The sequence below is a fragment of the Ipomoea nil genome, unplaced genomic scaffold, assembly GCF_001879475.1.
Source record: "Ipomoea nil cultivar Tokyo-kokei standard unplaced genomic scaffold, Asagao_1.1 scaffold0813, whole genome shotgun sequence".
Classification (NCBI taxonomy): Eukaryota; Viridiplantae; Streptophyta; class Magnoliopsida; order Solanales; family Convolvulaceae; genus Ipomoea; species Ipomoea nil.
The window spans coordinates 238,080-785,504 of NW_017617241.1; the positions used below are offsets into that span (position 1 = coordinate 238,080).

The window sequence follows — 547,425 nt, forward strand, 5'->3', positions numbered from 1 at the left end:
GATTTGTATTGAATGATGACCAAACAACCTAATATTATAATATATATATATATATATATATATATATATATTATATGCTAGTATAGAACGTACTATTTATATTCTATATATATTGTAGATATATATTATATTTTGTATGTAGTAGTACGTAGTAAATATGTATATTAGTATGTATTTATATATTATATATTATATATAGTTAGTACTATATTTAGCTCATTATTGTTAAACTCTAAAAATAACTAATTGTTAAATAATATTAAATAATGAATGCAAAATTATTATAAAGATGTACTTAAAATATGAGCGTAAAATATGCCCATCAATTACTAAAAGGAGAAGTTGTTAATTTGAAAGGTAAGGCATGTATAACATCATTTAAAATTTAATTAAGGGTGTGTTTGGTTCACACAAAGAAATCATAATCGAATTGGGTATCAAATACTTGATAATAGTAATGAGTTTTGGTGAAAATATTTAACATGTTTGGTAGTAGGGTGGAATGAGAATGGTTACTAATAGTAGTGGTTGAAAATGAAGAAGGGAATGAAACCCTTATTGTATTTGGATATGGATTTTTCAATTGATGGGGTATTCGAAACCCATAGTAGTGTTCTAAAAACCTATCAATCAAACAACAACAATCACTTTCATACCCATTCTTATGGGCAAAATCCACCAACCAAACACACCATAAAATTACAAATTATTGAACACTTCATGATAAACAAAATTTGAAATTGAGGTACAATTCGTTCCACCTTCATTGCAAATCAAAATCTTTAAGCCACTCTTGAAGCAAGCAACATATAATTGATCATGTACAAACACTGATTTTTTGAGCAATGCAACATGAGATAGCGTTTAATTTGGCCTTAACTTTTCTTAATAGTCATTGTATACGATAACATAAGCAGAAATTGCTTTCTCTTTAACTAATTATAAAATAATCAAACAAATTAACAATAGGCTATAGTTGTGCAATGTACGAATAAAAGTTTATAAGTATTGTTATAATGCTATGATATTAAGCAAAATAAATTTTATTAAATACAATGTAATATTTAATATTTTTAAATTTTTTTTAATAGAAGATAAAGAAGATGTCATCATCCATATTGATCAATGTACATGATGAAATAGATGCAAATACAGAATAAAATTACAATATACATATTGTAACTACTAAAATTCACTATTATCTGTGATTCTAATTATTATCATCAGTATAAATATAATAATATAATTATTTAATTATAGTATTAGTATTCATATATGAAAGAAAATAAAGCGTCAATGGCACCATAAACAAACACCAGTGATGCTCTGCCCCTCTCTCTAGAAACTACTTCTGGACTTAGATTTCCAACATCGTTCTTAACTCCAGATCTGTAAATTGCAGTAATTTAAGGATGTTCTTCCAAGAATCGGTAGTTTCAAAGCACAACTGGTGTTCGTCAGAGCTAGATCTGTGTTTCCTATGTTAGATTGTTACTATTTTTTTTTTGTTCTAACCGTGATTTTGTGGAACACAGATGTCGCCGGCGTATGTACTGAGAAGAGCTCTCAGTCATTTTACCAAATCCAGTTGAGTCTACAACCATTTTTGACGTTAATCAGTTGTTTGAACATGTTAACCAATTTAATTCTTAAAATTTGGAGTTTTTTTTAGAAGAAATCTTCTACTAATTCCTGTCTTAGTTATATGTGTATGTTCTATTTAGTAAGATTTTAACATGCATATATGTATGCTGCATTTTTAAGATCCTTAAATATTACTTTAAAGAACTTAATTGCATTAGATAACCCGAATTTCAGTATAAACCATCCCAAATATCTTAGGTAGGTAATGATTTCAAGTACACTTTTTACAAATGTTTGACTGCTCTATGAATTTTATTTGCTTATGTTATGCTTTCTGTCAGATTGTATCCTGCATGTGTATATTACAGACCCTCCACTTGAACCGCATAAAAGCTGTGATAGATTAGTTTCATAGCTAGGAATTAGTAACTTAAAGTGTAGGTTGTACTCATTTCTTGGAATTTTAAGAGTTGGGATGGGAAATTGCAAACATGTTTATTACTTATGTTGCGTATTCATTCTTCTGTTGCCTATTCATTGTGTAGCTTAATACATATTTACATCTCTAGTGTTCAAATAAAGTATGATACCTCTCTTTAAGCAATTGTTTTTTGAATTTTTTAAATATATACTTACGAAACCAGATGCAAGTTTAAGTGTTATATTAACACACTTATTCCATATAGCATGCTCTCCCTTCAGTTTTTATTGAAAATTAAATTGTGAAGTTCTATAATCATTGAAGCTTTACAAAGTATGTACTATTCCATTCTTAGAAAAAAAGGATAGATAGATCAGGAGAGTAAGTTCTTTATTTATACTCGATGCAGTTTAAGTAAAGATAACACTTACAATCCTATTTACATTAATTTCTCATGTGGACAGACTATTGCATATGTGAACTTCGCTGGAATCTAACTATAAAATGAGGAATACATTACATCTTTCAACAAAACATATATAGATATATTTATTTAGATTTTGATACCATGTTTGATTTTCATTTTTCCAGAATTCTATTAATTTTCAAAAGAGAGTGAAAGAATGCAGAGCTTTACCAAATCTACAGCCCCATTTTGCCACAGCTACCATTTGTCATAACTCAGCTCCTTGTAAAATGGTCATCTTTGGAGTTGTTCTCAATTCTAAACCTCAACACACCTTAATCTGCTTTCAAACATCTTCTTCCTCTTCTTGGATGCTTTCCAAATCTTCTTTGAAAGCTCTAGAAACGTCGGACCAATCTTCTCCAGCAGCGCTTTCCCAAATGTTCTTTGAAAGCTCAAGAACTCCCCTGCAGCCTCACGTTATGTAAGTGTAAAATTAAAATTATACTATTGGCTATTTTAATTGGTTTTACTAGTTGTAAAAATTAAATCAATGTATTTTTTCTTAATTAGTTACGGACCATGTGAGTATGAAATAATTGGTCAAAATGATTTGCATGTTGTGTATCATTAATCGGTGAAGAAGCTTTCAAATGGACAAGAATGAGTGGTGGTGATTTATTCGAACAAGTGGCAGCTAAAGAAAAGGCTAAGGCTAAGGATCTAAACTAAAGGTTCAAGAAAGGCTATAAATACACATGGTTCGAAGGAAGCAGCTGCCAACTTTGCGAATTACACACTGCCAAGAGCTCTCTTGATTTTACAAAGCTATTTATATTTTGAATGTATTCTCTAATTTAATTCGTTAGAATATTTATTGTACTGCATGATCAGTACGTGGTACTGCTGAAGCATCGTGTGAAGATTGTTCGGGTTTTCGTGTGTCAATCCTAGATAGGTGTTAGAAAGAGTGGTAGTGGTAAAGGCTGGAGGCCGTATTCAATTACCTCTTGTAATACTCCTTTGGTGAACATCTATAGTGGATTGGGCAGACGTGGGTTGCCCCGCAGACGTAGGAGAAGGAGCTCCGAACTGCGTAACAATTTCCTGGTGTTTTTATTTTTATTTATGCTTTCTGCAGTTATTAATTCTACTTACTTAAACAAGTTTAATTAATCAACTAAATTGGTGCTTAATTCAATTAACGTATAAAAACACATATCTTTTCTTTTTCAAGTATCACGGAACAATTTAAATTGGTATCAGAGCCTGTAGACTTAATTTGTTAGTCTATCGATCTGGCGAATCCGTGCATCTTGAATTTATCTCTTCAGCGGCTCTTTCTATTCTTTTGTTTATTGCTTATCTGTTTGATCTCACGGGGTACTGAGTTGTGCAGAATGGATCGAACTAAAATCCTTCCTCAATTGACCGGCGACAACTACGCATATTGGAAGGCTCGCACCCGTACACATTTAAAAGCTCAGGGTGAAGCTGTATGGTGATCTGTGGTGTCAGGATGGACACATCCCATTAAACCCAGCTCCAGCGCTGATGGAACAGAAGTCACTAAACCAGAAACTGAGTGGACTCAAACCGAAATTACCAATGCAGGAAACAACGATAAAGCGTTAGACACAATTTATTCTCTTATGCATGAAAGTCAATTTTCAATTGTTACAGGTATTCCTTCAGCTAAAGGTGTTTGGGAGGCCCTTGAGTCCACATACGAAGGAACGACTTCGGTAAAACAGTCCAAGCTGCAACTGGTCCAGTTAGAATTTGAAGAACAGCGCATGAATGAGGATGAAACAGTCACCGACTTTCACACACGCGTACAGGAACTAGCAAATCGTGCTATGGTCCTTGGTGAACCTTTCTCACATGAAAAACTTGTTAAAAAGAAACTGAGATCTTTACCGTCCAGGTTCCGAATGAAAGTCACAGCCATCCAAGAGCATGATGGTTGGGAGAAAAAGACTGTTACTCAGCTAATGGGAAACCTTAAAACTTATGAAATGGAAATTTTAACTGATCATACGAAAAAACAAAAAAAATATTGCATTTGCTGCTGAAGAAAATAATGTAGTATCCGATACAGATGAATCTAGTAGTGATACAGTTGCCTTCTTAACTAAACAGTTTTCCAAAATTTTGAAACGGGTATCCAAAAACACGCGTGACAGAAGTTCACAGAAGGGAGCAGCATCATTCAGAACTGCACCTAAGACAGGGACGTCAAATGCCAAACAGTCTGTCTCACGTCCTGGACAATTCAAAGAAAAGTCCAACAACAAAGGCATCAAGTGCTACGAATGTGAGGGATTTGGGCATGTACAAGCTGAATGTGCCACCTATCTTCGACGCAAAAAGTCTATGTCAGCCATTACCTGGAGCAATGATGAGCCTGACAATGAACCAACCGGGTCTGATATAGAAGAAATCTCGGGGAATTTTGTTGCATTTACGGCACTATTTACTGACAGTTCAGAACCTGTTGAAGATTCAAAAGGTGGTGACTACGTCTCTGCTGAAGATATGGAACAAAATGCGTTATCCTTTGAAGCTGAATTTAATAAGTTGTATCCCAAATGGGAAGCATTAAGAAAAATGAACTGCAAACTAGCTAGTGAAATAGAGATTGTAACAAATGCGAATAAAGTGTATCAAAATCAAGTAGCTGATAGGAATGATTTGCTTAAAGAAGCAGCAGGTCGAGAGGAAAAACTACATCACGAAGTACAAACTGGAAAGGTACTTCTTAAAGAAGCAGCAACCCGAGAAGCAAAACTCCAACAAGAAGTTCAGAATTTAAAACAAGAGCTCAGCACCTACAAACGACAAATCCAAATGATGGATACCACTTCAACACTCGATAAGATTCTTGATTCCGGCAGGAAAACCTCTGCAAAATATGGCTTGGGCTTCACTGGCAATAACTCCAAAGATAAGACTGTATTTGTCAAAGCATCTGAAACTGTTCCAGACGACATTCCTGAATGCAGCACTGTGAAACGGTCGTATGGTAAAGTAAACGTTCAAAAGATAAGATATAAGCTATATAATCCTGTTTGCCACTATTGCAGGTTACGTGGACATACCAGACCTGAATGTTACTACTTCTACAAAGATCAAAGGATTGAGAAGTTCAGGCACAAGAACATTCAACCGTTCACAAAACAGATTTGGGTCAAAAAGGCTGATTATGTATCTTTTGTTTCATTTCATACTAAAAGTGCAGGACGAGAAGAAAAATGGTATTTTGACAGCGGGTGTTCCCGACACATGATAGGGAATGCAAAATTCCTGAACAACGTCAACACTAGTAATGGTGAAGTCACTTTTGGTGACGGTGTCAAAGGTCAAGTAACTGGCGTAGGCACTTTAAATGTAGCCGGTCTGCCAAAATTGGACAAAGTGCTACTTGTTCGAGGACTTCACGCTAATCTTATTAGCATAAGTCAATTGTGCGACCAAAATTGGAATGTGTGCTTCACAAAAAACAGCTGCAGTGTGATGGATAACACAAATCAATGTGTCATGGAAGGTAAACGATCAACTGATAATTGCTATATTCTAACCGATAATGTGCTATGTTGCAGGTCCAGTATGAATGAAGCTGAGCTATGGCATCAAAAAATGGGGCATCTCAGTTATAGACTACTCGATAAACTTGTAAAAATCGAAAGTGTTCGTGGGCTACCAAAGATGAAAATAGAGTCAACTATATGCGGTGCCTGCCAAGCTGGGAAACAAACCAGATCAGCGCATCCAGCTCAACACACCATAAACACAAGTCGGTGTCTAGAATTGATACACATGGACCTCGTTGGACCAACTCAGACAGAAAGTGTTGGAGGTAAGAAATATATACTAGTATGTGTAGATGACTTTTCTCGTTTTTCTTGGGTTATGTTTCTCAGGGAAAAGTCCGAGGCACTTGAGGCATTCAAAACCCTGGGATTAAAAATTCAAAAAGAAAGAAATGAATCCATCAGCAGAATCCGAAGCGATCACGGCAGAGAATTCGAGAACAAAGTCTTTGATGACTTCTGTAACAAATCAGGGATTACACATGAATATTCAGCACCAAAAACTCCACAACAAAACGGAGTTGTGGAAAGGAAAAATCGCACTATCCAGGAGATGGGTAGAGTTTTGCTCAACGCCAAAGGATTACCTCAAAAATTTTGGGCAGAAGCTGTAAACACTGCATGTCACATCATCAACAGAGTTTATCTACGTCCGGGTACAACGCAAACTCCGTACGAGCTCTGGAAAGGTAGGAAACCAAACATTACTTATTTTCATATTTTCGGCTCACGTTGTTTTATTTTGAAAGATAGGAATCCCACTTCTAAATTTGAACCAAAAAGCGACGAAGGAGTGTTTCTCGGATATTCCACCAACAGCAGAGCCTATCAGGTATATAATAAAGTGACCAAAACCATAATGGAGTCCACAAATGTCGTCATTGATGATCAACCCAGTGAAATTACCGAAGTTATCCAGTCTGATCCAGTGACAGAACCTGCAGCTGAACGACCTAAAACTCCTACCACTAATACTCCAGAACCAAACCATGAGTCACCCTCTTCATCACCCATATGCAATCAATCTGAATATGAACCCGAGACAAAATCAGAAAATGAGCATGAAGATATTGACATTCCAACTCGTATCCAGAAAAATCATCCAATTCAAAATGTAATTGGAGATCCAAGTTCAGGCGTGAAAACTAGAGGCAAACCAAAACGTGACTATCTTGAACTAGCAGGATACTCGTGCTATACATCACAGTTTGAACGAAAGAACATCAAAGAAGCTCTAACTGACGAGCACTGGATCAAGGCCATGCAAGATGAATTGGGGCAATTCGAAAGGAACAAGGTATGGACTCTAATCCCTAAACCGAATAACGTAAATGTTGTAGGTACAAAGTGGATTTTCCGGAACAAAACAGATGCAATCGGAAATATTGCACGAAATAAAGCAAGGTTAGTTGCTCAAGGGTACTCCCAAATTGAGGGAATCGACTACGACGAAACGTTTGCTCCAGTGGCTCGCCTGGAATCCATCCGGCTACTACTCTCCATTGCTTGCGCACTAAAGATCAAGCTCTTTCAGATGGATGTTAAAACAGCCTTCCTAAATGGCTATCTCACAGAGGATATATATGTAGCACAACCAAAAGGATTTGAGGATCCACAACATCCAGAATATGTATACAAGCTTCAAAAAGCTCTATACGGACTAAAACAAGCTCCACGAGCCTGGTACGAAAGACTTGCCCAATATTTACTTCAGAACAACTACAAACGAGGTGGTTCGGATAAAACCTTGTTCATAAAACGATCAGGTAAACACATAACTATTGCACAAGTTTACGTTGATGACATTGTGTTTGGGTCCACACAGACAGGTGAAACTGACAAACTGGTCAAAGTAATGAAACAAGAGTTCGAAATGAGTATGATCGGAGAGTTAACTTATTTTCTAGGATTACAGGTACATCAGTCAGAAGAAGGAATATTTATTTCTCAAACGAAGTATGCGAAAAATCTCATATCCAAATTCGGTCTTGAATCTGCAAAAGATGCCCGAACACCCATCTCTACAACTACAAAGTTATCTAAAGACAATCAAGGAACGTCTGTTGACTCCACCTTATACAGGAGTATGATCGGCAGTCTATTATATCTAACTGCTAGTAGACCAGACATCATGGTAAGTGTTGGTATGTGTGCACGATATCAAGCAGATCCAAAGGAATCGCATTTGAAGGCAGTCAAACGTATCATAAAATATGTGAAAGGTACAATTAATTACGGCATTTGGTATTCTACTGACACAAATCTTAGCCCTACAGGTTTTAGTGATGCTGACTGGGCGGGTAACGCCGACGATAGAAAAAGTACGTCCGGAGGATGTTTTTTTATTGGAAAGAATTTGGTTGCCTGGCTGAGTAAAAAGCAAAATTCAATATCACTCAGCACTGCAGAAGCTGAGTACATAGCTGCAGGCAGTTGTTGTACTCAATTACTATGGATGCGACAAATGCTGACTGACTATGGGTTTGATCAGAAAAATATGGTACTCTTTTGTGACAACACAAGCGCGATCAATATATCTAAAAATCCTGTCCAACACTCCAGGACAAAGCACATAGACATCCGTCATCATTTCATCCGTGAACTAGTCGAAGAAAAAGAGATTAAATTAGAATACATTCCGACTGAAAAAAATCTTGCAGACTTATTCACAAAACCGCTAGACAAATCCAGGTTTGAATTACTTTGTGCCGCTCTCGGAGTTTGTACGATTAATATCTAATTACTCCAACAGGTAAATGCTTTAATTTTTATCAGTTTATTTATTCTCTTTTCATTCGTGCATTAATTTTTCTTCTTTTCGAATGTCTTTCAGGGGTGAAAGTGTTTCCACGTGCGATTTTTTTTCCTCTCAGAATAATCCTTTTTCCGCAGCCTTATTCTTCAATTGAATTTATATCCAATCTCTTATGTTTTTTTTCGAATTCTTTTTATTCTAGTGACTTATTCAGGTCAAACTCCTATCCCTACTCTACTCCCTCTAAATAGCATTCATAATATCCTAGGTTTCATCATACCCTAGACTTCTATCCATCACATCCTCCACACAACTTTTGAGAAGCCATCAAATCCAACTTTAATTCATTGTCTCTACCCAACCGTCCAACCCTTGCTCAAGAGACTACACCATTTTGTCTTCCTTCCTCACCATACGCCTTTCTCACCAAGCTACCATTAATGGAGAATCCTTTTCTCTCTCTTGATTCCTTGCATGCACGTGTCCATCTTCTTCGCAAAATCATTGATGCAGATTCTCCACATTCCCCTGAGGTCACGGATCGCATTCTCGCTACCATCAAAGATCAATCGGCTTTACTTGATGATCTCTCGGACAAGGAAAAACGTCAACTTCTTGCCCTTGCCCGCCATGTCTCCGCCGTCCCGTTTCTTCTTCCATCCGAGACGAAATTCGTGCCTGCTGTACCGGAGCCGATACCAGCGTCTGTCCTCCTTTCTCCGGTCAATCCAGTGGTATCACCCTCATCTCTTTCTCCTCTTGGTCGAAATTTATCTACTTCTCGTAAAATTGATTTCCATGTTTCTTTACATGAGCAGTTTGTGTCCTCTATACCCACTTATTCCATAAATGTACACTCTCTACCATTGCCAAATGACCCCTATGATCCGGCATCTCATCCCGTATCCCGCTTTACTGCTCCCTTAATGTCTTACTCTGATTATGTGAGCTCTTTGTCTTCCAATTTCTCTATTCGAAATATAGCACAACATTTATCTTCTCCAAATATGCCTATGCCGTGTTCTGCCTTCTCCATTCCCATTCACATACCTACCACTACTACAAAAACGGAGACCATCCCTATACCTATGTCACAAATGCAAGACTCTGTTCCCCTTATTACTGTGCCTTTATATAAGCCTTCCCGTAAGGGAAAAGGAGAAATTGTGTGATGCAGGTCCCACTGAAAAGAGAAAGGAGAAACTGTGTGATGCCGGTCCCACTGAAAAGAGAAAGATTACCGATGTGGATGCTATAGATGGTCCCTCTGACCGAAAACATCAAAGACGGGGGTCCACTCTACCACCAAGGATCACTCGTTCCCGAGCAAATGTTGATACTCCAATTATTCCTCCTTCATCAGGTTCCAAATCAAGGAGTTCGGGCAAGGTCTACAAACCCAAGCTGCTTTCACCTGAGTTAATGACAGTTTGGCAGACTCATATTCACCGAGATTTCATCGTTGAAAAGACCATCAATGAAGCAGATTTGACTGCCAAGTGTAACATTATCCCCTTGCTGCGAGATCAAAATCTACTTGCTTCCCTCCGGCATGTTGGCCCGTATTCCACTTGGTTGACGGCCGAATTCTATACAAACCTGACTTTGGATACATTTACTGAAGGCCACGCAAGGTTTCATCAAGTCTACATTCGTGGAAAATGGTACCCCTTTGGCCCTACGGAGATCAATGCTTATTTGGGGACCTCGAATAATCCTGCCTCACCGGATCCGAGCCCTCAATTGTTAGCTACTGCTCTCACTCATAACAAGGTAGTTTCATGGCCGCGGGATGGTCTTTCTAGCTTGAAGCTCACCACGGTTTATTCTGTGCTTTTGCGCCTAGCTTCCGCGAATTGGGTCCCGGCCGTGCGTCGTCACCAAATTTCTGAACAACTAGCTGGACTCCTATACAAAATCCGGAACCGCCTTCCATTCAACCTTGGCATGGTTATTTTCTCTCATTTAATGTCTTTTTTGCAGAAAAAGGGGGCCAAAATACATCTTCCGTTTCCATGTTTGATCTTCGGAGTCCTTCAAGATCACGGGTTTCAACCATATAAGGAGGAAGTCCTTACAACTCCCGACAATGCCTATATTTTTTATGATCGACTCACTCAACGGGGACATTATGATGATCGGGCGTCTCTGGCTCATCTTCCGGACATTCCACCTCCGGCACCACTGCATTCTGCCCCGGCTTCTTCGGCTGACACTGCTTCGGCTTCTCGTCCAGGCGCTAAACGGATTCCCAAAGAACCCACTACTTTGGTTGATCGTTGGCAGATTCTGCTCACTCTTGAGGCCTCCATTGCACAAGTTCAACAGTCCGTTGCCTCTCAACAAGCCACCATCACTGGCCTGGAAAATCTTCGGGATGTGCAGCTCAAGGAAATCACCCGTATGGAAGTTATTCACGCTCAGATTATTGCACACTCTGGTGCTGCTACCTCGGTTTCTGACTCTGAAGAGGGAGATGATGATTCTGACTCGGGCACCCCGTCTGCACGGTAATTCTGATCCACTATTTTGATGTTCACCTGCCTTTGTCATTTTCTTTGGCAAAAGGGGGAGTTAGGAGTAAGGGGGAGTAGTACGGATGTTTTGGAAGGATGATTAGTTTGGAAGGTTGTTTATTTTTGGTTTGGCTATTTTGGATTTGATTATGCTAGTAAGGTAATAATGGACTGACATTAGTTAGGGGGAGTAATAGAAGTGTTGATGCTCCTAACTAACAGTATGAATTTTTTTGGTATGATATCTGCTCAAGAAAATCGTTGATTTGGTATGCTATGGTTCTATGTCTGTATGTGGTTCAAGAGTTGAAGTGTTTCAATCAGGTTTTCAACTCACATGTGGTCCAAAAGAATTAAGTTGCTAATTGTTAATTTTATATTTCTATGTCTTGTTAAGTGTCTATACTAAGGGCCATAAATAAAAATAGTTTTTAATCTTGCCCAAAGTATTTGATACTCAAGTTTTCCAAATAAAATGCCAAAGGGGGAGATTGTAAGTGTAAAATTAAAATTACACTATTGGCTATTTTAATTGGTTTTACTAGTTGTAAAAATTAAATCAATGTATTTTGTCTTAATTAGTTACGGACCATGTGAGTATGAAATAAGTGGTCAAAATGATTTGCATGTTGTGTATCATTAATCGGTGAAGAAGCTTTCAAATGGACAAGAATGAGTGGTGGTGATTTATTCGAACAAGTGGCAGCTAAAGAAAAGGCTAAGGCTAAGGATCTAAACTAAAGGTTCAAGAAAGGCTATAAATACACATGGTTCGAAGGAAGCAGCTGCCAACTTTGCGAATTACACACTGCCAAGAGCTCTCTTGATTTTACAAAGCTATTTATATTTTGAATGTATTCTCTGATTTAATTCGTTAGAATATTTATTGTACTGCATGATCAGTACGTGGTACTGCTGAAGCATCGTGTGAAGATTGTTCGGATTTTCGTGTGTCAATCCTAGATAGGTGTTAGAAAGAGTGGTAGTGGTAAAGGTTGGAGGCCGTATTCAATTACCTCTTGTAATACTCCTTTGGTGAACATCTATAGTGGATTGGGCAGACGTGGGTTGCCCCGCAGACGTAGGAGAAGGAGCTCCGAACTGCGTAACAATTTCCTGGTGTTTTTATTTTTATTTATGCTTTCTGCAGTTATTAATTCTACTTACTTAAACAAGTTTAATTAATCAACTAAATTGGTGCTTAATTCAATTAACGTATAAAAACACATATCTTTTCTTTTTCAAGTATCACGGAACAATTTCACGTTATATAGTTATGCCAGACCAAATAACGTGTCTTTAGAAGTTTGTTCAATTCTATGATTTTTTTTGGAATGAATCCGATCTGATCTGATCTGATATGAAGTATTACTATAGTCCAAGTGTTTGTATTTGACACAAAGTGATGTATTTATAAGTAGGTTTAATAATTGTTTGTATATTTACGAAACGATTGAATACCAACCGTTGTATTGGAAATGCCAAACGGCTAAGCATTATCATAACTAATTACCTCAAATAAAGTACTTCGGGCATATCAATAATTTCTGACATTTAATATTTTGGCCTTTTATCTAAATGACTGCATTTTGGCATAAGTTGTTGGGCGGGAAGTTTTTCCCATTTTTATTTTCCAATTCGACTACCCAAGCTATATGGCGCCGTTTCGTTGTGGGCGGAAACTTTGGCCAAAAAATGCATTAACTGCTTCTTATCTCTATTTTATAATAGAAATTGTTATTCTACTATTCTAGTCTAATCTTCTTGGAGTCCTCACACGCTCGAAGTGTGAAATTGAAATTTGCCGTGACTCGAATACGGTTAGGAGCTAGAAGCCTGCTCGAAAGGTTTCTTTCGTTGCGTACTAAATTTCAGTACGTAATAGAAGCCGAACAAGACAAGACAGATAAAAAATTATAGTAAACTGAGGGATTCAGATTCATCAGAGGTTTAATGTACGGTTGGGATTTGGGAGAGTGATTTCAAGATATACGATTATGGTCCTAACACCTTGTAACTCGATCTTGGTCTAGCTACTAAAGCACATTGCAACTCTTGGTAATTAGACAAAAAAAAAAAATTGCAACGCTTGATCGAGCCTGTTATGTAAGTTTTCTTAAAGTAATTTGGTGCCTCTAAACCACAAAATCATTGGTAATTGGACAAAAAATTTAAATGTTTTAATACACTATTGTATTTGATGGACAAAAAACAAATTCAATAAAGAATACAGGAAGATCACGCATGACTTAAGCGTCTGATGTCCAAAAATGCCCTCAGAAGATGGGTACAGTCGTACAAGTTTCGAGATCGAAAATGGTTAATTCAGAACTTTAGCCAATAAATAAAGAAATCGGTCCATTCCAGACAAGTCAGAAACTCGTGCGAATCGTTTTTTAATTTTTATACATACACCTTATACTCTCTGATGTATACAGTCGGGCATATTTATGATAACATATATATGAATTATTATTATTATTATTATTATAAATGAGTATAAAATAATAGTGGATATATGTTAGGCATGGTATTCTGGTGTGCAGTGGCATGGTTGGTGCATATGCATAATATATATATATATATATATATATATATATATATCCATGCTTTTCTTCATCATTTGGAAGCATGTGATCCATACTCATGGCAACACAGAGAAGCAGATTCGCTTTTATTTACACTTTTACCTAGCTTCAATTGCTTCTCATCTTTTGACTGCAACCCCAACAAAGCCCGGCCAAGCCTTGTAGTTTAAGACATCCCAAGTATCAAACATGACTGCAACAAGACAGCAAAAGTTCACATCATATTCTTTGTTTGTTTGTGTGTTTTTTTTTTTTTTTTTTTTACCACTCTCCTCTCAATATTTTACTACTATAAGACATCCTCATTAAGGGGATTTTACTCATTCATTTGCCACATAGAAGTGAGAGATGGAGGAGATAGAAGGAGTGGGGTGCTCTTGCAAAGACTAAGTTTTTTCAGTGTTTGTGAGTCTCACCAAAAGGGAGAAGGAAGCTGCCACATCGCATGATGTGGCGCAAAAAAAGCGTCCAGCCGGGCGCGTGCATGCAAAAATACACTATTAAATTTTATTATTATTATTATTATTATTATTGCTTCATCACTCTAGAATTTTCCGGCACTTGTACATAGCATCTAATAACGCACTTGTACATAGCATCTAATAACTTGTAGAATAATCTAAAAGCATGTACATTACATTAGAGGATATAGGGATGCCTTAGAATATTCTAGAATATTATGGAATCCTCTTGGTTGTATAGAGAATTATACACAACAAGAAAAATCGCGAATTTCCGTTGCGAAACGCCAAAATTTCGTCGCGAATCAGGTTTTGCGACGGAACCCGTTCCGTTGTCTATGGCCTTGTCGTATTTTTGTTCGCGACGGAATAATTTCATCGCAAAATATTGCGACGGAATTGGCAACGGAATAAGGCGTCGCAAATTTGCAACGGAACTTTTTCCGTTGCAATTCCGTCGCCATTTTGGAAACAAATATTCCGTCGCCATATTTTTTCCATTGCATTTTGGCAACAAAATTATTTTTTGTGTCAATTCCGTCGCATTTTGTGCAATAAATATTCTGTCGCAAAGCTTATATTTTGTTGCGATTTCGTCATATTATTTATTTATTTTAAAAAAATTATTTATAATTATTATTTTTAAATAGTAATATAAACTTTTAAAATATTAATATAAAACTACAATGACATATTAAAACACAACTAATTCTTAAAAAATAACATAATTCTAAAACATTATCAATCCACATTAAGTACAAGTACTAATACATCATCAATTCACATTATCAAGTCGTTCCAATACATTCTATGAAACAATTATGTATGGCATGAGGTTCTTAAAAAAAAAAACACTAAACCAAAGTTACTGAACTTAACAAAAAGACTAAAGATCCCCTTCAAGAACTCAACAGCTTCACTAGTCAATTCCATGCTCTGCAAGAAGGCAAGAACACAATCAGAAAGAACTGAACAAATGTGAAAAATACATCAATAAAAATGTCATTAGAAGGATAAATTACTCTTGACCTGCAATAAGAAAAGAATTATACAAAAAAAAAATAATAATAAAAAAAAGTCAAATGAAAGCTATGTAACATTACAACTTAAACAAAACAAAAAAAAATACAAAAAAAGAAAAAAAAAAAAAACACAACCATGTAAATAACATACATAAAGACCTACCATTGAATCACTATTCAGAGAGCACAATATTAAATTCATTTTTAAGATATATGCTGCACAATAAAATAGAATTTCAGGCAATGCTAAATACCCTTTTATTCACAATAATTACTCAGTTAGCTGCATTTGGTTGATATCAAAGTACATTTGACACTTTAAGTGGCTCATTAACCCTTCTATTAAGTGACCCATCTAACCTGCTCACCACAAAACAAGGGAAAAGGTCAAAAGCTATTCATCCATGGCCTCAATGGAACAAACAACAAACATGCACACGAAAAAAATAAATAAAAACAAGAGAAGTTCAATGAAGGAAACATAGAACCTGGAATGTAATTTGTAAAACTGCAATGATACTTTTGAATAACAACAGACATGCAGAAGCATGTGCAATTATAGATTACAAACATAACCTCCAATTTAGACTTAATCTAAGATATTTGACACAAAAATATATCCAACTCGTCAACTCTTGAGATCTTCAAAAGATATTTGACATAAAATATATCTTTTTTTCCCTGGGCGTGGCAACTTTGAAAGATAGAGTTCAATGAAGTCAAGTGTTGACAAATTCAGGCTAAATACCAGTACCTTATCACCAAAATTAGCACACATGGTCAAGATTTCAAGAAGCAGAACCATTTTGCCACTATAGTCAACCACCTTGTAACTATTTTCCTTTAGAAGATCACTCCACCAGTCCTAGTAAAAACAATAATAAGAGTAAGGGTGTGGAACTAGTTTATAATTGTCAAAAGAAGAGTGTGCAAGAACAGTGTAAGTTGCATAATAAGAAAATTAAAAGAAGAGGAAGAAGAAATGAATAGCCATTGATGTGGTAAAACATCCAAACAAACACCACACGAAATAATAATCATAAAACAGAAAAATTAAAAGACAAGTTTTCCGTCGCAATTTTTTATCGCGATTCGCGATTTTTCTTGTAGTGCTAGAAAATGAATATTAGCCGTAGAATATTAACCGTAGGATCCTTTCCAATACTCTTTAATATAACACACTCATACAAATCAAGTATTTGGTCTGTGGTGAGTGTGTTATATTAAAGAGTGTTGAAAAGATCAAGGTATCAAGGTTCAAATTTTGAACTTCTATAGCCACAAAAATGGACAATTTACTGTGATTTACATCCTCTCAAATGCGAAAAAAAAAAAAAAAAAAAACGAGGCTCGTTTTCCCTAAATGGTGGATGGTTAGGAAAACAAGTAAAGCAAGAATATCACAAAGGCACTTGAAAGCTTTAAAAGGAACTTAGATTACTTGAACACTTTTGCTTGGTTGATTACAAATGAGGCCAATTTGAAGGGTATTTATACCCATTCCACCTTCTCAATGGATGGTGGAGATTGATTTAATTCTACGGCTAATATTCATTATCTAGAATCCTCTATAATTCTTTATACAACCAAGAGGATTCCATAATGTTCTAAAATATTATAAGGCATCCCTACATCTTCTAATGTAATATATATGCTTCTAGATTATTCTACAAGCTATTAGATGTTATGTACAAGTGTTGAAAAATTTTAGAGTGGTATAGGAAACCCCGGAATCTCGTAGAGATGTTATCCGGGGTGCAACATGAAGCAAAAAAAAAAATAATTAAAAAAATTAAATAGTGTATTTAGACATACACGCGCCCAATTGAGCACTTTTTTTTTTTGCGCGAGATGTGACAGCTTCCTTCTCCCTTTTAGTGGGACCGTACCCACCAACCTTGAAAAAACTTGGTCGTTCAATGTGGCATTGTCTGAAACAACTTTTGCTAGCTAGCTGCTGGCTAGTAAGGATTTGCATTTGTTAATTGTCAGGCTGGCAAAACAAATTTCTATTAATTTAGTTGGTTTCATTTCTTATACCTGATTAATTGCAATGGTAAAAATTCAAAAATACCCCCTCTAACCTAAAAATATGCGCACGGTTAAAAACAATATACATAAATAATTAAATAAATCATATCCATCAAATTACAAAATCTAACGATCCTAATCAATCCACACGTTTATATTTTAAAGGCTATTTGTATTTGAATATAATCCTATATATATATATATATATATATATATATATATATATATAAGAGTCCAAGAGAGTTAGGTCTATAATGGGTAGAAAAAATGGCGGTCAAATTTTTTAATCAAATTAATGGTTCAGATTTTAATTTTTTCTTGAGATTTCCTAATTTATCCTTAATGAATATGGTTATCCGTTAACTTTTCCGTTAAATATTATCTTTTCCGTTAATTTATGTTAGTTCACCGTAATTTACTCATTGATTTTAATAAGAAAGGTCTCAGGTTCGAACCTCAACCCAATCAAATTAAAGTGAAATGAATATTAATACTTGATTAAAAAATAAAAATGAAATGAATATTAATGCTTGAATATTAATAAATTACTGAAAATATAAAAATTTTCATTGAAATTAGGCCAATTGAAAAATGAAATGAATATTAATACTTGAATATTAATAAGTTACTAAAAATATAAAAATTACTGGTATAAAATGTATTAATAAATATGTAAAATGAAGTTTGCATCTTATCGTTTAGCTGAGATAGAAAGAAATATCAATCTCGATTATTTATTTTATAAAATGTAAAGTTAGTGGAAATATAAAAAAAAGTTGTTATTAATAATTAACTAATTAATTAATATGTGTTAAAAAAAGAATAATTGACTGAGAATAAAAATGACAAGAAATTTATGCCAATTGAAATAAGAAATGACTATTAATATTTTTAAACTAACTTTTTTTTGAATACTATTGACCCTTAAACTAACTTAGTATATAGAAAGAATATTAATCTCGGTTATATATTTTATAAAATATAAAGTTAGGATATAACTAAACTTATTGAAACTTAATTATTTATCATTTCACCTTTAATATAAATATATAGTTTTAATATCCGAAATTAATAAGATTTTTCATAATATGGATCTATATATTTTAAATAATTTCAATTTAATAATATTATACCTTAATTATAAAAATAATACCTAATATATATATATATATATATATATATATATATATATATATATTAATAATAATAATAAAATCCTCCTATTTCATTTTTTTCGCTCAAACTTTTGCAGACAATTAATTAAATATTCTATTGGTTATACCGTGTAGAACAAATATTAATTAGGTAATAACATAATAGCATAATGGGTAATAATATGTATGATATTTTATAATTAATTGGTAATAAGCATATTCAGTCAACTGCACGAATAAGCATATAGGTTTTATATTTAAAAATTTAAATTTATGCCTTTTGTTTAAATTGAAAGATTTAATGATTTTACATTACTTTGAATATTCATTTGTTTTATTCGTTTATCGACACCGGGTGACCCGGCAAATTATGTTGTGGAATCGTGCCCACCATGTAAGGTAGACACGGTTCTAAAATTGTTCATAATTATGAATATATATAGTTCAAAAATTATGAACATATAGTTCTATAATTATGAACATAGTGTTGTGAACATAATTATTAACATATAATTATGAATATAGAGATTCAATAAGTGTGAATATGAAGTTCAAAAATTATGAATATATATCTTTATAATTATGAACATATAGGGTGTATTTGGTTGGTGGGTTTTGCCCATAGGAATGGGTATGAAAGTGATTGTTGTTGTTTGGTTGATAGGTTTTTAGAACACTACTATGGGTTTCGAATACCCCATCAATTGAAAAATCCATACCCAAATAAAATAAGGGTTTCATTCCCTTATTCATTCTCAAGTACTACTATTAGTAACCATTCTCATTCCACCATACTACCAAACATGTTAAATACTTTCACCAAAACCCATTATCATTACCAAGTATTTGATACCCATTCCGATTCCGATTCCGATTCCGATTCCTATGTGCGAACCAAACACACTCATAGTTCAGTAACTATGAACATAAAGTTCTGTAATTATGAATATAGAGTTCAATAATTATGAATACGAAGTTCAAAGATTATGAATATTTAACTTTATAATTATGAGCATATAGTTCAGTAATTATGAACATAGAACTGTGTCCACCTTGCAAGGTGGACACGGTTCCACAACATAACTATTCGATTCACTCTGTTACATGTAGTATCTGTTCATATAAACTTTCTTATTTAAGAAACCTTATCTTAATGACTTCTTATTTTAGTTTTTTTTTTTAATTTTTAAATTTATTAGGGGGTTTGGGAAAGATTAACCCAAAATGTATCTGTGTTGTTTTAATTTTTAGCAGTTTGGAGCAAATTGCTAAGTTATTAAATAATATTTTTGGTGTTTTGATTAAATATACAATGTTAAACATGCGATTTTTTTTAAATTTTGACGAATTTGTCAAATAATCAAATTACAAGAACAACAACAACAACAACAACAATAATAATAACAATAATAATAATAATCCAAACAAAACTATATACAAAATAAAATTAATTTTTTTTTTTAAAGAAAATAAGACAAACGGGAGTCACGGGCTCCATTTATAAATGATGTGGGATCATTTTGATCCCACATTGAAAATGTTTGAAAAGAGAGAGTTCCTCTATATAAGAGGAGCAATATTCCTCTTACAAACATAATTGATTGCCCAACAATGTGGGCAAATATTGAAAAGTCAAAAGGTTCTTATTTAAGAAGCCTTAATTAGCTTTGTCTTCTTATTTTAGTTTTTATTTATTATTAGTGGGAGTTGTGAAAGATTAACCAGAAATGTATGTGTTGTATTAGTTTTTAGCAGTTTGGAGCAAATTTACTGACTTATTATATAATTTTTTTGTTTTGATTAAATATAAAATGTTAAACAGACGAATTTATAAAATTTTTGTCGAATTTGCCAAATAATCAAATTACAACAACAACAACAATAATAATAATAATAGTAATAATAATAATAATAATAATAATAATAATAATAATAATAATAATAATAATAATAATAATAATAATAATAATCCTAACAAAACTATATACAAAATAAAATTTAAATTAACAAAAAATTAAAGAAGAAGAAGAAGACAAAGGGGAGCCATGGACTCCCTTTTTATATGATGTGAGATCATTTTGATCCCACATTGAAAATATTTGAAAAGATCAGAGGAGCTCTTGAGCTCCTCTATATAAGAGGTACAAACATAATTGTTTGTCCATCAATGTGACAAGTATTGAGAAGTCAAAAGGTTCTTATTTAATAAACCTTAGCTTTGTCTTCTTATTTTAGTTTTTTATTTTATTTATTATTTATTATTTATTTGTTATTATTTGTTGGGGTGGGAAAGATTAACTCATAATGTATGTGTTGTTTTAGTTTTTAGCACTTTGGAACAAATTTCTGAGTTATGAAATAATATCTTTAGTGTTTTGATTAAATAATAATAATAATAATAATAATAATAATAATAATAATAATAATAATAATCCAAACAAAACGATATACAAAATAAAATAAAAAAATATTAAAATAATAATAATAAAAAAAAAAGTCCAAAGGGAGCCACGGCCTACTGGCTCCCTTTGTAAATGATGTGGGATTATTTTGATCTCACATTGAAAATATTTGGAAAGAGGAGCTCAAACTCTATATAAGATGAGCAATGCTCCTCTTACAAACATAATTTTTTGCCCATCAATGTGGGCAAGTATTGAGAAGTCCAAAGTCTCTTTTTTTTTTTTTTTTTTTTTTTTTTTTTTTTTTTGAGAAGTAAAGGAAAATTAAAAATGGAAAGGAAATATTTTAACAATAATATTTTACATCATCAAATAGTAAAGACATATTTTAAAAAATAGTAAAAGTAAATTAAAAATGGAACAAAAATATTTCATTAATAATATTATACATCATCAAATTAAAGTGGAACGAAAATTAGGTAAAAAAATCACTGCATCTATATTCTAATTGACCAATTGACTGAAAATAAAAATGAATAACTGACTGAAAATATAAAAGGAAATGAATATTAATAATTGATTGTAAATAAAAAATGATCCAAAATTGATTAAAACAAAAGAAGAAGAAATGGTCAGACACTACAAGAAATTTCACATTTAGTGACAGCAGAAGTTGTCACCAAAACTATCAATTTTGGTCACTATTGAAATTAGTGACCAATTTTGAAGTCGTCACCTGTCGTCACTATTGTAGTAGTGACGACTTTTGAAAAGTTGTCACAATTACTCACAACTTTGGTGACAATATTTGCTTACACTAAAAGTAGTATTTGAGTGATAACGATAGTTGTCACAATAAATATATAATTTGAGACCAAATATGTTATTACAAAAAATTGATTTAGTGACAACTAAAATCGTTGCAATTAATTATTTTATTGTGACAACACTTTAGTCACAATAGTTGTATTTATTTGTGAGAATTGTTCTTGACGCAAAAATGATTATCAGTGACCAAAAAAATTGTATCAATAATTACTTTGTTGTGACCATTACTTGGTTACACTTCTTTTTCCAAATAATACTAGCCAAATGCACAAAATATAAAATTATTTATTTCAAAATCTTGTCATAATTAAATGTTTTAATTTAATTATTATTTGAAATAAAATAATTCATTCAACAAATGTTACTTGTCAAATTATATATATATATATATATATATATATATATATATATATATATATATATATATAAAGACATCATTGTCTAACAAATGTACTTTGTAAGAAATACAACTGAATTCAAATAAAAACGTTTTAAAATAAAATGTCTTGATTATTCTTCACTTGAGGTAATTGATGGAGATTCATTGCTTAGCATATTTTGAAGCCCTTGATTGCTTCCTAGACCACCGTGCATAGCTTGACTTTCTTTTTAATACCAAATCAAAATACTCAACAAGTGGTAGAGTTGAAGCTGGAATCTTTTCTTTATTCTTCTCCCCCTCTTCTTGAAGTTTATCCTGCAATTATGATAAATATTAATAATTGAGTAAATTAATTTAAGAAAGGTCACAACAGGAAATATATATATATATATATATATATATATATATATATATATATATATATATAAAAGTATGTCATTCAATATAATAATAATAAAATAAGTATTTTTATATACAAAATACATACGGGAGTATATATATGTGTAAGTACAAAACATATAATAAATCAAACATTACACTTATTTTTTTTAGTATAATACATGTTCAATACTAAAAAATTATATATTTCAACTATTATGAATATAATTTATCTAGATATGATTCATACAACAAAATCAACCAACCAAAATCTCATATTTATGCAGTTTTTACTAATACATCATACCAAAATTTTCAGATAACACTTGAATTGGTCATTTCATAAAACAATTTATTTGATTCATAACTTTCAACCAATCAAAAATTCATTTAAAAAAAAAACAAAAAAACAAAGATGGGCAAAGTAAGATAAAGGACAACCACTTACTAGAACAAATTCTTCCCAAATCTTTTTAACCTTTTAATGCTCTAAAATCTCCTCCTTAGGCCTGTGTAGATTGTTTCAACTCTTGAGAAGAATGGGAGAAGAATTTCTTCTCTTTTTTTTTTTTTTTTTTTTTTTTAGAATTTCTAAAATGAAGAGATTGGAAGAAGAGAGGATTTTTTTTTCTTTTGCTAGTAGAATCAGCCAAGGTAGGAAAAAATAAGGAAGAAAATATCTATATTGATCATCCAACCCTAGTCAACTTAGTAATTAATGGAAAGAATAATTTTAGTTAATTACCTAAAGATTTCTATCATATAAAAGCATACAATATATATCTATTAAGGTAATTACAACCAAAATATATGTTTTATTTTGACAACACGTATTCATTATTTATATATATATATATATATATATATATATATATATATATATTACATATTACATACAAATAATATATGTACTACACATATAATACATAAATATATAAAATATACATATATAATTATATGACCAAACTGATATGTACACAATTTATGTTAAAATAATTATTTTGTATTTCAAAATATTACCCACATACTTATAATCAAACATTATAATTATACATACTTTATTCTGTATTTATTTATAACAATAATAATCGGATAAGGATAATGTGATTTTAATTTTTTTTAAAGCTTGATTAGAAAAGAAATGAATGATCAATCGGAAAAAGAAGAATTTAGAACGGCTAAAAAAATCGAGTATCACATTTATCATTCATGGTTCTAATTTGGACGATATATAATAATAATGTTATGGTATTGCATGAGCCTGATTTGGATGCTGCAACTGTTGAACTAAACTCATCAAATGTTCATACCATGAGTATCGAAGAAGATGAAATTGATAGTGATGAAGATCCTTTTATTAATGATGATGATGAGATTCCAACATCTGAAGATGGGGAAGGTGGTGATGATGATGATGATTGAGTACTATATGAATTTGTATTTATAACTTTTGAATTTTTTACTTTTTATATTTTGAGTTTGCAGTTTTCAAAAAAAAAAAATTTGAGTTTGAATGGTTAACTTTAATAAATCTTTTTGAAATATATTGTTGGTACTAAACAAATAGATGTTTACTTTTTAAAAAATTAATATGACAAATTAGTAAAATAAGTAATAGTGAACTTATCTGTCACATAAGAACATTTAAAAATGAGTGATTATAAAATGTATTTTCACAATTACATTCATTTCACACAATATCCATCTATTTAACTATAGTGGCGAAGTCATTCTAACAATTAATTACTCGTCACAGTTATAATAAACTAGTGACAAAAAAAAAAAAAAATCAACACAATTATTATCACAATTTAGTAATTTTTGTTACGGAATTATAGAGTGTCACAAATATTTGTAACAATTTCATCACAAAAAATGACAATATTAGTGACAACAATATTTCTTCTCACAATTGTTTCTCATTTCTAATGGTACAAATCAATTGAATTTTTTATTGACAAAAGATGTTGTCACGAATATTATCAACAAGAGTGACCAACAACTATTTGTCACAAAAAGTACAAAATTTGTGTCAACATTATTTTTTGTCACAATTACATTTGTTCCCGCCATAATTATAATATCGCCAAAATAAACATACATTTAGTGACAACAAATAGTGACAACGCATGTTACGACACTATTATTCTAGTAATAGTGACAACTTATTTGTAACAAATACTTACTCGTCACAATTACCATATTATCTGTGACCAAAAAAAAGTTATCACAATTACACCACACAATAGTGTCGAATTATTTTTTGGTCACAAAAATGGTATTATTTGTGACTAAATTATGAAGCGTCACAAAAGATTTGTCACTAAATGTCTTTATTCATGTAGTGAGATCATTGCATTTTAATTAAAAATGGAATGGAAATTAAAAATTAGAGGAAAATATTTCAATAATAATATTCTACATTATCAATAGTAAATGCATAGTTTAAACAATAGTAAAGGTAAATTAAAAATGGAACGGAAATATTTCAATAATAATATCTTACATCATCAATAAAAATGGAACGAAAATTAGGTAAAAATATCACTGTATTATATTTTGATATTTTAATTGACTAATTGACTGAAAAAAATTGGCTGAAAATGAATCTGATATTACTAATTGACTGAAAATATAAAAGGATAACTAATTGAGTGATATTCTACCATTATATATTTTCACCCAAGTAACCCGTCTTATGGATTGAAGGTGTTAGCTCTAGACGAAGATAAACAAGATTGCGTTGCCACTACCAATGTCGTCTACAAAGAGGTTTCAATAATGTGTAAATATAATCGGTGATATTATTTTTTTTTTAAATGAAAAAATTGCTATATATCTAGACAAAAAAATATATCTTCCATACAAATGAAGAAGGATAGCAATTCATTTCTATAACTGAGTTGTTAGAGAACGAACACATTTGCCTAATTTATGAAAATATTAAACAATGATAAATAAAATCTTCAAAGTTATAGCACCGCATACGTACATCTAGATATTAGCTATTAATTTGAGCAATTATTTACACAAATTCAAGTAATGATAATATCAAAATATATAAACGATCCAAACTATATCTTTAATTGCACTATATAATATTTGATGTTATAATTTAAATAATTATATTTCGATTCATATATTCTTAATATATTACAACAAATCCATTCCGTGCATCGCACGAGTGCAAATACTAGTTGATTTTAATAAGAAAGGTCTCAGGTTCGAACCTCAACCCAATCAAATTAAAGTTGGCATAATTTTTTTATTTTTTTTTGAAAGGTTAAAGTTGGCATAATTAGTACTCTATTTTACTCTTATTAAATTAAAATTAATAATTTAGTAGCTACAACAAAAAATAATACATATGCATTTCTTTAATTTAGAATTTTGTGTCTACAATGTCTTTATTCAAAAAAAATTATTCATTATCAATAAATTAAATAAGTGAAATAATTTCATTAGTTTTATTGTCTTTATTTTCACCAATATACAAATTATTTACATTCAAATTCATCAATAATTATATTCGCTACATTGTCCCTATAATGTCCTTATTAAAAACAAATTATTCATTATCAATAAATTAATTAAGAAAAATAATTTCATTAGTTATATTGTCTTTATTTTTCTCCAATGTATTATCTTTTTTGTGCACTATTTTTTAATTAAATATCAAAGTTATAATACAAAATAATGCTATATATTTATTTACCAAGTATTTTATTAATATCATGAAAAAATTAAAAATTTAAAAAATATAATTAATAAAGTCAGTTATATTAACTACTTGAGGGATTTATTGACAAAGAGAGTATTCAAATCACACAACAAATTGAAGTGAGAACTACCTCGTGATGTCCTTATTTGCGGTTAATCAATAGTTATAAACAACAATTAGCGGTTAGCGGACTTACATATTATAAACAGTTATAAACAACTGTAGATCTCAGTCTATATTAGGTTTATTACATATTTTGGAGTTGTCCTGTTGTTCAGCCCACCGGGCTTTAAACTTTTTTTTTTTGTGGCGATTGTTCCAAAATGGCAAATTATGCCCTGGAAACGTGTTCACCGTGAATGGTGAACACAAGGCCAAACGATGTCGTTTTTAGGTTAAAAAAAAAAAATCGCGGATGTGGAGTTAACGGCGCGCATTTGATCAAATTATGAATTTTCTGTTATGAGATTATGAATGTAATGAAAATTCATAATCTCATAACAGAAAATTCATAATCGCATACACAGAAAATTCATAATCTCATAACTGAAAATTCATAATCTCATAACAGAAAATTCATAATCTCATGGTTCCAAAGTGAATGTGTAGGCATGGTTCCAAAGTGAATGTGCAGGCATGGATTCATAATTTATGAATGTCCGTGATTTCGGACGGGAATGTGTAGGCATGGTTCTAAAGTGAATGTGCAGGCATGAATTCATAATTTATAAATGTCCGGAATTATGAATGTAATGAAAATTCATAATCTCATAACAGAAAATTCATAATCGCATAACAGAAAATTCATAATCTCATAACTGAAAATTCATAATCTCATAACAGAAAATTCATAATCTTATAACAGAAAATTCATAATCTCATGGTTCCAAAGTGAATGTGTAGGCATAGTTCCAAAGTGAATGTGCAGGCATAGATTCATAATTTATGAATGTCGTGATTTCGGACGGGAATGTGTAGGCATGGTTCCAAAGTGAATGTGCAGGCATGAATTCATAATTTATGAATGTCCGAAATCTTTGTTCACCTCAAATTAAAGTGAAGCCGCAAAATGTGAAAATGAAGAAGAAACGTCACGCAATTAATCAAGAAAAAAAAAAAGATAACGGTGTACTAACACCGTTGGAACGGTGTTCACCATGAATGGTGAACACGGTTCCATGACATAACGATTGTTCCTAAATACACATTGGCTCTGTTTGGCAAGGCTAAGCTAGGAGCTTATAGCTTATTTTAAGCTACTAATAAGCTATAAGCTCTGTTTGGTAATGTTCCAAAATAAGATCCTAGCTTAAAATAAGAGCTTATTTTAAAAAGCTACTTCAGGTAGCTTTTCAAAATAAGCTACTAGCTTCTTAACTTTTTTTTCCATCTTTACCCTTATTATTTTAAAGTAATGACATATTTTAACCTTATGAATTAAAATCATTTCTCTTCCCCTATCCCAACTTTCACGTCAATCCCTTATTATTATTATTATTATTATTATTATTATTATTATTATTATTATTATTATTATTATTATTATTATTATTAAATTAGCAATATGGCTTCAACCAATGACAATATTGCTATTTCATTATGGGATGCTAGATCATGATCATGCTAATAGTTTTATTTTAAAAATGTTTATTTTTTTTGAAGACGAACTGTTAAATTTTAATATATAAACAAACTAATTTAAATTTTATGAAGATGTCCTTTTTAGTCTTTTTACATTTATCAGCTTATCCAAAAGCTAATTTTACCAAACACTTTCAATCATAACAGCTAGCTTAACAGCTCTTCAATTTTCAGCTCCGAGCTTATAGCTTTTCAGCTTTCAGCTCCTTTTCAGCTATCAGCTCCTAGCTTATAGCTTTTCAGCTAGGTTTGCCAAACAGAGCCATTGTCATTTTGTCTTTTGAGTACTAAAATTACATTCACATTCAATACTGTAATTTTATTCATATATATATGCTAGTAATATATTTATTATATATCCACAGTAATTCTGTAGAACTAGAATCGAAGCAGTGGATAGATAAATGTCACGATATGTTGGTGTGTTTAATCTAAATGTTTTGAAGCATTGTATGAATATCTAAAAAAAAATCCTAGATTTTGAAAATTTAACAGTTAAATATAAACATTTTAGAAACCTTCCATGTAAATCACAAATATTGCCACTTGCCGGCGAACTCTCAGAATGAAAAATAGGGAGGGTAAAGACCAAAAGTACACATAGGTCACCCTGCATGTGTGTTGATTAAGCAGATTCATAGTGCAATCAGTGAATCATTAATGATGTGTATTGATTAAGCATATTCATAGTGCAATCAGTGAATCATTAATGATCTATGAACTTGAGATGCACAAAAATACAGAGATCTACAACTTTTAGATTTCTTGAATATAAATCGGAGAATGAGAATCTTTCTTGGAGTAGGTACTCCATCTCTGAGTCTACCCATATGAGCCACCAGCTGATTTCGCTGGAAAATACCCGTGTCAAACTAGAAACTTAAAAAAGAAACAGTGTTGTTCGAAGTCTATATCTATGGCAAGCTAAGATCGACGAACACTTGCCAGATTCTGGACTAAATCAACCATTTAGTTACACAACTCTATACTTCTATGGAAAGAAGTATAGATTAAAGGTGATTAAATTTAGTCTTTAATTTTTTCAAAAAGTTCAAACACCCACAATATTCATTAAAAGTTATTATATGTACTTGCTCCAATAAATAAAAGTTCTAGCGGTAATTTATAAGATCAATTTACCTTAATAGTATAAGACTTTGTGGTCAAACGGAAACGGCATAACTGTGATTCTCTCTTACAAATTAAAAAATTAATTTTGATATTCGATCTAAATTAGAAAGGTAAATTTTAAAAATCATATGCATTGGTTACGAATTTATTTCCTAAAACATAAGGAAAGTAATATCTTAAATATGGAAATAAATCATCTCATTGTTCTTTCTAAAGATGAGTCATGAGTAATTGAGTAAATGAGTCCGGTGTCCTTCCATCTCGGAGTAGAATGAGCTTGGGCCAACCACATAAATCAAGACCGAACACTTGACGCGTTATACTATATAATTTCTGATGTGACAAGTATGGATATGACACTTTAATTATGTGGGTTCAGGAAAAATGATCTACTTGACTACATATAATTTTTAGAGTAAAGAGTAAAAATGGGAAAATGGTCAAATAGACCCTCAAACTTTAGCTTAAAAGTCAATTAGGTCCCTAAACTTTTTAAAGGTTCAATTACACCCATCAACAATTCATTTAGGTGCAATGAAGCCCAAAAACAAGTTAATGACCTGCTATCACAGGTCATTAGGGTTCAGGCCACCTTCGGGCAATTTTTTCGACAAAAAAAAAAAAAAGATGACCAGCAATCGACCCAGATTTGTCGAAAATTTCGCCGGTCACTTCTTTTGTCGAAAATTTTGCCGGTCATTTTTTTTTTTTTTTTGGCCGAAAAATTCGCCGAAAGGTGGCCTGAACCCTAATGACCTGTGATAGCAGGTCATTAATTTGTTATTGGACTTCATTGCACTTAAATAAATTGTTGATGTGTGTAATTGCACCTTTTAAAAATTTAGGGACCTAATTGACTTTTAACCTAAAATTCGAGAGTCTATTTGACCATTTTCCCAGTAAAAATTGTGACTAAATTTGAGAGCATACGTAATATTTTACTCCATATAATAAAATTACCATTGTACTAGATATTGTTGGTAGAAAGACATTTCACTGAAGTAAAAGGCCTACTTTCCAGCGAGCCGGGTCCAGATGTATCTGCCCTATTAGTGTTCGGGTCAATTGGTAGTTTACTAGGGTTTTAGAACGCTTTAGGGGTTTTGGACGAGCAGAGAGATTAAAGAAATGGCGTGCATTTCAGCGAGAAGAGTTATTCAGAGATCCACTTCTTCTTTCAAGTCCGTTCTGACTGGCAACCAGCCAAGGACCATCTCCGGTGGGCCATCCGCTCTCGGCGGCCACGCAGCCGGCATTCCCACCGCCGTTCCTTGTCCCTCCCGTCGCTGCTCATCCTTCATCCGTAGGTTCGAATTCTTGTTATAGAATGCTGATATTTCCAGCTCATTATGAATCTAATGTTGCGAAATGAATTACATGATTTTATTAAGATTTTTTTATTGGGAAATGGGTCGGTATAGGCTGCCGGCGGAGCTGGGATGCGTCGAGTCATTGATGCCTTTGCACTCTAGGACCGCCTCTTCATTACTGAAGTCCAAATTGTCTACAGAAGTTGGTAAATGGGGTTTTCTCTCTGAAGGTAACTAATCTGACTCCAACATGAGCCTTCTTGTTATTTCTTGCTAATAAAAGCTCTGCTATTCAATTATTTATGATCTGGGATTAAAATTTTGACTGTTCAATTCCATGACCGTTCGATCGCTGCTGGATAGTTTCATATCTTTTGAGATGAGTTTGATTAGATTAAGTTACCACTTATCAAGAACTCTGGGGATATGTTGGTTGGCTTACTGTGATACTGTCAATTTACTAGCTTCTATGTATGCGGATTCTCTATGACATGCTTATTCTAACCACTAATTTCTGATGACATTGCATACTTCTTATTATGCTAATGAATTGGACTGAGTACTGGATATTTCTGATGTAACATTGAAGTCAAGAATAGTCCCATAACTGCAGAGAAACTATAATGAAAAGGATGATTTTAGCTCTCGACAAAGCAACTATAATGAAAAAGATGATTCTAGGTCTCTACATACCTTGCACATATAGAGTTGTAGTCTACCGGTGAAAAGAGAGACTATGTGAGAGTATTTGTAGTCTACTAGTGAAATGAGAGATTATGCAAGAGTGTTTGTAGTCTACCGGTGAAATGAGAGATTATGTGAGAATAGTTGTAGTATCTGAGTGAAGAAACTTGACTAGTTGAGATGATATGATTGAACGAATAATTTACCACCATATAGTTGCATGCTGCAGGATAACTCTGTGGTTAGGACATATTTGTGGCTATCCATAGTTGGAGAACATGTCTTATAGTGCATCTCAATGCTTTTACTTCTTGCTATATAACGCGGGTTGTGGTTCATTTATCGATTACAGGGTTTGCTACGACTCTATAACATGGCCTCCGAAGTTTCTATGACATGAGAGCACTGGAAGCACAACTGTTGAAATCTGATCTTTTGGTCTGTTATCTCAAAGAATAATTGATTGTAACTCAAGGAATCATACTTGCATTCTGTGTTAAATTTGAAGACATACCTAATCTCTGTTACAAGAGTTCGGTGGGCTCACTGTCTTTTCATTCTCGTGATTTTTATCTTGTAGTAGCCGGTTTAAATTGATCGGGTTTTCCTTTACTTTTTCTTGTATTGAAGATGGAATTTTTGAGATTACCAAAATTTTTGTTCTTAATACACTTGCAGTTGTACTGAATCCCCTTGTGAACTGCATTCTCAGCACCTAGTTTCATTTGCAGTAACAGTGTTTTTGCTTATCAAAACTTGGCAATTGTAAACACTATCAAACTTGAATGCAAATGTGAACAAAAATAACTTTTAATCTCAAAAAAGTATTACACAACATTTTATTCTGCAGAAACTTTTACTTCTCAGATACAGTCCCTACCTTTTTATTGTACATGGTGGGGGACTGATAAACTCATAAACTCGATTTATTGTGATTTGTGAAGTGCAACATACTAACCAGCAATCTTATAGCTAGGGTTAACAAGATTGTCCAGTCCAGATACTACTCGCATTGATTCTATAACATCTCCCACCTTGAGATCTGCAAGATAATCCTCGTTTTCTGTTACGTACCCAAACACTGCATATCGACCATCCAATATATTGGCGTTACTAGGAGTAAGCTCGCTTTCTTTCAATAGCCAAAATACCTGACTTGAAGCAGAGTTGTTTTCGAACTCCTGTCGTTATCAGAACCAAATGATTTGGCTATCAGAAAACAAACAAATCCATGTTAATAATTGTATAGCGATAGTGTAGACAACTCACGTCTCTAGCCATGGCCATTGTTCCAAAAGCGTTAAATGGAAGCCTCGTTTGGGCCTTGTATAGGCCGAGCTCCTGTTAAAGCACATTAAATCAAATTTTCTTAGTAAATGATTCTTTTTCCAGTTTCGGGTTTTATTTTGCAGGGTTGGGGTGGGGGCACTACTTACTTCCAAGGTGGCGCCATAGAAAGGTACTTTCTCCCCGTTTACCATAATTTCTAGAGGTATAGTACGGGTTTTCTCTGTGCTGGGGTCGATAAATCCTTCTGCAGGACCTTGAGGATCACCGGTTTGTACAACAAAGCCATCCGCTACATATAATCCAAAACAACTATCAAGATGATATTGAGGAATGGTTATGAATGAAATTCGATTATATTTTCCATTCCATATCATTACCAAGATCTTTCTTGCACCCAAAATCAAGTAGAAAGCATGAGAATCAATTACTTTACCTCTTTGAATCTCCATTCCATCATAGAAATGCCTTTCTACCAAATCGACAAAATTACCAGCAGTAACTGGAGCATTATAGCCATCCAGAACAATGCGGAAAGTGCACTCGTCCAGGTTGGGATTGTCCTTAACCTTCACCTTCATCTCAACAGTTGCTCTTCCCTTAAGTAAAGGCATATTCCAATATTCCTCGGGAACTTCATATGGGAAGCCATCTACCATATCCTCTTCAACACTGCAGAAACCCAATGCCCCAGGAAGATCTCAGCTGCAGTCAATGATAAGGATTTAAATGAGAATAGGAGATTTTAAGAAGTTTTATGTTTTTTTTGTCTAGGGGTCCTCGTTCTTTATGGCTTTTGCTTTACACAACACATAAAAACTTCTCATTCTCTCCAACAGATTTAACTTCCACATGACTTAATTCTCATGACATTTCATTTGGCATCTCGGGTTCCTCCTAAACATCAGCACTCAAAATTATTTTCCCGAGCAGAATCATCAGAACTGTAAGACCTATGGGATAGGCAAGCTCAAGGCAGATAACAAGGCGCTGGCTATTTCAAAAGTGAGTGATAAAACAACAATTTTCGAAGAATAATACAAGGATCATACACCGAGTGTGAAAAGACCTATTTCCACCCTTACCTTCCAACATAGTTAAGCAACTCCTTCTGTTTAGGTGCCACTGCATCTCGGTTCCTATCCTCAACAATCTGTTGAAGCTCATCCAACCCAGCTTCCAGCTTGTTGAGCAATTCAGTCCCGTGCTCAACTTTCGACTTTGCCAATCCAGAAACAATCAAAGTCCTTCCCTGCTTGAGGGCCCGGGACGCCTGCCTAACGTTCTACAGTGCATGACAACAGATAATTCTAATCACCATACTCACACAATGCCTCTAACACTACATGTAAAAATGCTAAATGGAGGGAGAAACCCAGCCAAGTTGATCATGCTATTTGACTTGGTAACCATCAGATTGCAAGTTCAACTACAAGAGCGGCCTATTGGCCTTCTTGATTTGAGCCAGTCAATTATGGGTAACAATAGTTTATGGGTAACAATAGTTTACCTTCTTGTGGTTCTTTGTCGGCCAGGATCATATGTTTACCTTGGGTAGTGGCTTAGGGTTTCATCACCACTCCACAAAAAAAAAAAAAAAAAAAAAAAAAAAAAAAAAGCTAAATGGAGCTATGAATCCTTGATCTAAGAGAAGGATATCTTACTCTTTCAACAGAATCAAGAGCCCTGACGCCAGCAACCTTGAGACTTTCTGTAATATCTTCAAGAGGCTTCTGAACTTCCCTAATAGCCTTATTGTCTATGGGCAATGCGTATCTCAACAAGGCCCCCGGATCCTTAATTGGCGGCCCGGAAATCAAAACCGATACGTCTGGCAACGCCGGAGAGCTCGCATTGGCATGACCTGGCCACCCCAATGCAGGCATTCCAGATATCAACCAAGCAGCTAACGCAATGGAAATTGCACTTTTCTTCAACGAAAAGATCCCATCTTTCTGTACACCCATTAACAAGATTCGTCATCAGAGCTCAATTCGCAAGCATAGCATAGCCACAAACCCAGCATTCAAAACTTTTGGCAGAATCGATGAAATAGAAGCTAAAGAAAAATAAAAAGAATGCCTGTTTCTGATCTGGGAGCTGAAACGGAGGTGAGAATTGAGAAGAGCACAGCGGAGCGAGGGGGCGAGATGAGAATTGAGGGCGGAAAGCAGGAGCAAAGCTAATGCCATTGATCAGTGAGTTGCGTTTGAGGGGCTTGAATGTAGAAGTAACGAGAAGATGAGAGTGGCAAGAAATTGAAGAAGCCGCCATCGAATTGGGACTTCTGAACATAAGATTTAACGCCAAACCCCTTGTCGTTTAACAGTAGAAGAAGAAAGGAGAAAGACGGAAATGGGATAAGGATTGGGGATAGGATAGAAATTAAGACATATTGGGTATTGGGTTAAACCTCGCAATGATTGACTCCTCATAAGAGCATCCACATTGGTTGGGGAGAATGTGGGGATAATGTAAGAGTGATTAGGAAAGAGGGTGTGGGATGGGAAAGAAAAAAAAAAAAGAAAAAACAAAACAAAAAAAATAAAATTAAAAAAAAAATAAAGTAACCAGACGCGTCAGGCGCGCCGCCTCCGGGCGCGTGCCTTACTTCTTCATTTTTTTTTTTTTTTCCTGACAATCTCCCCATATTTACAGGGAGATTCTTTTTCAATTATCTCATGTCCACACTAGTTATTATCTCATGAAAGGAAGATTTAATGCTGAAATCTCCCCACAATATCCACAAGTGTGGATGCTCTAAACACCATACAATTCTTCTCATTGTGATTTACTCATTCATATTCACAATCTTCACAATTTTGTTGAGTCAAGACATAGTATAGGACTTGGGAAGAGAGATTTGTCTTTGAAAGTCTTTTAATTATTTACTTTTTGAGCAAATACCAATTTTAGTCCCACGAGTATTAGCAAAATGACGGTTTTAGTCCACAAGTTTAAATCCTACCAATTTTCTTCCACGACTATTGTTTTTGTACCAATTTTAATCCACAACTATTACTTTAGTACCAAAATTCATCACGTCGGTCACTCATCTATTTAAAACATCCCGAAATCTAAAAATTTTAAGGGCATTTTTATCCTTTTCAACTTAATATTCCAATTTGAGCATAAATAAATGAATTTAAGCCCAAAGATTGATCCCAATTCGCAGTTCTCCTCCTCATCCTACATTAATTTGAGAAGGAAAACTGCGAATTGGGATAAATATTAGGACTTAAATCCATTTATTCATGCTCAAATATGAATCCTAATTTGAAAAGCACGAAACTACCCTTAATAATTTCATATTTCGGTATGTCTTAAACGAAGGGGTGACTGGCGTGATGAATTTTGACACTAAAACAATAGTTGTGGATGAAAATTGGTACTAAAACAATAGTCATGGATGAAAATCGGTAGGAATTAAACACGTGGACCAAAACTGTCATTTTGCTAATACTCGTGAGACCAAAATTGGTATTTGCTCTTTACTTTTTCATTAAATTTTTTTGACAATCCTCTCACTCTACACGATACTCTTTGTAGTTGTTCAAGGTTTGAGTTTGGTGAGTGTTAGTGTTATTATTATTATTATTATTATTATTATTATTATTTGTTATGTTATAATATATGATTGTAATAGTTCTGAGTTCTGACTTAGTATTCCTAGATGTTAGGAGTAGTTACAGTTTGAGTAGTGATATACTTTGTATCTCTCATTCTATCAGAACTGAATGAAATTATTCCTCCAATCTGGTATCAGTCTGGTCGATCCTCTTTCTCTCTCCTCTCATCGAAATTTCCCCCTCTCACCTTTTGTTTTCCGGCCATGGCATCCGAGTCATCCGAACGAACCATCTCCGCTGGAACCCTGTCGGCAGTTGGCGCTAACCCCCTCGCCGGAGCATACCACTATGTGTCGATGAAGTTGACAAGCCGGAACTTCCTGTTCTGGAGGACGCAGCTGATTCCGTTCCTCCGTAGCCAAGATTTGCTGGGCTATGTCGATGGTAGCATCAAGTGCCCGCCAGCGTTCATCGTCCCGGACTCCGGCGAATCTTCGTCGGCCGTGACTACTGCCACCGCTACGCCAAATCCAGCCCATAAGGCGTGGGAGAAGCAGGACCAGGCCATCCTCTACCTTCTCATCTCATCAATGGCGGATGAGGTTCTCCACCTGGCGGTTGGCCGGAACACCTCGGCGGAAGTATGGAGCTCCATTATTACCGCCCTCGGCTCATCCAGCGAAGCCCGCTGTCTCAATCTGTTTGGGCAATTCCAAATGCTCCGGCAAGGAAACTCAACCACCGCGGAGTATTTAGGCCGTGCTGAGCTGCTCGTGGAATCCCTCGCGCTCGCTGGACGCCCATTGTCGCTCACGGAACAGAATCTCTACGTGTTCCGTGGTCTGCGATCGGAGCTCAAAGCCTTGGCCACCTCGCTCACGGCAACCGGATCACCGGTCTCTTTGGCTCATTTGTCTGATTTTCTGCAGGCTAATGAGTTTATATTGGTAGATGACTACCCCTCGACGGCAGACATTGGCGGCTCCCACACCGCCCACTACACCAGCACGGGTCGCGGCTCTCCGGGTGGTCATAATGGTGGACGGCAGTCGCACAACCAGCAGCATCATCAGGCTGGTCGCGGCCGTTCCGGGCGAGGTGGACAGCAACGTGGCGGCGGACGAGGCGGTCGCGGAGGTCCTCGGTGCCAAATCTGTCGGAGCCACGGACACACTGCGGTTTACTGCTTCAAGCGCTATACCACACAACCACCACAGGTTCACGTTGCTGTTTCGGGAGAAGCACCCACCGGCACAGTAATACCGGCCGCCGGAGATGGTTGGTACCCGGACACGGGGGCTACGGCTCATGCCACGCCCGACGCCGGGATGATGTCCCATTCCGATGAATATTCGGGTTTTGATGTGTTGCGCGTTGGTAATGGCGCAGGTCTGGAGATTTCGCGAATTGGATTTGCATCTGTCCCATCCTAATCTAAAACCTTAAAATTATCTAATATCCTATATGTTCCGTCTTTATCTGTTCCACTTTTGTCTGTACAAAAATTCACAAAAGAAAACAATGTTTATTTTGAATTTCATAACAATTGTTTTCTTGTGAAGGATTCCACAACCAAAGCCACGCTTCTTAAAGGTCCCACCACAGGCGGTTTGTACAAGCTCCCGGTCACCCGGTCACATGTTGCGTTTGTCAGTTCCCGGACTTCTCCCGCAGTTTGGCACAGCCCGCTCGGTCATCCGCATAAACAGGTCCTCCATAAAGTGCTGAAAAATTGCCCGGTCACCACAAATAAAATTGAGTCATTGGAGTCTTGCACAACCTGTCATCTTGGAAAAGCCTCAATATCAAATTAGATAGGGTTTCTAATTCCAGTGAAAATGTACTTGATTTACTTTACACTGATATTTGGGGCCCATCTCCTGTAATGTCTACAAACGGATACCGTTACTTTGTACTGTTTGTGGAAGATTTTTCGCGTTTCTGCTGGTTTTACCCATTACGGGTAAAATCAGATATATATAAAATATTCGAGTCGTTTCATGTGTCGGTAGAGCGTCAATTCTCGCGCTCTATCAAATCTATTCAGTCAGATCTAGGGGGTGAGTACCGTAAGTTACATAACACATTTTTACAACTTGGTATAAATCATCGCCAGTCATGTGCATACACACATGAACAAAATGGTCGGGTAGAGTGCCGGAATAGACACATTGTCGAAACCGGCTTAGCTTTACTCGCCGAAGGCAAAGTACCACAACAGTATTGGGACTACGCCTTCGAAACAACAACATGTCTAATCAATTTCCTTCCGTCATCTGCCATAAATTTTGATACTCCATATACACGTGTCTTCAAAACATCCCCACCATACAATTTCCTGCGAGTCTTTGGGTGTCGGTGTTATCCATATCTGCGCCCATATAACAGGCACAAGATTGAATATCGCTCGGCACCCTGTGTCTTCCTAGGTTACCCACCTTCCTTTAGGGGGTACATATGCATTAATCTGACGAGTGGAAAGATCTATATCTGTCGTCACGTGCGCTTTGACGAAGCTGTCTTTCCTTTTTCAGCAGGCCCGGCTCAACAGACCATCAGTCAGCCCACTTTGCCTTGGGCAGCCGGTCCTATAATACCGTCTACGACAACGGTCACTGCACCGGCACCAGCTCAGTGTCTTACTGAACCTGAGCCCGTACCTCTGGCCAGTGAACCACCTCGGTTGGCCATCACTCATACAGCACCGGCAAGGACCAGGAAACGCCGTGTTCAAACCCAAACCCGGGATCATGTCATGCGCCTTCGGCATATGACTAAGGGCACAGAAGAGACTTTTCAAGCTCTCACCGCCATTGCTGATCCTTCCTGTTATTCCCAAGCTGTGGGACATCCACATTGGCGCGAGGCTATGGATCAGGAATTTAATGCTTTATTACACAATAACACTTGGCGATTGGTAGCCCCAGAATCTCACATGAACATTATTGGGTGTAAATGGGTGTTCCGCACCAAGCGCAAAGCTGATGGGACTATAGAGCGTTACAAAGCGCGCCTGGTAGCCAAAGGGTTTAACCAGGTAGCTGGTGAAGACTTCTTTGACACCTTCAGTCCCGTGGTCAAGCCGACCACGGTACGGATGTTATTTGCCCTAGCTGTGTCCAATGGCTGGACTCTACGCCAGTTGGACGTTCATAATGCCTTTTTAAATGGGCATATGGCTGAGACTGTCTACATGAAGCAGCCACCAGGCTACGAAGATCCGACTAACCCGGGACACGTCTGTCACTTACAGCGTTCCCTATATGGCTTGAAACAAGCACCTCGGGCTTGGTTCAAGAGATTGCTTGACTTCTTGTTGTCTGCAGGGTTTAGCGCGTCGAAAACGGATGTCTCTTTATTTTACTATACTACTGCTAATGCTCGGGTGTTTCTGCTTGTGTATGTTGACGACATAATTATGATGGGGAATGATGCTGATTTAGTTACCACTTTATTGGGTCGTTTGGCCACCACGTTTAAAATTCGGGATCTTGGGAGCCCACGCTTCTTCTTAGGCATTGAGACGGTTCCTGTTGATAATGGTCTCCTTCTTTCGCAACGCCGTTATATGACTGATCTCCTAGGGCGGTCTGGGATGGCTGACTGTAAGCCACTCACGACTCCGGCCGCTATCACAAAATCAGTTATACAGCCAGATGAGTTGCACGACAACCCGACTCAGTATCGTCGCATAGTTGGTGCTCTACAGTATTTAACTATAACACGACCTGATCTTGCTTATGCGGTTAATCGTTTATGCCAGTTTATGCACGCACCGACTACGGAACACTGGGGTCTTGCAAAACGGGTACTACGTTATATCAAGGGTACGCTTGACTATGGGCTGCGACTATCTGCTTCGTCCACTACTAGTATTCATGCATATTCGGATTCGGACTGGGCCGGTTGCCCCGTTGATCGTAAGAGTACGAGTGGTTTCGCAGTCTATCTTGGGACTAATCTGATCTCCTGGCTCTCCAAGAAGCAGCGCACAGTTGCACGGTCATCCACTGAGGCCGAGTATAAAGCTCTCGCTGATGTTTCCGCTGAAGTGACCTGGGTTGTGTCTCTGCTACGGGAGGTCATCCACTGAGGCCGAGTATAAAGCTCTCGCTGATGTTTCCGCTGAAGTGACCTGGGTTGTGTCTCTGCTACGGGAGTTAGGGTTGCATTCTGGCCAGCCAGCCACGCTGTGGTGTGATAATCTTGGAGCAACTTATTTGTGCGCCAATCCAGTTTTTCATGCGCGGACAAAACATGTGGAAATCGACTACCACTTTGTTCGTGACAAGGTTGCTTCTGGGGAGTTTTTGGTCAACTATGTTTCTACGGCTGATCAGCTTGCCGACATCTTCACTAAACCGCTGCCATCACCCCGCTTCGCTGCTCTACGGGACAAGCTCAATGTTGTTCCACATCCTTGTGCTTGAGGGGGTGTGTTAGTGTTATTATTATTATTATTTGTTATGTTATAATATATGATTGTATTCCTAGATGTTAGGAGTAGTTACAATTTGAGTAGTGATATACTTGTATCTCTCATTCTATCTGAATGAAATTATTCCTCCAATCGTGAGTGTTTCTTCTTTGTTGTTACTTGATGTTAAATATTTGTTGAGTACATTTTAACTCAAGTTGATATCTCGTTTATTAAATACTTTACAAATTGTATTGCGTAGAGTTCGTTTCTAGGCCAGATCATACGGAGAGGCCTTTTCACCCTCATAATTTTCTTTGTAATGTTTGGATGAATGATATTAATTAAGCAGTTGGTTATTTTTTTTTTTTTTTTAAAAAACTCTGGCAAAGTTAACCAAAAAAGACTATTGAATTGAAGGTAGCAAGTTTAGTGAGATCGAACTAATTAAGCTATAAAGATTAGGGTAGAGCTCTACAAATTAAAAACCCTGAAATAATAATGTCAAACTAAACATCTTAACGACCTAATTAAATCCCGCCGTTCCGCTCTAAAACTGCATCAGATGAAAACCGGCATGATCAAATATAATTAAACCACATCCTGGATCTCCACCTCGGATGACGGCTTGGCTTCTACTGGCCTTGGACCGTTGCGGTAAATGATCTTGAGGATAATCTGGCTTAAAGACAATACGGCCCCAACGCCATTGCTCACCTGCATTTATTAATTTGTTAATTAGTACATACTACAGAAACCAACCAAATTAAAGGGAGAATGGAAAAGAGTTAGTTTAAGGTTAAAGCTAGCTTACGAAGACGAAGATGTCGAATCTAATGCAGGCATAGGCTGCCCAGATGATTCCATTACTAAAGCCAGAAGCGATGAGCCAACCCGGCAAGTACTCGGCGCTCTTGGTCTTGATCACAGTCCTCTGCGAGCAAGAAGGCAGTTGGGGTTAATAGAAGCCATCAAATTTTTGATTCGTCTATAATTGAACTGAAAATAAAGATAGGTTCATACCATTATGGAGAGAGGTGAGCCATACAAAATGATGCCGAAAACAACAGACAGTGATCCCACAATTGTGGTTCTTTTATCGATGGTGTGAGCGCCAATGACGGTGCCAGCAACTATCCCAGCAAGAGCAATAAGCTCTATTATGAGCAAACCCGCCATTTTCCCCTGGAAACACAACAACAATACGCATATATACTAAGATCAGATACACCCTTAGCTTACAAGACCCTCTCATCTTGCCTATAAAAAGGCAAAACAAAACGGAAAATTAAGATGATGAGATGCGGGTGTTACATACCCGGGTTTTGCCATTATTGTAGTAGAAAAACACGGCCAAATAGGAGAGCTCCAAGACTATACCCAGACTGTTAATGGTCATCACGAGAACGCTGTGCGGATGGACGAATGGCATGGCATAGAACACCCACATGAAGCAGTTCATCAGCGCTGCATGGTACGGCCATGGATGGAATCCCTCCACCGATTTGTTCTTGATGATTCTATAAACAGTTGGTCTGCAAACACACAACCCCAACATTAGATACATATAATCATCAGATCTCATCCATCCGGCAAAATGATGGTTTGGTTAATTAGTTACTGTTTTTAATTTAGAGCTTAATCATGCCGGTCTGCATATACATTAGGTACGTACTATACGCAACCAACTAGCAAATTAAAACAGTGGAAAATATTGTAATGCATCACATACTCGTACTACTTGAGTAAATTAATAACGTGCAAACTAACACAGTAAATTAACCTAACATGCATATATCATATTCTATGCATTCATCACCTATAGTACAAGGAGAGAGAGAGATTACGCTGGTGAGATGAACAGAGCGCCGGAGGTGACATTTCCTGTGCACAGATGAAACAATAGAGTTTAAGAAGCCGAGTAAATTAAAACTTGTCAGCAAATGCTAATGTATAGTATATATAGTAGATAGATACAGAATTAATAGAACTGAAGGATCTTAAAATTCTGTAATGAAATCCTTTGATCATCAGAACCCCTAAGACTACAGACATGCAATGTTGTTAATTAATGCAGGGCGATCATATCAGGAAGCGATCGACCTTCAATCTAAAAAACAACAATCCTGGATTCCTGGCAACTGATTAACACTACATCCCCAGGCCAGTCAAAATTTTCAACACTGTCACTCCTTTTCAGTCAAAATGCTTGAGATCAAACATGGAGAAACCAGCACAACCAAAATACTAGATGAATAATCGAATTGAATTGGACAACGAACTAACATTCACATCGGCTGGCTACTAAACTCGATCTCAGTGATTTCGAACTAAAAAAGAAGCTATATCACATCAAATCGATAGAGGTATATACGAAGAAGAGATGATCGTGTACCAATAATGCCGAGGATAGTGCGGATGAGAAGCAATTTTTGATCCATTGCAGGTGGGAGGAGAGAGAATAATTAATCAACCGGAATCAGATCGACGGATAATGGAGATGAGAATTGCCGGAAAGCGATATGATGGATGGTTATGAGTTTCCAGGTGTGATGATGAGAGCTGATAGTGGAGATGAGATGGCATGTATATATACTACTCTCACCGCCGATTAACTAGAGTTCGTTTCCGTATGACTGTCTGCTTAACTAATTTCAGTAGAAGACTCATTCTCTCTAATCTTCTGCTTCAACGCGCGCCTCCACTCTCCAGGCAGTTGTAAGTCCTCCGAAATTAGCCCTACATTCTCTAAATATTTACGCCCGATTGCCACTCCTTCTTTCTTGCAACGGCCATTTACCAGTGGCATTTTAGACCAAAGTATACTATATGGAATTATGGATATCTTGCATGCATGCAAACGCAATTCTCTAACCTAGCTCGGCTGGCTTGCCAACTGGACCAAATTAAGTCACTACAAGATAAGATAAACTCTGCTTATTTCCAAAAAAATAAGATAAACTCTGCTCTTAGTTTGTGTAATAATCTTATTTTATAACTTTTAAGCATGTAAATCATGTTTTATCCTTTTTTTAAAAAAAAACCAACAACAAGGATTTTAATTTATTATATCACCAATGTTTAAGTGGCATACTCTGGTTTATCTAAACAAAAAAAATTAAATATGCCGACAAATCATAATTTTTTGTTAATCTTTTTTTTTTCTCCTCCATCAATAAAACACATCAAGGAATTTTAATTTTACTCAAAATCCATGTATTATTATATTTCTGTAACTCTATATATTATTTTCCATGTCAAATCTATATAGGTATATTTTTAATAAATGACAGAATTTTACTCGAATTCTATATATTATTTTCCATATCAAGTCTATGTATATATATTTTTAATAAATGGCAGAATTTTACTTCAAATCTATATATACACATCTCGATAAGGTTGTGCGGGCTTTCACTTTTAATTTGGATAGGGATATGATTGTCTTTATTATTTTATGATGATGATGATGATGATATCTTTAGCTGTGCATGGGGCTTCCACGGGATATTTAGCATACTACCTGCACATCACCATATCAAACTTTTTTTAGTGTATTTGATGATGAGAAATAAATTAAAAGTAGAGTTATGAGATTTAAATTCATGTTTTTTATTTGAAAAAAAAAGTGTTTTATTATTACATTATATATCTCATCACACTACTGGAAATTCTGAAATTTTCGACCATTGAAAGTGATCTTAAATCAAGTCGAAAGCCTTGTTCCGACTACTTTTGGTATTCGAAAAAATTCTTGTTGCTATTTCCGACCACTTTTTACTCTCGACTTGATTTAAGATCACTTTCAAGTGGTCGGAAATTCAATAATTTCCAGTAGTGTCACTATATAAAATTTTAACAATGGTGTGTAATATAATTTTTGAATGACGAGCAAAACTCGTAATCAAGAAAAAATCTTAATTGCAACGGACGGAATTTTGTTATAAAGTACCTAAATTTCGACGGAATGCATTCCATTGATAAAACAATCGTTAAAATTTTAGTTCCGTTGCTGCAAATTTTGCAATGGATATTGCAATGAACTATTTGAAACGGTAGTTACAAATGTCGTTGCAATTAATTAATTTGCGATAATAATATCGTAGTTGCAAATGTCGTTGCAATCTTATTGCAATGCCAGTAATCTTGTTGCAAGCAAGTTACATTGCAAATTGATCACTATTTTTTTTAGTAGCATATAAATAAATATATATATTACTAATAAATATTAAAATGGTCACAAACCATTAAAATTAATATTAAAATTAAAATATTCAAAGATTCATATTTAGTCGTCACTAAAAGCAAAATATTCAAATACATATTAAGTTGTCAATAATCAACAAGGAGACCATTGTTCGTCAGATAATGAAGTACTCAATCTCATAGAGGAGAAAGTTGGAAAGAATGAAGTATTCAGTTTCTCATTACAAATTTTCATTGGAAATTCTGTTGCAATTTTGCAACGGGATTCATTCCGTTGCGAATCTCCATTGCAAATGAAGATTTTTCTATGCTCATGTAATATTTTAATTAGCCACTCGGTCACCTCTTCCGTGATCCAATTTTCACATATTTATTTATAAAATAGGAGATCATATAAATTTTTCTTTGCTAGCATAGGGTTATAAATAATATGGAATATTGTATAAAAGCTTGCGAGGTCTAATCCTCGCGTATGCACATGTATTTATAAATACAAGATAGTGACATATGACCCGGGAAGGGTGGCTAAGTGGATGTCTACAAAAACCCTGAAATAATAATGTCAAACTAAACATCTAAACACGACCTAATTAAATCCCACCGCTCCGCTCTAAAACTGCATCAGATCAAATCTAATTAAACCACATCCTGGATCTCCACCTCGGATGACGGCATGGGTTCTGCTGGCTGTGGACCGTTGCGGTAAATGATCTTGAGGATAATCTGGATTAAAGACAATACGGCTCCAACGCCATTGCTGATCTGCATTTATTAATTTGTTAATTAGTACGTACTGCAGAAACCAACCAAATTAAAGGGAGAATGGAAAAGAGTTAAGCTTACGAAGACGAAGATGTCAAATCTAATGCAAGCATAGGCTGCCCAGATGATTCCATTAGCAAAGCCAGAAGCGATGAGCCAACCCGGCAAGTACTCGGCGCTCTTGGTCTTGATCACTGTCCTCTGCGACCAAGAAGGCAGTTGGTTTAATAGAAGCCATCAAATTTTTGATTTGTCTATAATTGAACTGAAAATAAAGATAGATTCATACCATTATGGAAAGAGGCGAGCCATACAAAATGATGCCGAAAACAACAGACAATAATCCCACAATTGTGGTTCTTTTGTTGATGGTGTGCGCGCCCATGAGGGTGCCAGCAACTATCCCAGCAAGAGCAATAAGCTCTATTAGGAGCAAACCCGCCATTTTCCCCTGGAAACACAACAACAATACGCATATATAATGAGATCAGATACTATACACCCTTAGCTTACAAGACCCTCTCATCTTGCCTATAAAAAGGCAAAACAAAACGGAAAATTAAGATGATGAGATGCGGGTGTTACATACCCGGGTTTTGCCATTATTGTAGTAGAAAAACACGGCCAAATAGGAGAGCTCCAAGACTATACCCAGACTGTTAATGGTCATCACAAGAACGCTGTGTGGATGGACGAATGGCATGGCATAGAACACCCACATGAAGCAGTTCATCAACGCTGCATGGTACGGCCATGGATGGAATCCCTCAACCGATTTGTTCTTGATGATCCTATAAACAGTTGGTCTGCAAACACACAACCCCAAGATTATATACATATATATATATACATATATATATATATATATATATATATATATATATATATATATATATATTGGCATGAGATCATCAGATCTCATCCATCCGGCAAAATGATGGTTTGGTTAATTTGTTACTGTTTTTAATTTAGAGTTCAACTGTGCTGGCCTGCATATACATTAGGTACGTACTATACGCAACCAACTAGCAAATTAAAACAGTGGAAAATATTGTAATTCATGCTACACATACTCACACTACTATACTTGTGCAAATTAATAACGTGCAAACTAACACAGTAAATTAACCTAACAAATGTGATATTCTATATGCATTCATCATCTATAGAACAAGGAGAGAAAGAGATTACGCTGGTGAGATGAACAGAGCGCCGGAGGTGACGTTTCCTGTGCGCACAGATGAAACAAGAGAGTTTCAGAAGCCAAGTAAATTAAAACTTGTCAGCAAAAGCTAATGTATAGTATATATTAGATAGATACAGAAATAGAAGTGAAGATCTTAAAATTCTGTAATGAAATCCTTTGATCATCAGAACCCCAAAAGATTACAGACATGCAATTAATGTTGTTAATGCAGGCGATCATATCAGGATTCCTGGCAACTGATTAACACTACATCTATCCCCAGGCCAGTCAAAATTTTCAACACTGTCACTCCTTTTCAGTCAAAATGCTTGAGATCAAACATGGAGAAACTAGCTCAACCAAAATACTATCACAATAACAGTGAATAATCGAATTGAATTGGACAACGAAGTCAAATCGGCTGGCTACTAAACTCATCTCAGTGATTTCGAACTAAAAAAGAAGCTATATCACATCAAATCGATAGAGGTATATAGGAAGATCGAAGAGAGTACCAATAATGCCGAGGATAGTGCGGATGAGAAGCAATTTTTGATCCATTGCAGGTGGGAGGAGAGAGAATAATTAAGCCGGAAATTAATCAGAGAATTGCCGGAAATCGATATGATCGATGGATAGGAGTTTCCAGGTGTGATGATGAGAGCGGATAATAGTGGAGATGAGATGGCATGTATATACTACTCTCACCGCCGATTAACTAGATCAGAGTTCGTTTCCGTATGACTGTCTGCTAAACTAATTTCAGTAGGAGACTCATTCTCTCTGATCTTCTGCTTCAACGCGCCTCCACTCTCCAGGTAGTTGTAAGGGCTCCGAAATTTGCCCTCCATTCGCTAAATATTTACGCCCAATTACCACTCCTGGTTTCTTGCAACCACCATTTACCAGTGGCATTTTAGACCAACGTATACTATATGGATATCTTGCATGCATGCAAACACACGCAATTCTCTAACCTAAAGACGGCTCGGCTGCCTTGCCAACTGGACCAAATCAAGCCACTACAAGATAAGATATATTCTCCTATTATGTAATTTATAATTTTTAAGCATGTAAATCATGTTTTATCCTCTATTTTCTTTAAAAAAAAAAAAAAACCAACAATAAGGATTTTAATTATATCATCAATGCTTAAGTGGCATACTCTAGTTTATCTATAAAATATATATATATATATATATATATATATATATATATATATATATATGCCTACAAATCATAATTTTTTGTTATTTTTTTCCTTCCATCAATAAAACACATCAAGGAGTTATAATTTTACTCGAAATCTATGTATTATTGTATTTCTAATGAAGATGCCTTTTGGTTTTGTGTATTGACCGTTTTTTTTTTTTTTTAATTCAGTTTATAATTCTCTTTTATAATACTTGTTATTTTATTGAGGTGCAGAGAAGAGGATTGGAATAATGCCTTTAATTTTACTCAGAATTTGACCTTCGTGAGTTCGTGTGTTGTCAAAACTCGATGTAAGATTGTACTTCATTTTTTGTAATGTTTACTACTAGAAAACTTTAAATAGTAAGATATCTGAGCTTTGTGAATTTGTGACAAGATACTAGAGTAAACTTTAAATAGTAATGTTCAATGAATTTCTTCCTTCCATACTGGAGTAAATTTTCACTCTCATATATCTGTCTCCATCAGTTGTAATTTCTAACTAAAGTTTAATGAATCTTTGTGTTGGCAAACAGGGGTTGTACCAGAAACATTATGCACTGCGGTAGAGATAAGATTCTACTTCAGTAACACCTTCACAACATTAGGGAGTTCCGGTTACCTAAACCCCGGCAGAAATTGTAATTTGACTTCTTGGGAACCTGGTTGTGAGCCACGATGCGCTTCTCCAGAAGTGTACCAAAACTGGTAAGAGTTGCATACTCTCTTCTTTCTGTACTTATTTTTCTTGGTTCAATATTGCATCTGGCTCCTATTTGTAAAGTAAACAGGAACTTGATAAAGGGTTCTGGAGTCTGGACTTTTTTTTTTTTTAATTTTAATTTTAATTCAAATGATATTCTATCGTTTTGCTTCGATCACTCATCCACTTTCTATTTCAGAATTGCAAAAGGATGGAAGGTAGGTTGAATCTGAGAAGAAAAGCGCTGTGTATTTGGTGTTGACGTGCCCGAACCGGTAAGTTTCACTTTCAACGACACACCTCAAGATCTCCAGTTTACATTCTATTATAAGAAACTCGCTGACATTATTGAAAACGATCATTTTATATATGTTCGTAATCTTGCAGCAAATTCCCAAATGGTGGATCTGGTTTTACTATCTAATGCCTACATCTTGGTCCCTAAACGGCATGCTTTCTTCGCAATATGGCGATATAGAGAAGGATATCGAGATTTTTGGAGAAAAGAAAACATAGGCAACCTTTTTTGAGGGATTATTTTGGATATCACCATGATCAATTACCCATTGTGGCTGTAGTGCTGATTCTGTTCCCTCTTCGTTTTGCCTGTTTATTCACACTTTGCCCTTAGAAGTTGAACTTTCAAAGGAGGTGATAGAAATTGAAATATCTGGCTGGTTTATGTTTGTGCAGAAAAACATGTTAAATATTCACTTTTACTATAATGTTTTGAGAGAATATTGTATTTTCAATGGGTAGATATGAGGATATCATACATATTTGTAGATTTCTTATGACTCATATCTGTGTTTGGAGTAAATACTCCCTCTCTCTACTGGACACACTGATTAATTCAGAAAAACAAAGTCTGTAATTTTTGTTTCCTTTCCTTTTCTTTGTCTATTTGGAGTAATACTCCCCCTCTCTACTGGACACACTGATTAGTTCAGAAAAACAAAGTCTCTAATTTTTGTTTCCTTTCCTTTTCTTTCTCTAATTGCTAGGAGTTGTTTTTGTTGTTTTTAAGGTTTGAGGTTGAGATGTTTGTATGTTGTAGGTTTGGGGATGTTGAGATCCAAGGAGAAAGTGGGTACTGATCCATTTCAGGCTTTCATGGCTCTGTAAGCTTTTCTTCTGTCACTTATTTCCAGTTTTTTTTCACATTAATTATTAGCATTAAAATTGGAGTATTGCATCTCACCTTAGTGACCAACTTCCCGAGTCTAGGGAAGCTGCCTGTGCTCTTTTATTGAAAATGCAGTGTCTATGAGAAGATAACAACAACAGTGACTGAAGATCAAGAAACAATTTCTTGAGAGCAATTTTGCCAATCAAAGCTCTCACCCTTGAACGCTCAAGCTGTCCTTGGAGTGACCAATGTTCATAGGGAGGAGGGTCTTATGCAGGGATCCTAACAAATTACAAGCCGTAGGAGGTTTCTTTTGGCTTTCCCTGTGTTTTGGGTTCATTTTCTTATACCTGTACATACGATGGAAGTTTCAGATGATGAGAGGCGATTGCAACAGCATTTAGTTGATTCAATAGATCCTATAGTAAACTAGCATATTCGGTCACATTTATTGCTATTTGTTGTTGGATTAATATTGCTGCAATTTTATATCTTTATTGTTCTGTCTTTTATAATATTAATGCATGATAAGCTGGACGTTTTATTATTATTAATCTTGAGAAGTTGACTTGATAGAAAGAAAAACACACAGCTATTTATTACGATTATAATCAATTTTTGTTTCATTATTGAAATGATATTCTATCGTTTTGCTTCGATCACTCATCCACTTCCTATTTTACAATTGAAAAAGGATGGAAGGTAGGTTGAAGCTAAGAAGAAAAGTGCTATGTATTTTGTGTTGACGTGCCCGGAACCGGTAAGTTTCACTTTCAATGCCACACTAATGAAGATAAAAAGTGAAAATTGACTTCCCTAATTTAGCTATTTCGAATTTCTTTATCTTTTATTAAAATATATAATCACCAAGACTATTTCAATATCTTTTATTAATTTCGCATTTTTCTCTCTCTCTCTCTCATTATTATATTATATGAATACTTTAACTAATTAAGAAATACTAATTTATAAATACACATTGGGCATTGGTCTAATCGCACAACGCGCGTGTCAAAACTAGTATTTTTAATAAATGGCAGAATTTTACTCCAACTCTATATGCTATTTTCCATATCAAATCTATGTATATTTTTAATAAATGACAGAATTTTACTCCAACTCTCCGGGGCGGACCCAGTGTGGGGGCAGCTGCCCCCACGTACTCCCCCACCCCTTTATATATATATATCTGTATCTATATGTATACATATATAACATGAAATATTATATAAAATCTATATTTATATTGAAAATATTAATAGTTTGAATAGTTTAGTTGGTTGAACTCCAAATTTTATGTTATAAAAGGCTTATGTCATGGGTTCAAATCTCATTAGTAATACTTTTAATTATCTTCTCTCTTTCATTTCTTCACAAGATAAATTAAATATTTTTATTCTACTTTTTATGAATCATTTAACAAATTAAATGCTCTTTTAGTCTAATTTTTATAAATCATTTAATTAATGTAGTATACAAGTTTATAATATACTTTATTATATTCAAATTAATTTTTATAAAGCGATCTAACTAAAAGAAATTAAAATTTAAAAGTATTTATGAATATATTGTTATTCAAATTATTTTATCTAATTGATTATGTTTCATATTTTCTCATAAATATATTGTAACTTATAATGTATTTTGTATTTTAACTTTATTATGGTTGTTTAATATGTTGTCATTGACATTTCTAACGTTATTTAATATTCGCCCACACTAAGATGATTTTCTGGATCCGCCACTGCCAACTCTATATATTATTTTCAATATCAAATCTATGTATATATATTTTTAATAAATGGCAGAATTTTAGTTGAACTCTATATATACACATCTCGATAAGGTCAACAAAATAATATTTCATGAGCAGTCCCACTTCGCAAAAAGATAGACAAAAATGAATTGAAGCAGCAGTGAATTGAAGAGGTTGTGCTTTCACTTTTAATTTGGATAGGGATATGATTGTCTTTATTATTTTATGATGATATCTTTAGCTGTGCATGGGGCTTCCATATGATATTTAGCATACTACCTGCACATCACCATATCAAACTTTTTTTTAGTGTATTTGATGATGAGAAATAAATTAAAAGTATAGTTATGAGATTTAAATTCATGTTTTTTTATTTGAAAAAAAAAGTGTTTTATTATTACATTATATATCTCATCACTATATAAAATTTTAACAATGGTGTGTAATATAATGTTGTCATCACAAAAGTTTTTAAATGACGAGCAAAACTCGTAATCACTACAAGAAAAGGTCTTAGTTGCAACAGACGGAATTTCATTGCAAAGTACGCAAATTTCGTTGCAAATCACGTTTTGCAACGAAATACATTTCGTTGATAAAACACTCGTTGAAATTTCATTGCAACGAAATTTTAGTTCCGTTGCAAATTTTGCAATGGATATTGCAATGAACTATTTGAAACGGATTGAGTTCCGTTTGTAAATTCCATTGCAATGTTTGCAACAAGTTTGTATTGCCTCCTCGATCTGTTGCAGATATTGCAATGTTCGCAACGAGTTTCCCCTCACTTATTCCGTTGCAAATATAGCAACAAAATTTAATCCGTTACAATTCTTACAACAAATAATTTAATAAAATGCCGTTGCAATTATAATAGGATAATTGCAAATGTCATTGCAATTTAGTTTGCAATGGTAGTTGCAAATGTTGTTGCAATTTTGTTTGCAATGGTAATATATATGGTAGTTATAAATGTCGTTGCAATTAATTAATTTGCAATGATAATATCGTAGTTGCAAATGTCGTTGCAATCTTATTGCAATGCCAATAATCTTGTTGCAAGTTACATTGCAAATTGATCACTATTTTATTATTTTAGTAGCATATAAATAAATATATTACTAATAAATATTAAAAATGTCACAAACCATTAAAATTGATATTCAAATTAAAATATTCAAAGATTCAAATGCATATTTAGTCCCTAAAGCAAAATATTCAAATACACATTACGTAGTCAACAATCAAAAGGAGACCATCCACTGCAACGGATTAAAATTTGTTGCTATATTTGCATGTCTCTCATTAATCAAAGCATGGAACTGATTCGGCAAACTTTGAATAGTATCATATGTTTGTTGTTTCTTTTGTTGCTGGTCTTCTACAATCTGTTGCAACTTTTGATTCCCAACCAAATTATTAGTATCATAATTCTGAGTCGAGGAATTGAAAGGCTTGAAGAATAACAACCACCCGCTAGTTAGGCGAAAACAAAATATGTGAGAAATCAAAGAAGAATTGAGAAACCTGCATGGCAATTCATTTTAAGGATTTTGAGTTCCATTGTAACTACTATTGCAAAACCTCCAATTTTTGAAAATTAATAAAATGTTGCAACGGAATTGACAATCGTTGCAATAACGGTTGCAAAAATTGCAATGCATGTTGGTTTTCATTGCAAAAATTTACACTTCCACCACAATTGCAACGGGAATTGCAATTTCTTTTACAAATTTGCAATGGAATTGCATTTCATTGCAAATTCTGTTGCAATTTTGCAACGGAATTCATTCCGTTGCGAATCTCCATTGGAAATGAGGATTTTTCTTGTAGTGAATCACCACTCAAAGTTATGCACGCTCATATATAATAGTTTGAATCTTTGAAGTATAAGAATCATATTTTAGTCACTCAGTCACTCTTCCATGATCTAGTTTTCACATATTTAATTATAAAATAGGAGATCATATAAGTTTTTCTTTGCCAATGTAGTGTTATAAATAATATGGAATATTAATGCTAATATATAACAGCTTGCAAGGTCTAATCCTCGCGTATGCCCATGTATTTCTAAATACAGTCCCGAGAAGGGTGGCTAAGTGGGTATCAAACACTGAAATAATAATATAATGTCAAACTAAACATCGTCTAAACACGACCTAATTAAATCCCGCCGCTCCGCTCCGCTCTAAAACTGCATCAGATCAAATATAATTAAACCACATCCTGGATCTCCACCTCGGATGACGGCTTGGCTTCTGCTGGTTTTGGACCGTTGCGGTAAATGATCTTGAGAATAATCTGGATTAAAGACAATACGGCTCCAACGCCATTGCTGATCTGCATTTATTAATTTGTTAATTAGTACGTACTGCAGAAACCAACCAAATTAAAGGGAGAATAGAAAAGAGTTAAAAGCTTACGAAGACGAAGATGTCGAATCTAATGCAAGCATAAGCTGCCCAGATGATTCCATTAGCAAAGCCAGAAGCGATGAGCCAACCCGGCAAGTACTCGGCGCTCTTGGTCTTGATCACGGTCCTCTGCGACCAAGAAGGCAGTTGGTTTAATAGAAGCCATCAGCTTTTTGATTCGTCTATAATTGAACTGAAAATAAAGATAGATTCATACCATTATAGAAAGAGGCGAGCCATACAAAATGATGCCGAAAACAACAGACAATGATCCCACAATTGTGGTTCTTTTGTTGATAGTGTGCGCGCCCATGAGGGTGCCAGCAACTATCCCAGCAAGAGCAATAAGTTGTATAACAAACAAACCTGCCATCTTCCCCTGGAAACACAACAGCAGTACGCATATATATAAAATAAAATCAGATACTATACACCCTTAGCTACAACACCCTCTGATCTTGCCTATAAAAACGCAAAACAAAACGGGAATTGAAGTTAAAGTAAACTTAACGGAATTAATGGTGTTACATACCCGGATTTTGGCATTATTGTAGTAGAAAAACACGGCCAGATAGGAGAGCTCCAAGACTATACCCAGACTGTTAATGGTCATCACGAGAACGCTGTGCGGATGGACGAATGGCATGGCATAGAACACCCACATGAAGCAGTTCATCAGCGCTGCATGGTACGGCCATGGATGGAATCCCTCCACCGATTTGTTCTTGATGATTCTATAAACAGTTGGTCTGCAAATACACAACCCCAAGATTAGATACATAACTAATAACACAGTAAATTAACCAAACATATATGATATTCATTATGTATTCATCATCTATAGAACAAGGAGAGAGAGATTACGCTGGTGAGATGAACAGAGCGCCGGAGGTGACGTTTCCTGTGCACAGATGAAACGAGTTTAAGAAGCCGAGTAAATTAAAATTTGTCAGCAAAAGCTAATGTATAGTATATATATATATAGTAGCTAGATACAGAAATAGAAGTGAAGATCTTAAAATTCTGCAGTGAAATTCTATGATCATCAGAACCCCCAAAGACTACAGACATTCAATTAATGTTGTTAATGCAGGCGATCATATCAGGAAGCGATCGACCTTCAATCTAAAAACATCAATCCTGGATTCCTGGCAACTGATTAACACTACATCCCCAGGCCAGTCAAAATTTTCAACACTGTCACTCCTTTTCAGTCAAAATGCTTGAGATCAAATACTAGGTCACAACAGTGACTAATCGAATTGAATTGGACAACGAATTCAAATCGGCTGGCTACTAAACTCGATCTCAGTGATTTCGAACTCAAAAAGAAGCTATATATATATATATAGCATAAAATCGATAGAGGTATATACGAAGATCGAAGAGAGTACCAATAACGCCGAGGATAGTGCGGATGAGAAGAAATTTAGGATCCATTGCAGGTGGGAGGAGAGAGAATAATTAAGCCGGAAATTAATCAGAGAATTGCCGGAAAGCGATATGATGGATGGATTGGAGTTTCCAGGTGTGATGATGTGAGCGGATAGTGGAGGTGAGATGGCATGTATATATACTACTCTCACCGCCGATTAACTAGAGTTCGTTTCCGTATGACTGTCTGCTTAACTAATTTCAGTAGGAGACTCATTCTCTCTTATCTTCTGCTTCAACGCGCCTCCACTCTCCAGGCAGTTGTAAGGACTCCGAAATTAGCCCTCCATTCGCTAAATATTTACGCCCAATTGCCACTCATGCTTTCTTGCAACCGCCATTTACCAGTGGCATTTTAGACCAACATATACTGATATCTTGCATGCATGCAAACACACGCAATTCTCTAACCTAAAGACGGCTCGGCTGGCTTGCCAACTGGACCAAGCCAAGTCACTACAAGATAAGATAAATTCTTCTATTATGTAATAGTCTGAATTTATGATTTTTAAGTACGGAAATCTTTTTTTTTTTTTTTATAACTAACAACAAGGATTTTAATTTATATCATCAAACAAAATATTAAAAAGAGATGACATATATGTTACGTTTTAAAAATTGAGAAAAAACATTTACACTATTAATAATTTATGGGTAATATTTATAATTGGCATATTTGTGAGGAACATAAATCATAATTTTTTTATGTTTTTCTAGCTTCCATCAATAAAATACATCAACGAGTTATAATTTTACTCAAAATCTATGTATCATTGTATTTCTATGTCAGTGTTTTACTAGAAATCTATATTTAATTTCTATGCCAGAGTTTTACTAGAAATCTATGTGTCATTATATTTATATGCAAAGTTTTACTAGAAGTCTATGTATATTTTTAATGGCAGAATTTTACACAAACTCTATATATATATCATTATCCATATCAAGTTTTACTCAAGTCTATGTATCATTATCCATTTTAAAAACCTTTATCCTCTATTTGATAAGGGTAATTCTATTTACACCACCTATTTTGCTATTTGCACCATTTATTTAGTAGGTCAAATAACTTTATAGGTGGTGTAAATGTCAGTATTAATGTGATCAAAGATAATTATTTATTTTTCATTTTTTTAATTAAAAAAAAAACAAAAAACTTCCTCCATCCCGTCGCCTTCTCACCGGAGAAGCAACCCAGTGGGTTTTTTGTTTTTTTTGTTTTTTTTGTTTTTTTTTTTTTTTTTTTTTTTTAAATGGAGATCCGTCACCTTCTCCGGTGAGAAGGCAACCCACTGGGCTGCCTTCTCACCGGAGAAGGCGATGGTTGTTTTTTTTTTTTTTTTTTTTTTTTTATGAATTAAATTTTGAATTCATTTTGACCTAATAAATACAACTTTAATAAGGTGGTGCAAATAGCATTTTGACCATCTATTAGGTTATTTGCACCACCTATATATTTATTATAAATTATAACTTTTTACATTTTCAATGATACTTTATACCATTTTTGGTCAAAGGGTGGTTAGCAACACCCTTTGATAAATACACATCTCGATAAGGTAAACAAAATAATATTTCATGAGCAGTCCCACTTCACAAAAAGATAGGCAGAAATGAAGAAGCATTGATGAGGTTGTGCTTTCACTTTTAATTTGGATAGGGATATGATTGTCTTTATTATTTTATGATATCTTTAGCTGTGCGTGGGGGCGTGGGGCTTCCACAGGATATTTAGCATACTACCTAAAAAAAAACATATCAAACTTTTTTTAGTGTATTTAATTTGACGATGAGAAATAAAAAGTAAAGTTATGAGATTTAAATTCATGTTTTTTATATGAGAAAAAACGGTGTTTTATTATTACATTATATATATTATCATTATATAAAATTTTAACAATCGTGTGTAAATGTGTGTAATATAATGTTGTCATTACAACAGTTTTTGAATGACGAGCTACAATCACCACTCAAGGGTATATATATATTCTGCTCATGTGTAATAATCTGAATCTTTTTTTTTTTTTTTTTTTTTTTATATCAAATGGAGGGTGGAAACCCAAGAAAACCAGATTACATTCTATCTGTTTGAACTTGAATGCTACGCCAAGTTGGTATGCCAGAGAGATCATCCTCAAGTAGGCCTCTAATTATGTCTGGGGGATTAGAGAACACCTGTAAACCCATCGGTAAGCTTCTAGACATTTTTGCCAAAGTGTCTGCTACTTGGTTCTGTTCCCGAAGAACTCCAACGACCTGCCAAATCTCGATTTTCCTGAGCTCCTTTTTGCACGCCTCTAATATGTTATGGGTTGTGATGCAAGGAGGCCGAGAATCGCTCATGTAGCTTACCACCTCACTCGAGTCGGATTCAAATATTGCTTTGGAGTGTCCGCACTCGATGGTTAATAGGATCCCTTTCAAGAGCGCCCAAGCTTCTGCTTCAAGGGGTGAACAAAACCCAATGGTACGGTGTAGGTAAAGCCGGAGCACCACTCACCCGAACAGTTTCTGATTACCCCACCGCAGTTAGCTATGTGATTGGGGGAGACTGCTCCATCAACGTTAACTTTGACGAATTCGTCTGGCGGTTTCTCCCAACGCAACAATCTCCATGATGCCGTCGTGGGGGGGTTCATAGGATTATTCGTGTTGGCGAAAGCATTCTTGAATTCAGTAGCCTGAGACTGAATCCAAGCCAGTTTAGAAGCGAGTGGTTTCGATGTTCCTTTGAAAACAAGCTCGTTCCGGCCTCCACTTCCATATCCACCAACATGTCGTGGCAAACACAGCGTTTGGATTGTGGGGGGCATGACCGTTGCCGCTTCTTGAAATGCCTTCCTCTAGCCAGGTCGAGAAGGAAAGACTGGTAGAGTAGACATATCTTGATGCTAGTATCTTTCTCCAGATAGAGTCTGCAGCTGGGCAGAGACGGAGAATGTGCTCGGAATCCTCTGTCTTGTCCAAGCAAATAGGGCATTTATCTGAGTCAGTCAACCCTCGTTTGAATCTGTTTGAATTCGTCATAATTTTGTCATGAAGAACCAACCAAAGGAAGGTCCGGATCCGATTTGGAACCTTGAGTTTCCAGACGCTGTTCCATTTGGCCGCAATCACTGCTGTAGTCTCGTTAGTCATCAAGTCATACGCTGAGGAGACCGAGAAGACCCCGGAGACTTCATTGTTCCAGCCAATTGTGTCGCTGTGATCAGAATCGGGTTGGATGATGACTGCCGCTAGTCTGTTTCGTGTTGCTGGTGGAATAATGTGTTCCAAACTGTGCCAGTTCCACCCAGTCTCATTATTCCAATAGTTCGCCACTGTTTTGTTCAGCTCGTCCGATGAGGGGGGAACTAGGGCGACTTCAATAAGAGGAATGCTCTCCAGCCAAGGTTCTAGCCAGAAAAGAGTATTGACACCATTCCTTACATGTCTTCTAATTCCTTTTTGGAGAATGGGTACAGATTTAATAATCTGAATCTTTAAGGTACAAGAATTATACTCTAGTCACACGGTCACCCCTCTCGTGATCCAATTTTCACATATTTATTTATAAAACAGGAGGTCATATAAGTTTTATAGGCTTGGTAACATCAAGATTCTAACCGGTGGCTTGTGGTCCACTAGTATCGGATTGCTCCCCTATGTGGGAGGTCTAGGTTTCGAGCCTTAGTGTAGGCATAGGTTGTATGGGTATCCCCCTTCCTTTGTAATAAAAAAAAAAAAAAACATCAAGATTCCAAGTTCGATTCTTAGTCGGACCAATTTATTAGTATTTTTAGTTTGCGCCGGTCAGCTATGGATAGAGGTGTCAAAATGGGTCAGTCCAATTCATACGGGCTGACCCATCTCGAGTTTGTCCATAAACGGGTCGGGTCAAGCCTTTTTACACTGGTTGAAAAAATCTCAGCCCAACTCATGGTTGAACGTGCTGACTAGGGTTCAATTCTTGTTATCAACAACAATTTAAAATACTAATACATACAATATCCAATTACACAAAACAAATTTGGGGGTAGGGGTAGGGCAATTTATATCCTACACCATGGCGTACATTGCACTATGCGCCCAGATGCAAAACGACGTCGTTTTAATTATTTATTTTTTTTAAATTTCCCGCCCCAGTGAATGGCAGTAGGTTTTTCTTTAAAAAAAAACCCGCTGTTCAAGAATGTACATAATGTTATACTTGAATACACATAATGTTATACATGAATACACATAATGTTATAACAAAATATACATACTCTTTTTAAAAGATAATACACATAATCTAACATAATACATAATAAACATAAACTTTTAACATAATACACATCAACTCTTAACATAATACACACAAATTTTCTGATACGGATGTACATAATTGTATAAAAACAATGTACATAATTGTATAAAAAATACACATAACTGTATGAACCAATACACATAACGTTGTGAACGAATACACATAACGTTGTGAACGAATACACATAATCTCAGCAACTTCCTACCGCGCCTCCCAACACGATCCCAAGACGACGTCGTTTTGGGAGGCGCGCGGCGCACAGTGCTATGTGCGCCGTGGTGTAGGATATAACGATTGGTAGGGGTAGAGGTTATTAAGTTTGGCCCGTTTACAACTCTAACTATGGAAAACTAACTTCAATTGAATCACAAGATGAACTTTACTTTCAAAGCGCGTGTTCAATAATGTGATAACACATGGAAAAGAATGGAAGGCAGATAGATAGATAGATAGATGCATGTATGCAAAAGTTAATTGTTCCTTGTGGCCATGTGTTGCTATGCTAAGCTAATATAATAAACCCATCCCCACTATCTTAGGGATTTCATGTGGTGATCACTCATTGTGGGTTGTGAAAGAGATGCATCTTGCACAGTCCACTTCATTTATCCATTCAGCAAAAGCACTCTTATTATTCATTACTTGGTCAATGCTTATTCATATCCTCTTCTATCTCATCTTATATCTCAAATTCGAATAATATAATGTAATCAAACACATCTAATCTCCAGACGTTATGCCATGGAACCGTGTTCACCATTCATGGTGAACACGGTTCCAACGGTGTTAGTGTACCGTTATCTCTTTTTTTTTTTTTTTTTTTTTTTTTTTTTTTTTTTTTTTAATTAATTACGTGACTGCCTACACATTCACTTTGGAACCATGCCTATACATTCATTTTGGAACCATGAGATTATGAATTTTCTGTTATAAGATTATGAATTTTCTGTTATAAGATTATGAATTTTCTGTTATGAGATTATGAATTTTCAGTTATGAGATTATGAATTTTCTGTTATGCGATTATGAATTTTCTGTTATGAGATTATGAATTTTCATTACATTCATAATTTCGGACATTCATAAATTATGAATTCATGCATGCACATTCACTTTGGAACCATGCCTACATATTCCCGTCCGAAATCACAGACATTCATAAATTATGAATCCATGCTTGCACATTCACTTTGGAACTATGCCTACACATTCACTTTGGAACCATGAGATTATGAATTTTCTGTTATAAGATTATGAATTTTCTGTTATGAGATTATGAATTTTCAGTTGTGAGATTATGAATTTTCTGTTATGCGATTATGAATTTTCTGTTATGAGATTATGAATTTTCATAAAATTCATAATCTCATAACAGAAAAATGAAAATTCATAATCTCATAACAGAAAATTCATAATGTGATCAGTAACGCGCCGTTAACTCCACATCCGCGACTTTTTTTTTTTTTGCCTAAAAACGACGTCGTTTTGACTTGTGTTCACCATTCTCGGTGAACACGATTCCACGGCATAATTTGCGTCTAATCTCATCTCCTTGGTACCGCAATTGATTCGAATTATATGTCGTCAGCCTAGTTCCCTGTTCGTTTCGATTTGTAATAGATCATGTTAGTTTTAGTTGAGTTTGATGCATGCATGTATGTTCATGGCATATACCGAATGGGATATTGTTTCATTCACAGATTTGTTCGATGTATTGTTGGCTGATAATACCTAATTTAATTTAACGACTGGTAGGGAATATCCCGACCGACATGGCTTCACCACGACCGAGATGCCTTCGTCCTTTTCTCTCGGTCTTTGCAGGTAACAGGTCGGGTTCCCTGTGAAGAACCCGGTCGGGGTCCGACCGGGGTTGCCCGAGCGGTAGTGTCGACCACCGAGCGGTAGCCCTTTGGCGAGAGAGCTGATAAAGGACACGTGGCGGCTCTCTACAACGACAGACAGGGCACCCGGGAGGATGACACGTGGAGGCTACGTGGAGAACATGCCGAACGGCCGGATTCTTGTCTCCGGCGCAGCGGCTATAAATACCCACAGTGGCTACAGTGTAGAGGACTTTTGGACGATCGATAGGTTGTTGTTAGAGAATCCCGACCGCAGTCAGTCGGTACTCAGAGCAACCAAGTAGATTGTACTTAGGGCCTCTATTGTGATCAATAAAGTCATTTACTTGCTTTAATTGGTCTCGTGTTATTACATATTGCTTACGTATAATTAGCAGTATCATTTTGGCGCCGTCTGTGGGGACCCGTGCAAGAAAGCAACGTCTTGACGAGCACCCGATCCCTTTCCAACCATGTATCCCTCGGCGTACAACAACTTTGCTGACGATCAGGCAGATGCGGCGAGCTCATCCGACCACCATGCTACCCAACAGCAAGGTCAAACGGTAGATCTCAACCTTAATCTCTCACCACCGCATCCATCAAACACGTACCCGGCCGCCCAACAGCCGGTGCAGTACATACAACCGGGATACCAGCAGCCCGGTCAACAATATCAGCAACAAGTGATCTACCCCGGTCAGTATCCATACCCGGTTCCACCTCAACCATACGGGTATTGGCCAGGTCAGCCGGTATATTACACACCACCGGTCGGCTACGCACCATTTACACCTGCGTACACGGCTCCAGCCGCCGCCCCTCCAGTATACCCGGCCGCCCAAGTAGAGCCGCAGCATCAGCCCACTTCTCGGGCTCGACGCTCGGCTCGTTCGCGGTTGGGGTCGGGGGGTGCTGTTGCGATGGAGGCCCCACCGCAGGCCCAGCAAGCAGAGGAGGTTCCCGCCCGAGCGGAGGACCCTGAGGAAGTTACCCGAGCGGTAGCTTTCGACCGTCTTCGACCGGAAATGCGGCAAAGATTGGGACCCCAAGACCCAAACCGCCAGCCGGAAGACGTGCAAATGCAGGAAGCCAGCCAGGAGGCTTCATCCGGGCATAGCGGGTCAAGATCACATCGACGGCGACGCGCTCGGGATACAGCCCAAGCCGCCCAAAACGCCGAGCTCAATGAGACCCGAGGATTGCTCTACCACCTCCAGGCGGAAGTTGCGCAGCTCAGGAATGCATACCCTGCAACCCCCGCAGTCGAGCAGTCGACCTTACACCAGACGCCTTTCACACCGGCGGTGATGGCTCAACCTTACCCGCTCGATTTGAAAGTCTCTGGAGAAAAAAGCTATGACGGTCGGACAGATCCTGAAGCCCACGTCAATGATTTTTTCAGCAACATGATGCTGAAGGGTGTCTCGGACGCCGTAATGTGTAGGGCTTTCTATTCTACGCTCACCGGTCGGGCGGCAGAATGGTTTCGAACTTTGCAACCGGGTTCGATCGACAAATTTGATACCTTGGCGATCAAATTTGTGAGGAAGTTCATCACTTCCAAAGTGGTGAGGAAGTCCTACATGTATTTAGAGAAGGCCAAGCAGCTTGAAGGAGAGAGCTTGACCGATTTCCTCATCAAGTGGAAAGCGGCGGTCGGGGAAGTCGAGCCTATGGATGATGCAACCGCCACTCATATGCTCCACATTTCTCTCCGGGCGGGTTATCTATACCAAGATTTCATCTTGCATCCCCCGACCACTTATGAGGAGGCCCTTCGAAAGGTCACGGATTATGCCAATGCCGGCGAAGCAAATGCCGTAAAACGCTCGCAGGAGGTCGGCTCTTCATCTCGTAAACCGGCCGGCCGGGCGGAACATCGATCGGGAGATGAAAATCCCCGATCCCGCACCAGACCTGGTGAGTTTACGACCTTGAACCGATCTGCAGCGGAGGCTATGCAATATGCTCAGTCCTGCAATCTCATTAAACTCCCCCATCCCGATCGAGACGGCCCTGACAAGAGTAAGCATTGTGCTTACCATCGATGTGCCGGGCATGACACTGAGGAGTGTACCCATTTGCGCCAGCTATTGGAAGATTTGCTCAACTTGGGGAAGCTGGACAGATGTGTGGGGAAAAGAGAGGACAATAAGAGGAATACCAATCGGAGAGATCATAGGCGTTCCCATCACCGCTCCGATCGGTCAGGTCAGGACCGAAGAGACGATCGAAGAGACGATCGTCACGATGACCGACGGGACCCTGACCCTCCGTCTAGTAGCCGCCCATCCGGAAAGCCCACCATACATGTCATCTTTGGCGGGCTGGAGGACGCTTCCCGACCGCGGACTGATTGCCAGGTCGCTATAGTGGATTCCCGGGAGACCGGGAAGAGGCAAAAAATGGAGCCCATAACCTTCACCCTTGAAGATCAGCCCAGCAGCAGTGACCACGGAATGGAGGCGCTCGTGGTCACGATTGATGTTAAAGGAACTGATGTCCAGAGGGTTATGGTGGACACTGGTAGCAGTGTGAACGTCCTTTACTTGGACGTCTTTGAGAAGCTTGGACTTGACAGGAAGGAGCTGACTCCGGTCGGTGTACCACTGTCGGGATTTACTGGGGCTTTGATTTACCCCGAAGGCAAGATAACGCTCCCGGTCGAGATCGGCACACCTCCAAAGTCGATCAAAACGGAGCTGGAATTTGTTGTGGTTAACCTTCATTGTGTCCACAACATCATCTTAGGCCGACCCGCCATAATGAAGATCGGTGGGATAATTTCCATGCCTCACCTGTGCATGAAATTCCCCACCCCCAATGGGGTCGGTGTGGTCCGTGGCGATGTCTAATCCGCCCGAAAATGTTACACCCGAGCGGTTAATAGACGCGACTCCGGTCCATCTTCCCGGGTGAACACCATAGCCAAGGAGGAGGCGAAGGATCGGAAGGAACAACCTGAGCCTTCCGAAGAAATAGAAGAAGTTCCCCTGTCCGAGGATCGCCCGGATAGGAAGATTAAGATTGGTCGAGCCCTCACCCCCGAACTTCGAGCGGAAGTTTTGGCCATACTCCGGGAGTATGCTGATATCTTTGCGTGGGGGCCCGAAGACATGCCCGGGATCGATCGATCGGTCATCTGTCACAAGTTGGCCGTCGATCCTGCAGCAAAGCCGGTCGTGCAAAAGACCAGGCACCTTTCATCCGATCGCCGCGAGTTTGTCAGAGAAGAAGTCAAGAAGATGGCGGCGATCGAGCACATTCGCCCAGTAATTTACCCCGAGTGGGTGGCAAATATCGTCCTTGTTCCAAAGCCCCCAGCTTGGAGAATGTGCATTGACTTTACCGACCTCAACAAGGCCTGTCCGCTCGACCCGTATCCTCTGTCGAGCATTCACCAGATGGTCGACGAGACGGCCGGGGCCGAGCTAATGAGCTTCATGGATGCCTTCAAGGGGTATCACCAGATCATGATGCACCATGAAGACGAGAGCAAGACAGCCTTCGTGACCCCGGACGGGCTGTATTGCTACCGAGTGATGCCGTTCGGCCTCCGGAACGCAGGAGCGACCTACCAGAGAATGGTCAATATGCTCTTTGCCGATCTATTGGGTCGAACGATGGAAGCTTACATTGATGACATGCTGGTCAAGAGTCGGGACCGATCCGACCACACTCGGGACCTCCGGGAGTGCTTCCAGATCATGAGGAAGTACCAGTTGCGGCTGAACCCGACCAAATGCACATTCGCGGTTCAGACCGGCAAGTTCCTTGGCTATATGATGACCAAGAGAGGAATCGAGCCCAACCCGGCCAAAGTAAAAGCGATTCTGGAAATGCAACCACCTTCTACCGTTCGGGAAGTCCAGCAATTGACCGGTCGGTTGGCAGCCCTCAGTCGGTTCCTCTCCAAGTTAGCCGAGCGCGCTTTACCTTTCTTCAAGGTATTGCGGAAAGTTAATGGATTCATCTGGGATGAAGAATGCCGAGCGGCTTTTGATGAGCTGAAGGAGTATCTTATGTCGCCGATCGTACTCTCAAAGCCCGAGCTCGGTGAAGAGCTAGACGTGTACCTCGCCGTCTCCGATCGTGCAATAAGCGCAGTGTTGTGCCGAACCGATCCGGAAGGGGTCCAGCGACCGGTGTACTATGTAAGCCACGCGCTACATGGTCTCGAGCTCCGGTACTCCCGGCTAGAGAAGGTCGTCTACGCCTTATACATTGCCGCAAAAAAGTTGGCTCCCTATTTCCAGGGTCGAGCAATTCGCGTGTTGACCGATCAGCCGATCGGACCAGTCCTCTGCACTGCTTCATCATCCGGTCGCTTAGTCAAGTGGGTGTTAATGCTGACCCAGTACGCGATCGAATACCGACCGAGACCAGCTATCAAAGGTCAAGCCCTTGCTGACTTCTTGGTCGAGTGCACCGCCCGGGATACCCGACCCCCCGAGATTGCGGACCCCGAGGCTGAGTGGTGGTCGTTGGCTACTGACGGGTCGAGTAGCAAGAAAGGAGCAGGAGGAGGAGTGGTGGTCACGAGCCCGGAAGGATTTAAAGTCTACTTTGCTCTCATGTATCAATTCCACCCGACAAATAATGAAGCCGAGTACGAAGCATTTGTTAACGGCTTACAATGCGCTCGGGACTTGGGAGCTGAATACATCCGAGCTCAAACAGATTCCGCGCTCGTGGTCGGGCAAGTTCTCGGGGATTATGAGGTCAATGGAGAGCGTTTGCAACTATACCGAGACCTGGCCATGGAGAAGCTTGCTCAGTTCCGGGGGTATACCGTCCGGCACATACCCCGATTGGATAACGCCGATGCAGATATCTTATCTAAATTGGCTCAAGACGCCCCGGAACACATGTCGAAGATAGCTCGGATCTTGGTGATCCCGAGACATAGCATCCATCGTTTACCGGTCAATCCAATCCAACCGGTAGAAGACAATTGGATTACCGATCTGAAGGAATTCCTCGAGCACGGTCGACTTCCAGACGACCCTCAGCGTGCTCGAAAAGCCAAACTGAGAGCCCCGAGGTTCCAACTCTTGAACGGCCGTCTCTACAGGCGATCGTATGGAGGCCCACTTATGCGTTGCTTGACCGCATTTGAGGCCGATTTAGTTATGAAGGAACTGCACTCGGGAATTTGCTCTTCACATCAAGGAGGCCGATCCCTGGCCCGTCGTATCATGCTGATCGGGTACTATTGGCCGTCCCTCCAGCTAGACTGTGAAAAGTTAGCTCGGGAATGTGAGACGTGCCAACTGTTTGCCCGGATGCCTGGACGACCGACAACCTTCTATCAGCCGGTCACGACTGCAATTCCCTTCGCTAGGTGGGGGGTAGACATCTTGGGCCCCTTCCCTCAGCTCTCCGGTCGGAGAAAGTTTGTGATTGTCGCCATTGATTACTTCTCCAAGTGGATAGAAGCCGAGCCCTTAGCTACGATCACCTCTCAGCAATGTGCTCGTTTTCTTTGGCGCAATGTGGTTTCCCGCTTTGGCGTGCCCGTACACCTCATCAGCGACAATGGCCGCCAATTCGTAAGCCAATACTTCCAGAACTTTTTGGCCACGATCGGGACGACTCACGTCCGGTCGTCGGTGGCTTACCCGCAGGGAAACGGTCAAGTGGAAAATGCAAACCGGACGATTCTGGAAGGTCTGAAAAAGAAGCTGCATTCGGCTGGTCGTAGTTGGGCCGATGAGTTGCCATATGTCTTATGGACTTATCGGACGACCCCGAGGGAAGCTACTTTGGAGACCCCTTTCGCCCTGGTTTATGGAGCTGAAGCCCGACTCCCGATCGAGGCTTGGATCCCGACCGATCGAGAGAGAACCTACAATGCGGATGAGAATGAACATGCGATGGCCGTGGATCTCGATGCGGTCAAAGAAAAAAGAGAGCTAGCCGCTCGGCGTATGGCCGAGTACCAGAAGCGTGTTAAGAGTTCGAAAGACGTTCGGGTCAACCCTCGTTATTTTCAAGTTGGAGATTACGTTCTACGACGAAGGGAGGCCAGTCAACCTTTAGAGGGCGGAAAGCTAGCTCAAAATTGGGAAGGGCCGTATATTATTAGCGCAATTATACGCCCGGGTACATACCGGCTGGAAACGACAACCGGTCGGGTAATCGAGGGGACTTGGAATTCCGAGCACCTCGTTATGTTTAGGCATTAAGTCTCTTTTTTGTAATCTTTGGACGAAGAGGGGGCTTGACCTGCGTGTAGGTCCCGGTCGTCGTTTGTAATTAAATTCCTATGTTTGTAAATATTTACTTAACCGCCTGCGAGCGGGAAGGATTAATGTATATACGATCGGTGATTGCTCGACCGTTTGCATACGGCGGCCCGATCGGTTATTTTCTATACCTCCAGTGCATGCAGATCAATTTATCTTCAAGCTACACCGACCGGGCGAATCTATCGACCGGTCAGATGCGCTCCACATCGGCGGACATTCGAGTCACGCCACTGATCGGGGAAGCCAGGAGCTCTCAGCATAATTCCCCGATCCGTCCAACTTCTGTCCACTATCGCACCCACTCGTGCCTCGAGTGCACAATAGTGTGGGGGCTGGGATAAATGAAGTGTTGATAGGCCCATATCGCTCGGTATATCCCGACCGTGGGGCTTACTTCTTTTCGAAAAATTAAGTGTTGATAGGCCCATATCGCTCGGTATATCCTGACCGTGGGGCTTACTTCTTTTCGAAAAATTCGTCAAGACCTGGAGACCGGGTAAACTTGGTCGGGTAGGTCAATATTATGACGAATCTACTTTCAAAAAATCGTCAAGGCCTGGAGATCGGGTAAACTCGGTCGGATTGGCCAATTTTACGACGAAACATCAGATGTGCGACCAAGCCATAAGGCCCTAAGGTCGGGCGTTAGCAGGGTCGAGTATTGCAAGACCGGGCCTGAAGGCCGGGCGGTCGAGCGATGGTGATCAGTGTGTGCACGAAGACGAACGGGATAAGTTGGACAAAAAAATTAATTTTATTAATAAGCGAAAGCGCCCGGTACAAATTCGGGACCGGGCTCCCGATCAGTGTCCCTTTACAAAAAAAACAGAAGAAGCTTATCCCTACTTCTTCGCTTCCCGAGCTCCAGCAGCTTCCTTCTCGCTCGCGGCGGCCGCAGAAGACCCGCCTTGCTCAGCTGTTTTCTCTTTGGGGCTGAAGGGAGAAGGACCGGGATCAGCCAAGTCCGGGGGCAGCGTCGAGAGAACCAGCTGAAGGTCCTCCCCCTCGAGAGCTTGCTCCATCCGGGTACGAGCCCGCTCGAGCATCTTCCGTTGCCCGGCCTTGAAGGCCCACCGCCCGAACGAGAGGATCAGATCCTCCCCGACGTTTGTCCCCCGGGCTGCTGTGAGGAAGGCTGAGCCCGAGTTGCTGTCTTTGAAGACCGCTTGCGCCAACTCGCTCGGGTTACCGAGCTGAGCCTTCAGATGTTTGGCCTCCTCGATTGCCCGATGGGCAACCTTCTCCGCCAGGACCCGGTCCTCGTCGCTCTTTTTTAAGGCCTTTTGAGCCTTCTCGAGCTCGGCTTGGAGCTCTTTAACCTCCAGAAGGCGACGGGCGGCCGTCTTCTTATGGTGGTCGGCTTCCTCGGCCAGCATGGCCCGACCCTGTAATAATTGGGCCGCTCGGGAGATCTGCAAAGACAAAGACAGTCAGGGTTAGCCCGGTCGAAGACACTTGCACAAAAAGATGAATAACTAAAGAAGGCTTACCTCGGCCAGATCGTAGCCGATCCTCTCGGCTACCTGGGTCGGGGTCATCTTCCCTAGGTCTTCTTTGGCTGGCCCGGCGTTGCCGATGCGGGCCAGCACGGACAGGTCGTCCTTGTTGCGCCCGGTCGAAGGACTCGGGCTGCGCTGCTCTCGGCGGCGCTTCATCCCGCCGACCTCAGTTACGGTCCGGGCGGGCACCTTCTCCTTACCTCGGGCGACTTCCACCCGGGTAACTAGGACATCAGATGGCTCCACGACGAAGCCCTCGGCCGTCGTCACGGTCAAGGCGCTTAGCGGTCGGGCCAAGGGGATCTCCTTTTCCCCCGCTGGCTTCGCCTTCGTTTTCTTCTTGCCGCCAAGGGAGATCTTGGCGGGCGGGGGAAGGGGGGCATCTTCATCACCGAACTCTGCCATGGCTGCAAATAAAAAAAAAAAAAAGCAAAGTTAGATCGATCGGTATAAAGTTAAATCGGGAAGAGTAGCTCGGGTTAAACCTTTCTTCTTCCGCCTCGACGGCTTGGCGACCGTCACGCCCATAGGTACGGGCAGATATTTCTCCCGTAGCTCGTATGTAGGGGGCGGGAGTTTAGCCGCCTCGAGACTCTCGGCCGTTCGGAAGATTGTGTATTCGTGCAGCTCGCTCGAGATCCGAGCGACCGTCTCCTTGAGCGCTTGTGTCTCGTCCGGCACCACTTGTTTCCGGAAGTGGGTGCTCCAAGCGCGGTCGACCGGGAGAATCCAAGGATCATATTTGATGGAAAAGATCCTATTCTTCCATCCCTTGTTGTTCCCGGGCAGGCCTTTGATGGCGCACATGTCCGCTCGAGACTGCAGCATTAGGAACCCGCCTCCATAGCTGCCCGGGAGAACTTTGACTTGGTAGATGAAGTTGAACAGCTCCATCGTGCAAGCGGCCTCGTGCCGAGCGCATATCTGGGGAAAGCAGGCGATGATCCGGTGCGAGTTGGGGCAGATCTGAGCCGGGACGACCCGGTAGTATGCCAAGAAGGCCGTCAGGAGGGGCGGGAAAGGAATGGCGATCGGGGCCATCAGGGAGTCGTAATGCATCCCGATCCACTTGTCCCGGTGCCGATCGATCACATTCCCTAGCTTTCGGCTCGTGTCAAATTCCACCCGACCCCTGAGCATTTCAGCAATCCTAGCCGCTTCGCCTTTGGTCAGCCGGCTCATTTGCTGTTCGACATTCTCGCTGTTCAAGAATTCGAACTCTACTGGTGCGGCCGGCCCGGCCGTGTTTTCCTCGGCTTGCTCAGGGGTGTTTTCCCGGTCGCTTCCCCGAGCAACGGCTTCCGGGTGGTCCCCAACCACCCGGGTTGGCGTTTCCCTAACGCCTTCGGTCGGTGAACCCCGTCTGCCTGACGAGGTTCCTTCTTCTTCCTCTTCTCCGGAGCTCCCCGATCCGCTTGAGCTGGAACTCGATGACCCGGAGGAGCTTGACGCGTCGTTTTGTTCGGAAGCCCGCTCGGGGGCTGGCGCCGGTCGGTGAATGGCCTCGGGAGAGTAGGACATGATGTCCACTTCCTCGTCGCTGAGGTACTCGACCTCCTCGTCGTAGTCCGCGATCGAGGCGTTTTGGCTGTCAGAGTCCGTCATTTCGATCTACCTAAAGGTCGGTCGGGGTTAGTAAAGGACTTGAGACGTCCGGGACAGTTAGTTGACCTAACGATTCTACTTATAAATGAAAACGTAAAGTAAAAGAAGGGTTGAGAACTTACCGAATGGAAGAACTTTGCGAATGAAAGCTTGAAGTCTTTTAGCTCGACTGCCTCGCTAAGGTGCTCTGCTCGGGGCTCTCTGAGGGTACCGACTGAAGCAAAAGAGTGAGGAAAGTTCAAATGAGGGCCTCAAGGGCCTATTTATAGGAGAGAATTTAGGCGGGAAACGAGTCCACTTGCGTGACACGACCTGCACTGATTCCGAGGCGACTGTTGCAGTCGCCGAGGCCGGCAGAGGCCGACACGTGGCGAAGGGAGGAATGACAGCTGGCGGGTCGGTTTGATGGCCGACGGTTGGGCTTCTTCATCCCGTCCCGTTTTTTCCCGGACGGTCAAAAAGGCCCGGGCTGGGGGGCTCTTGGTAGGGAATATCCCGACCGACATGGCTTCACCACGACCGAGATGCCTTCGTCCTTTTCTCTCGGTCTTTGCAGGTAACAGGTCGGGCTCCCTGTGAAGAACCCGGTCGGGGTCCGACCGGGGTTGCCCGAGCGGTAGTGTCGACCACCGAGCGGTAGCCCTTTGGCGAGAGAGCTGATAAAGGACACGTGGCGGCTCTCTACAACGACAGACAGGGCACCCGGGAGGATGACACGTGGAGGCTACGTGGAGAACATGCCGAACGGCCGGATTCTTGTCTCCGGCGCAGCGGCTATAAATACCCACAGTGGCTACAGTGTAGAGGACTTTTGGACGATCGATAGGTTGTTGTTAGAGAATCCCGACCGCAGTCAGTCGGTACTCAGAGCAACAAAGTAGATTGTACTTAGGGCCTCTATTGTGATCAATAAAGTCATTTACTTGCTTTAATTGGTCTCGTGTTATTACATATTGCTTACGTATAATTAGCAGTATCAACGACATTTCTTATTTTTATCAAAAATACTCGATGAAAATTATAGAGTTAATTCCAACAATGGTCCTCTGACTATATTGATTTTCTAAAATTAGTCCTTGACTTTTAATTTGGACACTTTAGGTCCTTTTACTTTCAATTTCTTTCCAATTGAGGTCCTTTTGTCAGAATACGGTTAATTAAATTTTAAATGAAGGGGTAAACTCATCATTTCACCTGCCTATGTATTATTCTTAGTATTTCTCCATTGTATACGCGATATATATGAAGATAATCTTAGTCAAAACCCTAAAATGTTCATCGTCGTTCCCCATTTGCCGACTACTCGTGTGTGCGTTCCTCTATTATTGAGATGTTTACAAGGTATAACAACGAAATACGAAGGGGGAAATACGAAGAATAATACATAGGCAGTTGAAAAGACAAGTTTACCCCTTCATTTAAAGTCTAATGAACCATATTCTAACGAAATGACCTCAATTGGAAAAAAATTAAAAGTCAAAGAGCCTAAAGTGTCCAATTAAAAGTCGGAGATTAATTTTGGAAAATCACTATAGTCGGAGGACCATCACTATAGTCGGAGGACCATTGCTGGAATTAACTCAAAATTATATATGATATGATTGATGGGAGTGTGGGACACATGATTTTTAGTGTAGACTTAATTCAAATTAAAGCAACGAATTGACCAACATGCCGAGGTTCAAACAACTAGGTTGGGCTCAAATGAGATTCGATGATCAAATGACGACTCTACTACCCCTAGCCTAGTCATGAGACCGATGACAACTTCCATCAATCATGATAAGATAGTAGTGGCTATCAATCATGATGGGACTCTTTGTGCATAGTGATCAAAAGTTTAGCTTTTGTTGATCAGTTGAGTCATTATAATTAACCGCTCCACAAATTATATATCGGACCTAGGCGTGGGGTAACTGGGTGGGCAATTTCACATTTTATCACAAGATAGGATAGTGACTACTATTTTCCTTTATACATAAGTACCCTAATCATTTGTGACTAAAAAATTATATATATTTTCATAATTGTTAAGATTATATATATTAGTATATTACTCAGTGTCTTACGCGGCACATACTAGCTTTTTGCTAGCTCCATCAATGAAACATGGAGTAATAAGAATGGGATTAAAATTGAGTTAATACCCAAAATCGTCCTCGACTATAGTGGTTTTTCTCAATTTCGTCCTAAACGACTTTGGTGACCTAATATCGTCCCAGACTTTTGTGTTTCGCTCAATTTAGTCCTCCATTTGTTATTTCGTCAAATTGGTGTTAAATAAAGGGACAATTCAGTAATGTCAATATTGATCTCTCTTTACTTTCAACTTGTGAAGTGCGAAATTCCTCTTTCTTGTACGAATTACACCCAGAATTACTCCCGGACCTGCAAATCAAATTTTATATTCGCAGTTTTAGGAGTAATTCTGGGAGTAATTCGTAAAAAAAAAAAAAAGATTTCGCAGTTCACATGTCTATGAGTAAAGAGATGCCAATATTAAAATTACCGAATTGTCTATTTATTTAACACCAAATGGACAGAATAACAAATGAGGGACTAAATTGAGCAAAAACACAAAAGTCTGGGACTAAATTGAGCGAAACACAAAAGTCTGGGACGATATTAGGTCACCAAAGTCGTTTAGGACGAAATTGAGAAAAACCACTATAGTCGAGGACGATTTTGGGTATTAACTCGATTAAAATTATAAACATATAATAAGCTCTTTTGCTCTAACATTATATTTTTAAGATCTAAAATTCGTATCTCTATAACACCTTTATTTTAATTATAATTAATTATTCATTTATTTTTGGAATTATTTAGACACAACAAATAAGTGTTGACAATTTGTTTAAATTAGCACAAAATGTGGACACAATATAATGTATCAAATATGTATAGCAAGACTTTATTAGATGAACAATAAGATAATGAGCATATAATAATAATAGATTGGGATTGATAGTGTCATCACATGATTTTTTAGTGTGATTTTTTTTTTTCTTTTTGTGGTTTATGGATCGGACTATTAGTTATTATAGATGAACAAAAGAGTTAATTCCAGCAGTGGTCCTCCGACTATATTGATTTTTCAAAGAGTTAATTACCAAAATGGTCCCTTGAGTATAACGAAATTACCAATTTGGTCCTTGACTATTTTTTTAAACCAATTAAGTCCCTCAACTTTAAAAATTTTAACCAATTTGGTCCTTCGTTAGTTTGACTGTTAGTCAACCGTTAACTTGGGACCAAATTGGTAATTAACTTTAGGGGTGGGCAATTCGGTTTAGTTTTTTCAAATCGAACAGTACCGTACCAAACCGAGCTAGTTTGGTTTGGTAATATACCGAACAATCGAACGGTATTGGATTCTTGTATACCGAACGGTTTGATAAAAAACCGATCCGAATTGTTCGGTAAAAAATTGAACTGAACTGAACCGTTTGATTTTTTTTTTTTAGAATAATAAGAAATAAATAAATAAATAAATAAAAAGTAAATCCAAGTCCCTTGCTGCTTGCTCTGCCTTCAACTCATATTATCACGGGTATCTCTCGTAAATATTTTATTTGATTTCTTTATGGTTTGTTATCAAAAGTTCTATACTATGTGTTATGTGTTTACATATTCCATATCCAAAGTCTAATATATAACAAAATAGCAATCCAAAGTTCAAACAGTATTCAGTTCGGTTCGGTTTTTATCGAATAATTCAGTTCGGTTCGAGTTTTTACCGAACTGTTCAGTATACAAGAATCTATTACCGTTGTTTGTTTGGTATATTACCGAATCTAACTAGTTTGGTACGGTTCAGTTCGAGAAAACTGAACTGAATTGCCCACCCTTAAAGTTAATTACCAAAATGGTCCCTTGACTATAGCGAATTACCAATTTAGTCCCAAGTTAACGGTTGACTAACGGTCAAACTAACGGAGGACTAAATTGGTTAAAATTAACAAAAATAGTCGAGGAACAAATTGGTAATTTTACTATAGTCAAGGGACCATTTTGGTAATTAACTCTTTTCCAAAAGAGTTAATTACCGATTTGGTCCCTCTACTATGAGGATTTCACCAATTTGGTCATCGACTATCAAAATTTCTCAATTTGGTCCTCGACTATGGCATTTTTACCCTATTTGGTCCTAAAGTCAAACCAGCTTGTCTAAAGCAATAAACTTGAGGACATTTTTATAATTGCACATTGTTTCCTTTCTCGGCTGTGTAAGTTAATTCCACACTTTTCCTTATTTCAGACAAACAAAACCTTCTAATTGTTGAATTCCCAAATACGAAACCCTAATTGCACAACTCCTGTAGAAATTTTGAGCAATGAGTTGAGAAATCATTTGTCTTTCAAGCAACAACTATAACCCTACATCAGTGGGCAAGCTGAGCACTGACGCGTGCGAATCTGTGGTGACTTCTGGTTTCAGCTAGCTCCTTTCCAACGACCTCTCACCCTCTCTCCTCACTCGTCGACGACGCAGATTGTAGATCAGCGAAGTGTTGACCAGTGGCAGCAGCAAGGCACGGCGGTGGACCTCCGTCTCTCTCCCTCGCCTATCCCTCTCATCTCAAAAGCAACTGGGGCGAAGCAGAGCATGTCAGTGGCGAGCAACGGTCTTCATCTCTCACTTCCTGTCGCAGCAGCAATCTTGGAGGAGCTCCGGCAGTAGCAGCTCCTACCGTCTACCTTCATTTCCCTCTCTCGACTAACCTAGCAGTAGCAGTTGAGGGCAGCGTTGACTGGCATGCAGCGACGACGGAACGTTCCGACAACAATCGCGAAGTTGTGGATGGTGGTGGCGTCTGGCGGTGTAGTTGAGAGGTGATCGGCTATGGTTTTGAGTTGATATTGAGAATGAAGGGTGAAGTCTTGTGAAGAAATAACATGTTGGCGTTGATGATGATGATGTTGACTAGGAATTGGAGATGATAATAAAAATTTGGATTGAAGATGATGAGGTAATAATAATTCTTTTTAATAATTTCCAAATTCCCTTTAGGTTTGATCGACAAATCACAGTTAGGACCAAATCGGGTAAAAATGCCATAGTCGAGGACCAAATTGAGAAATTTTGATAGTCGAGGACCAAATTGGTGAAATCTGCATAGTCGAGGGACCAAATCAGTAATTAACTCTTTTCCAAAATTAGTCCTTGACTTTTAATTTGGACACTTTACGTCCCTTGACTTTCAATTTCTTTTCAATTGATGTCCTTTCATCAGATTACGGTAAATTGGACTTTAAAGGAAAATGTAAAGTAGTCATTTCATCTGCCTAATGTATAATTCTTCGTATTTATCGTTAGTATGCGCGACTTCGTACATCAGATTCACTTAATTGCTTAATCTCTAAATCCACTCGAAGAACAAATTAAAATTCCATTAGGGATTAAGCAATTAAGTGAATCTGATTTCCGAAGTCACGTATACAATGAAGAAATACGAAGAATTATACATTAGGCAGATGAAATGACTACTTTACCTTTTCATTTAAAGTCCACTTTACCGTAATCTGACGAAAGGACCTCAATTGGAAAGAAATTGAAAGTCAAGGGACGTAAAGTGTCCAAATTAAAAGTCAGGGACTAATTTTAGAAAATCAATATAGTCGGAGGACCATTGCTAAAATTAACTATGAACCAAATTTACCCAGTGCATATAATTATATAGTAGTTGTGGGGTTGATGTGATTTACCTTCTCATAAGTCATAGATTTCAGGATGAATTTATGATATAGTTCGACAAAATCGAAAACTTGAATTTTTTTTTTTCTAAAGTGGACATTCTAAGATGGTCATGTTTTGATGTGATGTGATGATCTCCCACTTCCTATGTTGTACGTGGTCGTCCGTTCCTTTACCAATTTATATATACATTCACTCATGCTTATTCTTGGGTTTTATATTTCTAAATCCTAAGTTCCTAACCCATAATGACAAATTAGTTTGAAAGTTCAAGTCTATTAGACAGTTAGAGGTATTAGAATAGTTATCCTAGTATTTAGTCATTTCTCCTATCTTTGTGGTATGTTACGGGTATATAAACCCTCTTTGTAAACCTTTCATCATTCATTATCAATATATTTATTCAGAGTTAATTCCTCAATCTGGTATCAGTTTAAAAGCCTCTGTTCCAATGGCTTCATCAAACCCCAACACCCCACCGGCCTCCACTGACTCGCCGGCGACAGCCACAACTCAGGCTATCACCGACGTCCTTGTCCCGGACACACCCTCTTCTAATATGCTTCAGCAAGCCCACCATTATGTTTCTATTAAGCTGACCGCCATGAACTATTTGTTCTGGAGAGCGCAGCTTGTGCCGTTTTTGCGTGGCCAAAACTTGTATGATTTTGTCGACAGCACCACCGTTTGTCCACCGGAGTATGTTGCTGCGTCTTCCTCGACTGCGCCCCCGGTGATCAACTCATCCCGTGCTCAGTGGATTCAACAGGACCAATCCATCCTGAGCATGCTAATCTCTTCTTTAGCCGAAGAGGTTCTGTATCTTGCAATTGGACACTCAAATTCGCGCTCCGTCTGGGTGGCGTTAGAGACGGCGCTGGGCTCTTCGTCTCGGGCAAGGTCTCTCAGTTTACTCGCATAGCTCCAGAATCTCCGTCACGGAGAATCGACGCCGTCTGAATACTTAGGGCGGGCGCAGATTATTATCGAGCAACTCGCACAGGCCGGCCGACCGGTAAGTCTTGATGAACAAAATCTTCATGTGTTCAGAAGTCTCCGATCCGAATACCGCGCCTTGGTTGCTTCCATGACGTCGAAAAGTGCTCCTTTGACGCTTCCAGAGGTGGCTGACCTTCTCGCCACTCACCAATATCTGTTCGTGGATGACACTCAGCCGTCCCTGCCTCAGTTTCCGGCCGCTCTCCTCACGCAGCAGTCGGTCGCGTCGAATCCCCCAGCCGGCAATCGTGGCCGAGGTCAAAACCATAGAGGACAGCGGGGACGTGGGCAGCGTGGCCGTGGCGGTGTTCGTTGTCAAATTTGCGACATCCCCGGCCATACCGCGTTGACATGCTACCGACGATATAATGCTGCTGTGCGTCTGCCTCAACAAGTGTGGAATCGGCCTTCCACACCTCGTGCCAACATGGCTTATCAGCAGCCTACACAAGATGATTTCAATTCAGCTCCATTTAATAATGTCTGGATTCCAGATACGGGAGCGAATGCACATGCCACACCGAACTTAGGAGCCTTACACGACACTGAACCGTACACAGGCAACAAAAACTTGCAGGTTGGCGATGGATCAGGTTTGTCGATACTGCGTACAGGTTGTCTCTCTATTCCTACCCGGTCATGGTCACTGTCTCTACAAAATATACTACATGTCCGGAAATTACGTGCCTATTTATTATCTGTGCGTCAATTTACACAGGATAACAACGTATATTTCGAATTTCATCCCAATTTTTTTCTTGTGAAGGATCAGGTTACCCACCAAATTCTTCTTAGAGGTCCCAGCATATGAGGATTATACTCGCTCAGTACGCAATCTCCGGTTGCTCTAGTGTCAGCAAAAACATCAGCTCAGGTTTGGCATAAACGTTTCGGTCACCCGCATAACAAAGTTCTCCGTCAGGTTTTGTCTGGATGTCCTGTTAATAATTCCTTAAGTTCTATGAACACAGTTTGTCCTGCATGTCAAATGGGGAAGTCCACTCGATTTCCTCTATCGCAAACTAATCATTCAACCACACCTGTTCTTGAGTTAGTTTACACGGATATTTGGGGACCTTCGTCGGTCACGTCGATTGAAGGGTTTAAATATTTTGTGTTATTTGTAGACGACTATTCCAGATATATTTGGCATTTTCCAATGAAAAATAAAACAGATATTTATTCAATTTTTGTACATTTCCGTGCTTTAGTTGAAAAATATTTCTCCACTCCTATTAAAAGTATACAGTCAGACCTGAGAGGTGAATACCGCAAATTACACTCGGTGTTCGCCTCCGCAGGTATCTTACATCGACAGTCTTGTCCGCACACACATGAATAAAATGGCCTAGTTGAACGTAGGCATCGTCATGTCGTGGAGACTGGATTGTCTTTACTAGCTCACAGTCATGTTCCTTATACATATTGGCACTACGCCTTTGAGTCAGCCGTGTACCTAATTAATCGAATGCCAACCATAGTCCTACAAAATCAAAGTCCGTACTTATTAGTGTTACTGTTATTATTATTATTTAATTATGTGTAACATAGTTTGTATTTCTGTGGTCCTAGAATTAGTCTCATATTTCTAGTCTATTAGTCAGCAGTGTTTAGTGGTGAGATTAGATATACTCACGTGTAATTGTTTTCTGTTTGAATTGAATGAATTATCTTTCTAATATGGTATCAGCTTAAACGATCCTACTGATCGCTTCCCTTTCGCAAACAAACCCCTTTTCCCGTACCCATCTGTTTTCCGGCGACGATGTCTTCCCGATCCTCCGATAGGCCTTCCTCCGCCGGCGATGCACCACCCTCATCCGGCAACAACCCCCTCAATGGCGCACACCACTTCATCTCGATGAAGTTGACGAGCAGAAATTTTCTCTTCTGGAGAACACAGCTTCTCCCATTCCTTCGCGGCCAGGATCTCCTCGGGTACGTAGATGGCTCCACCCCGTGCCTGCCGCCGACTGTCGCTGCCATGCCGTCCGGAGAGTCGGGCTCCGATGCTTCCTCCGCTGATCCGGTTCCCAATCCGGCGTACAAAATATGGGTTCAACAGGATCAATCGATCCTTTCCCTCCTCATCTCGGCAATGTCTGACGAGGTCCTCCATCTCGCTGTAGGCCGGAACACCACTGCGGAGGTGTGGCGCTCCATCTGTTCGGCTCTTGGTTCGAACACCCAAGCCCGATGTGTCAGTCTTCTTAATCAGTTTCAGACCATGCGGCAATGCAATTCTTCCCCGACGGAATTTCTTGGGCATGCGGAGCTTCTTGTCGAGGCTCTTGCGCAGGCCGGTCAACCGCTGTCACTTGGCGAACAGAACCTGTATGTCCTGAGAGGCCTCCATCCGGAATACCAAAACTATGCGGCGTCGCTCACGGCAACCACACCGCTCACGTTATCGCAGATGGCGGATCATTTGCAGGCGGCAGACTTCTTTCTCGCGGACGACTTCGGCTCTGCAGATGGTGGTCCTCACTCGGCGATGTACGCAGGCCGGGGACGTGCGGCAGGTTCGTCGCATGCGAATGGTAGTCGCGGCAGCAACAATTCCGGCAGAGGCAGTAGAGGTGGCCGGGGTAATAACTCCGGAAAAAGTGGTCGCGGCGGTAGAGGAGGACCCCGGTGCCAAATATGTCGCTCCCACGGACACACGACCCTCTACTGCTACAAGCGGTATTCCGCACCACCACCGGCGCAGGCCAATGTGGCGGTCTCGGGTGATCCGGCCAACAGCATCACCGCTCCGGCAGACTCGTGGTATCCGGACACCTGAGCCACCGCTCACGCTACACCGGACGTCGGCATGCTGAGTAACACGGAGGAATATGTTGGCCCGGACACGCTCCGGGTTGGAAACAGTACAGGTTTGGCTATCTTGCGGATTGGTCATGCGTCTATTCCATCCGTGTCAAAACACTTAATCATGTCAAATGTGTTGCACGTCCCTAATTTAACAGTCCCGTTACTTTCTGTCCAAAAATTTGCTAATGACAATCATGTATACTTTGAATTTCATGGTCATTATTTTTTTGTGAAGGATTCCAAAACCAAGGTCACACTTCTTAAAGGACGAACCGCGGGCGGTCTATACAAGTTTCCCGTGTCTCGTTCCCACTTTGTGTTTGTGAGTTCCCGTGCTACGCCGGCTGTGTGGCATCGCAGGTTTGGTCACCTGCATAGTGTGGTCCAAAACAAAATCCTACAAGGTTGTTCCGTTCAAGCAAATAATTCCAAAGAGTTGGGGTCGTGCACGGCTTGCCATCTCGGCAAGTCTTCCCGTTTCAAGTTAGATAGTGTTTAGAATAATAGTCAAAATGTATTAGATCTATTATTTACTGATATCTGGGGCCCCGCTCCTGTAGTGTCAACTAGTGGCTATCGCTATTTTCTACTGTTTGTTGATGACTTCACACGGTTTACCTGGTTTTATCCATTACGGGTAAAATCAGATATCTATAAAAGTTTTGACTCGTTTCGTTTGTTGGTAGAGCGGCAGTTTTCGCGCTCTATCAAGTCAATCCAATCAGATTTAGGGGGTGAATACATAAAATTACACACAACCTTTCAATCCTTAGGAATTGAACACCGGCAGTCTTGTGCATATACGCATGAACAAAACGGAAGAGTTGAGCGCCGTAACAGACACATTGTCGAAACGGGGTTAGCTCTTCTTGCTTAAGGCTCCGTACCACAAGAATATTGGGACTATGCTTTTGAAACTGCCACCTGTTTAATTAACTACCTTCCCACCTCAGTCTTAAAGTTTGAAAGTCCATACTATTGCCTCTACAAAAAATCACCACCGTACCAATTCCTTCGTGTCTTCGGGTGTCAATGTTACCCCATCTACGGCCTTATAATCGGCACAAGATGGAGTATCGTTCCACCCCATGTGTCTTCCTAGGTTACCCACCGTCCTATAAGGGATATAGATGCATGGATCGAATCAGTGGGAAAACCTATATCTGTCGCCATGTGCGGTTTGACGAGAATGCGTTTCCCTTTGCAACAGGTTCTGTGCGGGCTCAGGAATCTACACCTGCGTCTCTACCTTGGGCGTCAGCACCCGTATCACCGGTGCAATCTTGCCAACTTATGCCAACTCCGGACCCTGAACCGGTCCCATTGGCCCAAGAAGCACCTTTGTTGGCCATTGAGCTAAGTGCACCTAGACGGGGCCGGAAACGAACCACTGTTCAACCTCTGGCTATGCGCCTTCGGCGTATGACTCGGGGTACTAATGAAGAGTTTCATGCTCTAACTGCAACAACTGATCCAACATGCTACTCCCAAGGTGTAAGTCATCCACATTGGCGTGACGCAATGGATCAAGAGTTCAACTCTTTTCTTCACAACAACACATGGCGATTAGTCCCCCCAGACCCAACCATGAACATTATTGGTTGCAAATGGGTCTTCTGTACAAAACGGACTGCCGATGGCTCGATTGGTCGCTATAAAGCTCGTTTGGTAGCCAAAGGCTTCAATCAAGTCGCAGGGGAGGACTTCTTTGATACATTCAGTCCAGTCGTCAAGCCCACGACTGTCCGCATCTTGTTTTCATTAGCTGTCTCGAACAAGTGGACTCTCCGCCAGCTGGATGTCCACAATGCCTTCCTGAATGGACATTTAGCCGAGACAGTATACATGAAACAACCACCAGGATATGAAGATCCGACACACCCTGATCATGTCTGTCTTTTGCAGCGGTCTCTATATGGGCTTAAACAAGCCCCAAGGGCCTGGTTCAAGAGACTTCACAACTTTTTACTGACTGCAGGTTTCGCTTCGTCCAAAACTGATGTCTCATTGTTTTACCACTCGGCGGGTGTCTCTAAAGTGTTTCTACTCATCTATGTGGATGACATCATTATGATGGGAAGTGACGCCGCTCTTGTTGAGTCCTTACTACGTCGCCTTGCATCAGCGTTCAAGATTAGAGATCTTGGCACTCCAGGGTTCTTCTTGGGCATCGAGATAGTCTCGGCTAATGGCGGGATGATTTTGTCACAGCATAGGTACTTGGTAGACTTACTTCATCGATATGGGATGACGGACTGCAAACCTCTTACTACCCCGGCGTCTGTTACTCAAGCTGTCACTCCATCCGAGCAGCCTTTTGAGAATCCTACGCAATATCAGCGCATTGTTGGAGCACTGCAGTACCTGACTATCACTCGGCCAGACCTCGCATATGCTGTCAACCGCCTATGTCAGTTCATGCACTCTCCTACTGACGACCACTGGGCAATAGTGAAACGTGTGTAACGGTATATTAAAGGCACTCTTCACTACGGTCTCTGACTCTCTCCTTCTGTTTCAAGTGACATCCACGCCTACTCCGACTCTGACTGGGCCGGGTGTCCGGTCGACAGGAAAAGTACCAGTGGCTATGCCGTATTTCTTGGGAGTAATCTTGTTTCCTGGCTCTCTCGGAAGCAACGCACTGTTGCTCGCTCTTCCACTGAGGCGGAATATAAAGCCCTAGCTGACGTTGCTGCTGAAGTCACCTGGTTGGTCTCTCTGTTGCAGGAACTTGGGTTATACACTGGGCGTCCCTCCCACTTGTGGTGTGATAATCTCGGCGCAACATACTTATGCGCTAACCCTGTCTTTCACGCTCGGACGAAGCATGTTGAGATAGACTACCACTTTGTTCGTGACAAGGTAGCCTCCGGCGACTTCGTGGTCAACTTCGTCTCCACCAAGGATCAGCTAGCCGATGTACTCACTAAACCACTACCTGGACCCCGGTTTACAGCTCTGCGAGACAAGCTCAACATTGTAGATCATCAATCTTGTGCTTGAGGGGGTGTATTAGTGTTACTGTTATTATTATTATTTAATTATGTGTAACATAGTTTGTATTTCTGTGGTCCTAGAATTAGTCTTATATTTCTAGTCTATTAGTCAGGAGTGTTTAGTGGTGAGATTAGATATACTCACGTGTAATTGTTTTCTGTTTGAATTGAATGAATTATCTTTCTATTCGTACTCGATTTTGTTTCACAAGTTCCCAAACTATAATCTTTTACGTGTCTTCAGGTGCGAATGCTTTCCGTGTTTGCGACCCTATAACACGCATAAAATGGAGTTCCGGTCCGTATCTTGTGTATTCTTGGGATACCTCGAGTCTTTCAGTGGTTACAGGTGCCTGGACAGAACAACGGGGCGAGTTTATATAGCCCGGCATGTTCGATTCAATGAAGATGTGTTCCCATTTCTTCATACTGCCCAGACCTCGGCGAGTTTTGATCACATACCAAGGGCATCAGCACAGATCAGACACGGAGCCACATCTCGTGATGCACCAATGCCCCTCGTTCAGCCGCAACAACCCATGATCTTGCCTGCTGGAAGTAGTGTTGCACCCATGCAGCACATGCAGCCGGCCCAAGCTGCAACGACAGATTCATCGTATCGCCCTTTGACTACTTTGAATGCACCACGTCGAATCCGAAGGAAACGGTCCCCGACTCGGACCCATGGGATGCAGCTGTAACACCCCGTGTTACGGCCCCTAAAACCACTTAATCAATTAATTAGTGACCCAGGAGAAAGAATAAATTATAATTAACTAGGGAAAAAGGCCCACCATAGTCCATGGGCCCTCATGTATAAACCCAACCCCTAAACCCAATCCTTAATTCCAAAAGGAATAGAATTAGCAAGCCTATAATATTAGTTCCTTATTGGGACTCCTAAATGTATAAATAGAGGACTTAAGAGGCACCTGGAACCCCCGGACACGCCTAGACGCCCCACCACCCCAGGAGAGCTCCAAGAATTCCCTTAGAAGAAATCAAGAAAGCAAGAAAGCTTAGAAAGATCCTTCATAGCCAATGAATTAATTAAGGCTAAGAGGTAACCCATGTCTCAACAAAACCTATTTTCATAGTTATGAATTCCCCTAGGTTTTCCCCCATATTATGTGAATGGCGAAATTATGGTGATTATTATTATTGATGTTGATTTAGTGATTCCATGGGGAATCTTGATAATCTTGATATTGGGAGTTTCTTGATAATTGTGATGTTCTTGATGATTGATTGGGATTCTTGATGATTATGTGTTGTTCTTGATGATTAGGATGTTCTTGTTGATTAATTGCTATCCTTGATGATTATGTGTTGTTCCTACCGAATCTTGCAATTAGAAGACGAATCGTATTCTTGTTGATATAAAAGTGATTAGAACCCTAGGTTGTACCGTATGCTTTGATCCTTGGATTATCGGGTGGGAAATCGCATGTTTGGGTGTTGATTATGATTAGAGAAGCATGTTAAGTTATGTGCCGTCCGTCTAGCGTATTTGATCCGTTAATTGTCTATGTGTTATCGTTAATTACGTTGAAAAGTGTCTAAGCATGGTTTCGGGTTCCACAACGGTTCCCGGGGCGAAATTATATGAAAAGAGTCAATGGGGGGTAGGTGGGGGGTAGGGGACCCGCCACCTACCCATAGCCGTAACCCACCGCCTGGCAGCGGGTGGCCGGCGGGCGGGCAGCTGCCCGCCGGCGACCCGCTGCCCGGAACAGTAGAAACTGGCGGGTGGCCCACCACCCACCGGCTACCCGCTGGAAAGTTGTCCCACCCGGGACTCCGGCTTCCCCGTTTGATGTTTCCCCGATCCCCTTTGTGTCCCAACGGGCCCCGTTTGTCGTGCCTATGTCTAGTTTGATGTTCGGGTACCGTTCGTAGGTTTATGAGTCTAATACATTGCATGCTAGTTGAATTGGTATCCCGTTGACCTAGGTGGAAGAAGTATGATCCCCTTAGGACTATTCGTAGTATGTGATGGATCACGCTTAGGTTTCGTTATACGTTTTATCCCCTCCCCAATGTGTAATGTGGGTTGCATGTGCTTGCTATGGGTTATGTGTGTGTGTACCCCAGTTCGGTTGCGATCGGATTGGTTATCCTGGGCTGCGGTTCAGAAGCTGGCTGCGGTCAGATTGGTATTCCTGGCTGCGGTCAGATGACATTCTCTTGGGCTGCGGTCCACCGTTTGGTTGCGATCAAACGTTTCTATACGAGCTGCAGTTCGCCCTTTATCCTGGCTGCGGTCAGATGACACTCTCTTGGGCTGCGGTCCACTGTTTGGTTGCGATCAAACATTATGATGAGCTGCGGTTCATCGGTCGGTTGCGATCGACCTCCCCGTGTTGCGATACGGGGCATGGTGCTGCGGGGCCGTGTCAGAGCTATATGCGCTGACCCTCATGTATGGGCATGCGATCGGTCCTGTGGCGCCAACAATGTGCGTTATGTGTGTGATATGGACGAGTTGTGTCTATGAGTGCCTTGGGATGTGACTATGGGATTTATATTGGGGATTGTTCATGTTGGGTTATGATTATCGTTTATGCTTTGCCTTATTTGCCTTATCTATTGTGAACTGCATATGCTCGTTATGACTGTTGCTTGTGTCTGGCCTTATCTGTCGAGTCATTCCCGGTTTTAAAGCTAGAGTTCGTAGGATATATCTCCATGCTCAAAATGGTTTTCGTATATCTATATATATCTCTATATGTATTGTATTTCAACGTGTTGGAGTGGGTTACCAGCATCTCTCGCTGAACAGATATATTTGGTTTTCAGGCATAGAGGATTAGAGCACTGGAGCGCGCTAGAACTGGAGCGTAGAAGTAGTATAGTTCCCTTTCGGCCTGCGTGCCATGTTATGCATTTATATTTCGGAGGATAGTAGTTAGATAGCCTGTGCACCTGGGTTCTCTAGCCCAGGTGTGGCATAGCACCCCGTACACTTACATTACGCTTTGGGATTTAATGAGATGTTACCTTTATTATATAAGTTTTAAATGTCTTGAAAATCTGGGGTGTTACAGTAGCTCCGGACCAAAACTAATCAGCAACAACGACCACCACGGGCCTTGATTGCTTCGGTTGACGATGATGAGCCAACCTGTCACTCACAAGCTATTAAGTGTTCACACTGGCGCAATGCAATGGATGTCGAGTTCAATGCACTTCTGCACAATCAGACGTGGAAATTAGTTCCTTTTAATAATGCAATGAATGTAATAGGTAGCAAGTGGGTATATCATATTAAACGTAAATCTAATGGCTCGGCCGAGCGGTACAAAGCCCGCCTGGTTGCCAAAGGCTTCAACCAAGTCCCGGGCGTCGACTATTCGGAAACATATAGTCCAGTGGTTAAACCGGCTACTGTGAGGCTACTATTAGCTTTTGCCGTCTCGAACAAGTGGGTTATGAAGCAACTAGATGTTCACAATGCGTTCTTGAACGGACACATTACCGAAGATATTTTTATGCGACAGCCACCCGGCTATGCCGATCCGTGCTTCCCCGACCATGTCTGCAAACTACAACGGTCACTATATGGCCTTAAGCAGGCCCCGAGAGCTTGGTTTACTAGGCTCCATGACTTTCTGGTTCGTGTTGGTTTCCGGCCCTCAAAAACTGATGTGTCCCTATTTGTTTATGAGTCTGGCCGCATCCGCATTTACATCCTGGTGTACGTGGATGACATTCTTGTTCTAGGGAATGATGCCACACAGGTAGAGTCCATTTTGGTGCAACTCTCCACGACGTTCAAAATTCGGGACCTGGGACAACCACGTTTCTTTCTTGGCATTGAAGCTCTCTATACCAGCGATGCTGTAGTGCTATCCCAGCGACAGTACATGACTGAGCTTCTTCGCAAGGCAGGAATGAATCACGCAAACCGCTATCTACTCCGATGACCACGGCAACAGCACAAAGTACTGAGAATTCATCATCGGTGGATGATCCAACACTCTATCGCCAAATTGTTGGCTCCCTGATGTACTTACTGATCACTAGGCCAGGCTTATCGTTCGCTGTCAACCGGCTGTGCCAGTTCATGCATAGTCCAAAACAGGATAATTGGGTTGCTCTCAAGCGCGTCTTGCGATATGTCAAAGGCACGCTAACTCTAGGGCTTCGTCTTGCAGCTTCGGTGTCTCCGGTTGTTCACGCCTTTTCATACTCGAATTGGGCGGGCTGCTCAGTGGATAGAAAGTCGACAGCTGGGTATGCCGTTTTCCTAGGATCCAGCTTAATATCGTGGTGCTCTAGGAAACAACGAACCGTTGCCCAATCCTCGACCGAGGCTGAATACAAAGCCCTTGCCGATGTAGCAGCTGAAGTGGTCTGGGTTCAGTCCCTTCTCCGGGATCTTGCTCTATATTGTTCTACTACTCCGGTTCTATGGTGTGACAATCTAGGGGCAACCTATCTGTGTTCCAATAATCCAGTTTTTCACGCACGCACTAAGCATGTGGAAGTGGATTACCACTTTTTTCGGGACCAGGTATCATCTGGTGCTCTCAAGGTGAACTTTGTGTCTACTCAGGATCAACTAGCGGATATCTTCACCAAGTCTCTCTCTGTCTCGCGGTTCACTGATCTCCGTTTCAAGCTTGGTGTCGTCCCTTGTCCGACTTCTGCTTGAGGGGAGTGTATTAGACAATTAGAGGTATTAGAATAGTTATCCTAGTCTTTAGCCTTTTCTCCTACCTTTGTGGTATGTTACGGGTATATAAACCCTCTCTGTAAACCTTTCATCATTCATCATCAATATATTTATTCAGAGTTAATTCCTCAATCAAGTCATATAATTAATACTTCAAAAAGTATGTAATTGATTCAACTAGTTATGAATTACTCCAACTAGTTATTCTTTTCTTCCTTTCTCTTGGCCGTCTTCTCCATAATGATATTCAAGTCCTAAAAAGTCCAAACATCAACACATAAACATGTATATTTAAAAGGGGTGCATTGATCCACGATTCCATGCATACCTTTCTTTAATATGCTAATTACAGTTGCACATGTACAATTTGGTTGAGTCCAGGATTTTATACAGCGAAATACATTGTTTTTTTTTTTTTTTGTACAACATGTTACACTAAAAGAGTGTTGCAATAATTAAATATGTGATTGAAAATTATGTTTCATTTATTTGGTTATCCCTTTTAGAACAAGATTCATAGTTGAAACTATGTTTTGTAATAAAAAAGAAAAATAAAAATCTGGAAGCATTATATTTGAGGTGGCCATTTCCTGCCCACCACATGAAAGAAAGGTAGATTGATTCCCTGGGCCCAGAATACGTAGGTGCTTCCCTGGTAAGCACTATGGAGAGTTGAGAATATTAAGGCTCGAATGCAACAACCACCGACGGGAAAAGTAACTGTGCCTCCGTTCAAGACAACGGTTATATATATAGTAAAATTAGAGTAATTGGATCGTTGTAATTGTATTATTTGTATTAAAAATTTGTTTTTTTTAATGCTACTAACTTTATTGCATTGTAGAATCTGTTCGTCTCTACTAAGGCTTAATCTCATGACCTACCATATAGAAGAAGACACTACATGTCATCTGAGCATAAGGTGCTTAACTTAAAATTTTGTCTTTTAATTGAATTATTACTGATGATTTCAGTCGCGCATAATTCATTTAAATAACCCTTAAAATAATGTATAATTACCGTGTCTCATCAACTGTTTCGATTGTTCTTTTAAACATATCGTGTCTCAATATACTTTAACATTTAAAAAAATCCCACCCATTCGGTCCTTCCCTCTCGTCCAGACAAATTATTATGTGGTCCTAGATTCAAAGATACACAATTTACATAATAAATATTAACAATTTACTTTTTAAAATTTTAAAATTTGTGATGAAGCTGTATTATATTCATGATTCACGAATTCTCAAAACTTAAAAACACAATTTATATCTATATGTTTGTAATTCTAATACTAAAAATATACAATTCAGGACCAGATGGTATAACAATTATCTCGTACCCCTCCCTCATTTCATTTTATTTTGTACCCTAATTTACAAGAATAGTATTAAATTATAGGAATATTCTAGATATGCTGGTAGTGCAATATCCATAATTCCACTATATATATATATATATATATATATATATATATATATATATATATATTTGTATTTAGGATCATATGATAACATTTGCTTAGGTGAGAACGTGAGAACAAATCGTGTGCATCAATCTAATTTTTTTAATGGTCTAGATTATATTAAGTGTGTGCGAATGCGAATTAAATGTGTGCAAACGCGATTAAGTGTGTTTGCACACATTTAATTCGCGTTCGCACACCTTAATATAATCTAGACCATTAAAAAATATTAGATGGATGCACACGATTTGTTCTCACGTTCTCACTTAAGCAAGTGTTTTCATTGGAACCCTACTATATATATATATATATATATATATATATATATATATATATATATATATATATATATATATATATATATATGGGCGCACTCAGGTAATTAAGAACGAATGTCTAGGAAAGAGCTGAGAATCAATCGCAACTGTCCACGTGTTCAGATTTAATAATTCAAACTTTGATGCACGGGTGTTCAGATTTAATAATTCAAACTTTGTTCAGATTTAATAATTCAAACTTTGATGCACGGGTGTTCACCTAAGCAAGTGTTCTCATTGGAACCCTACTATATATATATTTAATGGATTTAAATGATGTCGTGGTATTTTCGTAAATAATTCAAACTTTGATACAAGTGTGCAAGTAAAATGTGCAAATGTCGTGGTATTTTCGTAAATAATTCAAACTTTGATACAAGTGTGCAAGTAAAATGTGCAAGTAAAGTCTTTCTCACATACTGAAGCACAAAGAACCAATAATGCCTCTACTGAGGCTCAAACTTACAACCTCCCATATAGAAGTCCGACTCGGGTGTCATCTATGCATAAGGTACTTGACATTTTGTTACACTTTTAATATATTATACTGACACTTTTAATACATTTTACTTGTAGTTAGGTGCATTATATGGAACTGTTATTTGCACATTTAACACAATTTACTTGCATTTTAAAATTCAATTATATATACTAATTTTTCACGCGTATTGTGCGAATGAGATAATGCCAATGATTACTTTTAAATAAATATTTTAAAATATGTCAAGATTATGTAGTTGATGCACAGTACAACTATGGTGTACAACTATCTTAACCGTTAACCATAAATAATTACCTACTCACCCAATCATCCAACAAATCATTCACAAACAATCAGCACACATCTTTTCAATTCATCGATTGCCAAACCATTACTCCATTAGCTACCTTCTTATAATCTATTTCAAGTCCACAGCTCCTCAAAGCCCAATGATTGCTTCCACGTAGGAGTGTGCAAATTTCGGAGAAATTTCGGTTAACCGACCGAACCGACGAAATTCGGTTAACCGTTTTCGAACCGAAATATTTCGATTCGGTGAATGGTTAAAGGTTTTCTCAAAATTCGGTTAACGGTTAATTCGGTTCGAAAGTGTCGGTTAACCGAATTAACCGAACGGTTAACCGAATTTTGGAATATATATATATATAATATATTATATATTGAGTTAATACCCAAAATCATCCTCAACTATAGTGGTTTTTCTTAATTTCGTCCTAAACGACTTTGGTCACCTAATATCGTCCCAGACTTTTGTGTTTCGCTCAATTTAGTCCCAGACTTTTGTGTTTTTGCTCAATTTAGTCCCTCATTTGTTATTATGTCCATTTGGTGTTAAATAAATAGACAATTCAGTAATTTTAATATTGGCATCTCTTTACTCATAGACATGTGAACTGCGAAATCCTTTTTTTTTTTACGAATTACTCCCAGAATTACTCCTAAAACTGCGAATATAAAATTTGATTTGCAGGTCCGGGAGTAATTCTGGGTGTAATTTGTACAAGAAAGAGGAATTTCGCACTTCACAAGTTGAAAGTAAAGAGAGATCAATATTGACATTATTGAATTGTCCATTTATTTAACACCAATTTGACGAAATAACAAATGGAGGACTAAATTGAGCGAAACACAAAAGTCTGGGACGATATTAGGTCACCAAAGTCGTTTAGGACGAAATTGAGAAAAACCACTATAGTCGAGGACGATTTTGGGTATTAACTCATTTTATATTATGGTTTGGACTATGGATTATGGACTTATGATATTGTTTTTGTATGTTTATGAAGACATTAATTTATGGTTTGGACTATGGATATGTATTTTAATTAGATTTATTATTTTAGGAGTTATTTTAAGGATTTTCAATTTTAGGGGGAAAAATTTCGGTTAATCGGTTAACCGAAAAAAAGTTCGGTTCGGTTAAATCGGTAGAGTAAATTTTGGTTTGGTTAACGGTTAAAGCAAAAATAAATTCGGTTAATTCGGTTCGGTTAACCGAACGATTAACCGAATGAACACCCCTAGCTTCCACTTCCACGCACCTTATATCCCTTCAAGCTTATTCTAACGTTAATTACCACCTCAACTTATTTTTTTTTTTAAAAAAAGTCAAGATTGTTATATTATTTGCCAAAAATATAAAGAACACATTTGATTCATTCCTTTAATTTTTTAAATAAAAAAGAACTTATTAATTACAAAAGAAAACATATCACATCACAAGAAGTTTCACTAAACAAAATAATTTGAAACATATTTTCCAATATATCATGATAGGTTATTCAAGTTAATTGAAAGGGTGGAAAAAGGAAAATAACGAAAGAGAAAGGGCCCCTCTGCAAAGATTCGAATTGTCAAGTCACAGCCATTCAGCTAAGTTGGATGTAACTGCCCGACAATCTTCCGACCGCAGAGGATGGCTACTGTTTACGGGTCCACCTCTCTCTCCTAATCTTCCACATTTTGCGCATTTCACGATGTAACCAACGGCTAAGATCTAACTGCCAAATCATGCATACGCCCCCCGCGCAAGTTAGCGAAGGCCGATTGGAATTACCATACCCTCCTTGTCCGCATCGGGAGTAGCAGGGGTAGTTCCGTAATTTTATCCTTATACACACGACTATAAAATTCCCTCCCTTCACCCCCATCAACTTTAGCTGCCGAATGCAATCACACTCAGCATCTTAAAAAAATAAAATTTTAAAAAGAGTTTTAAATTGCCGTCGGACCCTCGCCGGAGTATTTCCCGCCGGTCACGGATAAGCAGCCACATCTCCTAGTTATCTGCTGATTTTTCCCCGGAAAAATCAGTGATCGCCGTCGCCATCGGAGAAACACGCCGGAGCTGGGAAAGGTGGTTGGCATGATGGGGTTCTGCATCTGCCCGTTGGACTCTCCGGCGAGGTTGCTGTGGAGTACCAGTTTCTTCCGCCACAAGCTGATGCTCTTCTAAAACGCCGTCAACTACTCTCTTGAGCTTTTCTTTCACCGCTGTTTTTGTTGGAAGTCGTATATACAGTACTTAATACACTCTAATTGATCGCCGGGTTTTCAAGAAAATCTTCGACGAAAAATATGGAATCCGGGCGTATTTTCTTCGACCCTGCATGCCATGGCAACATGTTGTTCCTCGGGAATGCCGATCCTATTTTCCGAGGTAAAAAAAATAAAAACCGTTCTGTTCTTTTCCACATTCCAATGCAAATTTTCAGCCAAAATAAGTAAAAAATACTTGGTGTATTCTTATTTTAAAGTCTCAACTTGTACTTCCTCTCACATGTTTTTTATATAGACATTTTTCAGTGGACTCACGTGATGAAAATAATCATAATCAATACTGATTTGTCAACTCATGGAGTACATATGAAGGAGTAGAATTTTGGGAGTCTATTAGTAGAAGTAAAATAAGTAATAAATAACTGTTCCTGCTGATCATATGATCTCTCCGAGTCAAATATACCTTATTTTTCTCTATGAATCATGGCGGTTTTGAATAGTAAAAGATGATCAGATCTATATGAGGCGGACATATATAAATTTTGACTGGATTTAGTGGTTAAAAATCTGATCTTTTTAAGGATTAGTTGACTCAGAAGAATCAAATTCATACTGTTTTCTTGCTGGGTGGTTTAGGAGGAAGGTCGGTGGTGAAGCTTGAGGAAACCTCAAAGAGGCGACCGTTCTTCACCTCTCCAGAGGAACTCTTTGACGAGGAATATTACGACGAGCAGTCGCCGGAGAAGAAGCGCCGCCTCACTCCGGAGCAGGTCTGTGGAGTTGGCGACGCTGATAAAAGATGGAATTTTGTGTTTTTCTTTTGTGATGATTATGCCTGATCTTATATGATTCCTTTAAGATAAGCTTGGCATATTCAATTCATATTGGGCGGCATCAAATTCCTTATCTTGATTATGAAATTGAAGGAATTTTTCGGAGAAAAGTCAAGACATATAATCATATATGGCAATATAATCTAACAAATTAAAAGTTTGTTGTTTTATTCCATTTGATTTGATTCGTGGGTGCCCATATTTAATAATTGATTGGTTGTTAATTAAGGTGCACTTGCTTGAGAAGAGCTTTGAGGAAGAGAACAAGCTGGAGCCAGAACGCAAGTCCCAGCTTGCCCACAAGCTTGGGCTGCAACCTAGGCAGGTGGCTGTTTGGTTCCAGAACCGCCGTGCACGGTGGAAGACCAAACAGCTTGAAAGAGACTATGATCAACTCAAATCCTCCTATGAATCCCTTCTCTCTGACTATGACTCCATTCTCAAAGAGAAGGAGAAGCTCAAAGCCGAGGTAATAAATGCTTTCTTTTTTTCTCTCAATTTAACTTTCGTGTTACCTTTAACGGTTCGCTTAATAACTGTTCCAAACTACTGAATTGTTGATTACATTAGCAGTTCGCTTACTAACTGTTTCAAACTAGGTTACTGGCTTGTCGGGTTGTGGGTTTTTCTTTGAAATTCTGCATTTAATTTGACAACTTCCTCATTTGGGTTATTTATAACACCATATATATATATATATATATATATATATATATATATATATATATATATATATGAATCCCTATCAATAAATTGTTTAATTTGGTGGCTTTAAGATCCGGCGATCTGTCATATTTTAATGGATAGAACATGTACATATTCATGTACTCCAGTATATTTTAATGTTGACCTTAGCTTGTTGATCACGTAACATGGAAGATTCCTTCTTAGCTACAAATTAAAATATATGTGTTGCACAGAGCTGTAAACCCCACCTTAACTAGAAAACAAAACAAGTATGTTTTCAAACACTTGAAGCATATACCTGAACTTAATTAGACCTTAAATTAGTACATGTTGATCATAAAAATGTGTGTATTGGATAAATTTTACCTTGTAACTCGGTCAATAAAGGATTATAAAGAGATAAATCAGCCAATGTTATACTAATAAGTCTAATAGGCATTAGGCCTCTTCTACCCAGATTCTGGGAGTTGGAAATTATAACCTAAGTCAATAGTCTAATCTTCTACCAGACCTCCGGGGTTCGAAACTTATTTAGGTAAGTCAAGAGTCTAACTCTCGTACCAGGACTCTGAGAGTCTGAACTTATAACCTAAGTCAACAGTCTAACCAACTTGAATAGGTTTGAAGTATAGTTTAGACTTTTAGTTGAAATGGAATACAGTTGACTTGAGACTCTGTTGAGTAGCACTTTGATATTGTGACATTTGATTATTATTGAAGCTGGCTTCCCTGAATGAGAAGTTGGAAGCCAAAGAGGTGGTGAGCCATAAGGCGGCGGCGGCTGATCCAGTGGTTCCGGGGAATGCAACGGCGGCGGGTGTGGGAGCGAACGTGAAGGTGGAGGACCGGCTGAGCAGTGGCAGCGCGGGGAGCGCGGTGGTGGATCAGGACAGTCCTCATCAGCTGGTGGATAGCGGGGACTCGTATTTTCACAATCAGGATCATCACAACTACCATGAATGCGGCGGTGGCGGCGGGGGGCTGCAGGCGGCTCTGCAATCGGAAGAGGATGATGGCAGTGACGATGGACAGAACAACTACTTCTCCGCCATGTTTGTGGCGGCAGAGCAGCCCCGGCCACCATGATGATGATGATGGAGAGCCACTCGGATGGTTCTGGTCTTAGACTATATATTTAGTTTTTTGTTTTTGGTTTTAGTTTACTATGTTCAATAATGGTGTTGGATGTTTCCTCTATCTATGTCATGTGTGCAGTAGTATCACAAGAATCTCCCTGGAAGCTCTGATCTATTGCATATATATATATATATATATATATATATATATATATATATGTGTGTGTGTGTGTGTGTATATGTATGTATAATGAGATGTTTAATTTATAAATATTTTTATAAAATTTTGATGTGTTTTATTTTTTGTTTATATCTAACAATAGTTATCCCTTTTATTTTAATGTTCCGTTCTTTAACTGTTTTATTTTTTATTTTTAAACTATCCCTTTTATTTTAATGTTTCGCCCTCGCTGAACAAAATTTTTGGATGCGTCACTGAATTGGCATATATATATATATATATATATATATATATATATATATATATACTACTCTTACCACCGCTACAGGCGATTAACTAGAGTTCGTTTCCGTATGACTATTTGCTAAAATAATTTCAGCAGCTGCCCCGCCTCCCCCCTCTCGCTCCGTCCCTACTTATAAGGGGGGTCATGAGACCACAAATGATATGTAGTGACTCACCCATAAGGGAGGTCATGAGACCACAAATGAGTTTTTGAAGTATCATTGTTTTGAGTTCGGAACTATGATGTTTGTAAATGTCAACCATCTTGTGCTCAAATAATATATAGTGACTCACCCATAAGGGAGGTCATGAGATCACAAATGAGTTTTTGAGGTATCATTGTTTTTGAGTTCGGAACTATGACCTTCCATTTGAGGAAATCACACTTTACATTTATACTATTTGATCACAAAGTCTTTGGCATAATATCATTGTTAATATTAATGTAAATTGATCTTATAAATTACTGGTAAAACTTTTATTTATAGGAGAAAGTACATATAATAACTCTTAATGAATATATTGTGGGTGTTTGAACGTTTTGAGAAAATTAAAGACTAAATTTAATCACCTTAGAGCATCCATATCAGTCGGAGATATTAGGGGGGAGAATGTAAGAGTGAGTAGGAAAGAGAATAATGTGGGAGGGTAAGGGAAAAAAATCAAAACTGATTTTATAAAAAAAATATATAAAAAATAAGCATGTCATTTCTATTGGTTCTCTTTCCTCCATCATTCATTTTTTTTCTTGGGCAGAGTAATATCCCAACATTTGCAGATGCTCCCCACCCCTTCTCTCTCTTGATTCTCTCTCTGCCACCATGACATTTTGGCCTCAAAAGTAATAGGGGTTGTTTACTAAAATGAAAAATTGGAGGATTTTCCAAAAAAATAGAGAATTAGAGAAGTGGAAGAATGAAAAATGGAAAACTTGTTTATTAAATTTACTCCTCCAAATCCATCTTCTATTTCCATTCTCCAAATTTCTTAAGGAATTTGGAGAGACCCAAAACAAACATCTCCAAATGGAGGAATGAAAAAAAACGGGTGAACAGTGTTTCTTGGCCTGGATGTCTCGGTTCCGAATCCTGTTGGAGTAAGTTTTACTTAGTCAGCGAGCGTTGAGGATGAGGCTCGTCTTCTTCTTCAGTTTATTATTATACTTGTCAATCCTTTTCTTTCTCTTCTTCTTTAATTCCTTTGATTTTATTATTATTATTATTATTATTATTATTATTATTATTATTATTATTATTATTATTATTACCGTTTTTCCTTTAACTAATATTGTTACTTATTATTATTATTATTATTATTATTATTATTATTATTATTATTATATTAATATTAATTTTTATTATTATGCACTCAAACTATGTACTAAAATTATTGAAATAGTTACAGACCTTAAAAAAAAATTTGAAATAGTTGTAATTTATTTAGTAATTTGTTTTTATCGACTTTTGTTACATTTTGTACATTTAGTATTAATGTATTGAATTTTTTAGTTAAAAATTAAATTTGTAAAATGAAATTATTATTATTATTATTATTATTATTATTATTACTTGTGCTCGGTATTATGAAATTTGTAAATGAAATCAGAAAATTGGAGAAATATAAAACTGGAGAAATGGAGATGGAAAACTGAAAAAATGAAAAAATGAAAAACTGAAAAAATGGAAAAATGAAAAACTGAAAAAGGAAAAACGGAGAAATGAAGTAAACGACCCCGTAAATTCTCCCCCATTTCTCCTCTGATGTAGATGCTCTTATTTGTGGGAAGACTAATGTGACTATATCTAATCTAATCTAATCTAATCTAACTCTATAATAAAACAAGAAGTTTTGCCAATCATTGAATTGAAACGGCAACATTTAATGCAGCGCAATTTGAGTTCTGATTTGCTACGCTATTTAATGATGACTTTAGACCGCTAATTTAATGCTATTGTAATTACCGAGCAATAAAGATGGCAACTACGCGTTAGAGCATCCACATTAGTTGGGAAGAATGTGGAGATAATGTAAGAGTGATTAGGAAAGAGAAGGTGGGAGGGGAAAGAAAAAATAAATAAAATAAAACAAAACAGAATAAAAAAAAATTAAAAAAAAAAAATAAAAAAAGTTATGTCAGGCGCGCCAGTCGCGCCGACTGGCGCGCCTGACGCGCCACCTGGCGCGTGCACTGCACGCGCCAGGTTTTGGCCCTGCTGTGCGCGAAACGCGCACAGCATTTCTTCCTTTCACTTTTTCTTTTTCTTTATTTTCTGACATTATTTTGTAATTTGCAGGATGATTATTTCATCTAATAACTCCATCCCACACTAGTGAATAACTCAATCCAAGTTATTTCTTCTGAAATAACTCCACAATCTCCCCTTAGTGTGGATGCTCTTATTCAAACTGATCTATTGTAATTACCGAAAATTCTTGGAGAACGAGTTCTGAATGGAAGCAAATAGCATTATATATTACAAATTCAAATTCAAACTGATCTAAATAAAATTTAAAATAAACACTTTGAGATTGAAACAACATAATTAAAAACATTGTTCCAATGAAGACTCTTCGTTTCTCTAGGTTGAATCCTGTTCGAATTCTACCTCTATATAAAGAGGTAGATTTATACCAACTATTTCAGCCTCAGATCCTGAGTCGTATAGGCAATACTCTGCAAGAAAAACCAAAAAATGCATTCTCTATGTATAAGTTAAGGCTATCAGTCCCAGAACTGCGTGGATGAAGAGATCCTGATGATGTGAATGACAATGAGCTGATGTGAATGACAATGAGCTTTTTGGTAAGAAAATCCGCAAATATCTTCTTAGAATAGAACTTTAAATGGTTTTTTACAATTGTATCTTCTATTACTAAAGATGTGGTGGGAAGGGATGTCGAAATCTACTCTCCACTCCAAAAGATCATTGCTAAACAACCATTTACTCTAATTGACTTCCTAACAGCTAATCCAAAGTTTTGCATAATATACTTCTGCACTGTTAGTTTTTTTTTTTTTTCCGATTCTAAAGACTTTTTCAGATTCCTAATAGCTAATATGTCTCTGCAGATGACAACTGAATATTCTATTGACCTTCTAATGCAATCAGTTTCCTAATCTATATTTTTAAAAAGTACATTTTCTACTACTTATTTGAATTTTTACTTTTCATCTAGGCTGTTTCTGCAGAAGAGTCCAGTGTGTAGTATCTGTACTAAACTACTAATGTTCTATCGCAGTCTACTGGATATGGTGATTTTAAGAATTGGTTATGTGGTTGTAAATCCCGTGTGACCTATTTCAAGAACAAAAGGTTAGTATTGTAGATTCTGTTGATAGTATAAATAAGATAATTTTTCAACTATCCTTTTGATCTTAAATTGTAGTTCTAAAAAATGAAAGAAAATTTATATATCTAATAACACTTATTATGTGGAAAGATTCTGATTTACCAACTATACTTATTTTTTTTTTTTTTTGAATGCTACTAGCTCTATTACATTGTAGTATCTGTTCATATACTTTCTCAACCTACTGAAACACAAGGAGCTAATAACGCCTCCACTGAAGCTTGAACTCACAACCTTCCTAATGGAAGTCCAACCCGGGTACCATTGGACCACATAGTCCTGGTACCAACTATACTTATAATTTAGAAGAAAAAACAAATTATAAACCAAACTTTGGTGGCTATAGTCATTTGTGATTTATTAATTGGAAAATATGGCATGGGATCTTAATACTATGGGTTTTTGGGGGTAATCAGAAATATTTATTCAATATGTAAAAAAAACATTTATAGATTAATGAAGATAATTGAACTGGTCATATATTTAGTGCAAACACTTACTAAGTCCCTTTTTACAGCAAATGATTGTATTCCATTCAAGTTCTGAGGATTGCAGGGGATGCAAATATTTGGAAGTGATGAAAACGCATGTGAAGCATTGGGAGACATTAGTAAGGATTTACCGTATATGTCATGAGCAGACTCCAATGAAGAGTATTGTCTCACAATCAAGTTTTAGGGAGTGTAGTTCCTATTCATTATCACTATCTAGGGATATAAAACTTTGTACTATTTCAGAAGTCTATCAATTGAAGGAGGTAATATGCTTGACGCATTTACAATAAATTGTAATCCTATGCCAATATAGTAAGATAACTGCATTGTTAACAACTATCTGTAGTGCTTCTTTATTAGTCTGAAACATAAACTAACACTGTAATATCATACCATTGATAGTGGCTTACTTCACAAACTTCAGATAGATACTTGTGTTTAACTCCCATCTCAAAGCATGTTGACTAATATAGGGAAGTATATTAATTGCAATGTAAAGTGAAAAAAAGCATAAGTATTACTCTTAAACAGAAAGGAACACTATAATCTCATAAAATTTAAAATAACTTACCTCACAAACTAACATTATTACTCTTTTATACTGCCATCTCTTTGACTGTGCATTTTATTAAGGCAAGTTTAGTACCTGCACAGTAAACTTAAACCATCAATTGTTTATTAAAAATTAGTCAACTGTATTATAGTTAAGAGATTTTGTCTCAGTCTGAACTTAGATAAATAAAGTGTTTTATACTACCATCTCATAGCATGTTGACTAATTACGAAAAGTATAGAACCTGCAAAATAAACTGAGAAAAAGCATAAGTAATACTGGATGTGCAACTAGGGTATTACTTTATTAGTCTAAAATAGAAAGGAACTGTCTAATATCATAACATTTATAATTACTTCCCTATGTAGGAAGTAGACATTGTATTCATAGAACATTTTTCTTTGGTTCCACCAGGGGAATTCTATTTTGAGACAATTTAGCCTGTAAAACTATTGGAAGCTGAAAGACATTGATGCTTATTAGACATATATTTATATGCCTTATGGGCAAGTGGGCATGTGGCCATGTTTCAAATTAGAAGTACATACTAAACTAATTCACTACAACATGATAAATCATCTATACATGGTTATGCTTGGGCTCTTTTTTTTTTTTTTTTTGCAGGTAGTGGACGACCTAATGGCAAACACAGAAAATGACTTTCTAAATGGCAAACACGGAAGATGACTTTCTAAATGGCAAACACGGAAGATGACTTTCTAAATGGCAAACACGGAAGATTACTTTCCAAATGGTTGGCTAGAAGATTGACAGTGTGCTTAGGATTGTGTAATTGGGAATGTCAATTACACAATCCGCCTAAAGATAGTTTCAATAGAAAAGGGGAATATATTAATATATTATGTACCTCTGAATTCTAATGGAACTTTAGTTTTGAACTAAAGTCTTCTGTACTTCTTCAACTGTTTATTTTGTTGTTGACTTAATACAGTGCTTTTTTCCCTTATTTTCATAGAAAAAAAAGACCTATGAAATAAGTAGACTATAAGCAAAACTCAAACTACTTAATATACACATGCATTCCATGAAAACCAATACTCATAAAAAACAGAAATCACATTAACAAAATAACATTGCAGTTTAAAAAGTGTATTCAGAATAATTCACATTTGGCTTACAAATTGCAAGAAATCCATGAATGTACATTTTTTAGCAAATAAAGGAACCAAAATACACAGTAATTTAATAAATGTCCTGAGACTCTTACAAACTTTATTTCAATTAAGTGTGTGATATTCCCATACCATAACATGTTGACAAATACATAGAACTATAGTACCTGCAAAGTAAACTGAGAAAAATTATAAGTAATACTGCATGTGCAATTCCGTGCAACATATTGTTCAATAGTGGTGTATTTTGTCTAGAATTCATGAATGTTTAAATAGTAAACCAAAATTAGGAATGAAAGAACTCATCTTAAGCAAACCCTAGGCGATATCCCAACATGCACCTGAAATGAAAGCCCAGATCTGTAACTAGGTCAGTTCGAATTGTAATGTATTGAGCTTTTGCTTTACAGAGTGCATGAATCTACAATTTTTTAGGAAAAAAACGAACGAAAATACACAGATTAAGAAATGAGTGTTAGAAAATTTACCTGATTTCATGGCTTTTTGAGTCAGTCAGTCAACACAGCAATCTTATGCCGGAATTTGTGATGCGAACTCACTACGGACGGTTTAGCTTTCGTCTAACGGTGAAATATCCAATTGCGAAGATCCGGCATAAGCAAAGAAAAAACCATGTCTGCTCCAAAGATCCATTCCAAAATCACGGATTTTGGAACTTATCTACCCAAGCGACACTCAGAATCTCAATGTCTCAATAATAAGTTAAAAATCTACACCAATTTTTAGAGAGAAGTGAGAGCTATTCTTCATCGTGGCTCTGGATTTTGAGAAAGAGACATCTGGAAATGAATATAGAACATTCTCGACAAATAGTCAATGACCGCATTATGAAGCTTTTTTTAATCTTAATTTTTTTTTTTAAAGTGTACTGCAATGTACTATTTCCATTCTGCAGATAAAAATGTTTTTTTTTTTTTTAATTTCACATTTCATTAGTAATTACTAATTAGTAATATTTTGTAATAATAATTTCATAAAGTATATATATATAGATAGAGGTCATTATAATTAGGATTAGTAGTATTCCTTATCCCAAATTGTGATAAGATTATTAGTATTCCTATTAACACTATTTGTAGTATTAACATGATTATTAGTAAGGTTTATTAGTATACTTACTATAGTTAGGATTACTATAGTTAGAATTATTACAGAGATTATGAACTTTTATTGTGTAATCACGTTGATATGGTTTAGACTTTGGAGTGATGAAGAAGAGCAACATTTATACTCAATTGCCTGATTATTAATTTGGATTGGATTGCTTTTTTATATATAGGATTTGGGCCATTTTTTGTACATACAAATGTAGATTGATAATTTTGAGACTTATTAATTATGATATGTATACTATATTCTTTAATTTACTAAACATATATTGTATGTTATTATATATACCATAATGTATTTATTTGATGTATACTATATAAAAATTGTAGTAAATTAATAATGTATTTTTGAAAAATGGTGCACATATATATGTATCTCTACTTTTGCCAGTTAGTTTTCTATAAATGCATACTAAATTTTAGTTAGATTTATTAATTTTAGTTAGATATATTTTGTATTAATTTTAGTTAGATATATTTTGTATTAATATATTAATCACTTATATGTAACTAATCTTAAAATTAATTTTTAATACAACCTGTGAAATTAATAATAAATATTGACCACACTATTGAACTTTGCAATGATACTCGGTTAGTTGTAACAAAATTAGCTGATCATATTGTTGAAGTAAGTATCTTGAGAGGACCTAATGCTAAGTATCTTGAGAGGACCTAATGCTTGGTCAAAGGTACTAATTGCTAGAATGGCTATCACCGCATCACACCAGAGTCTACCTTTCAAGTTTAACAAAAGTCAATTTTCACTAATGTTGTTATATGCAATGATTATCAACAAAAGTCAAGGGCAAACACTGTCAAATGTTGGGTTGCTATTAAAGAACCAGTATTTGTTCATGTTCAATTATATGTTGCTGCATCAAGAATAATTCACCCAGATGGCCTCAAAATATTACTTTCTGATGAATCACAAAATAATTATACTTCTACTACTAATGTAGTTTACTAAGAGATTTTTAATAATTTATAATTTAGTCTTTCTCTCAATAATATTATCCTTTTCTATTATACAAGAACACTTCATTTTATTAATATAATATTTAGTTCTTAGTTTTTTGGGAAAAAAAATCAAGAAGCATTATAGGTTGACAAAAACATGCTCATTTATTGACAACAAAAATAGTTGTCGTTTATCTAAAGAAAATCAATAATTAAAATATCAAATCTTCAAATAAGTGGAGATAGAAAAAAAAATGATATAAGAATATACAAGAAATATTCCCTATGGTGTAAAATTTGGTGCAGAGGCTTAGAGATGACAATCGTTATTGTGTGGATTATAGTCCACACAAGCTATGTGGATCATATTTTGTATGTTATAAAATAATGTATATTTAGTACAAAAATAATGTACTTTTAGAATATTAAAATGTACTTTGTATTCAGAGAAATTACATTATTTGAATACTACAAATATATTATTTTTATAATGTACATTCGGTACAAAAATAATGTACGTTTTAATATATTAAAAATGTATTTTCTTTTATGGTCCATACAGCAATATGTGGACCATGATCCACACAATAATTTGCCTAGAGATAATCTTAGGTTAGGAGAAAACATTTTATTAATTATTTTATTGGGTTTGGGTTTGGGTTATGGGCTATATTATTGGGTTAGTTTTGGGTCAGATTATTTAGAAGAAAAAAAATGAAAGAAATAAAGTTTGACCCAAGAATTTATTATATTTAATATATTTGTTTATTAAATATTATAAAATAATATTGGTGTAATGGGTTGGATATGGAAATAATTTGATATAAAAATATACTGAGAATATTTCTTTTATTGGGTTTTGGTTATGGGATACATTCCATTTTTTGCAAAGCAAATTGATAATATGGGATGAAGGTCCAATGATGCACAAATTCTGCTATGAAGCTTTAGACCTGACAATGAGGGATTTGTACGCTCCAGAAATCCGAATAGTTATGATATGACCTTTGGTGGTAAAACAGTTATTTTTTGTGGCGATTTCAGGCAAATTCTACCAGTAATTCTAAAGGGCACACGTCAAGATATTGTTGGGGCAAACATAAATTCCTCATATCTTTGGAGATCCTGTAAAGTATTTAGGCTAACAAAGAATCTACGCCTAAGTGGTGTACAATCAGAGGCGAAGCTAAAGAGATTGAAGAGTTTGCAAAATGGATAGCTAATATAGGTGATGGAGTAGTTGGTAATTCAACTGATAGTGAAGCAGATATTACAATTTCATATCACTTATTGCTCAAGTGTGACGATGATCATATTGCTGCAATTGTTGATAGCACATTCCCTTTGTTTCGGCACGGTAAGGTGATCTGTCATATCTTAAGAACAATGTTATTTTGGCTCCAACATTGGATGTGGTAGATAGCATTAATCAATACATGAATGATCATAAAATTACAAAGTTTATTATTTCAAATTTATTAGGTTTTCAAACTGTATATTTTTTCATCTAATTATATTATACGGTATATTCTATATACTATATATATAGTCGTGCATCGCACTGACGTTTCTGTGGAGGGCATTGTCCTCTGCTTTAAGGTCTAAGAGGGAAATAGTATTAAATGTTGCATCTAGCGGCATAGCTTCTCTTTTATTACCAGGTGGAAGAACTGCACATTCTTGGTTTGCCATACAGATATCTGTTAATGAAGATTCCACTTGCAACATAAGTCATGGCAGTCCATTAGCAGAGCTTATTGTTCAAAGCAAGTTGATAATATGGGATGAAGCTCCAATGATGCACAAATTTTGTTTTGAAGCCCTCGACCGAACTATTAGAGATTTGTTGCGTTGCAAAAATCCAAGTAGTTATGAAATGACATTTGGTGGTAAACCAGTGGTTTTTTGTGGCGATTCAGGCAAATTCTACCAGTAATTCCAAAGGGTACCAGACAGGATATAGTTCAAGCGAGCATTAGCTCATCATATCTCTGGAAATCCTGTAAAGTTTTAAGGCTTACTAAGAATCTACGATTGAGAAGTGTTCAATCAGAAAACGAGGGTAAGGAGATCGAGGAATTTGCAAAATGAATAGCTAATATAGTTGACGAAATAGGTAGCCATGCATAACATTGTTTCAACAATGAAGTCTTCAACAATGTCTAATAAAATTACTAAATTCATCCATGTGTAATAAAATTACAAGTTTTTCATTTCAATTTTTTTCTTCTATACTGTATATATATCATACTATATATATAGCCGCGCATCGCGCGGGTGCACCTACAAGTTACACTAATAAAGAAACTAAGAGGGGTGTATTCAATCATGACTTTTATAAAATTTTAAAGACTTTTAAAATAATAGATTTTAATAAACTTTGATTGACTTCCATAGAGTCGTTCAAAACTTTTTAAAACTTTATAAGACTCTATAAAAGTATATATAAAAAATATTCATAGACTTTTATCAACTTTTTATTTTAAAAAATCAACAAAAAAATCATTGAAATTCTAAATTGAATATGTTGACTCAAAGACCTTGTCAAAGTTATGTGCAAAAAGGATTCCAATTCTATGAAGGAATACTGTCCTCAAAGGAATAGATATTGAAGAATACTAGTTCTAAGATGAATTGTTATTGAAGATCTTCTAGTTCTAATTTGATTAGGAATAACATTATTATTCACAAATCTGTTAGAATTAGCTACTATAAATAGGGGTTGTCCTTTATCACAAAGATCATGGCATTCAATATTAATCTTGTGAGGTATGGGAGTCTTTGGGAATATGATACTAAATTTCCCTAGAAAGTAGTACATGTGTTTAGGTTTCAATAGTTTGGTAGGGAAGATCATTTTATTGTGTAATCTCAGGTTCCAAACAGTGTACTTTAAATATTGAGCTTTTAGTGGATTTAGGTAAATTCTCAAATTGAGAAGTGGCTCGCAGATTATGGTTGTTTGCCCAAACTGCGTTACAGATCGTTTGTGTTACAACGTCAGTTTCAACATCACTGTGTGTTGCGCTTTATATATATTTCAATTGGTATCAGAGCCAAATTGCTTAAGTTACTAGCAGGATCGTAATGGAGTTTCCAAGAGAAGGACTATCAAACACAGAAGGGGTACAGTGCTATGAGTGCAAAGGGTTTGGACACATCCAGTCAAAATGTCCAACATACTTTAAAAGGAAGAACAAAACATATGTGACAACACTAAGCGATGACTCAGACAATGAAGAAGATACCAACACTAATTTCATAGCATTCACCACAAATCATGAGAATTACAACAAAAACGAAAATGATATACAAGAACTGCTAGAGTCATATACACAGCTGCATGCTAAATGGGAACAAATCATCAAAGTAAATCTTGAACTCATACATGAAAATCAGTTTCTAAAAGATGAAAAAGAGAGTAATGAAAAACGCCTTAAAGATACTCAGAATCAATTAATGGAGCCGAAAGGCAGAGAGACCAAACTGTTACAAGAGATCAAGGCACTAATTGAGAGACCTAGATCTCCAAATCCAGCATCCAATGAAAATCATTCTTCTGAAATTCCTGAAGTGTCGCAACATCACTTCCAACACCGAAGGAGGCTCAGATGTTATTACTGTCAAATAAAAGCATACTGCTTCAAAAGACAAAGTGATCTGTATTACAGACAAATCAACAGAGATTGGTCAGTACAAAGCAAGAAAATCTAGGTAAGAAAAGATCAGAATGTTGCCTACACCTCAAAAACTAGTAAGGAACAAAACGTATGGTATTTTGACAGCGGGTGTTCAAGGCATATGACTGGAAATCCAGAAAATCTAAAAAACATTCAGTATAAGAATGAAGGACATATTACCTTTGGAGATGGAGGAAAATGCTAGATCATTGCAAGCGGCATCTTGAATGTCCATGGGCTGCCTAGGTTGCCAAAAGTCCTCCTAGTACAAAGTCTAAAAACAAATCTAATCAGCATAAGTAAGCTTTGTGAAGATGAACTCAAAGTAGTATTCTCTAAGGACAATTGCACTGTGTTTAATCAGAATCACAAGTGTGTCATGATGGGAAAAAGGTCCGCAAACAAATGCTATACATGGGATGGTGACTTATCTGATTTACAGACAACCAACAAGCAAAAACAATCACGGCACCAACATATGGGACACATAAATTCTCATGACATCAAAGGGGACCAAGAAATATTCCTAGACAATTCAGGTTATTCATCAAACAGTAAGTATTACAATTTTCATAACTCGACAACTCTTAATATTACACTTTTTTCATCAAAAGTATCACATTTTTCATCCTAAGTATTACACTATCTCTCATAAATAACAATTAAATAATTTATCTATATTTAGTATTGCGTTTTTTTTTTCTCATAAGTAACTATTCAACCTTAAATATTACATTTTGATTTAAAAGTAGCATTACATTTTTTTCCTAAAAAATCTTACACTTTTTATAACAAATAATTATTTATTCTTGATTAGTATTACATTTTATAGTATATATAAGTATTAGATTTATATCTTGACATGACTGATCACATAAATTAAAATTCGTAAAAGTAAATTTAAAACGTGTGTAGGTTGTCTGATGCCAACACATTAGATAGAGCACTAGCTACCCAAAATGAATAAAATATGAGAATAATTAATTTTTAGTCTCTCGCAAATCTAATTAATGAAAAAAAAATTAAGGAAACACTCGTCGAGCAAAGTCTAAAGCCGGTTTACTTCAAAAAATTATTCTGTATTTTTTGTTTTCTAGTTTTTCAGTTCTGTTTTTTTATTTTGAAAAATTATTTACTAACATTTTTTTTAAATTTAATTTGTTTAGACTAATGTTATAGAATTAACACAAATTTAATTTTGAGTTATTTTAAAACTTTAAATATGTAAAATTTCAAGTTTTAATATCCGGACCAAACTTGTATAACAATGTAACATAATTAAAAACATTTGAACCAATAATCTATTGTGTTCAATCAAAATCTAAAACTTACAGGGCGTTTGGTTGAGGGGGGGGGGGGGGGAATTATGTGGGAAATGAATTGTAATTCCATGGGAGTTGAATTACTGGGAATAAAGTGGGAATTTAAATTCCAGTGTTTGGTTGACAGGAATAAAATTACTGGAAATTTCAATTCCAATGTTTGGTATACATGGGAATTGAAAGGGAATAAGTAGTATAAAGTCAAAAATGTCCATTATTGTTGTTAGACATTAATTTTAAGTTAAAAAAGGAAAGGATAATTTTGACTCATCATTATCTTTTTTTCCCAGGAATTAAAATACCAGGGGGACATGGGATTTTAATTCCATGAAAATGAGGGAATTGCAATTCCATGGAATTGCAATTCCCTCCAACCAAACTACGGAATTTAATGGACTTTGAAATTATGTGGGAATTAAGTGGGAAGGGAATTTAAAATCCCTCCAACCAAACACTCTGTTAGTGTAGATTTGAAGTTTTAATTTTGATAGTATGAATAATGTCTAATTTAGGAGCAATATTAACTTATTCACTAATTACACCCATTAACTCTCACTCATTAAAATACAAAATTTGTTCCTATGATCAATATTATACAATTAAGGGCATATTAGAGAGTTGTGCATTAAACGTAGCAAAATGAAAAAAAAAAATGAGAACTAAATATATAAGTGATAGAATAATTATAGGATTAACAATGAAAATAATTTTATTTACTGAGTACCGCACCGTTTAAAATAAAGAGAAAAATTACTTGCACATGGTATTGAATTATACTTTACCAATATAATAATAATTTCGTGAGGCACAACTGAAAAGGTTGTCCTAAGGAAAAAAATAAAGGAAATTAACAACATTTCCACCAGATCAGACAAATAACACAATTGGAATGTTTCTTATTATTATACTTTGATTTACGAAAAAATCTATAGTAGTAAAACGCGTCTTGTGACCTACAAAAGACCATGATAAGGTAAATCAGTTTAAGTTGTTCATAGTTGATCGTCTCATATCAAGAATACTAATAGACAACTCGATCCTATGAAAAAATAAAATTTGAAACTTTGTAATTACCAAATTAAATATTTGATCAATTTGATTGGAACTACCCTTTTCCTGACAATACTCATCGATGAAGTGATCGATGTGTCTGCACTTAAAATGTTGCATATTCTCACTAGTCACTGAGGATATGTGTATCGGATATCACTATTGGAAATTATGGAATTTCCGATCACCTGAAAGTGATTTTAAATATAATCAAGTCGAAAGCATTGTTCCGACCACTTTTGGTATCCGGAAAAACCTTTGTAGCTATTTCCGACCACTTTTTGCTTTCGACTTGATTTAAGATCACTTTCAGGTGGTGAGAAATTCCATAATTTCCAGCAGTGTGTGTGTGTGTGTATATATATATATATATATATATATATATATATATATATATATATATATATATATATAAAGAAAATGACATAGCTTATGTAGGTTATACCAACTTGATGGATCAAAATATGTAATGTTAACCTTAAAATATGATGGGATGATTCTGTCATGGTTAAAACTTGTCGTTCTTTTTCTCAAAAAAAAAAAAAAAAAAAAAAAAAAAAAAAAAAAAAAACTTGTCTTTCATAGTTAAAAATTGAACCATATCTTATTCAATAGAAGTCAATATATATATATATATATATATATATATATATATATATATATATATATATATATATATAAATGGATGGTATTGCCCTGTGTTATACTTGTATATATAACTAAAAGTTCAACATTATTTTATTGTATTCTTGTAGTGTATTTTCGGTATTCAACATACAATACTAGCTTAGACAAATATTTTCACAAAAATACTTTCACTACGGGAAATTATGAAATTTCCGACCAACTGAAAGTGATCTTAAATCAAGTTGAAAGTCTTGTTCTGACCACTTTTGGTATCTGAAAAATCCTTTATTGCTATTTCCGACCACTTTTTGGTATTAACTTGATTTAAGATCACTTTCAGGTGGTCGGAAATTTCATAATTTCTAGTAGTGTTTTGTAAATAACTTTAAAAGTGAAATTCACCATCTAAAAGAATATATGATCCTTTTTATGCAATTCCCTATTATACTATCGTTCATATTTTTTTCTAACATTGTGTGACCTAATCATTATCAAGAGTATTCTTTCAAGAGCAAAATGGCATGGACCAACAATAGCCTAAAGTCAAAACACAAACTTCTGCCAAAAAATTGGCACGCGCTTCATAATTAATTATGCTTGGACTAGGGGTAACATTATACTATAATAGATTCACTTTTAGCTAGTTGTCACACATAAATAAATCTTGTTGTCTAATTTAAATATATAAGTTATAAGAATAACAAAATGAAATATTAATAGGAAAAATAAAGCAAGTTTTTCTATATTTAACTAAATAAACTCCATTCTAGTCAACAAACTATATAAAAGAATTAAATTGCACTAAGAAAATTTTATTCAATAGGCTCAGCCAATAAAGTTGTTGACAAGTTTTGTAGTCTAAATACCTATAAATTTTAGGCTAAAGTGTCATCCCGCACCATGAACTATATCGGATTGTTCATGCCGCACCCTGAACTTTCATAACGTATATTTAGATCCACAAACTATTAATTTTTTTTCACCTAGAACTTTTTAGAGGTCACCTACAAGTTGCAGGTAATAATGTGTTGACATGAATTTTTTTTCCTCGATCTTCTAGCACCTTGGTCACTCCCCCGACATTTTCAATGAAGAAAACGATCAAGCTCCATCTTTCTCTGTTTAAAAAATAGCCAATTAAGTGGGCGTGGTTGGACGAAGAAACACCGGCAACAACAAATGAAATTTCTTTATGATCAACTCGTCGCCGGTCGCTGCCCTGTCTCTTGCAAGCTCCCAGGTAATATATACTCCGTATTACATTTCATGTGGATGCCTAGGATTTTTATTTTTTATTTTTTTAATAGAAACAATAATGCAATTAAGGGCCATGGATAAAAATCCATTCATAAGCAAAAAATTTAGAAACTGAGAAAGAGGAGTGATATAGTACTTCTGATTTTAGTTATTTATAATAAAATTTGGGGTTGACCTAAAAAGAAATCCACATAAGCTAATAACATGTGTCATGTCATCATAGTAACCTAGAAACCTTTAAAAAGTTCTAGGTGAAAAAAAAAAAAAATAGTTTGTGGATCTAAATATACGTTATGAAAGTTCAGGGTGTGGCATGAACAATCCGATATAGTTCATGGTGCGGGATGACACTTTAACCTAAATTTTATTAGTTTATTTATGAAAATTTATATGCAATTAAATACTTACAAATTTCATTTATTTATTAAAAAAAAAAAAAACAATGATGTAGAAATACAAATATTTCATTTTTAACATAGATAGAAAGAAATGGCTTCAGTGTCATTTTTAACAAATATTTCATTAGTACTGTTAATTATGTTGATGTGCTCCAAATTTGTACTATAAGATTATTGCCTTGAAATTACAAATAATTGAGACGACATTATAACGCACCACGAGCCACTTAATTGAAGTTAGAAAAATTGCATTAAATTGTAACGTGCAAGCAATGTGTGACTACAACCATAATATTGTACTGAAATGTAAACTTTATTTTGCTCTTAAGAAAACATGTTTATTTAATATTTGTTATGAAAATTACGTCTAATTAATTGGCAATTATAAGTTAAAGATAGATTGTAAGTAACACCAAAGAAGGCATTACAGTGTACTTATTGTGTGTAATCCATGGCTCACGATCAAGTTACTAACATTCAGATCAGATCAGAGTTGTATTACCCCTTAATAGCAATATGTGATTGTGAAAAAGAAATATATACATTTGCAATTTTTAAATTATTATATAATGAATTCTACTATAAAAATGAGTTTTAAAATAGAATTCCCCAATATTTTACGCTCTTTTAATCTAAAAACCAGTGAAAAAAAATTCAAAAATAAAAAAATAAATGGTGACCTAAAACACCTCATAAATTTATATGTGTCAGTCCAAATTTAATCATTTGCTTTTAAAACACTCCTTTTAATTCTAATATTATTGTGGTATGATCATTTTTTATCTTTTGTCAATCAAACTGTTTAAATAACATTAAATACAATGACATTTTGGTCTATTCAGTTCTAAGTCTTAACCTAATTGTGCACTAATTTTGTAAAAAGAAATTGTTTGAGACTAAAATGATGGGATAAAAAATAATTGGTGACCTAAAATTACATATTTTCTTTTTTCCATTCCGATAATATATATTGCAGAAAAAAATAGAATACTTCTAATCATCTCGATATATGTATATATATATATATATATATATATATATATATATATATATATATATAAACAATCTTCAAAGTAAAGCTGAAAATATGAGCTTTGGGTAGCTTTTTGCAAAATTGGGGACAGAAATCACTTTCGAACCTAAGCTACTTTATACAAACTGTTGACTCATCAGAAACATTGATAGTGTTGATTGGTAACAAGTATTGACTAAGGGACAGTGATCAGTGTTGTTGTCGAAGATGGGTTAAAAAGCAAGAAATGGATCATGTACTAGGTGTTAAAAAAGCTACACAACATTTTTCACAACCCCTAGATTATCCAATATTATATTTCGGTACTTATAATACTACTAGCATTTTGTACGCGCGATGCGCGAAAACCTATGCCCAATATTAAAATATTGTTAGAGTTAATTCCACTTTTGGTCCTACACTTATTGGGCGTTGGATACATTTTGACCGGTTTAATTAATTTACCCACATTCAACCCATACTTTTCTAAACGTGGACAATTTAGGTCCATCGTTACAATAGTTGTTAGATGGCCGTGAAGTCGAAGGGCATTTACATCCTTTCAAGTGTTAGTCTTCCACAGCCTTCGTTTGTTGACTTTGGTCTTATAACTTCTCCCTAGTCAGGCTGTATATGCTTCAATCAGACGAACCACGCAACCCTTAGACACCATCGAACCAAAACCACCAAACCCTAGCTAAATTGCAAACGAATTCGCATCTGTATTGAAGAAATTGGAAACGTAGGGCGAATCGTTGATCGCCGAAAGCTAGTACGAAGGGACGAAGCAAGATGGATCGTGTCGGAGAAGAAAACAACAATACCCTAGGTAAAATTCGATTTTTTTGTTTATTTGTTATGGGTTGATGTTTTTTGTGTGATTTGAGTATGAATAGGTCAATGTTTATGTTTGTAATGCCTATTTCGCTTGTTTGTGTGATTGGAGCATGTGTGTATGGATTTTTTTTAGTGATTTTGTCCAGTTGCGTAGTGTTTGATGATTGTTTGCTTTGTATTGTGGGGTTGTTATTCCACTTTATTGACAATGACTGAGAGTGTTTCACTTTAAGGCTGAGAATGTTTAACTTTAAGGTTGAGAATGTGAAGTTCTGAATATTTATATGCCTTTGGGTGGTAGATGTGTGGGCCTGAATATTTATTCTGTAGTTATGTTATCCCAAAAAAAATTGTTATGTGTACTAATTGTCTTATTGCGTTGTGGACCACATGCCTTTGGGTTGTTGTTGGGTTTCTGTCCAACATTTTTATCAATATGGTGGGGACCACAACTGTGTTTGTTAGCTGAAACTTGTGCTTTTTGATTGCCTTTTTTTCTTCTCATAGAAACCATACTCAGATTTGTTACTTAATTTTATTCTTGTGAAATAGATGGAGGAAACCACAGTGCTCAGTTCAATCTCAAGTTAAGACATGGTGGTTGCCTTAAAACACATGGTTTAGGATATGTTGGAGGGGTACTTCAGTGTTGTAGTTTGAGCATAGATTTGTGGGGGATGATAACCTTAAGGGACACAGTGGAGGAATTAGGGTATAACATGTTAGACAAATTCAAAATTTTCACACCTACTGGGACTGGTACCTTATTTGAATTAGTAAATGATAGTGACTGTTGGGCAATATGTGATGTTGGAATGTTTCCCAAGGAAGTTGAGGTCTGGGTGGTAGGTAAGGGTGAGGGAGACCCTTCAGTAGTAGATGATGGTGACTTAGAGTCTAATGAAGATTTAGAGTATTTTGACTTCAGTGAAGACAGTATGGAAAATGATGACATAGACTTTGAGGGCAACATAGATCCAAATGTGGAGTTTGAAGGAGTAAGAGAAAGTCAGGATGGGAAAGTGACTGAAAATGAACCAATAATTGAGGTAGGGACTGGGGATGGTCTTCATTTGTCTGATGAGGATAGTGGGAAAGATAGTGATGATCAACAGGAGTATAAGTGGCCAATGTATAAGGCAAGAACAGAGGTTAAAATCCCTAAGCTCTCAATTGGACTAACATTTGCAAGTAAGGCTGAATTTAGAGATGCAGTCCACAGCTATGCATTTGGTAATGGCAAGGAATTGAAGTTCACTAAAAATGACAAGAGTAGGATGTGTGTTAGATGTACACAACCTGGCTGCCCTTTTAAAATAAATGTGTGGAAAGTGAAAAATGAGTTGTCCTGGAGAATTGCTAGTTTTAATGAAGACCATGATGGTTGTGGATGGGTGTATGAGAACAAAATGGTGAAATCAACAAGAGTTGCAAAGAGATGGATGAAGGAGATTGGGCACAACAGTAACTGGTCAACTGCTCAATTTAGAGATCAGGTTAAAACTGATGAGGGATTTCAGTTCAGTAAGAAGCAAGCATATAGGGCTATGAAAAAAGCTAAGGCTGCCATTGAAGGAGAGGCTATAGAGAATTTCAACAAAATTTGGAACTACAAATTGGAGATTGAGAGAACTAACCCAAAGACTACATGTCCTGTGAAGGTAACAGATTTGTTGTATGCTGGAAAACCAAGATTTATGAGAATGTACTTCTGTTGGGAGGCTTCTAAGGAGGGTTACAAGTTCTGTAGAAACATGATTGGTGTAGATGGTTGCCATTTGAAACACACATTTGGAGGTCAATTGTTAACTGCTGTGGGAATAGATGGGAATGATAGTATCTTCCCCCTGGCCTATGTGTTTGTTGAAGGAGAAACCAAAGAGTCTTGGAGCTGGTTCTTGCGGTTGCTTAAGACAGATTTAGAGATCACAAGGGAAGCAGAAGAACAGTTAACATTTATCTCAGGTTCTATACTGACTTTGCTTTTATAATTTTTAAATGTTTGTTTGGTTCTTGTAGCTGATTAGGAAACTTACTTTGGTTTATACTTGCAGACAAACAGAAAGGCCTTCTTCCTGCATTTGAAGGTGTGCTACCAAATGCCTCACACAGATTCTGTGTGAGGCATCTTCATGGCAACATGAAAGTAGCAGGATTTATGGGAAAAGCTATCAAGGATACATTATGGGCAGCAGCAAAGGCAACAACTGTCAACAGTTCCAATGATGCTATGACTGAATTGAAGAATGTAGATGTGGAGGCATATAAATGGCTAGGAGATAAGCACCCTTCAGAGTGGTCAAGGTCCCATTTCACACCCTATGCTAAATGTGATGCATTAGTTAATAATATCTCTGAAAGTTTCAATGCCATGATTTTAGATGCTAGGGAACAACCTCTGATTTCTGCTGCTGAAAGTATTAGAAAAATGTTGATGTGTAAAATATTTGAAAATAGGCAAAAAGCTTTAAATTGGAAGGGACATTTCTGCCCTAACATTATGAAAAAGATTGCAAATGTTGAGCATGCTGCTGGTGGTTGTTTAGGGTTCCAGAGTGATGAAAATCTGTTTGAGATTAAGTGTATGGCAGGGATAGGGGTGTTAGAGCAGCATAGAGTTGATCTTTTCAGGCGTACTTGTAGTTGTAGGAAGTGGGACTTGACAGGGATACCATGTAAACATGTGGTGTGTGCCATTAGGATGAGACATGGAAATGGTCATGTGCATGAATATGTACACCCTTGCTATTCAATAAACACATACTTGAATACCTATAGTGGGAGGATACACCCAATAGCTGGTCCTAAAGAATGGCCCAAGTCAACCCAGGAACCACCACTGCCTCCTCTCTATAAAAGGAAGCCTAGGAGACCAAAGAAGTTGAGAAAGATGAGCAGAGAAGAGATAACCAAAGATGGGACACACATGAACCCTGGGTGTGCTGATTAAGCATTGTAGGAAGTGCAATAAAAGAGGGCATAACACAAGAACATGCCCTGAAAATAGGAGTGGAAGACAAACTCAGGTAATGATTACTTCTGCTACTGTTGTGCCTTTATTGAATACTTTAAATTCATTCCTTTAATTTCTTGCTATGTAGGTGAATCAAAAAAGAAGGAATACAAAGAAGAAAAATGCTGCTGTGCCTCAAAGTTCCAGTGTGCCTCCTGCTATGCCTCCAAGTGCCAGTGCCTACTGCTGTGTCTCCCACTGCTGATGAGCCTACTGTTGTGCCTCCCACTGTTGATGAGCCTACTGCTGTGCCTCCCACTTCTGATGAGCCTACTGCTGTGCCTCCCACTGATGGATCAATCATAGAGGAAATTCAACATTTCTGGAATGAAGCAGAAAGAGTAGCATCTTTGTTTGACATTCATATTGGAGTACAACCTCAGCATGAAGAAATAACAATCACTCAGCCAGACATTGGAGTTGACACCACTCAGCTAGAACAACCCTTGTCTCAGTCTGGACCACAAATGACAGCAAAGAAGACATCAAGGAAGACCTCAAGGAAGACCTCAACAGTGGCAAACACTTCATATCGTCGTAGGACAAGATCCTCAACCACATTAAGGTCCAAATTCATTAACACCAAGGACGACCCTATAAAGCTGGATTGAAGATGTTTGGTTACTATTATGTCTAAATTAGTGTTGACATCTACTATTATGTATTTTTTTTGCTACTGATCTAATGTTTTGCTACAACTTAACCTAATTGTTTGGGTACTGTTTAGAATGTTAAGTATTTTTTATGATCAGAATGTTATGAAGCCAGAATGTTAGTATATGGCCATAACTTTGGGCAGATTGTTATGTAATTATGGTCTGAATGTTACTAATGGATATGTTATGATTTTGTGGTCAATATGTTAGCAGATTGTTATGTATTTAGTAATGTTAGCTGATTACTAATGGATATGTTATGATGAACCGTATGCCATAGACCATAAGGCATAAGCCAACAATCATAAACCAAAATAAAAAACCATAAGTCAGCCATTGCCAAACAAAATAAACCATAGTCCATAAGCCATAAGCCAAAAACCAAAAACAAAAACCAAACATAAGCTACCAACCAACACTGCCATTGCCAAACAAAATAAACCATAGTCCATAAGCCATAAGCCAACAACCAAAAACCAACCCTTAACCACACATTACAACCAAAGCCTTCAACCAACACTGCCATTGCCTACCCTTAACCACACATTACAATTCAATCTTATGGGAGCATATACACATTCTTGCCTACCCCTAAGCTCCCATTGCTCCCTACAATAATTCTAAAATAAACAATTATGCCAAGAATCACGCCAACTAGGAGAACCATCCTCATGGATGTACATTTTCCACTCCTACGCATCTCTTTTATTTCAGTATCCCCTCTTGGTAGACTTCTCTGCTTGGATTTTAACTTTAGTATTTCTTCTTCATGTTTGCTAATTCTTCTCAATAGCCCTGGTATAATCCTCTTTGACCTAGGGCACATTGGTGGATCATACCACTTCATGAATCCATAACCTGATCCATCCTGAAAAATTACCCAAAAACAAACATTTTTCTTCTACAAATTAGCAATCCCCTTTCTCGTACAGAGTACCTTAAATTAACCGAAATATACAAAATTATAAACTAATTACTACCCTTATGTCTTGAACACTCCCAATACCTCCTACCCGGATTTTCATCTGTCCATGATGTTCTCAAAACCATTTCTTCACCACATTCAAATACTTCAATCGAAATCGATTCCCCATACAAATAGCACTTTCTCCTTGTTGTTGAAGAACTCGAACAGTTGAAGCTTTCCCCTTTAGAACCTTGCATCTTGCTTCGTCTCTTCGTATCCAAGAAGCTGCTACAGTTGGGTGTCTAGGGGTTGCGTGGTTCGTCTGATTGAAGCATATACAGCCTGACTAGGGAGAGTTTATAAGACCAAAATCAACAAACGAAGACTGTGGAAGACTAACACTTGAAAGGACGTAAATGCCCTTCGACTTCACGGCCATCTAACAGCTATTGTAACGATGGACCTAAATTGTCCACCTTTAGAAAAGTCTGGGTTGAATGTGGGTAAATTAATTAAACGGGTCAAAATGTGTCCAACGCCCAATAAGTGTAGGACCAAAAATGGAATTAACTCATATTGTTAAGTAACAAAATTTAAAAAATTAGTTAAAATTATGTTAAACAATTCCTTAAAGTGATGATACTTTTGAATTATCATATATTTGAATATAGTATATATATATATATATATATATATATATATATATATATATATAAAATCGCACTCAGGTGCGAACGGCTCGCCCATGCGCAAAATAGGAATGAATTCTGTTCGTCCACGTGTCCAGATCTAATGGATGAGAAACACTGATTTTTAAAAAAAAAAACGCGATGACATTTTCGTAAATAATTGAACATCGAAGTGCAAGTAAAATGTATTACAAGTGCATGTAAAATGTATTATAGGTGCAAGTAAAAATTTACACTGAGCATCAATACTTAGTTGCACTTATAGTTCTAAGTAGTTGCACCTATAGTTCTAAGTAGTTGCACACATAGGTATAAGTAGTTGCATCTAGGTGTATGAATGTTTGCGAGTGGTTTTCAGGAGTATTACTACCCGCGAACTTAGATCAATGAATGTTAACAAGGCAAAATTACATGCACTAATAGGTAAAAGTAGGTGCACCTATAGTTATAAGTAGTTGCACCTATAGTTATAAATAGTTGCACATATAGTTATAAGCACACCCAAGTGAATGAATGGTTGCGGAAAGTGAATGCGAACAAGGCAAAATTACATGCACTAATAGGTGAAAATAGGTGCACTTATAAGAGATTTTACTTGCACTTCGATGTTCAATTATTTACGAAAATGCCACCGCATTTTTTTAAGTTATTAGATCTGGACACGTGTCGCGCGCTGATTCGTTCGCATTTCCTTCCGGGGCACTTATTCGCACCTGAGTGCGCCCATATATATATATATATATATATATATATATATATATATATATATATATATATATATATATATATATATATATATATATATATATATATATCATATATGTGGGTGTTAGCTTAATATTATTTGTAAATTAATATATATATATATATGATACTGCTAATTCTACGTAAGCAATATAAATAACACGAGACCAAATAAAGCAAGTAAAGTCTTTATTGATCAAGGTAGAATTCCTAAGTACAATCTACTTGGTTGCTCTGAGTACCGACTGAGTGCGGTCGGGAGTCTCTAATAACAACTTATCGATCGTCCAAAAGTCCTCTACACTATAGCTACTGTGGGTATTTATAGCCGCTATGCCGGGGACAAGACTCCGGCCGCTCGGCATGTCTTCCACGTAGCCCCCACGTGTCATCCTCTCGGGTGCCCTGTCTGTCACCATGAAGAGTCGCCACGCGTCCTTTCATGTCCTCGTGCCAGGCTCTTTTGTCAAAGGGCTACCGCTCGGTGGTTGACATCAGCGCTCGGGCAATTCCGGCCGTTCCCGACCGGGGTCTCCATGAAGAAAGCCCGACCTGCTACCTGCAAAGACCAGAAGAAGAAGACAAAGGCAAGTCGGTCGTGGTGGAGCTTATGACGGTCGGGATATTCCCTACCAAAAGCCCCCCAGCCCGGGCCTTTTTGATCAGTCGGGAAAAAACGGGACGGGATGAAGAAGCCCAACCGTCAGGCACCAAACCGACCGGCCAGCTGTCATTCCCCTCTCCGCCACGTGTCGGCCACTGCCGGCCTCGACGACTGCAACCGTCGCCTCGGAATCAGCGCCAATCGTGTCACGCAAGTGGATCCGTTTTCCCGCCTAAATGCTCTTCTATAAATAGGCCCTTGAGGCCCTCATTTGAACTTTCCTCACTCTTTCGCATCAGTCGGTACCCTCAGAGAGTCCCGAGCAGAGCAGCTTAGCAAGGCAGTCGAGCAAGCAAACTTCAACTTTCAAGCTTCAAACTTCAATCTTCCTTCAATCGGTAAGCTCTTAACCCTCCTCTTTACTTTAGGCTCTCATTTATAGGTAGAACTGCTAGGTCAACTAACTGTCCCGGACGTCTCAAGTCCTTACTAACTCCGACCGACCTTTAGGTAGATCGATATGACGGACTCAGACAGTCAAAACGCCTCGATTGCTGATTACGACGAGGAGGTCGAGCACATCAGCGACGAGGAAGTGGACATTATGTCCTACACCCCGGACGCCAGTCCCCGAGCGACGCCAGCCCCCGAGCAAGCCGCCGAGCGAGACAACGCATCAAGCTCCTCTGGATCGTCAAGCTCAAGCTCGAGCGGATCGGGGAGTACCAGCGAGGAAGAAAAAGAAGCAACAACGTCGGGGAGACAAGGATCCCCGACTGAGGGCGCTAGGGAAACGCCCATCCGGGTGGTAGGGGACCACCCGGACATCGCACAGCGATCAGGTGCTCGGGACAGTACTCCCGAGCCGGCTGAAGAGGACGCAGCCGGGCCGGCCGCACCAGCAGTCGCCGAGTTCGAATTCTTGAACAGCGAGAATGTCGAACAGCAGATGAGCCGGCTGACTAAAGGCGAAGCGACCAGGATCGCCGAGAGGCTCGAGGGTCGGGTAGAGTTCGACACGAGCCGGCGGCTAGGGAACGTCATCGACCGGCATCAGGGCAAGTGGATCGGGATGCATTACGACTCCCTGATGGCCCCGATCGCCATCCCCTTCACCCCCCTCCTGAACGCCTTCCTGGCTTATTACCGGATCGTCCCGGCCCAGATTTGCCCGAACGCGCACCGGATCCTTGCCTGCTTCCCGCAGATATGCGCTCGGCATAAAGCTGCCTGCACGATGGAGCTTTTTAACTACATCTACCAGGTTAAAACCCTCCCGGGCAGCTATGGTGGGGGGTACTTGATGCTACAATCCCGGGCCGACATGTGTGCGATCAAAGGCTTGCCCGGGAATAACAAGGGGTGGAAGAACAGGATTTTCTCCATTAAATACGACCCCTGGATCCTCCCGGTTGACCGCACTTGGAGCACCCACTTTCGAAAACAAGTGGTGCCAGACGCGACCCAGGCGCTCAAGGAAACGGTCTCCCGGATCTCGAGCGAGCTGCATGAGTACACCATCTTCCGGACGGCCGAGAGTCTGGAAGCCGCCAAGCTCCCGCCCCCCACGTACGAGCTACGGGAGAAGTACCTGCCCGTTCCGATGGGCGTGACGGTCGCCAAGCCGTCAAAACGAAAGAAGAAAGGTTTGGCACGAGCTACTTCTCTCGACCTGGCTTATTATCTCGATCTAACTAACTTTCTTGTTTTGCAGCTATGGCCGAGTTCGGTGATGAAGACACCGCCCTTCCCCCGCCGGTCAAGATCTCCCTCGGCGGGAAGAAGAAGGCCAAGACCAAAGCGGCCGGGGAAAAGGAGATTCCCTCTGCCCGACCTCTGAGCGCCTCGACCGTGACGACGGGCGAGGGCTTCATCATGGAGCAGCCGGACGTCCTGGTCACTCGGGTGGAGGTCGCCCAGGGAAAGGAGAAGGTCGCCGACAAGGGCGCGACCGAGGTGGGCGGCATGAAGCGCCGCCGCGACCAACACAGCCCGACCCCTTCGGCCGGGCAGGAGAGGGAGCCTACATCCGTGCTGGCACGGATCGGCAATGCCGCGCCAGCCCGAGCGGACCTGGGGAAGATGACCCCGACCCAGGTTGCTGAGCGGATCGGCTACGATCTTGCTGAGGTAAGTCCCAACTTTTAATCTTTCTTTGCCCAAGTATCGTTGATCGGGCTAATCTTGAATATCCTCTTTGTATTGCAGATCTCCCGGGCGACCCAACTTCTTCAGGGTCAAGCTATGCTGGCCGAGGAGGCTGATCACCACAAGAAGACGGCCGCTCGTCGTCTGAAGGAGATCAAAGAGCTCCAGGCCGAGCTGGAGAAAACGCAAAAGGCCCTGAAGAAGGGTGACGAGGAACGGGTGCTTGCCGAGAAGGTCGCCAGCCGGGCGATTGGGGAGGCCAAGGAGCTGAAGGCTCAGCTCGAGAACCCGTGCGAGCTGGCGCGGGCAGCCTTCAAGGACAAGGACCTGGGCTCGGCCTTCCTCACTGAAGCCCGGGGAACAGCGATCGGTGAAGAGCTGATCGTCTCGTTCGGCCGCTGGGGTTTTACGGCCGGGAAGCGGAAGATGCTCGAACGAGTCCGCACCCGGTTGGAGCAAGCTTTGGATGGGGAGGACCTTCAGCTGGTCCTCTCGGTCTTGCCCCCAGACCTAGCCGATCCCGGTTCCTCTCCCTTCGCCCCGAAAGCCAAGGCGTCCGAGCCCGGGGCATCGTCGGCGGCCCCTTCGAGCGGGAAGGAAGCAGCTGCTGGAGCTCGGGAGGCGAAGAAGTAGGCTAGGCTTGTCTCCCCTTTTTTGTAATGACGATTGATCGGGAGCCCGGTCCCGAATTGTACCGGGCGCCTTTTGTCGATTAATAATATTTATTTTTGCTCTAACTTGCGTCGTTCGTCTTTTATCTTCTTGCTTTTCATTTTTCACACACTGATCATAATCACTCGACCACTTGGCCTTTAGACCCGGTCTCGCGACACTCGATCCGCTCAACGCCCGATCTTACGACCTTATGGCCTGGTCGTGCGTTCGATGTTTCAACTTCAAAACTGGCCAACCGATCAGGTTTACCCGATCTCCGGGCCTTTGTCGAAAAAATTTTCAAGCCTCTACGGTCGGAATGTAACCGAGCGACGGGGCGAGAACAAGCAAGCCTCTACGGTCGGAATGTAACCGAGCGACGGGCCTTGTACCATACTTCCTTATCCCAGCCCCCACACTATTGTGCGCTCGAGGCACGAGTGGGTGCGATAGTGGACAGAAGTTGGACGGATCGGGGAATAATGCTGAGAGCTCCTGGCTTCCCGGATCGGTGGCGTGACTTGAGTGTCCGCCTATGTGGAGCGCGTTTTGACCGGTCGACAGACTTCGCCCGATCGATTGAATGTTGAACTGATCTGCTCATGACGAGGGTGAAAGAAAATAACCGATCGTGCCGCCGCATACAAACGGTCGAGCAATCATCGATCGTATATACATTAAACTTTCCCGCTCGCAGGCGGTTGAACTAATTTTACAACCATAAAATTTACATAGAAATGACGACCGGGACTAACTCGCAGGTCCAGCCCCCACTTCGTCTAAAAATACAAAAAATAGGCTAATGCCTAAAAAGAACGAGGTGCTCGGAATTCCAAGTCCCCTCTATTAGCCGACCCGTCGTTGTCTCTAGTCGGTATGTTCCCGGCCGGATGACAGCGTTGATGATGTACGGCCCTTCCCAGTTCTGAGCTAGCTTTCCCCCTTCTAAAGGTTGACTGGCCTCCCTTCGTCGTAAGACATAATCTCCGACTTGAAAATAATGAGGGTTGACCCGAACGTCCTTCGAGCTCTTGACGCGCTTCTGGTACTCGGCCATACGCCGAGCGGCTAGCTTTCTTTTTTCTTCGACCGCATCGAGATCCACAGCCATGGCATGTTCATTGTCCTCCGCGTTGTAGGTTCTCTCTCGATCGGTCGGGATCCAAGCCTCGATCGGGAGTCGGGCTTCAGCTCCGTAAACCAGGGCGAAAGGGGTCTCCAAAGTAGCTTCCCTCAGGGTCGTCCGATAAGTCCATAAGACATATGGCAACTCATCGGCCCAACTACGACCGGCCGAGTGTAACTTCTTTTTCAGACCTTCCAAAATCATCCGGTTAGCATTTTCCACTTGTCCATTTCCCTGCGGGTAAGCGACAGACGACCGGACATGAGTCGTCCCGATCGTGGCCAAGAAATTCTGAAAATATTGGCTCACAAATTGGCGACCGTTATCGCTGATGAGATGTACGGGCACGCCAAAACGGGAAACGACATTGCGCCAAAGGAACCGAGCACACTGCTGAGATGTGATCGTGGCTAAGGGCTCGGCTTCTATCCACTTGGAGAAGTAATCAACGGCGACGATCACGAACCTTCTCCGACCGGACAGCTGAGGAAAGGGGCCCAAGATGTCTACCCCCCACCTAGCGAAAGGAATTGCGGTCGTGACTGGCTGGTAGAAGGTTGCCGGTCGTCCAGGCATCCGGGCGTACAGTTGGCACGTCTCACATTCCCGAGCTAACTTTTCACAGTCTAGCTGGAGGGACGGCCAATAGTACCCGATCAGCATGATACGACGGGCCAGGGATCGACCTCCCTGATGTGAGGAGCAGATTCCCGAGTGCAGCTCCTTCATGACTAACTCGGCCTCGAATGCGGTCAAGCAACGCATAAGGGGGCCTCCATACGATCGCCGATAGAGACGACCGTTCACGACTTGGAACCTCGGGGCTCTCAACTTGGCTTTTCGAGCACGTTGCGGGTCGTCTGGGAGTCGACCGTGCTCGAGGTATTCCTTCAGATCGGTGATCCAGCTATCTTCCACCGGTTGGATTGGATTGACCGGCAGGCGATGGATACTGTGTTTGGGGATCACCAAGATCCGAGCTATCTTCGACATGTGTTCCGGGGCGTCTTGGACCAATTTGGACAAGATATCCGCATCGGCGTTATCCAATCGGGGTATATGTCGGACGGTATACCCCCAGAACTGAGCGAGCTTTTCCATGGCAAGGTCTCGGTACAACTGCAAACGCTCACCATTGACTTCATAATCTCCGAGAACTTGCCCGACCACGAGCGCAGAATCTGTTTGGGCTCGGATGTATTCAGCCCCCAAGTCCCGAGCGCATTGCAAGCCATTTACAAATGCTTCATACTCGGCTTCGTTGTTGGTTGGGTGGAACTGATACATGAGAGCAAAATAAACTTTGAATCCTTCTGGGCTCGTGACCACTACTCCTCCCCCTGCTCCTTTTTTGCTACTTGACCCATCAGTAGCCAGCGACCACCACTCGGCCTCGGGATCTGCAACCTCGGGGGGTCGAGTATCCCGGGCGGTGCATTCGACCAAGAAGTCAGCAAGGGCTTGAACTTTGATAGCAGGTCTTGGTCGGTATTCGATCGCGTATTGGGTCAGCATTAACGCCCACTTGACTAGGCGACCGGATGAAGAAGCGGTGCGGAGAACTGGGCCGATCGGCTGATCGGTCAACACGCGAATTGCTCGACCCTGGAAGTAGGGAGCCAACTTCTTCGCGGCGATATAGAGGGCGTAGACGACCTTCTCTAACCGGGAGTACCGGAGCTCGGGACCATGTAGCGCGTGGCTTACATAGTACACCGGTCGCTGGACCCCTTCCGGATTGGTTCGGCACAATACTGCGCTTACTGCACGATCGGAGACGGCGAGGTACACGTCTAGCTCTTCTCCGAGCTCGGGCTTTGAGAGCACAATAGGTGACATGAGGTACTCCTTCAACTCATCAAAAGCTGCTCGGCACTCTTCGTCCCAGACGAACCCATTAACTTTTCGCAATACCTTGAAGAAAGGTAAAGCGCGCTCGGCTAACTTGGAGAGGAACCGGCTGAGGGCTGCCAACCGACCGGTCAATTGCTGGACCTCCCGAACGGTGGAAGGTGGTTGCATGTCCAGAATCGCTTTTACCTTGGCCGAGTTGGGCTCAATTCCTCTCTTGGTCATCATGTAGCCAAGGAACTTGCCGGTCTGAACCGCGAATGTGCACTTGGTCGGGTTCAGCCGTAACTGGTACTTCCTCATGATCTGGAAGCACTCCCGGAGGTCCCGAGTGTGGTCGGATCGGTCACGACTCTTGACCAGCATGTCATCAATGTAGGCCTCCATCGTTCGGCCCAATAGATCGGCAAAGAGCATATTGACCATTCTCTGATAGGTCGCTCCTGCATTCCGGAGGCCGAACGGCATCACTCGGTAGCAATACAGCCCGTCCGGGGTTACGAAGGCTGTCTTGCTCTCGTCTTCATGGTGCATCATTATTTGGTGATATCCCTTGAAGGCATCCATGAAGCTCATCAACTCGGCCCCGGCCGTCTCGTCGACCATCTGGTAAATGCTTGGTAGAGGATAAGGGTCGAGCGGACAGGCCTTGTTGAGGTCGGTGAAATCAATGCACATCCTCCAAGCTGGGGGCTTCGGAACAAGGACAATATTAGCCACCCACTCGGGATAGATCACCGGTCGGATGTGCTCGATCGCCGCCATCTTTTTGACTTCCTCCCTGACAAATTCGCGGCGATCGGAGGAGAGATGTCGTGTTTTCTGCACGACCGGCTTGGCTGCGGGATCGACGGCTAACTTGTGACAGATGACCGACCGATCGATCCCGGGCATGTCTTCGGGCCCCCACGCAAAGATATCAGCGTATTCCCGGAGTACAGCCAGGACTTCTGCTCGGAGCTCGGGGGTGAGGGCTCGGCCAATCTTAATCTTCCTGTCCGGGCGGTCCTCGGACAGGGGGACTTCTTCAATCTCTTCGGAAGGCTCAGGCTGTTCCTTTCGTTCCTTAGCCTCCTCCTTGGCTATGGTATTCACCCGGGATGACGGACCGGAGTCGCGTCTATTAACCGCTCGGGTGTAGCATTTCCGGGCGGATTGGACATCGCCGCGGACCACGCCGACCCCATTGGGGGTAGGGAATTTCATGCACAGGTGGGGCATAGAAATTATCCCACCGATCTTCATAATGGCGGGTCGGCCCAAGATTATGTTGTGGACACAATGGAGGTTGACCACAACAAACTCCAGCTCCGTCTTGATCGACTTTGGAGGCGTGCCGATCTCTACGGGGAGCGTTATCTTTCCCTCGGGGTAGATCAAGGCCCCGGTAAATCCCGACAGTGGTACACCGACCGGAGTCAGCTCCTTCCTGTCGAGGCCCAGCTTCTCGAAGACGTCCAAGTAAAGGACGTTCACACTGCTGCCCGTGTCCACCATAACCCTTTGGACATCCGTCCCCTTGACATCGATCGTGACCACCAGCGCCTCCATGCCGTGGTCGCTGCTGCTAGGTTGGTCCTCAAGGGTGAAGGTTATGGGTTCCATCCTCTGTCTTTTCCCGGTCTCCCGAGAATCTACGATCGCGACCGGGCAGTTCGTCCTCGATCGAGATGCATCTTCTAGCCCGCCAAATATGACATGGATGGTGGGCTTGCCGGATGGTCGGCTGCCAGATGGGGGGTCAAGGTCCCGTCGGTCATCGTGACGATCGTCCCTTCGATCGTCTCTTCGGTCCTGACCCGACCGATCAGAGCGGTGATGAGATCGCCTGTGATCCCTCCGATCGGTACTTCTCTTGTTATCCTCTCTCTTCCCTACGCACTTGTCCAATTTTCCCAAATTGAGCAAATCTTCCAGCAATTGGCGCAAGTGGGTACACTCCTCGGTGTCATGCCCGGCGCATCGATGGTAAGCACAATGCTTACTCTTATCAGGGCCGTCCCGATCGGGATGGGGGAGTTTGATGAGATTGCAGGACTGGGCGTACTGCATGGCCTCCGCGGCGGATCGGTTCAAGGCCGTAAACTCGCCATGCCTGGTGCGGGGTCGGGGATTGTCATCTCCCGATCGGTGTTCCGCCCGGCCGGCCGGTTTACGGGACGACGAGCCGACCTCCTGCGAGCGCTTGACAGCATTTGCCTCGCCCGCATTGGCATAATCAGTGACCCGTCGAAGGGCCTCCTCGTACGAGGTCGGGGGGTGAAGGATAAAATCCTGATATAGATGCCCCGCCCGGAGGGAGATATGGAGCATGTGGGTGGCGGTCGCATCATCCATGGGCTCGACCTCCCCGACCGCTGCTTTCCACTTGATGAGGAAGTCGGTCAAGCTTTCCCCTTCTAGCTGCTTGGCCTTTTCGAGATACATATAGGACTTCCTCACCACCTTGGAAGTGATGAACTTCCGCACAAACTTGATTGCCAGGGTCTCAAATTTGTCGATTGACCCCGGCTGCAGGGTTCGGAACCACTCTGCTGCCCGACCAGTGAGGGTGGAGTAAAAGGCCCTGCACATCACGGCGTCTGAGATGCCCTTCAGCATCATGTTGCTGAAAAAATCGTTCACATGAGCTTCAGGATCCGTCCGACCGTCGTAACTCTTCTCTCCCGAGACCTTTAAGTCGAGCGGGTAAGGTTGAGCCATTACCGCCGCTGTGAAAGGCGTCTGGTGGAGGGTCGATCGGTCGGTAGGGGGTGCTGCAGGGTACGCATTCCTGAGCTGCGCAACTTCAGCCTGGAGGTTGTAGAGCAATCCTCGGGTCTCGTTGAGCTCGGCGTTCTGGGCGGCTTGGGCAGTGTCCCGAGCGCGTCGACGTCGATGTGATCTCGACCCGCTATGCCCAGACGAAGCCTCCTGGCTGGCTTCCTGCATCTGCGCGTCTTCTAACCGGCGATCTGGATCTTGGGGTCCCAGTCTCTGCCGCATTTCCGGTCGAAGACGGTCAAAAGCTACCGCTCGGGCAACTTCCTCAGGATCCTCCGCTCGGGCAGGAGCTTCCTCTTCTTGCTGGGCCTGCGACGCCTCCATCGCAACAGCACCCCCCGACCCCAACCGCGAACGAGCCGAGCGTCGAGCCCGGGAAGTGGGCTGATGCTGCGGCTCTACTTGAGCGGCCGGGTATACTGGGGGGGCGGCGGCTGGAGCCGTGTACGCAGGTGTGTACGGCGCGTAACCGACCGGTGGTGTGTAATATACCGGCTGGCCTGGCCAATACCCGTATGGTTGAGGTGGGACCGGGTATGGATACTGACCGGGATAGACCATCTGAGGCATCGGTTGCTGATATTGCTGACCGGGCTGCTGGTACCCTGGTTGGATGTACTGCACCGGCTGTTGGGCGGCCGGGTATGCATTCGATGGATGCGGTGGCGAGAGGTTGAGGTTGAGGTCGACCGTTTGACCTTGCTGTTGGGTAGCATGGTGGTCGGATGAGCTCGCCGCATCCGCCTGGTCGTCAACAAAGTTGTTGCGTGCCCACGGATACATGATTGGTGAAGAGACCGGGTGCTCGTCGAAACGTTGGTTTCTTGCACGGGTCCCCACAGACGGCGCCAAAATGATACTGCTAATTCTACGTAAGCAATATAAATAACACGAGACCAAATAAAGCAAGTAAAGTCTTTATTGATCAAGGTAGAATTCCTAAGTACAATCTACTTGGTTGCTCTGAGTACCGACTGAGTGCGGTCGGGAGTCTCTAATAACAACCTATCGATCGTCCAAAAGTCCTCTACACTGTAGCTACTGTAGGTATTTATAGCCGCTATGCCGGGGACAAGACTCCGGCCGCTCAGCATGTCTTCCACGTAGCCCCCACGTGTCATCCTCTCGGGTGCCCTGTCTGTCACCATGAAGAGTCGCCACGCGTCCTTTCATGTCCTTGTGCCAGGCTCTTTTGTCAAAGGGCTACCGCTCGGTGGTTGACATCAGCGCTCGGGCAATTCCGGCCGTTCCCGACCGGGGTCTCCATGAAGAAAGCCCGACCTGCTACCTGCAAAGACCAGAAGAAGAAGACAAAGGCAAGTCGGTCGTGGTGGAGCTTATGACGGTCGGGATATTCCCTACCAATATATATATATATATATATATATATATATATATATATATATATATATATATATATATATATATATATATTATTTATAATTAAAATTTAATATTCATATAAATATTTAATTAAAATATAATTTATAATTAAATTAATTGTTATATGATAATTTTAATAAAATGATAACTAAAAATAGGAAAAAGATATGATAGATGTAGGTGTATGGTAAGATTGATGGACATATTAAATACTAACGGTGTTATAACGGTGTAAGGGTAATTTTGTCCAATACAAACCAAATGTACAACAATTAAAACAAGATGTATATATTTATTAGCATATAAAAAGGGACAAAAATCAAGGACATAACTTGTATTGACACTTATTATGTTTTTAGATTTTGCATAAAAGAGTGATATGCCTTCGCAATAACTTGTAACATTATATTACAACGTACGAAAGACAGGTTTGCCTTGAATCATATTACCTTGGCTATGCTTGTAAAAATATTGGAATTCCCCCTCATTTGATAAGCAATATATATAGCCTGGAAACTACTCTTTAGCAGGGACGGAGCCAGAAATTCGATTGAGGAGGGGCGAAGAAGTAGTACGGATTCAGAATTATTTTTCAGTAAAAGTGAAACATTAAAACAAAAGAGATAATTTAAAAAAAAATAAATAAATTACCAAACTTTATAAAAATATTCATAACATAATATGAAACATAATTAATTAATTAATAAAATAATTTGAATAGAAAACACATTATAAATTACACATATTAAAAAAGTGGCCATAGGGGAAGGACTCAAAAATATGTTAATGCAAGGATTTGAACTCAAGACCTTTCCCATTAATAAACACATGCCTTACCAACTACTCTTCTAACTCCTTAGGCTATCCTTATCCCTGCACATAATTCCATTTGCAAATCATCTACTATTCACACTACATCCCTACAAATTCATCTTACTCTAAAAAATGGGTCCCACATTCATATTATATTATAAATATAATAATAAACAAAATTAAAAATTAAACAAAAAATAAAAAGTCAATTGCTCGGCAGCTTTTGCTAAGCTGCCAAAAGACTGGCTTGCAAATTTGCTAAAATAGCAAATTTGCAAGCCAGTTGGCATTAAAACAAAAGAAAAATAATATCATATATTCCATGTCATCTTCCATTTCACTTTGTCAATACCATATTTGCAGGGGTAACTTCAGCCTTACTTGTTAATATTTACTAATTTTTTTATACTAATACTAACACTTATACTATATATACATATATACATACTATGGGGTGGGGGTGGGGTGAGGGGGGCAACTGACCCCCCTCTGCCTCCGTCCCTGCTCTTTAGTCAACTGGCCCACCTTTATCACCTTTTATATTGAGAGTAATTTTACATGGACTTCCAATTTATACTCTCATTTTCTGCTACTTCCTATGACTTGACATGACTTGATTGTGTAATTTAATAGGGGGCCATCGTGTTTATCTATTCTTTATTTTCTTTCTTCAATCAAATTTGAACACAAATGGAAATAAAAATTGGGAAGTCCATGAAGTATTTTTATTATATTGATATCCATAATTATTGTTGCTAATTAAGTGTTCAGTCTATTATATATAACACTCTGAGTTATGGGGCTGAGGTGTAAATACTGGAGACGTGGCGTCTAAACTGCATCAAGACGGAAAGTTTATGGGGCAAAGTGCGATGTGGCATAAAGTACATGGTGTCAAAGCACCAAAAAAAAAAAAACAAAAAAAAAAACAAACAAACAAACAAACAGAACAAAACAAAACAAAACAAAAAAAAAAAAAAAAAAAAAAAAAAAAAAAAAGGCTAAGGGCGTGTTTGACAACACGAATGTATCAAAAATCAAGAAAATGCCAAAAGGAGGAGGATTGGGGCAGAGGGTGGTGAGGGGGCGGTTTACCCCCAATTGATTAACTAAGGAGCTTGCTGTTGGCGGGCTATAACTGACCATCGTCTGCATCTAGTGGATGTGCACAAACGCGAGGTGCTATACGACATCGCCCTATTTGTTGGCTGGTCCAACGGCGTAGCTGACTGGTTTGCCATGGTTTGATGCCCAACCAAGGCTTTAGTTGGACCTTGTGAGCCACAGTCAGGTTAGCCAGAGCAATTCAGGGCAAGTTGAAAGGGTGAGATTGAGTGGAGATCTAGTTCTGGGCATTAGGTGTTAACATTGTAGCAAATTGAGATTATAAAATAAAAAATAAATAATAATAATAAAATAATAATAATAATAATAATAATAATAATAATAATAATAATAATAATAATAATAATAATAATAATAATAAAGCTAACCACAAAAAAGTAGTTACATAGGAGTGGCAAATATTATGTGATTTTTGTAGGGATGACAAACATTTCCCTGTTTAAAATTTATTCACATTTGAAGACTTAATTAATTATTATTTTAAAAATAGTTTCACAGTTTATTTGATGTTTATTTCAATTTTAAAATAAACGATGAGATTTACTCAAATTTAATTTATGGAAAATGGGCTAGTCTAAAGGTGTTATCAAATCAATTGTGTAGTCTGGTGGTAGTATTTAATCATTATACCACGGGGCATGATTCTGAAAAATATACTATTGTAATAACCCAAAAGACAAAATGACGGAACAATCCCCACAAAAAAAGTTCGCCCGGTGGGCTGAACAACAGGAACTCCAAAATATATGTAGTAAACCTAAAATAGAGTGGGATCTACAGTTGTCAGACCCAATTGAATACAAGCCATCAGATTATCGATAGGAACAATCCCACAACAACAGAACAATACCACAGTATCTAAAAAACAGAACATAGAATGAGATCTACTTCGGTGGTTTGACAAAACCGAATACAACTCAATAAATCGTCATCGCATGCGATGAGCACCATATTTTGATGCTCATCCCTGTAAAAAAACTTCAGACGACTGCCTCTCAGAGAAGGCTTACGAAAGATCACGGAATCTTGTAATTTCTGTACGGAGGGCCTACCTGTCAGCACAATTTTAGATACCTCTCCGTAGTGATTCACAGCGAATACTGGTTCCTGGGCAGCCATGTTGTGGTTCTGGCGGTTTGCCTGATTTGGGTAGTTTGCCTGATTTGGGTAGTTCGCCTGATGATTTGGGTAGTTCGCCGGACTGGGGTAGTTCGCCGGATTGCGGTAGTTCGCCGGATTGGGGTGGTTAGCCGGGTTGGCCCAAGGGTAGTTAGCCTGATTTGGGATCGGGGGCGGCGCATAATTCGCCGCCGGGGGATTTGGGTAGTTCGCCTGGGGATTTGGGTAGTTCGCCGCCGGGGGATTTGGGTAGTTCGCCGGGGGATTTGGGTAGTTCGCCGGGGGATTTGGGTAGTTCGCCGCCGGGGGATTTGGGTAGTTCGCCGGGGGATTTGGGTAGTTCGCCTCCGGGGGATTTGGGTAGTTCGCCGCCGGGGGATTTGGGTAGTTCGCCGGGGGATTTGGGTAGTTCGCCGCCGGGGGATTTGGGTAGTTCGCCGGGGGATTTGGGTAGTTCGCCGCCGGGGGATTTGGGTAGTTCGCCGGGGGATTTGGGTAGTTCGCCGCCGGGGGATTTGGGTAGTTCGCCGGGGGATTTGGGTAGTTCGCCGTAGCCGGGTTCGCCGCCGGGTTGGCCCAAGGGTTGTTCGCCTGATTTGGGATCATCGCCGCCCCCGGCGGCGCATAATTCGCCGCCCCCCCGGCGGCGCATAATTCGCCGCCCCTCCCGGCGGCACATAATTCGCCGCCCCTCCCGGCGGCGCATAATTCGCCGCCCCTCCCGGCGGCGCATAATTCGCCGCCCCTCCCGGCGGCGCATAATTCGCCGCCCCCCCCGGCGGCGCATAATTCGCCGCCCTAGCCATTCCGCCGGAGTTAAAAAAAGGTGCGGCAAAGCCCCAGCCGGTGTCCATTCTTTCCATCGTAATCTTGAATCTTGATTCCTCAGGACGAATCTAAATGGAGTAACTGTTTTGAAGCGACTCGAGGATGAATAATCATGAGTCTATTATATATCCAATTAATTGGATTTGTTATTTAGTTTTAGCCGTTAGTCCGATCTGTTATCCATAATATCTATTCTTTTTTTTCTTAAGAATCATTTTTATTTTTTTTTTTTGCTTTTCTATATTTTCTGTTATTGTTTTTAACTAGTACTAGTATTGTCACTTCACACGGACATATAGCCTTTTTCTTCCCATGGTCTGTCAGGAGGCCTATAAAGGCTGCTTTAGTTGCTGTTTCTGAACATCTGGCAGGAATACTTCCTCTCCATCTTGTTTACAGTGAAGCCCATGAAACTGCAATTGAGGTTTGCCATCCATGGGATGTTAATTTTTGTTTCCACCTTGATTACCTGATATTTTAAAGCTTTTCAGGATTTGTTCATTTTTAAGCTCATATGCCAATCAAGTGCCTTCCTTATGCTTGTAGAAATCTTAAACATTTGACTCATGAATCTTCTCTCTGTCTCTCACACTCTCTTCTCCATCCTCCCTACTTTTCATGCTTGTTTAAGGAACTAATCAAGTGCCTTCCTTATGCTGTGTAAGATTTTAGTTCCTTATTTTAGTGCTTTTTACTCACTCTACTAGCAATTCTGCCCTTAACTATTGAGTTATAGAATTAGGAAAATGGCCTAGTTGATTATTTTTTGTTCTGCAGATGGATGTTCTTGTGTGGTTGCAATGGCCAGCTTTTGACTGTGATTACTGTGAAGCATATTCAAACTACAGGTGTGTAGATTTTAATTCTCAGGCTGTCTTTGATGATGGTATAGTTGTGCCACTTGTTTATCTGCTCCAAGTGAATGAATGGGTTGTTATTGTCTAATGCTTTATAAGTTTTTGCTGTGTGGCCAAATAAATTGCCAACACTTAGTCCATATTTAACTCCCTCAAAGTTCATGCTTGTGAAATTTAATTTTCCTCTATCCACCATATGTTATCTCTTATTTGTAATGTCCATGATACATTTTCCAGAACTTAAAATAGGTATATTCCTAGCATACTAAATTAAATAATGGCAGCATTTGGTACAAATGTTGGATTGAACATCTATGTGCATCTAACACCTGATTCACTCTGAATTGAACATCTATATTCAGGTATGCAGTACTGTAGTCTTGAACTGTAAGTATTCTTTATCTATTTTATTTATATATTCATAAAGTTGATTCAAAATAAAACTACAAACTATCATTACTTTGCTCTATTTTGGTTGTGGTTCCACGTGTACTTGCTACAGGTTGGAATGTTGGCACCATCTTCTTAATGTGGCTATTAAATATGGGTGTATGAGCCATTTCATATACTTGAAATGGGAGCTTGTCCAAAGACAACTCTTACAAAGGAAGCCAATTGGACTAGGTATGTCAAATAGTGAATTTCCCTTACTGCTCTCTTGCCACATTTTTATATACTTCTATCAAATATGTTCTTCTACATTGACAGGAAAATGCTTGTGTCTATGTAATGAGAACAAGAGCAAATTGTTTGAAGTTTCAGGCCACTATGAGTTCAAAACTCAAGGGTATCACTCTTTCATGTTCAAGGTCAGTGCAATCATGATTTCTTTATGACAAAACCAGTAAGAAATGTTAGTTGCTCCTGTGTCAGGTTATATACTAATTCTGTTCTCTGCTTCAGTTGCTGCAAATTTTGCAGGATTTTCGGTGGTTTGTAGGTGGGCAGTCTCCTGGTTACCTAAATGCAAAAGACTTGAGGCAAAATAACCAACAGATACATTACTATGGCTATTTGTTATAATTAGTTTCTTTGATTTAGTTTTTACGAAGTTGTATGAAACATTTCATTTTGATAGTGATTATAAAGTCATTTAATATATTGATCCAGTTCACTTTGATTGCATTTTTTAATAAAATATCTATAGTTACAACATAACATAATATCGATTAGTGAGAAAAAATGTATTACAAATTTAATATTTAATGAGAAGTAATAGTATATATAAAATTAGAAAAATAATATTTGACATTAAATTATAATTTTTAGTGACGGGCAAAATCTAATATAATGAGGAAAATTTTGTTAGTAAATAGTAGTACTAATGACGGGATTTTTCATCGTTACAAGAATGTAATGAGAGTAAATTATGGTAGTGAGCAGTTGTATTAGTGACGGGATTTTTTGTCATTAAAAGAACATTTTAGTGACGGTAAATACACTATCACTATATACTTATTAATGATGGTATCATATCCCGTCACTATTTGTTTCACTATTTGTTTTTAACCGCGGAAGCTTTAACGACGGGTGACGATAGTAAATTTCCCATCATTAAAAGTCTTTTATGATGGTTTTTGATTCTTTAGTGACGGTTTTACCTCTCATTAATGAACAATTTTTTTGTAGTGTATTACTCACTATTAATTGCAATATTAGAAAACCAAGAGAAGAAACATTGGTAATTGATTCAAAACTTGGAAACCAAGTTTAAACTGACATGTTTCTTTTAAACACGAATTTGGAAACCAAAAAATACACAACTTTACACAATAACCTAAGTGTTTTTACTAACTATTAATTGCAATATTATAAAACCAAGAAAAGAAACATTGGAAACTGATTCAAAACTTGGAAACCAAGTTTAAATTTACATGTTTCTTTTAATATTTTGATCACGAATTTAGAAACCTAAAAATAGGTAAAGTCAAAAATACCCCCCTGAACTGAGCGGGAAAAATAGAGCCAAATCTCCTGGCTATATTGGTATAAAGATAAAGATTTAGAGCTCAATCATGCCGGCCTGCATATACATTATGTAGGTACTGTACGCAACCAACTAGCAAATTAAAACAGTGGAAAATTAAATATTGTAATGCACGCTACACATACTCCTACTACTTGCGCAAATTAATAACGTGCAAACTAACACAGTAATTAAATTAACCTAAGATATATGATATTCTATATGCATTCATCATCTATAGAACAAGGAGAGAGAGAGAGATTACGCTGATGAGATGAACAGATCGCCGGAGGTGACTTTCCTGTGCACAGATGAAACGAACAGATCGCCGGAGGTGACTTTCCTGTGCACAGATGAAACGAGAGAGTACGTTTCAGAAGCCGAGTAAATTAAAACTTGTCAGCAAAAGCTAATGTATAGTATATATAGTAGATAGATACAGAAATAGAAGTGAAGATCTTAAAATTCTGTAGTGAAATTCATTTTAAATATCTTTTTACAAATCGTTGATATAATTCGCTGGTCAAAGCCGCTAACGCTAACCGCTAACCTCTAACTGTTGATTATCAAACAAGGACATCGCGGGGTAGTTCTCACTTCAATTTGTTGTGTGATTTGAATACTCTCTTTGTCAACAAATCCCTCAAAGTAGTTAATATGACTGACTTTATTAATTATATTTTTTTAATTTTTAATTTTTTCATGGTATTAAAAAATACTTGGTAAATAAATATATAGCATTATTTTATATTATAACTTTGATATTTAATTAAAAAATAGTCCACAAAAAAGATAATACATTAGAAAAAAATAAAGACAATATAACTAATGAAATTATTTTTCTTAATTAATTTATTGATAATGAATAATTTGTTTTTAATAAGGACATTGTAGCGAATATAATTAATTGATGAATTTGAATGCAAATAATTTTTATATTGGTGAAAATAAACACAATTTATTGATAATGAATAAAGACATTGTAGACTCACAATTTTGTTGAATGCTACTGGCTCTATACTTTCTCAACCTACTGAAATACAGATTCGAACTCACAATCTTCCAAATAGAAGTACAACCTGGGTACCATTAAACCATATAGTCTTGGTGTAGACACATAATTTTAAATTAAAAAAATACATATGTATTATTTGTTATTGTAGCTACTAAATTATTAATTAATTTAATAAGAGTAAATTAATTAGTTAGCCTAAATAGTAGTGCATGTGTTTGATTGAGAAAGGTCACGGGTTCAATTCCTTTCAAATGTTCTATGAACACTGTTTTTACACACACACACACACACACACACACACACACACACATATATATATATATATATATATAAAATTAGATGTTTAATTTATAAGTATTTTTATAAAATTTTGATGTGTTTTATTTTTCGTTCATATCTAACAATATTTAATTTATCTATTTTATTTTAATGTGCCCCCACTGAACAAAATTTTTGGATCTGTTACTGAATTGGCATATATATATATATATATATATATATATATATATATACACACACACGGAAACGAACTCTAGTTAATCGCCTGTTGCGGGCGATTAACTAGAGTTCGTTTCCGTATGACTGTTTGCTAAAATAATTTCAGCAACTACCCCCCTCCCCCCTCTGACTCCGTCCTTACTTATAAGGGAGGTCTGACTCCGTCCTTACTTATAAGGGAGGTCATGAGACCACAAATGATATGTAGTGACTCACCCATAAGGGAGGTCATGAGACCACAAATGATATGTAGTGACTCACCCATAAGGGAGGTCATGAGACCACAAATGAGTTTTTGAAGTATCATTGTTTTTGAGTTCGGAACTATGATGTTTGTAAATGTCAAGCACCTTGTGCTCAGATGATATATAGTGACTCACCCATAAGGGAGGTCATGAGACCACAAATGAGTTTTTGAGGAATCATTGTTTTTGAGTTCGGAACTATGACTTCCCATTTGAGGAAATCACACTTTACATTTATACTATTTGATCACAATGCAAAGTCTTTGGCATAGTATCATTGTTAATATTAATGTAAATTGATCTTATAAATTACTGGTAAAACTTTTATTTATAGGAGCAAGTACATATAATAACTCTTAATAAATATATTGTGGGTGTTTGAACGTTTTGAGAAAATTAAAGACCAAATTTAATCACCTTATTGAGTTAATACCCAAAATTGTCCTCGACTATAGTGGTTTTTCTCAATTTCGTCCTAAACGACTTTGGTGACTTAATATTGTCTCAGACTTCTGTGTTTTTACTCAATTTAGTCCCAAACTTTTGTGTTTTTGCTCAATTTAGTCTCTCATTTGTTATTCCGTCCATTTGTTGTTAAATAAATAGATAATTCAGTAATTTTAAAATTGGCATCTCTTTACTCGTAGACATGTGAAGTGCGAAATTCATTTTTTTTTTTTACGAATTACTCCCAAAATCACTCTTAAACATGCGAATATAAAATTTGATTCGTAGGTCTAGGAGTAATTCTGAGTATAATTCGTGCAAGAAAGAAAGATTTCTCACTTCGCATGTTGAAAGTAAAGAGAAGTCAATATTGATATTATTGAATTGTCCCTTTATTTAACATCAATTTGACAGAATAACAAACGGAGGAATAAATTGAGCGAAACACAAAAGTCTGGGACAATATTAGGTCACCAAAGCCATTTAGGGCGAAATTGAGAAAAACCACTATAGTCGAGGACAATTTTGGGTATTAACTCTCACCTTATTTGTGGGAAGACTAATGTGGCTATGTTACACTAATAAAGAAACTAAGAGGGTGTATTCAATCATAACTTTTATAGAATTTTAAAATCTTTTAAAATAATAAATTTTAATAAACTTTGATTGACTTAGAGTTGTTCAAAACTTTATAAGACTCTATAAAATTATATATAAAAAACATTCATAGACTTTTATCAACTTTTTATTTTTAAAAAATCTATAAAAAAAAACATTGAAATTCTAAATTGAATACATCCTTACAAACTTTCAATGATTTTGATTCTTATCATTTACAATTTTCTTACAAACATTTATAATATATCATAAAATTCTTCTTATTATATAGTTTTCATCCACATAAACATTCTCAACATTATTATATATTAATAAACATAAAAAAAAAAAAAACTATTCCATTATAAATTCATAACAATATTGAACAATAAAATTTATAATAAAAGACTTGATCAAATAAAATATTTAAAAATATAATTATAAGTTGCATAAAAAAAATTAATATTAATAATATATATAAAATTATACTTGATATATTGCTAGGCATCATGCAAAGAACTATTATTTGCAATAGTAATTTGAGACTGCAAATAACAATAAGGAGCTACTGTTTGCAATCCTAACTTGTTGTTGCGAACTCCTAACTTGTTGTTGCGAACAATAATTCGTTATTCGTAGTAACCTGTTGTTAATATATATATATATATATATATATATATATATATATATATATAGAAAAACGCTCATATGTGGTAATGTCATTAGGTATGGTCGTGTGGTCGTATCTGGGTCGTTGAATCAGTTTAATCTAAAGGCAGTGGTAATTCTGAGAATTTTCGCGCGTTTTAGTAAGTGGGGGAGTTATGGTAATTACAGTGACCATTTATAGCGGGCGGGTTCCAGAATACACCAACAGTGTTGACAACATACACCAATAGTGTAATAAAACACACCACAGTGAAACACACCAATGGTGTATTCCCGTGTTATGGTAATTACAATGGCCATTTATAGCGGTCGGGTTCCAGAATACACCAACAGTGTTGACAACATGCACCAATAGTGTAATAAAACACACAACAATGTGATTTTTCCTATTCCGGTGTTTTATGACAAGTTTACCCTTACAGTTCTCTGGGTAGGAGAATGTGCGCGAAAATACTGGAAAAAATCTTGATTAATATGAATCATTAGATCTATCTAATCTAATGGTCTATAATTGACCATATGACCACACCTAACAACATGGCCACATGTGAGCGCTCCTCTCTCTCTCTCTCTCTCTCTCTCTCTCTCTCTCTATATATATATATATATATATATATATATATATATATATACTAGTCTTTTTTATGCGCGATGCGCATAAACATATGCCCAATATTTATATTTTTAAAAATAACTAACAAATTTTTACTAATTAAAATCAAAGTGAAATAAAATTTATTTATTATATTAATCTAATATATAATGAATATATAATGTTTTACAAATATTTTGTTATAATTAAAGAATAAAAGATATGGTAGATGCATGTGCATGGTAAGTAACGAAAGTTATAACGGTAAGGGTATTTTTGTCCAAAAAATTGTATAGTACAACTCTAAAAGCACAATATACAAAATAGTTAGCATTAAAAATATGGACATAAATGAGGGATATAACTTTGATTGAGACTTATTATGTTTATATATATATATATATATATATATATATATATATATATATATATATATATATATATATATATTACGAATCTAAACATAAAAAGAGTAAAAATCAAAATATATAAGTATTTATGTGAATATTATGAATCATATGCTAAAATTTGATGATGAAAATTTTGCTTTGTTCATGTATTTAGGGAGATTTTAGAGAAAGTAAGATAAAAAAAATTCATAGAAAAAAATAAAATTAATATAAACAAGCAATAATGAAGTAAAAATAATATTATTTCAAAAATTGGTAGAGTTTAGGTATGATGAAAAATATAGGATAATGAAGAAAAAAATAATTTTATTGAATTTAAATAGGTTTATAGAGTTTAAATAGAGAGAGAAAACATCCAAAATTGCTAGAAAGAAAATTTGAAATCTTGGGGTCAATGGTTGGATTTCAACTATTTATATTTGAGAATTGAAAAGTCCACAAAAGTCTTAAAATTAAAAAGTCTACAAAAATTCATAACTTTTTGAATACCACATTGACTTTTAAAAACTCAAAAGTCTTAATCAAATACCACACAACTTTTAAAGACTCTTTAAAAATCTTGATTGAATACCGCTTGAAGACTCTAAAAGTTTGAATTGAATACCTCCAAACTTTTAAAGTTCATAAAAGTCTATGAAAGTCATGACTGAATACATCCCCTAAAAGCATATAATTTCCCCTTAAATGAATCATGTTAAGAATCTATTTATATGGGAGAAAAGGGTCAAATAGACCCCTAAACTTTACCCTAAAGGTCAATTAGCCCCCTAAACTTTAAAAAAAGGTCAATTAAACACTCAAACATGTTAAATTTGGTCAATGAAGTCCAAAAACCGGTAAATGACCTGTTATTACAGGTCATTTTAATTTCGGCGACGAAATCCGGCCACCGGTGATAGAATCCGGCGACCGGCGAATTTTTCCGGCGGCCGGTGAGTTTTTCCGGCCGTCCGGTCGTCTTCTCCAGTGGAGAAGACGACCGGACGGCCGCCTTCTCCAATGGAAAAGGCGGCAGGCGGCCGTCTGCCGCCTTCTCCAATGGAGAAGACGAGCAGACGGCCGTCTTCTCCATTGGAGAAGACGACCAAATCTGGATTGAGTCCATATGAAGCTTGCATAGCCACACAATACTAATGAATGCATAGCATCCTCATTCATGATCCTACACATGTACACATCAGATCAACTTCTACTCTCTTTATAAGTAAATTATTGGTAGTGTGTAGGATATCACTAATAGCTCTCCATAGGAAGGTTTTCCATATAGGCAGAATTTTTAACTTCCATAGAGTGGTCCAATTGCTAAATACCCCATCATTATTAGTCTCATAATTTTCAAACAATGCATCTATAGCCATTCTTGACAGAGTAACAACCATTCGGGTCTCATAATCTGGGGAGATGAGAATTTTAGGCAATAATCTGGGGAGATGGCAATTTTTAGGCAATATCTAGTACAATGGTACTTTTATACGGAGTAAAATATTACAACAATTTTTACTCTTTTACTCTAAAAATTATATATAGTCCAGTAGATAATTTTCCTGAACCCGCATAATAAAAATGGTCCAAGCTCATTCTACTTCTAATGCATATGATAATTTAAATCAAGATTTTTATTTGTAAGGAAAAATAACACTTATGTCATTACCGCTTGACCCAGAACTTTTATTTATTAAGTACATATAATAACTTTTAATGAATATTGTGGGTGTTTGAACTTTTTGAGAAAATTAAAGACCAAATTTAATCACCTCTTTTTTGTGGGAAGACTGTGGCTATATTTCACAATGATAAAGAAACTAAAAGTATAATTTCCCCTTAAATGAATCATGTTAAGAATCTATTTTATAGGGAAGGGTGGAAAAATGAATAAAAAGTTCAACACATCTTCATAAACACAGCAGAAAGCATCCATCCATTACTTTTATGGCAAAGATTACATATTATTAAAACCACCCAAGGAACTACATTGCCAGTATCTCTCTCAATCCATTTTATACTCCATTATTTCCACATATATATATATTTATATAATATATAATATAATCTCAAAGCGCTGGGAGCATTCGATGCCTGGGCATATATGAGCAAAGTCCATTTATTGCATCTGACTCTGGTGCAGAGGGTTCTAATTTGATGAGACCAGCCAGCTGCAGTAGTAGCCACAGAGGTATATTGAAACTTCTTTCATTCTGAATTTAATCCAAGATTTGTCTTCCTAAATCGAAACATCCTTAGCATCACACAAACAAGAGCACCTGGAGAAAAAAACAACATAATCACTTCTCACCCACAAATCCATATCTTGCCTGATTCAGTTGAGTTGGCCCCAAAAATCTCACTATGGATTCAAACCCGGAGCTCATTATTCCTCCACCACGTTGACTAACTCATATTCAACGAGTGAAAGGTTGTTATCTTCTTTGACGTTGAAGGCGGTTGGCTCTGCCTCTTCCATGCGACCCCATTTGTCCACCGCAAGCCTCATTGACCCCTTAAACATGTCAATTTTAGCATTCCGCAAGATTAAAGTAGAGCCAGGCTTCATTAAATCCACTGCATCAAAAGGATTCACACAAAAAATCAGTCACACAAAAAATCAGTCTTGGCTCAAATGCCTTCCTAATATAGGAAGAAACTGAAAAAAACGAAATATGGATTAACCAAGGGACAATTTTTTGGAGTCCATTTGAGACACTACCATAACAGCACTGTTGCTGCAGATAACAGCACCAGCAATAAGTCAAGAACCAATATAATTGTATAGATAAAAGACTCTTCGTTCTTATGACAAGCAGAAAGTCAGATTTCAAAACAAAGTTTGCATTCTACTAATGTTTATTCAAAAGGAGTAGAAAACTATTGTCCCTAACCATTGGAAAACCTAAAATTATGTTAAAAGAATAGTTAGGTGATGCAAATCCAGTAAACAAAAACACGATATAATAATTCAAATATATCTAACCACGAAGTATGAATCTATAATTTAAAACATATGAGCACTTTTAAATTTAGACTACTCCTATTTCCTAGCAAAAAACTTTTGCAGCATTATCCTCTTGCCTACACATTCCTCAGAAAACAAACAAAAGGATAATCATTTTGTTCTCTCCATGTGAATTCGATCACACTATGTTTCTTCAATTCGGTTATTTCCATCCATGAAAACAGTAACAGTATTCTCAGTTCTCACATGCTGAACAAAGAAGATCACATCAAAATGTTTCAAAAATTTAGGTTGAAAAACACCTAGAAATGAAATATCTAAACAAATATGTAGACAAAATAATCAAGATGAGCAGACAAGCGTACCTTGCTCATTCCTAGCAGTAAATAGAATGGTCCCTGATTCATCTCCCACCAAACATTCAGCAATCCGCATTTGACGCACTTGGGGTCCATCTGGTCTGCCCTTCTGCAACACCATCTTCGAGCTAACAACCTTAACGACAAGGTTGTGGCCGTTAGTTCCCGGTCGCATCTGATCAACCTTAGTGAAAACCGGCTTCCTCATAGCTGATTTGGCTTCAGCCATTTGTAACAAAACTCTACTAGATCAAAATCAAATTTCACTTAATCAATCGTCAAATTCATAAAACTCTGAAGGAAAACTAAAAATCTAATAGAAGCTTCGTTTTCCTGATACAACGCAAAATATGAACGCAATTGAAATCGGAGAAGAACTGAATCAAGCCCTAAACATCATCAGATCGCAAGCAATGAAGCAGTAACAGCAATGAATTTAAAATAATGAATAATTACTTCCGTAAAACGAGCTAATTACCTTTGATTCTTTTTGGTAAAGGTAGAGACTGAACGAGCGAGGCGGATGAAATTCAACAGATGCAATCTGAGATTTTTTCTACACAGTTCTGATGGTAGTGTCCGTCCAAATCGGCTTTTGAACGAGATTGTTGTTTCAGACGTTTCAGTGCTGATCGTTGATCTTCCGGAATCTCTCAGAAAATCGCAGCCGTCCACGTTTGATATGGCCTTTTTTTTTTGGTTGTAAAAGCATTCCGTAATGTGTACGGAGCAATCCACTCTAGATGGGTAATAATAAATGTAATATACATCGACTAATACGGAATAAAAATTAATTAACTTTTTAAATGATGCAATTAAACCTATAAACATGTTATTTTGGAGTAATAAAGTTCATAAATTGATTGGTGACCTGTAATTGCATCATTAAAGTTTCGGCGACCTTCTAGCAAATTTTTGACATCAAATATCGACGACCGAATCGTCACTGGTTGTTGGTATTCGATACGGAAAATTCATTGAAACGCTAGTGACCTACAATTATAGGTCACCAACCGATTTTGGAGTTTATAAGTCTTTTGACTTATTTGATCATTATTAATTATTTGACTTGGTAAAATAATTAGTATAAGTGTTTGATTAATTAGTTTTTTTGTAACAATTTATTGCTTCAAAATACTGAAATTCAAAAAGTTATTCAAAGCAAAATTTTAGATTAATTTTTTGAAAAAATCATTTTGTATGTGATCAACTATCAACTAACAGCTCATTTACCAAACATTTTTATACAATCAGCCAATACTAGCAACTAGTCAAACCTACTAACTAACTCAATCAGTTAATAGCTATCAACTAACAGCTATTTACCAAACACACCCATAGTATATACTCAACAATATTAATTTTAGAACTACATTTATTAATTAAAAACTACATTCCCCTATTAAATCAATTTCATGTTGATTTTTAACTAACAATGTGTTTAATTTAAATAATATATCAAGAATTTGATTTGGCCATCCAGAACATTTTGGGTAATAATTTAATTTCAAGAGATCACAAAGATGGGATTGAAAGCCACAACAGAGAAATGTTCCTTTTCTCACATTACAAGTGTTCTGAATACACTGTAGATAAGGGCCTATTTATTACTGACATTCTGAACAAAAACACCAACAACAACACAGCATCATGCCGAAGCAGTTTAACGATACTGGCTCGCCAATTGCCCATCCTTTACAATGTAATTCTGGGCAGGGAATTCTTCACCCTTGAAATACCTGTCCAGCATGTCCTTAGTTCCTGCAGCATACCGCAGCTGCAAAGCATTTCAAGAAACACTTACATAAACACATGCCTCAAAGATTTCGAATTAATTTAGTCATCGATTATAGTGATTTTCTTTTCATTTAGTCATAAACGGCTTTTTGTGCTTAATTGGGTACTGGACTTTGATGGTTTTACTTAATTTAAATCTCAATTATAGTGCTTTTACCTAATTTAGTCATCGACTATAGTGTTTTTTCTCCATTTAGTCATTTGATTCTAATAGCTCAGGACTCAATTAGGTGACTAAGTCGAGAAAAACAACCGTAGTTGAGTACTAAATTGGGTATTGACTCCAAACGTTTCATTCTCATCAAGACAAGACTACATATTAAACGGGGAAAACAGGATTGGTACCTGTGCATCAATGGTCGTCCCGGAAATATGGGGCGTCATGGCTTGATTTGGCATGTATCGCCATGGATGGTCCTTGGGAGCTGGTTGTGGGTACCAAACGTCGCCACTGTAGCCTAAACGTCGATCAAGAAAGCACTGGATTCAGCTCGGGGCACTTGGATAAGGATGTTTTTACATAGGATTTGACGAGAATTACCTGCAATGTGTCCACTGGAACAAGCGTCAGCAACTGCTTGAGTGTCCATGATTGCGCCCCGAGCATTGTTCACCACTAACACTCCCTTCTTCATCTTAGCGATCCTGTTCTTGTCGAACATTCCCCTAAAATCACAACAAAAGATGGAAAGACCATGAGAACTTGCATAGTTGCATATTTACATTTTGAATGAACTGACAGAGACATAAATTTACTTTGTTTTGTCTGTTAGAGGGGTATTGATGACAACAATGTCGCATTTTGACAGCATAGTATCAAGGTCTTCCTCGAATGTTGCCCCGATTTCCTTCTCCAATGCGGGATCCATCTTGAGACGATCGTGGTACAGCAGATTGCAGTTGAAAGGCTTCAATCTCTGGAGTAAAAGCCTCCCAATTCGACCAGCCCCAACCGTCCCAACGGTTTTCCCCTCGAGATCATAAGCTCTGTAAGCAATTCCCGCAACATCCCACTCCCCTTTGATGACCTGATGGTACCCGGGCAGGAAGTTCCGAACAAGAATGAGGATACGCATCAGTTCGTCCTCTGCAACCGAGACGGTGTTGCTTCCAGTGACCTCTGCCACTGTCAGCCCAGCAGCAGCTGCAGCATTGAGATCTATGTGATCTGAACCAATGCCAGCAGTGAGCAACAGCTGCAAATTCTTGGCTTTCTTGATCCTTTCGGCCGTGACATAGGCAGGATGAAAGGGAGTGGTTATCAACACATGTAGATCGGGAATATGCTTTTCCAGCTCTGTTAATCACGAATAACACAAGACAAAACTTCCCATTACTTTCACACAACTCACAAATTCAAACACAATGGACAATACTTGCATTTAGGCAAAAATCAAGCCTAGTTAGGCACACTATTGACTTGATAATGCCCGTATGGGCAGTTCAGTTGGTCACAGAGGTGAAGTTTAAAAAAAAAATGACCAGGGATCGAGTCTAGTCTGTGTTCAACTGAGTTACCATGATTTACATCCTCTCAGAGTCTCAGATGCTCTGTGGGGCCCTTGGGTTGGAGATTCAATCTTTTGGGAAGAACTATTGACTTGATAATCATAAAGCTACAAGTTTAACTCCCAGTGAAAGCATCCTATTGGGCCGATCAGCTATGATCAACCTATTTTGTGGGTGTGGGTTTCTCTTGTAACCTAAAAAAATTCTTGCATTTAGAATCATGTCTACAGCTACTAAAGAACAAGCACAAATGTCAAATTACAACTATCTATCAAGAATCTAATTCGGAGCTGTTAAGGTTTGTGTTCACTGAAGCAAATTATATATGCTTGAGGGGGGAAATCGTCATTTTTTCTTACCAGAATCGGGTCCTTCTTTGTCAGGAGTGACTATGTACTGGTGACCTTGGGATTCCAACCAATCACGAATACCCAGTGCATTCTCCACGCAACCCACAAAATTGGGATTCATCGAAGCATACTCATTTGCTTTGTAGAAAACACCGACGATCTTTTTGCTCCCGGGAGAAGCCTGTTTCCCGGCCGGAGTTAAATCAAACAAACAAACAAAACCTCCGATCATAATCGGAAACAAATTTAAGAATTGAAGAGACGGCTTACGTGAAGTTGTCGGGTGAGAAGGGATGGGTTCCCGTAAGAAGCAAAAGCCCGAAGCCCAGAAGCAGCAACACGCCTCATCGCCATCTCTCTCTCTCTATAACTTCTTAGTTGCTTGCTATGATTCGTGAGTGAGTGTGAATTGTAAAGCCCGAGCCTATTTGTAGTCGAAACGGATTCGAATTATGGAAAGTGACGGCTCGGGCCTGATCGAAACCTTATCTCGTCCACCTGCGACGCCGTCAACGTTTGCATAATGGATCGCTACACTTGTCGTACAATATCTGTATACTTGCTTTCATGTTTGACCCCGTTGCGTGTTTCGAGCTGCTTTTACAAACTGACCGTCGTTGTCAAATACATCGACGGCTGTGATTCGGATTGTGTCTGAAATTTCAAAATTAATTCTTTAATTTAGTAACAAATCTGCAATGCTTATCTAAGGGGTGTATTCAATCATGATTTTTGTAGAGTTTTAAAAACTTTTATGAACTTCAAAAGTTTAGATGTATTCAATTTAAATTTTTAGAGAATCTTTAAAAGTTAGGCGGTATTTAATCAAGATTTTTAAAGAAAGTCGTGTGGTATTCGATTAAGACTTTTAAAGAATCAAAGTCATGTGCTATTCAAAAAGTTATGAACTTTTGTAGACTTTTTAATTTTAGGACTTTTGTAGACTTTTCCTTCTCAAATATACATAGTTGAAATCCAACCATCAACCCCAAGATTTCAAAATTTTCTTTCTAACAACTCTGAATGTTTTCTCTCTCTATTTAAACTCTATTTTTTCTCCATATTTAAACTTTATAAACCTATCTAAATTTAATAAAATTATTATTTTTCTTCATTATCCTATATTTTGCTCATACCTAAACTCTACCATTTTTTTCTCTCTCCTGAACTTTACATTCTTTCTCTAAAAATTTGAAATAATATTATTTTTAGTTCATTATTGCTTGTTTATATTGATATTTATTTTTTCTATGAATTTTTCATCCCTAACTTTCTCTAATTCTCCCTAAATACATGAACAAAGCAAATTTTTCATCGTCAAATTTTAGTATATGTTTCATAATATTCATATAAATACTATAAATTTTGATTTTAATTTTTTTTTTGGAATAAGGTTCGAATTGGCCACTGAACGTAACCTGAAAATGCAATTAGGCCACTGAACACTCTAAATGTATGCAATTTCACCTGATAGCAGGTTACCATCAATTTTAGCAGGTTACCTGCTTATGTGGCAGCTGAGTTGGCATTTTTAATAGTTTTTAAATAATTTTAAATAAATTTTTAAAAAAATAAAAACACGACGGGGTGGCCAGCACTTTATTTATTATTTATTTTTATTTATTTATTTTTCAATTTTTTAAAAATTTATTATTAAAATTAAATGCCAACTCAGCTGCCACGTAAGCAGGTAACCTGCTAAAATTGATGGTAACCTGCTATTCGATGAAATTGCATACATTTGGAGTGTTCAGTGGTCAAATTACACATTTTTTGAGTGTTCAGTGGCCTAATTGCACTTTGTTTTCGTTGAGTGGCCTAATTGCATTTTCAGGTTACGTTCAATGGCTAATTTGAACCTTATTCCTTTTTTTTTTTATGTTTATATTCGTAATATATATATATATATTAAATTTTAATTTTTTTTATTTTATGGAACTTGTAATTATATTTTTAAATATTTTATTTGATCAATTCTTTTATTATAAATTTTATTTTTCAATATTGTTATGAATTTATAATGAAATAGTTTTTTTTAATGTTTATTAATAATATATATATATATATATATATATATATATAAAAAAAAGTAATTAGCATATAAGTCTCAGCATACTATGGATAAAAATAATAATGTTGAGAATGTTGTTGTGAGTGAAGAACTATATAATAAGAATAATTTTATGATATATTATAAATGTTTTGTAAAAAAAATTATAAATGATAAGAATCATAATTATTGAAATTTTGTAAGGATGTATTCAATTTAGAATTTCAATGACTTTTGTAGACTTTTTAAATTAAAAAGTTGATAAAAGTCTATGAATGTTTTTTATATATACTTTTATAGAGTCTTATATAGTTTTAAAAAGTTTTGAACGACTCTATGAAAGTCAATAAAAGTTTATTAAAATCTATCATTTTAAAAGTCTTTAAAACTCTACAAAAGTCATGATTGAATACACCCCCCTAAGAGTGCACTCTAAATTCGTCGGCATAAGTAGCACAGGTTACGGTGATAAAGTTTAGAAACAATAATTCGGGGTCAAATCTCACCAATAACAGTGTAAGAACAATCTCTCAAAGTGGAATACTCTTTGTGCACAATAAACAAAAGGTTAATCTCTCTGTTCAGTTGAGTTGATTTACATCCTCTCATATGTACATTAAGATTGGGGATTCAACCTTTTGATAACAAAGATATATCAAATTCTTAAAATCTATCCTAATATGCTATGATTAATTTAGAAAAATAAGTGATCATAATTTTTATTTATATATTTTTCCTTTTAGGAATTTTATATCTAGTTTTTCAACATTTTTCAATTTTTGTTTTTTTTTACTGAAATATTTAAAAAAAAAAAAAAAAAAAAACGATCAGTTTTAATTATTTTCAATTAATATAATGTGAAATTAATTGAATAATATCAAAATAGTATAGATATACGTGGACGGGTCAAGTAACCTCCGAATTTTATATTTATAAACTATAATTTATTGTTTAGAGTTATATATATGAAATGTTAATATGTACACAATTATTATTTTGTGTTTTATAACTTCAAAATGAAAAATTTTGATTAAAAAGCTCTATATTTGATTTGTATTTTTTTAAAGAAAATTCTTCATTTTGAAAGTGGGAATCCATTGGCATCTTATCCGGGACATCTTTTGGTATGGATAGTGGAAACACGTGCAATGGGACTGTTTGATGTTCTGTTTGTTGCGAATAGTAGTAGTAGCAAATATTATCTTTGATTTTGCAAGAGCATGTGTAGATGCGTGCCACACTTGATAACTAGACAACTAGGGACAACCCGATTTTATTAATCCATGATGATTGATGAAATGGATTGAGACGATTTCACGGAAACCAAACGGAGCCTATCTAATGGAGCAACTATCTGGTGTGGGTGGCTTGCTCTCCTTAATTATACAAGACAATCTATCTTAAGGAATACAGTTCACATTTGTCTTTCAATTTATAATGATAATGTTATGTTTGGTCACGGTCTCTTTCTACTGCATTTTGTATTTCAGTCTCAATTTTTTTTTTTAAATGTTCAATGTCACAAAATTTACTTATTGATGGTTGAGTGCGTCGTTAATGATAAATTGACATTAATTTTAAATTTGTGATGTCAAGTATTGAATAGATGTTTAAATCTGAGTGATTTATGTATACATCATGCCTTCTATTTTGTATGAAGTTAATATTTATAATTTTTGTATTTAATAGTATTATAATAATGATCCACTAATCATAAAAACATAAATATGAGCAAAGCTATAAATACTGTTCCAATTTGTCAATGTTTTCATAACATCTCCGTTATTTATTATTATTAGTATTATATTTTATGCTATGGTGTTACTTGTAGTACGTCCCAATAGTTTAGGTGTGAGAATATATACTTTATATATTTCTAAACACACGAGGCAAAAGGTGTAAGGTTGAGATGGAAAAATATTGAGATGTTTCACCTTTTATAGATCACATGGTTGTTTTTTTTTTTTTTTTTTTTTTTTGGTTTATTTGTTTTTTTTTTTTTTTTTTTGAAAAATCATATGGTTGTTTAATAGGCCTACTCATCTAAATAGTAAGCAATGTTGTAGAAGGCACTAGGCGCTAGTTGGGCGCCCCTAGCGCTTAAGCGGCCGAGTAATCCGAGCATATATATTGTCTATATTTTTCTTACTCAAAACTATGAATTGCTAGATTGTTATAATTCCCCAACTACATATATTAGATGATTAGTTGAGTACATGATTGGAAAAATATAGAAGAATAGCAGTCGAACAAGAAAAAAAAAATCACTCAACCGAGTTAGGCGCCCAACTTGACACCTAAGACACCTAGGTGGCCATCTAGATCGATTTTTACAACACTAACAGTAAGTATAAATAATGAATATTATGAGAATAATACTATTTTGATTTGGCCAAAAAATAAAAAATAAAACTGCATAGCCCAATTTTGCATTGTGAGCAATCGTTATATCCTACACCACGGCGCACATAGCACTGTGCGCCGCGCGCCTCCCAAAACGACGTCGTTTTGGGGTAGTGTTGGGAGGCGCGGTAGGAAGTTGCTGAGATTATGTGTATTTGTTCACAACGTTATGTGTATTTATTCACAACGTTATGTGTATTTTTTATACAATTATGTACATTCTTTTTATACAATTATGTACATCCGAATCAGAAAATTTGTGTGTATTATGTTAAGAGTTGATGTGTATTATGTTAAAAGTTTATGTTTATTATGTATTATGTTAGATTATGTGTATTATCTTTTAAAAAGAGTATGTATATTTTGTTATATAATTATGTACATTCATGTATAACATTATGTGTATTCTAGTATAACATTATGTACATTCTTGAACAACGGTTTTTTTTTTAAAGAAAAAACTACTGCCATTCACTAGGGCGGGAAATTTCAAAAAAAAAAATAATTAAAACGACGTCGTTTTGCATCTGGGCGCATAGTGCAACGCGCGCCGTGGTGTAGGATATAAATTGCTCATTGTGAGAGTCATAAACTTAGACGGACCTATACCAATTGTTAGACCTTGCATTGTAGATTATGATCTAAAAATTGTATGTATGTAGATAACATATTATATACTTCACAGTTAATATTTTATGTGTTTATAGTTATCATTTTATGTGTCTATAATTAACATGTAATATATCTTCAATTTATTTACAAATACATAAATTGTTGACTTACAGTACAAAATATGTTAACTGCAGACAGATTATCTGAAAATTATTTTGGACCAATGTCCACAATGCAATGTAAACCCTAGTTCTTAGTATAATTTGCCGACCTACCCATACTATATCATTGAACTAATTCGTTATAGTTACGTTGTCTAGCGACATTACCATCTCGTTTGCCTAGCTGTCTCCACCAACTAAAAAACACTACATTAACACATTTGCAACTTGTAGGAACAAACTCTTGGGATTTTTATAAATGATTTCATAGTTGCATTTACAATACATTTTAATCTCATTCTACATTATCTTACTAACACTTGATCATATAGTTTATATATGATACAACCAATATAAATCAACCTATTTCTATGAGCTTTCTTGGTTCGAGTGATAGGTCATTTACTGACTAGAATCACAAAGCAAAATTTATTTAGTACCATTAGATAATTACAGAATTTTTTCTTGTCACTAAAAAACTATTATGTAGTATGATTTATTTTCAAAAATTAGTGGACCAAATTCCAATAATGAAATAAAGTGGTTTAGATCTCTAATTTTAGAGAGTATAGGGGTTTACCGTCAAATGTTATTGTAAAACGTATACTCCGTAGTAAAATAAAATATAAAAAAATAAAAATACCGAGTACTCCGTTAAGCATACGCCGACAACGCATATGCCCTGCGGGCCGTACAAGTAAGCGAATCGAAGTCGAAGTTGAACTGTTGAAGGCTGGAAGCATAGAAGGTCAACGTCAGGGTCTTCGCCCGCCGGTCAGATTGAGTGCTTTTTTCCGGTGGTCGGAATAGCGACGATGGAGTCTACGACAGGGACGAAGACTCAGGAAGAACAATGGACGGTAGAGCGTCAAGTCCGCGAAATTTACAACTTCTTCTACAGCATCCCTCCCAACTCTCAGTCCGTCATGTCAGCTCTCTTCCTCTCTCTTAATTTATAGGGTTTCATCTCACTCCATATATCCACACTTCAAGTTCACTAGGATATATGTGTGTTTCTTACAATTTGGTTGTTCTTTCTTATACTCAATCTTAACGATTATGAATCTTCTTCGGGACTTTTCAGCTTGGAGCTTCAACGTGAGAAGCACGTTGAGTATCTATACAGAGGACTCCATCACCTCGGTCCATCGTTTTCTGTTCTCGATGCCAAGTATGATAGATCCCGTCGTTTTTGTTTGATAATTAAAATAATTTATCCTACTTGAAGGAAGTTACTAGGTTTTGCTGATTTACAGTCGACCTTGGCTTTGCTATTGGATAATCCATTCGATTGCTTTATTGGGCGAGTCTATTGACGATAAATTGAAAGACGACGCCATTGATTTTCTCAGTCGCTGCCAGGTTTGTCACTCTTCGTATAGCTTTATGCTGCTGTCTGAGATATTAATGTTGATATTTTAAATCATTATTATATTGAGAAAATGAAATAAGCAGGATAGCTTTCTGACTACATTGTGATATTAATAATTAAGGTTCTTGTATATTCTGCAATTGCAATATGTGGGAGTTGAATAAACATTGGAAAAGAAGGGGATTGGATTTAATATTAATTCAAAGCTAATTGATCCAAAGAGCATAGATTTCGGTTCATCCTTCCATGGGTATAACTATCATTACAAGTAGTGAGGAAAAGGGTATGAGATAAAACTCCTATGCAATTGCAAGAAAAGAATTAGAGATGGTAATCGTGATCCCTTTCTAATCTGGTTCCTAAAAGTAAAAAAGTGCAGACTTCTAGATTGATCTGTGCAGATGAGCGTCCTTAGGTGTCCAATTCAATGCTTGTTGCTTGAGCCTTGATTGCATTTCTTTAAAGAGTTCCACGGGGTACTTCACACTTTTCAATGCCACTTCTTTTGTAATCGGTCTTCCTTGTTAGCAGATTTATGTGTTTATTATTATTATTTTGGAACTCTTTTCTGAAAAGTTCTGTATCTGGGTTTATGTTTTGCTTTGCATTTGAACTGTTTGTCCATTTATAACAAACCATAGTAAGTTGGACTAGCTGCTGGGAAACATCACGTGGTGTCCAAAATGAAAACCAAGGAAGTAGACTGCTAGAAATATATTCTCAGCTTGTTTTTTCATAACTGCAGGATCCAAATGGTGGATATGGCGGTGGACCTGGTCAGGCAAGTTTATCTTCAGCAGCTTAAATCCTATTTGAATTTGTATTGTTAATAGGTTTACTAAATTTGTTTCATGCAACTGAGTACTGTAACTTCAAAGTCTAGGAGTTCTTAAATTAGTATGTTTATCTTCTTCGAATAAAATCCACTTCTGCTCTTGGTCAGATGCCACATCTTGCAACAACCTATGCTGCAGTTAATGCACTCATAACTTTGGGAGGTCAAAAATCTTTCTCATCAATTAAGAGGTGCCTGGTCAATCCCCATTTCTTATGTTATGTACATGTCATGCATTGTTTGGTGTGATCTTGACACATTTGGTAATATATCTCAGAGATAAATTATACTCCTTTTTGCTGCGAATGAAAGAAGCAAATGGCGGCTTCAGGTATGTGTTTTTCTGCCTGCTTTCACTTTATCTGATCAGAGGGAATGGGATCTTTGAGAATATTAACCATATGCCGATTAAAGTGCTTTTGTTGTTATAGCGACCTTAGTTCAATCCTACATTTCATCTTGGCCTTGGACTCCTAAGTAACTTTGCGTTTGTACAATTTTCCCCCATAATATATTTAATTATTCGCTCTTAGGATGCACGATGGTGGGGAAGTGGATGTTCGTGCGTGCTATACTGCCATTTCAGTAAGTTTGAGCTCTGCATCCTTTCCTCCACTAAGCTATTTTCATTTCTTCACCAATGCCCCCACTTCCCCACCTTTTTTTTTTTTTTTTTTTTTTTTTTTTTTTAAACTAAAGAGTTCTATTCGCAAATCATTCCTTTTTATAAACTATTTTTCAAACTGTATTTTAGTGTTGCGTGTTTACTAACTAATATAGAATACATGCAATATTTGGTCAGGTTGCAAGCATCCTGAACATTCTTGATGATAAGCTGTCTCATAATGTTGGAAATTTCATTGTAAGGTTTGTTTTTAACACCTCCCTTCTTCTACTAGGTGCATATTCTTTACCTCAGGAAACTATGAACAATGTGTCTAAATCCAGTGTAACTCATTTAGTCATGTTTGATGGGAGTTGACAAGTGTGCTTCAGAAGAATGTCCTGGTGTATTTTGCAGTCATGTACTGAATCATTTTCATGGTATTAGAGGCACTTAAGAGCTCATTTTTAGTCCTGGTGTTGATTACAACAGATAAATTTGAAGAATTAAGATGGCTTAAACTTTTATGAGCTCACACAATTTCTGTGATCATTTGTAGTTGTCAAACATATGAAGGTGGAATTGCTGGAGAACCAGGTTCTGAAGCTCATGGTGGGTAAGTCACATACTATATGTATTCTATATTTCTTTAATAGGAGAATTAAATCTGCTTATTTTCTTGTTTGTTCATTTAGCAACTTGTCTTATAGAGTTTTGACTGTTCTTATTTATGCACACTGCACACTGCATATTTTTAGGGCACATGTAATTTACATATTATCTTGTATGGTTATTAAGCTACCATTTCTATAGAGTTCTGTCTGTTCTCAAAGTGAATCTTTTTAGCTGCTTATGTAACTAATAACGTCTTACTGATCTGATTGGTTATCTGCCCAGGTATACATTTTGTGGTTTGGCTGCAATGGTTCTGATCGATGAAGTTAATTGTTTGGACTTGCAAAGCTTACTTGTAAGTTGGTTCTTTCTTTTAATAGTATTCACTATGAGCTTACTTCTCTTGCTTTTGTATATCAGCCAATGATTGATCAGTGACTTCTGTGTGGTCATCTATATTCTATGCTGGACAACTGTAATTCTTTATCTAGCAATTTCATGTAATACTATGAATGTTTGTGCTAGGATTGGATGGTATTCAGGCAAGGAGTGGAAGGTGGATTCCAAGGGAGAACAAATAAGTTGGTAGATGGTTGCTATTCATTTTGGCAGGTAATAGCAGTTGGCTTTAGAAGTATAAGTTTTATATCGGGACTCTGAGATTCTTCAGCTATGGTCCTATGGATGCTACTTGGCAGGGTGGAGTGGCTGCGATATTACAAAGATTGCATTTGAATGCTATGGAGTGTGACTCTGTCACAGGGAGTGACCATGGTTCTGTTGCATCTAGTTCCTCTGATGGAGAAGACCACCTTGAAGGAACATCCACTCACACGGATGAATCTTTTCATCTCAGGCAGGGAGGTATTAAAATATTGACTATAATATTATTTCAACAGGCGTGGCCAACTTCCTGAACTTAAGCATCTCACGATTTTGAATTCATCATCTGAACAATTTTATTTCTTTCAGCTGGACCAGGCCATGATGCTTTTGAACCAGTGAAGAACTTGAACAACATTGGTTATGAGTTTATCAATGGACATGCTTCTAGGAGACCTCTATTTGACAACCTAAATTTGCAACGCTACATCATACTTTGCTCACAGGTATAGGACCCAAGTGCAAATCACTACCTTGGGCATCCTGCTCTCTGTACTTTAGTTTCTATATATGCAGTAGAATCTTTGTAATATTCACTCTATTCTTGGATATGGTTGACGCATGCATGCAGGTAGAGGGCGGTTTCAGGGACAAACCAGGGAAGGCCAGAGATCACTACCATACATGTTACTGCCTGAGTGGTCTTTCGATTTCTCAGTATAGCTGTGCAAGTGATTTTGGCACTCCGCCTTTGCCCCGGGACATCTTGGGTCCTTATTCCAACAACCTAGTCGAACGGATTCACCCTCTATTCAACATTGTCATAGATTGTTACTATGAGGCTCGTGAATTCTTCTCAGGTCTGTGAGGATCTTTTCCCTTTTTTTTTGTACCATAACATGTACTCCGTACAATGGTTTCCCTCCAGTGTCCTTCCACAGCAGCGCCGTGAGGGAAGGATTTGCAGTGTTTATTATAGTGAAATTACTTGTTCGAAATCCTTCCTATATATATTTTTTTTTCCATCAAATTATAGGCGCCGTACTACATCTTTTTGTGCCATTTGCAATCTTGGAAAGTATGGGACATCATTGTTGTTTGCTTCCACTCTGTTTCTTTTTCTTCTCTGAGTAACGTGACATTATTGAGTTGAGATAATTTGTACCAAATACTCGGGTGGCTTATTGATTCTCATGAAAAGCAAACCTTCAAAACAAACCCCTTCATTGAAAAACGAAGCTTCAACCATGCTATTTTCTTCATTTCCACTTGACCAAAGCCAAACCCTCAACCAGTTAGCCACCTTTGACCTGTGTATTTGATCGAAGAAATTTTAAACTTTGTATTAATCTTGGAATTAGAATGGTAACGTTATTATGGTTTTTTTTTTTTTAAATAAAGTATGGAGTAAAACACATGATAAAACTAAGGGAAAATAGCACTTTTTCCCCTGAGTTATATACTTAATAGTATTTTTTCTCCTAAATTATTCAAGTGCGTATTTTTCTTCATGAAATGTTAAATGGACATTTTTACCCTTAAAATAAATATTTTATTTATTTTTCTTCTCTAACAAATTATGACCACGATTCGGTTCAAACCGAACGGACACCAATTTAGAATCGAAACCTGATATTTGGAGTTTATTAAAATCATGAACCGGAATGGCCGGTTCATGTTTCGAACAGAACAAAAATAAAATACATTTATTGTTGAATTTAGACTATTGTAAAAATAAAAAATTAAAATTTTAAAATAAAGACGGTTCAAAATCGCGAATCGGATCCGGAAATGTCGGTTCACGGTTCAGGATTCAATTTTTTTGATTCATAATTTTTTAATAAACTAAAATCCAAATATTGGGTTCTGGATCTGAATCATAACCGGAAACTTTCGTATAAGCAATAATTTGTTAGACAATAAAAAAAAATAAAATATTTACTTTAATGATAGAAATGTCAATTTAATATATTAGGAGGAGAAATCGCCACTTTTAAAATAATTGAGGAGGCTAATGTGCTTACATGAACAATTCAGGGAGAAAATGTGCTATAATCATATAATTCAGGAGGAAAAAATGTCATTTTCCCTAAAATGAACTCATTTCTCTTACCAGGACTATGTGGTCTAATGGTACCCGGGTTAGACTTCTATTTGGAAGGTTGTGAGTTCAAGCCTCGGTGGAGGCGTTATTGGCTCTTGGTGTTTCAGTAGGTTGAGAAAGTATATGAACAGATACTACAATGTAATAGAGCTAGTAACATTAAAAAAAAAAAGAACTCATTTCTCTTGATCAATGTTTCCTTTCCTTTAAAGCATTAATAAATTCATGGTTAATGTCATCTTAAACGCACAAGTTGAAACATAATTTTCCTTCCAGCAAGATGCTTTAATTTTCTCTCCGTAAGGCCGAAGGTGCAAAAATAGTATGCCATGGCCCATGAGAAGAAACCAAGGTCAAAACCTTGACGGTAACACGGAACTAAATCATAGTAAAATACATACACTATTCGATTTTCTCTTGGAGCATCCCAATAAGAAAATTTTAAAAGGTTTTTGCATGTGGTAATGCACATGTGGGTAATAGAAAATATATTGAGTTTTTGCAAAAGACATTGATTTTTATCCGATTCAGTGGGCTCAATCAAAAAAAAAAAAAAAAAAAAAAAGCTAACTCTGCGTCCCATCAAGCCATGCTCCAAACTAGATGCGTTGTCTTTTTTTTTAAGAGACTCGAACTCACAACCTCCCATATAAGAGTTCAATACGAATGCCAATTGAGCACAAGGTGCTTAGACAATTTAAAAACCCACAAAAAAAAAACCTCAACAGGGCATTCCTCTTACCTAATGCAAAGGAAAAGTCTACAACCCCAGTGTGACTAAGTACGGTCTCTATGAGTCCACATATGCAATCCTGCAAGATTGCATCTTCATTCCACCCACAACCAAAACCCTCTTATTAGGTGAATTCTGCTCTAGTATTAATCCCCATGGCCGCAGAGAGCGCACCTGAGAAGATGAAGGGTTGGGCTTATACCCAAGAAGGGAAAGCTGTAAATGTCCTCCAATTCCATACAGATTTGCCAGTTCCAACTCCTAAAGACGACCAGGTTCTGATCAAAGTCATCGCCGCCGCTCTCAACCCCGTAGACGCCAAACGCATGCTCGGCTTATTCCGGTCGCCTGAGCCCCCTTTTCTGGTAAACGTCTCAATTAATTTTATATATTATATAGGTTATAATTAATTTGATAGCTATTTAATTAACAAATAATTATGCAGATTGTTCCGGGATACGATGCTGCCGGGGTAGTGGTGAAGGTGGGAAGTCAAGTAACAAAGTTTAAGGTGGGCGACCAAGTGTACGGAAACATAAACGAACATCCTGCGCATCCCAAACTGTTTGGTTCCTTGGCGGAGTACACCGCCGTGGAAGAGAACCTCCTTGCTCTCAAACCCAATAATCTAAGCTTCCCCGAAGCCGCTAGCCTTCCGCTTGCTATTGAGACTGCGTACGGCGGCCTTGAACAGGCCGGCTTTTCCGCCGGAAAATCCATTCTTGTTTTGGGCGGCGCCGGTGGGGTTGGAACTCTCGTCATTCAGGTGGCAAAGCACGTGTTTGGTGCATCTGAAATCGCTGCAACCTCCAGCGCTAAAAAATTCGAGTTGCTCAAAAGCCTTGGCGCCGATAAGGTGATTGATTACACAAAGGAGAACGTGGAAGACTTGCCGCAAAAGTTCGATGTCGTCTATGATGCTGTCGGTAAGATTAAGATTAATAATTTATTCTTCCAAAAGACTGAAACCCAACTCTAAGGCCCCACATCCCGACTCTACGGAAGGAGTTAAATCATGGTAATTTAACTGAATCATAGAGGCTAGACCTTTTCTTACTAGCCATAACGAGCCCCTCACTTTGAGATCATTCTTTCAACTTTTACCTCTATGACCCGTTGAACTGTCTATATGCGGGTAAAAATTAATAATTCAGAATCAACCGTTGGTGCGGGCTACTATATATTTATTAGGTCTGATAAAATGATTTGTTGTGTGGATACAGGGCAGTGTGAAAGGGCTGTAAAAGCAGTGAAGGAAGGTGGAAAAGTAGTGGAGATAGTGGGAGGACCCATTTCACCGCCGGCTTCATTTTACATAGTCATTTCAAATGGGTTAACTTTAGAGAAGCTTAAACCGTTGATTGAGGAGGGGAAAGTGAAGCCAGTGATTGATCCCATTGGACCTTTCCCCTTCTCTCAGGTTGTTGAAGCATTTGCGCATCTTGACACCGGCAGAGCCACCGGAAAAGTGGTTGTTCATCCGATTGCATGATTCTACCTACTCTCTCCAAGATCTATTATGAATCTTGTTGCTAAATATATATGGTCATTATATTTAATAATACATGATTTGCTATGGTGATCAGCTTGTTATCTTGGACACAACTTTAATTTATGTATATTATATTGCTTGAATTTGTTATTAGATTAGTCACGCACAACACATTCCACAGAGCATGAGAATGTGGTGTGTAGAGTAGTAATGCAAGAAATATATAAATAAACTAATAAAGTACCTATTTGATAACTTCAACACTTTACCTAGTTTTCATGCTAAACTTTGCAACTAATTAACATTCTTAATTGGCACAAATGTCAAATAGACTCATCTATTACTGCGAAGTGCTCAATTCTCACCACGAACTAAACTAAATTAAGTGTCAAATAGGTTCATATACTAACTAAATTTATTCTATTAGCATTTTTTTACAGGTTGCCTATCTAATTATTAAAAATAAATAAATAAATAAATAGAGTAAAAAATTAAAAAAAAAATTAAAAAAAAATATTAGCCACCGGCTGTCCGGCGAGGACAGCCGGTGGCTGATATTTATTTATTTTTATTTTTTTTTAATTTTTACTCTATTTATTTATTTATTTATAATAATTAAATACGCAACTTGCTAGTAGCCTGTAAAAAATGCCAATTGAACAAATTTAGCTGGTAAATAGGTCTATTTGACACTTAATTTAGTTCGTGGTGAGAATTGAGCACTTCGCAGTAATAGATGAGTTTATTTGACACTTGTGCCTTCTTAATTTCTACATTCCCTTAGCTTTTTTTTTTTTTTTTTTTTTTTTTGCTTTTTTTCTTTAATTTAAATAAAGAGCTAATTCATTAATCATGAAACAGTTACAATAAAGATCCATAGAATGATAAAACATTCTTTACCGTCGGACATAGAAACAACTTTTCTAGCAATGCTAAAAGAAACTTGAATCGCAAACTGTGTTACAAGATTGAAGCTGAATTCATTGGAGGAACCTGAAGCTTCTTTGATGTTGTTAATGATCTGGCTATCCAAGACCGACTCCGTTTGAGAAGTCTTGCATACCACTTGAGTAACTATTGTAGCTCTTATGTCCGTAGACAATATCTTCATCAATCTGAATTGCATATCATGGTTCAGATCTTCTTCGTTGCTCAGGATGAGATAAACATACGCCATGATCAATTAAATCGTTTCACCTTAATGAAAAAAGAACTCGCCAAAGAAACGAGATGGAATAACTCGCCAAAGAAGCGAGAGGAAATAACTTGTCAAAATAACTGATGGAAAAAGTGAAAAACACAGATCATTAGATAAAAAAACAGAACTCCACTCCTTCTTCTGTCAAGAAAACACCAGGACTTCTTGTCCTTGATCAAAGCATAGAACTTCTTGTCTTTTTTCAGAACTCAAAGCCTTCCTTACCTAGATTCAAGAAAAGAACACTGACACGGCCTTTTTTTTTTTTTCTCTTTTTGTTGAAAAATAAGCGTGGACAATGGTGAGGGGCTTCTTGATTAGATTTGGTGGTGAAAATTGAGAAACTAAAAAACAAAATAACTACGGAAGTATGAGACCGCTGGCCAAGGACAGAGTCGGCCAGAGGCCGGCGGCCACCCTACGAAGGAACGGCGAGAAGCAAGGTTTGGGAGGACAGAGAGGCTGAGAGGTTTTTTTTTTTTTGCAGTTTCTTAATATTTACTTTCTCATTATTTCTTTAATTATTTTTTTTTGTATTTAATTGTTAAATAAACTATTTTTAATTTGTAGTAGAATCAATTATTTAGGAATAGCAAATGAATTTTATTGACACATCTGAAAGATAAATGTAAAAAGAAAAAATAGAATGATGATTTATGTGGAGGGATATAAATATATAACATGACCCTTTAGTATTTATGTTTTATTTTTATTATTGGTTTCTATAATAAGTACCTAGTAAAAGCATGATACTTCAATTGAGTTGATTGGACAGTTGACTTGATAATTATAAATTTTAAATTGATTATGCACTTTTCAAGTAAAGACTTGACTTGGTAACCACAAGCAGATTATAAGTTGATCAGTTCCTAACAAACAATATAGGTTGATTGACCTTGTTTGTGTAATCGTTGCCAACTAAAATCATTAGGTGAAGTTTAACCAATGCATATCCTGTTGATCCTCGGTTACTCAAAACAAAATATTTTTTTTTTCTCCTTAAAGGTCAAAGGTGCAGAACTGCAGATCGAAATGGTATGCCGTGACGTCAGTTTATTATTCTTGCCACTTTTGGTATATAAATACATGCAGAAAAATCATTTGCTATTTGCGACCTCTTAATATCGTAATAATATATCATATACCAGACTACCAATAATGGTATGCCATGACGTCATCAATTGATGGTTGAAGACAAAGACACAATTAATGCAATCCTGCAAGACTGAACCTGGTGACTAAATCATGGCAAAATACATAAAATGCATCCATAAATCTGATCCGTTGAAACATGCAAAGGAAAAGTCTATATATATGTGGCAAGATTGAACCTTCTTCATTTCATCCACAACCAAAACGTACCATCTTTAATTTAAGCTAAGTAAACTTCTGTTCATCATCCTAATTCATGGCAGCAGAGAGCATTGCAATTCCTTCGACGATGAAGGGTTGGGCTTATACCCAAGACGGGAAAGCCGTAAATGTCCTCCAATTTCATACAGATTTGCCGGTTCTAACTCCTAAAGATAACCAGGTTCTCATCAAAGTTATCGCCGCCGCTCTCAACCCCGTAGACGCCAAACGTATGCTCGGCTTATTCCGGTCCACTGATGCCCCTTTTCCGGTAAACGTCTCCGGCGTCCCAATTAATATATACGTAGTAGTTTATATTTAAGCATTATATTCTAACATGAAATATCATTATGCAGATTGTTCCGGGATACGATGTTGCCGGGATAGTGGTGAAGGTGGGGAGTGAAGTAACGAAGTTTAAAGTCGGTGACGAAGTGTACGGTAACATAAACGAACATCCTACGGATCATCCCAGACAATTTGGTTCCTTGGCGGAGTACACTGCCGTGGAAGAGAACCTCCTTGCTCTCAAACCCAATAATCTAAGCTTCCCTGAAGCCGCTAGCCTTCCACTTGCTATTGAGACTGCGTACGGCGGCCTTGAACAGGCCGGCGGCATTTCCGCCGGAAAATCCATTCTTGTTTTGGGTGGCGCCGGTGGTGTTGGAAGTCTCGTGATTCAGGTGGCAAAGCACGTGTTTGGTGCATCTGAAATTGCTGCAACCTCCAGCGCTAAAAAATTCGAGTTGCTCAAAAGCCTTGGCGCTGATAAGGTGATTGATTACACAAAGGAGAACGTGGAAGACTTGCCGCAGAAGTTCGATGTCGTCTATGATACTGTCGGTAAGATTAAGATTAATCCTCAAATTAAAAAGACTGGTTTATCTATCCCCAGGGTTGCAGTAGGCCCTAGGCCCTAGTCGGGCGTCCGGACAGCGCCTAGTGTTTAGGCGGTATAGGCGGGGCCTAGGCGGAATCTAGGCAGCGTTTGACAATTTTAATGATGCTATTTTCAACATTTAATCAAATAACACATCCAAATAAATAAAATAATGATAATTTATAAGTCATAACATCATAATAATATTAAAATCAATAATTAATGAAAGACAACATCAGATGAAATCGGTCAAATTGATCGAAATTAGTCAAAATCGGACGAAATCGGCCAAAATTGATCCACTCGACCGAGTTGGCCGCCTAGGCAGCCAGCCAAGTAATGGCCGACTACAATAAAAAACGGCACGGCATGGCGCCACCTAGGCCGAGTTTACAACAGTATCAATCCCTTTGTGATCCTTCATTGGCTACGATCATTAGAATTTATTCAGGATACATTACCCTTGATAATGGTTGCGATTTTCTATATTATTAAAAAAAAAAAAAAAGAAACTAGCATAAACTAGTTGTATTATGGCTGATAAAATGATTTGTTATGTGAAAACAGGGCAGTGTGAAAGGGCTGTAAAAGCAGTGAAGGAAGGAGGGAATGTAGTGGAGATAGTGGAAGGAGCCATTTTTCCACCTGCTTCCTTTCATTTAGTGATTTCAAAGGGATCCACTTTAGAGAAACTTAAGCCATTCATCGAGGAGGGGAAAGTGAAGCCAGTGATTGACCCCAACGGGCCTTTTCCCTTCTCCCAGGTTGTTGAAGCATTTGCCTACCTTGACACCGGCAGAGCCTCCGGAAAAGTGGTTGTTCATCCAATTCTCTGATTCAATTCCGACTGCTTAGCTTCCTCGCTCCAAGATTTATCATGCATGAATGCTACTAATTAAGTATGGTCTTTTATTTTGTTTGCAAGAATAAAAATCTGATGTAATAATGCATGGTTCCTTAATGTAATAATGTTATAATTATATGTAATATTTCTGTCCACCCTTATTGTACGTTCTTTAAATAACAAAAATTAAGACTTTTTTTTGTACGTTATACAATTTAGGCTCTCATTATCAATTTAATATGATCTTCACCACACTTCAAACTCTAACTTGAAGACATAAACATAATCGGAGAAGGTCCATTACAATGACCAATAGGAGAGTTAATAGGTTTAATGCAACTTTCAATACTAATTAAACATTTCAAGATTTCAACCACTCAAAATTTTATGATTTATTTACTTTTTTCAACCACCGATCTATGGTGGCCAGAAAATTATTAAAAATTTCAACCATCAAATAAAAAAGTGGTTAAAAATTTAAATGCAATCACTTTATTTTGTAGTTAAGTCTTTGTCAAACTTAACAAGGGACCAACTTTCTATTGACGTCTAAATTATAGGTATTAACTTAGAGACGAAATTAACAATACTGAGGTGAATTAAGTGAGTTTTTTCTTAATAAAATTGATATATAACGGAAGAAAATTTACACTATAGACAATAATTGAGGAATTAAAAGTGTACTTTTTAAAAATATATATATATATATATATAACGGATAATATAACATCCAACCAAAACTCGAATTTAAAAGCTATTATGGTGTTTAAAAAAAAAAAAAAAGATTTCCCTAGTTTACATGTAAAGGCCTTGCGGACAACATTCTTAATCAAATCAAATGGTATGGGGTAAACCGGTGATTCAGTGAAGATATGCCATCCCAAATCCCAATAATTAGCTTTTTGAATAATCCCAATAATTAGCTAGACCCGGTTTAAAATTAAATCCTGGTTCAATAATTCCGATCCGCCATTGCAATTGCATACTCAGCTCGATCTAACGACAAGCCTCTGCAACCGGACGTGGAGGGTCAGAAAATGAACCACCGTACATAATAGATCTTGCGAGAATTAGGTTTGCCGCCTCGGAGTAGTGCACGCCATCCCAACTAATATGCCTTGAGGGGTCACTACACGGATCGCCATACACCGTCTCGTTCGCCATCTTCTTATTCTTGCCACAGCAGCAGAAAGTGAATGGGTCTTGGAAACCATGGCTTCCGGCGTTGCTAACCACGGCGTACTTAGCAGAGTACATGTCGACGACGGTGAAGACGGCTTGTTGGAGCTGCGCACGCAGCTGCAGAACGCGGGCCTTGAGCTGCCTGTTGAACTCCTGCGCCACCCGGTTATGTGTCGCCGCGCAGCCGTTCTTGTCTACGTTGTTGTGGTTGTCTTTGTTGTACGCCACGCTGATTGGCAGGCACCCTATTGGACCTGTATTGTGTATCCAGAAGTTCCTTGCACCCTCTCCGTATAGTTGCTGAAACAATGTATGGAACCAGTTATTGGCATTAGGGGCATTGAGTTAAGGATCAAAATCTTGATTTATAGGGTTAAAGTAGGTAAATTGGTCAGACAGTTAATTTAGTAATTACAAGGTTACTTTTAATTAAGTGAACGGGTCTATTACTCTATTTGCTTTCTTCTTGATTTGAGCCGGTCAGGGCAGTTATGAATGTAAAACAACTTAGTTAGTAAGCTATTATATTGACAGCCCCTATGTTGTACGTCAGAATGTTTGTTTAGTAATCACAAGGTTATACTTAGGTGGAGCAACCTATTATCTTTATTGATTTGAGATAGTGGTGGTAATAAGTAATTCCTCTTTATCCAAAATCTTATTTATATTGCAATTAAGGGGATGATTCACATATGTAATAATGTAAAATATATGAGTAAAAATGACTTACATAAAGAGCTTGGGAAAATTTGTCCATAATTTTTGGGATGGATTGGAGGGTTTGTGATACGTTGGAGTACTGGAAACCATGGGAGAGGTCGTTCTGTCCAATGTCGAATGTGTAAAGTGACTTGGAGAACTCTTCTGGTCTCGGAAGAACGTCTTTATACACTTGATTTGTGCCTACACTCACAGAAAAATGTTGAGTTTATTAACCAAAAAATTTCTTCATTATATTTTGCTGGGGAAATAGATCGGAAAACTGTTTACCAGCAAGCTTATTATAGAGCTCAATTGTGCGTTTCTTGAATTGGATGAACTGAGAAATTTGAATATCCAGGAAAAATGGGCTGTAGCCGCCGGGAAGTATGGACGAACCGGCGGTTGCAAAATTTGCGCCGTGCCGGAAACTGGTGCCGATGGAGTCAAGATACGCATTTAAGTACGGCAAACCTAAATTCTCAGCTGCATATATATATAGTCACAAGTAAAAAACTGTACTGTAAAAAGTTGTTTGGTTCGAACGTGGGGATAAGAAATGGTTACCAATGAAGTCAATGACGAGACGGCCGTCACAGTATCTGCCGGAAGGTTTACCGAAGAATGTTTCACCGTTGGGAGGACGCACCTCTCCCAGCGCGGCTGAGCGTCCTCCGGTGTCGGAATTGGAGTCGCCGAAGTTGTAAACCGCCGGGAACCAACATCTTCTCTGCGGAAGACCACCGCCAATTCCATTAACCAAACAGCCCATTAATCCAAGGCTCATCAGCATCATCTCAAACACCAATATTCTCTTCCAAATCTCCATGCCTGATTCAGCTCTTCATTTCTCTGAGTTTGTATATATGCGTTGTATATATATATATATATATATATATATATATATATATATAATCCCATGATTGATAGCATGCCACCACCATCGATTTCTTCTGTTTTTTTTCCCTCATTTTGCAAAAGGACAACCTTTTTGTTCCTTACCTTCGCACCCAAGTTTCGAGAAAGAACATGAATTATTTCAACAAGTATGTTCTTTTTCTTTTACTGTATGTGTTATTTATTTATTTATTTATTTATAATAATTATAGTATGTTACTTATGTTGTACGTTTATATATGGATCAAGGTTTAGCAATCATGAAACTCATAAGCCAAAGATGGTGGCTAAGTCATCTGCCATTATGATGTATCAAAGTCCTGTATATCACGCAATGGTAAATAATTGATGTTGTTAAGCTGGAAAAAAATAGAAAAATAATTCTATATTATATTGAAGAAAAATAGAAAGAATGAAGGAAAAATGGTTTGGATTAGTTTATGATTGCTTCCTCTAAGATTGAAAGATTAGGATCCTTTATATAGATGTAGGACATGACCCTTCAGGAATATAATACTTTCTAAAGGACACATAACCTTGTTAATAATTTCTGACAATCATGACAAAAACTTCTATGGATTCCAACATAAATGAACTCATCTATAGATCATATGATGTCTCAACCGAAATAATTAAAAGAAAAAAAAAAACTAAAAAACTAAAATTTTACCTAACCGGCAAATATATTTTTTGAATAATTATCCCTTCTCACCAGATTATATATCAAAACTCTCTAACCACCATAGTCCTATTGTATCCTAACTTGGTCTTCTACCAAGAACATGTGTACTCACTACTTATCAAACAAGAGTAATTTACACCAACAATCACAAAATTGTAAAACTTATGTTTACAATCCAACTATTGTAGCTCATAATTATAACATAGCAATTCTTATAACTCATTCTTAAAATTAAGAATCATAATTATTCTCAAGAAAATTTAAAAATTCACAAAATATTTGTATTAAGTGCACCTATGATGAAACTTGCATTATGACAAACTCCGTAATAAATTTTTTTAAAAAAAGTTAACTTAAAACATAATATCTTGTGTCTCCCGTATGTATTCTATAACCCGACTCATATTTATTATGGATAGGTCCGTGGTCCAATAATGTTATCACGATGTGGGCCCATCGACGGACTAGTGTAGAAGTCTCTATATCTGACGGAGAGGAATTCTATCCTACGGTGCAGAATGAATCTGAAAGCATTCATACTGAAGCTAGCAATCCCATTCATGGCTCAACGACCACAAATTGGGCTTCTGAAATAAGCGGGCCCAGAAATCATTTTAAGGCGCATCGTAACTCCATGCTCGCGACCGCACGTTACAAGGAAGTACGTTGACAGCTTACATCATACATAACCGGAAATATAACCAATTCTATATTTCTATTCGTTCCTCCGATTTTCTCTCTCTCAGTCAACTGTTGCTTCCTCGGAAATGGCTTCGTGCTCGCACTCGCTGATTTCGTCTTCCTCTTTCTTCTCCGTGAATCGAGCTCGAGCTTTTTCCCGCTCCTCGCCTTCGATCAGCTCCAGATTTTCGCTCAGTAAGCCTCTAGTTACCCGCCGGAACCCTAGCATTACAGTTTTTGTATGTCGAAGTAGCTCCTCCGATGAGGACTCGCCGTCCAGTAAGCTTTTGGATACTATCTTCGTGGCCTGCACTTCCGCCGTCTTGTCTCTATCGTTGTTCCTTGCCGATGTCGATGCTGCATCCGCCTTCGTAGTCACTCCGCCGAGGAAGCTGCAGACAGATGAGCTGGCTACCGTCCGGCTTTTTCAGGAGAATACGCCTTCCGTTGTCTATATAACTAATCTCGCTGCCAGGTGATTTTCTATATGCTTATTGCGGCTCCGGTGATCGTGATTCCGAGAATATCAGGATTCATTAGCAAAATTGCTATGTAGTTTCTAGAATATGATTTTGTGAATGTAGCTCTTATTTCGTACTTGATTCTGTTGGAAATTAAATTAGTTCCTTGAATTTCTTTCTATAAACACCAAATCAAAATCAGCTTGGTTAGTGGATACTTATTGTTGTTAATCACTAAATCACTATCAAATTGCACGTTAGGAGTTAATTTGCTATATTATAACATTTCTACTGCTTATCACTACCACGCTAGTGGTTAGTATGTCCCTTGAAATCATGCTTCATAATATTAGAGTAGTAGTAAATAGCATTCAAAGATTGTGCGATGATAAGAAGCTTTGGAAACTAGTGTGTTTGGACTTTGTTAATCATTTTGTAATCTTCTATTTGTTCTTATTAATGAAATAAGCTTCATCGTCTTTGCCTGTGGAGTAGGCATATTACAGCTGAACCACAACTTTTTTGTCAATTTTTTAGTTCATTATCTTACTGATGCCTGTGCTCCGGAAATAAACTGTTTCATTAATCTATACTGGCCATTTTTTCTAACAGATTAGGTTGACCTTTCTGTTGATTATTGGCTCTTTTTTATATTTAGGCAAGATGTGTTCACATTGGATGTGTTTGAGGTGCCTCAAGGTTCTGGTTCAGGTTTTGTGTGGGATAGAGATGGTAACATTGTCACGAATTATCATGTTATTCGCGGTGCATCAGATCTCAGGTTAGTCAATTTATAGCATGCTGACCTCAGGTTTATGACTTTTCTTTGTTGTGCCCATTGACGGCTTATAAATTGTTTGCTGATGCATTGACAGTAGAACTTTTAGATAATTGCCATGCTTAAGATGATGCATGTAGCAGTCTACCAAATTTATATTGTGCCTCTCTTGGGTTCAATTGGCACCCAAGTAGAAATATGTGGACCTAAGAGCTCCCTTGGAAGAAACACTGGTGCTCATCTATGTAATAAATGCACCGAAATCAGAATAAACAGCAGCCACAAGTAAGTGAGCCACCAAATAATGGTTCAATTCACAATGAATATTGTGGATGGCATCCATGGAGATTTAACTGAGAGAAAGACTTGAAATAACATGAAAAGGGGGGAAAGAGTGGATCAAACTTTTTGTTCACCTATATTCTAACTTTTTGTTGGTATATGATTTCATTTGACAAGTTGGTTTTCTTAAATTTTTACCTTCTTCAAGCTCTGAATCCTGGAATTAATATCATGCTTGGTTGCTTGTTTTGTTCAGGGTCACTCTATCTGATCAGAGTACTTATGATGCAAAAGTTGTTGGATTTGACCAAGATAAAGACGTTGCTGTACTACACATTGATGCACCCAAAGACAAGTTGAGACCTATACCAATTGGTGTATCTGCAGACTTGCTTGTTGGTCAGAAAGTATTCGCTATTGGGAATCCTGTAAGCAAAGGCAACCTTTCAAGATATTGTGTACACATATGGGCATCACCTGTTTGTTTTCTTATTTTCTTTGGCCAATTAATATCCCAAGTTTTGATTTGCTGCTTGAACTATAACTAATTTCCTTTTTTTTTTCCCCATCTTCTCCATACTCTACTGAAAGATTGTTACTTCATAGCATCTCACTTTTGAGTACTGGTATAAGAAACCTGCTTTTCCAGGTTTGCTTAATTGAAGGTTATTCATAACATGTTTTCTGTGTGTCCCTGTCCCTCTGATGTCTAGAAGCATGGGCAAGCAGTAATTCTTTAAGCACTGTAGAAATCTCTATGAGCTTTAGCTAATAAGGTTGTTGCTTCTGAGCTATTAAATCTACCTAGAATAGGGTTGGCATTAATGAATTTTGCTTAGAAAGATACATTATTGAATTCTCACGCCCATTCCCTTTGCAGTTTGGGCTTGATCATACACTCACCACTGGTGTCATCAGGTAAATGAGAAATTTGTAATTCGTTCCTGAGATGATTTTATCATTCCTAGCTCGTATGTCACTTAGTGCAATCCATTTTAACCAATGTAGTGGACTCAGAAGAGAAATCAATTCTGCTGCAACTGGCCGCCCAATACAGGATGTTATCCAGACAGATGCTGCTATAAACCCAGGGAATAGTGGAGGGCCACTTCTTGATAGTTCAGGAAACCTTATTGGAATAAACACAGCTATATACTCCCCTTCAGGTGCATCATCAGGTGTTGGATTTTCTATTCCAGTTGACACAGTGAGTTCCTATGTGCTTCACAGTTCATGCGAACATAAAGACATTCTAGCTATTCTTCTACATGTTAAAAGAAATTCCATATTATTTGACAAATTTTGGCTTATTTGACAACTATTAATTGTTTGACTTGGTTAAAAAATCAATCAGTGTTTGGTTAATTAGCTTTATGTAACTCCAAAATGCTAAAATTCAAAAAGCTGCTCAAAGCAACTTTTTCAATTAGCTTTTTGAAAAAAAAAATATATCAAACAACTATCAACTAATTTACCAAACACTTTTTTACAATCAGCTAATGTTATCAACTAGTTATATCCTCTAATTAACCCAATTAGCTAACAGCTAATAGCCATTTACCAAACAGGCTTATAGGCTTTTGTGCATAGAGTTCCCCGTACCCATGTGCGCTTATTCAGGGCATGAGCAGCAGAGGACTTGGGAATAAAATAACATAAAATAGTTAATGACCAAATTACTAAATGCAGGTAAGTGGCATTGTTGATCAGTTGGTAAAGTTTGGGAAAGTCACCAGACCAATTCTGGGAATTAAATTTGCCCCAGATCAGTCTGTAGAGCAACTTGGAGTTAGTGGGGTGCTTGTCTTGGATGCTCCTCCAAATGGTCCAGCTGGGAAAGCAGTAAGTTCAATGTTACTTACTAGTTGCTCTGGCTAATGCTTTGTATTTGACTGTTGCAATCCTTCCGGTTTCATAAAGTATTTAGAGAATGATTTATTACACTTTTGTCTAATGCTCATTTGTACAATTGTACCTTGATAAAAGAGTAGTACATGATTAGCCACCTGGATGATGACTAATCAACTAACTTAATCTGTGTTCTGCAGGGGCTTCAATCTACTAAGCGCGATTCCTATGGCAGACTTGTTTTGGGTGATATCATTACTTCTGTAAATGGTAAAAAAGTCTCTAATGGCACTGATTTGTACAGAATTCTTGACCAATGCAAAGTGGGTGAAAAGGTTCGGGCAGAACCCAAAATTAAAATTTTTTCTTTTTTTTTTCCAATGCTTGTTCAGGATAAATGCAAGCGCTTACCGCCATTTATTTTCTTTAATTTTTTTAATGAATAGGTGATTGTGGAAGTCTTGCGTGGTGACAAAAAGGAAAAGATTCCTGTAATCCTGGAACCAAAGCCTGATGAATCATAAGAGGTTAGGAGGCTGAATTGGATGAGTAACGTTAAACTTGCTGTATTTATAAAATAAATCTCCCTATACTAATTGTTTCTTGATATCTAAATTGTGTACATAAAAAATATACTGTATGGCAACACACTTTCGTTCCGCCCCCTTTACCATCGGACACTGCAGGTATATATTTTTCGACCTGATGTCTTCGTTAATATTAATGGGCAAATTTGTAAACCTAACAGTAGATAGAAACTGTTTACGGATGAAACATGTGTAGATGCTCCAAATATTATACATTTGCACGGAGACTGCCGGTGCAAAGAACAAAACCTTAAGGTGGCGATATATATAACATACACAAACAATATATATATACATATACATACATATGAGGTGAAATTCCTATGAGAGTCAACTTTCTCATGAATCCATGAGAACCAATAAACGCGTGTGTGCATATTAAGCATTATAATGTATGCATACTAAGTATGTGTTGTGTGTAATACAAAGAAACACACAGAGACATATATATATATATATATATATATATATATATATATATGTGTGTGTGTGTGTGTGTGTGTGTGTGTGTGTGTGTGTGTGTGTGTGTGTGGTTTCTTTGACAGACACATTTGGGTGCAAGTATTTTCTATTTCAGAGGAAAATCATTTACAACTTTCCATTAAGATGGTTTTTATTCATAACAACAGCTATACCTTACTTATATCTACCAAAGGAGATAAGATATGTGAGAATTAATATCATTTATAACTTTCTATTAAGAATGTTTTTATTCATAACAACAGTCAACAGCTATCCCTTACTTAATATCTACCAAATGAGTTGCTGACCTGTTTGGTCAACCCATATAGCTGATTTACCCATATGGCCATATAGCTGATTTATTCAATTTGGTAACGTCAAAATCTTAAACTGATCTATGAGTTGATCTCACGATTCTGATTCCTCTGAATGTCAATCTCGCACACATTACTGACCTGGGTTACTAGCCTTCATAATTCTTCTGAATACGCCAATCTCACACCACATCACTGACCTGGGTTACCACTAGCCTTCATGAGAATGCTGTAGTAGTATAGTCCGCTATTTTGGTGCTAGCCTTATAGGGCAAATAGAGAATGCAATACACCGAGCAGCTTTTGCAAGCATAAAGCGCTCGTTTTCTGTCAATGGTCTCTCTATAACCTTGATGATATTTGCACCCTAGTACATATAAGAGTAAGAACATATAAGCAACCATTGCAATAATATATCAATAGCTCATAATCCACCCAGGGGAGGGGGGTTCTCCCTCTCTTTTCCCAAAAACAAAAGGAAGAGGGAACAAATAATAGGAAGAGCTCATTATTGGTATCAAATGTATTAGTTTGGATCTCAATTTGGTAAGATGATAGCATATATTATCTATTCTGTACGTTTACTGAAGCAGAGGGCAAAAGATTGAACTAACCTTCGTCTGCTGTTGCATAGAAGGCCTCACACTGGCAATATCACCCACCACAATCACATTATTAGTATTGCCTCTCTCATCCCTTTCAGTCGCTGAATCTGTCGAATGTCTCCATTGTCCATTTATAATGTACTTATAGTAGTACCTAGTATACAAAGATAACAATTTTCTAAGTTGTAAAAACTAATGCCAGCAAGACATGTAGAAGAAAAGGATAGAGAGCATAAACAAATTCTACCAATGACATTCAGTACTAAAAGATTTGAAAATAACAAATATGAATATCAGGTAATAAAACTGCCAAATGAATGCAATACCAATGACGACTAGTACTGCGAAATTCAAGTTAAGAGGCATTTTCTGCAATTTGGTAATACAAATGACTAAAATGCACTCAATGCAAAATGATGGTTTGGTTCAAAGATCTATGCCAAAACTGATCATGGAACAGACCAGGAAAATCCCAAATGCTTGCATTTGACATTCATCCCTTTTTCACATGTCAAAAGATCTGTATACTAAACAAGGGAAACCCAGACTTGGCACTTGTAGAGTTCCATCCACACATTTAGAAGCTTGAAACCCAATGTTCTTAAGAGAATCTATCAATATTCTTAAGAGAAAGAAAAACACAACTTACTTTCCCTGTGAGAGTCTAACTTCAGCCTCAAATCTAGGGCCAGTTTTGTGGACTGCTCTAATCGGTTCTTTCCAGTTCCCCGTAAAATCCCCAACCAAGAAGACATTATCTCCCTGTCATAAAAAATGACAATATCTTCACTGTTGAGGAGATAACATATTCAGCACATGTACATGATAAAGAAGAACAGCACAAGTGCCAACCCTACCAAGAAGGCAAGAAGAAAAGATATTTCACAAATTGCATAAACGTTCTCACTAATTTTCGGGTTTTTAGCATAATTATTAATGGAATAAATAAGCACTGAGCTGATTTACCTCAGGTCCATTCCACACAAAGGTAACTGCATGTGTTGCAGGTCCATCGTGTCTACCATTTTCCACCATAGCTATCAGATCCCATGTTCCCCATGCAATGGCTGGCCTGCACATTATTATTATTATTATTATTATTATTATTATTATTATTATTATTATTATTATTATTATTATTATTATTATTATTTCTTTTAAAATTATGAAACCTTATACTATACACAAAATATCACAGAAATTTATTACTTTACATTGGCTGTTAGCAATCCCTCTTAAAGGAGAAAACTAATAGTAAAAGCAAGTTGAATATAAGCTAAAAAAAATTAAGCAAAAGGTCAAATGTGCATCAGTAGTAATCTCAAATGCCGAAAATTTCTTGAGATTAAATCCTAGAAAAGTTCTACAATTTTGTTATTTGTCATTGACGCATCACACATAACAACTGCAAAAATCCTCATAGATTAGTCAACCATTCTTTAATAACCACTACTTGTGCATTAAAAAGAAAACACATTCACACATGCACACACATTTTAAGAGTTCTTTTTTTTTTTTTTTTTTTAAAGGGTCAATAGGTCCTTCAACTATAAGCCAAAGTGCAATTAGCCCCCTAAATTAAGAAAAGTTTCAATTAGAGATCTCTTCACTTTTATGCAATTTAGCCAATAACTTCTTAAATTTATGCAATTAGATTATTTTGCAGGTAAACTCAAGGTAATAGCAAATAAAATTGAATTTAAAAAAAATAAATAAAAATAAACTTGAAAAAAAAAAACATATTGCCGGCGTCTCTGTCCAACTGAACGGAGAAGCCAGGCAAGCTTCTCCATCCAGTTGGATGGGGAAGCCACTGGAGGTTTTTTTTTCTAATTTAATTATTTTATCTAAATTATAAAAATATTTTTTTAATTTTAATTAATTTTTTTAATTTAAGAAAGAAAATTTACCGATTACTTAGAGGTAACCTGTTAATTAACTTAAGTGCATAAAAATGAGAAGTTAAAGTGTCTAGTTGGAGCTTGTTTTTATTTAGGGGGCTAATTGCACTTTGGCTTATAGTTGAAGGGCCTATTGACCCTTATCCCCAAAAAAAAAAAATCAAATTAAATTAAAAAGAAGAAGAGTATAAGTTGATGAGAATAACCTGTCAGGCTTGCATGAATGCAAGCCAGTGACAAAATTGTAGGCAGCATGAAGGGAAGTATCTGTCATCCAATGAAGGTATGCAATCACACAAGCGGGAGATCGATCAAAACCATTGGTGCAGGTGACATAAACACGATGGTTCTTTTTCAACAAGCGAAGAAGTAGGCCAACGCAAAATGGTAGTTTCTTCCTCATGTCAAAAGAATCTCCCTCCCTGCAGAAGAAATGGATCCTGATCAACGACTTTCCTTTACCATCTGCTATATTGACCAATAAAGAAATGTAATACTATAAAATTGAGTTGTAACTTGTAACTTCTCATCCATTACTTGTTGAAACTATACATACTATAAAGGAGATGTTAGTCATCCATTATCATATGATGAAATAAAGCATTTCATGTATCAAAAGAATAGGCAGTGAATGGTACTACTCCATATGGTCTAGATGTTCCTTTATATCAGAGTAACCAACTAATAGGTCCCAGTAGTAGTCTACATCATATTTCATGGGGGAGTAGAATGGAGAGCAAAATTGACCATGAAGTCGTTGATACCTTATGGGATAGTTGATCATAAGGATATTAAACTTTTGGCATGATTCATTAATTTCTTTTGAATTGATTCCCCAATTTTCTGCCTCAATTCCACCCTGAAAGTTCAGCACAGCATTGATCCCCTGATGCAGACATTCCCTGGATTATACACAAGTAACTGAACGAAAAACAACTAAATCCAGAAATGAACACACCACAGACTCAAATCTTATATTTGTGTATATCTAATTATCTATATTATACTTCCCTGGCTATGATGGGCACCATCAAAACTAATGGAAATCACTTCTGTGAACATATGGATAAAAGTGAAATTGTATATACACACCAAAACAATAGACATTTAAAATGTATTATTTTTATATAATAGTTAAAAAGAAGAAACAAAGAAGACCCCTTAAATCAGAATGTCAACAGTTCTCACCACAACATTAGACAGCATCTCAACATCGGCTTCCCTTTGTATGCATGATCCAACATATATTTGTTCTGTGATCTGACACAGCACATTTGCAAGTAACAAAGTGAAGAAGTATCAAAAGAAGGCATAACAAGAGGGTTCATTTTAACAAATTAAGGATGAAATTTTGAAATTGATGTTACAGTAATTAACATTTAAAAAATATTTGGAAAGAAATCATATCGCAAATGAATTCAGCTCAAGAAAACATTTTATACAACTTCAAAAGATTAACAATTGAAATATGCAGGGGTGCTCAATATCATACCTTGCTATATCTCATACCAAGAGCATGATTGTAGTATAGCTCCCCCTTTGATCGGTCCAACGCCTTTATGTATTCTTCTAATGGAAAACTCCCATGAGCCCATTCAGCATCTCCTGTGTTGCTCTCACAGAAGATATTCACAAGCGGACTAAACGGTATCGGAGGGGTATTGTTCAGTGCATTTTGCTCTCTGATTTCATTTTGACTATCCAAAACTTTCCATCCTTGGGAAGTAAGAAATTTAGGTGAAAATGAGGCAAATCCAGAATTCCCACTGCTCTCACACGACGTTCTTAAGTTTGAGGAAAGCAAATTCTTGTTCCAAGTGACTACAGGAACACGACCTCTATTGAAAAGAATATCAACATCATCCATAAGATACAACTGGTGGATAGGAAATGGGGAGAAAGGTCTTTCAAGAACAAGGCTACAGGATCCTGAGTTATCTTGCATCAACTTCCTACAGAAACCATCACAAGAAACATCCACTTATTGGATTGCCAACTGAAGAGACTTTTGTATGTGATATTATTTCTTGACAAAGAAAATATAGTATCGCATACTCTATATCACCAAAGTCCTTGATCTCAGTAAGACTAGATTCACCCGCCTTTTTCAGAGTATCACCCACCATAACTATTCTCGACTTTTCAGCATTTCCCTGCAAAGTACTTCGACTAAGTAGGGACAATACAGACTACCAAGTTGGTAATGTGAAATTAACAGAAGTAAAAAACCAATACATTCATAAAAGAGCATACTCAAATGTAAGTAAATATATACACTACTAGAGATTTGGCTATGAAGCCACTATAAAATTGAGAAGACTTACCCCCTTCTTGAGAGCATGAACGAAAATCTTTCCGTCAACGGAGAGGGCGAAGCGAATGCCGAGCGGCTTCTCCAGTACGACCATGTACTCGTTCAAATTCATCTTGAAAGACGAAACATTCGAAGCAGACATCGCGATAACCCTAGAAATCCTTCGGCGTGGCAACCGCTTATCAACCGCCAGTTCATTGCTCAAACACAATTCCTTACCCCAAAAGGACGAACAACTCTCAATTTTTCCTAACCTCTTCGTCGAAGAAGAGAAGCTCCCGTTGAAAGGAGAGTGATCAAAGCCTCTGAAACTTGGAATTTGTAGCGAACACATTATGAATGTGATTTTACTTAGCTCTCACGATCAAAAAAAACCAAATATCATTGAAATGATTCTATTTAGATTATTTTAATCCGAATGGAAATGATGCAGTGAGATTCGAGCTGATTCTTGGAGCTTGGACGCATGTGATGGCGGTTATTAGAAGATAATTGAGGAAGAACCGCCGTAAAGTGGAGCTAAGACACCACTGGCCATGTGAGCTTTGTCCGTGTATTCAAGGGGACTTTGCCCATATGCACCGGATCCTCAGACCGTTAATCTCATGAGATATTTTCTCTTCTTTTTCGGCAAATTATATCGTGCAGGGCATAATGTATTGTTAGTCCTGACCAAACGACATCGTTTTGTATTTTTTTTTTTTTTTAATTCTACTTCCCTTTTTTATCACTAGCTTTTAAAAGAAAATTATATTTCAAATGTATAAAATTGTATAATAAAATACATATAAAATTATAATATAATAAACATAATACATAATACACATAAACTCTTAGTATAATACACATAGGTCCTGTTTGGTAAAAAATTGGTTTATAGGTTAATTTTGACTTATTTAATCACTATTAATTACTAGTAATTCACCCGCGCGATGCAGGGGAAAAATGTTATTATAAATATAAATAAAAAATAGAAAAATTAAAATATTTTAAATTATTTAATATAATAATATTTTTGAGCTTTCATTGGTCAAGTATTTATTATTTTTATAGAATACAAAATTATAATTAAAAATTATAATTATAATTATAATTATAATTTTGTATGATTAATATAATCTCTAATTATGTGCATATTCCAATAAACTTATAGAGAGAATTTACATAATTACATTGATTTATTCTTAATTGTATTTCATCTATATTATAATTTTCACAATACGAATAATAACTAAGATAATTACATTTGGAAAGTAAATTTCAAATTTTGTATGTGTAAATTTAAACTCTAATTGAACACATTTTTTATATGATTATATAATATATAGCTATTTTATTTTTCAAAAGTATATTTTTTATTTGATTATATAATATATAGCTATTTAATGTGTTTTTTTTTTAATAATAAAAGATGTTGTGGCATTAATTGTAAAATTAATTATTTCCCAAACCATATAGCTTTATTATATAAAGGATTTGATTTTGTTAAAATACCAATATAAATATTTGGTTAATTAGCTTTTTGCAAATCCAAAAGGCTAAAATTCAAAAAGTTACTCAATTAACTTTTTGAGAAAAAAAATTATACCAAACAACTATCAGCTAACAGCCATTTTTACCAAACAGGACCATAAGCTCTTAATAGAATACACATCAACTCTAAATGAATAGGCAAACTCTTAACGACATCGTAAAGAAACATAACATGGGCTTCATTATGACCCATTATGCATGGACGTATGCCCATATTCTAAAAAGGCTACAACCTTTTTCAGTTAAAAGTTTAATACCGTATTAAAAAAAAATAATATTAAATAAGAACATTACAGATAAATAATGAATTAGGCACCGCAGAACAGGAAACGTGTTATTAAAAAACTAGACAAGTACAGTGATTAAGTGGACCTGATCAGCAGTGTAGGCTACTAAATGGCAACCCGTCTGGGTGGCATGACTATTGTCAGTTGTCACCTTTCTGATCACATTATTCGGCGCCTGAAAGCTTAACCACTTCGTCATTATATGGCTTGGCGATAGAAACGAAGAAAAGCAAGTTGAAGAAAATTATGTATATTTAAATTTTACAATACATATAGTACCAAAATCTTTATATACTCCGTATATAACATATATGGTGTATATATAATTATATATGATATATTATCACATGTTCTTTTCACTATAATATAATAATGAAGAAAGTTAATATTTAAAAATTAGAAATAAACTTTACAATAATGTTATGGCTTATGAGATCTGAATTTGCGGGTGATTAGAGGGTTTAATGGAATGGAAACTCTTTCACAAATCCCCCAGCGTTGGCGTTAGCAAAGAAGCCTACCAAGTCTCGCCGGTACGGTAGATACGATTTCCGTTTCTCACCTTCCTTGGCCGCTTTATTGCGCAAGTAAAACGCCTCGTGAGCGGCCATCGACGACGGTGCTGCCTCCTTATCCTTCTTCACCTTTGTTTTCCCGGTGACCTTCAATACCAAGCCGGATTCCTTGGATTTCGAGTTTTCTTCCTTTTTTGGAGTCAAAAATACGTAACTGTCATTGACGTCACTGTTCATCCGGCGCAACAAATCGCGAAGCTTCCATCGCTTCGATGACGATCCTGTAGAGCTACTCTTCTTACATTCAGTCGGAAACGATTCGTTCTCGTTCCTTTTCGGACGCCACACGCAGTACGTTCCCGGCGGCAAACTCTCCAACTCATCGACTTCAGATGACGATGACGACGACTGCGGTTCGAGATCATTATCTTCCTTCCCTTGTAGGAACAAATCCCTCAGCGGAATCCGAATCGAACTATCCACATCACGATCACACAATTCCTCCTCCTTACCTTCATCTCCTTGATCCTGCTCCGCATCTAACAAAAGCTTGCGGTTGAAAACGGGGAAAACGGAACCAATTTGACCGTCATAAAAGCACTCATCGGCGAAAGCTTCTGAATGTTCCGGAACCAAAGAGAACTCAAAATCCTCCTCGTCATCGGCCTCCTCCGCGATAAATTCAACAGGCACAGAACTCTCTCGCTTAAATTCATCTACCGTTCTAGCGGCGATCTCGGCTAATCTATCTGACGAGTAGCTGCTGAAACTGGGGCAGTATTCCTCGATTTTCTGCATTTTTTGTTGGTAATTTTGGAGATCCATATGCGAGTACCAAGTCTGACGATTGAGGTGTCTATATATAATCCGCGTATATTACAAGCGTAACCCTGACGTAATAGCTTAGTTAGGTGGCCACTAAGAGGGCGTTTGGTTCAGGTTATATTATATAACCAAGGGAATGTGACATTCCCGAGCTTACATTCCTATGTTTGGTTCATTTTCTCTGAGGGAATATAACATTCCCAGGGAATGTAACATTCCCTCCACATAGGATTTTGAAGGGAATGTGATTCCCTTCATTTTGTTAGGTAATGTAAGATAACCTTGCATATTTATGAATTTTGTCATTTTAATTCTAATTATTTAAAGATATATATTTTATGTTAGCTTATTATTATTATTATTAATTATTAATATGATACCGTTATCTTATTTATTTAATTTAATGATTAAATTTATTAAAATATATGAAAATATGTTAAGGATATATATATAAAGATAACCCTAAACCAAACATGATAATATTACATACCTCAATTTTAACCAAACACGAGAATCTAACATTCCCAGTAATCTAACATTCCCTAAGATAATTTTACATTCCCTAAGGTAATCTAACATTCCGTGAACCAAACGGCCGCTAAGAGTGTCCTCGCTTTGTAGTTTTTACTTGTTGCATACGACTCGTGCGGGTTTACACGTTGGCTTCTAGAACCTAGTGGTTGCTAAAGTCCCGCGTTTTATGCCCAGATGGCGTAAATTTAGTCAGCCATTGTTGACATTTGTACCTAGTGCTTCTCCATGTGTCCCTCTGCTAATATTATTGAGGGCATAGTTATTTTCCCTCCAAAAAAAAGATCAATTTACGGTGCCGTTTAGTTGGAGGGAGAAAATTACGTGAAAAATAAATTATAATTCTATAAAAAATGAATTACTGGGAATAAAGTGAAATTTAAATTTCATTTGGTTTATATAAATAAAATTATTGAGAAATTTCAATTTCAATATTTGATATACATGGGTGGTAGGGAATACCCCGACCGGTGTGTCTTCGTCCTTTTCTTCTTGTCTTTGCAGTCGGGGTTTCATGTGAAGAACCCGGTCGGGGTCCGATCGGGAGTTACCCAAGTGGCAGTGTCGACCACCGAGCGGAAGCCCTTTAGCGTGAGAGCTGACGAGGGACACGTGGCAGTTCCATGCGTTGACAGGCAGGGCACCCGGGGAGGTGACACGTGGTTGCTACGTGGGAAGCATGCCGGACGGCCGGATTTGTGTCTCCGGCTCCGCGGCTATAAATACCCGCGATAGCAACAGTGTGGGGGACTTTTGGACGAACGATAGGTTGTTGTTAGAGAATCCCGACCGCATCCAGTCGGTACTCAGAACAACCAAGTAGATTGTACTTAGGGCCTTCACTGGGATCAATAAGAGTTATTTATTTACTTTAATTGGTCTCGTGTTTATTCAATTACCGCATTACATGGCAATTAACACTATCAATGGGAATTGAAAATGAATAAGTAGTATAAAGTCCAAAATGTCCATTGTTGTTGTCAAGCATTAATTTTAGGTTTAAAAAAAAAAAAAAAGAAAGATAATTTTGTCTCACCATTATCTTTTCTTCTTCTTAAAATCTATGGAATTAAAATCCCAAGGGGGCATGGGATTTTAATTCCATGAAAATGAAGGAATTGCAATTCAATGAAATTGCAATTCCTCCCAACCGAACTAAAAAATTTAGTGGCCTTGGAATTAAGTGGGTATGAAGTTTAAATTCCCTCCCACCAAACGCCCATTAATGTCTAAAAGAAATGACCAAGTGAATGGAAACAGAATATCAATTTGATTTTACACCATCTTTATTTAATTAGTTTTGTTTTATCATATATTTTTAGGTTTTTTTTTTTAATACTATTGACTCTGTTATTACTTTCAATGTAATATACTAAATCTACTAAAGCACAAAGAGTTAACGCTGCCCCTATTAAGAATTAAACTCATGACTTCTCATTTGAGAGTTACTTCGTGACACTAGACTATAAGGTCATTGACAATACGTCAATTTAATTATTTATTATTGACATTGAAAACTCACCAAAATAACTCATTTTTTGACCCAAACCTTCAATGTCATTATCTTTATCTCTACTTACCAATAAATATAATAACTGGCCCAAAAAAATCAACTTTTTGAGGTGGGAACATGCAATGGATTGAGATTTGAGGGTTGAAGATGAAAGTAATGGCTACATTTTCTTAATATTTACAAATGGTTGGTCAAGTAACAATGTAGATGTATTACCAAATCGTATTAGTTTGGATGAAAGATGTTTGAGTGGTTTAAATATGTGATAAAGGTTTGAGAACCACACAAGAAAAATGTTAATTATACGATTTGTTCAATTGATTTCATGCTCCATCTACTCGGTTAATTCTTTTGAGGCGGATCACTATCCAGATATGCATTTTGAATGAAACTCACAATGTGACCCTAGCAAATGATCACAAGAACGTAACCAGTCTAAATTATTCATAACCGCTCAAATCAAAATGCTCAATAAATAGCACTCACCTAGAATCGATCTTATAAATTTATTATAAACAATATAATTATCCAATTAATTTGATTTGGATTGTCCCAAGCTATGTTTTTCTTCTTCTCCAAAAAGGTTGAATTCACAACTTCAAAAACTCATCATCTTGACCCGACAGGGCATTTAAAATGATATAAATTACAGTAACTAAATGACTCAATTGACATAGCTAAATGTTGATACGCACAACGAGCTATGTTTTTCTTGAATTGATGGATGTTGATCATGGTAATTGGTACCTATCATATCAGCTGCATTTAAAAACAATTTCCAGTAACGGATTTCAACTTTTGTTTAATATATATATTAACTTAATTAGTCAATTAAATAATAATATATTATAGAAAACGAGGCAAGGAAACATGTGATTGGTGCTTCCAAACATTGGTGCTTAAAATAATAAAATGATGATAATTCATTGACAATATATTGCGTAATTTTTGGATATTATTACCTGTAGTTCGCTTAACAATATAATATGTGATTCTCGAAGGCCGCCATTGTCGTCTTCTAGAAGCTGGCGCGGTTCACATGTTGCGAATTTGCAGACCAGGGGGTTCGGCTGTAAGCTACTGACCAAAATAAGTGGAGTCAAAATGATTGCTTTCATATGCAGAGATGTTTACAATTTGTAAGGAGCAACGGACCGCGTCAAGATATTGACTGACCTTTTTTTAAGGTTTCCCGTTTTGTCTGATGCCCGGACTACAATTCCCCTAGCATTGGGTAGGATGGAATTGTCAGGGTATGTAAACTTTGGTTAAAATTTGTCTAATTAATCAAATCGAAGAATTTTAGTTGATTGTTCTTTAACTGAAAAGTTTTGGTTCAATTGTTAGTTAAACGATTTGTAAAATTTTGGTTAATGATTAATTCGGTTTAAAATTATCTGTTAATTAAATTAACTGAACGGTTAATTAAAATTTTATCTATCGGTCATCATATGCACTATTTTTTCGGAAAGTTAATTAATGAAATGGTCCCTTGATTATAGCAAAATTATCAATTTGGTCCCGAGTTAACGGACGTCTAACGGTTATGACCATTTCGAATAAAAAAACATAGTCGGGGACTAAATTGAGAAATTTTAAAAGTCGAGGACCAAATTGGTGAAATACTCATAGTCGATGGATCAAATAGGTAATTAACTCGAATTAAACATGTGGACCAAAATTGTCATTTTGCTAATACTCGTGAGATCAAAATTAGTATTTGCTCATTCAATATTATGTTTTTGTGGAGCTCATTGAATGGAAAAACAGTAAAATAGACTACTACAAGTACACATTAGGCGCGAAATACCCATGACATTTTTTTCCCTCTCTCTATCCTACATGGCAGTAAAAAACCTCAATTGATGAAGATGCTTTAAAAGTTTCATTGCATAAACATAAGTCTACATTTGTTATGTACTTTACGAAAAAGACGCTCTGAGTGAAGTCTGTATTACCCTCGTTATTAAAAAAATTAAAATAAAATTATAGTACGAGAAACTAATCTAAATTGGACTCTCACTAACAAATGATCATAATGAAATAAATGAATCTAAGTTATCAATATTTAATCAGTCCAAGTCAATTAGAGCAATAAACAACTTCCATAAACACTTAAACTTAAAATCTTTTAAGTACTAAATTAACTCAGTACCTGAATTAGGTTGTCTTTAAACCGTTAAAATCCAACACGATTCCAAATGTACCCAAAAAAAAAAAAAAGTCACTAATTCACGTGCCAATGAGCCCACGGCACAGATGGTTGTGGGGTTTACAGGCCCAACCCAAAAGGTGGAATGCTACGTGTTAGGTCAATAGACCATTTACAGGCCTAAATGCCTAATCTCCAAATCCTTAGATGGGAAGGAAATGATAAGAATTAACAAAGATGAAGCAGACAATATAGAAAAGGGGAGCAAATGAAGAGAACGCAGAATATAATCGGCCAATAATGACATAGTTTTCACTTGCTGTTGCCACGCGAGTGATCAGCTGTAACAGCCCAACATGATCTGTCTTCCATCAACGTCAAACATGGCATCAACCCTTATTTTATCACGTCAACAAATTTAAATGAGAAATTTTGTCAAACTACTCGTATTATTTATTTAATGATTATTCTCTATAATTTTACGATTTACATTTTTATATCAATATAATATTTAATGTAGTATACAAATTATATTCTAAACTAAATAAGTCTGCTCTTATTAATGAACGATTAGTGTACAAGATATAGAAAATAAACATTTATTTCTTGGGTGTAATTCAGAATTTCTACCGTCGGACATAATGACAAATTCCTTCATTGGATTGTAGTTATTTTTATTGAGTGAGATAGCTGATATGAAGATTTAAGAATATTCTATCCTTAAAGTCAAAGATAACGTTTATTGAAAATAAACATTTATTGAATATACTCAAAATGGTAATGCTTTTAATTTATTCTTGCTAATTTTTTTGGGAGTTTTTTTTTTTTTTTTTTTCTAAATAATGTTTCTATACAATGATGGCATTTCAACAGTCTCTTAAAATTGTTATAATAATGAAATTTTCAATAAGGTAACCACAAATTAATTCGAAGTTGAGAATTTCACAAGATGTATCATGTTATGATAAACTAAAAGAAAGTCATATGGTTTCAAATTCGACTTCCAATAACAGCGATTTATTGGCATTAATAGTTTAAGCCGATTAATAATTGATAACCTATGTTCGTTTACTTCCCTATGATTTTTTACCCGTTAGAATCAAACAATAGAGTACATACTCTCGAATGCTCTGTCGGGTCAAGATGTGGGACCATTGGGATATTTAACCTTTTAGGAGAAGAATACGTAGCCTTGAATATTGACGGCATGTTTCCTTATGAGTAAATACCCAAAATGGTCCCTCAACTATAGCTAAATTCACAAATTGGTCCTCGACTTTCAATTTTAACCAATTAAGTCCTTAACTTTGCAATTTTGACACGATTTGATCATCCGTCTATTTGACCGTGATTTCTGAGGATATATATGTAATTTCACCGCCGCCCGCCCATCAGCCGCTGCCGTGACACAGTCTATCGCCTATGTAACACCCCACTTTTCTTAACTCTTCGCTTTGGTACGAACTCAACTACATTGAATCCAAAAAGGGGATGAAGAAAGACGACAAGATTTGACAAATTGCATTCAGTAGTGGATTCAAATGTAACAGTGCGGTTTGAAAATGCAACCGAACCTTAAAAACCCGACGATGGATCATGAAATTACATATATATTCTCAAAAATCACAGTCAACAAATGATCAAATAGATGGAGGACCAAATCGTATTAAAATTGCAAAGTTAAGAACTTAATTGGTTAAAATTAAAAACCGAGGACCAATTTGTGAATTTAGCTATAGTCGATGGACTATTTTGGATATTTAGTCTTTCCTTATTTACCGGAATAACCAAAAAAAAAAAAAAAGTCATATATCATTTTGATTTTTATGTAATGTAACCGCAATTTATTTCCCACCAACACAATAATATAGCATAATAATTAATAATATTAATTACATATACTAAAATATAAAATATTAAATGCATTTTCCCAAATTAGATTCTATTCCCTGTCTGGAATTATTTTAACGGCGAAGATTAAATCACAGCATCCGTGGACGGCTAACTACGAGGGAAGAAGTGAGAACTGTATCTGTTGATTCTAGATTTCTAAATACACACTCGTCCATGGCGGAATAGTACAAAGGCTTTTCATCACCAGCTAAAACGGCGACGTTTGAACCTCTAGCTTCTTTCTCTGCCAGATTCAGTTCTTCTCGGAGTTCTTGCCTGATCTCGAAACCCTAGGTCCGTACCATGTCCCTAAAACTTTATACAGACTCATTGAGCTTGAAGCTCATTCCACATCTTAACATGTTTATACGAAGCAGTTTCTTATGCATTATCAAATTCATGAGCTTTTATGTATTTATTTATTTATTTAGTGCATTCATTGAGCTTATTATGTTTTCGTTAAATTTTATGGTAATTCATGCTGATTGCTAGCAATTTCAAGCCAAAACTTTCATGTGCATGGTGAGATTTATTCAGACAGCTGTTTTGGTATGGGAGTTTCCTGTGGCATACATGGCGATTTGGTTGCAGTTCTTAAGCAAATATGTGCCAATTAAGTTGAATCATTCATTTTATGATTTTACTGGTTTGACAGTTTAACTGTTCAATGAATTTTGCTGAATTTCTTTTCTACTTTGACTTATTTTGACTAGATGTTGCAAAAAAGGCATAATGTGTTTTGCCTTCTTAATTTTCATTTCTCTATCACAACATGATCAAGGTGGTTGTTGTTGTTGTGTGTATTTTTTTATTTTTTATTTTAATTTTAATTTTAATTTTTTCTATAAACACAAATACACAATTCCCTACTAGTTATGTGGGGTATTGCTCTCATATTCATAATGCTGTTAAAATTCATAATGTGCATCTATTTCGTCAAAGGTCTGTTCATTGTTCAATATAGGCTTCTACCATTTCCAAGAATAGTTATTGTCTTAAACCCCCCTAGAAATTAGAGTGAAGAAAACATAGGGAGCCAGGGAGGGATGGAGGCAGTAAATATTTCATGGTCAAAGTTGTACAAGCATTAAAACTGAAAATAACAGTTGGATCATTTTATTGATAATCTGGACTTGTTCTATTATTTCTTCTGTTTCTTTTCACGACATTGGTGTAGCTGAAATTCCTTGCACGCAGGGGGACTGTTTTCTTCGGAGGATACTGGCAGAGATCTGGTTGAACTGACTGCCACATAAATATCAATTGAAGAGTTGATGTGAGAGCATTCAGGAGTGGCTTCCCAACTTATCTGGTGATAATCAAGGCAGGCTCCGCTAGACATCAAATAATCAGTTGCCAACTTGGGTGAAACTGTTAACTCTGCTGAGATCATCATCCACTGTATTCTTAATTAGAAATTTTCTTAGTAGATCCTAGCTTGAGCCATGCAAACACTCTGTAGAATGGTATGCAGTTGGAAGAAACATCATGCATTTTTACCCTAGCCTCCTTTTCCAACACCCTGCTCACATTTTCTTTGAGAACACTAGGTAGAAAGGGCATTTTATGCCGTGGCATAAGAAGAAACCATGGAAGGAAGCTCAGAGAAAAAGTTCCCTGTTAATGCCAAGGATTATGAATTATATGAGGAAGTTGGAGAAGGTGTGAGTGCCATTGTGTACAGAGCTCTGTGCATTCCACTTAATGAGATAGTTGCAATCAAGGTTCTTGATCTGGAAAGGTGTAATAATGACCTGGTATGTAAGACTCTTCAATTTACCTTGTGCTGAATTCTCAATATCTTTTGTATGATTGCGTAGTACTATGTCGGTGGTTTAAGCCAGAATTACCAGTATCTGTTTGTACTGCATAGATGATGATTAGAAATGGTTTTCAATTGAATCATGCATATAATTGAGTGTTGAATTGTCATATCACTATATTATATTTGTGCTTGTAAATATTTTACAAGAACTAGACAGCTAGATTTGTTTGCAAATGTTCCACTTCAAAGCAATCTGCTTTTCAGAAACAGTGCCTTTTTTTGAGATGTAGTGAACTTTACTCGCATCAACACCTATTCTTGTCTTCAAAATTCATCTTAGTTTTGAGGCATTCCTTGTAAAATTAAAATTAATGTTTGTTGAGAGGAAGATTCCCATTTTTTTTCTTTTTTCTTTTTTCTTTTTTTAAAGGATGGCATCCGCAGAGAGGTGCAGACAATGATCTTGATTAACCATCCGAATTTACTCCGTGCACACTGCTCATTCACTACTGGTCATAACCTGTGGGTTGTGATGCCATACATGGCTGGTGGATCTTGCCTTCATATAATGAAATCAGCTTTCCCCGAAGGTTTTGAAGAGCCTGTGATTGCCACATTACTGCGTGAAGTCCTGAAAGCACTTGTATATCTTCATTCACATGGACATATCCACAGAGATGTAAAGGTATAACAGGCTTACTTTGCTTCTCCTGTGGATTGACCTCTTTCCCCTTCCAATTGATTGAGTAATTGTTCTTCAGAAACATGCCCTGCTGTGGAGTTATAAACATTTTGAGATTGATTGTTTGGTAGAGATACTTAAGAAGTTATTGTACTTTTAAACTTTCTTTCTGAATATCAATCAAATATGGCATTTACTATTTTCTTAAACTGTTCTCTCCCTTCCCCAACTTTACATAACTTGTTCTTCAGTTAGTCAATCCCAAGCCCAGGTAAAGGAGAATGGTTTTTAGTTTGATAGCCAACATAAACCTTGGTGGTATCCCGTATCCATAATCCATACTAAAGGGTCCAACTGCCCTATCCCAGCAAGACTGTATTATTAATTAGTTGACTTCAGACATTTCTCTTGCTGCCATGCTCTGTGGCTTCCATCATTCTGCTACTCTCTCTTCACTGTACCCCACTAAAAAAAGGTTCCCCGTTGATTAAGTAGTTATTGCCTTATTCATGTGATGCAGGATTAAGAGTTCACACCCTTCGTTCCTACTCTTGTCTGCTTCACTTTTGCTGTTTGTACTTTTTTCAGGCTGGGAACATATTAGTTGATACCAATGGTGCAGTCAAGTTAGCTGATTTTGGAGTATCTGCTTGTATGTTTGATACTGGTGACAGGCAAAGATCAAGAAATACTTTCGTTGGAACGCCCTGCTGGTAAGCAGTTGTGTAGGTCACTGTTGTACTATAAGCACTTTTACTTTCACCACAAAAAGTATTTATATTATCAACTTGAATGGAAATTTTCTTCCTAATTATTATTTTTCATTCAGGATGGCTCCGGAAGTTATGCAGCAACTGCATGGGTATGATTTCAAGTGAGTATAGCCACACTCTCTGCACTCTTTCTTTAGATTAAGATCAAGTTATTCTAAAATTGGTTTCACATAACAGAGCAGATATTTGGTCCTTCGGGATAACAGCACTTGAACTTGCTCATGGCCATGCACCATTTTCTAAGTACCCACCAATGAAGGTGATATTTACCTTATAATGAACTATTTATTGCATTTGGAGGTGATTATGGATTCCCTGGAAAATCATTGTTGTCTAATCAATCTCCTTTCTCTTCTTAATTTAGGTTCTGCTCATGACCCTGCAAAATGCACCACCAGGTCTGGACTATGAAAGGGACAGAAGATTCTCCAAGGTTTGTTTTGTTTGATAAAATTTCTTAATAGCTGTAATATTTTTCTGAAGAAAGTATGGTGCATCTGCAGTATTTCAAGGAAATGGTTGCTGCTTGCTTAGTGAAGGATCCAAAGAAGCGTCCCTCCTCAGAAAAACTTTTGAAACACCCTTTCTTTAACCGTGGACGTTCAAGTGAATATTTGGCCCGCAGCATCCTCAACGGCCTCCCCCCTTTAGGTGATCGTTTTAGGGTGCTTAAGGTCTTGTGCTACTCTTTTATCTGTAGTTTTTGGAACCTTTCCTCTCTTGTTTTCTTGCTATTTATAACCTTGATTCTGATTTCTTGAAATATATTGAGGAATTGCATTTTGCAGACTAGAGAATCAGAAGTTCTTGTACAGAACAAGGCATTATATGAAGACAAGGAACACTTATCACAGGTCAGCAGTTAAAAATGCATGCTAAATTTCAATCTCTTTATGAGACAAATATCTACTATGATGTGTGAAATTTTACAGTACCAGACTTCTGATGTGTGAAATTTTACATATGTGGAAGTGGTGCTTTTTCTTGTCATGTTCTTTCTACTACAATAGTTAGTCAGTTAGAGGGCATAAGCCATCACTAGGTTTTCTGTCGTGTGGGTGAGAGGTTGGAATTATTCCCTACCTTCCATAAACATGAGATTCTACTGTTTTATGTCTTTACTGTCATGTTTGGAGACACATGCATGCATAGCTGTTTGCCAAGTACGTTCTATATTTTATTGCATTAAGAAGTCAAGTGAAGATTTGCAATGCTTGATTTTTCTAGTCTGATTTCTGCTTCATTCTTTGTCAGTACCATCCTTTCAATGACGTCTGTTTGGGTATATGCCAGCTTTCCCTTGATTCTCTTCAACATAATTAATGTATCAACAACAAAGAAAGCTGATTTATGTTTTAAAACTTATAGTACCATGCATTTTCCTCCTGTCTAGTTCCGTTATCATCGTCATCTACCCGTAACTACCTGCCTGATGCTCCTCCTCCTAAGGGAGAGAGATGGAGAAGGATCAATTAAATATGCATGACATATCATAAAACATCGATTAAATATTGAGAAAATTTTATTGATCTTTTTGTTTTTCTAAAGCATGCCTTACTTATCTAAGACTGATCTGTGCTTTTCTTGCAGCAAGAATACATTCGTGGAATCAGTGCATGGAATTTCAATCTTGAGGACTTGAAGAACCAAGCTGCTCTTGTATGTAGATAGATCTGTTTCTCAAATAAGTTTCTATAGTATGGAAGCTAACTCTAGGTTTATTAATTGTTACACTTCTCTATTGTGGCTTGTAGATACCGGATGATGAAATTTCTAGTACTGAAGGGTCAACTGGAAGCAGGACTCGAAAGGATAGGCATAATGATGTTGGCTCTCCAACAGAGAGGCTGTCATCCAAGATGGCTAATCATTCAAATAATATGTCACCTGAGGTATACCCTTTTATTCATATTCAAGTGTAAATTACTTTGTTGAACCATTGTATCAGTGCCTCTCATTTTTATACTATTGCAGCATCTACATCTATCTTCAGTTTTATTCAGATTTTTCTATCAAGCAAAGATGTTTAAATATTTCTTCTACATTCTACTCAGGATGGTCTAAGCGACATTAATGATTTGGAGAACTCACTTGCAGGGTTTCCCATTAAACCCCTTCAGGCACTCAAGTAAGGTTTACACCCATTTTCTTGGTGTGTGCACATCTCTATATTATTCCACCTTTATAATGTTCCAAACTGTTAACCTTATACTAAAATATATCTTAACTATTACAAGGCTGATTGAAATGGATGAACTATAGCTATAGATATGAATGCACACATAATACTACTAGTTCATATATATATATATATATATATATATAATTGGCAAGACATTCTTGATTTCTTTGTAATTTATTCCTTTGCATACATTTTTTAATGCAAAATTTTGTATTGGTGCAGGGGCTGTTTTGATGTTTGCAAGGATGAAACGGATGCTGGTAGTCCAAGCTGGAAAGATGTTATTCCTTCAAATTCTGATCAGCAGAATGCTTTGCAGCCATTGACCAATGCTAGGGACCATGAAAGTGGTGGAAAAGATAATGAGAATCTGGGACAAAACAGCTCCTTAGCATGCTCTATTAGTCCAGGGTATAAAAAGTTTTTGAGTGGTTCACTATCGCCTAAAAATGGAACAATTGATGGAGAGAGGTATACTATTCGAGTATTCATTTCTTATCTTCTAGTCTAAGGTAGTGCTAGTGGGTTGCGTTATTATCATATACATGTATAGTAAGTAACATTTAAAGGTTAAAATGGCTACTTGAAAATTCTGTAGTTTCAAGGCAGCCTATAGTAACCTTTGTGCTACCTCCCTCCTTCCCTTTTCTAAGAGGTTTATAGAATATTGAATAGTGATGTGTTTCTCTAATTAATATAAAGGGAGTCTCTACAGCCTAGATCTGAGCGAAATTACAGTGGTCCACTGCAGTATCACCACAAGAAAGAAATTGGTAATATACATTTTTTTATGTTGATTTTTCTGATTCTTAGTGTAGCATTCTTTAAGGATTTTAGTTGCTTGTTTCAAATCATTCCTTTAAATTTCTGAATCTTCTTTCACAGGGGAAGATCCACCTGAAGGAGCTGTTATCCAACGCAGGGGACGTTTCAAAGTCACTTCTGCGGAATTGAGTCCAAAGGTAGTATGCTTTCCAACAGTTTCTTACTCTCGTTGCATTAATTGCCAACTCATCTTGAACTGTTCTGAATTGTTTGATGTTAAGTGCATAACTTAGCAATTTATCTTTTAGGCAATGGCTTTGTAACCATTGCCATTTCTTTTTTGCGTTCAGGGTCCTACAAACTGTTTCTTTAACCCTGCTTCTGGAGGTTTGAGTGGCCCAGCTGCTCCTGGTCCAATGGCTGCTGCAGTTCTACCGTCATTGCAATACATGTTGCAGCAAAATATGTTGCAAAGAGTAATTTCTGCCTGCTTTTTGGTTTTGCATGACTCACTATGCTGACTGTTAGTTAATTACTTTCTATTGATATATTCAGGACGAAATCATTAAATTGATCAAGTATGTGGAGCAAACATCTGGTAATACTATTTATATTTTGCTTTTCACATCTAGACTACATTACTTTCCAACCAGATGGATATTTTCTTTCCCTTTCTTTTGATTGGGGGGTAAAATTTCTGACTGGCCCCTATTAACTTCAATGCAGTCAATTCTATGGACACTGGTGAACCTGGAACTAATGGGCTTTCTCAGGTACCCATCATTTCTTTATAAGAATGCATGAGTTGTATTATCTCGTTATATTTTGGGTTATGTTTGGCTTCCAAAGTATACAGCGGGCTGAGTTGCCAGCTAATGCATTTAATTCTTATTTTTGTGGACATATATAAAGATGCTTCCTACTTCTGCAAGAGAGAGAGATCTACTGTCCCAGGTGATTCAATTGCAACAAAGGTACATAGCAAGACTGCAAGTTTCTTAAAAATGCAGTGTGTGTTCTATTTGTTTAATGGGTTTTTGTAATTTCAGCATTGGGAACCTGGTTGAAGAGTTGCAACTACAGAAGATGAAAAATGCTCAGGTATGCCTTCTCTCCATAGTTACAATAAGTTTCTACCCCCTCCCTCCTCCCTCCCTTTTTTTTTTTTTTTTTTTGTTGGCTTAAAAGTATTTTCATGCAATGATGCTGAATAGTTTGGGTTGACTATATTGTTCTGGATTGCAGATGGAAAAGAAATTGAATGCAATCCTTGGAAAAGAGGATAAAGAATGAAATGGTGCAAGTCATTATGGTGGGGTTCTGCTTCTGTTCATTTCAATCATATTTTGTGTATCATATTTATTATGTAAATCTGTTACCAAAATTTTGAATTGGTCTAACTCATAGTATTGCACCATATTCTACCATAATGTTGTAATTTAGTGACGCCATATATTGTAATTAATAATTAAAGTTACTTTATATGTTGTAACTTTATTGTCGTCAAATGTAATTTAAATCTATCACAAAGCATGTCATTGTTAGTTTGTTTAAATAAATTAGATGTCGCTGAGGGATTAAAAATAATATTTTCTTGAAAAAAAAACAAAAAAAGAGGTTGAAGAAAGAGAGGAGAGAAGAAGAAAGGGAAGTATTTAAAAAATAAATAAATAAAAGGTTGAAGGCAGCTCTGACTGCATTCTTCTTCTCTCCTTCGTCCTCAAGTCTGGAGACGAAGGAAGAAAAGTTTATTTAAAAAAAAAAAAGAGAAAGAAGAAAGAAAGAGGTTGAAGGAAACCATAGTCATCTTCTCTCTTTCTTTGTGATCTAGAGACGAAGAAAGGAAAATTTTATAAAAACAGAGGTTGATGCCTCCTCTCTTTCTTTAACCTGTTTTTTTTAGAAAAATACTATGTATACTCACACTTTATATTCTCAATTTTTATTTCCTCACAAAATCTTGATCTAAACAATTGTATTGGGAGCTACATTTAAAAAAAAAGGCTTATCACAACCGAATTTTGTCTATTTTTGCCCAACTTTTACTGTTTTAAGACCACCTTATTTTTTGTCAACTCTATTTATTTTTATTTTTATTTTTTTTGCTCATTTTTGTCATTTCCCCTTGTTTTCCTATCCTTTAGGTGCATGCAATTCATCCTATGTGGCCGGCTAGCGCCCCAAGGCCAAATCGAATTATGCAAAAGTCGTTGTATTAGGCAGTGACTTAATTGATTTATTTCACATGTTCCTTGTAGCCTTTTCGTCGTTTCACACAGTCGACCTAGCAGAGTCGCTGGCTAGCTAATCGACAAGCGACCATCATTGATATGCCATCAACAATCATTAAAGTTCTTGTTCTCACCAGTCACCGCCGATCTCCTCTCGAAGTTCTTGATCTCACCAATTGTCATCAAGCCGACAACCAACCAATCGACATACATGATACAACAAATATAGTTCCGCATAGCCTTTTTGTCGATTCACACAAACAACCTAGCAGAGTAGCAACTAGCAAGCTAGCTGATCGACAAGACCATCATCGATATGCCACCGACAACCAATGGATAGATGACAAACGTAGTTCAACGCAACAGTTGAGATACTTGATCTCGCTAGTCAAGTTCTTAGTCTTACTGCTTGGAGTTCTCACCAAGAGTCTCACCTTTGGGTTCTCTTAAACTAAAGATGGGCACTAGGGCCCATCAAACGCCTAATGGACCCTAGCGATGTTGACAACATTTATCACCATAATGTATTTGGAAGAGAGTTCATTAGGATCATCATCAAACACACTTCTAACAAATTCAACACTAATCAATATATGCAAAAAAAAAAAATGTCATGCACAAGAGTGGGGGAAGACACTGAAGTTTGTCCAAAAAGTCACTAAGAATTGCTGCCTTCTCACCGAGACATTGAGAAACTGACCTAAGGATGCATTTAAGATTACCAGAGGCAGTTGAAACTGACCTAAGGATGCATGAAAGATTACCAGAGGCAGGTTTTGTTCACGGCTGAAACAATGCCCTTCAGAGTGGTCTGCATAGAAATAATGATTGACATGAATGCAAGAAATTCATACTAGTATTCAGAAAGAAGGATTTTTTTATTTTTTTTTATGTACTAACCACAGAATGATCTTTCAAACCAAGTGCAAGAACCAGAGGTCTGGAGGATCCCGAGGAACTGCCAACATTTTGGAAGCTTTCAGGACATAATAATGGTTGATGAAACAGTGCTTAGTTTGCAAGCATGAAATTATAGTCACTGGATTTGTGGAAATACCTTATATGTTCAATAAGTTGCCTAGCACAAGCAACTAGCATAGGCTGCAGGATTGAGATATATTAGATTTAGGTATTCTAACAACAATTATGGAACTCTAATGTGGTGTGCATCAAGCCATCACTTACCTCATCACGTTTCCCCAGTATTACGGACACACTAAAGTTTGGTTCAGTCGTCATCCCTTCCTCCTTCCTACCAAACAAAATGATACAAACAAAAGTTGTATCTGACTATTAACGTATAATTTAATAACCTGTTTATCAATTACATATTGGTCCTGTTGGTAAAGCTTATAAATATTATGTATTGTGAATAATCTGTAATCTACTCCAAGTAACCTGTGAACTATTGGCTTAAATAAGGTTGCATGATCTATAATCCATAATCTTTGCTGGGACTGTAGAAAGTGGACTATTTAATTATAGTCTTAATAATCTAATTACACAAAACAAATTACACAAAATTTTAAATGGCCCATCCTTGGACCACATAACATAGTTCTTCTTATTGAATAATAAACCATGGTGTGTTATCATAAGCTATTCAGACGCAAGTGACTTCAGAAAAGAAAACAATGTCAAAACTCCAGGTAGGGATAGACCCCTTTATGAAATTGTGACATTTCAAATGCATGGTTTGGAGGATGCTGACTCTAAATAGAATAGTCAAACCTAACAAAGATGCATATTATTGCAGCCTCACAATTTTTTAATTTTCCTTTGTGACTATTAAAGCCCCATAGTATGTGCCCATTTTGTAAAGCTGTTTTATGATTTAGGACAGTGAATAATCCATATCAAAACATTGATTTGGTTAGTAAAAATTCTGAGGATGACATGTTTATAGCAAAGGATACCTTTGCTTGTATGCCATAGCAAAAGCTGATCACTATTCTCACTCTTGGAAGGAAGGGAGGTTAACAAATTGCTTGGCACTTAAAGCAAGATTTTGAACCTAGTGTTTCATCCATACTTAGTGTGCTGGGCATGTACAGGGACAAAGACTAAAATAATGCTAACATTTGCATAAGTTTTCAACAAATATAGATTCCTTTCCGTATAAGGACCATCCACCACAGAAATTATAAGAAATATGTAGGAAAAAACAGCTTAACTAGATAACAGATAATGCAGACCTGGCATGCAGTATAGTGCCCATGCTTCCTATTTGAGTTGCAATAACCTGGAAGTAACAAAAATCCTTAGCAAAGCTCAACATCTTAAAAGAAAACATTGACAACAAAATCTGGGATGGGAAACTCACGAGAAAATGGTCATCGTAGCTACATATGACAATATCTGTTTTATTCCCCTGATAAGACAAAGTAAACACAAATAGATTTGAGAAGAAACCTGTTGGACTGTTGTATCATAAGCATACAGATTCTCTACTGCAGAAAGATATGAATATATAATGCAAAAGAACATGGCTACGCAATACATCAAACAAGTGGTGTGCCAACGTTTTTACCATCCGTTTCCAAACAAATACACGACGAATACCAAATTCAGTAACCACTCAGATTGATTAATGACAGCGTGAACTATGCTTAGCTTCTCTACATGTATTTTCATCACTAACAACTTCGATATCATTAAAAAAATGAAATTATGAAATCGATTAACTAAACTAAGAGTGAAAATAATAAACACTGTTCCAAACTAATGCACAACGAATTCCAAATTGAGTAACCATTCGGATTGATTAATAAGAGCATGAACAGTGCTTAGCTTCTCTAAATGTATTTTCATCACTAACAACTCCGATATCATCAAAATAACAACTAAATTACTAAATCGATGAACTAAATTAAGAGAAAAAACAATAAACATCGATAAAACCTGAATGTCGAGAGAGAACTGCTTGTGACGAACTGGAAAAACGGGTGATGAGATATTGTGATCCATTAACCGTCGCTTCACTCCTCAGGCGACAGGCCAATGTTTTCAGCTAAATACGATACGGAGTATTTATTTACAGTGCTTTTCTTTTCTTCTGTATGGGGAAAGGTAAAAAGAAAAAAAGAAAAAAACATAAAAATTCTCTTTTATAAAAAAAAAATGCAAAGAATGCCTCTACTAAAAACAAAAAGGGAGAAGTGTCAAATAGGCCTATGTATTAGGGGAATTCTATTTGCACCACCCTAATTGCTATTTGCACCACCTATTTAATAGGTGTAATAATTTTTAGGTGGTGTAAATAAAAAATTGCTATTTGCACCACCTTCATTAATTTTAGTCAAACATTATTTTTTTAACAAATATTTATTATAAATGACACTTTTTCCCCTTAGGTATATGCTTTTAACTTTTTCCCTCTTAGTTATTCATGTATCCACATTTGCCTCCTAGTTATATTAAAAGTGGCATGTTTTCTTCCTTTTATGTTTGATAGACATTTTTACCATTAAAACTAAATATTTCATTTATTTTTTCTTCTCCAACAAATTATTGTTTATATGTACGGATGGTCACGGTTCAGTTCAAACAATTTTTTTTTTATTTATTATTGTCAGTTCAAAATTTATTTATTGATTATAAATTTTATTTCTTATTTAAAAAAAATTAGTAATTATTTTTTTGTATTTTATTTTTTCGGTTCTGAATCGTAACCAAAGCCAAAGGGAGTTTGTTTTAATTTACAATCACACGTGTTATATATTACTCTTTCGAACTTCATTCCAATTAAAAATGGGAAAAATATTGATTTCTTAGGCTTTCGCAGTCATATTGAGTTTTTTTTAATTTGCAGTCAACATATGAATATGAATTGCAACTGTGTTGATATTAGGTTATGTATTTTTTTAATAAATAATAATATTATAATGTTGTCCAATATTCATTCCGTGCATCGCATGGGTAGCATACTAGGAGTAAACATACTCAAGATTAAATATGTATACCGCTAGTTGCGATTAATAATATATAGTAACTTTTTCATACTATTTTCAATTATTAAATTAAGCATTGTAAATACAATATCATAATTATTTTGTCATATACTTAATAAAAATGTAATTTTAAACAATTAAATTGTGGTTCATGTTTTCTTATTATGTACTTCAAATACCATTATTAAAAACATTTTTTTACCTATTCTAACATTACAAACAAATTTTTAATATTTAGTCCGTGCATCGCACGGGACAATACTGATTATATATAATATTATTAAGCCAACTATCATGTAATATGATGACATTTCAATTACCATTTCAAATAAATGGTCATAGGTCCGAACCTTGGGAGTGGAGCTTAGATTCTTAGGGTTAAAAATGTTTAAGAAAATATATAACAAATCTAACTAATTGTGAAGGCACAACACAACTTTATTTTCTTATACTTACGATTCAGAACCGAAAAAATGAAATAAAATAAAATAAAATAATTATTGAATTTATATTATTTTAAAAATAAGAAATAGAATTTATAATAAATAAATAAATAAATTTTGAATTGGCAATAAAATAAAAAATTGTTTCGAACCATAGTCATCCGTACATATTAACAATAATTTGTTGGAGAAGAAAAAATAAATGAAATATTTAGTTTTAAGGGTAAAAATGTTCACCTAACATAAAATGTAGAAAATCTGCCACTTTTAATATAATTGAGGGAGCAAATGTGGATGAACAAATAACAGAGAGAAAAAAAAGTGATATAATCATATAACTCAGAGGAAAAAAGTGTACAATTTTCCCTTAACCGGAAACTTTTAATTCGATTGCTATAGTGTCCGGTTCAGTTAGAACCAAACCGTGGTCATCCCTACGTATACGCAATAATTTGTTAGAGAAGAAAAATAAATAAAATATTTACTTTAAGGGTAAAAATGTCAATTTAATATATCGAAGGAGGGGGAGGGGGGGGGGGGGGGTGGAATCGTCACTTTTAGAATAGTTGAAGGGCTAATATGCTAACATGATAATTCATGGGTAAAAAGTACTATAAGTATATAACTTAGGGGAAAAAAGTATCATTTTCTCTTAATTAAATTTTGAATTAAAAAATTATTAATTACACCTCATAAATGAGGTTTGACCAAGGTGGTGTAAATAGCTAAATGAATCCCCATTTGGCTATTTACACCACCTATGTAATTATTGAAAATTTTCACCTTTTTACAATTTCAAGATACTTTATACCTACTTTTGACCAAAGGGTGGTGCAAATAGCAACACCCTCATGTATTATTGTCAAGTGCTCAATTCCCACCATGAACTAAATTAAAGGCTAATTAACCACACTTACCTATTAAATTTGTTCAATTAACTTTTTTTGCAGGTAATTGACTTTTTTTTGCAGGTTACCAATTCAATTATTAAAAAAATAATTTCAAAATAATTTAAAAATTATTAAAAAATAAATAAATACAGCCATCGGCTGTCCTCAACGGAGAACCACGGCTGTCTTTGAAATGGCAGCCACCGGCTGTCCGGAGATGACAACCGGTGGCTGTATTTTTATTTATTTTATTTTATTTTATTTTATTTTATTTTCATAATTAAATAGGTAACTTGTTATTAACCTGTAAAAAAAGTCAATTGAACAAATTTAACTTGTAGATGGACCTATTTGACACTTAATTTAGTTCGTGGTGGAAATTGAGCATTTCGCAGTAGTAGATGGGCTTATTTGACACTTGTATGATAATGGTTAAATAAGAGTTACAAATATATATATTTTTAAACGCTTTGGACCTTAATCTAACAATTTTAAATAAATATTCAAACTTAAAAAATATTTTTGAATCATTTTTATCAATTTTTTGTTAATTATCTCTCAATTATATATGGGGTAAATTCAACTCATATTTATTTTATTTTATCCAAAATAAAACTATTTCTTTTAATGAAAATGTATAATTTCTACCACCTTCGTACCATAAATCCCAACTTTACATATATACTTAATTACTTCAAGAACCTAATTGCGAATAAAAAAATAATTTTGGCTAGGAAAAAAAAGTACTTAAAAATAAATTGTATAAACTGTAACTTTACTTATACCCGGGACACGATAGTTATCAAGCATAATTAGATTCAATCATATTGAGACCACGAGCCTACTCTACACTTTTATTTGCAAAGAGATTAATTTTCTTATTTTGCTCCCTATAGCATCTCCAATCCATTTAACACCAAAATACCAAAAATTTCTACCAAATATCACATCAAAGAAAATATTATCTACACTAAATTTGATTCATCTCTCATTCATTACACCAAAAAATCAAATTTTTAGATTAAATGATATTCTACACTAAAATAATATGGTTTTCTCTAATTTTAAATTTTTATTAGTTCGAATTTAATTAGTTTAATACGAAATATAATTTGTGATGTAAATAATAAAATTTTTAGTAACATTATTTTTATGGTGTTGTTATGTTTCATTTATTTTAATTTGTAATTAATCTATATTAAATATTAGTCTTATTTTAATCGTCTTGATTAGATCTTTCAAATGATCTAATTTATTTATAATAATATAACATGTATGTTTAAGTATAAAATATATAAATACATAAAAATTAAAAAAAATGATACAAAATGAATTAACAAATAAAAGTAGAAGCAAAACAGAAATTAAAAAGTTGTCCAGAAAATGGCGTGAATGAACGGTGTCACGCCATATATGGCGCGACACTGTCCATCAACACCAATTTCCTTTTGCCGTTTTGGCGCCCCACTGAAATTTCATTATTTGCCATTTACGTCAAATATTTGTCGATTTGGTGATTTGCCGGCTCCTTGGAGATGGCATAACAATGCAAAATTATAACTATCTCTCTTTATCTAGTCATCTCCTATTTGCACACCTTTTATTTAAAAAAAAAAATAAATTAAAGCTCATTTGACTCATATCAAAATTCAATATATATAGTTAATAAAAAGTCTCACTTAAAATTCATTAAATTCATTTTCACTAACATTGTGAAAAAATATATTCTTATCATGAATATTATTTGATATTTGAATTCTAAATTTTATTCGTAAAAATGTACAATATAATTAATCAGTCTAACTCATTATAAGTTCGAAACATGTTCATGAAATTCATGATATAGTTGATCAAAGTTATAAACTTGAATTACGTTTAAAGAATTTAAAAAAAAAAAAAAAAAAAAAAAAACGCACAGCTTTTTTGCCCATAGAAACGCGAAGCGTGTGGAAGACTGGAAGTTCAAAGTCCAAATAAGCACCGCCGCCGTGCTGGTCCTTACCACCGGTCTCACACTTCGGCCGCAGCCCAATAGACAGCACTAATCTCATTCATCGTTTGTGGACCACTCCTCTTCAGTTACACACTTATCATTGTATTCATCCACCCAATTTACTTTAACTTGAATACCAAATCTTTCTATCTTCTTATCCAAAGTTAATATAATTAATTAATTCTTAATGAATTCAATAACATTATTATCATTACTCATTACATTACATATAACATTAGTGGGACCAAAACAAATCAATTAATTTGTTAAGCATGATGTTACTTGTACACGTTTTTTAATACGCCATTTCAATTGTATATATTATTCTATGAAGCCACATGCTTATTTTTCTATATATATATATATATATATATATATATATATATATATATATATATATATATATATATATATATATATATTGAAAAATATAAATATTGATTAGAGAGATATTGGAGTACTAGATAAATGGTAAAGTATATTGAATATGACCAATTATAATCTGCCTATTTATTGAAAGGTAGTGCTCCCACTTATAGTACTAAGTATATTGCTCTTGTTACAAATTATTGTATCTAGCGAAAGAGTTAATGTGACTTTTTGAGTAACACACGTAATATTTGTTGCATTACACATTGTCTATAAATAATTTAGATGTGTAATGATCTATCTTGCTCTATGCATTATTTTTCCAATTTTCTTCTCCAATTTATTGTCTTCTTTACTTAATTTCTTTAATTATTTAATATTAATGTGTATTAATATCGTCATTGACTATCAATAAAAGGGTCACACTTGTGTGGGATCGTTTCACTGCTCCTTATTCGTGAGATGGTTCGTGTCGGATTAATATGTAAATGTAATACGAAATTAGAAATAAAATGTTTGCTACTTAGAGAAAACATAATATTTTTTATTACAAATGTAATAATTTTATATTTTGATGTAACAATATTATATTTTAGGGAAAGGGGTCAAATAGACCCTCGAACTTTAACTTAAAAGTCAATTAGGCACCTAAACTTTTTAAAGGTGCAATTACATTCATCAACAATTCATTTAGGTGCAATGAAGACCAAAAATAAGTTAATGACCTGCTATCACAGGTCATTAGGGTTCATGCCACCTTCCGGCGAAATTTCCGGCAAAAAAAAACAAAAAGTGACCGGCGAAATTTCCGGCAAAAAAAGTGACCGGCGGCGACCGTTCGTCAGTCACCGGTCGATCGGCGGTCACTTTTTTTTTTTTTTGCCGGAAGGTGGCCTGAACCCTAATGACCTGTGATAGCAGTTAGCAGGTCATTAACTTGTTTTTGGGCTTCATTGCATCTAAATGAATTGTTGATGGATGTAATTACACTTTTAAAAAGTTTAAGAATCTAATTGACTTTTAAGCTAAAATTCGAGAACTTATTTGACCCTTTTTCCTATATTTTATCTTGACCTGACCCGTACGGACAAGAATTCGTGAGACTCTCATAATTGCCTAAAAAAAAATTAGCGGTGTCATAAATTTTTTTGAAAAATAGTTTAAAGAAGTACCGCAAGCAATAATTTCCCACTATTTAAATAGGTTGGGGTATGGAATTTAAATATTTAATTGGATGCGTGGGTTACCTTACTGGCTTACTAATTACTATGGTTTGCAAATTGCAACTTGCAAGTGGTATAAATACCAAATCCCGAGAGTACAGATGACAGAACAGCATCATTTTAGCCTCTTTCCTAAGTGCTTCGTAGCCAACTGCTGAGCCGCCTCAGAAATGGGAATCGTGAGACCAGACGAGAGCCGGAGGATGGAGATCGAGGAGCTCCGGCGAATGCTGCTATCTTACGCTGGTGTGTACCGGAGGAAGGATGAAGAAGCGTTCAGATTGTCCGGACCGGCGATGCCTCTTGAGCAAGACGACAAACTGGTGTGCGTTATCGGAGGCGTTTCCTACCTCGGGATCGCTATTGTGAACCAGCTCCTGCTCCGAGGCTACTCCGTCCGGATCCTCGTCGACAACGAAGGTGCCGTTTGCAATTTCCCCTTTTTCTTATATTTTATTTTTCGATTGCGAAGAATTCGTTATTTTTGGGGGAAAATGATGACATCTTCTAGAAGAAGGTTAAATATAAAGAAATGAATAAATCCTTTAAAAAAAAACAATATTCCAAATGGTGATATTACTGTTTTTTCCCAAATGTTCTGTATGGATTAATGTCTTAATTATCTATTTACATGCATTACCGTTAATCAGGAGTAGCAAAAATTGTTAATTAAGGAACACCATACTCTTCAAGTTCACAATTTGTAGTGTAAAATACCTTTAACAAGTGAAGCTTTAGAGTCCATGATTTTGACAAATTTTCACTCTCTGGATGCTTTGATTTTACAATCATTGTTTTACCTTTTGACAATTTTTTTTTTTTTAAAAAAATTTACAAATTGGCTTTCTTCACTACCTGGGAATGCAAGAGAAGGGAAGGGGATTGGGTTGTTTGTTGGAAAATTTCATGCTAATACTTAAAAGATGCCAATCGTTAGAATTGAAAGCTTTCAAGTGACATTTTATCTTCCTCTATTGTGTGTCTCTAAGTGGAAATATGTAAATTTCAATCATTATCTAAGTAGAAATCTGTGAATTTCAATCCTTATTGGTGGTATGACATAATGTCAGCCTGCACTGGTGACAACGCGACAGTAAAATTCGTGGCCTTCGAATTATGGAACAACCTTAGCAGTTAACATCTTTTAAATAGACAGTCTATTTTCCAACATTGTTGCCTTTGACGATTCAAAAGGAAGTGAAGAAAGCAAAACACTTGGTATATCATTAGTCACACACGTAAATAATACTGATTCTGCAAAGATCAAGTAATAATCCCTAGAAGTTTTTCTGTCCTTATTGACAATTTAAGTCTTCCGTTTTCCATTGAAATTAATGTTGCAGTTTGGCCTTGTGGGGCAACTGCAATTAAATAAAGACAGTACAATATAGTGGGGACTGATATACCCACCTACTTATTGTAGAGGATCTGGACAAGCTGAGGGAGATGGAAAATTCTGGTGAAATGAGAGGCCCAAACAACAGCAACGTGGTGGAGGGAGTAATGGCAAGGCTAACTGAAGTTGAAGATTTATCAGAGGCCTTCAATGGTTGTCGTGGCGTATTCCAAACTGCTGCCTTTATTGATCCGGCTGGGCTATCTGGTTATTCTGTGAGTCTTTTGTAGCGTTTCCTTCTCTTACAATCCTCCTAAATCTATTGACTCTCTGTTACAATATAGTACGTGAGTCTATGACCTTCCCATTTGGAAGAGCCACAGTTATGCCGGCTCGACCACAAAGTTTTTGGTACTCGAAAAAAGAACTCTTATTTCCTATTTTGACTAAATCGTACTCAAAGTAGATTACTCCAAAAACTCTAAATAGTATATAAAACTACTTTTCCTGTGGTCGGTGTCACATTTTTATGCAAAAAAACTCTTATTTCCTATTTTGACTAAATCGTATTTTTTATTTGAATATTATCATGCAAGCTAACTACCTACCAAGTTTGAAAGTAAATTTACTTTGGCTTATTATTACACTGGACTTGATCAGTGACACTGACTTTTTCCTAAAAAAGAAAAGATTATTTTACAGTTTCAAATTTCATTGATAACATTATTTTCACCATACAACTCATATACCTACCTACTACTCATGAACTGTATCTTCTGCCTTTCTTGAATTGTTACAACTAAAATAGGATACAGTCTGTTTTCTTCTTGATCTTTAAGCCCCTTTCTAATCTTCTACATAATAATCATAGAAATCCATGGCTGAAGTTGAAGTGATGGCTAGCAAGAACGTTCTAGAGGCATGTGCAAGTACATCATCGGTTAGATACTGTGTGCTTACATCCTCACTTCTAACATGCATATGGCAAGACCACTGTCTCAACAACACATCTCGCAGAATTGACCATGAAAGCTGGAGCAATGACTCTATCTGCACAACTAAAAAGGTACGGAGTTAACTATCTACCAATCAACCAAGTTCACGTATGTAACACACTAAGTCACTAACAGAGTTACCAACTTTTGCCTTATTGCACACTCTGTCAAAACTAATCTCGCTGAAATGTATGTTAATACAGCTTTGGTATGCCTTGGGGAAACTGAGGGCAGAAAGGGCTGCGTGGGAAATAGCCAAGGAGACTGGATTGAAGCTGGCAACTATTTGCCCAGGGCTCATCACGGGTCCTGAATTTCGTAACAGGAATCCAACTCCTACAATTGCTTATCTCAAAGGTCTCTCTCTCTATCTCTCCAAGTGGAATCTAAACATAATTTCCCAACTTTAGGGCTATAAAATTGACCAATTTTAATTCTGTATTAATTACTTCTCAAAGTTACATATAATCCAAACTCTTAAAAGTCAAATGACCATTTATGGATTTATCTGCTCTCTTTATATTTATGGGAGTGTTTGGTAAATGCTGTTAGCTGATTGGGTAGCTTTTGAACCGATTAACGATTAACTGATAACTGATAACATGCAAAAAAAAAAAAAAAAAAAAATCAAAAAATATATTAAAGAAACTATTGGATAGCTTTTGAAATTTTTAACATTTTGAAATAAAGAGCTTGTTACAAACTGTTAATTAATAAAACACTAACATTGAACGTTTAATCATATCAAACAGTGACAAATAAGTCAAAATTGGTTTGATAAGATAATTATATTTCGTAACAAAGCCCCACATTTCAATTTTGTTTAATACAATTGGAGGGTGCACTAAAATCTTAACAATTAGTTTCTGCTGATGAATTTCAGGAGCTCGGGAAATGTACAGAAAGGGACTACTCGCAACTGTAGATGTAAACGCCTTAGCGAAGGCGCATGTAACAGTGTACGAGGAGATGAAGAACACAGCACACGGGAGATATGTTTGCTTCAACAAAGTTCTAACCACCCCAGAAGAAGTTGAAAACCTGGCAAGAGAAACAGGAATTGATATTGGCACCATTATAGACGACGATGATGCATTAAACGACCCAGATAGTAGTAAAGACAGGATCCAACTATCAGATTTAAAGCTAAATCGCCTAATGTCACGAACCTTTAGATGTCTTGACTACTTAAACTAAATTATTGATCGCACTCAAGATGAATTTTGGCATTCAATATTCGTTGTTATAAATAATATTTTCAATAAAATAATTTTATATTTTACAAATCAATTTATAAAGGATTTTATGCGTAAAAGTATTATATACATATAAAGTGACAGATATACATATCTAGTCATGTAATAGTCCCAAACAGTCCAGTGTCAATGAAGACTCAAAAGACATATCACACTCACAACGCTTATGTATTTAGAAGAAGGCAATAAACAATAATTTTAAAACTATTAAAATCGAATAATATCCTACACTGATCTTGCCTCTCTCGTGTGAAACGTATAATATTAAGGGTGAATTTGGTTTGTACAAGGGGTTCGGAATCAAAATGGGATTTAAATACTAATAGTAATTAATTTTAATAAAAGTATTTTGCATATTTAAATACTAGCAATTAATTTTTTTAAAAAAATACTGCATTTTTTATAGTAAGGTAAAATTAAAAATTAAAATGATTATCATTATTAATATACTTCAAAAAAAATTTATTAATATTTGATTATATATAATAGAATAATGAGATTAAAAACTTTAAAAATAAAAAAAATAAAAAATTAAAAATTAAGGCAATTAACTCTAATATAATAATATTTAAAATACAAATATAAACAAACAAATCAAAACAAAAATAAAAAAAATTACTTAAAAATCATAAAAATCAAATTATCAAAGATAAAATAATACTATTTTTAATTAGAAAATGAAGTTTTTAATTAAGGGTAATCAAATGTTGCATTTTAAAAAGTTAATAACCAGACACTGATTTTGATTAAAAAGTTAATAACCAGACACTGATTTTGATTAAAAAGTTAATAACCAGACACTGATTTTGATTTACATTCAAGAATATACAGTGTAATTACATTTAAGAATTAACTGACAAACCTTATTGTAAAGTTATTGTTTTGTTTATAAATAAAAATAAATAATATTTAAAGTACAACTTAAAAATATAGTATAAACTACGCCATCACCGTAAAAGTACAGTGGGGAGTTCGGAAAGATTTGAAGAATGTACTAATGCCTACTAGACCAGCTTCAAAGATACAAATCTCAGCAAATCTGAAGAGCAAAAGTATGGTTTAATCTACGAGCAGATAAACACCTCCCTTCCTATTTTTTCTTTGAAAAAGGGGGCTGCCTGAATTTCTACTCGATAAACATCTTCAACAATCAGGTTGAAAAAAAAAAAAAAACAATGAGAAATATTAAAGGCTCAGATAGTTGCTTTATATGCTCAACGAAGAGCTTTTGAAGGCTCCCCTCATACAAGAGGTGTCAGAAATAATAATAGCACCATCATCGTCGCCAATACTCCATTCCCGAATTGATCGAAATCGAAACAAAAAATAAAAACAGAAATCAAATGCTGAACTGCGGAGATTGAATCATTAGAGAAGAAAGGAGAGGAAAGCGGCGGCCGATCGAGATTCACGACTGCTAGTTAGGGTATTGTGAAAGTTGATAATACTGGATTCAAAGCCTTGCTTATATAGAACAAAGTCTAATTGGGCCATTGAGTTTGAAACTTATGGGCCCATAATGGCTAAAGTCAATCATTATTGTATGGATCATGGTCCACACAAGTTGTGTAGACCATATTTTGTCTACTATAAAATAATGTACATTCAATATAAAAATAATGTACATTCAGTACAAAAATAATGTATATTGTATACAGGGGATATACATTATTTTTGTTCTGAGTGTACATTATATTATATAATGTACATTCAGTACAAAAATAATGTACATTTAGTATATTAGAAATGTACTTTTTGTTATGATCCACATAACATTATGTGGACCATGGTCCATACAATAATTTGCCGGCTAAAGTATAGGTGAACATATAGACTTCTGTTGTGCATAGAACTCAAACTCAAGTCAGAAGTTAAATAGCGTCTTCCTAATTTAAGTTTAAATTAAAATTTATTGAAAAACTTTACAATTTTTTTTTTTAAACCAGAATGCCGGTGTGCACATAATTTTCACATTGTCACTGTCGAGATTTGAACTTGGTCTCTTCTTCCATTACTACCCACTGAACCATTGAGTTAAGCCTGTACGAGCTTCAATAATGTCTCTAATTAACGGGATGGATGAAATTTTTTGTTGATTTTTCAATAATGGAACCTATAGTCATAGTTATTTTGTTTATAGTGGGGTCAATTTACACCACTCAAATTGTACTACGGAGTACTTATTATCCACATATACTTATATTTTGAGAAAGTTAAAAATAAGGAGAATTAATACATTGATCCCACTAAATTTAAATGTTGGCTTTGCAACGCTAACAAATGTTATATTCAAACATCTTAATTCTTAACTTACCAGTATAACATAGCTTATAATTGAGGAGTCTTCCCCAAAGCATCACACAAGGAACCTATTATGGCTACAATTCATGACAATCTCCAAATAAGCAAATATAATCCCGCGTCGACTCTATATAGATGCTAAAGTACTACTTAAAGATTATCACACTTATTTTCTAAATAACTATAGAGCGATTTTTAAAAGATTATTTCAACTATCATGTAAAGTCTAAACACACCCTTAAGTTCTTTTCCAATGTGCTCACAATTCTCCAATGGGCTATAAACTTCCTCCCAAAGAGAATGACATCATCATTAATCTAGTGCCATTTAAACTAGGCAACTCTAACTAAATTGGTCAGACAATTAATTTATTAAATAGAATAACTTCAACCAAGTTAGTCGGACAATTGACAACAAGACAACTCCAATAAGAAGCCAATCAAATTAATCAAACAATTGAATTCTTGATACTGAGTTTTCATTGTCGCCCAAACAATAGCCCCATTTAGACTACCACTACCATCATTACTACTATGGTACTACCCACGTTTCCATTACCATTCTGCTTCGAACCCAAAGCATAAGAGATTTGGGGTTTTGGACTTAGTAGGGTGAGAAAAGCTGCAAAGGGTTCTTGGGGTTCATTGATTTTCTTTTATTCCACATTCTGAAATCCATAAACAATCCAATAATACACTGCACCAAAAACCAATAAACACTGAACTCATGCTTCTTCCAATTCCATATTTACTTAAATTTCAGCTGCAACTTGTCCTTCAGCAGTGTCTTTATGATGATAAAATAATGCAATTAAACGGTAAAATTGAGATTGAGAAATGAAGATTTTGATGCTTCAGAAATCATAACATAAGAGATGTGAAGCTGTAAGTCTATAGCTAGAAACTGGCTAGTAGCAAATGCAAACAAGTACAAATAAATTTCGTCACAAAAAAGGGGAGAGGGAAAGAGATAGAAAGCATTGCCATGGAATTCATCGATTGAATCAAATTTCTAGACAATTGATACTTTGGCTCCGGCGGCTTCGAGCTGCTTTTTGGCTTCTTCAGCGTCCTCTTTAGAGACTCCCTCTTTGAATTTCTTCGGCAGCCCTTCAATCAACTCCTTGGCCTCTTTCAGCGCCAAGCTCGTCAAAGTCCGAATCGCTTTAATCGCCGCAATTCTGGCGTTGCTCGGCACCTCTTCGATCACCACGTCGAACTCCGTCTTCTCTTCCACTACGGGGGCGGCCTCGCCGCCGGCTCCGGGAGCGGCGACGACGGCGGCCGCGGGGGCCATCATCGCGGCGGAGACTCCGAGCTTGTCCTGGAGGTACTCGACGAGTTTCTGGGCGTCGGCGAGGGTGAGGCTGGAGATTTCGTCCCCGAGCTGCACCACCTTCTCGGGCGCATCCACGGCGGCGAGAGGGCGGAGGAATGTGGCTCGGCGGGGGAGTTTCGGGGTGCGGAGCGGGAATTGTACGGCTTGTTTGGGGAAGGCGGTTGCCGGAAGCAAGGAATTGGATGCGGAAGGGGCGGGATGGGAAGGAGAACGGAGGGTGACAGTGGATAGAGTGGAAGCCATTTTTGGATAGTGAGATGAGGAAAGGAGAAGAGAGTGTAGAGAGTTAGACGCAGGGAAGCAATGTGAGGATAAGGAATTGGCTTTGGGTCATAAGATGAACCTCCCACTTTAATGCGGTTTTTGGATTAGCCCCTCCATTTCTCAAAGTCCCCCACTTTTTCCCCATTTTATCAATCAATTAAAAATTACTTCATGTACTTCCACTTTTTACTCCATCTCACGAATCCGTATATTTTTTTTTCGAGACTCACATGATGATAATATCTCATTTTTGTTTTTCACATAATGGAGTAAAAGTGAAAGAGTAGAATTTGAAAGTACATGTAAAAACTCAAATAAAAATACTTATCAATGTGACCAAGTATCATTAATGTTTTATAAGAGAAGCGTTTGGGTGCACAATGAAGGTGGGGGCATCGGAGCAACCTGTCCACAATCGTAGCCGAGGTGGCCGAACATAATCATGCAGAGCTAGTCGGGGGTTTTGCCCAAGTTAGTTTGTGGTGTGGCGTTGCTAGGGCAGTATTGAGCATGCCCGAATGCATAGAAGGAACAGTAGGAACATGTGAGAAAATGTGAGTTCAATACTTGTATGGTGGAAGAGTTACAATACTCATAGCTCACTTATTGCGCACGTAATTCAGAGCCTCTAACACTATAAATAAGAAGTCTTTATCAATTTTCAGATATCATTAGGCTTTCAATTATTTTTTTATCGAATCTTTGATTCAAGACAATTAGACAATGCCCTTTTATTTAAATTCATTAACAACTCCATTGTTAGGCATATGCTCGTATATTGTGTCTAAACTCTTAGCCCGCGTTTTATTATTATTTTATCATAGATTAAAATGATACATGCAACAAAGCATCCTATTATTTAAGTGTTGTATTCATAACATAAAATATCTCAAATTATTAAGTTTTGTGATGAGTATAGTCTAATAAAATCATTAGAAAATATTATGTGTTTTAATATGAAAATTCTTAAATTTATACAAGATAACACTCATTAGTAAATATTGTAATTATAATTTATGATTTGGGTCATTAAATAATGACATCGCAGCCTTCTATCGATTGCTAACGGTGTAATAAAATAAATCTTCTTATCCTATCAAATGGGCGTTTGGTCTAGTGGTATGATTCTCGCTTTGGGTGCGAGAGGTCCCGAGTTCGATTCTCGGAACGCCCCTGAATCGCGATGTTTTTTTGTTCTCATATGCGAGTTTGTTACCTTAGATCTGAACGACTGAACCTACTAATCATTTTGATATGATACTTTCTTCTTCTTCTTCTAAGAAATGATATCAAGTTGCCAATAACTTATAATTCTATGCATCAATTGCAGACTTCGTAGCAAGTTTAGAATAGGAATATTTTTGATGGATATGTGTAAGATGAAGTATTTCCAATTCTCCTGGACGGACCTAAACAGCTAAACTACTACAACATAATCACAACTCTAAAATTGCGCACCCAAAATAAAGAAGAAAAACCCAGTGGAAGTACGTACAAGTACTAAGTACTGATGATGAAAACACTAGTCATCTACCATCTTCGACGCCTCCTGCCATACCAATAGCCAAAGGCTGCAATTGAAGCAGCCAGTATAACTCCAGCCGTGGCATGCCAAGGGTACAATGGTTTTTCCACAACCAGAGCCGAACTCCCAGCAGCAGCATCAACAGGCTGCAACTGTGGCGAGTCGCGACTCAACGCCACGGCAAACGCCAAACCTTGGTTTTCAAGCTCAGTCAAGTCTTCGATGGCAGGTCTCAGCCTGGTGGCGATAGATATAGCCTCGTACTCCTCTTTGGTTCCGCTCTCCAGAAATGAGCCGACAAGATGACCCTTGTTCACCCAATAAGCGCCGAAACTGTGTCCTGAGAAATCGCCAAAATGGACTACTTCGCCCACGTTGTCGCCATAGAACTGCCAGGAGAGCGTGAACACCCTGGAGTAGAAGAGCGGCAAGTAGTTGAAGTCTTTTGTTTCCTTCCCCAAGATTGCTGCAACAGCATGCCGTGCTGACTTGCGTGCAGAGTCAACGTGCTCCAGCCTCCGGGTTTCCCCGAAGATTTTGAGTGGGAAAGCGGCAACATCACCGACAGCATACACTGACCTATTGCTCGATTGGAATTCTCCATTTACTTTGATTCCTCCTTTCTCTATCGTCAACTGGCCTTCGAAAAGGCTGGTGTTTGGACGTATTCCAATTCCAACCACAACCATATCAGCAGGAAGCTTAGTTCCATCTTTGAGATTAACTGCATCAACCTGTATGACCGATTGACCAGACCATTGATTAAAGCTTTATATTCGGAATAGCATGCCAATAAGCTAATATCTATAGTTTAATGCCATATGTATAATTACTGGTAGCAATAATGCTCATATTCAACTCTAAAAAGGCACCTATAATCTCACATAACAGAAATGAAAGTCATTTCACCTTCAGAGAACAGATAATTCATATGAATACAGATTTTGACATGATACAATAATTTTTAGTGCCTCATGGTGTAGAATAGTTACAAATTTGGTTTCCAAGTAAACAAAAACAAAAACAAAACAAAGAAAGAGGGTAAAGTTACCTTCTTATCAGCATCGAAATCAAACGATGCTAAGGTGGTTCCTTTGATAAACTTCACTCCCTTTGAGTTGAAAAACTCTTCATAATAACTTGCAATCTTTGGTGTAAACAACCGGGCCACTAAACAACAAATAAAATCTGAATATTAATAAATGCTCGGACTTAAGCTTAATGCAAGGATTTAAGCTGGACAGGAATATGCAACTGATGTGATGATAAATAGGAAAATATATAACAATAATTGCACAATACAATTAACTAATCCAGCAAAATACAAAGCACTTATTGTCCTCACGATGGATGGACTGGGGTTGTGAAACCCTCCAAACCAGATTGATCTCCATTTCCAAAATGCTTCCTTGAAAGAAATGAATTAAAACCTCCCAATTTCTGTTACTTCTAATTCATTGCTTGCAATTAAGGCAGTGCAGTTATACTAATTAAATCTCATTTGCTAACAACATAGAGAACATTGATATGACTAAAGTTTCCTTGTTTCTCTGTAAGCAACATGAAGAAATTTATTCAAGGCTTCTAAAATCATCAATGAAGTACTTACTACAATGTGCTTCTGGGAAGACCATAGTTACATTTATTTTGTTTATCACCAAAGAAGCAGCACATTCCATCCCAATATAGCCACCACCAATGACAACAGCATTTTTACCAGAGCATGATTGTATCATGTTCACCATCTTGTTTGCATCAGCCAAATCCCGTAAATAACAAACATTCTCAGCATCTGAGCCACTCACTGCAAACTCTTCGAGCTTCAATGCCTAATTCAATATATGCCAAAAAGCACATTTACATCATATAACTACTTGGACTAAAATGTGCTATGAAATTCACTAGTCTCATACGTTCCACCTTTTCAAAGCTGGAATTTAATTTAATAGCTACTGTTAATATGTTAGTGTGTCAAATTGTCAATTTCTATGTGATCTATACTAGCATCTCTTTGCCCTAAAGATTTTAAATGAAATATGTAACATAATGACTGGACCCAAACTCATTGTTGTTCCAAGTCAAAATTTGCATTATGTTAATAATTCAATCCAAGAGTAGTGAAGAAAGAAACAGGAAATTCCAATACTACAAGTACCCGAGCACCAGTTGCTACAATGAGAATCTTGTAGGTTATTGTTTCACCACTTGCAGTTAATAATGTTTTTCGCTTCACATCAGCAGATTTAACTCGAGTTCCAAGAACCAATTCTATACCTGTATAAAAAATGTCAATCAAACAATGATCATGGTAAAAATAGTTACATCCAATTCATAATATCTCAGCCATCAGTAAACATTTACTCCGTAGTAAACATACTGGGAATTGTTTTCAATTATAAATCATAAAGATAAAATGAGATGTACAATTACCATTTTCCTTGTACCATTTTGGTGTTAATCTCTCCTCATTAGTACCAACACAACAGTGAAATGATGGGAGGCGTGCTGGAGCTGAATGTGAAGAAAAACAACAAATTAAAACACAAGTTCGCATATCTTATTAAGTTTTGATACTGCTTAGTCTATGAACACACAAAAAAGGATCATTACTTCCTCTCATAATCATCTTTCAATGGAAATGAGCAAAACACATGAAGGCACAGCTCATTATAAAGACTTCCTTTCATAAGTGAAAGCATCTTTTACTGGGAAATGCAAAAAAAAAAAAAAAAAAAAAAAAAAAAAAAAAAAAAAAAAAAAAAAACGTCAAGAGGGGTACCTTCTGGAAGTAAATAACCTTTGCTTAATGCAGGCCTTTCATAAGGTGCAACCTGAAAATTAAAGAGCAGAAGTTCAGAGCTCCCCTCACGAACGATTCAGCTGTTGATAAGTTGATAACGATGAAGAATCAGAAAGAAATTTGATCTTCCAAAAATGAAAGAAACAAAGCAACGAAAAAAAGAAGTCAAATTAGAAATTAAAATCATTTAAAACGCAATTCAGAGAGGCAACATAGCATAAACCATAATAGCGTCAAAGTTGAGGACAACATCGAGAAATTCATTTACTGAAACACAATTCCGATAACGAAAATGAATCAATTCGAGCGAAAATTAACATTCAGCTAAGCTAACCAAATACTGATCATAATAATTTAAAACAGTACAGGTTCTTCAGAGATGATGCAGAGTTCACCGGGAGACACGCTTCTCTTCACGAATTCATGGGCAGCATGACCTGCTGCCACTCCTCCCCCTACGATCACATACACAAACGCCCTTCCCATCCCTCCGCGCCGCCGCCTGCCGCCACCGGCCAACTCCTCCCGCTCTCCCTCGGAGTTTGAATGAACGAGTGATTACAGTTCGCGCAAACGGAGACTCAATCCGCCATGATTTTCTGATGACTCCAACTTGCATTTACTGCTTTTGCCAATACATTCAACAGCCCATACACGCCCCGGTGGATAAATCAAAGCCCATTTTAGGATAATTCAATTTCAGCGGGCCACAAAAAATGTTTTAAAATTGCTAAATGGATAAAGTCCGTTAGATTACTTATTTTCTTTGCTGTCCAATGAAAAAGACAAAACCAATTATCATTATCCGTTGTCCTAAGACGTATCAATAAATAAATAAATAAATAAATATAGAGAGAGAACTTGGACCAAATAAAAACATTATCGTATGAGAGAACTAAGAGCCGTCATATATATATATATAAGTGCACTTAACACATGCACTTTTAAGTTATGCTGAGTTGCGTTTTATAATGTTAGATAGTTATATTTTAAATTTTGAATTATTTGTAAAAATGTTATTACGTTTTTCAACAAATTTATTATGTAGTTTTACTTAGTTGTATTCTATAGTGCTAGCTCCTAGTTATATTTTAAAATTTAAGTTATTTACAAAAAGGTTATTGTGTTTTTTATCTGATTGTTTCATATTTGTTAGATCTTTTTAAATGAATGATTTTGATTAATTTATAATTATTTCCCGGTGAGTAGTTATCAGAAAGTATGCTCTTATATATGTATATATCTACGTTGCCAATCGTTATCCATACCAATTGACACTTTAATTTTTGTTGTTAGTAAAAATGTTCAATTTTTGTTCTTGCAATAATTTTAAAAACAAACTCCATTTTTAAAAAAATAATGTTAATTATTGAAAGAAGTGAAACGTCATAGTTTATTTGTGTGTGTGTGTTTTTTTTAATTTTAAAATCGTAAGGGCACTATTCCTTAAACATAAGATAACACTTCCATATATTTATATAGAGGTATACAAATATGGGATGATGGTCATGTATACATTATAGTACGACGTCGTATATCTGTACTGGGCATATATAACAGACGTAATCATATGTATGGTGAAATATATATAATTCTGCAGTGCTCAATGTACTTGACAACCTTACATCCGGCCAGCTTAATTAATCTCCGTTGAGAATTTGCATGGACCAGCTGATGTCATCCATGCCCCAAACGGCGTCGTTGGAATATTCATGAGAGGGGAAATGATGACCTTGAAAACCGGTCTCGATCTCCATATTACAAACGAAGGACGATTGCGGTGAAGAGTAGATGTCCCCTTGCCCTATTGAAGAGAGTTGGCTTGCGCTCGTGCTACTTACTTGATCGGTTTTGTCGCAGGAACCCTGCCCGCTAATTACAGTACTCTCATTTGTTGCTGCTTCTTGCTTCAGATGCTTCTGTATCCTAGTCCTCCAGAAATTTTTTATCTCGTTATCCGTTCTTCCGGGTAAATGTTTAGCAATTTTTGACCACCTTTTTTATTAAAAAAAAAAAGGGCCAATATAATTAGTTCTGAATATAGTATAAACCCACAAATCTCAAATTTAGAAACCAGAGTTAGAAATGACTGCTCAATTCAAGCAAGCATGTTAGCTGATATAACTATGTTTGTGCTAAGTAACAAACATCGACAAAGTCAAAAGAATTGAAAAGAGAGCCAAAATTAACCAATAAACATGCATTAACATATCAAATTTGCATTCCAACAATGAAAGTGTACCACATTGCCTGTCCAATTACGATTGGGCAAAGAACCATAAGAAGATAAATCGACTTAGATTGTCCACATCTACTTAAACCAAGAATGCTAACAAGTCGCTCGCACTGAAAGTATAACTTATAATAACTTCAATTCGTGGTTACCAAGCTAACCGTCTAACTAACTTAATCGGAGTTGCCTCCAAAGTGTATTGTTTTTCTAACCAAGGTTTAGGTGGTGCTTATGTTAATTTTAGCTCTCATTTGTACGGCTGGGAGGTGTCGTAAACTCCTCGAAAACCATAAGGTACACAAAAATGCCCATTTGTCTTGAAGAGGCCAGACATTATATATGGTAGCTATCTATTTCGTAGAAGGAAATTAACCTGTGCCTTTTCTCTTCAAATGTTAGGAAGGCATGGGCTCCATCGACATGTACGACGTTAAATCGAGAACTTTTACAACACCGTACCATATGATTTAATAAGATATGATCCAATCTAAACTGATACACTTAAACTACACATTTAAATTATATATATATTATATGCTCACCTGTTTCCCCACTTAGCATGAAGCTCCATGATCAATAGCTGTTCCTCCGGCGTAATATTGCCCCGCCGGACGTCCGGTCGAAGGTAGTTCAGCCACCGGAGCCGGCAACTCTTACCGGTACGCTTGAGACCTACATACACAACAAAACAGATATTTACTTAATTACATTAATCACTTCCCTAATCTTCAATTGAAAAAAATTAATGTATTTCCTTAATCATAATTACCTGCGGATCGAGCCAGAGAATTCCAGACACCTTCGCCGTGATTAGCAATGTAGTTGATGAGAATCAAGTCTTCCTCCATAGTCCAAGGTCCCTTCCTGATCTCAGGATCATAAGAGCTACTATTGCAGCATGTTTTCTTATCCATTTTGATGAGAGGAGAAGATTAATGATTTTGTGGATTGAAGAAGAATGGGAGCAGGACTGATCCGTATTTATAGAGAGCTGAAAATTAAGATGAATAGTGTATTTTCCGGCATTTAATCAGCGTAAGCTACTGCTAATACAGGGCTTTTAAGTTTTAACCTAACTTTCTTTATGTATAGTCAACTTAATATAATAATAAAAAGGAGCAGAAAGTTTAATTTTAATAAATAAATACTAATTAGTCATTAGTGCATGCAATGCACTTGTGCATATACGATCACCTTAGGTCCCCAAGCTATGTCCAAAATTGGTGCAGTATAAAATTGAATTATGTAAATTTCAAATTATTATAATTATAATAATAATTATTATTATTATTTACAACTTTATAATAATCATTTCTTCGTACAACGAAAAAAAAAAAAAAAAAACAAACAAACAGAGAAAGAAATAGAGACTTAGGTTAGCCAATAAAGCAAAATGTGTATTTGATAATCTCGAAAGAGGTGGAGGTGGCAATGTTTGTAGTACGTCGAACATTATTTTTGTACTAAAAAATTATGAATTGTATTCTTGTATGTTAACACCTTTTTGATCGAGCCCGTCAAACAAAATTGAGTATGTCATACACATAATCTTTCTACTACGATTTACTTCTCATTTATTGTTTACAAACTATTACACATAAGTACCATAAAAAAAATACTTATTTAATTGGCCGCAGTTTATTGTCCCCAGTTTATTGTCCTCACTCTCTAGTATATTTCAAGAAATCATTATTAATCTATGTCAAATAATATTTGTTTCAATTTTTTTTGTTGGGATATGTAAGAGATAGGAAATTTCTAAAGTGTGTTGATTTGTATGTGATATAAATGGTTGGACAAATATCATAAAATAGCATTGTAAGTGACTATTTTGTAGTACAAATATATGTGTGGTCCACTTGTTATTTGGGTTAGGTCAAAGAAGAATTGAGTTATTCGAGACGGAGATTGATATATTGTACGTTTAAAATGGATAATAATGATGAATATGAAATTGATTATCAAAGTAGACGTATTTAAGTTGGAAATGAATGTGGAAAGACTGAAACAAGCAAGTGCCACCTCAAGTTGAAAAAAGAATGGGATTTGCATAATTATACAGTATACATACAAGAGCCTTTTAGAAGGATGTTGAATTGTATAGCATAGAGGCTCGGGAGGAGTGGGGGGGGGGGGAGTGGTGGTGCAAACATCTTGACTGAATAGTTGACTCCTCGAATGTACCGTTCTGGACCATTAATTCTGATACTACGAGATTAATTTTGAATTAATTTCAATTTTAAATTTTAGAATTAATTTTCATATTAATGTTTGTCTATTATGAAGGTTACATAGACTGTAACTTTCTGCTACCTCTCGAAACCCAGCCTACTCCTTTTCCTCCGAAATGATGTGTTCATACCACTATTCTAGTTCGATGAGTTTATTCATTTGTGTGCTCAAATGTTAAACAAAAGTTTGTTTTATTCTTGGAAACCTAAACTACCATGCTCATAGCACCAAAGGGAGGTAGCAAATAAAGTTTTAAATATAGTGTGGGTATCACACGACTAAAGCTAATCAGCATACCATTTGCCTTTCGTTCTTGTGCTTGTTACTTTTCTAGAAATATTAGTTTCGTAGTAATATTTTGTAACATAAATTGTTGATAATTATACTCAATACAAATTGGTACGGTGTGTGTCTGTAATCTTCAATTTGAAGCTTTTAGTGCTTGACAGCGAGTCGTGCAATTAACCACCGATCAATTCAGACCTTCCATCATCCTTGGACATTATTGCATGAGGTTCGAACCCCACAGTGCCACATCCAATCATGACTTTTAAGTTAGACGATGAACCAACTACGCTTGGCATGTTCATAAGCTCAAAAGTCGAAACATTTTTCGACTAACAAGGATTCAAGTTGTTATGTTCTATTCATCAATATAGAGTGTTTAATTGAAGTCCATCTTGAAATAGGTTGGCTAGAAGGAGTGGTGGAAGCTAGTGCCTAGCCATTTCTAAGAATATGTATGAAATCCTAAAAAGTATTATATTAATATTATATTACACGTCTCATATGAAACAATCTCACACGTTTAAAATATTCTATAAGATGATTGGAGCTAAAGCTAAATGTCAATAGAAATTGATCTTTACAATAAAACAATAGTTGTTCCATTTGTTTTGTTAATTTATTTATTTAGCATAGTCATAATTTTTTTATTTTTTTATTTTTAAAAAAACTTTTTCTATAGTCTATGTGATACAAATATATAAATTTACATTACAAATAATTTTTTTGTATAAATTGTATACCAATGGTGGGCAATTCAAATTGAACAAGTTAGTGTCCAGATTCACTACAATCCTTAAAATGTGAGTGCACAGCAGTTCTCCAGTCAACAAACTACTTCATTCAAAATGTCCGTCCAGATTCACTGATATTATATTCCAAATCCAAAGTCTTTCTTGCCCATTTCCTCTGCGCCGGTTTTCAACTGTGTACAAAGGAAGATATGCAATCAAGATTATTATTTCAAAGATTTTTTAAGGTTAAGCAAGTCGTAGTCGTAGGTTAGACAAGTGATTAAACGAAACCGTACCGTGCGTAGGATTAGGTGTAAACAGTGTCATGTCCACACAAAATGCGAGGAATCAAGCAACTATAGACAAGTTGGTTACCTTTTGACTTGACAACTACAAATTTATATTACACTTATTTCTTTAAGTTGATCAATTATAGACAATCTAAACTGATTTACCTCATTGTAGTCATTTCCCGGCTAAAGTTACAGGGTTGAATTTACACAGTACACATTCTCAGATAATGGATGCTATGGGTGACCACTGTTCTATTTAAACTGAATCGGACGTTATAGCAACTGAACCAGAACCATAACCATGAACGGTTTTGATTTAGAACCGTCAATTTTGGTTCGAAACCGGTTGATTTCAATTCGGAATTTAAAAAAGAAAAAAGTGTGTACTTAGTAGGAATTGATGATTCAGAACTGAAATCAAATTACAATCATATCTTAGTTGCAAGTTTCTCTCGTCACTTACAAAATATTGCGAGAAATCAAAGACATGAAAAAAGGACAAAATGGCACAGATCAGAACGGAGAGAGGAGAACGATGAATTATCAGTGCCAACACGCGATAATGAATCGGCGTTTGGAGACTGATTCCTAACCCGAGCTAGGCCACCGGCAAACCTTTTTCGCTGTGCATCGTCAACCATTCGTGCATTTCATAATAATGTGCTTATGTGCCCATCATTAATGTAATCGTGCCTTCTTAATTTTCCTGTTTACAACTGTGCACAGCTTTGACACTTCACTGCCAAAGTTGTTTGGAAGCATTACTACTCTTAGGAAGCTTAGTTTGTGGCCAATTAAGGCTTAACGTAACACCACCCCTTCAATGATTATTTTTTGGGATTAGTCGCACTAAAATTTGATTAGTTTAAGTGAAATTAAAGGGGCCATTATTGTCTTTAGAAAAAAAAAAATTGTTCATTTTATACTTTTTCATTTTTCTTTTAGTATTAATAACTCCGTTACAATGTATCATCTGTTCGTATATACCGTACGCACTGAAACTCGAATTCATGACCTCCCATTTGGGAGAACCTATTTTTCCGTTCTTTAATTGTCTACAAATTGAAATTTTTCGTCATTGAATTTTATTAAGTCAAAGTTGGTTTAAGAAGACACTTCGAAAACAATTGAACAATCAAAATTTACGACGAGGATACAACTAGGTGTGGAAAAATGTTATTTGCTTATAATTCAAAGAAGAATAATATCAACATGGGGTGTGATTGAATGGAGATGAATTATCCATCCTTAACGAGGGGATTAGTCTAAGCACAATTCTACTAATTATTGTTGTTACCTTCATGCTTTAATTTCCACTAAACCTATAAGCCAAATATATATGAAGGTACCAACTATTAAATTAAAGGATTGTATCCATTCCACCTTATAACTAAATGGCCAAGAGTGTCTTTTTTGTCCGGCCCACACGACCACTGCAAAGGTAAATCGCACAGGACTAATTTGGCGGCGACGAACTAACTATGCTAAGACTCGGTGCATGTTTTTTCTTTTTTTATCAATATATTTGAATGATTTATTTAATCAATGACATTATAAATTCGTATTATTGCTATATTGCAATATATTTTTAATTGTATTCTCACCCTTACACATAAAAGAAATATGTTGAATAATATGAACCTTAAAAGTAGCATTTAGAGTTAATTGTGAGAAGAAAATACTTACTTTAATTCAACATATGTCATATATGTATATTTATATGATACAATCATGTAATATTACACCATTAAATTCAATTACATACTTAAAAGTAATGAAGTATTTATTATTTGACATTTCAACAATTATTTAAAGATTTATTCCTAGTTACAACAAACTTAAAATTTATCCCGATTGCTCCTAGGCACCAACATTGATAATGCTTGTTTGGGTTAATATTAAGTAAAATGTAGGACATGCATATATGTAATCATTTTCATATTGAAAGTTTCATTCTGAATGATTGGTTTTAGCAAATAGTACAGAAATCATTATTGCCCTTGCCCGCATATACAAATCAGTATTGTCATTTAGTATAGTTGAAAAAATTGCTACGCGTTTGGGGGCTTTAACTGGCGCCAAGGTGTCCATGTAATTTTTATTTTATTTTTTATTTTTAAAAAAATATGTTTAAAATTTTAAAAACTAATAATTATAAACTATATAATACTTTTATAGTTAATATTAAAATATTAAATATTAACTTTAAAAACATCCCGAGTTTAAAAATTTTAGGGTTATTTCGCTCAAAATAATGTCGTTTTGAGTGAAATAACCTATATTTTTTTAAAAAAAATAATAGCTAATCGGTCGACTAAGAGGCTTAGGCGGCGTAGTCAGCCTGCCGCCTAGACAACCGATTATGGTGATATGCTAGGCAGCTGACCGATGTCTGGACGAGATTTTTGTAACACTATTATTTAGTAATTTTTTATTTTATATGTTTATTATAATTTACCTTACTTCTATTTTTAAATTGTACGTACATAGCCAAAGATCTTGTGGTCAAGCGGTATAATTGTGACTATTTAAAATGGGAGGTAACCAGTTCAAAAAAAAAAAAAAAAATACAAACACCAACAGTTGATATCCAAAACTAGGAACTTCAATTCTAAAATTCTCTTTGATCTAAACTCATGTTCTACTGTAACAATACTTTATAGATCATTATTACATCCTTTTTAATAACTAATATAACTAATTAAACTCGATCAAAAATTGTAGTAGTCTAAAGTGAATTTATAGGGAAGACAATTCTCCCTTCACGAAAAGGGCAAGTTCATGAATGGAAAATGAATTGCATTTATTTCTTTCCCAAAATGGTTGGAGCAATGATGGTACTGAGAATGATGTTTTAATGGCTAATGGCCACAAAATTATCCCACTGATTTAGAGGTATTTCATTTTGTGTCTTGTGAGCAATGACTTAATCCTAATCTCATGTCCATTTTGTGGCCATTAGTTGATAGATTGCTCATTATGTGAGGATGGACCAAAAACATACCATGCATTGGGCCTTTATTAAAAACAATTATGTATTTCTCAATATAATTAATCACAATTTTGGTCCCTTAATTATTTTTACCTGATAGTTCAATTTATAGTTTTCAATTTCTACCAATTTGATCTTCGAATTATTTAAAACTTTGTCAATCGAACCCTTCCAGGGACCAAAATGGTGATTTCTACTTTTAAAATTTGTTGTCAATTTGGATACTGAAAGAGTTTAATTGACGAAAATTTAAACAATTTGATAATCAAATTGATTGAAATTGAAAAATATTGACTATATTGACAGTTGAAAAACAATTGAGAGACCAAAATGTTGATTTTCACTTTTAGATATTGTGATGCCAATATAATATTTTTGAATTTTTAAAGTTTAATTATTAATTTGTTATGTCTCAGGTATATACTCATTTGTTATATCTTCATTGAAGTATCAATTAATGAACGAAAGAAATATAATCTTTATGACGGCTGTATATTGTAATTCTTCATATAGAAGTTGTTGCAATTTTTTTAAGCTTTACAAAAACATCTCTACTTATAGTCATTTACACGTGTGTTATAAAATAAACTCAAAGGAGTTGGTTTTAATTCACTCATACCAAGTATAGAAAATTTATCTAGAAAAATAATTACAACTCTTGCCAACCAATCGCCTTGATACGATACTTGCCCATAACAAATTTAAAAAACTCACATGAAATAAATGAAGAGGAGAACATGAAGTGTACGTGGAAACCATCCAATGAAGATATGGGATTGGACAAAGTGTCCAAAAGTAACTACAATGATCAAAGTTTAACTTTTTGTGAGAGTAAAGACGTATTGGCCTATTCAATTTTTTAGATAATGGTTGCATATTTGCTCTAAATGAAAATGACAATGTATCCATCAAAATTGAATTGTGACCTTTAGGACATTGGGGGTTTGGGGAGACTTATTTAAAACTTATTTCATTGGGGGTTTGAGTTTGTATTGAACTCAGTATGCGCAGAAATGTATATTTTGATGTTGAGTCTTAGAGCAATCCCAATGAGGGGATTGTTCACATTTTTTAAGAGAAATTGTCATCTTGAATGAGAGAGAAACACTTAAGAGAATGCTAGAGGTCTTCCTGCTAATATGGGGATTTTGTCAGTTTGTGGCAGTTTGTGGGGCCCAGTTATGAAAAGGAAGAGCCGCACAGCCATGTGCATGAAGAATAATTCGTGCCCACTGCACGCGCCAGCTGGACGCGTTAATTACCTGTTTTTTTTTTTTTTAAATTTTATTTCTAATTCAATTTTATTTTGTTTTTTTTTCCTAATTTTTTTATTTCCTCTCATTTTCTCTTTCATAATCATACTTACAAAAACTCCTTAAAAATCACATCAAAATCTCCACTATTGAAAATACCGTTATAGTTAGATTTACTCAAAATTTACCTTCTCATAGACTTGAGAACGAATTAATGGAGTCCAATATATAATCCGAAAAAAGTAACAAAAAAAAAAAAAAAAAAACTAAACTAAACTAAACTGAATTGTGATTATCATTTTCTCAAGTGTATGATAAAAATTGAGGGGTTAGTAACTTCGTATATCAGGCCCACTTGAAAAGGCTCAGCTAATAACTGAAAAAGGCCGAAGGAATTGGAGTCCATAATAAACAACGCTAAGTAAATATTTTGATGGCCCAATGTTAATAAAAACTGCATTTATCAATAAAAGAATTTATGATTAGTTAATACTCCGTAGGAGTTTAGTTACGCTAATCGTTGCATGCAGGGTGCCAAGTCAATAACAAAAACAATTAAATTATTAGTTGAGAATTAAAATTTAAAAATATTAATGATGATTGAATCAAAAGATAACTCAAATACTCAAACATTAATCTATTAATAATTATTTTTAAATATAAAATGATAATTTTTAGTAAATTGACTCGTGAGATTGACATAATAAATAATTATTTTTTCCAATCAAATGTCTAAAATATACGGCTGTGGTCTTTGGACCATGGCGTACTTGAGTTAATGATGATGGACCTTAGCGGCTTTGCCTGATCAACCTATGACCGCTGCGACCAAATGGCAGGCCCGGGCCCATCTAGGCCCGCATATGATATTCTATCCGGACTTCGTGATATAAGGGGTGTTTGGTTAGCATGAATTGCGTTGGAATTGAATTGCAATTTAATAAAATGATAAACTACATTGTTTGGTTGGAGTGAATTGCAATTTATAGGTTCTCTCTATGAATTGCAATTCAATGAATTTATCCAAAGGGAAAGGGGAGGAAAAGACATAGTTGTCATTGAATGTTATTATTAAAATTATTACACAAAAGGTATTTTAGTCTTTATATCACTTCTTCCATTTTCATTATTCCTCCTTACCAAACAATGTAATTGTAATTCCTACTTTATTCTTTTTCCACCGAATTACAATTTCTTTCCCCCTTAATTCTTTCCTTTCAACCAAACGTCTTGTAAGAGCACTCTCATCAGCTATTGATTTTTTTATGATTTTTAAAGTGTCAATTATGAGAACAATAAGGAAAAAGAAGAAGGAAAAAAAAAAGTCTTGACACCAAAAAAAAAAAACAAATGATGCGTCAGCCTACATGTGCACTTCACGCGCTAAATTGGGCGCTGAATGTGTGCCCAATGCGCACAAAGGCAATAGCTTTCTGCCATCTCTCTCATTTGAGATCACAAAAAACTAATCATTGGATGAGACAAAATTACCTAAAAAATCATTGCCCATATTAACAAAAAATCATCTTTAAGTTATTCATCTTATAAAAACCATCAGAAAATTACAGTTGAGAAAGCTCTTATGTAGTGGACTTATTGTGAGTATAAAACACATAAATATTAGTTATTTCAGATAATGTGTCATTAAGTTATCGTGATTTGTTTTTCACTTATTGTGAATATAAGACACATAAATATTAGTTCTTTCACATAATGCGTCATTAAGTTATCGTGATTTGTTTTTTTATTATTTTATTGGGTCAAGGTATGGGAGTTTTAAGATGAGAAAATTTGTCTTTCATAGTCAAAATGGGAAAGGCACGAGGTGAATTTGGTCCAAGTCTAATTACATATCCTACGGTCACTATCAGCTGGATAGGATCAACGGCGAAGAAATTCACGATCCGAAACAAAATGCCAGGTCGCCAGTCAACACAATAATGGAACACATTGGACTTGACAGCCAGCCGGGTAGCGGAAAACGTGCCACGTCATACGCCTGGGAGCGAACTCCGAAACTGCAATGAACTGAAATTGATAAAATTATTTGGGGTCCGCTGCACTGCATCAGAAATCTCAGAGCATCCAAAGGGAGAGAAAGCCAGTCTAAACACAGTCAAAGCTTTGTAAAGAGAGTCATTGGAAGTTGTACTCATCTTTGCGCACTTTACTCTCTCTCTAGACTGGAAAATTGTGTTATTCTAGGGTTTTCGTTGCTTCACGCTTCCTCTCGGTTATTCCTTGTGGATCAAAAGCTTCTCAGGTCGTGGAATGTGAGCAATTCCTATTTCCTATTTGCAGGTATGCCTAAATGATTCATTGTTTTGTTAATTGTTTACCTTTATTTTCCGTTATTATTTTCACGGATTTCAATATTTCATTATTTCACCATGTTTGAGCTACTAGCTAGATTCTTCGTTGAGGTGACTTTGATTTGTGAAGTATTTTGTAGTCTCTGAATAGGGCTGCATAATTTCACAATTGTTTATGGAAGCTCGGTTTTGCTGAATGGAAGTATGATTGTTATAATACTAGTTGATTTAGTGTTGTCTATGTGATGCAGGATTGAAGAAGCTGATGGTTTGTGGTTTGCGACGTGACGTTTGAGCATCTCGTTCGTTTTATTTAACTGATATGGCTTCTGGTGGAAAGATGAATTCGGTAGCTGGAAGACCTAAGCCTGATGCAATGCTTGTTGACAAACTACCTGAGGAAATCAATGAGATGAAGATCAAAGACGATAAACAGGAAAAGGTTGATCTAGAGGGCATGGATGTTAATTGTTGTCTTGTTGTGCCCAACATCAGTTCATTTTGGGAACTGAATTTATTTTCTCTTTGACAGGATATGGAAGCTACTATAGTGGATGGAAATGGAACTGAATCAGGCCACATCATTGTAACAACTATTGGCGGTAAAAATGGTCAGCCCAAGCAGGTAAAAGCATGTAGATCTGATCTTTAATCATTGCAACAACTGTTTCGGGATGTTAGTTCTGGAATTTTTGGGGCAGTCTAGCTTCCTCTATTTCGTGTAAAATGAAACTTTGATGACTAATCAAATATGGAGTAAAAAAAATGTTTTTTTTTACCAAACTATTGATTCATTAACACAAAACCTTGTTTTTTATATTCAGACCATTAGCTACATGGCAGAGCAGGTTGTTGGACAGGGTTCGTTTGGAATTGTCTTCCAGGTAACCTTTACATATGCTGATTTGCATGTCTTTATTCCTCGGGTAGTCACTGATAATTTGATCTCCTAATGAAAGCTGTTATATGGAAATTTAGAAATTTCTAGCATGTTTGTAATACTTTCAGAGTATCATATTTATTACTTCTCTCAGAGTGGCATGGATGATTTTGCAGGCTAAGTGCCTAGAAACTGGAGAAACAGTTGCAATTAAAAAGGTCTTGCAGGATAAGAGATATAAGAATAGGGAACTTCAGACAATGCGCCTTCTAGATCACCCTAATGTCATTTCACTCAAGCACTGTTTCTTTTCAACCACAGAGAAGGATGAGCTTTATCTTAATTTAGTTCTTGAGTATGTACCCGAGACATTGTATCGTGTATCAAGACACTACAGCAAAGCAAACCAGAGGATGCCTATGATTTATGTCAAGCTCTATACATATCAGGTTAAGTCATTTCCAGTAAATCCATAACTGCTAGTATTCTCAAAAACTCACTTTTTCGACACTATTAGAGGGGCATTATAGAATTATACATATCCAAATTGATCTTAGGAATATTTCTGACTTTATGTTTTATGGATGAAAGCAAGGTTTTAATAAGATCTTATACTGAATTTGATCTTTTGCATTCCACACTTCTCATCATAGTTAATTTTGACAGATCTTTAGATCTTTGGCTTACATCCATGGTATTGGAGTTTGCCACAGGGATATAAAGCCTCAGAACCTGCTGGTCAGTATTTGTTTACTTATTTATTATTTTAATCTTCTCATAAAGGAATATTTATATGTACTGCTTAGATGGTCTACTGTTACAGGTAAATCCTCACACCCATCAGCTGAAGCTCTGTGATTTTGGAAGCGCCAAAGTTCTGGTAATTGTTATAACCTTTTTTTTTTTTTTTTTTTTTTTTTTTTTTTTCTGAACACCTTTTCCCAACAACCCAACTGGTAAAATCTATCATAAGCCTAGGCTTATTACCGAGGCATTGTGTAATGTGCACCCATGTAACAATAACATAATACATGACATCAAAATTTAGGTTTGTGTCAAATGAAATTCATGTTCTTTTGGACTATACTGCATGTTCATGTGACTCAACAGTTGGAGTTGAAAGGTAACTGAAATGGGCATGAAGGTAGTTCATTTGAATTGAACTACACGTTATATTAAATGAAGTCTTGTTCGTTTAGTGTTTGTGCTGACATTGTTTGCCAGACTCCCAGTGCACCAAGCTTTGTAAGACTAGGTGCATTATATGCTGACTGTGCACAGCCAATATAGTCATCAGATGTTCTACAGTTTGCAATCATTGTTATTTCACTCCAATTTTTAATGTGGTTTTAGTGCAATTCATGTTTCTTTTTTCACATACACAATGTTCTTCAACCATGAATAAGGAAATCCATAAAGCTATTCTTCAATCTAACAGGTGAAAGGTGAACCGAATATTTCATACATCTGTTCTCGCTATTATCGTGCACCTGAGCTGATCTTTGGAGCTACTGAATACACAACTGCGATTGACATATGGTCTGTGGGCTGTGTTCTTGCAGAACTACTTCTTGGGCAGGTGCCAACTGAGTCATAGAAAACCATTCCTTTACATAGAAAATAGAGCTACAATGTTATGTGAATTGACAAAATCCTGCTTTTCTGTTTTTGTTCGTTCCAAAATTACAGCCTCTCTTTCCTGGTGATAGTGGTGTTGATCAACTTGTCGAAATAATCAAGGTATCTTTCAAAACAGTGTGATGAATTCATTTTGTCCATAGCTTATATAGAATTGGAATTGCAATTTTTAATATATATCCTATGTTCAGGTTCTTGGGACCCCAACCCGTGAGGAAATCAAATGTATGAATCCAAATTACACAGAATTCAAGTTCCCACAAATCAAGGCTCACCCATGGCACAAAGTGAGGGCCTTTACCCGTGTTCTTTTAGTACTCTGTCATAGACGAAATGCACTGCATGCCTCCAATTCTTATGCTTTTTTCTTGTGCACAGATCTTCCATAAACGCATGCCACCTGAGGCTGTAGATCTCGTCTCAAGGCTTCTCCAGTACTCTCCATACCTGAGGTGTACTGCGGTGAGTATTATGGGCAACTTTCTTGATCAAGAGCTTGTATATAAAGATTCTGTAATATTCATTAGACTGAGTGCTTTTTTTCACAAGTAATGCTATAGTTTCTTGTATATGTGTCCTCAGTATTTCTTTACTTCTATATGCTGATTGGTTTTTTCATCTTGGCAGTTGGAAGCTTGTATCCATCCATTCTTTAATGAGCTCCGCGATCCCAATACTCGTCTTCCTAATGGCCGTCCATTGCCACCTCTATTTAATTTCCGGCCCCAAGGTTTGATTTCGTAACCCTCTCATTCTCATCATAGGTTTTCTTAAGAGGATGCTTGTTTGTAAGTTTTGTTTTATTTTTTTATTTTTCCAGAGCTGAAAGGAGCAGGTCCAGAACTCCTATCCAAATTGATACCAGAACATGCAAAAAAGCAGTGTGCCTGCCTTGTCTAGGTTGTGTTGTAACTTTTATGGAGTATTTATCTTGTGTATACTTGTAATGATTTGCAACTACCAAATTGTATTATCTGCAGTGGCTGAAGATTTAGGATGCTCTTCAATACTTCATTAAATACTCGACTGACTTATGACTTAAGAATACTGTTACCCCTGATTGTTGTACCTCTTTCTTTTTGCTTAGACCTGCTGAATGCTGATGGCTTGGCCCCAGCCTCGTGTTTCTGTATTTGCTGATTAACAAAGCTATTTGTATTTCTGTTGCGGGTTGAATAATTATGCTAGCTTACCATAAATTTATTTGGAAGTTTTCTGACCATTCATTTCTCCATGAGGACAGGAGGAATGTGCATTGCTTTCAAGTTTCAATCTTCATTCATTCAGTGGAATTCAGTGGAAAAGCAATTATTGCATATCAAGTGGAATCTAAGTGTGATTATTATACCTATTGGTATTGGTATATACTATATACGGACAGTTTCAACAGATTTTTATTTTGAAATGGAGTTGTGTGAAACGTACGGAGTAACATTTTAACAGCTTTAATAATTGAGAATCTTTAAGCAATTTGCTTTTCATGAGCACACACAATATGTAGATTTTGTATGCAGTTTTTATTTAATTTGTTATTATACTAATAATGTTTGTAAATATAAATGGCAAAAAATGGGATAAAAAAAGATAATCAACACCAAATTCTCCTTAAAACTAAAAGAGATAAAAAATTAACTTGTTCTTCGAACTTCTTTTTTTTTTTTAGAATAAGGTAAATGTTTTTTTTTTTTTTTTTTTTTTTTCTCGATTGGTACACACTATGTAAAATAGTCTCACACTAGTAAGATTAAAAGGGAAATAATCTCATTGAAAGATTGATAGTGTGTTTTTACATCTGGCCCTTAACTATTAAAAATTTCATTTTTGATTTCATAATTTTTAAATTTTTGTCACATTTGGTCCTTAACTATTAAAATTTTCATTTTTTGTCCCATGACATTTAAATTTTTGTCACATAGGCAATTGAAGGGTAAAATTATCCTTTTTTTCTACAACTTTTTTTCTTAAACTTATTTTTATTCTTCCAAAATCACTTTCTTCGTTTTTTCCCAACCCTCAATCTCTTCTTCTTTATCACAACCTCCCTTTTGTTCATTCATGCTTGGTTTCTATCGTTTTTGTGGCTTTTGGCATTTTAGAAGCATGGATTTTTTTAATTTTTTTAGTACTATTGATTCTGTTACAATATAGTATTTGTTCATAACTACTTTCTCAACTTACTGAAACACAAATAGTCAATAACGCCCAAAAAAGTTATTTTGTGCCACTAGATCACAGTGTAATGCCTGAATCTAAATCTATAGCTATTAAAATTTTGTATAGAGGCATAGAAAATATGAACTATTAACATTGGATGATAAAGGTTTCGCACTTTCGCGAAAAAAAAATAAATTTTAAAAAATATTAAATAATTCACTTGCCTTAATTTTTTGTTACATAAAAATATATAATCAAAATTTAGGTTATCAAATTTTGTTTTGAAAACAGGTTATCATATTTCAATCAACATTACCTTTGTTTTGCTAAGGTCTGGGATGATGGCTGAGCCAGAGCCGGGTCAACCTAACTTTAGGTTAATATTTAACCCGACCCACGTCAAGTCGTCAACCCCGTCTTCCCTCATTTGGATTTTCTCTTGCAGTTGCTGCTTTAAATATTCCCGTCTAGCTATACTTACGCCTCTTTCATTACCCTACGCTTCTTAGCTTCAGGAAGCGTGGCTCTCTCTTTCTCATTCCCTTCAGCACACATATAATAGAGAGATTGGGAAAGAGAGAGGAAGAGCGAAACAATCGGAGTCGCGTAGCGTTTATACACATCTCAACCTGACAAAAGGCAACACTCATTTTTGAGATCGCAGCGACCTCGCCAGGCAAGCCACGATTCTTTCCTGAATTCTCTTTTACCTTTCAGCGTTCGTTGTATTCCAGATCTGAGCTAACTGATTTGTATGTACGCCTAAAACTCTAGACATCGAGTTCGAATTCATATCTAGGGTTTGAGATCACGGCTCTTTGATTGATGATTGTTTGTTTCTGCGTTATTCTAGACTTCTAGGATTGCTATGATTATGGTTAGCTTTGTGTATTTTAGTTTTGTATCTCAATTTCTTTTTTGTTCCTATTCCAGCTTCCCCGATTGTTCAAAGTGAGCTTTGAGATGGCAGCAATTGCATCTGCTGATCCACGATATGCACCGGAGGATCCCTCTCTCCCTAAACCTTGGAAAGGCCTTGTTGATGGTAAGACTGGGTATCTTTACTACTGGAATCCAGAGACTAATATTACTCAGTATGAGAGGCCTGGTGGCTCTGCTCCAATACATAAATCATCTGCTGGTTTTGTGAGTTCTTCTGTTCAAAAGTCTTCTCATGGGCAACACAGAGACAATGATGATGTTGATAGATACGGTAGAGGTCACCGTGGCTCTAGTAAGCCTTCTGGTGGGGAGGACTATCAGGTACTTTAGTGTTTTTCAATTTCTATGTTTGCAACTTTTTTCCTGTGTTGCCTAATTAATATTAATGCTTCTGGTTTGCCTATTGAGAATAGATGTCAACAATCACTAAATGCTGTGGTAGAATTCCTTTTTTGAACTTGCGTCTGTTGGAGGCTTTGGCATTTTAGTTTAGGTTTTGCTGTCTGATAGTCTTATTATTCATGTAGTGAATGTTTAGATATATTACTAATCAATGGGAGGATATCTTCTGTGCTAACATTAATGCTGTGTATAAAGTGGGGGTGGGTGGACTGTTTATGAAAGTGATGTCACTTGATCAGATTGTTTATTATGGCTGCTTGTTAACTCAATGGATTTTCATTTCTTTTTTATGTACTTGTTTTTATCGTTAATTTTTATTATCATATCCAACCCTTCTGAACATTATTAATTAGTACTGTAATTTATTTATATGTTTTGCAGAGTGAAAGAAACAACTTCGACCACTCTCGTGGTGTTTCAAACATGCCATTAGTAGGAAATGGTGCATCTGCTTATAAAGATAGTTCATCCACTGTAGGAAGTGACTTATCTCCTGATTCTTATCGCCGGCGGCATGAAATATCTGTAACCGTAAGCATCTGAATTTTTTTATATAGTTCAAGAAATGCAGACACATCTACTTTGTGTTAGTTCCACATTTTATTCGCATTGGGCTTGGGTCGGGTAGCTAGCTTTTGAGTTACCTTTACATCTCACTACTCTTCATTTTAATTTATTTATATCCAACACATAAACTGTAGTTAGCTTTAATTTTAGAGACATGGAATTATCTTGACTTTGACCCCTGCATTCATCAAATTTTAGTCTAAATACTAAATAGTTGAAATAATTATGATCTCATCTAAACTGTTTTGTCTTTGCTTGTTTCAAGTGAATGTGTGTTTACCTAATTCAATGCATTTTATTACTTTATATTAACATAATTTTCTTCTGTTTATCATGTGAATCATTTTCTGACTTTTCTTTTTGCGCTTCTGTCAGGGTGATAATGTGCCTCCACCTCTCACCTCATTCAACTCAACTGGGTTTCCATCAGAGATTTTGAGAGAGGTATTCCAGAAGCCTTTCTATTCTTTTTAAATCCCTGGTGACAAGATGCTCTCATCAAAGTTAAGGATCTGAGAATGGCATGTTTCTCTGAAACGTGGTGTCTGGAAGTCCATCGTTGAAGTTTGGCACTTAAATTAGTTTTTGTGTATTGAATTTTGTCGCAGGTGCGATATTTGCTCCTGGGAGGAGTTAAATGTCGTACACTGTGCTGCTGCCTTCTTTTATGGGCTTTCATGTCTTTGGAGTGCCCTTATTTGGTGGACCAATTTTTATGAAGGGCCTTCTGGATCATCCATGTTCGTGGCCGGGACTGCTGTTGGTGATGATTCAATTTGCCACGTGGTCCGAATGGAAGAAGAGGAGTCCTCCTGCTCTAGCTTGCAGCAGTATGCATTGGCTGCCTATGTAAGGGGGATGATTCTTCTTCTTGATGTGGCCACTCTAATAAGTCAACCGCAAACCGTTGAAAAAAATGTGAAGCTTGTATTTCCATTGATGGGGTTGTGAATTTGTTCATTTCTAGGTATATCAAGCTGGGTTTTCAGCTCCTACACCAATACAGGCTCAGTCATGGCCTGTTGCTCTTCAAGGGCGAGATATTGTAGCTATTGCAAAGACTGGTTCTGGAAAAACCTTGGGCTATCTAATTCCTGGCTTTATACATCTAAAACAGCGCCGTAACAATTCTCGATTGGGTCCGACTGTATTGGTTTTGTCACCAACAAGGGAGTTGGCAACACAGATACAAGATGAAGCTGTGAAGTTCAGTAAATCTTACCAGATTTCATGCACGGTACGGATTTTCTATGATCCTCATTCAATCATGGTCCTTAGAATTGTTGTTTCTAGAGTTGTTTAGACTTTATTTTATGAGACCATGTCGTTGTATACCCTCAGCACTCTAAAATAATGTTGTCTCCATTGATTTTTTTCATTGGCATTGTAATTTTTATTTGTATATTTAAGTTGATTTTTGCAAATCTCATGTTACTGGATACAGTGTCTATATGGAGGGGCAGCAAAAGGTCCACAGTTAAGGGATTTAGATAGAGGGGTAGATATTGTGGTGGCTACTCCTGGTCGGTTAAATGACATTCTGGAAATGCGAAGGGTTAGCCTTAACCAAGTTTCATACTTGGTATTAGATGAAGCAGATCGTATGCTGGACATGGGCTTTGAACCTCAGATAAGGAAGATAGTGAAGGAGGTGCCTACTCGGCGACAGACTCTTATGTACACAGCAACATGGCCAAAGGAGGTCCGGAAAATAGCTGCTGATCTACTGATAAATCCTGTCCAGGTTAACATTGGGAATGTTGATGAGCTTGTAGCAAACAAGTCTATAACACAGGTTCTTTCATTTACCTGCTCAATTTCCTTCATACTTCACTTGCTTAATGATGGTTTACTCTGTCTTATCTGTTATTGATAAGGAATTGGGCAACACAATTTCTTTTGTTGTTTTAAGGGAGATATATATGTGTAGGGATGCAGGCTAATGTTCACTTTCCTTTCGGTCCTTGTATATATGAACTGAGATGTTGGTTTTAGTAACACTTCTTTATTCTTTCAGTATGTTGAAGTGTTGCCACAAACGGATAAGCGCCGGAGACTGGAACAGATATTGAGATCCCAAGAGCAAGGATCAAAAGTTATCATTTTTTGTTCAACAAAGAAGATGTGCAATCTACTTTCTGGTAACCTTACCCGTCAATTTGGGGCGGCAGCTATTCATGGTGACAAATCTCAGGGCGAAAGAGATTTTGTGTTAAATCAGTTCCGCACTGGTAGGTCGCCAGTTCTCGTGGCAACTGATGTTGCCGCTCGTGGCTTGGACATCAAAGATATCAGGTCTGTGTAACATGATTCTATAATTCAAATGCAAACATTTTGTTTTTGGGTGGTTGTAATTTTTGATTTGATTGTCACAGGGTTGTAATAAATTATGACTTCCCTACTGGAATAGAGGATTATGTTCACAGAATAGGAAGAACAGGACGGGCAGGTGCAACTGGTTTGGCTTATACCTTTTTTGGTGACCAGGATGGAAAACATGCTTCAGATCTCATTAAAGTTTTAGAAGGTGCTAACCAGCGTGTTCCTGTTGAACTACGTGATATTGCTTTGCGTAGTGGTGGAATGGGAAGGGCAAGGCGTGCATGGGGTTCTGGCCCAGCTGGGCGCGATGGAGGTCGTGGACGTTATGATTCTGGAAATGGTGTGCGGGATGGGGCAAGGGGAAGTTGGGGTATGTCTTCCTCATCGGATAGAGGTGGAGGTCGAGGATATGACCGTGACTCCCGTGACAGGTGAAGAGGCAACTGTTTGTTACTTTTGTTTCCCTTTCTTGAGTTGACTACTGATATTTGGATATTTGGTTTGTTTTTTTGTTGACAGACATGGTCAAGGCTCTCGTGATGCAGATAGTTTTGGTAGCTACCATTCTCGCAACTTTAATGATAGTGTTGTACACGCTTCAGACAAACATGGTCGCAGTCAGAGCAGAAGCCCTGTTAGGGCTTCTGGATGGAGCGGTGACAACAGGAGCCGGGGCCGCAGTCGGAGCCGTAGTGTTGAGAGGTTTAATCGATCTAATCCTTCCCGTGAAGGTCCCACAGGACGCAGTTTCCAGGAGGCAGTGATACCCAGGGCAGGAACATCCTCAGTTGCCTTAAAGCAGAGATCGCCACCTTATGATAGTGAGAACCTGAGAAGATCATATGCTAATGGTCAAAAGGACTGCGAAAGATCTCCTCCACTCAAGGGGCAAAGTAACAGAGAGTACGCTAATGGATCTCATCAAACTTGTCGGGAGGAGGAAGAGGAAGGCATAATTCGTCCCGAGGAAGATGGCACTTACCAAGCTGCTTGAGAATCCTCGTTAACATCCAGTAGAATTGATTGAAGTGCCTAGTGGGTGTTGGAGGGAGATGGGCATGTCTGTTTTCTTGGCTTGCCTTTATTGTTTTAGTGCATTTGCATACTATACTTGCATGCATATTGTAGTAGTTCATCTTTGGTAGAGACTTGGGCTGAACTCTGAAGTGAAAGAGGACCTTGAATGGGTTACTATCCCCTGTAACAGTAGTTTTTACTCTTGCTGTGTTGACATTGTCTACTATGTGTTTATAGATAGAATTGGACTGTAAGAAACAGATAGTGACGATAATTGACATTAGGGGACTACTGCAAAATTGACAATTCTTTGGTGTATGTATTCTATATTTTGTTTAGAGGTAATTTGCTCTGAAAATCTGACTTCTATTTTGTTGCGATCATATTTTAGTTCCTGTCCCCAAATCCCAAAAATCATACCACCACTCTTGCTCTACATCCATTTAAGAGCAGGGTGTCTGATAGTTGAAAACTGGAAATTAACCCCACCCACCCTATTCCTGAAAAACACGAAAAAAACCATTGCAGCTGAAGCATCAACACTTTGCCAAATCCCTGGCCTAAATAGACTGCGTGTGCTTAGGCCATTAAATGCTGTGAAATGAAGACCATGTGAATACTATCACCAATGATCACATTGTAATTTCAGCACTAATATTGATCATTTTACCATTCTAAAGAACTTACAGAACCCTTAAACTACGTATGGGAATGAAGTATCACTCAACATGATTACAATATAAGGTAACCATTCCTTTTACAAAACAGTTCTATACCAAACATTTGAGTCTAGCAAATGTCAAGTAGCCAGTATGACCTCTTGCCTCAGTACAAGGCTTTATCATCACACTGGGAGAAGCAGGACATTCTATTCTCTCACTCTCGTCACAGCCCAGCCTCCGGGGAGAAGCAGGACATTCTATTCTCTCACTCTCGTCACAGCCCAGCCTCCTCTTGCATGGATGATAGTCAACAGAATCTCCATCTTTGCTTGGATGGCTCTCTAGTATTCTTTGCCGAACTTCATAGGTGCGGAGGAGAACTTCAAATGTTCTTATATCTACATTGCCATAAATGAACAACAATAACAGATTATTATGTCATTAAAGCAATACATTTTGTGTATAACTCCAAAATCAGAATTAAGAGCAGTAAATTACCAGTAAAACAAGATCTCAGTGCTTCACAAGACCGCTGTACTTGCTCAATGCAGGGTGAGAAAGAGCACAAGACACCATCTTCTTTCAACATCTTTCCAACCGAAGGTATGGCAAGCCAAGGCTGAGGGAGGTCTAGAAATACAGAATCTGCCCTCCCACAAAATTCCTCAGGGAACCCCTCACCTTGTATGTCTCTTACCCCTACTGTAACCAGACCATTTAAACCCGTCCTCTCAAAATCCTCTCTACACCCAAAATTTCAGAAATAAATTATAATCAAGAAACAATATATTATCTTAAACTAAGATATGAAGTAGTTTAGGCAAGATTTTAAATGCATTCCCTTCCCTACTGCATTTGGCAAGCTATTTGACTGTTATTTTGAATCCAAGGAGCACAACACCAAATGAAAAGCATTTTGATGCAGCATTCTTGTTAGATGCCAAAATTTCAAGGTCTCCAAAAATTAAATGACACAAAGCTACAAACTTTAGGTCTGTGCATATATGTATACCCATTATATTACACCACTTTAAGACTCACATTTACTGTCTCTGTTATTTTGATGTTCTGCCAGAAGTTTTACCGGTCCATTTTTCACTAACTGCAACAACATATATCATACTATCTCAAATAGACTAGGGTTTTCCAGTCAAACAAGAGTATATTATTATATGCTTCACCAAGTCCCAGTTCTTATGTGAAGAAATTCAGGTAAAACAATGAACAAGAAACCACTAATTTGCTTACCTAGCAGAGGCAGCCCTCTGTTCATGGAAATCAAATGTGTAAACATGTCCTGTCGGGGCAACAGCGCGAGCAAGCGAGGTGGTCAAGGATCCGCTGCCTGTACCGGATTCGAGAACCAAACAGCCCGGAACGATCTCCAAGTACATAACTACAAAACTGATATCAGCAATGTAAAGAATCTGAGTTCTGTGACTGAGAACAAGAGTCCATAGCTCCGGCGTTGGGGCCAAGAGATATACAAACCGGCCCTTTAGGCTCAAAACCTTGGATCCGAACGACTTTCCGATCCAATCCGAATGCTTGAACGTCCCGAAACGATTGTGGAACACCCCGTTCTCCGAAACCTTCACGGCTTTCATCACATCGTGCCGTTCGTACACGATAACCAAATCTCCATCTTTGATGGAGCGATTGAATGATAATCTTTTCTCCTGTTCGATTTGAAGCACCATTGATGCTCAGCAACTATAGCAGAAAGTATGTTCTCCGAGAGGTGGCTTTGCTAGTTCAACAAAGCAAACTACAAAAAGCGGCATAATAAGATTTGTAAGAACCTTGGGAGAATATTGGGCCTGCCCATGGTGGAGCGTCAGCAATCATTATTGTGTGGACCATGGTACATATAAGTTGTGTGGACTATATTTTATATATATACTGTAAAATAATATACATTTAATACAAAAATAATGTCAGTACAAAAATAATATATATTTAGTACAAAAATAATATATTTTTGTTATGGTCCACACAACACTGTGTGGACCATGGTCCACACAATAATTTGCCGCCGCGCCTGTCTTGTCTGCTCACGGCAAATTATTCTGTGAACTCGAGTCACTTTGTAAAAATATACAATTTGTCTATTGAATATTTATAATTTTACATATTAAATGTTTACAATTCATATGTAAATTGTATATTTTGGACCAAAATCCACATTACAAGGTGGATCTGTGTCCATGGTATAACTGTTGTCCTCTCACTTAGGAACCTACAACCTTATTCGACAGGATAATAGATGTGTAAATTCAATTGTTATACATGGACTCAGATTCAAAATACATAATTTACATACTGAATGCTCATAATTTACATACTTAATGTTCACAAATTATATACTAAATGTTCACAATTTACTTTTTACAAAATTGTGAACATCCAATATGTAAATTACGTATTTTAGATCCAGGTCCACAAAAAGATTTGACTGTGTAAATCATAATTGGAAATATTAGTGTCTCTCTGATGTTTATAAAAAATTCGTTATATTAGGTGTAACTTTCACACTATAACTGCTAAGGCCTGATTTTGTGTTTGGTAACCAATAGCTCAGTGCAAGCACTTATCCATTATCTTGTTAAGTAGGAATATGGGGATCCTGGGACGAAAGAATTTCACTTTTTGTGAGTAAGATTATAGGCCCGAACCTAATTGGGCTTGCAAGGTTAAATTATTAGGCTTTCTGCCAAATCTGCCAGGTTTTATTTAGGCTTCAATTTAAATTGGAAATAATTGGGCTTTCTGTCAAATCTCCATTATTGTTAATAATAATAATAATAATAATAATAATAACATTATTATTATTATTATTATTATTATTATTTTGCAAGAATATTACTATTAATATTATTACAATATACTATTTGTACCATAAGAACAGAGGGGTTCCACATTTCCACCTGCTCTAATATTTTGCAATGTACGTCTTTCGCGTGCAAGAAATTTCATGTTTGATTATGAAATACTTTTGTACTTTTATTTGTGTTTTCTTAGAAAAAAATATTATTTGTACTATTAAAATGTATATTTCTGCATTCACGTCATTGGCATATATTGATTAGTCAAAAGAAAAAGGAAAAACGTGCATATGAAGCAACACACTTGTAATAGTTGTCACTAAATGAAGCCAAATCAAATTTTAATTGGATTCACCTTATCTCGTAATATACAGATACCAATGCTATATATTAAAAATAGTCGGTCACCTACTAGAACAAACATCGTCAATATATCAATTGCTAAAAGGATATGAACTAAAATAAAATTTAATACAATAAAACTCTCTATCTTTTAGAGTTTAGGGGTGATGAAGAGAAATCACAATCACTATTCAATGATATACATGAAAAATTATATTATAGATAATTGTTCACATTGCAATATGGATCATTGATAAATGAACATTCACTTTAATGAAAATGACAATCAATTTACTAAAAATAAGTCTTAAGTTAGTGATTCATCTTACAAGGTGGACCATAGTTAATGTCACGATGATTGAGTATACATTAGGTAAATTTTATGTGTAATAGTCAGCATAGAAGTTAAAATGTTTTGATTGAATGTTCAATTGACGGCAAATTTTCTGTGGACGATCCGAGCCTAAAAATACACAATTTAGATACTAAAATAATTTAATTTTTTAAAATTCACAATTTGTGATGACTTTGTATTGTATTCACAAATTCTCAAAGCTTAGAAACACAAAATTCTATATGTTCACAATTCTAATACTAAAAATACACAATTTAGGACCAGAGTCCACTTTGCAAGGTGGACCTTGGTCCATGGTATAACAGCTGGCAATTGACCATCCATGTATGTATTAGGCTTTAGACTTTCATTTTTTAAAATTTATTCCTATTGTCCATTTTAATGACAAATGATATTAAAATAGCGAGACCACGTTACGTGTGGGTTGGACTTCATTGTTGCTTCCTCCGTGTGAAACGCAGCCATAGCTTAAGAGCTTTTAATGTTTTGATAAAAACAAATATCTTCAACCCACTTATAGACACAGATATTAATGAGACACATGACAGGTTTTATAGGTACCTTAACCTTAGGAGTAAACATACATATATACATTTTGATTTCCAACTGCACATACTCCCCCACAGAAGCAAAAACTTAATTGTTTTTGGGCTTTCTCTTTCTCTTTGACCTCGATGCTCATCCATTCCGCCGTGCAATCCGGTTAGGATCACAAGGTCAGGTTTATCCTTGCATATCCTCGGATTAGACTTCTTGGTATCCTTGGTTTGAGCTGACAGGCTATTATGGAGAACTTAGCTTGATTTACCTCCTTGGTCCTTTGCCGATAATTAAGGTCAGTGTGCGGGATTTACCTGCTAGCGCATACCCTCGAATAGTGGCTACGAGATGCAGGTTCTGGAGGATACGACAGACACTACTGTCCTGAGTTATTGGTTGAACTGGAGGGTGTTTATGTGTTGGCTACTGCTCATGATGTCTGTGTTTATTGCGTTCATTCTATTATGGAAGTATGAATATTCAGGCGATGATGATGATGATTCTACATCGGATAGTAAGGCGGAATGTTGGCATTTATGGTTTAATGAAGCTTGGAGGCCATGCGTGAAAGAAGTACACCCAATTTGGTTGATGGCATTCAGATTAGTTTCTTTCTTTTTACTTGTAACAGCACTCACTTCTAACTTTGTTGTTTATGGGAGCAGCTTATTTTTCTATTATACTCAGTAAGTCATCTGATCTTGATTGGCCCATAGCGTTCATTATTGTAGTCTAGCAATAACCAATGTTGCAGAATGCGTTAGTCGGACACCTGGGGGCGCCTAGACACTAGTCGGATTGGCCCCCTAGTGTCTAGGCACAGCCGCCTAGGCGGCGTAGTAATCCAAATATATCCTCTTCACTTTTTCGGCTCAGGGCTAGGAATTGTTAAACTGTCTTAATCTCCCAAATTAGTCAGCTGCATATGTTAGATGGTTACTTGAGAAATATAGAAGACAAGTAGCTGAGTAGACAAAAAAACTACTCCGCCGAGTTGAGCGCCAACTTGACCGAGTTAGCCACTGACTTGGTCAAGTTAGGCACCCGACTCAGCCGAGTTAAGTGCTCAACTCGCTTGAGTTGGCGCCTAGGGTGCCTTGTCAGTCAGCCGACTAAAAGCCATCTACGACTACAAAAATTTCGGCTCAGGGCTAGGAATTGTTAGAATGTCATAATCTCCCAAATTAGTCAATTGCATATGTTAGATGGTTACTTGAGAAATATAGAAGACGAGTAGCTGAGTAGACAAAAAAACCACTCAGCCGAGTTGAACGCCAACTTGACCGAATTAAACACTGACTTGGGGACGCCCGACTCAACCGAGTTAAGTGCTCAACTCGCCTGAGTTGACGTCTAGGGTACCTAGTCGGTCAGCCGACTAAAATCGCTTCGGCCTAGGCAGTTGCGTAGGCTGATTTTTACAACAGTACAATAACACAACGGTTATTTGATATGATCCTCCCTATTTACCCGGTTGCTGATTTGTTGTTTCTGCACAGGTGGACTTTTACTTTGGTTACCATGTACTTTGGGGTATGTAGAATTGTAGACTGTATTTGCTACGATAGCAATATAATTTGTCCTCGTGCTTATATGATAATGTGAGTCCATGTTTATATGTAGTTTGGATCACTGCTTTCTATATACGGATGCTACCAGTATAGCAAAGAAAGCAACGATTTTATTGATCATAAGTGGATGGATGAGAAGCAAGGATTAGATACGCCTCTTATAGGCACCGGATTTTCAAATGGAATCAAAAGACTTGTTGATTACCCAAACCCACAATTTGTTCCAAAAAGTGCAGGGCTGTGTGGCTATCTTTGTCAAGTTCTCTTCCAGGTATACTCAACTCGACCTTACAAGCAAGGAGAATATATAGCATGGTTGCAATAGGCGAAATGGATGAGTTAACTTGGCTAACTTGACTGAAATAGACGAATTAACTCGGTCGAATTCAGGCTAGGCGGCCGGTCACCTAGGGAGAAAATCGCCACGGCCTAAGGGTGCCTAGGCGAGATTTTTGCAACACTGATATATAGTGGTGCAAATTTCTTTGTTTTTCTAATGTGGACAAAGGCTACTTTACTTTAAGCCTTTCCACCCTAATTTTTCAAATCAAATTGAACGTACAATATATCAATCTCCTGGTCTTACTATGAAAACCCGAAACCACTTTGACCCAACTCAAATCCAAAGTGGACTTTACATATTTTTATACCACAACATAACCACCCAATGTTATTTTTATGCTATTTTTTCAACACCAGAAAAACTGGTGCATTTTAAAAATGTGTGGATTTGTATGTGCAGATGACTGCCGGAGCTGTGATGCTTACAGATCTAGTTTATTGGTTCTTCATTTTTCCTGCTCTGAATGATCATGGCGTGTCGTTTGTAAGTGCTTGGTATTGTGTTATTCCTCTGCTTTCCTTTCTGGAACTACTAATTTTCCTTCCTTTACTTAAGATTGTATGCCATTTTCCCATCTGTCTTATGCGATTTTCTGTCGTGTTTTTTGACAGTTGACAGTGGTTTCACATACACTTAATACCTTGTTTCTTGGTGATGCAGCACTGAATTGCTTGGTAAACTGTTACCTTTTTCCTCAGCTTCTGTATTGTCATCTGTCTTTCACTTGCAGTATTAACATTTTTTAAAAAATCCCCCCAACCAGCCATTCCCATGGTTCAGGATTGCTTATTTTATTTTCTGGACTGCTGCTTATGTCATATTCCAGTGGTTTGTTCATGCCTTTGAATCAGTTTGGTAATGACTTTTACCTCTTTTTCATTTGTCTGAGACTGAGAGAGTTCCCTTCATATTTCTTATACCCAATTATCTATCTATCTTTCAGGTGGCCATACCCAATTCTTGACTTATCATCAGAATATGCCCCACTCTGGTATGTAAGGAAAAATTGATATATTTACCCAAGTATCTACTTTTTGTCCTTCTGTTATTCGGGGAAAAGAAAGTTTTTGGTCATTTTGTTAATATTCTATTAGATTTTGATATATTTATCCAAGTATTTACTTTTTGTCCTTCTGTTATTCGGAGAAAATAAAGTTTTTGGTCATTTTGTTAATATTCTATTAGATTTGAATAAAAAAACAATAAAAAAACTTAAACACAAAAATAAACAAAATGACTCCGTGGACCAAAAATGGTCGCCTTCTCCGTGGACGCTCCAAGGGACGGAGAAGGCGACCAAACCGGTCGCTTTTTCCGTCCCTGGGGATGGTCACGCCTTCTCTGGCAACGCCTTAGTGTGTGTCTTTTTTTATTGCCAGACAACTACTGAAATTTCAGTAGTGACCTGGTATTACAGGTCACAGATAATTGGGCCTTGATGATTTAAGAGTTAATAACTTAATACCCAAAATGGTCCCTCGACTATGCCATAATTACCAATTTGGTCCTCAACTACCATTATTACCCAATTAAGTCCTCAACTATGTAACTTTTACTCAATTAAGTCCTCAACTATACAATTCTTACCCAATTTAGTCCTCAACTATACAATTCTTACCCAATTTAGTCCTCTGTATTAATTTGACTGTCAAAAGTCGGGATAAAATTATAATTTTACAAGATTTCTCCTTCCTCTCCATTTAGCAGTGCCAAACCATGCAGCAATACACTCCGATCAGATTTCGATCGTCAAAAAATCGTTGGAAATCAAATTCATGGGCTATCCGATGCATAACCACTACTTCGATACTGACATGTTTAGAACCCAACCGGAGCTTATTGCTACATGGTTTGGCGCTGCTAAATGAGGAGGAATGAGAAAACTTGTAAAATTACAACTTTATTTCCACTTTTGACAGTCAACAAACAGTCAAATTGACAAAGGACTAAATTGGGTAAAAATTGTATAGTTGAGGACTTAATTGGGTAAGAATGATAGTCGAGGATCAAATTGATAATTACGGCATAGTCAAAGGACTATTTTGGGTATTAACTCATGATTTAAATTGACATATTTATGTAACTGTAATTTTAAAAAGCTTGAGAGCCTTATTGACTTTTCATTCGAGGGCCTATTTGATTTCGCTATCTTATCTTGTTTGGCAGGTACTTGTTGGTGGCAATGATGCACATCCCCTGCTATGGTTTTGTTGCGATGCTTATTGGAGTGAAGAAAATTGTATTGTCCAGATGCTTCCCCACCCATGTTGCCTTTTCTGATAAAATCCAAACCTCATTTCAGTCACCTTGTTGAATATCCATCCTACTGGGAATGTATTCCTTTATTTCTTGTGTACTTTTCAGCTGTCTTCTTGAAATCTCATTGGAAGAAAGAAAGTGTGCGTGTGATTCTTTTAGAATATATACATGGTGACGGCACAGTTTTTTGTACAAGTATTTGCAAAATTCAATAATGTGGGATTATTTTATTTTATTTTTAAATATGGAAGTTGTATTTCGAGTTCCATTTTAATAAGGTTCTGTTTGAGTCGCCGGACATATTTGAAAAGAAAATAGAATTGAAATCTATTGAAAAAACTTTTTCCATCCAACTAAACATGCTCTGAAGATTGACATTGGGTTAGAACAAATATTATTGATAGATTAGAGTGTATTAAAAAATAATAATGTAATTTATTTATTTTACATTTTTATTTCATAGTGCACAAAGCTCTATTCATTTTGTGGGTTTTTTCTTCAGTTTTTTTCCCCCTCTTGTCTAATTTTTCAAACTTAATTTTCAAAAACTATAAACACAAATTCAAACACAAGAAAGTAGGATTTGTCTAAGAAAACACCGAATAATTTACCTCTTTATTATTTGTGAAATTAATATTTATTAAGACCAGAGTAGAAAATTTCACTTTTCATGAACAAGTTAGAGAAAAAGGACAAACATTTGTCAACTTCAAATTGAAGAATATGTCAAAATGTCAAAAACTCAGTTACACTATTATGATTTATGAGGCTATGAGATATCATGCGGGAGTGCACACCCAGTGTGGGGGCCAATCTTATTACGCATTTATAGTAGCCAACTGTGCTTCTGCATGTAGGTGGAGATCTATAATCTATTGCCGCCTTGCCGATCGAAGAGCGCTGCTCAAAGAGTATAGAAATTAAAGTCCCACGAAATGAAGAACACAATGCATAATTGTTGCTGTTTGAGCTGAATGTTCAATCGATATAGGCTATACAGAGCTTAAATGCGGTAGTTATGGCTATGCTTGGATGCGCCGCTACCGTTTCCTCTTTCTCACGCACACATCTATCGTCGCTTCGGAAACCCTCGTTTACTAGACCGATCGCTCTTGTTTCAACTTCACGGACGATTGTTTCTTCAGAAAGTGAGGATCGCTGCTCTCGCTCTCAGTTGCGGCTTCCAATTCCGTCCTCCAAAGAGGTTAGCTTAATTGCCAGTGGATCACTATACTTAACTAGATTTCCGATTACGGTTTTCAAATGTTTGTGGTTTTTAATTTGAGGTGCAGTTGATTGAGCGCCTTCTGAATCGCCAGGACTTGAGTGAAGAGGAAGCCGAAGCCTCGCTCGATTTCTTGCTCAGTAATGGAAGTGAAGCTCTCATCAGTGCTTTCCTTGTTCTCTTGCGAGCCAAAGGAGAAACCTTCGAAGAGGTAGGTAATGCAATTCCTGCTAAGAAGCCCGGTCTTAGCGTCCTTCATTTGGCCCCAAATGTCATCTTCAATTCATGGACTGTAATTGTTTTCTAGCTTTTCCTTTTGCTTCTGCGGTTGAGTAGATTGTAGGACTGGCGAGAGCAATGCGCAAACGGGGCTTGTTAGTTGAAGGCTTAGACAATGCTGTAGACATAGTGGGAACAGGGGGTGATGGGGCGAACACAGTGAATATTTCTACTGGAGCTGCCATTCTTGCCGCAGCCTGTGGTGCTAAAGTTGCTAAGGTAATTGATAGGTTCCTTGTTTTGGTGTTTAGACTTGTGTTTCATCATGATCAATGGCTAGTTTTTCTTGCAGCAAGGAAACCGGTCGAGTTCTTCTGCTTGTGGAAGTGCTGATGTTTTGGAAGCCTTGGGCGTGACTATTGAATTGAAACCAGAGGTTAGTACCCAAAAGATTTTCAATTGTGAACCACCCTTTCAGAAACATCTGATTGTATAACACACTCTATCTCTTAATAATCTCGTCTGTAGGGAGTGAAGAAGTGTATGGAAAAAGCAGGAATTTGCTTTATGATGTCTCCTTACTACCATCCGGCTATGAAGATTGTTGCACCTGTGAGAAGGAAGCTTAGAATAAAGACCATATTTAACTTCCTGGGCGCTATGTTAAATCCAGCAAGGGTGCCTTTTGCTGTTGTTGGTGTCTACAACGAAAATGTGGTAAGTTGTAATTCTAGATGAACAAAAATTTATCTATAAAACAAGCATAATGATTGACAGCTCTTTCAATATTTTGTTAACAAGCATAATGATTGACAGCTCTTTCAATATTTTGTTATGTCTTCTTATTGAGTGATTAAAAATGTAAGATGCTTTTATGAACTCTATTGAGGCTCACACAGTTTTCATGCATACACTAAATGTATTTCCTTAATCAGTTTCTATCATTGAGCTTCCTAAATCAGAAGTGAACTCCCTTCGTTTCACACTCAAATAAAAGCTAATGTTTACTTCACCTACTCTGTCTTGTGTATTGTCCTGGCATAGTGATTCCATGCTGTCTTTAAATCTTACTAAATTATGAAATGCTTTTTCTTATATTGAAATTCTTGGCAATTGAAAATATAGGCGGTTTTCCATGGTTGGTTAGGCATTCTAGAAAGTGAAGAATCAAGGGAGTAGAGTGTCTAAATGCCAATGCACCAACACTCGAGCATAACATTTTCTTATATAAACAAATAAAAAAGTTAGTTTAATTTCTGTCCCAATTGCATAGGTCAGTAAGATGGCCAAAGCCCTACAAAGATATGGCATGAAGAGAGCATTAGTAGTTCATTCAGAGGGCTTAGATGAAATGAGTCCTCTAGGTAAGTTTCTTCTGCTTGCTCAAAGGCTGAAATGTTTTTGCTTGGCTCTATAAAATGATGCAACCCTGTTAACAGGGCCTGGAACTGTCCTTGACATCACACCTGAGAAGATTGAGAAATTTGCTTTTGATCCGTGTAATAATCTCACTCCTCATTTGTACTGAAGCAAGATTGATTTACAGGTAATGGTACTTCACTTTTCTAAAACATCTTATGTTTCAAAACCCATTTGGACAGTGGAATTCGGTATTCCTCGCTGTACGTTAAAGGATCTGCAAGGAGCAGGCCCGGAATATAATGCTGATGTTTTAAAACGTGTGCTCTCTGGTGAGACTGGACCAATTGCAGATGCATTTGTAAGTCCTGTATTTGATGTTCTAGTCTTTTGTTTACTTTAGTGAATAGCCTCATTGACTTTATATACTTTCAAATACCAGTAGTGGGTTGAATAGAGTTAAGAATTCAAATTGATTTGTACTTGGTGGATCAATGTAAAACTTTAGATCTTAAACGCTGGTGCTGCATTACTGGTCAGTGGGCATGTCAAAACCTTGGCAAAGGGAATAGAACTAGCCCGATGCACACATAGATCAGGGAAAGCTCTCCATACGCTCAAGTTTTGGATTGATGTCTCAAATGTAAGTAAAGAAAACTAATATATTTTCCTAACTGAATTACAATGCTGATGCAGTTTAGTTTACTCGTCTCTGATAAACGCAGAATGTGAAAGAGCCCTAAACAAATGGTCGCATAGACTGCTGAAGCAAGGATCTGCAACAGCCACAGTTCTGGATGTCAAGATATGTTCCTTTATGCTCTTTCCATTCCTTCTTCTTTTAACTGCTAGAACTTCAAGAAAACCTGTGTTATTAGAAGTTTCTCTTTGCTCGTACGAGGTCTAAGCATACTGCCGACTGTGCCAAGTCTTCTTGGTGGTCTTTAGGCATCATGACTGAGGAAGGGTTGAAAAAAGAGCCCATGTTTTTTGAATTCCAAAGTCATTCTGACTTTGCTTAATTGCCTTCACCAACCCATCCAAAGAACACTCTTGTTTCTTTTCATGCCCTTCAACATTCCTTTCAAGATCCATCATACTGCAAACTGTTGACCTCATTTAACATAAGCAAGTGGTTGGAAAAAGTTGCTTGCGGCAAATGGATGGGTTGAGCATGTCGAAATGGATCTTGGAAAAAATTGAACTGAGTGGGACCATCCATAACAAATGTCCAAATCCGACTTTACCTGCCAAAAGAGTTGCACTTAGGAAAATAGCATTTATAGTGAATTTAGTCCCTCAATAATTGATATATATATATATGAGCATTAATCCCCAGGCCTAACATAACATACTGAATATTTAAGCCCATGCGGACAGCATTACTAAACTTCTAACTTTTTGTAAAGTGGTTATTTTGCTCTCTCACCAACATATACCTACAACTTAAAATTCTATTTCATATATATATATATATATATATATATATATATATATATATATATATATATATATATATATATATATATAAAGGGTAAATGCTAAGCATTTTGTGCTCAGATGGCACCTCTGTGGCTCCCCTTGAGAGAAGGTCACAAGATTGAATTCCGGTAGTGGGGATACTACCTTGTAATAGAGTTAATAGTATTCAAAAATATATAACATTTTAAATAAATAAATAAATATTGATCCATGAAAAAAAGAGTTAAATTTTAACTGGCTGAAATCATCTACTAGTAATAACATGACATTAAAATCTGAAAATACAAGTAATTCAAAATATAAACTATCCATATTCTTTAAGATATAAGTGAGTCATAATAATATCCATGTCGTTATTGTCGTATGTAAAAAGCATGTACGAAAAATTATTAATTAAATTCCAATCAAAAGACAGAATCACATTGATTGGAGAAGCATGGTTGACAGTATTGGAGCCTTGCACTAATTGCGTTATCAATCACTTCCACCCAACTTGGCCATCAGCCAATGGAGGATTTGTATGCCCTTCCGATCCTCAGCCGTAGACGTGTACGAAATTACGATGAATCAGTCAATGTTTAGCTGATGGCCGATCCAAATTAAAAGCTTGCTCTTTTTGACTTGTATGGATGATCAAAGAATCTTGTGGAACATGTCACCTTCAAATTTCTCTTCCTTTAATTATTTTTTCCACATAGGGTAACATACAGCCTTCCAGACTTCTTGTCTTTTGGGGAGTGGTTCTCTCTTGGGTCATTGGTGATGAATTCTTATTCAAACTTTTCTAGATTTTCAAAGTAGGTGTGGATGGAAGGTGAAGGCAGGTTATTACTTGATGGAAAGGGAATTGAATACTATAATTACAACTCCGACCAAATTTGTTCAAAAACTAAAAATAATAATGTCAAAATTATACAGTACAGTAATCCTAACCTGTTATATAAAATTAATGCACGCATGCATGCACACAAACACACGTGTATATATGTATGTATATACACACGCATGGAAGGCTGGAAATGCATTTTTGCTTGAAAATTTCTACGCGGTAATTAAGTGTGATGTTAGGTATAACTAACTTAGTTGATGAAGTAGTTAGCCTTTATAATATTGTCAACTATGCACCAACGCGGACCAAAGTGCACCGTAGTTAAGATTAAAATTAAAGATTGTAATTAAGTTACCAAAATATATTTGAGTTGTTTTAGTATGATGTTGAGAATTTGAGTGTGTGTCTCTCTCTCTATATATATAATAACGTTATTGAAAGACTTATTCTTTAATAATGAAATTTGATTCAAGTTAGGCCGTTGAAATACAAATACCAGTATATGAAAAGAAGAGCATCCTAAATCCGTAGTGGCATGTTTTGTCGTGGGTGGTTGACGCACGTGTTTACACTGCCTTCTTAATTAGCTGTTTAATCAATGTGTGGCGGTCAAATGAACACACATGATGAAGAAAAGCTAGCCTGATGAGTTGGATCATAATTTCTTCCTACCACTCTAATCTGCTGCCTCTATCCCAACCAAAACAACAACTGCTGCCTCTATTTCCACCTAAACAATAATTTCATCAAAATTTCTTTGATAAGTGCATCTGGTAAACTATGTATGTTCATTTGTAATAGTTATGAGAGAGGCATGTAAGCTATAATAGAAAAACTCATAGGTCAAGGGTTCGATCATTGGATTTGGATATGGAACAATCTTAAATTTAAATTTTCAAGCTAGTTGTCTCATCTAAAAGAGGTGCCTACAATTCAGCGAAGGAGTTAGTCACTGTATCCGACCGTGGAAACTCTGTGTACACCACTACACCCAAAAAAAAAAAAAAAAAAAAAGACTCATAGGTTCTACAGAAATCATTTTTTATATTCTTAGCCACTTCTTTTGAGGATATTTTGTCAAAAAAATTTCCTTAATGAAGTCTTTGCAAAATAATAATGTATACGATGCATCACCAAAAAAAAGAAAACATTGCTTCATTGACAAGCCACATATGTATAATAATATTATATGTATAATCTTATCTTATTAAGACTAAGAGCACTTAAATAATAATCAACTTAATTGCTTTCCTTTGAAATTTCAATTTTCTATAGTTCTATCTCAATCGTCATCCTTTGCCAGCAATACGAAAGCCCTACAAAAAGCAAAGTAATTTCTTTAGACAATGAGGAAGAAAAACAAAAACATTAAAGCAACATAAATCAAGCCACACTAACAAAGTTTACCAAAAGTCTAGTTACCAGAAATAGTCTCATGTTTGAACCTAGTAATGCAACTACATTAAAACTCATAAAGCAATGGTTTGTTGTCATTGATGTTCTATTCACTATGAATATTATTCGTTTTGGTGTATGATCATAATGAATTAATTGAGAAAATCAGTGGTCAGGAAAAAAAGTCTAATTGAGATGTGTATTGGGTGTGTGCCAAAGGCATGGAAACCATAATTAAGTTAGTCATGGTTAGAAGCCATTCAATCCATGTTTGATGAAACAAATTGATCTAATCTCAACTTAAAAGGTGGTTGATATCCTTTACAAGGTGGCAATCAACATCCTCATGCCCTATTTGCACGGAATGATAGAGCTGTCTACATGGGCAGTTCAGTTGGTCATTGGAGTGAAGTTTGGGAACAATGACCTGGATCGAGTCTGATCTCACCAGCAACAATGTGGGAGCAACTAACCTCTCAAAGTCAGGGAGTTCCTTGTGCGCAGTAAGCAAATATGTGACTCCTCTTGAGGGAAGATCACATGACCGGTGGAGTATTGACTCTTTGGGCTACAGTAGTTAGAGAAAGTATACAACATATAATACCTTGTAATAGAGTCAATATTATTAAAAAAAATTATTTATACCATATTTGCGGTTTTCTAGGGCATCAATAATCTACTACTATCAACACCCTAATTTAAAAATAAAATAAAATAAAACCCAAAAAAAAATGAATATACTTTAATGGGCTAATTTTTTTATTTTATTTTTTATTTAAAAAAAAAACATGTTTTTAGTGCGTAGAATTTAAACGTAAGATTTTTACATGTTCACATGTTGCATTGAAATATGCTATTTTTTACTCGACGAAAAGTTTAACTTTTTATTGTTTGTTTATTTATTCTATACTATGAAAACTTCCCCACCTGGCCTTTTATATTTATTAATTATTTGTGATTAATTTATTGGACGTTTCTAGTTTCTAGAATATCATATTAGTAAAGGAATAACTTAAAATAATAAAAATTTCATGAATCAACATAATAAATCAACTAATTAAATATAAATTTGTAAACTCTTTTTTACTAGCAACGGCAGATAAAGTCCAAAAAAGAAGTATAAATTTGATCTTGTTGGTATGAATACATCCTACAATTTATCTCAGACGCCTTCATGATAAGAGCGGGGAAAGAAACTTAAGGTTGTGTTTAAATTTATATATAAAATAATTTTAAAAATTGAATAATAATAATAATAATAATAATAATAATGAGGAAAAAGGGTCAAATAGACTCTCGAACTTTAGCTTAAAAGTCAATTAAGCCCCTAAATTTTTTAAAGGTGCAATTACACCCACCAACAATTCATTTAGGTGCAATGAAACCCAAAAACAAGTTAATGACCTGCTATTACAGGTCATTAGAGTTCTGGCCACCTTTCGGCGAATTTTTCGGCAAAAAAAAAGTGACCAGCAACCGACCTAGATTTGCCGGAAATTTCGTCGGTCACTTTTTTGTCGGAAATTTCGCTGGTCACAATTTTTTTTTTTTGTCGAAAAATTAGTCAGTTGGTGGCATGAACCCTAATGACCTGTGATAGCAGGTCATTAATTTATTTTTGAGCTTCATTGCACTTAAATGAATTGTTGAGGGGTGTAATTGCACCTTTAAAAAATTTAAGGGCCTAATTGACTTTTAAGCTAAAGTTCAAGGGCCTATTTGACCATTTTTCCTAATAATTAATAAAAAAAAAAGTATGAATCTGAAAGGGACAGCCTCATAGCCAGCAAGAAAAGAAAGTAAGAAGTGGATGACTATTAATTACTACGGAGTATAATAAATATTATGTACTATAATCAGAACTCAGAAGGAGAAGCTTTCCACTTTTCCTAGAATGGTAATATGAACACAGTTACATACGAGGGGGCTTCTTCGTATCTTCTGACATCAAAAATCCAAATCGATTTTGCCTCTCCTTTTTTTGAATCTGCTGTGATTTGAGATTTTAGCTTCAAAGACTAGGAAGAACGAGCTGAGAATCGTTTTGTCTGTGTTAATTAGTTTCAGAATCCATGCATTTCTTGAGCTCAAAATTCCCTTTTCTGAAATGGGTGACTACTGCAGTCATCTTGCTGATGAGTACGGCGTCGTTTTGTTACGCCGCCGATCCCCGGATTGAGGAGGCTGCGCCGATGAACTGCAGCCTGAACAGAGTATCTCCGACCTTCATCATCCCGACATTTACTAGGGTTATGGAGTTTGTTTCGGCATCAGTTACAGATCACGGATGGGGCAATTCCAGTACCGTTACGCCAAACGCCTCTATGTACGCTTTAGCGCAGTGCTACGAAGATCTTCCCCGGCAGGACTGTCTCCTCTGCTACGCCTCCAGCCGGACGAAGCTCCCCCGGTGCCTTCCGGGGATCGCCGGCCGGATGTTTCTCGACGGCTGTTTCCTCCGGTACGATAACTACAGCTTCTTCAACGAGAGCACCTCCGCTCAGGACAAATCGAATTGCAGCAGCTCGCTCGGGGGGGCGGCGCCGCCGCCGAACTTTGCGACGAACGCCGGGAGCTTGATTGATAACATCACAGCGGCGGCGCCGGCGCGTGGAGGATTCGCTACGGGGAATGCGAACGGGGTGTATGTATTGGCGCAGTGCTGGAAAACGGTGAGCAGAGAGGGGTGCAGACAATGCTTGGCGAAGGCGAGAACGGAGGCGAAGAATTGCTTGCCTAGCGTAGAAGGGAGGGCGTTGAATGCCGGCTGTTATTTGAGATATTCCACTGAGAATTTCATCAGCGATCCGAATGAGACTGACGGCGGGAGCTCCGGTGAGTTATTCCGTTCACACTCCGGTCAACTAGATCTAGATGATTATCAATTAATTAATATTTAATCATACTGCGCATGTTTGATTAATTAGTTTCCGGTTATAATTTGCCTTCTCTCTGCGCTGGTCAAGTCTTGCCACCGCATTGCTTTTTAACTTTTTCCTTTTAGTGAATCATAATTCATTGACTTTGATTTTTTTAAAAATAAGAAAATTTTTAAAATGTTTTTTCGGAGGGAAAAAATAGCATTCATTATCTGAAGGTGTACATAAATTCTGCATTGTGACACTAGCTGTCAAAGGACTAAAGGGATAAATAAGTTTAAATTATTCATAAGTCCATAACTGATTAGCTTAAATGAAGAAAAAAACAAATTAAATATTAAAAGCTAATATTTGTGGTTGGTTATGGGTATTTATTTATAATAAAAAAGAAAGAGAATATTTTAATATTTTAAAATACAAAATTAAATATTAAAAGATGTATTTTTTGGAAATAAGATTTGAACTTTTACATAGTCACAGATTAATGATGCTAAATTATGTTCTAATAACGACATTAAGTCTACTTGTTAACGTAAAAGAAGTGCTTCATTGTATTATTGGCTTCAATGATCAATTTTCTTGTTTTCCAGTCTAACAAAATTGAAACTTTTGTTGCTTACAGCGGTGTCCAAGAAAGGGGTAAAGGTGGCAATTGCATTGAGTGTGATTGCGTTTGTTATGATCTCTGCCTTTATTGCATACACATGGCGAAACAAGGCATTGAAGAGAAAACAAGGTATCATCATTCATCAAAGAACCAAAATAAATGAATAAACATTTATATAATTGATTTACAAGAAAGTTTGAATTTGGAACCTATGGTTACAAAGTTAACTGTCCGACCAACTTGGTTGAGGGTTGTCCCCGTGAATAAATATATAATTCCATTTGGTGACCTTAAACCAAGAAGGTCAATAGACAACTCCTACGGGAATCGAACTTAAAATTTTGTGGTTACCAAGCCAACTATCCGAACAACTTACCTGAGTTGCCCCTTAGAATAAATATATAATTCCATTTGGTGTTAGGAGTGTGGGTGACATTTTTCTTGTCCTAATGCAGAAAGGAAGAATCTTGGTCCATTATTGGGCATTTACAGCAAATCTAATCTCAACTTTAAGTATGAAATTCTGGAGAAGGCAACCAACTATTTTGATCCTTCCATGAAACTTGGGCAAGGAGGAGCTGGTTCTGTGTACAAGGGAACGTTGAATGATGGGAGAGTTGTTGCAGTGAAGAGATTGTTTTTCAATACTAGGCAATGGGTGGATGAGTTCTTCAATGAGGTGAATCTTATAAGTGGAGTTGAGCACAGGAATCTTGTCAAGCTTCTGGGTTGCAGCATCGAAGGCCCCGAAAGCCTGCTGGTTTATGAGTTTGTGCCTAACAAGAGCCTCGACCAATACATCTTTGGTACTTTCTATGATTCTGTTGTTTTTCGTTTGGGTCAGGCCCTGGATGTGTTCTTCTCAACTAAAAGTTTAAGCTAATAGTGTGACAAGAACAAGATTCTGAAAGTGTTGTCAATTATCTTTTGCAGACAAGAACAAGATTCTGACCTGGAGGGAGCGGGTTCACATTGTGGTTGGAACAGCAGAAGGTATAGCCTTTCTCCATGGAGGAACCTCAATCAGAATCATCCACAGGGACATCAAGAGCAGCAATGTCCTTTTGGATGAAAACCTGTCGGCTAAGATTGCTGATTTTGGGCTTGCACGCTGTTTTGCGCCTGATAAAACTCATCTCAGCACTGGCATTGCCGGGACACTGTAAGATTTTTTAAAAAAAAAAATCAGACAAAATTGATAGCATTGAATCTAAACTGATCATTTAACCTGTGTTTCAACGTTAATGCAGAGGATATATGGCTCCGGAATACCTTGTCCGAGGACAGCTCACAGAGAAGGCTGATGTCTATAGCTTCGGTGTGCTTGTTCTTGAGATGGTATCTGGTAGGAAAAGCAATGCCTTTGCAGATGACTCTGGCTCGCTACTGCAAACAGTATGTTCCAAATTTCTATCTACATTCTCATTGACAACGAGTCAACGAGCAATCTTTCTACGCATTACAGGATATTGTTCTTCAAGATTCGACTAATTTATGTTTTGGATTCAGGTATGGAGGCTTTACAGAACTGATCGGTCCTTTGAAATAGTAGACCCTTCTCTCGAAGGCGATTTTAATGCAAATGAGGCATCTAAAGTGGTTCAGGTTGGGCTACTATGCTGCCAGGCAATTCCTGCTTTAAGACCATCCATGTCTGAAGTTGTGGAGATGCTAACAATCGAAGATCGCGAAATCCCTGAACCAACACAGCCCCCCTTCATCAACTCCAGCGTACTGGCAGGCGGCTCCATGAGTAGCATCAAATCGTTGGTATCAAACGCGCTGAACAAACAGGACGGGTCTTCCTACACTTCCACCACAGACCAATCCTCTAGCATGCAGAGTACTTCTGATGGACTTAGAAGCGAGGAGTTTCGACATCATTAGGGTTCAAAGTCCTGCATTCTACACTCGATCTCGCTGGCCATTTTGATGGAAAGCCTTTGTCGTTTCCCTGGATAGGATAGAAAGACCAAACTCATAACGCAGAAAATGTGAAAGAAATACAGGCCTTGTGAAGAGTTCTCAGTGTGATTCCTATGTATAAAAGCTTTAACAGAAAGAAAGATTGTGAAATTTTTTGTATAGATTACCATTACAGCAACTAGACTGAGACAGTCAGACAGATATTTTCTTTTTCAGATTGTTTTACTAAAATTGTTAAAGGTTTTTTATTTATTAAAAAAAAAAAAGAAACCATTATTAGATAACAACTTGGAGTGGTTACTTTAAACAATGATTAACCCACAACATGTAAATGCATGATCTAAAGCTGGTCAAAGCAGAACATTCTTAAATCTTAACCCCTCCATTCTTTCAACTTTTTTGAAAACAAAATATCGGAGTTGTTAGTTAGTTGTATTAAATAAGGTTGTAAAATAGAAAGCGAAATAACAAGAACATCATAGAGCCATATAGGGCATTACCTCTCTTACTGTGCGGGAAAGCTTACATGATGGAGAGACGAGACTCACATACATGGGCTTTCAAAAGTGAACATTGACAGAAAACTGAGAAAAGTATTCAGCGAGGCGCCATCATATATATGTTTCAATCTTCTATAATTGGCACTATCCTCTATGAGATCTTTCAGACATGCACAGTTAGGATTTGCATTTCAGAATTTAGTAGTTCTAGAACCCCATAAATCTCAGCTGATGCAGTGTGAGAACCATCCAGGGAATAAAATAAATGTCGTTGATTTCTAACCTCTATCCAACTAAATCCTCCACTTTTCTTCAATCCTTTGTCCTGCATTGATTTTCTCGTGTTCAGAACATCCATCCATCTACCTGCTGAAGCGTAGACGTTTGACAGCAGAACATAGCCTCCAGACTTCTTTTCTGCAGATTCTGAGAGCTTTCTGGACACCCTTTCTGCCATTATCTCATTTCCATATGTTCTGCAACCACTTAATAGAGCAGCCCACGTGTTAGCCTCAGGTTCGTAGGGAATGCTCGAGATGAACTTTTCTGCTTCTAAAAGGCGTCCTGACCGAGAAAGCATATCCACCACACAAGTGTAGTGTCTTTCATTTGGCTTTACACCATATACCTTTTGCATTGAGTTGAAATGATAGAGTCCTTTATCAACTAGACCACAATGGGAACAAGCAAATAAAACCGCTAAAAGTATGTGCTCATTAGGCGAGAAGGATGTAGTTTGTTCCATCTGTTCAAAGAGAGCAAGAGATTCCATTGCAAAGCCATTTTCTGCAAGACCCTGAATCATAGCTGTCCAAGTAATCACGTTCTTCTCAGGCATTCTTTCGAAAATTTCCCGAGAGCTTTCAATGCTTCCAGACTTTGCATACATATCCAAAAGTGCTGTATCCACAAATATATCATACTGGAAACCAAGTTTTATGACTTTACCATGTAAGTTCTCGCCTTTCTCTAATGAGGCTAAGTTAGCGCATGCACATAAAACAATGGAGAAAGTAGACTTACTGGGTTGTTCTCCTGACAAGATCATTTCATTGAATACTCCAAACAGCTTATCAAATTCTTCACCTCCCAGATAACCAGTCATCAGAGAGTTCCAGGAGACGTTGTTTTTCTTGGGAATCTGGTCAAACAGTTCCCAGGCTTCTTCGAGGTAGCCATTCAAACTATAGCCAGCAACTATAGAATTCCAACAAACAATGTTCTTCTCCACGATCGAATCAAAAGCTAGACATCCATCCTCAATATGTCCACATTTGCAATACAAGTCAACCAGCGAGCTACCAATGAAAGGGTTTGTTTCAGATCCAAGTTTCAGAACAAATGCGTGGATGGTCCTTCCTGCTTGCAAAGCCTTCAGGCTTGCCAGTGAACTGAGTGCAGTTGAAAAGCATGAAATATTTGGGTTGAACCCATCTTTGACCATCTGATGGAAGAGATTGACTGCCTCTTCTAAATAACCACTACGGTTGTACCTTGAGATCATTGCACTCCAAGAAACTTCATTTCTCTCGGGCATCTGATCAAAGATCCTACGAGCTTCCTTCAAGTCCCCCTCCCCAAAATACATGTCGAGAATTGCTGTCCAAGAAACAACGTCTTTTATCTCCATCCTATCAAAGGTTCTTTTAGCCAGATCACCCTCGCCCAACCGAACATTAAATGTAATCAAAGCATTAGAAACTGCCAAGTGATCCTCAAAGCCAACCTTAACAACCAAACCCAGCAGACACATTCCCAGTTCAAAATCACCCAACTCTCCACAGGCTCTAAGTACAGAAGTAAAAGTAACATCATTAGGCATCACTCCAGATTGAAGCATCTTTTGGAGGAGCATGATGGCATCAAAGCTCAATCCATTTTGAACAAGCCCACTGATTGTTGCAGTCCAAGAAACAACATTTTGAAATGGGTTTCTCTCAAAGTACCACAATGCCTCTTCAACCCTCCCGTACCGTAAGAGGCCCGAAACCAAAGCAGTCCAAGAAACTTCATTTCTCTCGGGCATTTTATCAAACAATTGACGAGCTTCATCTGGCTTCCCCCAGTTGATATTCGCAGAAATTAAACAATTACTGACAACCAAATTAAACCCATCGAACTCCTTCAGCATTTCATTAGCTTCAGCAGATTTTCTAAGACTTAAGTACATAACAAGCAGTTTAACGGCAACGTATCGCTGCGACGAAAACCCCGTTTTGATCAAATGTCCATGGAGGAGAGTTCCGGGAATAGCTAATTTTCCGTTTGAGAATTCATTCAGAAGTGTAAGGCTCTTGCTAATGTAGGATTTGTGTTTTCTTGGGTCGATGGCGTAGAGAGGCTTTAGAACACTTCTCATGCTGACAGGAAGCGTTATGTTAGTTGGCGAAACCGGTCTAGCGTCTGCTCGAAGGATTTCACAATTGCAAATTATGAGGGTTTACAATCTATATAATTTATTAACGGAAACTATATAATTTGGATCATAATTCATTATATGCGCCATAAACCATTTTTTATTAACTAAAAGTATATAATTTGGATCATAATTCACAATATGCATGATAAACTATAATTATAAAAAAAGTTTAAGGTGTATTTCTCGTGATATTCTTAATTTCCTCATCTTCTTTTTAATTATCAGAATTTTTTTTAATTGGAATTTTGAATCCCTTTAGTAACCAAGGGGCTCTCATGATTGCCGGGATATTAATTCTCCGGTTCAGATCGATCACCAAAATCATGGAAATTAGCCTCTCAGATTCAAGAGAAGAAAATCAGGATGGAAATTCAAACTATGATTAAACTTCCTATACATTGTCATCATATTTTCATCTTAAAATGAAAATTATGTTTTCTTATTTTGGAGGATTTTGACTTCTAAGAATACTTAGCGAACAGGTGAAGGGAAAAAGTGGGGAGCGTGTGAAATACTCGGTAACTTTTATATCCTTGAAGATCACGGTTAGGAAACGAATAGCTTAATTGGGTAAAAAATTAAAAACTTAAATATTTAATTAGATTCAATCAATAGTCGATAACCAAGTGAATTTCGCTATAGTCGAAGACTCAAGGGACCATTTTAGGTATTAACTCATTGAAATTAGAAGCGAGATTGTAGTCAAAATTTTGAAAATGAAATTGGTTCTTCGCAAAAGTCGAGTGTAACATAGGCTTTCTGATATGAGAACGATAAAATTGAGAACAACATTGAACAAGGCGCTAACTCCATCCATCGGCCGCCGTCCATGGTGGTCTCTCCCGGGGCTGCAATTTGGTCTAGATTGAAAAGATGTCCTTTTTAGTCTTTTTACATTTATCAGCTTATCAAAAAGCTAATTTTACCAAACACTTTCAATCATAACAGCTAGCTTAACATCTCTTCAATTTTCAGCTCCGAACTTATAATTTTTCATATTTCAGATCCTTTTCAGCTATCAGCTCCTAGCTTATAGTTTTTCAGCTAGGTTTGCCAAACAGAGCCACTGTGTATGCCGGTATGCCCTTCATCCATCAATAAATGCAATTAAACAACAAAAACAGAGAAACATGATAAGGAAATAATGAAGCAAGTTAGCAGCTTACCTCAGCTTAAAATGTTACTGAATCTGTAATTGAGCACAGAAACTCCCTCTTGCCATGATGATACAGGCAAAACCCACCAGCTTCCCAGAATTCCAACAACGGTGAACTTCTGATCAGTTAGCTCCACTTTAGCCAAACAGAAAATTGCATAATCTTCAACATCAACTTTATTTGCATGCAATGACTGCAAGGTAAAGCATAAATATTTATATTCATCAAGAGGGCACTTCTAGGGAGGTGGGAGATTTTAGCATAAAACAATAAAACCAAACACCATTTGATCAGATTATGTCCCAAATCATATGTGGAACTCACCTTGAATTTATAGATGAATGGATGTTTTTGGATTTCTTGATTTCGCAACTGAAAAAATAGACATGTCAAACCCATAAATATTTACAATCAACTCTGGAATAGTATGTTAATGCACTGGACTGCTGGATATGTGCTATATGTATTCACAAATATTGAAAATTGATGGTAGAGGGCATTTGTAAAAAGTAACAAGAGTAATGCTGTGCCTGTACTAAGTCAAAGGAAACCTAAAATTCACAACACACCATAACAGACGCAGATAGATTCTTACCTCTTCAACAAAGAGGTAAATTGAGAGAGGGCTGGGCTTCGTCGTGTAAAGAATAAGAGTTACTTTCGCTGCAATGATCAGTGGATGACCCCAATTCAGAAAAATAGTTAACGCTAGGAAAATTGGAACCAGCAATTTCTTTAGAAAGACCAAGAAAGTCTGGTAGTCGTTCTTGGACTTGGTATTTGCCAGCAAGCCCAAGTGATCATCATCCAACAAAGCATCAAAGCCTACAACATATAAACAAAGAGGAAACGATTTGACACAATCGAGGAATTTGCAGCAACCTTGAGGCTAAATGGATATAGACAGTAGTGCAATTTTGTCTGAAACATCTCCAAGACGATGACTTTAAGTTAATCACTTACCACCCACAGCATACGCAGTGCGTGGCCATATGCTAACTGATCCAAGCAATGCTGACAAACCAACCGCATTGCACATAGTGAAATTACCTCCTAAAAGAACAAGTAACAGCATTTCAATAGATGTTCAGGCTTTCTCGAACATCAAATAAACCACGAATGTCACAAGAGTGAGGCAAATAAAATGAGTGGCACATGCTGAAGTGCATATGTATTAAACCTGCAGTTTCTCGAGCATCGAATAAACCATGAAGCACTGGCATTGAATAATTCAGTAACTAATACAATTTTTTTACTTTAAACTCGTGAAATTTAAATGCTCAAACTGTTAGGAATTCGTAGTGCGTTGTTAAACCTAACCCGGATTCTTTAATTTCGAGAACTGCTGATGAAATTTTCGAACATCAAATCGATTTTGGAACTTTGATATCGAACTGTACACTTGAGGCTTTAGGTTGTTCACCCATGTATTTATTGAAGGCTCAAACCTTCCAACATCTGCCAGTAAAAAAATGTTGAATTAACCGAAATGCACGAAACTTGATACTGTTATATGCGAATGAGGAACTGAGAAAATGAGAAGGGGACTTACATAGAGCTCTAGACTGCGAGTAAACAGAGCTGACATTAACAGAGGAAAGAGAAGCCCTAGTTGTAATCAAGCGTAGAAATCTAACCGCATACATCGTTATGAATCTCTATGCCTCGTCACTGATCAGCTCGTCGGCATTTTCCATGAACAAAACCTCTGAACTTTGAGCTCGCTACGCCGGTTGTTCCCGGAAGCGGTATCGAATATCAGTTGCATAAACTAAGCAGAAAGTACTCGCTCCGAATTCCCTTCCGCCGCAGCAAGGCAGTTGTGTCGCCGTCGTTCTGATTTCTAATGTCGGACCACGGCGCCGCCATAATAGAGGCCGTTCTGAGAAATGGATATCCACGTACGTCGTCGTATTATTCATATTTTCTTATTCTCGTATTTCATATTTTCATCTGTATTGCTATTGGGCTTACCCCATATATTTTACAAAGCGGTCTGCCCAACCCATTAAAAGAATAGAGTCCAATTGGGCTCACACATAATTCGGGTTAAACATTTTGGTGGCAAATTATGTTGTGCAACCGTGTGCACCATGAATGGTGTATACGGTTGCAAAAACGGCGTCGTTTTACTTTTTAAAAAATATATATTTTCGATTGCCGTTAGTTATGTAAACATATGTTCATAATTTTATAATTTCACATTCTGAATGTATAGTTATAAAGTTATGGATGTGTAGTTATACAATTCTGAATGTATAGTTATGAAGTTATAATTTCACATAATGTATAGTTATGAAGTTATGGATGTGTAGTTATGCAATTCTGAATGTATAGTTATGCAATTCTGAATGTATAGTTATGGATGTGTAGTTATGCAATTCTGAATGTATAGTTATGGATGTGTAGTTATGCAATTCTGAATGTATAGTTATGAAGTTATGGATGTATAGTTCAAATTATGCACAACATAACGCCGTTAACGACAATCAAAACTGATTTTTTTTTTTTAAGTCGAACGTCAAAACGACGTCGTTTTTGCAACAGTGTGCACCATGCATGGTGCACACGGTTGCACAGCATAACGCTCCCATTTTGGTTCATATAATAGGTTCGAAATATAGTAGCAAATTATTATGTGTATTATGGTTCACACAGTACTATGTGTACCATAAAAAAATACATTTTTAATATACTAAAAGTACATTATTTATGTACTGAATGTACATTATACAAAATAATATACTTTTAGTACTCAAATAATATATTTTTCCTAAATACAAGATACATTTTTAATATACTAACATTACTGGAAATTATGGAATTTTCGAACACCTGAAAGTGATCTTAAATCAAGTTGATACCAAAAAGTGGCCGGAAATAGCAACAAAGGTTTTTCCGGATACCAAAAGTGGTCGGAACAAGGCTTTCGACTTGATTTAAGATCACTTTCAGGTGGTCGGAAATTCCATAATTTCCAGTAGTGTAAAAGTATATTATTTGTGTACTGAATTTACATCATTTGATAGTATACAAAATAATATATTTTTAAATAATGTACTCTTTATTAGTTGTGTGGATCATGATCCATACAATAATGATCGGAATATAGTAGCATTTTCAGAATAATTTTACTCAAACTTTGCTAATGAATTTTATCCCAAACTGATATAATGTTGGTAATAATTAAACTCGTAATATTTTAGTATTATAATCTTACTTCATCTACTTAATCATCCTATTTGAGACATTATTATGATATAATCTTGGAAAATATGGTGGGTAGTCTTAACAAGACATATGAATACATATTCGTGATGCAGAAGATCATCCCCACATTCCATTTGATCTTCTAATAATTATAGCAACCTACCCAACAAACCACTATTATTACTTGCCTTGAGTTGGTACTTTGTTTTCTTAAAACAGAACCAAATATAGTCCTCTGAAAGATGGCAAGACAACAAACAAACTCTTGTTGGTTGTCCCACAACTTTCATCTGTGCAACCTGCAATAGGATTAAGTTTTTTTTTTTTTTTTTTTTTTTTTTGAAAAGGAAATTTTTACGTATTTAAATTACTTTAAGTAGAGGAGTGTTCCAATTTTATTATTTTTTTAAATAGAGAAATAGAGAGTGGAAAATAATGAAACAATATAATGAAAACAAATTAAACGGTGAATATATAAGATAAATGTATAAGGATTACAATAAAAGAAAATATATTAAAATTATAATACAAAAAGTAACATGTGAGTATAATACTATAATGTGTAATATATATTCTCGTACAGCTAATCACATTTAGCTACTATGCAAAATCTGATCCATGACCTCTAAGGCTCTAACATAACAACACAAGTACTAATCACTCAAGATACTCAAGATCTTATGTATTAAAGGGCAGGAACCTCCACTTATGCATGAGAAGTGCATTGAAAGTAAAATAGTGGGGGACACGTGTGTGACCAAGAATGAACCCGATGCCGTACACTTCTCAACCATCACTGAGTTATCCCTTCCCTTAGAAATATCCCTTGGTTCAATAACGCCCCCTGGTCTAGTGACTTGTGTTCCTAATTTTCAACCCATACATTAAAGTTTGATTATTTTATTCCCGATTTATGATAGACCTAGAGTGTGTTTAGTTCGCACATAAGCATCGGAATCGGAATCGGAATGGGTATCAAATACTTGGTAATAGTAATGAGTTTTGGTGAAAGTATTTAATATGTTTGGTAATAGGGTGGAATGGGAATGGTTACTAATAGTAGTGCTTGAGAATGAATAAGGGAATGAAACCCTTATTGAATTTAGGTATGGGTTTTTCAATTGATGAGGTATTCGAAACCCATAATAGTGTTCTAAAAACCTATCAACCAAACAACAACAATCACTTTCATACCCATTCCTATGGACAAAATCCACCAACCAAACACACCCCTACTTTTGTACCTCTCACCGTAACCTTTTTCCCATAATGATAATAATAACAGTAGAGTACAATGGTACAATGCTATCCTTAATGGCAACACAAGTACTCTTTATGCTCTTTTTCTCTATAGTAGGAAAAGAAGATTAACCATTATCTACTCCTTTGTGGCTTTGTCTTCACTTTTCCATCATGAGTGAGGTTCAAGTATGCCACTTTTCTGGTTAACAGCTTGAAAATAGGTGCCTTCTCGTATAAAAAAGTCATATCCTAACATCATCAGATATGTGCCCATTCATGAATAACATCATTTCTACGTAAGGATTAATGAGTAATAGTCACTTCTTTTTATAATAAGAAAAATTTAAAATGTATGTATTAAATATAAGATACCTAAATTGCATTAAGAAGGCTGTTTGCAACATGTTAGATTGAGAGGATATTGATAAAAATTAAACCCATAATGAACCTTCAAACATAAGAGTCATGCTCTATTCACTCGACTACCGCTTTCGAGACAGTAAAAGGTATGCAAGTAGTGGTCACTTAAAAATATGGTATGGTAATATGGAAGAAAGTGTTGTAAGGAGACGTTTACTTGATCATTTAATTATAGTGGCTAATGATATATTAGGTAGCAATTTAGTTCAATTGGCTTAACATAATAGAAACTAGTAGGTCTAATTAAGGAATTGACGCAACCTAAACTTGGAAGTTCAAGTTTTATCATGCGTGTCAAATAGCATTGAATGGAATGTTATGTACCACACATGAAGCCACCGATGATGGTGTCTATTTGAACCCTTAGCTTTTCGTGATAATATGAGTATAGATAGCATGTTTTCACATTGTAACCAGATACGATTTTATCCACTTACAATATTATTATTTTCATAAATAATTGTACTCAAATTTTATACACATTTAAATCAATAACATAAGTATACATAATCACCTAGTCTTTGAGATTTTGACTTTTCATTATTAATTTTAATTTGTTATATTTTCATCACTAATGTTTTGCAATTTTTTTATTTTTTCATAATCGGATAACACATTATCTAATATTGCTAGTTTGATTTACCGCTCACCCCTGCTTGAAGAATGAGGTGTTTGGAGTTGGTCCCTTTGGAAGACTCTTATGTAGTGGTGTAAACAAGCCGAGTTGAGCTCGAGCTCGATAAACAATAAGTAAGCTCTAGCTCAGCTCGGTTATGAAATGAGCCGGTTCGAGCTCGAAGTTGACTGAACTTGAGCTGAACTTTGTCAACATTTGAACTTAAATTCAACTCTATTACGAAACGTGTCGGCTCGAGCTCGAAATTGACCGAACTCGAGCCCAGTTTTGACTGAGCCGTCGCAAACTGCTTGGCTCATTTATACTCATACTCTTATGGATGACTTTTGTGATGCCTCTTGGTGAGAAAATAACATGTTTGATTATCGAGGTCCTTTATTTTCCTTTGATCCAAAAAAATTATATTAAAAAATTTGTGAAAATATAAATAAAATTCTAAAAAATAAAATTGTCTTTTGCTCCATTACCGAGAGTATAACATAAGGTTTAAGTAAAGGCGATTTAAATCTTTTTACTTCATTTATTTACAGTGTTAAATTGCTAATCTCTAGAATCTGGTCATCGGCCGAAAAGGAAGTTGTTCTTGTCACTCATTTATTATATTCGCTGGAGCCTGCAACTCACGCAAAGGAGCCGTATTCAGTATTCATTTACTCTTTTCACTGAGCTGTACAGTTAACAGTCTACGCCTTGGAGCGCTGAATCCAAGTCAATTCAACCGACCTTCTTCTCTCCTCCCGTTTCTATCGCTTAACGTCAACCTTCACCTCCACGGAAGTCTCGTTTCCTGGAGATTTGAGTCACCGGAGTGGATCCGCTGTCTTGTCAACAGGTCACATGCGCATTGATGAATCGACGCGTAGAAAATTGAGGTATTACCTGATCTGGAGGGGTGAGTTTGGAGTTTAGCTGCCGAGTTGACTCGCGATGGTTGAGTGATTGCAGCGACGGGGAAGAGGAGTCGGAGCTATGAAGCAGAGCGCGGTGCGAAGGTCTAGCTTTCAGAAATCTCAGCTTAGATGGAGGAGGAAATCGCTTATGTTCGCGTTGCTTTTGCTCGGATTTTGCTTCGGAACTTTCGCGCTTATGGAGACGCAGTACAGTCGGATCAAAATGCTCGCGTTTCTCTCTCCTCCTGTAGTTCAGAAGCCCAAAATTGCGTTTCTGTTTATAGCTCGGAACCGGCTTCCTTTGGACATTGTTTGGGACGCATTTTTCCAGGTAATTGGGTAATTAGTCGATTACTTGCTATTATGATATGTTTCCAATTTTAGTCAGTTAAGCGCATTTTAGTTCTGATGGAGTAACTGCTGAACTCTTTTGAATTTGTCGTTTTCTTTTCATTATCCTCGCAAATTGACGTTAAAATAAATACGGAGTACAATTTTTATCCTAATTCACAGAAAAAATCGGTGTAATTAATTGTATTTGTTATATAATTGCAAACTCATAATTACATATTTACATTATATTACTAAAAGTAAAAGGTGTAGATGTTCGGGCAAATGCATGTTAATTATTCTTCTTAGCTAGTTGTGCCCATTCATTCAGAACACAGGTTGGCTAGAAACAGGATGCAATAGCAAATGGTGATGTGTCATACTACTCTCAATCGGAATAGGGATCAATGAATCCTCTAGCTCTCCATTTTCCTGAGTGACTTATGAATTCTTATGCTGGATACCTATATTTTGGTTACACTAGCTTCACATTTGTGTTTTGCAGGGAGATACAGAGAATAAATTTTCTATACACGTTCATTCAAGGCCTGGCTTTCTGTTCAATAAAGTAACAACAAGATCGGAGTATTTCTTGGACCGCCAAGTTAATGCTAGCATACAGGTTTCTTTTTTCATTCTGGATGAGATATATTTACCAAATAATTAGTCTGCTGAGATATCTCTCTGTATGTTTTTTATCCTGTCATGTTTTTGCAATGGGCATCCATGGTTTGTTTATGAGACTTGAACTGTGGTACTCAAATCCTGTTATGTGGGACTTTTCTCTTCTAGGTCTTAATTATTAGCCCAGTAATATTTAGCAAGTGACTTTTTCTTCAGGTAGATTGGGGAGAAGCTAGCATGATTCAGGCTGAGCGTATTTTGCTCCAAAATGCATTGGTGGATCCTTTTAATGAAAGATTTGTATTTCTTTCAGATAGGTGAGATGAGATTTAGTGGCTTTGCTGTTATTAATGCTCATCTTTGTAGTTAAACCATTTGTACTAGTATTGATTTTCATACCACAAAACATAGCACCCTATTTTGTTGGTAGATAAATTTGAATTGTACGTTGATTAATCATTATTATATATTGAGAGCATGTTAACTATGATGTTATGTACTTTTGTTTCAGCTGCATACCGTTGTACAACTTCAGCTACACATACAACTATATAATGTCTACCTCCAATAGTTTTGTGGACAGGTAAGCAGCCGATGCATAGTGCTTAACATGATTTGTTCCGACTTGGAGATCTTTGTTCTGTGTCTTTTCATATTGCTAAAGTTACACAGTAAAATCAAGCCATTGCATAGCCAAAATTAAGTTGTTTGAGCAATCATTTGTGAATGCTTCATGTAACTGTCTTAGTTTAATGCTGATAACAGTTTTGCTGACACAAAGGAAGGCCGTTACAACCCAAAAATGCATCCTGTAATTCCTGTTCAAAACTGGAGGAAAGGATCTCAGGTATTGATTTAAATTATTTTATTTTATATTTTTTGAAAGAATTTAAATTATTTAAATTATTTTATTTTAGACTGAGACTTATGCATAGTTTAGCTTATTACAACTTTATCTTTTTCTTGCAGTGGGTTGTTCTAAACAGAAAACATGCTGAAATTGTAGTGAAGGATGAAACTGTTCTTCCTATGTTTCAATTGTATTGCAAGGCAAGTTACTGCTGATTAAGCAGACTTTTGTTATCGTGTAAATACCCACTTTTATTTAAGAAGTTGGTGTAATAATGTGTAAAGTGTTAAATAATAATTACTCTTCATCAGATCTTATTTATATGCTATTTCAAAGTTCCTTTTTCTTTTTGACACTTTTGGACTCTGCTAGAACTATTAACCTTGCAAAAGCATGATACTTCTAAACCAGGATTCTTTAATTTGGCCTATGCTTCTGTTTTCCGGTTTCATAAGAATTCTTTATGTGCAGTCTACTTTAATTTGTACATGCACAAATCACTTTTCATATGTAATCTACTGTTCCATGTACATATTGCTTGTTATATTTTGTTGCCATGCCATTTTCGATTTACCTGAGTTGTGCAACAATTATGCAGAAAAAGCCGCTACCTGAGTTTTGGAGGGAGCATCCAGTGGTAAGTGTTCTTACCATTGTTTTAAGTATTTTACATTTCTTATTATAGATGGACCCATGTCATGACTTACACATTTTCATACAAAAATCTTGACACTTTCTGTGGCATCTGTTTTATCATAATTTCTGGTAAGTATATTTGGAAATGGTTTTGGTGATTTTCTGACTGATAAAAATTATTCTCTGTTGCAGCCTGCTGATACATCTAAGATTCATAATTGTATACCTGATGAACATTATGTTGCGACCTTGCTTGCTGTAAGTTGTTTTGTAGGCTAAGTCATAGTCATGAAGCCGCAGGGTTAATCCTTGCAAATGTGCTAATAGGCTAAACAATCAAGTTATATCTGATCCAGAAACACTTTCCATTTAATGCAGCAAGAAGGACAAGAAGGAGAAATCACCCGAAGAACCCTAACTCACACATCATGGGATCTTTCATCCTCCAAGAAAAAACGTGAACGACAAGGGTGGCATCCTGTCACTTACAAGTTAACCGATGCTACCCCCATGCTCATTCGATCTATCAAGGTATTCTTCAGTAATCCATGATTCATTCCATTTGTGTGAGCAAGATGGTGTTTCTCCTTCTGCATCTTCTAAAGGAATGTATAAGTAAATGCATTTTCTATTTTCGTTTCTCTAGTTTTCCATTTCTTCAGAAAATTGAGAATTTCTTCAATTGAAACGCACCCATATGGTTTTGATAAACTCACGTCTGCACTGCTTTTGTGTGCTTGGACAGGATTTAGACATTTATTGTTTTCGTTTTCTAGTTTTCATTTCTTCAATTCAATTGAAGCTCTCATATGGTTTTGATAAATTCACATCTGCACTACATTTGGACAGGATGTAGACAACATTTACTATGAGACAGAGTATCGCAGAGAGTGGTGCACTAGCAAGGGAAAACCTGCCCCGTGCTTCCTTTTTGCAAGAAAATTTACACGGCCAGCCGCTCTAAGGCTGCTCAACATGGTAAGTTCATGTCATGCAATCTGCAAAGATCCATTTACTGTACTGGACTGATTTTTATGCATGTGACGGTCTCTCATTCTCTCTTCTAAATAATGTTCATTCCTTCTTGTATGTATGTCTCCAGTCTTCGCTTGGAGTTTCCAGAGAAGAGAACAAACAAACTGCGACTTCCATAGAATAGTACGAATCTGATATTTTGAATACCACTTGAAGATATTAGGATTATTAGTAGTTTCTCAAAATGTACGAGTATGAAATATCAATGCGTGTATATTACATTATTTTATCTGAGAATGTAATAAAGAATGGTGTTTACAATGCATCTCTTATCTGTGTATCATGAATTCGTGTCCAAAGCACGCCCTAATTGTCATTTTAAGTCCGTATTATATTCAGATTAATTTTCATTCGCACCGGATCGATCTAGTTAAGGGATAAAGTGTTATCAGATTAGTAAGGGTTTTGAGCTTAGCTCGTGTCCTAAGCAAGGATTAATTTTCATTCGCACCGAATCGGCCTAGTTAAAGGATAAAGTGTTATCAGATTGGTAAAAGTTTTGAGCTTAGCTCGTGTCCTAAGTAAGGATTAATTGTCATAGGATAAAGTGTTATCAGATTGGTAAAGGTTTGTGAGCTTAGCTCGTGTCCTAAGCAAGGATTAATTGTCATAGGATTAATTGTCATTTTAAATCCGTATCATATTCAAATTAATTTTCATTCGCACCATATTCAGATTAATTTTCATTCGCATCGAACCGGCTTTAGTTAAGGGTGCGAATCGGCTTTAGTTAAGGGTATTCGTATCGAACCGGCTTTAGTTAAGGGTCCTTCCGGCTTATTTAGCGAACCGGCTTTAGTTAAGAGTATTCGCACCGAACTAGCTTTAGTTAAGGAGGGGCTTTAGTTAAGGGTATTCGCACCGAACCGGCTTTAGTTAAGGGTCCCTCCGGCTTAGTTAAGGGTCCCTTAAGCGGACCGGAATAAAGTGTCGATCAGATTAGTAAAAGTTTTGAACTCCCGACTTCTCTCTCAGATTTCTCTCAGATTAATTAGTTAAGGGTCCCCGACCCTTAAGTGGACCCGGGATAAAATGTCGATCAGATTAGTATGGGTTTCAAACTCAGATTAATTCTTATCTGCACTGGACTGACTAGTTAAGGGATAAGGTGCTGGTTAGATTGATAAATAAGAGTTTTGAATTCCAAACCTCTCATGATGAGAAGAACCATGGTTGGTGTGAGCTCAAATTAAAGTTTTCTGTTGGGAAGATTGGAAAAAGGGCTAAAATTAGAGCTCATCTCATTATCACTTCGACGATATGATCAAACAATTTGGTTAAAGAAATGCAGCATTTACCATTAACAAAAAACCACCACACTACACTTGATCAAATCATACAAATGTCACGCTCACGAACACAACAAATACACCAACAAGAAGCTCTTAATCAAGAGCTGAAACCAAACGACAACTTAAAATTAAATAAATATAATACACAAAGTACTTAACATCTGCATTCTACATTATTCCCTCCTTGCATGGAATCCATGGATATGGATCAACAGCTCGCTCATCTCCTTCACGCCGTCGTCCATGTACCTTGATCTTTTCCCGTGTCTTGAGCCGTGTTCTGAATCGTTTGACCCACGTCCTTGGTCTTCTGCCCCAGTTGAACCACCGCATCCTGCATGCGCCTCTTGGCACCCGCCATCTGCTCCGGCACCGACCTCCCTTGCCTCAAGTAATCCAGAAGCCACGACAGCGACGACAAACCCGACAGCCCGAGAGCGCCCGAGGTCAGAAACCCAGTGACTGCGAGCCCGATTGCGATGACCGCGGGCACGATAATGGGGCTGAAGAGGAGAAACAGCGGGATGGCAACCATAAGGCCGATCAGAGTGCCGGCGAGGGTTATGCCGGCAAGGCCCAGCAGGGTCCCGCATACGGGGAGGAGAGTGATGATTGCCAGGATTTGGGTGGCCGAGGGACCAGCATGATGAGGAGGAGGATTATAGTGGCCCGCTTTCACGCCGGCCTCGAAGCCGTGGTGGTACTGCGGGTGGACTTGGAGCTGGTGCGGCGGCGGACGGGTGGCCATGGGTGGAATTGGAAGTGAAGCTTACGTTAATTAGTTTTTGCAGAAAAAAAAAAGTGAATTTAATTAAGTTGAAAAGGGGTGATGATAGGGTGGAGATATATAAGGGAAATGGTGAGTGCAACGTGTTGGTATGCATGCGTGACATGAGTCTAAGGCTTCTGCATGACTAACATGTAGCGTTTCTTACGGCTTTAAAATGTTGTGTCGGTGTGTCGCACGCACTTGCCACCTATTAGCGGTGATCCTCGAATATGGACATTCAAGTTTATATTATTTAAATTGAATGGAAATTGGTTTCAAAAAAAAAAAAAAAAAAATTGAATGGAAATTTTTGCATCCATTTTGGGCCTTAAATGAACCTTTCTACTGGCTTAAAAAGCCCAACCATAAATACACAATCCAAGGAGATATTCGTGAAATAGCTAATATGTTTAGAAATATTAGCTTTTCTTTTGTTAAACGATCCGCGAATACGGCTGTTCACTTGGTTGCTCGGGAAGCTGTACTCAATGCTAATTGTAGGGCCTGGCTTTGTTCGCCTCCGCCTTTTCTTTCTGATAATTTCGGATTCCAGTTAATTGAATATGCTTTCTTTCCAAAAAAAAAAAAAAAAAAAGAAGAGATATTTACACCTTATTTTTTCACAATCGTTATTGCGTGGACCATATTTTTTCTACTATAAAATAATATACATTCAATATAAAAATAATGTACATTCACTACAAAAATAATGTACATTGTATTCAAGAGATGTACATTATTTTTATTCTGAGTGTACATTATATTGTATAATTTACATTTAATGCAAAACTAATGTAAATTTAATATATTAAAAATGTACTTTTTATTATGGTCTACATAACTGGTCCACACAATAATTCGCCAATTTCTCATTGTACTTGGGCCTTTCCGTTGGCATTATAATAGTTAAATCAGTGGCCATCAAATTGAAGGCAATTTATATGTGGACCAGGTTCACATAACATTGTGAACTCTGGATCAAAACGACGTCGTTTTGATATTTAATATTTAATAAATTCTGTAATTTCAATTTTCGTTTCTCATGTTCCAACACAAATTTTAATTTATTCTAGGTACAGAATTTATACACTTAAAAGTACAGAATTATATAACATCTATAATATAAGACTCATATACATATACTTGGTAAAAGAGTTCTAACTAATTTGATGAAAATAACATATTTTTTTTTTATTATTGTACGTGATGTCACATGCATACATAAAAATGTTATAATGTACTATCAAATAGCCAACCATGCAGACTATCCCTTCCCAAAACAGTGTGGGGATAACTTCAACATTCTCAACTAGTACGGACGACAACATTATATTGACAACACATATATCTACGTATGTAGCTCCTTAAAACTGGAGGCTTGTATATATACACATATATATAGGTCTAGAGATTCATGGAATCAACAATCAGCATCTACCACCTCAGGGTAAAACGACGGCGACCGATCAGCGGCTGCCGGAAGTGGCAGTCCATACTCGTTGACGGAAACCCTTTGTTGATTATCACCATAAGCCGCCGCCGTTTGATTCATCGTCGACACGAATTCCATTCCCGGAGGATATCCCTGATGGGAATGGGGCTTTGCGGTGAATCGCATCAGATCGGCATTGGTGTCGTCCAGCTCCTTCTGGAGGCGGATGACTTGGCGCTGCAGCACGGAGATGGCGGCGACGCAGCCGTGAACGGGGTCCTTGGTCCGCGCCTCCGCCTCGTAGGCCAGAGAGTTCACGGCGTCTTGCCTCTGGTGCGGCGGGATGGCGTTCAGCAGCTTGCCGACGTTGCTGGTGCCGAAGATTCGGTGGACGTTGGCGAACTGCTGCGGCTCCTCCGCCGGGAAGTACGGCGCGAAGATGCAGTCCGGCAGACATTTCCGCCTCAGCAACTTGCAGGCTGCGCAAGGAGGGTTTGAATAGCTGCTGGAACTTGAAGAAGAATAAGAAGAAGAAGACATATCCTTTCTATATATATCTATGATGCAACGTAACACACTATATTTTCATATCCTGCATATATACAAAAACAACACCACTTATAGTTCATTAAATGTAAGCATAAATGGAATTTTATTTTATTTTTTAATAACCCAAGTTTTATTTTTTCCTAGACCATAACATGGAGTCTAAGACTCATGAGGAGATAAATCGAGTATAGGATTTCAGTCCAAATTCTCAATATTCGTTAACAATTGAATCATGCATCATCACCATGTTGTTGGGAGAAAGTCTTAAATGAGATTATATTTCTTATCTACTTATTAGACTAATTCTTTGTGGCCTTTTTTATGACGAAGGAACTTCCCGTCACAACTTGTGTAACAAACTTGACCGAAAGAATATAATATTGGCAAAATAATCAAACTTATTACCTTATAATACAAGAATCATGCTCCATCCAAGAAGATGGGTGGCGCCATTTGGCCGAGAGTACAATGGGAGCCTAATGATCTATTATTGATTACAAGTAAGGTTATTATTGCCTAATAATTATGAAACAACTAAGGAGATCCAAGTGTACGTGTGCATAATAAATTTCGCTGGACACAATAAAGGTAAATCGCACTAGATAAATTTTGTGCCACTATAGGCGGCTTGACCAAAATATATTAATTAGCAAGAATCAAACTTAATTTTGACCTAAAAATTAATTAGGTTCTACCACTCGGTGTTGTGGTATTCCAAATAACACATATATGTGTGTGTAAATCCTGTTATAGACATTAAATTGCATATCAAATTAAACTAACCTACTATATGTTTTGTGAAGCTCCATTATGTTCTTGAAATTAAAAGATAGTGGATGATGTGTATATAGTATTAGCTAGCTAGCAAGGTTTGGGAGAAGCTAATTAGTACTGGCAGGCAATTAAGTTTGTGTAGGGTTAGGGCATCATGTGGACTTATTACTTCCGGTTTCTAAGCCTTTATGGTGAGGTGATATCCGACATTCATCCTGCAAAGTTCCGCGAAACTAGACTTTATCTTCTGCGCATTAATAATCATATATAGAACTCATCCAAATATAATTGATGGAACATTTCTATGTTTCCTACACAAACTAATCTGTCTGATCTGCTGCATCCCCCCATTGCCAGATCTACCAAACTTGTCTCATCACCATAATCATCACTCACCCAAATCAATACATATATATAAAGATATTAATATATATCTATCTACACGTACATACAGTACATACCTTTATGATTTCTTGATTGCTGTATATATGGTGGGGGATCGGAGAGATCTTCCAAGCTATCTCACTTGATCTGTTGTCGTTCTAGCTTGAAAGCTACCGCTATATATGCAACCTTTTATTGTGCAAAAATGAGAAAGAAGAGGGTTATGTGCTTGCAAGGAGAAACCCTAGAAGAAGATGGAGTGGAAAAGATGATGATAATGGAGAAGGGTGGAGGGTGACTGGGTGAGTGGATCAATCCTGATATTTTTGAATGATGGAGTGCAAGTGGCACACTAAATAGGGATTATTAGGGCAATAATAATGATTAGGTAAGGGTGGCTGCTAAATCATTAAAAAAATCGTTTTTACTTGACCGACATATAAGTTTGAACTTTAAATTTACCATATCATCACCACTCTTTCTTCTCGCCGCCTTAAAAGGGTGGAGGAAGTAAATTAAATGATGAGTCTCAATTGTCCTAAATATGGTCATATATATAAACTCCCGACCCAAATGGTTGTATAGTAATGCTATGCACCATGCGGCTACTAACAATTCAAAACAAAACTTATGAACTTTTTTTGTATTGATTGATCGACCAATTGATATGTGCACCCAAGAGTGACTTGACCTAAAATATAATTAGCTTACATGTAATTATCAAATGAAGAATGATTAGACAACGGTGCGGTGACTATAAAATCATTGAAGTGAATTGTTTATACTTCTCCTTAAAGGTTGAATCTTCCATCCCAACGGCCCCCACACTCTGATCCGACAGAGCATTTGAGATTATGTAAATCACAATAACTCGGTCCCCACACTCTGATCCGACAGAGCATTTGAGATTATGTAAATCACAATAACTTAATGGCTCAGCAAACAGGGCTAAATGACGGTGGGCATAAGGAAAAATGAATTGTTTATACTTGACTTGTCATATAACTAGCTTAATTATAGATGTAATTATCAAACACGAAAAATTTAAATAATAGTGATGACTGTTTATAAATAATTGAAATGAACTGTTTATACTTGACCTGATATATATAATTAGTTTAAACGCAATTATATAATACAAAATAAGTGCATTCAAAAAAAAAATATAATACAAAATAAGTAGACGATTATAAGTATTAAGTCAATAAAAAAAATTTGTATATACTTGACCTCACATATAATTAGTTTAAATGTAATTATCAAATATTGAATTATTCAATAGTGACTATTAAATTATTAAAATTGTTTATAATATATAATTAATTTAAATGTAATTATTGAATATGGAAAAAAGTTGTATCATGTTCATTGTCATATTGCACATGCTAGGCAACAACATCTTGGCTTGTGGAATCAAATAACAAAGTAGGGTTCGCTTATTGATAATTCATGGCACTATTTTATTATCAATTTGTCACTTGTTTGGCAACCTTATAAATACGGAAGAAAGGAAAATGGAGAATATATTTATTTAAATTTAAATATACGTTTGAAAGACAAAACATAAGAAACGGTGCCGTTTAACTTAAACTCTGCCCGGTCTTGTGGGCTTTAAGCAAGTGTTAATGGGCTTGTTAGTCGCAGTACTTAGCCCATACTATTTCTATGGTTATCCAGAGGCGTCGATTTCTGGCGCGCGGCCGTTTTAGTTTTGGACTCTTAGGAGCAATCAACAACGCTCTGCTCAGGTCCCGCTTGCTCGAATTGTTCTCCGGTTTACCAGAATTACACCGGTGAACGTCCGCTCTCGTTCTCCTGCAGAAATGTGCGGCGATGCGCCGATGCCGAAGCATTACAGGCCTGCGGTAAGTTGAACCTTTGCGAGTCTTCTGTTTTTTGTTTCGTAAAAAACTAACCGGTGTGATCGCCGCCGATTCAGCCATTATATCGTTTGTTACGTTTCAGGAGAAGAAAATGGAAGGAAACGCCGCCAGATGCATAACTAGGTCACAAGCAGTTAAGTCTCCCTGTTCAGGTTATCGTCTATCACTTTGTTCTCAGTTCAATTTTGTTGATTCACTTTATACTTTGTTGTATATAATTTCCTTCTGTTTGATTACCGTAAAAAGTATAATTAGGCATCGACCTCAATGTTTTTTATTAGGCTCCGACGCTCTGTTACTGATAAGGTTCTTATTGGTTAAATTTCAAGTGTTTGAGCGCTTGATATATGCTATTGACACTTCCTATTGATTTATTTGTTTACCGGAAGCTATGCATCCTCAAAGGTATATTTCCGCGAGTGCCAAAGAAGAAGATCAAGGGAAATCATCAGACATATCATATCACACGAAAGATAATATGTTCCTTAAACATGAGCCACTGCTTGAGAAGTTCATAATCATAGATATACTGGCTTATATGAGAAAAAAAAAAAGGTTTAGAAAGCTATGTCAAAGAAGAACAAGGATCTTGCTGAGTGTCTAGTTGTCTACTGAATCGCAAACCTACCTATACATTAGATAGGATTACTCGAGACAGGTTGGTGTGTTCAGTGTTGGTGACAAATTTGTGATGTACTTGCAGGTACCCTAAATTCATTGATGCATTGAGGGATTTGGATGATTGTCTGAACAGTGTGTATGACATACGCTGTATGAATTTGTACTACTCTCTCATCCCTGCATTTGGTGGTGTTGTCTCATGGGTGGGAGAGGGAGATGTTCAACCGCAGTGGGTTAGTTTATAGTTCGTAATGGACCATTGTATATTGCCTATCTTGTGTAAACCAATATTGGGTTTAATTATATAAAGAACAGTAAATGAGAAAAAGGGAGTTGCTGGGGGGCTGGGAAAGAGAATTACTTATTCTTTTAGCAAACTATTCTTTGTTTGTGCTACTGATCCTTCAGTCTGATCTTGATAGAGTTAGAAACTTACTTCCAAATATCCTTAACAGGGTTCCTCAGCTCCTTCGCACTTGTCACCTTGTTGACAATGAAGCGGAAGGCTATGTCCCTGATCCTGAATATGCTAAGACCATCAAACGGCTATAGGCCTCTGCAAGAAAAGAAGTCCTCCCAATGCAAGGTGTTGGCAAAGAGGATTTGGATGATGATCATCAGAATTTACTAGTGGAGGGTATTATTGACCGTGCTGAAGCTATTGAAGCTGCTAAGAAAAAGCAAAAGGTACTTTTCCAGATTTGTTTTTTTGAATTGAGATTCTAGGCCAATTTGGTATTATCCTGATATCCATGTTTAATAATGGTGTAGAAAAATTAAGACATAGCTGTGATATTAAAAGGATTAATAAGCCTCAAGTTAGAGAAAAAAAAAAAAAAAAAAACATATAAGTCAACATCAGGTGTAGAACTAATAAATTGGTGCAGTCTCCCAAGGTTTTACATGATTATCCCTATATTCGTGCACCCTAACCCAATGCTAATTGTTAGTAAGGAAAATAAAAGAAAATCAAATAGAGCTTGAGAGCTCAAGATGGTTTCATTCTCCTCCCAAAGTCTCTTTATATACTACATTGACTTTGAGAAAGTTATGATTGATTGTAACTACATAATTTATAAATTATAAAATTTTAAATGTCTCAACCAAACATTTTATTATTAATTCTTCTCCCAAAGAATTATTAATAAGTCCATAACCAAATAAAAGGGCGGTCATTTTGTATAAATTCATCAACCAAAAAGGTTACTTAATGAATTCAGTTAGGTAATGTTGGGAATAATCCAAAGAGAAAAGAGAAAATAGAATGAGTAGCTATAAATTGTTGTTTAATTTTTTGGACCAGCACTAATTGCTCTATGTTGTGGCATACGCCACTCATGTTTGTTTCGTGTGGCTGGGATGGAGGGTTGCTTGCTATATATAGCAGCTCCCAACATCATTTTAGGACACTCAAAATTTATAGCTTCTTCATTCTTTCTCGTGTGAGGATTAATATATATATAATATATGATTTCGTGTCTGCCTATTAAAATCTGAGCAATAGTGAGGTTCGCCTACGTAATTGCTAGTGGTGCAAGCTATCCGTAGTAGGTCTGTGTACCCTGTCGAAAGCGTGTCAAAGTTCTAACTGCACCGTTACCGGGCAAATAACGCTTTTAAGGTAGTGTTATTATAATACGACACAGATTCCCCTTCTCCCATACACCCGTTGTGTCTGTGCTTCTTAAAAGGCTTCCAGATCGCGCGTTGACGTTGCGATTATTTTCTAACAGTTAATAGCGTTATTTCAGTAACAGTCAACCTTTAGCGTTATGGCACCTTTTGTCATACATGATCTATCAAATATCACTGCGGTTGATGGAAAAAATTACAAAAAGTGGGCTCAAAGAATGCGTATCATCTTTGAACAATTAGTTGATTTACGTGCTATATTCAGTTGCACATGAACCTACTCCAACAGTGTTCTCTCCTCTTGGTGCTACAAAAGCTAACCATGAACCTGATTACACTTCGGGTGAAGAATCGAGAGAAAGCAACCCTGAAATAGATTACATTTCGGGTCCAGAACCGAATGTAATTATGATGCAGTTTAGAAATGACAATGCGGCAGCCAGAGGATACCTTCTGTCACAAATGAATGACAATTTGTTCGACATCTATGTCAAACAAGACTCGGCAAAAGTCATTTGGGAATCACTGTCAGAAAAGTATGGTGTTAATAATACTGAAAATCAAAGTATCAGCACCGTTTACAACAAAAGGAGTGGAAATTTTAAGAAGTTCAAAGGAAAATGTTTTGTGTGCGGAAATCAAGAAGTTCAAAGGAACACTTAAAAACTCGATGTCCTTGCTTTCCGCACACAAAACATCTTCATTTGAACTTCTTGATTTTTCCACTCCTTTTGTTGTAGACGGTTCTGACACTTTGACTTTCAGTATCATTGGCACTGTACTTTTCTGACAGTGATTCCCAAATGACTTTTGCCGAGTCTTGTTTGACATAGATGTCAAACAAATTGTCATTCATTTGTGACAGAAGGTATCCTCTGGCGACCGCATTGTCATTTCTAATCTACATCATAGTTACACCCGGCTCTTGACCTGGAATGTAATCTATTTCAGGACTGCTTTCTCTCGATTCTTCACCCGAAGTGTAATCAGGTTCATGGTTAGCTTTTATAGCACCAAGAGAAGAGAACATTGTTGGAGTAGGTTCAGGTGCAACTGAATATAGCACGTAAACCAACTTTAATTGTTCAAAGAGGATACGCATTCTTTGAGCCCACCTTTTGTTATTTTTTTCCATCAAGCGCAGTGATTTTTGATAGATCATGTATGACAAAAGGTGTCATAACGCTAAAGGTTGACTGTTGCTGAAATAACTCTTTTAACTGTTGAAAAATAATCGCAACGTCAACGCGCGATCTGGAAGCCTTTTAAGAAGCACGGATTCAACGGGTGTATGGTAGAAGGGAAATCTGTGCCATGTTATAATAACACTACCTTAAAAGCGTTATTTGCCCGGTAACGGTGCAGTTAGAACCCTTACACACTTTCGACATGCTACACAAACCTATCCTACTACGGATAGCTTGCATTAGCAATCACGTAGGCGAATCTCACTGTTGCTTAGACTTTAATAGGCAGACACGAAATTTTATATATATATATATATATATATATATATATCCTCACACGAGAAAGAAGGAATATATATAAGCAACTACTCGAATCAGAGAGCAGATTATAATAATTTTTTGGCAAAATGATGGTGTAGCAACAACAAAAATTAGGAGTGGAAGGCAGCAGCATCATACAGAACAACACTTATGAAGCACACTGCCTCAGCTTATGTGTAACCTTTAAGTAAGGGAGTACAACAGAAATAATTATTGGGTTCATATCGGAGCTTTAACCATAATCCGATGAGGTCTCCTCATATTTTATTATGACACATGCATATTTATATGATAATAAATTATCATATGCAAATGATTATTTTGAGCACAAGTAGTCATATATTATTGGGCATTGACTATATGCTCTTAAAACTATCATAATGACATAATTTAGAAGATGGTTTGTCTTATATCTTTGCATCCATTGATTATTATGTTTTGAGAGCATTTGAAACGTGAAATATATATTGTGACAAGTATTTTAGAAATCACCATTTCATATTTTATATGGTGAGTGCATTTAATATTATAGAGAAAATTAATAACGGTGTACATAAAGATAAGTAAATTGTTAATATTCACATGGATGAGCTTTATGATCATTTTGTTGTGTTAGAAGTGTTGATTTAACACTACTGCTAAGTGATTAAATTATCAATCTGATTTAAAACTTATAAATTGTATACTTATACACATATCGAATTTATGACATTATGTGTTATATATATTATTGATATGTTACAAACATTACGCTATTTGATGAGATACATATATATTTTATAGTCACATAATCTTAAATATTTAAATTGTATACTGAGATTAATTATCAAAGATTTTAATTACAATTTGATGCTGTTTAACTTCATGATCTGAATAATAATAATAATAATAATAATAATAATAATAATAATAATAATAATACTCTTTGAGAATTGAGATTCTGCGCAGCCCACCATTTGAAGCTGTGTTGCAACGATGCCCGACATGTTGCTATAGGCCAACCCAATATTTTGCGTCATATAATTCAGATGGGCTCCGCATACTGAAAACGAGGGATCAAAATCGGAAAAATAAAAAAATTAGGCGGGAAAGCTAGCCGTTAATACACAAACACCAAAATCTGGCGCCAAAATCCCAATTCCCCCTCGGTTTCAGCTGCCCTCCTGCCCAATATTTTCACGGGCAGCCCTCTTTTCCCTCAAAAATCTTTCCCAATTAGTATTTCGCATTCCTGTCAATTCCCTCCCTTTTTTGGTAAATCTATGTATTTTATAGCGCTGCAAGAAAATATATAAGAGAGCAGATATATGGCTACTAGTAGTCGTAGTACTAGACGAGCTCAAAAATTATGCAGCGGTGAATAAAATTTCAAGTCCATGTTCCCTTTCTCTTTCTTCATTCTGACTCCATTTTTGCATTCCTTTTGCCCCCAAAAAAACCTATCTTTTCTCTCACCCTTTGCTCCCCAGAATTCTTCTTTCCTCCTCCCAATTCAAAAAGCTCATCCTTTTAGCACCCAATCTTGAAAAAATGGGGTTTTCCAAGAAGCTTCAAGTAGACGGCGGCAAGGAATCGGAGGGGACGAAATGGGTATTCGCCGAAATCGCGATTTGTGCTCCTCTCAACTCCATATCTACTAAGCCCAAGGAGGGAAACAACGCTTACCATTCCGAGTCCGACGAAGACCGCGGCTCCACGACGCCGACGTCCAGGGATTCCAGAATACCGGAGAGGCTGCCCTGCCCGCCGGCGCCGAGGAAACGCCGCCCGGCGTCCTCTTGCCGGTACAACGGTGCCCGGGAGTTCTTTGATCCGCCGGACCTCGAATCCGTATTCATACGCCACGTGGAGCGGGCCAACTGATTAGCAAGAGTGATGAATGTAGCTCCCAGGCGGCCAGGCTCTTATGTTCTGTTCTTCTTGGTTTCATTTCTCAGATTGTAGCATTTGAGCTTAAGCTTTGAGATTATGTAATATACAACACCCTACCATGTAGTTTAGTATATTTACTCCTTTCAAGAAAAACATTATCAAAATTTTCTAAGATTATCTTTGTTAGCTAATTTATTTATTTTTAATTTCAATATTATTATTATTATTATTGATAAAATTAAAGGGTAGTAAATCTTTATCTTGGCTGGAAAATGATGCTGCAGACTCTCACTCTGAAATCTAAAGTGATCAATTCTTAACCCTTTCTGGGGTCCACCATCTATTATTTCAAAATTTATGCTTTGAAAATGCACACCCTGCCTGGCTGCCTCCAGAGAATCCTATGTAGGGTTCAACAAATTCTTCCATTTACATTTCACGTTCACATACAAATCTTTCATTCATCTATCAACAAATAAAATCTTCAACTCAAACAGTCAAACTTTATAAATAAAGTAACAAAATTCAAAAGAAATTTACTAAAATCTCAACTTTAAAGTTATATTTAATTTAATTAGATTAATTTAGTAGTGCAAGCGAAATTAATTATTTGGTCAAAGTTTAATTCAAGTTCAGCAAAATTTGAACTTTAACTAACATATTAAGTAATCAAGCCTAACCACATGCAAGCCATATATATAATTATATATTATTCAAATTTAAGTTACTTTAATTATTTCGAGCTTGAACTCAAACTAACTTAAGTTCAAGTTCGGTTTGGCTCATTTGCATGCCTAAATTGATTCGAAGTGGATTAACTTAACAAGTTAAAGGGGTTTCTTTGATATACGGGAAAATCAGCTGCCGCTACTCGAATGTGCGGTTTGAGTGAAGTCCGCCTTATAACTCTAGTCGGCAAATCAGTTCATAACTAACCGATTCAAACTAAAAAGGTTAATAAACTATTCTCACGGAGTCAGTTCATAACTAACCGATTCAAACTAAAAAGGTTAATAAACTACTCTCACGGAGTCGAACTTGAAACCTTATAGTTATCGAGTTAACTATCTAACCAATTTAAGTAAGATTGACCAATTAAAGAGGTTTCTTTTACTTATTTGCAAAACTTAGTAATATATTGGGAAGCAGGAAAGATATATATTGTGCATGATCAAGAAGCTAAAGGGAGTTCTTTAACATAAAGAAATTAAAGAAAAGGCACCTTGGGATCACACTAGTGTTAAACAAAGCAAAATTGAAGCATTTGACAAAAGTGGGTATGGTGTTTGTTTGCTTTATAAGATTCTTGTTAGTGTTTAGGATTGACTTGAAAAAGAGTTTTGAAGAACTAACAGTGAAGTTGAATTGAACAGAGAGTGAGAGAGAGAGGGGATAAGAATGTTGTCTTCATCGGATTCTCCAAGCTAAGGATAAGTTCCAATTTGGTTGCCCTATGGGGAGCAACGCATGCAGCCAAAACAATATAAATCCATATTTGATTTGCTCTTATTTCAAGTTCTTCCCCCCTTTCACCCTCATGCAACATGACAAACCCATTCAAATCAAATGTATTATTGCCCTTTGCATATATACATACATTATGGTTTCAATTCTATGCTTATACACACACATTAAATTTTATTTATTAAAAAAAAAAAAAAAACTAACCCAGAGCCGGTCCTGATCCGTGCTAATCTAGGCCCAGGTTCAGCTCGGGATTTGGCCACCTCTAGTACTAAGTAGATCCCATTCATTGTTCCCAGCTCCAGCTCGGGTACTAGAGGTTTCCAGGTCCAGCCCGGGATTTGTGCACCTCTAGTGAATTCAAAAGAAACCACACATAAGAAATAAATCACACTAAGAAAATTTTATGCAACAGACTCAATTGAGAAGATATTAACAAAAACTGAACAACTTTAAACTTTAATTTATATTTTGTAAGGTAATTTTAATCTCCAAAAATTAACGAAATAAACACAATCAAATTCGAACCGTCCATTTGTGTTGTCATACTCACATATGAGGATGGTATTAAAATGACAAATAATGGCGCCATTTATAACATCTTGCAAGTTGCAAATTTTGACTTGGTTACATCAAATAAATATGAAAGACTTCTGCTGCATCTTTATCCTCATCCTTGGACGACAGCCTTTTTTCTTCAACACGTTTCTACCTTCATGATTTGTTTGCGTGTGGGAGCAACCTTAACCAATCATTAAATTTTTTTTCTTGTTAAAGTAGTGAATTCCATTATTGTAGTGAGCTCAATCAAGATTAGGCCTATCTATAAACTAATCAACTTGCGTTGGAATGTTTCCCAGCCAAATCAATGATTTCAAGTTGTTATATAGTATTTTTATAGGGAATTTTTTTTTTTTTTTTAATAATGATGAGAACACGCAAGTCACTACTTAATAGTGTGCACGTGATAAATTATGTTCATGTGTAATAATTTGCAAATCATACACAGACCCTGTGTGATGAGTTTGGCCGAAAAAATGCTTAGCTAGTTAAATCAATGATTTCAAGTTGTTATTGTATAGTATTATAAGTTAGTTTGTGGGTATAGATTGGATTTTTTCTATACCAGGAAAAAAAAAAAAAAAAAGTTGCGAACTTTGTAAGGTTGGTTGATACTTGATAGTGACCATGATGAATTGTTATCTAGTATGTGCAAAAGTTAGCTTCCTTATGGATTTGATGAATATTATACATTCAATTTTTTGCCAAAATCTCTCTTTATAGGTTGGATTTAAATAACCTTAATTCTTTTTAGGACATCCAAACGAACATAAAACATTGCATAGAATATTAGCATGCCTTCAACTCTTCTTAAGAATAACATTTATCTTTCAAAAAAAAGAAGAGAGAATAACATTTATAATTTGAATTAAAACAAACAGACACACACACATATATAGTGAAATAATATGGAATATTAAAATGCCCTTCACTCTTATTAAAAATTATTACTCCCTCCGTCCCATTTTATGTGTCTGGTTCAGTTAGTAAGGTTTGACTGAAATTATTTTTAATTCAATTTTTTATAATATTAAGTTTATTATTAGTATACAAAATTTATATATTTAGAAACTACACTAAAAGTACTATTAAACACAAAAAAAAAATAATAAATAAATAAATAAAAAAAATTATAAAGAAAATAAACAAAGAATAAATAGTTGGTTTGACCAATGAATAGTAAGTAGGACAGATAAAATGAGACAAATGGAGTATTTTATATGTGCGATGTGCAAAAATACATGCCTAATATTTTACTCAATGTTAAGATCTTAATTATATAGTATATCTCTTATAGCATAATGTATTTTAAAAAATTTAACAGAAAAAACAAACATAAATCAAGAATATAACTTAAATTAAGACTTATTATGTTTTTAGATAATATGAGGCAACATTCAAATTAACATGTAGGTACACATATGCACATATTTGTGATTATTCTTTAGTTTGAAAAAATTTGACAATATATATGATATAAGATGTCAGCATCATGATCAGTAGAATAAGGAGGTATTTGAATGCAAGAAGAATCCAATGTATGGGCTTCAATACTACAAGGAATCTAAACAGGGACAACCAGATTCCTATTCCTATTCCTATTCCTATTCCTATTCATGAATCATGGACAGTCATCTCCTCCTAGTCCTGTACAGCGTACCGCCACTGTTACCACCATTCCACCAAATTTTAAGGTTCCACGCGGTTTCTGCCCCCGGTCAGGCCTCACCATTCAGGGCTCCGCAACTAAAAGACAATAATATGTCCTGACCGAACTGCCCGTTGATCTTCTTTTGGCGGGAACGCGAACCGGAAAACTTTCCGCATTCGCGCCAAATGAGATATCGCCCGCGAAATGCGGTGCTGATTCGAGACTACAATCTTTCCCTTATTGTGTTGGGCCCAATTTATGGCAAAGGGCTTTGCTGGACCGTTTGCTTGGGGCCCTGTGTACGGGATATTGGCCCATTTTTAAAATGGCTACGCGTTTAATGAGGCCCAATGATTTGCTGGGTTTAAAATTGACTTGGAGTCAGACACCAACAGTTATAACATGGACCCGAGTTCACTTTGCAAGGTGAACTCGAATGTAAAATACACAATTTATATATTGAATGTTCATAATTTGAATTGTGAACATTTAAGTATGTAAATTGTATATTTTTAGATCCGGATCTATATAATAATTTGTCTTCAGACACTAGGCCAGTAAGGTCCAAGGCCCAAATTAGTTTTACTGGATCTAAAATACACAATTTATATACTAAATGTTCACAGTTTGAATTATGAACATTTAGTATGTAAACTATGTATTTTGGACTCAGGTCCATCTTATTCCACAATAATTTGCCAGTTTTACATTAGCCACAATTCCTTTAAGATTTCTACCAAAATTTACCCCAAAAACGATGACCGAATAGATAGAACATAATTATCATAAGTCACAAGTTCAATCTTAACGAGTACAATTTGCCTTTTCCTTATGATTTACAAATATTACACAATAATGTGATTTACTTTGTGCATTTCCTCAAATAGTGATTGCAAATTTTTCTTCCTCGCCCAAAAAAAAGAAAAAAAAAAAAAAAAAAAAAAAACTTATTTGCAATTCACAAAAGAAACCTAGCTTCTATTCCTTAACTAAAGATCTAGAAATTGCACAAAACCATCACTTAAAAGGGAGACAGCATGTATGCCCCAAACGGCCAAACTTGTCTTTTGCCTCCTTCTCAAAGGGATCATCACCCAGGTACAGCCGTACAGGTAGATGCATGCCCTGCACAGTAGCTTGCTTTCCACTGAGCTCATAACTTCACCCATTATTGCATTTACCAGACATAAGACATCAAGTTTATTTACATCTTATGCTTTTCACTAGGAAAAGGTTTTGGTTAAATCCAATTCACCAGGTATACAAATATTCAATGCTGAAAGTGGTGTGTATTAACCAAATATTTGATAGAAAGGACTGTAGAGGACAGTTTAGATTTGTGGTTTAATTTTACCTTTTATCTGCAGAATATATCCCAGAAGCCTTGAGATCTCAATCACAGAGCCCGCTCTCAGCTTTATGTAATCAGAAGCTTTTGTCATTGTCCTAATTCAAAAAGACAATATTATAGTTTTCAAAATTAGAGGACTCAAGAATATATGTTTTGTATGTATACAAAGATGCCTACTGTTTTGTGTCTTTCCTCCTGTGAGTTTCTTGATGGCAGCTCCTAGCCTCCTAGACCCTTGTCAAAATTTGGTAAGGGTAGAGAATACAACTACAATCTCACCATCATTCCCAAATCACTATCTATGACCACTTGATACACTTCCTTTGTAGGCTTTTCTGGAGCTTTCCCTACTTTTGACCACAATAGATCTTTCAGTGAGATAAGTCCATCAGTCGTGAATCTTACACAACACATTCCAAGGACCTAAATGGCTGATAGTAGTAGCCTGACAGAATGTAAATTGCTATTAATCACCCAGTGGGTTATCATCTTGAATATAAAATCACTTGCATAATATGCAAACAAAAGTTACAATGTCACCCTGCATCTGAAAGAGGTAATCAGTATGGCCAGAAGTGTGCATACCTGGCCTTTCGCCTGAGGTTCTGATATGCCTCTTCCATACTGGAATTGCACCTTAAACCTTCCCCCAAAAGTCAGCTAATGCTCTACACATTCAAGCTGCTTATGGTTATTTGCAGAAGTATGAAGCTTGGGCAGACCAGTAATCCTGAGTTCAACTCAAGAAGAAAAAACTGCCATGCAAGGAAAGTAACTAAATAACCTAAATTCCAAGTGCCTGATATTTTCTTTACGAATGAAAAGAAAAAAGAATCATCAAGTCTGAACCGGAGCAATCTTGTTCAACTTGATGCCATGAAAGAAGCTGTTATTACCAAAACAACAATTTCAAACTCAGTCTCATGCACAAGGACAATTGTTAAAGACGATCTCAGGCACCAGAGACATTGCATTCTTGATCAAAGCTTAAGACCAAGGCCATTAGCAAAGTGATAAAAGAGGTGCATATAGGTAACGATGCCAGAAAGGCGGAAAATAGATTATTAACCTCAAAAGAAAATGCTGCTTAAATCTACTTGCCCATTACCATCATATTCAAAGCTTTCTCCCAGAAGAAAAAACAAGTAGCAGACATCAATACTATTGAAAGAAAACTTGTGTAGAAACAATCCAAAGCCAAGACATAGAACAACCGAACAAACACCAAATGTTTGCAATTCATTCAACAAATAACCATTTAGTCTACATCAGCCTTGAAACATACATCTAAATTGACTCAGTTTGGCAAGCAACAAGCTGTTAATACTTGATAAATCTAGCTATGAGTCTAAAGTAGAAACTAATTTACAAGCTAGCAACACAAAATGGACAAGGCAGGATCTGGCCACAGTTAGAACAATATTGATACAGATTGAACAAGGTTGCAATACTTTGTTTTTATCACCAAGAGCTCCACTAGATGTGCATAGTAAATGAGCTCACTCTTCGCATAGTGATGTGATAAGCTCGCGCGGTGATTTTGCCCAAATCGGAAGGTCTATGAATGATTGCTTAAGCCTGTCTTCTTGAGCACTGCACAAGGCTTCAGCAACATCGCATAAATTTGATATGTCGCAAATTATGGCTTCTTGAATTTGAGCCTATGCAAAACCAAATGGAGTGTAAGCACTTCAAATACAACTAAAAAACACGCCAAACTTTAGCAGCAGAAGGTTGTTGTAACCTTTACCTGAGAAAGGAGCTCGTCTATAAGCTGCCGGGATGAGTTACCCGGCGGCCCGGAGGTACTGGCGGCATGGTCCGAAGACGGTGTAGGAAGCTCTGGATGCGTCTGTTGCTGGATGGAGGCTTTCTCTTGCATCGCCTTCAAGGTGTTCGACAAATGTTCCCACTGGCGAATCTCTCTTTGATACTTCTGCTTGAGTTTGACGAGTGCGGCCCTCTTCCGTTCCCGGCGGTTGTTCTCCTCCGCCGTGGGATCAGGAAGCGGTGGAAGCGAGGAGGAGGATGTGGTAGGGGTGTCGAGGCGGGGGCGCTTCTTGCGTTTGTAGACGAAGCCATCGTCGTTGACGACCTCCCATTCGTCGTCTGCCCAATCTAAACCCGCCATGGGCTTCGACGAGCGGGAAAATGATTCAAGTAAAGAAAAAGGCTCAATTTGAAATGGACCGCGATCTTAACGGCGCGCGGGGAAGGCATCAATTTTCAGTTCACCGGATAAGTCCAACAAAGGCGTCATGGACGATATTATTTTAATTTTGTTTTTTAATTTTACAAATCAAATAGAGTACTCCTATTAAAACCTTCACACATAGTTACTAATTCTGAATTATAGACACTTTTTTTTTTTTTTGAGATAACAGGCTTGTCTAATATTAGGATCAAATTAAGATAGATGAGTTCCTTTCATTCAATCACACTCCAAATTAATTAAATTTAAATTAATCAATTAGTTATCATGTAACCCCATTGAATTGATAGTTTATAATCACTGGGTTAGGTTACTCCAATAACTATCTCAGTCATAAAATTAACAAAATTAATTATTATTATTATTATTTAAATTCAATCACCGAATCTCATTTTTTGTACCCAATCATTATATGCAACATTGAGCATATTTTCCTAATTAGATTTTAGGTAATTTGAGAGAATTGGCCAATCCAAAAAGAAACGGGGTCAATTTCTGAATATCAAAACATCAGGGATGGTTTTTAATTAAACCCAAATCCAATCCCAATATATAAAGGGAAAACGTCGCAGAGACCTGAGCGGAGCAACGACGCGCCACCAGAGCAGACGGGAAGTGTTCGACCAAATGCTTCAATGGCGAAATCGACGCAACTCTCCAAAGTATCGCTCGCCTTCCTCCGCTTCACGAGCACAGCTTCTGTCGCTAGGCCACGCTGCATCGCCGTTCCCTCAAAGCTTAAACCCCTCATGCTAAGGCATTTCTCAACGACCTCAACTCCATATCCACTTCAATATGAGATGATCGTATCTCGCCCAGTCGAGCCCCCGCGGAACCATGGTCGCCGCCGTAGCCTACGGAGCCCCATCGCAAATTCCAAACCCACCGAGTCTCCGGAACCCGACTCGGAACTCGGATTCGATGACTGGGTCGAAAGGAAATTAAGCTCAACTCCATCTTCTTCACAAAGCCCAGCTGACCAGACCAATGATACAGATACAGGAATGGACAAGGCTAAAAGGAAGTATTACAATAAGAGGAGGAAAAGAATGTTTGGGTCGGATTCGGAAGACGAGGGTAACCGCCGGGATGGTAGTGATTTTGTGGAACTGAAGCAAGAAGTTGTGGAGCTACGTACGTTGCATAAGAAAGAGGAGGAGTTGCATTTCTATGATGCATTTGCGTATCCCTGGGAGAAGGACAAGCATTATAAGATGGTTTATCAATTGGAGAAGAAGTACTTTCCTGATCAGTGTTTCGATAAGGCTTTTCTCGAGCCTGGTCAGTCCAATGAGAGTACACCGAAGGGGAAAAGGAAAGTTGGCAAAAGTGAAGATCGTAAAGAAGAAGCTGCAGATCGCGTGCAAGATACAGGGTTGGTGTTCTTTGAGACTGAAGAGAAGACTGAGAATACAGAGTGTGAGACTAAGGATGCCAAAGTGGACGTTTCAGAGAAGAAAGTTGAGGAATTCTTCAAGTGTTTGAAGACAGTTCCAAATGACAGCGACAGAGGTGGTGTTTCCAGTGCCGAGCCATTCTTTTCTTCAAGGAATACAGGCCTTCCTCCGAAATGGGATAGCCCTGCTGGGACTGTGGTTTTAGTGAACAAACCAAAAGGTAAGTTTGGTATGATTTTTCATGGAATTATTATGACTGTTCTGCTAGCCATTGCCTAACATACAATTACTATGCAAGTGCCAGATTGCATTCCACATTTAAATAGCAGTAAGTAGAGAATAGAGATTGTGTGAATTTCTCTGAAAATGTTAATCTGATGTCCTTGGTTGTTCTATAAATATCACCCCCAGGTTGGACTTCATTTACAGTTTGTGGAAAGTTGCGCCGCCTAACCAAAGTGAAAAAGGTCATTATCCTTTTATGGATGAAAGTGGTAAGCTTTCTAGATTGGCATGTTCTTCTTAATATGCTCTTAAATATACCTCTTGCAGGTAGGACATGCTGGGACTCTTGATCCTATGGCCACTGGTTTATTGATTGTATGTGTTGGTAAAGCAACAAAGCTGGTTGATAGGTCAGTCAATATGTGTCTTATGTTCATCTAGTCCTAAAAAGTTCATATTTTGGAACTTCAGATGAAAGTTTCTAGTACTCCGTACTTTGTTTTACTCCAGTGGATTCATGTGACTAGATTAGCAAATCATTGCACTTACCTCAGTGAATTGTTAAGGCCAAATTCCATTCAAAGTCTTAATTTTTCTTGGCAGATACCAGGGTATGATTAAGGGTTATAGTGGAGTTTTCCGACTAGGAGAAGCCACCTCTACATGGGATGCGGATTCCCCGGTGTGTTATTATTACATTTTGCCATATGTCTATGCTGGACTTGGATATCTGTTCAATGGCTAAAATAATATTAGTTGCTAAACATCAGCACTATGTGTTTAAATTCTTGAAACATACAAATGAACTGGCATTTTTTTGGTGGACTTGTAAAGTTTAGAGGTGCTGAGTGTTCTACATGAAAGAGGTCACAGTTGGAAACATTTTGATTTATATAGGTTATTCAACGTGAACCATGGGAGCATATCAAGAATGAGGATCTAAGAAAAGCTGCTGCATCCCTTTCTGGAGAGATATGGCAAGTCCCTCCAATGTTCTCTGCCATCAAAGTAAGTTCAATTATCATTCTTTTGATCACATTGCAGATCAAATTCTGGAGATTTTTATTGCTTACACTGCAAATGCTTATCAGATATCTAGGTTCTATTATCAAGGATATTATTCAATTCTGGTCAGATACTGTGCACTGAGTTTAGCCTTTATTATGGGTGTGTTTGGTTTGTGGGGTTAGACACAAGGAATGGGAATGAAAGTCATACACGTTGTTTGGTTGACAACTTTTTAAAACTCAAGTATAGGATTTGATTACCCCTATAATTACAAAACCCATTACCTAATTGAAATTAGGTATCATTCCATTAATTTAGCCTTATCGCTCCTCATTTCATTGCTTCCTCATTTCGTCGCCTCCTCACTTCATTGCCTTCTCACCTCATCACCACTCTTAAGATCAATTGCCTTGATTTTTTGTTTTTGTATTTTTAAAATCTTTATTCTGATTAAAGGGTCATACATAACCAAATATCAATATTGGTAATCATTCCAATTCCACCCTACTACCAAACATGCAAAATACTTTCACCAAAACCCATTCCACTTACCAAGTATTTGATTCTCATTCCGATTCAGATTCCCACTTTTGAACCAAACACCCTATGTTTTGTTATATAGAAAAGAGCATCCCAAATTATGGCTCTCATCTTCCATTTTATCTAAATTTTCACTTTTATCCCCACCCCTATCTCTGCTAATCCTTTTGGATGGCAAAGGTATGAATAGTTTACATAGAGAAGCTACAGTTCTCATAACCTGATTACTTTCGTGTTTCTTTGCCATGTGACAGGTTGGTGGTGAAAAGATGTATGAGAAAGCAAGAAGAGGTGAAAGCATTGAACTTTCACCAAGAAGGATTTCAATATTCCAGTTTGACATTGAACGTAGTTTAGAGGACAGGTTGTCAATGGTTTGATTTTTATGCAGCTTTTAGCTGTGCTTCATACTACTGCTATTCCTACTCGTGCTCCTATATTTATGACATGATTCTCTCCCCTCAATAGTTTATTACACTATCTTTACAGATCATGGAAATGGGGAATTTTCTTTCAGTTGCTAGTTGCTACACTTCCATTTGTCTAACATAATTCATAATTCTGTTTGAAATGCAATCCACATACATTATTTGAAATTACCTTATTGCATTGCAGACAAAACGTGATTTTCCGGGTAATATGCTCAAAAGGAACCTATATTCGATCGCTCTGTGCAGATTTTGGGAAGGCTCTGGGCAGGTAGCATATGTGAAAATGACTTTGCTCTACAGCTCTAAAACAATAGAGTTAATAAGAAACCATAGAACTATTTGAGCTACTTTGTTTCATTTTTCTATTGTATGTGATCTGATGTAATGTTGGCTATGTTTTCTTGCAGTTGTGCTCACTTGTCAGCCTTACGAAGAGATTCAATTGGTATGATTCTTTTCATTTAATCATTGGTTATCGCTTGTCTCATACAACTGACCTATATTTAGATATGACCCCTCCCCTGATCCCCACCCCCCACCCCCCCAACCACCAAATACCTCACCCCATGCTGTTTAGTAACCATCTATCTATTAAATTTTGCTTGCCCTGAGCTAATTGTGGTTGTTTGTTATCTCCATATCAGGAGAATACAAAGCAAATGATGCTTGGGAATTTCAAGAGTTGGAAGAAGCAATAACCAAAGGATACTTGTAGAGTATTTACATACTTCTCGTTTCATTATGAGGATATAGATCACATAGGACCATGATTTTACATATTCACAGGCATGGGAAATGTTGTTACCCTCTCTTTACTATCTTATTGTTATTATTCTTTTCATGTGGAATATTTCTTGGTATGTAAAAACCAACCATTTTCCACATAAGAAGTGTAAGCTACTGCTCCCTATTAAAGAAAATGTTGAGACTTCTTTATCATCAGATTCTGTGATATCAACAAATGCTTCCTTGTAATGAAGTTCAAGAAAGTAAAAAGACTAGTCCTTTTTTCTTTGGCTAAAAAGCTCATGAATTCATTCAATAAAAAAATTCAGATATCAAATTCAACAATATAATACATCACACACCCAGCAGTAAGAGCTGGAGAGACTGAAAAATGAACAGAACATTCAAAAGACTACATCATCATCATCATCATCATCATCACACAAGATGCTTGTAGGGGCTGCCATCAAAACTAGATTGAATTAATGGAACTATTGACTTTTCAACCTATGGAGCACCACCTACTATAGTCAACTCTACTAGGTAAAGGGTTTGGCAGCCCTGCATAGCCTCACATTGTTCCGCTCAGGTGGGTTGTTTGTCTGCCTAACGAGTTGTGGAGTTAGGTGGATCGATCCCCATTGCCTCGAAATAGGCCTTCTCAGCACCAGCCACACGATCCTGAAACATTGCCCATTCTCTTCTGCACCTTTCTCTTACCTGAGCCACCATATTAGTTTTCCATAAATCACTCTACTGATTCTAAAAGTTAACGTTCATGAATATATCGACAGATATTTGCTAAGTTAAAAAGAGGACGTAAGAATCAAAATATGAAAGTATGACAGCTAAGTGACTTGCAACATACCCCTTCCCATGGTGCTTTGCCATTCTCTGCTTTACCCTATTCAAAAATTACAATAGATTACGGTCCATTTCTCATAAGGTTGTAAACAATGCATTTGTGATGAGATCTGGATATACCTGGTTCCCGAGTGAAGGAACAGTTTGATGCACAATCCACTGGGAATCTACAACTCCTATTTTTTCATGGGCAGGCTGCATATGTTTACAGTGGCATTAAGGACAATATTAAAGTACGGTGAAAAATCAAATCAAACCAATGCTCGCTGCAAATACTAACCTCAACACATTTTCTAAGAGCAAAATCAAGACCCCATCCGTGAACCAGATCATTCTGCAATCAAAGACCATACAACTTTTTTGAGAACCAGGGGCGTGGTATTAATTAGCCAATGAATGATAGAGAAAAAGAAGTCGGAGGTCATAACCTGTATCATATGCCAGACACAACGCCATGCATCCCTAGAAAATACAGGTGCCATGATCTCAACAAACCTGTTTGTTAACCAATTAAGTGGTAAGACTACACATATCAAATAGGGTAGAGGTTATAAAGTGAAAAGTGCACTAGTAATTAATGAAAATTGTTAGGGACACATACGCTGCACAAGGTGGTAGATGTGGATCAGCACACCAACCAGGTCTTTCCTCAGTTTCTCTGCAAGCAAAGGCATCGAAAATGCGTGAAATCAAAGGTATAAGTGTCTGGATTTATATGAAAAGCAAAAACGCCACTTAGGCTTCAATACAAATGGCATCTTCTAAAACCCCTACTTGTGAACTTCAGTGTCTTCTCGCCTCTTTGTCATTTGCCAAGTCAACCCACTATTTGGTTCTAGACCAGGCTGTGAAATTTCTAAGCCATGTTTCTTCACCAATTTAATATACCTGCGACAGGAATACAAATCTAAGTTCACCAAGAACATCGTTCTAATTTGTTTGAGGATGCAAGAATTATTATACTTACTCCTCTGCATCAAAATTTTCAAGCCCCAAGTCCTCATCCCAAATGAATATATAGTCATAGGGTGCTACAATGTCGGGGTGCAAAAACCGTTTTGCATACCACCTTTCAACATAAAGAATCAATTATCAGGCGGAACACTACATGAATACAACAGGCAATCATAACTGCCTGAATGCCACTGAATATAATGATTAATGCAAATACAACAAACAGTCACCATTTAGTTTGCTTCAACACACTGACATGGATGGCCTGCTTTGACCACTCAAATTCATCCCATTCGGTTGTCCGGCCATCATAGTGAAACAATACAATGGTAAAGTCATCTGAGAACTGCAGACAGGTGTTAAGCAGTGAAGATGCAGTTACGTATAAAACTCATAGAAAATGGACATGAGGCTAACAATATTTAGTTTAGGGCAAGAGGGTAAGACTTCAGACAAACCTTCTTCACTGCAGCATCAATGTTTTTTTTTTGTTCATAGCCAACTGTAAATGTAACAAGATATCTTGGCTTGGTGATCAAGTCCTGCAGAACAAGTAAACACAACTAAGCAAAGGGATGCAAGATGTAGCCTATTTATAATAATAATTTTTTTTGGAAAAAAAGCAAGGGGGAGACAAGATAAGGCCCTAACAATGGGAATCCACACATAATGCTCAAATTGAAAAGAATTGATCATAATGGTCAGCCTCATTTTTAGGATCACTCTTACAGTCTTACCAGATTATGCATTCACAATTTTCAAGTAGGAAATGAAGAGGGAATAGTCAAGAACATTGTAGATGGTGGTATACTTATTCCTTCAGCAAATTTGTCCATGTTTTCTATTCAAGCTTTTTGATGTACTGAATATTAACTTCAAAGGAAACTAATTTTCTTTAAAGTTCACTTTTCATTATTTTAACATAATGTTCAAGTAAACAACCATAATCCTTAATATAGTGAGAGTTATTTGATATCTAGATGACTACTCTAGCATATATCAAGCTATGGAAGAAAACACAAACCTCACTGGGTAGGCCCCAAAGTCGTCGAGGGTAAAGATCAGTTTCAGCTGTAACAATGTCTGGGGGTAGCCTCTCGGCACCTCGGGGATTTGTCGGAACCCAAATCTGTAACATCATCACTAAGAACATGAGAGCAACACGAGACAGGTGATTCACTGAATCACTCTTCCAAGAAAACATGTGTTCATCTCATGTAAGAGCAATAAGATAGCTTTTATCAGTAACACTGCTGCTGACCCTCAATACCTCAACTTATTGATGACATTCAGAATCCAAGAAATGCCCTTGCAAACACATACTACATTTGATTTGATTGATGAATTACCTTTGTACTATTGTCTTTGACAGAGCCACCTCTGGTGCCCTTCAGGGAAGATAAGACATTTAACAAAGCTTGAGTTGAGAGACCAGAGTACTTGTCCTCTATATAATTAAGATCAATGGAAGGGAACAGACTTGATGGCAAGTTCATCTGCGAATAAGAAACCTCAAAACGTAAGACCCTAAGATCAGAACAAACATTTACAAGCTAAACAGCCACGAGCAATCGGCTTACTTTTGTCAATGACAGTGCGGGGAAGGAAACACCTAAGAAGAACCCAAATACAATCCCAACAAAAGTTGTTACTACAAGCCTCATAGTTTCATTGGGTTTTCTACCAGTTGAGCTGCAGCCAGAGAATAACATAAAATTAACAGTTCAATTCCAGTTTCATCAGCAAAATCACTGATCTCATATGGGAAGATATGAAACAGCAACTTAAGCAGTTCAAACTCACCTGCGGAGAGGTGTCCCCATCTTGGCAAAAAAGTCACAGAAAAACTCTCGGAATCACAAACGCAGAAGCTCCAAACAACCCCAGAGACATCTGCTTTTAATAGATCAGCTTTCCCAGATTCAAGCCTAACGAAAATCAATGCCTGCCCTCCATTGTAGTTGGGAACACCTCCACCCTAGAAACCAAAAAAGTCAAAAATTGAAACCAAACATCCTGTACATTCACGATGAATACCACTCAAATAACTAACCCACATTTCATTTGTCCCAGTTTTCTTCCCCCCAACTTATTTTCCCTTTCGGAAAAACTTATTCCGTACGGTCCGTTCTACTAAACACTCCAACAATTCCACCCATTTCACATCAAACATAAAAAAGATGCACAGTAAACTACGAATGCTCAATAGAAATCGATGAGTCCAGTAACAAACTCCAGAATCTTAACCTTGCAACTTGTTGAGCAGAAACTCGAACCGCCGGCCAATCCGATGCCGCTCAAAACGGAGAAGAACGAAGCTTCAGTTGATTGGAAGTTCAAAGTGCGATTTAAGAAGCAGCAGTACAAGCCTGAGAACAGAGTAAACAATGGAATGTCGGAAGTATCGAAGAACGAGATTTTCTCCTTTTTTTTCTCTCTCTCTTTTGCTTTCGCAGAGATTTGCGTAGTTAATGACGCTCCGTTCAGATTTCTGATGAGATTAGAAGAGAAGTCTTCGTCGGTGCGACTCCGGCCACGATTTTATGTCGGACACTATTCTTGCTATTTGTTTTTTGTAGTTTTTAAAAAACAGCGTACGGTGCCGCTCTGGCCTCACTGGACCCCACTTGGAATGTCAATTTTAATAGGAAAATTATACATAGACTCACAAAAGAGTAAAATGTAAAAACCCTCGTGACCGTTATGATTTCATTGATAGAAAATAAATGACATATTTCCTTCATTTCATTTAGTGTGATTCAATCATTGATTGCAATTATTTTTAATTTAATTTTTTATAATATTCTTTCAAACTTTCACCTCTATGACCCGTTGAACTGTTCATGTGGATAATTTTTTATAATATTAAATTTAGTATTAGCATACAAAATTTATATATTTATAAATTATAATAAAGGTATTATTAAACACACAAAAAATCAAATTTAAAAATAAGAAATAATTGACTTGACCAATGAATAATAAATATGACAAATAAAATGGAACAACAAAAGTATTAATTTTTTTTTAAATGCTACTGACTCTATTACAGTTGCTCTCCACTAAGGTTCAATCTCATGACCTCCTACATAGGAGAGGTCATTACATGTAATCTAAGCACAAAGTGCTTGGCAACGAGAGTATTAATTTAAATCAATTAACTGTGATTTTTTTTTTGATTGACTATTTCTACAATGTGAACCTTATCTATAGCACACATTCAACTACAAAAAAAAAAAATTACTCAAAAAGTTTTCTAGATGAATCAAAGCAGATCATCAGAGTAAATAATAAAAACTAGAGTAAAAGTAGTGAGGGATGATATTATGTTTATAAATAATAAACATGCAATTATTATTTTATTTATAAAAATGACATTAGTCATTAGGTATTGTTTCATTTTACCTATTTTATTACTATTTATTGATAATATGATTTTGTATGCTTATTTTCTTTACTTTTTTCTATAAATTCTAAATTTATTATTATTTTGTGTGTCTGATAGTAATTTTAATATAGTGTCTATGCTGCTGGATCTTGCGGAATTGGTGCGCAGCAGGAAGAGCGTGATAGTTTGCCCATATTTTTTCTGGCCTGTGTGCTTTATGGCTTGTATGTCCTTTGACGGTTTATTTGGCAGCTCTTGTGCCTTTTTGTTCTATTTGGCACCTGTTGGCCTTCTGGGGTTTCACATTAGTCCTAGATACAGCCATTATGCTGCCGGATTTTACGATGATCGGTGCACTGCAAGATGAGCGTGTTTAGCCAACCGAAAGGCCTACATCTGACTGCTATATGAGAGCTCTGCATCACCATCCCGGCATCTCCAGTATTATTATTTTTACCTTTTATATTCTTCGACCTAGCCTATTATTTGGGCGTGAGTCAATTCTTTTATTTTTTTTTACATCCTTTAGACCTGACTTGTTATTAGGATTTGGGTCCGTTCGTTATTTAGATTTCTTTAGATTAGTATAGGCTCAATCTAAAGGGCTAAGTATGTTTTGTGGTCACTTTTGGGCCATCTTTTGTAAGTCCTTTAATTTATTTGATTACTAAAATTTATTTGAAAAAAAAAACACTAAAATTTAACTAATATTACAAAATTTTGAATTATAAATAACTTGAGTAAAATATTTTTAACCGAATCAAACACATAAAATACAATAGAATGGGTTGGAGTATTAAGATTTTGTTATTTTCTTAAAGTTATATGTATTTAATACGCTCAACGTAATTGATACATTACATAGAGACGTTTTTCATCCATATACACACACGAGAGAGAAACACGCAAAAACAACAATCTAGTAACGCATAACCAAAATTAGTTTGGCACATGAAAAACTATTGTAATCTTATTCTAAAATTCTCTAAAGAGAAAGGAAAAAATATCCATACCCCGCTACCCCGGTTAGTGCACGAGATGAGCACACCAATTTTTTATTTTTTTTTTAAACGCTAGTGTCAGCAAAAATCTCATTCATACAACACTCTCACATTTCTATCTCTCTTATATCATATATCCTCTCAACATTACTCAAAACCCCTTTTAAAATAACACCTTATTGGCCGTGCTTTAAGCCTCTTAAGGCGGTAAGACCTCTCACCAAAAAAAATTAAGGTGGTCACCAATTGGCAGCCCTTATCGCTTCCACTAGGCAACATTAGTGTTCGGCAACGTGCATCTTTTTTCTTTTTCTTTTTTTTTTTTTATATTTTTCAAACCCTCAAGAAAATACTAAATTTTAACAAAAATGTATTATTTTTTCTCCTATTTTATATATTTCTTTCACATGTTGACTTAAAAACAAAAGAAAAAAAAACACACACACACATTAATGAAGAAGCCATTACTACAATGATATGCCGCGTTAAAAATTACAATTAATAGCATAAATAATTTTAAAATGTCAACTAAATTTGGGCTAGTAGATTGAGTGTCATTATTAAATATAATTAAAAATAATAATTTAAGTTAAAAATCATACAATGTTACAGAAATTGCGTTCAATTATTTTATTAAAATATTCTTTTATCTTATCTGTACTTTTCTTCGTCTTATTTTGAATCTTTTCCCTTTGGCTTTAGCCTTTAGGTTGAGACGTTGAGTAAAATATAAACCAATTGCTTCTCTGATCGGAATGTGTGCCACTTGGCGACACGTTGATGAAATTTGGTACTCAAAAAAAGTAAAAAAGTTTTTGGCAATTTATTAAACCGCCATGCTTTTTCAACGACTGAAAGACGGGGAATATTCGCGCAATAAAGGGGAAATTGCATTTCAGCCCCTCCATATTTTCACTCTTAACCCTTTGTGTTATAATAATAAAATTTTATTCAACGAACTGAAATTAGTGGTAAATAGATAGAACATGATTCATATATTATAAATATATAAATTCAGAAGGCATATCTGTGGCTCTCTTGATGGAATATTACAAGATCGAAATATACGAAATTATTTTTTACTAAGAGCAACATTATCAGTTGAAGTTATTTTGTGATTTTTTTTATGTGCCATGTAGGAGTAAGGAGAGAGATAAAAAAGAAAAAAAAAACAAAACTTAAAGCCTGACACAAAATTAAAAAGAAACACTATGAAATGAACAGAACTCACGCCTCATATGGCGCGTGCTACACACGCGCCGACTAGGTGCGCAGCATGCGCATTACGCGTTGTACTGTGCTGTGCTGAAATTTTCACTGGGCCCCACTTGCTCTGTAATAACTCGGTATTTACAGAAGTGTTATTTTTCTCTCTTTCCTCTTTCTCACTCCTCCACATCACTACAAAATTCTTAAAAAACGTGAATAATCCATAAATGTGGATGCTCTAACATCTTATTAATTGTGTCTAACACATAGAATATTCTCATTATGATTTACTTTTACAGTGTGATATGTGAGTCGTGAACAAGATTTATCTAATGCACTCAATTAGTGATTATACGTTTATCTAGCCACCCAAAAAAGTACTCGGCATAATTTTACATTTTCAAAATTCGAAAAATGTTTTTTAATGATACAACCATTTGTTTTTGTTTTTGTTTTGTTTTGTTTTTTTAATTGATGACAAATTCTCTGTAGTGATTGCTGGTCTCAATATTTTGAAACACCTCATAATAAACTAATCAAATCTTATTTCTTTGTTTTTCTTATTGAGTTGCCGGCGTTATATAATCTAAATTTATAGAGAAAAGAGTCAAATAAGCCCTTAAACTTTACTCAGAATGGCAATTAGACCCTTGAACTTAAAAAAAGATCAATTAAACAATCAAATTTATTATTTTAGTGCATCTAAACCCAATAACAGGTAATTTACCTGGAATAACCAGTTATCAAGAATCCGGCGAGAATTTCGACAATAATTTCGGCAACAAAAAATTTTCTGGCGACTATGAAAAAAAAAAAAAAAGTTCAGCAGTCACCGTTCATCTTCTCCGGCGGAGAAGACGAACCAGATGGTGACCAGATCTGGTCGTGGAGACCAGAAGGTCATCTCCTCCATGGAGAAGACGACCAGATCTGGTCGCTTTCTCCAATGGAGAAGGCGACCATAAGGTTGTCTCCTCCACGGAGAAGACGACCAGATTGTCTTCTCCACCAGAGAAGACGATCACTCCGGTTGTCTTCTCCGATGGGGAAAATGGCACCGGTAAGTTTCGTTCATTTTTTCCAATCGTGAATAGTGGTCAACGACTATAATTTTACCAGTAACTTGTTGGTTACCGGTTAATCTGACTTAATTGACTCATTTTAAGTTTGAGTGTTTAATTGACCTTTTTTGAAGTTCAAGGAATTAAAGCATGTGATCCATCTCAACTTAAAGCTTAAGCCGATAGGTGGGTTGACCCATGACCTTTGGTCTGGCTCTGATACCAAATTAAAGCATGTGCCCCATCTCAACTAAAAGCTTAAGCCGATAGGTGGGTTGCACATTAATGGCTATATGCTCACACAAGGGCCTAATTGCCCTTCTGAGTAAAGTTTAAGGGACTATTTGACCATTTTCTCAAATTTATATAATGTTGTTTCATTAACTTTGTTATGTTGTATCCAAAAAAAAATATATATATTTTGTGTAACTTGAGTGTTATTTCTAAAATCGATATAGGCTCTATTTGGTATAGCTTATTGTAAAGCCTACAACTTATTTTAAGGTACATAATAAACCATAAGCTATGTTTGATAAACAACATGTGTCACTTCAAATAATAACGTATTTTGAAACGTTATTATAAAGTAGTGTTTCAAAATAAGATAGTATGTACTAGCTTTTAATGATGCATTGAGTGACTGCCAACTTGGTGACCTAGGAATGAGGGCCGGTCGCTTTACTTGGGAACGAGGTCGTGGAACAGACTTGTGGGTGGAGGAAAAACTGGATAGGGCGGTGGCCTCGGTGGATTGGGTGTAGATTTACGAGGAAGCACTAGTACATAACATATTTACTTTCACGTCTGATCATAGTGCTATCTTTCTGGACCTGGAGTCGAGATTGAGGCGTGCGGCCAGGAGGTCCTTTAATTTAAATTCGAATATGCATGGTTGCTTGAGGAGGGATGTGCAACGGTGGTGGACCAGTCATGGCGCCAATCCGCGGGACTGAACTTCCAGCAACGCATATCTATTTGTGGCTAGCATTTATGGAGATGGGGAGGTGAACACTTTAGGCGGTTCAGGAGTCGAATAAAAGAACTGATAAGTAAATTAATTCAGTTGAAGGGGAACATAAATGTGCATGCTATAGGTGACTTTCTAGCAATGAATGCCGAGTTGGAGAACTTGTTGCAACAGGAAGAGTTATTTTGAAAGCAGTGTTCAAAGCAATTATGACCAAAGCATAACGATCATAATACCAAATTCTTCCAATCTGCTCTAATTAACTTAATTACATAAAATGAGAAAGTTAAAGTATTTAATTTAAGCTTTTATTTGTTTAACGGTCTGATTGCAAATAAATGTTACATTCTTCGAGTAACATCATAAACAATTTAAAATTAAGTAAATACAAATGATTTGTTCAATATGAAAACCCTAAACAATTTTAAATATCATTATCACGTCACTTCAACACAATCAATTATCGAACACCTGCAAAATACTATCAAAGGGGATCTTCGAATATGTTGCATAACTAACTAATGTGCAATTATTGACTTTCTAATGCATATGCTTAAATTACGACTCTTCAACTTACGAATAGTAAAGATAACGTGATAATCAGAAGTTTTAACTGTCTTATAATAAAACGAACACTTCAAAATAAGTAATAATATACAAAATGTATAATGTTGATGAATATACACGTTAATTTATATATGATTAATAATAATTACAAATTTAAATATTAAGATTGATCGACATCTGGCTATAAATTGAATGTTTTATTTCATCTTGAGCAATGATTGAGAGTTTCTCAATGTGTCAAAAATATTTTAAAATTAGTAGCAATTTTTTTTTTCTTTTGAATGCTTAAAATTAGTAGCATAGTATATGGATAAAGAGAAATTTTATTTAATTTTTATATAAAATACAGTTTAAATCACAATCTGTTTATCAAACTAAAAATATCTTCTATTACAGCTTTACCATACAACACAGTTTTAATAATAAAAGAAAAAGGAATAATCAGGGAGAATTTTCAGGAGAACTATCTGAGAATCTATCATCGGTCTCCATCTTCTCCGATGGGCGTCGGCAATGATCAAAGTTGAGCTCTAGTGTTGCTCTCCGAGTTCGAAAACCTATTGTTCCGGTAGCTTCTGGAAACTAGCATTGACGCGATCTCCCGAGGCAAGCGAGAAGAGAAACTAGGATGACGTCGCCGGACATTGCCGATATGCTGGACAAATCGAAGGAGCTTGATCGTCTGAGGAAGGAACAAGAGGAAGTACTCCTCGAGATCAACAAGATGCACAAGAAGCTTCAAGCTGGTTAGTATTACGCGTCCTCGTAACCATTGTTACGGCGTAAAGATAGTTAGTTTGATCAAAATTGATTGATTGGGGACTGGGTTGTATGCATATATTGCCCTAATTGTGCTGCTCAGATAATTATACATTCTAATTGATTTACATTTGGGACGATTATTTCTAATTGCCACGTGCTCATTTGTGTTTTAACTGCAAGCTTGGATTTTTTGTTGGTCTTAACTCTTAAAGCACTGCTATTTCCAATTATTGCTCTGTGTTAACAGTGGACTTCACATTCATGTTCCTATTGTCTAAATCTTGCCTTGTTCCTACTTGTACTAACAATTTAAAGCTGTATGACTAATGACATTGTTGAAGTGAATGAAGAACAGCAAAATATACTGTTTGCAGATTCTCCCATTTGATGGGGGCATATTGAATGAGATTTTGTGTATTAATGCAATCTCAGTGAGGCTATTGAGCTCACAACCTTCTCTATGCATCTGCCCTCATGTTCATTTATAGGAGTTAGCTAAATGCTTGTTCTTTTTATTCTATGTACTAATTAGGTTTCCTTTAGAGACTTAGGTGGAAGTGTGATTTTGGCATGACTCTGTCTGGGATATATCTATGATCTTGCGGTGTTCCACTAAGTTTTAATTGAAGAGTATGTTTTTTGGCAAGTATTGCATTCTTTAAAATGTGTTTGGAAATGCTTCATTTTCTCCTCTTCTTCGGCCTCTCTTCTCTTTATGTGTCTCAATTGATTCATTGTTCTTGTGCACAATGAGTGATCATGATAGCATCTCATGTTCCCAAACACATGGGCTGGAAGTCTATTTTGTAAGTACTGCAAGACTACTATAGTGTTGGGGTTTGTTCAAGACATTGAGAACCACTGTCCTAACAAAAATGGTGTATATATTAGAGCAGTTTGAACACTTTTACATGTTGCTGTTAACATGATGAGTTCTCTATTAGACTAAGACATTAAATCAGTTTGTGCACATATCTCATTTGTCTTTCCCTGCTTGTGCAGCCCCTGATGTGGTAGAGAAACCTGGTGACAATTCACTATCAAAACTCAAACTGTTATACACACAAGCCAAAGAGCTTTCTGAGAGTGAAGTAAGGTATTATTTATTATTTAGATGTATGCATCTTCTTTCAATGGTGGAGGATGCCTCAATCCTGTAGACATTGTGGTTTATCCAACAGCTAATGGAGTTCATATTTTTTATTTTTTTGATTAGCATAAACTTTTTTAACATTTCATTTTATAGTGAATACATGATTTACAGACAGTTCTTATTACATGCTACTCACAATATTATTATGGAACTTGAGATTGATGGCTATCATTTTACTGCAGTATCTCTACTCATTTGCTAGGTCAACTGGATGCATTAATCCCTTCTGGACCACCAGGGCAACAACGGAGAAGAATAGGTGTGTGCAATGGCCTGTTAACTTATTGAGATAGCAGTATAATGTGCTAGCATTGAGCCCCGTAAAATTTCAAGATTAGCATGCAACATGAAGTGTCTTTATTATTAGCTCTTTCATTTTTCTTTTGGGGTTTCCTAAAACTTACTCCCTTCGTCTCATATTATGTGTTTGGTTTGATTAACAAAATTTGACTCAAGTTATTTATAATTCCTTTTTTTTTTTTTTTTTTTTTTTAAATATTTAGTTTAGTATTAGTTCATAAGATTTATATATTGAAAAGCTAAATTAAAAAGTACTATTAAATACAGAAGTCTAAATTTAAAATTTATAAGAAAATGAGTGAATAAAGAAAGAGTTGGTTTGTCTGGTGAATAGTAAACAGAACAAGTAAAATAGAACAGAGGAAGTATTTTCCTCAGGAAACGTGAAAAAGGTTCTAAATTGTTTGCAACCCAATGTTTCCGTTCTTATTGAGACATCTTCTCACATGGACTGCAGAAGGTAATGAGCCGAAAAAGAAAAGAATGAAGGCTGATTCTGATGTCACAAGGCTTTCTCCTAACATGAGAAATCAGCAGGAGTTCTTTGCTAACTTGAAGGGTGAACAAGTAAGATTTATCATTATGAAAATAGAGTATTTTGGTTCATTGTGCAAGACATAATTTACTCCTTCAAGATTATTAAACTATTCTCTCTACAAAAAGCCTGCACAATTAAAAGCATCGCATTTCTGTCTCTGATAAAGGAATAAAAAATGCAATTTTTGAGCATATGTGTTATTCACAGGTGGCAGCTAGGGTCATTCAAGAGGATGGTGATAAGGATGAGTGGTTCATTGTCAAAGTTACCAATTTTGAGAAAGATACTAAAATGTAAGTTTAGTTCTGCAGGACTTTGGTACTAACAAATTTATCTCTAAATGGGAAAGAAACAGAGAAATCTGCTTTTGTTCTATTCGCTGTTGTTTATATTTTGTTTCATTATGGATGTGCATCTTTAGGTTTGAAGTTCTGGACGAAGAACCAGGTGATGATGATGAAGGTTGTGCTCAGAGGTATGCTGCTTCTGTTCTAGTTTTCTAGTTTTCTTAAGTATCAAACAGGACCAAATTCTTACACTAAACATCTGGTGTTTCTGCATACTGTTTCATATTTTGAAATCTTCTTTTGTTGGGTTCTAACATGAGTTCTGTGGTTTTTCACTCTCTACTAGATGCTATGCTTTTGCTGTTCTATTTTTGTCCAAATGTAAATAAAAATCAATCTTATTTCTCTTTGCTTAATAGACAAATCAAATAGTGTTGCTTAAGCAGAATGAAAAATTTTCTTCTCTTAATTTCAGAAAATACAAACTTCCATGGTCACATATCATACCTTTCCCGAAGAGGAATGAGCCCTCTAATACTCCAGATTTTCCTCCTGGAAGGCAAGTTTTGGCAGTTTACCCAGGAACCACTGCCCTATACAAAGCGACAGTAGTCCAATCTCGTAAGGTAATAACTCGATTATGTATTATGGAGTATGTTTTTACCCGTTTTACCTCACATTGTCACTCTACACTGTACAACTTTTTCAGTAAGTATTGTAAAATTGACAGCTTTTCCATTGTTTGTCGCATGTTCCTACCAACTGTTTCCCACTTTCCAGAGGAAGACCGACGAGTAAGTGATGCCCCTCTATTTAAACTTCTTGAATATCTATTTATATCACGAAATTGTTGAAAGGGAAAATGACTTCTAGTTGACTGCAATATCATATCTATTTCATTCTTTTTAAAACTGGACGAGTGTTCATGAAATTAAGATTGTCTTATGGTCTGTGTTCTGTATAGCCTAATGAGACCTGATTTTTCTTGTGGACAGTTATACTTTAGAATTTGACGATGATGAGGAAGATGGATCTCTACCTCGGCGATCAGTCCCCTTCCACAGGGTAGTCGCCCTTCCAGACGGACATCGCCAGTAACTAGACACTATTTATGGTTGTCCACAAGACCAAGAATCCATAACTAGAGTACTAGAACTGCTTCTTGTGTGTATCTATGGAGTATTTATGTCAGTATCACCCTCGACAACATAGTAACCCGTCTGCATCTAGCTCAAACGACAGACATTGTTGTATTAATCAACTATCCTGGCATTGTAATGTTCAAGTAATACAATTCGCTCCGTATTTGTAGCCGTATACTTATTTGTACAGCACACGGAGAAACTTCGTTCAAGTTACATTTGCCTTTGACAAGCTCTTTTTCAGGATGACCAGGAAACCCGCATTCATTATCCGAGGGTCGGCCTATGACAAGCTCTTGTAATGGGGATCGGAGGATCCGACCATGTGCCATTCACAATCTGACTAGCAACCCAGTTATTTGCAGCTTCCGAGTAATGCACGCCATCCCAGCTGACAGCCGCAGATGGCTTCCCACAAGACCCTGCATAAACCTCGGTGCCGTTTATCTTCGCCCTGTGCCCACACCAAACATCGTTTCTGGTATCATGATATCCACAGCAGATCTTGAATGGGTCTTCAAATCCTGTAACAGGCACGAGGTTTGTTTAAAGATTGAAATAGAATAAGGTAAAATTTCCAGTTATACAGGATTCTAGGCTGTTTCTTTTGTTTTATGCATTGTTGGATTCACTTCACCTACCACATGCAATGTTCCTCCCTGCAAATCTTGAACAAAACTGTCGGTAGTTTATATATAAATAATTTCATCACTGTCTTCTTTCTAGTACTGCTGTGTTTGTTGCTAACAATGGAAAACAGACAACTAGAGTTCAGATTAGTCGTAACTCGTGACTCTTGTTGTCTTCCAAGTTCCAGCTATTATTGCCATTATATAGATAGATTCATAGTTTTCAAAATGAATTTATGGGGTGTTTGGTATGACAATTCCATGGTTTGTAATTTCACATTTTGTGGAATTGTAATTCTATGATAAATTATTATTATTATTATTATTATTATTATTATTATATTAATATGATATAACGTTCACTTCTTCCATTTTAATTCTCATTCATTTTATTCCTTCTTACCAAATAATATAATTTAAATTCTCACTTTATTTTTTTTCCACGAAATTATAATTCTTTTACTCGAACTAAACGCCATGTTAATAGTGGATTATAAAATTTCAAGACCAATTATCAGGGAAGCAAAAAATCTTTTTTGAATTAATCAATCAGATGTGTTGTGCCTATTTTTTATTTAGGAAAAAGCATGCAACCACTAGCATTTATTTTTGTTTAGAAATGAATTTCCTCGCCTACTTTGGGTGTTGTGCTTGTTTTTGGCTTCTTGCCCATAAAAGTAAAATTCTTTCGCTCACCAAGTCTTCACGTATAGTGAAGAGTTAAATCATGCTGACTTAGTGACTTCTAAGATGTCAATGTGTTGTGCTTACAAACAACTTACGTTAATTTATTCAATTAATTGGGCGGATTGTGTTTATGTTGTTGATTCTAGTAATGAATAATGACTGACCTTGGTTCTTTGCACGTTTGATCAACTCGTACTTGGCATGGTACATGTCTACATAGGTTAGTGCAGCTTGCGAGAGCTCTGCTCGTAGTTTAACCACACTGTCCTTGAGTTGTCTGTTGAACTCCATGGCGGCTTCATTCTGGGCTTTGAAACATCCCTGTTCATCCAGTTCCCCCGCCTTCGGATCTCGGATTTTCATCGTTGATACAGGCAAACACCCGATCGGAGCCGTGTTATGTATCCAAAAATTCCTCGCCCCTTTATTGTACAAATCCTGCAGCAAATCACACCTATTTCATCCTCAATGGGAACGAGAAATTGAGAGATTTCAGTCTCGGAGTTTAAGTTTCCAGTGATAGAATGTTTTTGAACTTACGCGAACTTGTGCAGTTAGCTGGTTTACGATGTCGGGAATGGCGGCATGGAGTTGTTCCATATTCATCATCTTTCGGAATCCGGCGGCTAGGTCGTTTTGGCCTATATCCATGGTGTAAAGTGCCTTTGAGAAGTGCTCCGGCACCGGCAGCCGGGCCCTGTCGGTTTCTTCCTTAGCTGCGAGGTCGACGATTGGAGGTATATGTATATACATAGTAAAAGCGCAAAACGCGATCGATCGGAAAAAAAAATGATATGATTTCAACTACCTTGGTTATAGAAGTAGGATGTTCTGTCTTTGAACTGAGTGTAATGCTCCACTTGAATGTCGAGAGGGAACGGACTAACTCCGTTCTCGAACCACGACTCGTCTTGCCGGCGAATGGTTGCTCCGCCGGTCGCGAAGTTCGCGCCGTGCCGGTAAGAAGTTCCGACCGAATCCAGGTACGCACTCAGGTGCGGTATTCCCAGATGCTCAGCTTCATCATGAAAAAAACCAAAAAGCGACGTGAATAAGATCAGAATGCCTGCCCGAGCTAAGATATATGTCGATCGATGGAGAGTTACGTCTTACCGATGAAGTCGATGATAAGGCGGCCGTCGCTGGCTCTTCCGGCGGGTCTATGGAAGTAAGTCTCGCCGAAAGGTTCGATCATGGGGAAAAACGCGGCTGCTATCCCGCCGGTGTCGGAGTTTGAATCGCCGAAGTTGTATACCGCCGGGAAATCGCACGATGGTAAATCCATCGCGTCGTTATTACCTTCCACTACCAAAATCGACGGCAGTAAACATCCGACCAGAACTGTTGCCAGAAACTTCATGGTTTTGTTATTGCATGCAGGGATTTCTAGTTTTAACCCAACTCTTCTCAGCGCCTGCTTCCCATGTTTATAGCAAAACTTGAAGTAGTACACTTGGGTGGGTAAAGCATTTTGGAAAATCCTACTTGCTTTCATTTTTTAAAAATTTATTATTGTTAATATTTTAAAAAATATAGTAAAAAAACAATTTTTTACCTTTGGTATATTCTCGTTAACAAGTCTTTCCCTCTTGTTCTTTTAACAAGCTAGCTTTCATCTCCCTCCTTCCACCATTTATTTTTTTTTGGGTACATTCCTTCCACCATTTATGAGCGTGCATTTAATCCTTGCTAGAGAGTTGGTGGATAGCAGTTATAACTCCTAAGGTTGGTTTTATGAATTTTTGGATAGTCAGCTCATGGTATGTAATGACTTCTCTCATCATGAGATTATTGAATCTCGGTAGAGACGTTGTTGACTCTTTGTGTTTCAATGAGTTGAGAAAATATGTTTGAACAGATACTACAATATAATAAAGTCAGTAGCATTAAAAAAAAATGACATTTTGTAATCTCGAAACTTTATACTCATCTTGAAAACCGATCACCATATAATAGAGTTAATGAGGAAAGAATGAAAATTTAAGTAGTTTTATAAATAATAAAGATATTATTTTAAAATAATTATAAGAACGTAAAATTTTAACGTGAATTGTTTTATTTTATTTATTTTAATGAAGATTATTTTAAGACAAACGCCTTACACGATTGATGGAGATTCCTTTGTAAGATTCTGTGAGTAATATGATGCTCCTTAAATACCGGAAAATACAATTATTATGTTCAATATTCGGGCAGGAAATTAAGGACCTGCAGTCTTACAAATATAGTAACACTAGGCATCTATCAAATTAAATAAAGCCCACATGTCTTTAAAAGGAAGTATAGTTTCCATACTAGAAGAGAATGAGTTTGATTCTTGTCATTCTCTCGGTTGAATATGTCGTCCAAATATGGTTTATATCTTGTGTCTAGTTTGTAGGTTGATAGTACAAATACAGGCACATATGCGAAGTACTAAGTATGAGCACTTGACTCGGAGTCTTACGACAGTGGGTCGGTAGTCCCGATCAAGTGGCTTAGGTATCCAGTCAGTCAAAAATCTCAAATACCGTAATAAATGCAAGTATTTATAGGAGAGGTGAGGGGATAGGGCCGGCCCTTCGGCATGTAGGGCACGTCATCGGATGACACCCGGTTCGAAGGGGCTTTGGACACGTGGCGTTGACGTTCTGACACACGCCTTGCCATCACCGTGTCGATCGGTTCCGAGGTGGTCGGGACGGAGACGGGGTCGGTTCCGGTCGGCGGTGGTCAGTCCGGGACCTGCATGATGGCGCGGTATGGGACCGACCGTCGCACCGACCATAACACCTCAGGAGGTGAAGGTATATTCCTATCATAGACTATTTATTAGGAGACACCAGACATCATCAAATCGGATAATACGTAATTATGTGTAATATTTTGATACAGTACAATAGTTTTATTCCACCCATTTGATCATCAATTTAGGCACGAGAAAAGTAGATTTCATAGATGTGTAATATGGGTTGGTCGAAGCACAAAAGCTATATATATACACAATGCGTGGTGCAAGGGTAATGATTACACGCCATGGCACCATCGCATATACTCATGTCTCTAAACATGCACTATTAAGGTCAGAAGACAATGCAATGGACAATGGTGGATTATTATTAATTGGATTGTCACCAACTACATATGATTAATTTGCCTTTTGGGCAAAATAATTACTGAGTAATAATTATTAAATTAGAAAATGATAATGGTGATGAAGAAGCTCATAAAATGAGTGGTGTCCAAAATCAATTCTTGGAAGATGATTTAATTTCTCGATCGATACAAGTCATGAAACAAGAGTAATATTTATAAGAATACACTTAACATTTTCACAAAATTAATTTAGTTTTTGTGTAGTTACACAGCATATTGCAAATTAACTAGTTGTCTAATGATTTTTGTTGTTAAAATTTGTTGTGACAAGGGAACCTTACAAGCGCGCTCCAACTACAATTCGAAAGTATGTACGACGTAAACTACAATTTTTGTGTAATAGTACGTAAATCACATAAAATAGGTAAACAACACTAAGAAGTTAAGATTTCTGATCTCTAATAACTCCCGAAATAGGAGTGCACTCCACTACATCAGTCTCCAAGTGCTTGTGCCTGGTACCACATAACCATTACTACCACTCTAGAGGACATTGTCTAATTGTTTTTTTTTTTTTTTTTTTTTCTGCAACAACGCGAGGGAGGTGAAGTTGAAGAGGAGACAATGGCCACATGATCTACTATTACGTCGACAAAGAGCACGCTGAACGATTCAAAAGTAAAAAAGATAAATATAATAATAAGAATTAATTATCAAAATGATCCATTAACTATTTTTTTGTTTAAATAAGTATCAATTTTAAAAGTTTTAATTAATTTGGTCTTATGTTTGTTTAGCTGTCAAAATTTTAGTTTACTTGAGATCAAATTAGTAACTTCTAAACAAATGGATGACCAAAGTAGTTAATATTTTTAAAGTTGAAACTTAATTGCAAAAAAAAAAAAAAATTGTCAATGATCAAATTGGTAAAGAAAATTTGTAATTTATGCCCTCATAAATATGCTAATTATCAACATCACTCCTAAATTATTAGTGATGTGAATGTTGCATTTCAATTTTTAAAACAAGACATATATTGTCTCCCCTCTGAATTATTAGTGGTATAAATATAGTTATTTTTGTTTTTCTTGTTCGAAAACCACATTTTTTTTCCAGTCTTCTCCTTCTTATTAGAGGAGAGACAATACATATCACATTTTAAAAATTGATACTTAACATATTTGTGAGAGACATACATGCATTACATTTTATCTATCTTAACTTCGTTATAGTCTAAGAATTATCTCAGTAATTAACTTTAATAATAATAAAATATTACAGAAAATTGTTTGTCGGAACCCATTTGAGAACCGGGTGTTGCTGGCATGCTGCATATAACTCGAAGAAAATTTTATTATTTCATTTTCTTGATGAATATAATCTCGATTTTGACTAATAAAATTAATGAAGAAATAATTTAAAGAGTCAAAAATCAATGGCCTGTAAGCATCTTTAATTGTTGTTTTCTCAGCTTCATTCCATGCTTCACGGTTTCTTCCCAACCTGATCTTCTTCTGTGGAAGCACCGCTGGCTACAGTGTGCCAAAGTAGCGATCTCCGAACTCTCCCATGCCTGGAATCACACTCAGATCTTTGTTCAGAGATCTGTCGATTTCAGACGTCACGATTTTTATCCGGGGGAATTTCTCACACACTACACGTAAGCCTTGGGGCGCCTGTGACATTCAGACAATGGATTCAATTCACAGTAAAAAACAACATGAACACTATGGTTTTTATGTTAAAAAGGGTTTCATAACGGGGACAACCTACAAAGTTGATCAGGTTGTTGACTTAGTAACTACAATATTACAGAGCAGCCTATTGGTCTTCTAAGTTTAAGCTCTGTCAGCTATGGGCTACTCCCCGAGACGGAGGCAGTATGGGGGCAGTGGGGGCAGCTGCCCCCACTCCCCCCATCCCACCCCTTTATATATATGTATGTATATATAGACATATATAGCATTAAATGTTATATAAAATTTATATTTATGTTTAATGTATTAATAGTTAAAATAGCTTAGTTGGTTAAATTTTAAATTTAATTTTTAAAAAAGTGTATGGTCATAGGTTCAAATCTCATTACAAACACTTTTCCTTATCTTCACTTATTTATTTTATATCTCATTCCTTCTCAAGATAAATATTTTTTAGCTTACTTTTATGAATCATTTAATTAACAAATTAAATGTTCTTTTAGTTTATTTTTTATGAATCATTTAATTAATGTAGTAATGTAGTATACACGTTTATATTATACTTCATTTTATTCAAATTATTTTATCGAATTGATTATGTTTCATATTTTGTCATAAATATTTTTACATTTTCACCTCACTCAAGTATATTTTTTGCTCCGACTATAACTATCGTTTAATCTATCAAAAATATTCTATTGCAATCTATTATAATATATTTTGTATTTTAACCTTATGACTGTTAGATATTTTGTAATTGATATTTCTAACCGTCATTTAAACTTCGCCCCCGCTCAAGTATTTTTCTGGCTCCGTCCCTGGCTACTCCTAGTGGTTTTTCACCATGCATGATTTACTCTGCATACAATTGGGTAGTGATTGCAGGTTTTTCTCGTCACTTTAAAAAAAAATGGATTTATATTGGGGAAACTTGGGGGGAAACTTAACCAAGTTGATTATGTTGTTAACTTAGTAATCACAAGGTTACAAGATCGAATCTCCCCGTGAGCAACTTATTGACTTCTTAGTTTGAGCTTAGTCAACTATGGGCTACTCCTAGTGGTCCTTCGCCAGGCATGATTTACTCATTGCATACTATTAGATAGTTGATGTGGATTTTCCTCTGTCACTTTAAATAAAATGGATTCATATTGTGCACTTACTGATATTAGGTTTAAGAAAATGATGTTGGGCTCTGCTACTCCCTTGCTGAGCAACACAGATATAGCTTTCACTGCAGAATTTCCTGGCAGTATGGTAGATGAGTATGTATGAGAGTCATGGTAGAGTTAGAAAGAGTGAAAACTCATGCAGAGATTGATTGGTTCATCACACACCTGAAGCCAGAACCGGATCAAGCAGTAGAACATGGCGGCTTGCAATGTCGGATGGTAGCTTCTCATAAATCAACTGCAGCAATATCAGGAACATGGGGCAGGTTGAAAATGCTCTATTTTTATGGAAAAATTAAAATTGAAGAATTGAAGTAAACATATCGAAGTTTGATTTACAGACCTGTCGACCACTTTTACCCTCTCCTAGAATTAGGATTTTTCCAATTTTGATTCCTTTGCAACATGCCCGAAGGGCATTTTCCATGCTTTCCCCACTGGTGCAATGAAAAAAGTACTCAAAACTTGAGGTTAAGCAAGCTAGAGAATGCCAGAATGGCACATAGTCTGCATGGATTCATATTTTCTTTCTATTTACTCAAATACAATGCAAGAAGCCAACCCCAAAGAAATGAAAAGGGAGAAAAACAGTAAGTAAATACCTTCTGATGACTGATACCCCACATAAACTGCTGCAGAAAACTACACCACTATAAACAGATCCTGAAATTAACATCATAATTACGTAATCATTCAGTGCTAGAGCTTAATGATCACTAATATAGGTGCTGTCTTCTTACATGGAATGAATTGAATTATTAAATGATAGTAAAGTTACCTGTAGGAGTAATAACCTGTTTTTCTGTGAATGGGAGGTGACCTAGGCCATGTTCCACAACCTAAATATAACAATTCATGTTATTGCAGCCATAAAAGGTAATAACCCATTTGCACAAACACAAGAGTACTATATATATGCATACCATACGAATCAGGCGGTCTGCATAAAAAACAAAATCATGTTTTGCTGTTTTGGCATCACGTATAAGCGTGTGCATCCCACGAATCTAGAAACAAGACAGACAAATGTGAAAATTTCAGGCCAGTTCTCTAAGAATCAAGTATTTGCAGGTCAAGATATTCACAGATTTGGTAACTATGTTATTCAAGACTGCAAAAGGAGGTAACCTGAAATGTTGAATTTATAACAAACACATTTGGGTATATTTTGCAAAGATCATGCTGACCAAGCTTTGTACGTATATGTTGTAATATCAAGTCAATTGCAACATGATTCTCTGCTCCCCGGGGGATTATAATATCAGCATATTTCTTGGTTGGAAGAATAAACTCCTCGAAACAGGGTTTTACAAATGTGTCATACTGCAATAAGATCAGATATAGTTAGTTCCAAGAATGAACAAATTCACGAAAACTAAGATGAATAGCATTAGTTAAGATTCTTCATGCATATATGTCTCAGTTCAACGTAAGAGATTCCTAGGATTGACAAAGACATGAACAATCTACTGACTTGATCAAGCACACTCCGAATGCTTCTGCCCCACTCTAAGGTATCACGTTGTATCCTTTTTGTCAGGCGCACATCAGAGTCTGTATTGGTGAAAGTTAAGCTCCCATACTCTGCAACAGATATCAAAAGAATGTAATTGATTGATTAGAATAAACCTGTGTCCACAAAGATCTTCATGTTCATGAGATTACGAATACGAGGATCATGAAGAACTAGGATTCCTTCTAAGATGATGACATCTGATGGTTGCACCTGGATTTAATGAAAGATTAGACACTGTAAACTGATTCCAACTAGCTTAGCAAGAAGCTTTCTTAATAAATTTCAAATCCCATCTGTCATTCTGTTGTAAGAGAGAAAACTAAGTACCACGCGTGCTGGTTCAATGCTTTTGTGGCTCTTTAAAACATAATTGGCAATGCTAACTGCTTGCCCGCATCTTAATTTCTCTAAGTTTGAAAGAAGAAGCTCCATATCAAATGCATCTGGAGAAAAAGCATGCTCACAATGTTAAACTGTCAAAGCTGTAATATCATAACTATTCCATTTCAATAACTTTTTTGAGTGACGAGAGAAACCCGAAGTCATTATCTGGTGCAAACCCACGGCAAAGGGGCAAAGGGTCACAAGGAGATAAACCAGCCTAAATTGTCCATAACTGACTGGTCCAAACCAAAAAGACCAATAGGCCACGGGTGGAATATTTCATTGCAACTTAATTATGAATTACCAGGATGGTCAAAGTTGTATTCTTGAACTCTTCCTATTTGTTCATCATTCAATGGATAATAATATGATTCCTGAAAAACCAACAATTAAGTCAATCAAAACACTAGCTGCAATGCATTCTACAAAGACATAAATCATAAAAAAAGAGTAATGAAGAAAATGCAAATACTGCAAGACCACTCACTTGATTGATCAGAACAACGCGCTGATTACGAAACTTTGACATGATTATGTTACAAACCTCCGTTTTGCCAGATGCTGTCCCGCCGGCAACACCTTCAGTCATTCAAATCCAGAAATCAGATGCTTGATTCCGCCAAATTACTATATAACACGAGAAATAGCCTTACCGACGATAAACGGAACCGTAAGCGGAACTTTTTCCGGGGAAGCATTCGTCATCGCCTGAAGTGAAAAGTGATTCTCCGCGCTGCTCTTTATTGCAGCCACCACCTCAGGTTCCATCGTCTACGTCACATATATTCAAACCACAATCATCACATCAAATTCAAAAATTCCCATTATCGAGCTCATTTCGTGGCTAAATCTTCATAAAAATTTGAAATTCCGTTGCGATTTCAGCTTTAATAAAACAAACAATCCCCCAACCCACAAATTCCGATACTGTTCTACGGAAGTATTACCGTGAAATCCGTGAATTATGACTCGAAACTAAGATCCACTCGTGCGCATGAGACGATGATGATCAACGTGCATACGTATGAATACATGTATGAAACCCATAACCGCAGTTACGCATAGGTTTGTATGTGTGAAAATGTGAAATTGTAAACAGGAAAAGGAATCAGAAATAGAATTGGAGTGAAATTGATAACCTTAGAGACGATGAACAATCGTATATTGTGACAGTGTAGGATTTGCTGCGAAGAAGGTATAGTCCAAAGGAAACGGGAACTCGCGGGAAAAGCGCATATGTTATTTTGAAAGCAATTTGTAACGCACATAGTCCTATTGTATTTGCATAAGATAATATTAAAGATCTAACTTTATCTTGAATTTTTTTTTTAATGCTTCTGACTTTATTATAATGTAGTATCTGTTCATAATTATTTTCTCTTGAATTCCTATTTTAATAACACATTTATGTGATTACAGTGTTTGGATTTTGTAGGGTAACATGTAATCTAATTGAGTCAATAATTTACACAATAGATAATAAATTTAACGGGGTAGTGGACCACATGAACCAACAGTGACAGATGGATTCACTAGGCAAATCTGATTACATTGTGAAAATAAGATCATACCAACTTACACTTGTCATGTTGCATGACATTATAGTTGTTTGTCAGACCGAGTGGCCATATTTACCCATTAGAGTCCGCACATATAAGCATTGCTTCACTTACTATCTAATAGCGAGTCATAGTATAAATATAACTAGTTTCTTGTATCTTGAACCATCTTTTACTTTATATTATAAATCGTACTAAGCTTGTTATGCCGGGGTTGTTCGACGCACCTTGAGTTGATCATTATTCCCCATCACCTTGACTTGTGCAATAATAAGCACACTTTCTTGATCATTATCCTGATCACCTTTCATATAATTTACAATATTATATGAGTTTTGTGAAATACTATACACGATACTTGCTAGTATATATAAAGACAGTTTGGAGAGTTATTATATCTATTATGTATTTGTTTGTTTTTCCATTATGATGCTAATAAAAATTTTAAAAATTGTCAAATTATTAGGCAATGAAATGTGATTTTGGACAATCAAAGTCGAGTTGGTTGACAATCATAAGAATTCTCAAAATCGATCCTTAATAAGAGATGTTTATTGAATTTATTGATTCGAACTTATTAGTACATTTTCAAATAACGACTAGGATAATTTACGAAAACGTGACTTCTTTACCCTTTATAAAAGTTCCTTGGGTTAGGGTGCACGGTGTTATCGTGCACCTATACCTCAACACTGTAGGCTTATTCAGTTCATTACCTGAAATCTCGAGGGTTTATGCGCAGTCCCCAGTCTCCGGCAGCGAAGTGATCACTTCTCATCACCATCATCATGAGGCTCCTCCAAACCCTAGCTAGTATGCTCCCTCCATTGAAGCTTAGCCCTCAGATAGAGCGCCAAATCAGTGCTGAGCTAATTCTGAATTTCTGATTCACTTTTTTCAATACATTTTCAGGTAATAACCGTTTGCTGCTTCGAGGCGTCGGGCGAAGATTCTTCGCGGCGTCGCCTGAGGAGTACGCCAAGCGAAATTATGCCAACAATGACTCCGAGTACAACACCGTTATAACCTCCATCACCTCTCAGCGAAGGTGACTGCATTTCTGAACATTATTTATTTAATTTTATGTGTACATATAATTTCGGTCTGTAAATTTAAGGTGCATTTGTGTGATACGAGCAGACATTATTTGCTGAGGGATGTGTATGATGACATGATGCTGGATGGTGTAAAGCCAGAGAGGGATACATTTCATTCGCTGATAGTGGGGACTATGAAAGGTGCTCGATTGCAAGATGCACTGTTTTTCAAGGATGAAATGAAAGCCATGGGTTTGGTTCCAGATGTATGTGTACTCTAATTAGCAAGTGCTAGTGTTATCAGTTTGTCTTAACTATTTGAACATTTCCTTTTATGGATTTCTGTAGTGGCAACTCATTAGGAGAGTATTCATTATGAATTTGAAGTAATGCCTGTTCTCTGCTCCCTTCTTGTCTGAAACTTGGGGGATATTAATAATTAATATATGCATTATAGATGTTGCATCTTAACTGCACTCTATCACACATGCTACACATACAAACATAAAGAAACAATCCATAACAAAGTAAGACTGATGTTTTTTCCCCTTAAATTTGTATTATTAAAACATCTTAGTGAGTTAGTGCAGGTGGACTATGAAATATTATCTTGAACTTTTTCTCTCCTCTAATTTAATGTTCTCTGTAAATGAATTATACTTCCTCACCTCATTATCCATTTATATCAGTAAACAACCATGTTAAGCATTACCAGCTTGGGTGAGTTTACTGGATAGATGTCTAATTTTTTGCACTCAACGTTTGATCATTGCATTCTAGATTTAGCATTTTTGGTGATATCACATGTGATCAACAATGGTCTTTGCTTTATTCCATAGGTTGCTTTGTACAACTTCTTGATTTCTACCTGTGGCAAATGCAAGAACTCTGATCAAGCAATCCGGGTATGCCCACTTTTCTTATCTTATCAATCTCTGAATAATTTCTAACTTTAGTGATATTTATTTTGTTCTCTGTCTTTAATTTGAAGCATAGGTTTTAGAAGAAATGAAACGATCAGAAGTCAAGCCATCTGGACAAACCTATGTCTGTCTACTTAATGCATGTGCAGCTGAAGGTCGACTAGATCAAGTGTAAGAAATTTTTTTGATGTTCTGATATTCCCTTCTAATAAATATTATTTTGAAACTTGTGGATGTGTAATGGTAAGAAAGGTTAAACTAGCTAGAGTCATGTTACAGATGCCTGGATCAGGAAATTTTCAGCAATCTACTGAAATAATATTCATTTGACCAAACGGTTTCCATTTTGTTGTTTCTTGCCAAAAAATACTTTTCCACTTGTAATTTGAACTTATGTCATGTGCCTTAGTATTTGGTCTGTTGTGAAGCCTATTTGGCTATGAGCTTTGGTTTGTTTGGTCACTGGCAAGGCTGAACACACAAGCGCATGTTTATTCTCATTAGCATCCAATTCAGAACTTCTTAATGTCGCAGATATGCAATTGTTCGAGATATGACTGCAGCTGCTGTGGGTTTGAACAAATATTGCTATGCTGGACTTATAGCTGCTCACAAGAATCAGGAACCTCTTGCTGATGATGTAGCTTCTAAAGTAATGTGCAATTAAACCTACATACTCTAACAAGTTTTGATTGATTCATACATTTCAATTATCCTGATTCATTTTCTTTTGTGGGGAAGATTATTGAGCTTGTTGAGCAGTCAAAGAGTTGGTCAGAGGTTGAAGCTCCGAGAGATATTCCTCAAAGATTTATGACAATTACTTCTGAAGAAGAACTTTACCACACCCCTACTGCTGAGTTTGTAAATCGACGTGCATTCTTGAATAAGCAGTTAACTGTGTACCATGTTGCATTTCATGCTTGTGCGGATCTGAAAAATGTGGAGGTACTTTAGCTACATTGTCAAGATTCTGTGCTCTTCCCTTTCTACATGGCTTATCCATAATTGCATTCAATCCACTTGGAGTGGAGCTCTCTTCTTTTCCAAACTAACTGCAGATAGCATGCATGCATTATTGACAAGCCATTTTGCCTTGTTTTATACTTTATTCAAGGTAAACAAATACATTGCCTTTTAGTTAGCTAGGTGTGTATCCTATCATAGCCATCCTTGTACAAAATGTATGAGACCCTTTTTTGAAAGATCTAAGAGATATTCTGTACTTTAAAAAAAAAAAAAAAACACCCTTGATTCATAATAATGTCGGACTCACTCTATCCCATTTTAGTCTTGTTTACTATTCATTGGTCAAACAAACTCTTCTCTTATTTGCTTTAATGTTTTTTCATATATATATATATATATATTTTAAATTTGAGTATTTGTATTTAATAGTACTTTTAATGCAGTTTCTAAATATATAATTTTGTTATATACTAATACTAAATTAAATAGTACACAAAATTGAATTGTAAATGACTTGAGTCAAGACTCGTTAAACCAAACAAACAAAATCGGACAGAGGGAGTAGTAGTTTACATCTTCATTGTATCTTTGGACATTGGCAAACTCTTCTGTTCTTAATTTGATACTCTCTCTTTTTCTGCACCACCCCCCCCCCCCCCCCCCCCCCCCCAAAAAAAAAAAAAAAAAAAGATACTTTTTTTTCAGTTACTATGTAATCATTGCCATAAACTTTAAATAATTCTTCCTTTTAAACAATAAAAAAAAGAAAGAAAGAAAGAAGAATAATAAAGAAAGAAAAAAACCTCCCCTAAATCATCAACTTAATTTGGAGACCATTAGTCTACTATTTATGGTTCAACTTTAAGCCAATATCTTAACCTATACTGTGTAATACCCATTAACTCGATCCATTTTACATTTTAAGCTATAATCCTGTTTACCTTTAACTTTTCCTACTTGGGTGTATCTGTCTTTTCATTGTTGTGATGGCAGCTTACCTGTCTGAAAAGGGATCCTTATCCACTCAGTGTTTCCTCATGTTTAAGGATTTCTATTTCATGTTATATTGTTATGGCAAAAATATCTATGTAGTCAGTCATTTGGTTCATTTCTCATAGGTCAATTTGGTCCAAATTCTGTTTATCCATGGCAGGCTATTGATACACTTCATCAGATGCTTGAAAAGGATGGTAAAACACCTGATGTGTTCATCCTGATGCAACTCATGAGGTACGTTATTGTCAAAGCACTTACATATTACTTGTACTTTAATATTGTCAGTGTATTGTGCAAGCTCATTTTATTAAGTTTGAAGGACTTTTCAGTTTAAATTGTATGTAGAAAAAGCACTCCAGATAGATGCACACAATTTTTATATGGGAGTAATATGTATATAATTATGTTAAGTTGTTAACAACCCAGTTGGAGATTAACCAACCACATCAGAGGCGGGAAAAGGGTATACATAACATGTGGAATGGTGGAAGGGTTATGGTAAGACCTCAGAACAGGAATCCAAAATACAGCTTTTAGCAGATAGAATGAATGTCTTAAGCTATTAATCTAGATTCTTTGACCAATAGAGCTACTGAGCTAGAAACCAGAAGCTTAAGAGCTTAATCTTTTTGTGAACAGGCACATATGTTGTTTTATATTATATTTACCCTCAACAAACCAACATGTTCATATGTAAATATGGTGTAATATGCTGCATGTCAAATTCAGACCTCACATTGGTTAGTGTCAAGTTGCATTCTCAAACATATTGCATGCACAGCTGCCCCTTTGGGGTGCTGAAAGTACTTGAAATATGAATACTACATTATCAACTCAAGTGTCTTAAATTTGTTTTGAAAGCTGTGTTCATCTTTATTTATTTTATTTTATTTTTGATCATTCTTGGTTCTTCTGAATCTTGTGCACACTGGTGTTGGGGAAACCTGTTCTGGTGATTTTGCTAAAGTTTGCAGTACCAAAATTTGATTGCAATATACATGCAGGTGCTATCTACATACAGGGGACTTAGATCGTGGTCTTAAAGTTTTTGAGGACTACATGAACTCTGAAAGACCACCCATTATAGAGCTTTATGTGGTATGTTTTAAAATAAAATGAATGAAACTGCTTGCATGTCCTCGTCTTTTTTTTTTTTTTTTCCTCATAGCTCATGAATTAGCTCTGTTTTCTGTTGTGTTTCTGTATTTCCGGATGAATGCAACTAATAAACATTTTCTTTTTGAAAGACTCTGATAGAAGGAGCAATGGTTGGGTATACTACCAGAGGAATGCAAATTGCTCAGGACACGCTGGTACACTTTTGAGATCTTATTGCATTATTATGATTATCTATAATTTTATTTATTTTGGCTGTTATTTTTCAAAATAGTCACAGTTTGCTTGTATGTCTTTCTTCAGTTAGCAATGAATCAAAGGAATTTTACCCTGAGCCCAAAGATGGGAACTGATCTCCTCCTTGCAGCTGCTGGTGAAAAGGTTGGAGAAGAAAATTATGTTACTCCTGTGTTACTTATCATTGGATAATATTACTCTGAGACACTAGTCTCAACCCTTCTCTATGCTCATTAATTTTGGCAGTCTTTTAATAATATCTATCTGATAATTGCTTGCAGAGTGGCGGATATACAGTTGCCAATTTACTTTGGGACTTGATGGTGGGGCGCAATGTTAATATCTCACTTCATGCTGTTGAGGCATATTACCAAGGGCTGAAGGTAAGAAATCTTTCTTACTCTGTTCATGACAAACCTGATTGTCATTATTTCTATAATTGTTATGAAATGAAGGTTCTAAAGTCGTACATACCGAATTCACTATATTGCAAATTGGCTTCTGGCTGTATGTACTTATATTTTTTTAAATGCAAAAACTTGTAAATTCAGGACCGAGAGGTACCAGCAGATGATCCACGGCGGATGCTTGTAGAGAAAACATATAATGATCTGAAAAGAAGGTTTGGAAGAAGAACTTACTAGGTAGGAGAGAAGGTGAACTCAAGGAACAGTTGGTCCACTTTTTACCTTTATTCTGCTATCATTTGTTTCCTCTTTTTGAACTTGACAAGGCAAGTGCTGTCACTCTAGGTGATAGATTGATTTTATGGTTCATACAAGGAAACAACTTTACTTAGGAACACTCCTTTTATGGTTCTTTAGAATGAATGTCATTATAATTTTATCATGAATTTCACAGCCTAGCTGAAAATTGATTTTCCTGGAACTGAACATCAGGATTGTGTCCCATTTGTATGTAGATTTTCAGTTACAAAAAAAGACTAGCCGAATTAGGCTTTAAACCTTTGTTATACCATGCAAGGTGAACTCTGGTCTTAAATTGTGTATTTTTAGTATTGAAATTGTGAACATCTAGAATATAAATTATGTTTTCAAATTTTGAGAATTTATGAATACAGAGTCGTCATCACAAATTGTGAATATTTAGTACGTAAATTATATATCTTTGAACTCGGATCCACAGAATAATTTGCCGGCTTTAAAGGACCCATTGAAGATTCCACATGTAGAGGACATCAATTGAAATTGGAGAGCCAAGCAAAACTTTAGTGTGCTACTGTTCTCCATAAAATTGAACGGTTCATGCTCTCGCATTGATTCATTAGACTACTTGTAGTAGTCCCGTCTATAAACCAAAAATAAAACAAACAGACAAAATCAGGCAGAATATTAAAACAAAAAATGCTGATGTTTTATCATGCACATATTCTCCACATGAGGGTTGGACTTGACGCTCTCAAATCGCATGTCTAGAAGGCTTCAAGCAGTTCTTAGGGAAGGCCGAATACATGCTGCAGCTCATATCAATGTCGACCCTTAGGGACACTGCATGAAGTACCCTGCTACACCAGACATGTGACACCTCTGGCAATTGGAGTTGAATCATCAGTTATCAACCATTACGGAGCTTCTTAGCATTTTCAACCGCTTCAATGTAGAAATACAATCGCCATAGTGTTACATTATCCTGCAATACACCCACAGCGAACACCTAAGCCTTAGGGTCCGGTAACTAACTATCATCCACATTCACATTTTGTACTTTTTATTTACCTCTTTTTCCAAATCAATATGTATCTCATGGCATGAATTTGCATTCGATTTCCTATGACGCTGTATAATCTTCACAACACTGTCAAGATTCCTTGGTGGCAAGTTCTTTATCATCCTTTGGAGCTGTTGTTTCTCAGAAAGGGTCATCAACCTGCCAATTATCCCAAGGTGGCAACTTTTAACACAATAAGTAACAAGCAACAAAAAGCCATCTGTGGGCCCAGTGCACATCTAAATACCCCATCCACCCCCCTCCTCCATCCGACCTTGTCACTCAAAACCCAACCCTGCTTACTTAAAAATCCACTACTTAGAAGTGTTCTACGCAGATGACAGATCATACTTTGTCATGCCTCCCCTGTGGGTTGTTCCAGAATCCAACCTGGCTCTGCTATTTGACAGATCATATTTGTCTTTCCATTATATCTTATTTCCTTCCACACACAATAGGGATAATATTGTGCAAAGCTGGACTACAGTTACAAACTCACAGAGTTGACATATCATGTTTCAATGATTTGAAAGAGATAATGTCTCATCACAACTGTAGAAAATCATGGAAGCACACCTTTTTGACCACAATAATCTCCCAGATCTTACAAGATAGATTTATACCACAGGTAAAATGATAACCAATCCAGTAACCAACTTAAACTTTCCTAGAAGTTGCAAAACAAAATAGATATGGGATAAGCAAAATGCTAACTAAGCAAATGACAAAATATTCTGTTGGAAACTAATACTCCATACTATACAGAGAGGAAAAATAACCTAACCCTCATCACTGTTGAGAGAATTATTACCTGCACTTTGACATCACAATATCAAGTAGTTCTTCAAGTTTCTGCTCCATTTTCTCAAGCTGCCAAAAGTAACATTGAGATCAACAATCATATTTCCTGATTGTTGTAGAATGAAAGAGCAATGGCTGTGTGGGGCTTCAAAAAGAGAAAATTTAATTACCATTACTGAAAGATCATCTGAATGCTTCTTAAGCACTTCCTCAACAGTTGAACTGTCATTCTGGAGGAGGAATGGCAAATCATCAACCTGAAAAAGTCAGCAAAGATCAATTAATTAAGGAATATACCAAAACTTCATGGACATAAAATGATTTGTGGACAAGTCATATTGCATGCACAGATTGGAAGAAAGTCATCAAACTCAGTCCATAAAACACCCTGGGGACAAACACACTGGAAAACACCATAGTAAAGGTGGTCTTACGTCTTGATCTTCTTTAGCAGCTCCAACATTTATACCTAAAAGGCAATCACTATTTTTCTCATTCATTAGCAAAGACTCTGTTCCCTTGTCGCCATCAGGTCTGCAGGCATTGTGGAAAGGCTGGCAGAAAATGGTCCAAGAATAGTAAATTATATATATTGATTGGGTAAGTGAAGCATATGAAACAACAAACAGCTAATAGCCTAATACCTTTGTCCCCTCTGGACTAGATCTCCCCTGAGGGGCTTCAGTATGGGATTCAGTACATCTATTCTCAGTATTGTTGGATATTTCTCCTCTTGATGCTGAGACACCAACATCTTGACAATCTGAAGCCTGAATGAACCAAAATTTCAAACATAAACTTGCCAATATAAAAATGAATTAATATTTGCAAACAAATTAACAAATTTAAGAGAAAAAAAGGATTAGAAATGATAAAGAACTAAACCCTATTGAGCCATTTGTATTAATTGCAATAAATTGTGAGAAACTAAAAATCTATAAAATGTTTTTATGTTTGTAAAATTATTCTAGTAGGCAGTGATGCAATCTTTCTTCTGCCTCTCCAACGAAACCTAACTGGTTAGACTCACTACTTTCTCTACAACTGCCTCCAATGAACCTTTGCTATACTTTCAGCAAGTTAAACTAACAGGTTTGCAACAAACACAGGAATTACTAGTAGAACCAACAATACTATAGAATGCCAAATACAAAAAAGAGGTCAGTACATGAGACATGAGAGTGAATACCATTTAAAACGCTGATAATCACAACAACAACAAGTCAACAATAGACATGAAAGCAAGTGAAGACACTTACTGGCGAAGACAAAGTAGAAGGTTTGAGCTTCTTACAAGGATTCCCTTGATCAAAGTCAGATCCAGCAGAAGAACTAGTTATTAAACTCCCATTGAATCTCAGAAATGACTGTAGCCGGCATATATTAAAAACAAAATCCACCTTCTGCAATTAAAGTAACCAGTGGAAATAGATTTCACCATTAGCATATAGTAATTGAGGTTCAGATTATCTTCACTGAACATATGATTGAAGCATATTTCTTTCTAAGCCAAAACTATCATATGCAGGTACAAATGTCTTAAACAGATCAAAGAAAGGGTCATAAGAAAGTCATAGCCAATACAAAAACAGTAACCATCAGAACTATGGTTGACATTATAATGAATTTCAGATTGGAATTTATCAAAAAGAGATGTTGCATCACTTTTTTTTTTTTTTGGTGCCAAAACAATTATATATACAGTAGTCAAGCATTGGTTAGAAGTGAAATGGAGAATAAAACGTATAGGAGGCTAAAGAAAGGAGAAAAAGATTCATCACAGACCTCATCAACTTCCTCTGAAAGAGCAAAAACACCTTGACGAAGCAGTGATTTCAGCTGCACCATTTTTATCCCAGAGACTTCAGGTCCAATGCAATTAGAAAATAAGGATGAAGAACTTGCGCCATTACACTCCTTCCTGCGGTGGCTAGCCTTGTTTCCATTCAAATTTTCAGCTGATACAGGAATCTGAAGTGAAGAAGGCAGAAAATCTTCATCTTCAGATAGTAATTCCGCTATCTCACATTTATAGAAACCAAAGTAATCTGGTTCAAGGTTGTTCCATCCACTCGAAGCATCCCAGCCCATTATAGTTTCTGTAATGATACCAAATCTACTATATGCGCATGAATAAGGAGATCTGTACAGATAAACAAACCAAAACCTAAGCGTTTATGCACGGAAGTAGAAAAAAAAAAAAAAAACACAAAACAGAATCCGACCGACCTCTATTGAGCAGAGTGATCGCTGCTAGGGTTCCGATGAAGTTCCTGGTGTTTAACAAACTGATTCCGGTTAAGACGCAATCCTGAAGTTCTTAAAAAGCACTAGCGGTGAAATATAAATCGCTGCCCTGTACCTGGAGAGCATCAATTCCGATTTGCATTTATCTTATTTTGCATCTGAAATCAGGATTAAAATATGTTTGGCGCTATTTGCAATTTTGCATTCCAACTCCTAAACAGTTCATAATCTCGCCTTTGGATTTCCCCGCTTCGACCTTGAGTTTCCACGCCGTAACGCATTACGTTACATATTTCATATTTACATGTCCCCGCCGCCACTTCACCACCCCTGCCCCACAAACTTATAGAAGGCTTTGTTTGTTTGTTTTTTTTTTTTAAGAATTTTGTCATAGTCATGTAGGAGAGAGAGAATAGAGAGAAGAGGAATAAAAATAAAAAATAAAAAAACAACAAAATAGAATAAAGTCTATTCATGCGTCTAGCGGGCGCGTGCAATAGCTGGTCGTTTGCATTTTCAACACGTGGAGAAAAACATTATGCTTTGTTTCCATTTCTCAATCGGTGGACTTCACAAAATTTTTATACTTACCGGAGAAAAACACACTAAAAACCTCCCTCTTCCATTTGTGTAAAAATTGCACAGTTAATTTTTACTATTTAAAAAATCACAAAAAAAAAAAAGAAGAAGAAAAAAAGATTGGTGTAAATGCTCTAAACATACCTTAAACGTGAGACTAAAAATTTAAAGTTTTATATTATATTTTTTAAAACACCATATTATATACTTTTACATTTATTACCATTACACATTATTTTATACAATGCATAATTAGATAGATACTGAATATTATATAATTGTAATTTAACATTTTGTTACATAAATTAGCATTTTATGGGTGACAATTGCAATAGTACTTAACATTTTATTTTTTAAAATACTAATGATACATTTAAGAGCGCGTATACTTCTACTTCTTTGATCAAAACATTGAGGAGAATATAAAAATTAATATTATACTATTCCTTTGATGTAGCATGTTATAATTTTTATTTTCTTTTTTTTATTTATTTCATATTAATAAAATTAAGACATTTGATAAGAATCATGCCATTTTTCATATGAGATTACATCTAATACAACTTTTTAACCAGTTTCTTAGCTGTAGTAGTTTGTTGTTGTTCATTTTTTTCATCAGTTGCCAAGAAAATAACCGACTAATGGCCAACAAAGCCCCTATAGCTCAGTGGTAGAGCGTCAGTCTTGTAAACTGAAGGTCTGTAGTTCGATCCTGCATGGGGGCAATTTTTATGCCGAATTGGGTTGGTTTACTGGGTAAAGAGAGCACACTTTGAGTAGTAATTGAAGGGTGACAAATTGGGATGGTTACGGTTTTAGTTCCATTTCTATTTTCTACAATATTCCATTTAGTTCAAATCGCGATCATTCCTACCTATCATACACGCACAACCCAATCTTCAAATTCAAATTATGATTTTGTTTGCTCGTGGCATTTTAAGGAAAACAAATAAATGTTCACTTCAAGCTTTGCCCACACTTTGATCTACAGGAAAGCTGGCAATCACTACTCGAAGATGCACTCTAGGTGAAACTCGCCTTATCACCCTAACCCGACAAGGATAAATCACCCTTGTCCAGGCTAGTAATACACAAGAGGTACATAAAAAGAAAAAAAAAAAAAGTTTGGTGTGTATCCTAGAACTATCACCTTATTCTGTTTGGACTTCAGAAATAATTAGCAGAACCTCCCACCAAAGAAAATCTAGGGGTGTGCTCACTGTATTCAACTATGGCTGATGGAGGAAGACGACCGGTGCAGATCTCATGAACAGTGGAAAAAAGAGGGAACAGCTCCAACCATCCCCGATATCTTAGAACCTCGTACACTTCTTTTGCTGTTGACACGCCCTACATTATAAATGCGGCACAAGAATAAAAGGAAAGATCAATGGTGATCTCCAATGTCCATGGGATCTACTATATTAATCTGAATGTGAAATGGTGATCTCCTTCATAAGTTATTCATATGCAGTATTTTTTGTTAATGGTTCTTTTCATGTTCTTGGCAAGAACAGTTCAATGTACCCCATAGCAGTTTGGTGTACCTGGAGTTTTTGGCCCTGCAACATCTCGGCTTCAAGTTCATCGAAAGACCTATGCATACAGGGGTGATATATAAGCATCAGCATACAATGTAACCTTCTAATTACTTCATTGTGGACAAATACACTATAATGCAGACCTCTTTCCCCCGTTCTTTGCAAAAGCATCGGCACATTTCCTGTTTCTTCCTCCTACTGCGTTTCAAGGCACATGATCACATACCATAATTGCACCGGGAAAGAATTGAGTTTTTGTTTATACTTACAGCAAGTAGTAATCACATCTGCTACACCGCAGCTCTCAAAAAATGTGCTCTCTTTAACAGATGGGAATAGCAATTTGGAAAACGCCTTCATCTCTCTCAACCCAATTCTCATTATTGCAGCCTAGTAGACATTTGAAAAGGGCTGATTTTAGGAAATTAATAGAGGTGTAAGTTAAACAGGAATGGGAGCAAAACCATTAAACGATTTCTATCTTCGCGCCATTACCTTTGTGTTGTTTCCCATCTCCAGGCCGTCAACAAATCCTATCATGTCAGCAATGGAATAAAATGAAGAGGGAATCCATAAGTTGCAAATGAAAAGGGAACAGCACAAGCATATATACCTGCTGCCAAGGCCACAACATTTTTTAGGGTACCACATAGTTCAACCCCTTCGACATCTTGGACCTGGTGAATTGTCCAATGAAAACTCTAGATAAGATCACTGGATCTAAACACTATGATACGGCTTGCTATTAACTAATGTTCAAATGCTGTATGTACTCACAGCTGAGACCATAAAGTACGGCGTATTGAATAGCTGAACCCATTTTTGTGCAATCTCTTTGTTTTCCCTGTATCCTACTGTTGCTTCACTGAACTTCTCCACTGCAATCTGCATTTATAGCTTGAGTCGTTATCCACACTATTGGCAACTACTACAGGTGAACTAAGCACAGAATTTAAGCAACCTCATTAGCGATGTTTGCCCCCATTAGAACACAGCAGTTAATTCCAAGCTGTTCCGTGATGAGGGTGGAGATCATGCATGGACCCTCCATCTTGACCTCCATCCCTTTAATTAGAGAAATCGCTTCAGCATCTTTCCTAATCTTCCCAACTAACTTCTTGCATATGCCCTCCATGAATTGATGCGGAGTAACAAACACTAGCATATTAGCATCTCGCGCTGCAGCACAGTTTCCCCAGCAAAAGATGTCAAAGCTGTTAATGTTGCACAACATCATATGTTGTTGAATACTACATTAATTCGCTGTACCTGCGTGTTCAAGGTCAGGGTCGGCAATAACGTTCTTACCAAGCTGAATACCGGGTAGATACTTAACATTCTCCTGCACCAAAATTTGGGAGATGCCCTCCCCATATTAGAGTTAACAAAGATTGCAGGAGGCATAAGTAAACGACAAATAAGCCGAGGAGCATACATTGGTTTTGTTGATGACCTCGGATAGTTTCTCACCAGTTGGAAGCACCTCCTCGAATACCCACATCCTCACTTCATCTAAAACAGAGAAATACCCAAAATTCAAGTTCGGATCGATATTACATTATGATTTACGGCACTAAAGGGTAATACTAAGTTGGCAGTTTGGGCTGGTAATTTCGTCGAACAGTATACAGTCAGAAAAGAGAGAAATGCAAACCGTGGAAAGAGTTGAGCTTGAGGGTGTTGGATGCAATGAGCTTAGCGGCGACACTGCCCCAGTTACCGCTGCCAACAACGGTGACTCTCGATTTGTTGTTGTCCGGTGCTCCGGCGGCGTTGCCGGACGAAACATTGGCATTGGTTTCTCCGTCCAACTGCTTGGAATCTCTCGAGGGAGCCATGAAGAGAGAGATTAGAAAGGAGAATGGACGAATTGAGTAGAGAATTCAGAGAAAAGGGATATATAAATGGTGGATGTCGGGCGGAGAAGGCAGGCACGTACCGAGAGTAACAATGCGTGTGGATGTGTGATGCTAAATCCGGCGATCTGCCCTATGAATGAATGAAGACGAAATCAATCTCTTTCCATCCAACCATCCATTAAAACAACATTATTGCCGTTTTCTCTTTCGAAAATTCTAAGGTTTGGCTAGACACTTTGATTGCAATTTTAATACTGAAGTTTTAACTTTTAAGGAAGATAGAAAACAAGTGCTCGCAGTTGAAATCCAAAAAGAGTTACATTTCTTATTGTACATATAGTAAATGAAAGTATGAGCTCGGTTGATTAGGCAATTGGCTCAGTAACCACCCGCTTCTAGATTCAAGCTAGTCTGGTCAAACAATTAGCTCGATAACCATTAACCTTCTAGGTTTGAGTCGATTAGCAATTACCTAACAAAAAATACTACTCCGCAATACAAATTCATGTGATAAGTTAGACACGAGAAGTCGAGAAAATGGAATGAAAAAAAAAAAAAAAAAAAAAAAAAAGAATGCAATTGTGTGTATTGATGCTCTCCACTAGTCCACTCTTCACCAGCTTACAAAAAATGCCCCTTGGATTCTGCAAGCTTTAAGGAGCTCTGTCGAAGGGCTTAGTATCATTGTAACATGTCTCCCAGACAGCTTCCATGGCATCTCGGGCAGCAGTTTCCGAGAAGTGAGGGGTCAGTTCCTTTATCACTCGTCGCTTCACACACTCCTTCATGAGTTAGAATAGAACAAAAGTTCGTCAGAAACTAATAGGGCCAAATTGACATGTATCATAAAGACGACAAAGTTGTAACTTGTAAGGCCATCTACCTAGGATAATTCTACATGACAAAGTTTCTAACCAAAAGGGATGAAAAAAGAGATCAATTACAAATCGAGTTACTTCCAACTACCATCAGACAAAGCTAATGCGTGTACAATAGGTCACACCATACCATAATAAAGGAAAAAGGTTAAAGTATTGGCCGATTAAAAGAATGTTAAGTAACCAGACAGTAGCATAGTTAACTCACCTGTTCATGACCCCTTATCTTTAAGTTGCCTCGAAGGAACTCCCTCTTGTAATGACAATCACCGCTCAGATGGTTTGCTCTAATCTAAGATAAGTAGGCAAGGAAAGTCGGTATAATAAACAGAAGAACAGAAGCTTAAAAGGGTTAGACTCAAATTCAAACCAAAAGAGCAGTGTTTCGATGACAAACCTTACTGCAAGCAAGATGAGCGCAATCAGTCCAGTCTATATTTGCACGACAGTCATCATATGCATGAATGAGTGCGTGGATGACCACTTGGTTTACCTCGTCTTGAATGTTCATGTGGTTGCTACATACAACTACCTGAATAAAGCAAAGCCACCCGGGAATGTACCTCAGAATACAATCCAATCCAGTAAAAACACCATAAGGATTCAGTGCATAATGAAACCGGATAGATAAGCAAACAATTCTAAAAGTTGAAGACCTAAGCATCTGTTGCAACATTTTTTAGAACAGACACTTACACCCGCATATTTTCAACTAATGTCCAGCCCCGCCCCCCCCCCCCCCCCCCCTCATTCTGTATCTATAAACCTACATTGCCATTTAGGAAAAAAGCCTACAGAATTTGAGAACCAATAACTGGCAAATTTGGAAATCGAGATTATTAGCAGTATTCAGCAACTGTTTAACTGAGTGATATTGGAGTTAAACGTGATCACTACGAAGTGGAATGTGCAGAACTAATATGTGAATGGATTTAAGCAATGACTACAAAAACAAAAGGAAATGAAACAGTAAAAAGTAAAAACTAAATGGTTATGATGGATGAATATGATAGGGTGAGGATAATTACCCCTTCGCCGGGAACATAACCGCCACCGACGCTCTGATCGCAGTGTATAGCCTTAAAGAATTTCTCACCAACGCCGCAACCAGCTTTCTCCATATGCTCCCTCAAAAACTTCACCATTGGAGCTGGAGTGCATATCACAGTTGAAAATGGAAACGAAAATACACATTTGCGCACATGTCAGAATCCAAAACCTTAAACCCTACAAATTATATTAAAAAATTCTGAAAATTAAGAGAGGTAAAAATCATGATAGATAGTTTACTTCTAAGGCTCTTTTGAATCATGCCTTGGCATTCTTCCACCGTCTTTCCGCCTTTCACAGCAGAAGACTTGCCGTCGGAGGCGATACCGGTACCCGCCTCCTTACCTGTTTCCATTGGTTTTGCTCAGAGACGAGCAAGGAGCAGTGATGCCAGTGATTTTCCCAGTTGAGCTTTTTCGGGCCGGGTGCTTTAATTTCAGCCCAATTGGGCAATAGGCCCCAGGGACTCATTAGGCGCAAATTATGCCATGGAATCGTGTTCACCGAGAATGGTGAACACAAGGCAAAACGACATCGTTTTTAGGCAAAAAAAAAAAAATTCGCGGATGTGGAGTTAACGGCGCGCATTTGATCAAATTATGAATTTTCTGTTATGAGATTATGAATTTTATGAAAATTCATAATCTCATAACAGAAAATTCATAATCGCATAACAGAAAATTCATAATCTCACAACTGAAAATTCATAATCTCATAACAGAAAATTCATAATCTTATAACAGAAAATTCATAATCTCATGGTTCCAAAGTGAATGTGTATGCATGATTCCAAAGTGAATGTGCAGGCATGGATTCATAATTTATGAATGTCCGTGATTTCGGATGGGAATATGTTGGCATGGTTCCAAAGTGAATGTGCAGGCATGAATTCATAATTTATGAATGTCCGAAATTATGAATGTAATGACAATTCATAATCTCATAACAGAAAATTCATAATCGCATAACAGAAAATTCATAATCTCATAACTGAAAATTCATAATCTCATAACAGAAAATTCATAATCTTATAACAGAAAATTCATAATCTCATGGTTCCAAAGTGAATGTGTAGGCATGGTTCCAAAGTGAATGTGCAGGCATGGATTCATAATTTATGAATGTCCGTGATTTCGGACGGGAATGTGTAGGCATGGTTCCAAAGTGAATGTGCAGGCATGAATTCATAATTTATGAATGTCCAAAATCTTTGTTCACCTCAAATTAAAGTGAAACCGCAAAATGTGAAAATAAAGAAGAAAAGTCACGCAATTAAAAAAAAAAAAAAAAAAAAGATAACGGTGTACTAACACCGTTGGAACCGTGTTCACCATTCTAACGTCTGCTCATTAGGCAAATTATTGCTTAGACCATGATTCAAAACCACATCGTTAAATTTTAGAGCATCCACATCAGTGGATATTAGGGAGATAATGTCAGATGAACTATTTTTGGGTGGGGATAATAACAAATGTGGGGTGGGGTTATTTGGGGAGATATTTGTCCTGCAAGTTAAGGGTTAATGTCAGAAAAAAACAAAAAAAAAAAAAACAAACAAACACTGGCTGTGCGCAAATGCACGCGCCCGTGTAGCGCGTCAGGCACGCTGACAGCGCGCCTGACGCGACAGATTTTTATTATTATTTTTTTTTTCAAATTTTGTTTTGTTATTTATTTTTTCTTTTTTTTTCTCTACCCTCCCACATTCTCTTTCCTAATCACTCTTACATTATCTCCCAAATCTCCCCAACTAATGTGAATGCTCTTATGAGTTATAATAATATACTTTATGAGTTTATATATTAGAATAATGAAACTTCTAAAATAAGATAATGTATTTTATGAGTTAGAATAATATAATTTGCGCGTAAAAGAAAAAAAAAAACGAAATGTCCTTTTTAAACCGTGGTTCAGACAGCTGCGTGGACTATACTATTGGATGCATTACTACCCATTCTGAACTTGCTGTACTTGCTGTATTATTGGCTATTAGCCTTAAATGAGAATCAAAATCATAATTAAACCTCTTCAATTAAAACAAGTATGATCTATGGCCAAAGAGCCTCACTTAACAACATCTTCAGTCCTGTAAAACACCCATCTATCTAATCTAACCAAAGAAACTCGGTAATCCTTTATCCGTTCACATCAGTTACAATACAAGCACATTCAAGCTTCTTCACCTATGAAGAGCAACACCCATTACTGCAAAATGAGATTTTAAAAGCTCATTCATCAATGCAGTTTCACTCTCAAATCTATTACTACTCTTCATTGGGTAATTCAGACTAGACTAATTATTCATTTGGTACATGAATTGATTGCCACCGTTCAATAGCTTGAATCCATCATAAACCGAGTTAGGAAGTAAGAAAATTGTAATGATTCAAGGAGCTTTGTCAAAAGGCGCTGTATCATTGTAACAAGTATCCCATACAACTTCCATGGCGATTGTAGCAGCAATTTTCGAGCAGTTAGTATTAGTGCCCGTCATTGAATTAACCACTCTTCGCTTCACACAAGCCTTCACAAGAAAGGAATAATAAAATAACATGAGTTTAAGTGCCACGTACCAGATAAACAGATTAGGAGGGTAAAGTCCATTTGGGGATTAGATAAGACAGATGAATCAATATATAGACCTTACTTGTTCATGACCAATTATCTTAAAGTTACCACGCAACAACTCTCTCAAGAAATGACAGTCCCCACTGAGATGGCTGGCTCTAATCTGAGATAAGTTAGAACAACAAAAAGAATATCAGTAACGGAAACAAAATTCATCTGCGACGACTAGTTACATGAGAAAAGCATAATAGGAACTAAGAAATTTAAGGTGTGAAATGAAAAAACGAGAAGCTTTAAAGCTCAGTGCCTCAGAATGTTGGAATTTTATAAAGTTACCACTACATTAAACCCCAAGTCAATATGATTATACAAAGTTAATAGTTAATAGCACTGTGCTCTTATTTGTTAAGCACATGTAATAAAGGCTTAAAGCATTTCTTAAATTCTGCAGGTCCTGTATTCACACTATGCTAGATTAGCAGCTGTTTCCTGCAGATACTTTGTTCCTGGGTTTGATTCAATCAAGGTAATGCTTAAATTTGTATATGATAGTTAATTGAATTGTCTTAAAAAACAATCTAAAGCAGGGCATATGCATATACCTCTGTGCAAGCTCGATGAGTACGATTTCCCCAGTCCATATTTTTAGCACGACACTGATCATATGCATGGATGAGCTCATGGATAAGCACTTGGGTTACTTCATCTTGAAATCTCAAATTGTTTGCACATACTTGAATCTGAAACCAAACGCAAAACCAAAGCAGGAAATAAGTGTTAGCTGGATTAAAACCATTCACGGCGATTGCCGGCGATTAGCTTTGAAATTATGGCCAGTTACAGAGAGGATAATTCATAATTGTAAATGCGAACGAAAGGCGGCGGTGATTTTACCCCACCGTTGCTCTTCGGACAGAAAAAGCCAGACATCGGTGTATCGCAACGGACGGATTTGAAGAAATTATCGGTAATTTTGCAGCCCGCTTTCTCCAATTGCTCCCTCAGAAACTTAACTTTTGGATCTGGAGAACGTTCAGCGTTAAAGACATAAGCAGGCACGAAGATAAAAACTGAAACCCTAAGCCCTAGCAAAACGCAGTGGATGAAGACTAAGCAAAAGGGGTGAGGAAATGATAACGAAGTGTAGTTAACCCTGTAGGCCTTTCTGGATCATGACCTCGCCTTCCGCCACCGTATGACCGCCTCTCACGCCGGACCACGCGGCCGTCCCGGGCGGTCGATTGTGCTCCATTGCTGATGTTCAGGAGATGGACAGAAGACACGACCCAACATAATGGACTCCAGCAATTATATTGTGGACCATGGTCCACAAAGTTTTGTAGACCATAGTCTAAAATCGTCGTCGTTTCTTTTAAGAAAAGAAAGCATCTAAACTGATATCTGTAGTTGTGTTGAAATGAAACTGCAAGGTATACAAAATGAAACTGAGTAAAGAAAGCATCTAAACTGATATCTGTAGTTGTGTTGAAATGAAACTTCAAGGTACACAAAATGAAACTAATTTTGTTTCACTGAGGTTCAATCTCATAACCTCTCACATAGAAGATGTCACTACATGTCATCTGAGCACCTGGTGCTTGTTCAATCCTTATAACTTTAATTGATAAAATATCGCAATAAAACAAATCAGCTTTGATTACCCATGATTGAAGATCCAAATAAAAAAAAAAAAAGAGATTTAAACTCGTAACTTTTTAATTACAAGTTTGTATCTTTATTCTTATTGAATGAGTTACCCCATAACTTTTCATTTTTGTAGGTTTGAGAATGAGTAAACCATTCTATGTTTTGTTTGGAGACAATTTTCTCTGAAGACAAATGGGTGAAAATGCTATTTTTGATCCGCAAAACTCTGGTGAATAGAGGATAGCCACAGAGTCCCTACAAACCAGCAACCAGTTTTACCGTACGCTCAGCCATCTCCACGGCGGCTCCGCCATATAAAAGCCACCCAACATTCGCCGTTCGGATCATTCTTTGGCTCTGCAGTACGTATTTCTCGCCCCATTTAAGAGAAGTATTCTGCAATCCCAAAGAGTCATTAATAAAATTAAAGAACATAAAAAGAAATAAAATATGGCTCGCAAGGTGGTTGTTTTTGCTCTACTCTTCGTCGCCCTTGCTGGGTTGGCTTCCGCGGCCACCGCCCCAAAAGGCTCCCCGTCGTCCTCCCCATCCTCCGCCCCTGCGGGGGCCCCGAAAAAAGCCGGCTCCCCGTCCAGGGCTCCCTCGTCAAAGGCCCGGGCAGGGTCTCCGTCGAAGGCCCGGGCAGGGACTCCGTCAAAGGCCCCGGCGGGGTCTCCGTCAAAGGCCCCGGCCGGATCACCGTCTGAAGGCCCTGCTGGATCCCCGTCTGAAGGCCCGGCCGCCGCTGAATCTCCGTCTGAAGGCCCGGCCGGATCTCCGTCAGAAGGCCCCGCTGCGGGCGCACCTGACTCTGACTCCCCCGCGGGGTCCCCGGATTCGGATCCCTCATCACCACCAAAACCCGCTTTAGGGCCGTCAGATGACTACGACGATTCGGAAGAAGGACCTGCCGAGGCTCCCTTAGATGACTACGATGGCGCCGCTGCTTTGAAGGTATCGGCAGTTGTCGGAGCTGCCGCCGTCGTCGGGTTCTTCCTGTGACCGAATGAGACCACCGGTGGTTGTTCGTTCTACACAGTACGTAGTTAGTTGTTTCTTGTTAGTCATGCATCATGCATTATTAACGTTTTTGGTATACCTTTTGGCTTTTGCATATGTAAGGGGAGAACCAATTAATATTCAAAGATTAAATTTTGTTCTGGTGACACCATCTCCAACATTCAATTCTTTGTGCGTTCGATCAAAACTTTTGTGGTGAATTTAATAGTTGTCTTTTGAGGTACGCGCTCATACTTTCCATGCATGCATGAAGCTTTATCATCCAAACATTGTTCCCACAACCTTGAATTTATAATCTCAAGGCTCTCCATGTTCTGACTTGTTCTGACTTGAGAGTGCATCTAACTCAAGTGAGATGCTAGACTTTTGTTTATAGTGCACAAAGAGTAACTCGACTGAGATGCTAGACTTTTGTTTATCGTGCACAAAGAGCTTTTATCATCCATATATTTGCTATTTGATCCTAAACATGTTGGGTTGATGACACATTATGTTGCGGACACAGTTCCAAAATTTTTCATAATTATGAATATATAGTTCTATAATTATGAACATATAATTCTGTAATTATGAAGAGATTCAATAATTATGAAGTTCAAAAATTATGAATATATAGCTTTATAATCATTAACATATAGTTCAGTAATTATGAACATAGAGTTTTGTAATTGTGAACATAGAATCGTGTCTACCTTCTATACTGTAGATTCATAATTTCTATACTGTAGATTCATAATTTCTATACTGTAGATCCATAATTTATAAACCTTTGATTCATAATTTAAATCTAGTAGATTCATAATTTATGTATTGTATAGTTGTTATCAAATTATGAACATATAGTTCTATGATTTGTAAAAACAGAGTTTAATAATTAGAATCTAAAATATAAATGTTTTATGAGTCTACAATATAGAATTTATAAATATATAATATAGATATTATGGATATGGAATCGTGTCTACCTTCACGCAAAACATAATTTGCCGTGGGTTGATTAATTGGGCCTCATCCCCACAATGCCCTATGGGCTGGTATTTGTTGGATCAAGCTCTCTATTTTAACCTTTTTGGAATAATTACATCACTACATTTATTTATTTTTTAAAATCGGTAGGTAGTAAAAGAACACACACAAGCATTTTGTTAAAATCATGTAATAACGAGCACAACGAGGTAAATGTGTAGAACACAAGTAGTAATCTCCAAAACTGATGGACCCATTCTACGAACACTTAAAAGTACATGGGCCAATGCATATGTACATCAATCAAATATCAACATGGTCTAGATGCCTGGCTCCCGTTTTATGACAGAGGGGCATACTTATTATTATTATTATTATTATTATTATTATTATTTTGTGATGAGAGAAATATCCACCATTATTCATGTATAATTGGTGTGTTGTAAAAATTGACTTAGATGCATGTTGGGCATTAGTGCTTATTGGTCGATGTAATTTCAGCCTTATGCGACTTTTAATCGGCTAAACGACTAATCGGTTGACTAGGCGTCGACTTAGCCGAGTTTAGCACCTAACTTGGTCGAGTTTTTTTTTTTGCCTGCTCGGCTATTTTTATTCTATAATTATATAGTCACGTACTCAACTAACTATCTAACATATGTCTAGTTTGACTAACGCATAATGCCCATTGTGTATATAATTGAATTAATGGCTTTCTGGTACTAAAATATTTATATATTGAAGAAGCAAATCCTGAATAATTTGGGAGCATATGAAAAACTTAGTACACACCATTACATAGTAGCGATAAGTTTCCTATATAACTCAAATAAAAAACTTTGGATAGCTCTTTAATTTAACACTGTGACCAAAGGTGTTACATACCCAATACACAATTACACACACCTGCATTCGGCACAAAAAGTATCTGTCATCCTGCAGTAGATTAGACACAATACCATGTATTTTAACACTGTCGTTGTCTGTAAATATAATGTTACATAAAAACATGATCTATTTATCTTGAATTTTACTATAAATACTTTCAAATTCTATTCCTTTATTTCTATTTCGTGATATGATAATCGAAAATTGATTATTTTTATCATGTGGATCCACACTAAAGTATATATAAGAGGGAATAAAACTATAAAAATTGAGAGTATAAAATGGGAGTCAATCAAATATTTTACATTTATTTTAGGTCCCCAGAAAATAAGATATTTTGGTTTTAGGATCCCCCAATCTCCCTTAATCGCAATCCCCCTTGTTTGGATTACCCACGCTATCCCCTTAGCAGCGTAATCCGGATAACACCAAAAATCTGAGCTCTGCTCCAATGATCTTCGTCCACGTGTACTGTGGGCCCACGGGGATGGTGACCCCACCAAAAAGAGCAGAAAAGTTGCAATCTCCTCCCCCACAAAGTCTACACTTTTTGTGACCTTTTTGAATGTGATTAATGATAGATAGGCAGATAGTGTGAAGCGAAGTTGCAGAATGAGCAAGCAGAGTGGCAGTGGCACCGCCATGAACAACAAGAAACGCCGAGCTAAACCGTGTAGATCCGCCCGGAAAGCCCGAACCCGGAGGCCCAAGTTCCTCAGCCTCCGCCTCCAGCTCGCCGGTGATAATAAGAGCGATGGTGGTGACTGCAAAACGACGTCGGATGGGCGGCCGCAGCTGGACTTGTTCCCTCTGCACCCGGAGAATTTGACGGAGGAGAAAGACGCGGCGGCGGAAGAGAATTACGTGGCGGCGGAGTACAATTTCTTCTCCGCCGCGGAGAGCGGCGCCACCACGCTCACCGGACTCCTCGGCGCCCCCTCCACCTCAGCTTCTTCCGGGGAAGACTACCGCACCGCCGCCGGCGGAAGCGGAAACAAGGCGTTCTCCTCGTCGGATTCCCTGCGGTACATTTCCGGGTGCCGGGGAGCGGCGGCGTTGGCGCGGACGGCGCTGCGGAGCAAAGAGCGGAAGCCGTGCGAGGAGGAGAAGTGGGTGTGCTACTCGGAGGTGGTGGAGAACGAGCGCAAAGACGAGGAAGTCACCAGCAGCTCCGCCTCCGATCTCCGGCGACGCCGCCGGCTGTCGTTGAAGCTTGATTATGAAGAAATCATCACCGCTTGGTCCAACCGCGGCTCTCTTTACATCCAACCAGAGTGCCCCCAGACCGTGCCGGACATCATCCACGACGACTTTTTCTCCGGCGGCTTCTATGAACCATCGTCCCACGTAAGATCTCCCTTCCCTTACTATATACTCAAACATCGTCCTACCTATGATTTCTTATTTCTCTTCGATTCTGTAATCAAATACGGAGTAATAATAATTTTAAAAGAATGGAATAGTAATCATTAATTGTTTATTAGTTGCATATCTATAATTCTATAATTATATATATATATATATATATATATATATATATATATATATATATATATATATAATCACTCGTGCAGTCATCATACTAAAATAATCATAATTTTCTCTTCTCATATCATCAGCACCGTTTGCCATTTGGGTGTTTAACACTGTACTGTAGCCATGGGACCCAGTCCCCAGTTGCACTTTTTAGCTTTTCTTGGGTCCACCACCTCGTGCTGTAGCGGTGTAGCCCCTACAAGTAAAAAGTTCAGTATATTCTATATGAAAAATATGACGTTTACTCTATTTTCTACTCACAATTTTTATTTAATACATTAAATCTTAATGTTGATTTTTATATTGAGACATATTAAAAAATAATTTATTAGTGTCCACCACATCAGTAAGTAAAATTTAAAAGTCCATGTAGTATGACTTTTTTAGTACTATTAACTATATTACAATTGATAGTATTTGTTTTATATATTCTCTATTGCTGCGGACCAAAAAGTCCATACTCCACCACCAGGGTTCGATTTGAAAGTCCATGTACTCTTATTTTCTACTCTCAATTTTTAATCCCTATAACGTGACATGTTTTGATTACTTAATATAATAGGGGATCATGATTTATATCCATTTATTTTTTCCTCCAATAAAATTTAAACATAAGTGAAAATAAAAGTTGGGAATAAGTTTGTGGAGTCTAATTAATAATTTTCTTTTATTAAATGTCAAAAAGAATGTACAATAACATTTAAATTTGCTGGACAGTTAATTTGTAATTATTAAACATAATTATTTAAACAATAACATATTTACCTTTTTTTATATGAATCAATGGATTATTTAGAATTATTTACTTCGTTGGGGTCTAGACTAAAGTCAAAAAATAAATTTTACTCCGGCTACACAATTAGATAATATTTATGATTTATCACTTATGATTTGCTAATTATTATATAAAAATATGTTTATATACCCTAAAATAGTAGTTGTTAGAGTTCATATCACATTTAGTATGTTACTATTATTAAACTAGTATACTTTTACACATGTCTAAATTATTAAATAAATATATTTTTGAAAATAATTATTAAATATATATTATATAACATTGTTGGTACTGTCGGCAATGCAAGTTGATTTCTAGCTTTTATCGACGGTACATTTAATGTCGGTGTCGTGTATGCAAACGGTGTTAATAATGTTGGGAAAAGGACAAAAATGATGAATTGAATGGAGTTTGTAACCGCGGTGTTGGGTTGCAGGGGACATGGGAGAGGAATCTGAGTTTGTATAGGGTTCCAGAAATGGTGGGGAGTAGTGGCGGTAAGTGCCGAAACAATGGGGAAACGCCGGCGGAAGATGGCGGAGATGAAGAGGCGGCGAAAGAAGCTGCGGCGGGGCAAACGCACAGAGCGGCTAGCGTTTTGAGATACAAGGAGAAGAGGCAGAACCGACTCTTCTCTAAGACAATTCGATATCAAGTTCGTAAGCTCAATGCTGAAAAACGCCCTCGCGTTAAGGTAATCTATATATCTATTCATTCTTATCTACAAGTTCCCACATCATATAGATTTACCTAGTTAATAGCATTAGCTAATTGTTAAAATATATTTGGTAAATTAATTAATAATTAATTACATATAAAATGACTTTCTCAACAAAGTTAATGAAAAAAAAAACTATTTTTATTGAATTTTAGTGATTCGAAACGAAAAATTAATTAATAAAACACCCATATTGATTGTTTAACCAAATCAAAGAGTTAATAAGTGGTCAAATAAACCAAAATTAGTTGATATATAACATTATAACCTTGTTTGGTAAAATATTTAACTTACCCGTCATTTTTTGGCTTATTTGATCACTATTAGTTGTTTGTTTTAGTTAAAAAAATCAATATAAATGTTTGGTTAATAATTTTTTTGTAACTCCAAAATACTAAAATTCAAAAAGCTACTCAAAAATATTTTTTTAATTAACTTTTTGAGAAAAGAAATTATATCAAAACAAACTATCACCCTAACAACTAATTTACCAAACATATTTTATAATCAGCTAATGTTATCAACTAGTCATACCCTCTAACAGCCATCAGTTGACAATCATTTACCAAACAAAACCTCTACAAATTATGTTCAACTTTTTATTTTTATTTTTATTTGTGGGTATTGTTGATTATTGACATTAACGGATTATTATTTTTTGATGAATTGTAGGGAAGGTTTGTAAAAAGAGATTGAAGTGTTTTAATTTATGATACGATCACGACAGAAGTATGAAGTATCAATCACCATATCAGTAGAGACCATCCAAGTCATATATTGTGAATTCCTAAGAATTTAAGGATGAGCTGTACGTGTTTAAAGACACTTTTGTTTCTTGAAATTTTGTGTTTCACATTGCAAATTGTAAAGGAATGACTGACAATAATATAAACCATGTGAAATAAACTACGAACTACGTCAAGAAAATGCATTAAGACTGTTAGTCTATCTATGGAACATGATATACATTGCAAAGTGAAACACATACATACAAGTTCAATTTCAGTATATTAAAAGTTCATTTTTATGTATTATATGTTCATTTTGTAACAGTTTACTTTTTGTTTATTGCAAATATATTTTTAATGTACTTCATATGAATGAAACTTTACTACATTAAAAATGAACTTTTGGCCTATTAAAAATAAATATGTATTAATTATCCACTTCATAATGTGAATTATGATTCACATCTTCACGGTATAATTTTTTTTATTTTTACAATAAAATAAATTAATTTTGATTATCTATAGTTGATGAGCTCAAATTAATTAATAAAGTAAAGAGTTAAACTTATAACATTGTGATTATAAACGTGAATTTCCTATCATCTTGGCTGGAGTTACCCGCATAATTTGTCCCTATCTATCCGTTGCTATAAATTGTTGTAAATTAGTGGGCTTCTTGTTGGGCTTAATGATAATCTTCTTAGTGGGCCAAGACTCGACTGTGCTCAACTACTTTTCCTTTGAAATGGGGTGTCTTTCTAATAGTTATGCCGTGAAACCGAATTTACCCGGCATGGTGCATACGATGCAAAACGACACCATTTTAATTAAAAATACGCGTCCCACTTTAAAAAAAAATTTAGGTTCGATTCTCGGCAATAACATTATTGTGGATATATAGTTATGAATTTCTGGATATATAGTTATAAATTTGTGAATGTATAGTTATGAATTTATGGATATTTAGTTCATTCATTGTAGATATTTAATTCATTCATTGTAGATATTTACTTCATTCAATCACTGTGAATATATAGTTATGAATTTATGGATATATAGTTATGAATTTATGGATATATAGTTATGAATTTCTGGATATATAGTTATGAATTTATAGATATTTAGTTCATTCATTGTGGATATTTAGTTCAATCATTATGGATATTTAGTTAATTCATTGTGGATATTTAGTTCATTGATTTTTACTTCATTCATTCATTCATTCATTGTGGATTTTTACTTCATTCATTCATTCATTGTGGATTTTTACTTCATTCATTCACTGTGGATATATAGTTATGAATTTTTGGATATATAAAAATGCTATTGCCGAGAATCGAACCTGATTTCTTCTTTAAATGGGACGCGCGTTTTTTTTAAACCAAAACGGCGCCGTTTTGCAACCGTATGCACCTTGCAAGGTGCATTCGGTTGCACAGCATAATTCGCGGGTGTCTTTGGGGCCGGTCGTTTTATCGTGGACCGCGGTGCATAATTGATTATGCACCGCGTATCAAAACGGCGTTGTTTCGTTAAGAAAAGAAACATCGCCTTGTTAGTGTTAACAGAGTGACATTACAGTGTATCTAAATCGACACTGCCTCACGTATTATTTTTATATTATCAAATGAAACTACAGTTGTATCAAAATGATACTGTAATTGTAGTGAAATGAAAATGCAATATATATAAAATGAAACTGAATAACATTTCACATATTTGAGTGTATATTGTACAATGAAGCTGTAATTATATCGAAATGATCATGGAATTGTGTTTTAATGAAACTATAGTGTATATAAAATAAAATTAAATAATATTTTCACATATTTGAGAGTATAAATATTGAATGAAACTATAGTTATATCCAAATGAAACTGTAGTTGTGTTGAACTGAAACTGCAGTGTATACAAAATGAAACTAAAGAACAGAATTATTTTTTGTGCAACGACGCGAAACTGATTTCGTTTCTTTACATTAAATAAATCGACGTCGTTTTGATGTGCGGTGCATAATCGATTATGCACCGCGATGCACGATATATAACCAATGAAAGAATGATAAATCACAAATTATTCAATTTTAATCGACGAAAAAAAAAAGAAGATAAATCAAGAACATAAACATCTTCCAACATTTTGCTGTCCTCCACGACTCAATCAAGCTAAGTTTCATATATTTCACTACTGTTGTTTTCAGCACCGCAACACAACCAACAAAATAACAAAATTCTTTATAACGAATTATACTATAATAACCCAACATTTTACTTACCTCTGCAATCACGACAAAAGTTTATTTTATTTCTACCCGTTCATCGAACAAAATAACAAAACGCTCGAATCTTCTAAATTAAACTACAATCTATCAAACTCATTCATACAAATTTGAGATTCACAATTATAATTAGCAGACTTTAATCAAGAGGAAAATACTTTTCATAACAGAGTCAAAATTCAAAAGAATTTATATATTTAAAACCCAAAAAAAAAAAAACAGGAAAGAGAGAGAAATTGAAAGACTGAAGATGGAATAACCGTCTTACCTTGCCGAGTGCGTAGAGAGAGAGAGAGAGAGGGCGAAAGCATGATGGAGTTTGTTGGCAGAAGAGCAGAGAGTACAAAACTGCGCATACCCGATCGAATTGAAGGAGGTTTAATTTCATTATTCTCTCTCCATACACATATGGGCTATGTTCACTTGTGCTCTCTCTCTTCTGTCAACACCGCCGCAGTCGCCATCGCCGCCGCGCCGAGGTCAATTGCGGAGCTGGAGTATCGTATCCACTACGGTTTAATTAGGATCGGAGAAGGTATATATTTGGTTGTTTAATTTGCTGTGTGAAATAGGCGGTTTTCATGTCAAACTGCCGAGGAAACTTCTACATTGATATGATATTTTAGCCAGGCGATTTGAAAGGGAAATCAGGGGTACGTTGTCACCTCCCTACTGGCTAGTGGCTACTCGTCATATTCAAGATCATAGACTTGTTACAAAGTTGAAAACAATAATAATTTTTTTTTTTCTTTTGTTTTTGTAATAATTATTAGTTAAAATATACAATGGAATCTTGCAGAGTCGCAGCCAGTAAAATCAGACAGAATAACTTCATTAATTAATTGTATAATAGCCAACAAAATCATACAGAAGAAATAAAATTTAAAAAACTATGCGTGACAACCTGATTCGAGATGTATTTGAAATTTGAAAAATGATTTTTGAAAATTATTGTTCTTGTTTTCAATAGTTTTTTTTATATATATATTTTTTACAATAGTTAAAAATTCTGGTAAAATCTGTAATGAGGTTGCTCTAAAATTTAAAAAATGTGACGGTGGATCTGATCTAAACATAGGCAAAATATTATGGTTAGATCTGTTTCGTAGCGATGACGAATGCATGATGTTGTTTGACAGAGACTGTGACAGCATATTTCAAAGTTGCATGGTCAGTCCAGGCCGAGTATCATCAAGGGCAGGGTACAGCCTACTATACTGTACGTTGCGTAAAATGGCATCAAGTGACACGATGGAGTATCAGTCCGTTTTGCCCTAAATATGTGTTTGAGTGAGTAAAACATGATTCTTGTATCAGAATGTTATAAATTTATTTGTTATGAATATCTTTTTTAGTTAAAATCTTTAATTCTTCACACATATTTTTTAGTGTGATTTATTTATCTTGTGTGATTTAATGGGTATTATATAAAAATGAGTGAACTTTATCTAGTGTATATTTTCGGACAGCTATTATTGATTTCTCTTTTGTTAAAAAAATTATATGTATATATATATAAAATAAAAAAAAACAGTAAATCATATCCCATCACAAACCGCACTAATGTCTGTCGAATCTCCATTGGTAGATATCATCAGAAGTCATCGCCACCTTTCATCCAACCTAAGCAATGGCCCCAACATAAAATTTTATAATGTTGTTATATGATATGATGATATTTATGTTGTTTGAAAGGTCGCATGCATGATGCATTCTTCTTTTCCTCATTTTTCTTTGTTTAAAATATTGTATTTTTTTATTTATAGGATCAGTAAAAATTGACCTTTTAACCCATTTTTAACCATTATAAAGATTAGAAAAATCTTGCATTGCCTATAATCGACCACTTAGTCCCAATGGTCATGTGACGTTTGCCCACTTATATTTGGATAATTGGGACAAGCCAACCCATGAACAAGAAATGATGATCTGACTCAACCTGTATTATGAGCTAGACTAGTCCCTAGTCCCATATTGTAGCATACGATCAATCGTTATGCTGGGGAACCGTGTTTACCTTATAAATGAACACGATTTTATGTTCATAATTACTAAACTATATATTCATAATTATAAAGTTATATATTCATAATTTTTAAACTTCATATTCATAATTATTTAACTCTATGTTCATAATTACTGAACTATATGTTCATAATTATAAAACTATATATTCATATTTTTTGAATTTCATATTCACAATTATTGAATCTCTATATTCATAATCACATAATTATATGTTTATAATTATGTTAACAACTCTATTTCATTATTATAAGATTATATATTCATAATTTTTAAATTATATATTCATAATTATTAATAGTTTTAGAACTGTGTCTACATATCTTACAAGGTGAACACATTTCCATAGCATAATTTGCCCCTTATTATAGCGTATGAACAGACCAGGTCGGGCCTCGAGCTAATTTGGTCCATTAACATTATTACACACAACACCAACCACTTATAAAAGTTGGGCAATTTATATAGTGGATCATGATCCACATAACATTGTAGAGTACCCTGAATTAAAACGACGTCGTTTAGATTTTCAAGTTTTAAAAGATTCTATACGTAGTTTATCATTTCTCATGTTTCAACACATATTTTAATTTATTTTAGGTACAAAATTAAAACTCTTAAATGTACAAAATTTCATAGAACGAGACTCAAAAACTAAATACAAGGCACATACACATGTTATATATTTACTTATTCTAATATCTGATTTATGTAGACAATATATGTCCTATAAGCACATAATTTTATAATACAAGACATAAATTCGTAAAATAAGACACACAATATGTTGTGTGCTACACAACTAATAATCTATTTCAGGTACGGAATTATTGCATAGCATGATACACAGAAACACATAACATAAGACACATACACATGTTTTATATTTACTTTAGTTAAGATACAAAATTGCATAACATAAGGCACAAAAATGCATAACACAAGACACAAAAATGCATAGTACACGATACAAAAGCGCATGTTATATTTACTTTATTTCAAGTATAGAACCCATACGCTTAAGGTACAAAATTGCATAACATGAGACACAGAAACACATAACACAAAACACATACACATGCTTTACAGTTTTTTTTTTTTTTTAAATAGTAACATGAATTGAACAACAAACGGTCGCCGTCAAAATTAAACTTCAAAACTACGTAGTTTAGAATCAGGTCCACGGTATAACGATGGCAAAAGTTGTTGAAAAATTGGTTCAATAAGTAGTTGGTGTGCTCTTATAATTTGTAACCAATATCAATCTGATATCTAAACATCTTCTTAAAAAAAATAAGAGTGAAAGTTCTTCTTATTCTTTATTTATTTATTTTTGTTTGGTGACGAGAAAAATCTGCAATTACTATTAGCTAGCAATGTATCTTCGATAAATTTTCAATTTTGCGTACTAACTTGTAAGCCAAACAATAGAGGTAAATTGCACAAGAAAACTCTATACTACATACTAAATCGAGATGATATTAATAAAAATCAAACTCATAACTTTTTAGTACAAGAATCTTCATAATCTCATGCACTGCACGTATATGTGTATTTATTGTTTTTTTTTAAAAAAATGTAAATATACTTTAAAATTGGAGGATTATATCAATTTTTTACACTTTTCAACCTCAAGCTGGTAGTGGTGGCTTGCCTACTTTTTACAATATATTATCAAAATGATGCACGCATGCATGCGTGGATTAATTAACAAACATTTCGTACGATGTATAAGTAAAGCAACCATCATTAAATCTTAATTAATTACTCGGAGAGTAAAATGGAATATATAATAATCATGCGTGTGGGTGGTAGGTGGAGTGGATGAAATATAATTTCTTGTTAATGTTTTGCAACATAGGGTCTTTCAATGTGATTTAATGTTTATATTTTCTTATGTGGTTTGTGAGTTTATTATACAGAAATGAGTCTACTTCTTTTATGTTTTAAAATTGTGTACACCTTAATTCTTAAGTAAGTAGTGGTTGTTGGATTACCTCCCTATTACATAATTTTAATAATTCAATGTACATCTTAAGTAGTGGTTTCGAGATTCCTCTTCCATCAATATAGATAATAATCATTGGGTCAAGTTCTCGTGCAGCCGTGCTATCACGCATTGTTGGGTATACATAAATGCACTACAAAATGTCCAAAAATGCACCAATAGGTGTGATGCATTTTGTGTGTGTGTGGTGCGTTTTGTGGTGCATTGGTGCATTTTAATGTGGTGCGTTTCTGAACATTGTATTGTGCATTTATGCATACCTAATGGTGCAATTCACATCCACGGAAACCTGGCATGTATGAATAATCATTAATTAAATTTAATAAGCATTGTAATTAACTAATCAAAATGACAAGGACATGCATCAGATAACACGGTTTAGTACTCTGGCAACCCCACAACTTGGGTGATTAAAATCTACATTAATTAACAAGCTGTTAGTTAATTCCTCAACTAGGAGGAGGAACACTCAACATAAAAAACACCAATAATATTGAGGTGGTTAATTAATTAATTATTTTTCTTTCCCAGAGTTTGGAATCCTAATTCGGATTTGGCTGAAGTTAGACACTAATGGTGCGATAAGAGGCACCAACGACGACGGCGACTTGGTCGGCCGGCGAATCAATAAGAAGCTTCCTCTCCTTGACGGCGGGATCTTCTAGAAGCAAAACCTTGTCCTTCTCGCTAACTCCGACCATGTGCAAGTATTCATAGTCTTCCCTCTCTTTACCTTTGTACAACACCCTTTGTTCTTTGGGGTCTAATCCCGTCATCAATGACATCAACATCTTTAGCTCCCCTAATCAAAATATGTCAACACATTATTGAGAAAGTTTTACATTAAAAACATAAATTAAGAAACATAAACGAACGAGTTTATTATATGATGGATTAAACTAGTTAATTGGTTAAATTTAACTATTGGTTTGACTCATCACGTGTATTATGATTTGAATTAACTTATTTTTCCAAACTTGTGAGAATTGCCTGCCTATTGTCTTTCTTTTTCAATTGATCTGTTCAGTATGAATAACATAAACTGGTCAAATATGAATAATCTAAAATGACTTACTTTTCTTTATGACCTTTACTGGTTATTAGGATCGGGTTACATAGTGAGCTTTAATTTACTTTGTGTGTATTTTTGAGTAAGGACGGATTGTGGATTTTTCCGTAAATCAAAGAGTAAAATGAGAGAGAGAGAGAGAGAGAGAGTTATGAAGGTATAGTAGGAATGAAAATGTTGATTGAAGGTAGAGAGAAATTAAAGGTTAATTACCAAAAGTTGAAGTAGCTTGAATGGAAATATGGTGGCATTGGGAGACAGTTGAAACTCTAAGTGTGATGATTTCTTCAGCATTCTCTGCACATTCTCTCTTCTGGACGAGCATGCCGCCGGGGCGCACCTCCCATTTGATTTCGCCACCTTTGTTGGCGGATCCGACGGCGGCGCTCGCGGTGGCGCAGCCGCTTGCTAGCTTTGTTGAGTTGTTTCTGCAGAACTTGATTGACCTTAGTTTCATCATTTTTCCACTTGCAAATTAAAAGCTATTAGATGGTAGCGAAAGAAATTAAAGCTAAGATGATGGATCGACGAAGCTGCACACATATATATACTGCTAGGAGAGTACAGTTATGGCCAACCATAAAATTTATATTAAAAGACAGAGAAGCTCAACTGTCGTTACATGACTACCAAAATATACTCAAAGGTTTTTTTTTTTTTTTGTTTTTTTTGTTTTTTTTTTTTGTTTTTTTTTTTTTTTTGTTAATGATGGTTGAGTGGGTAAAATATAATTTTAATACTAAAAGTAACAAATTCAATTTTTGCCAACATTCTATTGGCTAACTCGATCACTAATGATGTTCTTAGTGGGATTTACTTCTCCTATGATATTTGAAAGGGAATATGTACTCCTCGAGTACACCTCCCTTTGCGTATATATACCATATACTCGCTTCGGTATCTGGCCAGGCCACCGAGAGGAATCATTCCCGACCTTGACCTACCGTTAGTTTGATATGCATGCCCGACTTAAATATGAAGACCGATCTAAAGTGTGGTCCACGATAGGTTTTATTACCTTGAGTTTGACCTCGTCTGAACGATAATTCCGAACAAGGCCACTTAAAGCCTAAGACCTATATTCCTAACTTTAAACCAACCACATCACTCCGTGGATGATCAGGAATTTCACAACACGTGGCTATAGTGACACCGTCCCGAGCCAACCGATTGCATACACGACACGTGTCAATCAAGCATGCCGAGAGCCTGACATGCATGTATCTCATTTCTTCTCCAATAAATACCACATTTAATGCTAAAAAATAGAACCTTTGGGAGGATCGATGTTCACCTACCACACCCTAGTTTGGGACCCTCTAGCCTCACGTTATTACCCGCGAGTCCGAGATTTAAACCAACAAGCTAAGCAGACTATTAAAAGATCCACTACAATCCGATCGACCCTACGACTTGAACGTATTTGAAATACCGCCGCGTGTTACTTATTGAATTTTTTCAAATAGTAACTATATGATTCCCTTATCACCAAATACATATATACTTACAAGTTTCTCAAAAGGACTTTACTTAATTAATAACAATCATAAAATAATATTGGGGACATGATTGTGCCAGCTCCCTTAATCATGCTTTATCTTTTGTCATATTGAATTTATTATATACCTTCAATATATCACCTTTAAAAAAAAAATCAGCCGTCATGTATTTTATTTATTGAGATAATAAACTAAAGTAGCTAATTCAAGACCCAATTAAGTACCTTAGGTCGTTGAACCATCAAAAGTCTCAGCCAACAACATCTAACAATCAAAACGTGGTGAGGGTGACATTTTGTTGAGAAAAATGAGAGTAATAGATCATGCATACACAGAGGCAAACAAAAATAATAAACAAGATTTATGTGATTAAGTAGTTTGCTTAGGTTCACGGAATTAAAACATGTGCTCCATCTCAATTAAAAGCCTAAGCTAATAGTTGGATTGCACATTAATGGCTAGATGTTCACACACAGAAATGAAATGAGTTCTTTTATTAATTGTGATGACAATATTTAAAAGGTTATTAATATTATATTTATATATAACTTTAATGGTAAATTTAAAAATTAAAATCGCTAATATAAAGTGTTGAATACAACTAAGAATGGTGCTTAATCTAGTAGGCAGACCAGATAAAGAATCTGTAGCCCTAACCAAAGTATGGACTATCACATTTGCTGATTTACAATAAAATTGAAGCACACATAAATTTTCAACCGGTTAAGAATATGTGTTTAGAATATTTTATTATTATTATTTGAGTACACAACATATATACACACATTTGTTGTGTCGTGGTTCGCTAATGTTAATTAATTAAGGTATATATCATCATATCCCATGTGGGGCGGAGAGAGAGGTTGAATGGAGGAACGCATGCATGCAAAGTTAAAGCTAACAGCTAAACTAGCTAGTTCATCTTTAAAAAAAAAAAAAAAAAAAAAAAAATCAACCGTCATGTATTTTATTTAATAATAAGATAATGGCCCTGTTCGGTAAAAAAAATTGGTCTATAGGTCAATTTTGACTTATTTGATCACTATTAATTATTTGATTTAGTTAAAATATCAATAGAAATGTTTGGTTAATTAGCTTTTTGCAATTCCAAAAGGCTAAAATTCAAAAAGCTACTCTAAGCAACTTTTTCAATTAGCTTTTTGATAAAAGAAATTATATCAAACAGCTATCAGCTAACAGCTAATTTACGAAACACTTTTCTACAATCATCTAATGTTATCAACTATTTATACCTTTTAATTAACACAATCAGCTAACAGCAAACAGCTATTAGCTAACAGCCATTTTACCAAACAGGGCCAATAGCTAAACTAGCTAGTTCAAGACCCAATTAAGTACCTTTGTTTTTGAGAGCCTTAAGTCGTTGAAAAGTGGTGAGGGTGAGTCGTTGAAAAATTTCCAACCGGTTAAGAATATATGTTTAGAATATTTTTTGAGTATTCAACATATATACAGACATTTGTTGTGTTGTGGTTGGCTAATGATAATTAATTAAGGTATCATCCCATCGATCCCATGTGGGGCGGAGATCAGAGAGAGGTTGAATGGAGGAACGCATGCATGCAAAGTTAAAGTTGGATTGGGAAAATAAAAATTTAAGATTTGGATTCTCTTTTTCACGACTCCCATGAGATTTGTATGCTGTAAGCTAAGCATGCATGCATGCATGCATTTCAAGGATCTATTCCAGGGATTCTATTTGATTCCCCACATGGGCTTTTCTTTCTATATTTTGTATACTAATTAACTCTGTATGTATATATGTGTTTTATATTTATATGTGTGATCGAATATATATATATATATATATATATATATATATATATATATATATATATATATATATATATATAGAGAGAGAGAGAGAGAGAGAGAGAGAGAGAGAGAGAGATGATCTTAATTGAGTCTTGAATGTTTTGGAAACATGCATACATGATAATGCCACCTCTGATTTTTGTTTTTGTTCAAACTCGTGATAGAGGATCTTAAGCTCAAGATTATGGAGTTAAGATTGCATGGATATATAATATATTGAAATTCAAAAAATATTCTTCAAAGATTGTATATGTACTCTGCCCATATTATTGTACTATCCAAATAAAAGTATGATATATCCACCACAATATTGTTGGCAAATTATTATGTGGACCTGGGTCAACATTACAAGGTGGATCCGGATCTAAATGTTCAGAATTTAGATACTAAATGTTCACAATTTATTTTTTTAAAAATTTATAATTTGTATACTATGAACACATAATGTTAACATATATGTGATTGATTGTCTTGTTTTGTATTCACAAGATTCTTTCAAATACTACAGTCATACAATATCAATAAATTAGGATTTAATGACATTCTACTGCGGTTATGTGTTTTGACTTAGAAACGTATTTATATTCTAGAATTGTACCCATGGTTGGTACTTAATTAGTTGAGAGCTATGCACACTGTTTCTTTAGAGTTGTACCCATAGTTGGTATTTAATTAGTTGAGATCTATGCACACTGTTTAGCACCATTGTGCATACACACTTGTAATTACTAAGCCTATAAACTAATAATGAACTACTCACTTTTGTGAAATTTATTTAGTTTTTACCCATGGCTGACATTTATTTTGTTGCGGATGCACACTATTTAAAGCCAATGTGCAATCACGTATTTAAAAACTAAGCGTATAAGATAATATTGAACTGGTCTCTTTTGTGAAATTCATTTACTTTTTAACTATGATTAAAATTTGTTTAGTTGTACATGCACACAGTTTAACGCAATTGTGCACACATGTGTTTATTAACTAAGCCTACAAGCGAATATTTCAACAATCACCTATGTAAATTTAGTTAGTTATTATTCACGACTGAAAAAAAGCCATACGCAATTACGCACACACCTACATGCGCATGTGCACACATGGATTGAAAAAAACTAATACATGACTAAGATATAATAAACACAGCAAGCACACCAAACCTTCAACCCACGAACATAGATTCAAAAGTAATAAATACTAACAGCAGTATTCGGACAAAAAAAAAAAAAACAATTAGTGCCAAAAAAATACTATGAGGACAGTATGAAGTAGTCATGTGCACATTACAAGGACCACCCAAAAAGACCATAGTAGATAAAACACACGTCTACACAGATGGAAGAGGAACAGAGATAGATTGTTAGGCACGAGACAAGTTTCGTAGTCTATGCACATTGAACTCAGACACTGCTAGATCCTTCATGTAACGTAGTCTTAGATTATGCAACGTCGTAGTGTCCCCTTAACAAGGCCACAATCCCAATCCGAGACCCGCTGGCTTACATAGGACTCCATGTGACGCAGAACCTTGGACCTCTAGCCTGGAAAGAAAACAATAACATCCATGCAAACATGTAAGCCAAAACACGCGATCTAATGACCACACACAACAGAACCCCAAAAATGAATTAAACGCAGGCAAAAGTACTACACCAAAGAACTGAGCACACAACCTGACCCAAACATTCACAATTACACTAACATCGAGAACCCAACAATAAATTGATCGAGTAAAATGTGAGCACACATCCTGACCAATATTACCTTTCTGTACAATTATGAATTATTACATGAAATTAACCTAATCACAATTGTAAGTTCATCACAAATTAAATGCCTAAAATATTATTTTCATGTGCATTATTATTTTTATATGCGGATAATACAAGTTCTATGTATTTTGGTCCTTGATACAACATGGACCATATGTCCATATTCCATGATATACTTTGCCTTTTAACATCATGAGTTACTGGCAATTTTTTTTTTTTTAAATAACTTCTTTAAAATGAAAAATATTAGATAGATAAAATTTAATCCTCCAAGCAAAATTAGATAGAGACTAAGTGCGAACACCTCACGAGCAAAACCCAAAATTCGAGATTAAACAAAGAAAAAAAAAGGCACAGCATGATTAACAACATTCTGAAACTGTAAAGGGCAATAAAATAACATGAAACCATAGTTCCACTTTATTCACTAACTCCATTCCAATACAGTTAAACACACATTGGTGATTAAAAAACAAAACCACAAAAGTTTGGTGAATGTGAAATGGTGATTGAATGACAGTAGAATCTTTTAACAAACTGATTATTCAAACACATTTAAGCACACATTTCAGTTCATAAAAAACAAAACTTAACAAGACAGGAAATTTTAAAACGAATACACACTGTGACACTGACAAGATATTGCATCAACAAAAATGAACAAATTCAACAACAAAGGCAGAATAGGAAGCAACAAAAAATAAAACCCTAAACAAACTCAAACGGATTTTGAAAGAATTTTTTTTTTGAAACTAGCCAGTAAATTGGCCAGAACCACCACCACCAGTAAATTGGCCCCAACCGCCACAGTAAACCCCAAAACAAAACCCACACCTCAACAACCCCCCACACCAAACTACCCCCAAAACCACACCACACCGCGAACCACACACCCACGACCCAAAAACCACCACCAACAAAAACCCTAGGTACCAAATCCGGGCAAAAAACCCCAATACCTGCACCCCAACCCACAAAAACCAGCGCCTACGAGCCAGCAAACACCAAAATCACCCCGGTTATACCCAAAAAATGCAGAAAAACACAACCCCCCCCCCCCCCCCAAAAAAAAAAAAAAGCACAAAAGACAAACTAACTAACCTCGACCGACAACCGATGGACCCCGCCTCTTCACTGTGCCGAGGTCCCCCGATAACCATGGCTACGTGGAATTGAAGAACAGAGAAGCAAAGCCGTGGAAGAAACGCGTGATGCGGTGAAAGCCGACACCTCCTACGCACGAAGATAAAAGAAACGACAGAATAGAAGGAAATCCCAACGTCGCGTGAAATTACATACTAAAATCTGTGTAGGATTTAATCACTAGTAAAATACCAAACCTACCCCCCTTAACATAAAAACCCATTAAATTAAAGAATTCACCACGCGGGAATCATAGCCATCAAAATGCAAGATCTGATGACCCAGATTAGTCCACATGTTTGTACTTTAAGAGGTGTTTTCACCTGAATGTAATTCTATATATATATAAAGAAGATAAAGATATAAAGATGTTACATTATGTGTATTATCTTTTCAAAAAACAGTATGTGTATTTTGTTATAAAATTATGTACATTTTTTAAACGACACAGAAAAATAGAATTCTCAAAAAAAATAATTCAAAACGACGTCTGCACCAAGGCGCACAATGCAATGCACGCCCTGGTGCACGATATAAATTGCATATAACAGCTCGTTTAAGTTGAAATTGGGATTAAGATTGGATTATTGGAATTATTAATCAGGAAGAAGGAACCCTTGGGAGGCAAATTATGCTGTGCATCCGTATGCACCATGCATGGTGCATACGGATGCAAAAACGACGTCGTTTTAATAAAACGCGCATCTCCCCTTAAAAAAAAATCAGTTTCGATTCCCAGCAACAACATATGAACTAAAATTCCATAATCGATGAACTATAATTCCATAATTGGACTATAGTTCCATAATCGATGAACTATAATTCCATAATCTAATCTATGAGCTAAAGATTCCAGAATGAATGAACTAAAATTCCATAATCTATAAACTAAAATTTCAGAATCGATGAACTACAATTCCATAATCGATGAACTATAATTCCATAATCAATGAACTATAATTCCACAATCTATGAACTAAAATTCCAGAATGAATGAACAATATAATGTTGTAGCTGGGAATCGAACCTGAATTGTTTTTAAAGGAGAGACGCGCGTTTTTTAATAAAACGACGTCGTTTTGACATCCGTATGCACCATGCATGTTGCATACGGATGCACAGCATAACGATTGCCCTTGGGAGGTAAAGTTATTGATGGATTCATCTTATGGGTCATCATAAATGAAACTCAGGCCCATTAATGATCTGGTATAGACCCACAACGGCACATTATTGCCTTCTTCTTCCAACGGCGTCGTTACACCGGAATTACCAATACTCGTCCCAGGTAACAGCTAAGCACATTTGAATGGCTAGGATAAGGCCAGAATAGTATCAGCGAATCAGCATGCTTAAACCACCACACCAGCAAAAAAGCTCCAAACTATAACCCCTTTCTGCTCTTCAGAGCTATGAATTCATCTGTTTTGAAGCTAGAATTTTGAGGTGGGAGTATGTATTCTGTGTTCTTAGCTGTAGAATCAGCTCTGGGTTGAGTTTCTGTGCTCATATTAATAATGCAAGCTTTTGGTGTTTGGCCTCTGAAAAGTGATTCTTGGAAGGGATTTGAGCTGGGTTTTTGTTCTAATTCAATTTCAAGAAGTGGGGTGGTTGAAAGATTTGATCTTGCTGGAAGTAGTGGTTTCAGGACTACTTGTCTTAGTCCACAGATTAGTGGGTCTAGATGGAAATCATGGTCTGAACATTCCTTTCCCAGATTTCATCTCTTCTGCAATCCAAGAAAAAATGGCAGTTTTGGCTCATTTTCAGCATTAGCCTTAGTGTCAAAGGAGCAGACATCTGTGTGTGGCACTCTGGAGAAAGATTCACTGCCACTGAATCAAGTTTCTGAGAAAATTCAGAATGAAGATTTTGGTGGTTGTCTGCAGCTGGAGGGAATAAGAAATGTGGGGTCGTCTCGCGAAGAAGGCGATGGAAGCAATTCAGTTCGAGGCGAAGATAACCAGGAAGATATTAGGGGGAAAAGACATGGTAGGATTGATGTTAAAGCACTGGCAAAGAGCCTTCACAGTGCCAAGAATGCAGATGATGTAGAAGAGATTCTAATACAAACATAACTTAAAAGAATTAAGTCAGAACTTGGTTATAACTCAAAAACTAAAAATACAATTTGATTATAACTCAAAAACTAAAAATGCAAATTTTGTGTATAGCATATATACATTGACCGTGCATAAAATCTTTGAAAGTATTAAAGTTGAAATACACTCATTCCACGCCAATGAAATACAACTTCTTCGCCGTCAAATTTAACCATGGACGCCACCCAACCCGTCAATCCCCCGACGGAACCCGCCTCCGTCAATGACGTCGTCGCTTCCAATCCCACAACCGAAATTCCGCCGCCGTCATTGGCCTCCGTCACCGCCACTGCCACAAAGCGGAAGAACATAAAGAACAAGTGGAGGCCGGTGACTCCGGAGCTCCCCGACCCGCATTCGCCGACGGCATCATCTTCTTCGGCTTGTTTGAGTGCGACGTCGTTTGCTGGTTCGAAGCAACGAGGGTTTAGGGTCTTGAACGGTCGCCGGAACCCTAGAGCGCTTACTGGGGCCGCCATGCATATGGCTGGCGATGTTGATGCCGTCGCTCTCCATCTTGGCATTTCTATTGCAGCTGTATTTGCTCAGGTATACGCAGTTATGAAATATGTACTGTAATACTTATGATCAGTAGTTTATGCTACTCCGTACATTGAAAAGTATCGGCTTTTAGGGTAAAGTTTGAAATTTTGGTTTTGAAAAATTTCATGTTACTTATGATTAGTAGTTTATGTTACTCCGTACATTGAAAAGTATCGGCTTTTAGGGAAAAGTTTGAAATTTTGGTTTTGAAAATTTTCATCTTGAGTATTGAGGTATGAGATGGTTGGAAGTTATGAAGGAAAACATGAAAATTAAGGTGTAAAGAAATTGTTCCAAAGATGTAATCATGAGAAAGCTAGAGACATTCATGTTTAGGGTTTAGTGATTGAATTATGAAGACAAACTAGTAGTAATTATAATGAGTCCTGGAAATCATTTTCCAAGTTTCCATTGTTTGGATGTGCCTGAAAAATCAAGTCAACGGAGTTTGACTTTGGAAAATAGGCTTGTTTTTGGAGGAAAATGACTTCCCTTTTTTGGGAAGTCATTTTCCAACTTTTACATCAACATCATACCACCACCACCTCACTACCACAATCACCACCACCTCACTACCACAATCACCACCACTACTGCAGCCGCCACCACCACTATACCACTGCCACCACCGCCACCATACTACCACCATCACACCACCACTACCACCACCAACACCATACCACCGCAATCACTACCACCGCCAACACCATCAACACCATACCACTGCAACCATCGTCGCCGCCACCACCACCACCATTACACCACCACTACCGCCGCCACCACCACCACCATACCACCACAACCGTCGTCGCCACCACCGCAACTACAGTCGCCGCCACCACCGCCACCACCACACCACCACCATCACACTACCGCCGCCGCCACCACGACTATAACACCGCAACTACTACCACCGCAAGCGCCGCCACCACCACCACCATACCACCGCAACCACACCACCACCACCACCACTGCCACCACCGTCATACCACCACCAGTTGTTATTATTATTATTATTATTATTATTATTATTATTATTATTATTATTATTATTATTATTATTATAACAAATAACACCACTACCACTACACCACCACCACCACCATAATATTTTTGATATATTATTAGTTATTTTTATTATATTTAAAATTATTATTATATTATTATATATTATACATGTTGTAATATTCTAAATAAAATAATTAAAATGATTTTTTTTTTGAAAGCAAATAATTAAAATGATTAATTATACAATTCTACTCATTTTTCAGAAAATGAACCAAACACACAAAAACAGTTTTTCAAAATGCAACCAAACACGGGAAAAGAAAAATATTTTCTGGAAAATGACTCATTTTCCAGAAGTCATTTTCCTGCTTTCCAAACGGACACTTTTCTGTAGCTCGTTTGGTTCGCTGGAAAATATTTGAAGGGAAATGGAATTCAAATTCCATGGAAAACAAATTACCAGGAAAATAGATTCCATTGTTTGGTTAGTGGAAAAGAAATTACTGGGAATATGAATTCCATTGTTTGGTTGGGTTTGGAATGGTAAGGAATTATGAATATAAAGACTAATATGTCCTTAACAATAATTTATACATGTGTAGTTAATAAATTTTGATGAGGGCAAAATAGTCTAATATTACTATATTTTCTTCCCAACTCATTTGGAAAACAAAATACCAATGTTTAGATAGGATTTTCTTTTCCTTCACCTTTAGGAAGTCAAATTCCCATGGAAAAGATTTTTCATCCTACCAAACAAGGTAAAACAACATTTTCCTACATTTCATGGAAAATCTTTTCCATGGAATTTGATTTCCATCCAACCAAACACCTTAAAGTGAAAGCTAGCATCCAAATGTAGATTCTTGATTGATCTGGGTTGTTTCCCTTAAATTATTTGTGTTGAGATTAACAAGAACAAAAAAAATAATAATGGCAAAAAGGGTAAAGAAGACAAAATTTACGTGGTTCGACAAAATGCCTACATCCACGGGAGTGAAACGATTCTCTTATTCATAGTGATGGTGATAGTGGTGACACCACCTATAGGGATACAACCAATATATTTATAGGCATCTAATCCTTATACAATAGGTCTACTCGTTTCACTCCTACTCCTAGTATGAGACAAACACTTATTCCTAATCCATATATGAGACAAACTCAACAATCTCCACCTTGGCGAATATGTTCTTTAGGAGAAAAGATAACTCAACAAATCTCCACCTTGACGAATATGCTCTTTAGGAGAAAAGACTTATCTCACCATCTCCACCTTCACATATATGCCCTTTAGGAGAAAAGACTTCTCCACCTTCGCAAATATGTCCTTTAGGAGAAAAAAGATAACTCAACAAATCTCCACCTTAGCAAATATGTCCCTTAGGAGAAAAGACTTATCTCACCATCTCCACCTTCACAATTACGCCCCTTAGGAGAAAAAAAAAAAACTTATCTCACATATACACATGGGTAGAAACAACCATGATTATCCCAACTAGCCGGCCATATGCACCACTCAGCATCAAACGTTTTCCAGCATGTACACGAACCGCTTTGTTCCAAGCCATTCGCCCCTCAGCCGTCGACCTGTTATACCGTCGCGACTCATGCTAACTGCCCCGTTCAGTTGACTTCTTGCATCCGGCCCATACCAGGTCCATATCCCCTCCTGGTATCCACGCTGCCCCAACACAACAGCGTCCCTGCAAAGTCACACTAAACCCGTGTGCCTTGCCCAATGCTCCGCTAACCAGCAATTACCACTGGCCAGCAACACGCACAACGCAACATCAAACGTTTCCCAGTGCATGTTCACGAACTTCTTCGTCGTCCCGAGAAGTCCTCCCATACCAGCCGTGACTTATGCCAAGCCCAACCCATGCTAGTGCCATATTGGTCCATACTGAGCCCATATAAGCCCATACCGATACCAGCCGTGACTCATGACAAGCCCGACCCATACCAAGTCCGCGACCCCTCCTGGTATCTACACTGCCCAACACCACAGTGCCCCTCACCACATTCTCATCTAGCATCTAGAAACGCCCAACAAGTCCAAACAATGTTCGAACTTGTTACTAGTTACCGCTAGAACATCACCTTCACTATAATAAGATTCATTAGCATGTACCACGTCCGTAGCTTTCTGCTTCTTCAACTCCTTCCAATCAGCCTCTTCCAGATCAGATGGCTTTTCCGCCTTCAAAGTTTTTAGAAGGCCTTGTTGTGCCAACAAATCTTTTACCCTAGATTGCCATAACCTAAAATTCTCTGTACCATCAAACTTTGATACCTCGAATTTTGTATTTGAACGGACCATCTCAACAGTGCTCTGATACCAATTTGTTGAAATTAACAAGAACAAGAAAAATAATAATGGCATAAAGGGTAAAGAAGACAAGATTTACGTGGTTCGGCAAAGTGCCTACATCCACGGGAGCGAAACAATTCTCTTATTCATAGTGATGGTGATAGTGGTGACACAACCTATAGGGATACAACCAATATATTTATAGGCATCTAATCCTTATACAATAGGTCTACTCGTTTCACTCCTACTCCTAGTATGAGACAAACACTTATTCCTAATCCATATATGAGACAAACTCAACAATTTGCCTGCCGTTTCTGTAATTTTTATCCTATGAGCTCATTGAAATGTCTTTGGGTATTATATGGAGGTTCAATGTCACTAGACCTATAAATGTCTTGTTCTTTGACCACTATTGAACTTGCAAGTTTCTTAACTTTTTACCAAGATGATATTACACTTGAGTCCGCAGATAACATTGTATTGGAGATGTTATTACAGTTAATACACCTAGAAATCTTACCGTATAAGATTTCATGTTGCCATTGATTATGGGATCGGAAAATTGTATTTGATTATTCTTTTCATTTTAGCACTTCCATTTCAAGACCTGAAAGTTCAACTTTCTGTGAGATTCGTGCTGGTTAACTCTGATACCATTTGATTCTTTAAATAAATTGTCAACTTATTCACCACTGTCATCCTATACTAGATAGGATTTTATCTATTTCACTCTGGTTAATTTTTTTTTTTTTTTTTTGTCAATGGTCTTTGCCTCTTTTAGGTATTGGAAAGGAAAGATGCAGCTATGTCAGTGGATCATCTCTCTAAGGTATATTCTCTCTAGGATAATTCTTACATGAATATTCATCAGTGTGAATATGCATGTTAGTACTGTTGCAATGGATGAGTCACAGTTTGATGATGTATAACCATTGTTCTTTTTCTTCTCAGATTTGCAGTTTGGCTGTTCGGGAATCTTTGGCTAATGTGAGAGATTAACATCTTCAGCTAATTCTTGTGGTCATATAATAGATACTCTTTTATCAGAATTCCCATCTATTTTTAGTCTAGAATTTTATACTCTAATATAATGTGTTTCTTGTATTGATACAGGCTTTTGGGGATGAGTTTGAGTCTTTTGTGAGGAACTTTGAGAAATCATTTAGAAGTACATTGATGAGTCTGAGATTAGTGAATGAGTCTTGTATGAAGAATGTGGTAGAGCACCAAAAAGCTGCAAACCGAGGAACTTGTATCTCAAAGGTGAATTTGCATTTTAAGGATGAATTAGAAGATGAAGTAAATGAAAATATGTTGGTGGAATCAATGAATCACCAGCTTACCCTTCATGACACGTCTTACTCTTCTGCAATTACTAATACCAAACATAGCACATTAGAAATGGGTGTTGTGGAGCACGCTAGATCTAATGATCTTAAGACATTTGAGATTGGTCTTATGATCAAAAAGTTGCAACTTAAAGAAAAAGAGCTAGCTGTTAACTCTCAAGCTAATATTTTGGAGAGATGGAAATTATGTTTGGGTGTATCTACGGCATCCTTCAAAGCCGAGAAGATTAAGAATGAATTAGAAGATGCAAAACATACTGAGCTGCTCAAATCCTGTATTGACTGTCTTGTTGCTGGTCTTTTCATTATGGTGGGGTGCCTTGGATATGGAACATATGTGTATTCTTTCAAAAGAATTACTGAAGCTACTAATGCCTGCACAACTGTAAGGAATATATACTTCATTCTCGATTCTGTTCATTTTATGATTCTAGCATTTTCCATACGTTCACTACTGGAAATTATTGAATTTCCGACCACCTGAAAGTGATCTTAAATCAAGTTGAAAGCAAAAAGTGGTCGGAACAAGGCTTTCAACTTGATTTAAGATCACTTTCAGATGGTCGAAAATTTCAGAATTTCCAGTAGTGGTTGCTATGCGCTATGCTAATAAAATATGTTTTCTTAGGAATCTATGCCTTGGTGGATGCCAAAGTCGATGCGATTTGTGAATTATGGACTGCAGACTCTGAGTTGTAAAGTTCAAATTGTATTTCGGATGGTATTTGGTGTACTAATGATCGTGGTAGTTGCTTATTTGCTTATTCGGCGTTCAGCTACTTCACATCACGCAATGCCAGTAACTTTCATACTGTTATTATTAGGAGCAGTGTGTGGTGTTGCTGGAAAGCTTTGCGTGGATACACTGGGAGGCAGTGGATCTCATTGGCTATTGTATTGGGAGGCTTTATGCTTATTGCATTTCTTTTCAAACTTCTGTGTTTCAAGTTTGTGTATTATTCTGGTCGGGCCTGTCACTGCACCAGAAAAGACCAGGATTATATTTCCGTACTGGATGAGGAGAGTTGTCTTCTACTCCACAATGCTCCTTCTCCCACTGCTCTGCGGTTTGATACCTTTCGCTGGCCCCTGGGAATGGAAACATCACTTTCTGGGGCTTCAGAAGAGTAAAACCCTTCATTCATAAATCATAATCATGGAAGAACTAAGTATGAAGAAGTTTATCTTCTTTGTGGTATGCATGTAAGTATATTAATTAAGCCTAGCTAGCTAGCTGCCTGCCTTAGTGTCAACCTTGTTCTGAGTTGATGGATTTTCAAGAATCAAGTTGAGTTGTAAAGTTTTATAAATTATTATTTTGGAACAAGCATCTTGCTCTTATGACCACTTAACTTTGGGTTGTTAATTATTATATTATTATTATTATTGGATACGATGTGGTGTCTTAGTGCTTTAGATATAAGTTATGCTTTACCCACTCAATCACTTACTTATTTTTAGACATGTTCATTTATTTAGTTACCACCAAGGGAGTGTTTGGTTTAGGTCATCTTAGATTACCTAGGTAATCTGAGTTTGGTCCAACCATGTTACTTTGTTTAGTTATTAATTATTATTTAAAATAGAGTACTAATTATGCCAACTTTGATTGGGATGAGGTTCGAATCTAAGATCTTTTTAATGAAATCAATGAGTAAGTTAACGGTGAAATAACAGAAGTTAACGAAAAAGTTAAAGTTAACCGATAAATTAAAAAATTTGACCATTCATTTGATTAAAAAATTTGACCGTCATTTTTTCTACCCAGGAAAAATTAAAAACTGATCTCTGAGCTATTCATTTGATTAAAAAATTTGACCGTCATTTTTTAGTATAGTAGAGTTTCTGTGTGTTATGTATCAATGTATAATGTTAAATTATGTGTATTCAGTTATAAGTTTCTGTGTATTCTGTTATGAGTTTATGTGTATTCAAAATAAATGATTTTTTTTTTTAACAATGTACCAAAACGACGATATTTTGGGTAGGACAAGACGCACAATGCATTGTGCACACTGGTGCCGATATAACGACTGGTATAACAAGGCAAATTATGCTATGCGCACGTGCGCACCTTGCAAGGTGCGCACGGCGCTAAAACGGCGTCGTTTTCCGTGAAAACGACGCTGTTTTAATTAAAAAAAAAAATTGTTCGAAACGCCGTTAACGGCGTTAACGGCATATTCGTTATGAAATTATGAATATACAGTTATGACATTATGAATGTACAATTATAGAATTATGAATGTATAGTTATGGAATTATGAACTTACAATTATGAACATAGAGCTTCGAAAATTATGAATGTTCGGTATGGAATTATGAATATACAGTATGGAATTATGAATGTACAGTTATGGAATTATGAATGTACTGTTATAGAATTATGAATGTACAGTTATGGAATTATGAATGTACTGTTATAGAATTATGAATGTACAGTTATGGAATTATGAATGTACAGTTATGAAATTATGAACATAGAACTCTGACATTATGAACTTACAATTATGAACATAGAGCTTCGAAAATTATGAATTTACAGTTATTGAATTATGAATGTACAGTTACAGAATTATGAATGTACAGTTATAGAATTATGAATGTACAGTTATGGAATTATGAATGTACAGTTATGAAATTATGAACACAAAGCTGTGAATATATGCTCCTATAACGAAGCGGTCTGAAATTAAATTTAAAAAAAAAAAAAAAAAAAAAAAAAAAAAAAAAAAAAAGAAGATAACGTGCGCATGAAGCACGCTGGGCACGAGCCCACAGCATAACTATCCGTATAACAACTCGTTTAAGTTGAAATTGGGCTTTGGATTGGATTATTGGAATTGTTAATCCAGGAAGAAGGAACCCTTGGGAGGTAAAGTTATAAGATTATGGATTTATCTTCAAATTGAAGCTCAGGCCCATTAATGATCTGGTATAGACCCACAACGGCCTTCTTCTTCCAACGGCGTCGTTTCACCAGAATTTCCAATACTCTCGTCGCAGGTAACAGCTAAGCACATTTGAATGGCTAGGATAAGGCCAGAATAGTATCAGCGAATCAGCATGCTTAAACCACCAGCAAAAAAGCACCAAACTATAACCCCTTTCTGCTTTTCAGACCTATGAATTCATCTGTTTTGAAGCTAGAATTTTGAGGTGGGAGTATGTATTCTGTGTTCTTAGCTGTAGAATCAGCTCTGGGTTGAATTGCAGTGCTCATAATAATGCAAGCTTTTGGTGTTTGGCCTCTGAAAAGTGATTCTTGGAAGGGATTTGAGCTGGGTTTTTGTTCTAATTCAATTTCAAGAAGTGGGGTGGTTGAAAGATTTGATCTTGCTGGAAGTAGTGGTTTCAGGACTTGTCTTAGGCCACAAATTTGTGGGTCTAGATGGAAATCATTGTCTGAACATTCCTTTCCCAGATTTCATTTCTTCTGCAATCCAAGAAAAAATGGCAGTTTTGGCTCATTTTCAGCATTAGCCTTAGTGTCAGAGGAGCAGACATCTGTGTGTGGCACTCTGGAGAAAGATTCACTGTCACTGAATCAAGTTTCTGAGAAAATTCAGAATGAAGATTTTGGTGGTTGTCTGCAGCTGGAAGGAATAAGAAATGTGGGATTGTCTCGCGAAGAAGGCGATGGAAGCAATTCAGTTCGAGGCGAAGATAACCAGGAAGATATTAGGGGGAAAAGACATGGTAGGATTGATGTTAAAGCACTGGCAAAGAGCCTGCACAGTGCCAAGAATGCAGATGATGTGGAAGAGATTCTAAGGGACAAGGGAGAGCTTCCACTTCAAGTGTGTTCATCTATGATTAGAGGTTTTGGCAAAGATAACAAGCTAGATTCTGCAATGGCTCTTGTGGATTGGCTGAGGAGAAGGAGCAAAGATTCTTCTGGTTCTATTCATCCAAACCTCTTCATTTACAACAGTCTCTTGGGGGCTGCAAAGGAGGCTGAAAAGTATGATGTTGTTGAGAAAGTAATGGAGGATATGGTGTTGGATGGGATTAACCCTAATGTTGTTACATATAATATTCTCATGAGTGCATATATACAACAAGGTCAGGAGCTCGAAGCGCTGAATCTTTTCGAGGAGATATCGAGGAATGGTTTGTCTCCGAGCCCTGCATCCTACTCCACAGCCTTGTTTGCTTACCGGAGGCTTGAAGATGGCGTCGGGGCTGTGAAATTCTTTGTAGAGATCAGAGACAAGTATGGAAAGGATGGAGACGAGAACTGGGAGGCCGAGTTTTCGAAGCTCGAGAATTTCACGATTCGAATATGCTACCAGGTGATGAGGCAGTGGCTAACGAAGCCCGAGAATTTAAGCATCAATGTGTTGAGGCTGCTGACAGAAATGGACAAGTCCGGGCTCGTGCCTGGGCGGGCAGAATACGAACGCCTCGTGTGGGCTTGTACCCGCGAAGAACATTATGTTGTTGCCAAAGAATTGTATGAGAGGATAAGAGAAAGAAGCTCTGAGATTAGCCTATCTGTCTGTAACCATGTGATTTGGCTAATGGGGAAGGCTAAGAAATGGTGGGCAGCTCTCGAAATATACGAAGATCTGTTGGAAAACGGGCCAAAACCGAATAACATGTCTTATGAACTGATAGTTTCTCATTTCAACGTTCTACTCGGGGCAGCTAGAAAACGAGGGATATGGCGATGGGGCGTTAGGCTGCTCGAAAAGATGGAAGAGAAAGGACTCAAACCGGGTAGCCGGGAATGGAATGCTGTCCTTATTGCTTGTTCCAAGGCTTCAGAAACATCTGCTGCCATAGAGATCTTCAAGAGAATGGTGGAACGAGGCGAGAAGCCAACAATCATCTCCTATGGTGCGTTGCTCAGTGCTCTCGAGAAAGGGAAACTATACAACGAGGCACTGCAGGTATGGAAACACATGCTTAAACTGGGCGTGGAACCAAATCTTTACGCCTATACTATCATGGCTTCACTTTACACTTCTCAAGGCAAATTCGATGCTGTTAATTCTACACTCCTGGAAATGAAAACCCGTGGGATTGAGCCAACGGTCGTCACATTCAACGCAATTATCAGTGGATGTGCGAGGAACGAGATGGGAAGTGCAGCATACGAATGGTTTCAGCACATGAAAGCTCTAAACATAGCCCCGAATGAGGTTACCTATGAAACGATGATCGTGGCACTTGCAGAAGATGGCAAGCCGAGGCTATCTTATGAGTTGTACACGAGGGCGCAAAATGAGGATATGGTTCTGTCTGCAAAGGCTTACGATGCTGTCATCCGTTCTGCACAGCTGCATCGAGCTACTATCGATGTTAGCACGCTTGGTCCCCGACCACCAGAGAAGCCGAAAAAAAAGGTGCAAACTAGAAACTCTTTGCCACAACTCTGTAATACAGATGATGTCTCACCGTAGAGTTTGGAATTGCTTTCTTAATATAATCATCCATACAACATAGCAAGAATAGGGAGAAACACCCGACAGTCGCAGTGTGGAAATTCACCATTCTGTATAGGTGGTTCCTTGTAGGCACTAAGCACGCCCTCTGACCTAGAGGGCTATTGAGTCATCGTGATTTACCAACAATTCTGTCGAGTAAGATGTATCAGTGTAGGGGCCAGTGTTGCAAAAATCGCGCCTAGGTGCCAGGCGGTCGGCCTCCTAGGCGCTCTAGGCGGTCCCCAGACACCTAGAGGGCGCCTAGCGATTTTTTCAACATTGGTAGGGGCCCTCGGAGGGAGGGAGAAGCAAACAAGCAGTAATGCAGTATCATAACTGATTTCTCCAATCACATTTTTGAAACAAAAACAAAATTAAATTAAACATCCCCTTACAAAAGGCACTAAAGTCATCAGCCAAACTTAGAAATTATTTAGAGGAAGAAGAAGGGTACATAAGGCAAATAAAGCTATAACAAAGGAAGTCCTACCACCTCAAATTGCAGTTTCAGATAACATGGAAATCATTCATAGTATAAATGAAACTGAAAATAACAGCGAAACAATGGGATGGGCAAGACTAGTGGCTCCTATTCGGTCTTCCTCGAGTCCTTGAGCTGCCCTCGCTTTCTGATTCCGAGGCAAAACTTCAGACGCCAAGCATCAACTGCTGACTCGGGCAATGAATAGAGCAAGCCCCATAGAAGCGAATGGGGCCAATATGGCGTGCACCTAGGTTCATAACCTATCCAACGCAAGGCAGCCCGAGCATAACCATCAGTTGATGGAACAAAGAACGAAGATCTCCGGATTGATGCCATTTTCGTTGCAACATATAAGGGTACCTACAGACAGAAACCTGATAAGAGTGCTAGAACAAGAAATCCTGATATGTGCTCATAAACTCCCACCCGGCAAAACAGCAGTTTTGAATTACCAAGATTATTGTGATTAGTCAGATCCAGAAAAACTATAAAGTCAAGTTTAAGCATCAAAGAACTCTGCTCTGATCAGTGTTTAAGTTACCATTAACCAAGTTAAAATGATTTTTACTGATCACACATCAAAGTTGGAACCACGCATTGAATTCGACTACCCTACCGTAACTAAATCGAATACAATACTGTATTTTCCCTGGATGGACTCTCCAGTATTAACACAATGATCAGCTTTGAAGCTCAATTTCTCTAAATGCATAAGCTAAGGTAAGAACAAAGTATATAATAAAACCAGTGAACTAAACATGTGAGTATGGGGTCAATGGATACCTGACATTGCACATCAATCCCACTTTTCTTGTACTCCACATAAAGGCATCTTGAAAATTGATCAATGTATCTGAAAGTAAAATCATGAACATTAGTCCAATGTAATTCAGAATAGCAGTACTCAAAATCTCATAAATGCCTATTATGAATTGCAAGAAGCAAGACAGCCAACTAGCTCAATGCTGATTGCTTGCCCACAAAAGGCGAACCCAGGGTCCCCACAGAATAGGGGAGGGTAAAATGTCTCAACGGTCCATTAGATGGGAGGACTATTCCTGGCTCCACAAGGAGCCCATCATATCAGGTGTAACTCCCATACTGCGGCTTTCAAGATCTATCCTTTGTATTTCCCACAAATCTATCGCTAGGAACCAACTAAGCTGCCTGAACGGACAACTAGCTCAATGCTAAATGATCAACTTGCAGCAAATTCACTATATAGGAATAAGATAAATTGATCTCCAAGTTGCCTGCATGACAGCTCAGTTGGTCACAGGGGTGAAGTTTGGGAAGAATGACTAGGGATCGAGCAGCAGTGTGAGAGCAACCTCTCAAACTGAGGGGACTCCTTTTGCCCAGCAAGCAAAAGTCTAGTGTCTGTGTTCAGCTGAGTTACCATGATTTACATCCTCCCAAATGCTCGTCCCAAATGCTCGGTAGGGGGCTAGGGTTTGGTAAGAATCCTCACCAATAAAAGAGAAATATAAAGATTTTGCACCAAAACATAGAAAGTTTCAATTTTTGCAAATGGCAATCAAATCAGTAGGAAGCAGAAGTAAAGAACTTTAAGCAACAAAAGATGTGAAGTGTGAAAGATTATAAGGTTGACGGAGAAACTATCCATAGACTTGAAGGAAAGGGAAAGCATATGAATGAAGAGTATAGTTCTAAAGATTGCATTTAGCTTACGCTTTAGTGGCGGCATAGACAGAATAAAGGGGATCTGAAGGGATAACAATGGCGGCGCCGGAGCCAATATTGACGATAGCTCCTTTCTTCCTCTGAATCATCCCCGGTAAAACCGCCTGAGTAACCTTAGTAGTCCCTTCCACATTGACTTTAATCAGATCAGCCAAAAGCTTATCATCCACCTCATGAAAAAACCTCGCGTACGGATAAGAAACGCCGACGTTGTTAATCAAAACTCCGACATCTATCCCCTCAATCGCCTCCCGGATTCTCCGAACGCCGTCGTCCAAATCGCCGGAGAAATCCACCACCACACTCTTGATTTGGGTCTGCCCGTACTTGGCCTTTATCGAATCGGAAACATCTTTCAGCTTCTCCGGGTTCCGCCCCACAAGAACTAAATTCAGCCCTTTCCGAGCTAACTGAAACGCAAACCCTTTTCCGATACCGTCGGTCGGCCCCGTCACCAGCGCCCATGACCCGTATTTCTTGAGATTCTTCCCCGGGCGGAGGAAATTGACGTGGACCCATTTGAGAACGGTTACAGACAAGGCGAGAAGCTTCAAGAATCCGAGAGCTAGTAGCACGAGAAGCCATGGCGGCTGAGATTTGAGCTGTTCATAGACACAGGCCTCCATGGTCGAAGTGAAAGAGTACACGGCAACTGAGCAAACTCAGAGCTTTCTACACGGTTAAGAATGGAGGTTTGGAGCAGCTCTGACTTCTGAGCTGTTTATAGCTTCAGAGAGCAGTTGAAAATGGTGGGTTTAGCTTTGAATATATGAGAGGGTTAGGAGAAAACAGTTGGGCATGCCGAATTGATTAATACGCCATATCTAGCTTCAATTTTTTGAATGAAAAATGTTAATTGTGAAAAAAAATATATATATATGTTCAATTGTAATATAAAAATTCAATGCCGAAGCTCAAACCGACAACTTCCCATATGAAAATTTAACTTTGTACCATTAAATCACAAGGTCTTAACAATTAATATTATCTGTTAATACATATGTCCTCTGGAATGAAAAAATCAATCTGGTCAACACTTTGCTCCTTAATTTAGTAGGTCCGATGTGAACGGTTCCACAGTTAATGCCAACTCAGGACACCTCGTGATCCGATAAAAAAAATATTATTTGTTAATAAACGTATAAATATTTTGATAAATGGTACAATGATTTAACATATTTTTAGAATTTATTTTGAGAACTATTAACTCTGTTACAACCTATATATTGAAGCACAAATATTGATAGAACAATATTTGCAGTCTTTAAATTATTAAAACAAATGAAAGGAGTAGTATTTTTGTGTTCCTTAATTTTATCAATTATTGAACAAAAATATTAAACAGATACTACATTGTAATAGAGTTGATACTATTCAATAATCACTCTTATCAAGACCCTCTAGATCATATTTGTTGCACAAAAATAATGAACGGATAGTACCTTGTAATAGAATTGATAATACTCGAAAATCACTCTTTCCAATATCCTTTTAATCCCTTATATAATTACAAGTTGTTATATAAAAACAAAATTTATTCAACACGAATAATAATTGTTGATTTTCTCATTACCTAAATAAATAAATAAAATAATAAATATCATAACTTGTATCAATGGACTTAAATGTGTAGGCATTGGTAGGTGGGAAGGTAGTTCCAATTAAATTCATTGCCACCACAACTTGGATTGTTAAGGACGCAATCAATTGATTGGGAAATGCAAAATACATTTGCAAATATTATGCTCATGAATCGGAACATTTCGGTCTAATCAATCTAATCCATAATAATCTTTTTATTACGATTTAATTTATATCCAGCTTTTATATAATTAATTAACAAGTTACAAGTTATTATATATGAACAGATTTTACTTAATGCATATGTTTGATAGTTAATTATTATAATTTCCGTTATTATATAGACAACAAATATGGTTTTGAAGTCCAGATTTAGGTTGCCAGCAGAGAGCATTGAGACTTGAGAGTTCCTTAATTGTCTACAGGAAAAAGAGGTTGTTGAGCTGCATGTTCAAGTAGGTCAACTGAAAAATGGAGTTTGAATAATCAAAATTTAAAATTTGATTCGATTTATAAAAAAAAAAAAATTAAAACTCAAACTTAATTGAGATCTGTCTAATTTTTATTAGCTTGACTTAAATTAATAGGCTCAATAAAATAGTGATATCAAGTGAGTCGTGTTATATTAGGACAACCCAAACTAATATTTTATGATCTACAAAGTTTGTTAATTGGATTACATTATCAACAGTTGCACAAGGAACTCACGTTCATATAATTTTTTTAAAGAGAATTATCCCCGGTCCTATTTAAATTACATATAAGAGAAGTAATTTGTACTATAAATACTCTATGCTACGTGTAATGAATTTGACTGGAAAAATGTTAGTAAATATCAAATTCGTGACGTTTTTATACGAGAATATAATCATGTTCCAGTCGCACTATCACACCTTTCGGTGCACTAATATATATTATTGTTTGTTTCTTTTATGTGTTATGTTAGAGTTAGTTGAAATGGTGATGCGTGTAGTATGAAACTTCCATGCATATATGTATGAGCCTATGAGGTATGGAACTCTCAGTCTCTCATGTAGTATGTGGTGATGATGTATTTGGTATGTACAATTCTTTGACTATGAGATATGTACAAATTAAACAAACTTATTCTTTTTTTTTCCTAGTAAGGTATATTTTATTTTATTTTATTGATTTTTTTGTTGGTTAATACCAAAGAAAATAAGGAATAAAATTTATTAACAAAAGGTCAGGTCCGAAGACAATACATTACAAATGAACGGGGAGGGTGGTTAAACCATTCTCTATAACCAAATAAAGAAAGGGGTTTCAATCTCTAACTAACAAATTGGTAGTCTTCATTGATCGTTTAGCAAAAAAGATAAACATTATTTAGAAAAATAGGAAGTAAATCTTTGACATCAAGTAATAAGAGCTTTTATTTTTCGGTAAAAAAGTGCACCATCAATTCAAAATTTCACATGAAAGCGCCATCTTAAAATTACTTCACGATGAATAATAAAGTTCTTCCGTATTTAGACACCATGCACACAACCATTGCTGAATTTGTCCAAGGAAAATGATAAGTATATATTCCAATTAAGTAAAACCTCTTGTTACATATCTGTATTTTATTGGACGAAGAAAAAGAACTTATATAAGTAAAAAGGATCATTTTTTAATCAATCAAAACACGGAGTTATGTAAACCAAAAGTTTAAAATAAAGTAAAAAGTACCTTGCATGCATAGTCAAACATAGTCAATGTAATATTCATAAAATGATAAGTATTTGTTCATTCAAGTGGTACTATTTTTTGAGATTGCATCATCAGTTCCTTCTTCTTCCTGGAATCCTTGAGCTTTCCCTTCTTTCTGATTCCCAGGCAATCCCTGAGTCGCCAGGCATCAACTGCAGACTCGGGTAAGAAATAGAGCAAAGCCCATTGCAGAGAATGGGGCCAATATGGGGTGCACCTTGCTTCATAACCTATCCACCTCAATGCTGCCTCCGCGTAGTCATCTGTTGATGCAATGAAGAATGATGATGATGATTTTCTGATTGTTGATATCATTTTGGTTGCCACATATAATGGTACCTGCAAAATACAACGAAAATCTGGGCAGCTACTATTTGATATGGATAAACCAGCTCAAACCAAAAAGACTAATAAACAATTTTTATTAAAAATTGAACTCGAAATCTTGTGTTTCTCAAACTACATGGAGTAATAGTTTGGCTAACTTGACTGGCATGGCCTGGGTTGCCCCTAGCTAGGTGGTACATTCTTACATACATATATATGTGTGTGGATTGTATATGGCAAATTATTTGTTTTCGGTGAGATTTCAAGTTTTAATCTTGTTGGCTTCAAGTTATGAGTGTTTGTGTATGTATGGCTCTAGAGGTTTTGAGGTGGGAGTAGGGAGCAATACATACTTGACATTGCACATCAATCCCACTTTTGCCGTACTCCAAATAAAGGCATCTTGAGAATTGATGAATGTATCTGAAAATAAAATCAAGAAATAGTTTAGTTGCAGAGATGACGGGACGGCAAATAAAAGATGGCATGAAATCAAAGTGGTGATGTAGGATAATTCTAGTCAAGTTAGTTAATAAGTCTATTAATTTTCTTTGTTTGAATTGATCAACTGTAAACAACTTAGGTCCTTTTTTTGTCAATTAAGGCTACAAAGCTAGATTTACTATGCATATACTCTAAATAGTGGCTAGGATTTCCCTCATCAATAAAAAATAATAATAATAAAAAATAAAAAAATTGTCAAATGCAGCCCTCAACTTTATACAAAAAGTCGCCAAAAAATTTGTGATCAGTAATAGCAAGTCATTAGGTTCCCGTGATGTTCCGACCATGCATCTCCGATCCAGGACAAAAACTCATGAGTCACAAATGGTTGTCGGTTACCTCACGAGTTGCTCGTCGTCAGTTTTAACTTTTAATCCCCGGAACTAGTTGAAATGCCACATGAACTCTAATGACATACTATTACAGATTATTACTGATTTTTAAGTTTTGATGTGCAAAAATACCTGATAGTACTAATTTCTGGTTGTACTCGTAGAACAGGATGTGTACCGTGTGTATATGAAATGAATTATGAAATGAATGTAGAGTGTGTATGAACATTCAATGAGTTCTTTAATTTGTATGCCTTCTAGAGAGATGAAGGAGGATCTTGTAGAGAGGGGGTGGAAAGGGCCAAAAGACCCCTAACTTGAAGGGCAAAATGCCCTTTTATAGGCACAAGAAGATGACGGGTTTGACCCGTCATCTTTGACCTTGACCCGTGCACCGAGACCCGAACCGTTTGACTCCGACCCAAGCAGGAGCACAGATCGTACGGGAAATCTGAATTCGGGGTATATTCTTCATCAATACCATATTGATGTGGTACCAAAGACCTTGTGGTTTACTGGTACCAAGTTGCTTCCCTATGTGGGAGGTGGTGAGTTCCCGCCTAGGTGGAGGTGATTATGGTGACATTTGATGTAGTAGCTTGTATATGTGAGTATCCCCTTTCCTTATGATTAAAAAAAACATATTGATGTGGTTAATTATAATTTATAAAAGTTTAAGAGACTAATTGAATTTTTAGGACCATTTTTTTCAAGGAAAACAAAAAGAAAATGAAAAAAAAAAAAAAAAAAAAAAAAAGGGAGACGTAAATGGATGCATGAAGGAAGAGTGATATAACAATGCTCTATAGAGTGTGTATACACAGGTAGCTTACGCTTTGGTGGCGGCATAAACGGCATGAAGGGGAGCTGAAGGGATGGCAATGGCGGAACCGGAGCCAATATTGACAATCGCCCCTCTCTTCCGCCGGAGCATCCCCGGCAAAACCGCCTGAGTAACCTTAGTAGTCCCTCCCACGTTCACTTTAATCACATCGCCCAACAGCTTATCATCCACCTCGTGGAAAAACCTCGCGTACGGATAAGAAACACCCACGTTGTTAATCAACACTCCGACGTCAAGCCCCTCGATCGCCTCTCGGATTCTCCGAACCCCGTCGTCCAAGTCTCCGGAAAAATCCACCACCACACTCTTCACCTGGATCTGCCCATACTTGGCCTTTATCCCACCGGAAACGTCTCTCAGCTTCTCCGGATTCCGGCCCACCAGAACTATGTTCAGCCCCTTACGAGCTAACTGGAAAGCAAAGGCTTTTCCGATGCCGTCGGTAGCTCCGGTTACCAGCGCCCAGGAGCCGTAATTCTTCAGATTCTTTGCCGGCCGGAGAAAGTTGGCACGGACCCATTTCAGAATGATTAGTGAAAAGGCGACAAGTTTGAAAATGCCCAGAGCTAGAAGTAGAAGAAGCCATGGCGGTTGAGATTTGAGGTGTTCATAGAAACCGGTTTCCATGGCCGTCCAAGTACTGAAGAAAGTGTACCCAGCGGACTCTGTTGTTTTCTACACAGATATAGAAACGGCAGGGAGTGTGGTTCAGATCTAAATTAATTAAGCTCATCAATAGATCGAGTTATAGAGCTTAGATAATCTTTGAAAGTTAATTAGTTAGTTTAGCTTTTAATAGGAAAGGGCCATATTCCAACTTATATCTTATTTGTTTCGTTTATGTGGTGTGTGTAAAGTTAGGTGAAATGGTAACTTGTGTAGTTGTGTAGCAATTAGTAATATTAAAGTCTCAAAGTGGACAAAATACACTCGCATTTCTCATCGAACAAATACAGTATTTCATTGGTTACATATTTCAAACGCTCTTAATTAACCCCTTCCTTCATAGAGCCTGTGTATTGTAAGTGATCCGAACCTGCCTGGAGCGACCCTCCCATAGAGGCAAGTGAAGCGGAAACGGACATGGCCATAACATATAAAGATTGTAGCCTTAGAGTCTACATAAGGTGCTTTCACAATGGCAAGGTTGGACCGTGTGAAGAACTTGACTGGACTCGTTGAATGGTATGGCAAGAATGCTCATCTCTGGGAGCTGGTTCACCTTGTTGTGGTTGGTGGTGATCGGAGGAAGGAGTAGAAAGGCTTGGAAGAGCAAGCAAGGTTAACCAGTTTGGTTGGCGTGAGTGACCATGCACTATTGTCTCTTAAGAGAGGTCGGGAATTCAACACTTTCTCCTTAATTGGGCTGGTCCCGTGCGATTGGGGATTAGTCTGAGTATGGTACGAGCTTAAAGGTGTCTCCTATAGTTAGGACCACCATGGTCCAAAAACGGCTGCCTTTACATATTAACGGAGCCCCTTTTTGTGTGTCTCTTAATTATAAAATGAAATTACAGTGTATCTAAAATGAAACTATCTCACATATTATTTTTATATTATCAAATGAAACTGTAATTGAATTGAAATGAAACTACAGTGTATATAAAATGAAACTGAATAACAGTTTCACATATTTGAGTGTATAATGTCGAATGAAACTGTAGTTATATCGAAATGGAACTGTAGTCGTGTTGAAATGAAACTGTAGTGTATATAAAATGAAACTGAATATGTTATACAAACAAAGCTACTTTATGCGGAATGGGTGCCGTTTGTTTTCATTAAAAGAAACGGTGTCATTTTTTACCATGATCCGCAATGCTTTGTGGACCGCGATCCACTGTATAATTTGTCGGACACCTCGTGATCAGGAAAGAAAAAAAACTCACATGTTAATGTCTTTGGTATGGACATTTCTTTGACTATATATGTTATAGGTAAGTTGTATAGTTAGCATTCACTCTTCATTACTTTACACACATCGACCACATAACCATTACTAAAATTGTCATATAGTACGCATCACACAATCATGAAACACATAAACTTTATTTTATTAGAGAATGAAAAAAAAAAAAATGACATTTTGTATTTAGGATACCTCGAGAGAAGGTACAAAATAAAATAAGTTTTGGAAGTTAATTTGTAAGGATGTTGACTTGTTAATAAAAGGTTAGTCTTAGTTTTTAGATTCAAACTAAGAACATTAATATGTAACTTTCATGAAAAGTCAAATTTGAGATCTTTTTATCTCAAAAAACTATTTGATACAAAATGTACCGGAAGATCAAAGAGACAAAATCAATACCTGGGATAGTTTATAATTGAAATCAAATCTAAAAAAAAAAAATTATAATTATAATTATAATTAGAACAAATTGCACTTTTGGTCCTGTGAGTATTAGGATACTCACAATTTGAGTACGTGACTTTCAAAACTCCCAATTTAAACCTTTAACTATGCAAAAATTGACAAATTTAGTCCTCCGGGCCAAATTGCCGGCCAATTTTGGCCGAAAAAACATAAATTGGTTCGAATTTATTTGTGTTGAGGGCAAAATCGTCATTTCACTCCCTTCTTCTTCATTCTCCCTTTCTTCTTCGTTCTTCTTCTTCTTTTTCTTCTTCGTTCTTCTTCTTCTTTCTTTCTTCTTCTTTGCTGCTTCTTTAATCTATTACTTGTAGCTTTTGTTATCATTAATAATTTATTTTGAATTTCTAAATTGTTAAAGTAGAATCACGACAGAAGTGAAATGAAGAATGTGAATTTACGACAAAAGAAAAAATAAATTCGAAGAAGAAGAAGAAGAATGTTAAAGTAGAATCACGACAAAAGCAGCAAAGAAGAAGAAAGAAAGAAGAAGAAGAACGAAGAAGAAAGGGAGAATGAAGAAGAAGGGAGTGAAATGACGATTTTGCCCTCAACACAAATAAATTCGAACCAATTTATGTTTTTCTGGCCAAAATTGGCCGGCAATTTGGCCCGGAGGACCAAATCTGTCAATTTTTGCATAGTTAAAGGTCTAAATTGAGAGTTTTGAAAGTCACGTACTCAAATTGTCAGTACCCTAATACTCACAGGACCAAAAGTGCAATTTGTTCTTATAATTATTTTTAAAATAAAATGCTGACAAACATTAAACTTACTTGTGAGAGCATATACCAATTCTGCCATGAAACCTCTTAAGAATAGAGGGAGATGGGTGTAAAATGACACGATATGCCCTAAAGTAACTCCAAAGTTCATTCTCGATATACCAGCCACCAAAATACGTTCACAAGATACGAGATCTCCAGATGATGCAGCGAGGGGAACTGGAGTTACATCCACAACTGGATTCTCCAGACTGACCTCCGTAACAAATTAAAATAAAAAAACAGTCTCACATGTTACAAATTTATGTATAATAGCCGGAGACTATAGACTAATTATAGAGAGGTAAAAAAAATAATATTAAAAATTAAATTAAAACAAATACAAGTATTATCAGAGCAGTTTAATTCCTAACAAGTGGTATCATAGCGGTTTAAAACAAATAAAAATGACAATATATATATATATATATATATATATATATATATAATTATTTTAATTCTCATTTCAGAGTTTATATATATTGAGAATCCATATCAGAGTGATATCAGAGCGTGAAAATCTTTTTTAAAGATGTCGCATGTCATCAAGTTCAATATCGAGAAGTTCGACTGGAAGACTAAAATGAAAAACAGTTAAAAATAATAAGTCACCTAAACATAACGATGGGAAAAGATTTCATAAGCAAAGACATAATGATGGCAACATCTTACGCTCTTCAACCGTAACAGTCACGGGACCACAAATATCACCAATGTATTTTACATCAATGATTCTGTCATCGTAAGGTGACATAATACGGTTCCAACCCCCATCTTGTAAAATTTTCCATTGAACTTCATGACATTAACATGAACCAAGAGAAGAAATCTCGCAGCATAGTTTATAATAGAAATCAAATCACAAAATAATAATAATAATAATAATAATAATAATAATTATTATTATTATTATTATTATTATTATTAAAATAAAATGCTGACAAACATAAAATTTACTTGTCAGAGCATATACTAATTTTACCATGAAACCTTTTAGGAAAAGAGGGAGATGGGCGTAAAGTGACACGATATGCCCTAAAGTAACTCCACAGTTTCATTCTCGATATACCATCTACCAAAATACGTTTACAGGATACGAGATTTCCAGATGATGCAGCCAGGGGAACTGGAGTTACATCCACAACTGGATTCTCCAGACTGACCTCTGTAACAAATTAAACAAAAAAACAGTCTCACAAGATACAAATTTATGTGTAACAGCCGGAGACTATAGACTAATTATAGAGAGGTTAAAAAAATGACAATATTACAAATTAAATTAAAACAAATACAAATATTATCAGAGCAGTTTAATTCCTAACAAGTGGTATCAAAGCGGTTTAAAACAAATAAAAATGATAATATATATATATATATATATATATATATATATATATATATATATATAATCATTTTAATTCTCATTTGAGAGTTTATATATATTGAGAATCCGTATCAGAGTGATATCAGAGCGTGAGAATTATTTTTAAAGATGTCGCATGTCATCAAGTTCAATATCGAGAAATTCGACCAGAGGACTAAGAGGAAAAATAGTTAAAAATAATAAGTCACCTAAACATAACGATGGGAAAAGATTTCATAAGCAAAGACATCATGATGGCAACATCTTACGCTCTTCAACCGTTACAGTCACAGGACCACAAATATCACCAATGTATTTTACATCAATGATTCTGTCATCGTAAGGTGACATAATACGGTTCCAACCCCCATCTTATAAAATTTTCCCTTGAACTTCATGATATTGACATGAACCAAGAGAAGAAATCTCGCAGGATAATTTATAATAGAAATCAAATCACAAAATAATAATAATAATAATAATAATAATAATAATAATAATAATAATAATAATTATTATTATTATTATTATTATTATTAAAATAAAATGCTGACAAACATTAAATTTACTTGTGAGATAATATACTAATTCTACCACGAAACCTCTTAGGAAAAGAGGGTGATGGGCGTAAAGTGACACGATATGCCCTAAAGTAACTCCACAGTTTCATTCTCTATATACCAGCCACCAAAATACGTTCACAGGATATGAGATCTCCAGATGATGCAGCGAGGGGAACTGGAGTTACATCCACAACTGGATTCTCCAGACTGACCTCTGTAACAAATTAAACAAAAAAACAGTCTCACATGATACAAATTTATGTGTAATAGTCGGGGACTATAGACTAATTATAAAGAGGAAAAGACAATATTACAAATTAAATTAAAACAAATACAAGTATTATCAGAACAGTATCAGAGCAGTTTAATTCCTATAAAATGCTGCCATGAAACTTATAAACAAATTAAACAAAAAAAACAGCCTCACGTGATACAAATTTACGTGTAATAGCCGGGGACTATAGACTAATTATAGACAGGTAAAAAAAAATGACAATATTACAAATTAAATTAAAACAAATACAAGTGTTATCAAAGCAGTTTAATCCTAACAAGTTATATCAGAGCAATTTAAAATCTATTTACAACCGAACCACATTTATAATACACACTTTACAACAACATAAATGTATATAAATTGAACTACAACAACGGGAAGCCATTAAGAACACACATTACAACATTTACAAAACATATTATACCAATTACCCACTTGAGAATAATATAAAAATCCAACTGATAAACATAATTGTATATAAATTAATTATATTCTTGAGCATAAAGGTGCAGATTGGAGCTCACCTTTCAGGACAGACAATTGATGAGCCGCAGAAAGCAGCAACAGGCAGACAAGTAGCCCCTCACTTTGTGAGGTTACCCCACATTGTAGCTTATGAGACTATTTTGGGTTTGTTCCCAAAGTTTACCATGTGACTAACTGTCCATGCAAACACTTTTTGTTTATTAATTATAGAAAAAATGGTCAAACTCGTCTCTTAAGTCAACTGTATACTCCAATTAGATCCCCTAACTTAAAAAAAAAAAAAAAAAAAAAAAAGAAAAAAAAAAAAAAACTCAATATTCACAATTGCAAAACTCAATATTCATAATTACATAACTCTATATTCACAATTGTATCAACAATATAATACAATTTTTGAATTTTATATTCACACAAATTAAAAAAAAAAAAATATCATTAACTGAGGAAACGATACCACTAACGATACAATTATTCCAACCATGCAAAGTTACGTCTTTTTGGACCTGGGTCCACCTTGCAAGGTGGACCGAGTCCATGTCATAACAATTGCACGTGAGAAGACTCTGCACTTAAACAAAATTTACACGTTTTCATAATCATAAGACTAAACAAATCTTAGTTAGGTTTGACTTAGCACTCTCCCAATCATTAACATTAACACAATTGTGTGGATCATATCATCAAATAATATATATTTAATATACAAATAATATATTTTTAATATATTAAAAATATACATTATATTTAAAGAAAATACATTATTTGAGTATTAAAAGTACATGATTTTGTATAATGTAAATTCAGTTTTGTATATTAAAAATGTAGTTTTGTAATGGTACACATCATTGTGTGTACCATGGTCCATACATTAATTTTCCACCCCCTTCTACCCCACACATAATCAGTCCAAGACTAATTCGAATTTGGTTTGCGTTTTCTCTGTAACATACATTAACTCTTACTTAAGAAAAATTAGAATTGCATTAATTGTCTTCTTACCAACTCTCCAAATTACTTATTTTCATATATATATATATATATATATATATATATATATATATATGCTTTATGTAATGGACTTGACTAAAAGAGTATTTGTAAATATCAAACTCGTAATTTTTTTATACGAGAATAATGTTCCATTGTAGTAATTGTACTCACACACTATCACCATTTACGGTGAACTAATATATATTATTTGTTTCTTTTATGTGGTATGTTAGAGTCAGTTGAAATGGTGATGCATGTAGTATGACATGTATGTGGTATGGAACTCTCTCATATATATATATATATAGTATGAAAAACTCATGTGGTGATAAGTACAATTCTTTGACTATGAAATATGTATAAACAAACTTATTCTTTTTTTTTTTTTCCTAGTAAGGTATAAATTAATTTTTTTCTTTTGTTAATACCAAAGGAAGAAAATTCATTAACAAGAGGCCTGAAGACAGCACGTTACAAATGAACGAGGGAGGGTGATTAAACCATTCCTTACAACTAAACAAAGAAAGAGAATTCTTAACTAACAAATTGGTAGTTTTCGTTGATCGTTTAGCAAAAGAGATAAACGCATTTGGAAAAACGACACGAAGTAAATCTTTGACATCAAGTAATATATAAGAGATTTGTTTTTTTTTTTTTTTTTTTTTTTTTTTTCAGTTTGGACCTAATCATAATTATGGTGTGCTTTTCGATTAAAAAGTGCACCATTTCACATGAAAACCATCTTAAAATGACCTCACCGCGAATAAAGTTCCTAACAACATCTACTCTTTCGTATTTACACACCATGCACACAACCATTGCTCGATTTGTCCAAGAAAAATGATAAGTGTATATTCCAATTAAGTAAAAACTCTTGTTACATATCTGTATTTTACTGGAGAAAGAAAAGGAACTTAGTAAAAACAGTCATTTTTTAATCAATTAAAACATATAGTAATGTCAACCAAAAGTTTAAATTAAAGTAAAAAGTACATTGCATGTTGATATGATATTATTCTTGCTACAATATGACCTCTCAAACATAGTCAATGCAATATTCATAAAATGACAAGTATTTGTTCACTCAAGTGGTACTAATTTTTGAGGCTGAAGAAGCTAGTTGCATCATCAGTTCCTGCTTCTTCCTTGAATCCTTGAGCTTTCCCTTCTTCCTGATTCCCATGCAATCCCTGAGTCGCCAGGCATCAATAGCAGAGTCGGGGAAGAAATAGACCAAAGCCCATTGCAGAGAATGGGGCCAATATGGGGTGCACCTTGCTTCATAACCTATCCACCGCAATGCTGCCTCCGCATACTCCTCTGTTGATGCAATAAAGAATGATGATTTCCTGATTGATATCATTTTGGTTGCCACATATAATGGTACCTGCAAAATACAATGGAAATCTGGGCAGCTACTTTTTGATCTGGGTAAACCAGCTCAAACCAAAAATGTTAATAATAAACAGTTTCTATTGTAAGTCGTTGAACTTGAAATCTTGTTATTGCCAAACTATACGAAGTAATAGTTTGATCGACTTGACTGGCCTGGCATAGGTTGCCCCCTAGGTGCAGTACTATACTCTAGCTTACATATATGTGTGGATTGTATATATATACCAAATTCTTTGTTTTCAGTGAGATTTCAAGTTTTAATCTTGTTAATTGGCTTCAAGTTATGAGTGTTTGTATATGTATGGCTGTAGATCAACAGGTTTTGAGATGGGAGTAGGGAGCAATACATACTTGACATTGCACATCAATTCCACTTTTGCCATACTCCAAATAAAGGCATCTTGAGAATTGATCAATGTATCTGAAAGTAGAATCAAAAAATCGTTTAGTTGCAGAGATGACAGGATGCATGGCAAAATATTATTACAGATTTGCAGGAAATCAAAGTGGACATGCAGGGCATGCAATTCTACTCGGTCAAGTCTATTATTAACCTTACTTCTTCGTTTAAATTCATCAATTGTGAACAATTTAAGTTGACTTATCACTTTTTTATCAATTAAGGCTACAAGACAGAATTTAATTACCATAAGTACACTCTGAATAGTGGCTAGGATTTTTCTCATCACTCACAAACAAAAACAAAAACAAAAACAAAAACAAAAAAAATGATCAAATGGATCCCTCAACTTTATACAAAAAAATCACAAAAAAATATGTGATTTGTAATAGCAAGTCATTAGGTTCCAGTGATATGATGTTCCGACTAACTCCGGGATAAAAACTCACAATTAGCAAATGGTTGTTGGTCACCTCATCACGGGCAGACCATAGTCAATTTTAACTTTTAATCCCCATAACTAATTATAACATCACACGAACTCTAATGACCTACTATTACAAATTATTATCAAATTTCAGATTATAATTTGCAAAAATAACATATATATGTGGTTAATTGTAATTTATAAAAGTTTAAGGGCCATTTGTTTTTATATAAACTTTAGGGACCATTTTTTCAAGGAAAACAACAATAAAAGGAAAAATGAGGGGAGACGTAATTAAATGGATGCCGTAAAGAGTGTGTATACAGCTAACTTACGCTTTGGTGGCGGCATAAACTGCATGAAGGGGAGCTGAAGGGATAACAATGGCGGAACCGGAGCCAATATTGACAATCGCCCCTCTCTTCCGCCGGAGCATCCCCGGTAAAACCGCCTGAGTAACCTTAGTAGTCCCTCCCACGTTCACTTTAATCACATCGCCCAACAGCTTATCATCCACCTCGTGGAAAAACCTCGGGTACGGATAACAAACACCCACGTTGTTAATCAACACTCCGACGTCAAGCCCCTCGATCGCCTCTCGGATTCTCCGAACCCCGTCGTCCAAGTCGCCGGAAAAATCCACCACCACACTCTTCACCTGGATCTGCCCATACTTGGCCTTTATCCCACCGGAAACGTCTCTCAGCTTCTCCGGATTCCGGCCCACCAGAACTACGTTCAGCCCCTTACGAGCTAACTGGAAAGCAAAGGCTTTTCCGATGCCGTCGGTAGCTCCGGTTACCAGCGCCCAGGAGCCGTAATTCTTCAGATTCTTGGCCGGCCGGAGAAAGTTGGCTCGGACCCATTCCAGAATGGTTAGTGAAAAGGCGACAAGTTTGAAAAAGCCGAGAGCTAGAAGTAGAAGAAGCCATGGCGGTTGAGATTTGAGGTGTTCATAGAAACCGGTTTCCATGGCCGTCCAACAAGCACTGAAGAAACTGTACCCAGCGGACTCTGATGTTTTCTACACGGATCGGATATAGAAACGGCAGGGAGTGTGGTTCAGATCTAAGCTCAGATCAGCTCATTAATAGAGTTATAGAACTTAGATAATCTTTGAATTGGAATTGAAGTTTTTTTTTTTTTTTTTTTTTTTTAGAACAGAATTGAAGTTAGTTTAGCTGGAAAGGGTCATCCAATATTTGATAATGACCCGAGCAAGTTTATGGCGAGAAGAGTCTGGAGTGTGAGTTATTTATCACCATTGATTAGTTAATGAGAGTGATGTTTGGTAAATAAGTTAGTTGATTGGATTAGTGAGTTTGACTAGTTAGTAATGTAGAAAATTATTTGGTAAATTAGCTGGTAGCTGATTACCTGCAAAATGATTTTCTTAAGAAGTTTATTGAAAAAAATTACTTTTGAGCAGCTTTTTGCGTATTAAAATTTTAGAACAATAAATTGTTACAAAAAGCTAATTAATCAAACACTTAAATTGATTATTTAACTAAGTTAAACAACTAATAATGATCGTCAAATATATCAAAATTGATTGATATCTAAATATTTTATCAAACATGGCTAAACTCTTTACTCTTTGGTGTGTGTAGAGTTAGGTGAAATGGTGACTTGTGTAGTTGGGTACCAATTATAGTAATATTAAAGCCTCACATGGTAATGTCTTTGGTATGGACAGATCTTTGACTATATATGTTATGTTATAAAGGTCAAGTTGTACTGTTAACATACATTATGCACTCTTTCTTTTACTTTAGAGCATCCGTGAATTTTTTTTTTGTTTTGTTTTGTTTTGTTTTTTTTTTTTTTTGAAGAGTTCTTGTAAGTGTGATTATGAAAGAGAATATGAGAGGGAAGAGAAAAAAGAGAAAGAAAAAAAAAAAACAAAAACAAAAACAAAACTGATTTAAAAAAAAAAAAGTTACTGTTAGCATGTCAGGGAGTGCGCTTGTGACACGCACGCGACTGTAAAATTTCTTCAGTGGGTTCCATATTTCTGCAAAAAAGAAAAGAAAAAAAAAAAACTCATCCTCACAAATAAACTCACATGTGATCTCTCTTGCCTTCTCTCTCCACCAACTCAGCATTTACTGTTCCAAAAACTCCTCAATACTCACTAATATTGATGCTCTTACACATCGACCACATAACCATTACTAAATTTGTCATATATATAGTACACATCACACAATCATATATGATTATATTCCCCAACCACACATCTTAATTGATTTTATTAGAGATATCTCAAACAATATAATCTTGATTTAGGGAAAAGTCGTAACTGTTACGAGTGTTACGTGATGGAGCACTCTAGGTGAAACCATCCTTATGACTTTAGTCGGTAAAGGACCATAACAGGACGTTTGGTTAGAGAGATTTTAAATTCCCTTCCCACTTAATTATCACCTAATTCCAAAGGCCATTAAATTCCGTAGTTTGGTTGGAGGGAATTGCAATTCCATGGAATTGCAATTCCCCCATTTTCATGGAATTAAAATCCCATGTCCCCTCTTGGGATTTTAATTCCTGAGAAAAAAAGATAGTGATGAGTCAAAATTACCCTTTCCTTTTTAACCTAAAATTAATGTCTAACAACAATAATGGACATTTTTGACTTTATACTACTTATTCCCTTTCAATTCCCATGTATACCAAACATTGGAATTGAAATTCCCAGTAATTCTATTCCTATCAACCAAACACTGGAATTTAAATTCTCACTTTATTCCCAGTAATTCAACTCCCATGGAATTACAATTTCTTTCCCACATAATTCCCCCTACAACCAAACGCCCTGTAAAGAGTTAAACCAACATAGGTTAGTTATAGTTGTTCGGCTCAAACTAAGAAGGCTAATAGGCAACCCCTATGAAAAGTCAAACTTGAGATCTTCTTATCTCAAACAACTATTTGATGCAAAATATACTGGAGGACCAAAAAGACACAAAATCAATACTTGAAAGACGATAAACATTGATCAATTTTAAAATAGTTAATTCCACCAGAGGTCGCTTGTCTTTGGTGACAATTCCAAATTTAGTCACAAACTATCATTTTTGTAATTTAACATCCCTAGACTATTATTTTTTAGACAATTTTAATCATTCTCATTACTTTTTCTATTTTTAGTAAGGACATTTTTATCTATTCATATTTTTTTTTATTATATGTAGGGGTAGAAGATTTAAATTTTAGAAGAACCTACATGGTAACTGTGGGCCTTGGGCAGTTGGGCCCTTGCCTCCCCTAACCATCCACCTCACCAAAGTATGGATTGTTATGTTATGGAATCGTGTAAGGTGGACACGGTTCTATGTTCATAATTACTTAATTTTATGTTCATAATTATAAAGTTCTATGTTCATAATTTTTAAACTCTATATTCATAATTATAGAATTCTATGTTCATAATTATAAGACTCTATGTTCATAATTTTTGAACTTCATATTCTCAATTATTGAACTTCATATTCACAATTACAAAACTCTATGTTGATAGTTTTTGAATTCTATATTCATAATTATAAACAGTTTTGGAACTAATTTGCCCCAAAGTATCTGCACTCTCCAAACAAAAACTTTTGCCCAACAGAGCAGCCCCCAGGTAGCTCCCACACTACCGTTAGTGAGACTCGATCCCTGGTCATTCTTCCAACTTTTCACCTCTATGACCAGTTGAGTTGCCCATGCAAGTTTCTTCTACGTACACAATCACATATTGTTTAACAGATTCCAAATTTCTTATTCTTGAAATATGTATAAGCCAAAAATATGGCTTATACATATTTTTATTCTTTTTTGTTTTCCAGATTCTTAATGGTTGTTTGTTAGTATACATTGAAAAATAAATTGCAAAACAATTTAGTATAGATTCAATTATAGACGGTTTTCTTAACATGTAAAAAAGACGTTCTAAATTTGAGTAGACTTGTAATATAATGATGTATTTTGGAATAGGTTAAATGAATATTAATGTATTTTATTATTCTCTTTCAAATTGCGATTGTTTCGCACCAACAAATCTTGACTCCGCCTCTATTAATGCATAAGTTATTAGCGTTATTGAACAGAATTTCAATGTGTTAATTATATTAATGAGACTCAGAAATAATTGACTTAAAAATAACTCATTACCATATCTTTTCAAGGAAAAATAATCGACATTCTAACATTTGTTTTCGATCTTTACATGGTGGGTACAATGATTCTGGAAATTAAAATTAACATTAGGAAAAGTAAGCCACAATTTCTATTTTTTGTTTGTTTGTTTTTGTTTTTCTTCCTTCAGAAAAGTGGTATAAAATTGTTTTAAGTATGACATATAATACTACTCCGTAGCTTTTTAAATTAAAAGTAGTATATTTTAATTAAAAATATTATACGCTTCATGTGATCCAAACGTTCTCACACATGAAACCTTCTTAAAAGGTTCCTATTTCAATTTATCATTTCGTTGAACTATGAACTGGCGGTTCAATCGAAACTCGAACATTCTTAAAAGGTTTCTGTTACGATATATCATTTTTCATAATCGAACCGTAGTTATATTTACTTATACGTAGAATTTGAATAAATGTGAAAATGATCAAACACGGTTGGTAAATGATAAATCGGTTTAGTTTGGTACCAATTTCGATTTTGAACTGCTGATTTAAAATTTATTTATTTATTTTTGTAAATTCTATTTTTTTTTTAATTTTTAAAATAGTCTTAATTCAACAATTATTTTATTTTATTTTATTTCGGTTCTAAATCGTAACCAAATCCGTTCTTACTATTTCGGTTTGATTGTTACCGTGTATGGTTAGGTTCAAATTGAACCGTACTCATCTTTACATATATGTAATAATTTATTGGGGAGAAAAAATAAATGATATATTTATTTTTAAAAGTAAAAATGTCTATTTTCTATTTAACAATAAAGGAGAAAAAACTGGTCACTAATAACATAACTGAGGAAAAAATATGAATACATAAATAAATCAAGGGAAAAAATATTATAAGCATATAATTCATGTGAAAAAAAGTGACATTTTTCCTATAAAAATGGTTCAATAGACAAAAGTGAAATAAGCTCGTTATTATTATTATTATTTATCCAAAATGGCATCATTTGTTTGCTCTGCATGGAGGGTATGGTGAGGGGCCCGCAGGGGTGGCGTGGGGATTCGACAGCGGGGAAAAAGGTTACAAACCGTTCTGCTCTCCCTCGTCGTCATCTTCTTCACTCTTCCCTACTTCACACACTGCTTCGCACTCATCACTTGCTGTCCACTGGAATTCGGTCCGTCTATTCCTCCGTCTCCTTAACGCTTAAGGTTTCGTATGCAGCGCAGCAGCCATGGATATGCGGAGACGCGGTTTCACTTCCTCGGAGGAGGAGGAGGAGGAAGAGGAAACTCTGGCTCTGGCTGAGAACTTCGCCAGTATCGCTCTCAACTCCGGCCAGCGTAGCACCTTTGGGCTTCCTCTCCGGCCTAATGTTCCGGATTGTGCCTTTTACCTTCGGACCGGGGCCTGCAAATTCGGCATCAATTGCAAATTCAATCACCCGATGAGGATGCCTGGCCAGGTTTTGAGTGTTGTTGACTTGTTGTTTCTAGGGTTTGTTTTGTGAATTTATGTCTTAGTCCTTAACTGATCTGGATGATTTTCTGTTCAATTTGAAGGTTGTCGAGGAAAACTACAGGGATGGCTCTCTGAAGAAATCTCCTCAGATTGTGTGCAAGGTTCGTGTTTACTATCTCCAAACTTCGTTTTGTTTTTCTTTTGGTATATGTCAGTGTAGAAAGCTCATGCATAGGTTATTTGCCTGATGATATAGTTTGTAGCTTACTATTATTTTTCCTTTTATATTCAGTAATGACTAATGAGGATGTATCTCTATGACTCTGCTTCAGTGTTTGTCATTTAGAGGTTTCTCCCAACCAATAGATTCTTCAATCACATTTGGTATAGAAGTATAGAACTGTAGATTATACCTTTTTAATACTCCAGATGGGAATGCAAAAGCCATGTAACTATAATGCTCCTTTTGATTAGAGACCCATTCAGTTACACACTTTGGATGAGAATATCAGGAGAAAAAGGTCCATGGTTCATTTGCAAAGCTTTGTTTCTTAAAGCCTCATTGCAGAAATCTGTTTATTAGTCTTCAAGTTCTATTGTTTTAGTTGAAAGCCATACTTTACATTCATGGGTTTTGGCTTGTTTTACCCCATACAACAATTTATTTGAAAAGTACAATATCTTGAAGTTTTCTCACAACTCTAAGGAGAAGTTGATGAAGGCACCTGCACTAATTCATCTGAATCTGAAAGTTGATTTCGCAATAGCAGGAAGAGAAGGAAAGTGGAGTCTGAATTGAGGAAAGAGACATTGGCACTTGTTCAAAGCAACATGAATAGTGAACTAAGAGGATTGATGTTATGATATGAATTAAAGAGGCGGGAGAATGTTCTTTCCTGATCTGTTCCAACCCTACAAACCCATCCACCCAAGCTGACCCATGTTTTAGTGCTACCTGCCCAATGCTATAAAAATTAGTGGTTTGGGCAGGTTACTGGTTACACTTGAAGTTAGTTGAAATTGCACCCTGTGGTTGGAACAATGATTCAACAGATATGAGAATCCTATATAGTACGGAGTATTTAGTTATGCTACTAGTCAACTTATTTTAGCCCTTTATCTGCAGCCCTGTCTTAGTTACACTAAAAGTAAAAGTAGTTACCTTTTTTCAGGTTATGTTGCCACCTTGACTCCATTCAGTACCTTTATCTGCAGCACTAATTTACTTGCACTAAATGTGGAAAAGCTGAAGCGGTGTTTTCTGCTGATTTGCAGTTTTACTTAGAAGCAGGAGGTTGCAAGTATGGAGAATCTTGTAGATACATGCACTCCAAAGGGGAATCTAAGTTGCAGTTTAACTTCTTAGGTTTGCCAATACGATTGGTAATGCTATTCTTGTGCTTGGGTTTAAATGTTTGTACTAAACTTTCTGGAATTGTACTTCTATTGCAGTTGCTGTTTAATTGTTATTGCTATATCCTTGTATCTCCATTTATAGCCTACTATTTTTCTTCAATGATAATAAAACCATGCACCGTTTGTTTTTGCTTAAATATGGAACTTTTACTTTAGAAGTCTAAATACATTGTCTTATTTTGCTAGGGTGAGAAAGAGTGTCCTTTCTACATGAGTAATGGTACATGTGGATATGGGGCTCACTGTGTGTTCCACCATCCTAATCCTACCCCAATGGGAGGACTAAATACTTCCTCAACCCTGAATGATGAATCTGTTGGACAATCACACTGTTCTTTTGGGAATCTTGATGCTGGTGAATCATTGCACTTTTCAGGGACATCACAACTGGGTCTAACATCATGGCCACCTGACGCTTTACATATGTCGTCTGATAAAACTCTTTCTTTCCCAAGTTTCAGTTCATCGCATATTTCTTCGCACTCTGAAAGGAAGAACTATCTGGTATAAATTATTTATCATTCAGTTGGAGCAATTATGTTTTGTCCTGAATTTTTACTTTTAGACCATTGTCTTAATTTGTTTTGTATGGAACTGTGATTCTTATTTGTTTCATCTGGTGTTTCCATAAATTTCTCATTCTGTGGTCCCCTTAGCCAAGTGCTTTAGAGTTTATTTGCCTCCATCTACGAGTCTGCTTCACATATCTACAGTTCTACATTGCTGCTGTTTCTTCTCATTGACTTATTTCCAACACCTAGCCAAGAGATGAAGTGTTGATTCTTCTATTCTAGGTATTATGGATGCCATATTTCTCTTACAATAAAAGAATAAACCTTCTTCTTGAATAGGGCTGAGATCGTGTAAGTTGAGGACAATTTCTTGTACTAAAACCAGTACAACTTGCTACTGGTTACAGTGATTTAGAAACATAACAATACAAGTTTTTCTTTTTCTGGCATGATGTCTCTTTCTGTACAAGAGGCATAGTGTTAGTTAGACGAGGCTGAAAATTATAGTGAATGCTGTTGTCACAACTCACATTAACTTTTTATTTTGGGCTGTGCATCCCATCTATTCATCTAATAGTGTTCTCAGTTGTCAGTTCGATGCACTTCCAACTGGTTCCAAGCTTCTTTCCCTTAAAGGACTTGTGAGCCAATTTTTAAAGGAAAATGCCTAGTGCCCCTACATTTACCACTCACAAACTTGCCACTCCCTCATGCGGTAAGTTTTAATTGGTTTGATTTTCCTTTTTCTTCTTTTTATTTCATATCTTAACCAATTACAACTTGCCACATTAGGGAGTGGCAAGTTTGTGAGTGATAGGTGTAGGGGGGGTACTAAGCATTGTCCATTTTTAAATGTGTAATCTGATATTTGAATTTCATAGGTAAGATGCTTCTCTGTATTTTCTAGTCAATACGTTATTTGTCTTTCTTTTTTGCATTTAATCTGGCTGGCATTGGGTAAGAAGAGTTTATTCATAATTCTCTCAGAGGGAATCAAATAGTGATCCTAGGATTCTATACGATCTGCTGCTAGTTAAATTTACTTTTCACTCACACAAGCAAAAACCTAGAACAGTAAGTGAAATATTATGGCGAGCATTTTTTTTTTTTTTTAAATTTTAAATCCATTATGGCATATTACATGTTTACCATGGTTTCTCTGGGGACTTTAGTTTATATAGATCTGCTTGGTTTGGGAGAGGCATTGTATTCTATGTTCATTGAAGGGTACTTCTTGACCATCCCCTTCATTTCCACCCTTCCATCCTCTCATTTCCATTGCATGTAAAATTGTTTCTTCCAGCACAAATATAGAAATATCTTCATCATGTTGCTAATGTCTTCTATTATCCTAATTCTGCTATTATATAATAAATTAGGGCCCTAGTTATCTCTACCAGAGGTATGGGCTTTCTCAGTCCACTCAGGTGTCAAATGCTTCAGTGAAAAGAATAGAGAGTTTTGAGCACACCAAGGCTATGCAGTCTGAAGAATTTCCTGAAAGACCTGGTCAGCCTGAATGTGCGTACTTCATGAAAACTGGGGGTTGCAAATTTAAGTCTCTATGTCGGTTTCATCATCCGGCTCAGAAGCCAGATATTCTGCTCAATGACAAGGGCCTACCTCTGCGACCTGTAAGTGTCTCACTGTGTTCTGAGATTTTAAAACTTCTCACTTTTGTGGCATGTTTGGTTCATGGAATAGGTCAGGAATGGAATAACATTCCTTGGAATAGACCTATTCCAACGTTTGGTTGGATCATTTTGTCATGGGAATAACATGCCTAGGAATGAGCTATTACCTTCGCAAGGGGAATAGCCATTCCTAGGGGGGTTCTTGGTATTAGCTATTCCCATGCCCTTGGGAATAGCTTTTATATCACAAATACCAAAAATACCCTTTGCACATTACATAATATTAAAATTTATTTAATAAATATAATGTATTATATAAATACATATATTTAATTAATTATAATTTTTATCTATCTATCAATAAATATATATATTTAAATAAATTATTTGTGTGTGTGAATATATATATATATATATATATATATATATATGTATATATAATTAACTATATAAGACTCCTTAATTACGGAGTCTTGGCTCCTAAATATGGAGCCTTGAAGCTCCTTTTATAGGAGCCTCAAGGCTCCATTCCTTACTTCTCCAACCGATGTGGGATAAGTGAGAAAATAAATATAAATATAAATATGTATTTGTATAATAATAATAATAATAATAATAATAATAATAATAATAATTATTATTATTATTATTATTATTATTATTCTCTCTCTCTCACACACATGCATATACATGTATATAAATATAAATATAAGTAAATATATAAATATATATATATATATATATATATATATATATATATATATATACATTCAGTATATCATAATCATATTCATTATTATTATTATTATTATTATTATTATTATGTATAAGGGTATTTATGTCTTTAAAACCTATTCCATTTCTATTCCTTTAACCAACCAAACACTGGAATACAATTACTAAAGTCTATTCCTTCAGCCAACCAAACAACAGAATACAATTTCTATTCTATTCCTTACCTATTTTATTCCCTGTGGAATAACATTCTTATTCCCTCCAAATTCATTCCGTGAACCAAACGTGCTGTTGATATTTTCATTTGTTACACTTGCATGCAAAACTCACTTGCCTTGTTCCCGCCCACCCAACAAAAAAGAAAGAAATGGAGGGAAATATACTGGACAGGACATTAGGTTGGGCAGGGAGAAGAGGTGGGGGTCCTTCACATTTGTATGTGATTTATTTGTAAAAACCTATGAATTGTTAACTAACAGGAAAAGAAACTAATTACATGCTTACAAGAATTGTTTTTATAGGAAGGAAAAGAAATTAATTGGGAAGAAATTGGTCATGGAATTGTCGACCAACAATATGAGCATTTATTCATGTGTATTACTCCGTAATTGCTTGTGATGTTTAGCAGGCTGCACATCACCCTGTAAAGGTTTGGGAATTGTATGTGGGAATTGTAAACATATGATCCACCTTTGATGACTTTCTTGCATAATTTTTGAATTATACTTATTTGCATTCATTTGGTTTCTGACAAGACAAAATGGCATTGAATTCGAGTGCTACTCCCCTCAAGATAAAACTGTAAAAAGAAAGGATATAATACAAATTTGCCAGCATTGATAGTTTAGTTCCTTTATTTTGCTTCTTAATTCAATTTATGCTGCTTTATGGGTTTATTGACTCTAGTAATCTTGTTCAGGGTCAACCTATATGCCGTAATTATCAACGCTTTGGTACGTGCAAGTTTGGGAGTGGGTGTTTGTTCAACCATCCGGTTGATCACGGTGAATGGATCTCTCCACCCTGGCAAGAAACCTTCACCCCACCCCCTTCCCTCTCCCCCTCCCCATGAGTGTCTATTTTATGAAGAAACAAATAGCTAAACCTTTGACAATCGACAGCATATGTTCTCCAGGCACTAAGTTTCGGGCACAAACTTGATTATGTGCTTCTGGGATTGGACAAAGCAGAGGATTTTTGTATTCACAGGTAGCATAAGAGCATGAAATTTGAAATGCCAGGATTTAGAATAATTCTTGCCCCCTTTTTTTTTTTCATTCAATTAAATTGAAGTGCAATATTATACATGATGATAGTATGTAAAGAAAAACAACCACCACAACTCATGCCCCCCCTTCTGGACTAGAAAGGGATGATATTTGGCCTATGAATAATAGCATAATATACCACCACCCAATGGCCATTGCTCTTCAATTTTCACCTTTCATTTCACAAGTAGAAAAGCTCCGGTTTTTCAGAAACAGCAAAACCATTTCTTCTGCAAACAACCGGATCATCATCAACTAACACACACATGTTTTACCACAACATAGGATAATCGTAGATAGAATTGTACCGTGTTGTCGTTTTCATTCTGTCCGCCGTTCATTGGTTTTGCTGCCTGCCGCACCCCCGTCCCCGACGTTCCGGTGGCTTTCTTTTCATCCCTGGCCTTGGCAAATATGACGGTAAATCCATCGGCGGAGGCGGGATTATTCACATCCCACTCGCCAAATTTTGGCAGGGGCCGGCCTTTCTCTTCCTGCATATCATCATACCACATAATTAACCATATGCATTTCCAAACCAGACATCAACAAACAGTTTGATCAAGACTCAATTATCATTCCGATGATGACAACAACGTCGGAAAAAAAAAGCAAAGAAAATCATGACCGATCATATACAAACAACGTAACACACAGAATCGAAGATTCCAGAAAACATACATGTTACGTTATTCATCGCCATCAAAATTTATAAAGACGAAAAGAGAAAAAGAAAAAAGAGGGAAGTAGGAGAGGAACTTACAGACGTCATGAAAGATTGATTGCAAGAGGGTGCAATGGAAGAGATAAAAGAAGCAAGAGAGAGAAAGGGTGATGCGACCGAGTTTTAAGGGAGATGAATGAGATGAAGAACAACAACCAACGAATTATTATTATTATGAAATTCAATAATTATATTATTTGATAGAGTCAATTATAAGTTAATGAAAATACACAATATTTTTGTACAAAAAAAATACATAGAGGGTGCGCAAATATATATGCACACGATTCATGTAGTAGTTGCACCCAACTAACATCTTCCACCCTGTTATGAGTTGGGTCATTCATGCTTTCATGCTTTCATACTTCATACTATTGCTTATATACAATTAATTTCATTAATTAATTAAGAGTCTAGAACCAAGACTTCTAGAACAACATTCATTTTTTATTTGATTATTACACGTATTTTTGCGTGTTAGTTGATGAATAAATAAATATAAGATAAATGCTAAAGATTTTGTTGTCGAGTGACATTATTGTGGTTCTCCTAAATGAAAGATCACAAGTTTAAATTCCAATGAAGATAGTTTAATATGATATATCATTTTAATTTTTAATTTTTTTAATGACGAATTCATTCTAATTCAATAGAATTGAAGTATTCTATTTAATTTAATATATCTTAATATTATAGATATTTTTAAGAGTTAATTTCATTTTTTATTCTATATTTATAGGAACATTTTTTTAGTCTTTTTTTTATCAGAACATTTTTTTTTTTAATCCTAGTATTATTGTGGCATTGACCAATTTTGATCATCTATCAATAAAATCGTTGAAATTTTGTTAAATAAAAGAACATTTTGATCTTTTTAATACAAAGTGCATTGATCTGATATATTCTTTGTTTATTTTTTTTTTAAAAAAATCATAATTGAGGATCGAAATGTCCTTGTATTTAATAAAATTTCAACCGTTTTTTTATAGAGGACCAAAATTGGTCATGTCATAATAATACTAGGATCAAAAGAAAATATTTGGATAAAATGACTAAAAGTGGTCTACCCGCTATAAATATAGGACCAAAGAAATTAACTCATATTTTTAATTTACGTTTTTATTTGTTTGAAAGCTTGGACAATCACTTTTGTTATTATATAGAATAATATAAAATATAAAATATAGATATAGATATAGATTATATAACTAATGGGAATAATGAATCTCATTTATTTAACTTTATTATTATACATTAATTAATTAATTATTAATTAATACATTAATAGCAAGAGTAAACATTGCGGAATTATTTTAGTAAGGAAAAATAATTTTTAAAAATTTATAGATGTATTATTAGTTGTCTGATTAATTAATATAAGAATTTGAAAAGATTTTCTATATCAGTTCCTAATAATAATAACAATAATAGGGTCCACGAGGCAGCCACGCTACCGAGAAAGTGGCTGACGGCTCATGATTTGCCACGTCACCAGACCACGCAACTCATCTACGGCAATAGATTATTCTTTGACGAAATTACTCTGTATTCCAATATTGCCCATGTAGAAACCCATTATTCCTCAAAAACCTACGTAAGTTGCTAAGTACTCATGCCCAAATTGGTCATTCCAAACGTTACCTCACCCAAATGCCCGAAAACCCCGCGGCTAATCCGAATAATATCATTCGATTAAAGCGAATTTATTTTCCAGTTTTCTCTTTTCTCCGATCATTTGGTTATTGGTTTTCCGGCCATGGCGTCCAGTTTGGTCCGACGAGCGATAACTAAGGTGTCATCCTCCCCGGCGGCGAAGATGACTTTGGCGAGAGCCCACGCTTCGGAGGCGAATGCCCCGCAGGCGACGGCGAGCGCGAAAATCAAGAAGTTCCAAATTTACCGGTGGAGCCCCGAGAACCCACAGAAGCCGGAGCTGCAGGAGTACGAGATTGATCTGAAGGAGTGTGGGCCGATGGTGCTGGACGCTCTGATCAAGATAAAGAACGAGATCGACCCGACGCTGACTTTCCGGCGGTCGTGCCGGGAGGGCATCTGCGGGTCGTGCGCGATGAACATCGACGGCAAGAATGGGCTGGCCTGCCTGACGAAGATCTCGTCGGGGCCGGACTCGATGGTAACGCCGCTCCCACACATGTTCGTGATCAAGGATCTGGTGGTGGACATGACCAACTTCTACAACCAGTACAAGTCCATAGAGCCATGGCTGAAGCGAAAGAACCCGCCGCCGATCCCCGGCAAGGAGGTCCTCCAGAGCAAAGCCGATAGATCTAAGCTCGACGGCATGTACGAGTGCATTCTCTGCGCCTGTTGTAGCACATCCTGCCCTAGTTACTGGTGGAACCCTGAGTCTTATCTTGGCCCCGCCGCTCTCCTCCATGCCAACCGGTAATCCATTTTATTTCTCTATTATTCAATGAAATTGACATCTTTATTTCTTTTTATAAACATCTCTTCAGGAATGCATTTATTTTGGACTTGCATTTGCACCAAGTTTCTTTCTTTCTGTAAACATTTGGTCAGGAATGCATTGTTATGTGAAGTATTTGGACTTGCATTTGCAAGAAATGTGTGTGTGTGTGTCAGTTTCAAAAATGGATACAATAGTCTCTTTCATTTACGGAGAAAGCCCGCATTTTGACCTTAGCCGACAAAGGATCACAAGATCACAAGTTAAACTAGTCTAGTTACCCATAGCTGATAGACTCAAATCAAAAAGGTCAATAGAGAGCTGCGATGAACTTGGAATTTGTGGTTACCAAGCGAACGGTACAACCAACTTGGCTGGGGTTACTTGATAGAGTAGTCTCTGTTGGCAATGTTAAAAGGCAACGCGTTTGACATAATTTTCCGTGTATATATATGTATATATGTGTGTGTGTGTTTGCAAGAAATGTGTGTATTTGTGTATATCTCAGTCTAGAAATGGATATAGTAGTCTATTGACAATGTTGGCAATGCATTTGACACTTTGACATAGTTCTGTATGTATATTTATGAAGCATTTGGAGTTCTTTTTGCAAGAAATGTGTGTGCATTAGTGTATATCTCAGTCTAAAACTGGATATAGTAGTCTATGGACAGTGTTGGCAATGCATTTGACATCGTTCTGTATGTATATTGTGAACTTTTTGGAGTTTGTTTGCAAGAAATGTGTGTGTATTAGTGTATATCTCAGTCTACAAATGGATATAGCAGTCTATTGATAATGTTGGCAATGCATTTGGCATAGTTCTGTATGTATATTTGTGAACCTTTTAGAGTTGTGTGTGTATATCTCGGTCTAAAAATGGATATAGTAGTCTAGTGACGATGTTAAAGGCAATGCATTTGACATAATTGTGTTTATATATTTGTGAAATGCAGATGGATAATGGACAGCCGTGATGAATACACCAAGGAGCGTCTGGAGGCAGTTGATCACGAGTTCAAACTTTATCGCTGCCATACAATCTTGAACTGCGCCAAAGCTTGCCCAAAGGGATTGAATCCCGGGAAGCAAATCCAGAACATCAAGGCACTAGAGGTTAACAGGCGGTTCGTATGAGTGTGCGATGATGTTTACCATTCGAAGGAGGTTCCATTGGATAGAAATAATGTGTGCTTGCCATTTTAATGTGCAAATTTTCCGTACAAACAATGTACTTGACCTTTAGATCAAAGGTCCTTGGTTTTTCAATTTTCCTCAATTCACTTTTGTAGGTTGTCTTCTTCCTTGTAAACTGTTTTATTAGTTCATTATCCTCCTTAATACAAGCTGATTTGCATTCTGCAGAGATTCATTTTTGTATATGTATGCATTTGTGGTCTGTTAATGTGTACATTAATCAGCAGTGCTTTGGGATTGAATTCAAAGTTTGTTTGCATTCTTGGAAATGTATGTTTTTTTGGATTAGGATAGTCTATAGGTTGATGACATCAACCTATCGGACCAGGGTGTGAGAGCCCTGGAGAGTGGAGGTGAGGATTTCACCTTCACGAGCTCTGGGGCGAAGGATTTCACCTTCACGAGCCCTGGGGATAAAGGATTTTGCCTTTTGAAGGTGAGAATATCATAAGCTTCTCACGAATATACAAGAAGTCCATAAAGAATTCTAGAAATCACGAAGAAATGAATATTAAGAGATAAATTCAGGAAGAGAAATAGCATTTTTTTTCTTCATGATTGATTGAAATTCTATAAAAATAGGAACTGATTCACATGGAGTACATGTTTTCCATTAACTCAACCCCCTAAAGAAAGTAGGAATTGGAAACATAATCCCAGAGAAAGACTAAAACTGCAAAACTTGGCAACAAATAATACAAAAAAGTTGTGAAATTCTTGTTTCTCTCTTTCTTTTGTTTGTAGAATATGCTACACAAATGTTAGAAGAATTGAAGGAACAGAAGAAAAACACTGGAAAAGTGGTATCTGAGTATTATTGTTCAGCCTGTCAAGCTTGGTTTGTTTTCACTTGTGCTTATGTACCCTCCAGTTTCAGTTGACATCTTTCTTTACCAGGACAATGGAATACCAAAATTACATCCCTTCACAATAACCAATCTCGTAATCTGGAAGACCGACTTGATCTTAATGCTAAAAAGAGTTGTGTTTACATTTCCAAAGAACTTCGACTTGGGCTTTGCTGGGTTAGATAAATCTATGCTGCATTTTTTTGTCTCGTTAATATCTCAAAGGTGGTTATGCAGTTTCAGTACTTCGAAGATGCCTATCGTTGCCATTCCCATCCCAGAAACCCGAATGTGAGGCTCTTCTCTTGGGCTTGTGACTTTTACCTCTTCTTTTCAGTCCCTTACGACGTGAAAGCATCATTGACATTACTGCCAAAAACGCGAGAATTGAAACAGCCCACAGCACAATGATCCAAAACCTCATAGAATTGAATGTTCCATTTGTCCCTTCAGGCGGCTGCAATGATTCTTGAGAATCGTTTTTCGGAACAGAATCATGCTTCATGACTTGAATATCATCAACACTTTCATCGATTTTCCCAAACTTCCTCGGTGTAGCACTCTCAATAGTTGGTTTAGTCTGATTAGGTTTTACGGTCTGACGTCTGGTCTCTTTAGTTGAAGCCAAGGAATTGGGATCTGGGCATTTCCTTCTCTCGTGGTGTAGGCGTAGAGCTTCGTTTAATTTACTTCCACATTCTATGCTAAGCAAGTCACGTTGTAATGCATCATTATCAGTTTGAACTAGAGTTTTTGGATCAGGAGGGTCGGGAAACTTAGCCCAACATTTGTTAACCAAGTCGACATGCCTCCAGTTTGCTTTATCGAAGCTCCAGTTTCCAACCCTAAATTCCAAACCATAATGGAATACTCTATACTTGACACCAGGCACAGGAACGTATCCAGGGTATATAAGAATCTCGTTGCTTATGATGTGCTTCAAATTCAACTATAAAAGAAACACGAGCGAATGAGCCATCATAAATGTCTTGAAAAAGTCTAAATAACACATTGATGCTAAAATGTTAACAAGTAACAACACAAGTAAAGGTTAATAAAAGTACCTCAGCAGCACCAAAGGAGTAGCCATACATCTCACTGATCCATCCGGATTCATATACATCTCCCGTAATGTCCTTGGACCAATGAGATCTGTCAGCTCGGACTTCCTCAGTTTTGTGCAGCCACAGCATTGCAAATCTCCGAAGATCATCAATGTGCATTATGATCACACCGCCAACCTTGTTGCAAGCTTCAGGATGACGAGTATGGAGCTTCGCAAGCACATTGTCGCAGCCAATCAGGTAGCTGAACCAGTGCAAGAAGAATAATGATTCAATAATAGAGCGATTACTGTCTATGTGTTGGGCGTCGGCCAGGTCGGCCGAGTCCAGCCCCTGCTTGATTCGAGACGTGGTGTTGTGGCTTACCATGGAAGGATGTGGTTAAATGGTTAATGTCCACCTACTTATCACCAATTAGTGTTAAGTAGGATATGACAACCAGATAGCCAAAAAACTCTGTGGTTAAGCATGTTTGACTTACAACAGTGGTTAAGCGTGTTTGACTTACAACAGTCACATGATGGGTGACCTACTGGGAAGTAAGCATAGTGCAGTGTTGAGATCCAACACTATGAAAGCAATGCAACTAAACGATTTTTTCTATTTTAAAAAAATAGCGGGTCTTGACTAAAAGGGAAAATAATACTCTAGTTTTCTTACTCATATGGGGTTGAAACTGGTCGGCCACGGGATGCATTGAACTCCCACGGTGTTATTGGTCCTCTCATGATCATATCGGCATCTAAGATAACAATATACTGGGCATCAACCTTCACATGATTAAGCCAATGAAGGACTGCAGCTGGTTTATTAATTGCAGGATACCTGACACCACAAACCAAAAGTGTCAAATTTATTTCTAGCACTTCAATTCAACTTCACATGTTACAGGCATGAGCCCGCAAGATGAAAATCAATAAGTGAATCATCCTAGAACATCAGAGAAAAGCATAATAAGGGTCAAATAGGCCATCGAACTGAACCTAAAAAAAAAAAAAAAAAAAAAAAAAAAAACTACAATTGAATCCCTAAACTAACCAATTTCATACAATTAGTCCAATTTGCAGGCTTTTTAAGGTTTCTAACATGTCACTCCAAATTTAAAATATTTTTTAAAAATAATTATTTAAAAAAAAAAATAGAAAATCAAGGACATGATAACTATTCTACTTTTTTTTTTTTTCTGGATTATATCATTATAATCTTTGATAGGCTAAGTATGAGCAGTGAATCGGGCATTACCAATCTCCAGTCAATGGATGTCGACTCATGGATGGAACATAGTGGGTAGGAGCCAAATCATGGCCTTTATATTGCTTCAAGTCCTCTTCTGTACAGCTTAGAAGTCTCGTGATATTTCCAGGTTGACCACTCTGGTAGAAACTGTGGACGAGCCCAACAGTTTGCCAATCGAAATAAGTTGAGCATTCGGTAGAAAAAATGGTGTGAATTTTGGGATGTGGCTTTTCTGGCTCCTTAGTGGCTTGAGAAACTTCATTGTGAAGCTCCATTGTTTGTCGGCTTCTAGGAGTCAGAAGCTTAGGTTGAGTAAGGTCAGCAAACGTTTTGCTCTTTAAGAAGCTTAGATACTTTGACCACTTTGGTTTGGGACATCCAAAAGTAGCATGCTGCAATAACAGACCTTCATTCAGAGTATTGATGCATTCTAAATTCAGAAACAGTGCTCTCCTTTTCATAGGTTCAACTTCCATTTCTTTTATCTGCGAAAGGCAAAAGGTCTTTTTAGCTTTTACGGAAATTATGCAAGAAAATGGATTCTGGAACCATGCTAATCCGAGTTAATACCCAATTTAGTCCTTGACTATAGTGGTTGGTTTTTCTTTATTTTGTCCTAAACAACTTTTTGTGCTTAATTAGGTCCTCGACTTTGATTTTTTGGGTATACCCAAGGTTTCCACCGTCGGACACAGTGACTAATCCCCTCGTTGAATTGTAGGCACCTCTTTTGGGTGGGACAGCTGGCCTGGAGATTTAAGGCTGCTCCATTCCCAAAGCCAATGATCGAACCGTTGACCTTTGGTTAAGGATGGATGAGTCCCTTCCACTCAACCACACCCTCCCGGTTGTCCTCGACTTTGATGGTTTTACCCAATTGAGTCCTCGTAGTTAGAATCAAGGGCTAAATTAAGAAAAATCAGTATAGTCGATGACTAAATTGGGTAAAACCACTATAGTCGGAGACTAACTTGGGTAAAACTACTATAAGTGAAGACTAAATTGGGTATCAATAGAGGTGGAATTACCAAGTTATTTTAATAGAGGACTCAATTGAGAAAACCATCAAAGTCGAGGACTTAATTAAGCACAAAAAGTTGTTTGGGACTAAATCGAGAAAAATCACTATCGTCAAGGGACTAAATTGGGTATTAACTCATGCTAATCCTTACGATACAAGAATGAAGAACCTTGAAGTGACTAATAATTCCGAGGAGCACATATACTTTCATGGTTATGTTAACTATCTTATACTGGTCTATGAAGTTAACTATCTTAGGTGAAGCATTTAGTATTTTACCTCTCTGGGATAAGGAGGCTCCGGAAATAGGCGACCACAATCATAAACAATGTTGTCTTCATGATGCTTAAGCTTACTGAAACTCCAATTTCCAACACTAAAAGGCAAGCCATAGTGCAAAAGAATAGGTTCAATACCCTCTCGGGGAATATAGCCTGGGTAAATCATAAGATTATCATTAATTTTGTGTCGGAGTCCCACCTGAGACCCAAAAAAAAAAAAAAAAAAAAAAAAAAAAAAAAAAAAAGGGTAGATATTAGAATTCCCGCCTACAGAAATGAAACATGAAACAGACAACAGGAATAACCAAAAAGAAAAACAAAGGAAACAACTTACTTCTGCAGCGCCAAAAGAATATCCATACATTTCACTTATCCACCCCGAATTATATATATCACCCGTATAGTTGGTGGCCCAGTGAGCTCTATCTTCCCTTACTTCCTCGGTTTTTGAAAGCCACATGGGTGCCAAAGCACGAAGATCATCTATATGCATCGCCAGAAGCCCCCCAACCTTGTCACAAAGTTCAGGGTGTGTCGTGTGCAGTTTGGCAAGAACATTGTCGCATCCAACCAAGTACCTGAAAGTGGAACGAGAAATAGTTTCCATAAAGATAAAGAGAGAGCAACTGACCAAAAATCAAAATAAACAACAAAAGAATAGGAACAAACAGGTCTTACCCATAATATGCGGCAACAGGCTTGCCTTTCTCAGCACCAAGCTCCCATGGTATGATTGGGCCTCGGATAATCATGTCTGCATCTAGAATAACAACCCAATCAACATTTTCTGCCTCTTTACTGTGCTTAAGCCAGTGGACAACACCAGCTGGTTTGTTAATTGCGGGATACCTGAAGATACAGAAAGAGCTAAATTTATCTTCTCTGATTCTCTCTTCCCTTATGTGCATTACAAGAAATTCATATTAATAAGATCAGAAAAAAAAAAAAATTGTTCTTTATGGTGACAAGTTTGTCAGTTTGACTTCCCATAAAAGACTAAGTCTTTTTAAAACAAAGAACACAATTAGCGGGGGCAACCCCAGCCAAGTTCGTCTGCCTGTTGACTTGATAACCACAAGGTTACAAGTTCAACTTCCAACTGGAGCGAACTATTAGCCTTCTTGATTTGAACCAGTCAGTTATGGCCAACCTAGCAACCGGTTTACCTAGTGGTCCTTTGCCGGATAGGATCACATGGCGGGATTTACACAATTAGCTAATTCTGCAATAAAATTTACAGAGAAAGTGCATACTCCAACAAACACCCAAAGAACACCAAAACAAGACATCAAAGATTAAGTGGGAACACACACATATTTGATGGGCAAGTTGAAAGCCTGTATGAACACTGAATTTGAGTGTCTAAGAATGAATGAATTTCAAGCTTGAAAGCAATGCAAATGCAGAAAGATAGAAGGATAAAGGAAGTAGTGTACCAATCACCAGTCTTGGGGTGTCTGCTCATGGAAGGGACCTCAAGAGTGGGAGCCAAGTCCATGCCTCCATAACTCTTCTTCTCCTCATCGGTGCAGCTCAGGAGTCGGGTAATCGGGCCGGGCTGCCCCGCCTTCCTGAAGCTGTGCATGAGCCCCACCGTCTGCCAATCGAAGTAGTTCTGGCACTCCACCGAGAACAGCGTGTGGATCCTCCATGGCGCCTCCTGGGATTGCGCCCACCCGCCACTGATCAGCGCCACCGCCACAACCACCAAGAATGCGGCAATTCTCGCCATCAGACCGCCAGAAATGGAAATGGGTATTGCTCAAACGATCTTAATTTCATGGTTTTGGCATTTTGTGCAAAAAAGTCAATGCCTTTTTTTGGTGTTATTTTTTTTTTCTCAATCAAGTTCTTTTTCCCTGGTAAACTCAGATCTTGAACGAGTGGAAATAATGATTAAAAATTCATTGATGATCTGTAAACTTTCAGATGATACATCGTCATCACAACCATGTTGTTCATGCTCTCATGGATAACAAAATAAAATATAATATGAAGTCCTTGTACTATAATCAGTATTAAGTATCTTTCAGAAAAAAAATAAAATCAGTATTAAGTATTATATCATAGCATGTATCCACTAGTCTTCATGAAACAACCTTAGCGTTATAAATCTAAGTCTTAAAAAAATGAAATTTGATGTTTTTAGTCCCTCGATTATGATCATTATGTAAAATTAGTCATTCAGTTTATTATAATATAAATTTAATTTTCTAACTATTATCAAACTAGTGGAATTGATCTCTCGGAGCGAAATTAACCATTTTATTATATAGAATATTGGTAGTGGATTTTTTTATAGAGCTGTGGACAATATATCACGAATTTTTCATAGAGGTCTTGGAGAATAAGTGCGTTGTCACCCTTAAGATTATACTCAATACAAACAAGATTACTTTCAATGAGTGATTCTAGTTGACTGGTCAATAAAACAATGTGATCAGACCAAAAAAATATGAGTATTTTGGTATCACTTGAGTAACAAAATCTACCATTTTAATAATAAATACCTTCAAATAAGTGAAGGAATAAATTTACACATCAATTATTATAATTGAAATGCTAAAAATGTCATTTATCAAAAATTAAATACTTGGTGTGAAGGCACACTCACATAAAAATATCATATTATACCAAGTAGTGTTAACATATATATATTTTTCAGGCCAACTGTTATATTTTTAAATGTGTTTACAATTCAGCGATGTATTTGTCAGCATGTCTAATGATAAAAGCTTTGAGTTATACCAAAAAACAATTGTACAAACAATTATATTAAATATTACTCCGTATTTGCACCGCAATTACCATAATAATTTGACAAAGTCGAATATGTACGACAATGTGCAAGATTTGTCAAACTGATTATCCAGTAATATGTTGATGAAATGTGGGCAAGACCGCAAGATGCCAACCATCCCACGTTGTTTGACATTAATGGACTGTCACACTAATTCTTTGTTAGTTTTAGGCATAAATATTGGACTTTCATATTATATTATGATATTTAATAAATTTTAAATGAGATCGAGCTCAAGATCGATTAAGGTCAACAATAATCTTTATCGACGACTCAATCGAATACCGAGCAGATGTACCGTACATAGAGAGAGGTATACTATGGGAATATTTCCTATCAGTACATGAATATCAAATTCATACCACATTACCCTTTGGAAACTCTGGGCTTTCAACAGTTTTAAGAATGGAAGCAACTAAAACCTTCAAAACAAAGAGTGATTGGAGAGTTGGAGACTTGAGAGCAAGGTGCCATTTCATAAAGAAGGCAAAATAATGGCAAAAGGTCATAACAGTGTTTGAAAGTTCGAAAGCAGAAGTGCAGATTGACTGCCTCAGAAAACCCAACAAGCAAGCAGAAAGAAACAACAAAACGCGATTCTACACTCTCATCAACTCAATATCGCGAATTCATAAGTTCTTTTCCACGTCAAGGATGCTTGGGAAAGTCGAGGATATTTAGATCAGGTTGTCACTTTCTTCTGGGTGGATCCCGGCTTAGTCCATGCTTGTTGAGAGTTTCGACGTAATTTCTCATGAGGGAGAACTTGTTGCTCCCAAGATGGTAGAAGTAATCCCATGTAAAGATACCAGTTTTGTGCAAATCATCAAATAGCAACCTGCATTATATCAGCCAGACGCAATAATAATAAGCACATTAAACCAACCCGCTTTCATTCAAAACGCCCATATCTACAGCCGATTTACCTTACCTTACCCCATAGTTCCCTATAGGCTCTGCAGACATGATTCCAACATAACGCCTCCCAGATATCACCTGGTTTAGCGTTCACCTTAAACTTTTAGTAGACAACAAAGAACTTCAAGAAGGCAAGGAATCACATTTGGTGTAACGTTCATTTTGGAGATACATACTAAGACAAACTTATATAATAGCCAAAGACTACTAAAGAACGAGAATAAACTGCAAAAACACCGAACAAGAAGGGCTGTTCCACTTATTACCTTTTCACCACCAACAGTACGAATCTTACTATCAGCTGCTGGGCTATAAATTCTCAGATATTCAGCTGACAAATTGTATAAATTACCATTGTCGAATTCCACCTCTACCTGGGACACGATTTACTGTGACAAATGAGCTAAAATTTAACACCAGAGAGATGCCAGTACAAAATCAAACTCCACAAAAGAGAAGCAAGCGAGGAACAGCTTATGGGGAATTAATCATTTCCCAGTAGCATCATCATCGTCCATTATACAACGCATTCGACATCAATATATAGTTTCAAATCAACTCATAAACGCGGTAAATTTTTTGTTTCGAATTCATTAAATACTTAAATAGCATGAAATGATAATGACAAGTGAAACACAAAACAGTACCCATTCCAGCTGCAGAAACCACAAGCTGCAGATATCAAACTGGCAAGACTACACATTTACACAAATATAGCCTTCATACAAACTTAGAGTCCCATTGATCAGTTGCAGGATTGCAGCCATTGCATTACAAATTCGGCTTTCGGCCAAAACGACCTATTAGTCTTCATGATTTGAATTGGTATGGAGCAAATTAGGCTGCTAAAAATAGTGAATATATACATAATCAGAGGTCCAAGAAATTTAAATTCCAAAATTGATGGGCTTCTCATACTCAAAAGTTCATGTGATTAGGTCAAAACGACCTATTAGTCTTCTTGATGTGAATTGGTATGGAGCAAATTAGGCTGCTAAAAATAGTGAATATATACATAATCAGAGGTCCAAGAAATATAAATTCCAAAATTGATGGGCTTCTCATACTCAAAAGTTCATGTGATTAGGTCAAAATATTCAGGGAATTAGCAAAGCCACAAACTTCAGAGTAAAATAAGCATTGAAAATGAGAAAAGAAGAGAAAAAATGATAATAGAAAGAAGAAAAGTGGGCATAAAAGAAAGAGAATTCATACATACAGACTTGGGAGCGTGAAGAGTGAATCTAGTGAGGCGAGGACACCCCGCTGCTGCTGTCTGTATCGTTCTGTGTATCAATTTCATTTTCATTCCCTTGCCTGGTCGACTCGGTGGGTGACTCGCATTGCCGAGTCACTGATATTGCTCATGGATTTGGCCCTGGGCCTACTTTTTTATTGGGTTTTCGAGTTCATTTTCTCCTTTGTAAATGAATGATCCAATCCATTACTTCAAATTTCATTTTTAATTTCACGACATTTTAATATTTTTTTTTTAATATACAAGTATAGAGTTATTTGTTACTTTAATTATGCTCATTATTCTCAATATGGCTCAAAGACAAAAGCCTGAGTCTTCCTAGATCATCAGCAAAGAAGAGGTAGTGTGAAATACCAGTCCCCCCTCTTGATATAAGTGCATTATTTAAAATATTTCTTAAATAATTAAGAATTTGAAACCTAATTCAATATAAAATTGTCTTGTTCTCAGAAAATTTACAGTGTTTTTATTATGATTAAAAATCTACAAAAAGAAAAACACTTAATAATTTTTGTTTCTCTAACAACATTTTTTCTAGGCCAATTAACTAAGATTACACATAAAGGTTAATCAAGTATGGCCTCAAGGGATTCTGGGTAATACTAATATTGTGACACTAGCTAGCTTAACTTAATAAAGCTAAAGTAGATGTATTCTAAAGTTTAAACATGAAACCACGATTTCATCCAATATATTAACGATACTAAATTTGAAGTTGATATACTACAGACCAGGGTCCACCTTGCAAGGTGAGCCATGGTCCTAAATCACGTATAAATTGTGTTTTTTAAAGTCAAAACCCATAACAACTATAGAAGGAAATTGTAAATACAATACAATATATGATCATCATCATATCCTAGTATGTTAATATTTTGTAAATATAGTATTTGAAAGGAACGTATGAATACAAAATAAAAAAATAAAAAATGTACAAATTGTAAATTTTTAAAAGATAAGTTGTAAACACTTAATAGGTAAATTGTGAACATTATATTTATATCTAGGTGCACATTTGCAAGGTTATCAGTACTATATATTGCATGACCATTTTTCAAAATTGGGACAACCAAATGGAAGGGCACTTGTCAAAATTGTCATGTACTACGTATATATGTATACTTAGGAAGGGTATATGTATCCTATGTACACTTTGTATCCTATGTGCACTTGGTATCCTATGTGACATGAACCCCTGCAACTCTGCAAGCAAGAAAAAAAAACAGATAATCAGCAACCCAAAACTTAATATCATAACAATTGAGAAAGAACATATATATATATATATATATATATATATATATATATATATATAGTAAAATTAAATAAATAAAATTACATTCCTCTACGAAAGAATAGAAGTGAAAGAAAAGCAAATCAACAACCAACCGCCAATAACAACAGTGGCAAGAGGTGGATCCAATGTACACTATAACAACAGAAAGCACAGAAAACATTATATGAAATACAGTTACAAAAAGTAATTAAGGCCTCTAACAAACTAGGAAAGATGGATACAGTTTTTGTCATTACTAATTGTGCCAAGACCTCAATTACTTATGATACACCAACTGGTAAACCAAAAGCTATTTCAAAAGTTACTTACTGCAACACAGTTTCCCTGAAGATGGATACAGTTTTTGTCATTACTAATTGTGGCAAGACCTCAATTACTTATGATACACCAACTGGTAAACCAAAAGCTCTCTTGTGATAGGATAAATGATATCTTCTACTTTGTTTAATTTTTATGCCTAATCTTATTCTTTTAACATTTTATTGGGCTTGGGCCCTGCCGCCCTGGGCTTACTTTTTATTGGGCTTTCAGTTCCTTTTCTCCTTTGTAAATGAAATTACAGCATGACTAATAATGGGACATTTAATAATTGGTTGAGGTTATGGAACCTGAAGATACCACCCAAATGGAAGATATTTTTATGGAGAGTTATAAGTGATATTCTCTCTACAATGGATAATTTGTTATTGAATAGAGTGGATGTTGATCCAACTTGTGCCATGTGTGGTATTAATAATGAGAGTGTAATGCACTCTTTGGTGACGTGTGGATATGCTAGGACCATTTGGGCACAATCTAACCTTCCAATTCCCAATATTATAACAAATATTTTTCATGAATGGTTTAGTGCATTATTGAATGTTCTAGACACTAATGGGATCATGTTCGCAAGAGCTATCTTATACCATTTATGGAGAGCACGGAATGGAGCGGTTTGGGATGCTTGTCTTCCGTTATCCAAAAAAGTGGCCGCCGCTGCAACAGCCACCATGCATGCATGGAGACAAGTGCATATGCCGAGTACACCACCGCCCCCCATTACGCTGCCTGCTGACGCCAACACCAGCTTGGTCGAACCACCACCGTCCCCGACTGCCGCAGGACTCCCGCCACTTGCGGCAGCTGCCGATCCCATTCACTGCTATATGGATGCCGGGTATCGCCATCTGACCAACTCGGCAACGCTTGGAGCAGTATTACTAAGTGCCAACGGCGGCGAATATATTTCGGCTATATGTGCTCCGCTAACGGCTTGTTTCTCCCCCCTTATGGCCGAAGCAATGGCATGCAAAGAGGCGCTGTCATGGTTACAAGACTGTGGAGAACAACGGGTTCACCTACATACGGATTGCCAGGCTTTACAGAGACACTTGTCCGCGTCAATTACTTCATCCAGATCGTACGTGGGTTACGCATTAGACACCTGCAGGAATTACATATCAAACTTTGAAGCTTTTTCTATTAATTTCGTCCCCAGAACTCATAATTTTTTAGCTCATACTTTAGCGTCTACTGCTTTTAATTTTACTAGCGTCTACTGCTTTTAATTTTACTACAGCTATGTATTGGGACACTGTCCCTCCTGACTCTATTTCAGCTTTGATATAATATAACCACATTGGTTGCTTTCAAAAAAGAAAAGGGAAAAGAGTAAGTATATTCACCAATGATTGTACAATTCAATGATCAATAATAAATAAAATGAAGGGAATTGCGCAAAAACACAGCAAAATACCTAAAATGGGATTTGCAGTTCAAAACTACTACTCCGTATTTCTACACTCCAGTAAGCCATCTATTTTACACAAGAAAGAAACAGAACCATGAACACACAAGGACATAGCCCAACAGCTAGAGATCTATGTGGTACAAAAACCCCATTTTTAGAAACAAACCGCCCCCCTCAATCATCGGAAAAAAATGTGACAAGCCGTTATGAAGATATGGCGATTGAACTCAGTACGAGAACTCATGACCCCGAAGCGAGATGTGCTTCTTAACCCAAATGGCAATGTCCTCAGCGCATGCTTGAGCTTGAGGGGTCTTAAGAAGCATGTCTAGTGTTGCAAACTCGTGAACTGCATCCTTATAGTCTAGCACTGGGGCGTCGACATTTACCTTCCTGAGCTCCTCTGAGTAAGCAATGGCCCTGTCTCGCATCCAGTCATGCTCTGCTACTATTGTTAATGTTGGAGGCATCCGTTTTAATGGAGGCCCTCTTCCGGGGACAAGTGGATTGGCAACAGGGTGGTCTAAATTGAACTGATCCTCGGGTAATAATAGTTTCCATGCTAGTATACATGTGGCCTTGTCGTAGAAGTAGGAATTTGCAAGCTTGATCTCTGACTGTGTTGGAACAGTTCCAATGAAGAAAGGGTACATCAAAACTTGTGCCACCACCTTGACTGGGTTCAAACGCTTACCTTCCTCTATGGCTTTCCGAGCAACATAATCAGCAATATTTCCCCCACAGCTTACTCCAAGGAGGACACATCTGCATAACACATCAAACAAAGTATTGTTTATAATGCATACACATAGACACTATGAAGACAACCTCTAGCTGTTTTATAGAGAGGGACCTAACATAACTGAAGCACGCAACAAGCAAATACAATGCAAATCTCTTAAAGAATATACTTCTAGTCACATGGAGTTAATATTCTAGTATTCTACCAGATAACAATTCTAGTGAATGTAAATTGTTGCAGATCTTTTTTCCCTGCCGAGATAATGTAGAATTAGTAAGACTCAACTGGATTTGGTTTCTTCATTAATGGCATACTTCACATTGTTCATTTCTTAAATACTACGTACAATTGCATACCCTCATTCATCAAGCCTAGCACTTTTGTGAAAATTAGAAGTAGAGAGTTATTTGTTACTTTAATTATGCTCATTATTCTCAATATGGCTTAAAGACAAAGCCTGAGTGTTCCTAGGCCAACACTTCTAGACAGACTTTGTAGGAACAGAAGCAGGTGTTGGAGCATTCTATCATTTAGCATAACTGATCTGCATTAGCTGGACTGCTGGAGTGAATTATTAATTTATTTTACTGATCTGGTCTCCATTTCAGCACACGCTAAGGGAAACTTTGTATCCTGATATTCTGTTCCCCCTTCGTACGATTGAAGACTAAAGATCAAACCAAAGGGATACTGTTGTCCAAATTAAGAAAAATGGAGCTCAAATTCTATAATGTACAATGTGTCTTATACTTGAGTGCTCAATGCTCAACAACCTACAGCTCTTGAAACCATACACAGACACCTGCTCTTGCTCCACTTGGCAGTTAAACAATATCATGAATGTTGTTGAAATGTGTAATTCTCTGTGACTCTGCCAGTCTTAAGGCAGACATTGTAGACAAATTTTGTAAATGAAATGGCATGTTCATTTTCTGAATTTCAACCGGTGTAAACCTTAGTTCTCTCACCCCAAGAGTACCATAGGCTTTAGAAGTGGATGAGTTTCCTCCAGACTGAAATGTCATAGTTCTTCAGCTAGCAGATGCAGAAGGGTTCCAAGTCCCAACGTTTATTACTAGACTTTCACCATTCGTGCAGGTTTAGATTTAAATAAGGAATCTAATGAACAAATCAGCACAGTTTTCTGCCCAGCTAAGAAACTAAAGATATGAACCAACAAAATAGAAATAATAGATGCCTTTCCAAATGTGTACTAGTGTGAAAGGGCATAGTTAGATGGACATATTCTAGCCAAACTACACTCATGACCAATTTTTAGCTTAATTTTCAGTTGCATAGATTAAGATATGAACCAAGAGTCCAGGAGCCTCTGCTTCATTCAATGCAAGCAAGTACTACCAAAGAGCTGACAGGATTTGAAAGCTAACCTTGATGGATCTCCATGAGCAGCCACCCAAGGCTCCACCATTGATGCTCCAAAGGCATCGGCAATTTGCTTGCTCCCCAATGAAGATTTACTACATTCAGCCAAATTAGCTTGCTTCGCTAGCCAATGTAGCACCTTCAACCCGTCTTCAAATGCAGCCGGATATTGATTCTCTGGAGCTAACCGGTATCCAACTGCCAGCACAATCACATCACAAAGCTTTGCAATCCTCCTACAAAAGATATCATTGGCCACCGAATCATTGCTCCCGCTTACAAAACCGCCGCCATGAAACTGCAACATGACAGGCAACTTCCGAGATTTTTTAGTGGCAGGTGAGTATCCTCTATAAACCCCGTCAGATTTCAAACTGAGATCATCTGCACTGCATCCATAGCTACTTCTCCGATGATTGTTGTAATTAAAACTCTGATTACTCTCCAAGGGAGAAATTGCTCCATTGATAGAGGCGGAAGAACCATAGCTGGTCCGGCGAAGAAGTACCTGATTCGGATCAGATCCGGGAGCCGAATCAGACTTACTATTAGTAGCCCTAACCTTAGACGAAGCTTGAAGCCTGGAGTCGGCATCGGGGGAATCGAGGCAGGTTTGGGGAAGGAAGACTCGAATGGACAGAGAAGTTAACGGATCAATGTGTATATCCTTGGTGGCTACTCCGTCGGTAAAGACGGGATTAGCGGCGACGATGGACTCTTCCTCCGGCCGCGAAGTGACTCCAAACGTGGCGGTGGCGGTGGTGCTGCCGTTAGGTCCATCTACAACATGGTTCTGGATTCGATTCTGTAACCGATGCTTCAACATAAATTTGAAGAAAACACTGTACAGTTTCACACCGACGCTCGGCATTTTCTCCCCTCCACCTCTCTGCACTCTCTCTCTGAAATGTTCTAGAATGTGCAAATCTTCAAAGCGTTACAGTAGAACATCAAAGATTTCAGCAGAGAACGGAGATGCAGAAACGATGATTAGTGCGCAATCATTAATCACTGATTCATGAGATTCGTATGGCCTATTGCGGTGTTCGATGTTTTTGGGTTTTCGGGGCCGTGTCGGGGCTCCGTCTGTTGAGCCAGGTTTGTATGCTAAGGCTATCCTACACCCAGCCGCTGTTTATCTAATTATCTTTCACTCCCCTCCCTGCAGTACACTGTATCGGGTTGCCGGGTGTGGGTAGCCCCACCCGCCCAAACCCGCTAATAGTGTTTGTAGTATTTTTCTCGTTTTATTTTATGTGTCGAGTTCAATTAATAATTTATTGAGATTATTTATTATTTATTTATGAAATCAACATTATAACTTCTTTGTACTTGGTGCAAAACTTTAAGTTTGTATTGAGTTTTATTCGATAATCAATACAACTTAATGCTTTTATAATTCACCTTAGGATATTTTTGAGTATGAACATTTATCATGTGCAATTGATATGGTATAATTTTTTAAAAAATTATATATTTAGAGCAACATGAAAATTGAAAACACTATATTAAATAAAAACTTACAAATTATTGTTACAAAAAAAAAATAGATTTCATTAATTCAAATAAAATAGAATATCAATTCAACTTGAAAAAAAAAAGTATTAAATAAGCCTTATAACTTATCAAATAGTGTGCAACCTTATCAATTGAAGCTCGTTGGATTTATCTTATGCAGATTGTGTGATTGCTGATTGCAGGAATGATCGAAGGCACTTTGAGGTAGTGTCATTTAAGTATTCTCCACGATCAGTGAACAAAGCGGCTCATGTGTTAGCAAGGACAACTCGTTCTCAAACTGGTCTAGCTGTTTGGTTGTTTGCTATTCCGAGTTGTATTGAACATTTGTTTTAATAAAAGCTATATTTTCCCTTCCAAAAAAAAAAAAAAAAAAAACTATAACTTTACACAAAAGTGCAATTAATTCTCTAAACATTTAAAAAGTACAATTAAACAATTCAACTTAATAAATAGGATCAAATAAGCCATCATTGAATGTCATTATTATTCATTGACTGTCGTGGACTGCCATTGATGATAATAATCAAAGAAAAAATGACGATCGGTGACCATTTTTTAAAGAATGTGGCCATTGGTCGCCCTCTCAAGTGAAAAAGGCAGCTACAGTGGTCACCTTCTCTGGGGGAAAAGCGTCTTTGGTCATCTTCTCCGACGAGAGGCGACCCATATGTGATTGCCTTATGCTCTGATGAAGCTGTCGGCCGGAATCTAAATGATATACTATTGTAGGTCATTAACCAATTTTAGAGTTTCAGTACATTAAAACAGTTAGTTGAATTGTTTAATTATACATAACATTTCAAATGGAAGTATAACCCGAGTACTATTAAACTATATAGTCTTGATAAATCGGGCATTTAGTAGTATGAAAAAATATTAATAAATTTGAGGCATGTATCCTTACAAATTATCATACATTTTAATACATTCCTTGTTGGTTACATGGGTGTGACAGGCTGGCATTAGTGTGGCATGTCATGTGTGTGGGACCCAAGTTGCTCAAAAATCAACTTCATTTTCTGGTTTGTTAAATATATTAAGATTATTTGTTTTTATTAATTCGATTTATTATTGTTTAGGGAGTAACAATGGTAGGTCTAAAATTCAAATTTTGCATGTTTGATAGATTTTAAATTTTATATCTAACATTCAAAAAAATAATAATAATTTATATCTAAGTATGTAAATTTACTTAAATAATATATATGATTGAATATTGGTTATGGTTTTAATTCAATCTAATAAGAAATTATCACGATTAGTGAAATAATTCAACTTGAAAAAAATCAAGTTTATAATTACAGCATAGGAGACGAGGTGTTATGCATGCATTTTTAATTGCATTTAATGCTCAAATGAAGAGTTGTCGTTACGGGAAAAAAATGTTGTCGTTACAATGCACTAGACGAGCCATCATATGTAAATTTCAAATTTGATGATTACGCCTTGCATCCCATAACGGTTACGGTATAAACAATTATATCATAATCTAATTCGATAAGAATGCAATAGACGAGCCATCATATGTAAATTTCAAACTTGATGATTACGCCTTGCATCCCATAATAATCTAATTCGATAAGAATGCAATAGACGAGCCATCATATGTAAATTTCAAACTTGATGATTACGCCTTGCATCCCATAACGGTTACGGTATAAACAATTATATCATAATCTAATTCGATAAGAAATTATTAAGATCAATGGAGTAATTCACGCTCTTTATTAGCATTTAGTGCCTATGTCATGATGGTTCCACTCGAATAAATATCGCATCTACTAAGGTTCAAACTTACAACCTCCTATACGAGATAGCAACTTGATACCGCTATACCACAATGTCATTGGCACCACCTGTAGTGTATTTTTTTTTAATGCCACTGATTCTATTACATTGTAGTATCTGTTCAAACATACTTTATCAACTTAATGAAGCACAAAGAGTCAACAACGCCTCTATTAAAGTTCGATCTCATGACCTGTAATGTTTTATGTACCTAATTTTTGATAATAATTGACTTCATTATTTAATAGTGTGCATAAAAAAAAAAAAAACTTACTAATAACTAATTTGATTAGCGTGAGTGGAATTAACACTTGATCTCTTAATTGAACTAACCAATAGCTGCATTCAAAAAAAAAAAAAAAAACTAACCAATAGCTTATTAGTAACCACGGGGCAACAAGCCAACAATTTGGTGTATTAATTATGAATGTGAAGAAGAGAGCGGTGTCATTTTCTTAATGATCTTCTTTTTCATTTTAATGGCGGTTAAGGAAATTCCCATGGAAAAGACAAGAAGAGTCACCGGCCAGACAACAGTCCACTGGTCCTCGCCCATCAATGGCCATCACTCGTCATTACGCCGCTTCAAAATAATATTATTAAAAATAAAAATAAAATCTAATAAAGATCTTTGTCTTCACACTAAAGTAGCTTTAGCAAGTTTACAATTCCTATGTGCATTTAATCAAAGGATTATTCCCATAAACCCCTGTTTAGTCCTTGGTCCCCTTTCACACTCTTTTTTCCTCTTTTCACTGCTCAAAGTCCACAATCCAGTGTACTCTCCAGTCCCCCTCTCTCTTTCTCCATATTTTGTATCTGAGAGACTGAGACCCATTTCACTACCCTTTTTTTCTTTTGTTCTACGCTTACAGGAGGGAGTGTTTGTTTGTTTGTGTGTGTGTATAGATATAGATCAATACATAAGGGAATATAATGAGAGGGCCATTGGGAGCTGTGATTGGGAAGTACCCTTCAAGTGATGGGAATGGGGAAGTGAGTAGTGGTGATGGGATTATAAAGCACAACAGGAAATGCAGAGATGTGGTGTTTCTGCTCATCTTCATTGCTTTCTGGGTGGCTATGATAGTAAATTCCAGCTTTGGATTCAACCAAGGAAACCCATTAAGGTACAGCACCCAAAAAGCTGCTTGCTTTTTCTTTTTTGTTTATGTATTTTGTTCATACCTAGATGAAATTGAACCTGATTTTGTTTGCCCTTTAATCTTGATCTGCTATTGGATTAGTCTTTCTTGTAAGAAAGTTGTAATCTTTGTAAGTGTGATTTGGGGTTTATGTGTCTTCCTATGATTTTTGATGAACTTTTCATTTGGTTCTATGAAGGTAGTTTGCAAATGGTGGGCATTGGGTATCTGTTTGATAAAATATAATTCAAGAATGTTTGTTGTCTTGTGAGGTCCCCTTATGTCAAGGGAGTAGCAATAATTAACTCATTTTTCTATTTCTTGAAACTTTTGAGTTGTGAATTAGGAGTATCACAATATCACCTGAGTTTTCAGTCATTTTCTTCTTCTCTAGATGTCTTTTAATGTTTTCCACTTTGGGGATTTTGGACTGTTGGTGTCTAGAAAAGTCCAAAGAGTATATGTATATTAAATCGTAAGATGCATATAGGGAAAAATAGTAGGTATAAATGTGGGATTTTATGTTGTTATATGGATTGAAATACTATCATTTCAACCATGACTTTAGTCCATAGATGATAGACCCCTTCTTTGGGATTGATCTGATTAAGTGAGAGAGACCTCTTTCACTTGCTATTTTGGACCATAACTCTTATACCTTTCTTTTGGTTCATACCATTTTGCAGGTTGACTTATGGACTGGACTATAAAGGCAACGTTTGTGGTGACAGACATGCAGACCCGAACCTTCACGAGTTGGACCTCAGATATTGGTTAAATCCCAACGAAGTTTATCAAAGTGGCTCGAAGGACAGTGATGTCAAGCTTGCTAATGCCCGAAGTATTTGCTTGATGGACTGCCCTATCCCGTCAGAAGATTCACTAAATTGGGTTTGTGACTATCCCGAGGGTGACATTCGTCTTGCAGTTGATGACTGGATTGATAGAAACTATGATTATTTTGCTGACCTTACTCCTGAATTAAGGAACGCGTCCCTTCAGCTTCAGGGTCCTTGTTACCCTGTCATATTTCCTAGCGTTAATGGTAAGTTATTAACTTGGTCCTTAAGTGTGAAATATAGTGTGTAATGACCATCGAGAGTTCTCTTTCTTAGTCTTTCCAATCTACGGTTTTGTTAGTATTTACTTGATATTCAAGGTTTGTACTTTCTGCCAAAGACCTTGTGGTCGAACAGCATAACTGTGACTCTTTCAAATGTGAGGTCATAGGTTCGAACTCCTCTTTGTGCTTCAGTAGGTTGAGAAAGTATGTATGAACATATACTGTGTGTGTAATATATTTGTTTATATTTCCAGTTTATTGGAGCTGCCAATTTATTGCTCGGGCATCAAATGTGTCTTTGCGGCATTGGAAGGAGATGGGTGGGATTGAAATTTTTGAGGATATTATAATAGATAAAGCAATTCATAGGTCCATCAACTCCCGATCATCAGTCTTTAAGGTATTGATCATTAATTACATTTGCCCGAGTATGCGTCTTTTTGCATCGTGTTACGTAAGACAAGATCCGCTTTTTCTTATTTCGCTTCTCTTTGCAGCGATACGTTGCTGATGTTGGAAAATCGTGGCCCATCTTGATTGTTTGTGGAGGAATTTTGCCGGTGTTCCTGTCTGTTATCTGGCTTTTGTTGATTCGACACTTTGTTGCTGCGATGCCATGGATAACTGTTGTCCTATTTAATATTGTCATTATATCAGTAACGATGTTCTACTATTTAAAAGGTTAGGAGAGATGTCTTTATTAGTACTCCGTAATAGATACTTTGTTTCTTCTTGCTCGTATTTGTTGTGTTTGCCCGAATAAATACTTTAATGGAGTATAGTAATCGTGCTTATTCGTTGTTCTTTTGTTTCTAGCTGGATGGATTGGAAACGATGCTATCTCTCCGATCATTGGCGAGTCGGACCCGTATTATCGTGTATCTGCAAGGGTATGCTAAAGGTTTATTGGATTCTCTATTGTTGTTTTTTCATTATTGTTCCGCTATTTATTCAAACGGTCTACTGTGTAGGAGCTAACTCATCTCCATGTTGCTGCTGTTATTATGACGGCTGTTATGATCATTGCTGTGTTATCGTCTATAGCTATAGTCCGACGCATCCTCATGGCAACATCTGTTCTCAAGGCAAGTTCAGTACCTTTGTTACTATCCAATTTAGTCATCGACTATAGTGATTTTTCTCGATTTAGTCCTAAACAACTTTTTGTGCTTAATTAGGTCTTCGACTTTGATGGTTTTACTCAATTGAGTCTTTTGTTAAGATAGATTGGTAATTTCATCTCTATTAATACCGAATTTAGTCCTCGACTATAGTAGTTTTACCCAAGTTAGTCTTCTACTATAGTAGTTTCACCCAATTTAGTCATCGACTATAGTGATTTTTCTCGATTTAGTCATTGATTCTAATGGTCAAGAACTCAATTGGGTAAAACCATTGAAGTTGAGGATCAAATTAAGTACAAAAAGTCGTTTAGGACCATCGAGCTATGTTATTTATGAGTTATGGTTGTCTAAAACACCCTTTCGTTTTACAAATGCCATCTCAAAGGTCTAATAGTGGTCGGTCTATCATAAGGTCGTCTTCTCTTTTTGTGACAATTAGGGTTCCCGTATCTCAGTGTAATGTTTCTAGACTTGTTTTACAGGTTGCTGCTAAAGTCATTGGAGAAGTACAGGCGCTAATTATTTTCCCCATTGTTCCATACGCTATTCTCGCCATCTTTTACATGTTCTGGTTTTCAGCGGCTTTGAATCTTTTCAGTTCTGGGCGGGTTGTCCAGAACGACTGCAGCAACAACTGCTGTTCGTATGATCTTAAAGTGAAAAGGGTGACTTGTGATCGTTGCTGCGGCTACAGCATCCAATATACGCCACATATTGCTGCTGCGATTATTTTCCACCTATTTGGCTGCTATTGGGCTACTCAATTTTTCGTGGCATGCTCCTCAACTATCATTGCGGGCTCCGTTGCTTCATATTATTGGGCTCGAGGCGAAAAATCGGTGAGTCATCAAGATTTGCGTTTTTTAAGATTTGCTTTCCTCTGCGATTACACATCTCGGCCTGTCTCTCTTGTTGTTTGGCTTACTCGTGACTTTTGCAATGCAGCTGGAGATTCCGTTTCTCCCGGTTGTCTCGTCAATGAAGCGTCTTATGCGTTATAGCCTGGGTTCTGTTGCTCTTGGTTCTGTGTTGGTTTCGTTTATCGAGCCTATCCGTTTCATACTTGGAGCAATTCGCCGCAGGCTTAAAACTTCTAATTCTACACCGGAGAGCTGGCCGGGAAAGATGGCATTTCATACTTCTCAGGGTTGCTTGAGAGGTGTTAGCTGGATCATGAAATCTGTGAACCGTAATGCTTATATAATGGTCAGTAAATTGCATTTCCTGATACCATAATAATTCTCTCCTATTTCCTGATACCATAATTCCTTCATGTGCTTGTGATTTTTTGCAGATAGCTATTACAGGGAAGAGTTTCTTCAAAGCTTCTGAAATTGCAACAGAACTCATTATAAGTAACGTGCTTCGGATAGGAAAGGTGAATGTGATTGGCGATGTTATTCTCTTTCTCGGGAAGCTACTCGTGAGTCTTGTGAGTGCTTTGTTTGCTTTTCTCATGCTGGATACTCACAAGTACAAGTCCTCGAATCACAAGATCTCGTCCCCGCTATTTCCTGTGCTGGTATGTATACATACGCTCATCTCTTTGTATTGGTCTGTCAGCTAAGTTCGGAGCATGTAAACCGAGAAACTTGGCTCGATGTGTTGTTTAACAGGTGTGCTGGGGGATTGGCTATGTTGTGGCGACCCTTTTCTTCTCGGTGGTTGAGATGTCGATCGATACTATAATCCTTTCGTTTTGCCAAGACTCGGAGGAGCACCATGGGACTGCCCAGTTTGCGCCCCCGCTTTTGATGGAGACTTTGGACAGCCAAAATGAGATGCAGAGACTCACGCAATGACCATTTTGAAACAGTCTACACCCCCATTGTAGTGTAGTATCATCCCCCAACATTGTCTTAGCTTAATGTAACACTTCTTTGTAGGTGAAATTGGCTGGTGCTCCTTTTATAAGCTCTGGTTTGGTCCTTGTTGGTTGCTTTCTGCCCCTTGTTTCTTTCTTCTTGACTCGTATACTAACTGTATATAGTTTCAACTTTCAAGTCAAGATCTTCTTCCAGCTTATTATACTTCTTGATTTGAACCGGTCAGATATGAACAATCTAAGCTGGTTTACCTCCTTATGATTCTTTATCGGTTAAGGTCATAAGGTGAAATTTATTCAATATACACCCTCAGATAGTGATTGCGAGTTTCTTCATCACTCAAAAAAGTCAAGATCTTCCCATCACATCCATGAAATTAGCCAATCTTGTTCCATTATACCAAAAAATATAATAATAACAAAACAAAAGAAAAGAAAGAGAGAAATGAAATTGAAAACTGGCAGTCAAGTTTGGCCAAGGAAGGCAAAATGTCACCATTACAAATAACTTAAGGTCTCTGGCAATACTGCCATATGGCTGTATTGCACAGGCAAAAAGAGAAAGAAACTACAGTTCTCATGGGGCCGGAGTGGATATCCGAATTTTGAATTCCAAAGTTTTCAATCAGATAGCCATCCAAAAATGTTCAAATTTTAGTTTAGGATACAGGACAACAAAGTTGGTGAAGCTTATGGCATGCTGCCGGTAATGCTTTTGGAAAAACTCAGTTTCTGGGTACGCTTTTGTAAGAAGTCAGTTTCTGGCGATCTATATCCTCCACCTTGATCACCAAAACCTTTCCATTCTCTTCCTCTGTCCATGGTATTGAGCGTTTATCGAAATACTTTGCAACCTGTGCATTAGAGCCTTAGTATCACGCTAGTTTATTTGGATTGGACAAAGTAAATGTAAAATGCTGTAGTAGCAGTAGACCAAACAGAAAATAACATGATTGCTCTGGGATTTTACACTAGTTCTGAAATGATATGATTCTTAAATTCAGCTAATTTATGTACCCTTGTCTATGCACCAGACCAAGTTTGAATTCCATCCCTGATAAGAAAAATGTAATTGATGTAGTATAAAGGTTTGCTATCTTCACCTATTTCATTTTAACATGATTTTCTTCAAGGGTAAAATCTATAGTTTTTAGCTTTATACATATCTCTGAACTATTTGATTTTATGAATTAACACCACCATGCTTTAGCAGGAAATATATTAAGCGATGTTATCATCAAGAAAAATATGCAGTTCTTCAAAGAATATAATAATCCTAAATATTTGATAATGAAGTTTAATAATGACCGGGTACAGAAAATAGCGGAAAAGGAATTGAATAAATAAAAGGTTCAACATGGATGGAAAATAAAGGAGCCATACCAAACGCTTCCGAGGTCCATTGGTGGCATCATCATCATTGACCCCAACAATCACACGAAAGCACTGGAAAGCTATTGCATATGGAAATTAGAGCTCTGGAATTCCAAAGAAAGTTCTAAGCAAAAACCAAATAAGATGATAACATTCAAAATATGGTCACCTACGTGGAAGTGGGAGTCCCACATAAGTATTGAACTGCCCTTTCAGAAAGTCAATTGCATCTTTTGGCGCAAAATGGTGCACATCAAAGGACAACTCTTCACACTTATATCTGCAACCAAGGCACAAGGTTGTTGGTTTGAGTCAAAAGATAGGCAGAAGTGAGTGGCAAGAACAAGTGAAGCAAACAATGGAGTTCATTTATCTAATTCTACCTGGGTTGAAGAAGCTTTTGAGCAGACTTTTCATCTGCTTCCCGAGCCTTCTTCATAAAAAAATTTCCCTATCACATCACCAAGACAGGAAGTATGAGTAAGAAGCTACTAATGTCTGGCAGCTTAAACTAAATGTACTAGGGTCAACTCAATTTTTCAAAGAGAGCTGCCTGTATTCAAAAAAGTGACTAGACATTGTGGAAACGTTTTCCTACAGAGTAATAGTAATAGATCTCGTAAAAGACTACATCAAAAGCCATTGTAAGCTACTCAGTAATATAGCCAGTCGTTTCGTATTTTCAGTCCACAAATTGAAGACATGTTTACTATGCTGATAGGACTAAAAGAATAAGATGCCCAATCTCTAGAAAACTTGTCTTCAGATGACATATGTAGCAGTCTCCAGTAAAGTTTCAGCTAAGATCTTTCATGCCAATTCTTATCCAATCTAATTTTAATGCATCTGAAATCTGATAACACTGAGATAGGTTATTTGATACCCCCATTCAATTACTACTTTTCCAAACACAAGATACGGAAGGATGAGTCACCCCATAGGACAACCCAAGCCCCCCACCCCATCCCACACTCTGCAAACATAAATCAATAAATTAACAAATTTAACAAATAAAAATAAAAATAAAAATAAAAAATCCAACCCCACCTATTATTCAAACTTATCTCAATAGAAAGGGAGTTGAATTACTTTGGTGTTATATTCAGATCTGACAACTGAAAATGATAGAGTTCAGAAAACTTTTATGAACAGAAATTATACCTCCTCTAGAAGCCTGTATGCTCTTACGCGGTCTTCTTTAACAAATGCCTCAATAGCCTAACAAGATTTGAATTTTTCACTTCATACCATACTATAGAAAGTTATCATTCTAAATGCTGAAAGAACTGAAATTGAGTCTATGTTTGTCATAACTTATTGCAACTTACAGCCTTATAGTACTCTTTCATTGTAGTCCAGTGCTCCTTTACTGCTTCTCGCAGAACTTCATAACTTTCCTCATTATCATCATCATCATCATCATCTAAGAACAGAATACACCAAAAAGATTTACATGAGAGAAAATAACAACAGAAGCATATCAAAGAAAATAATAAATGTATTCACTGCAAAGCCAAATCACAAATCATGACATTGTCATTTTATGAGATTGTGAAGGCCATCTCAACTAAGCTTGACTGCAGATATCTACCCACAAACATGCTAATAATCTAACCCTTATCCCAGCTTATATTTGTACTAATTGATCAGTGCAAAGCATTCCTATTTTCAGCTAATATTTCTCTAAGAATATAATACATGTTTCTAGATCATATTGTCATAAATAATCAAATTAACTTTGAAAATAGAAAAGTTATCCATATAGCTTGACAACAGTGCTTACTCATTTGGGTAACATGAGGTCTTATAATGACAGTGCGATGTTCTATCTCTGGTAATTCTAGCGGTTTATCAACAACAAATCTACTTCTCCGAGATTCCTTTGAAGGTCGAGCTACTACTTCATCATCATATCTTCCAGGGTGAGAAAACAATGACTGTAAAATTTCTTTTTGAAGTTCATTTTTCCTTTTCATCTTTTGTAACTGAAGTTCATCTGCAGCTGTGTTATTTGTTTTGGTCCTTTTGGAACTGCAAAACCAAAACCATGATTTTGAAAATATTTGACCTTCTATGCATTGTTAAAAAAAATTTGATATTCAAGAAATCTGTTAATAAAAAGATTCTTCTGTGCAACAGTACAGCCATGAGAAACATCATACCTTTCAGCAGAATCTCGAGATGAATTTGATTTCAGATTTGGAAACTGCCCAATCAGACCAAAGAAAGTAAACATTAAAGACTATACAAGTTACTGCATTGAAATGCATAGCCAAGAATAAAATGAAATCTTTTGAGACTCAAATTTTGCTAGCCTCACACAGAAAATGTACATATAAACAAGGTCTTTTTCTCCATGTAGGGAAAGGGGAAGACTAAGTAAAGGCAATGTAGAAACTAATCCTTCCCAAGTTATAACACAATTGGAAATTTCAGTTTCTGTGGAAGTTTATAAGCTTATCAGCTAGGCACCTCAACAAAATAAATTTAATAAGATTAAAGTTCATTCTTTAAAGTCAGTACAAGTACTGGAATACAAGTAAAATGTCCCTAGAAGTCAAACCTACTTCTTCAGAATCTATGCTGACAATATCATCAGACTTCTCCAAAGTTGCTGCTGACAAATCTATGAGTGACTCCATACTCTGTAAATTCCACCAAAACAATGAATTAGTCATGAACCCACAAGACAAAATCAAATCTTCATTCCTTAGTCTTGAAGGCATATTTAGACGTCTTCTTGATGCACTGTTTTCCTGTTATTAAATAAAATGATACTATTTTTTTTTTATATAAATCTTGTTAAAAATTTCAATAAGTAAATAACTAGTGACCCAGAAATGAAGTTCCACTAAATGAATCCCAGGATTACATTAATAAGAGTAACAAAGTACTTATTTGCTGCTATATTAGTTTTTAACAATACTGAAATAGCTGTTAGATATCTTCACTTACCTTGTTCACATCAAATCCACATTGACCTGCAAAATTCAACAAATTCCCTGATTTCAAAAGCAGCAAATCTAGGGCAGGACTCAATACGTAAAGGACAAGGTTATTCACTTATTCTAATAAAATAGAAGAGCACATGTGAGAGAAGGTAAAGTAATAAACAAATTGCAATTGATATATCATATAATGAAGTCCCAACAGGGAAGTTTTGCAATACAACTTTTGGAATCATAATGTTAAATTGGCACTAAAAAGATTAACTGATAGGGCAAGATCCAACAGATTAGCACGGCAATCTTGTCTAGAGGCTGTTAATGTAAGGTTTCTACCATGATAGACTAAGGGTCCGTTTGGAAAGCAGGAAAATGGCTTCTGGAAAATGAGTCATTTTCCAGAAAACATGTTCATTTCCGGTGTTTGGCTACACAACGGAAAATTGTGTTTGTATGTTTGGTTCATTTTCTAGAAAATGAGTAGGAAAATGACAAAATCCAAAAACAAAAATCACAAATTATTATTTTTTAACATAACATTATACATAAACAAAGCACAAAATTAGAAATTGTGAAATTAGTATTTAGACAAACATAGCAGATGATGGTGGTGGACAACAACAACAATAGAAATGGTGAAATTGAAATTGAAAATAGAAATGGTGAAATTGGTGTTGGACACAGCAAACGGCGGTGGTGGACAGCAATCACAACAACAATCGAAATGGTGAAATTGAAATTGAAAATAGAAATGGTGAAATTGGTGGTGGACAGCATACGACGGTGGTGGACAACAACAATAGAAATGATGAAATTGAAATTGAAATTGAAGCAACAACCCTTGACAGTGGCGGTGGACAGCAGATTCGGCCCTTGAACCTCCGTCTACCTCTTTCTTTTTTCTCAACCAATAGTGATGGTGGTAGGCGGTGACTGGAAGCAATGGCTGAGCAGAGCAGTGGCGGTGACCGGACGCGGTGGCTGGGCAGAGCAACGGCGTACCTGGGGTTTCTTCCTCAGTCTTCCTCAGCAGCGTTGTGCAGATCGACAGCGGCGACGGGTAGATCGACGGTGGTGACAGGTAGATCGGCGGCGGCGGGATGAACCTCCAACAGTGGTGATGGTCGCCGGTGATGGTCTTTGGTGTTGATGTAGTATCCGGCGACGGTCGTTGATGTTGTGGCGATGAACCTTCAGCTCCAGCAGTGATGAACCGAAGGATGGAAAATGACTTCCCCTCAAAAAAAGGGGAAGTCATTTTCCGAAAAATTGGCCTCATTTTCCATTGACCACTCCTCATTTTCCTTTGACCACTCATTTTCCAACCTAGCCAAACACCAGAAACCCGGAAAATGATTTCCAGAAATCATTTTCCGGGTTTCCAAACAGACCCTAATATTAAAACATACTCCATACTATTTTCTGGTGGGTACAAAATTTGTGCAGGTGGGAAGTGAATTCTTGTTATCGCAAATCACAAGAACTAATAGTAATCATGCTATAAAGCCAGTCCAACACCATGCTTAGTACATGACTCAAAATTTAAGAAAAAACACTGAAATGTTTTCCTTGTAAGATAAGAAACCATCATCATACAAGGATTTCATATAACATTAAGAAACTTCACAGTTTTTGAATTGTAATTAAACATGGGAAATATCTCATATTATTTGCAGATAGCACAATGAAGATGTATTGTCTGATCCTGGGACCTGTTTCCACTATTTATCCATGATCACATGCATTTGAAACTCACTGAACAAGTTGAAAGAGCATTGTATTAGTGGAACAAAAATTTATTGCCCTACAGCTTACCAACAACATTGTGGATTGTACTCATATTGAGTGAAAAGCCATCTCCAAGCATTTTAAACAGAAATTCCTCAACATCATTGTGAAGTGTGTCACTCTTCTCTGTATTCTCAGAACTTGAAGTTGTAGATGTGCTAGCTTGCAGATTGCAGATTATGTCACCAGCAATAGAAGGATCGCGACCTGCTTTACAATAAGCTGAAGCAATATCTTCAAGTGAAACGACAGAACCAAATGCTTCAAGCAGCTGCTGAAGATTCTTACGGTCCTCATCACCATAAGAAAAGTTTGAAGGAAGCATTTCCATTTTCATCATCCTTCACAACAAACAAAATGAGAAATTGAGTAAATGGTAAAGAACTATGAATCCCATAAATATTTCAGATTTTCCAGTTGCTTCAAGCCTCATTTCCAAGACAATGTTACATGTCTAGATGTATTAGTGGAATCTAATTCTGCTCTCTTAACATGGCACATGTCCAAAAAAAAAAAAAGGAAGAAATGTTTTTTACAAAGAATAGAACTTTTTTTTTTCTCTCAAAAAATCAAAGAGTGATATTTAAGTAAACAGCAATTAGGAATGCACCAATTTCCAATGAGCACATTTTCAAATTGATCAAATTCCAAAGTCAGGGAGTGTTCCATTATAGCAATTAATCAATTCTCAAGAAAGAAATCATGAAAATTAGACGAATATGAGGAAACATCATAACCATAAAATTAAACTCCAAACAACGGAAATATATAAATCTCCTTCCTTTTTCCAATAAACTATGGCTAGAACAAAAACTATGACAAACGAGATATTCATGCAACATATGCGGTTAAATATTTGATCAACTGCTCTAAACTGAAACTTAACATAGCAACAGCATTAAGGTGAAATTCAGCATTCTCTTTTAGGACTTTCAAGCTTGATTAACAAAGACAACAAATTTATTTGTCGCCCGTCAGAATAAGGAAACACGGCACATTAACAAACTCAAACATTTGAATTAAATGTGGTGCTAACAGGCGATTTCCTAGATTTCTCAGTGATCGGCACTCGGAGATTGGTTGATCGTTTTTTCAGCAAAAAGCAAAAACAAAAAACTGAAATGTTAGGATTTAGGAATCGATCGGTAAAACTGAAGCAAGATAATCCAGAGAGAGAGAGAGAGAGAGAGAGAGAGAGAGAGAGATGTTCATACTTGAGCGAGCAAAGCTTCCTTTCTTCTCCTTCACCTCTGCGAACTGTAGACTTTAGTATTCAGCGTCCCACGCTCTCTGCGCCTCTGAAAGCATTGTTGAGTGGTATTTATAGAACAATAATTCCAGTATTACTGTATTTTATTTTATTTTTTACTCAATATATTTATAATTACTAGATATTGTCCCATGCGATGCACGGGGTAAATACAATTTTAATAAAAATAAAGTGTTATTGCAGTCAAGTATTTGTGTTCAGATAACATGTAAGGACTCTTAATGTGGCGTATTTCTCACATAATGCCTGTAGAATATTATTGAATTGTTTTGTAGCTCAATCCTTTTCGTTTAGCTGATTTTGAGGTATCGCGACTACTACAATTAAAATTCTCTACAGGAAAACATAATAATGCTAACGTTTTTTTTTCTTTTGCATTAACATTCCATTTTAAATATACCAAAACTATATAAAAAAAGATAATTTCTCCATATTTTATGGCTATATCATATTATTTAATACATTTTAATTTGTAACATTGTAATACGTATATAATGACCCATTAGAGGTGTATTGGCATCTCAATCAATGGTGTACGATTACAATTAGGGATGACAATTTCAATCCGACCCGTAGATATCCACCCGAATCCACCCCGCATGGATCGGGTTTTTTTGGGTGATGGTGGATGGTGGGTCGGGGGTGGGTCTTAAAAAAGCAAACTCGCGGTGGGTCGGGTTCTATATACAAGACCCGCCTAGAACCCCACCCGACCCACCATGTGTGTGTATATATATATAATAGTAAAATAAATACTAGTATGTAGTTATTTATAAAAGTTTATATAACTTCGTGTATCTTTTTACTATTTTTTTATATCAAAACTACTAAGTTTATTTTTAAAAATTAACAATTTAGTTATTATATTTAAATATTTCCATTATTTATGTTTTAGTACCACTAATGAATTTTATTTTTTTTATTATGTGTAAATAATTTAAATATTATTTTTGGAAAAACATAATAAGATGATAAGTGGTGGGTACCCGTAGTGGGCACCCGCACCCGGTGGGGGTGGGGTGAGTTCTGAAAAAGTCCACCCGATGCGGGTTGGAGGTGGGGGTGGGTGGAGAAAATATAAGGTGGGTCGGGTGATGGATGTAGCCCTCCCCGACCCATTGCCATCCCTAATTACAATTGTCAAGGATAAAATTAGTGTTAGAAGTTTTTCCTACAATGTTATACTTAAGTGTTACATACACAATTATAATCAACAATGTAGAAAAGTTAAATATATATTAACCGTTACAGACTACACTCAAGGGAGTGGAATACAAAATGTGCATATTTTCATATGATATAAAATAATATAAATATAATGTATGTCTACATTTATGGAGTCCGATCCTCTCCACATTCTCATTCTCATTCTCATTGGCCTCAACATCGATCCTCATTGTATCCGTGGGCACCTCCCATCTTCGCCAGTCTCCACCTGCTCCTCGTTCTAGCATCTCAGCTTGTCTTTGTTCTCTGATCTTTCTCTCCGTCATTATCGTTAGGCAAAAGATCATGTTCACGAATCTGAACTGTGGGCAAATTATATTATGCACCGCGGTGCATAATCGATTATGCACCACGCGTCTTTTTTTTTAAATGAAAATTAACAGTGTTTGTTTCCGTCGTTTCGCACTCTTTTGCAAAAAGTAACTCTGTTATTCAGTGTCATTTTGTATACACTGCAGTTTCAGTTGAACACAACTACAGTTTCATTTCGATATAACTATAGTTTCATTCGATATTTATAGACACAAATATGTGAAAATGTTATTTAATTTTATTTTATATACACTATAGTTTCATTAAAACACAACTACATGATCATTTTGATATAATTACAGCTTCATTGTACAATATACACTCAAATATGTGAAATGTTATTCAGTTTCAGTTTATATACACTGCAGTTTCATTTCACTATAACTACAGTATCATTTTGATATAACTGTAGTGTCGGTTTGGATATACTGTAGTGTTAGTTGGTGTTTAATACACCAAATAAGCGGACTCCGTTAACTCTAACGGCGGGCAAGAAACGGTGTCGTTTTGACCGCGGTGCACATGCACCGCAGTCTATAATATAACGACTGCTGAACTGTGTCGTCCTTCTAACGCTTGTTGGCATTATTGGATTCCAGCAGCGAGAAGCTGGATGGGCTCACCAAACCCAAACATTTCGTCATATTCTTTTGCCCTCTTACGTCGTCCTTGATTTAGGCGATCGCCACGCACCCATTCATGCATCCAAGCCCTCCGCAAAATCCGATCCCGAAGACTCAATCGACAGCTCTAACAAAATACCAATCCAGAACTGCATGCTGCTATATATATCACGATCTACATTGCAAACACTATAAAAATAATATTTTGAAGAATTCAAAAGACACATTGAAAATCACTATCTACTTTAATGTAAAGATTATAATGAAAAAACTCAAAAGACACGCCTTGAAAATAACATGTGATCATTACTCTATATTAACTTCCAATCCAATATATCTTAAATATTAAATATATATTTTCAAAAAAAAAATATTAAATATATGAAAAAGTTCTCAGAAGATTCTTTCCTTGGGCGGAAAACTGATTTTTTTTTTAATTACCAAAAGTTGTGGCTTTATTATATATATAGATATATAGATATAGATGTTATTTTATTTCATTTTATCATTATGGACCGAAGATCAGATAATAAATGTCCGGATACATTGACATATCGAACATTTGGTGAGGATTTAGAAAAATAATAATGTTGTATATTGTTGTGCTCCACACGAATGCACGTGCATAGCGTGTGCGCATGCGTGGTGCAATATACCCTAACTAAAAATAATAAGTCGAAGAATGATAATAATGACTTATATTGTTATGCAACACAAGAATGCGCATGCCTAGCGTGTGTTTGTAACGTGTTGCAATATAACGTAACGACTTACAATGCTAGCAGCACACGAATGCGTGTGTCTAGCATGTGTGTGTAACGTGACGTAATATAATGTAACAGATAAAAATAATAAGTTGATAAATGGTGAATGGTAATAAAATATGGAGTCCGGTAGAAATTTAAAAAGCCCAATAGGGGATCGATCCAACCCCAAAAGTCCAAACATGTGTAACCGTGTGTTTTAGATAGAGGCACATTCCATTTCACGATCAATTGAAAAAAACCCTAGCCAAGTGCATCTACCAACCATCGATGTCTTTGAATTACAAAGATATATATCCACATGTGAATATAATTGTGAAGAATCATTGGTGCCTTCGAAGTAGAAACCATCTATAGTCATTGTTGAGTGGTGGCTTTTGGTATTTATAGACCAATAATTTCAGCATTACTGTATTTTAATTTCTTTTTATTCAATTTATTTATAATTATTTTATTTTATTTTATTTCATTTTATCATTAGGAATCGAAGATCAGATAATAAAACTCTGGATGCATTGGCGTATCTGAACATTTGGTGAGAATTTAGAAAAATAATAATGTTGTATATTGTTGTGCTCCACATGGGTGCACGTGCTTAGTGTGTGCACGTGGTGCAATATAACATAACGAAAAAAAAAATTGAGGAATGATAATAATGACTTATATTGCTATGCAACATACGAATGCGCATGCCTAGCGTGTGTATGTAATGTGTTGCAATATAACGTAACAACTTATATTGCTCCCAGCACACAAATGCATGTGTCTAGCATGTGTGTGTAATGTGACGCAATATAATGTAACAGATAAAAATATATAATAAGTTGATAATTAATGAATGGTGATGGAATGTGGAGTCTTAGAATAGTCAAATGAGTTCAATACGATAGAAATTAAAAAAGCCCAATATATCGGTCCAATCCCAAAAGCCCAATATATCGGTCCAATCCCAAAAGCCCAACACATGCAATGTGTAACCGTTTGTTTTAGATAGGGGCACATTCCATGTCACGATCAATTAAGAAAAACCCTAGCCAAGTGCATCTACCAACCATCGATGCCTTTGAATTACAACGATATCCACATGTGAATATAATTGTGAACAATCACCGGTGCCTTCGAACTATAAACCATCTATAATCATATGCACTTTATTCATGACATTTTAAGTGATTTAAACTCTTTAGTATGTGTTATTGAACTCTTTGGGGTAGAGGTATCGACACTCATGGCCTTGTGTAGGCTCATGCCTCATCAAAATTGGCATTGTCAATACAAAACAAACCCAAAAATTAAAGTTTCATTAGCTAGCTTGTTTGGTTTGTGTGAGGGTGTATCAATAATAAAACTAAGCGTTTGAGTTTACCTTTAAACATAATTTTTTAATATTATATCAAATATTTAAAAAAAAATATTGGATGTTGGGGTCAAGTTTTGCTTGCGCCAACCCTAGGCCATGAGCCTTCAAATGGTTGGACTAAGACCAATTTGGTACAAGACGTTGTCGAATCTAAGTCATATTTTTTCTGAACATGTAGTTAGACACTTAGATCCTTTGGGAACATTCTTGTAAATGTGTATGTATGGCTAATATTGAGAGCACATGTTATTAATATCTTTTATTGAATGTTATATTTCATACCATATAATCATTTACTTTAATACCCTATACATTTGATAACAACAACCCCCCTCCCTCCCCGCCCCTTAAGAAAATCTCGAGAAAAAGAAAATGACTGATGTGACATACATATGATATTCCCTTGAAGTATTAGATAACTTAATCAAACATTTGTTAGGTGACGATTATAGCGGTTATGTAAAGATTAGGCATGATTAGGGGGCGTAGTAGGAGAAATTATTGCAGTCATTTAATTAACCAAGAAAATATATAAATACCCTTTGGATGCATCTTATAAGGGATTCGATCATTATGAGTTCAATTCCAGCAATAAGATATTTATACATTGTTCTTCGAGTTTTCTGTTGAATATACGATCGTGTTGATATGCGAACCGATTATTTATTAGTCATTAAAACTAACATTGATAATATGAGAAACTTGAAGAATAATAAAATTAAATTGGGTTTCACAATCCATTTTAGCTTCTTTTGGAGTTGTATATAATGTCCATTCAAATGAAATTAACAAATTTAAAAATAAAACTAAATATGAATTAATTATTTAAGAAGGAATGACAAGTGATTTTATTGACAAATTCTTGAATTCTACAAGATTTTTTTTGGGGGGTCATTTTCAATTTTACAAGCTAGTGGGCAATGGCATGTTACAATCTCACTCATATGGAAAAAATGGAATGGGGGGAAATGGAATGAGCCGCTTAAGCCAAGCCGACGAGTTTCTCGCTGAGGTCCCACACCTTGCGAGCCTTGTCGGCATCACTGGCTTCTTGAGACAGCTGGTTCTCGAAAGAAGCCGAGTCTTTGTTCCAGCTCCAGTAGACGCCGGACTTGGTCAAGCTGGGGTCGCTGACCACCTGCGCCAGCCGCTTTCCGGCCTCGTCCTCCGACACGAATCCTTTCGTGATGAACCTCTGGAACGGCGGGAAGAGCAGGCGGAACAAGGGGATGTGCTCCCGGAACAGCCCCGTGGTGGCGATGCAGCCCGGGTACAGGGAGGCGAAGGTGATGCCGGTGTCCTCGTGGAAACGCCGGTGGAATTCTTGCATTGTCAGCATGTTGCACACCTTGCTGTCCTTGTACGCCTTCGCGCCGTCGAACGCCCCGCCGTCGATCATGGCCGAGCTGTGGTGCCCGCTCAGTCCTCCGGCTAGACCCCTCATGTCCCCCAGGTGTGCCTTCGGTGGTACATTTCCGGCCAACGTATTTGTATTCCCTGCCATTATATCAATACATCTTTTAACAATTAGCATGATTGAAAAAATAGCTAGCAATTAATCAGCTTAGGAGTCCCGTGTATTTTTTATTTTTTAAAAATTTTTAATTTTAAAATGTGATAATTATAAATTATTTATTAATATTTTAATAATTAATATTAAAATATTAACCTAAAAACATCTGGAATTTGAACAATTTATAATTATTTTGCTAAAAACGATGTCATTTGAAATAACATATTCAAAAAAAGAAGTCAACAATAGCTAATCGAATAACTAGGCAACTTAGGTGCCAGGCGGCCTAGTTGGTGCCTAATCGACACCTAAGAGGCCTACGCGATTATTGCCTAGGCAGCCTAGGAAACACTTAATAAGCCTAGCTGGCCAGCCGCGTAGCCCATCATTAAGCCTAGCCTACCAGTCGCCTAGACCATCTATTATTGTGCTACGCTAGGTTGCCGATCAGCACCTAGTGCCTAGGCGCTGATTAATCGGTGACTAGATGAGATTTTTACAACATTGACCATTAGTATACCAACTTACCAAGTGCTGCTAAAATGATATATAAATTTAAGAGAGTTATGGGTACCTGTGATTGAGCCAACAATGATGAGTCTCTTGGAAGGGTAATCAGATTGTTTCAGATCATCAAGAAGCAATCTTGAAAGCAAAAAGTGGCCAAGATGGTTAGTGCCCACACTCAACTCAAACCCTTCAGCTGTAAAAGTGGGTTCTTTAGCAGTGGGCAAGTAGACAGCGGCATTGCAGACCAGAACATCAAGGGGGCGGCCGGAGCGCCGGAAGTTGTCGACGAATTGCCGGACGCTGTCGAGGGAAGCAAGGTCCAAATGCATTATGGTGAAATCCTCCTTGCGCATGCCCACTGATTTTGCCGCTCTCTCCGCCTTCAAGAAGTCCCGGCAGGCCATAATCACGTGCCATTTTCCGGTCTCCGCCAGCGCTTTCGCCGTCGCCAGCCCTAACCCGGAAGATGCGCCGGTGACCACAACAGTGCCCTTTCTCAGCGTTTTCTTGCCGGAAACTTGGGCTCCGGTGACACCCGGAGTTGCCACCATTGTCTCAGCTTTCACAACCCCATTGGATACCTTTCTTGCCCCCTGCAAAAACCCCACAAATTCTCTCAAGATTGTACCAATAATAATCAATATAATGACAAGGAAAAATTGCCAATTTGCAAATAACTTAGATGATATGATCATACAATTTTCCCTAATGACAATGTACCTTGATTTTAAGAGCAGAGGAGCTGAAATCAGGTTTAGAGTGGTCCAACAGAGAGACTCCAAACAAGCTTGAATCCTTGAGAGTTGCACTGGTTTTCCCCTGCAAGAACACAGTAAAAAACTCAGCTTTCATACTTAATCTATGTACTTACTACACTGTACTAATTTGTCCTACAGAATTGAAACACAGACCTCTTTGGGAATGGACAAAGCAGGGAGAAGGGCAGCAGCCTGGAGGGCCATGGGAGATATGCTATGATATTTTGGTGAGGAAAAATGGAGTCTTGAGTGGTTTCTTGGCCACAAATTGAGAAATAGAGGTATATATACAACACAATGGGGGATGGTGACAGTGGGAGAAGACAAAAGATGGGACTGTGAATTTGGGTATGAAAGTGTGGATAAGATAATTTTTGGTGGAAGGATCTGCCACATCAATTCTAAGCCACCAATCAGGGTACAACCATGGATTTCCTATGATATTTTTGTGCCTTTTTCTTTTTATCTTTGTAGTTGAGTGGGGCCATGTTGGGATATTCTGGCTCGACAACCTAGGCAACCCTCTTCTCATTGGTATGGGCTTCAGCATGGAGAGTCTACTAAAGGATATGGTTTTGCCAGTGGATATTTTACAAGGAGGATAATGTTTCCACCAATGACTAGAGAGTTCTGATTCCCTTGTCTTTGAGAACTACTTTAGTTTGGTTTAGGTTCAATTACACACCTTTACTATGCTACTCAAAATTAGTTGTATGCTTCCCCTTCCCGTGAAAGTGGCCTACAATTTAGGTTGGTTTACCTTTTGTGATCTTTTGCTAGCTAACCGAGAACTGCCATTGACTTTCTCGTTTGAACTAGCCAAGGTTAATTTGCCTGTTAAGATTACAAAGACACTCGACTCTTCAGTTTTCATCCAAAGTACACAAAGTTGATTTGCCGGTTAGGGTCATAAGACACTCGACTCTTCAGTCTTCACTCAAAGTACACATTCGGTAAAAGATACTATGATACCATGAACAATAAAAGATCTCCAGCCTAAGCCACCCTTTTTAACAATATACCACAAAAGGCTCATAGCATTGGGAGGAAACACAACAGAAACTGTGGCCATTCACACCAAATTGTAAAAGAATTTCGTTTAATTCAATAAAATTTCATGAAGCTTCACTCTACAATTGCTGATTACAGAAAAAACCATCGGTTTCTGAACAAGTGTGTACCTTACTTTTACCTCAAATAACAATTTTTCTTCATTTTTTTTCGTTTATATATATATTATATATATATTACTCTTTAGTGCCTAGTCAGGCAGACGTGATATCTAATTCCCAGATCCAACTGGTTCAAGAACAAGAAATAAAAACGACTAATATTACAAATCTCACTGATGATCTGTACAAATGTTGTGTACTTGAATTTGGCTTCTGAACGCTTTTACCCAACTAAATCCGTATTGGCATTCCAAAGTTTTGGAAAGTTCTGATTTCGCCTCGGGTATCAGCAGTTACGATGACCAAGCCCCAGGCGGCAGACTTTGTCTGATAAAGGCCACTGGAGAAGTCAATACTAGCATCCATGCTGGCACGAGGGCTCCGGGTTTTGTTAGTTGATGAAAGGAGTTTTTCCTCAGGCCATGCTGCTGATGATATTCTATCAAAGAAGTAGCTGTTTGTGGCGTCGCATATAATTCCATGTAGTGGACTGTTACTGCAGCCAGAAGCCAATGGTGAGGATTCGTTCCCGTATGCCTCTTCAGCAGGCGAAGGCGGATGATTTGAGGTGGAGACCTCGTCGGTTTGATCAAATGGGCCACTGTGTTCTGGAGAAGAGTTGTCTTGAAATCTCCATGTATCACACATTCCAGGCCAAGGAATGGCCACCGAAACATCTTGACAGTGGAACTGTTCATAACACTGTGTGACAGTAACCCCTTTGCTCCTACTTGGTCGAGAATCACCATCATGTTTCCACACATAAACGTATGAATCTTCACTGGCAGAGACCACATACCTTCCATCAACAGAGAGAGAGGCAGAGTGACTAGTTGAATTGCGAAACCCTGCCATTAGTAGTAGTAACAAAATTATTCATCTTACAAGATAGGATATATTTTGAGTAAATGGCGCTGAGTTTCCAACTTTTGGCCCTAATTTGCATTCAGTCCATGCATTGCCTAAATTGAGCTCTTCGTCACCACTATATAACACAAAAATTCAATATATCAGTTTAATGTACCTTTGAACTTGTGAACCAGATCAACACCTTCAATAACCCGAATTCGAGAATCTGTAGATGTTACAAGCACTTCTGATGTACTTCCAGGGACAAACTGTTTGCCAAGAAGTATGGTTTTGTAAGAAAACATTCCAACCAAGTCAAAAAGGAAACAGCATTTGAGGGAAGAAAGATGAACACATATTAGACTACTCAAAAGCACACAGAAGTATAAAACCTCACACTGTAGCACTCAATGAAACTATTACCTCAAAACCTGTAATTTTCTTTTGATTAGATTTTTTCTTCTTGTTCTGTAGATTAATTTGTCCTTTTTGCTGCAATTTATTCTCTGAAAAATGCAAAATGACCAAACAAAAGCATATATCAACAAGGGTGATATTTAATATACCCAATTGAGGGGAAGTGGAAGAGGAGAGTGAAATGGCACACAAGTTCAAAGGAAAATTAACTGGTACCTGATATGTTGTACAAGAGGCAACTCCCGTTATATGAACCAACTAGTGCACCCTTCATAAAACAAAAAACACTTTAAAGCAAAAGAATACATAACTATGTCTTCTATTTCAGATTTGCAGTTAAGTGAGTAGCTCTATGATAATAGGCACCTCACCTGACCATCTGGTGTGTAGCATGCTGCAGTAACCATATCATGCAGATCATTCCAATCAACAACTTGCCTCTCAGGAATGCTCCATATACGAACCTTAGCATCCAGAGAACCACTGATGAAGTATCTATCATCAACAGGGTTAAACTGGATGCAAGTTACTGTGTCAAGGCATATCCTCAAATCAGTCAATTGATTACCAATTAGATTGTTGTATGGAAAAAAAAAAAAAAAAAAAAAGGGTGCATTTTGATTTATCAACCTCCAGAGCCCACCCCAAAGAAAGAAAGCAAGATATATAGAACATTAGAACTTCATGTTCATGCACTTACCAAACTCACTGTGTGAGAAGACCTTTAAACAATATTTGCTAGATAAATCCCAGAGTCGTACTGTTTTATCCATTGAAGACGAGAGCAAGCGCTGCAAAAGAAGCAAGGATTTTAAAAACACCAATGAATGTGTCACGAAAATACTGAAGATGAAAGGATATATCCTGGAAATCCCAAAAAGGAATAAATGTTAATCTGTTCAAAATGTGAATTCAACTTCTATGTGAATGAATTTCCTATTTGTTCCTCGACCAGTATCTAGAAAATCGAAAACATATATGTGTACAATACCAAAAATATTTGACAACTAGTCATACACAGTATTCACAATCACTAAAGTAACAGTGCACATATTTGCAATCAAATACTGAATATATGGCATCAGATACATGAAAGGGCAGAAATGTGAAACATAGAAAACAAGGAGAGCAAATGTTCAATGGGGAAAAAAATCAGTCTTATATTCAAAATGGAAAAAGAAAATGTCAGTCTTGACATTAAAAGCTTACACCGCATAGCAATTAGTATAACCAAGACATATTTAAGTCATGAAATAATGCCTCCTCATACCTTCCTATCCAAGACACCACTCACTGAGATGTTTGCACAACAGTTATGTCATGGTGTACTCGTTCCCCATATTGCAGAATTGTGTTAGTTTTAACTTTTAACATCAATGTCAGTCCAAATTGTGCCTCAACGAAAAAAGTGAAAAAATAAAAGCACACAATGATAAAGCAATCTGCAAATTGATGTTATCGTTTTACATCAAGTAGGTCTTACATAGTAGAGTAGTACTTAAATGCGATGACAAATATTACCAATCTACAAGAGAAGAGAAATGAGTTTCCAATAACTGAGCTGAAAGAGATGCCTGATAGGGGATAATATGGGGTTTACATTGGCATTCTTTAGTCAAGAATGATATACCCTAAGGTAAATTTCATGCAACTCTATTGCAGAAGACCCTAAATGGAAGGGAAATAAAAAGAAGAGAAATGCTGGGTGTTGATTCAATAGTCTAGTTGTCACACTGCCAAAGTATAACAGGAAAGTTCAAGGTCAAAACAAAATAAGGATATTAGCCAACCTGAGATTTGGACCAGGAGAGGTCTAGTACAGCTAGTTCATGTCCCTCAAGAGAACAGATGGGTTTCTCTGACAGGGCAAATACAGTCTCTGGCACCAAAACATGGTCGAAGCTCACTGATTTACGGTTTATGGATGATTTTCCACTTCTCTTGTTCTCTGTGTGACCATCCAAACTTGGTGACCCAGAAGTCGGCTCAGAGGACCCATTTGTGAGGACAATCACATTCAAGCTCCCATCATCAGGTTTATCCAGTAGCATGTCATCTTTCCTCTCTAATTCTGTAACCTGCCAGACATGTATGGCACAGTCCTCACCAGCACTAGCAAGATATTTCCCATCCAAACTGAATTTGATAGTCCAAATAGGCCCGCTATGAGCCTGAATTTCCTGGGTTTTGTAGAGTGCTGAAAGTTCTTTACAAGATTTCCCATACTGTCGAACTCGAACTCTCTCCGGACCATGAAAAGATGCATCCTGGCTATCATCTGTTGCAGAGCTTGACCTTCTCCCACCTTTCTCTGACGAAGTATCTCTCTCATCACTACTCCTTCGCTCCTTATAACCAGTCATGGAGTTTGCCACATTCCTAATGCTCTTTAACCAGCCTCCCCTCTTCTTCAATTTAGAGCCACTGCCACTACTATCATTTGCATTCGAATCCAAACCATCCTTATTCCCATCTTCCACATTCTGCCTTCTCATCAGTTCTTGAACAATGGGCGAAGTCCCAACACACATCTCAAATTCTTCCATGGTCAGCTGCCTTCCCGTACCTACTTCCTTAAGCTTGTTCCACATTCCATCCTCCCTCACTTCATTCACCACAAATTCCTTCCCATTATCAAGATCCTTTATTGTACACACAGCATCCTCAACCCTAAGAACCTCCTCCCCCTCCCCATGTCCAAAATTACAGCTCCCATTTTGCGAGGAATTGCTTTTATGCTTACTCGTGGGGGGCTTGTTGGGTGAAAGAGGATTGGTAGGCAATGATATATTGCAGTTCCGCAATTGATCAACGTTACTGTCACTACGGTATTGACTATTATTTACAACTATGCTTCCACCAATATTGACCGATGCCGATGACAAGGGGGCGGAATCAATAGAAAGAAATTCGCTATTTCTATGAACTGATGACGATGAACAAGTGGAATAACGAGAAGAATTACAATCACCGTCCGATTTCGATCGGACAATCCCTGATACACTAGTACATTCATTAGCATTCGCGGAATTATTATTATTGATAGTATCATTATTATTATTATTATTATCAGTATAAGTAAAACCCTCACCGCTGCCATTTGGAGATTTCAACTGATCCGACGACACCGATCTGCCAAAATTCTCCGTTCCGTCGTCGGCAGCGGAGGGCGGTGGACGGTGGCGGAGCAGAGACGGGTCACAGCTGAGGCCCATCTGGCGGAGAAGGCGGAGGCGGCGTTCTTCGACGGAGGAAGGCTGGGAGATCCAGACATCGTATTTGTTAGCAGCGGGGAACCTGGGAACAATAAGCGGGTCGTCATAATTGGGGGAACCGAGGCGGGAATTGGGATCATCCTCCTCCTCGTCGTCGTCGGACGGCAAAGCGGAGGAAGAGCACGAAGTGTTGGCGGAAGAGAGTAGGCGGTCAAGCGAGTCGTGAAAACACTCGTCTTCGTCTTCTTCGTCGGGGCGGGCTCTGCTCATCGTTGTGGTGGTCGTTGTTCTCCCCCGCCGGGCCGAGGCATTTCCATGAAAATGCCCCGCGCAACGCCACCGTCGCCCCGATCCAACCCGGGTCGGATTTCCTTCAGCCCCACCTTCTCTTACACTCTCAGTATATATATATATATATATATATATAATATATATATATAATGAAGAGAGAATGAGTGAAGTCAAGAAGAGCGTACAACAATGTGGGGAAGCGGGAGGATCAGACAATATCGAAGATGGGTTTTAACGTTGGGAACTCAGATCCGATGATGGGCTTAGAGAGAGAAGGGTACAGAGAAGAGCGAAGCCCTATGAGTGAGAACGAAAGAGAGAGAGAGAGACAATAACTGTTTGTGGGGTTTTGGGGGTGAGGGAGAGAGTAGAGGTGGGAGATGCTTTTGTGCGTCCTATGTAGGGGAGATTGGTGGAAGTTCCCATTGGATTTAGATGAATGTGCTTAGGAGTGGAACAATTTTATATTACCAAAATTATTAATTATTAATATCCGGGTGGGTTTTCGATTCTTATCAATACTTTTTTGCTTTACTTAGTAGGACCCTATGCATTGTTAAGATGTGAGATTGAACGGCCAAGATCTGATGGCTGGGTGGTGCAATTGTGCAATCGGTGCAATTGTGCAATTGTGCAGTGATGTCAAAATCATTATAAACCACAAGATTGAGCAAGTGCACAGTGATATACAGGTTCCCATGTTAACATATGTTCTCATTTGAACCTAATTCTTACTTAGTATACACTTTCGACTAGCAACTGCAAATTTTTATAGTCACTATATTAATATCCATTAACTAATCCTTTCTTTTTAAGAACATAGCACCACTGGTTGACAATGGAACACAATAGTTAGATCGGTGCTCGGAATCGGCATCCGGCCTTGAGATGTGACCAATCAGTCGTAGTGGTGGAAGAAGGAATTATATGACAATTGCAAGACTATGGCAAGTCAACCTATACAAACTATTTTCCTAAATATCATTTTATTTCCCAAATCACATCCATGACCTAAATATATTTATATTTCCTAAATTCCTCTATATTCCATAAAATATTCCACTATACCATAAATACCCGATTATCATAAATATTACCATATGTATTATATTTATTCTACTATAAAAGACCATAATAATCATATAATACAAGAAAGGGGAGCTCAATTAATTTTATAGTTATTTGGATACCAAATATAATATAATATAACAACACACAACATCATCAACAACAACAACAACAACAACAACAATAATAATAATAATAATAATAATAATAGTCCTTTCAAAAAAAAAATAATAATAATAATAGTCAAAATTTCCAAAACAAGCATATGTAGATTATGGAAAATATAGAGGTTACCTATATTTTCTTTTGGGACAGAGTGACTAATCTTCTCGCTGAATTGTAAGTACATTTTTTGAGTAGGATCGAATTCTTGATCTTTAATTAAAGATGAATGAGATCCTTCCACCCAACCACACTCCCAAATTATATGTGGATTATTATTTTCTTAAAAAGTCAAATTGTACCATGTCAAAACTATGTATGTTTAGTTATATACCGCTAACCTGTTCTATTTGTTTATATATATATATATATATATATATATATATATATATATACTATGTGCATTTTTTTTTACATTTTTTATTTAATATTAACAGTAATTTGAAAAATAATTTCGTAAAATTACATTTTTAAGTTTTTAAAATGTTTAAAACTATTTATTTCTAAAGTTACTCCATATTATTTATGTCAATCAATAGTGATAATTATTATTAATTGATAGAATATATGGCACAACGTTAACTCATTTAGGCTCAATCCATACCTAAATCTGAGCAACGCTCAAAAGTGTAGTACCAACTAATACATAAATGAAATTGTGGTTGATAATTATATCAACCAAAGCAATAATCAAAGTAAGAGACACAATTGTTTCTTGCTCTCTAAAAATAGATCGAATTGTGAGCCTTAGATCAAAGTTCAGTCACTACAGTTAACTTGTCATTCTATTTCTTTTTCTTTTTCCCCGAAAGCAAAGCATTAATTCATAAAATCATAAGTATTAACTCTATTTGCCTGCATGGGTAGCTCAACTGGTCATAGAGGTGAAACTTTGGAATAATGAACAGGGATCGAGTCTCACCAGCTGCAGTGTGGAGTGAGGGGGGCTTCTTGTGTGCAGTGAGCACCGGTCTAGCCTCTATGGTTCATGTTCAGTTGAGCCTTTTGGAATAATAAGTATTAACTCTATTTACATTAGCAATATTTTTTTGTGACACTAATTCTAGGTTACCTCTCTAATACATGCATTGGGTTGACTAAACCCGTCAATTTAGTGTGTAGTGTAATAGAGATCAAAAGTACATTTTATCCTACGGAGTATTATTCAAAAACATATCAAACTCAAGTATTAGAGGATACAAATATTTTGATGGTCCATATATATCCTGTAAGAGCATGTGAGTGAGCATAGAAGATCTTGGGATATTTGTAGGTTATTTAGTGATTCAACTAAGAGAATCTTTGGATAATTCTAATGTTTGATAATTGAGTGGCTAGCAGTCTAGCGCACACCCAAAAAAATAATAATAATAAATAAATAAATAAAAATTGCAATATATGATAAGTCAAGTTTAATGGGAGATATCACTATTGAAACACTACACAAATTTAGTATGTGATGGATGGCATACTACAATCGTTATGCTGTGAAACCGTGTATACCTTGTAAGGTGGACACGGTTCTATACTCATAATACTTAACTATATGTTCATAATTATAAAATTATATATTCATAATTTGTGAATTCTATATTCATAATCATTGAATTATATATTCACAATTACAGAACTCTATGTTCATAATTACTGTATTATATGTTCATAATCTTAAAGCTATATATTCATAATTTTTGAAGTTCATATTAACAATTATTGAATCTCTATATTCATAATTATAGAACTACATGCTCATAATTATGTTCACAACGATATATTCATAATTATATAACTATATGTTCATAATTTTTGAACTTATATATTTGTAGTTATGAACAGTTTTGGAACCGTGTCCACCTTGCAAGGTGGACACAGTTCCACAGTATAATTGGCAAATTATTGTATGGACCATGGTCCACACAATGTTACGTGGACCATAACAAAAAATACATTTTTAATATACTAAATGTACATTATTTTTATACTGAATGTACATTATAAAAATAATGTACACTCAGAACAAAAATAATGTATATCCCCTGGATATAATGTACATTATTTTTGTACTGAATATACATTATTTTTGTACTAAATGTACATTATTTTACAGTAAACAAAATATGGTCCACACAACTTGTGTGGACCATGGTCCACACAATAATAATTGGTATAATTTGTCGATATACTAGGTTTGGGCCACATGGATCGGCCAAAAGAAAATTGTATCAAGGAAGTTCAATAAGGATATTTAGTACGTAGTAACTTGGGTTTACCATAATAAGCCCTAATCCTTGTTACATTATAGATACTAAGACAAATCCTCAGAAGTTCTCGTTGCAATTGAAAGCAAAAATTTACCACTCAGACTCCACCCGTAGAGTCACTGCATAGGTAAATCGCGAGTCACATATTAGTCCACGGTTAATGGATTCAGTTTGAACCTTTTTATATATATGTTTTAAGTGATATTCGAATTCACACACTGTCACCTCGACCTTTTAAGTCGGACAATGAACCAAATACACAAAGCCCCGGGTCTCGAGACATGATTATTTACTCTATAGATCAGTGGTATAACTGCTAAAATCTCAATTACTCCGTATGATCCAAAAGACACCCTAAACTTTTGACATAAATAAACAATGAAGAAGTCAAAGGTGGAAAAGGTCAATCGAAGTTGACGTGGAAAGTAAAGAAGTCACTTTGTTGACTTTGCCACAATAACAAAAACAAAGTACGGCTTGAACGGTGCCTGTGATGTTGGAAGTCATGTCACCCAACTGGTAAAAATACAAACCCGCCGCTCCATATATAACTCACAATACAATACCCATAAAATAACATTTGTTTTTCTTTATAATAATAATTTTCATAAGATTAAAAAACAAATGTCAAATTAATCATTAAATTATAAATACAAAAATGTAATTGGGTCAATTAAACAAATTCCAACTAACATTTTAAACAAATTAAATTTGTTTAATTGAATCAAAATTAACTTATGCTATAACTTAGTCACTAATTATAAAAATAATCTTTTAAATATTAACAGTTAAAAAAAAAATTCCCAACCTGCCCCTTTCATCTCCGACACAGAGAATAAGTGGAGGGCCCGAAAGTGAAAATTTTATTTAAAGTGGACAGAATTTTTGTGCACACTGACATTTGACATTATCTGCTAAGTCATTGAATTACCGTGATTTATTTTATCTCAAATGCTCTACCGGTCAGAATGTGGGGAGGGGGGAGTTTGGAGTTGGGGATTCAACCTTTTGGGAGAAGATAATAAGTAGAGGTGGTCAAGGGGTTTATATGTTTATTTTTTAATATAAAAATTTGATAAAATAAAAATTATTATTTTTTTCCTTTCAAAAAAAAATAATTTTTTTTAAAGGTTAACCACCATTTTCAGGAGTAGCTTTTGATCAAATTATACGATTTTTTTTGGCTTGTTTAGGGGTTTTAATGTTTTATTTTTTATTGAATGTCTTAGTTGTATTTTCATGTGTAATTTAGTGGTTAATTTGACATATATTCCTAAAATACAATTAATTATTATTTTATTTAAAATGTATTTAATTAAAATTGTGTTAGGGTGTATATGTATTAGATTTATGATAATTGTTAAGTTGTATTATGTCCTCTTAATTGTCTTTGACGATAATTAATTAGCTGTCCATTATTGATAATTATACACTAAGACAAGACTTCCCCCAAGTTGAGAGTTGGATGCCATATTAATTTGGAAATTAAGAGATAATTATATGATAAAAAATCATATATAATCAACACCTTACCTACTCTTTGGACTAATATAGAATTGATATATTCATAATAATTTAATGCGAAAAGATGTTGATTTCTTACACCCCCCCCCCCTCTTTAACCACATAATAAGTCAGGAATAGATTGGAAATTTAGAGGCTCATTAAGAAGTTGGCGAGTCGACTGTCAATAATAATAATATAGACAAATCCGACCTACTTCAATAGTACCATTCTGATTTTTCTTTAACTATTTATAATACATTTACTAAATACTAATTATAAACCGTTTACTTGTATATTTCTCCAACTTCAAAAATGAAAAGTTAAAAAGTTGATGTAAAACATGAGTTTCTATTTTTGATAACATCTAAAAGTAACAAGTTCTTTATATTTTTAGTGGATGTTTAAAAGGTACAACTCCTTATAAAATGAAAAATATTTCATTTTTTGTACAACTTCATTCTATTTTTTAGTGGATGTTTAAAAGGTACAACTCCTTATGTTTCATTCTATGTAGATGTATATGTATGTCACACACAAACATCAGCAGATTATATATGTACATATTACTCTTGTAAAAATGATTTATACTATGTATATGTATGTCATACACAAACATCAGCAGATCATATATGTACATATTACACTTGTAAAAATGATTTATACTATATGTATTCAGCAGATCAGCCTGGAGGGAGGCGAGAATCTGAAGGGCGCAAGCTGGTTCTTGGAATCCCAATCTTGCAATTGTTGACCCTTGATGCAAAGCGGAGTGAAAACAGTGATTCACCCACCGAAGCAGGGTCTGGTGAAACATTCACGAACATCAATGTCTTTGAGTCGCCACCCAGGCATGGCTGATGAACAAACAGCAGAGTTTGATCAGTATATACTTGCTCAGGAATGAATGTAACAAAGGCTAACCAAACATTGGTAGGGTAGGATACAAATGTTTACCTGGAGAAGATGTGTGAGCTTTGAGTTCCTGAATGGAACATGCTCATCTTTATTTGCCAATGCACAGATAACGTCACCCAGAGATGATAAACTTTTATTGATAGCCTGAAAAACAGATTATTTAGATGAGAAGCTATTTCCAAAAGGTCAATACACCTTTGTTGTTTGTACCTGAGTTTCTGTCAATCGGTCTCCAGTAGCCCCACTTCTAGATAAGCGTCCACTGCCCGCAAGGTCAATTAGGTTCAGCACACCTTCTACTTGTTGATCCGTGCTCTGCAACAACAGGTTACAATAAGATCACCAAAAGGAATAAATTGGCACGGTGTTTAGCTAGCTATATACCAAATCAACTTCTTACCTCATTAACACCAGATATTCTGAGTGTGAACACAAAATGGCTTCTTGAAGACTGCTCATTCATCCCAGTCCTCCCAGTGGACCTAGAAGTTTGAAACCCAAAAACAAACAGGTAACTTAAAGTATTAACATCTGTACAACAGAGCTAAACAAACAGCATATACCTGCTTTGTGCTGCTCGTTCTAAAAGGTATGAAACTTCTGAGGTGCTATGCACATAAAAAACTGTTAAGTCAGAAACATAGGTGTTTCCATTTCCATCATGTGTTATACCATATTGTTGCTTTCCTCTTCTGGAGGCATCAAAACCTGATCGATTTGGAGACAGAAGGTCTCGAATTGTTTCATTATATATTTCAAGCATTGATACCTAAACACAGACAGACAAGAACGATATAATCAACACTAAAGAAACATATTAGTTAACAGAACACAAAGCATTTCCTCACTGCCCCAACCTCCATGTCGTATCTCCATCCTAGTGCGTGATTATTTTGCCTTGTTTGGAATACTTGCTCCAATGTACGTGGGATTATCCCTTGCTGATCGGCCCCTGGATTGCCCATCATGGTATAAGTCTTACCAGAACCTGTCTGCCCATATGCAAATATACAGACCTGAAAAAAACAGAATACACCACCATTTTTAGCACCCAAATATTGCTCATACTTCCATGGAACACTGTAACAACATATCATTGTTATAATGTGAACAAAACTACATGCTATTTTATTACCAAAAAACAAATTATGCAGTATTCCAACAACCAAAAGAACATTATTATATAGTAGTTTTAATACAAGACAAAGAACCAATCACCCAACAATCATAAGGAGACATGGCTATGCAGTCATACTTTGGGACACTGCATGTATACAATGGACAATTCATATTCAACTGCAGAAGAAAAATCTATTGAAGAAATACATAGACTCAAGTTCTCTTTCAGTAAGTTTAGACATGACTTCAACAAAGTACTCAATAAGGACATAGACATGATTTGCAGTTCATAGCATTTAAGAAGATCAAAGTAAGTGCTGAGGGGAAAATATCACCTTGTAACCATCAAGAGCACTCTGGACAAATTGTGATATTTCATCAAAAACATACTTTTGTGAGGCCTCAGGGACGAACACTTTGTCGAAGGTGAAAAGGTGTTTTTGCCCTTATACAGAAAGAAAGAAAAACAAAAGGGGGAGAGAGTTAAAAAGGAGATTAGAAGTACATAATATTATTTTCAAATTCATTTGAATTAACTACCAACCATTATGCGACAACTCAATGCCCCGTCCAAGTGTTTCCAATGATGTTGGAAAAGATACAACCTTTTCTGCAGTAATGGCATCATCAGATAACGCAGGGCGCACTCTGCAGACCACTCTAATGTTGCCTTTTAGTTCCTGCATAACCCCATTCATTAATGAAAATTGATAATCCATAATCCATAACTGAAACGAAAAGTTCACTGCACTTTAATCCAAGAATATTACCATAATTGTATTGTGCAATTTTTTACGGAGTTTTTCACCCTCAGCAATTGTTGCTTCCGCCTCTGAAAGTCGCTGAATTAACTCGTTGATAAGTTGCTTTTGTCCTTCATATTCTTTGAGTTTTATTACTTCATCGGTTAAAATCTGGACTTTTGCTAGCTGACAGTCCCGGTCATTCGTCATGACACGCAGTTCACGCCGCAGACGTTTCTTGGTAAAATGTTCCTCTTCCTGAACAGACTCAGCAGTCTAAAATAACAGTAAAGGTACCCCATTAATGGAAAAACCAATTCCCTCCTTATATCATTCCCATTCCACCATACTACCAAGACAAAAGGATACGAAAATTTTATTTCCACTGCGCAGCTTCATTCCTCCTCTCAAACGGAGCATCAGAAGGAGACTGGATTCCTTCTGGATATTGTAATCAGCAAGGGTACAGCCGTCCTTGAGCTGTTTTCCGGCGAAGATCAGCCTCTGCTGGTCCCGGGGGATTCCTTCCTTGTCCTGAATCTTAGCCTTGACATTATCAATGGTGTCGGAGCTCTCGACCTCAAGAGTGATCGTCTTCCCCGTCAGAGTCTTCACGAAGATCTGCAATGCCTGATCATGAATTAAGCAATTTATTTACAACGTATTATTAACACTCCAATAACATTCATCTGAAATGCCTAAGTTTGCTAAGGAAACAGTTTCAGGATATGCATTACCGATTTTTCAGATTCCTCCTTCTTCAAATTGTCCTGTATCAGCAATATTTTTCCTCAACTCCATAATGATTGCATTCAATTCTTCTTCCTTTGATTTCATTAGCATATCTAAGTGGAGCCCAAAACCAAAAGTACAATGAGTGAGCATATCCATTGATCTCCTCAGAACTAATTTAAATAATAGCAGTAAAGTCATACCCATCTCGCTGCACCTCTTCTCTGCTGATTCTAGCAAGCTTTTGAGTGACTCCTGTTCAGAAATATAGTTTCCCTCAAGCTGTTGGAACCACCTAATGCACTGCTTAAGCCTTCCAATATATTCCGACATTTGATCACATTTTTCCTAAAAATAATGAAGGAACTCATCATAACAGGCCTCTTTAACATCCAATATATACTAATCAAATATGCAAAATATAGCATTATACTAGAAAAATATCTAGACCAGCTACCTTCATATTATACTTGTTCTTAGTGTTCAGCTTCTCAACTAGCAATGCTTCAACATCTTCCTTGTTAAACTCAATAACTCCACAATCTGAGCCAGCACTACTTGGTGGTCCACTGGTTGGAGGCCCATTTACCACAGCAAACGCCTGTCTACCAGGTCTAACTCCAGACGGCATCTTTGGATTCCCAATCTTTCTTTTCTTATCTACTGACACCTCATCCACTGTGAACTTCCCCTGCGAACACCAAATAAATTTTAGTATCCTAAAAGTTCGAAATTTCACCAAAATGTCGCAAGGCTACTACTCTATTAACAAAAAGTAATGAAATAGAGCCCTGAAGAATTTAAAGACTCTAACCTAAATATTCAAATTGTCAACAGACAACAGAACCAATTTTAAAAAAAACCCCATTTAGACGCTGAAAAGCATTAACCCCGTGAAAGCCCATTCTGGTTAGAAATCAAACGCTTGTTCTACTAATGGGAGACTGGGATGAAGAAAATCACTAAATTTTGTATTCAAAATTTCATCACACAACAGAACAATTTTAATAAAAAAAAACCCATTTCGACGATGGAAATAATTAACCCCGTGAAAGCCCATTCTGGTCAGAAATCAAACGTTTGTTCTTCTACTAATGGGAGACCGAGATGAAGAAAACCACTAAATTTTGTTTCTTTTTTGATAGATTGAGAAAAAGAAAGAGAGAGTGCGGAGGTCTTACGTTTGATGGACTCGAAGGAGTTGGAGCTACAGGAGGCTTATTCTGGCTCTTGGGAGCCATTTGAAAGTGAGCGCAATTATGGAAGGAGATGTAGAGAGAGAAACAGCACAAAACGGACAGAGAAGATGTAAAATCAAGGGGAAATGAATTCCGGAAGCTTTTAGGGTGGGGTCTAGGGTTTGGATTGAAATTTAAGTTTCCAGATATTATCGCAGCCGTTGCTTTGAATTGCAGTAAACTGGATGATCTCTCTCTCACTATCAGACAGTGATTTTCAATTCTTTAACCCTAAAAAAGAAATTAAAATGGCTGAAAACGATTCTCTCTCTCTCAATCTCTTTGTCTATATGACTATAAGCCTAAGTTTGCTAAGGAAACAGTTTCAGGATATGCATTACCGATTTTTCAGATTCCTCCTTCAAATTGTCCAGTAACACAGCAATATATTTCCTCAACTCCATAACGATTGCATTTTTTGATTTCATTAGCATACCTAAGAGGAGCCCAAAACCAAAAATACAATGAGTGAGCATATCCATTGATCTCCTCAGAACTAATTTAAATAATAGCAGTAGAGTCATACCCATCTCGTTGCACTTCTTCTCTGCTGATTCTAGCAAGCTTTTGAGTGATTCCTATTCAGAAACATAGTTTCCCTCAAGCTGTTGAAACCACCTAATGTGCACTGCTTAAGCCTTCTAATATATTCCAACATCTGATCACAGTTTTCCTAAAAATAATGAAGAAACTCAGCATAACAGACCTCTTTAACATCCAATATATACTAATCAAATATGCAAAGTATAGCATTATATATATACTAATCAAATATGCAAAATATAGCATTATACTAGAAAAATATCTAGACCAGCTACCTTCATAAAAAATCATGAGAATATAGTATAGAGGACCAGATATAATATCAATACATAGTTATACATGCTGTACCAAGCCTAGATAAATAGATTTACAATCTATCTACAACAAAAGCACATGTATCATTTAGAAAGAAATAGTGGCATCAATGGGGCAGTAGGAAATTTTCATGGTTGTAATATTCCTAGCAGAGATATCACAAGTAACTTAATCTACTTTAAAAACGAAAATTGCACTATGAACTGCTGAATAAACTATTCACTGCAAAAGCAGAGGTGCAGAGAAACAAACATGGTTAACTCAAACCCCTAAGTGAATCAGAAGTTATCTCACTGACATGTTGATCTCAGAATATTATAGCAGGTTGTTCAGATGGATTTCCAAAAAATCTAACGCTATTCAGAATGGACTCCCCATCCTCCCATCAATTTCAGCTTTTTACTGGAAAACAGCCATGGATTTACTTCTTCCTCACAGGTTTCATCATATAACAGGAAGAAGATCACAGTTTCAGGATATGCATTACCGATTTTTCAGATTCCTCCTTCAAATTGTCCTGTAACACAGCAATATTTTCCCTCAACTCCATAATTGTCCTGTCCACATATATAAAATATTTCTTTGGAAGCATAAGATAGTGAAATGAATAAAAGAGAAGATGCTCTAACCCTAGAAGATGCAAGCTGTTCAATGTGCAATTTCACCACACAACAGAACAATTTTAATACAGAAAACACATTTCGACGATGGAGAAACCAATTTTAACCCCGTGAAAGCCCATTCTGATCAGAAACCAAACGCTTGTTCTTCTACTAATGGGAGACGGAGACGAAGAAAACCACTAAATTTTGTTTGTTTTTTGATAGATAGAGAAAAAAAGAAAGAGAGAGTGCGGAGGTCTTACGTTGGATGGACTCGAAGGAGTTGGAGCTACACTCTTGGGAGCCAGTTGGAAGTGAGCGCAATTATGGAAGGAGATGTAGAGAGAGAAACAGCACAAAACGGACAGAGAATATGTAAATCACAACACGTGTGGAGATGTTATTTGACCATTTTATTGACTTTCTCTTCTTTTTTTCCCCCTTTAATTTGGTCTTCTATTTGAATTGATTACAAAATACACTCCATATGGCACCAAAGGGTTCAATTACAAGGTCAAATTATTACAAAATGGAACAAGGTTCAAATTAGCCACTTAACGTAACATAAAAATGCAATAAGGCCATTGGTCGAAAAAAAAGTACAATTAGGTCACTGAACACTCCAAATGTATGCAATTTTACATAATAGCAGGTTACCTGCTTACGTGGCAGCTGAGTTGGTATTTTTAAATAATTTTTAATAACTTTTAATAATAAATTTTTTAAAAAATTAATTTTTTAAAAAGTTTTTGTAGTAAATTTTTTAATTTTTTTGTAGTAAATATTTAATTTTTTTTAAAATTTTTAGTAAAATTTTTATTTTAAAAAAAAATTATTACAAATTATTAAAATGATTAAAAATGCCAACTCAGCTGCCACGTAAGCAGGTAACCTGATAAAATTGATGATAACCTGCTATTCGGTGAAATTGCATACATTTGGAGTGCTCAGTGGCCTAATTGTACTTTTTAGAGTGTTTAGTGGCCTAATTGCACTTTTTTTTCGTTCAGTGGCCTAATTGCATTTTCAGGTTACATTCAGTGGTCAATTTGAACCTTATTCCTTACAAAATTAATATATTATGAGTAATACTGTTATAAAGAATAAATTTTGTTTGAAACAGCATCTCTTAATATAAAATTTAAAGTATCGATTATTATGTTACACAAATTTAGTATGGGATGGATGATCTACTAGGTCTGAGTCACGTGGATCGACTCGAAAAAATAATTGGATTAAAAAAAAAAATCCTCAATAAGGATATATAGTACAGATAAATTTAAGAGTTTAATAAGGCAATTTATTATGCCTACCTTGCAAGATGGATACATTAAATAGGAACAACTTAAAAGAGGTAAATCGTGAGTTATATAATTAGTCAACCGCTCAATGGATCAATCATTATTGCGTGAACCACGATAAAAAAAATACATAAATTACATAATTCTAACTCATAAAGTACATTATTAGCTTACCCAATAAATTTAATTCTACACATAAAGTACATTATTGTGAGATTCGAACCCACACATTGCCACATCCCATCATAACCCTTAAATCAGATGATAAACTAATTACTCTAAATCCCGAGGCTCGATATTATTTATTCTATAGATGAGTGTTATAAGTGCTCAAATCTCAATTACTCCTCATGATTCAAAAGACGGCAAATTATGTTGTGCAACCGTGTGCATCATACATGGTGCACAGTTGCACACTATTCCATGTTCATAATTACTAAACTATATATTCGTAATTATAAATCTATATATTCATAATATTTGAACTTCATATTCATAATTATTGAATTATATATTCACAATTACAGGACTCTATGTTCATAATTTTCGATGTTCATATTCCCAATTGTCGAACTCTGTATTCACAAATCACAGAGCTATATGTTCATAATTTGATAACTATACAGTTTAGGAATTATGAATCTGTAGTATATAAATTATGAATCTACAGTACAGATATTATGAATCTGTAGTATAGAAATTATGAATCTATTATATTTAAATTATGAATCTACAGTTTAAAAATTATGAATCTACTATATTTAAATTATGAATTTATAGTATAGATTTTTATGAATCTACAGTGTAAAAATTACGAATCTAAATTCGAACCGTACACTCAGTTGCAAAGCATAATGACTCCCAAAAGACACCCTAAATTTTTGACATATATAAATGAATAAAAAAATATAAACAATGGAGAAGTCAAAGGTGGAACAGGTCAATCGAAGTTGACTTGGAAAGTAAAGAAGTCACTTTGTTGACTTTGCCACAATAACAAAGGATATTGCTATTTGCACCACCTTTTAACTAAAAAGTGAGTATAAAGTATTTTAAAATGATAAAAGGTGAAATTTTTTTTAATAATTAATAGGTGGTGTAAATAATCAAATGGGGATACATTTTACTATTTATACCACATGGTCAAACTTGCAATTAATAATTTAGCAATTTAAAATTTAATTAATTAACAAAAAAAAAAAAAAAAACTAAACGTCACCTTCTCCGGTGAGAAGGCACCGGAGAAGGCAGCTCAGTGGGTCGCCTTCTCACCGGAGAAGTGAGAAGGCGACCCAGGTAGATTTTTAAGATCATTTTTCGATGGTCGGAAATTCTATAATTTTCAGCAAAATTTACGGTTGAATTAGCAACAATAATTATTTTTGTTATTATTATTGTTGTTGAATTGGTCCCATTGTCTGTCGCCAAGAATCTGGTCCAACAAAGCAAGAAGCTGACATTTTTATTGTACGGTTTTACATCTGCGAATTAAGAACGGAAGTTTTTTTTCATGTTTTTTCGATAGGTTTAATTTTGAACAAAACTGGTGATGAGATATTCCAAATCTTTTTAACATTTCCAGTATAATTAAAGTATGTTTACTCAAAAAAAAGTATGTTTACTCAGGACTTAGGAGCACCTAAACCCAAGGACAATTAATTGAGACTTCCATGGGAAAATACTAAGCTGGTTGCTTTTGAGAATACGGAACATATATTTTTGTCACGTGGTATGTATTTATTGGATTAAAAGAATTAAAGAAAAAGAAAGTCTCGTAAAAAGTGATCGAGTTGATAATGTACGTTCTTGTACCTAAAAGTCATTAGTACGTTTAATTTGTGTTAATATCATTTTAGTCAAACCCGTTGCATGACTCCTTATTATAGAGGAGTGGGGTTTGTCCCATACACTTATTACGCCCATTAACCGAACTGAATTTTGACTAGACCCATTCAAAAGTTCCCCCAACATTAAACAACCTTAACAAAACCATTAATTTATATAATAATTTATTGCCATTTATCTACTAAATATCGAGTACAAGAAACCTAACATACAACAAGTGGATATATACTCATGCAATAAATGAGCAAAGACTTAACATATATAAATGATCTGATCTCAATGTTAGAATAGAGGGTTTAGAGATGTTAATTTATCTCAATAATGTTAGAATGAAGCTAGGGTTCAGTGATGTAGAACTTGGGAATAATTCCTTAATTGTCTTATTGGTAGGGTTCTGATCTCAATGTTAGAATAGAGGGTTTAGAGATGTTAATTTATCTCAATAATGTTAGAATGAAGCTAGGGTTCAGTGATGTAGAACTTGGGAATAATTCCTTAATTGTCTTATTGGTAGGGTTCAGTGATGTAGAACTTGGGAATAATACCTTAATTGTCTTAAGTTTGACCAATAAGAGAGAATGTGATAGAGATAATAATCTTCAATAATTTTCATTGGTGTTCCTTAAACATATTCATAGGGAAGCCAACACTCATAACGGTTAACTTACAATGCACGTGAACTCGATCTTGCCAACTCTGATCGATCTGATCTGGCTCAAGTCAATACCTCATGATATCTAGTCCTGCATTGGCTACTAATTGTATATGATGAGTACATGAGATTTCGAGAGCCCATTTTACTTTAGCTAGCCAACAAGACTGAAACCTATGAATCATCATATAATCTATGGGTTAACAACACAAGCATTAAGCACCCAAATCACTCAAGATCTTGTGTAGTGTGTGTACTAAGGGGCAAGAAACTCCAGTTATGCATGGAAAGTGGCTGGAGAACACGTGTTTGACCAAGAATGAAGCTAGGTTGTACGATGTCATACATCTCTGACCCCTTCAATAATATAAATATGGTGCCTTGTTTTCCTTTAGAAACCACCTCTTGGTTCAGTGGTATGGGTTCCTAGCCTTTTACTCATACACCAATGCTATTATTCCCCTGGATTATGATATTATTCTTACTCCATTCTTTGGGCTATAACTTCTTGTTGTTTTGGGCCAATATCTTGGGCCTATCGCCTGAGCAATTTAGGCTAATATTTCGAACTTAACGCCTGAATAATCACCCGATCTCGACAAAATTATCAATAAATAAAATAAATATTAATTTTTTCCATTTGTATTTTTGTGAATAATTTTTTTTTTTTTTTTTGTGAATAAAATATAATTACATACATTATATTCTTTCCATTTGATTCCAGAACCCCATTTTGTTCTAGAAAGTTGCGACAAAAAAGGTCCAACAATGTGCACATGGAAGAGGAGTCAAACCTACGCCTTTGAAGGGAAATTTCATCCGTAAATTCCACACTACAGCGTAACGCCATGCCATGACGGAGTCAAAACTTTCATTTTGTTTTATTAATTATTATTATATTCATTCTTTTGAGAAATCCTTTGACTTCCACTGTATGCCATTTCTTTTTTTTTTTTTTTTTTAGTCAAACGGAGAGAAAACACATAACAACCCTAGAAAGAAATTTGTGAACGAATATAATATATGATTATCAAAACAGAGTCATAAAATCTTAATCAGTTAATGTTGTGTGACTGCAATATTTGAAAGGAATTTGTGAATATAAAACAAGGTAATCAATTATATATATATATATATATATATATATATATATATATATATATATTAACATCACCAATGACCTGGTTAATTAGTGTGGATGGAGCAGGATTTTGGTGCGATCATGCGTGATCACGGTGGGAAATTTGTGGCAGCTTGTTGCGGTCAGTTGGAGTGTGGTCGTGAATGATTCATATTTGGCAGAAGTTATGGCGGTCATGGAGGCTCTAACCTGGTTAAAAGTTTGTGGTTTTGATAATTTAGTAGTAGAGTCTGATTGTCTTAATTTTTGTTCTCGTTTTATTTCGTCTTCTTTGGATCATTCGTATGTTGGTCTGGTTGTTAAGTAATGTTGGTGTATTGCTAGGGACATTGGGAACGTGTCTTTTCACCATGTCAAGAGGTCAGCGAATCATGTTGTTAATGTTTTGGCACGGGCAACTGGTTTCTTTTCTGTCCCGAGGTCGTGGATGTCTGTTCCACCGTCATGTATTTCTCGTTTGGTTGATTTCTAATGCATTATTTGCTTCCTTTTAAATAAAAACATCTGTTCTTTAAAAAAAAAAAAAAAAAAGACATCACCAATTCCAATAATCTTGTAGTATAGTGGCATAAAATGGTTCTCCCAAATGGGAAGTCATAGATTTGAGCCTCAGTAAGGACGGTATTGACTCTTTGTGACTCAGTATGTTGAGAAAGTAACTATGAACAGATACTACATTATATCATAAAGATATTAGATCATCGGTGAGAATTTAGTGGGCAGGCACGGGTATAAACCTTGCTCCCAAAGACCACATGCAACAAACTCAATTAAAAAAATATTGGAAAGAATCCACTCTAATCTAAGTCATTAGGGAATGTTGAGGTTTTGTCTTTTTTATGTCTCTCCTCCTGTCAAAATCTGTTGGTTATTCATTTTTTTTTTTCATTATTATTTTAAGTTCAACTAACATTCCGTCTCCAAGACTTTCAATTCCCACTGTTTCCTTGAAAATCAACGTTAAAACCCTAGCCACAAAAAAAAAAACTGAATCAGTAAACTAAACAAACTTTTCCAAATTCACACGTAAACAGTAGTTTCAATCCAAGAAACATTCCTCCTATAAAACCAAGAACATCAACCTCGGACACCCCGAACACAGCCCTATCCAATTAAGCTAGAAACTAACAACACAACAGAAATTAGAAAAGATTTGTTCTAGGGTTTCAATTAATACTAGATCGAACAGAAAACTAATTTAACCAGAAAGGATTCAAAAGATCAGAGCAACATGCAACGATCTTTAATGATGAATCTTCGGCGCCAACTGGTGATGAGTCGCAGAAATAATAACGGAAATGCCATCGCGGATAATGGACGAAAATACTGCGACGTTTTCATCAACCACAGAGGGATTGACACGAACCGCGGCGTGGCGTCGCTGCTGTACGATCATCTGGAGCGGTTTCGAGTCCGATGTTTCTTGGACAACAAGAACATGAAGCCTGGGGACAAGCTGTTCGACAAGATCGACGGCGCCATTAAGGATTGCAAGGTCGGGGTGGCCGTGTTTTCTCCCCGCTACTGCGACTCCTATTTCTGCCTCCATGAGCTCGCGCTCATCACGGAGTCCAAGAAGAAGGTCATCCCCATCTTCTGCGACGTTAAGCCGTCGCAGCTCCGCGCCGTCGACGACGGAGCTCTGCCGCCGGCTCAAATCGAACGCTTCAACTCGGCACTTGAAGAAGCCAAGCTCACCGTTGGACTTGCTTTCAACTCTCATCAAGGGTAAGTATACTCTATGTCTCTATATATACACAACTAACATTTCTAGGGTTTTAATTTGATTGGATATAACCATATATATATGTTATACAAATTAAATAGACTAAATTAAAGGGTTTTGGTTTGCAGGAACTGGGCAGATGTTGTGACAAATGCTGGGAACATAGTGATGGAGAGTTTGATGGAGATTGAGGAGGAAAAACATAAGAGAAAATGAGATTATGAAACTTGTGCAAGACGGTTTAATTTCACAAGATCGATTTATTTCACACAAGATTAATTTGATCTCTTATGTCTAATCTTACACAATTATTTAACTGGTCGACTTATGCAGCACCAACAAAATAATTATTTTCCAATTTAATTCATTTAATTTATTCTATTTCATCTTTAATTTTTCACATAAGAATTTGTCATGTCCACAATTTTTTTTTTTTCCACAAAGTAATAAGACTATGGAGTAGTAGTTTCTACTCTTAATTAGCTTCATTCATATAGCACTTGCAATTGAAGGATATATATATATACTTTTGTTCAAATGCCGCCGCCCATCTCGTGCGGCCGCTTGACAAAATATACCGACAGTGTTATCAAAAGGCACCAATAATGTTAGGAAAAAGCACAACAATAAAATGTACAATTACACGAAAAAACACACAACACATCCAAAAAAATGCACCATAACTCCCCACACCCTAATTTTGTATTTCCAAACACTGTGTGATGCTTTTACTCAGACCTAATGGTGCGTTTTTGGTGATGCGTACCTAATTTGTGCATATTTTTTGTTGTGCATTTTTTAACATGAATGGTGCATATTTGTATAACTATTGGTGTGACCGCACGAGAATGCACGGCCGCACCTAAAATCGAATATATATACTTATTAGAGCTGATTAAAATGTTCATGCTACATCAATACTATCTTCCATAAAAATAGACCACATTATAGAACATGCATATGTTTAATGAAATTTAAACTCCGTTAAATACCAATTATTTAGATTTTGATCACAAAATATTGAACTTAGCTTGCCTCTACTTACCAGTAACATTCCTTGTTTGATTAAAGTTATTCATAATTTGTTTTTCTTTTTGTAATATTCAATTAGGAGTGACCACATAAGTGGTTTTCTCACAATTGTTGAGGAAAGCATGACATATATATGGAGGGGAGAAAAATTTTGAGGTCTTCCGATCCTGCAAGAGTGGTTTTTTATGGGACCCGCCAAGAGAGAAAGAAGGAAAAGGAGAGGCACACAACTGTGTGTAAGCTGCATAGACCGTGCCCGTTGGCGTGTTTGCAGCTCCTGTTTTTTTCTTTTTTTTGGATGTCAAACTGCTTTTTATTTTTATATTTTTCTTTTTCATTTTCCTCTATCCCTCCCCTCTCTCTTATTTGGCACTTCAAAAATCACAAAAAACCTAAAACTTGTGAGGATGGCAACTCATAAGTTATGGAGATGAAGAAACATTAATTAAATAAAATAACTGGAAAAAAAAAAAAACAAGAATAGGTTTGAGTGATTTGATTAATGAACAACAAACAATACAAGTGAAATGAGACGGAGATAATCACATATAAAATACAAGTAAATTATTTAAAGTGGTTTGTTGACTATCGCAATTACCCCACTTTTGATCCTCAACTTCCAATTTTGTCATATAATGTCATTGACTATCAAATTTGTATATATTTTAGTGACTAAAATAGGTACAAATTCGATAGTCAAAAACATTTGTAGACAAAGTTGAAATTCTTAGAACCAAAATATGAAGAAAAAAAATAAAATGAACTCACTAATATTGTGGATAAACCATCTGGGTATTTTACTCTACAGATCAGAATGAAGGGCAGTTGAATTTGTTGTTTGTATGTTGTTGCAGAGGAAGTCCCTGTACCATGTTGCAGAGAGCTTGGGGAATCGATCGAGCGTGAGAGGTTCAACATAGTACAGCCCAAATCTTGTTTCAAAGCCATCAGTCCATTCAAATGAATCCATGAAGCTCCAGATGAAATACCCACGCACATCAGCACCATTGCTGCCAACAATATAATGGAGATCAATCAGAACCAGATGCATATATGCAGAATTCTTGTACTTATGAATTTGACAGGAACGAAGATGAATGGGTAGAGGACGAGATGTTCAAAGTGAAAAACATGCATGAGTATATATGTATATATATGCAACAACACCCTTGAGATAGTTGTCTCAGCTCGAACTGGTCCCACCAGACTCGGCTAGATTAGTCTCATTTTGTGGGGTGAATGGATAGATAGAGGATGAGATATTCAAAGTGAAAAACATGCATACATGTTGAGCATATAGTCATTAATGTGCAATCTAACTATTAGCTTAGGCTTTTAGTTGAGATGGAGCACATGCTTCAATTTGGTATCAGAGCCAGACCAAACTATTAGCTTAGGCTTTTAGTTGAGATGGAGCACATGCTTCAATTATACATGAGTATATATGCAACAATACCCATTATACATGAGTATATATGCAACAATACCCTTGAGACAGTTGTCTCAGCTCGAATGGGTCCCACAGAGACTCAGCTCGGCTAGATTAGTCTCATCCTGTGGAACGAACATACATGACAAGAACAACAATAAACGGATAGAGGATGAGATATTCAAAGTGAAAAACATGCATACATGAGTATATATGCAACAATACCCCTTGAGACCGTTGTCTCAGCTCGAATAATGGGTCCCACAGAGACTCGGCTAGATTAGTCTCATCCTGTGGAGCAAACATAGACGACAAGAACAAAAAAAACATGCACTAGTAAGTCACCTGATTGCTCGTGCCAAAAATGGAAGGTATGCTTTGTGATACTCTATTCTCTTAGCATCATTCTCTATGTCAAGAACTGATCCTGTCTTGTTCGGGGAAGAGTATCCTAGAACAAAACATCAAGAAATAGTTTTTTTCACAAAAGTTAAACTAAGAACTAAAAGGATTATAGTACATTGTAGTAATATTCTAGTATAGCTAACACGATGAACATATATATATATATATCGGATGACATATTATATATGGTGAAAGAGCAAACGAAGCATATGTATTCACCGTTTTCAAGTATGAACATGGGCTTGTTGTGATATCTCTCCTTAATATAATCCACGATCTTCTCGATTCCTCTGGGAACAACAAAAAATCGAGGATTGCCTGTCTGTTATACACAGAAAAGGGTTGGAATTAGTCTGAACTAAGTTAATATACAACCAGTTAATCACACTTCCATACCGGTTCTCCAATCAAAACGCCATCTCTCTCTCCTGTAGTATATAAAAATCCCTGTATAGCGTGGTCCCAGCCTTTGCTGCAACTAGATCCAGTGCAATTGCACCTCGAATAAAGGCAATCTTTTGCATACAAAGTGCCATAATGGTTTATCCCGATGAAATCAATGCTGTCTTTTATAAGGGCGCTTTCCTCTGCGGTGAAGCTTGGCAGTTCACTCCCATGATAGAAACGCATTTCGGGAGGATAATCTCCGAATACTAAAGGATCATAAGTCCTGTTCAAAGCTTATCAGAAGTGTTTTGAGCATTGTAATATATATTGAGATTTTAATTTCAACATTTCATTTAGTGTGTTTCTCTCTGCTCCTAAGTAGTAGCCCGCAAACTAGAGAGGTAAACCGCACTAGAAACATCCTGGTACGAATCGAACTCAAAAATCGAACTCATGACCTTCTGGTACGAGAATCATGGTCTGCCAACTCAGCCACCCCTTTCGGGGTAGAGATTGAGGTTTTGTCATGGAAGATAGTTGACAGTAAGACTTACCAAGCTGCATTAAATGCTAATGCCCGATTTGCAGCTTCTTGATCATGCACATCGTTTGAAAAAGGTTCGTACATGAACATGTGTGCAGTTATTCCTATCAATCCACCTTGTTTAGCCTGCATTTACACCACATTGGCAGCTAGTTGTTCACGACGAATTGAAACAAATCTTGATTAACCCTAGCTAATTGACAATGAAATGGGTATAGTACAGGCTTAAAGGTGCCTCCTACAGTTAGGGCCTGCTTAGGACACCTCGTGGTCTGACCAAAAATTGACAATGAAATGGGTATGGTAAAGGCTTAAAGGTGCCTCCTACAGTTAAGGTCTGCTCAGGACACCTCGTGGTCTGACCAAAAACTGACAATGAAATGGGTATGGTACAGGCTTAAAGGTGTCTCCTACAGTTATGGCCTGCTCAGGACACCTCGTGGTCTGACCAAAAATTGACAATGAAATGGACACTTGCCTGAAATTGGTCGCGATAAGCCTTTGCAGCCTTGCCATGTGCCAATAACATGTTGTGCATCGCGATAAGAGGCTCGACATCAGAATTCCCAACAGAACAGTTGCCAAAAGGGGGCGAACAGTGAGCAGGCGGGTACTGTCCCCTCTCGTACGCCATATCTGCAAACAAGTTTGGCTCGTTGATAGTAATCCAGTACTTCACTCTATCTCCAAAACTCTCGAAACATATTTCAGCAAAGTAGACAAAATCCTCCCTGCAAAAAACACAGATAGCCTCAAACTTTGAAAAACCGAAAAGGCTTGATAGGATATATAACATAACCCAAGCACAAAGAAAAAGGTGAGAAATGAAACCATACTGCATCTCAGAACTCAGCCAACCGCCATATCTATCCTCAAGTTCCTCGGGATAGTCATGGTGATGTATAGTCACAAACGGTTTTATTCCTGCTTACACCAGTAAATATGTAAACTTAATTACCCAGTCCATTTTTACCATCTAAAGTTAAGAGATGCTTGAATTTCACACTTTTACCTTTCGATAGAAGATTATCTATAACCTTGTTATAAAACTCAATTCCAGCTTGATTTACTCCACCAAACCTTCCCTCTGAGACACATCCAAAACTATAGTGAATAAATCTTGGGCAACCCCAATCAATTTGGTAAGGCTAATTAAATGAGTAGAAAATAAATAACCATACTGGGTAAAATTCTAGCCCATGAAATGGAAAATCTATATGCATCCAACCCAAGATAATGCATCAAATCAATGTCTTCCTGCAATAATTGAACCCAAAAAAAAGACCATTAATGGAACTGTTTATGAGAATATATAACTCACCTTCAAATGAAAAGAAAAGATTTGAACTTTTTCCTTAATCAGAATTCATAAATGCAGTAAATAAACAGTACCAGATAACGGTGGTAGTGATCATCTGCAACATCCCCATTTTCCCCGTTCTGTATTTTCCCTGTTAAACACAGCGAAACATCTCAAGAACAAGCCCAATTCATGGCTAAATCAGAGGAAAACATTTTAAACATTACCTTTAATGGTGCAAAAAACATCCCAATTATTAATCCCTTTGCCGTCTTCAAGATATGCCCCTTCAATCTAAGCCATGGCTACTCAGTACTCAAGAAGCTATCAAGAAAAAAAAAAAAAAAAAAAAAAAAAAAAAAAAACCCAGAATGCAGAAGCACAAAAGATTGCAGAGCTAAGGAGGGGAACCTGGTAAGCAGAGGTAGTGGCTCCAAACAGAAATTCATCCGGAAACTGTGTTCTTTTGAGGTTGTTCTGGTGAATCTGGGCATTGACCTTGGAGATTCCAGATTCTCCAAGAGAATCTGTGGGGAATTGTAGCAGAATATAGAGCAGAAAGAAGCAGGCTTGAGGTCTGTAGTTGACTTCTGCTCTCATCTTCGCTCCACCAGCTCAACTGTACCAGTATGAAATGTTCAGCTGGAGCTTGTCTTCTTCACTAAAACATTAACAACATTTTAAAGAGCTTGCAAAAAAATAATTGCAGATTTATTATTATTCTTTTAAAAAATCTTTTGGGATTTTGACTTTTTGATTCTCCAAATCTTTTTATTCTAATATAAGATTATTCAATGAATTAATTTCACTTTTAGTCTTCCGTCAACAAAATCGTTGAAATTTCATTAAATACAATTACATTTTGATCTTTGTTTATACAAAGTAAGTTGACCCGTTATATTTTTTTATATGTTTATTTTTAAAACAAAAAATCATAATTGAAAATCGAGATATCCTTATATTTAATGAAATTTAAACTGTTTTGTTGATAGACAACAAAAAATAGTCACACCACAATAATACTATGATCAAAAGTGAATATTAAAAGAAAAAGGAGAGAATAAAGAATTTAGTCATTATTCAATCAATACCTTATACATTTTAAAATATTTTTGGGATTACTATTTTCGTGGAGTACACCTAACATTTATATATTAATTAACTTTATAGCTTTTACAATATGCTTAACGTATCTAATTATTTCTCTACCAAAAAAAAGAAAAAAAAGAAAAATATCTAATTATTTATGAAAACAAGTAATTTGGATAAGTTGGTAAGGAGATATGCAATTCTAGGTTTTCTAAGTAAGAGTTAACGTTGCAGACAAGACGCAAACCAAATTCGTATTTGAAAATCAAGAAAATGACTTTTGAAAAATGAATTATTTTTTAGAAAATAGATTTATTTTCAGTGTTTAATTGCATTCTGTAAAAATTGTCTTGGTGTGTTTTGTTTATTTAATAGAAAATGAGTAGAATTGTATAATTAAACATTTTAATTGTATTATTTAGAATATACAAATATTTATAATAATATTAAAAACAATATTATTTATTACAAATTAATTTTTCTAAAAAAAAACTCTAGTTCCGTCGAAAACCAAGGTTGGAAACGATTGTGACCATTTTTGGTTGGTGAAAGATGAAGTCAACGGACTTGATTTTTCAAGCACATTCAAACATTAGAACCCCAGAAAATGGTATGTCCCACCAAATTACAATTTCATTCCCTCATAATTCATTCCTTCCAACCAAACATCCTATTAAAGGTGTTTAGGTGCAGAGTCTTCTGGCGTGCAATCATTATTGCATGGACCATGGTCCACACAATTGAATGGACTATAAATAAAAAAGTACATTTTTAATATACTAAATGTACATTATTTATGTACATAAGGTACATATTTTGAATGTACATTTTTAATATACTAAGCGTGTATAATTTTATATAATGTACTTTTAGTACAAAAATAATGTACTTTCATTACAAAAATAATATACTTTTAATATATTAAAAATGTACATAATATTCATAGTCCATACAATTGTGTGGACCATGGTCCACACAATAATTTACCTCTAGCATGCCGAAGGGCTAAACCTCGGTGTTAGGCAAATTATTGTATGGACCATGGTCCACACAACTTGTGTGGACCATGAATATAATGTACATTTTTAATATACTAAAGGTACATTATTTATGTATTGAAAATACATTATTTGATCGTATATATAAAATAACGTACTTTTAGTATTAAAATAATGTATCATTAAATAATATATTTTTAGTATAAAAATAATGTATATTTAGTATATTAAAAATGTACTTTTTATTTATGGTTCAAACAATTGTGTGGATCATGGTCCATGCAGCATGCAATAATGATTGTCGGTGTTAGCAGTCACGTTTGGACAGTATTTATTGGGCCTACGTTGATGGGATACTGCCATACTGGCCCACAATATTCAAAGTGTGGCCCATGACCCATACGCACAATCGTTATGCGTTGGTCCCGTGTCTAGCATGCTTGCTGGACACGGGTAACAGTGCCGTTAGGACGGCACTGTTATCTCTTTTTTTTTTTTTTTTTTTTTTTTTTTTTTTTTTAAATTTCAGACCACTTTGTTATAGGAGTATATGTTCATAATTTTATTACTATATTATTAATAACTGTACATTCATAACTCCATAACTGTATGTTCATAACTCTATAACTGTACATTCATAACTCTATAACTGTACATTCATAACTCTATAATTGTACATTCATAATTTTCGAAACTCTATGTTCACAATTTTAGAGCTCTGTGTTCATAATTTTATCACTATATGTTCATAATTGTAAGTTCATAATGTTAGAGCTCTTTGTTCATAATTCGATCAATAACTGTACATTCATAATTCCATAACTGTAGATTCATAATCTCATAACTGTAGATTCATAACTCCATAACTGTAGATTCATAACTCCATAACTGTACATTCATAATCTTCGAAGCTCTATATTCACAATTTTAAAGCTCCATGGTCATAATTTTATCACTATATATGTTCATAATTGTAAGTTCATAATGTTAGAGCTCTGTGTTCACAATTTCATAATTGCATAACTGTACATTCATAACGGCATAACTGTACATTTATAATCCAAAAAAAAAAATAACGCCGTTAATGCCGTTAACGGCAAAGCGCGCGCGATTTTTTTTTTTTTTTTTTTTTTTAAAACTAAATGACGCGTTTTTTTTGAAAAACGACGTCGTTTTGGGCCGTGTCCACAATTCACTGTGGACACGGGGGCATAATTTGCCCCATACGCAAGTACCCCAAGATAGTGATTGCATATTTGCATTTACTGGCAAATTATTTACAAGTACATTTTTAATATACTAAATGTATATTATTTTTGTATTAAATTAGATTATATAATATAATGTACACTCACTACACAAATAATGTACATTCTCTAAATATAATATACATTTTTAATATACTAATAGTACATTATTTTATCATATACAAAATATAGTCCACACAACCATGATTGGCATTTACTACACATAACTGCACAAATTTGATATCTACAAATATAATATCTATATTTTTAATTTATATAATATAATATCTAAAAGTATAACAAGTTTCAATAAAAGTTTTCACTAAAATCATGCATAACATTCGTAAATAATAATATGAGGATTCTAAATGCACCAAAATTACTAATTCACCCTTCATAAATATATGTAAATAAATAATTTTAAAAATTCATGACCATACATGAACCTGAGATCAAATGCTTAGATATGTTCTCATATAATCCTCAATTTCACAACCAACATGGTTGACGTGGTAGGAGTGTGGGATGGAGGTTTAGTCTTTTGGCTATCGGATAGAGGGATACTTTTGGGCAACAAAAAAAAATAAAAATAAAAATTCTCAATTTTACATCGATGGGCCAATTGCATTTTTGCGTGTAATTGTGTGACTAATTTTACTCTTTTTAAAGTAAGACGATGCCGTTTTTGCAACCATGTGCACCATGCATGGTGCACATGGTTGCACAACATAATTTGCCAAAGTAGTTAATATGATTGACTTCAAATTATTTTATTTTTTATTTTTTTATGGTATTAATAAATTACTTGGTAAATAAATATATAATATTATTTTGTATTATAACTTTGATATTTAATTACAAGATGGTGTAAAAAAAGATAATGGCCAATATAACTAATGAAATTGATAAGTTATTGATAATGAATAATTTTTTTTTTTTAAATAAAGGCGTTGTAAACACATAATTCTAAAATAAAGAAATGCATATGTATCATTTTTGGTTGTAGCTACTAATTTATTTAATTTAATAAGAGTAAAATAGAGTGAAGAACTTAATTATGTCAATTTTGATTGAGATGAGGTTCGAAAATAAAACTTTTTTTATTGAAATTAATGAGTAAATTAATATTTAAGGATAAATTTTTGAAATCTCAATGAAAAATTAAAATCTGAACAATATGAACCATTCATTTAATTTAATAATTTGACCGTCATTTTTGTACCCATTATATGGCTAACTTCTTTTGGCTCTTATTAGTATATATATATATATATAAGCATATAGATGTTCAAATTTTACATATTGTAATAGTATCTACTATTAGGACTAGTATTAAGATTCTATGTATTCCAATTATATTATGACTCATTATTCTAGTCTCCCTATGATTCTCTCTTGTATATATTCCCTCCGTATATATTACTGTAATTATTGTTCATATAATACAGTTTATATATACAATTCTCATTTCTACACTTCTTGAGTAAAACTAATTAATATACAATCGATATTTTATCATACTTCATTCGATAAACATTCTCTCAATGATGTTATTGTATATGAGTTTGAACTCTTAATTTCGATTCATTGAATATTAAAATATATAGGATTTTTGAGCGACAAAAACTTATATAGGGTTGATTTGCTTGGCCAACTAGTCAACTAGTTAGAAAAAAGGTACAAAGTTAAGGATAAATACTTTGAACTAAAATGTTTTTGCAAAAATCTTCAAACATTTTCAACCACTCGTGCTATTTTGTGTCCTCTTAATTGCCAATTGCAACTAAAGCTGCCTTGCCGTCTTTCCCCTTTTATCCATGCATTTATTCTTGCTTGCTCTCAAACCTTTCCAAATACATGTATGTATAATATCTATTTTAAAGAAATTGTTTATTCGCAAACTAAGATCGAAGAGTGATAGCGACAATTAGTATGAGACTGTATTATTGTTTTAAGTTGACCACAACACATGTTGGAGATAGGGTCGCGTCTATAATAATGATGGTAGAATTGACATTTCTATCACCACTTATTGCCTTCCCATCCAAGTCTCCCGAACAAGTTCAAGTTCAATCCCCTTAACATAATCGGTTTATGGTAGAGTACCGTCAAACGGCTTATCCCATCAAATAGAAACTCTAAAAACGTTGTCGTATGTAACATATTCACAAAGAAACTAATGGTGTGTTGGCACAGTTACAACAATCGTTATATCGTGCACCAGGGCGCACAATGCATTGTGCGTCTTGGTTTAAAATGACGACGTTTTTATAAGTTGGTGGGGAGTATACGCGACGGACACCTTTTCGTTCGTTCAGTCCCATTACATTTTTTTTAACACTTGAGTTTATGTGTATTATGTTAAGAGTTTATATGTATTACACTATTACGGAGTATGTATTATATTAGATCATGTGTATTATGTTAAGAATTTATGTATATTCTATTATACAATTCTGTACATATGAAACATATATATATATATATATATATATATATATATATTGTTTTTAAATTAATGACAGAAATGAAAAATGATGTCGTTTTAGCCAAGACAAACAATGCATTGTGCGCCCTGGTGCATCATATCATTTGTCCAGTTACAGTTTACGGCCCGGCATTACATCTAGGTTCAATAGAAGGCTCTGTTTAGTGAGAGCCCGGCCCATAAATTGATTTTGGGCGAAGGTGAACACTAGTAACAGTAGGTCAGTAGTGAGGCTAAACATTTTTTACTTTTAGTCAATGGGTCCATTAACAAACGTCATGGTCAATTGCTGAGACTTTTGAGTTGAAATTTCGTCTACATCAATAAAACAAGCCCACCAACTACTTCATCAATTGTTATCCGATAGAGCATGGTCCGAAAACGACGTCCGTTATATTTAATAAATTTTATATTTTGAGTGTGTTCAGAACAATATGAAATTAAATAATTTGTATTTTGAGTGTGTTCAGAACAATATGAAATTGAATAATTTGTATCACATATTGTATTTATATTATGAAATAAAACTGTAAGTGAATTAAAATGATACTTTAATTGTGTTGAAATAAAATTACAGTATGTATAAAACAAAAATGAATAACATGTCTCATATATTGAATGTATATTGTCAAATGAAACTGTAATTGAATTGATCAAATATTATTTAAATTAGTTGTGTTGAAATGAAGCTAGAGTATGTATAAAAAGAAACTAGTTCGGGTTTGGAGATGTAAGACTACTGTATGTATAATGTCAAACGAAACTGTAATTAAAACAAAATGAAACTTAGTTGTACTGAAATGAAACTACATATACAATGTATCTAAAATGAAACTGAATATGTATACAAAGAATAACTAATTACACGGAACGAGTATCACTTTTTTTTTTTTTCATTAAAAGAAACGACACCGTTTGAACCATGATCCATACTCAAATTTGCCCTACTTCATAACCAAAAGATTTACTATTATATTATTTCGCTAGTAGATTTTGTTGAAAATAGATAAGTTATAAGTCAATCCAGTTAGCCGCCGCTAGCTTGTAGTTTGGGTCGTTCGACACTGACTACTACTGAACAACATTAAATATTTAATTCGACATGAAAAAATTAAGTCACATTAATTATTTTTTCCCTCCTTTTCGGCATTATTTATGTGTTTGTTTGATACATTGCATGGGTATGGATATTGGTTTTATATATAGGAACATGAATTGTGTGTGCAGTCACGCTGCCCTTCCACACATGACGTTACTTACTTGTCTACTACTCACACTCGATATATCCTAGGAAATTCAATATCCCTATCGCCAGTGTATAGTATCTATATGTTATGTATAAATAATAACGAGATAATACTCAAAATAATCATTTAATTGTCATAATTCTCAAATTAATCATCGATCGATTATCTATTTACGTGAATCCTAACTATATATTTTTAAAACATTACGGTAAAAAAATCACCAACTGTCTCAAGATAATCATGGTTGTCGATGGTTATCTACAAACCTAAACAAGATCAGATAGCTCTGATTGTCGACCTAATTGTATTATTTTGTCAAGTCAACAAAATGCCACTATATGTCTATACGTATATAAATGTAATATTTTTGATATACTTCACACACTCCCAATCTAATTACCCATGTTGAACTAAGTACGGTTAAATTGTCACGTACTTCGCACGTGAACACACTATTTGGGCAATGAGCTGGCTAAGCTAGAGGAACAAGGCAAAACATAGGATTAAGCACTCTACTTTAACGATGTGAAAACAGACAGTCTAGCAAAAATATGCTTAAGTAAGCAGTTACAGATAAGTCCAGCGTCAAACTTTCACCCTAAAAAAAATTAGATTTTTCATCAATTTTTTCCATTGTTGGCAAAAATCTCCCTGGGGGTGGGTTGGGATGGGGTAGGTGGGGGGAGGGAGGGGGGTAGGACTATGAGTGATGTGTCCTTCGGATAGAGCATATGTTAATAATAGAAAGTTTGTAACAGTTGGGAGATTAGATGGGTACAAAAGGAAAATATATAACATGAATAAAGGCATAAAAAGCTAGCAGGTTCTTGTTGAAGTGCAAAGTTTTAGCAAATGGAAAGGTTAAGATCCCACTGGTTTAGCATGTTGGTTTGAATGGTTTTGGATAGATGGAGTGATGCATACTCTACTTGTTGATAGATTTGGGATGGAGTTGTACTCGAGGGAGTGTTTGATTTGCCGATTTTGAGCCTTGAAACGAGGACGAGAGTGGTTAAAGTATTTGATTAATAATATATATTTTTTTCGTTAACGTGCTGATCATATAATTGCTCATATCCAGATAGTATAGACAAACTATTTTTGCTAAAGCACAATTTAACGACGAATTTGCAAGTGTTTCTGTCTGAGATTCCTAAGTTATGAGCTCATGTTCAGTTTCCTTAACGTGATCGGTCTATGGTCTTTATCCCATCAAAGAAAAACTATAAAAGGGTCATTTTTGTAATTTTGTCTACTTAGAATGACTAAGATATTGTCAAAGACATTGTGGTCAAACGACATAACTGTGACTCTCCTAAATAGAAGGCTACATGTTCAAACTCCAACGGGGCCAATGACTCTTTGTGCTTCAATAGATTGATAAAGTATGTATGCATAGATACTATATTATAACAGAATCAGTAATACTAAAAAAAATGATTAAGATATTCTTGCAATATGAGTGTAGTTGTCATGTGCAACATGTATATTCACAAAGATTAATGGACGTGTTGACTAGATGATGTTTTTGCTCAATTTTCCCAAACTGGGATTCCACCGTTTTGATACTACTTCAAATGGAATCCAATCATTGCTTTACATGAATTTAGTTGGAGTGACACTGTCACACTTACATAATTTTTTTTATGGCCCGATATTACATTTAGGTCCGATAGAAGGGTATGTTTACTGAGAGCCCGACCCATAAATTCCTTTCGAGTGAAGGTGAAGACTAGTAACATGCAAATTATTGTGTGGACCACGGTCCAAAACGATTTCGTTGAATTTATGTGTTAGAATAATGAAATTTTTGGAGTATACATTATGCGTTATAATAATAAAACTTTTAGAATAAGATAATGTACTCTATGAGTTAGAATAATATACATTATGCTTTAGAATAATGTATATTATGAATTATAAAAATGTATGTTGCAAAGTTTCGTCCCATAAAAAGAATTACACAAAATGACGTTTTTTTGAGCCGTGATCTACACAAATTACGATCCACCCAATAACTATTGCTAGTAACAATAGTGAGAGATTGAACATTTTTTTACTCTTAGTAAATGGGTTCATTAACAGACGTCGTGGTCAATTGCTGAGGCTTTTGAGTTGAAATTTCATCCACATTAATAAAACAAGCCCACCAACTACTTCATATCCACAAGATTTAATATAAACTTAATGGAGTCGATCAAGTGATAAATAAGCTCTCTTTGTAGAGAAAATTTTTAGAATAATCTGAGTTCTATTTCCACAAGAGACAATTCTTTTTAGACCAGTCTCTATGCCTTTTGGAACGAACGGAAATTAGTCGGATCCGGGTCACTTCTCCTATTGAGCTAGTAGGGTGATACGAGCGAAATTTGGAGTAGTTTAAACTTATTTAATATAAACTAGTTTTTTACGCGCATTGCGCGATTGGAATAATGCCCAATGTTTTTTTTTTTAAATAAGTACTTTAAAGTATATTAAGGCAAGATTATATTGAAATTGTTCATGCATAGATAATTGAAGGTTGAATTTACGTATTTAAATAGGTAATTCTTCTCCCAAAGGTTGAGTCCCCAACCCCAAGGGCCCCCCACACTCTGACTTGACAGAGCATTGTGGGAAGTTGTAAATCACGTTGACTTAATGGTTCAGCAGACAGGACCAAATGACGGTGCGAACAAGGAATCTGTCCACTTTGGACATAATTCCCGCATTGCCGCCGCCGAGGTTCAAACCTTGGTCTCTTCTCCCAAATACTGCCCACTAAACCATTGAGCTAAGCCCGTGCTGGTTAAATAGGTAATTCTAAATTTACAAATGCAAGATAATATAGTCAAGATTGATTATAATTGTCAATAAAATAATTGTATAGGTATGGTTGAAACCAAATACGGGACATAAAGGAAAACAAATAAAAATTAGGGCATAAAATATTAAATATATACTAATATTGTTTGAGGAGATTTCGACATTAGGATTTGTGGTTAAGTTCTATTAAGACTTTAATATTAGAATTAGATTAATGGTGTAATTATAATTCTATATTAGACGTTAATATTAGAATTAGACTAACGGTGAATTAACGGTATTTAACGGAAAAGTTAAATGGATAATCATATAATTAAGGATAAATTAGAAAAACTTTTAAAAAAATTAAAACCTGAACAATTTGAATCATTCATTTGATTTAATAATTTGGCGGTCATTTTTTCTACCCAATGTTAATAATTAAATAAATTCGTTGGTCAAATCCGCTAACTGCTGATTGTCAAACAAGGACATTGCAAGGTAGTTCTCACTTCAATTTGTTGTGTGATTTGAATACTCTCTTTGTCACAAAATCTCTCAAGTAGTTAATATGGTTGGCTTTATTAATTATATTTTTTTTTATTTTTTTCATGGTATTAATAAAATACTTGGTAAATAAATATATAGCATTATTTTGTATTATAACTTTGATATTTAATTAGAAAAATAGTGCACAAAAAAAGATAATAGACAATGTAGTGAATATAATTAATTGATGAATTTGAATGTAAAAATTTTTACATTTGAGAAAAATAAAGACAATATAACTAATGAAAATATTTCTCTTAATTAATTTATTGATAATGAATAATTTTTTTTTACTGAATTAAGACATTGTAAGGACAATGTAGCGAATATAATCAATTAATAAATTTGAATATAAAGAATTTTTATATTGTAGAAAAATAAAGACAATATAACTAATACAATTATTTCTCTTATTTAATTTATTGATAATGAATAATTTTTTTTGAATAAAGGCATTATGGACACATAATTCTAAATTAAAGAAATGCGTATCTATAATTTTTTGTTGTAGCTACTAAATTATTATTTATATAATTTAATAAGAGTAAAATAGAGTACTAATTATGCCAACTTTGATTGGGATGAGGTTCGAACCTAAGACCTTTTTTTATTTATTGAAATCAATGAGTAAGTTAACGGTGAACTAACGACAATTCTTAAAATTTTAATGGAATTAGTAACGGTGTGTGGGTATTTTAAGAAATTTTAATGTAAAATTTAAATCTTATCAATCTTTTAATCAATCTGAGCCATTCATTTGATTAAAATCTGTGACCGCCATTTTTTCTACCCATTATAGGCCTAACTCTCTTGGGCTCTTATTAGTATAGTAGATATTACAATTTTGTTTTTTTGAAAACTTTAATTATAAAATTCAGTTGCAAATAATTTAAATTAGCATTTACTAACCTAATCAAATACATAAAATCATATTGAAAGTTGTACTCAATACAAAAATTAAATTTGAAAATGATTAGTTAATAATACTTTAGATCTTAAAGCAACCATATCAGTGGTTTTTGGTTAGTTTTTTAGAAAGAAAAAATCAAAATATAATTTTTTAACTGATGGGAGAGATGATTTTTGTAGAGTTTTTATTCCTTCAATTTTGGTATTTTGTAGGCCCCAAACTGACACATGAAAGGAGAGAAAAAAGCGGGTAGGTGCGCGTTTCGCGCACCCACGGCACCTAGCTGGTGCGTAAACTGAAAGGGATGTTCAACTTCGGCTTTTGATTTCTTATGTCAGTTTTTGTTCTTCATTTATTTTTTCTTTTTCCTTGTTTTTCTATCTCCTTCCCCCTCTCTTTCCTACATGACTATGACAAAAATCAAATAAAATTCACAATAATTGTGGTTGCTCTTAGTATTCAAAATCAACTTAATTGATTTCGTCATCAAACTAATCAATTTTTAATTCAAATGTTGAAATTTTACTGAAAGGGTCCACACTCTTTTGGACTAACTTAATGACCTCATGTTTTCAGTGGGAATTGAACTCCACCTTATTACAGGAGCAAAACCTTTATGGTGACCCTTAAATTATTAAACTATTATAGGCCCTGTTTAGTAAAATAGTTAACATATCGGTCAATTTTGACTTGTTTGACCATTATTAGTTGTTTGACATGGTTAAACAATCAATATGAGTGTTTGATTTATTAATTTTTTGTAACAGCTTATTGTTCCAAAATACTAAAATTCAAAGAGCTCTCAAAACAACTTTTTTTTTTAATCAATTTTTTGATAAAGTAATTTTGTATGTAATCAGTTATCAGCTAACAGTTCATTTTCTAAATATCTTTCTACAACCAGCTAATGCTATCAACTAGTCAAACCACAAACCCAATAAACTAACAGCTATTTACCAAATACCCTATAATCTCACCAATTACTATTACTCCGTAATAGATTCTGTTGGAAATAGATAAGTGAATCCATCCCAGTTAGTCGCTAGCTTGTAGTTTGACACTGACTACTACTGAACAACATTAAATATTTAATTTGACAAAAAAAAAGTCACATTAATTATTATTATTCTTTTCGGCATTATTTATGTATTTGTTTTTTTGTAATTTTGTTGTGAGGTTTGAAACCGATACATTGCATGGGGATGGATATTGGTATTATAAGAACATGAATTGTGTGTGGAGTTACGCTGCCCTTCCACACATGACGTTAATCACTTGTCTGCTACTCACATCCAATCACCACTCACCACCTTACTTAACTGACTCGATATATCCTAGGAAATTTAACATCGCTATAGTCCGTGTAAGCTAAGTAACGGATGACTAAAATAAAGTAAGGTAAATTATTGTCTTCATCATAACAAAAAGTACATTTTTAATATACTAAAAGTACATTATTTGTGTACTGAATATACATTATATAATATAATGTACAATCCCTGAATACAATGTACATTTTTAATACATTAAAAGTACATTATTTTTATACCTATTCAGCAAGCCGGTTAGGGTAGGTGTGGCTAACATGTGTTGTTTTGCCGTTTATGTGAATCTTAAGGGCGTGCGACGTCTGTGTGTATATATGTATGTACATATATTAATAGAATGTGCCGATTTTGAGCCTTGAAACGAGGACAAGAGTGGTTAAAGTATACCATTAATAATATATATTTTGTGTGTATATATATATATATATATATATATATATATATATATATATATATATATATATATATATTAAAATTACGATAATAGCAACCACCAACTATCTCAAAATAGTCATGTTTGTCGATGGTTATCTACCATTCTAAACAAGATAGTCATGCTAATAATAGAATGTTTGTAACAGTTGAGAGATCATATTGATACAAAAGGAAAATATATAAAATGATTAAAGGAGAAAAAAGTTAGCCGGTTCTTGTTGAAGTAGCAAAGTTTTAGCAAATGGAAAGGTTATGATCCTATTGTTTTAGCATGTTAGTTTGAATGGTTTTGGATAGATGGAGTGATGGATACTCTACTTGTTGATAGATCTAAGCTGGAACTCTACTCAAGAGAGTGTTTGGTTTGTTGATTTTGAGCCTTGAAACGATGATAAAAATGGTTAAAGTATTCGATTAATAATATTTTTTTTTCTTTCATGTGTTGCTCATATGATCGCTCATATCTAGATAGGCCAAATAAAAATATTGTATTTTAAAAGAAACGGTTAGATTTATAACATAACTTGAATAAATAGTTGAATTGAGTTTTACATATGAAAAAAAAATTACCGAAGTATCCTAAAATGATAAAATTAATACAATTTGATTTAATATTACCTATTCAGCAAGCCGGTTAATTAGGGTAGGAGTGGCTGACATGTTTTGTTTTGCCGTTTATGTGAATCCTAAGTGCGTGCGACGTCTGTGTGAGTGTTTGGTTTGTCGATCAGGACTAGAACTGTACTCAAGAGAGTGTTTGGTTTGTCGATTTTGAGCCTTGAAACGACGTTGCAAATGATTAAAGTATTCGATTAATAATATATTTTTTTCATGTATTGATCATATGGTCGTTCATATCTAGATAGATATGTTATTTTCACTAAAGTACAATCCTGTAGCTAATTTGCAAATTCTCCTTTAAGTGATGAAGAATTTACTTTTAACTATTTAATTTTTGTCAATTTTAATTGTGAGAGTAGTAGATAAGTGAGTGAAAAATAACAATATTGCAGGGATAAAATTGGAATTAACTTTTATGTACGGAGTAATGGAGTATAATTAAATGATGTTACTAATAAGATTTGTTGTGAATAGTCAAAAGTCTTTAGATATTAATGATTTGCCATTTACCTTGTGGTTAAGTAGCATGAAATGACTCGTCCAAATGGAAGGTCATGAGTTTGAGCTCCAGTGGGGTGGTATTGTAACAGAGTCAGTAGTAGAAAAAAATGAGACACAGTTATTTTTGTAAATAATAAAAATATAATTATTATTCTATTTTTAAAAAAAAAAATACTACAACGTCTTTTATTTATAATAATCAATACTTTTGTTATTTTTTTTTTTTTGAGAGTAATACTTTTGTTATTTGATATTGCAATAATTAAACCTTTGGAAGGTAGTCAAACTCATTTTCCCCTTTGAATAGTATGTTTTCAAAAACAACAAAGTATTCAAAGTATTAGGTTGAATGAAGAGTACACGAAATTATGTCTAAAAGCACAAACTTTTTATCTGCCTGTGGACTAGGTATTACTTATTAGCAACTCATTTTAGCCTCAATTATAAACAATTAAAAAGGATATCTTTAAAAAAAAAGTTTTTAGGATATCTATGACGGTTGGGAATATTCATCGGTCTTCGCATTGTCTTTAAATATTATGCATATTATATATTATTATATTTTTTTAAAAAAAAAGACTCGATCATTTTTTTTTTTTGCACCAAACCAGCACGTACACTGCACAACAACTATTGGGTGCATGCATGCAACAAAAACATGAGTTTTAGAGGCTTATATGCCTCGTTACCCATTACCTCATCTGATACTAATCATTATATCATTCATTTGCCACTACATTAGACAGCAAGATGCTGAACTTATCTCATAGCCTCTGCCCACCAATCTTGATGGAAAAAGTTGAATTTATCCCATGACCTACACGTAGATAGTGGGATAAGTTTTTCACCAAGCGGCCCATGTCACTTGGACCCGGTTCTTTTACATGACAAGTAAATCTTAATAGTATCAAAAGATCCCACCTGAAGCCTAACACTATACCTAACACTTTTGCCTACAAAAAGGTTCGAGAATTCCCACAGTTATTCGACAAAATGATGAAATGATAAATCATGGTTACTCAACCCTATAAAACATTGTCATTGCTATTATTAGCCAATGACCAAATGATTGGTCAAGCAACATAAAAATTTGGCTGACGTGTCACGCATTGTTGCTCCAAAGAAGTCGGGATAATGGATAAATACTTAACGGCCGAATCTATGACGTTACTACGTTACCCTATGCCCTATACTTTAAGGTTCACGATCGTCCTAGGGAACGGTGCCGGGATCATGACGGTCGTGCCCATTTCACGTTGACGGCAGCTTACGTCCAGAACCCGCACGTGTCAATAAATGAGGGAGAAGGTAGGTATGATAGTTACAGCCTAAAAGAACGTGCCATATAATTGTCACGAAAAAAAGCCGTTTGACGCACCAAACATCGTCGAATCTGAGGATAAGACCTCGAATTGAACGAGGTGAAAATTGGCACGTGTACCGAAGCTCAATCATATGTATATCTGGCCGTGTCTTTCGGCTTGTAATGCCATACTTATTCCATTATTCATTCAAGCTTTGACCTACACGTACGTAGATTCATATATACTTATCTTTTACTTAATCAATGGATTCTTTTGATTAGATTCATGATTGGTTTTTGTAATCATGGATCCAATAGTGCAATTTATCCGCATCCCCCCTTCGAGAAACCCAAGAGAATTTTAAGGTTGAAATTCGAGAGCCTGAATCTATATGTATGATGCTATATATGTAATATATATATATTTTTGAAAAATAGACAGATCGTGAATTAATTAGATTAGTCTTATATTACGATACGATGTGCAAATACTACGCACAAAGAGTTATATTTGCGATGAAAATTTTATTTTTATAGCCGGTTGACTTGTATTAAGTGATTTGAATTGAACCAGTTATGGTTGCTATAAACCATAATCGATGAAAATTTACTAAACGCATGTTGCACGCAATGATAAGATGACAATGAAAAGGGTCAAGTCACATTCTCGGTTTGACTGTGCAGGGGTTGGGAATGTAATAGTTTGGTTAGGGATGGGGTTGAATGCTAGAAATATTACTTAGCGTGGATTTAGGTATGAGTTTTGTTGTCGAATTTATTTGATTGTGCAGTAACGGAAGTAGGATATAGCAAAAAAAAATTATCAAAATTACCAAACACTATCGTGAGAGGAATGTTTAAATGGGTGGAACATGCTTATCGTATTTGAAAATCAAATTTACCAACACCCTCTTGATCAAACTCATATCAAGATATTCTCTAGTACGATTTATTTCTCTTATGTAATTTATGAGTTATTACACATAAAACATACACCGTCATTAAGTCAATATTTAATTAAAATTATATAATTATAATCATTTAAGTGTTTTAATCACATCCATATAACTTAACGGCTTTGCGGCCAGGTTGGTAGAGAGTTTGAAGAGTGAAAGAAACCTCAAAAATAAGATATATACAAAAATACAATTATCAAAAAATAAATAAAAAGAACAACAACAACAACAAAAATAAAATTGGCGCAAATTAAACGTGGCGTCCAAATAGAGTTACCGTTACAAAGCCTTTTGTTTACATTCCCTTCTCCCATCCTTTTCTTTTGAAAAAAAATTTCGCCTAACTATCCAAAAAAAAACCTTCACTTTTTTTTCCATGACGACGGTTACACGTGTCTACTCCTTTTGCCGACGCCGTTAAACCACGCATGAAAAAGGCCACTGTTTTCCATAAAAATAATGATAAAATATAATTTTTTTTTCAAATTTTTATATTCTAATTCCAATTCTCAATTTATTATTTAAATGTTTTATTATTCCACGTCATGTAGTATCAAAGAGGAAAGTGTCATTTTTTAGATTAAAAAGAAAATAGAAAAAAAAAAAAAAGTAAACTGCACAGTGATCATCCTATAAGCGCACAAGTTGTGCACACCCCAACTGAGTGATCATCCTCTTCTAACGCTACCTCGTTCATTCTTTTTTTTTTTTTTTTTTTTTGTTTTATTCTTCCAAAAGGCTGAACCCCAACCCTAAGGACCCCCACACCCCGATTTTTTTTGTTTTATTCTTCCAAAAGGCTGAACCCCAACCCTAAGGACCCCCACACCCCGACCTGACAGAGCATTTGGAAGGATGTAAATCAACATGAACCATAGAAGCTAGACATTTGCTCACTGCGCACAAAGAACCCCTCACTTTGAGAGGTTGCATCCACACTGCCGCTGGTGAGACTCGATCCTTGGTCATTCTTTTTTGTTTTATTACTTTGCTCTATGCAGGATTACTAACGATTGCAGTATTAGAACATTGCGTTGGCCTATGTTTACTTTAAATTTTTGTATATGTTAGATTGTTAGGATTATAATTGAATTTTAGAGATAGATTGAGTGATATAATAAGTGTTGACGTAATGACGTGGAATGAGCTGAGTGAGCTCCCAAAAAAATTGATATAACAAAAATTCATATCATTAAAAATTTTCTTCTAATTTCTTGAACTAACGTAGCAAACTTAATTGTCAACCGGTTCTTCTCGCATAAAATTCATTACACCCAAAACAAACAATACAAACGTTCTTTCAGTACTGTAAATGCTTTATACTAACTTTATGAACTAAATTGATCAATTTAGCTGTAAAAAATTTATTTGTTAATAAAGTTCATCGCATACGACAAATAATTTAGTGATTTTTTTATGAATTGTTAAAGGGTAAAATATTTTTCAGTAAAAAAAATAATATTCACATTTTTGGGTTTAATTTAGTAATTTATCACTAACACCTTTTACTTAAATAACACATGAGGTATTGAGGTAAAAATGTGGATGGTGTGAAGTGTACTTGAAAAATGAAAAAAAAAGAAATAAAAAAGAAAGAATATTTTATTTAGAAAGGCGACGTGGCATAATACTAACGCGACACGCAGGGGCATATTTTTGGCATACTTTGTCATGCTGGTTCATTGCACTTAGTTGTGTATTGAACTGCTGGGATAAGCTCCGCCGTTTGATGATGCCCAACTTGTATACGTGGCAAAATGGAGTGATCAGCGCTAGTGTGGGCCCACCAAATCGACCGCTGCTCTTTCTCTCTCCTCTGGATTTCCCGTTATAAATAACACCTCTCTCTCTCCCATTTCCCCAAAAGAAAAATGATATAGAAATAGGAAAAAAAAATATTAGAAAAAAAAAAAAAAAAAAAACACACATTTCTCAAAATTTCGGCGCCTCCATTTACAGCCTTTGAAAGTTCAGACATGGGTGTTCGAGAAACCGACCCGCTTTCCCAGCTAAGCTTGCCGCCGGGTTTCCGGTTTTATCCGACCGACGAGGAGCTCCTGGTTCAGTACCTCTGCAAGAAGGTGGCCGGCCACGATTTCTCCCTGCGGATCATCGGAGAAATCGATTTGTACAAGTTTGACCCGTGGGTTCTCCCCAGTAAGTCCATTTGATTTGTATATATATATATATACCCTGAATCTTGATTTTCCGGCGGGGTGGATGGTTTTGAGTTTGATTCAATTCAATGTTGTTTATTTACAGGCAAGGCGACTTTCGGCGAGAAGGAGTGGTATTTCTTCAGCCCCAGAGATCGGAAATACCCGAATGGGTCGAGGCCCAATCGGGTTGCTGGGTCCGGGTACTGGAAAGCCACCGGAACTGATAAGGTGATCACCGCTGATGGGAGAAAAGTTGGGATTAAGAAGGCTCTGGTTTTCTACGTCGGAAAAGCTCCCAAAGGATCCAAGACTAATTGGATCATGCACGAGTATCGCCTCTGTGATGCTCCGAAGAAAACTGGAAGCGCTCGGGTATGAATCTTCATTCGCCGCCGGCGTTTTCATTAATGTTTAAATCGAAATTCTGACTAACTTGGCTAGGGTTTTGGGTTTCCAGCTCGATGAATGGGTGCTTTGCCGGATTTACAAGAAGCATTCAAGCGCGGAGAAAGCCATGTCCGGCGGGGGGCAGAGCAAGGAGCAAAGCCACGGCTCGCCGTCGTCGACTTCCTCGCAGTTCGACGACATGCTGGTGGCATTGCCGGAGCTCGACGGCCAGTCTTTCGTGCTTCCGGCGATGAAACAGGAGGAACAGGTGGATCTGCATGAGCTGGGCCCCGGGAGTTTCGACTGGAACACCATCTCCGCCGGTGATTTCGGTGTCCCCGCCGCCGCCGCCGCCGGCGGAAACCAAGTTTCAGCTGCTCCGATGACCGGCAACGACGTGAACTACCAAAATGACATTTATGCCCATGCCCTGGCAATGAATTTTCAAGCCCCAGACGATGAAGTTCAGAGTGGGATGAGGAGTTTCTTCTTCCCACAGAGCTTTTCAAACTCACCCGACCCGTTTGGCATCCGTTACCCGACCCAGTCTCCCAGCTTGGGGTTCAGACCGTGAATATCAGCAAATTTTAGGGGCCTGTATAGCAAAAAACTCAAGGGCTTGTTTGTTTGGAATAGAATGAGTGTAAAGGGAGGAAGAACAAAGTTTACTGCATTTTGTTGTTTGTTTTGTATGCTTAGGTTTAGAATGCACAGACCAAACAGTGAACCAAGAATGTCTTGTCTGTCCATTGCACAATAAATCTCCATCTGTGTTTTGTTTTCCAACTTTCAATATAATGATGTTTTGTTTTGATTAAGTTAATAATCCCGCCCCTCTTAGCTAACTGTTTTTACTTTTTAATTATTGTATCATTCTTCTAAGAGGAGAACCCCGGCCCGACAAAGAACCCCCTCACTGCTCAAAGTGAGACTCGATCCCTGGTCATTCTTTCAAAGTTTCACCTCTATGACCAGTTGAGCTACCCATGCGGGCTTAATTATTGTATCATTGGTATCTTATGTTGTGTATCTGTAATTAATGTCAGTATTCTGTCACTAACCACTTTTACTCTTTTTAGAAATCTTATGTTGTATCTGTAATTAATGTTAGTATTCTGTCACTAACCACTTTTACTCTTTTTAGAAATCTTATGTTGTATCTCTAATTAATGTCAGTATCCTATCACTAACCACTTTTACTCTTTTTAGAAATCTTATAGAAAAAACAAACAACAGTTGTATTTTCTTTAGAAATTTCTCTCTCGTAAAAAATGATTGTCGTTATACGAACTAACTTAATTAATCAGAAATCTATCAGTAAAAAGCGATTGTCGTTATACAAATAAACATGATTAACCAGAAATTTATCGTAAACAATGGTTGTCCTTATACGAGCCAGCTTGATTAGTTAGAAATCACTCGTAAAAGAAACAACTTGTGGTTATACTAACCAACCTGATTTGGTTGTCGGTAATCAGTCTTAGAAGTGATTAAGAAAAGGGTTTGGTGTGGTTTCACATTTGGTACATTGGATTATGGAAAAAACATAACCATACATAAGGTGTCAAATGTATGACATAAGAGGAAAGTGGGGATAAAACTTTCATTGGGTTGCAGGTTTGTTTTGTCTAATTTCAAACAATTACATGCATGGGATCCTGACCAGTCTACGTCGAGTTGGGCAGAGAAGCACTGTCATGTTGGCTGTACTATCCGCCCTGCCAAGCACAATTATCTTTTGTCAAATCCGCGTCGTTTGCATCAGATGCAATTATATATGTTCTTATATTTGAGTTGTATTTTTTTTTTTTGGACAAATTATTTGAGTTGTATTAATCACTGTGATAACAATGCAAGTAAATGGACTTTGGTAATATAATTAACTTATCAGTTAATTTTTAGTTTATATGAACACTATTAGCTGTTTGATTTGGTTAATTAGCTTTTTGTAACTGCTTATTGTTCCAAAATGTTAAAATTTAAAAAGCTGCTCAAAACAGCTTTTTCGATTAATTTTTCTGAAAGTCATTTTGCATGTAATTAGCTATCCGCTAATCGCTAATTTACCAAATTTTTCTACAATCAACTAGTCAAATACACTAACCAAATCAGCTAATAGTTATTTACCAAACACCCTATTATGTGTGATTGTATCTAATATAGATGCTATAGAATATTGATCCCTCAACCTGTTGGGATTTAGAAGTGCCTGAAGTTTGGATGATTATATATATATATATATATATATATATATATATATATATATATAGTCACGGGGTGGGGGTGGGGGTGGGGGTTGTTTTCCTTTTTATGAGTTGAAAACATCAGGCATAACATTTGGCAATGGTTTGCTTCAGTTCATGTTATCATGCTTGTCCTATTATGTTGATTTTTGTTTCCATTTTTTTTTTCTTTTTATGATTATTGAATAAAATACATCAAACACATTAACACAAACAACATTTGGCAATGTTTTGCTTCACTCCATGTCAGTATCTATATATTCATTTTTGTAGCACTAACTGCATATATATATATACAATTCTAATAAGAGCCAATAATGTTAAACCCTTAACTGGAACAAAAAAAAATGTCGGTCCTATTGTTTTGGTTCATATTATACTATTGTTTCTTAAAATGAATGGTTCATATTATTTTTTATTAGAATTGTAAATTTTTTATTGATTTTCCTTATTTACCCTCTATTATATTATTTTCTTCCCTTAAATAACCTAAATTCCGTTAGCATAAACTTTAGTAAAGGAATATTCCGTTAAGTATTTATTATTTTAACTTACACATTAATTTCTATAAGAAAAATCTTAGTTTCGACCCACATCCCAATTAGAGTTGGCATAATTGTTAAACATATACTACGAATATGTTAAAATATATATAATATAAATTTTAACATAAACTTTGTTCAAATAATTAGTCTGACTAAATACATAACATTCAAAGTTAAGCATCAAAGATTATAAATCAAGAACTTTAAAAATCATTTGATCAAAAAAAACTTAATATTCTTTTGATTATTTAGATCAGAAAAAAACTTAATATTTCAATTATACTTTTGCATTAATATTTTTTGTATGTATTTATTTATTTTTAAAAAAAATCAATGATTGCATTATTGTTGATGAAAAGTATATACGCCACTTTATTACTCTTATTAAACTAAATAAAGTCTAATGGTACCCGGGTTGGACTTCCATTTGGAAGGTTGTAAGTTCGAGCCTCAGTGGAGGCGTTATTAGCTCTTTGTGTTTCAGTAGGTTGAGAAAGTATATGAACAGATACTACAATGTAATAGAGCTAGTAGCATTCAAAAAAAAAAATAAAGTAGTAGCTACAACAAAAAATAATACATATGCATTTAATTAATTTAGAATTAGATGTCTATAATGCCTTTATTTAAAAAAAAAATTATTCATTATAAAAATTTTTAAAAATAGATATAATTTCATTAGTTATATTATCTTTATTTTCTACAATTCAAAGATTCATTACCTTCAAATTTATTAATTTATTATATTCACTGCATTGTCCATTGTCTTCTTTTTACATTATCTTGTAATTAAATATCAAAGTTATAATACAAAATACATTATATATATTTATTTACCAAGTGTTTTATACAAATATAATAAATATTAATATTTTGTTCAATACTTTCACATGATAACCTACGACACACATCTCACAATGCATGAAACATGTAGGGAAAAACTACCACTACCAAATATCGATTAGAAAATTCAATAAATATTATCTTGCATTTATATATTTTGAATTACCGATTTAAATAAACAAATTTAATATTTATTTACATATGCATGAACATCTCTGATATAATATTGCGTTGATATAATTTGAAATAGTTATTTAAAAATAATCATTAGGCATTATCCCGTAAAAAAACTAGTATATATATATAGAGGGACCGCTCACGTCCACTATGAACTCTTCTCGACTACTTTCAGATTTAACCGAACACTAAATCATTTCTTTAGTATCCAGTAAGTGCATAATTCTTTAAATTTAAGTATCATTTTACAATTTCTTATGTAGTCAATGTGAACTCTTCTCGACTTCTTTTGAACCTTATCAAGCAACAATGTATTGCTGGGTTGATGCGTGATCATATTATATAGGATTTAAAGTCGGTTTTATCTCCGGCAACCTTTTTTTCTTTTTTAAGGTTGCCGGAGAACAGCCATTTTCGAGCTCAGTTGAAAGCTGTGGTGTTAGAACTCAATAACAAGTGCAGTATGGCATTACAGAAATGGAAAATCGAAGCGAAAAACAGACTCCATAGCCCAAACTTCATGAGCTGCATGCAATGCAGTAATTCAAAGAAATGAAAGATGTTCAGCAGATTTCCTTCTTCCTAAATATTCACAGAATGTCGGAATCTCTTATCCGTTACAGCAGAAGAACTCCGACGAATACCTTCCAATCCATAGGAAATTAACAGAATCAGAACAGTCTAACAAACGTGGAATATACGTAATCGGAGATCAATGCTCACTCAGCATCTTTAATTTCAGCTTCTACATCGACAACAGCAACCGAGGATTTCTTGTCTGTAAAAAGCAAAGCGAGGAGGACTTGAGTTACAGATAACATAATAAGAGGCAGAAAAGATGTTCAGAATCAATGTTGAGCGTAAAGCCATTAATGTGCAATCCAACTATCAGCTTAGACTTTTAGTTGAGATGGAGCACATGCTTCAATTATCAAAAGAAACGCGACCTTTCTTGGAGCGAGAGGTGAAGTCTTTGAATGCTTGGCCAAATGTTCTCGACTCGTTGGAGAACCTCACAGGATCGCGTACAAATTCATCACCAACAACTAGATTATACAGAAAGATAAAATTTCTTAGACAATAAATGCATAAGAAGATTGAAGAGTTACAGCTCGATTTACTAATCTATGATCGATGAGGAAACCGAATAGAAACCAAAAACGTGCAAATACAAAATATAATGCAGAGTAATATGATAGCTTAACGTTTCAAGGCAAGGCCAGAGTTATTACCCGAGAATGGCTGGCTACAAAACGGGCAAAGCTGTATGTCATCATTTACTGCTGATCTGCAGTGCCGATAAAACAAACAATAACATTAACCAAACGAAAAAAATCAAAGCTTCATAAGTAATTAACTAAAGTCTTTTGAATATCGTTCATCTGATCATACTTGAAAATCTGAAAATCATTCCCGCAATTTGGACACTGCAAAGTATGAAGAGATCAATCAGTGCTAATTAAACTCTAGTATTCCCTAAGTTCGTTTCTAATGATAACGAAAGAGATTCTTGAAAGGGGATTTAGTTCCCTTACCGCGCCTTGAACGATATCTTGCCCTGCCCACCAGAAAAAAGCTACTATGCCTATAATTGGAAGAAGCACTACAAGAAGCTGAACATGAAGAAACACACAAAATATGAACACTAAGAATTAGCTAAGATTTAAGAAGCAAAACCTGCAAATGACTAATATAGAAAAAGCTGCAGAAATGAATCTGACAGTATGAAGAATGAAAGAGACAAGATGAAGAAATTAAGGAAAATTACTCTGAGAGATAGAGATATATATATACATATAGATATAGTGAGAGAAAGAGAAAGAGAGAGAGAGATACCCAAACTGAAACAATGGCATCCAAGACCCAACCAAGCTGTCCAGTGAAGGTAAGGTATGTAAACACAATAGCCAAAGCAATATTGCCCAACACCCTTACAGTCTCACTGTTATCTCTTCCACCGCCGCCGCCGTCGCCGCCGTCAAGACTATTGAATCTGACCAAAACCACTCTCTTCTTCTCACTCCGCCTCCCCTCCCAGCTAACTTCCCAGAAAGACGACTCATCCCTAAAAGCTCCAAACTTGCCCTTATTTGGATAAAAAGAATCAATCTTTACACTCGAAACAGTACAAAAACTACCGCGTTTCAAAGGTTTCAGCCCATAAAAGCCGTTTCCCCCGATTGGAGATGTGCGCGGTGTGTTTACGGCTGAGAAATTGATGGGAATTTGTATAAGCGCCGCCATGGTTATTGCGCGGCTGCTATTGAGAGCTCATGTTCTTGAGACTTGAAGTGATAACAAAAACGGATTCTCAGACCCAATTCCCAGAACTGGAAAGAGAGAGAGACAACCCCTCGCCCATTTGCCTTTCTTGCTTGAAGATTTTTCATGCCTATGTGGGGTCCCTTTTGTTTTGCCGCAAGTTTTATCTTGTATTTTTTTCTTATATATATATATAATATATATATATATATATATTTTGGGTGAATTAAGAATTTTTGACCTCTTTCAAATAATGTTTTGACTTTTGACAGCTGAAGTATAAGTTGCAAGAATGGCTACCAGACAAGAATAATCCATACTAGAAACATCAAACACGATCTTTAAAGAGGGTTTTGATGTTAACTTACACGAGTGAAAACCCACCGCCTGGAATGTGGGCGAAATAAATCTTGCCTTATGACCCTAACTGCCAAAACACTAAAAGGAGCTAAACCAATCTAAATTGTCTATAACTGACCAGCTCAAACAAATAAAATCAATAAACCGCTCTAATTGAGAGTCAAATTTGTAATCATATGATTAGCGAATCAACAGCCTGAGTACTCGATCAACTTGGCTAGGGTTACTCAACTATATGGTTCTGCTTGAAGCTAAGGAAAAAGGGCACAGTTCAAAAATGGCAACAATCATATATTATTATTTGTATTACATGCATGGCCATGGTATCAAGGACAATGCTGTAACTTGAAAGAAGTGGAAAATGAGTTATATATAGATCATGAACCAGCATAGTATGATTGTTGTTGAGGGAGGAAACTTGTGCTCTCAGACTAGTCTTTCTTTTTGTCTGTGGTGCCTGAAGCCATCGTCGCCTGGGCCTGGCGATAAGGAGCAGCTGAATATGCGCTTTGCTGATAGAACGCGAAGAAAACCATTTCCACAATCACAAAAATGTTCTGAAGAGCTTCCTGGATATGCTCCACGTCGAACCAGACATGATGCGATTTGATTACGCCCACTGCAGCAAGAATCTCGAGGGCAATCCCCTGAAAAAGGTTTTAACGATATATAGGCAAAATGAGAATGAGACCATCATGCCATCCTGATAAAACCTAGAATATTAACTTACCTGCCAGAAACAGAAGAATACAATTCCTTTGACGCACAAAAACTTGGCAAGTGGCTTGTGTGGTGCTAACTCTTTTGCAAAGACATGGTAAAAGAGCACGAGTGAATATAGAGCTAGTGAAACCGAAATATTTAAGATGATGGTGAAGGTCCAGCTAACCCAATCAGGGTATGTTCCAAGTAGTTGTAGAGAAATCATTAATATAGAGCATAAAGGGCGGATAACAACAAACTGCCATGTCCAGTATTTGAGACTCTTCAATCTCTGATGGTTTAATTGGACTGTGCGAGGCTGCAGTTTATTTAGACAGCGTGTTAGGTTCATGACTATCGCCCAAACAACATAAAGTTTACGTGCCAAAGCTTGAAGAAGACATGAATGTCAAATGCTCATCTTTTTTTACCAAATGGATTTGCAGTTTTTAAAAAATCGAATAATCCACAAAGAAGATGATACACACAGTCAATTCGTCTTCCATGATTAAAACCTTGTTATGACAAGGATCGATAACAAAGTCAAAAACTTTACCTGAAAGAGTGTCATTGGAAACGAGTGGTGAATTTCCCTTCCTTTAATCTCATCGGGGACTATGTTATTGCTTATGGATATATTAAGGTATGTGTACATCAAAGCTAAAAACTTAGCCATCACCTGCACTCCACACAAAAGTTGATAGCAATCAAAGCTTTAAAGAAAAGTCCATTATGGACAAAGAAGATGCAGATAGCCACAATGACTTACGAGAGCTTCATAACACTCCTTCACGGACTCAAGAAACGTGAAAAACGTTTTGCTTCCAAGAAAATCTATCAAACCAATGTAGGAGATGATAGCGTACAAGGGAGCCATCATGATGATGACAAGTATGGCCTTTTGCTCCTTGGGCTTCTTCCATGACAGAAGATGCTGCGATGCGAGCTGAATAGTGAAATGCAATGTGAGCATAAGGCACACAGTGCATGCCGTCATTGTCCAGTTAATACTGTCCATTTTCTTCGATTTATCTGCAAAGAGCAAGTGAAAATATCGAATATTTATTGGCTGGAAGGTAGAGTGTGCAATCAAAGAATAGTGCCACCTTTGAAACAGTAATCTGTCCTTTCATTAGTCCTCTGAAATTTGTGATGTAAAGTGTAAACCAAAATGTATTTTTAAAAAAATACTAATTGCTATATATCCAAGGAAGAACCTTGTCATATAACTTTTCTTCCCACTGTTAACAGTACAGCACTGCCTCAAATTTTCTTTTTTGATACATTAGGTATCCTACATTCCTACCCTGCCCAAGAGCATCTCCTTTGTTAGGTCAAGGTCTCCCAATGACCTTCTAATTCCCCGTTTAAGGTGATCAGTCGAACCAACAAGGTCTCCTAATGACCTTCTAATTCCCAGTTTAAGGTGATCCGTCGAACCAACTGAGCTAGCCTGCATGGCACTACCTCAAATTTTCCATTTTCCTATAATCATAAATTCATAATCCTCTTCATCTCAATCAACTCATCATTCCAAAACCACATTCTGCTGCATGATGAATAATCCCCTACTCTAAAAACCATCAAGAACGCCATACATTCACTCATCTCCTTTAAATTGATGAACAAATCTCTCTAACAAACAGAACATTGGTGTTTCAGCTCACATGCATTTTCACCTCCACTAAGGATCATTATACATACAAAGCTCAAATCTTTTTACCCAAAATAGGGAAAAAAAATCACTTTTGGATGCCCATTTGATTCTTTAACTCAAAAATGCATTATTCATCAACAACAGTGATAGCAAAAAACAAGAAGACAGAAAGAAGAACGGAGAACAGAGAGAGGGGAGAGAACTTACAGAGATGTTTGCAGTGAGAGATCGTTTGTATGAGTGACAAATATGGTGAAATATTTAGCGAGAAACAAAATTAAAGAAGCGATTGATTAGCAGATCTGTGCTGCTTACTATCGCATTAAATGATTTTATTTTATTATATTATATTCCCGCATTCGTACTATCACACTAACTATAAACAACTCGCTCCTGATTCACACCTTCCATTTCTTTTTCCCCCTTTCACATTGCGGAAGAGGTGGTGATGTGGTACAGAGTATAGATTATTGGGAACAGAAAATGATGATTTTGGAGTTTGGACATTTATGGGGATGGCGGAGATGACTATAATCTCGCTTGCTTTGCCTGCCAGACTAACATACAGGGAAAATACTACGGAGTACTTGTTTTTTTGTGATTCCAAATTTACACCCAACTTTTACTCTATGTTACAATTTTTAGATGTAACCCACAAAATATTATAATTGATGAAGTAGATTTTTTTTTTATCAAATCACGATGTATCCTGAGACGTGCTAACCAAATTGATTTTTTCATACGAGAAAGGGGGTTCAAACTTCCAACCTCTCTTGAGTGACAAGAGTGCACGGGTTCGAACTTCCAATCTCTATTGAGTGACATACAAGAGAGGGGGTTCGAACTTCCAACCTCTCTTGAGTGACAAGAGTGCACGGGTTCGAACTTCCAATCTCTATTGAGTGACAAGAGTGCACGACTACTCACACCAACCAAAATAATTTTGATGGAGTAGAATTTAAGAGTCCACATAGTAAAACTCAACATAGAGAGAATTTTGATGGAGTAGAATTTAAGAGTCCACATAGTAAAACTCAACATAGAGAGTCTAAAAAAAAAGGTTATGAAAAAATGTCTGGTGTATTATATGTTTGATATTTATAATTTATTTATTTTAATTTAATATTGTTGATATTCATGTCACGGGAATGCGGGATCAATACCGATTCAAATGAGTGATCGTAAAAAAACTTGTGTCAAACAAATTACATCAATTAAGCTTTTATGAGTAATTCTACCTTGAGACGTCTCCTGTTGACAACATATCTTACTTTGTAATGAGTCTCGTAATCAAAACATTAGTAATTTTGCCACAAAACATACCCTATTTCAATCGAACAATATCTTGTATTATTTGACTCAATTTATTTTATCTTATTAGTCTAAACAGAAATCAAATAATTATATTTGTTTTATATATTTTTTTTTTAATTCATAAAAAATGGATAGGAATCTCCAATGTTCTCTAGGCAATCGTTTGACAAAACAAAATAATATAATTTTTTTTTTTTTCTGAAATAGGTAGTCAAATGAGTGGAGTACAAATCTCGTATCACTTTCAAATAATGACTACGAATTTCTCACGTCATCCAGATATTCTTGAGATACCAGCCGGCCACTATCATGAGGTAGCGAATGATGCGTGTGTGCACGCGCGTGCGCATAAGAAGTGTGTTGTTGCCCCCAAATGTTGAAATGCAGTGGATCTGCACAACTACAGACAGCAAAACAACCTAAGAAGCTGAACCAAAAAAGTGTTCTGGCATTATACATTTAGGAAGTCTGCAAAATCCTTACCTCAAGAGCCTGCTTTGGCTCAAATTCAGTGAAGGATGCCATTCATTTTGGGCGGGTTTAAGTGCAAATCAATCAAAGTCCAATGCCTTTTATCACTTGCTTTATAGTGTTTTCAAAATCTCCCCGAGAACAAGTCCCCATTGCGTCCAATGGGTGCCGCCCTACATTGTAAATTCCAAGCAGAATAGATTTTTGAAGAGGGATTAGTTTTGGTTCTAGATGAAAAGATTTATGTTGCAAATGAGTCCAATTTCCAGTTCAACAGCTCTAGTACGTCCAAACATTCCCAGTTAAACGTAAGGCATAGATGATACCTGACAGAAAACAGCAAAGGGTTCTCTTAGCGGTCCATCACATGAGAGTTCACTTGTACTCCCATCAATAAAGGTGCCATCAGCAAAGATCACCTACTTCAAATGTTAACATTTGAGAACGTTACAATTCAGAGATGAGTAGAAGAAAACTGTAAGTTCCTTTAATTTTTAAATGTCTTTGAATATTGTAAGAAGTTAATAGCACAAATGTATATGTTCAGTAGGGCCTTTGCATAAGAATGCAAACAAAATAAAATTGAAAAATCATCCTAGGATGATGCTTAAAACTATATTCATTAGATACCTCTGATGCATAGCCAGCGGTTGCACCAGCAACAGGCTTGGTGAAAGAACCTACAGGAGAAACTCGCTGCACGGCCTCACAGAAGGAAAGCAAACGCTCACGGCTGCCAAGTTGTACAGCCTGAAAATCATCATTAAAGCCGGATCAAAATGACAAGACAATTGCATGTGAATATTATGGCATTTGCAACAGTGAAAAAATAAGGTTGGGTTTGTTGTAGTGGCCAAGTGTTCACTGGTTGACCATTAGGTCATGGGCTCAAGAACTGTAACAAGGCAGATATAGGATTATGTGCATCTTTCTTCCCTAGATAAGCCTGATGCAAACAGCTTCTGAAGTTCTGCACTTTGTCCTGGAGTTTATGTTAGAATTTTAAATTTATATTAATTTCAAAATTTGATAAACCAACCTGCACTGTATCATGACGTGGGACCCGGCAAAGTGGCTGCACCTTATATCCTTTAGCTGCCATGACTTCAGCAATAAGGAAGCTCCCCTTGTAATACAGGTTCAGAAAAGGGGAAATATGTGGATCCATCATGGCAAGGCAAAGGTAATAGAAAAACATGTGGATAAAAGAACATGGCATGAAATAAGATACCTTTATTGCTTCCCCGACCATTTGAGGTGAAAGGAATAGACCCTGAAAAAAGGCTCGCATTATATCACCAGGGGTTGATCCACAATCAACTCCTAGTCCTGGAGCTGAGAGACGGGCAGCTGCTGCCTCAACCCATTTTTTCCTCCCCGCAATGTATCCACCACATGGTGCGATAGTTCCACCAGGATTTTTTATCAAACTACCAGCAATTAGATCTGAACCCTGCCCATTCAAAATATTAATGCTAAACTAGAGAAGTGGAAAATATGTGTTTGTATGTATGTACTTTAAAAGGATGGTAAACAATATTTACCACCATTGGGGGTTCAATGGTATCCACAAATTCACCATAGCAGTTATCCACCATGACCAAACAATTTGGATTCTGCATCTGTATAGAAGGTTTAATGTATTATACACTGGAGCGCCAAAAGTGAAAAGGTTTAGAAACATTTTACACTTGTCGAAATTAAAACTCTAACTAATCTGCTGCTGGAGAAGCAAAACTTATATTTTGAGAGATTGAAAACGGAAAGTAAAGCACAAGTTCTAGCAGCTCCTTTTGGGACTTGTGACAGGAAAGTTAGTAGTTTTATCATCAAATGAGTGCTGGCATGAAGTTTACCTTGATTATCTTTATTGCTTTCCCTATCTCATTTACACTCAGACTGCGCCGCCAAGAATAACCACATGATCTCTGTATTAGTGCACATTTTGTATGAGGTTTCAGAGCAATCTTAAGGGCATCCCAGTTGAGTCCTCCATCCTCTGCAAGCTTAAACCAGACCCAGATGGAGATAAAAGGTCAGAGAACCTCAAAAAGTGAAGAAGCTGCTAAATTCAAGTTATACTGTCAGTATAAGAAAAACTTACTGGCACTTCTCTGTACTCCACCCCAAAATCCTTTAAGGAACCTAGTCCATGAGATTCCCTTTTCCCAATAACTTCCTCTAATGTATCATACGGTGCACCAGCAACTGCCAGAAGCTGACAACAAATCACATTCATATTGCAGATATAATTAGAGAACATCGTAAGATTGATGAGAAAAGGTTTAATAAAAAGAAACCCTCACCTCATCCCCTGGCCTTAGGAAAGCAAACAAAGCACAAGTGATAGCATGAGTACCTGAGAAGAACTGTGGAGGAAGTATGAATATTAATAAAAGAGAACACTTCAGTTTAAGTAAGAAAAAAGCACAAGAAAAAAGATGCAAACTTGAGCTCGAACTATTGCAGACTCAGCACCGAATATTTCTGCAAAAGCAAGGTCCAAGGCTTCACGCCCCCCAGCTTCATCGTGACCATAACCTGTGCTGCCACTGAAAAACTAATGCATATATAATAGAACTGACTATGAAGATAAAGGTATACAAGTAGATCAAAACGTTAAGAGTCAAAAGTGCATTTGTGGATTTCCAAAACCAAATATTAATACACTCCTAAACAAGGATGCACTAAATAGAGATAAATATGTCATATGTGAGGCAAACATTTAACATATTGGAACCAATTTCTTGATATATAATTCCACATTTCCACATCAAAGCGATATTGAGGCATAACATAATCACAAACAAAAGTTTACAAACAAAACTTACATGAGACCCGACCCTGACATTCTGAAACGCTTTGAGAACACGGGCAGTATTCCGTGCCACCAGATAATCCACTGCTCTGAACTCTTTAGACAAAGAATCCACAGCTTTTTCCACCTAAACAGAGCACCTCAATCAAGCAGACAGTCCACATTCATACCCCAAGATACATATTAAATTACTATTATCTTCTCTCTTCCTATCTTTGCATCAGTTTACTTATATAACTCACTTTGCTGCTGCTGATCAATATAAACTCTACTTATTCACACTATATTTATCATATTAAGAAAATCATAATTCCAGAAAGAAAAATTATAAAACAAGTGAGTGAACTGTAAGAAAATTTAATAAACTTTATTATCTTTCACTATAACATCATATCTATATATCAAAAGTTTGAAAAACTAACAACGCTTACATTTTTGAATAGATATTTGTTTTAAAAGAAGGATAGAACGATTGAGAAATGTAATTTACCTCAGGAACAAAGGGAGTATCAGAGTGATGGAGATTAGCAACTGAGACTCGACTGCTCGAGCGCATTTGAACTCTGGATTTGGAAGCTATAAATTTGTGCGTATGATAAGCAGAGGTGGCGCAGGATAAGACCAACATCTTCTACTACAGAGTGCAAAGAGCTTTGAGCTTTCCCTCGAAGATGGAGGATGGAGGGAAGAAAGAGAACAAAGCGGAACTGGATTACAGTTTTAGGAGTGCTCCTCGTTGCATATGGGCTTGGGCTTTGAGGGAATATCGGCCCATAACACATTCTAACAGGCCCAGATCTTAATTAATAGCAAATTATTCTGTGGACCCTGGTCCACTTTGCAAGGCGAACCCGGGTCCAAATGTTCACAATTTATCTTTTAAAAAATCACAATTTATATATTATGAACATACAATGAAACATATATGTAAATATGTAATTGATTACTTTGTTTTATATTCACAAGTTCCTTTCAAATACTGCAGTCATACAATGTTAACATATTATGATTTGATGACCATGTATTGTATTCACAAATTCTCTTTCACAGTTGATATGTGTTTTGACTTAGAAACACAATTTATATTCCAGAAGTTCACAATTTCAATGTTAAAAATACATAATTTATACGTTGTTTAGGACCATGATCTACCTTGCATTGGTCCAAAACAACTGTCTTTTTTATTTTTTAATTAAATATGAGTTAAATACTCAAGAAAGAGACCAACGAACTCCGAATCCTAATCAGTCGAAATACTCTAGTTTGGTGTTTTGTTTATCAACTGATTAGGATTCGGAGTTTGTTGTTGATGATCGATATATTATAAGTCAACCCGAACCGACCCGTGAGCAAGAACGGGGTCCCGAGGCGATGCTACGTGCCCAATCCGTCCGCCTCGGCAAGGCCGTGACGAGAGGCCTCGGCTGACACCTCGACATAAGGCCTCGGCAGCCGACCTCAGTCGCGTTGCCCGGTTTCCGGACCGGGCTCGGTCAAAGCGGGAGACAACCGTCCCCCGATTTAAGTGGGCAGTTAGGAGGTTCGTGACTTGTATAAAAAGTCCCTCCTTTGTCCAATGAAGACACATTCACTACTTTCATTACTATTGTCCTAATTAATCGTTGTAATAGCCTGCCTATTATAATACAATATACAGTCTCCGCAACCTTACGACATCGTTCTATACTTTTACTATTTGCATTCTTAACCGGGTTTAATAACTCGTGCGGCTTTGTATACACTTATTTACACATGAATGCACATTTCCACGTAATGAAATGGAACATTTTCAATAGTATTCCCAAATCAACTCAAATTTTAACCCATAAAGTTGTGGTAAGAAAGTATTTTTTGCTCTAAGAAAGATTCCTGAGAGCTCTCTATCACAAAGTATGAAAGATCATAAATATGAAGGCAGTTGAAACAGCAGCCAAAGGATTCATGAAGTTGAATATCCACAGATTCTTCACAGCACATGTTTAGGATTCAGGAACAATAGTATGAAATAACAAGATAAACTGATAGAAAAACAATGGTACAGATCTGTTGGTAATCCGAGCACGTTTTGAAGAGATGCTTTTTGGCTCAGAAATCATTTACAATACATATTGAATCATATTACTAAGGTTTTAATGTCTAAATTTCCCAGTATAGAACAATTATACACTTATACTACTAGATCACTTTCCTGTAAAATCTTGATCTTGAGGCCAGAAAGCCAAAAAAAATGGGGATGCCAATTGCCAATTGCCAATTGCCAATTGGTCAAGATTGCATAAAACTGGGATTTTGCTGGTCTCACCTTCCACGTGGGTTTACGAGCTGGGAGAAGACAGCACTGGTGGCAGCATCCTCTGCATCATCGTCTGTTGAGTTAATCCCCTCAATCATGCTTACACTGTTGTCAAATGGCTCGAGGGGGGTCAATGGGATGCCAGAGATATGGTTAGTACTGTTATCATCGGGTTCTGTGAGAGCTGAAGAGGCCTCCTCGAGCTGCAGAGCGTATTCTAAGTTCCACAAAACGTCGCCCATGGAAGGCCTGTCGACCCCGTGCTCAGCCAGACACTTCTCTGCTGTCTCCCCGAATTTCTTTAGGGAGGCGGGGTTCACCTTCCCTTTCAGATTCGAGTCCATGATCTGATCCAGCATTCCTTTCTTCTGCCAAGTCATTGCCCACTCGGCTATGTTTACTTGGTCGCGAGGAAGGACTGGGTTCAGAGCGGGTCTGGTGCAAAGGACTTCCATCAGCACGACGCCAAATGAGTACACATCTGATTTCTCGGTGAGCTGCTGCCTCCGGAAGTACTCGGGGTCGAGGTATCCAAAGCTGCCCTTAACAGCAGTGCTCACGTGGGTCTGATCGAGGGATGATGGTCCAGCTTTCGAGAGGCCAAAATCAGCAACTTTAGCCACGAAGTTGTCATCCAAGAGTATGTTGGTGGTTTTCACGTCTCGGTGAATGATACTCTGAGCTGCACCCGTGTGGAGATAATGCAGCCCCCTAGCTGCCCCGATACATATCTCGAGACGCTGCTTCCACGAGAGCGGTGGGAGGTCAGTTCCATAAAGATGGCTTCGAAGAGGGCCGTTAGCCATGTACTCATACACGAGTATCATCTCAGACCTCTCGTCGCAATACCCAATCAAAGACACCAGGTGGCGGTGCCGAAGCTTTGACAACATCTCAATCTCGGTTCGAAATTCAGCCTGCCCTTGCTCAGATCTCGGGTTGCCTCTTTTCACAGCTACTCTCATCCCATCTTCCAGTGTACCCTTGTAGACCCTTCCAAAACCACCAACACCCAGAAGCAAGCTTTCATCAAACTTGTTAGTTGCTTCCATTATTTCTTGGAAACTGAAGAACCTTCCAAAGTTTGAAGAAGCTAAGGATATGCAGCTCGCTGTTCCACTCTTTTGAGAAGTCGTCGACATTTTTGTCAAGGTCAAAGAATTCCCATATAACGGAAGAGGAAGCCAAGGGTGCCCTTGTCCCTGTTCGGGCGCCTTTGAAAAACGAGGTAAGATGCAGCAGCAACACAAACCAATCAACACCAAAGCAACCGAGGCTCCAACAGCAGAACCAACAATGATAGCCGTCTTGTTCTTCTTGGAAGGCAATACTAGGAGACTCTCGACAGGGGAAGCCCCATCCAAGCTTCTGGCTTCATTGCTAATCCTCATGATCTCCAAACCGTTCATGATCGCATCATCGGAGTCTAGATCCGGGCCCACACTAACTGTCAGAGTACCCGAATCAGCAGACGAGGAGTTGGAGACAAAGTCTCGGTAGTATGGCACATCCAAGTTGCCAGCTTGATTAGACAAGTCGAGCTCAGCTAAAGCAATGTGATCGTTGATATAAAGATTGAAGACCAGAGTATTCATAGATTTGCTCACAATATCACAAAAATGAACCCGGACAAAATACATGAAATCTGGATCCACTGGGAACACCCAAGTGATATTGAAATTCCCATCGGCAACATTAGCATCTCCCATCGTTTCAGCAGTAGCATAAACCCAATTCGGTGCTATTTCAGGCGTGACACCGGCTGGATACTTTACGGTTGATGGACTCACCGAAGCATTCACAGCAGAGCTGTTCACGTGGAGATATTTCATATCATTCTCCCAAGTCCTTCCCAAGGTATCATTCTGAGGAGTAACCAGAGGGCCACCCATGTTTAACCGATAAACAGTTTCAAGGGCTAGTTCAGAAAGGCCATTAAAATTGCCAGGAGGATAAACGACCGGTGGCCCTTCAGGTATAAACTCATCTGGGATGGAAACAACTTCAATCGCATTAACAAACGCAATAGAGTTGTTGGAAGGAATGAAAGTAAGAACCAAGGTATCTGAGGCAATATTGATCACAAACTCTTTGAAGAGGTAGGAACCATTGTATCTCGCGAAACTGAAATTGTTCAAAAGAACGAAATTCTCAGTAACTACAGTGATAGAAGCAGACGTTAAATTGTGGCCTGGGAGCGGGTAGAAATAGAGGCGGAGCCAATGGTGGCCTTCTTGCTTAATATCAAACTTGTAAGACGAAGTGCTGCTGAAAATTCTAGCAGATTGGTATACGGGGAACGGGGCAGTAGAATTGGCAGTGGAAACAACAGGATTTCCCCCATTTTTCAGATAAACCGAGGATCTAACTGAATCAGGAATGTAGGTTTGGCCAAGAAATGTGACATTCTGTGAAGATCCACAAGCAAGCAAGTAATTATCCACAGGAGTGAAAGCACCAAATGACCCTTGACCCAGTAAACCTAACACTATAACACCTAAAATCAAAGGTACCCATATCTGTGTCCTCAAATTCACCATCCTAAGAATCCCAATTCCTTAACACTACAAACCCACAATTGGTTTGAACTTTGAACAAATACAATGTCAAAGGCAATTCAAGATTTGAATATCTGAATCTGCCACACTCAAATCCCAGCAACTATTTCTCAAGAAACCCACAACCCAATCATCCCAGATCTACCCAAATCAGTGTTCAAGTACAACAATCAAGCTAACATATGTCTGCAACAGTAAAAATGCAACTAAAATGAGATTTAAAAAAAAAAAAAAAAATCCAATCTTTTTCCAGTTTCCACTATCCTTACCTCACTACTGGAGCTAAGAACCCCCAATAAGCCTCAAAAACGGAGTGGGTATGGGTCAAAAGTGAGGGAAACGTTGCATATTGTAGCGATTGATTAGTGATAGCTCAATGCCACAATGGAAACGCCACGATGAAGAAGCGGGCAGGAGGCTTTTAGTGGAAATATAACACCAACAGCTCTTTCCAGGCTGTTGATTAGGCTGTCATGTTACAGAGATATCGCGAGGTGGAGAATCGGTCGGACCCACACTGCCCAATTTGTAACAAAACAGCTGGTTTCGAGCGACATTATGGTCTGATTTGATACTTAAATGTTGTCCACTTGACTCCAAGATGCCATGCAATTAGTTAATCCGCCGTATTAAGGTCGTTAATGATTGCAAATTTGCATGTCATCAGCCGTTGATGACGGTGGTAGATATTATCAGACTATACCAACTACCAAGAACTTCATCTCTCCAAACTAGTAACAACCAACAAAGAATTTTTTTCTCTATAATCTTTAACCACCAACTTATCAACTATTTAAATGAAAAAAAAAAGATTTTTTTTTCAATAGAAAAATATCACTTCACGAAAAATTACTGATCTCTGTCAATAATCACGCCTTCATCAATTAAATTCACTTTATCGCTCTATCGTATAACAATGAAGTCATATAGGAATCAAGATGCTGCAAACCCTAATCATGAGTCAAACAGTAAAAATTAGCCAAGTTAGTCATTGTTAGTTTGTTACCAAACACTATAGTTTTGAAATAATAACTTGAGTTAATTTTGATTTTGAAAGCTAAACCAGGTTATATTAACAGCCGCATTGCCGGACCAAAGCACATGGCCGTAAAGGCCCATAATTGATAATCCCCAGTGTTCACATCCACTAAACCTCTTCTTGTCCTCTCTAGCTTAAAAAAATTAATTAATTTTTTATAGTGTCTTAAGCAGGCCCTAACTGTAGGAGACACCTTTAAGCCTGTACACTCTGACTAATCCTAAGGATTAAAGAAAATATTTGAATTTTTAAACGCGTAACTTTTTAATATGATAATCATGTTTCACTCAATCGATTACTTTTTAATGTAATTTTTTTTTCAAATTGAGAAAAGTAAAGTAACTAATTGGATGGAAGGCGATACGCATAAAATGAAAGAAATAATTGGTTGTTTAATTAGTGACGAGTCTGAAAAGAATAAATCATAGATAATTGACTAAATATTAGTACAAAAAAATTATGTATATTAGAATATATCAGTAAGTTGTATATGTAGAATAATTTTAGTAGCATAATTATTTGAAGAAGTCTTCGAAGTGTGAATTTGGAAACGATCCTATTTAGCCGTGTGGGGTACCAGCGGGAAATGATTTTGTTTGGGCAGTTGTTATGAAGAAATTTGATTTCATTGTCTTTGACTCTTGACCTCGTTCGGTCAACTACGTTGTCAATGATGCACTGCTACTCCTCTAGTGAGTTACCTATTGATATTGACCTTATTAGTTTAAATCGATAGTTATGAACAATTAATCTGATCTACTTTTTGATTTTTGGCTTTGAAAATGGAGCAGTCTTAAATCTTCGGGACAGTTGTCCCACTTAAAAGAGGTGCCTACAATTCAGCAAGAGGATTAGTCACTGTTTCTAATGGTGAAAACCCTGGATATACCCAAGAAAAAAAAAAAAAAATCTAATCTACTTCCTTGTATTCGTTTACCGGTTAGATCACAATGCGATCTTCGTTAAACTGCAAGCTTTTCCGCAAATCAAAAGATTGATTGACAGTTGAATTTGATGAAGTACTGTAAAGCATGTGAAGGCTCGCTCATTTCCAGCTCTGCAATTTTCAAAACAACCATAGCGCGTAAGAATGGTGGCAGGGAGCTGGCTGAGCCCTATGTGGGGAAGGAAAGAGACCGATGAAGCTTCGTATGGCCCCGGGGGGTCTCCATCGTCGCTGTCAAGTTATCTCTCACTTTCATAGTTGTCACTTGCGATCTCTGTTCCAAAAACTGTTGGATTTTGTCTCACGATCGAGCTTTTAGCTTATGAAATTTCAGACATAAGAGTAGACACGTTGTGTGAACTCAAAATACCCATATTATTGTACCTAGGAATACTTTAAGGTTACATTGTTACATAGTAAGGAGAACTAAACAAAAGGGGGGATTCATATAACCTGATTGATGTATCCTCTACAGTCGAGAGCGAATGAAAATCTTCTTTCTACTGTCGTTTTCTGGCACAGAAATCTTGGGTTGCTCGTCCAACGGCTTCTTAGGAGGAGGAGAGCCCAGCGCTTCCTCGTCAAGCTTTGTAGCAGCACACGCTGCCGGCTTCTGGTTCTGTAGTATACTTTCTTGGTATTTCTTCAGCACTGCATTTGCCTCCTCCACGATCAGTACCTTACGATCTTGTTTCTCGTTGTTGTTAGAAGAGCGTGAAGGGGAATGATCCTTCGGTGCTGCCTTCACCACCCTATTCCAACCTCCTGACATGTTTGAAGATGTTAGAAACAACAAATGACTTGCATAAACAGGAAAGGGGTTGCGAAAGAGTCAGTTGTTCTAAATTCTGTAAATGTAGTGATCGACTAATCAAGTAAAAGACTAAACAACAATGGACCTCGTTTTTTTTTTTTTGAACACACAATGGACCTCGTTTAGATTGAGAAAGAAAATACCCTTTTGGCAGAGGAAATGGCTACAGGGAGTATTTATTCCCCGTACTTATTCTGAATGATGTTATCATTCCTACTTATCAAAACGCAGATTACAGTAAGGAGAAACACAAACCACCAATTAGGTTATTGTTACCATTGGAAAACCACAGGATGCAGAGGAATAATAGATAAAAGCATGCTCTAGAATGGATGAATCTATTCACCTTCCAGGTTTACTGAAGGAATTTTATCCAGTCCAGTAGAACCTCGTTGTACTAATGTCAATCTTTCACCCTTCAAAAGCAGCAAACATAAGAGGGGAAAAAGGGGAGTGTCTTTACTATTCACATACATAAGAAACCTTGCCAATGCCCTTGTAATCCAATGACATAGCTTGAAACTCAGCCCATAAGAGGCCACAGCATCTTAGGTTGAATCCTCAGTCCCCTTAATTGTATCAAAATACACACACAAACAAGCACATACTAAACCTTATGCTCTCAGAACAAACAAAAAGCAATGTGTTTATTTTCATATTGGGTTTTTTTCAGTAAATATGGGCTTTGGTATACACAAGCAGTATCTAAGGCTTTGCTTTAAGAATAAAGTCTAAAAGAAAATGTTTACAGTTTGGGTTCTAAACAGTTGGTGTGTTCAACTTGATTTACAAGTGCTTGCAAATAGTTTTTGTAGACTCTCTGAAGTCTAAACCTCCTTGAATCATCCTGAGAGAGCACATGGAAATTACTATTTACTAGGATGCTTGAAAAGCTAAATGGATCTTATATCTCACTGTTTCAGATAAGCCAACACAGTGGCCAACTCTCTAGGCAATAGAGGTGTCACATCAATCCAAATCTTCTTTGGAAATTCTGGCCTCCCAGAACATCGAAAAGGTATTCTTTTGCAAGATAAATATCAAAGAACAAAGTTTAGGAAGTGTTTTGTTTGAGTTATATCACATTATCACATAACCCCAGGAATCTCAAAAAAAAATACAAAACAAACTTAGAAACCATTTCTTGGAAATCTCACAAGCCCGGAAACTAAACAAGGACATATAATATTCCAATATTCACATTACCAAGGTTATATAATATAACATAAACCAAACATTGCCTTCGGCTAGATAAGGAGGTAACCTAAGGTTATCACCTTTTATGATATAAATAGCTTTCTTTCTTTTTATGATAGGTTTCATTCTTGTTGTATATCTTGGGGTTTTCTAAGGACATCATGCTTTAATGACACCCACACACTCATTTTAGCATTGAAATGTTTTGTTCCTTTTCCACACATACCACTTTCGAGGGGTTGAATTAGTTTCCTTGGAATAATGCCCCACTACCTTTGTGTGTGTGTATGTTTTGTCTATAGTATTCCCAGCACCATCGGTATAGAGGGGCAGGCTCATAGGAAAATAAATAAAAATAAGCATTGCCTAAGCAGGAAATATCTTTTGCTTCACCTTAAAGTCATTAAGAGCATAACACTTTGTGCCTAACATTTTCTAAGCAGAAAACATGCTTTGCTTTACCTCCATTTCACCTTTTTGGACAAATGAAACAGCTAAAACAGAGTATAGTGCAACCTAAAGAGTTCCTAAACCATCATTGCTCCAATGATGATTGATGACTCAACTAGATAACTTCATATATACTACTGCAAAAATTAAAATAGTTTAAAAACCGAAACATTATTTAATAATTAACAGAAAAAACTCCACCTCTACTAATAGTCTGAATAATATGCAAAAATATGCCATTTGGGAACTAAAGACTCTTCCTTTATTCTCCTATCGCATATGTTCTGTAACAATTACCAGTGGAATGAATTTAAAATTTCAATTTCTCAATATAATTATCAGATTTCGTTAGTATGTAATTTGTCCAATGAGGGGGAGTGGAATTCTCACCGGCTACGATATTGAGAGACTCGTTGAAGACGGAATCTACGGCAATTTGACGAAGGTAAGAGATAATGCGGCCGATCTTATCGCGGCCATTAGGGGAGATGGTGTAATCTTCTAGTTGGCGAGCTCCTTCGTACTTGATGGCGCAGTCGACTTTGGTTGCCGCCGGTGGAACTCCATCGAAGTACCGGCTTTCTACTGCAAACGCACCGGTCGGCTTGTTTGGGCCCTTTAGCTTCAGAGGTTGCGTGAGTGTAGCTCTTAGCTCGTCCTTCATTCCCATGGCGGATTGGCGGGTTTCACGTTCCTTCTCTCTCTTCCACTCTTAAAAGACAAAAATTAACAAAATAAAAAAATAAATTTAACTAGCTTGGTCGACGCGGGTGGCTTGCACTCTCAAGATGTTGGGACTTCCAATTTTTCTTTGTACCAGAAAATCAATCTCATCAACACTTTACTCATTTGATAGGATAATTGAACAAGGTATTGGATGTGACTTGGTGCGCTTGGTCTAACCCATAAACGCAATGATGACAGTCAAAGCAATCAATACGAACAATGGGTAACGGTGGTCGAGATCGAGTAAAGCAGGAGGAGGTGGAACGGTTCTTAGAGTCCAACACATTACCGCCTCATCAAAGAGCAATTACAGAAGGGCTTATGGAAGGGAACCGTTGCACTTATTACGAGGCCATTACTGCCTATTATTATAGTTGTTACCATTAACTGTATAAAAGAGAGCCTATGTAATAAGTAGGGGACACACTCTGATTTCTATACTGAAACACTTAGCAATACAATTATTGTACTTCTTCGTAATATTATCTGGTAACATATTAATCGTCACCCTTAATTGACCGACTCAAAGTGTTTCCTACAGTTATGACATGCTCAGGACACATCATTACTAGCCTGACTAGCCATACAAGAGTGCACGACTACTCACGTAACCATATAAGAGTGCACGACCACTCACGTCAACCAAGCTGGTTAAAGTCAATTAAAAATTGTAATATATAAAAACTTAATAGATCTATTAACCTACAACCTAAAATCATCATCAATTTGTTGACAATTTAACTCTTACAATGGGTGATACTCAAAATATAGTGATAATAGGAATTCACGCTCATATATAATACGGACTAGTTTGCAAAATACACAACAGAGATAAGTACATGCTTGTGTAAAACTTGTATCTGTAATTTTCAAATATAAGAATCATATTTTATCAACTTGGTCACTATTTTCAGAGCAAATGTGGAATTAAATTTATTAAAAATATTTTATCAACTTGGTCACTATTTTCAGAGCAAATGTGGGATTAAATTTATTAAAATACTTTATAATTCAAGGGTTAAAATGGTAATTGTTCAAAAAAATAATATTTATTGATTGAGTGAGAATGTGACATTGTAATGGCTTAGACTAGTAGAGTACCAAAAAGAAAGAATGAAAAAAAGAATGGCCTAGTGGACTACTCTTCGTCGCACGTGTAAATAAAAACGGAATTCCATAAACACCCCCATTGCACGTGCATAGATCGACGATCAACCATGAGCCAGAAACATAAAAAGAAAAGAAAACAGGGACACGATATGCAATTACCAACAAATAAGTCAGACAGACGGTGCGGTTTTTCCTCCTTTCTCTTCCACCTTCATTTTATCGGCGGCCTTCCAATCCGGCGGTCCAGAGCGACGGAGAGAGGAGAAAGATCGGTCGTTCATTCTTCATCGCCTCCTCCTCTTCTTCTCTCTCCATCTGTTCAAGTTAGAACTCATCCATCTTAGCCACCATGAATGAGAAGGCTAACGTATCCAAGGAGCTCAATGCCAAGCACAGAAAGGTTTCGACCTTTTCGTTTAATTTGCTCAATTACGCCCATCGTTTGTGTCAATTTCCCTTGATCTCGTATCAGATTTGATTATACAGTATCCGACTTCGTGTTACTTGATCCACCAGCATAGACTGTTAATCATGTTTGCGATTTAACCGTAGTTCGATTTTTCTTAATTGTTTATGGTTTGAATTTTGCTTTATGAGATACCGGGTGACGTCGAGCAGGTTTATTTTAAATATTGTATCATATTTATATGTTATGAAGCATTCGTAAGATTAGATTGAGATATTTATTGATTTGATGAGTACTCTGGACAAATAGAATTAGATGCTGTGGAGTAGATTGAGTTCTAGAGGATATGCTGCAGGTGAATGGTTTGCAGTTAGTGATCAACAGCCATTACTGTGCTTTAAAATCAAATCTATACTATAGACATGCATATGTGTGTGTGTAAATATATATTAGTATATTACATTTCTTCACTCAGGCTACTGTGATGGTTGGGAGAATATGAATTGATGCTTTGCATCACTTGTTTTATGAGTCTGCTTGGTCATTGATGTAGTTTATCACTTTATTGTCACTGGATCTGCAAATTGATATGTCCTCAATCATCATTTCTTCTCATGAATGGTCAAATCATCCTCATTGTCTATTGATATCTTTTTGGAATTTAGAGAACACAATACTACTGTCTAAAATAGCTAAATATGGGGTAGCAGTTTCTAAAAATCACTCAGGTTTTACTAACCATCCTCTCTTTAACCTTCCCTCTTGTTAAAATATTTCTGCATACAAGTAATAGGAGTTCAGAACTTACATTTTAGAAATTTCAACAAGTTGTGTTAGGCAACTTGTTAATCTACATTTTGGATGCATCAAACTAACTTGCTTATAATGTTGAAACTTGATAACCAAGTTAATGGTATCTAGCTTTCTTGTGTGTTGTTCCACCAAAGTTGTAATAGCTGAGTTTGATCAGTTCTGGTTCTAAAATACCAGAAGGTGAGAGTTTTGTCAGTGGAAAGTAATATCATATGCTTAGCCTGCTAGGTTTTTACACTAGCTTAAAGTGAGAGGTTAACCTTATTGATAGCAATGGCTGAATGTTAATACCTCCCTCCCAAAGGTAGAAAATGATATTAAAAACTCAAATTGACTTACTGATGTGGATGAACCTGATGAAGACTAAATGGAAGGCTGACTGTGCATGATTGATGTTTTGAGTTCAACAAATCCTTTTCCGTGCAAATTAGCTGTTGTTTTCTTGCCACTCTTTGTCTTAGAAACATTCTTTTACATGCAAACTGATGCATTCAGGCGCTTGGTTGCAGATTCTAGAAGGTCTGCTCAAATTGCCCGAGAACAGAGAATGTGCAGATTGCAAAGTGAAGTATGTATTTGGAAAGATTTAATGTTGTCTTTATTTACATATGTGTCATGTATTCATGTATAATTTATCATTTCAAGGCATGTTGATTTATCAAAAAGAGCAAAAATATGTTGGCATCTTAATGGACTCAGTGGCATATAGAGACTTTATCTTTGTGGCAATTGAAGATGAATTTAGTCTGTTTCTTATCTTTTTGTTCATTTAATGCAGAGGTCCACGATGGGCTAGTGTGAATTTAGGGATCTTTATATGCATGCAGTGCTCTGGGATCCACAGAAGTCTCGGAGTGCACATATCAAAGGTGATAAAATATTCTTTCAGAAGTAACCAAGATGTCTTACACTTGTATGAGTAGCACATAACTGTAATGGTGTAGATAATAGAGAAGATGGTTCAGAATGGTGTTTTTGAAAGGAATCCTGACATATTGTGAATACTACTGTCTGATGTTTCCAAAAAATTTCAGGTTAGATCAGCTACACTTGATACATGGCTTCCTGAACAAGTTGCATTTATTCAATGTAAGTTCACTGATGATGTTTGGCAAGTTCTATAAAGTTAAATGGTGATTTATTATCAATGATAAAGTATAAGTGATGTGTTTCTTGTTTATGTAGCAATGGGAAATGAGAAATCAAATAGTTACTGGGAAGCAGAGCTACCTCCAAACTATGATAGAGTTGGAATTGAGAATTTCATCCGTGCAAAGTGCGTCCCTTTTTGCTAACTGTGTCAAAACATCTTTAAATTTCACAAGTCTGATATGCTTTGACTGATCTGAGACCTTCCACTTCTATGCATTATTAAGGTATGAAGAGAAGAGATGGGCCCCTAAGGATGGGAAACCAGCATCGGTGTCCAGTGTACGTGAAGAGAGAGCTCCACTCCAGTGGCCACAATCTAGTGATAGAAGTGGGCACGGATATGCAAACAACTCTGGCCACTTATCTGGTGAAAGGAAAAATGTCCAAACGCCAAGCACTAGGCATGAAAGCCCTGCTGCTAAAGTTAGTTTACCAATGCCACCTAAAGGACCAGAACATGTATGTTAACTTATATTTATGCCATTTCTATTTCAAATTTTACTATGATCATGGAATATATACGTTTCCTAGTGAATTGTGTTATGCTTCAATAGCTTTTCATACTTGTTTTTATTGTTGAGTTGTTGCAATTTATTTAGATTACAAAGCCCCTTTAAGATGCCAAAATATGTAAAGGCTTTGTAATCTAAATAAATTAAATATGTAAAGGCTGAAGAGGGTAGTTAAACTATAGACTTTCAGTGCATGTCTCTATGGCATTTTAAACCTGAATCCATGGCACCATCATTCCCTTTGATGGTCTGAATTGATGAACTGCTCCTAGATGGCGTCTTTTCTTTCTCTTCCATAGTGAACAGTTTGATATTTGCAGAATTGAATCAGAAATTGTGGACCTTACATGTCTTTCTTATAACAGGCATCTCCTGCTCAATTGACACCCCAAGGAAATCAGAAAGTAGAGCCAGTTGCAGCTGCTGAATCTGTAAAACAGGTTGTAGAACCTGCTGCTGCCCCTAAAGTTGATTTTGCCACTGATCTATTTGACATGCTTTCAATGGATGAGCCAAGTGCAAATGGCTCAGAAGCAGTAACTGCAGATGATAATGCATGGGCTGGTTTTCAGTGTATGTTGAGATTAATTCTTTTTTCTTCTGTTTTCCTGTTTCTTTTGGGCATGCTATCTTGGTTTTTTTTTTTTTTTGGCTGCTTGGGTTGGGGATTATGTTTCTTAGTTTAACACTTGCCAAACTTTCAGCTGCTGGAGCACCAAAAACACCAGAAAGAACTGAGATAACGAAAGCTGATGATATCAAGCCTCAGTCCTCTTCTGGAATTGAAGATTTATTTAAGGATTCACCACCAATCATGCCTGCTACCTCATTAGAGAAGCCTCAAAAAGATGTTAAGAATGACATTATGAGCCTTTTTGACAAGGTATTATTATACGGTTATTTTAGGGTTTATTATTTCTCATCCTAAGCCATCTTATTAAAATTATTTTTCCTTGCTCCATTGCAGTCCAATATGGTGTCACCATTCGCTATGCATCAACAGCAGCTTGTTATGCTGGCACAGCAACAGTCTCTTCTAATGGCTGCTGCTGCTGCTGGTAATCCTAATGCTACTGGCGGTGCATTAAAAGCCCCTGGCAATGCACAACAGATGGCAACAGGCACCAACTTACCAAACCAAGTTTGGCCGAATTTTGGCTACCAGTTCCCTGGAATGACAATGCCCACAGCTGTAAAGAGTGAACCAGAGAAATTTATGCAGGTAAAAAGGAGTATGCTATGGATACAGCTTTTAGGGAACTCTCTGTCAACTCTAATAACATTCTATTCTTTGCTCTTGAACTAGATGGGTGCTACGGCTATGCCAGATTTAGCTGGGAATTCAATTCCATTTTCAACTTCCAGGTATGCTAATATTTCTGTGTTAGTTGTATAGGAGAACACCTTGAATTCTATTTGGTTTTGTTTACTGTTGCAGTGTCTACACGATGGGACAAAATAATTCTTCCACCAATGGTATAGTGCCACCTGGACCAAGCAAGCCAGTAACATCTTCAGTTTCTTCCATTTCTACACAGTCGGCTAAAGATTACGACTTTTCCTCTTTAACACAAGGAATGTTTTCAAAACGCTGAGGTGAAAAATCAATCCCCCATGGAAATGTATGATTCTACAATTTCTACTCAGTATTATATACAGAAAAAAAAAATAGCCTCTGAAGGTTTAGCTCTCTTTACTCCTGCATTGGAGATTATTATAAACTATTTTGTAGAGCAGCGATGCTGAGTTTTCTTTGGTGGTGAGGTTCATTTGTGTTGTATCTGGATCAATAAGCGGTTTAGATTGGACCTTTTCTTTTTGGCTATGTTTCTCGCTTTTACATTTCGAAAAACCAATCATGAATGTACTTTTGCAAATACATCTTTATTAAAGATTGAGCTTGAGCAGAACTAAAAAATCATGGGACCATGAAAAAAAGAACGAGATGTGCCCCTATATGCTCCGTTAAAATTCTCGACCATTGACAACAGCATATGAACGACGGCAATAACTCTGCTGCAGCTTGCAATACTCTCAAGGCTTAAATCTGCAAAGCAAATTAGTTAGAGTTTTTTTTTTTTTTTTTTGAAAACTAGTTGTAGAGTTAACCAAAGTAAAAATTACTTGAAGAATAAAATCTCAATAGCTATAAACTAGCAAGCTATGATGCATGAGTTTTGGAAACATTTTCCTTCAAAAACTTATGACACGTGTTTGGTTTGTTGAAGAGATTTTACTGTAAATTTTATGCAAAATAAATTACTGAGAATATTAATTTAAAAAACTATATATATATATATATAACATATTCTCACATAATATTAATAATTAATGGAAGTGTATAAGAGTACTCTTGTGTCATCAAGTTGACATTTTTTCCATGGGCTTTGGAAAAGAAAATACCAAAGGAAAAGTGTGGAAATTATTTTTCTCAAATTAAACCAAACAACATGGAGTACTTTTTCGCTCGTATTTTAAAAATTTCAATTTTAAAGAATTTATTTTCCAGCCAACCAAACACCCCAGTAAACTCCATAAAAGGATCCAAAAATGCATTTCGTATAATATTGAGTATAAAGACTAAAGAGAAACTGCCCCACCTCATGACTCATGAGGAGGCAGAGCCGGTAGAAGTTTTCCTTAATCCCATCATCAACTTTCCTCCTGGTTTAGTTTGGCAAAATGTTACTGAAGAAATACACAAACACCATCAGTCAGAGAGAATATATAAAATTATCTGTTGATCTTTACATTAGGAGTTATGAATGTTCCAGTATATTATTAAGTATTAACTATAGAGTAATAACAGATAATTAAAAATATCAAATAAAGGTTTATCATTCAAAAACTGGATGCGTTCAATAAAGGCAGGGATAGATAGCCAGGTACTTGAAGCAACAGTAGTAATGTCAAGTAGAAGACGAATAAGCTGATTATAAAAACAAAGCACATGAAAATTGATTTACATGAATTCTCTACTTTAGTATGGAGTGAATTACCTATATCACCTGCCTGCCATTTCTTGGCAATAATGTAATCTCTCAGCCCTTCTAGAACATACGTCTTACTGCTAGGATTGGGCCAGCAACGGATGAAAAATTCCCATTGCTTGCCTTCCGTATCCAGGATACTGATTGGCATCCCATGCCGTCCACAAAGGTCTGGAAAGAATGTCTGTAATCAGGAAATGTCTTGAGAAATTTCTCTAGGTTGTCTCTTACAAGACAAGAATCACATAATACATGAAAAATTGAGAGTTCAGTGTTTAGAAACTCACCTCTGCACACGTCTTAGGTATGAAGAGACGTGACAGTTTGAGGTCAGTATCAGTAGCAGACAAAACCTTCTCAAACAGAGGAGTGACAATGGAGCCAGGGCTAAGATCTTGTCAAGGACAACTAGAATCTGTAATGGCCATATAGAATGACAAGAAGTAATAGGAACAATTGCTTCCATATTTAGTCCTAGCTTACAAATTGAAGACATAGCAGAGTCAATTTGAATGTGAAACAAGATAAAGGCCCTGTTTGGTAAAATAGTTAGCCTATCAGTCAATTTTGGCTTATTTGACCACTATTTGTTTGACTTGGTTAAAAAATCAATATAAGTATTTGGTTAATTAGCTTTTTGTAACTCCAAAATGTTAAAATTCAAAAAGATACTCAAACCAACTTTTTCAATTAGCTTTTTGAGAAAAGAAATTATACCAAACAACTATAAGCTAACAGCTAATTTACCAAACACCTTTCTACAATTAGCTAATGTTATCAACTAGTTATACTATCTAATTAACCCAATCAGATATCAGCTATCAACTAACAACCATTTACCAAACATGGCCAAAATGACCACACTAATTTAAAGGTAGTTGCATGATGGAATAAGATGACAAGTTAAAAGTGGAGGATAAATTGTGCAGATCTGTTGCAGCTCTGACCCATTGGCATGAGGGCAATATTGGGATTCCTTTTGGTTCTTCCTTGAGGGATCCTGCTGAGGATCACCAAACGGTAGTGGACTAGCAGGATACATGCAACGGTTTCTTGCCTGCATTATGAAGTTTATATATGTATATATTTCTGGAATTAGTTTATCAAGTCTGAAACGATTTTTCTATGGTGCAATGTGTGCTTTGTGCACACTTTTTAATACCATGTGCCTTTGGATACTGAGATTTATCTCAGTATTGAAGCTCATGCCATGTCAAAAAGTGTGCTTGCTCAGAAATTAGAATACACAATGCCACATATTACTCAATAGTACATAGGATGCTAAAGCTGTGCAGCCTTCCTGAATTATAGCCAGAAACATACCCCAAAAAGAAGCATGCTTGATTTCAGTGGCTCCTCATTTAAAATGAGAAAGTTGAATCACAGCTTAAGGTTGTGCCACCTTAAGAGCGGAGTATTAATTTCTCCTTTTTTGTAGAAAAGGGCAGAATTCCAGTCTATTATGCCATAGTTTTCAGTGTTTCCAGAACATTGAATAAGACTTGCTTATCATAGAAACAGATCAATCCATTTTCCCTTTATAGCCATTAGCCAGGGCTCAATCCAAAGCACTGGCCTTGATTGACCTTATGATGCACACACACTCACACTATTGGGAGGGTAAGCTTGAAGGAAAAGAAAATGCTCCTGAGGAAGTATCAAGAAAAGCATTGTAATTACTTGACGATAATGCCCCCAGTAACGTCATAATCACAAGGAACATCAAAAACAACATTCAAACTAGTTGTTACCAGGATAAAACTAATCTTTGAGCACTCAATGCACATAATTCCACCAAAATCCAGCAGCAAATATGTATTGAATGATACAATACATCCACAATGGACCAACTGCCAAAAAAAAACAAATATCATAGCATTATTATTGTAGGATTTTCAGCATATATAACAAAGCATCTTCGAGAAGATAAGCCAGAATTGGACCCTACTACAAATACTGCTCCTAGATATGACAACTGAAAACATATCCCACTCACCTTCCCACAAGCTTCACAATCTCTCCAACCATCATCGTTTGAATGGAAAGTCTCACAGAACTTCCCCTCATCATAGGCAGAACTACATGCAAAGGAGAACTAAACTAAGTTGAAGAAGCCAAGAGGAATCAGAAGATACAAATCATTGATTAGGAGCTCACAAAATTCATGTGGAGTAAAATTTTTGTTAAGAAAGAAAAGTTTGGTCCAGTTGAGCCGCTTTTGATCAAAAGTCAGCATAGGTAAAACCAGAAAATATTGTGTCAGGCAATCTCCTTAAACTTTATGCAAAAGATCAATGCCCCATGAGTCCATGACTCCATTCAATGAACCATATCCCATACACAAGATCCATCAGATTGGTAGCAACAAGAGAAGACTCAGAAAATTTATGATACGGCAGAAAAAAAGATGCTCCTTAATTCATAATTAATACCCTCCTGCTATGTTTTTCAAATAAAAGGTTGATAGATCAAGTTACACTTTTATTCATCAAGAGAAAATCTCTATGGAATTTTATCATTGCAGTAAAAATAAGGAAATGTTAGCCTCAGCACTCAAGGTTTCCTACACTCTTTTGGCTGCAGTCTATTGCCTTTCCTATCCCTCGCTGTAGATGATTTTCAGCTACCCCTTATCTCATATCATGCCATTCGATCAAGCTAATGTTGGAAAATCCAACAAGTACCTTACACCAGCAGTACAGCAATCTAATGAGCAACTATGTCCAGTAGTCATAAGAACTGCTTCAATCGGGATCATCTAAATCTGATGTTTAAGATGTCAGTATGTCAAAAGTGAGTACCAAAGTAAACCTTGATCTAATCAGGTTAAGTTTATGTAAGCTTACTGTTAAAATAATATGAATTGCAACTTATTCCCTTTTCAAAAGAAGCTATGAGAGCATATGACAATTTAGAAACCAATAGGTTTTCTCTCGGCTATTATGAAATGGATTTCAGCTAGTTTTTTCTAAGCCGGACAGGGGATTTAAAGTCAATTACAATAAACACAAGAAACTAGACTACAGATTTCTTGTAAATTTTCAACTTCAACTGATGTTCCTTCCAAACCACAGTTGTGTGCATAGAAAATCAACATGCATAGATAATAATTACTAAATAGCTAACAGATATCTTATTATCCAGCAAAGAGTCGACAGTAACAATGCACAAAAGAGCAATCCGTTGATAAGCAAAACTCAGATACAACCAATGACCGATTGCTTGACAAACAAGGAAACACAGTCCAACAAAATGAGCAAAGCAATCTGAGAATTGAAAAGTCAGACATAAAAGATATTAGTTCTACACATTCATTGATACTGAATCCTCAGCCATTGAAACGTAATTCAACCTTTACATAAACTCGTGAGGGTTTCAATGTTTCATTTAATCTTAAACACAAAACATAGGTGCTAATTTCCTGAACTCAGAAAAGCAGATTTTATTAATGTTTTATCCAGAATAAAAATAGAAACGAAGTAATTTAACGAGCGAAAGTTGCTAGTACTTACGCGCAACGGCGGCAGAGCTGAGCAAACTCGCCGCTGCGGAGGCGCCAACCGTTTCTGAAACCGTCGGAGTTGGAGCTGGAGCTGGAGGCTTGACATTGAAGGCAAGTTTTCCTTGATGATGAAGCCATGAACTCAAGCTCAAAGGACAAACGCCAGTGCAAAACCCCAAAGCAGAAAACAGAGAGGTGCGAGCAAGTTTTTAGTGTTGAGTGAGAGGCTGAGTGAGAGTAACTAAAGACAAATATCCCAGTAGGGGAAAGTCTATAATTGGCTATAATTTACTTTGTCAGCCAAAAACTTTTCGTATAATATAAAAAAAATTGTGCTAAAAAAGAAGTGACCAATTGAGAGGAATGTGATTTTCACACCAGAAATTTGACAATGTGATTTGCTTGTTGGTTTAAGTAATTGAACTCGGGAAAGGTGTATATGGGTTGGAGAGTTTCGAACTAATTGTGATTAGATTATTAGGTGAGAATGTCCTCAAAAGTCTCTCGTAGGGTAATAAATATGTTATTTATAGGCGGTGAAAAGGGATACATGTCGGCTCTCGACATGCTTGTCACATGTCGCGTATGCAATGAGCTGGTTCGGCAGTGGTGGAATGACACCCACACGCCGTGACATTCCTGATTGGCCACTAAGCCGCGCAGCCGTAGACATGATCGGGTCAATTGTCCCGACCTTAGAGGGTCAGAGCCAATCTTAAGGTGGGGTGAAGGCTCGGGTCAATTGTCCCGACCTTAAAGGGTCAGAGCCAATCTTAAGGTGGGGTGAAGACTCATATTGACTAGTCATTTGCTCGGCCTTGCATTTAGGTCAAATCGATCGAACATGAGATCGGTCAAGGTCGTTGTCCATGTCGCGTATGCAATGAGCTGGTTCGGTAGTGGTGGAGTGACACCCACACGCCGTGACATTCCTGATTAGCCACTAAGCCGCGCATCCGTAGACATGATCGGGTCAATTGTCCCAACCTTAGAGGGTCAGAGCCAATCTTAAGGTGGGGTGAAGGCTCATGTTGACTAGTCATTTGCTCGGCCTTGCATTTAGGTCGAATCGATCGAACATGAGATTGGTCAAGGTCGGGAACGATTCCTCACCGTGTCTAAGTCCAGTTGCGAACTAGTACGAAGATGTATACTCGATTACTCGGAAAATATTCTCCATCACAACGTATTGACAAAACTATTAGATTGTTATATGGCAGAAATTATAGAGTTTGTCAAATACTCAAGTTAGCAAAATCCGAATCTTCAATTGTGAAAGATCAATAACATTAAAAGTTGGGTATAGGTTTTCCAAAAAGAAAAAAAAATTGGGTATAAAGCAGTCTTAAATCTCCAGACTAGCTATCCCATCTAAAAGAGATATAGCTATCCCATCTAAAAGAGATACCTACAATCCAGCAAGGAGAATAATCGTTTCCCGACAGTGGAACCTGGTTATACCAAAAAAAACAACATTAAAAGTTGTTACATTACCAATTATAAATGCTCATTAGATTATTATGCTACGGGATAGTAGGTGTCATTAAAACACACTTTCCTCCCAGCAATGTCTGAACAAATTATCTAAACAGTGGTAGAACAGTAGAAATAACTAAAATGAGATTAAGACAAAATTTTGGGTAGAGATTACAATACAAGTGAGGTAATGATAGGTGAACAAGTTTACAATCTTCAAAAGGAAACACTGCAGATTACATTAGTCATATAGCTTTTTGGCAGATTGAATTCTATGTAACTTGCTTTCATTCTTCAAAACTTTTTCCTTCAATTGCTCGATTTTAGCTTCAGCTTTGGCAACGGCAGCCTTCTTTCGGACATTCTTCGACCTTTTCATTTGCACTCCCTTGACCTTTCTGCAGGGAGGAGGCACATGAAATTAGTGTGGAAATCATAAAACCCAAATTCTATCAACATGACCAGAAACTTGATTCAGAAATCTACAAAGCAGATGGCATGTATTCAAAGTTGAAATTTCAATACAAGATAAAATCACTAAAGTTCAATACTTTGTGGTGACAAATTCGAAAGATACACGTCCCATGTTAACCAGAGAGAGTACTAACTAGATACACACAGGAAACTAGACTCCAAAGTCTAAACTTGAAAGCCAATATCACTACAAAACTAAAGTATATTTCAAATCTCTAGTTTTCCATTCTCCCATATTTTCCAAATGGGAGAAATTAGTCCACTTTGTAATGCACCCTAACATTCCACAAACTACATTTACTTTAACTACTTAATTTCTTCATGGTAATGGAAGTTGCAAAATATACTAGGCTTGTAGCCCTATTTGGTAACATAGTTAGCTTATCAGCCAATTTTGACTTATTTGATCACTATTAGCTTTTTGACTTAGTTAAACATTCAATATAAGTATTTGATTAATTAGTTTTTTATAACACCTTATTTCTCCAAAATGCTAAAATTCAAAAAACTGCTCAAAGTGCTTTTTTTTGATAAAATGTTTGAGAATGTCATTTTGCATGTAATCAGCTATTTAGCTATCAACTAATCAAATACACTAACCTAATCAGCTAACAGTTATCTAACAAACACCCCCACAATCTATTTGTACCTTCAAATTGTCAATTACTCCATATTCATTGAAACTATGAAAGCAGCTAAAAATTCAACATATCACCCAATAAAAGCATGGAATTCACATATCTTTCACCTGCTAAATTATTCTTTCAACAATATTTTAACATCAATCTCAGCAGCAAACTAGGCATCTTACTATAGATTTCAAATAAAATAAAATAAAATAATAGCAATACAGCTTTTCAGTACTCACGTATGAACGCGGGCGGAAGATGGTTTCGGAACAGCGGACTCAGAAGTATCCATGTCTGAGATAACAATTAACAGAAAATAGAATCCATCAGAAGGTTATATAGCTGTGAGCTTTAGCAGACGATAGATAATATTAATTAGTTGCAAGCACACAGAGACTCGTGAAAGTGAAGTATGTACCTTGAGCTCCCGTGGCCGTCTGATCGGCAACGAAATCCATGGAAGCAACGCCATTTCTCTTCTTCTTGTTTCTGTTCTTCGCCATAGCTACGCGCCTGCGAGGGAGAGACGAGACGAGAGGGGTTACGGCAGTTACGACGAAGCCCTATATATGGTTCCGTTGATAAACGGACTGGGCTCTGGAATTTCGAATTTTGGCAGATCAAGCCCATATTGAATTTAATTCGGCCCGTTTGTAGTCTTTTTCTGTATTGGGCCGATTAACCGATTTTTTAACCCGTAATTAAATAAGCATTGGTTATAAATTTATGAATTATGATACACAAATTTTGTTATTTTGAGTTGCTCATATTACAAGGTCACATTATATTATTGGAAAATTTAGGTAGTGTTGATCAATATTAATACTTAATAGTATATGGTATAGTTATATAAAGAATGTCTAGTCAATCATATTGTTTATTGATTACTTTTCTTCTTCCAAAAGGTTGAATCTTTACACCTTGTCCTGACAGAGTATTTGAGATGATGTAAATCACGGTTAGTCAATGGCTCAATAGAGGAAGTTATTTTGCATGTAATTAGCTATCAACTAACAACTAATTTACCATACATCTTTCAATAATCAGTTAATGCTATCAGCTAGTTAAACACACTAACATAATCAACTAACAGCTATCAGCTAACAACTATTTACCAAATACCTCAATATATTTTTTCGAATAGCACAACCACTTTCATAAATCAAAGATGATACAAAAAATATAAGATTGAGTGATTTATTGCATGAGTGAAGGAGATCCACATGGACTTATAAAGCTAGTATTCTTCTGCAATGATGTGAAATGATTCAAATATAGTACCAAACCACATGGAATTCCCATCTTATTTACAACCCTTTTTGCTGGATATGATGTACCTCACTTGCAAATTAACACAAGAGCTTTCATTTTCCTTTTTGCGTTAATAATGATAAATAAACATAGGATTATGTCAGTCTTCTATAACTCTACATGGTTATATATAAAGTTCAATAACTAGTTGGAATTGGGCATATTTGGAATTTCATTTCATTTTGAACAACCCAATTCAATAGACCTAGAATGTTACATTAATAAAGTTAAAATGTGGGATTTTCAGAAGGTGGATTCTTGATTGTGTTGAATATGCACCCATGACCCACCACGTTTTGACTTTGTGTGCAATTTTGGGACTTTATATGTTGTTTGGTTAAAGAAAAACAATTAAATATCTAAACAAAAGAAACATATTGTATATGAAGTAAGTTATATAATTATGTAGCCTTAATCAAGTTAGTAAGATAGTCACAATATTTCAAATTAAATTTGTTGTGAGAGTTATCTAATTTTTTGTGGACATGGTTCTTGGCCTTTTTGTGTTTGAAATATTTTAGACTTGTTTAATGAGAGTATGGAAAGAACTTTGAGTTATACATTCCTCAAAAATCAAACTCGGGAGGAATATTACAAGAAGAAAACAAAGCAAATCAAATTTGTTATCAAATAGCTCTGATTCAGACTAATTGATGCACATATCACAATTTACATGTATTTGGAGACATATAATACAGTTCAAACATATCACATGATTTATTTGTATTTGGAGGCCTATAGTCAATTGAAACACGTTATACAATTTAGGCTGTGTTTGGAAATCTGGAAAATGATTTATGATCATTTTTTGAATTTTCGGTGTTTGGATGCAATTGAAAAAGATCCAGTCAACGGAAAATATTTTCTGTTGACTAGGGAAAGTATAGTCATTTTCCGCAACACTCCGAACAAGGTTTCCGACAGAAGTCGGTTTTTTTTTTTTTTTTAAATTAATAAATATTATTATTAGTGTCCCGCAACACTCAGAACAAGGTTTTCGGTGAAAAATAGAAATCATAAGTATGATTTTCGCCGAAAACCATTTTAAAAAATTGATAAATAATATTTGTAATATTATTATAAATATTTTTATATTCTAAAAAAAATATTTAAAATGTTTAATTATACAATTTTACTTATTTTTTTATAAAATGAACCAAACACACAAAACAGTTTTTTGTTGTGCAGTCAAACACGAAAAATAAAAATATTTTATGAAAAATAATTTATTTTCATAAGTTAATTTTAAATACACATTGCAGTATCTGATCATAACTACTTTTCTCACTAGTCTTCATTGAGGCTCAATCTCACAATTGATCTTATGTAACTTGATGTCATTAAACTATAAGCTCATTCACAATAGGAGTGGTTTATAATTGTAATCAAACAACATTTTTAAATGCAAAAAAAAAAAAGAAAAACATTTTTTTGTTTGATCAAATCTAACATGTTGTGGTAAATTGGTAAATCAGAGTAAAACGCGATAGTGACCGCAAAAAAATATTATTCCCTCATTTTTTATGTTTTAAAAAGTAGACCACTCTATTAATTACAAAATATCATCATCATGTTCCAACTTCCAACCTAATTCCTTCAAACCATTTTGACTAAAATATCAATGGTGACTGCATACTTTGCAGTAACAAATTTATATGATCTGTCACCCACTTGGTTAATCTCATGTCCCTGAAATTCAAATATATTTTATTAATTCAAAATATCAGATCTCAACCGTTTTCATCAAACGTTGTCCCCTCCCATCACAATTTCAAAATTGGTATTAATCAATTAAACAGAGCGGCAGTTTTTTTGTTTTCTAAGGAATACCTCAAAACAACCCACGAGTCACGACAAAGCAAAGACAGCTTTTTTTAATATATTTTTTTAAAATTTATTTTCGAAAATACAAACTTCTTCTTCCTTGGACAATTGGTTGGGGTGTTTCACACTTTCACCCATAACTCTTATTTATATACAGAATTTTGTTGTTTGTTTTTTGGTTTTTCTCTGTGTTTTCTTTGATTCTGCATATTTACTGTTCAGGAGTTAGGAGTGGGCTTTCTTGATTTAGCATAATTTGCAGAACACAAAAAAAGTTTTGAGCTTTGGCTGCTTAAAAATTTTCATTTTCGTTTATGTGGTGTTTATACAAGGCCAAAGTTGAGAGCTTTATGAATTTTTGGTTGGGTTTTCGTGTTTTTAGTTGGAATATGAGTCTCTGAATCAAAGAACGACTCCGGGCTTTCGAGTTTCCGGCGGCGTTCGTCGGAGTTCTGATCTGAATTACAGTTTTCCGGCAATGATACGGCTGGCTTGTTTTGAGTTGAGTGATACTGTTTTTGTATCTTAATCGAGTTGAGATATATAGTGAGAGGAGAGGTTTGTGGAGGCGAAAAAATGTTGTCTGTTTCGCGTGGCGCAAGAACTCGGAGCTCCTTGGAAGAAATGCTGGAGGCTCTGCAGCGGAGAGACGGGGACGAGGAGAAGCCAAAGGACTTGCCGCCGGAGCTGCCGTCTCGGCCTAGGCTGACCGCCAAGACTCGGCCACCGTCCTTCAAGAGACGGTTGCCACCAAGCTTTGAAACTGGGAATGGTGGATTGGAGAGCTCAGTGGACTGTGATTCCCAGAAAGAAGAGGTCAAGGAATCAAGAGGGAGTAGCTTTGGGGCTAAGAAGGTGAAAGAAATGGAGCCCAGAGAATCGCCTTACATCATGTCAGCACAAAGGAATGGATCTAAACGAAGATGGGGGGAAAATGATGGACCAAAGATTCAATCTGGGCTGCCTGGTTCACTGCCAATGTGTTGTGAGGCTGAGTGGGATGACAGCATTGGCTATTTCACCAAGAATGTAAGAACACTAGATGTTGTAATTATTGGCCAAATTATTTTCGTTTTGTAGTAAATCCCGGGGGAAGTAAACCAGTATAGGTTGTTCATAGCTGACATGCTAAAACCAAGAAGGCCTCGAACTTATAACATCGTGGTTACTAAATCAACAGCCTGACCAATTTGACTAGGTTGTCCTGTTTGTTTACTTTTACTTGCTGATTCTTTGGTTGAAAGTTCGATTAGGATTTAGGATGATTTATGCAAAATTTCATAGGTTATCTCTTAAATGTTTTATCAATGTGTTGCAGAAACTTAATGTTTGGTGTCGCCAACAAGATGGACTGTGGGAATCAGGACAGATACAATCAACTTTTCAAGAGAAAGCTTCTGTAAAGCTTTCAGATGGGAGCGTGAGTTATTGCATTCATTTATTTCATATTCTGAATAGCTATGGCCCATGGGATGTATGGTTACTTAGGCTTCTTTAATGATGCAGGAAGTAGTAGTTCCCACAGCAGAGCTCTTACCCGCAAATCCAGATATTCTTGTGGGAGTCGATGACCTCATACAACTTAGTTATCTGAACGAGCCTTCGGTCCTTCATAACTTGCAGCACAGATATTCTCATGAAAGAATATATGTATGTACTGTCTGTTGAGCATATAATCATTAATGTGCAATTCAACTATCAGCTTAGGCTTTTAGTTGAGATGGAGCACATGCTTCAGTTCTGTCAACTTGTCAAGACATCTACTTAACTATCTGTCTATATGTATAATTTTCTTTCCTTTCTTGTTCTTCGTGCTTCTGCAGAGTAAGTCGGGTCCTGTTTTAATAGCGGTGAATCCCTTCAAAGATGTCAAACTGTATGGAAATGAGTTTATTACGGCTTACAGGCAGAAGCTAGTCGATGGTCCTCATGTGTATTCTATTGCTGATGCAGCCTACACGGAAATGATGGAAGGTGTCAGATAATACCACAGCTATTGTTACCTATTTTTAACTGTGGGTGAGAAAAGGTCATTCACATTTCTTTCCGTTTTTTTTTATGTGCAGATGGGACCAATCAATCGATCATTATGAGGTTTGCCATCATCTCTATTTCAGTCTCAGTATTGTACTCGCTGCTTTGCTATATTTCAAATAGATTTCTCCGTTATGTATCATCTGTTGATTTAATGATTATCTTTGGAATGCCTAGTTTGGATAAATAACCGAAAAATAAGTGTTTCTTATTTAAGTGGCATGTAATAATAAGTCCAAACTTTCCATTTTGGCCCAATCTAGATGAGTTTATTTTCGGCTTATTTGAAAAACACTTACTGAAAATGTTTGTCAAAGCTGGGCCTTTATCTGCCTTTGAAAAGCTATTTTCAACTTACTCCGATAAGCTCCTTGGAATAGCTATTCGAATAAGCTAAAACAACTTTTCGAAAAAGCCATAGGCTCATTTCATCAGACTATCCAAAACACATAAAAATTAGTCATCTTTTTATATTCTTTTTAGTGGGGAAAGTGGATCTGGCAAGACAGAAACGGGAAAAGTTGCTATGCAATACTTGGCTGCTCTTGGTGGAGGTGGCAATGGGATAGAGTGTAAACTGCTACAGTCAAGCTGTATATTAGAAGCATTTGGAAATGCCAAAACATCTGGAAACAACAACTCGAGCCGTTTTGTAAGTTATACCTGTCTATTTATTAAGGAAAGGAGATGCTGCTCGATATAGATCATTTTATGATCTATCTCATTTCATATTGCAGTTAGACTCACTAATACTTTGGATTCTTTACAGGGGAAATTGATCGAAATTCATTTTAGTGAAACAGGAAAAATATGTGGCGCTAAAATACAAACCCGTAAGCACACTCACTTATTTTGATATGTTGACACGAAATCTCTGTAAATCATTCTTTCAATCATTGTACTGATGTTTACTTTTCTTTGCATAACAAACATATTGATGCCCGAAAAAATGATCAGTTCTTCTTGAAGAGGTGCACATGTTTTTTTCCTCTATTTTCACCTTTTCTTTTTCCACTTAAATTTGTATGCATTGGGCTTTTTGAAAACTTCTTGTCTAATTTGCAGTCAAGAGTGAATCAGCTTGCCCAGGGAGAAAGATCATACCATATCTTTTACCAGCTTTGTGCTGGGGCTCCAGCAGGTCTCAGAGGTACATATTCAACTTTGAAACTTCTTTGTGCTCTTTTAAAGTACTTACGATAACCTTGATGTGATTTCTTTGCAGCTAAACTGAAGTTAAAACGGGCATCTGAATACAATTATCTAAATCAAACTGAGTGTTTGATGAACGATGTTGATGATGCCGAAAAGTTCCATATGCTCATGGTGATCTAGATTCTCGAGTTTTAGATATATATATATGTCATTTAAAACATTTTTTTAGCCACTTTGGTTTAGTGCATAAATAATTGGTTTATACATTCTGTTTTGTCATCAGGACGCCCTAAACACGGTCAACATTTGCAAAAAAGATCAAGAACATGCCTTTGAAATGCTTGCTGCTGTGTTATGGCTAGGAAACATATCATTTGAAGTGATTGACGATGAAAGCCACGTTGAAGCTGTGGCCGATGAAGGTAAACCTATAGCATTAACTTTTTCTTCTTTGTGTCTAAAGATTTGCCATTCTATATTAAGAATTGATTTACATATTCTGAAATTGACGTGTATGTTTTTATATGTTTTTATATGTTACCTACAGCTCTTACAAATGCAGCTAGCTTGATAGGTTGCAGTGCTCATGACCTCATGCTAGCTTTATCAACTCATAGAGTACACGTTGGCAAGGATAAGGTTACCAAGTTGTTAACAATGCAGCAGGTATTTTAAGCGCTTATACGTGTAATCTTACGAATTCTATACCTTAAGATAGTTGCACCGTCAAATTATATGACATGGATGTAACTGCTGTTGGATCTCAGCGCTGCACTATGCTTACTTCCTAGTGGGCTACAAAGTTCTTTGGCTATCTGGTTGCCATATCCTACTTAAAACCAATTGGTGATAAGTAGGTGAACATTAACCATTTAACCATTTAACCGCATCACTCTATAGTAAGCTACAACGCCACGTCTCGAATCGAGCAGGGGCTGAACTCGGTCAACCTGGCCGACGCCCAACAACTGCATTTACTCCCAGATAGATATGATTTTGTAACAAATATATTGAGCTATTGTGACAGTAACAGCATTCACGTTGACTTAATTCAGGCAACTGATACAAGAAATGCACTGGCAAAGTTCATATATGGAAGCTTGTTCAACTGGCTTGTTGATGAGATTAATAAATCACTTGCAATGGAAAAACAAGATACTGGTAGATCCATAAGTATTCTGGATATTTATGGTTTTGAAGCATTTAAGGTAGATTGATCTCTTGAAGTGTATTTTCATTATTGATGTTTTTTCAATGTTTCTTCTGTGTTACTACCATTTCCTTTCATTTTCTCCAGAATAATAGCTTTGAGCAATTCTGCATAAACTATGGAAATGAAAGGCTTCAACAGCATTTTAATCGTCATCTATTCAAACTTGAGCAAGAGGTAACCATGTCAAAAGAGTTTCCTCGTTGCTCTACAAACCCATCCAACCCAACCCCCCCCCCCCCCCCCCCCCTCAACCCCCAAAAGAAAAAAATCAATACAGTGCTAGTTATGACTTATGACCTGACTTGTCTGATTCAGGAATATGAGTCGGATGGAATTGATTGGATAAAAGTAGAATTTGAAGACAACCAAGAGTGTTTGGATCTCTTCGAAAAGGTACTTTCTTCTATTTTATTTTCTACCCCATTCATCGAAACTTGTGATATGTGCAGAAGTGGACATGATTTATCGGTTATTGTAATGCGCCTTGCAGAAACCAACTGGGCTTATTTCTTTACTGGACGAAGAGTCAAACTTCCCTGAAGCTACTGATTTAACCTTTGCCAGTAAGCTCAAACATCATTTGACAGCAAACCGGTGCTTTAAAGGAGAAAGTGGAGGAGCATTTAGTATTCAGCATTATGCTCGAGAGGTTAGATTTTCTTATTGCAGTAGATTAGGATGCACTTGTTATAGATAAATGGTTTTATAGATAAATGGTTTTCTTTTGTCAATGATTCTATTAGGTTCTGTATAGCACCAGTGGTTTCTTGGAAAAGAACCGGGATAAAACGTTGCCCGCTGATATTGTTCAGCTACTCTCGTCATCCGGTTCTGAACTACCTCGGTTTTTTGCATCTTTGGTTAACCAATCTCAGAGGCGAAGTGTTGCTACGAAGTTTAAGGTAGTGATATCTGCTTCGTTGTCTTTAATGCTGCATAGCTCGATATTCTGTCGAGTATTGACTGTTGAGCATATAACTATTAATGTGCAATCCAACTATCAGCTTAGGCTTTTAGTTGAGATGGAGCACATGCTTCAATTTGGTATCAGAGCCATAGACCCTCTTAGACTCTCCAACTCTCTGTGCAGGGTCAGTTGTTCGATTTAATGCAACAGCTAGAAAACACTACACCACGCTTCATCTGCTGCATAAAGCCAAACGATAAGCAGCTTCCTGGGGTGTTCGAGAAAAATCTTGTCTTAAAGCAGCTTAGAACCTGTGGGGTTTTAGACGTGGTGAAAATGTCGAGATGCGGGTATCCTACTCGGATGACACATCTTGATTTCACGAGAAGGTAAGTGACCTTTTTTTCTTTTTTTTCGGTTGCTGACTTTGATTGGTTAGTAAGTCTTGAAAATTGAAATATGCATGTGCTATATATGTGTTTCAGATATAGCCTCCTCGTCGATAATACTGTTCCCCGAGATCCTTTAAGTACATCTGTTGCTATTCTCCAGCAATTCAATATCCTTCCTGAGATGTACCGGGTTGGGTATACCAAATTGTATTTCCGAGCTGGACAGGTGAGATGCTGGACTACTGGGCAAATAAAAGGGCGGTCCATTCTTTATTAGTATCCCCCTTGCCCCCATATCGGTTATATCTGATCCCCGTAACTTTCAGATTGATGCACTCGAAGATGCAAGGAAACAAGTCCTGCAGGGCGGTCTTGAGGTGCAGAAGTGTATTCCTCGCCACCGTGCTTGCCATCACTTCCATGAGCTCAATGGAGGAGTAATAACGCTTCAATCTTGTAAGCTAGACTGCTTTTAGAGTTTTAGTTGCCACTACGAGTATTTAGGATTGTTAAGAGTCTCATATTGATAAAATAAGAGAAGATATATGGGTTTATAAGGTCATGGGTTAGACTAACTAATTGGTTGGATTCAATCTTTTAGTGTGGTTTGGCTCATGTGCCCCTAGCCCACCGGTTATGGGTATTGGTGGTGTCCAAGCTTTCGTGCTGGTTTTTAAAGATTTAATGTAAATGGTCGTTATTGTAGTTGTTCGTGGTGAAAACGCAAGAAGGCAATTTAATACATCAAAAGAACAGCTCGCTTCCAACAAAATTGATGAGCAGTTGGTGGCTGTTATAAGGATACAATCAGGTAAAGTCTTAGTTCTTTCAACATTTCTGCAATATGGAATATAGGATCGATGATTCATTTGTGTTCTCCTACAGCAATTCGTGGGTGCTTGGCACGAAAGCATGTTAGTAGCCTGCGGAATTTGAAGAAGGTAATTCTCGACAAATGCAAAGCGGGCGGGAAGATGTTGGAGGTGAAGGTACACTTTATAACAAAGAAATACTCGAGAATTGCTTCTCTGATCATCATCCTATGATTTGTATTATCCCATTCGAGTATTGATGTTTTCGTGGTATATTTCTGACGTTTTTACCAGGACTTGCCTTCAGAAGTTTTACCCTTTGTTATCGAAGAACTTCAAAAGCATCTTTTCACGTCTAAAACAACCCTGGGACTGAAGGAAAAAGAAAACGCTGCATTAAAAGAACAAGCCAAACAGCTCGAGGCACATTGGTCAGAATACGAAGCCAAGATGAGGACGATGGAGGAAACATGGGAGAAACAAATTGCATCTTTGCAGGTGAGCTCTTGTGTCCGTTGGATTATCATAGTAGAACATTACAAAACGATGGAACATTTTTTAAGATTATGATTTCCATGTTAAACCGGGGCCTTCCGCCTACGAACAGGCAAGTCTTGCTGCAGCCAAGAAGAGTCTTGCAGCTGACAACGTTGTGGGCCTTCCGCCTCGTTGCTTTTATGATTCTGAAGGTGCTGTGGGATCTAGTCAAGAGATCGATGGTGGTCTTAGTGCAATCGATCGTCTTGTAAAGGAGTTTGAACAAAGGAAACATAATTTCGATGACAAAGCCACCGCGATTCTTCAGGTCAGCTCGGGACAGTTACTCTCTACGAACCCTGAAGACGAACTAAGAAGATTGAAACTCCAGTTTGAGCAATGGAAGAAGGAATACAAGGTGAGATTAAGGGCTGCAAAGGTAAAAGTACACAAGCTGGGGCATTCAGAAGCAGAAAGAAGCCGAAGAACATGGTGGGGGGGAAAGACGAGCAAACGGTTTCAGACTTAAACCTCTTCTTCTTCTCTCTTTCAGTCTTTCTAGGCATGAAACATGCTAGTTAAGATAGGTTTGCCCCGGAGAACCCGGGGGGGGGGGGGGGGGGGTGCGTTTGTATATTTACCAGCTTTCGAGAGGATTTTTCACCTGAAACCCCTCAGAGTTCTTGAGGTGAGCCTGGTTAGTTAGTATGTTGCCAATCATTGTATAGTACTAAGAAACTGGAAAGCAGATGTTCAGTCCAAACTCTGATAAATTATATATAATCTACAGAAAATTTTCGTTTTTTTTTTCAATCATACATTGGGGTTTGGATGAACAAGAGATGAATGCAGGGAAATTTATGATCCAGGGACAAACTTGGTGGCATAAACCCAGGCATTGTTAGCAACAGGGTTGTCAAGGTGGTCCAAGAGGTTCTCGAGAGGGCCTTTGCCAGTAACAATGGCTTGGACAAAGAATCCAAACATGGAGAACATGGCTAGTCTGCCATTCTTGATTTCCTTGACCTTGAGCTCAGCAAAGGTGACGGGGTCGTCGGCTAGGCCGAGAGGATCAAAGTATTGGCCACCAGGGTAGAGGTCATTGCCCTCTCCAACTCCAGGGAGGCCATTGATTCTGAACCCTTCAACAAGCCCCATGAGAACAACTTGGAACCCCAGCACTGCCAAGATGCTCTGTGCATGGACAAGGTTTGGGTTGCCCAAGTAGTCCAGCCCTCCTTCTGAGAAGATCTGGGCTCCTGCTTTGAACCACACTGGCTCCTTGAAGTCCACATTCAACCATTTTTCAAGAACTTCTGGGGTTATGCATCCCAGTGCTCCAAGCATTGCCCACCTTCCATGGATCACCTGCCAATTTTCAAACCATTTTAGTAAACTTCACCTTATAGACCTAGCCAGCAAAGGGGTAAACCATTCTAGATTGTCCATAGCTGATCGGCTGAGACCATAATGAAGTAAACCGGCCTAGTTTACCTGACTAACTCAAACCAATAAGGTCAATAAGCCACTCCCATCAGGAGTTGAACTTGAAACCTTGTGATTATCAAGTCAACAGCCTAACCTACTTGAGTGGGATACCTCATAATCAATATTTTTTACATATCACATTCTATATCCCACCTACCATTAGACCTATAGAGTTAGATTTTGGTTGAGTCGGGTGTCCAAAGTTTGACTCTTACTCGAGAAAAACATGACCAAAAGTCTTTCACATGATATGATATATATACAAGAGTTAGATCTTTGGACCTCATAAAATATACATAAAAACTAATTTAAAGTACCTCAAGAGCCCTGTTTTTGGCGAAAGCCTCAGGATCAGCAGACAAACCAGCAGTGTCCCATCCATAATCACCAGGGAACTCTCCAGTCAAGTATGAAGGAGTTTGAGCAGAAAAGGGTCCCAAGTACTTAACACGGTCAGGCCCATACCACAAATCATTTCCCTATGAAGATGAAAACCAAGAAATTAAGCAACCAAATAAAATAAAATTTATCTTACTATCTTAGTATAACAGAAGTGTGAGGAGAAATCACCATGGTAAATTTAGCAGGTCCCATGGGAACAGCATCTCTAAGAGGATTAGCATTCTTGGTCTGACCCAAGAATGGGGTGGCTCTCACAACAGTGGTGGAGCTAGCAGCAGCTGCCATGGATGCCATTCTTGGTTTCTCTCTCTCAAGCTTAGAGTTGGGACTAGTTTTCTGTTAAATAACTGCTGGAGCAATCTAGAAGGTGATGAGGAACTGGTTTTATTATGTGTGGGGAGAGAGAGAGAGAGAATCAAAGATGGGTGGTCACGATTGCATGGATAGAATTTGTGGTTGATGATAAACTCAAGTCATAGACTGACCAATCACAGGGCTCCTAAAGATTTTTAAGTATCTCCAAGTGGTATCCTTCTATCCAGATCATTATCTTTCTTGATTCTTAGGAGCCTGCTAAAATTATTGGAATATATACCTTTGTATCCTTGAGAACCATACATTGTACAATGATTTCCAGTCATTTGTTCCATGAACCCCTTCTTGATCATTCATTTTAATTATTCAGAATGCTTTTTCTAACTACCATCAATGGGCATAAACTCAATTATCGGGTAAATCTGCATGAACAAATGATAGTAACCTCAACAACAGATATGTCTGAACTCTGAAGCTACACATTAGAAGTGGAACAAATATAATACATCAATGATTTGAAAAATTTTAGAGATTTCTAAGCATAAACCCATGGTCAGATTAACAACATTGTTTTATGTTTCAAGAGACATATATAGAAAGGATTCATCTTTGGTTTTGGTATGGCTAACTAAAGCCTTATCTATTGACAATGGTCAATGGATATTGCATTGTTGCAAGAGAGGATGAGAATAATCTATGTATTTGTTCCACAATGGTTTGTACTTCTCCATTCCAATCTTCAGCCATGGCTTGGAGTTTCCATTGAAATGTAGAACTGCACCTTTCTCGATCACCTGTGGATCGACGTTTGTGTATCCCAATCCCAAAACATGCCAACTACGATCCAACGGTTCAGTCAACCCGTAGAAGGTAAGAAGCCCGGGTGGCAAGGTCCCGAGCTTCCATAGTGTTCGATCTACGTTCTTCTCCTGCCAGTAGTGATATATACCAGTCACATTCTTCCTCCTCCATTGAACCAAATCAAAGATATTCATGCCAAAGGCCCACCCACAAGCATCTGGATCGAAATGTGAGCGTATAAGTGGGTGGGAGGAGTTCAAGTATTTGTGGTATCTGTGGAATGTCTCCGTGCAAGTCTCGATGGCTCCATTCACGTTTCCTTTCAAATCAATGGAGAACAATGGCGATAGATCCTTTTGAACCACAACATCATCGTCGAGAAATACTACCTTATCAAGCTTTGGGAAAACTTCGGGAATATAGAACCTAAGGTGGTTGAGCATCGAGAGGTACTTTGGGTTACGGTATTTTATAGGGGTTTTACCACCATCCTGACGTCCAGAGAAGTAGTAATTTTGGGTGTCGGAGTCTTGCAGCTGCTTAAGAACAGGGACGTAAGAAGCATTCAGCCAACTGAAGTCTTCAAACTTCTGAACTTCTATTGAAACACCCCGGAAAGAATTCATAGAGAACCAGGCTTTCATTGGAGCGAAGTTTATTTCATCAGTCACGATGTGGAAGACAATCCGGTCTGGATTCCTGGCATTTAACGCTGTTGAATTGACCACGACTGAAGTAGCTAGGATGTTGTCAGAAAAAACACAAAAATGATAAAGGCTATTATCCTCGAGTTTCTTGGCTTCCCTGAGCTGTTTCTCCTGCAGCTTTTTGTTCTGGAACCAATCAACAGTTAACCTAACACCCAGGCAGTATAGACCCTTTGGCACTTCCTCGGCTGCTATTTGTCCATACTTTGAGCTCTTCTCTGTCACGGAATTCAATTGCTCTCCAAGTGATTGGATATTGGCCTTTAATCTCATAATCATGGTTGCACTATCATAGTGGAGTTGCTGGGCTTGACAAAGCAGAAGTGCCATTTCACGGATTCTTGATTCTGCCTCTTTCATCGTTAATGGGGTTTTCCTCGTCGCTGAATTTGATAGGAGTACTTGTGATTTGTGAATCTTGGCACTTATTTCCCATGCAAGTTGAAGGTTGTTGCTCTCTTTTGCAATCAGAACAAAGGATTTAGCAAGAGATATTTGATCATTCACTTGCCTAGATATTGAATGAGGGTCCAACATTTCTTCGGTGATGTTAAAACCTTCCAGAAATTTGTTCCGTCTATTAAATCCCTGAACATTTACATAAAATTATTAGTGTTCTATGTACTTAAAGTTTCTATTCAGGAAGTGAAAACGAACAAGAGTTCTCTGGAACTTACATCCATATCATATCTTCAAAGTAAACTAACTTACAATTTTGCCTATTTAATTCCTTTACATGCATATATAGTCAGATCAGAAATCAACAGAACAGTCATTTCAAGAGGCAAAGAATAAAGAACTACAAATGGGTTATGGCTAGATTTTTTCAATAGGTATAGAAAGGTTCCTATGAAACTTTCTGCAATTCAATTGACTTAAAACATTCTCCTTAACATCGAAATTGAACACTCACTCGTGTTTCTTTAGCAACATGCACCCCTTGGAGACGGTATATACCACACTTCTACCAAATAGCATAAACTTATCCATTTCCCCAACTTTCCTCCCGGCACATTCTCATACAATACAGTTGAAGTCTCGAAAGAAACAAAGTTAAAAAGTCTAAAGCAACAAACATAACAAAAACATAAGTGAATGGCAAGAAACTGCAGCAGGGAACACATAAAATTGCAACGGACGAGACAATGCAAGGACCTAGCCTTAAATTTAAGAGGACATTACTTAAATTTCTTAAATTTAAGCTTCATTTAAATCCGAGATACACCAATGGATTGGATTGTTATTCAGAGGTTCAAACTTCATTTTCTAAACCACTAAGCATTTTCTAAAGCAACCCCAAGAAATCTCTTCATCCCCAAATCCCATAAAACTAAACTCCAATTTTTTTTTACTACTGGTACCCAAAACAGAAATATAAGAAATGCCTGCCAACTCTCCTGCACAAAAACACAGTGATTGACCAGCAAAGTCCTCTTCTTTTCTTATAATCTGCTACACTAACATGCCACTAAGAAACAAACCATCCAAATCTGAACAAATTGACTATAAATTATTGAACACAGCTATACAGCACAGTCTAGAAATAGAACCAGTGAGTTACACACTTACACAATTGGTCTGCAAAAAAAAAAAAAAAAAAAAAAATCTAATCTTTTACACCAAAAGAAAACACCATTTACACCATCAACAAAGAAACTGGAAGAAAGCGCTAATCTTTTGGGATATAATGAGACAAAACGCTGGTGGGTAAGGCAGGTTTTACCTGGATTAAAGAAGGCGTGGAGGGAGAAGAGCTTTTCTGGCGGATGATGGCGAATAAGAGAAGCGCTAAGAAGGCGCAGAATATCAGCCATCCCAGTTTGGAGTACCGTCTCTTTGCGGGTCTGCTTCGAAAATCGAACGACCTTCGCCTCATTGAAAATCTCCCCTTCCTATTTTTGCATCAAACCAACAAAAACCTCCCCAGAAAGCTTCACTGTGTGGGTTCCTGAGTGAAGGAGTCGAAATTTAGCTGTGGGTGCTCCGGAGAGAGTTCACAAACTGTTATCAGATCACTATCACCGCCCAATCGGCCATGTTACTTTATTTACCATTTAGTTTTGTTTTTTGTCGGCCAGCATTTTTAAGAACGAGTTCAGAGAAAAGTTTCCAGCAAATAACAAATTTCCTATTTTCTGAAAGAATATTTTTATAATTATGACAATACATTTTAAAGAATTTGGTATTATATCTATAGATAATTAATAATGTACATATACACATTATATTAGATAGGATTGATCGAGGTGAATAAAAAGGGACTTTATAGTAAATTTTGTCGTTATTTACAAGTTATAATTGGGATAATAGT

At 36.6% G+C, this 547,425-nt stretch overlaps 77 protein-coding genes, 7 long non-coding RNA genes, 2 other non-coding genes and 2 pseudogenes across 131 annotated transcripts; 35 read left to right on the top strand and 53 right to left on the bottom strand.

Moving 5' to 3' along the window:
• Positions 1-1,214: 1,214 nt before the first annotated feature.
• LOC109178125 lies at positions 1,215-15,316 on the top strand. Its single transcript, XR_002053663.1, has 3 exons — positions 1,215-1,226; positions 3,074-3,078; positions 15,210-15,316. It is a non-coding gene; the product is annotated as an uncharacterized LOC109178125 (long non-coding RNA).
• Positions 15,317-30,055: 14,739 nt separating this feature from the next.
• Positions 30,056-31,696, top strand: LOC109178341 (protein NUCLEAR FUSION DEFECTIVE 6, chloroplastic/mitochondrial-like). The gene is made up of 3 exons (XM_019327978.1): positions 30,056-30,321; positions 30,436-30,554; positions 31,361-31,696. The coding sequence occupies exons 1-3, from the start codon at positions 30,143-30,145 to the stop codon at positions 31,378-31,380; spliced, it is 318 nt and encodes a 105-aa protein (XP_019183523.1). The 5' UTR covers positions 30,056-30,142; the 3' UTR covers positions 31,381-31,696.
• Positions 31,697-31,800: 104 nt separating this feature from the next.
• LOC109178340 (peptidyl-prolyl cis-trans isomerase CYP38, chloroplastic-like) lies at positions 31,801-34,694 on the bottom strand. Its single transcript, XM_019327977.1, has 7 exons — positions 34,378-34,694; positions 33,960-34,250; positions 33,381-33,580; positions 32,732-32,967; positions 32,445-32,587; positions 32,278-32,349; positions 31,801-32,189 (listed from the first exon to the last, which is right to left on the bottom strand). The coding sequence occupies exons 1-7, from the start codon at positions 34,588-34,590 to the stop codon at positions 31,962-31,964; spliced, it is 1,383 nt and encodes a 460-aa protein (XP_019183522.1). The 5' UTR covers positions 34,591-34,694; the 3' UTR covers positions 31,801-31,961.
• Positions 34,695-36,127: 1,433 nt separating this feature from the next.
• Positions 36,128-37,297, top strand: LOC109178028. Its single transcript, XM_019327526.1, has one exon. The coding sequence runs from the start codon at positions 36,128-36,130 to the stop codon at positions 37,295-37,297; it is 1,170 nt and encodes a 389-aa protein (XP_019183071.1).
• A 3,480-nt stretch (positions 37,298-40,777) lies between these two features.
• LOC109178106 (bidirectional sugar transporter SWEET7b-like) lies at positions 40,778-42,815 on the bottom strand. The gene is made up of 6 exons (XM_019327638.1): positions 42,677-42,815; positions 42,129-42,165; positions 41,600-41,816; positions 41,305-41,466; positions 41,096-41,215; positions 40,778-40,998 (listed from the first exon to the last, which is right to left on the bottom strand). The coding sequence occupies exons 1-6, from the start codon at positions 42,720-42,722 to the stop codon at positions 40,873-40,875; spliced, it is 708 nt and encodes a 235-aa protein (XP_019183183.1). The 5' UTR covers positions 42,723-42,815; the 3' UTR covers positions 40,778-40,872.
• A 2,178-nt stretch (positions 42,816-44,993) lies between these two features.
• Positions 44,994-47,051, bottom strand: LOC109178108 (bidirectional sugar transporter SWEET7b-like). Its single transcript, XM_019327640.1, has 6 exons — positions 46,951-47,051; positions 46,441-46,477; positions 45,839-46,055; positions 45,539-45,700; positions 45,331-45,450; positions 44,994-45,249 (listed from the first exon to the last, which is right to left on the bottom strand). The coding sequence occupies exons 1-6, from the start codon at positions 46,994-46,996 to the stop codon at positions 45,124-45,126; spliced, it is 708 nt and encodes a 235-aa protein (XP_019183185.1). The 5' UTR covers positions 46,997-47,051; the 3' UTR covers positions 44,994-45,123.
• Positions 47,052-48,246: 1,195 nt separating this feature from the next.
• LOC109178109 lies at positions 48,247-49,129 on the top strand. Its single transcript, XR_002053662.1, has 3 exons — positions 48,247-48,337; positions 48,532-48,607; positions 48,720-49,129. It is a non-coding gene; the product is annotated as an uncharacterized LOC109178109 (long non-coding RNA).
• A 4,117-nt stretch (positions 49,130-53,246) lies between these two features.
• On the bottom strand, positions 53,247-55,144 carry LOC109178107 (bidirectional sugar transporter SWEET7b-like). The gene is made up of 6 exons (XM_019327639.1): positions 55,026-55,144; positions 54,496-54,532; positions 54,164-54,380; positions 53,849-54,010; positions 53,641-53,760; positions 53,247-53,557 (listed from the first exon to the last, which is right to left on the bottom strand). The coding sequence occupies exons 1-6, from the start codon at positions 55,069-55,071 to the stop codon at positions 53,432-53,434; spliced, it is 708 nt and encodes a 235-aa protein (XP_019183184.1). The 5' UTR covers positions 55,072-55,144; the 3' UTR covers positions 53,247-53,431.
• Positions 55,145-92,189: 37,045 nt separating this feature from the next.
• LOC109178332 (homeobox-leucine zipper protein HAT5) lies at positions 92,190-95,314 on the top strand. Its single transcript, XM_019327965.1, has 4 exons — positions 92,190-92,686; positions 93,163-93,296; positions 93,589-93,828; positions 94,767-95,314. Exons 1-4 carry the CDS (start codon positions 92,605-92,607, stop codon positions 95,130-95,132), a joined length of 822 nt encoding a protein of 273 aa, XP_019183510.1. The 5' UTR covers positions 92,190-92,604; the 3' UTR covers positions 95,133-95,314.
• A 2,704-nt stretch (positions 95,315-98,018) lies between these two features.
• On the bottom strand, positions 98,019-101,903 carry LOC109178025. Of its 4 annotated transcripts, none has more exons than XR_002053658.1 (6): positions 101,608-101,903; positions 101,252-101,479; positions 100,855-100,949; positions 100,191-100,230; positions 100,005-100,079; positions 98,019-98,262 (listed from the first exon to the last, which is right to left on the bottom strand). It is a non-coding gene; the product is annotated as an uncharacterized LOC109178025 (long non-coding RNA). The 4 variants fall into 4 exon arrangements; XR_002053657.1 differs by having other exon boundaries at positions 100,191-100,242; XR_002053656.1 differs by adding an exon at positions 99,827-99,897 and having other exon boundaries at positions 100,191-100,949.
• A 12,304-nt stretch (positions 101,904-114,207) lies between these two features.
• Positions 114,208-116,342, top strand: LOC109178029. The gene is made up of 2 exons (XM_019327527.1): positions 114,208-115,357; positions 115,447-116,342. The coding sequence occupies exons 1-2, from the start codon at positions 114,208-114,210 to the stop codon at positions 116,340-116,342; spliced, it is 2,046 nt and encodes a 681-aa protein (XP_019183072.1).
• Positions 116,343-132,675: 16,333 nt separating this feature from the next.
• Positions 132,676-133,901, bottom strand: LOC109178018 (sporozoite surface protein 2-like). The gene is made up of 2 exons (XM_019327516.1): positions 133,524-133,901; positions 132,676-133,478 (listed from the first exon to the last, which is right to left on the bottom strand). Exons 1-2 carry the CDS (start codon positions 133,591-133,593, stop codon positions 132,727-132,729), a joined length of 822 nt encoding a protein of 273 aa, XP_019183061.1. The 5' UTR covers positions 133,594-133,901; the 3' UTR covers positions 132,676-132,726.
• A 138-nt stretch (positions 133,902-134,039) lies between these two features.
• LOC109178019 lies at positions 134,040-135,790 on the top strand. 3 transcript variants are annotated; one of them, XM_019327518.1, is made up of 7 exons: positions 134,040-134,239; positions 134,362-134,475; positions 134,593-134,663; positions 135,035-135,059; positions 135,175-135,296; positions 135,381-135,481; positions 135,576-135,790. In XM_019327518.1, the coding sequence occupies exons 1-7, from the start codon at positions 134,223-134,225 to the stop codon at positions 135,693-135,695; spliced, it is 570 nt and encodes a 189-aa protein (XP_019183063.1). In that variant the 5' UTR covers positions 134,040-134,222; the 3' UTR covers positions 135,696-135,790. The 3 variants fall into 3 exon arrangements, with proteins under 3 accessions (XP_019183063.1, XP_019183062.1, XP_019183064.1); XM_019327517.1 differs by lacking the exon at positions 134,040-134,239 and having other exon boundaries at positions 134,246-134,475; XM_019327519.1 differs by lacking the exon at positions 134,040-134,239 and having other exon boundaries at positions 134,246-134,475; positions 135,594-135,790.
• A 7,187-nt stretch (positions 135,791-142,977) lies between these two features.
• LOC109178356 (uncharacterized protein At4g28440-like) lies at positions 142,978-145,055 on the bottom strand. 3 transcript variants are annotated; one of them, XM_019328009.1, is made up of 4 exons: positions 144,899-145,055; positions 144,427-144,665; positions 143,457-143,670; positions 142,978-143,372 (listed from the first exon to the last, which is right to left on the bottom strand). In XM_019328009.1, the coding sequence occupies exons 2-3, from the start codon at positions 144,647-144,649 to the stop codon at positions 143,480-143,482; spliced, it is 414 nt and encodes a 137-aa protein (XP_019183554.1). In that variant the 5' UTR covers positions 144,650-144,665; positions 144,899-145,055; the 3' UTR covers positions 142,978-143,372; positions 143,457-143,479. The 3 variants fall into 3 exon arrangements, with proteins under 3 accessions (XP_019183554.1, XP_019183553.1, XP_019183552.1); XM_019328008.1 differs by having other exon boundaries at positions 144,427-144,662; positions 144,899-145,044; XM_019328007.1 differs by having other exon boundaries at positions 142,978-143,670; positions 144,427-144,662; positions 144,899-145,045.
• An 835-nt stretch (positions 145,056-145,890) lies between these two features.
• On the bottom strand, positions 145,891-148,638 carry LOC109178331 (formate dehydrogenase, mitochondrial). The gene is made up of 6 exons (XM_019327964.1): positions 148,347-148,638; positions 148,086-148,257; positions 146,974-147,514; positions 146,759-146,883; positions 146,563-146,675; positions 145,891-146,197 (listed from the first exon to the last, which is right to left on the bottom strand). Exons 1-6 carry the CDS (start codon positions 148,428-148,430, stop codon positions 146,084-146,086), a joined length of 1,149 nt encoding a protein of 382 aa, XP_019183509.1. The 5' UTR covers positions 148,431-148,638; the 3' UTR covers positions 145,891-146,083.
• A 5,302-nt stretch (positions 148,639-153,940) lies between these two features.
• Positions 153,941-158,432, top strand: LOC109178319 (protein farnesyltransferase subunit beta). Its single transcript, XM_019327950.1, is given in 14 exon segments — positions 153,941-154,230; positions 154,387-154,473; positions 154,559-154,664; positions 155,420-155,455; positions 155,618-155,702; positions 155,705-155,840; positions 156,043-156,094; positions 156,312-156,376; positions 156,673-156,729; positions 157,011-157,083; positions 157,254-157,340; positions 157,427-157,592; positions 157,701-157,837; positions 157,963-158,432. Coding segments are annotated over 14 exon segments (1,437 nt in total). The 5' UTR covers positions 153,941-154,117; the 3' UTR covers positions 158,200-158,432.
• Positions 158,433-160,196: 1,764 nt separating this feature from the next.
• LOC109178322 (2-methylene-furan-3-one reductase-like) lies at positions 160,197-161,915 on the top strand. Its single transcript, XM_019327953.1, has 3 exons — positions 160,197-160,533; positions 160,614-161,094; positions 161,392-161,915. Exons 1-3 carry the CDS (start codon positions 160,324-160,326, stop codon positions 161,658-161,660), a joined length of 960 nt encoding a protein of 319 aa, XP_019183498.1. The 5' UTR covers positions 160,197-160,323; the 3' UTR covers positions 161,661-161,915.
• Positions 161,916-164,211: 2,296 nt separating this feature from the next.
• Positions 164,212-166,122, top strand: LOC109178321 (2-methylene-furan-3-one reductase-like). The gene is made up of 3 exons (XM_019327952.1): positions 164,212-164,482; positions 164,568-165,054; positions 165,659-166,122. Exons 1-3 carry the CDS (start codon positions 164,267-164,269, stop codon positions 165,925-165,927), a joined length of 972 nt encoding a protein of 323 aa, XP_019183497.1. The 5' UTR covers positions 164,212-164,266; the 3' UTR covers positions 165,928-166,122.
• A 497-nt stretch (positions 166,123-166,619) lies between these two features.
• LOC109178320 (GDSL esterase/lipase At5g14450-like) lies at positions 166,620-168,669 on the bottom strand. The gene is made up of 4 exons (XM_019327951.1): positions 168,384-168,669; positions 168,108-168,302; positions 167,848-168,020; positions 166,620-167,417 (listed from the first exon to the last, which is right to left on the bottom strand). The coding sequence occupies exons 1-4, from the start codon at positions 168,643-168,645 to the stop codon at positions 166,932-166,934; spliced, it is 1,116 nt and encodes a 371-aa protein (XP_019183496.1). The 5' UTR covers positions 168,646-168,669; the 3' UTR covers positions 166,620-166,931.
• Positions 168,670-170,095: 1,426 nt separating this feature from the next.
• Positions 170,096-174,190, top strand: LOC109178348 (protease Do-like 1, chloroplastic). The gene is made up of 8 exons (XM_019327996.1): positions 170,096-170,551; positions 171,196-171,318; positions 171,854-172,025; positions 172,478-172,515; positions 172,606-172,804; positions 173,287-173,439; positions 173,646-173,780; positions 173,892-174,190. Exons 1-8 carry the CDS (start codon positions 170,163-170,165, stop codon positions 173,967-173,969), a joined length of 1,287 nt encoding a protein of 428 aa, XP_019183541.1. The 5' UTR covers positions 170,096-170,162; the 3' UTR covers positions 173,970-174,190.
• Positions 174,191-174,689: 499 nt separating this feature from the next.
• Positions 174,690-180,251, bottom strand: LOC109178350 (phosphoglucan phosphatase LSF1, chloroplastic). Of its 2 annotated transcripts, XM_019327999.1 has the most exons (11): positions 179,639-180,251; positions 179,370-179,467; positions 178,807-179,266; positions 178,503-178,574; positions 178,079-178,200; positions 177,521-177,736; positions 176,380-176,485; positions 176,063-176,175; positions 175,423-175,567; positions 175,009-175,175; positions 174,690-174,949 (listed from the first exon to the last, which is right to left on the bottom strand). In XM_019327999.1, the coding sequence occupies exons 1-10, from the start codon at positions 179,960-179,962 to the stop codon at positions 175,056-175,058; spliced, it is 1,776 nt and encodes a 591-aa protein (XP_019183544.1). In that variant the 5' UTR covers positions 179,963-180,251; the 3' UTR covers positions 174,690-174,949; positions 175,009-175,055. The 2 variants fall into 2 exon arrangements, with proteins under 2 accessions (XP_019183544.1, XP_019183543.1); XM_019327998.1 differs by having other exon boundaries at positions 174,690-175,175.
• A 1,658-nt stretch (positions 180,252-181,909) lies between these two features.
• Positions 181,910-182,788, bottom strand: LOC109178030. The gene has a single exon (XM_019327528.1). It carries the CDS (start codon positions 182,786-182,788, stop codon positions 181,910-181,912), a length of 879 nt encoding a protein of 292 aa, XP_019183073.1.
• Positions 182,789-188,937: 6,149 nt separating this feature from the next.
• Positions 188,938-196,574, top strand: LOC109178352 (serine/threonine-protein kinase BLUS1-like). Of its 4 annotated transcripts, XM_019328002.1 has the most exons (22): positions 188,941-189,171; positions 190,075-190,343; positions 190,428-190,634; positions 191,073-191,327; positions 191,913-192,037; positions 192,154-192,198; positions 192,275-192,356; positions 192,462-192,530; positions 192,601-192,771; positions 192,886-192,951; positions 193,688-193,756; positions 193,852-193,989; positions 194,152-194,225; positions 194,502-194,750; positions 194,982-195,052; positions 195,165-195,241; positions 195,395-195,520; positions 195,600-195,642; positions 195,771-195,817; positions 195,957-196,018; positions 196,094-196,145; positions 196,290-196,574. In XM_019328002.1, the coding sequence occupies exons 3-22, from the start codon at positions 190,467-190,469 to the stop codon at positions 196,335-196,337; spliced, it is 2,037 nt and encodes a 678-aa protein (XP_019183547.1). In that variant the 5' UTR covers positions 188,941-189,171; positions 190,075-190,343; positions 190,428-190,466; the 3' UTR covers positions 196,338-196,574. The 4 variants fall into 4 exon arrangements, with proteins under 4 accessions (XP_019183549.1, XP_019183547.1, XP_019183546.1 ...); XM_019328001.1 differs by having other exon boundaries at positions 190,055-190,634; XM_019328000.1 differs by having other exon boundaries at positions 190,075-190,634.
• A 1,226-nt stretch (positions 196,575-197,800) lies between these two features.
• Positions 197,801-200,317, bottom strand: LOC109178011. Its single transcript, XM_019327505.1, has 7 exons — positions 200,177-200,317; positions 199,599-199,646; positions 199,471-199,517; positions 198,461-198,527; positions 198,333-198,376; positions 198,176-198,233; positions 197,801-198,086 (listed from the first exon to the last, which is right to left on the bottom strand). The coding sequence occupies exons 1-7, from the start codon at positions 200,240-200,242 to the stop codon at positions 198,036-198,038; spliced, it is 381 nt and encodes a 126-aa protein (XP_019183050.1). The 5' UTR covers positions 200,243-200,317; the 3' UTR covers positions 197,801-198,035.
• A 5,878-nt stretch (positions 200,318-206,195) lies between these two features.
• On the top strand, positions 206,196-209,764 carry LOC109178258 (cinnamoyl-CoA reductase-like SNL6). Its single transcript, XM_019327879.1, has 5 exons — positions 206,196-206,563; positions 207,567-207,754; positions 208,351-208,545; positions 208,678-208,831; positions 209,358-209,764. Exons 1-5 carry the CDS (start codon positions 206,314-206,316, stop codon positions 209,669-209,671), a joined length of 1,101 nt encoding a protein of 366 aa, XP_019183424.1. The 5' UTR covers positions 206,196-206,313; the 3' UTR covers positions 209,672-209,764.
• A 3,069-nt stretch (positions 209,765-212,833) lies between these two features.
• On the bottom strand, positions 212,834-213,705 carry LOC109178260 (50S ribosomal protein L12, chloroplastic-like). The gene has a single exon (XM_019327881.1). The coding sequence runs from the start codon at positions 213,610-213,612 to the stop codon at positions 213,043-213,045; it is 570 nt and encodes a 189-aa protein (XP_019183426.1). The 5' UTR covers positions 213,613-213,705; the 3' UTR covers positions 212,834-213,042.
• A 1,030-nt stretch (positions 213,706-214,735) lies between these two features.
• TRNAP-UGG lies at positions 214,736-214,807 on the top strand. The gene has a single exon. It is a non-coding gene; the product is annotated as a tRNA-Pro (tRNA).
• A 168-nt stretch (positions 214,808-214,975) lies between these two features.
• Positions 214,976-218,676, bottom strand: LOC109178257 (monodehydroascorbate reductase 4, peroxisomal-like). The gene is made up of 7 exons (XM_019327878.1): positions 218,325-218,676; positions 217,938-217,989; positions 217,589-217,669; positions 217,314-217,432; positions 216,768-216,987; positions 216,210-216,328; positions 214,976-215,892 (listed from the first exon to the last, which is right to left on the bottom strand). The coding sequence occupies exons 1-7, from the start codon at positions 218,442-218,444 to the stop codon at positions 215,164-215,166; spliced, it is 1,440 nt and encodes a 479-aa protein (XP_019183423.1). The 5' UTR covers positions 218,445-218,676; the 3' UTR covers positions 214,976-215,163.
• Positions 218,677-219,404: 728 nt separating this feature from the next.
• Positions 219,405-221,160, bottom strand: LOC109178259 (myb-related protein 305-like). The gene is made up of 3 exons (XM_019327880.1): positions 220,961-221,160; positions 220,734-220,863; positions 219,405-219,953 (listed from the first exon to the last, which is right to left on the bottom strand). The coding sequence occupies exons 1-3, from the start codon at positions 221,103-221,105 to the stop codon at positions 219,599-219,601; spliced, it is 630 nt and encodes a 209-aa protein (XP_019183425.1). The 5' UTR covers positions 221,106-221,160; the 3' UTR covers positions 219,405-219,598.
• An 8,873-nt stretch (positions 221,161-230,033) lies between these two features.
• Positions 230,034-234,009, top strand: LOC109178200 (shaggy-related protein kinase epsilon). 2 transcript variants are annotated; one of them, XM_019327787.1, is made up of 13 exons: positions 230,034-230,269; positions 230,539-230,734; positions 230,825-230,917; positions 231,117-231,176; positions 231,349-231,621; positions 231,839-231,910; positions 231,996-232,052; positions 232,611-232,751; positions 232,862-232,912; positions 233,002-233,097; positions 233,189-233,272; positions 233,438-233,540; positions 233,631-234,009. In XM_019327787.1, the coding sequence occupies exons 2-13, from the start codon at positions 230,615-230,617 to the stop codon at positions 233,708-233,710; spliced, it is 1,230 nt and encodes a 409-aa protein (XP_019183332.1). In that variant the 5' UTR covers positions 230,034-230,269; positions 230,539-230,614; the 3' UTR covers positions 233,711-234,009. The 2 variants fall into 2 exon arrangements, with proteins under 2 accessions (XP_019183332.1, XP_019183333.1); XM_019327788.1 differs by having other exon boundaries at positions 230,041-230,281; positions 230,544-230,734.
• A 1,375-nt stretch (positions 234,010-235,384) lies between these two features.
• Positions 235,385-240,572, top strand: LOC109178202 (ATP-dependent RNA helicase-like protein DB10). 2 transcript variants are annotated; one of them, XM_019327789.1, is made up of 9 exons: positions 235,385-235,640; positions 235,898-236,227; positions 236,690-236,839; positions 237,251-237,319; positions 237,843-238,112; positions 238,320-238,670; positions 238,893-239,170; positions 239,251-239,628; positions 239,717-240,572. In XM_019327789.1, the coding sequence occupies exons 2-9, from the start codon at positions 235,928-235,930 to the stop codon at positions 240,189-240,191; spliced, it is 2,271 nt and encodes a 756-aa protein (XP_019183334.1). In that variant the 5' UTR covers positions 235,385-235,640; positions 235,898-235,927; the 3' UTR covers positions 240,192-240,572. The 2 variants fall into 2 exon arrangements, with proteins under 2 accessions (XP_019183334.1, XP_019183335.1); XM_019327790.1 differs by lacking the exons at positions 235,385-235,640; positions 235,898-236,227; positions 236,690-236,839 and adding an exon at positions 237,597-237,724.
• A 271-nt stretch (positions 240,573-240,843) lies between these two features.
• Positions 240,844-242,639, bottom strand: LOC109178016 (tRNA (adenine(58)-N(1))-methyltransferase catalytic subunit trmt61a-like). Of its 2 annotated transcripts, XM_019327509.1 has the most exons (4): positions 242,125-242,639; positions 241,375-241,619; positions 241,163-241,274; positions 240,844-241,111 (listed from the first exon to the last, which is right to left on the bottom strand). In XM_019327509.1, the coding sequence occupies exons 1-4, from the start codon at positions 242,574-242,576 to the stop codon at positions 240,985-240,987; spliced, it is 936 nt and encodes a 311-aa protein (XP_019183054.1). In that variant the 5' UTR covers positions 242,577-242,639; the 3' UTR covers positions 240,844-240,984. The 2 variants fall into 2 exon arrangements, with proteins under 2 accessions (XP_019183054.1, XP_019183053.1); XM_019327508.1 differs by having other exon boundaries at positions 240,844-241,274.
• A 2,107-nt stretch (positions 242,640-244,746) lies between these two features.
• Positions 244,747-249,347, top strand: LOC109178280. Of its 2 annotated transcripts, none has more exons than XM_019327901.1 (9): positions 244,747-245,181; positions 245,215-245,624; positions 246,438-246,471; positions 246,562-246,780; positions 247,252-247,335; positions 247,464-247,526; positions 247,616-247,707; positions 247,796-247,843; positions 249,019-249,347. In XM_019327901.1, the coding sequence occupies exons 2-9, from the start codon at positions 245,287-245,289 to the stop codon at positions 249,164-249,166; spliced, it is 1,026 nt and encodes a 341-aa protein (XP_019183446.1). In that variant the 5' UTR covers positions 244,747-245,181; positions 245,215-245,286; the 3' UTR covers positions 249,167-249,347. The 2 variants fall into 2 exon arrangements, with proteins under 2 accessions (XP_019183446.1, XP_019183447.1); XM_019327902.1 differs by having other exon boundaries at positions 244,747-245,114; positions 245,234-245,624.
• A 607-nt stretch (positions 249,348-249,954) lies between these two features.
• On the top strand, positions 249,955-253,382 carry LOC109178279 (anthranilate phosphoribosyltransferase, chloroplastic-like). Of its 2 annotated transcripts, none has more exons than XM_019327899.1 (10): positions 249,955-250,315; positions 250,404-250,547; positions 250,673-250,834; positions 250,908-250,991; positions 251,084-251,272; positions 251,829-251,919; positions 251,995-252,054; positions 252,157-252,275; positions 252,423-252,557; positions 252,640-253,382. In XM_019327899.1, exons 1-10 carry the CDS (start codon positions 250,130-250,132, stop codon positions 252,655-252,657), a joined length of 1,188 nt encoding a protein of 395 aa, XP_019183444.1. In that variant the 5' UTR covers positions 249,955-250,129; the 3' UTR covers positions 252,658-253,382. The 2 variants fall into 2 exon arrangements, with proteins under 2 accessions (XP_019183444.1, XP_019183445.1); XM_019327900.1 differs by having other exon boundaries at positions 250,431-250,547.
• Positions 253,383-257,472: 4,090 nt separating this feature from the next.
• LOC109178278 (cysteine-rich receptor-like protein kinase 42) lies at positions 257,473-261,263 on the top strand. Of its 2 annotated transcripts, XM_019327898.1 has the most exons (7): positions 257,473-258,455; positions 259,122-259,235; positions 259,562-259,912; positions 260,040-260,268; positions 260,357-260,501; positions 260,616-261,001; positions 261,052-261,263. In XM_019327898.1, the coding sequence occupies exons 1-6, from the start codon at positions 257,693-257,695 to the stop codon at positions 260,991-260,993; spliced, it is 1,980 nt and encodes a 659-aa protein (XP_019183443.1). In that variant the 5' UTR covers positions 257,473-257,692; the 3' UTR covers positions 260,994-261,001; positions 261,052-261,263. The 2 variants fall into 2 exon arrangements, with proteins under 2 accessions (XP_019183443.1, XP_019183442.1); XM_019327897.1 differs by having other exon boundaries at positions 260,616-261,263.
• A 234-nt stretch (positions 261,264-261,497) lies between these two features.
• LOC109178277 (pentatricopeptide repeat-containing protein At2g13600-like) lies at positions 261,498-263,939 on the bottom strand. The gene has a single exon (XM_019327896.1). The coding sequence runs from the start codon at positions 263,889-263,891 to the stop codon at positions 261,696-261,698; it is 2,196 nt and encodes a 731-aa protein (XP_019183441.1). The 5' UTR covers positions 263,892-263,939; the 3' UTR covers positions 261,498-261,695.
• Positions 263,940-264,943: 1,004 nt separating this feature from the next.
• Positions 264,944-267,010, bottom strand: LOC109178101. Its single transcript, XM_019327631.1, has 7 exons — positions 266,661-267,010; positions 266,429-266,566; positions 266,072-266,161; positions 265,704-265,933; positions 265,433-265,480; positions 265,118-265,301; positions 264,944-265,036 (listed from the first exon to the last, which is right to left on the bottom strand). The coding sequence occupies exons 1-6, from the start codon at positions 266,752-266,754 to the stop codon at positions 265,119-265,121; spliced, it is 783 nt and encodes a 260-aa protein (XP_019183176.1). The 5' UTR covers positions 266,755-267,010; the 3' UTR covers positions 264,944-265,036; position 265,118.
• A 4,189-nt stretch (positions 267,011-271,199) lies between these two features.
• LOC109178002 lies at positions 271,200-275,254 on the top strand. 2 transcript variants are annotated; one of them, XM_019327491.1, is made up of 12 exons: positions 271,201-271,489; positions 271,563-271,838; positions 272,343-272,459; positions 272,678-272,778; positions 272,973-273,044; positions 273,227-273,308; positions 273,431-273,511; positions 273,910-273,948; positions 274,140-274,205; positions 274,326-274,478; positions 274,797-274,925; positions 275,050-275,254. In XM_019327491.1, the coding sequence occupies exons 2-12, from the start codon at positions 271,587-271,589 to the stop codon at positions 275,104-275,106; spliced, it is 1,149 nt and encodes a 382-aa protein (XP_019183036.1). In that variant the 5' UTR covers positions 271,201-271,489; positions 271,563-271,586; the 3' UTR covers positions 275,107-275,254. The 2 variants fall into 2 exon arrangements, with proteins under 2 accessions (XP_019183035.1, XP_019183036.1); XM_019327490.1 differs by having other exon boundaries at positions 271,200-271,838.
• Positions 275,255-276,254: 1,000 nt separating this feature from the next.
• Positions 276,255-277,093, bottom strand: LOC109178102 (oleosin 18.2 kDa-like). Its single transcript, XM_019327632.1, has one exon. It carries the CDS (start codon positions 277,020-277,022, stop codon positions 276,504-276,506), a length of 519 nt encoding a protein of 172 aa, XP_019183177.1. The 5' UTR covers positions 277,023-277,093; the 3' UTR covers positions 276,255-276,503.
• A 1,221-nt stretch (positions 277,094-278,314) lies between these two features.
• Positions 278,315-280,478, bottom strand: LOC109178121 (LOB domain-containing protein 25-like). 3 transcript variants are annotated; one of them, XM_019327665.1, is made up of 2 exons: positions 280,260-280,478; positions 278,315-279,067 (listed from the first exon to the last, which is right to left on the bottom strand). In XM_019327665.1, the coding sequence occupies exon 2, from the start codon at positions 279,013-279,015 to the stop codon at positions 278,464-278,466; it is 552 nt and encodes a 183-aa protein (XP_019183210.1). In that variant the 5' UTR covers positions 279,016-279,067; positions 280,260-280,478; the 3' UTR covers positions 278,315-278,463. The 3 variants fall into 3 exon arrangements, with proteins under 3 accessions (XP_019183210.1, XP_019183211.1, XP_019183212.1); XM_019327666.1 differs by having other exon boundaries at positions 280,256-280,478; XM_019327667.1 differs by lacking the exon at positions 280,260-280,478 and adding an exon at positions 279,966-280,148 and having other exon boundaries at positions 278,315-279,069.
• Positions 280,479-282,447: 1,969 nt separating this feature from the next.
• On the top strand, positions 282,448-287,887 carry LOC109178021. Its single transcript, XR_002053654.1, has 3 exons — positions 282,448-282,545; positions 283,142-283,373; positions 286,775-287,887. It is a non-coding gene; the product is annotated as an uncharacterized LOC109178021 (long non-coding RNA).
• A 4,297-nt stretch (positions 287,888-292,184) lies between these two features.
• On the bottom strand, positions 292,185-293,936 carry LOC109178015 (annotated as a pseudogene).
• Positions 293,937-294,224: 288 nt separating this feature from the next.
• Positions 294,225-294,856, bottom strand: LOC109178031. Its single transcript, XM_019327529.1, has 2 exons — positions 294,476-294,856; positions 294,225-294,386 (listed from the first exon to the last, which is right to left on the bottom strand). Exons 1-2 carry the CDS (start codon positions 294,854-294,856, stop codon positions 294,225-294,227), a joined length of 543 nt encoding a protein of 180 aa, XP_019183074.1.
• Positions 294,857-295,498: 642 nt separating this feature from the next.
• On the top strand, positions 295,499-299,477 carry LOC109178301. The gene is made up of 9 exons (XM_019327924.1): positions 295,499-296,554; positions 296,746-296,801; positions 296,887-296,969; positions 297,163-297,241; positions 297,457-297,567; positions 298,362-298,471; positions 298,723-298,806; positions 298,946-298,983; positions 299,183-299,477. Exons 1-9 carry the CDS (start codon positions 295,573-295,575, stop codon positions 299,251-299,253), a joined length of 1,614 nt encoding a protein of 537 aa, XP_019183469.1. The 5' UTR covers positions 295,499-295,572; the 3' UTR covers positions 299,254-299,477.
• Positions 299,478-299,550: 73 nt separating this feature from the next.
• On the bottom strand, positions 299,551-303,625 carry LOC109178302. Of its 2 annotated transcripts, XM_019327925.1 has the most exons (15): positions 303,330-303,625; positions 302,886-303,060; positions 302,663-302,774; positions 302,432-302,578; positions 302,107-302,211; positions 301,541-301,624; positions 301,313-301,428; positions 301,096-301,197; positions 300,903-301,016; positions 300,730-300,786; positions 300,557-300,623; positions 300,409-300,462; positions 300,249-300,323; positions 300,133-300,168; positions 299,551-299,984 (listed from the first exon to the last, which is right to left on the bottom strand). In XM_019327925.1, exons 2-15 carry the CDS (start codon positions 302,903-302,905, stop codon positions 299,871-299,873), a joined length of 1,203 nt encoding a protein of 400 aa, XP_019183470.1. In that variant the 5' UTR covers positions 302,906-303,060; positions 303,330-303,625; the 3' UTR covers positions 299,551-299,870. The 2 variants fall into 2 exon arrangements, with proteins under 2 accessions (XP_019183470.1, XP_019183471.1); XM_019327926.1 differs by lacking the exon at positions 302,886-303,060.
• A 6,005-nt stretch (positions 303,626-309,630) lies between these two features.
• Positions 309,631-314,173, top strand: LOC109178334 (SAGA-associated factor 29). Of its 2 annotated transcripts, none has more exons than XM_019327969.1 (9): positions 309,631-310,021; positions 311,040-311,133; positions 311,373-311,449; positions 311,948-312,057; positions 312,236-312,321; positions 312,450-312,503; positions 312,791-312,941; positions 313,096-313,109; positions 313,311-314,173. In XM_019327969.1, the coding sequence occupies exons 1-9, from the start codon at positions 309,904-309,906 to the stop codon at positions 313,411-313,413; spliced, it is 807 nt and encodes a 268-aa protein (XP_019183514.1). In that variant the 5' UTR covers positions 309,631-309,903; the 3' UTR covers positions 313,414-314,173. The 2 variants fall into 2 exon arrangements, with proteins under 2 accessions (XP_019183514.1, XP_019183515.1); XM_019327970.1 differs by having other exon boundaries at positions 313,046-313,109; positions 313,311-313,632.
• LOC109178333 (GDSL esterase/lipase At5g14450) lies at positions 313,543-316,375 on the bottom strand. 2 transcript variants are annotated; one of them, XM_019327968.1, is made up of 6 exons: positions 316,329-316,375; positions 315,887-316,187; positions 315,582-315,791; positions 315,314-315,489; positions 314,938-315,211; positions 313,543-313,981 (listed from the first exon to the last, which is right to left on the bottom strand). In XM_019327968.1, the coding sequence occupies exons 2-6, from the start codon at positions 316,131-316,133 to the stop codon at positions 313,725-313,727; spliced, it is 1,164 nt and encodes a 387-aa protein (XP_019183513.1). In that variant the 5' UTR covers positions 316,134-316,187; positions 316,329-316,375; the 3' UTR covers positions 313,543-313,724. The 2 variants fall into 2 exon arrangements, with proteins under 2 accessions (XP_019183513.1, XP_019183512.1); XM_019327967.1 differs by lacking the exon at positions 316,329-316,375 and having other exon boundaries at positions 315,887-316,207.
• A 2,809-nt stretch (positions 316,376-319,184) lies between these two features.
• Positions 319,185-323,601, bottom strand: LOC109178123 (uridine kinase-like protein 3). The gene is made up of 15 exons (XM_019327669.1): positions 323,565-323,601; positions 323,271-323,388; positions 323,105-323,196; positions 322,922-322,991; positions 322,561-322,676; positions 322,347-322,443; positions 322,192-322,271; positions 321,846-322,040; positions 321,641-321,724; positions 321,496-321,556; positions 321,320-321,380; positions 321,061-321,154; positions 320,883-320,955; positions 320,709-320,791; positions 319,185-319,524 (listed from the first exon to the last, which is right to left on the bottom strand). The coding sequence occupies exons 2-15, from the start codon at positions 323,383-323,385 to the stop codon at positions 319,381-319,383; spliced, it is 1,365 nt and encodes a 454-aa protein (XP_019183214.1). The 5' UTR covers positions 323,386-323,388; positions 323,565-323,601; the 3' UTR covers positions 319,185-319,380.
• A 1,235-nt stretch (positions 323,602-324,836) lies between these two features.
• LOC109178324 (pentatricopeptide repeat-containing protein At4g35850, mitochondrial) lies at positions 324,837-330,427 on the top strand. The gene is made up of 13 exons (XM_019327956.1): positions 324,837-324,989; positions 325,089-325,224; positions 325,317-325,479; positions 326,053-326,118; positions 326,210-326,307; positions 326,671-326,788; positions 326,878-327,084; positions 328,259-328,335; positions 329,106-329,199; positions 329,349-329,414; positions 329,521-329,598; positions 329,736-329,837; positions 330,006-330,427. Exons 1-13 carry the CDS (start codon positions 324,965-324,967, stop codon positions 330,096-330,098), a joined length of 1,323 nt encoding a protein of 440 aa, XP_019183501.1. The 5' UTR covers positions 324,837-324,964; the 3' UTR covers positions 330,099-330,427.
• A 205-nt stretch (positions 330,428-330,632) lies between these two features.
• Positions 330,633-334,495, bottom strand: LOC109178325. Of its 3 annotated transcripts, none has more exons than XM_019327958.1 (9): positions 334,213-334,495; positions 333,769-334,082; positions 333,243-333,386; positions 332,628-332,753; positions 332,418-332,537; positions 332,154-332,240; positions 331,994-332,052; positions 331,191-331,341; positions 330,633-331,104 (listed from the first exon to the last, which is right to left on the bottom strand). In XM_019327958.1, the coding sequence occupies exons 2-9, from the start codon at positions 334,072-334,074 to the stop codon at positions 331,030-331,032; spliced, it is 1,068 nt and encodes a 355-aa protein (XP_019183503.1). In that variant the 5' UTR covers positions 334,075-334,082; positions 334,213-334,495; the 3' UTR covers positions 330,633-331,029. The 3 variants fall into 3 exon arrangements, with proteins under 3 accessions (XP_019183503.1, XP_019183502.1, XP_019183504.1); XM_019327957.1 differs by having other exon boundaries at positions 333,769-334,126; XM_019327959.1 differs by lacking the exon at positions 333,243-333,386 and having other exon boundaries at positions 333,769-334,126.
• A 967-nt stretch (positions 334,496-335,462) lies between these two features.
• TRNAT-UGU lies at positions 335,463-335,534 on the top strand. The gene has a single exon. It is a non-coding gene; the product is annotated as a tRNA-Thr (tRNA).
• Positions 335,535-335,704: 170 nt separating this feature from the next.
• LOC109178282 (glycerol-3-phosphate dehydrogenase [NAD(+)]) lies at positions 335,705-338,431 on the bottom strand. Of its 3 annotated transcripts, none has more exons than XM_019327904.1 (12): positions 338,005-338,431; positions 337,786-337,862; positions 337,620-337,692; positions 337,312-337,529; positions 337,128-337,235; positions 336,964-337,027; positions 336,846-336,883; positions 336,620-336,740; positions 336,494-336,548; positions 336,357-336,405; positions 335,960-336,159; positions 335,705-335,856 (listed from the first exon to the last, which is right to left on the bottom strand). In XM_019327904.1, the coding sequence occupies exons 1-11, from the start codon at positions 338,186-338,188 to the stop codon at positions 335,977-335,979; spliced, it is 1,170 nt and encodes a 389-aa protein (XP_019183449.1). In that variant the 5' UTR covers positions 338,189-338,431; the 3' UTR covers positions 335,705-335,856; positions 335,960-335,976. The 3 variants fall into 3 exon arrangements, with proteins under 3 accessions (XP_019183449.1, XP_019183450.1, XP_019183448.1); XM_019327905.1 differs by having other exon boundaries at positions 335,705-336,159; positions 338,005-338,172; positions 338,290-338,403; XM_019327903.1 differs by having other exon boundaries at positions 335,705-336,159.
• An 83-nt stretch (positions 338,432-338,514) lies between these two features.
• Positions 338,515-340,562, bottom strand: LOC109178285 (mitochondrial inner membrane protease ATP23 homolog). Its single transcript, XM_019327910.1, has 5 exons — positions 340,378-340,562; positions 340,116-340,237; positions 339,485-339,619; positions 339,296-339,379; positions 338,515-338,991 (listed from the first exon to the last, which is right to left on the bottom strand). The coding sequence occupies exons 1-5, from the start codon at positions 340,490-340,492 to the stop codon at positions 338,863-338,865; spliced, it is 585 nt and encodes a 194-aa protein (XP_019183455.1). The 5' UTR covers positions 340,493-340,562; the 3' UTR covers positions 338,515-338,862.
• Positions 340,563-342,145: 1,583 nt separating this feature from the next.
• Positions 342,146-362,994, bottom strand: LOC109178289. Its single transcript, XR_002053691.1, has 3 exons — positions 362,984-362,994; positions 359,470-359,473; positions 342,146-342,320 (listed from the first exon to the last, which is right to left on the bottom strand). It is a non-coding gene; the product is annotated as an uncharacterized LOC109178289 (long non-coding RNA).
• Positions 342,244-343,978, bottom strand: LOC109178284 (mitochondrial inner membrane protease ATP23-like). The gene is made up of 5 exons (XM_019327909.1): positions 343,858-343,978; positions 343,600-343,727; positions 343,308-343,445; positions 342,785-342,868; positions 342,244-342,661 (listed from the first exon to the last, which is right to left on the bottom strand). The coding sequence occupies exons 1-5, from the start codon at positions 343,955-343,957 to the stop codon at positions 342,524-342,526; spliced, it is 588 nt and encodes a 195-aa protein (XP_019183454.1). The 5' UTR covers positions 343,958-343,978; the 3' UTR covers positions 342,244-342,523.
• On the top strand, positions 344,702-345,518 carry LOC109178287 (classical arabinogalactan protein 11-like). 4 transcript variants are annotated; one of them, XM_019327913.1, is made up of 2 exons: positions 344,702-345,094; positions 345,125-345,518. In XM_019327913.1, the coding sequence occupies exons 1-2, from the start codon at positions 344,803-344,805 to the stop codon at positions 345,352-345,354; spliced, it is 522 nt and encodes a 173-aa protein (XP_019183458.1). In that variant the 5' UTR covers positions 344,702-344,802; the 3' UTR covers positions 345,355-345,518. The 4 variants fall into 4 exon arrangements, with proteins under 4 accessions (XP_019183458.1, XP_019183459.1, XP_019183457.1 ...); XM_019327914.1 differs by having other exon boundaries at positions 344,702-345,089; positions 345,120-345,518; XM_019327912.1 differs by having other exon boundaries at positions 344,702-345,085; positions 345,116-345,518.
• Positions 347,539-351,208, top strand: LOC109178283. Of its 3 annotated transcripts, XM_019327907.1 has the most exons (4): positions 347,539-348,185; positions 348,216-348,573; positions 349,977-350,234; positions 350,931-351,208. In XM_019327907.1, exons 1-4 carry the CDS (start codon positions 347,839-347,841, stop codon positions 350,952-350,954), a joined length of 987 nt encoding a protein of 328 aa, XP_019183452.1. In that variant the 5' UTR covers positions 347,539-347,838; the 3' UTR covers positions 350,955-351,208. The 3 variants fall into 3 exon arrangements, with proteins under 3 accessions (XP_019183452.1, XP_019183451.1, XP_019183453.1); XM_019327906.1 differs by having other exon boundaries at positions 347,539-348,573; XM_019327908.1 differs by lacking the exons at positions 349,977-350,234; positions 350,931-351,208 and adding an exon at positions 348,781-348,967 and having other exon boundaries at positions 347,539-348,724.
• On the bottom strand, positions 353,279-353,927 carry LOC109178290. The gene is made up of 2 exons (XR_002053692.1): positions 353,510-353,927; positions 353,279-353,421 (listed from the first exon to the last, which is right to left on the bottom strand). It is a non-coding gene; the product is annotated as an uncharacterized LOC109178290 (long non-coding RNA).
• On the bottom strand, positions 357,675-358,864 carry LOC109178288 (BAG family molecular chaperone regulator 3-like). Its single transcript, XM_019327915.1, has 2 exons — positions 358,580-358,864; positions 357,675-358,099 (listed from the first exon to the last, which is right to left on the bottom strand). Exons 1-2 carry the CDS (start codon positions 358,824-358,826, stop codon positions 357,861-357,863), a joined length of 486 nt encoding a protein of 161 aa, XP_019183460.1. The 5' UTR covers positions 358,827-358,864; the 3' UTR covers positions 357,675-357,860.
• Positions 362,995-365,985: 2,991 nt separating the features above from the next.
• Positions 365,986-377,590, top strand: LOC109178250 (pentatricopeptide repeat-containing protein At3g46610-like). Of its 2 annotated transcripts, XM_019327870.1 has the most exons (3): positions 365,986-366,676; positions 375,703-377,314; positions 377,435-377,590. In XM_019327870.1, exons 1-3 carry the CDS (start codon positions 366,134-366,136, stop codon positions 377,455-377,457), a joined length of 2,178 nt encoding a protein of 725 aa, XP_019183415.1. In that variant the 5' UTR covers positions 365,986-366,133; the 3' UTR covers positions 377,458-377,590. The 2 variants fall into 2 exon arrangements, with proteins under 2 accessions (XP_019183415.1, XP_019183414.1); XM_019327869.1 differs by lacking the exon at positions 377,435-377,590 and having other exon boundaries at positions 375,703-377,369.
• A 172-nt stretch (positions 377,591-377,762) lies between these two features.
• On the bottom strand, positions 377,763-380,354 carry LOC109178253 (very-long-chain 3-oxoacyl-CoA reductase 1-like). The gene is made up of 3 exons (XM_019327873.1): positions 379,544-380,354; positions 378,635-378,704; positions 377,763-378,211 (listed from the first exon to the last, which is right to left on the bottom strand). Exons 1-3 carry the CDS (start codon positions 380,179-380,181, stop codon positions 377,957-377,959), a joined length of 963 nt encoding a protein of 320 aa, XP_019183418.1. The 5' UTR covers positions 380,182-380,354; the 3' UTR covers positions 377,763-377,956.
• Positions 380,355-382,885: 2,531 nt separating this feature from the next.
• LOC109178252 (very-long-chain 3-oxoacyl-CoA reductase 1-like) lies at positions 382,886-385,571 on the bottom strand. Its single transcript, XM_019327872.1, has 3 exons — positions 384,849-385,571; positions 383,533-383,602; positions 382,886-383,191 (listed from the first exon to the last, which is right to left on the bottom strand). The coding sequence occupies exons 1-3, from the start codon at positions 385,484-385,486 to the stop codon at positions 382,889-382,891; spliced, it is 1,011 nt and encodes a 336-aa protein (XP_019183417.1). The 5' UTR covers positions 385,487-385,571; the 3' UTR covers positions 382,886-382,888.
• A 7,059-nt stretch (positions 385,572-392,630) lies between these two features.
• On the bottom strand, positions 392,631-395,067 carry LOC109178251 (very-long-chain 3-oxoacyl-CoA reductase 1-like). Its single transcript, XM_019327871.1, has 3 exons — positions 394,231-395,067; positions 393,420-393,489; positions 392,631-393,060 (listed from the first exon to the last, which is right to left on the bottom strand). Exons 1-3 carry the CDS (start codon positions 394,866-394,868, stop codon positions 392,758-392,760), a joined length of 1,011 nt encoding a protein of 336 aa, XP_019183416.1. The 5' UTR covers positions 394,869-395,067; the 3' UTR covers positions 392,631-392,757.
• Positions 395,068-399,041: 3,974 nt separating this feature from the next.
• On the top strand, positions 399,042-405,042 carry LOC109178008 (zinc finger CCCH domain-containing protein 67-like). Of its 2 annotated transcripts, none has more exons than XM_019327503.1 (6): positions 399,042-399,488; positions 399,586-399,645; positions 400,760-400,867; positions 401,087-401,404; positions 402,792-403,089; positions 404,073-404,194. In XM_019327503.1, exons 1-6 carry the CDS (start codon positions 399,258-399,260, stop codon positions 404,177-404,179), a joined length of 1,122 nt encoding a protein of 373 aa, XP_019183048.1. In that variant the 5' UTR covers positions 399,042-399,257; the 3' UTR covers positions 404,180-404,194. The 2 variants fall into 2 exon arrangements, with proteins under 2 accessions (XP_019183048.1, XP_019183047.1); XM_019327502.1 differs by lacking the exon at positions 404,073-404,194 and adding an exon at positions 404,701-405,042 and having other exon boundaries at positions 399,044-399,488; positions 402,792-403,046.
• Positions 405,025-406,034, bottom strand: LOC109178009. Its single transcript, XR_002053653.1, has 3 exons — positions 405,813-406,034; positions 405,358-405,543; positions 405,025-405,279 (listed from the first exon to the last, which is right to left on the bottom strand). It is a non-coding gene; the product is annotated as an uncharacterized LOC109178009 (long non-coding RNA).
• Positions 406,035-407,460: 1,426 nt separating this feature from the next.
• On the top strand, positions 407,461-409,583 carry LOC109178349 (succinate dehydrogenase [ubiquinone] iron-sulfur subunit 2, mitochondrial-like). The gene is made up of 2 exons (XM_019327997.1): positions 407,461-408,179; positions 409,158-409,583. Exons 1-2 carry the CDS (start codon positions 407,530-407,532, stop codon positions 409,336-409,338), a joined length of 831 nt encoding a protein of 276 aa, XP_019183542.1. The 5' UTR covers positions 407,461-407,529; the 3' UTR covers positions 409,339-409,583.
• A 474-nt stretch (positions 409,584-410,057) lies between these two features.
• LOC109178128 (peptidyl serine alpha-galactosyltransferase) lies at positions 410,058-415,829 on the bottom strand. Its single transcript, XM_019327672.1, has 8 exons — positions 415,285-415,829; positions 414,527-414,697; positions 414,183-414,426; positions 413,847-414,047; positions 412,553-413,031; positions 411,971-412,135; positions 411,311-411,554; positions 410,058-411,195 (listed from the first exon to the last, which is right to left on the bottom strand). Exons 1-8 carry the CDS (start codon positions 415,578-415,580, stop codon positions 410,476-410,478), a joined length of 2,520 nt encoding a protein of 839 aa, XP_019183217.1. The 5' UTR covers positions 415,581-415,829; the 3' UTR covers positions 410,058-410,475.
• A 1,275-nt stretch (positions 415,830-417,104) lies between these two features.
• LOC109178133 lies at positions 417,105-418,912 on the bottom strand. 2 transcript variants are annotated; one of them, XM_019327680.1, is made up of 4 exons: positions 418,786-418,905; positions 417,833-417,940; positions 417,580-417,644; positions 417,105-417,486 (listed from the first exon to the last, which is right to left on the bottom strand). In XM_019327680.1, the coding sequence occupies exons 1-4, from the start codon at positions 418,873-418,875 to the stop codon at positions 417,339-417,341; spliced, it is 411 nt and encodes a 136-aa protein (XP_019183225.1). In that variant the 5' UTR covers positions 418,876-418,905; the 3' UTR covers positions 417,105-417,338. The 2 variants fall into 2 exon arrangements, with proteins under 2 accessions (XP_019183225.1, XP_019183226.1); XM_019327681.1 differs by having other exon boundaries at positions 417,373-417,486; positions 417,585-417,644; positions 418,786-418,912.
• Positions 418,913-421,755: 2,843 nt separating this feature from the next.
• LOC109178130 (probable carboxylesterase 11) lies at positions 421,756-425,101 on the bottom strand. The gene is made up of 2 exons (XM_019327677.1): positions 423,981-425,101; positions 421,756-422,615 (listed from the first exon to the last, which is right to left on the bottom strand). The coding sequence occupies exons 1-2, from the start codon at positions 424,844-424,846 to the stop codon at positions 422,078-422,080; spliced, it is 1,404 nt and encodes a 467-aa protein (XP_019183222.1). The 5' UTR covers positions 424,847-425,101; the 3' UTR covers positions 421,756-422,077.
• Positions 425,102-427,963: 2,862 nt separating this feature from the next.
• On the top strand, positions 427,964-432,641 carry LOC109178129 (choline transporter-like protein 2). 3 transcript variants are annotated; one of them, XM_019327674.1, is made up of 11 exons: positions 427,968-428,062; positions 428,194-428,414; positions 429,116-429,474; positions 429,747-429,892; positions 429,990-430,173; positions 430,309-430,382; positions 430,464-430,577; positions 431,099-431,455; positions 431,562-431,822; positions 431,911-432,138; positions 432,233-432,641. In XM_019327674.1, exons 2-11 carry the CDS (start codon positions 428,221-428,223, stop codon positions 432,416-432,418), a joined length of 2,103 nt encoding a protein of 700 aa, XP_019183219.1. In that variant the 5' UTR covers positions 427,968-428,062; positions 428,194-428,220; the 3' UTR covers positions 432,419-432,641. The 3 variants fall into 3 exon arrangements, with proteins under 3 accessions (XP_019183218.1, XP_019183219.1, XP_019183221.1); XM_019327676.1 differs by having other exon boundaries at positions 427,981-428,069; XM_019327673.1 differs by having other exon boundaries at positions 427,964-428,414.
• A 229-nt stretch (positions 432,642-432,870) lies between these two features.
• Positions 432,871-439,839, bottom strand: LOC109178132 (putative nuclear RNA export factor SDE5). Its single transcript, XM_019327679.1, has 12 exons — positions 439,763-439,839; positions 438,576-438,889; positions 436,771-436,796; positions 436,383-436,460; positions 435,978-436,021; positions 435,599-435,846; positions 435,144-435,238; positions 434,977-435,033; positions 434,199-434,266; positions 433,989-434,095; positions 433,825-433,895; positions 432,871-433,295 (listed from the first exon to the last, which is right to left on the bottom strand). Exons 2-12 carry the CDS (start codon positions 438,886-438,888, stop codon positions 433,167-433,169), a joined length of 1,236 nt encoding a protein of 411 aa, XP_019183224.1. The 5' UTR covers position 438,889; positions 439,763-439,839; the 3' UTR covers positions 432,871-433,166.
• Positions 439,840-444,932: 5,093 nt separating this feature from the next.
• LOC109178131 (protochlorophyllide reductase-like) lies at positions 444,933-447,164 on the bottom strand. Its single transcript, XM_019327678.1, has 4 exons — positions 447,039-447,164; positions 446,848-446,946; positions 446,192-446,720; positions 444,933-445,601 (listed from the first exon to the last, which is right to left on the bottom strand). Exons 1-4 carry the CDS (start codon positions 447,087-447,089, stop codon positions 445,087-445,089), a joined length of 1,194 nt encoding a protein of 397 aa, XP_019183223.1. The 5' UTR covers positions 447,090-447,164; the 3' UTR covers positions 444,933-445,086.
• An 803-nt stretch (positions 447,165-447,967) lies between these two features.
• Positions 447,968-453,238, bottom strand: LOC109178126 (WD repeat-containing protein 44-like). The gene is made up of 8 exons (XM_019327671.1): positions 452,415-453,238; positions 451,114-452,318; positions 450,024-450,114; positions 449,695-449,852; positions 449,540-449,591; positions 449,330-449,412; positions 449,082-449,175; positions 447,968-448,905 (listed from the first exon to the last, which is right to left on the bottom strand). The coding sequence occupies exons 1-8, from the start codon at positions 452,806-452,808 to the stop codon at positions 448,289-448,291; spliced, it is 2,694 nt and encodes an 897-aa protein (XP_019183216.1). The 5' UTR covers positions 452,809-453,238; the 3' UTR covers positions 447,968-448,288.
• Positions 453,239-458,491: 5,253 nt separating this feature from the next.
• On the bottom strand, positions 458,492-463,118 carry LOC109178032 (annotated as a pseudogene).
• A 7,127-nt stretch (positions 463,119-470,245) lies between these two features.
• LOC109178033 (protein VARIATION IN COMPOUND TRIGGERED ROOT growth response-like) lies at positions 470,246-470,914 on the top strand. Its single transcript, XM_019327530.1, has 2 exons — positions 470,246-470,700; positions 470,827-470,914. Exons 1-2 carry the CDS (start codon positions 470,246-470,248, stop codon positions 470,912-470,914), a joined length of 543 nt encoding a protein of 180 aa, XP_019183075.1.
• A 1,363-nt stretch (positions 470,915-472,277) lies between these two features.
• Positions 472,278-476,479, bottom strand: LOC109178354 (beta-glucosidase 18-like). Its single transcript, XM_019328005.1, has 12 exons — positions 476,207-476,479; positions 476,023-476,089; positions 475,888-475,946; positions 475,677-475,752; positions 475,508-475,582; positions 475,332-475,419; positions 474,974-475,226; positions 474,506-474,621; positions 473,961-474,234; positions 473,784-473,886; positions 473,505-473,610; positions 472,278-472,740 (listed from the first exon to the last, which is right to left on the bottom strand). Exons 1-12 carry the CDS (start codon positions 476,393-476,395, stop codon positions 472,533-472,535), a joined length of 1,614 nt encoding a protein of 537 aa, XP_019183550.1. The 5' UTR covers positions 476,396-476,479; the 3' UTR covers positions 472,278-472,532.
• Positions 476,480-494,094: 17,615 nt separating this feature from the next.
• LOC109178001 (NAC domain-containing protein 72-like) lies at positions 494,095-495,615 on the top strand. Its single transcript, XM_019327489.1, has 3 exons — positions 494,095-494,408; positions 494,514-494,782; positions 494,868-495,615. Exons 1-3 carry the CDS (start codon positions 494,228-494,230, stop codon positions 495,369-495,371), a joined length of 954 nt encoding a protein of 317 aa, XP_019183034.1. The 5' UTR covers positions 494,095-494,227; the 3' UTR covers positions 495,372-495,615.
• Positions 495,616-499,016: 3,401 nt separating this feature from the next.
• On the bottom strand, positions 499,017-501,001 carry LOC109178166. 2 transcript variants are annotated; one of them, XM_019327737.1, is made up of 7 exons: positions 500,796-501,001; positions 500,442-500,765; positions 500,141-500,218; positions 499,998-500,032; positions 499,838-499,893; positions 499,553-499,651; positions 499,017-499,383 (listed from the first exon to the last, which is right to left on the bottom strand). In XM_019327737.1, the coding sequence occupies exons 1-7, from the start codon at positions 500,847-500,849 to the stop codon at positions 499,325-499,327; spliced, it is 705 nt and encodes a 234-aa protein (XP_019183282.1). In that variant the 5' UTR covers positions 500,850-501,001; the 3' UTR covers positions 499,017-499,324. The 2 variants fall into 2 exon arrangements, with proteins under 2 accessions (XP_019183282.1, XP_019183281.1); XM_019327736.1 differs by having other exon boundaries at positions 500,442-501,001.
• Positions 501,002-501,497: 496 nt separating this feature from the next.
• LOC109178164 (transmembrane protein 184C-like) lies at positions 501,498-504,215 on the bottom strand. Its single transcript, XM_019327730.1, has 5 exons — positions 503,794-504,215; positions 502,699-502,961; positions 502,486-502,608; positions 501,958-502,248; positions 501,498-501,874 (listed from the first exon to the last, which is right to left on the bottom strand). The coding sequence occupies exons 2-5, from the start codon at positions 502,945-502,947 to the stop codon at positions 501,659-501,661; spliced, it is 879 nt and encodes a 292-aa protein (XP_019183275.1). The 5' UTR covers positions 502,948-502,961; positions 503,794-504,215; the 3' UTR covers positions 501,498-501,658.
• An 847-nt stretch (positions 504,216-505,062) lies between these two features.
• Positions 505,063-508,987, bottom strand: LOC109178162 (uncharacterized protein YnbB-like). Of its 4 annotated transcripts, none has more exons than XM_019327726.1 (13): positions 508,680-508,980; positions 508,203-508,316; positions 507,821-507,931; positions 507,678-507,740; positions 507,476-507,589; positions 507,228-507,377; positions 506,916-506,993; positions 506,603-506,824; positions 506,411-506,497; positions 506,002-506,121; positions 505,698-505,790; positions 505,384-505,544; positions 505,063-505,300 (listed from the first exon to the last, which is right to left on the bottom strand). In XM_019327726.1, the coding sequence occupies exons 1-12, from the start codon at positions 508,815-508,817 to the stop codon at positions 505,485-505,487; spliced, it is 1,350 nt and encodes a 449-aa protein (XP_019183271.1). In that variant the 5' UTR covers positions 508,818-508,980; the 3' UTR covers positions 505,063-505,300; positions 505,384-505,484. The 4 variants fall into 4 exon arrangements, with proteins under 4 accessions (XP_019183271.1, XP_019183274.1, XP_019183272.1 ...); XM_019327729.1 differs by having other exon boundaries at positions 507,821-507,923; positions 508,680-508,875; XM_019327727.1 differs by lacking the exons at positions 505,063-505,300; positions 505,384-505,544 and having other exon boundaries at positions 505,698-505,793; positions 508,680-508,983.
• Positions 508,988-510,111: 1,124 nt separating this feature from the next.
• LOC109178160 (receptor-like protein kinase THESEUS 1) lies at positions 510,112-513,569 on the bottom strand. The gene is made up of 2 exons (XM_019327724.1): positions 510,452-513,569; positions 510,112-510,416 (listed from the first exon to the last, which is right to left on the bottom strand). Exon 1 carries the CDS (start codon positions 513,020-513,022, stop codon positions 510,488-510,490), a length of 2,535 nt encoding a protein of 844 aa, XP_019183269.1. The 5' UTR covers positions 513,023-513,569; the 3' UTR covers positions 510,112-510,416; positions 510,452-510,487.
• A 1,769-nt stretch (positions 513,570-515,338) lies between these two features.
• On the bottom strand, positions 515,339-518,208 carry LOC109178167. Its single transcript, XM_019327738.1, has 2 exons — positions 517,877-518,208; positions 515,339-515,790 (listed from the first exon to the last, which is right to left on the bottom strand). Exons 1-2 carry the CDS (start codon positions 518,154-518,156, stop codon positions 515,495-515,497), a joined length of 576 nt encoding a protein of 191 aa, XP_019183283.1. The 5' UTR covers positions 518,157-518,208; the 3' UTR covers positions 515,339-515,494.
• A 1,270-nt stretch (positions 518,209-519,478) lies between these two features.
• Positions 519,479-524,047, top strand: LOC109178161 (probable ADP-ribosylation factor GTPase-activating protein AGD5). Its single transcript, XM_019327725.1, has 11 exons — positions 519,479-519,722; positions 521,051-521,109; positions 521,320-521,410; positions 521,576-521,630; positions 521,727-521,817; positions 521,918-522,152; positions 522,571-522,778; positions 522,910-523,088; positions 523,173-523,427; positions 523,512-523,570; positions 523,644-524,047. The coding sequence occupies exons 1-11, from the start codon at positions 519,672-519,674 to the stop codon at positions 523,798-523,800; spliced, it is 1,440 nt and encodes a 479-aa protein (XP_019183270.1). The 5' UTR covers positions 519,479-519,671; the 3' UTR covers positions 523,801-524,047.
• LOC109178165 (B3 domain-containing transcription factor VAL3-like) lies at positions 524,021-529,036 on the bottom strand. Of its 4 annotated transcripts, none has more exons than XM_019327735.1 (9): positions 528,739-529,000; positions 527,192-527,273; positions 526,947-527,045; positions 526,804-526,842; positions 526,116-526,252; positions 525,483-525,582; positions 525,205-525,379; positions 524,806-524,893; positions 524,021-524,252 (listed from the first exon to the last, which is right to left on the bottom strand). In XM_019327735.1, the coding sequence occupies exons 1-8, from the start codon at positions 528,801-528,803 to the stop codon at positions 524,814-524,816; spliced, it is 777 nt and encodes a 258-aa protein (XP_019183280.1). In that variant the 5' UTR covers positions 528,804-529,000; the 3' UTR covers positions 524,021-524,252; positions 524,806-524,813. The 4 variants fall into 4 exon arrangements, 3 of the variants coding, with proteins under 3 accessions (XP_019183280.1, XP_019183276.1, XP_019183277.1); XM_019327731.1 differs by having other exon boundaries at positions 528,708-528,998; XM_019327732.1 differs by lacking the exon at positions 526,804-526,842 and having other exon boundaries at positions 528,708-528,992.
• A 1,246-nt stretch (positions 529,037-530,282) lies between these two features.
• On the bottom strand, positions 530,283-531,818 carry LOC109178168. The gene is made up of 3 exons (XM_019327739.1): positions 531,695-531,818; positions 531,516-531,570; positions 530,283-530,571 (listed from the first exon to the last, which is right to left on the bottom strand). Exons 1-3 carry the CDS (start codon positions 531,777-531,779, stop codon positions 530,415-530,417), a joined length of 297 nt encoding a protein of 98 aa, XP_019183284.1. The 5' UTR covers positions 531,780-531,818; the 3' UTR covers positions 530,283-530,414.
• A 2,481-nt stretch (positions 531,819-534,299) lies between these two features.
• Positions 534,300-542,206, top strand: LOC109178254 (myosin-2). Of its 2 annotated transcripts, XM_019327875.1 has the most exons (25): positions 534,300-534,818; positions 534,982-535,440; positions 535,730-535,831; positions 535,918-536,061; positions 536,235-536,385; positions 536,478-536,505; positions 536,929-537,097; positions 537,215-537,278; positions 537,403-537,416; positions 537,511-537,595; positions 537,671-537,771; positions 537,884-538,022; positions 538,148-538,266; positions 538,656-538,808; positions 538,898-538,987; positions 539,129-539,206; positions 539,304-539,462; positions 539,557-539,715; positions 539,904-540,109; positions 540,206-540,338; positions 540,439-540,568; positions 540,819-540,923; positions 540,998-541,101; positions 541,219-541,422; positions 541,532-542,206. In XM_019327875.1, the coding sequence occupies exons 2-25, from the start codon at positions 534,988-534,990 to the stop codon at positions 541,928-541,930; spliced, it is 3,489 nt and encodes a 1,162-aa protein (XP_019183420.1). In that variant the 5' UTR covers positions 534,300-534,818; positions 534,982-534,987; the 3' UTR covers positions 541,931-542,206. The 2 variants fall into 2 exon arrangements, with proteins under 2 accessions (XP_019183420.1, XP_019183419.1); XM_019327874.1 differs by having other exon boundaries at positions 534,300-535,440.
• Positions 542,154-543,659, bottom strand: LOC109178256 (chlorophyll a-b binding protein 13, chloroplastic). Its single transcript, XM_019327877.1, has 3 exons — positions 543,460-543,659; positions 543,207-543,368; positions 542,154-542,769 (listed from the first exon to the last, which is right to left on the bottom strand). The coding sequence occupies exons 1-3, from the start codon at positions 543,583-543,585 to the stop codon at positions 542,260-542,262; spliced, it is 798 nt and encodes a 265-aa protein (XP_019183422.1). The 5' UTR covers positions 543,586-543,659; the 3' UTR covers positions 542,154-542,259.
• Positions 543,660-544,041: 382 nt separating this feature from the next.
• Positions 544,042-547,213, bottom strand: LOC109178255 (probable galacturonosyltransferase 10). Its single transcript, XM_019327876.1, has 2 exons — positions 546,838-547,213; positions 544,042-545,702 (listed from the first exon to the last, which is right to left on the bottom strand). The coding sequence occupies exons 1-2, from the start codon at positions 546,988-546,990 to the stop codon at positions 544,260-544,262; spliced, it is 1,596 nt and encodes a 531-aa protein (XP_019183421.1). The 5' UTR covers positions 546,991-547,213; the 3' UTR covers positions 544,042-544,259.
• Between the last annotated feature and the right edge of the window lie 212 nt (positions 547,214-547,425).

What these genes read in the sequence shown, in the direction of transcription:
- LOC109178341 (XM_019327978.1), top strand. Translation starts at nt 30,143, where the DNA reads ATGGCGTGCATTTCAGCGAGAAGAGTTATTCAGAGATCCACTTCTTCT. An exon ending in TGCTCATCCTTCATCCGTAG is followed by an intron (nt 30,322 to 30,435) that starts GTTCGAATTCTT and finishes GGGTCGGTATAG; the next exon opens with GCTGCCGGCGGAGCTGGGAT. An exon ending in ATGGGGTTTTCTCTCTGAAG is followed by an intron (nt 30,555 to 31,360) that starts GTAACTAATCTG and finishes TATCGATTACAG; the next exon opens with GGTTTGCTACGACTCTATAA.
- LOC109178340 (XM_019327977.1), bottom strand. Translation starts at nt 34,590, where the DNA reads ATGTTCAGAAGTCCCAATTCGATGGCGGCTTCTTCAATTTCTTGCCAC. An exon ending in AGCTCCCAGATCAGAAACAG is followed by an intron (nt 34,251 to 34,377) that starts GCATTCTTTTTA and finishes ATGGGTGTACAG; the next exon opens with AAAGATGGGATCTTTTCGTT. An exon ending in TCTATGGCGCCACCTTGGAA is followed by an intron (nt 32,350 to 32,444) that starts GTAAGTAGTGCC and finishes GTGCTTTAACAG; the next exon opens with GAGCTCGGCCTATACAAGGC.
- LOC109178028 (XM_019327526.1), top strand. Translation starts at nt 36,128, where the DNA reads ATGGCATCCGAGTCATCCGAACGAACCATCTCCGCTGGAACCCTGTCG.
- LOC109178106 (XM_019327638.1), bottom strand. Translation starts at nt 42,722, where the DNA reads ATGGATCAAAAATTGCTTCTCATCCGCACTATCCTCGGCATTATTG. An exon ending in ACAATAATGGCAAAACCCGG is followed by an intron (nt 41,467 to 41,599) that starts GTATGTAACACC and finishes TTGTGTTTCCAG; the next exon opens with GGGAAAATGGCGGGTTTGCT. An exon ending in GATTCGACATCTTCGTCTTC is followed by an intron (nt 40,999 to 41,095) that starts GTAAGCTAGCTT and finishes TAATAAATGCAG; the next exon opens with GTGAGCAATGGCGTTGGGGC.
- LOC109178108 (XM_019327640.1), bottom strand. Translation starts at nt 46,996, where the DNA reads ATGGATCAAAAATTGCTTCTCATCCGCACTATCCTCGGCATTATTG. An exon ending in ACAATAATGGCAAAACCCGG is followed by an intron (nt 45,701 to 45,838) that starts GTATGTAACACC and finishes TTGTGTTTCCAG; the next exon opens with GGGAAAATGGCGGGTTTGCT. An exon ending in GATTTGACATCTTCGTCTTC is followed by an intron (nt 45,250 to 45,330) that starts GTAAGCTTAACT and finishes TAATAAATGCAG; the next exon opens with ATCAGCAATGGCGTTGGAGC.
- LOC109178107 (XM_019327639.1), bottom strand. Translation starts at nt 55,071, where the DNA reads ATGGATCCTAAATTTCTTCTCATCCGCACTATCCTCGGCGTTATTG. An exon ending in GCTCTGTTCATCTCACCAGC is followed by an intron (nt 54,381 to 54,495) that starts GTAATCTCTCTC and finishes GTGTATTTGCAG; the next exon opens with ACCAACTGTTTATAGAATCA. An exon ending in GCTCGCCTCTTTCTATAATG is followed by an intron (nt 53,761 to 53,848) that starts GTATGAATCTAT and finishes TCTTGGTCGCAG; the next exon opens with AGGACCGTGATCAAGACCAA.
- LOC109178332 (XM_019327965.1), top strand. Translation starts at nt 92,605, where the DNA reads ATGGAATCCGGGCGTATTTTCTTCGACCCTGCATGCCATGGCAACATG. An exon ending in TGCCGATCCTATTTTCCGAG is followed by an intron (nt 92,687 to 93,162) that starts GTAAAAAAAATA and finishes TGGGTGGTTTAG; the next exon opens with GAGGAAGGTCGGTGGTGAAG. An exon ending in GCCGCCTCACTCCGGAGCAG is followed by an intron (nt 93,297 to 93,588) that starts GTCTGTGGAGTT and finishes TTGTTAATTAAG; the next exon opens with GTGCACTTGCTTGAGAAGAG.
- LOC109178029 (XM_019327527.1), top strand. Translation starts at nt 114,208, where the DNA reads ATGTTTCCCAAGGAAGTTGAGGTCTGGGTGGTAGGTAAGGGTGAGGGA. An exon ending in ACAGTTAACATTTATCTCAG is followed by an intron (nt 115,358 to 115,446) that starts GTTCTATACTGA and finishes TTATACTTGCAG; the next exon opens with ACAAACAGAAAGGCCTTCTT.
- LOC109178018 (XM_019327516.1), bottom strand. Translation starts at nt 133,593, where the DNA reads ATGATCCCAAATCAGGCGAACAACCCTTGGGCCAACCCGGCGGCGAAC. An exon ending in GGCTACGGCGAACTACCCAA is followed by an intron (nt 133,479 to 133,523) that starts ATCCCCCGGCGA and finishes CGAACTACCCAA; the next exon opens with ATCCCCCGGCGAACTACCCA.
- LOC109178019 (XM_019327517.1), top strand. Translation starts at nt 134,330, where the DNA reads ATGCCAATCAAGTGCCTTCCTTATGCTTGTAGAAATCTTAAACATTTG. An exon ending in CAGTACTGTAGTCTTGAACT is followed by an intron (nt 135,060 to 135,174) that starts GTAAGTATTCTT and finishes TACTTGCTACAG; the next exon opens with GTTGGAATGTTGGCACCATC. An exon ending in ATCACTCTTTCATGTTCAAG is followed by an intron (nt 135,482 to 135,575) that starts GTCAGTGCAATC and finishes TCTCTGCTTCAG; the next exon opens with TTGCTGCAAATTTTGCAGGA.
- LOC109178356 (XM_019328009.1), bottom strand. Translation starts at nt 144,649, where the DNA reads ATGGCTGAAGCCAAATCAGCTATGAGGAAGCCGGTTTTCACTAAGGTT. An exon ending in TACTGCTAGGAATGAGCAAG is followed by an intron (nt 143,671 to 144,426) that starts GTACGCTTGTCT and finishes CTTTTGATGCAG; the next exon opens with TGGATTTAATGAAGCCTGGC.
- LOC109178331 (XM_019327964.1), bottom strand. Translation starts at nt 148,430, where the DNA reads ATGGCGATGAGGCGTGTTGCTGCTTCTGGGCTTCGGGCTTTTGCTTCT. An exon ending in CAAAGAAGGACCCGATTCTG is followed by an intron (nt 147,515 to 148,085) that starts GTAAGAAAAAAT and finishes CGTGATTAACAG; the next exon opens with AGCTGGAAAAGCATATTCCC. An exon ending in CCTCTAACAGACAAAACAAA is followed by an intron (nt 146,884 to 146,973) that starts GTAAATTTATGT and finishes TTGTGATTTTAG; the next exon opens with GGGAATGTTCGACAAGAACA.
- LOC109178322 (XM_019327953.1), top strand. Translation starts at nt 160,324, where the DNA reads ATGGCCGCAGAGAGCGCACCTGAGAAGATGAAGGGTTGGGCTTATACC. An exon ending in CGCCTGAGCCCCCTTTTCTG is followed by an intron (nt 160,534 to 160,613) that starts GTAAACGTCTCA and finishes ATAATTATGCAG; the next exon opens with ATTGTTCCGGGATACGATGC. An exon ending in TGTCGTCTATGATGCTGTCG is followed by an intron (nt 161,095 to 161,391) that starts GTAAGATTAAGA and finishes GTGTGGATACAG; the next exon opens with GGCAGTGTGAAAGGGCTGTA.
- LOC109178321 (XM_019327952.1), top strand. Translation starts at nt 164,267, where the DNA reads ATGGCAGCAGAGAGCATTGCAATTCCTTCGACGATGAAGGGTTGGGCT. An exon ending in CCACTGATGCCCCTTTTCCG is followed by an intron (nt 164,483 to 164,567) that starts GTAAACGTCTCC and finishes ATCATTATGCAG; the next exon opens with ATTGTTCCGGGATACGATGT. An exon ending in TGTCGTCTATGATACTGTCG is followed by an intron (nt 165,055 to 165,658) that starts GTAAGATTAAGA and finishes ATGTGAAAACAG; the next exon opens with GGCAGTGTGAAAGGGCTGTA.
- LOC109178320 (XM_019327951.1), bottom strand. Translation starts at nt 168,645, where the DNA reads ATGGAGATTTGGAAGAGAATATTGGTGTTTGAGATGATGCTGATGAGC. An exon ending in TCTCGTCATTGACTTCATTG is followed by an intron (nt 168,303 to 168,383) that starts GTAACCATTTCT and finishes ATATATATGCAG; the next exon opens with CTGAGAATTTAGGTTTGCCG. An exon ending in GCTCTATAATAAGCTTGCTG is followed by an intron (nt 168,021 to 168,107) that starts GTAAACAGTTTT and finishes CTGTGAGTGTAG; the next exon opens with GCACAAATCAAGTGTATAAA.
- LOC109178348 (XM_019327996.1), top strand. Translation starts at nt 170,163, where the DNA reads ATGGCTTCGTGCTCGCACTCGCTGATTTCGTCTTCCTCTTTCTTCTCC. An exon ending in CTCACCACTGGTGTCATCAG is followed by an intron (nt 172,516 to 172,605) that starts GTAAATGAGAAA and finishes TAACCAATGTAG; the next exon opens with TGGACTCAGAAGAGAAATCA. An exon ending in AATGCAAAGTGGGTGAAAAG is followed by an intron (nt 173,781 to 173,891) that starts GTTCGGGCAGAA and finishes TTTAATGAATAG; the next exon opens with GTGATTGTGGAAGTCTTGCG.
- LOC109178350 (XM_019327999.1), bottom strand. Translation starts at nt 179,962, where the DNA reads ATGTGTTCGCTACAAATTCCAAGTTTCAGAGGCTTTGATCACTCTCCT. An exon ending in TTCATGCTCTCAAGAAGGGG is followed by an intron (nt 179,468 to 179,638) that starts GTAAGTCTTCTC and finishes AGTACTTTGCAG; the next exon opens with GGAAATGCTGAAAAGTCGAG. An exon ending in CTATGCAACAGCAGACGAAG is followed by an intron (nt 175,176 to 175,422) that starts GTTAGTTCAATC and finishes TATATGTACTAG; the next exon opens with GGTGCAAATATCATCAAGGT.
- LOC109178030 (XM_019327528.1), bottom strand. Translation starts at nt 182,788, where the DNA reads ATGGATCTCCAAAATTACCAACAAAAAATGCAGAAAATCGAGGAATAC.
- LOC109178352 (XM_019328001.1), top strand. Translation starts at nt 190,467, where the DNA reads ATGGAAGGAAGCTCAGAGAAAAAGTTCCCTGTTAATGCCAAGGATTAT. An exon ending in AAAGGTGTAATAATGACCTG is followed by an intron (nt 190,635 to 191,072) that starts GTATGTAAGACT and finishes CTTTTTTTAAAG; the next exon opens with GATGGCATCCGCAGAGAGGT. An exon ending in TCACCACAAGAAAGAAATTG is followed by an intron (nt 195,053 to 195,164) that starts GTAATATACATT and finishes CTTCTTTCACAG; the next exon opens with GGGAAGATCCACCTGAAGGA.
- LOC109178011 (XM_019327505.1), bottom strand. Translation starts at nt 200,242, where the DNA reads ATGGATCACAATATCTCATCACCCGTTTTTCCAGTTCGTCACAAGCAG. An exon ending in GCTACGATGACCATTTTCTC is followed by an intron (nt 199,518 to 199,598) that starts GTGAGTTTCCCA and finishes TGTTACTTCCAG; the next exon opens with GTTATTGCAACTCAAATAGG. An exon ending in CAACTTATTGAACATATAAG is followed by an intron (nt 198,234 to 198,332) that starts GTATTTCCACAA and finishes AAATGTTGGCAG; the next exon opens with TTCCTCGGGATCCTCCAGAC.
- LOC109178258 (XM_019327879.1), top strand. Translation starts at nt 206,314, where the DNA reads ATGGGAATCGTGAGACCAGACGAGAGCCGGAGGATGGAGATCGAGGAG. An exon ending in GATCCTCGTCGACAACGAAG is followed by an intron (nt 206,564 to 207,566) that starts GTGCCGTTTGCA and finishes TACTTATTGTAG; the next exon opens with AGGATCTGGACAAGCTGAGG. An exon ending in TACAATTGCTTATCTCAAAG is followed by an intron (nt 208,832 to 209,357) that starts GTCTCTCTCTCT and finishes GATGAATTTCAG; the next exon opens with GAGCTCGGGAAATGTACAGA.
- LOC109178260 (XM_019327881.1), bottom strand. Translation starts at nt 213,612, where the DNA reads ATGGCTTCCACTCTATCCACTGTCACCCTCCGTTCTCCTTCCCATCCC.
- LOC109178257 (XM_019327878.1), bottom strand. Translation starts at nt 218,444, where the DNA reads ATGGGAAGGGCGTTTGTGTATGTGATCGTAGGGGGAGGAGTGGCAGCA. An exon ending in AGGTTATTTACTTCCAGAAG is followed by an intron (nt 217,670 to 217,937) that starts GTACCCCTCTTG and finishes CTTCACATTCAG; the next exon opens with CTCCAGCACGCCTCCCATCA. An exon ending in AAAATGGTACAAGGAAAATG is followed by an intron (nt 217,433 to 217,588) that starts GTAATTGTACAT and finishes TTTTTTATACAG; the next exon opens with GTATAGAATTGGTTCTTGGA.
- LOC109178259 (XM_019327880.1), bottom strand. Translation starts at nt 221,105, where the DNA reads ATGGATAAGAAAACATGCTGCAATAGTAGCTCTTATGATCCTGAGATC. An exon ending in TTCTCTGGCTCGATCCGCAG is followed by an intron (nt 220,864 to 220,960) that starts GTAATTATGATT and finishes TTGTGTATGTAG; the next exon opens with GTCTCAAGCGTACCGGTAAG. An exon ending in CATGCTAAGTGGGGAAACAG is followed by an intron (nt 219,954 to 220,733) that starts GTGAGCATATAA and finishes TTAATAAAAAAG; the next exon opens with GTGGTCAAAAATTGCTAAAC.
- LOC109178200 (XM_019327787.1), top strand. Translation starts at nt 230,615, where the DNA reads ATGGCTTCTGGTGGAAAGATGAATTCGGTAGCTGGAAGACCTAAGCCT. An exon ending in AAAATGGTCAGCCCAAGCAG is followed by an intron (nt 230,918 to 231,116) that starts GTAAAAGCATGT and finishes TTTTATATTCAG; the next exon opens with ACCATTAGCTACATGGCAGA. An exon ending in TAAAGCCTCAGAACCTGCTG is followed by an intron (nt 231,911 to 231,995) that starts GTCAGTATTTGT and finishes CTACTGTTACAG; the next exon opens with GTAAATCCTCACACCCATCA.
- LOC109178202 (XM_019327789.1), top strand. Translation starts at nt 235,928, where the DNA reads ATGGCAGCAATTGCATCTGCTGATCCACGATATGCACCGGAGGATCCC. An exon ending in CATCAGAGATTTTGAGAGAG is followed by an intron (nt 237,320 to 237,842) that starts GTATTCCAGAAG and finishes GTTCATTTCTAG; the next exon opens with GTATATCAAGCTGGGTTTTC. An exon ending in CTTACCAGATTTCATGCACG is followed by an intron (nt 238,113 to 238,319) that starts GTACGGATTTTC and finishes TACTGGATACAG; the next exon opens with TGTCTATATGGAGGGGCAGC.
- LOC109178016 (XM_019327508.1), bottom strand. Translation starts at nt 242,576, where the DNA reads ATGGTGCTTCAAATCGAACAGGAGAAAAGATTATCATTCAATCGCTCC. An exon ending in CAGAGGGCTGCCTCTGCTAG is followed by an intron (nt 241,620 to 242,124) that starts GTAAGCAAATTA and finishes TTTTGGGTGTAG; the next exon opens with AGAGGATTTTGAGAGGACGG. An exon ending in ACTGAGATCTTGTTTTACTG is followed by an intron (nt 241,275 to 241,374) that starts GTAATTTACTGC and finishes ATGGCAATGTAG; the next exon opens with ATATAAGAACATTTGAAGTT.
- LOC109178280 (XM_019327901.1), top strand. Translation starts at nt 245,287, where the DNA reads ATGCAGGTTCTGGAGGATACGACAGACACTACTGTCCTGAGTTATTGG. An exon ending in TTATTTTTCTATTATACTCA is followed by an intron (nt 245,625 to 246,437) that starts GTAAGTCATCTG and finishes GTTTCTGCACAG; the next exon opens with GTGGACTTTTACTTTGGTTA. An exon ending in TTTGTCAAGTTCTCTTCCAG is followed by an intron (nt 246,781 to 247,251) that starts GTATACTCAACT and finishes TTGTATGTGCAG; the next exon opens with ATGACTGCCGGAGCTGTGAT.
- LOC109178279 (XM_019327899.1), top strand. Translation starts at nt 250,130, where the DNA reads ATGGCTATGCTTGGATGCGCCGCTACCGTTTCCTCTTTCTCACGCACA. An exon ending in CAATTCCGTCCTCCAAAGAG is followed by an intron (nt 250,316 to 250,403) that starts GTTAGCTTAATT and finishes TTTGAGGTGCAG; the next exon opens with TTGATTGAGCGCCTTCTGAA. An exon ending in CTATTGAATTGAAACCAGAG is followed by an intron (nt 250,992 to 251,083) that starts GTTAGTACCCAA and finishes TCTCGTCTGTAG; the next exon opens with GGAGTGAAGAAGTGTATGGA.
- LOC109178278 (XM_019327897.1), top strand. Translation starts at nt 257,693, where the DNA reads ATGCATTTCTTGAGCTCAAAATTCCCTTTTCTGAAATGGGTGACTACT. An exon ending in GGCATTGAAGAGAAAACAAG is followed by an intron (nt 259,236 to 259,561) that starts GTATCATCATTC and finishes GTCCTAATGCAG; the next exon opens with AAAGGAAGAATCTTGGTCCA. An exon ending in CTGGCTCGCTACTGCAAACA is followed by an intron (nt 260,502 to 260,615) that starts GTATGTTCCAAA and finishes TTTTGGATTCAG; the next exon opens with GTATGGAGGCTTTACAGAAC.
- LOC109178277 (XM_019327896.1), bottom strand. Translation starts at nt 263,891, where the DNA reads ATGAGAAGTGTTCTAAAGCCTCTCTACGCCATCGACCCAAGAAAACAC.
- LOC109178101 (XM_019327631.1), bottom strand. Translation starts at nt 266,754, where the DNA reads ATGTATGCGGTTAGATTTCTACGCTTGATTACAACTAGGGCTTCTCTT. An exon ending in CACTGCGTATGCTGTGGGTG is followed by an intron (nt 265,934 to 266,071) that starts GTAAGTGATTAA and finishes TATATGTTGTAG; the next exon opens with GCTTTGATGCTTTGTTGGAT. An exon ending in CATTCATCTATAAATTCAAG is followed by an intron (nt 265,302 to 265,432) that starts GTGAGTTCCACA and finishes TTTACCTTGCAG; the next exon opens with TCATTGCATGCAAATAAAGT.
- LOC109178002 (XM_019327490.1), top strand. Translation starts at nt 271,587, where the DNA reads ATGAAGCAGAGCGCGGTGCGAAGGTCTAGCTTTCAGAAATCTCAGCTT. An exon ending in TTTGTATTTCTTTCAGATAG is followed by an intron (nt 272,779 to 272,972) that starts GTGAGATGAGAT and finishes CTTTTGTTTCAG; the next exon opens with CTGCATACCGTTGTACAACT. An exon ending in TCCAATAGTTTTGTGGACAG is followed by an intron (nt 273,045 to 273,226) that starts GTAAGCAGCCGA and finishes TGCTGATAACAG; the next exon opens with TTTTGCTGACACAAAGGAAG.
- LOC109178102 (XM_019327632.1), bottom strand. Translation starts at nt 277,022, where the DNA reads ATGGCCACCCGTCCGCCGCCGCACCAGCTCCAAGTCCACCCGCAGTAC.
- LOC109178121 (XM_019327665.1), bottom strand. Translation starts at nt 279,015, where the DNA reads ATGTCTTCTTCTTCTTATTCTTCTTCAAGTTCCAGCAGCTATTCAAAC.
- LOC109178031 (XM_019327529.1), bottom strand. Translation starts at nt 294,856, where the DNA reads ATGGCGGGTTTAGATTGGGCAGACGACGAATGGGAGGTCGTCAACGAC. An exon ending in TAGACGAGCTCCTTTCTCAG is followed by an intron (nt 294,387 to 294,475) that starts GTAAAGGTTACA and finishes GGTTTTGCATAG; the next exon opens with GCTCAAATTCAAGAAGCCAT.
- LOC109178301 (XM_019327924.1), top strand. Translation starts at nt 295,573, where the DNA reads ATGGCGAAATCGACGCAACTCTCCAAAGTATCGCTCGCCTTCCTCCGC. An exon ending in CAATGTTCTCTGCCATCAAA is followed by an intron (nt 297,568 to 298,361) that starts GTAAGTTCAATT and finishes GCCATGTGACAG; the next exon opens with GTTGGTGGTGAAAAGATGTA. An exon ending in TTTGGGAAGGCTCTGGGCAG is followed by an intron (nt 298,807 to 298,945) that starts GTAGCATATGTG and finishes GTTTTCTTGCAG; the next exon opens with TTGTGCTCACTTGTCAGCCT.
- LOC109178302 (XM_019327925.1), bottom strand. Translation starts at nt 302,905, where the DNA reads ATGGGGACACCTCTCCGCAG. An exon ending in GAAAATTTTGATGCAGAGGA is followed by an intron (nt 301,017 to 301,095) that starts GTAAGTATAATA and finishes TTCCTGTCGCAG; the next exon opens with GTATATTAAATTGGTGAAGA. An exon ending in GCAAAGCACCATGGGAAGGG is followed by an intron (nt 299,985 to 300,132) that starts GTATGTTGCAAG and finishes ATGGTGGCTCAG; the next exon opens with GTAAGAGAAAGGTGCAGAAG.
- LOC109178334 (XM_019327969.1), top strand. Translation starts at nt 309,904, where the DNA reads ATGACGTCGCCGGACATTGCCGATATGCTGGACAAATCGAAGGAGCTT. An exon ending in GCACAAGAAGCTTCAAGCTG is followed by an intron (nt 310,022 to 311,039) that starts GTTAGTATTACG and finishes CTGCTTGTGCAG; the next exon opens with CCCCTGATGTGGTAGAGAAA. An exon ending in GCAACAACGGAGAAGAATAG is followed by an intron (nt 311,450 to 311,947) that starts GTGTGTGCAATG and finishes CATGGACTGCAG; the next exon opens with AAGGTAATGAGCCGAAAAAG.
- LOC109178333 (XM_019327968.1), bottom strand. Translation starts at nt 316,133, where the DNA reads ATGAAGTTTCTGGCAACAGTTCTGGTCGGATGTTTACTGCCGTCGATT. An exon ending in CCTTATCATCGACTTCATCG is followed by an intron (nt 315,792 to 315,886) that starts GTAAGACGTAAC and finishes TTCATGATGAAG; the next exon opens with CTGAGCATCTGGGAATACCG. An exon ending in CAAACGTGCAAAGAACCAAG is followed by an intron (nt 313,982 to 314,937) that starts GTCAGTCATTAT and finishes TGCCTGTTACAG; the next exon opens with GATTTGAAGACCCATTCAAG.
- LOC109178123 (XM_019327669.1), bottom strand. Translation starts at nt 323,385, where the DNA reads ATGGAACCTGAGGTGGTGGCTGCAATAAAGAGCAGCGCGGAGAATCAC. An exon ending in ATACAACTTTGACCATCCTG is followed by an intron (nt 322,677 to 322,921) that starts GTAATTCATAAT and finishes CTTTTTCTCCAG; the next exon opens with ATGCATTTGATATGGAGCTT. An exon ending in CAGACCGCCTGATTCGTATG is followed by an intron (nt 321,557 to 321,640) that starts GTATGCATATAT and finishes TGTTATATTTAG; the next exon opens with GTTGTGGAACATGGCCTAGG.
- LOC109178324 (XM_019327956.1), top strand. Translation starts at nt 324,965, where the DNA reads ATGAGGCTCCTCCAAACCCTAGCTA. An exon ending in GCTCCTCCAAACCCTAGCTA is followed by an intron (nt 324,990 to 325,088) that starts GTATGCTCCCTC and finishes ATACATTTTCAG; the next exon opens with GTAATAACCGTTTGCTGCTT. An exon ending in CCATTATAGAGCTTTATGTG is followed by an intron (nt 329,200 to 329,348) that starts GTATGTTTTAAA and finishes TCTTTTTGAAAG; the next exon opens with ACTCTGATAGAAGGAGCAAT.
- LOC109178325 (XM_019327958.1), bottom strand. Translation starts at nt 334,074, where the DNA reads ATGGGCTGGGATGCTTCGAGTGGATGGAACAACCTTGAACCAGATTAC. An exon ending in CTTCTACTTTGTCTTCGCCA is followed by an intron (nt 332,754 to 333,242) that starts GTAAGTGTCTTC and finishes TGGTTCATTCAG; the next exon opens with GCTTCAGATTGTCAAGATGT. An exon ending in CTAGTCCAGAGGGGACAAAG is followed by an intron (nt 332,538 to 332,627) that starts GTATTAGGCTAT and finishes ATTTTCTGCCAG; the next exon opens with CCTTTCCACAATGCCTGCAG.
- LOC109178282 (XM_019327904.1), bottom strand. Translation starts at nt 338,188, where the DNA reads ATGGCTCCCTCGAGAGATTCCAAGCAGTTGGACGGAGAAACCAATGCC. An exon ending in AGGTCATCAACAAAACCAAT is followed by an intron (nt 337,693 to 337,785) that starts GTATGCTCCTCG and finishes ATTTTGGTGCAG; the next exon opens with GAGAATGTTAAGTATCTACC. An exon ending in CCCTGACCTTGAACACGCAG is followed by an intron (nt 337,530 to 337,619) that starts GTACAGCGAATT and finishes ACTGTGCTGCAG; the next exon opens with CGCGAGATGCTAATATGCTA.
- LOC109178285 (XM_019327910.1), bottom strand. Translation starts at nt 340,492, where the DNA reads ATGGAAACAGGTAAGGAGGCGGGTACCGGTATCGCCTCCGACGGCAAG. An exon ending in GTTATGTTCCCGGCGAAGGG is followed by an intron (nt 339,620 to 340,115) that starts GTAATTATCCTC and finishes TGCTTTATTCAG; the next exon opens with GTAGTTGTATGTAGCAACCA. An exon ending in CTCATCTTGCTTGCAGTAAG is followed by an intron (nt 339,380 to 339,484) that starts GTTTGTCATCGA and finishes TACTTATCTTAG; the next exon opens with ATTAGAGCAAACCATCTGAG.
- LOC109178284 (XM_019327909.1), bottom strand. Translation starts at nt 343,957, where the DNA reads ATGGAGCACAATCGACCGCCCGGGACGGCCGCGTGGTCCGGCGTGAGA. An exon ending in GTCCGAAGAGCAACGGTGGG is followed by an intron (nt 343,446 to 343,599) that starts GTAAAATCACCG and finishes GTTTGGTTTCAG; the next exon opens with ATTCAAGTATGTGCAAACAA. An exon ending in CTCATCGAGCTTGCACAGAG is followed by an intron (nt 342,869 to 343,307) that starts GTATATGCATAT and finishes AACTTATCTCAG; the next exon opens with ATTAGAGCCAGCCATCTCAG.
- LOC109178287 (XM_019327911.1), top strand. Translation starts at nt 344,803, where the DNA reads ATGGCTCGCAAGGTGGTTGTTTTTGCTCTACTCTTCGTCGCCCTTGCT.
- LOC109178283 (XM_019327906.1), top strand. Translation starts at nt 347,839, where the DNA reads ATGAGCAAGCAGAGTGGCAGTGGCACCGCCATGAACAACAAGAAACGC. An exon ending in TCTATGAACCATCGTCCCAC is followed by an intron (nt 348,574 to 349,976) that starts GTAAGATCTCCC and finishes GTTGGGTTGCAG; the next exon opens with GGGACATGGGAGAGGAATCT. An exon ending in AAAAACGCCCTCGCGTTAAG is followed by an intron (nt 350,235 to 350,930) that starts GTAATCTATATA and finishes GATGAATTGTAG; the next exon opens with GGAAGGTTTGTAAAAAGAGA.
- LOC109178288 (XM_019327915.1), bottom strand. Translation starts at nt 358,826, where the DNA reads ATGATGAAACTAAGGTCAATCAAGTTCTGCAGAAACAACTCAACAAAG. An exon ending in TCAAGCTACTTCAACTTTTG is followed by an intron (nt 358,100 to 358,579) that starts GTAATTAACCTT and finishes TATTTTGATTAG; the next exon opens with GGGAGCTAAAGATGTTGATG.
- LOC109178250 (XM_019327869.1), top strand. Translation starts at nt 366,134, where the DNA reads ATGCAAGCTTTTGGTGTTTGGCCTCTGAAAAGTGATTCTTGGAAGGGA. An exon ending in ATGCAGATGATGTAGAAGAG is followed by an intron (nt 366,677 to 375,702) that starts ATTCTAATACAA and finishes GATGTGGAAGAG; the next exon opens with ATTCTAAGGGACAAGGGAGA.
- LOC109178253 (XM_019327873.1), bottom strand. Translation starts at nt 380,181, where the DNA reads ATGGAGGCCTGTGTCTATGAACAGCTCAAATCTCAGCCGCCATGGCTT. An exon ending in GTCTATGCCGCCACTAAAGC is followed by an intron (nt 378,705 to 379,543) that starts GTAAGCTAAATG and finishes TTTTACTTTCAG; the next exon opens with ATACATTGATCAATTTTCAA. An exon ending in GGATTGATGTGCAATGTCAG is followed by an intron (nt 378,212 to 378,634) that starts GTATCCATTGAC and finishes TTCTGTCTGTAG; the next exon opens with GTACCCTTATATGTTGCAAC.
- LOC109178252 (XM_019327872.1), bottom strand. Translation starts at nt 385,486, where the DNA reads ATGGAAACCGGTTTCTATGAACACCTCAAATCTCAACCGCCATGGCTT. An exon ending in GTTTATGCCGCCACCAAAGC is followed by an intron (nt 383,603 to 384,848) that starts GTAAGCTACCTG and finishes TTTTATTTTCAG; the next exon opens with ATACATTCATCAATTCTCAA. An exon ending in GGATTGATGTGCAATGTCAA is followed by an intron (nt 383,192 to 383,532) that starts GTATGTATTGCT and finishes TGTATTTTGCAG; the next exon opens with GTACCATTATATGTGGCAAC.
- LOC109178251 (XM_019327871.1), bottom strand. Translation starts at nt 394,868, where the DNA reads ATGGAAACCGGTTTCTATGAACACCTCAAATCTCAACCGCCATGGCTT. An exon ending in GTTTATGCCGCCACCAAAGC is followed by an intron (nt 393,490 to 394,230) that starts GTAAGTTAGCTG and finishes TTCTACTTTCAG; the next exon opens with ATACATTGATCAATTCTCAA. An exon ending in GAATTGATGTGCAATGTCAA is followed by an intron (nt 393,061 to 393,419) that starts GTATGTATTGCT and finishes TGTATTTTGCAG; the next exon opens with GTACCATTATATGTGGCAAC.
- LOC109178008 (XM_019327502.1), top strand. Translation starts at nt 399,258, where the DNA reads ATGGATATGCGGAGACGCGGTTTCACTTCCTCGGAGGAGGAGGAGGAG. An exon ending in TAGGTTTGCCAATACGATTG is followed by an intron (nt 400,868 to 401,086) that starts GTAATGCTATTC and finishes TTATTTTGCTAG; the next exon opens with GGTGAGAAAGAGTGTCCTTT. An exon ending in CTGAAAGGAAGAACTATCTG is followed by an intron (nt 401,405 to 402,791) that starts GTATAAATTATT and finishes ATAATAAATTAG; the next exon opens with GGCCCTAGTTATCTCTACCA.
- LOC109178349 (XM_019327997.1), top strand. Translation starts at nt 407,530, where the DNA reads ATGGCGTCCAGTTTGGTCCGACGAGCGATAACTAAGGTGTCATCCTCC. An exon ending in GCTCTCCTCCATGCCAACCG is followed by an intron (nt 408,180 to 409,157) that starts GTAATCCATTTT and finishes TGTGAAATGCAG; the next exon opens with ATGGATAATGGACAGCCGTG.
- LOC109178128 (XM_019327672.1), bottom strand. Translation starts at nt 415,580, where the DNA reads ATGGCGAGAATTGCCGCATTCTTGGTGGTTGTGGCGGTGGCGCTGATC. An exon ending in CCTGTTGCCGCATATTATGG is followed by an intron (nt 414,427 to 414,526) that starts GTAAGACCTGTT and finishes TTCCACTTTCAG; the next exon opens with GTACTTGGTTGGATGCGACA. An exon ending in CCAGTTTCAACCCCATATGA is followed by an intron (nt 411,555 to 411,970) that starts GTAAGAAAACTA and finishes GCACTGGTTCAG; the next exon opens with CTACCTGATTGGCTGCGACA.
- LOC109178133 (XM_019327680.1), bottom strand. Translation starts at nt 418,875, where the DNA reads ATGAAAATGAAATTGATACACAGAACGATACAGACAGCAGCAGCGGGG. An exon ending in CTCTTCACGCTCCCAAGTCT is followed by an intron (nt 417,941 to 418,785) that starts GTATGTATGAAT and finishes ATCGTGTCCCAG; the next exon opens with GTAGAGGTGGAATTCGACAA. An exon ending in ATAGGGAACTATGGGGTAAG is followed by an intron (nt 417,487 to 417,579) that starts GTAAGGTAAATC and finishes GATATAATGCAG; the next exon opens with GTTGCTATTTGATGATTTGC.
- LOC109178130 (XM_019327677.1), bottom strand. Translation starts at nt 424,846, where the DNA reads ATGCCGAGCGTCGGTGTGAAACTGTACAGTGTTTTCTTCAAATTTATG. An exon ending in GCTCATGGAGATCCATCAAG is followed by an intron (nt 422,616 to 423,980) that starts GTTAGCTTTCAA and finishes TGTGTTATGCAG; the next exon opens with ATGTGTCCTCCTTGGAGTAA.
- LOC109178129 (XM_019327673.1), top strand. Translation starts at nt 428,221, where the DNA reads ATGAGAGGGCCATTGGGAGCTGTGATTGGGAAGTACCCTTCAAGTGAT. An exon ending in CATATTTCCTAGCGTTAATG is followed by an intron (nt 429,475 to 429,746) that starts GTAAGTTATTAA and finishes TTATATTTCCAG; the next exon opens with TTTATTGGAGCTGCCAATTT. An exon ending in GATGTTCTACTATTTAAAAG is followed by an intron (nt 430,174 to 430,308) that starts GTTAGGAGAGAT and finishes TTTTGTTTCTAG; the next exon opens with CTGGATGGATTGGAAACGAT.
- LOC109178132 (XM_019327679.1), bottom strand. Translation starts at nt 438,888, where the DNA reads ATGATGAAAATGGAAATGCTTCCTTCAAACTTTTCTTATGGTGATGAG. An exon ending in TACAATCCACAATGTTGTTG is followed by an intron (nt 436,797 to 438,575) that starts GTAAGCTGTAGG and finishes TGAATTTTGCAG; the next exon opens with GTCAATGTGGATTTGATGTG. An exon ending in TGTGGGACTCCCACTTCCAC is followed by an intron (nt 433,896 to 433,988) that starts GTAGGTGACCAT and finishes CATATGCAATAG; the next exon opens with CTTTCCAGTGCTTTCGTGTG.
- LOC109178131 (XM_019327678.1), bottom strand. Translation starts at nt 447,089, where the DNA reads ATGGCCCTCCAGGCTGCTGCCCTTCTCCCTGCTTTGTCCATTCCCAAA. An exon ending in CTTTGTCCATTCCCAAAGAG is followed by an intron (nt 446,947 to 447,038) that starts GTCTGTGTTTCA and finishes GTGTTCTTGCAG; the next exon opens with GGGAAAACCAGTGCAACTCT. An exon ending in CATTGTTGGCTCAATCACAG is followed by an intron (nt 445,602 to 446,191) that starts GTACCCATAACT and finishes ATATAATGGCAG; the next exon opens with GGAATACAAATACGTTGGCC.
- LOC109178126 (XM_019327671.1), bottom strand. Translation starts at nt 452,808, where the DNA reads ATGAGCAGAGCCCGCCCCGACGAAGAAGACGAAGACGAGTGTTTTCAC. An exon ending in TCTCCTGGTCCAAATCTCAG is followed by an intron (nt 450,115 to 451,113) that starts GTTGGCTAATAT and finishes CTTCTTTTGCAG; the next exon opens with CGCTTGCTCTCGTCTTCAAT. An exon ending in AGAAAATTACAGGTTTTGAG is followed by an intron (nt 449,176 to 449,329) that starts GTAATAGTTTCA and finishes CTTGGCAAACAG; the next exon opens with TTTGTCCCTGGAAGTACATC.
- LOC109178033 (XM_019327530.1), top strand. Translation starts at nt 470,246, where the DNA reads ATGAGTCGCAGAAATAATAACGGAAATGCCATCGCGGATAATGGACGA. An exon ending in GCTTTCAACTCTCATCAAGG is followed by an intron (nt 470,701 to 470,826) that starts GTAAGTATACTC and finishes TTTGGTTTGCAG; the next exon opens with GAACTGGGCAGATGTTGTGA.
- LOC109178354 (XM_019328005.1), bottom strand. Translation starts at nt 476,395, where the DNA reads ATGAGAGCAGAAGTCAACTACAGACCTCAAGCCTGCTTCTTTCTGCTC. An exon ending in AGATAATCTTCTATCGAAAG is followed by an intron (nt 475,420 to 475,507) that starts GTAAAAGTGTGA and finishes TGGTGTAAGCAG; the next exon opens with GAATAAAACCGTTTGTGACT. An exon ending in TTAGCATTTAATGCAGCTTG is followed by an intron (nt 474,235 to 474,505) that starts GTAAGTCTTACT and finishes AGCTTTGAACAG; the next exon opens with GACTTATGATCCTTTAGTAT.
- LOC109178001 (XM_019327489.1), top strand. Translation starts at nt 494,228, where the DNA reads ATGGGTGTTCGAGAAACCGACCCGCTTTCCCAGCTAAGCTTGCCGCCG. An exon ending in TGACCCGTGGGTTCTCCCCA is followed by an intron (nt 494,409 to 494,513) that starts GTAAGTCCATTT and finishes GTTTATTTACAG; the next exon opens with GCAAGGCGACTTTCGGCGAG. An exon ending in AGAAAACTGGAAGCGCTCGG is followed by an intron (nt 494,783 to 494,867) that starts GTATGAATCTTC and finishes TTGGGTTTCCAG; the next exon opens with CTCGATGAATGGGTGCTTTG.
- LOC109178166 (XM_019327736.1), bottom strand. Translation starts at nt 500,849, where the DNA reads ATGGCGGCGCTTATACAAATTCCCATCAATTTCTCAGCCGTAAACACA. An exon ending in ATGCCATTGTTTCAGTTTGG is followed by an intron (nt 500,219 to 500,441) that starts GTATCTCTCTCT and finishes CTTCATGTTCAG; the next exon opens with CTTCTTGTAGTGCTTCTTCC. An exon ending in TTGTAGCCAGCCATTCTCGG is followed by an intron (nt 499,652 to 499,837) that starts GTAATAACTCTG and finishes TGTATAATCTAG; the next exon opens with TTGTTGGTGATGAATTTGTA.
- LOC109178164 (XM_019327730.1), bottom strand. Translation starts at nt 502,947, where the DNA reads ATGGACAGTATTAACTGGACAATGACGGCATGCACTGTGTGCCTTATG. An exon ending in AGGAGTGTTATGAAGCTCTC is followed by an intron (nt 502,609 to 502,698) that starts GTAAGTCATTGT and finishes TGTGGAGTGCAG; the next exon opens with GTGATGGCTAAGTTTTTAGC. An exon ending in TTCCAATGACACTCTTTCAG is followed by an intron (nt 502,249 to 502,485) that starts GTAAAGTTTTTG and finishes AATAAACTGCAG; the next exon opens with CCTCGCACAGTCCAATTAAA.
- LOC109178162 (XM_019327726.1), bottom strand. Translation starts at nt 508,817, where the DNA reads ATGTTGGTCTTATCCTGCGCCACCTCTGCTTATCATACGCACAAATTT. An exon ending in ATACTCCCTTTGTTCCTGAG is followed by an intron (nt 508,317 to 508,679) that starts GTAAATTACATT and finishes TGCTCTGTTTAG; the next exon opens with GTGGAAAAAGCTGTGGATTC. An exon ending in CCTTTGCTGTTTTCTGTCAG is followed by an intron (nt 505,545 to 505,697) that starts GTATCATCTATG and finishes TTTACAATGTAG; the next exon opens with GGCGGCACCCATTGGACGCA.
- LOC109178160 (XM_019327724.1), bottom strand. Translation starts at nt 513,022, where the DNA reads ATGGTGAATTTGAGGACACAGATATGGGTACCTTTGATTTTAGGTGTT.
- LOC109178167 (XM_019327738.1), bottom strand. Translation starts at nt 518,156, where the DNA reads ATGGGAATGAAGGACGAGCTAAGAGCTACACTCACGCAACCTCTGAAG. An exon ending in GTCTCTCAATATCGTAGCCG is followed by an intron (nt 515,791 to 517,876) that starts GTGAGAATTCCA and finishes CAAACATGTCAG; the next exon opens with GAGGTTGGAATAGGGTGGTG.
- LOC109178161 (XM_019327725.1), top strand. Translation starts at nt 519,672, where the DNA reads ATGAATGAGAAGGCTAACGTATCCAAGGAGCTCAATGCCAAGCACAGA. An exon ending in ACAAGTTGCATTTATTCAAT is followed by an intron (nt 521,631 to 521,726) that starts GTAAGTTCACTG and finishes TTGTTTATGTAG; the next exon opens with CAATGGGAAATGAGAAATCA. An exon ending in ATTCCATTTTCAACTTCCAG is followed by an intron (nt 523,571 to 523,643) that starts GTATGCTAATAT and finishes TTACTGTTGCAG; the next exon opens with TGTCTACACGATGGGACAAA.
- LOC109178165 (XM_019327731.1), bottom strand. Translation starts at nt 528,835, where the DNA reads ATGGCTTCATCATCAAGGAAAACTTGCCTTCAATGTCAAGCCTCCAGC. An exon ending in CAGCTCTGCCGCCGTTGCGC is followed by an intron (nt 527,274 to 528,707) that starts GTAAGTACTAGC and finishes CTTTGCATGTAG; the next exon opens with TTCTGCCTATGATGAGGGGA. An exon ending in TACCTAAGACGTGTGCAGAG is followed by an intron (nt 525,380 to 525,482) that starts GTGAGTTTCTAA and finishes TCCTGATTACAG; the next exon opens with ACATTCTTTCCAGACCTTTG.
- LOC109178168 (XM_019327739.1), bottom strand. Translation starts at nt 531,779, where the DNA reads ATGGCGAAGAACAGAAACAAGAAGAAGAGAAATGGCGTTGCTTCCATG. An exon ending in GACGGCCACGGGAGCTCAAG is followed by an intron (nt 531,571 to 531,694) that starts GTACATACTTCA and finishes TTGTTATCTCAG; the next exon opens with ACATGGATACTTCTGAGTCC. An exon ending in TCTTCCGCCCGCGTTCATAC is followed by an intron (nt 530,572 to 531,515) that starts GTGAGTACTGAA and finishes TCCTCCCTGCAG; the next exon opens with AAAGGTCAAGGGAGTGCAAA.
- LOC109178254 (XM_019327874.1), top strand. Translation starts at nt 534,988, where the DNA reads ATGTTGTCTGTTTCGCGTGGCGCAAGAACTCGGAGCTCCTTGGAAGAA. An exon ending in GTGTTGCTACGAAGTTTAAG is followed by an intron (nt 539,716 to 539,903) that starts GTAGTGATATCT and finishes CTCTCTGTGCAG; the next exon opens with GGTCAGTTGTTCGATTTAAT. An exon ending in TGTATTTCCGAGCTGGACAG is followed by an intron (nt 540,339 to 540,438) that starts GTGAGATGCTGG and finishes CGTAACTTTCAG; the next exon opens with ATTGATGCACTCGAAGATGC.
- LOC109178256 (XM_019327877.1), bottom strand. Translation starts at nt 543,585, where the DNA reads ATGGCATCCATGGCAGCTGCTGCTAGCTCCACCACTGTTGTGAGAGCC. An exon ending in GACCTGCTAAATTTACCATG is followed by an intron (nt 543,369 to 543,459) that starts GTGATTTCTCCT and finishes TCATCTTCATAG; the next exon opens with GGAAATGATTTGTGGTATGG. An exon ending in CCAAAAACAGGGCTCTTGAG is followed by an intron (nt 542,770 to 543,206) that starts GTACTTTAAATT and finishes GAAAATTGGCAG; the next exon opens with GTGATCCATGGAAGGTGGGC.
- LOC109178255 (XM_019327876.1), bottom strand. Translation starts at nt 546,990, where the DNA reads ATGAGGCGAAGGTCGTTCGATTTTCGAAGCAGACCCGCAAAGAGACGG. An exon ending in CCACGCCTTCTTTAATCCAG is followed by an intron (nt 545,703 to 546,837) that starts GTAAAACCTGCC and finishes GTAAATGTTCAG; the next exon opens with GGATTTAATAGACGGAACAA.